The sequence below is a fragment of the Mesocricetus auratus genome, unplaced genomic scaffold, assembly GCF_017639785.1.
Source record: "Mesocricetus auratus isolate SY011 unplaced genomic scaffold, BCM_Maur_2.0 Super-Scaffold_100009, whole genome shotgun sequence".
Lineage (NCBI taxonomy): Eukaryota > Metazoa > Chordata > Mammalia > Rodentia > Cricetidae > Mesocricetus > Mesocricetus auratus.
The window spans coordinates 84,661,789-85,229,531 of NW_024429193.1; the positions used below are offsets into that span (position 1 = coordinate 84,661,789).

Below are 567,743 nucleotides of genomic sequence, written 5' to 3' on the forward strand. Positions count from 1 at the left end.
CAAAAACCTGTCTGTCTGGTTGCCTGCTCATTTGCCTTCATCCCTATGTCTAATCTAACCACAACCCTGATAGTTCTGCCTCCAAGACATTCTAAATCCATCCCTACTCCCGCTCAGCTTTACCCTATCCTAAACAATAACCTTTTGGCCTGGCCAGAATTCACTGGCCCCATAGTCAGCCTCCATTTCCGGTCTTATCTCCATTTCCGGTCTTATCTCTCTTCATGCTATTCCATGTCACATTCAACAAATGTGTCTTAAAATACAAACCCTATCTTTCAACTCTCCCTTTAAACCTTCAACAGATTCAGAAATCTTCCCTTCTGCCCTCAGCGCCTTCAGGGTCAGGTGACCACCCAATAGGACTCCTTCCCTATACGTGAGACCTGCCGTTGCCTTCCTGACCCACGACTTTGACAGCTACCCTGCTTGAAACAGTCTCCCCAAATCTTTTTGTTTGTTTGTTTGTTTCAAGACAGGGTTTCTCTGTATTGTTTTGTAGCCTGTCCTGGAACTCACTCGGTAGACCAGGCCTGGTCTCGAACTCCCAAGAGACCCACCTGCCTCTGCCTCCCGAGTGCTGGGATTAAAGGCGTGCGCCACCACCGCAGGGCTAGTCTCCCCAAATCTTAACGTAGTTGTTTCCTTTTCATAAACCCCCTTCCCTCCCAACTGGCCTTCTCTTCCTTATGTCACTTATCATCTCTATGATGAGATAGGTAGTCCATGCTTTTCTTTCTATTACCCAGGGCCGCCTCCACGTGTGGGCTTCGGTAAACTCCCTGAGAGCAGATGCTTGCATTTTCAGCACTCAGAACCACATCTGGCTCCCTCCCATGGGACCAGACGAAAGACAACCAGATGAACACATGAACACCTGAGAAGGAATGTTTTCTTCTAGTCTGTTTCTTCACGTGTGAAATGAAGCCATAGCATAAGCAATCTCTCGGGCTCCCTTTAGTCTGTAATTGAACAAGCCCCCTAATAGTTGGTTCAGTCATAGAATCATTTCTACACAGGTACCTAAGGGCTATTTGAGCCTTCTCCTGAAGTATCAATTAGTGTCTGCAAAGATGGGGTGAAACTTCATTAGTCATACAGTTGAACCTTGCTAATAACGTAAGACAGAACCCTGGCATGAGCCGCCTGTGTACAGGGTTTATTTATATCCAGCATTTCTTTTCTTTTATTTGTCTCTTCTGAGTTGGAGCCCCAAAAGTAAATGCAACAAAACACAGAATGAAGACTGCTAACTTCAAATGGTTTGCTGTGCTCCTACTTGAGGCAATATTCTTTATTGTCAGCAGTACATGTTTTCAATTTCCATTCGTTTCCCCCAGTTATTTATGGCCCCAGACTAAAAGGGCAGAAGACATACTTTGCTGACTTTGGCAGAGCTTGCAGCTACATGCATTCAGTTTACTGTGTCTCAGCAAATGGCTGTAGGATGCTGCCCGTGCAGCAAACCCCTCCTCCCCCAGCCGGGAGACCCCCTTTGAAAAATCTAGAAAATGAAGGGACTTGTAAGCTCTCTTTGAGGTCCAAAACAAACTTGTTCCAAACCAGGCCTGTGGTTCATTTTACTATATGTAAACTTATCAGAGCCTAAAAGCATGGAACAACAGCTTTAGAAAAATGTAGACCTGGGTAAGAAGATGCTTGCTAAAGTGAACCCCAAAGCATTTGTGGAAATTTCCCTGATTCTCCTCTGTACTTCCACAATCTAGCTACCCCAGCCACTTAAAAATTCCCTTCTAAATGCACTCATGTCCTTAGACTGTGCAGGTTGTTAAGGTATGCTTATCTCCCGAGCTAAACCACCTTCCCCACAACCCAAAACACAGGGGAAATGAGTCCTTCCTACTCATTAGAATACTCAGTAAAAGCTGGACAGTGATGGAGCAGACCTTTAATCCAGAGTTGACAGAGGCAGGCAGATCTCTGAATTCAAGTCAGTCTGGTCTACAGAGCGAGTTCCAGGGCGGCCTGGGCTACAAAGAGAAACCCTATCTGGAAAAACAAAAACAAACAAAAAGAACACTCAATAAAGCTTAAAATAACACTTTTTTAAAAGTCATTATGCTCCATGAAAACTGTTGCTAAATATAGATACTATGTTTTTGTTTTTGAGAAAGAATATCATTGGGCAGCCCATGCTAGCCCTAAACTTTTCACTCCTGCTGTTTTAGTCTCCCAAACTTCTAAATATTCTTAATGAACACTTTTAGCCCCCACAAAGATTTTTTAAACCTTTTTCATTTTGAAATAATTATAGATTCATAGGAAGTTGCAAAATATCCAAATTTATTGTACAAATCACACAGCACTGCCCCCATTGGTGATATCACAATACCAAAATAGGTAATAGGCATTGAGTAATGCCGTTACAGTGACCCTTGACCTTACTCACCTTTTCATAGGCACTAATTTCACGGGCACTGTGTATTTGAAGTTGTGTGTGGTTCTGTGTACAGTCTGCTCTCTGTCACCGTAACAAAGCAGCTGAAACAATCAGCTCTCACACTGAGGCTTATCTTGACTGAGGGGCTCAGTGCCCGCCTAGCTGGCCCTGCTGCTTTGGAGCCTGTAGGAAGAGCAAAGCTGCACACCCCACTGAGCAGGGCAGGAGTCGGGTCTCACAGTCCTCTTCAAGGGCATCCTCCTTATGGCTGGAAGACTTCTCTTGCGGTTTGTCTCTTCAAGTTTCTAATACCCATGTTAGGGACTAATCCCTTGAAATGGGGGCCTTTCATGATTCACACGGTAGCACTGTGTGTATTTATGTCCCTATCAGCAGTCATGTTGCTGTGCTACAATGGAAACTCCACATGCTCTCTTCTTGTAATCACTCTCCTGGTTTGCCTCTGCCTCTTTGGAACCACCCATCTTAATTTCAAGAATGCCACATAACTGAATTATACAACAAATCACCTTCTGAGATTTTTTTCCCCCTGCAGATCCATCCAGGCTGCATATGTCAACAACTCATTCCTTTTTACTGCTGAATACTAGTTCATAGTCTAGATATGCCAGAGTTTTGTTTTTTCTTGCTTGAGGTTGTAACAACAAAGCTGACTTCAATACTCATTTACACGTGTTTGTGAGAGCATGGGTTTTTATTTTTTCTGGAAGCAATGCTGAGGTGTAAAACTGTTGGCTCTCTCTGATAAGGACAAATTTAGTTACATAAGACATTTCCAAGCTGTGTCCCTGAAGTGGCTGTGTTCCTGCTCTCCCAGGAGTACCTGCGCAATCCAGTTCCTCTGCATTCTTCCCAGCATTTGGCACAGCCAACACTGTAGTTCATCTGACAGGCAAGTAGACTCGTACTTAGTGTGACTTTAATTAGCACTTTCTTAATGGCTGTTAATAAGCACCTTTTCATGTGGTTCTTTGCCATCTGTGGCTCCTCTCTGGTGACATAGTCTTCCATGCCTTTTGTCCTGGTTTAAATTCAGTGGTCTAGATTTTTTTAAATATATGTTTTATTTAAATTAGAAACAAGCTTGCTTCACATGTCAATCCCAGCTCCTTCTCCCTCCCCTCCTCCCTTGTCCCTTCACCAGCCCCTCCAGCCCCCCACCCAGTCCCCACATCACTCCCCAGGGAGGGTGAGGCCCTCCTTGGGGGAATCTCCAAAGTCTGTCATTTCATCCAGGGCAGGGCCTAGGTCCTTCCCTGTGTGTCCCGGCTGAGAGAGGTTCCCTCTATATGGAATGGGCCCCCAAAGGTCATTCATATGCCAGATATTGCCCAGGCCTCCTCACTGACACTACATTCAGGGGGTCTGGATCAGTCCCCTGTTGGCCTCTCAGCCATCAGTCTGGGATTCAAGAGCTCCCTCTTGTCCGGTCAGCTGTCTTTGTGGGTTTCACCAGCATGGTCTTGACCTCTTTGCTCATACTCCTCCAGGAGTTCAGTTCAGTGTTTAGCTGTGGGTGTCTGCCTTTGCTTCCATCAGTCACTGGATGAAGGTTCTAGGATGGCATATAGGATAGTCATCAGCCCTATCATCAAGGAGGAGCTATTAATGTAGTCTCTCCGCTATTGGTTAGTTTGCCAGTTGCTGTTACCCTTGTAGATCTCTGGAAATCTCACTAGTGTCAGCTCTCATCTCAAGCCTATAACGACTCCATCTATTAAGGTATCTCTCATCACGCTCTCCTCTATTCTTACCCCCAAATAAACCTTCCTGCTTCCCCATGCCTTCTTCTGCCCTCCTCTTTTCCCCCTCTTTTTCCCAGTTCCATCTCCCCTCCCCCATTCCTAATCTGCTCAGGAGATCTTGCCTCATTTCACTTCTCTGAGTTATCATGCATCTCTCTCTTTTTGTTGTCTTATTGCTCTAGCTAGAACATTGAGTACAATATTGAAGAGGTATGGGGAGAGGGGACAGCCTTGTCTTGTTCCTGATTTTAGAGGAATTGCCTTGAGTTTCTCTCCATTCAGTTTGATGTTGGCTGTTGGTTTTTCTGTATATAGTTTTTATAATGTTTAAGTATGTCCCTGTTATCCCAGATCTCTCCAAGACCTTTATCATGAATGGGTGTTGGATTTTGTCAAAGGATTTTTCAGCATCTAGTGAGATGATCATGTGATTTTTGTTTTTCAGCTTGTTTATATGGTGGATTACGTTGATGGATTTTTCGTATGTTGAACCATCCCTGCATCCCTGGGATGAAACCTACTTGGTTATTGTGGATGATTGTTTTGATGTGTTCTTGGATCCAATTTGCCAGTTATTTTATGTAGTATTGCATCAATGTTCATTAGGGATATTGGTCTGAAGTTCTCTTTCTTAGTTGTGTCTTTGTGTGGCTTGGGGATCAAGGTTATTGAAGCCTCGTAGAAAGAGTTTGGCAAAGACCCTTCTGCTTCTATTGCATGGAATACTTTAAAGAGAATTGGTATAAGCTGTTCTTTGAATTTCTGGTAGAATTCTGCACTGAGGCCATCTGGACCTGGGCTTTTTTTTTTGGTTAGGACACTTGATGACTGCTTCTATTTCCTTAGGTGTCATAAGTCTATTTAAATTGCTAATCTGTTCTTGATTTAATTTTGGTGATATCTATCCAGAAAATTGTCCATTTCCTTTAAATTTTCAAATTTTGTGGAATATAGTTTTTCAAAATATGACCTGATGATTCTCTGGATTTCCTCACTTTCCGTTGTTATGTCTCCCTTTTCATTTCTGATTTTGTTAATTTGCATGTTCATACTCTGCCGTTTGGTTAAGTTTGGATAAAAGTTTGTCTATCTTGTTGATTTTCTCAAAAAACCAACTCTTTGTTATATTGATTCTTTGTATTATTTTCCTAGTTTCTACTTTATTGATTTCAGACCTCAATTTAATTATGTCCTGGTGTCTGCTCCTCTGGAGTGAGTTTGCTTCCTTTTATTCTAGAGCTTTCGGTTGTGCTGTTAACTCTCTAGTGTGACTATTCTACAATTTCTTCATGTGGGCACTTAGTGCTATGAACTTTCCTCTTAGCACTGTTTTCAAAGTGTCCCATAAGTTTGGGTATGTTGTGTCTTCATTCTTACTAAATTCTAGGAAAACTTTAATTTTTTTTATTTCTTCTTTGACCCAGAAATATTGTCCATTATTCAATTTCCATGAGTTTGCATGGTTCCTGTGATTTGTTTTGTTGTTGAATTCTAACTTTAAAGCATGGTGGTCTGATAAGATACATGGAGTTATTCCAATTTTTTGTTGAGGTTTGCTATGTTGCCAAGTATGTGGTTGATTTTTGAGAAGGTTCCATATGGTGCTGAAAAGAAGTTATATTCTTTTGTGTTTGGATGGAATGTTCTATAGATGTCTGTTAAACCCAATTGGGTCATAACTTCTATTAGTTCCTTTGTTTCCTTGTTAGGTTTCTGTCTGGTAGTCCTGTCTAGTGGTGAGAGTGGGGTGTTGAAGTTTCCCACTCTAAGTGTGGGAGGTTGTATATGTGATTTGAGTTTTAGTAATGTTTCTTTTACGAACATGGATGCCTTGTATTTGGGGCATAGATGTACAAGAGTTGAGACTTCATCTTGGTGGATTTCTCCTGTGATGAGTATGAAGTGACCTCCTTCATCTCTTTTAATTGATTTTAGTTTAAAGTCTAATTTGTTAGATATTAGGATTCCTACCTCTGCTTGTTTCTTGGGCCCACTTGATTGAAAAATTTTTTCCCAATTCTTAACTCCGAAGTAATGTCTGTCTTTGAAGCTGAGGTGTGTTTCTTGAATGCAGCAGAAGGATGGATTCTGTCTTCAAATCCATTCTGTTAGCCTGTGTCTTTTTATGGGTGAGTTAAGACCATTAATATTGAGGGATATTAATGACCATTGACAGCTCACTCTTGTTTGTTGTAGAATGGTTGTTGTTGGTGGAATTGTATGTGGATTTCTCCACTTTTTCTTTTGGCTGTGTAAAGTGTGATTATCTGTTGGCTATGTTTTTCTGGTTGTAGTTAACTTCCTTGGGTTGGAGTTTTCCTTCCAGAACTTTCTATAGGGCTGGGTTAGTGGATATGTATTGTTTAAATCCGGTTTTGTCATGAAATATCTTGTTTTCTCTGTCTATAGTGATTGAGAGCTTTGCTGTGTATAGTAGTCTGGGCTGGCATCCATGGTCTCTTAGTGTTGGTAGAATATCTATCCAGGACCTTCTGGATTTCAGAGTTTCCATGGAGAAATCAGGTGTAATTCTGATAGGTTTGCCTTTATATGTTATTTGGCTTTTTTACCTAGCTGTTCTTAATATTCTTTCTTTATTCTGTATATTTGGGGTCTTGATTATTATGTGTTGAGGGGATTTTTTTGGTCCACTCTATTTGGTGTTGTGTAAGCTTCTTGTACCTTCATTGGCATGTCTTTCTTTAGGTTGGGAAAGTTTTCTTCTATGGTTTTGTTGAATATGTTTTCTGCACCTTCTTCTATACCTATTATTCTTAAGTTTGGTGTTTTCACGGTATCCCATATTTCCTAGATATTTTGTTTTAGGGATTTGTAGGACTTAAGATTTTCTCTGGTTGATGAATCTAGTTCTCCTAGTGTATCTTCAACACCTGAGATTCTCTCTTCCATCTCATGTATTCTGTTGGTTATGCTTGCATCTGTAGTACCTGACCATTTGCCCACCTTTTCTATTTCCAGTATTCCTTCAGACTGTTTTTTTTTATTGTTTGTATTTCAGATTTCAGCCCCTGCACTGTTTTTTGCAAGTTTTGATTTGTCTTTTCTTCCATTTCTTGCATTTTTGGATTGTTTTTTCTTCCATCTCTTTAAGGAATTTTCTCATATCCACTTTGATGGCCTCTATCATTTTCATGAAGTTGTTTTTAATGTCATTCTCTTCTGCTTCATTTGTGTTGGGATGTTCAGGTCTTGCTAGTGTGGGGGTCTCTGGACTCTGGCGGTGTCATACTAGTTTTTTTGTTGCTCGGTGTGCTTTTATATTGTCTCCTTCCCATCTGTTCTTCCAGTGGGTCCCAGAAGGTGCCTCTTCTTCTCCTGGTGGGTGCAGAACCAGGGTTCCCTTCCGGTTGGTGTAGGCAAGTCCAATGCTCTTGTAGTTCCCCTCTTCCTTGTCTCATAGGTGGAGAAGTGGACTAGGATGCTGGGATGCTTTGAATCCTAGTCCCGTGGGTGGAGCAGGAGACTAGTATAATGGGGTGTGCTGGCTCCCACCACCGGGATCAGTGGTCTAGAATTTTACTGTTGACTTTGAAAGGTCTTTGTCAATCATGTAGTTTACAAATGCTTGCTCTCAGTCCAAGGCTTGTCTTTCATGTTCTCTTTTGCTTTTATCCTCTTTTCCCCCTCCCTCCTTCCCTCCCATCCCCACCCCATCCCCCATCCACTCCTCCCATGGGGAGTCAACATTGCCTGGCACATTCATTTGAGACAGGACCAAGCCCCACCCCACCCTGCTTCAAGAGAGGGAGGAGGAATTATATGAACAAGTCAGGGGGATCTTTCATGTTCTTAAGGTCTTCAAAGCAGATTTTAAGTCAGATGCAGAACCACTTGTCATCTTTTTTATGAATGACATAATTGGAAACATCTCTAAGAACTCTTCACAGAGCCTTGAGTGCAAACAAATCTTCCCTCCATTTTCTTACGTTTGTGTGCGTGGAGGGTGTGGGGAAAGCAGAGGACAACTGGGAGAGTCTCGCCTTCTCCTATGTGGGTCCTAGGAATCAAACTCAGGTCTTCAGACTTGGTAGCAAGCGCCTTCACCCACTAAGCCATCTTGCCAGCCCTTACAAGTTTTTGGAGTTTTACCTGTAAATCTGTGATCCATGTTGATGAATTGAGATTTCAGGGGCAGACCATGAGAGGTGGGCTCGATCCCTTGCTTGGCAACGAGTGCCCCTCTGCTGCAAAGCATTTGTTGAAAACGATGCTTTCCCGCCACTGAACTGCTTTACCCATTTGTCTGGTGTCAGGTGGGCATTTATGCAGGCACAAGTTGAAGCAAATACTCCAACAGGCACCTGTGCACTTATGTTCACAGTAGCTAAAAGGTGGGAACAGCCAAAATGCCCATCAACAAATGAATGAATAAACAAACTATGTAGTATGCATGCAATGCAGTGCTTCATTTTGTCTATCGAGGTACTTTACTTATGTGTACACTTTATGGCCAGGAAAAGCAGGCCCAGGTTTCCCTTCTGGGTCTTTTTGTCTTTCTTCCTTGTCTCAGCTATGCCAGTAAAATGACTCTAAACTGATGGCTTGGCAACATAGCATTTTTCCCTTTTTCTAGGTCTTTGAGATACTTCTCTGATCTATGACTCATGACTCTGCGAGGTTACAACAGTTTCCCAGTTCAAACGCACCAACGGGGCCATGCTTCGTCACATTAGCGAGAAGCTGGACACTCACTTTGGAACAAGCCTCCTAAGGACCTGGCATGTGCCCGTCTTTTCAGTACTGATGCTCTTGACGGCATCAGCCCGAGTCCTCACGTGCACCCCTATGGAGGCGTGGAAAGGAAGAGATGAGATGATGCAACGCTGTACTGACCCATGCTGTAGGGTAGCTGACCCCAGAGATCTGTGCTGCATGCAAGGAAGCAGACAAAGGGTGACAGGCTGTACAGTTCCATTTCTACGGCATCCCTGAGAGAGGGCTCCATGGCGACAGAGCGGAGACGGTCAAGTCGGGTGGGAGACAGACTCCAGATTTCCTCCTGGATGATGAAAATCTGGAAGTAGAAAAGCTTGCTGCACTGCGGGTGCAGTGAGTGCCAGTGCATTGTTAAACTTGAGCGAATTTTATAGTAGTGAATTTTACTTCTGTTTTTAAAAAAATCATTTGAATAAATTTGCACGGAATGGCAGGGCCTTCAGGGTGGCAGGCACGTAGTTACCACTGTGCTGTTCACACTTAGGCCTACAAAGCACAGCTGAGTGTGAACTTACACTTCAGCCGTATACTTCCTATGTGGGCAAGTTTCCCTAAGACACAGATTCCCGACTCCAACACACATTCACAAGTCCGCTAACACTCTGGGGATCAGCTGGGCTGCTACAATTGGTATGCCATTGCCATCCCATTGACAGTAGGATAGCAGTAGGTCTCAAGAAAGTAGATTTTGCTAAAGTCGGTTCCTTTGATCACTTTTCGTTTTTCTGCTTACCCTCCTTACTGTTAAACATCTCCTCCATGGTCTGGCATGGCAGCACACGCCTTTAATCCCAGCACTCAAGAGACAGAGACAGGTGGATCTCTGTGAGTTCAAGGCTATCCTGGTCTACAGAGTGAGTTTCAGGACAGACAATGGGTATGTAGAACAGTGATTCTCAGGATGTGGGTCTGAACTCCTTTGGGGGTTGAATGCCTTTTAGCAGGGGCTGCCTAAGACCATTGGAAAGCACAGATATTTACATTATGGTTCATAACAGTAGCAAAATTACAGTGATAAGGTAACAATGAAAATTATTTTATGGTTGGGGTCATCAGAACACAAGGAACTATATTAAAGGGTCACAGCACTAGGAAGGTTGAGAACCACTGATGTAAAAGGACCCTGTTTAAAAAAAAACTCCTGTAAATATTAAAGATACTATTTGTATTATTTATAGGGGCTGGGTTTGTTGGCACATGCCTTTAATCCCAGCACTTGGGAGACAGAGACAGGCCGACCTGTGTGAGTTCCAGGCCGGCCAGGGGCCATATAGTGAGACCGTCTCAAAATGCTATCAAACTGCGTGCATGAAACCAGTGGGGAAAGGAGGGTTCATCTTCCCCTGGCTCTCTAGAGTTGTTCCCATTAGAGTTTCACAGCTTCCCTTCCTTCTGGTTTTGACAGAGAGGAGTAAACTTCCGGAAGGCATTACCAAGACCGGCATGAACTGCCACCAGGATGCCTCTGCAGACCCACGGGACACGTCTGCCTGCCATTCACAGAAGGCTGCGCCTGTGGTTTGCCTTGTTCACTAGACAGCCCCATCTTATGCCCATTATCTGACTCAGGAGCGGCAAGCATCAAACGACCAATTCGCTGACGTCAGGGATCTGGTGCGAGGACTGATTTCCGCTGACGTCGGGATCTGATGTGAGGACTGATTTCCGCTGACGTCAGGGATCTGATGCCAGGACTGACTTTTGCTACCCTGTCCTTCCGCTCAGGTCACATCCCTTCTAGAGCCCTCCAGTGGCCTCAGAAACAGCCCCACGGTGTCATGTGAGCCCCTTGGCTTGTAGCTTCCTCTGCTCCCTTCTCCAGGCCAGTGCCCCAGTCTCCCGCCATTGCAGCCTGCTTACCTTTCCAACACCAGGCCACCCAGCTCTGTGCCTGGAGAATCTCACATGTGCCGCTGACTCACCGTCCTCTCAGTGAGGCTAAAGACAAAGACTGTGTCAGGAATATAGCAGATGCTCCAATGTTTGTAAGTAACACAATTATTAATTCTTTATTTTCTAAGAGATTTGTTGAACTTTTATTTTATGACATCGACACTGCTCTCAGTGTGAAGGCCCAGTAATCACTCTATAAGGCAAAGTCTCTGCCCTCTTGGAGCTTATAATAGAACAAGGAAAGGGAAAGGCGATGATCCTGTGTGTGTGTGTGTGTACACATGGGTGTGTCTGTGTTTTTAAGTGGTACTAAAGGATGCAAAGAAAATAAAAGCAAATTGATGAATGAATGAATTAATTCAGAGCTCAAAATTAAGCAGCTCAGCCCACGCTGCAATGAGGTCCAGTGAACTACTAAAAATTCAAAACTTGAAAGTGTGTGAAAGCTGAGCCTGATCACAGGCATGGAATCCCAGGTATTCAAAGGGCTGAAGCAGGAAGATCATGATTTCAAGGCTTCCTTGGGCTACAAAGTAAATGCAAGTTCCTCCTAGGAAATTTAGTAACACCTGGTCTCCAAATTAAAAATGAACAAAGGGTCGTGGGCATAGTTCAGTGGTAGTGTTTGCTTAGCATCCACAAAGCCCTGGATTCAGTCCCCAGTAAACACACACACACACACACACTCACACACACACACACACTCACACACACACTCACACACACATACACACACACACACTCACACACACTCACACACTCACACACACATACACACTCACACACTCACACACACACTCACACACTCACACACACTCACACACACACTCACACACTCACACACACTCACACACTCACACACACTCACACACTCACACACACTCACACACACAGTCACACACACTCACACACACTCACACACTCACACACATACACACTCACACACACACACCACCAGTTTAACTGTAAAATACATAATCTATAAACAGTTATCAAGTGCTTCCAATGCCAGCTAGTGCTGTATGTCTAGGACACAGCAAGGTCAGAAAAGAAAGTCTGTCCTTGCAGAGTGTGCCTGTCTGCTGTGGGATGGTCTTTCTACACACTGTGAATTTGTGTTGCTCTCAATGGTTGATAAATGAAGCTGATAACCAGGCAGAATAAGGCTGAGCAGGCAATCGAGATGGAGATTGAGGGGTGGAGTCGAGAGATGTCAACAGCCATCCATGGAGTAAGATGCCAGGGTACCAGTTATGTGACAATACACAGATTAATAGAAATGCACTAATTAAATAAGCCTGAGCCATTGGCCAAGCATTTAGAGTAATATTAAGCCTCTGAGTGGTTATTCTGGAACTGGCGGAAACCTGTCATTGTTAGCAAGTAAATATATACTATGTCAGATGGACAATAAGCAATTTAAAGGAAAATAAAACACGTAAATGGGAGAGAGATTCTTGGATATGTGTGAAAAGCAGGACTTTTTGATATTTTAACTACTCAGTAAATAAATAACAAACAAAGGAACATTCTCCCACGCCCTGGCCATTCCTAGGAGATGCTGATTCCACCAGCAGCGTAAGATGAATCTCCCTGAGAAGGCTGTTCTAGAGACCACGTGGCCAGTCCTGTAAGATTTTGGGGTTGATTTCAACTCCATCTTTCAGCGGAGTGAACTGCTGCATTGTCCTGCTCAAGGGCTTGAAGTCAGCTCAGAAGGCTGAGCGGGAACAAGCATTTTACAAGTGGCCTCTCACATACACACCCTCACACTCCTCCCCAAAAGGTGTCTCTCTCTTTAGCCAGGATTGGCTTAGTCGATCAGTGGACAGGACTGGAAAGTAATAAAGGTGTGAATAGCCAGCAGGGAGGTAAAGCAAACACAGCAAACAGCGCTGAGGACACAGCAGGAAGACCCTGAGGCCGGCTGGACTTCTGATCAGAAACCCATTCCCAGGATGCAGCAGCCCACTGATCAAAGAGCCAGGCGAGACTCGGAGCCTTACTGTGTTTCTTCTCTCCTCCCCAGCACCAAAGGAAACCCTGACGGAAGGGCTGTGCTATGCTGTGGCTGAGAGAATAGAGATATAAGAATCCTTGTCCTGCCCCGTACGGCTGAACAGTAGCTTCCCCAGAACCAGGGCAGATAGCCTCTTAGTTCTAAACCACTAAGTTTCTTTTAAAGTGTATTTCTGGCTAGGTGTGGTGGCACATACTTTAATTCCAGTACTCAAGAGGCAGAGGCTGGCAGAACTTTGTGAGTTCCAGGCCAGCCTGGTGTTCACAATAAGTTCCAGGCCAGTCAGAATTACATGAGAGTCTGTAAAAAAATAGAGTATTTCTATTCATTCATTTCTCCCTATTTCTAGAAGATATGAGGAAGTTATCCCAAACTACAAAATCATATTAAAAAATGAAAGGAGAGATGCAAAGTGTATAAGGGCACTGGCTGCTCTTCCAGAAGACCTGGGTTCAATTCCCAGCACCCACACAGCAGCTCACAACTGTCCATAACTTCAGTTCCAGGGGATCTGACACCCTCTGTGGGCCTCTGAGGTGCAGACATAAAGCAGGCAAAATACACATACACATAAAATAACTTTTAAGAAAAGAAACAAGGGAGTCTTTAAATACCCAATGTCCAGAATACAAAATTCATTAGGCTGACATAAACCAGCTGCTGCAGACAAACCCAACTTGAGGATCAGCAGAGTGTTTTCTCCTAAAGGCGTGGGGGCGGCCTGAAGCAGGATGAGCAGCGCCAGCTACATCTTCTTCAGGGGAGATGGCAGCAGGCTCTGGAGCCAGACTCTCTCCACACCTTACGTAACCTGTCTGGCCTCATTTGCTTCTTCTGTGAGTGGGAAATGAGTACCCTGGAGGGTTTTATGGGAGAATGGAGGGCCTTTCTGTGTGTCTGGTAAGCAGGACACTGCTCACAGGTACTGAAGCTGCCATTGGCCTGCTTCTCACCACGCCAGGACCTCCTGCCTCGACCTCTGTATCCACCATCCCTCTCTCGGCCTGATATGCCTTCTCCACGATATGCTTGCCTGACTCTCCTGCCTCACAACATCATGCTTTTCCTACAGGACATTTAAAACCAAAACACTTTGGGGCTGGAGTGATGGGTAAGTACTAGAGTTCTTATCTAGCATATGTGAAGCTCTCGCTTCAATCCTTAGTACTGCCAAGAAGATAAAATACAGATGCTACTGCCTGTTCAAACTGGCAGTGACCTCCCCTGCCCTGACTCAGTTTTCTCTATAGTACTTCTTACACCCCAATAACACAATTCCTTTGTGTTATCTGTAACAAGGCCCCACCCCAGACCCAAGTAAGCCCCCAGAACTTAGCACAACTGACTCTATGACGGAAGTATCATTCAGGCCTTAAAACTCAGCATACAGACAGTACCACCTGCCAAAGTGCAAAGACAGTCGATCAAAGTCCATAGTTCTCTGTAGCTCTGCTACTGGCTAACTGTTGTTGTTAGCTGAAGTATGTCAACCCAGAACATGGTTTTTCACCCTGAGAACGGCTCAGAGCTACATGGCATCCTGAACACACAATGCAGTAGTCACCTGGCTAGTAAGACTGTCTATTGCTTAAACCCATGTCCGAGCAGCCTTCCCTGGTGAACGCCCCACATTATCTACCTTCCTCCACTAAATATGTCTGTCCTCTGCGCTACTCTATTCCTAGCAGCTAAGGCAGCAAGACAGAGTAGAAGCCTCATGACTGAGTGAATGAGTGAGGTCAATCTACAAACTTGCCACTTCACAGCTCATTACAGGGTCCCTCCACATACTTACAGGAATCAGCCACTCAAATGTGATCCAGCAAAGTTCTAGACCTTTCCATCCTGTAGTAACAAAAGACTTTCGAAGTCTCAGAGAATGTAGTGGTGACAAAAGTAATTACATTGAGACTTCTGGTGGCAGATTCCATTTTATAGTCACCCAGTGAGCTTAGAACTAGTGACTAATGGTCGCTTCCTGCAAGGGCAAGATTAGAATTACTCAGAATGCGAAGGAAACATTGTAAGAGTCAAACCACTGCTGTCACCTATGCCAATTAATGCTTTTAAATTGTCGTGTTTGTGCTCCTGCGTGTGTGTGTGCATGCGTGCATGTGTATGTGTGTGCGTGCGTGCGTGCGTGTAAAATACAGAAAAGCAGGGAAATTGTGCATATTCATGAAGAGCTGCCAGTTCTTCATGCAGCTGACCTGAGCAGATGACAGCTTTGGTTTGCAGCTGTCCTGATACCAGACAAAGGCAGGGCAGCGGGTCCAGTGGCCTTGGGGACCCTCCGAATCCCAGGCTCCCTAGTGTGAAATGCAGGAACTCAGAAAGGTGCACATTCTAGAGGCACCAGGAGAGGCAGGGCTCCTATTTATTAACAAGAGGGGCATGCCTGCGCAGGCCACTGGTGAGAGGTCATCTTTCCAGCCAGCGGGGAGCAACCTAGCAGAACAGAAAATGTGCTCCATCCCGGGAGGGCATCAAAGGCAGACAGGGTGAGTCAGACCACAGGTGGGCTGAGAAACTGGCCCAGTCAGTTCCCAGAGCAGCACATGTGATGAAACACAGACCTCTCAGATCCGGCAGTCAATAGTACCTACCCCTCCTTTGCCAAATAGCAGGGCATGAGAAGCCATGCACAAGCTTTTGAGCCTGGGATATTTCCCCAGTAAATACTATTTTTAAAACACTAAGGAGAAAATTGAATTAAGCATGAAGCTACATTCACCTGAACAGCCTAGCACTGTCACCTCTGTGCGAACTGTGGCCAGAACACGGGTCAGCGTGGTTTCTGTGTACCATGGGTTGCTGGCTGGGATTTCTGACTCTACCTGCTGCAGAGCCCCAAAGCCTTCACACCCTCTCCCACAGATGTCTCCATTCTAGTCTTCTAGTTCCTAACTAAATTGTAGTTCACCCTGCTGTGTTCTAAAATCTGTGACTCCCATCTCATAGCTGGGTTACAGGTTCTTACCAGGCAGAAATACATTTAAGAAGTTGGGGCTTTCCTTTTCGTTCAGGGAGGGTTAGTATGCACAGAAATAGACACCAAAGTATCTTTAATAAGCTGAGCAACTCACAGAGAGCTCTGAGATGGGCATGATGCCACAGGAGTCTGAGGCAGGAGGATCACCAGTTAAAGGCCAATGTGAGCTCCAGAGGAAGACCCTCCCTCAGCCTGGATCTCACTGGCCCTCGGGTGTGCCTGTCTCCCTTGCTCTCTCTCTCCTCCTCTCTCAGTCTATTTAAGCTTTAGCTCCATCCCTGTCTGAGCTTTGAAAACTGCCAATTTCCTATCCCACTGGATTAGAAATAAATAAACACAGCTTGAAAAAATGTGTATGATTCCCATTCACCCTTGGTCTATCTCCGCTGGGCACTTCGGGAGATCCATACTATGTCCCCAGTACCCAAGCAGTCCTTAGGTGACAAATAAGGCTACCAATGGGCTCATGACAGTTCCAAGCCTTCAAGGAGAGCTAGATGCACTAGTCATGTTGGGAGTGCCAGGAGTAGGCAACATTCTGCTCTCTGCGGGGGCTGCCATCAGCACCTGTCAGGAGAGCAAGGATGAAGGCTCTGGTTCAGCTCACTGTCACCTGAGGTGACATTTGTTTAATCAGGCAAAGTCTAAAGTGGAGTGGTCTGGAAACTCCCTGGAGGTGAGAAATATGTGTTTTATTCATACTTCATGCTTAGGACATACAAGTGTCTTGACAGGTAGCTCTTGAGATACTTGTTGAAATAATAAATTAGAAAGTAGCAGTCACTGGTCTTCATCTTGCTGACCTATGAGGGAAGTTAATGAGCTCATCGTTCTACTCACAATGGAAAGCTTGCAAACAGGGACAGGTCCATAGGGTACACTGGGGCTAAGGAGAGAGTTCAGTCCATAAAGAGCTTGCCACTCAAATACAAATACCTGGGTTCCATCCACAGAACCGAACACTTAAAAAAAGCCAGGCTTGGTGATGCTTGCTTGTAATCCTGGTGCTAGACAAAGACACAGGCAGACCTTGGGCTTCCTGGCTAGCCAGCCTAGCCTACTTGGCAGGCTAAAGGCAATGAGAGACCCTGTCTCAAAAAACAAGATGATGGTGCCTGCCAAAAGACACCAAAAGTTGACCTCTGTCCAACACACACACACACACACACACACACACACACACACACACACTCAACACCCAGAAGAGAAAAGCAACTTTTATTCTTGATAAGCTTATATAGCTCCTTTAAAGCATATAGGCAGACTCCTTTTAGATGCCATCGGGTTGTTTGATCAGCAATATATTTAAAATGCTATGACACACAGACAACAAAGAGTAATTTATTCTGAGAACCTATAGGAAAAAAAATGTGACAGTTGAGCTGGGACTTGAAGTAGGCAGTATTTCAAAACTGACCTCTTTACTACGACTGAGGGCCAGCCCTAGATCAGCAGGAGAGCCTAGTGCTGCTGAGATCCAATTGCTGACTACAGCCTTCTACCACAAAAGGCCCAAGATCCACCAGAGAAGCCCCAGCAGAAGTCAAGTGACAGTGATGGGGAGCAAGTAGCCTTATGGCCAGCTTTTCGCCAGCTCAGCTGAAATGTGCCCCCTTATCCTCAGGACTCTTCTAGGGACCTCCAAGCTGCTCTGAGCGAGCCGTGGGGACCTAGTCTGGCTGTGATTTAGAATCCTGAAGAGTCTGGAACCTAGAGTGACAACAGTCTCCTGCAGCATTTGCTGCAGTTCTGTAGGCAACCAGAGAACAAAGGTTCTATGAAGACCCAGGCTGGTGTGCATACGTGGGTGTTAGACATAAACCAGGAGATTCTCTGGCCTGCAGTCACTCAAGTAACCTACAGGCTAAGAAAGACACAAAGCCCATATGAGAAAAAGGTATCCGCGAGTGACCAGGAAGAAGCTATGCGGACATGAGAAAGCCAGAAGGAATCTACTTCCCTAAACAGTATGTCAGTATGCAAAGTTGAAGAGGAAGGAGCCAGTTCCAGGTCACCCCAGGAGAGGGGCGAGGGGCGAGGGGAGAGGCCCAGGGCGAGGGAGAGACAGAGAGGGCAAAAGGCCATGCTTGCTCAGTCCACAGCCATTCCAAGCACACAACTGCACCTCAAGGCAGGGCATGCACCACCCTCTCCCACCAGGTACTTCAGTCACAGCTCTGCCTTGTCCAAATCCCACCTAGACTATTCTTTAGTCTAGGTTCCCATGTTGGATGGGTAATAAATTTATACTCAGTCAAAAAGACAAATGAAAACCCAACAAATAGCTTAACAAAACTTGGCAGCGGGCATCAAATAAAAACACTCTATTATGAAATAAATTTAGCTAGGGAAAAATTCTCTAGACTTTTAAATATAGTAGTAGTTCCCACATTTACCAGAGCCAAAACATCCTTGCAGTAAGCTGCTTTTTAACACCTTAATTACTACCCTAAAATAAGATTCAAATAGACTCTACATCAGCAAAACTTCCAAAAGAGGCAACAACGGTTTAGTTAGATCATTTCATCTGTATCATCACCACAAAGCTGACAGGTACACATGTAAGCCACACAGCTATGCTCTATCAGTCATTCAAATGCCAGCAGTAGCACTGATGATGGTGGTGAGCAATTTTAGGTAAAGTTCCAAGCTAAGTCTTTACTTGAAATACACAGTCACTATGTTCTTAAGATACTCAGTCTCTATAAAATCTCAATTACTCCATATTTAAATGTAAACAGATGTAGGCAGCAGTCTTAATTATATACTGCCACAAGACTTGTCAAGATGAGCTAAAATCCAAGGGGGTGGGTGGTAGAGACTTTCATGAGCCTCTTATGGGGACTGTGGTTACCAGGCCAAACACTGTGACACCACCACCCATCAAACATTCCTCAGGGAATAGCGCCAGCCATTTGAGAAGCAAGCCTAGGGCTTCAGAGTGCGATAAGGTAAGCTAAACAGAGGGAAAGACAAAGCTATCTTTTTTAAACCCCAATTCCTATACTCCCCCAAAGTAGCTTCTTGGAGGACTATTGCTTTACTGGCCACACTTGGAAAGTGTGGATGTAACTGTTGGAAGTGTAGTCAACAATGAAATCAAGCAGAGTACCAACTGTAAGCCAGCAGCAACCAGAAGGCTGTGGAGATTATTTTCCAGGAGTAGAAACCATTAGTCACCTGTGCTACAGAGATTAGTAGGAGGGTGTGGGCGCTGACAAACACCCTTCTAAGGCAGTCACACAGACAGCCTGGCTCCCATTGGTGCCATGGACTCTCCATGGCTTTTTGACTTTTATGTGCAGTCCAGAAGGTTATGATCCCTGGACATACTAATAAATACATAAGGAACTTAGCTTTTCAAGAGCCCAGTCTTTATGGTCTTTTCTCATGATGAAAAAGGATTTATAGGTCAGTCTAGTAAATAAGGGAAGCAATATTGATTATCAACATATAAAATTAAGTGATACAATGTTCATTTCCAATTTTTCTGTGAACCTGTAGGATTTATATGCATTCAAACACAAATTTAAATAGGCTATACTTTAAATTTTTCTTCCATGCAGAGCTTTAAATCATAACCCAAAAGTCACTTGAAAAAAGAAAGAAAATCTAAACTGCCTCACTGTTCAAAGCCTAGCCTCCTGAAACTGAACGTGTCCTGACCATGCCCTACGTGGTAATTACTGAAGTCAGCGAGTGCTGTTACCACAGGAGCACACACAACCTGAGCCTCGCCTGGTGTTTCCTGAAGCCTGGTAGAGTGCCTTTCAGATCAGTCAAGCATTAGTGCCACCTGGTGGACATTGTAACTAACCCTAAAATTCCTGTCTCATCACTTAAAACTTCACAAAAGGTAGGAAAATATTTCTATTAGTTTCAGAAGACCAAAACCCACGTCAATCGCTTCCCCAAAGGCTAAATCTCATTTTAATCTAGACTGTGAATGGTTCAAATTCCATTACTTACAAAGCACTGGGCAGTGGTACTGAAAATGCATACAAAACAGGGCATGTACAGGGTGGTATGTCTGCACACGAAAATTCAAGTGACTACCCCTCAAGTCATTCAACAGTTTTCTTTTTTGTTTGTTATTCATATTTACATGATTAGCATTCTCTTTCCAACATGTGGGTCCCAGGGATTGAACTCAGGACATTAAGCTTGATGGCAGTACCCACTGTTTGTTTTAAGACAGGGTCTTACTATGTAGCCTAGCCCTAGCTGGCCTGACAAGCAATATAAACTATAGACTACCCTGGAACTCACAGAGACTTGCCTGCCTCTGCCTCCCCAGGGTGAAATTAAAGGCATGCACTACTGCACCTCAATTCTCAACAACTTTGTGTTTTCTTTAATGTGTATGGGTGTTTAACCTGCACAAACGTGCCTGGGGACCTCAGAAGCCAGAATATTTATCAGATTCCCTGGAATTGGAGTTACGATATTGTTACAGGGTTGTGAGCTGAGAATATAGCAATTCTCTTAACCACTGAACCATCTCTCCAGCCACATTCTCAACAATATTTAATACAAAGGCCATTGTATTATTTGAAAATCTGAATTTCAGTTGTCAGTTGTCTTGCCTAATGAGACATGAATCTTAAAACAAATGTATGACTGGAACTACATCAAAGTGAAACTTGCTTGACAAAAGACAGCTTTAACAGGCAAACATCTGGGCATTTTCCACACACACACACACAATGACTACAAAACAGCAGCTTTCAGGTGTGTGTTCTATTACATACAATGATATCCCAGAATTTACAAAGCTGATAAAAACTTCTTGTGCATTGGACTGAGATTAGCTCCCCAACCACTATCACCCCTGGAAGAGTAGTCACAGTATCATGGGACTCACTGAAATGGTAGACTTAGCAAGCTGCTTAACTCTGAAAGACCTTTACTCAAGAAAGACCAAGGCTAGAGGGAAACTAAGTCTTTAAGTGGGAAAGTCACTTCAATATTAAACTGACAACTCCACTTCAGAAAATTGCACGAGATGCTGCCTTAAAATCCTGATAAACCAACCTGTGGCAAAACAAGTGAGGACTTGATGAGGCCATGCTCATCTCTGAAGAACAGAAATCCTCGTCAGTCTATCACCAGAGCAGAATGCCTGTGAGGCGAACACACACACAGAAACTGAGGATTGCAGGACGTCTGTGCCTTTATTCCTAACTTCAAAAACCAGGGAGTTGAGTCTTAAGAGACCGTGTTGCACTGAGTACTTGGTTCCATGTGCACATTTAATGGTATATACAGACTAAGTAAAGAGCATTCAGTAAAGTGTGTTTAGCTTATAGGAACAAGGTAATAAAACTTCATTTTCGAAATGTTTAAACCCAAGCCAACACTCTTCTTTCAGAATATGGAAGGCATTATTCTTGGTTTTATAAAAGATTTTCCTATTCCATCATCTACAATCACATTCTTGCTGATGGTGGTGTGCTATGTTCAATGACAGAAACTTACAGAAAAAGTCTTCCTTTTCAACTTGAAACCCCAAATTTAAAAACCATATCCTTGATAAAATGGGCAGGTATTTTTATAATGTAAGCAAGCTATCACCCTAAAATGCTGTCCAAGGTAGAATCAATACAAAACAAACTGCTATTTAAGCTATAAAACTAGCCTATTTATTTATATTTAAAATACATTCTATTGAAATAAAAATTAAAATAACTGTCAGTTAAAAGTTTTTTTGTATAGCTAAAGTTGTAGCTCGATGATAGGACACCAACATTGCAAGCATAAGGCCTTGAGCTTACTCCCAGGAAGGGAGAAAAGGAGCAAGGACATTAATTCTATATAGAAATAAAATGATTACCTTCCCAACTGTCCAGTGATAAACAGAACTTTCATTTCCCTACCCAAAGAATATAAAAATGATTTAAAGTGGACCAAAGTGCTTGAGTTAATATCAAAAGTGATTCATATGTATTTTTATAGGTTCATAAAGCAATCAATATAAAACAAATGTAGGATGTTGGTTTATGTTCTAATATTTGGTTGATATCCACAGAATCCTAACTTTGTCATTTGAATCCAACACTAAAGTAGTAAAGCTACAATTCCTCTGATAAAACTGAATAAGATGGCCTAAATATCAGTAATAACTATATTCCATCATGTCTTATTTCTAACTATCAAATTATGAAACCTTTTCAATACTTTAAGTAAACAATCAAAATAGTCATTTATTCAAGTTTAAGGCCAAACTTCTCTCAAAATATAAGAAATGAATGTACTATAGGATAAGGTCATTTTGCTGACTTCCTGAGGTCACAGATATGCAAATAGCATATAACATGACTCATGACATCATTGATGCGCCCTCTTCGCCAGTGGCATCTTGAGAAATATGAAGGTCTTCAAGCATCTCAGCCAGACTAACTCGAGGGGCTCCTTCATCATCTGTGTCACTTTCCACAGGGATGGTGGGATCTAAGGAAGCCGAGAGGTATTTCACATATGAGAATACAGAAATGCACAAGCAATCACCCTTACCATCATCAGTACTAACTATGCTGTAGTACAAGCTCTCAGCCGTACGGCACGCTTTCAAATACTTACTGAGTAAAGGAGCAAACTAAAGAGCTAGCAACTTAAGGAACCAGGCTGGGATAGCAACCACATCTATGTATACAGCAAATAATATTCAGTAAATTTTACTGCTCCTTATTTATCTGTCACCAAAAGCCTGACTACAGTTGTTTGTAAGACAAGTAAAAGTTACTTATGAAAGTTTAAAATACCAAATATCCTCACAGATACTATCTACAACATGACTTCAATACACCTAAAACACCAACCTCTGTAAATGTTGACATTTTTTCTAATTGCCTCATCTTCTTCAAGATCTTCAAGGAAATCTTGATATTGCCTACAAGAAGAAGAAACTTTGAGCACATTCTCAAGTATTGTAATACAAAGGTCAATGGATGCTAATTAAGTAGGCAGGCTGGAAAACAAATTTCCTTGCAATATTACATAACTGACGAACATTAAGGTGATATTAAATGCAAGACCATGAAGATACCTCACCTTCATTCTACCCACACATGCCAATTCTCATGGACAAGCAAAATACATAACCTTTTAAGACTACCTGGGGTGCATTGTGTTTTAATGATTTACTCTTATTTGTTTGTGAGTGTGTATGTGTGTGTCTGTGTGAGCATATGCCAGAATGTGAGGGTACCTGCAGAGGCCACAAGGGGGAACTAGAGGCTCTGGAGCTAGAGGCACCATCACATGTGAGTGCTGGGAACTCAATTTGGGTGCTCTGAAAGAGCAGGAAGCATCTTTCCAGCCCAGAGGACAGGGCTGAGTCAGTTCTCTCCTTCACTTTGTATGTAAACTCTGCTCACAGAGATTGCACACAGGAGCCTGTAGCTGCTGAGCCACATCTCCAGGCTAAGATTACAGCTGAAATAGTCAAGTATGTACTTCTAAACAGTTTAACACGCTACATATATTTTTAAATTATATTATGAAATGTTATTGCTTCCCAATAATGTAAACTCTTCATTTTTTTTTCAATGTTTTACAATCAATAATTAAGATCACAGGCTCAGAAGAGATGGCTCAGAAGTTAAGGCCACTGGCTGTTCCTTCAGAGGACCCATGTTCACTATCCAGCACCAACATCATGGCTCACAACCATCTCTAGCTCTAGTCCTAGGGAATCTCACACCTTCTTCTGCCCTCCTTGGGGACTGTCTGTATGCACATAGTGCAGACATAAATTTAGGCAAACACTCATACACATAAAATAAAGAAATAAAAATACCAAAAAGAGAAAAAGAAAAGGAATCAAGGTCACGTCTTAAATTCATTCAATAAACACTTTTAGAAAACACTATTCTTCTGCTTAAGATATCTAAGTAATATCAATTGTCAATGAACTACTTTGCTAAGCTTAAGATATAAGCAACCATCTATTTGTAATATCCACATGGTAATATTCATTATACTTGAACTTTTAAACTAAATTACTTATATCAAACCTGTAAAAGACAATAACCCAGGAAATAATTACCGAGCTGTCATTACATTCTTTTATCTATTCTCTTACGTAGATTCCATTCTTAACTTTCTAATCCAAAGTTAATTTTGAGTGTAAAGATCTATTGGGTAATAGCAACTTCTCGACAGTGTAAGACTAATTTCTAAGGGTTTCCCTGGAAACAACTTTCAAGGTTAATTAAGGGAAGCAGGACCTTTCATCATCCGTGTCCATGTCTTCCCTGTCTCTTGCAAGCTCTTTCAGTTTCCAGTTTCTACGGCGCTGGCGTTTGGTTCGGTCATAGCTCTTCTTAATTAACACCTGTAAGAGAAATATCTGCAGCTACAGCACAGAGACACACAGTCGGGAAAAAATTTAAAACTTAGGCATGCCAGGGAGTCGAACTGATAGCAGCAGTTACACTTCAGAAGAAAGGTGTAGAGATCAAGAGGCAGTGTCAAGAGAACTTTTATTTTCAAACCTTTACCATGCAGTAATGAGGACACACTTCAGCATTGCTTACCCAACTGTGAAAGTTTCAAATGGCTAAATGTCAAATTTTTAATGACAAGAACTTGCCTTGTTGTTCCTAAACTTTAATTTTCAGTCGCCATTCATACAGCACTTTGAAACATTAGAGAGACACTCCATTTTTCACATAAGCTAAATTTACAAAATTTACCTGAATTTATAACATTTAATAATTATGTAGTGAAAATTTTAGAAAACAGGGAAGTTTTAAGATAACTAGTGGTTTCTTCGTGTGACCTTTTAATAAATATCTACCCTGCAGCTCAAGAGTTGGCTCAACAGTTGAGGAAGACCTGGGTTCAGTTCCCAGCACCCACATGGTGGCTCACAACACACGTAACTCCAGTTCCAGGGAATCTCACAACTTCTGACATCCACCAGCACTGTACACACTGGTGCACACTGATACATGTGACAGTCATACACATTAAACTAAACAAGTACATCTAAAAAGTAAATACCCATTTTGACCCATACCCCAATTTTTTTTTCTATTTTATCAACTGAAGAACAACTAATTGAAATATGAACCTCCTATTACCAGGACTTCATTTTGCTCACAGTTAAAGAAAACCATGTTTACTCTAAAAGGATTAAGCAAGTAGGAGTATCATCCTTCATCCACTGCTATTTATGAACATTATGACTCTATAGACTTCACAAGTAAAAGTCTTTCTTGAGTTGGTACTAAGAAGATGATTTTCAATTCTAATTTGTATCTGATACTGAATAATGGTCTTAATTCTAAATGTCCTGTGAAGTGGAGAAAATGCATAAAATAAGCTGAACCCAATAAGATTGAGTCTGGATATATTTTAATAGTCATCAATTCCAGGTAAAAATTCATTTGCATTCTATCTACAGTATTTGGTTCTGTTTGGCAGTACTGGGGGACTGAAGGAAGGCTTTATGCAAGCTAGGCAGTACTCTGTCCCCGAGTAATATCCCCAATCTTCTGTCTGTTTTTGCTTTATTGAGACAGGGTTGCATTAAGTTTCCCAATCCAATCCTAAATTCACTTAAACTCACTCTTTAACCCAGGTAGGTCTTGAACTTGTGATCCTCCCAACTCAGCCTCCTGCGAACCTGAAATTATAAGCCTGTGCCACCAGGTCAGGCAGTATGAAGTAGTGCTAAGAAAATGGAAGTTTTGATCATTGGAGGTGGGGGTGCCCAGAATATACAGAGTTACATCAACCCTCTATAACATTGGAAAAACTGTAACAAAAAAAAAACCCTAAAGCCTTACCACATCTGGAACTCTATCTGAGTTCATTTTGTTGACATGCTCATCATTTAAATTACAGTTGGCCAAATCAAATCTGAAATGTAAACAATGAAAAGTTTAATGAGTATCCTTTGTGTATAATCCTGCTTTACATATAGCATCTCTATATGTGTACACACACATACACATCTGTCTTTCTAAGTAAGATTTCGTATGCTCCCCAGTTTAAGTTTTGAAATTTCGGGCTGGAAAGACGGCTCAGTGGAAGAGCACTGGCTGCTCTTCTAGAAGCACTCATATGACAGCTCACAACCATTTTAACTTCCGTTCCACAGGATCCAACGTCCTCTCCCAGCCTCTGTGGGCACCAGGCACATACACTCATGCGAGCAAAAGATGAACATAAAACTTTAAATTTTTAAAAATTAAAATAAATAAGTTGTGAAATGTTATGCAAACAGGAACACAACTGCTCTGTAAGTTTCTCACTGTTTTCCATGGCCTCATTCCACACACCTGTTAAAGAAGCAGTGCAGGGTGCAACTAAATGAGTCTGCGCATTTATACAACAAGCAACAGCCTTGCATTCCCTTGTAAACGGAAGTAAAACTGGGACCAAAGCCATGTGTACAGCACCCTGATGAGCTCAGATGCGACTGGTATTTACTTTATGGGCACTGTCTGGCATATAGGGCTGTTGCTTTTTTAATTTATTAATTATGTGTATATGTATGTGCCTGCATACATTTATGTACACTATATGCACACAAGTGCCTAGAAGTCAGAAGTGTCAGGTCCCTTAAGGCTGGGGCTACTAATAGTTGTGACCTTCCTGATATGACTGGGAACTGAACTTGGGTCCTCTGCAAGAACAGTACACACAACCTCTAAGCCACCTCTTTGGCCCCAGCTATTTCCAAAACGTGAAGTATTTTCACAGCCATTAAGCAATCCACTACCACTAAAAAGCTATAAATATTCATCAAACTATATAAATTCAGTGTGTAATTACCAAAATCTTTGAATAAATGACTCAGATAATGGCCCAAATGGAAGTTATTGGCTTCTGTCCAATACATGGTTTTATAGTTATCAATAATAAAATAAGCTATTAGGCTCTTAAGAACTCTTAAATCTTTTTTGAAATTAACAAGTTTAGTATTTAAATATTTATTGGCTCCTGAAGAAAACTTGTAATGCTATCGGGCAAGTTAAAATAAAACAAACCCCAGCACAAGGTCTCCAGGATTTAAAAGATGTCCCAAGTGAGTTCGACAAAAATACTGTTTATCTGTATTCATTTCAGATGTCTTCTGGATCCAGACTTCTCCAAGAGTGTGCTTAACAGAACAGAAAACAGATTCAGTAACAAAACAATTCAAGAATCATTTCATAAAACAATTAAATATGATACTGACTTTTTTCTCATTTAATATACATTTAGAACTGCCTTCTACATTCCAGAATTCTAAAACAATCAAAACTAACAAATTACCAAGTCAGGAATACATAAAATGACTTCAAAGGAAACCATAAAAACAATCTAAAACTTGTATCAAACATTAATGTCACTCCCTGAAAACACACACATGCAGCCACATTCAAAGGGAATGAATGTCTTCACGGAGGCGTTAACCGAGAGTGCGCACAAAGTAACTGGAAGGGTAAAAGATCTTAAAGCAAGCAGACAGTCCAAGCAAATGCCTGAAGACCTCAGGCTTAAAGCAACCAAGAGCTCAGACAAACCTACAAATTACAACAGCACACTAACCCTGAAAACACCACACCACACCAGGCTGCAGAGACAGCTCAGTGGATAGAGATGATTGCCACCAAATCTAATGATCTGAGTTTCATTCTCAGATGCAACTCTACAAGTAAGCCTCTGACTTCTACATGTGCACATGCACAGCTTCCCCCCATATAATTTTAAAAAGATATCATCTCTTAAGTGTTTTCATAAGAATATTTGTTTGCCAAAATGTGGGTGTTCTTCTAATCTAAAGAAAAGACAATAAAATCAAGTTAAATGGCATGGTAAGCAGACAGTATAGAGATCCAGAAGGTCACATTCTCTAAGGTATGTTTAAGAAGCTGCTCTCATAACAAAACAAGAAGGCATTGTCACTGAGGAGGATTTAAGAATTACAGTATTCACATAACTTAGTGTGTGCTCCCCACCTAGACACCAGTCTGAGCATACCCCAGACACTTGTGAGACACAGGAAGGGGTCTGAATGCAGAGAAAATGTAGTTCTCATAGTCATGAGCTGATCTGACTCAAAGATCCCTATGCGGTAGAAAACTGTACGGATGACTTCATACAGCAATGATTTTGAAACTGAACTGTCCACTTGGTTCTCTTCCACCAGAATAAAGGGGAAAATGATTAAATATAATATTAATATATATTTTAAATATATATATATAGAGAGAGAAGGCGTGTGCGTGCGTACGATGGGGGTCCTGGCACACGCCACAGCGCGTCTGGAGGTCAGGGAAAACTTTGTAGTGTGGATGCCAGGGATCCAACTCAGGTCTTAAGACTTCACCTTTACTGTTGAGAGATGCCCTCGTGGCTAACCTCATGGTGTTTTCCTTTATCTGGACTCCACATTTTATTACTACCAACAACTGAAAACCAATGTTTTTCAACGAGGAAGAATGGACAGATACCGCTTACCTTTTTTGATATGACTCCAGCCCCCGCACTTCGTTTCAGATCTCTGACTATGCTGCATTCCATCACAATAAACTCTTCGAGCTGTTTAGGATGGCATAAACTATTGAAAGGATGACTCCAGAATGTGTTTCCATCAATATCTGCAACTAAGAAAAGGCATAAAAACAAGATAACCGACAAAGTGTTGAGTCATCAAAGGTGTCAACCGGAAAGATGTATGGAACAAGCAGGAAGTACCCGACCAACAGGAGCAGAAGTCAAGCCACTTTAAGTCATCACTTATTTCCACACATGAGCCCCAAACATCCTATGGCACAAGGGGAAATACTGGCCATCAAAAATATTTACATCTTACTTAGGTATTGTAAGCAGAATGCCACACAACAAATTCAATCAGTTTTATGGTGATTTCATGTGCTGACATTTTACTGCAGAAACCTACTGGTTATCATAGCTGCTTAAGTTAAAAGCCAAAAAGCCTACTTTTATCTGACAGGTAAGAATGCCCGCCTACCCTATTACTGCAAACAGACCTTAGTTGATAATAATATAATCAATGAGTTTATGAAAAGTATAAAAATAACAGGAAACTTAAAAGAAACTTTAAGATGGGAAACTGAGAAGACAAATAAAGACTTCTATCACTATGCAGTCTTCCCTCTTTAAAAAAATGATTTATAAAAAAAATGATTTGTATAAAAACACACTAAAAATGACCCATAGTAATGATGAAAAGTTAAAATTCTTAAACGAGGTGTTCTATTGGATCACAGCTCAAATATCCCAAAATTTAAAGTATTTGTTAAAAACAGGCTAGACATATAGTTTTGCAGCACACAGGGTTCTAGGTTCACTCTTCACACATGAGCACATTTGGCGAAAGACTTAGTCACCAAAACTATACAAAGCAGAAAGTTTTAAGAAAAATGAGTGGAATAAAACTGAAATACCTAAAAGTTCACAGAATTGTTTCTTTAAAAAAGAAAGAGTAACAAAAAGTTTTTAAATACTAAAGTATTAGTCTTCCAAAGTACTATTATCAAGAATGACATTAGTGACTGGGGCTGTAGCTCACTTGAAAAGTGCTTGCCTAGACTCCATCAGGCCTTGCGTTCAATCTCCTATGGCATATAACAGTGTCAAAGCACACTTCTGTGATCCCAGGACAGGGGAGCTCTGAAGAGGGAAGAGGGTCAGGGACTGAAAGTCACCCTTGACTACATGTAGAGTAGGAGACCCTGTCTCAAAAAAAAACAAAATGAGGGTGGGGAATAACCACTCTAACGACCATGAGAGATTACTGTTTACTAATAGAGAATAAAACTGCTAAATCTAGTTCCAAAGCTTACCTTGTAGGGTATTTGGGTCTATGAGATGGATGGCACTAGTTACTCGAATACAAATACATATCTGGTTCATATTTCCAAGACTCTGTGCCAATTTTGGTGACAGGCAGACAACATTATCCTAGGCAAAAAGAAGTGACAAGGCAAATTCTAGGTTAGCAGTCTTTAACACTCATTAATAATCCTGGCAAAATTGTCTGTCTGAATGTGTGTATGGGCTGGTCTAAATTATCAAGCCTCATGATTCAGCCTATAGGATGCTACCATGCCTGGCTCCACAACATTATGCTTCAGTCTTGGACCAACAAAGCACCTGCAGATAGCAGAGTCCCACCTTAGAAAAACTGAAACACTCTGCACATTCCTAAAATGGGCCCATCTGTCTTAACTGAAATGTCCTTTAAGAATCTTCTTTATATTCAGCCACTTTGGAAAGCAGTATGGAGATTCCTCAGAAAAATGGGAATAAACCTACCACAAGACCCAGCAACTCCACTCTTAGGCATATATCCAAAAGATACCCATTCATGCAACAAAGATGTCTGTTCCACTATGTTCATAGCAGCTTTATTTGTAATAGCCAGAACTTGGAAGCAGCCTAGATGTCCCTCACCCGAAGAGTGGATAGAGAAAATGTGGTACATCTACACAATGGAATACTATTCAGCAGAAAAAAATAATGGAATCATGAGATTCACAGGCAAATGGATGACACTAGAAGAAACCATCCTGAGTGAGGTAACCCAGTCACAAAAAGAGAAACATGGCATGTACTCTCTCATATATGGATTTTAGACATAGATCTGGGGAGTGCCAGCCTACAATCCTATGGCCAGAGAGTCTGGGAAACAGAAACTACATTTAGTGGCTGGTTAAGTACTGAGCTGAACTCAATCAAGAAAGCCAGTATCAGAGAGGGAGGACTGATGATCAAAGGGATTAAGACTGGGCTGGTTTAACCCCCAGAAACAGCTGACCAGACAAAGGTTAACTCTTGAATCCCAGGCATCGGCCTGGGAATCCAGCATGGGACTGATCAAGACCCCCTGAATCTGGGTGTCAGTGAGGAGGCCTAGGGAATCTATTGAGCCCTGGGCAGCAGATCAGTACCCATCCCAAGTATACACACGGACTTTGGACTCCCATAGAACAATGTGAGGTGCACTCTCACCCTGAACTCTTGGGGAAGGGTCTAGGCCCTGCCCTATATGAAATGACAGACTATGGACACCCCCATGGAGGGCCTCACCCTCCCTGGGGGAATGAGGGGATAACGGGGGGGGGGGGGATGGGGGGAGGACACGGGAGGAGGGGAGGGAAAGGGAGAGGGGCCTGGAACTGACTTGTGAAGCAACCTTGTTTCTTATCTAAATTTAAAAAAAAGAATAAAAAAAATGGCTATAGAAAAAAAAAAGAAATTGACCAATAAAAAAAAAAAAGAATCTTCTTTATAATCAGCCTTCCCATCCATGTCAAACTCATTTCAATTTGATTGTAACATGCTTGCTTGTCATTCTATATGTTAATTTATACATTAATAAAAGTATAACATCAAGACTAGAGTAACTTCCTAAATCTCCTTGTGACTGACTTCTTTTGATCTCCATTAAACCAAATTTCAATGGGAAAATACATTCTTCTTCTTTTTTTTTTTCCCGGTTTTTCAAGACAGGGTTTCTCTGTGGCTTTGGAGCCTGTTCTGGAACTAGCTCTGGTAGACCAGGCTGGTCTCGAACTCACAGAGATTGCCTGCCTCTGCCTCCCAAGTGCTGGGATTAAAGGTGTGCGCCACCAATTCCCGGCCGGGAAAATACATTTCTCTAAAATAGCTAAATCGTTGAGCATGCAATTAAAGACTGAATGACTGAAAAAGTCACATCTACATGTACAATGGAAGATACTATATTAACCAACAATGTTACTCATTCATTTCTTAACTTTATTAAAAGATAAAATGGCTGAGCATAGTGGTGTTCACCTCTAATCCCACACTTGGGAGCATAGGCAGAGACTCTCTGAGTTCCAGTCCATCCAGGATTTAAGATTAAGACCTTATCTCAAAAAATAAACAACCAAATAAAATAAAAAATAAAACTAAAATTAAAAAAAGAATGTGGGTCATACATAAAGTTGTAGCTGAGCACATTCACAGGCTTTCCCAGTGAGGTGGACACTATTCATTAACACCTATTCCAACTTTTGGTTTTGAACTCAGGAGCTCCCAAAGACATTAAACACATAATCAGCCCTCTATGCCCATGTGTTCCGTACCCTCTAGCTCATCCAACTGTGGATCAGAAATATTTTTTTAATCACTGTATTTATACTGGACAGGTAGAATCTTTTTGTTTTCATTCCCTAAAAATAAAGCTTAATTAATTAATAACCATTTACATAGCACACATACCATATTAGGTTTAAGTAATCTATAAATGAGTAACATATACTAGACAATTTTATGAGGGATTTGTACATCTCTGGAGCTTGGTATCTACAGCGAATCCTAATTACCTTTAGATGCCACAAGACAACTGCAGCCCTTTATTCTATTTAATACATCAGGCCTAATTATGCCATCATACCTAAATTTAAATTACTCACGGCTTTTGCTGTTTTTCATGAGGACTGGCAAAAAATGGTACTCAAGATAACTACTTTTAGCTAGAGCATAGCTATGGTCACTTGTCTTCATGTTAGCATCCATGGCTACCCTTGTCAAGAGTGGAGTTGAACAGTTCTACTAGAGAGACGGACTGAAAGCACAAAGCATCTACTAACAGAGCTATTGTTAGAGGAAGCCTGCCAACCATGTCTTAGGCTGTCATTTCAACCCTGGTACTATAGTGCTATGTAATTCAGTGTTAACAGCTTCAAAAGCTCTAGTCACAGACCTAGGTATAAAGGGTAGCTTCATCACTTTGTTGTTACATAAGTCATCCACCTAAACTTTCTAAGCTTCAATATCATCATCCTTAATATTGTACACCGTACTTCGATTAGTAAGACATAAATCTAAGTGAAAAATGACGAAGCATATAGATATCAGCTTAATGTAGACCAGCCACTATAAATTATAATAGTGATAATTTGTAGTGATTTAATATAAACACAAATTTCTACATGGTGAAGAGTTTCATTAGTAGAACCTTTCCTTTCTTGTTTGAGAGAGTATCATGTAGCCAGGCTTGCCTGAAACTTTATTTGTAGCTTTAACTTCTGATCCTCTTCCCTCTACCTACCCAGTGCTAGAACTGACCTTAAATGGTTATAAAGACTGAATTCATGGCTTCAACCACCTAGGCAAACACTCTATCAACTGAGCTACAGCCCCAGTACAACTATTTTTACTATTTGCTGAAATTTTTTGGATTATTTTGAGACTATGTAGCTCTGCCTGCCTTTGCCTCACAAATGCAAGGATTAAAGGCATGTGCCACAACATCCAGCTAGTTGCTGGAATTTACTCATTTGTTTTTCAAAACAGTTTTATCTTAGTACATTCAAATGAAATGATAATGTATGTTTTATTGAAATTATGTTACAAGCAAAGATGATTCTAGGATCTCATTTCCATTAATACTGTAGTCAAAATCCTGTTGGCCAGGCTAAAAGACAGCACAAGCTGAGTATAGATTCTCAGCACTCAGGTAAAAAAGCTTGCAAGTCTGAAGTAGGGAAGCAGAGACAGGCGAACTCCAGGGACTCATTAGCCAGCTAATCTAGCCTAATCAGTTGACTACAGGTACAGTGAGAAACTACCTCAAAAAATAAACGGACAGCCTTTGATGAAGACACCTAAAGCTGACTTCTGCCCTCCATATGTACACATCTATGTGAACATGCACTCACATGTGCATGTACAAAACTCTTACCCACACATATTCTAAAGCGGCTCACTGATCTTTTTAACTACCATTTCTTATACATGAAAGTTACATGAAATTTATTTTTAATTAAAGTGGATTACAACCTTTTGCAATCAATTTGTTATAATTTCATTATTTGTATGTGTGTATGTGTACACACATGTTCATGCAGGTGTACATGTTGGGATCAGAGGACAACTACATTGGACTGGGTCTCTCCTACCTTTACTTGAGTGCCAGAGACTCAACTCAAGTTATCAAGCCATGCATCACCCTAGCCAATCTTTTCCTCACAGTACTCCTAAATGAAGAACATTCTAACTCACAGTTATAAACACATATTTTAAACCTTTTTAACAAAGCTGAGCATGTCAGAAATCATTGAAGGAAGTCATTCTTAATTTTAGCCAATAGGAAACCAGGAGCAATAAATTATATAAAGCCAATTAATTACTATTCTCTTACAGACATGAATTATATGAACAGAGGTACCTTGCATATTGGAACAATTTCCACAGAAAAAGTGCTCTTGTAATTGTATGTGTTACTATGAATATCTTGGGAGATCAATCTTTGTGATGCTTTGCATCTGTTAAGAAAAAAATTAGTATTAATGAAAGGGACAGGTCCTTTCTTGTACAAAGCTGGGGACATCAACTTTCATCAAATCAAAGCCTGCTGTCTTCAAACAGCCTCCTGATGGTGTGGTTAGCTTTAATGCCACCCTAACATAACCCAGAACCACCTGAGAAGACTGTCTTAGTACTGAGAGGCCTGGGTTGGCTTATGAACATTTCTAGGGGACTGTCTTAATTACGTAAATTGGTGTGAAGAGCCAGCCACACCGTAGCACATTCCCTAATCCAGCAGTTCTCAGTCTATGGTCCTATATATCAGATATTTACATTACAATTCATAACAGCAAAACAGTTATGAAGTAGCAATGACATTTGGGGTCATCCCAACACGAGGAACTGTATTAAGGGGTCACAGCATAGGGAAGGTTGAGAACCACTGCCCTGGGCAGGGGGAATTGAATAGAGAAATCTAGCCAAGAACAAGCAAGCCAGTGGGCAGGCAGGGATGTCCACATCCGTTTCTCTCTGCTTTTGGATGTGGTGTGACTCACTGACTTGACTTATCCACCATGATAAACTGTAACAACTGTAAGTCTAATAAACCCTTTCTCCTAAGCTGCTTTCTGTCAGGGTGCTTTATCATAGCCACAGACTCAAAACTAGAACATAGGGCAAAGCCTAATTTTATCCACTTATATTTCAAACCTTCATCAGAATGACTATACTCTAAGTCCCACTAATGTGCCTCCCAGGTCTTTGTTCCTGCTAACCTCAGCTTTCAATACCAACTCCGCTTATACAAATCTCTCCCACCTGAAGTCCTAGTTCTTCTATCCATCGTCTATGGGTCAGCATTACAGTGTGTATTATTATGGGTTAGGTCCAGCTATGAAAAATTCTTCAGCACTCACTGGCTAACTCAATGTTTCATGGCTGTTTAAATAGCCATACTAAAATTTAATTTTAACAAATTATGTTATCTAAGCCTGAAGAACAGATGTGACACATGTATGTCCTATTCCCACGGACTTACACATCTAGGTTCACAACATACCTACAGGGAACCGTACCCTGAAGAAACTCCACCATCTTCTGAGCATGTTGTTTTGAAGAATAGTAGAAATCCAGACCATCTAAAAAAAATAATAAAAATGGTTCTACAAAACTAGGTTTTCCTCTAACATGATCACAAATTAAACCCATAGGCAAAATATATTATAGCCAGATTGGGGATATCAATTAAGACCTGTTTGGCAAAAAGGCAGACAAAAATCTGATAAAAGTTAACAAATGAAAACAAAATTCAAGGCCAAGAGAGAAAAGTAAAAGAATATTTTATGTAATAAATAGAAAAATCTACCAAGATGATGACAAGAGTGCACCTAGTTAACACACACGAAAAAAAGTATATACCAAGACTGAACGAAGCAGTCACTAGACAACATTATCTATGCCAGTGCAGTATCACTTAACACTATCAAAAAAGGAAAAGTCAAAAGCAAATCTACTGCTAAGAAATATTCGAGATACCTAAACAAGAATTAAATTTACCCATAACAGCCATGACAATATTGAGGGAAATGAGCAAGTTCACAAGACTTACCTGAAATTAAGAACAGTATGGGACTAAGCATAAAATTGTAAGTTCATGTAAATTTGAGACTGCAGAAATAGACTATTATATTTAATCAAAAGAACTTAACAGATAAAAGATAAACTTAGGCACTTCGTACCAATGAAAGAGTTATGACCTATGAATTAAAATTATAAAGTATATAAAAAATAGGGTATGCTTTCTGACCTTAATTAAACTAACAGTTCTCAAGCATATGAAATGTATAGCTGATAAATGAAAAAAAGAATTGATCAGATGGAACTATATACAGTTTCCTAGAAATTGAAACATTCCATCCTGCAAGGACACTTAGGCAGCAGAAGGTAAACTCAAAATAGCTTCACGAAGCCCCTAAACTACCCAGATTCACTAGAGCCCTGCTTGCCACAGTAAGCAGAGCTAAGCTGCAAACGAGACTCAGGTCAGACCAGCTGCCTGGAAGAGGTTTAGATCAAGTGAATCACTTTAGAAAGACACTCTTCAACCTGTTGAGGTGCCTGCAGGCGGTGTGGAGTATGTTCCTGGTTCCCAGCTTTGTGAGCTAACACCCATTCTGGCTGAGGTGGGCATTGGTGATACAGCTATCTTTGAGTCATTGCTGCTCCCGTAAGTAACCCCTCATACATATTCCTGAAAATAACCTCAATCAAGTACATGGTTCATCAAGTTGGACTTTAGCGGTGTCCAGACGTTTGGTCTGTAGTGGATCCCTATCTGGGCTAAGTAGACGTGTGTGTTGCAACCCTCCCAAGAAAACTTTTGTCACCCAACTGCTGGACGTCATCAAACTTTAAAAGGAGGCTGGAGAGATGTCTAAGCAGTTAAGAGGCTCTTTTAGAGGACCTGGGTTGGTTCTAGCACCAACATGCAGCTCACAACGCTCTGTAACTCCAATTCAGGGAGAGGGCTGTCTACTGGCTTCTTCTGGTCTCCATGGGCACTGCACATATATAGTGCACTTATATACATGCAGGCAGAACATTCATACATATAAATTTTTAAAGTCAAAAAAATGTTTGCAACTGAACTGAACTCCTGCAACCCAGTGACAGAGAGGGAGAACTGATGAGCATAGGGTTCAAGACTGTGCTGGTGAAACCCACAGAGACAGCTGACCTGACATGGGGAACTCTTGGACCCCAGACTGATGGCTGAGAGGCCAGCATGGGACTGATCCAGACCCCCTGAATGTTGTCAGTGAGGAGGCCTCAGCAATATCTGGGGGCTTGGGTAGTAGATCAGTGTTTACCATGGTGTACGAATGAACTTTGGGAGCCCATTCCACATGGAGGGATGCTCTCTCAGCCTGGACACATGGGGGAGGCCTAAGAACTGCCCCAGATGAAGTGACAGACTCTCGAGATCCCGCATGGAGGGCCTCACCCTCCCTGGGGAGTGATGTGGGGATTGGGTGGGGGCTAGAGAGGTTGGTGGAGGGACAAAGGAGGAGGGGTGGGAGAGGGAGCTGGGATTGACATGTGAAGCATTCATGTTTCTAATTTAAATAAAAAATATAATGGAGAAAAAAATTTAATGTTTGCAATAGAAAGGATAACATTAAGAAAAGGAAGAGACAGGCTATAGTCCTGAAGAAAACACACAAATCATACAGGCAGTAAGAAATTTCTATGTAGAACATGCTTCATATCACTAGTCCTTAGTGAAATGGGAATTGTAGCCATAATAAGAACCACTACAGACTTCCCTCTACCAAGATGGGCAGCAACTGAAAGGGAATCGGGAACCTTTCAACACTCCTGTCAGGAACGTAAAGACCACAGTCACATAGACTGTGGCCATTTTACAAACAGAAGCACCAACATAAATTTTCCATGTAACTCGGCACTTCTGTTTTTAAATACAGACTCAGAGACAGAACTCATGAGATGACTTAAAGATGATAGATGTCCTTAACTTCCACACATGGAATGGCATATGCCACAACAAACAAAATTAAATACATAAATAATGCAATGAAAATTATTCTCGAGGAGAACTAGCTGAAATAGATCAATGTCTTAAAGGGAAATGAAATTACTTATGCCCAGGAGATACCCCACTAAATGGTTTAATGGACAAGCTCTTCAAAAGCATAGAGGTAATGAACACTGAAGAAAATGAAGGCAAACTTTGTAACCTTCTTCAATACTAATGTAACTGATAGCAAAACTGGACAAAAAGTTCAGAAGCACATGTATGTATGTACGTATGTACGTACGTACGTACACACCAGCACATGTATCAATTAGAAACCTCAACAGCTGCTCACACACAGAATACCAGTACTAAGAATGAGGCAGAAACACTGAGAGTCCAGGAACAGCCTGGGTTACAGGGGTCCTATCACTCAACACAAACTACTCTGCTGTTTATGGTTTGGTGAGTTGTTGGATTTTTGTTTTTTGTTTTTGTTTTCTGAAAGAGAAAGAGCATGAAATTGGAAGGCAGTATCTGAGAGGAGTTGTAATATATGAACATTTTTGACAATTTAAAAAGCATGAGAAAAGGAAAAGAAGATGCAGCTTCAACAAATATTATTCTTAGCACTAGAAGGTACTAAACATCCTAAAAACACATACAAAACTAGACAACACAGATTCATGCGTGGAGGATAACTAACAACAGATGACTCACATCAGAAACAAATGGTTAACATGCATAAGAAAACCGTTATCCCTCATCATCACTCAAGAAGTACAGATAAAAATAATTGCCATTATCATGTCCAAAATTTAGAAAGGACAATATAGTTCTTAATCATTACCAGCAAGTGTCTGGAAAAAAATGAAAGCTTACTAATGCTGGGAAAGTATACTAGCACTACTGCGGGACATCAAAACTTATATTTTGTAGCACGAATAATATAAACCCAGAGATGGATACTGGGGTTCAAGTTGAAGATCAGAAAAGCAAAGCAACCAGAGAGCTCTTACCTCTATCAAGGCTGGGGAGGGATCCTGACCTCAATGTGGCTGGAGGGAGACTAATTTCCAGAAGACTGAACACTGAATGCCCTGCTCCTTTCTTATATACCTCTCTAGTGCTGGGATTAAAGGCATGTGCTCTGTTTATATAACTCTCATGTAGCCCTGGGTAACCTTCAACTCACAGAGATCCATCTGCCTCTGTCTCTCGAGTCCTGGGATTAAAGGTGTGTGCCACCACCTCCGGCTTCTATGGTTGACTAGTGTGGCTGGTTTGCATTCTGATCTTCAGTGGCTTCATTAGATCATAAACAATATGTCACCACATATTTGGGTTCTCTTGTCCAGTAATTTCAATTCTTTAAATCAATTCCCAAGAAAAAGCACTATATATGCACAAAGACGAACATAAGATTATTCAGTCTTGTTTTCAACAGCAAAAAATAACTGTAAGTCCACTAATCAATTTATATATCCACTAACTAAAGACTATCAGACAACAATGAAAATAATTCAATGGAGCTATATGCACTGTTGCTGAAAGTCTTCCAAATGTGCTGAAGGTGTATCAGTCATAGAGCAACTATTGACTTACAGAGTATATTTTGTTTTAAGGAAATACAAACTGTCTCTAGAGATGACAGACAGATGGATGGATAAGGTAAAGTGGGGGAGGAGTCCTTAATTCTTAAAATTGTTTTTAAATACACACTTTGTCTCGTGTGTGTGTGTGTGTGTGTGTGTGTGTGTGTGTGCGTATGCGTGTGTGCGCACACGAGGGCAAGGTGCCTGTAGGGCAAAGGCGGCATTAGACTTCCCGGGGCTGGCTTGCAGGTGGATTCTGAACCACTGAAAGTCTGTGCTTGGAACCAAGGTCCAGTCATCTAAAGAGCAACCAGCTCTCTTACCTGCTGAGTCGTCATCTATCTCTCCAGCTCCAATTACATTTAAGTCACTAATACACAAGCTAAGTAGAACAGTCATTTAAGTCAAAAATGAGTCCTGAGAAAAGACTAGCGAAAGAAAGGCTGTTAAACCTGCGGCATTGGGGGTTTGGCAGTAATTTTAAAAATGCATCCAGACTTTTGCCAAAAAATGTTCTGTGGGGATCATTTCTACCATAGTCCTTAGTTAGAATATGCATGTGTTCCTTGCCTCATAGAACTTAAAAACAAAACAAAACTAACAAAACAGACTCTCATGCTGCTCAGGCTCCTCCAGCTCCAACTCCCAAACACTGAGTAACGGGCATGCAACACCACACCCAGCTTTGAGTTTCTTTACCCGGCAGTACTCAGCACATGTCTACCTAGGGATTAGCCAATAAAGGAACCTTATGCACGCATGTGGTGGTGTGGATGAAAATGGCCCCCACAGGCTCACAGGGAGTGGCACTACTAGGAGGTGTGCCTTGTTCTAAGAAGTGTATCACTGGGAGAGGTCTTTGAGATTTCAGATGCTCAAGCCAGGCCAAGTGTCATTCTCTTCCTCAGGCCTGCCAATCCAGATACAGAAACCCCAGCTACCTCTCCAGCACCCTGTCTGCCTGCAAGCCATCATGCTTCCACCATAACAATGGATTAAACCTCTGAACTGTAAGCTAGCCCCAATTAAATGCTTTTTCTTTTTCTTTCTCTCTCTCTTTTCTTTCTTTCTTTCTTCCTTTCTTTCTTTTTTCTTTTTTTTAAGAGTTGCCGTGGTCATAGTGTCTCTTCACAACAATAGAAACCCTAACAAAGACAAGGTATCACTGTCTCAGGATCCTCTATGCCTACCAGTAATAAGCTCAACCTAGAGATACAGATTTAAGTTTTCACAAAACTGATACTGTTTTCTCATTTAAGGAATTAATGTCATTTCTTCAACAACAGTCACCACCAGTAAATCTGCATGTTACAAAGTGACTTAGGAAAACAACTCTTGTCTAACTTAATAACAAGCACCAACCAAAACCTATTACTAGCAGAAGTCTTGTGTTTGCTTTAAAATATTTATATTCTAAATTATTAGTTCCAGAACTATGGCATCTCCATCAAATATATACATGTATACTACATAGTGAATGCTATGGCCCTGCACTGTCACTCAGGGACAGTCACTTAAAACCCAGATGCCAATCCCTACCATCATCAAAGAAACCATGCCAAACAAAAACCAGTAAACTCCAAGGCAGAACTTACAAACTACTACAAAATCTTTTAAGTTTTGAAACTATTCAGACATTTCACTATTTATTCATCCCTTGTTATTTACTTCACTTATACGGAATTCTGTTCACTACAAATACTTCTCAGCACAAAATTGCAGAGAAAAACAAGTGCAAAAGACCAGAGCAATCTTTCCGATTGAAACAGGCTTCTGATGAGTTTCCTATTGCTGCACTTTACAGTGAGTGCGTTAATGCAGTCACTGACTCACTCTTTAAGATGAGCAGCATTAGAGGGCAATAGTTAATATTAATGTATCATTATATTCCAAGAACGAAGAATGACATCTATTGTAAACTGAAGGCTTAATAAATGAACGGGGGCAGAGGGACATCACTACTGAAAACAAGGTTCTAGATCTGTGCTATCCAGAGTAGTCACTAATAACATATGTTCTGTATCAGCCAACAGAACAAAATTCAATTCCTTAATTACAGTAGCCACATTTCAAATACTAGCCATATGTGGACAGTCATTACCATACTGGACAATGAAGACAGAAAATTAAGTTTGCTTTCTTTTTACACATGCACATATATGCACATGCATTATTTAAAGAATTTCTACAACTGTTTCAACTTTGAGAAAGATAAGATTATTTAGGACAACTGAAAGAAAATTCTGATATTGTTTCAAATCCTTTTAAATTTGAACTCACCATGAATCTCTTTGATACGCAGCGTATTCTGATGCATTCCATATTTCAGAATCAACTGTTCCAGATAGTAGAATGTTTTCTTGTGCAGAGTCTAAATATCCATGCATTATACAATCAATAAATCACATGCCAAAAGAACATTTATACAGAGTACACATATATCATCTATCTACAGATATAGCACATTTTTTCAAACAAAAACATCTTTAAAAATGAACATAAAATAGTGAAGTATTTCCAAAGCTGAATGTTCCAGGAGATTCTGGTCATGCACAAAGGACTTGGAAAGGGAACAGAGACGATTTGATCAGCTATTAATAATGGACAGTGAAAAGTTCAAGATGAAGATGCACTGTTCTCAGTACCTTCTGCCTGACTTGAATCACAGCCTTCCAGAAATCCTTAGCTTCCACTCTATGGCAATCTCCACACATCTGGGACTGAACAACATAGTCCACCACAAACACCTGCTGCAGGATAGCACCATTCATCACCTGGAGAGCAAAGCAATAGCACTCCTTCACGCACTGTTCTGTTCAACAGATAATGTTCATTAGCACAGTTGCTAAGTAACTTAAAACTTCTCTCTATAATGCATAAAGGACACCTGTTAAAGTTAAAATTCTAAAGCTAAGTTATGCTACCTGTTTGGAAGAAGGGAGGGCACAACCAAGGATTGAGTATGGGACCTCACTCATGCTCACCAAGTACTCTGTCCCTGAGCTACTTACCCCACTGGTAAATTATACTGTTTTAAGAATTCTAAAGATTACATTACCATTTTAAGTTTACCTCTAGCAAAAGTGGTGGTGAACATGATCTTTTATGGGGGTAGAGATGTGGCTTGATTGGGAGACTGCTTGTCTGTCCCACTTAAAGCCTTGCTTTGACTCCCACTGCCACATAAAGCCAGGCGTCCTGGCACACACCTATAATCCCAGGCTTGGGAAGTAGAAGCAGGATAGCAAAAGTTCAAGGTCATCCATGGCTATACTGAGTTTGAGAACTCAATCTAAAAAAAATGTAAAGTTATATACACTTGTGTATGCATGCATGTATACCTATGTGTGTGTGACACACAAAGAATTCACTTTTAGAAATTTAAAACGGGCATTCTCCAGGAACAATCAAACATCTCCTGGGAAGCTTTTTAAATACAGTCTAGGGGTACACATAAGCTTAATAATAGAGAGCTCACCTGCACACTTGAGAACTTAGGCTTGATCTCCAGTGCTTCAGGAAAATAATAAACAAATAAATAAATATATCCAGAGATTCTGATTCAGCTACTGAGCCAAGTTTGAGAATCACTGTCTTTGGTAATGTTTTAACTGTAATCTTTTTTTAAATTACTTTTGCTTTTGAAAAAGTTTTCTTAACTGTGTATGAATGTGCGTGAATGCAGGGGAGCCAGAAATGAGTGTTGGATCCCCTACTACTGGAATTACAAGTGGTTGAAAGTGCCCAATGTGGGTGCCAGGAACTGAACTCGGGTCTTCTGGAAGAGCAGAAGTGTTCTCGACACCTGAGCCATCTTTCCAGTTCTGCCGCTTGTTTTAGAGTGTCAAAGTGTAGAACTTCTTATATAAACCAAAAAAAGACCTTAGACCAACAGCCCTGGAATTCCAGGCACAAACCTGTGACTGGGGAGAAACTGAGAGCTGGGCGTGGTGGTGCACACACCTTTAATGCCAGGACCGGAGGCAAACTCGGGAGATCTCTGTGAGTTCCAGGCCAGCCTGTTACACTCAGTACTTTCTAGTGAGAGCCTATCTTAAAACAAAAAAACCTTTAAAGAGACTACTGAACCCACTAATTTTGAGTAATGGTAGCTACTAGTGACCACAGTCATGATCAAAGAGATCATATGTCAGATGATTAAAAAATAACAAAAGAATAAGATTTAAACTATACTCTACCTTTTAAGTCATTTAGTCTATAAAATAATTTAACACTAGTCTCTCATTCCCACTCCTAGTATTTTAACCATGTTTAGAAAAAAAAGACAGGCGTTGGTGCACGCCTTTAATCCCAGCACTCTGGAGGCAGGGGCAGGTGGATCTCTGTGAGTTCAAGGTCAGCCTGGTCTACGGAGTGAGTTCCAGGACAGTCTCCAAAACAACACAGAGAAACCCTGTCTTGAAAAACCAAAAAAGAACAAGAACACCTCACCTCTTTCTGAATTGTCAATTTAACTTTAAGCCTCTTGGAATGGGGCTCAGTCCAAACAAAGCCTGCGTCAACAAGTCGAACCTTCAATAAAACATCAAAAAAAGGAAACGTTAAATCCCCACCTGAGGGATGGAAAGATGAACATTTGACTAACACCATTACATATCATTTACTACAAAAACAGAAAAAAGGTTTATATCTAAAGCCATAGCAACAAAAGCAGCAAATGAAAGGGCAACCCAATGACTGCACTAGTGAATCAAGAAAGAATTTAAAGTATTTTCATAGGTAAAAAGTATTGGAAGGAAAAAAAGGTTACTGCTTTTCAAACAACACACACACACGAGAAAATGAACTGGTAACTTCATTACCCAAAACAAACAGAATAAAAGCTTCTACTCAAGTTATTATCATTTTATATATTGATCTGTAGCTTTTTTGGTTGTTGTTGTTTATTTATTTTCTCTTTTTAAGAGTGGTCATTTGGGGGCTGGAGAGATGGCCCAGTGGTTAGGAGCACTGGCTGTTCTTCCAGACGACCCGGGTTCAGTCCCCAGCACCCACATGGCAGCTCACACCTGTCTGTAACTCCAGTTCCAGGGCTTCTGACTCCCTCACACAGACATATAAATTAAAGAATAAACAGCTGAGAAATATTCATATATTCACTACATAACTGTAACACTCACTGATAGGAACTAAACAGTTTGTTCTTCTCAATGAACTAAATATAATGCAGTAAGATTAGAATAAGAGCTTTGGAACAGAAAGAATGAGAGAACGAGAATGGAGGCTTTGTAATAATGTGAGTAAAAACCTGAATGAACTAAGAGGGACCAGAAATAAAAGAAGCAATTCTACAGGATTTAGTATCTACATACTAGAAAGGGGAAGAACACATTCACTAGTACAAAGTACCCAGCTTAGGCACAAATAAGTAACAGATTTAATGGAAAAAGATCTCTTCGTGGCATCTATGACACACGTAAGCTGACAGGATGACACTGGCCTACAGGTGCATGGAGAAATCTAAGAGATGTTAAAGTAGGAGCAAGCAGACTATACTTGTGTCAAATATTGTCGTGTGAGAACAAGGCAGATGCAGTACTAAGGAGTAAAACCCACCTAATATGACTGAGTAATCTACAGCAGATCCCAGTAGTGAAGGAATCAAGTCAGATAGAATGATAAGCAGATTCCTAACCAACCCCACCCAGCTTCTATCTACAGGAGTTAGGAGGAAAGTACATGGCACTAAGTAAGTCTGCCTGGTCTTCCTAAAGCCTTCAACCTTCATCTGCAGGAAGGGCGAGACCCTGACACCCACTTCAGCATTCAGAAAGCTCACCACACTTCTCCTAAGAGAGGTACCTGCCAACTTTACTGAGTCCTTCCTTTATCCTTTACCGTGGTTCCAGACACCTCAGTCACCCTCTCATTTCCTACAATCAATCTTCATACGGTTCTCCAGTCTCTTCTGCCTCCATCTAACCGTGAAATCTTTTTCCTATGCTCTCTATTCACAACAAAACTTTAGAAAGAAAACCAATGGAGCATCCCTTCTAGTTACCCTGATTATATTGCTTCCTCCAGACAACTAAAAACCCAAGGACAGAACGGATCCAAACTTAAAATAGTACTGCTAGAGCTGGAGCGATGGCTCAGGCGTTAAGAGCACTTGCTGCTTGCTCTTACAGAGCCTGAGGTTCGATTCCCAGCACCGTAGATCATATCACAACCATCTGCAACCCCAGTTCCAGGATATCCAACAACCTCTTCTGGCTTCCAAAAGCACTGCACACACACAATGCACAGACATACATGTAGGCAAAGGACCCACACATATAATAAATAAAAGTATTACTACTGAACAAAAGTCAATATAAAAGTGTGTGTGTGTGTGTGTGTGTGTGTGTGTGTGTGTGTGTGTGTGTGTTAGCAAATGGCTCAGTGGTAGAGTACTTGGTTAAATGTCCAGCACAAAAAAAAAAAAAAAAAAAAAAAACAGAAGGAAAAGAAAATAGGAGAAAAACAAACAACAGTCACGAAAACAGAACAAACGCACCCAGAAGGGTTTCCTGAAAACAGTGTTTTATTCTGACTGCTCCACCTACCTTACTCAGAGGTGCTTTGATTTTTTTCAAGCACAAGGCAAGAAGCTCCCTGGATTCTAAAGCACACTGTACCCACGACGCAGGTGGCTGGAAATATCTGTAAGAAGACAACACGCTAAACCCACCACTTCTCAGAAAAAAAAATAGCAATTTCCATCGGATATGCTGAGATCATACTCATCATTAACCAGGAGCAATAACCAAAGCTACTCTGAAGCCTTAACCCAAAGGCTAAAAGCCCATGAGAGTCCATGTCTTTAGCTCAAAATTGAAATTCTGAGAAAGCTCATCTGAGTTTATCTATTACACATTTTATCATTTCAATTAGTAAAATTTCCAGAGAGTAAAGCATGCTGCCAGGCCTGATGATGTGAGTTCACACTTGGAAGGCGACAACCGACCCTAAGTCATCCTCTGACCTCCACACACATAGCATGGCAAGGAGCACATACACACAAAATAAATCCATAAATGTTAGAACAAATAAACAATTCCAGTGAGGAGGGCTGCAGAGGAGTCAGCAGTTAAGAGTACTCTCGCTATTGACAGCCCACAAATGTAACTCTAGCTCTAAGGATAGTCAATGCCCTGCAAGGCCTTCAGGGGTGCTGCGCTCATGTACACATACCAACACAGACAGTAAATAAAAGAAAAACAAAATTCTAAAACTTACAGTAAGGATGGCAATACCCCCAAAATTTCCTTGAAGCTATACTGACAAAAAGGTAAGAATCATCAAAAAATGACACTAAAATTGTTTATTTTATACTTCTAAAATGTTTGAGAAATATTTATTTCTCACACACATACAAAAAAAAAAAACCAAGAAACTTAGTACAACACAGCACCATGTATTAACAAGCTTGTCATCAAGTTGTTCCAATTTTAAGCTGAAAAGCACAATTTCCAAAATAAGCCTCATAAGTCAAGCATTGGTGATATACGCCTCTGATGTGCTCTACTCGGGAGTCAGAGACAGACAAACTGGTCTACAGAGCAAGTTCCACAAGAGTACACAGTAAGTATTTATCATATTTGCTAAATACTCTCAAATGAGCTATGTAAATGCTTTCTTGCCATGGTTGTTAAATGGTTAAACACTTTAATTTTCATACTTCAAGTTTCAAGAAAAACCATTTGTTGATAAGTACTTTGAAATGGTGTTTCAGATATTACCTATCATCTAATAAAATCCCTTCATTTTCATGAGAAAATTCATACTCAGAGAGACTATACCTGAGCATTACAGAAAACCAGTTGATATGAAACCCAAGATAAACTAGATTCATTGTTTAGCAAAACCCCACCATATGTTTAAAGATAAATAATTACAACAGATTAAAATCCTCATACTTACCAGGCTCACTCACTGTAAATCCCACCAATAGTACACTAAGTTCATGAACTTGTGTATGTGCACACAGACATGCTGAGGAGACAAACTTGAATTCTTGGGGAGGTCACACAACCTCCACATATACAAAGCCAAATGCTAAACCTATTTGGGAAATTACAGGAATATAATTTTTCTATTCACTGGCAAGTTTTATGTCTCTCAATGGACCACCAGATGTAAGTAGCTTGTGCCAACAACTAAAAGAATGAAACTAAAGAAGTAATGAAACATCCTCTCTCAAAAAGCATCTTCTACTGTCAAATTCAAAATACTATTTATAGTAGGACTTTTAGTATCTTTACCAAATTAGTAGGACAGTAGAAAGCACACTATAAAATTGCAAATTACGAAATCCTTGGTACCATCAACCTAAGTAACACTTAAATCTCAACTGCACACGCTTCCTTCTGGGTACTCTGGTGCAATCCCAGCACATCACAGCGGCTCTCCGGATGAGCACCAACTTACACAAGCTAAACAAGTGACATACTGTAACGTACCTTTGACACTGTTTGCAGAAAGAAATGGAGACCTGCTTTGGAACACCTTGGCTGATGTCAACTTTACTTCGCAAACAGGCTACACAAACATTGGCAGGATTTGGGCTAATTGGAACGCCACACTCACAGCACAAGCTTGAGAAAATAAGTAAAAGATTTTCCAATTAGAGTTTATAAATTCACTAGGCCACAAAAGTACACACACACATACATATATGCATACATACATATATGCATCCTACCAAATCAAAGACCCAGAATCAGTTTTTAGCACCCAAGTGGCAGCTTACAACCAACTATAACTCCAGCTCCAGGAGATTCAACCCTTACTCTTCTGATCTCTATGGGCTCCTGAATGCACATGGTACATACACAGACACTCACACACACACACACACACACACACACACACACACACACACACAAAACAACTAAAAAAAAAAAAGGACAAGTTGAACATGGTGGGACACCCCTTTAATCTTAATCAGGAAGCAGGAAACAAGGTTCTGTGAGTCCCAGGCCAACCAGGACTACACAATGAGACCCTGTGTCAAATGGGGACACCCTAAGGCAGAAAAAAAAATCTTAAAATCAAGAGTGAAGAAGAACCCTGGAACACCGACCCAAAAAACAAGGAGGCTACATTGAAAAAATGCTTAAAACATGACACTGCAATAGAACTTCATGCAATGACAGAAATATTCTAGTCACTCATCATCCCTTCTTTAAAATTGGAAAACTAAGGATAAAACAGATTAACAATGGAAATAGTGTAACATCAATGGTAAAACTGAAGTAGATCCCATGTAAACAAGACAGCCCCGTGGGGTGGAGCACACCCTTACACAGCCCCGTGGGGTGGAGACACCTTACACAGCCCTGTGGGGTGGAGACACCTTTGGGCCCAGCCCTTAGGAGGCAGAGGCAGGCAGATCTCTGAGGTCCAGAACAGCTGGGGCTTAATATGGTGAGACTGTTTCAAAAACAAAACTAAACAAATTAACAACCAAAACAAACATGTAAGAGCAGTTTCTCCTTAATCTTCTAAACATTTGCTGGTTTAGGACACATCCAACTAGATGTCTTTGATCTGAGCACGACCTCCACGACATTTGGGACAGTTCCGTTACCGGGGCCCACGGTAAAAGATAAGGTGTGTATAACATGAAAACAGAAAGGAGGTTATTGGGGGAGAAAGCGGATCAGTGGGAGGGGGAGACAGTGAAGCCTAGTGGTAGGGTAAATGTGAGCACTGTACAATGTTAAATATATGTATGCTCATACACTCATATATATACATATATGACATTAACTTTTATGTTAAAATTAAAGAGTCAAACACACTACAGGACAGGAAGAGCATCTATGTCTGCTGAAACTCTAGACAGAACTGGAAGCAGAAAGAGTTTGTGCACTGGGCCTGACGTGAGGGCAGCGCTGGGGAGGCTAAGGCTGGAGGAGCAGGCCCTCGATGCCAGTCTTGGCTACAGGGTGAATTTCATGCGAGTCGGGGCTACACAGCAGGGCTCTATTTGTAGCAGAATTAATTAAAATGCATTAAAGCTCCAGTGGCAGCCACTAGTTATATGCACGTACTGAGCTCCCCGTGTGCGGCTGGGGCGTCGGGGAGCTGCGCTATAACTAACTGGGACATGGTGTGCGCAGCGCGGCTCCGGCGGGGCGTCAGGAAAGAAGCAGGCATGTTCCAGATCGAACTTAGAAGAGAACTGAATACATCCAAATGGACTACACTCCCTAAGGGATGAAGACTTCGGTTTTTTTTTTCCCCCCAACCGAGAAAGGGGCTTCTGCCACCAACAGCTTTCCCTGGAAGTTTCCCCGCTCTCATTGTAGGATCTGTAAACCGCGGCAGGAGGGGGAGGCTCGCGGCGACTCACATGTGTCCGGGGCTGCGATCGACCGACTCTGCCATGTACTCCATCGCTCGCTCCGGACCTAGCGCGGGAAGGGGGCCGGTGAGCTCAGCATCCGTGGCGGCTCCCGCGCGGGCTAGGCCCCGGTGGGTGGCTCCGCGCCTTACTCGCGACCCCGGGTCCCGGGCCCCGAGGCACCCACGCCGGCCCCGCCCCACCCCGCGGCACCCACGCCGGCCCCGCCCCGCCCCACCCGCGACCCCAGGCCCCCGCCCCGACCCCAGGCCCTCGCCCCGCGGCACCCACGCGGGCCGCCCGCTCCCCGTCCCCCCTCCGCGGGCCAGCGCTGGCGCCAGGAGACGGCCTGCGCGCCCCCAGCCTACCAGCTCCTGCGTGACGAGCACAAGACTCTCAGCCCGCGGCCCGGACGCCTCCGCCGCCTCCCTCAGCGGCCCAACGCCACCGGCAAGCTCGCGCGACGACAGGACCGGAAGTTCCGGGTTCAGAGTGACCCCGGCGGAAGGGGCGGGTGGGCGGGTCAAAGAGTACACGTGGGGCAAAGGGCGGGGCCTAGGGAGGGAGCCCGGCGTGGGAGGCGGAGCCTACAGAGGGAGCCCGGCGTGGGAGGCGGAGCCTACAGAGGGAGCCCGGCGTGGGAGGCGGAGCCTACAGAGGGAGCCCGGCGTGGGAGGCGGGGTGAGCAGAGCAGGCCGGGAGCGCTGGTCGCCGCTGCTGCCTCTGGTCTTGTGCGGTCCTCCATGCGGTTTTCACCCTCCCCAGACTCTGAAGATGCTCGATACAGGACCAAAGCAATTGTTCTTACCTGGGTTCAATTTCCAGCGCCCACGGAAGGCAAAGTACTCACACTCATAAGATAGATAAGCATTCTAGAAACTGCCCGGCATACATATAACCATGCATGCCTAAGAACACCAAATCGCTGCTTACTAAACAACTGATATACAAAAATCTGACAGCTTTCTCCTATATTACAAACATTGTACTTTTTTCATGAAAAGCAGAAAAAAATGTTTTTCATCAAAGAAAATTATTCTTAAACATTCCGGACATGCTTTTCTGAGAAGTGAATTCACAAAATAGATAAAAATAGGTTTGTCAGCAACTGTTACAACGTGGTTTCAGAAACTGGTGTCAAAAGGAGATCCTAACGTTTCTAGGAAACTTTTAAACTTATTTTCTTTTGAGTGTTTCACCTGCCTGTGTGTCTGTACTAAATGTGTACCTGATGCCGGAGGAGACAAGAAGGATGGTTGTGAGCCACTTGTGGGCACAGGAAACTGAAAACATTCTTGACCACAGAGAATCTCTCAAGACCCAATAAAGACATTTTTATCTATGCAAAGTGTGCTGGATAGTTTTACGTCAATTTGACACAGGCTAAAGTCATCTAAGAGGAGGGGACCTCAATTAAAAAAAAATGCTTCCTTAGGACTGAACTGCAGACAAGCCTGTATGGCGTTTTCTTATTTAATGATTGATGGAGGAGGGCTCAGCCCATTGTGAGTGGTGCCCTCCCTGGGCTGGTGGTCTTGGGTTCTATAAGAAAGCAGGCTGAGCAAGTCAAGAAAAGCAAGCCAGTAAGCAGCACCCTCCATGGCCTCTGCATCAGCTCCTGCCTCCAGGTTCCTGCCCTGCTTGTCCTGACTTCCTTTGATGATGAACTGTGATGTAACAGTATAGGCAGAATAAACCCTTTCCTCCCCAACTTGCTTTGGTCACGGTGTTTCATCAAAGCAATAGTTACCCTAACAATGACACCAAGTTACAGCCTTCTGAAGATTTTATTAAAGGAAACAAACTATGAAAACAGAAACTGTTTCAAGGAATTATCAGTGGAGTTAAGCAAAAGTAGATCACCAGTCCATTGATAGCAATTTTGTGTGTTCAACCTGTTCTGCATCTGAATAGCGAATCCTCTGACTCTGGCCTTCTTCCTCCCAGGATCCTCTTACTCTGTTTTTCTGCCTAACCTCCTACTGCCCAGCTATAGGCCAGTAAGCCCTTTATTGACCAATGAGAGTACTACATATTCATAGTTTACAAAGAGATTGTACCACAGCAGTATGTTGCACACAGTTTTATCTTCCAAACTCCTCAAAATGAAACATATTCATTTGCCAAATTTCATTTACTTGAGTGCATTTGGCTTATTTCCTGCAAGTAATAGAATTTGGTTATACAAAGGACAAGTAGGACATTTCCTTGGCTTGCTACCAAGAGATAGAAAAATCTTTCTTCAAACCTTTGCTAATCTCTCCCAAAAAATTACTGCAAACTCTTTGCCAATGTTCCTTTTCTGGCCATAATGAGGCAATTTCAGCATTAGTAAAAGACCACAATTTCTGTTAGATCTATTCCTGTTAATTGACAAAGTCTCAATTTTCCTTTCAGAACCAAATCAAAAACATTTTCTACCCAGGTCTTTATGTTCTACTCTGTTTGTGTGGCAAAATGCCCATTCTAAAGTACCTCTCTTTTGCATAAGAATTCCTGTGGGAGAATGCATAGAAGGTAAAGTAACCTGAATACAATCAAACTCTGGATCCAAGCATTCCACATGCACAATCTGTAGTTTCTTTCTAACCAAAACCAATGTTTTTTCCATCTCAGCTGATAATTTTTTGGACTATTTAAGACCTTATCACCTTGTAAGGTTTGGAATAATTACTTAGCTCTTCAGTGATTAATCTAATTTTGTCCCTGTCCAGTTAATATCTTGCAGTAATTTTTGAAAATCATTAAGAATTCATAATTGTTTTCTTGATTTGTGCTTTCTGTGGTTGAATGTTTTGTAAACCTATCTTATATCGTAGGTTTGTATTTTTTTCAGGACCACCTTAGTGTGATTTTAACAATGCCAGTCTTGAACGCCAGATGCAGCATTTATATTTCAGCAATAAGACCTCTGGAGTCAAACACCGGGGCAGAAACCTCATAGATCCACAGATCCCCATTGGAGAAACCATCAGCTGACCCTGCCTCTCTACCTTCCCATATCTAAAGAACCTGTGAATCCTTCTAAGCCCCTCCCTACTCCCTCCTGTGTCTCTCTATCCTACTCTGGGTCCACCAAAAACTCTATGGTTTATCCCTGGCCAGCTGAACATGGACTCCATCCACTGATTCAAGATTTAACTTTACTGCCAGTCTCAGAGTGACAGTGTGAACAAATTTCCCACAACATCTATCTCCTCATATCAGCATTGGGTAGCATTTGGGCCTGGAAAGGGAATATATAGAAAAAGATTTTTAACAATGAAACTATGTTCTCTTTTATAAAAAAAAATCAGTCTCATAACATTATGGTTTGTGTTCATCTTTCTTATTTCTTTATGATTGGGAAAACTACTTGGAATCAATCTGAAGACTATGTATCTTGTTCCAATTGTTCTATATTCCTAATAATTTGAGTTACCAGAGCGTTTGTGTATTTTGAGCCCACATTAGAGTTTAGATGTCTGTACAGATGGGTTGATCCTGGGAAGAATCTCCTTGCACGTCTATGTTTTATCATATATCTGACCAAACGAAGAAAAGAACTGAAAGAATGGTTGAAGTAATTATTGCCAATGTGTTGGGAAATGCTGCCATTACTGCCACTGCTGGTGCTCCTGGAGTAGCCCTGTATCAAAGCATGTACATTACATTTAAACATGGAACTATGCTTCAGAAAAATTATGAAACACTCAAAGACATATAAATAGTAGGCTGCATGTTGAAACCATTGACTTAAAATCCACTGTGGTTATGTTATGTTATTATCTTAACAAAGACAATTACCATTAAGAGGCAATTGGAATGTGACTCAATTCATTGCACTGGAATCAGACCTTGTTCCCTTGGGATAAGGTTAGAAACTTTTTATTAAATCATGGTAATATTGAAATTACAGTCTGATATTAAATCACATGTTTGCAGAACAATTGCATGAACTGTCTGGTGACAGATTTTGGGGGGTATTGCTGATGGCTTGGGGAAGTTAAATTCATTTAATCAATTTGAGATTGCAAGCTCCTCCTATGCTACAATGTTTATATTGAAGGTTTGCTTATTTTTGTTATTTTTAATGGTCTGGGGAAAATAAAACTTCCCAACATCAAGAAATGACTCAACGCTGAGCAGCTGTATTCAACATTATGTTACAAAATGTGGCTAAAGGAAAAGAGGAAGATGAGGAGATCTGCTGAACTGATGCCAGGCCAGGATAATGCACATGCCAGACGTCCCTTGAAAGCGAGAGGATGTCTCAGAGTTCTGTCCGAATACTGCCTTCACATTCCAACAAGTATTTCCTTGGCAGGACATTATGTTCTTCACATTTATCTTCTGGAAAGAAGGCTCAGGTAGTAACATATAGAAAGCTGCTCTTTGTCCAGTAAGAAAAGAGCCGACGTTACAGATTGGTATCTTACACACTATGTATTTTGTAATCAAAGCTGCAACAGAATACTACTATTAAGAATAAAGGCTCTGCACTCTAAGTCCCAAATAAGTTGAGTCCCCTGCTGTTGCTCATTTCAGTGTCCATGATCTTGACTGATCTTTTGCAAGAAGATTCAGATTTAAGTCTACACAACTGCAGCCCAAATCTTTTTACAGAGATGTCCAAACAACCTCTTTGACAAGGGCACTGGAGAAATTGAATATCATGTGCAGACAAGTGACTATGGATTCCTATCTTGTATCCAGCGCAAAAATCAATTCCAAGAACTTCAAAGACCTTAATGTAAAACCTGAAACAATGAAGCAGAGAAAAACATAGTGAGTATACCAGGAGATACAGGCCTGGGTAAAGATTTTAGGAGTAAGAGTCCAGCTGCTCAGAATATAAGGTGAGCAGTCAATAAGTGAAATTTCATACAATTTACATTCCCATACTGCAAAGGAGACAGTTGATCATGTGAAGATGCAGCCTACAGAACAGGAGAAAGATTAATAGCTAGAACACACAAGAAATAAAAACAAGAAACAAAAACCTAATAAAGAGTTTTGCCCAGAATACTCCATGTCGTTCTGGCTCTTTTAAAGCCTGAAGTACAAGTGTAATAATCCTGAGGAGTAGCATCCACGAGACATCTACAAGTAAGGGTGAGCACCAGCATGCTAAGGCATACTGCCCAAGAACTAGCATCTTGGCAGTGTTATATTCCCACGCACCGATCCTGGGCTTCCCACATTATCTCTATGTTAGGGGATAAAAGACTTTATTTGTTTAAGCTACTGTGGCCAGACTTTTACCCACTCCCCCAGTGTATTCCTAGCAGACATTGACACGCAAGGCAGCTTCTCAGAAGAGCTACTATGCTTTGCCTGTATTACACCTGTCATAGGGGTGAATCACATTATACCTGCCCATTATTCTTTGTGTGTTTCAAAAACAAAATTTCAAATACTGCTTTTTCCTTTAGGTCCTCTCAAGTCAGTATTTTGTGTTTTCCTGCTGTTCCTTGTAAATGTATTTGTTTTTATTTCATGTGTGTAAGTGTTTTGTCTGTAAGTTATGTGTACCATGTATACACCTATGGCCTTCAGCAGTCAGAGGAAGACATCAGATCCCCCTGGAACTGGAGTTACAGGTAGTTGTAAGCCATCATGTGGGTGCTGGGAATCAGATCCACATCTTCTACAAAAATAGTAAGTGCTCTTAACCAGCGAATCATCTCCAGATCCTGCACTAAAATTTCAAAACACTCAAGGAGAATAAGAAACATAAATGCAGGCAAAACATCCTACTTCAACTTCTTTAATTGAAAACAAATGAATTTATTTTATAATCAGACTTGTGTCAGTCACTCTCTGTTGTTGACATAGACATAGGTCTATGTCAACTTGACTCAAGCTGGAGTTATCTGAAAGGAGGAAAACTTAATTAAGAAGATGCATCCATAAGATCATCGGTAAGGAATTTTCTTAGTGATCAATGAGGAAGAGCCCAGCCCATTGTGGGTGGTGCCACCCCTGGGTTGGCAGTCCTGGGTTCTATAAGAAAGCAGGATGAGTGTATCATGGGAGCAAGCCAGTCAGCAGCCCTCCTCCATGGCCTCTGCAGCAGCTCCTCCAGATTCCTGCCCTGCTTGAGTTCCTCCTCGAGCTGCTTTGACCATGGTGCTTTGCCACAGACCTAGAAACCCTGACTAAGACACGGCCCTAATTGAATCAGACTTTTGTTGTAGCTCATATAGCTCAGAGTTTTAAAAAATTATCTTCATTAGCAATTGCAACCCATGCCTCTTGAACCTCTGCAACACTTACTCTCTGTAGGTACCCACTGCCAATTCTGCATGTGCTGGCTGGTGACACTTCGCACATGGAATCGCCAGCATTCAGAGCTGAAATAACTCAGGCATCCTCTTCTCCAGTCACCTCAGTCATGTGAATTGTGGCTTGATTCTTGGATTTTTCTTTGCCTCTTTGTGGGTTTACATAACTGGGTCTTAAACTCCTAGTGGGAAAAAAAAAACGGTAATGACTATTGAGGTGCCAGGTGACATGTTAGACACCTTCCATACAGCATTTAATTTCATTTTATAACTGCCTTAGAAGAGGACATTAATCTCCATTTATCAAGTGACATCTGGTGCTTGAAGAAATTGTTACTTAGCTAAGGTAGGGTGCCTAGAGAGGGATTGGCTCCAGACTTGGATCTTAAGATATGTGCTTGTTTACTTTTGCTTTCTGTTTGGTTGTTTTTTTGTTTGTTTTGTTTGGTTTGGTTGGTTGGTTGTGTTTTTTGATTTTCCAAGACAGTGTTTCTCAGTGTAGCCCTGGCTATCCTGGAACTCACTCTCTCACTCTGTAGACTAGACCAGGCTGGCCTCAAACTCACAGAGATCCCCGTCCTCTGCTTGGGATGGGATTAAAAATGTTATGCCACCACCACCTGGCTACTTAAGCGATTTTAACTTTCCTCCAGATTGATTTTGTTTTGGGAGCTCATATATATGCACATATAATATATAGGCTATATTATGAACATGTATCTATGCATGTATGTATGTATATGTAAACACGTGTATATATTACATTGTTGGAGAACCTGCCTTCAGAGGCCAGAAGAGTGTGTCAAACGTCCTGGAACTGATGTTACAGGAAATTGTGAGCCCCCCCTCACCATGGGAGCCATTAATCAAACTTGCAACTTCTGAAAGACAGGCAAGTGCTCTTAATTACTGAGCATTTCTTCAGCCGAACATTCCAGATTATGATCTGAACCCAGCCCATTTTTAACCTGAAGCTTGATGGGTTCCAGCTGGGTTATATTTTGCAGCATGTCCTTGACAACAGGCGGAGAATTAAATTACAGGTATAGTGCTATCTCTGCTTTTGTCTAAGTAATGGGGAAAATGCAAAGATAATTAACTTTAGACTTCATATTTTCCCCTAAGTTATTTTTATTTTTAATATCAGGGGAGGGGTTTTATCTTCCATTCATTCTTTGATAATCCCATACATATGGACTTACTTTTTTAAGATTCATTTTTATTTTACATATATGAGCTTGTATGTATATCTGCATTATGTGCATGCATGATGCCCGTGGAAACCAGAAGAGGATATCACATCACCTGAGAATGTAGTTGCAGATAGTTGTGAGCTGCCATGTGGGTGCTGGGAACGGAATCCTGGTCCCTTGGAAGAACTCTTAACTACTAAGATCCCTCCCTAAATTTTTACTACAGTGCTCTCACATTCTTACATTTAATACAACCTGGATGACAATTCTTATTTTTTTAATTTCTAGGAGTCTTCTACTTCTCTATAAGCAGTAGAATCCTGGCAGTGGCCATTCAACTCAAATATACCATGTTTTACTTTTATTAGTGTATATTATTGCTACAGTCTCTTAGTTACTTTTCTATTGTTGATCAAATCAATTTAAAGGATAACGGGCTTACTTGGGACTTACAGTTTCAGAATGTGATTCCATGACCATCCTGGCAGACAGGCAGGCACTGGAACAGTAGCTGAGAGCTTATGTCTTAATACGTAAGCAGGAGGCAGAGAGAGAGCTAACAGCAAAAGTGGCATGGGCTTTTGAAACCTTAAAAGCCACCCCGAGTGACACATCCTCCACCAAGGCCACTCCCCCAATCCTTCCCAAGCAGCTCCACCAACTGGGGACCAAGCACTCAGTTATACGAGCCTATGGAGATCATTCTCATTCAAACCACCAAATAATGGGTTTTATCATAACATTTTAATTCACAGGTAAATCTGTTCCTATTACATACCCTTCCTCTCCCTACTGGTCCCTTGTTGTCCCTAATAATTCTCCACACGTGAGAAAACATTGCATCCTTGTCATTTTGGGTGCAGCTTATTTTACTTAACATGATAATACATAAATTTTCACCCATTTTCCTACAAGTAGCATTATTTTCTTCTAAATGGCTAAGAGATTGTCTGCTGTATATACATACATGTTCCCTATACATTAATCCATAGGTGAGCATCTAAATGTGCTACAATAAACGCAGGAATGCAAGTATCAAAAGGTATGCCAACTTTGATTCCTCCGGTAGACACTCTGGGTGATACAGCTTTGTGATGGATCTCTTTCCTTCTCTTTTCTTTGTAAAGGAACCTCCACATGACTTCCATAGCATCTGTACTAGTTTACATTCCCAGAAGCAGTGTTTTAGGCTCCTTGTTCTTCACATGCTTGTCAGCACTTTATACTGTTTTCTTGATGAAATCTGTCCTGATCAGGAGATTGTATTTTGTTTTTGAAGTATATAAATAATCTCTGCATTCTAAAGGCATGATTTAACAATTTTCACTTTACAAACAATCGGGTTATACTTTTAAGTGTGTTCTTCTAATTAGTGTACCTGCATCTGTCTCCCTGGGAAGAATATCTGTAAAGAGAAGCCTTTTCCTTGAAAGAAGCCTTCCTGCCAGCCTGGTTCTAGAGCTGCATCAGTCCCAAATAAACACACAGGAGGCTATATTAATTATGAAGTTGTTGGCCTTGCTTGTTTCGTACTGGCTAGCTTTGACTTAAGTAATTACCCCATAATTGTTAATCTAAATATGCCTCTTACCGGAGAAGTTTCCGGGCTTCCTACCCCATGGCGTTACATCTTGACTCTCTGTGCTTCTCCTTCCCAGAGTTCTCCTGGACTCCTAGTCCCACCTATCTAGATTCCTATTGGCCAACAGTGCTTTATTGACAAATGCACAGGACTTCCCCCCAACAAATATCTTTACCTAATCTATTTTTTTATAACATCCTGATCCTACACTACTTATTTCTCTAGACTCAATATAATAAAGTGAATTCCAATAAAATAACAACTCTAAGGGTGTGGAAAGTAGGAATAAGTAATGCATAACTAAATCCCTTGGGTGGCATGAAGGACTTTTGTCAGGTGAACTGTAAATGACTTTACCTATGGACTACAAGTTACAGGGGACAAGGGCTACAGTTTACACATCTTAAAATCTAAAAGTCCCCATGGAAAACTATTTGAATAATGAATGAAGTAGCAAATGAATGCATCTCTTTTAAGGGTAGTCATATGACCAATACTTCTTTGAGTGTCTCTAGGTTGCTATAAACATTCGTAAGCATTTGCTGATCTGTAAGAGTATTAAGGAAAAAAAAGGGAAATGACTCCCGTCTTAGGTGTTGGGCTTAAAAAGGCTCAGATGTGAAACCCAGTGTAACCTCCTGAGCCTGGCTAGAGTTTGGTGACCTGTCTCTGGCCTGTAACCTCCACATGGGGGTAACTCAGCAAGGCCTGATGTAGGACTGCCCCCTGCCTGGCTATCTGCCAGCTTGGTGGAATATTATTGGCCCTAACTCCTCACAGCACCTTACCCCATCCTAAGATTCCCATCCCCTACTTCAGCCATGTATAAGTTGGAATACACTGAGATCCTGCTCCACAAGTCTCCCCACTCAGTGTGTGTTTTCTCTCTGGTAACTAAGCGGGGAGGGTCTGAGTCATTGACACCGACCGTCCTGCTCAGCCCTGGGAAGAGACCTGGTTGGACTGTCCTCCCCTCCCCCACCTACCGCCCCCCCCCTCCCTGGTTTCTATTGCTGTGAAGAGATACCACAACCACAGCAACTCTTACAAAAGAAAACATTTAATTGCCCTGTCTTACAGTTGGGAGGTTCAGTCTATCATGGTGGGATATGACAGCGTGCAGACAGACATGGTGCTGGAGAAGGAGCTGAGAGTTCTACATCTTGATCCACAGGCAACAGGAAGTGAACCGTGACACTGCAAGCAGCTTGAGCATAGGAGATCTCAAAGCCCACCCCCACAGTGACACACTTCCTCCAACAAGGCCACACGGCCTGATAGTGCCACTCGCTTTGAGTTTGTGAAGGCCATTACATTCAAATTACCACAGTTCCTTTGCCTCCCTTCAAGCATATTTTTTTCTCCCTTATTATTCCCAGAAGTATGGAGTGCACTATACGCCTGTAGGAAAGGCACTTGAGCAGTTGAGGTAAGAGTATCAGAAAGTCAGGGCCATTCTGGCTACATAAAGAGATTGAGGCCAACCTGGTCTAAAACCGAAGTTGGGGGAAAAGACGCTGCATTAGAAACAAGTTGACAGAAAGTAATCGTAGAGTCTCAGAGGGCATCCCAGACAGACTAAGAGACGCAGGAAGTAGTAGGGTGGGGTTTGGAGTTGCGCAGCCTTTTCTGGTTTAGCCAAGCAGAAGCATGAGTCTTTCCTGGACGCCAGCAAGGAGAGAGTTAGCTAATTGCTACTCAGCCTCTAGCAAGCCTCTCTGAGCTTTCGGGTTTTCACCCCAGCTTTTGAATCTTGAGTCTTATTGTAAATAGAATGATAGAAATTTAGTTAAAGCTACCTTTAGTGGCAGCAACAGGGTGGGTACCTTCGGGAGCAGAATTCCCACCAGGTTGCATCCTGAGTAGACAGGCAGCTAGCTGTTAGAGAAGTAGGCTGGTATCTGTGGAGTTGCCATTGCTGGCTATTGTGCCAATGCTAAAACAACAAGGCTTCTTAAAGTTTCAATTAGTTATTCCATCATCCAGTGCTCTTATTTACAAGCAATAGAACAGGACCCTGCTTTATTTAGCAGGAAAAAAATTGTGAATATAATTTTAGTAGATCCCAGAACCCAAAGAAGGAATTGGGATAGTGGACCAGATTTAGGGTCTTGCAACCAAGAACACTAACCAAAATCGTGCAGTTGGCCAACTCACCACATCCGGCTCACACAGTTACTACGTGTGTTGGTTTGAATAGGAATGACCCCCATGGACTCATGTGCTTGAACGCTGGGCCTTCAGGGAGCATGGACTCATGTGCTTGAACGCTGGGCCTGCAGGGAGTGGCACTATTAGGAGGCGTGGCCTTGCTGGAGGAAGTGTGTCACTGTGGGGGTGGGCTTTGAGGTCTACATGTTCAGTCTATGCCTAGTGTGATGTCAAGAACTCTCAACTCCTTCTCCAGCGTCAATGTCTGCGTGCACGCTGCTGTGTCTCGCCATGCTGATAATGGACTAAACCTCGGGAATTGTAAGCCAGCCCCAATTAAATGTTTTCCTTATTAAGAGTTGCCATGGTCATGATGTGTCTTCACAGCAATAGCAATGCTAACTGAGACACTGTGTTTGTGTCATACATGGGTGAAGGGCTTACTATAGAAAACAGCCAGGGAGCAACCGCACTCATTGCCCATACCACTCAGCCATGGAACCACCCAAGGGTTCTTTGAAGTCCCTTCTTCTTTGCATCATTTCCCCCCCTGGTTCAGGGGAGATGAAACAAACCTGCAGGGGGGAGACTGTCTGAGCAGAGGAAAGAGGCTGACCAGAAGAGGCCACTGCCTCCTCCTGCCTGGTCTTTTCTTCCTGTCCTCTTATTGCTGTTGTTGATTTTTAAATAACTCCTGCTATGCTGGCACCTCTTCCCCTTTCAAGTTCAGAGTCCCTAAGCATGCATGGTAATTGGCACATCCACAGCCAACATTAACACAGTCTGAAACACTAAGTCAAGAAACCTAATCGCCGGCTCTTCTTGGCAAATATGTATTAGTCTGCTTCTTAGATCCTGGTAATGAGCCTAATAAATATTTATGAATGTAAAATAGAGAACACTAAATGGTTATGACTACACTCATCAAATATTTCTTTAAAATTCAAAATTGCCTCCTGAATAGAGTCTGCAAGTGCCTTGAGAAAGCCAATTAAAACGTGAATCCTCACGTGGAGTGATTTTCCTTTCCTGCTACACTAGGAGGCCTCCCTATTTGCCTGTCCATCTGCTGGGCTGCCAACTGCGACCCCTCTCCAGTAACCTCTAATCCACACAGCAGTGAGCAATCAAACAGCTCAGGGAAAACTGACTTTGCTCAACCAATTCTTGAGTAAATTCATTAATTTTCTCAGAAGGCTTCTAAGAAGATAAGTGGCAGCCTATAATTTGAGGTTTATTTGTCAGTGGCTTGGCATATAGTCCCAGCTTTGATTTCATATACAAGGAAATGCTTTTAGCTGCAAGAATTGTTTGCCCCTATTCATGGCATAACAGACTTATTCTGGAATCTTAACAATTTCATTTATTACAGAGATTCAGTTTTCTGCTTCTTTTAAAATAAGACCCATTCCTGAAAGGGAAGATTGCAGATCATAAATAAATTTTGCACATACTATATTCCAAAAGACTAAATCTACCTACTTTGTGCTCCATTGATGTTTATTGACCATTAACATGCTTTAGACACTGAGAACACAAATCTGTTCTCTTTGTGAAGTTCCGTCTACTCTGAGCTTTGGGAATAAACAGTGACAGCACAGATCATGTTTGTAACATTGGGAATGGCAGGTAAGAAAATATTTGTAGCCATAACTGCTAAGATAATGAATGTTAACTTGCTTGGAACAGTGCTTAAAACAGGCCACTGTTTATCAGCAACAACTCCGCTTAAATTTGGCAGATTTTATCTTTTGGACTATAGTATGGAGAGCAGTCTTCTTGTTACCATACAATTAGATAATCAATGACTATGGAAGATAATTTTCATTCTTTCTACATGCACTCCCTGCCAGCTTAAGTATACAGGGATTCAGTTAATGATTGTGCTGCCATCTTGAGTTACAACTGCCTCCTAAGACTGAGTAGCCTTTATCTGCTTCCCTCCACATAGCATCCCCATCACACTAGAAACAGGAAAACTTACAGTGGTACAGAGCTGCATGAATAGACTTTTACCATTGCCACTGGTAATTGTACCTTCATCCCTGATGCTAGCTTGAGATCAACCAAGTAAAGAGGCATGGATGAAATCAAACCATTATGTAATAGCTTTCTCCTTCTGACTCAAATTGTGGTAATCCAGCTGTGTCACAGCTGTCAAGACCCCAGCACCCATGTAAGAGCTGGATGCATGCATTCCCATTGTTCCTGTACTGAGGAGGCAGAGTCAGGAGGACTGTTGGAGTTTCCTAGCCAGTCTAGCCAAATTGGTGAGCTGTTTGAGTGAGTGACTCTGTCTCAAAAAAATGAAATGGAAAATAACTGACAAAGCACCTGACACTGATTTCTAGTCTCCAAACTCCTGTGTGCATACATGCATAGCCCCCCCACACACACACACCACAGGAGGTTGTGTACCAACCTCATGGGTAGCAGGAATCGAACTCAGTCTCTGGAAGAGTAATGCCATCTCTCAACCTCCGAGTCAACCCCTTCAGCCCCATTTTCACACATTCTTTAAGTTCTGTGAAGCAGCTCACATGAAGGGAAAGCCTAGGACAAAACAGACATTAGAATTTATGGAACGTAAAATGTGCTGGAAGAATAAAGCTTCTAGAGGACTCACGATGTAGCCATAGCGTCTAATGTCCCTTGGGTAAAATAGTTTAATATGCTGTATACGGAGGGAAGGATCCCTTTGAAACTAATATGCTAATTTGAAGGCTTGGGTATAGATGCATGAGAATTAATAATCCCTGGGAAACATTTTTATCTGCAGCATATAATGCTCAGTTAACTTTTACTCAGCAAAAGCTGCCCTTTCTGTCCAGTAAACATGTACACAGCTGATGAATCCTCCACTTTTTCAACCACCCACTCAACCATTTATCCAGGTCTTTCTCCTGGGGCTTTTCTTTTCTCTCTGTCTTATGAGCTTGCAACTGATTTCTCCTTTTTCTGGGGCTCCAGGTCAAAAGATTAAAATGGACGAGGTTGTTTTGTCTTTGAAAACTTTCAAAATTGTTTATCCTACTTCCATTTTCATATATGAGTCCATTACCTGTATGTAAGTGCACCACGTATGTGCTTCATAGCCCTGGTGGTTCCAGATACCATGAATTAGAGTCGCAGGTGATGGTAAGCCACCACATGTGTGCTGGGAACTAAACAGGCCTTCTGTAAGACAGCCGGTACTCTTAACCTCTGTCCCCATCCCTTCTCTCTATTCTCTGCCTCTCTAAAGTTTACAAAAGGACCACTTCTTCCTTCCTAAGTCTTTATGGGGACAACATAGAATTCTATTTGGATATAACACTATTGGAATAATTTAGTTTCATGAAACATTTAGCTTAAGACTGGTACACGTATTTAGCAAGGTTTTACTTTCAACTCTGTTGATTTATATAGCCCACCAGCAATTCTGTTTTGTAGTAGAAAGGGCTGACTCACAAAAGGAATAAAATTCTTTGTACAAGAGATAATAGACCTCTGTTACCCAATCAAATGGCTTACATGTCCCAGCCTCTTCAGAAACAATTAAAGAAACCAATGTGTTATTGTTTTAAAATCATCATTTGGGTCAATTTGCCTTTAAAATCTAAGGAATGAGTGTTGTAAGGTAAATTATTAAAATTCAACACCCAGGCCAGGTGGTGGTAGCGTACACCTTTAATTCCAATACTCAGGCAAATCTCTGTGAGTTCAAGGCCGCACTGGTCTACAGAGAGAGTTTCAGGACAGGCTTCAAAGCTACAGAGAAACCTGTCTTGAAAAACCAAACCAAAACAATAAAAATAAAGAACTAAAAATAAAATTCAACACCCACTAAAAGAGCACATAAATCTTGTGAACTCTGAACTTTGATGAACTTTCTCTAAATGGAACACCATAAGCTTCAATCAAGCAAGAAAAAACACATGGCCAAGATTCTAGATTCCCCCACTGTTGTGACTTTTACATTACAGATCATTTTTGCCTGTTTTGAATATTATGTAAATATAAAAAGCAGTTGTAAACTCAAGGATCTGGCTTCTTTCATCCAACATTTCATTTATGAGATTGATCTATGTGGGTAAGTGTAATGATAGTTTGATCATTCTTGTTGAATCTGTCATGCTTTGTTTTCTTTTATCATCGCTGACTCTCACATTTGGGTCCTGGAACCCTGGCGTGGGCATCAAGGTAGTGGAGAAAGGACAGGCACAAGAGATCAGGCCAGAGGAGTTTTCCAACCTACTGCATGTTTACTAGGCTCAGCACAGGAGGAGGGCTTTCAGCAGAAGGAGAAGTCTGCAAGCATGCCAGAAAAGGAAGCAGCAGTTGCTAGTCATTGCACACTATTCAGTCCTTCACAGATGCTCATACTCAGTCTTCTGAGGAGAGCTTTGCCGTGCCTCCTGAGCCTGACCCATAGGGGGAGCCAGCTTTGTCCGTGCCTTGCGGGTCAAAAGCCTTGGAATTCTCACACGGCTGCACCCATGTGACTAGTGTACATTCACATTCACAACTTTACTCACTCCTGGTTTCTTCCTCTCAGGCATGGAGGTGGGGTGCACAACACCACGGAGGGATAGGAGTGGGGGAGATCAGAGATCTTGGGAGTTGAGTTGAGGTTGTCAGGCTTGCCCATCTGAACATTAGAGAATCTCCTAATTTTTGCTTGTCCAGTATTTTCTGTTGTGCTCAGGGCTCTCTGTTTCCCACTTAAGAAACATTTGCTGACCTCTAGGTTTCTGTTTTCTTCTCAAAGCTTGCTGTTTTACATTTCTAAAAGTTTAAGTACTGCTTAGATCCACAAGATCAATAAATAGATGTGATATTAAACAGAGTTTTTCATTTATGGCTACAGAAACATCTGACCTCATCCTCAATGACAATGTCCAGGGTTTACTATGCGCATATTGCAATGTTCTTCTCAAAAATCAGTAGCCTATTGTTCAGATACCCTCTCCAAACCAAAGGTTGCTGTGACTTCTTTGATATCCTGGAAGGAAGAGGCAGGATAAAAACCAAGATTTATTGCGTATTTGTCTCTCTGGCTATTTAATTGACCCAGAGCCAGTTCTGAAGAAGAAACCCTTTCGCTCTTGCACTTAGTGCATTTTGTCACAACCCAAGGAGCATGGTGAGCCTCGCAGGACTACTTATAACCAATAGAGCATGGGACTTTAGCACTTGACAGACATTTGACACCCTAATTATCTCACTATTTCATCCGAAAGGGATTTTCTTTCCAACGGCTAGAGAATAACAAGTCTCATCCCATATTTTCAGTGCTCATTGATTCCCAGCATTTTCCGTTGTAAGCGAGCCCCTGGGTCTCTGAGAGTACGCGCCCCCATCAGCTGTAGACTGTCAGTCTTTCTTAAGCATGTTGACTCCAGAAGTCATAAAACAAACATTTCTGTCTTCCTTTAAAGACACACCATCAGATCTCCTGATGGCTTTGCAAAATGCAATTTCTTTCATAAAAGTAGACCTGGGCTGGTTATTGGGATCAGCAGTAAGAGCACTTGCTGTTCTTGCGAGGACTTTGGTGTGGTCCCCAGCACACATAAGGCAGCTCACAACAGTGTGTAACTCCAATCCAAGGGGATGTGATAACCTCTTCTGGCCTCCGTGCCCACCAAACATGCACATGGTATACGTGGTATACATATATGCATTCACATAAAGCACTCAGGCAGATAAAACAATAAGTAAATCTATAAATAGTTTTATTTATTTATTTTTATTTAAATTAGAAACATGCCTGCTTCACAAGTCAATCCCAGCTCGTGCTCCTCCCTTCCTGCCCTGTCTGCCACCAGCTCCTCCACTCCTCCACCCCACTCCCCCCTCCGCTCCCCAGGGAGGGTGAGGCCCTCCATGGGGGATCCCCAAAGACTGTCATATCATCTGGGGCAGGGTCTAGGCCCTCTCCCATGTGTCCAGGCTGACAGAACATCCCCCCACGTGTAATGGGCTCCCAATGACCATTCATACACCAGGGATAAATACTGGTCTACTACCCAAGGCTCCATAGATTGCCGAGGTCCCCTCACTGACACCCACATTCAGGGGGTCTGGATCAGTCCCATGCTGGCCTCTCAGCCATCAGTCTGAGGTCCATGAGCTCCCCCTTGTCTGGTCAGCTGTTTCTGTGGGTTCACACACTCTGTCTTGACCCCTTTGCTCATCACTCCTCCCTCTCTGCAACCGGGTTCCAGGAGTTAGCTGTGGGTGTCTGTCTCTGCTTCCATCAGTCACTGGATGAAGGCTCTAGGATGGCATATAAGGTAGTCATCAATCTCATTATCAGGGAAGGACATTTAAGGTAGCCTCTCCACTACTGCTTAGACTGCCAGTTGGTGCCATCCTTGTAGATCTCTGGAAATCTCACTAGTGCCAGATCTCTCCTCAAACCTATAATGGCTCCCTCTATTATGGTACCTCTCATCCTGCTCTCCTCTATTCTTCCCCCAACTCAACCTTCCTGCTCCCCCATGTCCTCCTGTCCCCTCCAGTCTACCACAAGACCCAGCAATTCCACTCTTAGGCATATACCCCAAAGATGCACATTCATACAACAAGGACATCAGTTCCACTATGTTCATAGCAGCATTATATGTAATAGCCAGAACCTGGAAGCAACCTAGATGCCCCACAACTGAAGAGTGGATAGAGAAAATGTGGTACATTTACACAATGGAATACTACTTCACGGCAAAAAAAAAACTGGAATCTTGAAATTCTCAGGCAAATGGATGTCACTAGAAGAAACCGTCCTGAGTGAGGTAACCCAGTCACAAAAAGACAAACATGGTATGTACTCAATTCATATATGAATTTTAGACATGGAGCAGGGGATTTCCAGCCTACAATCCCACTGTGAGAGAGTCTGGGAGACAGGGAGGGCCCTAAGAGAGATATGCGTGGTACCCTGGAGAAGGGGAAGGGGACAGGATCTCCTGAGTGGATTGGGAATATGGGAGAAAGACAGGGGGAGAAGAGGAAGGGGACATAGAGGAGCAGGAAGGTTGAGTTGGGGGAAGAAAAAAAATCTATAAATACTTTAAAGAAAATTTTAAAGTAGATTCTGAAAACACTAGATTCCAATTATCTATGGACCTCAATACTTACTGTGTAAGCTTACCAGGAAGAATAGATTGAGAGACAAATACTATTTTTAATTATACCATTTAAATAATTCAGTATTCTTTTCTTTTTAATTTTTAAATTAAATATATTTATTTTGGGGGGGGTGTAGCCAGACTCTCCTTTATTGAACTGCCAGCCCATAAATAATGACATAGAGACATTATTAATTATGAAAGCCTTTAGCTTAGGCTTGCCTCAACCACTCTAATAACTTAAATTCACACGTTTGTATCAATCTACACTCTGCCACGTGGCGTTACCTCTCATCCATCCTGGACCTCCTGTTTCCTCTCTGTGTGTCACGGGCAAATCTGCCTTTCTTCTTCCCAGATTCCTCTCTCTCCAGAAGTCCCACCTAACCCCCTCCTACCTAACTGTTGGCCACTCGGATCTTTGTTACACCAACACAGCAATGCATCTTCTCACAGTGCACAGATATCCCACAGGTCCCCCTGTCGTGTAAATAAAAAGGAAAGGCTTTAACTCTAACATAGTGAAACTGTATACAATAACGATTATCAGGTAAGAATTATACTCATTATGTCTAGTCCATTTGCATTTGGCATATTCAGAGAAAATACTGTATTATTTAGTCTGTCTTACTGAATCCAAAATTTTATGCCTAAACCACCTTCTATCATAACTTGTATTACCAGCCTAAAAATCTTTTTAGACCTAAAAACATTTTCTTAGATAAACAACTTAAGCTTTTATGTCTTTCAACATTATCCATTTTACATTTCTTAGTTAAGTTTCTTTTTTGAATTTGGTAACAAGGAAAACTATAACTATTTAGCCCTTAACCCCATTAATGATCTGATGGAAATGGAGGTTTCTCTCCTGGTCACCAGTTCCCAAATAACCACACTAAGGCTTAATGTTAATTATAATTGTTTGACCAATGGCTCAGGCATATTACTGACTATCTCTTACCATGAGATTAACTGATTTCTATTAGTTTATACTTTACCACTTAGGCTAGCAGCTTGTTACCTCACATTTTGCTTCTCAGGCAGCTACATGGTGTCTCTCTGACTCTATCTTCCTTTTCATTGTATCTGTTTGGATTTCCTGCCTGGCTCTATTCTGCCAGGCCATTGGCCAAATCAACCAATAAAAGCAACACATATTCACAGCATCAGAAGGATATCCCACATCATCTCCCCTTTTCTGTCTACTTAAAAAAGGTTTTAACTGAAGTTTTATATCTAATTTACCTTTCATCATAGCCAAGGAAAACTATAAGTATCTAGTCTGTAACTCCATCAAAGAACCCAGAAGAATGTAGTATTACCAAAGTAAACAGGAAATGCATTGCAAGCAACTCCCAAAACTCTAGAAATGACAGAGACATCTGATTGCATTCCCCAAAGTTCTTCTGTAATGTTGGGGCATCCATCTTCAGTCTGTAGACCTAGAGTGTCTGGCAGACTTCTCAGTGAAGCAGGAAATGTGAAACTGTCCTGCTTATATTGGCAATTTGTCAGTCATTTTTTTTCTCTATGTCCTGTAGAATGTCTGGCAGACTCCCATGAAGCAGGAATCCTGAAGGACTGTCGATCTTGTTTTGGCAAGTTCAGCAGTCACTTTCTGTGGGTCCTACAGTTTATACATCATACAGTTGAGCAGTTTAGGCAAGAGCAGTTTCTTTACCCACATGGCTAGCTTTTGCCATAAAGAAAATAAACTCCATATGGAGTTTCTTTGATGCCCACCATATTCACTGAGGTAGATTGGTGTTGCCAGAAACAGACATGTCTCATTGTGCAGAAAGTTCTTATAACCTTTCAAATGCTATATTCTGTAGGTCTTTGAAGTGTTTGAAGATTACCTATCCATCTGAAATATATCTGTGTATATCTAAAAGCCTAACTTGACTATAATTTTGACTATTTTACATGACTATTAATTTGTATTTCTTAACTATATATTACATTTTAAATGAGTTACATAAACATAATACATTAAACAAGAGTAGAAATATATATACATATATAGTATAATAAAATTGAACTTAAATTTATATCAATAAACCGAATTCCATACCAATATAAAGTACTCGTTTCTATATCTTATCCCCTTTATTCTTTTGAAAGAGATTGAGTGTGACTATGAACTATTGATAACTAACCCCCTCTAAATGAAAACAAACATTTATAAATAATGTTTAGGGAAGTTGGGCATAGTTTTCTATACTACTTCTTGCTGATTGATGGCTCTGGTAATCTTATGGGTATCCTGAGGAAATTTAGAATTATGGTTAAATCTTGGCTGCATTAATCTGTGAGGCTGTGTCACTTCATCCAGTTGACTTGAAGCTGTTTTTGATACTGTATCACCTGGGCCATGGCTCCCATCAGAGACCTTTCAGAAAGTCTTACTTGATCAAACCACATTAGCCTGGAAGGAATCCACAGCTTCTCATCTTATGTGGAAACAAAAGCAGAACCTCTTTTCCAAAGCAACATATCCTTACACCCAAATTTTGAAGTCAAGATACGTTTAAAATATATATGTTGGTTTAGTTTAGCAGCTCCCACAATTGAATGCTCCTCTGCAGTTGGCTCACTAATAATCAAAAATTTTAAAGAAAACACAGTAGTTACATAATTCAGACTCTGTGTGTTTTCCATCTTTACATGGCCCATCATAGTTTTTTAAATTCTGTTTCTCTTTTAAGGACTTCAGTTTATTATCTTTAAATTACTCTTTTTATCTATGACTCTGTCTATCTTATATACTCTCTCTCCCAAACCCAGGCACATTTATCAAACACACTCTGATCTGTTTAGCAGGTGTAATATAACCTGAGTAAACAGGAAGTACAGAGCTAACAACTTCTAAAACTATAGAAATGACAGTCAGCTGGCTGCCTGGGCAGTCACCCAAGGTTCCTCTGCAACGTTGGGTATGGTGACATATTATTTATGTCTTATTAAAGCTCGCCTAAGGGTACAGAAAGCAAAGCTAGCCACAAGCCACAGAGCCAGGCAGTGATGAAACACACCTTTAACCCCAGGACTTGGAGACAGAGGCATTTCAGGGTCCATGAAGATGGCTCTGCTTCATCTTGGCTCAACGCCAGAGAGTTCATTACCGTCCTTAGTAGTCATAAGACCTAAAGGTCCAAGGCGTGACTACAGTAGGATGTTTGATCTTGGCCTTGTGTGTCTTATCTAAATAACAACAGACTTGGTGAGAGATGTGGTTACTCTTGACCCTCACGGCCAGATAACGAGAAATTAAGTGTAAGGTGTGGTTACCAAATGCTTGGAGAATTAAGGAAGAAAGTCTGTTTCATACACATGATACCATGTTCCCCTTTTTGGTTAAGGATTTAACAATGGTGAAGAATAAACTTGGGGCATTCAGTATTCACTGGATTGCCCTTCTGACTCTATCCTGTCTCTGTCTTCCTCTTAGCATCTTTACCTGCCCTTTCGATCCACACTCCCCTCTCAGGTATGAACCCGGCAAGTGAGCTGGATCTAACTGAAGGCCCACAAAGCCGGGTTCCCTCAGAGGCAAATGGATTTCTGTTAATTCAAGGTCACACTGAGCTACACAAAATCGATCCAGTCTAAAGAGAAACAACTCACACAAGGGTGATCTCAGCATTTGGAATCATACCTTTAATCCAAGCACTAGGGAGGTGGAGATAGGAGTGATGTGGCTTGGCAGAGAGAGGAATATAAGGCGGGAGGAGACCAGAACTGGGAGCATTTTGCCTCTGAGGATTCACAAAAACAGGATCAGCCATTTTGGTCTGAGGTAGAGGTAAGAGCTAGTGGCTGGGTGCTTTGCTTCTCTGATCTTCAGCTTGAACCCCAATATCAGTCTCTGTGTTTTGGTTATTCGTGTTACAGCTGGGTCATCTGTCTTTAATGTGCAGGCCTAGAATGTCCGACAGACTTTCCTGTGAAGCAGGAACTTTGAGGGACTGTCCCACCTTGTCTTGTCAAAGTTGCATAGTTCCCTTCTTTTGTGTCCTACTTGTCCAGTTTGGACAACATACTGTCAGCAGTTGAGGCCAGGGCAGTTTCTTTCCCAGCGGCTAACTTTGCCACAGTGAAGCAAACTCCACATGGAGGTTCTTTGATGTCCATCATCCTTTTTTGAAGCATATTGATTGCTGCCAAGAACAGATGTGTCTCACTGTCATGAAAAATCTTATGTTATTGAAACATCTTAAATGCCATATTCTGTAGGTCTCTGAAGTGTTGAAGACCATGCATCTATCTAGAATATATTTCTGTTTGACCCTAAGGAGGCCATAATTTGATTGTTAGATGACTAACTACAAACCTGTATTTCTTATTTATAAATTACATTTTTAAATGAGCTGCATAGGTACAATACTTTAGACAACACACACACACACATAGGACATAATATATCTGTAATTCATATATTATATATAAAATAACAAAAATAACTTTAAATTTGTATCAATACACAAAAATAACATAAACAGGAGTAGAAACATATATACCTCATTTATTTTCTTCTGTGACTCTCTGTACCCATCTTATTTTCTTTCTTTAGCATCCAGGCACATTTTAAAGCATACTCTACCTGTTCAGAGGCCTGGGCCTGGACCTGATTTCACTAAGTGCCTGTATCTGTGCACCTGCAGTGTTCTCTAACCATGAGCCAAACTTCAGACTGCTAAGCAGCAGCTGGGCTACCTCCACGAGCTCCGGTGGCTGGGCTACCTCCACGAGCTCCGGTGGCTGGCTCCCCTGCTTTGGGTCAGGGGTAGCTGAGCCTTTGTCTCCCACCACTGAGTGGTGTGCCACCCAATGCTCATAAACTCCAGTCAAGCGCTCTGTAGCAGGACCTCTTAAAAGATCCTCTATGCCTCTGTAACCCGTGAGCACCGACTCTATTCAGAATTTTTTTACAGCTTTTTCAGGTCCTTATGTGGGTTTATATGCCCCACATTGGATGCCATAGGTAGTCAGGCTTTCCTTTATGGAACCGCCAGTCCACAAAAATGGCATAAAGATTTATCATTAATTATGAAGTCTTGGACTTTAGCTTAGCCTTGTCTCAAATAGCTCTTATAACTTAACTTATCCCATTTCTATTAATAAACATTCCGCCATGTGGCATCACCTCTCTTCCCTCTTACACCTCCTGTGTCCTCTCCACGTCTCACTGAAGAATAATTCTTCCCGACTCCTCTCTGTCCCCGAGGTCCCACCTAGCCTCTTCCTGTCTGCCTATCCACCTACAGCTCTTTATTAATCCAGTCACAGCAACTCATCTTCACACAGTGCACAAACACCTCACCTCAGGGGAGCACTGCGTGGCTCCTAGAAATGGAACTCAGGCCCTCGACCTTAGCATCAAGTGCCTTTCCCCACAAACACTTTTTGAATAGAGAAAAATGCAGATTTTGGTGACATGACAACTTATAAGATGTTCTTTATATAGGGTAATGCCGGGTTCTCCGGCAGGAAGAGCTGAGGGGGAACTGGTCCTGCAGGTCACTCCCTTGGGGCTGAGTGGAATGATGAGTGTTGACGACCCAGACCTCCCTTCTCCTAGTTACTGGAGAGAAACACACTGAGTCTGGAGACTTGTCGAAGCAGGATCTCACTTTATTCCAACAGGCCAGAACTTATATAGGGCTGAGGTAGGGGATGGGAATCTTAGGATAGGGTAAGGTGCTGTGAGGAGTTAAGGGCCAATAGTATTCCACCAAACTGACAGGTAGCCAGGCAGGGGGCAGTCTGACATCAGGTCTTGCTGAGTCACCCCCACGTGGAGGTTACAGGTCAGAGACAGGTCACCAAACTCTAGCCAGGCTCAGGAGGTAACACTGGGTCTCATGTCCAAGCCTTTTTAGGCCCAAAAGGGTAATGCATCTTAGCAATTAAAATCAATAAAGTCCTTTTAAGAAGAGATAATCTGGGGGCTTGGGGAGTTGGCTCAGCAGTTAAAATCCCTCGTTCCATTTGCAGAGAACTGAGGTTACCTAGAACCCATATGTTGCTCACAACCTCTCTAACTCCAGTACCAGGGGATTCTGACACTTGTTTTTTACCTCCTCAGAATCAGGCATACATGTGGAACATTTAACATACATGTAGTCTAAGCACTCATACACATAAAATAAAAACTATATCTAAAATGATGTTTTAAGAATAGTCTGTGAGGATTTAATTTCTAATTCTAGTGTTGGTTCTGTTGTTCACATAATAGGTAACAGCTTCGCATCACAATTGAGCATGCGTACACTTTATGAAACAAGGAACAGTAGATTCATTCTTTTAATTCAGTTATAAACAGAACCTGACCTTCCACAAGGGGGCATCTTCACACCGTTTGGTCGCTGGGAAAAAGTCTTTTTTTTCTCTCTCTCTTTAACTAGAGCTGGATGGAACTCAGGAACATAGGCAGTGACATAACCCAGAAAAACAGATATCACATATCTGTCATACATGTACATCCTGGTTTTTATGCGTGTGCGTGTTTATGTGGAAACGAATGAGGCCAAGGAAAAAGAAAGGAGCCCATGATAGGAAAGGGAAGACTTTTAAGGGGTAAAACTAGAGGGGAATAAAATGCGAATGGCATGAAAGAGGAAGGGGAGTACGGGAGGGAGAAGGTCTTAGCCGGGGTGAAGGGCAGGGAGATGGGGTGGGATCACACAGAACAAGTATATATGAAAATTCCACGGGGAAGCCTATGACTCCATATGCTGATTAGAACAAATAAACAATAACGAAACCCTAGCAACCACAGTGTGAACCATTCAGACAACACCTTGACCATGCAAACAAAATTAGAGTGACAAGTGAGAAACAGGTGGCACGTAGATTACACGCCTCTGGCTGTGATCCCCTGAGGCCAGAACATGCTCTAGGGACTGCTCAGGTCTGAAAGCAATCATGAGAAGATATCAGACAAATACAAAATCAGGACTGTTCTAATTCGGAGGGAAAAACGTTAATTTTTCCAAAATGTATGTTGTAAAAGTCGGTAAGAGCCCAGGAGAAGTTTCATATTCATACCAAGAATAACTAAAAATAACTATAACTAAAATAATATACCACTTGATCCTAGTGGGGATCCTGTGCCGGAAAGGGGAGGGGGCAAAACTACACAATACATCATTGGACCGATTGACAGAGTTGGAAAACGCATGGTAGAGTAGAAAAGGAAGAGGATCAGTAGGGAGTTTAGTAACGTTGAACTGTAGTGTTTGTGTAAAAGACTCAACCTGGTTCTTAATAAATACAAACTGAAATTATTAGGAATAAATAAATAGAGGGATAAAAAGACTTGTGTGTTCTCCGGACATGTGAAGAAAGAATCTAGATGTGCTTCCCAGACCATACCCTGTCTCCTCTGACCTTAGAAGCTAAGCAGTGTTGGGCCTGAATCGAAGCTGCACAGGAAAGAGAGAAGCAGCAGAAGAAACCAGCAGCTTCCAGGACGCAGAAGATGATGTCTGAGAGCACAGTGCTAGCCACGCCTCCCATCCTCACCACATTCCCGCCTCTCTCCTTTCCCCAGCACAAGAAGGCACTCTGTCTGGTGTCCCCCAAGCTAATTAAACGTTCCTATGAGACTGATTTACAAGGAATTGACAACACACCACCTAGGATCCAGGTGAACCTGTTCTAAGACCATTGCCTATTCTTCAGTTCCAGTTTCTGCCTTTAAAATCAGCCCTTCTCCCCAATTGCTGACAAAGCTCACCTCTCGGCTCCCTGGTATTTAAGCTTGGACCACCTGGGCCATCTTTGAGTTTCACACTGTACTATCATACATTTGCAGATGAGTAAATCTGCGTGCCTCGTCTCTCGGTAAGCTGTGTGTTGTACTTTTGTTTTATAGGCTCAAATCACTGGAGCCTCAGGGGCTGGATTACTTTAAACTAAACCTTTGAGTTACAAAGATGCAGAAGGAAATCAAATCTGATCTTCAGCTCATTGCAGCTAGCGATCTCACTAACGTCAAATGTCCCAGCTTCCTGATTTCTTCGGGGAAGTACAAATTCAGCTGCTGTAGACGTCTATGGGAGTTTCCAAACAGGACAGGAAACCACACATTCACATCTGTCTGCAAGAACCCATTAGAACTTGCCAGACTTGCCCATGAAGCCCTATAAGTGACAACGTTGCTCCCAACAGCCGGCTGCATATTTCCAGGCAAACACTTAAAGCCTTGTTTTTACTTCTGGTAATTACCTGTAGTTATACACTAGACCTAATCACTTGGGTCAGCCTGTGTGTATTGTAGGTGAGGAACTGACTACATTTCTCCTTGTCTTCTCTGGCCCCAAACACGTAATAAGTAGATTACTTCATCATCATGGTGAAAGTTGCAGGCTGTCCTTAACCAATTAGGAGGGCTACATTACTAGATGATTAAATATTATGGGGCCACAGTTAGATACACAGTCTATTGTGGACCGAAACATCATTATGGGGTGCACGGCTAGACTCACAGCACAAAATAGATGTTTGTGAAGGAAAGTTGATGGAGAAAACAATGGGTCTTACCTAGCCTCTGGTGAGATTCTCTTATATCCTAAGAAGTAGGAGCAAGGACTTGGCTCATGTCTATTTCCAAAGAGGCTCGAGGGACCTTTCAAAAGGAAAGGGACAAACATTTTGTAGCAACTGAGGGCTTCATCTTAGGTGTGACAACAGCCCTGTGCCCAACCCAAGTCTGTTAAGACAATACCAGGAATTGCAGAAATGCAAAAGACCTGGACGTTCTCTTACACCTTCGGAGCACACTAAGGTAAGAATAAACTGTGGCCTTTGCCTTTAAAAGTGGTCCTCCCTTTTTAGCTGGGCCTCGGTTACAAATTCACCCTGGGAACTGAGGACAGCAGCAGCTAAAAATAAAAATTGCAACTTGACAGAGTTCGGGTTGTCTCTTGCTGTTTTCTAACTCCGTAACAGTTTTCCTCTACTGGCAGCCTGTGCTCCAACTTTCCTGGCTTTGGGGTGATGTACATGAAGGGTGGGAGTATACAATAACATTACCTGGCGAGCAACCAAAGCTTGAGCTTTCAATAACTTGGTTGCTAAAGGCTTTCTGTGCCTCGTGGCATGGATTTCCCACAGGACACCACCCTGGATCAGGCTCTGGCTTCTGCTATGGTTTGTCACTCCAGACCCGCCACTTTTCCTCCCTCGCGTTACTTACTGTTCAGAGGAGTTTCAGTCCCCAGGCTCTGGCCAGCAGGCACAGTCCTGTCCCCCGGATTCTTCTCCTTTCGTGAAACTTTTTCTCAGATATTTACTTTTTGTTTATATCTCATCTAAACATTGAGATATGAGCAAGTGGTAAGAGGTTAACATGGGATTGCATGCTACGTAGCCAGGGGAATTAAAAATGCACGGTCTGTAGCTAGCTGCACTTTAACTGGGCATTGATAAGCACATTCGAGGCTGTTTGAACCTGAACTGGGATCCTAATTTTCTTGTTATCACCAAAAGTTATGTACCTAAGGAGTGCAGAGCTGCAGAAAGCCAAGGTGTACTTCATGAAGTAAATATTGGCCATGGCAAGCACACATATGTAACGCTGTCTTTCTCATGGTCAGTACAAAATGACTGCCTGTCACCTACCAGAAAATACTCCAAAACACTACAGAATTGTCAGGTTTGTTCCCTCTCTGTAAAAACAGATCACAGAATCTTCAAGGGCAGGAGAGGTTGGTTGTGACTCATTCGTGGCTCTTGGAAACTATCCCTGGATATTATCATGATTTTAGGAGAAGTGTCTTGTCTTCCTTCCAAGTGGAATTTAGTCCAGGAATGCAATAAATCCCACAGAATAAGAAAGAAGAAACAGAGTTATTTCCTTGCTAAGCTGTCTGCAACTGCCTACTGAAAGGCTGCTGTTATTGCTTCATGATGCTATAACAAATTATCTGAAGTTGGGTACTTCATACAGAAGTAAGGTTTATTTAGTTGATTTTTCTGAAGATCTAAGGAAATGACACCATTACACTGGTGACGGCCCCCTGGCTGCATCAGGGCACAGCAAAGTACAAAGGGCCTAGACTGCACGCACCTGGAGCCAAAGCCGGGGGTAGTCTCGCTTTGTTCCTGAGGAAACCAGCTCACTCGAGGCCTCATATCAAGGACTCAAGGGGACACAGGCAGATCACCTTTGGTGTAAGCAGTTTGTTAGAATTATTGACACCATAGTTAGGAGCATGGCAGAGTCTCTGAGACAGCTCAGGCCCATGAGGCAGAGTGAGGGTCCCTTTTCAGTTTCAGAGTTGGAGAGAGAGGTCCCACGCAAGGTGCTTCATGAGTAGCCATAGCTGTCATATTCCTAGGCTGCCGCAAGAGGACAACATTTCGGTCCCTTGGTTAGATGTATGTCCATCACTCTGGATGTGCCACCCGAACCCCTATTATTTAGGACATTAATGAACTTCCTTTGAGGAAGTGAGAATTACAGTGTCACAGGTAGACTCTGTCAAACGTGTCATTTCCCAGTGTCATAGTTAGGATTTCTGCTACTGTGAAGAGACACACAATGATCCCAGCAAGTCTTATAAAGGAAACCATTTCACTGTTAACCACTTACAGTTTCAGAGCTTTGGTCTGTTATCTTCCTGGTGGGAAGCATGGCAATTCACAGGAACACATAATGCTGGAGAAGGAGTTAAGAGTTCTACATCTGAATCGGTAGGGAAGAGAGGGAGAAAGTGAACCTGGCTTGAACATTTGGAACCTCAAACCCCACCTCCAGTGACACACTTCCTCCAACAGGCCACACCTACTCCAACAAGGCCTCACCTCCTAAGAGTGCCACTCCCTATGGCCAAACATTCAAACTCCCTGGTGACCAAAACTTTCAAACACATGCGTCTATGGGAGCCTTTCCTATTTAAACCACCACACCTGTAACAGTGGGAATTGCTGAGCTAGCTATAAAGGAACAAGTGAACACAGCCTGAGTAGCCCTCTGCCCAAACCTAACAACCTTTCATTATGTTCACCGTCTTAGAGGCTCTACTGTCAACACTGCCAGATGAGGGGCCCAGCTTCCAACCCATATCCAAACCACATCAGCTGCTAAAAAAGTCCCTGAGGAGAATACAATTTGTAACTCACCAAAGCATTCAGAACCAAAGGAAGCCTACTGCATTTCCTAAAATCAAAGGTATTTATGTCTGAAACCAAATTCTACTTGGGCAAAGATATGCTTATGTGTACAGGACAAAAAATAACACCATGGCTTTTGGTAACAAACTGGACAAACCAGAGAAACCTGGGGAAAGGCAATTTTAGGCCCACGAAAACAGTGGCATGGCTCATGCCAAATTCTAAAACAATCTCTTGCCAGCGCCACGGGACACAGAGTCTGTGATGCTGCACCTCTCAAGAGTTTAGACTAATGAAGAGTATGTAAACAAAAGTGGGATAGATGTGTGCTCTGGTGGAGGAAAAAAAAACATGAGGAATTTCAAGACTCAGACTTCAATAGCATTGATTAACAGAAAGGTGTTAGTTATGGGGTTCCACTGTATTAATTTCCTGGGGCAGCCATAGAAAAACACTACCAGCAAGGGAACTTAAGCAACGGAACTTGATTTCCTCACTGTTCTGAGGAATAGAAGTCCTAGGTCAAAGAAACACCAGGCTCATAGCCTTCTCCCCTTGGTTAGCAGATGACCACTTCCTCATCAAGTATTCACATGGTCTTGCTTGGAAAGTGTTCATGCATTTTCCCCTTCTCCTATATACCTTCCTTTTCCTTTTCTCTTTCTCAGTGCTCATGCACCTATTTCTAAAGATACTTGCCATACTGAATTATTAGCAACTCTAATGTTTCATCTCTTTAGGCATCCTCTAAACACAGCACCATTCTGAGGTACTAGAGGGCAGGTTTTTAACACACGAATTTTTTTGGGGGGAATTCAGTCTATAACATCCATGTATTGAAACGTAATATGCACTTGTTATGAACTATCTCTGTCACTCCAAAGACCTGTATTAAATTATGTAGACTCTGACAATTCATGGTAATGTAGAACCTAAGAAAAGCAGTTTCTATAAAACTGGAGGAAGAGGAACCAACATGTGAGTTCTCCAAATACTATCTGTACATAGGATAGTGTGTTGACTAATCTCTGTTCACCAGAGAAAGAGAACCAACAGGTAAAACTATCATTTATCTATCTATCTATCTATCTATCTACCTATCTATCTATCTATCTAATCTATCTACTTACATATCTATTTATCTATCTACCATCTAACCTATCCATCCATCTACCTATCAGTGATTGCTTTGAGTAACACCATCAAAACTGCTGTTGAAATTTAATCCCCATGGTGAGATCTTAAGAGTTGGGACCAGGTAGACTGTTAAGATGTGACTGAGTCATAAGGACTCTGCCTATGCAAGTAGATTAATATATTCATATAATAATGAGTTAATAGGTTACCAGGTCACTATGATATCAGGTGAGTCAGTTTGGTCCTGTCTTTCAGATGACTCCCTCTTGCTACATGGAGTCACACAGCACTTTGAGACTCTTTAAGAGTCTCTACTAGCCAAAAGTTCCGTGTGAAATACAGTGTCGACGTGGACTTCTCAAACTCCAGAGCCACGGATGGAATAAGCTCATGATCAGTCCCAGGAACTAGATGATAACACTACTGAGGCAAGTTTATTATAGAGGGTTAGTTCATGACATTATAGAAGCTAATACGCCATGCAATTTCTATAAACTAAAGACCAGGAGAGCTGGTGGGGTAACTCAGTCTGAGTCTAAAGGTCTGAGCACAGGAAGTATGGATGGTGTCCCAATCTGAAAGTTAGAGAGCTACTGAGTTTAACAAACCACCCCAATTATTTTCTTTGAAGAATTGCTAATCTAAAAGGCCTAAAAGGTGCCCTTTTGGCTCTCGCAGCAGCACCATGGCGGTCGGCAAGAATAAGCGCCTGACGAAAGGCGGCAAGAAGGGAGCCAAGAAGAAAGTGGTTGATCCATTTTTGAAGAAAGACTGGTATGATGTGAAGGCCCCTGCAATGTTCAATATTAGAAACATTGGGAAAACGCTGGTCACCAGGACCCAAGGAACCAAAATTGCATCTGATGGCCTCAAGGGTCGAGTGTTTGAAATGAGCCTTGCTGATCTACAGAATGACGAAGTTGCATTTAGAAAATTCAAGCTAATTACTGAGGATGTTCAGGGCAAAAACTGTCTGACTAACTTCCATGGCATGGATCTTACCCGGGACAAAATGTGTTCCATGGTCAAAAAGTGGCAGACCATGATTGAAGCGCATGTCGACGTCAAGACAACCGATGGTTATTTGCTACGTCTGTTCTGTGTTGGTTTCACTAAAAAACACAACAACCAGATCCGCAAGACCTCCCATGCACAGCATCAGCAGGTCCGCCAGATCCGCAAGAAGATGATGGAAATCATGACCCGAGAAGTGCAGACAAATGACTTGAAGGAAGTGGTTAATAAATTGATTCCAGACAGCATTGGGAAAGACATAGAAAAGGCTTGCCAGTCCATTTATCCTCTTCATGATGTCTTCGTTAGGAAAGTAAAAATGCTGAAGAAACCCAAGTTTGAATTGGGAAAACTCATGGAGCTCCATGGTGAAGGAGGTAGTTCTGGAAAAACTACTGGTGATGAGACAGGTGCTAAAGTTGAACGAGCTGATGGATATGAACCACCAGTCCAGGAATCTGTTTAAAATCCAGATTTTTAATAGTGACAAATAAAAAGTCTTATTCGTGAAAAAAAAGGCCTAAAAGGTATTCAATTTCAATAGGCTAATGAAAAATTTTCATGAACTTATAGCTAACACAAATAAAAATATCATTTTTTCTTATATCTAAGAATAGATTGACACTTGGAATCAGATCTATCCTGCCTGGACTAACAACCAATTTTGAGTCTTGTCCAACGTTTTGTTACCAATCATAATGTGAGGGAATACAACCACTGAGTTAGTCTCTGAAATAAAGGTAATTCAGTGAACAGAGCCTACAATCAATTGAATTAATTTCTTTGCTATTTTATTTGGGAAAGCATATATCCAGGTCAAAACTTAGAATACATTTTGTTCTTTCAGGCCCTAAGCAGTAGCAGTAAGAGCAATACATATGGTAGGGACAGCATCCTGGGTGAGGCTAAATGTGTCATTTTCTCACAGTCCCCACTAATATAAAAGAAGGTGCTTCTGCTATGCTAATTCTGCATTTACAACTCTCCTGAATTATGGTTTAAGAACAACAGGTTTAAATGTTTCACGAACAGCTGTAGTGAATAAAGCAACAAACATTGCCAAATTTTTTTAAAAGAAAGAAAAGGTTAAACACAGAGTACATTGCTTCTGGACCCTGCTGTTGCCACGTAGCTGAAGCAACAAGGTGATACTAAGAGATCCACAGCTGCCCTGCTGGCCCTTGTGATAAATGTGTCCTAGCCTACTGACAGACAACCCTTTCAACATGGGCTTCCATTCTTTGTTTGCTCAGCTGGTTAGGCACTGGTCACAAATTAAGCCACTATGTTTCCACAGAAAAGAGACCACACCCCCAGGAGGGTATTTTTCTTGTAGAAATTAAACTACAGCGACTGGAAATGTCTGTGGGTGGTTGAGTGAGGCCTTGAATGTGCACAACCTTGGTGTCAAACCCCACTCCTGTCCCACCCAAAACAAACAAAATATTTACATAGTGTTGTCTGTATGTATGAATGAAGCCAGCTCATAAAACCTGAAGTACGTTAAAGTACAAAATTATCTTGGTTTTCAGTTCTAGAATCTATAAGAAGTGTTCCAAAATACTACTACTAATAATAATAACAATAATAATGAATAAGAATAAGAAAGAGAGAGAGACAGAGAGATCGAAGGAAGGAAGGAAGGAAGGAAGGAAGGAAGGAAGGAAGGAAGGCAGGAAGGAAGGAAGGAAAGAAAGAAAGAAAGGTATTTCAAGCTAAGCAGAAGTTGGTTTCCTAAAAAAAGAAGAAAGAAAAAAAAAGCAGACAGGTCATTTCCTTGTAAGGCAGAACAAAGGTTTGGAACAATAGGAAAATAACTAATTGTTTGCCTCACATAGGAAAATAACCTATTGTTTACCTCACAATAGGAAAATGACTGATTGGTTACCTCACAATAGGTAAGTAACTGATAGGTTATCTCACAATACAAAAATGACTGACTGGTTACCTTTTCTGTGAAAGGATAAGACAGAGTACTTGGTTATCATGTCAGGAGAACATGTTCCATCATTGAAATCTGTTTTCCTAGAAATCTATTTTCTCAGACTTCCAAATAAACTATTAATTCAAGTTTGTGGTTTCCAACTTTTTCATGAACAACTCCACTTTGATATTTAGCCCCCTGGTCTACTGGAGCCTCAGGAAGGAACTTAAAATAAAACAATGTCCTCCTGTAATTTTTATTTCACAAATATGACGTTTGTTTTATGATGCATAAGCTCTGGACATGTGCAATAATGAGCTTCTGATATGTTCTTCTTGGAGAGTAAGCTTTCCCTGGAATGAGTCTTTCTCTGTCCCACGAGCCAGCTCCCAAATCATGACACAGACTTATTAGTTACGAAAGCTCAGCCACAGCCTAGGCTTGTTTCTAACCAGCTCTTAGAACTTAAATTAGCCCATCTCTATCAATCTACCTGCTGCCACGCACTTTGTGGTTTTTACCTCTCTGTGTCCTGCTTCCTGAGTCCATCTGGAGACTCCTCCTTTCTTCTCTCTGTCTAGGAGTTCCAGTTATACATCCTGTCTAGCTATCAGCCACTTAGCTTTTTATTAAATATATCTTTACACAATATAATCAAATATCTTGTAACATTTTCCCCTTTTTGTCTAAATAAAAAGGAGTTTTAACTTTAACATAGTAAAACTGTATCCAGTGAGAACAGTTATCAGATAAGATTTAAACTTACAATATCCAGTCTATTTGTATTTGGCAAATTTGGAGAAATTACTATATTATCTATTTTATCTTGATTTATACCTAAACCGTGTTTTATCATAACTTCCATTACCAACCCAAAACTTTCTTTTTAGACCTCAAACCTTTTCTTAAACAATTTAAGTGTTTATGTCTCCCAACCTTATACACCCTACATGTCTTTTGTTAGCTTCTTTTCTGAATTTGTTAGCAAAGAGAAATGTAACTATAGCTGTCTCATGTCCAACCTCTCAGAGATCCAAGAAAGATACAATACTACCTAGTCAACGGAAGTGCAGAGCACACAGCATCCAAAGCTAACCTAGTCAACGGAAGTGCAGAGCACACAGCATCCAAAGCTAACCTAGTCAACGGAAGTGCAGAGCAAACAGCATCCGAAGCTATGGAAATGACAGAAACAGCTGGCTGCCTAGATAGCCGCCCACGTTTCCTCTGTAATGTTGGTGCATACATCTTTGGCCTGCAGGCCTAGACTATCTGAAAGACTTTTCTGTGAAGCAGGAATTTTGAAGGACTGTCCTATCTCGTCTTAACAAAGTTTGGCAATCATCTTCTTTTGGGTCCTGCTCATTCAGTTTGAACAGCATACTGTCAGCAGTCAAGACAAGGGCAGTTTCTTGTCCAAATGGCTAATTTTGCCACATTGAAAGCAAACCCCATATCAAGGTTCTTTGAACAATGACACAGAGAGACTTATTAATCAAGAAAGCTTGGTCTTAGCTAGGTTTGTATCTAACTACCTCTTATATATAACTTAAATTAACCCATTTCTATTCATCTATGTGTTGCCATGTTTAAATTTATTATTAAACCAATGACAGTGACATATCTTTACACGGTGTAGTCAAATACCTCAACGTTATCCACAAAATAACACCTTCAGTTTGGACACAGTTTAGACTGTAATCCATAGTCATAGGGTGGTAGAGCGGTTGCCTGGTGCTCCTGAATCCCAGGGTTGGATCCGTAGTGCACACAAGCCAGGAGTGGTCAGCCTCACAGGCCTCTATCCCAATGTAGCTCTCAGGGAGACCAGAAGCTCAAGGTCAAGATCCGAGGTTGAGGCTAGCCCAGGATGCATGAGATCCTGTCTCCAGACAAATTACAGCATGAAAAGTTCACTCAGATTTCAAAACATGTAAACAAAAGTGCACATTTCTAGTCTTCTCTTTAAAAATTGAAGACTCTGTCAACACAGGGTTCAAATTCCTGCATGGGAATGATGGTTTGGGCTGAATGCATGGTTAAGGATCTGGCTCCTGCACAGCTGGGTCCATTCATCCCCCACCTGCCCTGCCAGAGTTGTTGGTTTGAGTCATAGGTGCTACTGGAGCTTTAGTCACCAAATTCGCTACAGGTGAACTTACTACAGAATGAAGAGATGAACATGAGACCAGCCTCACAAACGAGGGATTGTAGGAATAACAATTCTATAACCAAACCTTACAAAGAATGCATGCACTTCTGCTAAAGTAACTTTTCATTGTATCTACCACAAACTGTAGTGACCAGCCCCCCATTTTTAGCAGCCATTACAGGCTAACATGTGCTTGCATGACCTTGCTGCTCCTGTCCTGGTCACTAAAGTCAGATGCCCTCCTCGTGGCGAGGAACCAATCAGAAGTTAGTGGGCAGGGCTGTGATTTACGGCTCTGGGTGTGCTTTACGGACAGTGCACAACAGTGATGTGCAGAGAATAGGAGGTCCTATTGGCCATAACAACCAGTTGACCAATCAACACAGGGCGTGTCACCCAAACCTGGAAGCGCACCAATCCTGAGACTGTTTCATACCCCTAGACACTCCCCTTATGCTGCCCTTTAAGGTCCCTGCCTCAAGGTTGCTTAGGGTCTTTCTCCAGCCATTCACCATGGTGACGGGGTGAAGGGCCCGAGCTAATGGGGTTAGCTTGTTAAACCTCTACAATAGAAAATTCTTTGCTTTTGCATCGAAATGGGCCTCTTGGTAATTTTGGGGTTCAGAATTTGAGCACAACAAAACCATTATTACTCTGTATCCATCTTTTCTTCACAGTATGGTTTTATACCCTTAAAACATTTTTATAATACATTTTTACTATACTATCCAGGAATTTACTGTCTTTGTCAATCATGTTTCTGCCATGAATTGAAAGCTGCAATGTAATTCTGGACCTTTGGCTGGACCTACAGTCAAAGTTAGTAATATACCTTGAGGTCACTTAAGATTGCTGTCCTACTGTGTACTCTCAGACTGTTTGTTTAACCTGCCTTTAAGGGACCAAAGCAACAATCAACCTTACATGCATTGGATGTCAACATTTACATTCTAAGCTTAAGCATGGCCATAACCTTAATTATGTACTCTGATACACTGCTGACCCACAAAATACAGAGGTTAAAAGCAATCTTCCAAAATGATTATCCACTTACGGATTTTGGTTGACAAGAATGATGTTTGTAGTACTATTTGTTATCTAGTTTAGTTGGAGTCAATGACTTGTTGCAAAACTTTGTTAAAGAATTCTGTAAAGGAATGTCCCATTCTTTCCCTGTGCTTTTTCTATGCTATTCAATAAGGGCAGAAAGAAGCCTTTGTGAGGGACAGAGACACACAGTCACAACACAAAAAGACATACAAGGACAGGGACTGACACGGGGCAGTTTCTCAAGACATCCTTCAAGCAGGGACAGATTCAGCCTCACACAAACGACAGACAGAGAAGAGGACAGGACACAAGGAGAGCATGAAGTAGAGATTTCGAATCTGAACTCATACTTGGTAAGTGACTCCCAGGAGAAGTGTTTTCATTTCTTTCCTTCATGTGACACCAAAGCATTATTGGTAACTCAGAGTTAATCACTGACGTGTTTAATCAACGCAGACCGCAGACCATCTCTGTGATGACTGTCGGTGTTGAAGAAACACTCTACAAGCTGCAACCCAGGTAAACTCCAATCAGTTCTCTTATATTTTAGGGACCTACTCTCAGGCCAACTCAGAATTGTATTCAAATCTTCTGTAAAAACCATATGAATGTATGCCTTAAAAAGGTAAAATATATGGTATGAATAACATTATGCTAGAAAAAACTAATGTTTTCCTTGTGAGCTAACTCTCCCATGCATCACAACCTTTTCTTACAGTGGGTCTTGCTCTTTGGCAAGCTGAGCGCGGCATTGCTCAATTGCTTCCTCTTCTCTTTACTTCCAGTTTTTGTTTCCGTCATTCCCTCTTGGGGGGCTCATTTAAAAACAATACTTAAATTTTATGAGCTCAGTTGTGTTCTTCAGGGTGCCCTATATGAATTAGAAATTAAAATGCCTTCAATTTTTATGCTAACATTTTGGAGAAAATTAAGACCACAGTATAACAAAACATAAATTGCTATTATAGGCTCTTCCATATCACAAATTAAATAGTTGGCTGTAGTACACATAAAACATCTGCTAACCCAAATGAAAATGAATGAGAAACTGAAGTAGACTTGCCCTTTCCATTTAATCATACCAAAGACAAAACATATTATGAAGGGAGCATGAGTAGTGCTTTCAAGGTATTGCCTATTAGTGAGCTTGGTACAGCAAATTGAAACAATAACTAAATCAGTGTCCTGGGGATTTGAAGCAGTTGATGACTGTGGTTGCCTTGGTGCTTAATTAACAGCTGAATAAAGTCACCAGAAAACACTAATCCAACAAAACAACAAAAGGTACAAAGTAGTTCTTAACCTCTAGCCAGAACACCACCAAGAGTCCTTTTACTTGAGTAGAACCATTTTCTGTTTCCTTATCTTTTGAAACATTTGGTCATCAAAAAATTGAAAGCCAGAAAGGCAAAAGAGAACACTAGCTCTTGCTGCTTGTGAGGAGCATAGCCAACCACCACCCTTCCCCCTTCCTGTGGTTCGCTACACAGACTTTTGTAATTATCACCAAGGTGACAATTTTTGTCAAGTATTGGTGATGTGGTTTAGCTCATTTAAAATCATCCTCATACACTATAAAAGGAAACAAAAAAATACTTCCTGCCCCTTTCAAAAGCACACACACTGCTACAGCTTAGATATGAGATCGGCTCTCAAAACCCCTTGGTTTCCAAAGCAATGCTCAGAGATTAGGATTTGGGGAAGTGATCGGATTATGTGTTATCCAATCATACTTTAGTAAGGTTACTAGGACGTGATAAAAGCCAGGTGGTGGGGCCTAGTCAGAGGAATTAGATTCACTTGAAATCTTGTCCCCAGCCACCTCATTGCTCTAGGTGACTCTGAGCTGAGCTTTCTTCCTCCCTATTCCTTTACCCCAACGTACTTACTATCTCTCCACAGGCTCAGAGTGACTGTGAACTGTAACATTTGAGTCAAAATACTCTTTCAAGTTTCCATGTCATGTATTTTGTCACAGTAAGAAAAGATGACAGTAGAGTGAATCTCAAATACTGGATTATCATCATCCTAAACCCAAAATGATGCAAAAATCATCAGATTATCTTACATTTTTCATTATCAAAAGAAAAGAAATTATATACCCCAGTTGTATGCTTATCGATACAGTTGTCTACATTGTGTTGGTTAATTTCTGGATTCTGCAACAAAATACCTAGCAGGGAACAATTTAAGGAAGAAAGGATTTATCTGGTTCACAGTTCAAAAGCATTCATCCCATCTTGGTGAAGACTTGGTAGCAAGAGTGAGAGCCTGGCTGGGCACATTGCCTAGGATATCAGAAAGCGAAGGTTGAAGAGGAAACTGAGACACACAGACTCCTGTCCTGCCCCCAGTGACCCATGTCCTCCACCGAGGCTCTGCATCTCCTAAAGCCTTCCCAAACTGCATCACCAACAGGAGACCAAGTATTCCAATGCATGAGCCTAAGGGGAACATTCCACATTCAGGACTATCTCAGTTACTTAGTTACTCTTGCTGTGGAGACCAAGGCAACTCTTCTGTAAGAAAGCATTTAATTGGGGGCTTGCTTATAGTCTCAGAGGTGAGTCCATTATCATCGTTCAAGGGAATGTGATAGCAGGCATTGTTCTGGAGAAGTAGCTAAGAGCTCACATCTAATCCACAAGTTTTGGAACTCTCTAAGCCCATCTTCGGTGACACACCTCCCTCCAACAAGGCCATTCCTCCTCCAGCAAGATCACACATACTCCACAAGGCCACACCTAATTCTTCTCAAGTAGTTCCACTAACCTAACTAGGGACCAAGCGTTCAAGCATTTGAGCCTATGGGAGCCATTCTCATTCAAAACACCACAAGGACATTCCATATTCAAGCCACAGCTATGCTTTAAACAAACTAAAGTTCTGTCTCTTTTGATTCTTCAGTAAGTAATCAAAGATTAACTAGCTTCCTGCTCTAGCATTACTAAAGCATATTTTTCATCTTTTTAAAAACTTCAGGCTACCAAAATTGACACATGTCCCCCTACCTTGCTTCAGTATTCCAGGGAAGACTAACAATATGGAAAAGAGACAAGTGCACTAACTTGGGTGAGGTTTTTGGTTTGTTGTTGTTTTCTTGGGTGCTTTCTTAAACATCCCATATTTCATGTGTCACCCTCGAGCTTAGCCAAGTCAGGTTTATAAGTTATATTCATTGCCATCAAGTCCAAAATGGAATTCTATTAGGAAGAAAAGCAAAAGAAATTTATTTCAGGAAGATAACTACTACCATATCCTAGCTTGGAGAAGAGAAAGACTTGAGGATGTCATAATGAATGTAGAGAAAAAAGGCAGACAGATTCAAATCACTCCGAAGGACCTGATAGAATGAGTAACAGATGAAGATAAGCCAACATAAATGTGGTGGTTTAAAAGAAAATGCCCCCCCAAAGGGAGTGGCACTATTAGGAGGTGTGGTCTTGTCGGAGGAAGTGTGTCACTATGAGGGTAGACTTTGAGGTTTCCTATGCTTGGAATACCAACCAGTCAGTCACCTTAATGTTGTCTGAAAGATTTAGGACTCTCACCATGGTCATGGTGTCTTTCTATAGAAATCCAAACTATGACAATAAGCACAGCTGATATCCCAGAGAAAATTTCAAGGATCAAAACAGAAAATTCATTTTAAAAACCAAATGGAGGACTTGAGAGATGACTCAGTGATTGAAACACTTTCTGAACAAGTGGGAGGATGAGTCTCTATCACCAAAACCCATATGAACGCCGGTATGTAGCCCATGTCTGTAATCTCAGTGTTCTCGTGATGAGATGAGAGAAGGGGACAGAAGGTTCTTTAGAAGATAATGGGCCAGCAAACCTGGTGTCCATAGCAGCAAACAAAAAGAGAGCCTGCCTCAAACAAGATACAATTGGTCACTGCTTGGGGATGGGCCTCCACAGACTTAGAGGTTTTAAGTCTCCAGACTGCAGTAAGTTACCTGAGCTTCTTGAGTGCAATGGGCTTTCCTCCCCCTGTAGGAGGGAGCATTTTAATTCTAAGTCTGAGGAAATGACACATTTATAAGCTGTAAATTTGAACTGTCACTTTTAATAGCCTCCGATTAATAGTTGGTTTCATTTTCAAACTGAGTTAATTAAAATGTTATGTTTAACCCAAATTTTCTGAGTGCCAAAAATCTTCTCAAGTAATAAAGCCATTCTTTTTTTTTTTTTTTGGTTTTTCGAGACAGGGTTTCCCTGTATTGTTTTGGAGGCTATTGGTCTAGCCCAGCCTCGAACTCACAGAGATCCGCCTGCCTCTGCCTCCCGAGTGCTGGGATTAAAGGCATGCGCCACCACTGCCTGGCAATAAAGCCATTCTTAAGAACTAAATTAACCTAAAAAATATGAAATTTAGAGACTATTTAGGCATTTTAATACTTTATATAAACAGTAACATCGCTACTGAAATTTACAAGTACAAATCAATAACTCACTTTTACATTCTAAATTGGACTTAGTTCAGCAAACCAAACTCATATTCACACCAATATATGATACTAAATATTAGGTTTTTTATCAAGATAAAAATATGGATATGACAAGTTTTGTTCTCTTAAATACTAATTAGCAATATCAATTCTATGAATAAAATGATATCTAATTGAATTTCAGATACCTGTTTTTCTCTTACACTTTATTATAAATTTCCTTAAGATAAATTCAAATAAAGCACTTTTTACCGACTTTGATTTCTTTTGCTCTTCTCGTTAGAGTAGGTGTGTATGACAGGTGTGCATGCAGCCTTGCTTCATGTATTAGAGGGGGATGTCTGTTTAGTTTTGTCCACATATGTAGGGAGTGGCCACAGGAAAGAATGACTCTAAATATTCTCAAATGAACCAGGGGAATAATGCTCACCAATATTAATACCGATTATTTCAAGATACTAGGATTTAGACATTGACTGCTTTACTTGAAAATATTCCCTATTAATTTGATAAAGCACATTCATTCTTAAGAGAAAAATTATAAATATTACTTTTAATTGCATTTATTTAGTTATTTACTTATATATATGTATATATATGGTGTGTGTGTGAGAGAGAGAGAGAGAGAGAGAGAGAGAGAGGGAGAGAGAGAGAGAGAGAGATCATGTGTAGTGGTCAAAGGGTACTTGTGGGAGTCAAGTCACTTTTCTTCTTCCACCATTTAAGCTCTGAGAATTAAACTTGGGTCAGGGGGCTAGGCACCCAGTACCCTTACTCACTGAACCTCTTGTCAGCCATAAAATGTTTAGAAAAAAATGATGTGACATAAATACAGATGGGTCTCAAAAGATTCACACCAATGTTAAGAGTGTTGCACTGGAGAGTTAGCTCAACCGTTAAGAACACTTGATGCTCTTTCAGAGGACTGGGGTTCAGTTCCCAGCACCCACATGGTGGTTCAAAACCATCTGTAACTCCAGCTTCTGGGGATCCGACACCCTCTTCTGATCCCTAGTGACACATAGTGCACATCGATACATGCAGGCAAAACATTCAACACACGTAAGTACATCTGAAAAAGAATTTAGCTGGGCGTGATGATACTTCATCTTTAATCTCAGCACTGGGGGTGCGGACGCTGGAAGACCTCTATGAGTTCAAGGCCAGCCTGGTCATCATAGCAAGTTCAGGACATCTGTTGCCACACAGACAGATCCTTTCTCTAGAAACAAAAAGGACCGTTAACCTCTGGGTGGAGCTGGGCTGGGAGTTGGCACATCTAACTTATAAATATCTAGAAAAGAAACACTGAAGGAAAATGCTTTTGCTCATACGTCAAGTCCACAGGAAAGCTGTCTAGGTGGGGGACCGTGGGCTAGCTTTGTTCTCCTTATAGGAAGAAAGAAAGGAAGGACTACAGGGAGGGAAAAACATAAAACGAAAACAATGTGGATCTGATGTGTGTGTCTTTTCGTCAGGCAAGAAGCGGCTTCTCCAGGAGCCTCTCCCCGCGGACTTAAGTCTGTGCTGCATTGACCATGGCACGCAGACAGACGGATGTCCCAAATAAGCAGCACGACTTTATCTTGAAACGACATATTGTGTATATGCGTCTCTGTATTGTTTCCATTTTCTTAAGGATACACTTAGGTAACACGTACTGAAAAGGAATCTTGTGCAAGATAGATAAAGAACATTTCAGAGAGCAAACGGCTCGATTGATCTAAAACCTCTGAATACGTGAAAGTATTTAAAATATAACTGTCCATAATTGTGTATTTAGTTTAATTAAAAATAATTGCCAAAATGGTATGAACTGTTCCATTTCCTCTGTGACATGATTCTGTTTTCAATGTTCAAACAAGCTGCAGGCTAGATCTGGGGCAAATCTTCATGCAGGAAGCAGTGGGTTGCTTTCTGTAAAGGCACTCACTCACCTCCAGGTACATGGGGAACAAGTTATACAGGCTCCAATAGGAGTGCGTGGAAACAATACAGGCTTTGTCTTAGTTACTTTTCTGCTGGTGAGATAAAACACCATGGCCGAGGCAACTTAGAAAGAAAGGGTTTATTTGGCTGAAGGTTCCAGGGGGATAATGGTCCGTGATGGCAGAGCTCCGTTTCACTCTCCCGCCCCTGGTACTTCCTCCAGCAAGACCTCGGAAACCTACCAGCTGGGGACCACGTCATCAGAAGCCCGAGAATGTGGGAAATGTGTCTCATTCAAACCTCTGTGCCATTCCAACTAGTTACTGTTTGCAGGAGAAAGCTCCCTTCACTCTCTCCACAGCCATGTTTTGTTTGAAAGAATTCCTGTCACATGGTGTGTGCGTGCGTGTGTGTGTGTGTGTGTGTGTGTGTGTGTGTGTTGTCCCCCCCTTCCCCCGGCTTTCCACACAGGCTTTACTTTTACCTATGTGCAATCACAAACGACTTTGTACTTTGTGAACTGGAAACCAATAATTATCGAGGGAAATTAATGCAAACATTTTTCTTATTTGCATCATCAAATAAAAAGACAGCATCGAGGTCCAAGAGAATAAATAGGTAATGTGTTGTCTCAGAGTTTTGTATGAAATTCTGGATTTGAGAGTAACATATTTTCTAGTTTTGTTTTTAACTTTCTGTTAAAAAAAAGTTGTGTGCGTGCGTGCGTGCGTGCGTGCGTGTGTGTGTGTGTGTGTGTGTGTGTGTGTGTGTGTGTAGCCCAGTGCACCTGTTGAAGTCAGGGGACAAACTTTGGGAGTTGGTTCTCTCCTTCCTTCTGCCACATGTATTCAAGGCCAGCTTTGGTTGCACACTGAATACCATGTCAGCCTTGGCTGGCTGCAGAGTGACAGTATTAAAAACAAACAAACAAAAAAAATAACAAGAAAAAAGTCATCTGCTGCTTTCCAGGTCCAGCGAGGCCTGGCTATCTCCTGCCAAGTTCTGAGAGACCTCTGTGCATCACTGTCCTGCACGTCATAAATGGAGTTAGAATTGCCACCCCCTACCCCGGAGAGACCTCATATGAAAACACTTGGCATTGTGCCTTGCTCATTAAATGCTTATTAAATTGCCCGAATAGACAGTGTTATACTGAAGAGAATTTCCTTGAGCCAAGCTGGGACAGATATCAGTGTTCCCTGTTTGATGACTGCCAGGGTGTCCCCACTGAGCTCACTGTGTGTGTAAGGAGACAAAAGTTTCCTACTATCCTGAACTGTCTCATATATGTTCTATTAATGATCAAGAGTCATTCCTCAGAGCAAAATACACTTATTACCTTGACCATTAAAATGAACAATTCAATATTTTCTATATTTCCCAACTTTTCAGTAATCTTGGGGTCAAGTTGTTATTGACTGATGAAATGAGCACTATTGCTAGAAGGCTACGGAGAAAATATTTACCAGCAGAAACCTGTGGACTGAATTAGTCATGGGAGAATTGATTAAGATGTCAGAACTCTGTAAAGGTCTTACACAGGGCCAGCGTGGAGCTCCTGCTGCAACCAGACCTGCATACCAGATGAGAATCGACTCGGAGAAGTTGGCCTCCATGGAAACTGTGCATTTGGAAACCTTTTCTGGATTAGAATGCAGTAAAAACTCACTAGTACCGAAACAAGAAGAGTAAATATCCTTCAGGTATGAAATTGAGTTTTCATGCCCCACAGAGGCTGTAAGCAGAAACAAAACTTCAGAGCATGCTGTTCTTCAGGACTGTCACCTTCTGGGATATGAAGTTGGCTGTGCTTGCGCGCAGAAATGTAACGTAACTGTTGGGCAGCACCAGCGCCATTTGCCTCAGTGAGACAAGGTTAGAGGACATCTTTGCTGCTTCCTTGAAACATGAGATTCCTCTTCTTTCTGTTCTCCCTCTTTCAGCGTTAGTCTACTTTTAGTTTTTCTTTATTAATAGTGTGTGACGGACACATGGATGTCACCGTGTGCATGTGAAGCCAGAGGACCACTTTGTGGAGTCGTTCTCTCTCTTCCATCTTAAGAGGGTTTGATGGATGGAACCCGGGTCGTCAGGCTTGCACAATGAGCTCTTTCACTCCTCTGAGCCATCCCAGCAGCCCTCAGGATTATTTTCACATGGGCATGTGCTCGGTTTGTTGTGTACAGTGCATCGATAGAATCCAGGCCATTCAGGCCAAATAAATAGAGCATGTTAAGGGTGAGCAAGCTGTCTCACTTGCTGCCATCTGTGCTGACCTATGCCTGTGAGTTAAAGTGCTCCACAGCACATGTACACACACACACACACACACACGCACGCACGCGCATGCACGCACGCACGCACGCATTGCATTCTTATAAAAACAGTTCTCTATGCCATTCACCTCTGATGGGAAATGAGAAAGCTGAGCAATGACACCACCTTGCAGAAGGAGACCACACCCATGTGCACACACAGAGACATTGCTTACGAAGAGCAACAGGAGCAGGAGGTGGGGGCCTCAAAAGGAAAGGAAGAAAGAAAACAAAGCAGCAATGCCCTGGTCTTTTTTTGTCTTCCCCATCCGTTTATTTGTCTGAAAGGCTTTTGGGTAGTCTCAGCCAGGTCTGCAAATGAAGCAGAGCAGTCGGAGCTCACTGATTCCCCAAGTGTCAGTGGGATCACACAGGACAGGGAATCTGGGTCCAGACACTGCCTTCATCTGCCAGCCAACTCTCTCCTTACCCATGGACAAATTTGATCATGAAAATGTGTCATGAGTAACTGAAGTGTGTGACACCTCTCATTGAGAACACATGAGGCTTTGGGCCGATGCTTCAACTAGAGTCATTATAAATGCAATATCAGGAAAAAGATATCGATGGTTAAGAACTGATAAAATAAATTACATCTAAACTACGTTGTGTGACTGACTTTTCCTGGGGAGATAGCAATGAGCCATTTATTCATGATAGAAACAACTCTACCCAAGTCCAGCTTGGTGAGCCTATGGATTTACTGGGGTGACTTGTAGGGGTACAGCTTATGCAAAGGCAGACAGATCACTAACAGGTGCGTGCTAATAAGGATGACAGCTAAAAAGCCTGCATCCTGTCCATCCCTTCCCACTGACAGGCAGCTCCCCAGCCGCCTCCTCCTCTTAGTGTTCACTGCTTATGTAACGTTAGGAAGCAGCCTCTCCAGTATTGTGACCGTCTGAGATTCCTAGGCCTTACTTCCTTAGCTGCCTATCTTACAAGACTCCCTCCTACTTCCAACAGGGGTGTTTTAATTTGGAATAGCTACTTAACAGTGACTAGAAAACTAAAATTCTAATTTTTTCGATATATGTGTTTTCACTTCTTAGCACAGGGACCACAGGTACATGTGACCATTTTGTTCACAAAGGTACTAAGGATTTGAACCCATGCCCTCATGTTTGTGCAACAAGTGCTGTTAACCCAGTAAGCCACCTGTCCAATCCAGTTCTTACCTTCTTCAACTTCCATGGCTAATTTTGGTCTTATTGCAAGGCTGGCTGATTCACCAAATGGGAGATAGGGAGGCTTTTAATAACCAACCACATGTTCAAGAAACTGTTTCTGTGGAAGCCACTTATCCTTTTCCCTTTGCTGCTGTGTGGGTTTTTAGTTCTCTAACAAGTTCAACAGCTGCTTGCAGAGATGGTACACCTGTGATCTCCACCCGGGATTTTCTCTCACAAAGACCCACCCTACCACGATTGAGTGCCCAAACTTTCCGCAGGGGAGCAGACCTTTACACGGGGTGGCATCATGGTGGCATCATGGGTACAGGGTCCTAATAGGTAGCTATGTCACTAGACTTCTTTGGTTAGACACATTTCGTCATGCAAGAGACCATCAACAGGAATGAAAGCCTATTTCCACATGACGTGGGCTTCGCTTTTCCACCTCGCTCCCGCAGGCACCAACATCGAATCTACTGAACAGCCTGCATTTCGCTCTGCTCTTCTGAGCATTGTCTCCAAAGAGGAGTTTATTTAATTGCAATATATTTAATAGCAATCTAGCCATCAGCAGACAGACAAATAGGTAGGTAGATAAGAAAGGTAGGTAAAGGCTGGTTTAGGTATCGAGCTCCTGTTGGTCTCGCTGCATTTTCTACAGCACACTCTCTATCAGAATGTGATTGGCAGGTCCCGTCTCCCTTACAACTGTTTATGGAAGAGAGCCGAGTACACAGGAAGCAGAAGCGAAGGACTCAGCTTCTGGCTTGTGTCTTCCTCATTCTTTAAACTTCTGCCTGACCTCTAGCATGGTGCAACAAGACTCAACAGTTAACTACACTCACTACCTTTAAAAAAATTCACATAACTTGAACAAAAATATATGCTGTTAGCCTTCAAATTTCTTTGCCCATGCATCCCCAGAACAACTTTCAAAATATATTACACAATTTTAAGTTGACTACAATTTTCAGAACAATTTTGTGTGACTACAATTTGTGATATGCAATAACTGCTGAGAATTTATACTAAAATGTCCTTTTTTAGATGAATTAAACATAAACAATACAATAGCTCTTTGAAAGCTACCAGCATCCATGAGAAATACCAGCAGATGCTTAACATCTGAAAGTTTCGCGCAACTTCTTTCTCCTTGAACTTGTATGTGCATTCTACTTCCACTGCCAACCTTAATTCTAGGATGTTTCTTTTATGCGATTGAATGTCTGCTATTGATGAATCTCTCACATCTCTGTGCCACAAAATTCTGTAAATAGATTGGAAATTAACTTTTAAAACTCTGCATGTGTCAGACTAAGGTTGTACAATATCTTCTATGTTGATTATAACTAACACATAAATGCAAATGGCCAAATTAGCATTAAAATATTTTCATAAATTTAAGAAATAAACTTGAAATATTTACCGTAGAGTTATCTCTTACTAAACTACATGGGGCTTTTAAACCACGATATTTCAGGGCTGGTGGGATAACTTAGCAGGTAAAGGCATTTGTGAAGCCTGATGATGGTGGAGTCTAATCACCTGTCCTCACACAGGGGGAGGCAGGAAACCTTCCTTGAATCTTGTCCTATTCCCAAGGCATCATCTACAACAGTTAACCCAGAACAAATAAGCCATTGGCGTTATGTGCATGCCGAGCCGAGGACAATGCATGTCATGTGCGGAATACTTTTTACACTCTGGCAGGCATACAGATGTGTCCTTCCATCGTGTAAGAGTGACTTATCTGTCCTATCATTTCCCGCTGCACAGGATGGTGCTGATGTAGAGGCACAGCTCTGTCTTCAAAGAGTTTATTCTGGAGGCAAATATGAGTGATCCTGGCCTGGGAAACACAGGGTTACTTTGCCCCCAATACTATGTTCCAATATGGTAAAAGCATCATATGGTTTTTGTATTAATACAGCAAAGCCATAAATCAAGGCACATTTAAAACACTTTGATCGAATTGTTGGACCTTAAATGCTACAGCACTGACTGACAGACGTATTCACTGGTGCAATAGTGGCACTATTTATTTATTTGTTTGTTTGTTTATCTATTTGTTTATATATTTGGGTAACCACTTTCTAACTGAATCTGAGGCCCCCTCCACAGGAAAGAATTTGACCTGTAAACCAGGTCAAAAGCCCCTGGCTTGAGAAGGCATGGGCCCTAAGGACATGTATGCAGGGTGCATACTATATATATATTTTTTTGCTAAATAGAAATGTTGTCAAAATGTTTTTGAAATATTTATTGTTCATGACAATTTAAATTTTTTTTCAATTTTTTAAAAAAAATTTATCTTACAAGCATTCTTATTTGCCACGCCCACACAGCCTGGGACCGAGAATCTGCAGATGGTGTTGGGATTGGTGGCACAGGGACCAGTCGGTGGTAAAAGAAGGCATCTTTATTCTTCCAGTTTTCCTTCCAGTACTTTCCGTAGGGCTGAATTTATGGATATGTATTGTTTGAATCTTGTTTTGTCATGGAATATCTTGTTTTCTCCATGTATAGTGATTGAAAGCTTTTCTGAGTACAGTAGTTTGGGCTGACATCCATGTTCCCTTAGTGTTTGTAGAACATGTATCCAGGAACCTCTGGCTTTCATACTTTTCATTGAGAAGTCGGGTGTAATTCGGATGGGTCTGACTTTGCAAGTTACTTGGCCTTTTTCTTTTGCTGCTCTTAATATTTTTTCTCTATTCTGTAAGTTTATTGTTTTGATTATTATATAGTTAGGGGACTTCTTTTTGTGGTCCAGTCTATTTGGTGTTCTGAAAGCTTCTTGTGCTTTCATAGGCATATCCTTCTTTAGGTTAGGGAAGTTTTCTTCTATGATTTTGTTGAATATGTTTTCTGCACCTTTGAGCTATAGTTCTTCACTTCCTTCTATACCTATTATACTTAGGTTTGGCTTTTTCATGGTGTCCCATATTTCCTGCATATTTTGTGTTAGGGATTTGTTGAACTTGAGATTTTCTTTGGTCAATGACTGTATTTCCTCTAGTAAGTCATCAACACCTGAGATTCTCTCTTCGATCTTGTGCATTCTATTGGTTCTACTTTCATCTGTAGTTCCTGATGGTTTACCCAGCTTTTCTATTTCCAGCTCCCCTCATTCTTTGTTTTCTTTATTGTTTCTATTTTAGGTTTCAAGCCTTCAACTGTTTGAGCTGTTTCCTTCACTTGTTAGGTTGTTTTTTCTTGGCTCTCTTTAGGTTCTTTAAGAAATCTGTATATTTCTTGAATTCTTTGGTTTGTCTTTTCCTCCATTTCATGTATTTTTTTCTTCTATTTCTTTAAGGGATTTTCTTGTTTCCTCTTCAAGTTTCTCTAGGATCTTCATGAAATAATTTTTAAGGTCCATCTCTTCTGCTTCATCTGTGTTGGGCTTTTCAGGTCTTCCTGGTGTGGAGTCTTTAGATTCTGGTGGTGTCATATTGGTCTCTCTATTGCTGAGTGTGTTCTTATACTGTTATCTTCCCATCCCTTCTTCTAGTGTGTGTAGGTGGGGTCTCTTCATCTCCTCTGGTCTCTGGGTGGTGTATGTGGGTCAAGACTTCAGTGTCTGCAATTGTAGATGGTCTGGCCTCTCCTGGTGTTCTCCTTACTCAAGCAGAGGGTGGAGGGTGGAGGGGGAGCAAAGAGTGGGGTGTGGTCAGACTCTGGGTGGTCATTCCTGCTTGGGCAGGCCCAGAAAGATTTAAGGAGGAGTGGCTAGAGGGAGTTGGACGCAGAGAAGAGCCCACACTCACCTCAAGAAGAGGGCAGAGGTTGGAGGGGGGTCAACTTGTGACAATTTTATTTGTTCTGTTACTTTGGTATTCCATTAGATTTTAGTCTAGAAAAGTAAATGAGAATTTAAACTATAGAAGAAATCAGATAACAACAGAGCATCATTTAAAATTTCCTTCTAACAAAATGTCTTTTCAAATGTTATTACTGGAAAGGACAGAAACAAAGGTCAGACATGAGGAATCAGGTTCCATAGACTTTGTTGAGTGCAACCAAGCCTTACATACTTTTCCACAGTCAGAAAGAGAATCATGAGTCTCCTGGTAATATTGCCCACTTACTTTTTATCAGGAGATCTTTTAATGAGTTTGTTTTAGAGTCACAGCTTTCATGCAGCCCAGGTTGACTTCCAACTTCCTTTGTACTCAGAGTGGCCTTGAAATTCTCCTGTTTCCTCCTCCCAAGTCCTGGGATTATAGGCATGTGCCACCAAGATAGATTCATGTGTTTCTGTGGATTGAAACCATGGTTTTGTGGATGCTAAGTGAGGACTCTATCACCCAAGCTACAGTCATATACATATACATATACATATACATATACATATACATATACATTTGTGTATATACATATATATGTGGGTTTTACAGGCTAATCCACAATATCTGTCTACTAATGGAAGGTCCAAGAATCCAGGAGTTGTTCAGTCCACAAGGCTGGATGTCTCAGCTGGTCAGAACCCTGAAGATGTAGGCTTAATGCTGGTGAAAGAATGGACTTGGCCAGCGAGAGCAAAAACAAGCAGGTAAAAAGCTAGCTTCCGTCATCCCCCACTGTCTTTGTGGGGCTGCTGGCAGAAGGTGTGGCCCAGGTTAGAGGTGGGTTTCCCCTCCTCAAAAGATCTGGATTAAATGGAATCCCACTCTTGTCATGGAGGAGTCTCCATTAAGGGAATCAGTGCTAAACATCAAATCCAAGGTCACCTGCCAACGTACAGGTCTTCTGTGGAAACTGGCATGACTATGAGCTCGTACAGCTTCAGATTCCTCAAGTATCTATCTATATGTGGCAGTGACGCTAAAAGTGGCAGATCATATTAGCCAGGTAAACAGCAAGTCCATCGAAATGACAATTCCACAGTTTCAGAATTTCTACAGACAGTTCAAGGAAATTGCTGCTTTAATTGAAACTATGACTGAAACTGTAATTGAATCAGTGAGAACTGATTCATGATTCTGAGACAATAGACTCTACCTTCCAGAAAAGAACTGCATCTGGACCAGAGGATATTTATGCAATGAAAATTGCACTTCTGAGGCTGGAGAGATGGCTCAGATGTTAAGAGCACCGGTTGCGCTTTCGGAGGACCCAGGTTCAATTCCCAGCACACACACAGCAGCTCTTGACAGTCTGTAACTCCAGAACCAGAGAATCCTACACCCTCACACAGACATATATGCAGGCAAAATTCCAATTCACATAAAATAAAAAAATGATTAATTCAAAAAGTAAATATTTTCACTTCAAATGATTTAATTCAGAAAAAAGATTTAATTGAGAAAAAAATCCTTTACAGGTTATGATAGTTTGAATGTGATTGGCTGCCCCAAACCCAGAGGGAAGTAGCACTATTATGAGGTGTGGCCTTGTTGGAGGAAGTGTGTCACTGTGGGGGCGGGGTTTAAGGTCTCTTTTGCTTACGCTTTGCTCAGCATCGTAGCCCATTTCCTGTTTGCCTTCTGATCACAAAGTAGCCAGCACCGTGTCTGCCTGTCATGTTCCCCCACCACCACCGTGATGATAACTGAGCATCTCAGCTGTGAGCTGCCACTCCAATTAAATGTTTTCCTTATAAGGGTTGCAGTGGTCATGGTGTCTCTTCACAGCAATAGAAACCCTAACCAAGACACAGATATATCCAGCCATTTGTGTATCAGATAATTCCAGATGTAGTAGTCAAATTGACAACCAAGAGTAGCAATCAGAAGTCCCAGCCCTTGCTTATTATTTTTTTAATGTAAGCTAACTACTATAACATACTTTAAATACTCATTTAATCAATGATCATGAACTCATAAGGTAGAAAGCATCATGAATGTTGTCACTGGAGATTGGTTTTGTTGTTAGATTTAAAAGAGTCAATCCAAATCTACACATATTTCTAGTAAGAACCAATGGAGTTAAAGTCACTTTAAATTACTTAGAATTATGAGTATGTCATGGGCTCCCTGAGGCTTTCATTTGTTGCATATGGACATTTTAAATAGCAATAGTAAAATAGTAACACAGTCTATTGGACCAAACTATTATTTATTTCTCAGTAGGAAGTTTCTTTTTCTTTTTTTTTTTAAGCTCTAAGAGTTTGGGCTTAAATTAGATGTACCCAGAAATGAAGCTCCTACTGGAGTGTCTAACATAATCATTTGCCCATGTGAAAACTAGAATTTTGCAATACAAGTAATACTGAATAATGAAAAATTCTTTTAGGAAGGTGGTGGAAAGCTTGGATCTTTTTAAATATGAACACTTGACTCAGATCAAATAATGTTACAAAAGTTACTAGGGTCAAAGCATGGGCAGCCCTAACAACTTGGTAACAAATTTGGCAAGCCATAGCTAGTGTGAGAGGAAGCAGGAGAAATATATCTTTCAGGTTACTAGGTCTGTTTGTAATTAGGATGGTTAAGAATGCGTTCTTGTCTGTCCTGTGTTTGTTTGAACCATCTGCCCCGGATGTGCTTGATCACAGGTAGGCAGGAAGTAAGCGGGCAGGAAATCAATTGGGGTGCATGCTTCCACTAATTGGACCTGACAGGAAATATGGTGAATTGTGGTTTTGCCTTTTTAAGCCCCTGCAAAATGACTTGTGGCCATTTCCTGAGATCCCTGGAGTGGTCCTGACCCGAGCCCATTCTCCTGGCCAGTACTTAATTAAAGTTGGCTTCAAAATATGTCTTAAGATTGTGGTGGTAGTCTTATTCTCAACTGATGGGATTAACACTAAGAGAAAAGACACAATTTGAGTGTCAGCCACTTACAGCAAGTTGCTTCTGAGTAGAGAGGAAGAACCAACACAGCTACTGAAATCATTTATTCCAGGAACTTAAAAAAAAGATTTTTCAATTTTAGTTCATGAGTACTTGCTATGTATGTGTGAATGCCAGGGAATGCAGAAGACATTATTAGACTCCCTGACCTGGAGTTCCACGTGGTCCTGAGTCAAAGTTAACCCTGTGGAGAGCAGCTGATGCTCTTGAACCCTGAACCATCTCTCCAGCCCCAGGCAAGGAAAAGGCTTCAGGACAGAACAGGGTTTATGTTTCTTTGATTGTTTGTTTTTTCAGAAGAAGAATCTGAAAGGGGACTCTGATAAAAGAATCAGCTCTCTGTTTGCAGTCTGAGGTACTTGGAGCAGAACGTGGGTGGGTGGAAAGATACAACAGTTCCCATTTGGGGGACGTGGTTGATAGTTACTGTGCGTGCAAAAAGACCACAAGATAAACAATAAAACCCTTTTTAAAAGCTTTATTAGTAAAGAGTGGGGAAAGGGAAGAGGGGGTGTGCGCAGGACTGTCTGGAGGGAACTTGTGGAAAGAGAGGGAGTGGGGGCAGCATGTCTGCTTTTAAAGGTCGCTCAGCATGTGCAGATGGGGGCTTACATAGCAACACCATGCATGTGCACAGATTACATAGCCACGCCGTGCGTGCACATAGATTACATAAGGCCCTGGGATGACTGGGCATTTTGTCTGAATGCTGATGGTGCATGCCCAGCCGAACCCAGAAATGAAATGCTGATGGCCATGTGTGCTGCCGGAGGACCCCAGAAATGCTGAAGATGCTAACAATGGCTGTCATTGCTAGGGTGAGCTTCAGATCATTAGAAACTGAGTCAGGCTGTTTCAGCAATACCCCTAGCCATGAAGAATTGCTTGGCATCATCTGGACAGATCTGACCCATGTACAGAAGCAATATGTCTGGGTATCGGAGGTATCAAGAACAATCCACCCTGTTTCTAGTCAAACCACAAAAAAATAGCTCTAACTTCCTGGTAGCTCTGTATGTGTGTGTGTGTGTGTGTGTGTGTGTGTGTGTGTGTGTGTGTGTATACCTGTCCCCAGCCCCTTTATATGTGCCCAATCTTCATCCCATGGAAAGGTCCCTCACTGTTCCAACAAAGCAGTCTCAGTCTGTTGAAACCAAGTTTGTCCACCTCTGTGACTCATTTTTCTTCCAGGAAACCTCAGCAGTGGTGTGTTAAAGAATGGCAGGTGATGATAAACATCTACTGAGATCCCTTACTGGGAGTCAAAGGACAGGGAAGGCAGGAATGCAGAAAAACAAGTTGTTTTAGTTATGAAAATGCAAATTACCTATTTTTTTCTTCCAAGATAGGGTTTTTCTGTGTAACCCTGGCTATCCTAGACCCATGACCTTTAAGTTAGGGGTCAGAAAAGCACACTGGCCAACAGTGGAGGCCAGCAATCGGCCACATGGCTGATAGTGCTGGGGCTTCAGAGAACGAGTGAGCTCAATAGTTGAAATTAAAAGTGTGTAGAGACAGTTATCTAGTCTCGGTGGCAGTTTCCAGTGGAAGAGAGGGCACAGGAAGACTCAGGGTTGCCACTCTTGTTGACTCATGCATTGGATAGCAATCAAGGGGACCCGGTCACGTGGAATTAGATGGTCACAGGAACAGCTAGACAAAGATCAATGATGAGACGGTGAGGCTTGGAGTGGTCTTAGTCTGATTTTGTAGATCTTAGAGAGTACGTCTTCTGTTGGAACCTCCAGCTCTCTCCTGCATGGTGTGAGAAGCCCCATTTCTGTCTCTCTCCAGATCCCGTCCTCTCAGAGAGTCTCCAGCAAAGAAAAGGTACCCAGTTCCAAAATCTTGGCAGCTACGACAGCTCCTTCCCTGAAGTTGCCAGCAGCCCGAGTTCCCACCTAAAGCAGTCAGTTTTTGACCATACTTGGGCACAAACCCAGCCTGTGGGGGACACGTCATCACCTTCACGACAGGCTACATAGCCTCCCTGCTTTAATTCAGGTGTGTGCCTTCTCCTACCTCAGTCTCTGGGACTGGAGAATTCACCAGGAGTTGTTTTGATCAAATAAACCAGTTCTTTCACTTTTTCAACTCAGCTTGATCTGGCCTACCGTGCCAACAGAGAAACCTATTATCAAGGGTTACAGAAAACCTGTGTAGTGAGAGAGACATTAAAAGAATTATCAGGAATACACAAACGGTATTTTGCCTAGAGTTAGAAAAAGTATGAGAGTCCTTTAATCTGAGAGTGCAGCTGGAGAGATAGGATTCCTACACCTGGCATGCCAGCAGCCCATATTTAAGACTTAGGCTTGGAGGAGCCTCAGCTACAGATGTAGCATAGATGGATTATGTATAATATTATAATAATTGAAAGCAGAGTATGTTTTTAAAAAGCAAAGATAAATGGAGATAGGCACTCTAATTTAGAGTAGAAGAATTTAAATACAGGCACACACATCCCGAATAATTTTTTAAATAATTATAACCGGCTTTAGTGTCACCTTTCCTAAAATGAGGATCACCTGATTAAGGGGTGTCACCTGAAGAATTGTCCTGACTGCCTTCACTGAAGAGAGAAAGCCTACTGTGAATGTGGGCTGAGTCTTCTGGCAGCAACCAGGTAAAAAAAAGGCTGGGCAGAGGCTGGAGAGATGGCTCAGCGGTTGCTATTGCCGAGGGCACAGGTTTGGTTTCCAGGACCCATGTGAAGGTTCATGACTGTCCACAACTCCAGTTCCAGGGATCTGATTCCCTTTTAACCTCCAGGCATACTTGTGGTGCAATACATACTCGAGTGCAAAACACTCTCTCACATACTGCAAACCACAAACAGTTCTTCTTTAAAAGTGTTCTGGAAAGGAGCAGGGTAAAGGGACAATTGTTCACCTTCTGCTCCTTTCTTGCTTTTGCTCAGGAGGCCTCCCGCTAGCTGCTAAGTTGTTTTACCTAGAGTTCTGGCCCCTGCTTCCTTCATTGCTGGCCTAAGCAGTGTTTCCTGACTTGTCTGTAGACCAAGGGCCAGTGAGCGACTCTCCAGGAATCTCCCAGGGTTTCAGCACCAGATTGGGACTGACCACTACCACGCTGTCGGCCTCCTCAGTGAGAGACAGACACTGTGGAGCTATTCTAATTGCCGAGACTCCAGACTCAAACCCTGAGCAACCACCAAGTTCTTGGCCTCCCAGCTCTGAGACAACTGTTGTTAGTGTTTTAGTACAGCTGATGTAATATAGTCTCATATATTTACTCATCCTGATAGGTTCAATCCTCCGAGAGAACATTAACTAATACGGTAAGGTAGGGGTCTGAGGGCTTAGTACTGTTTTCACCTGTAGTCTCAACACAATCAGGATTAGCATCATTTTTATGATTGATGAAACACCCAGTAAAAATTAAATATAACAGGATTTGGAAGATAAGGAGGATATTAGTCATGAGGAAGAAATGGTAATTCATTGAATGAATATAAACTGGATGATCAAAACTTAAAATTGGTAAAAAAGATTTTCCCCCAAGTAGGCAAAATTGAATGCACCACCAGTAAGGATTCCCTCAGCATCCTTTAAATACATCCTCCATTGCCTGAAGATGGCCATTAACCATGAAGGTGAGGAATTGGGTAACCAGTTTATTCCGATGAGGACTTGGGAGAACCTATGAAAATGCTAACTTTACAACCTAGTCAAGCTAGGCCATGGCAGGGGAAAGGCATTTGTCTACTAATTTGTGGGAACCCATCCCGTGAATCTTCAGTTAGATCCAGCTCACTTGCCTGGTTCGTACCTGAGAGGGGAGTGTGGATCGAAAGGGCAGGTAAAGATGCTAAGAGGAAGACAGAGACAGGATAGAGTCAGAAGGGCAATCCAGTGAATACTGAATGCCCCAAGTTTATTCTTCACCATTGTTAAATCCTTAACCAAAAAGGGGAACATGGTATCATGTGTATGAAACAGACTTTCTTCCTTAATTCTCCAAGCATTTGGTAACCACACCTTACACTTAATTTCTCGTTATCTGGCCGTGAGGGTCAAGAGTAACCACATCTCTCACCAAGTCTGTTGTTATTTAGATAAGACACACAAGGCCAAGATCAAACATCCTACTGTAGTCACGCCTTGGACCTTTAGGTCTTATGACTACTAAGGACGGTAATGAACTCTCTGACGTTGAGCCAAGATGAAGCAGCGCCATCTTCATGGGCCCTGAAATGCCTCTGTCTCCAAGTCCTGGGGTTAAAGGTGCGTTTCATCACTGCCTGGCTCTGTGGCTTGTGGCTAGCTTTGCTTTCTGTACCCTTAGGCGAGCTTTAATAAGACATAAATAATATGTCACCATACCCAACGTTGCAGAGGAATCTTGGGTGACTGCCCAGGCAGCCAGCTGACTGTCATTCTATAGTTTTAGAAGTTGTTAGCTCTGTACTTCCTGTTTACTCAGGTTATATTACACCTGCTAAACAGATCAGAGTGTGTTTGATAAATGTGCCTGGGCTTGGGAGAGAGAGTATATAAGATAGACAGAGTCATAGATAAAAAGAGTAATTTAAAGATAATAAACTGAAGTCCTTAAAGGAGAAATAGAGTTTAAAAAACTCTAATGGGCCATGTAAAGATGGAAAACACACAGAGTCTGGATTATGTATACTATTGTGTTTTCTTTAAAATTTTTGATTGTTAATGAGCCAACTGCAGAGGGGCATTCAATTGTGGGAGCTGCTAAACTAAACCAACATATATATTTTAAAGGCATCTTGACTTCAAAATTCGGGTGTAAGGATATGTTGCTTTGGAAAAGAGGTTCTGCTTTTGTTTCCACAGAAGATGAGAAGCTGTGGATTCCTTCCAGGCTAATGTGGCTTGATCAAGTAAGACTTTCTGAAAGGTCTCTGATAGGAACCATGGCCCAGGTGATCCAACATCCAAAACAGCTTCAAGTCAACTGGATGAAGTGATACAGTCTCACAAAGGACAGGCAAAGAGGGTTAGGATTTGGACTGGTATCACAAAACTAAAGGCAGAACCGTAAAAAGTTAAGTTTTTAAGTTAGATCTCTGAGAAGAAAAAAGAAAAAAAAAGCAGGCTCCCTTACTAGGAAGATGTGGTGGCAGCTGTTAAGGAAAGGAGCTTTCTGAGGTGTGCGGGGACATAGCTCACTAAGCAGGTGATGATTCCTCCTAGCTTTTCATCTTTGGGCTTTGTTTGCTTGTTTGGGGACTTGGGTTTTTGAGCCAGGGTCTCAGTATGTAGACCTGGCTGGTCTGGAATTCTCCTTGTAGACCAGGAAGGCTTTGATTCAGAGAACTCCACCTGCCTCTCGCTGCCCTCCCGAGTGGGTGCTAGGATTAAAGGCATGTGCAACCACACCTAGCTTCCCTCCCAGCTTTTTAATTTGCCTTTAGGTATACTCTGCATGTTGAAGTCAGAGCTTTGCTGCGAGGCTTTTGCTTGTCTGGCTTATTGGCAGATCCATTTAGATTATTTTATAAGGGAAGGGTTTTGTTTTGTCTTGATAAAAATCAGATTTTAATCTAGATTGACATTTGATTTTTTATAAATTTTTATTTACAGTAGAAACTATCTTATTTTACATATCAATCCCAGTTCCTCTCATCCTCCCATGTTCCCCACCGACCCCCCCATTCTAACCCCCTTCTACTAGTCTGTGAGGGTGAGGCCTCCCATGGGGGATCATCAAAGTCTGTCACATCATTTTGGTCAGGGCCTAGGTCCATTCTGTGTATTTAGGGTGAGAGAGTATCCTACCATAGGGAATGAGCTCCCAAAGTCCATTCCTGCACTAGGGATAAATACTGGTTCCACTGTCAGAGGACATATAGATTACCCAAGCCTCCCAACTGACACCCACATTCAGGGGACCTGGTTTGGCCCTCTGCTGATTCCCCAGATGTCAGTCTGGGGTCCATGAGCTCCCACTTGCTCAGGTCAGTTGTTTCTGTGGGTTTTCCCAGCATGGTCTTGACCCCTTTGTTCATCACTCCTCCCTCTCTACAACTGGATTCCAGGAGTTCAACTCAGAGCTTAGCTATGGGCATCTGCTTCTGCTTCCATCAGCTACTGGATGAAGTCTCTCATCAATCTCATTATAGGGTAGTCTCTCTACTATTGCTTAGATTCTTAGTTGGAGACATCCTTGTGGATGTCTGGACATTGCCCTAGTGCTAGATTTCTCTTTAAATCTATAATGACTCCCTCTATTAAGGTATCTATTTTCTTGTCTCTTCTATTCTTACCCCCAATTCAATCTTCCTAATCTCTCATGTTCTCCTCCCCCTCCTCTTCTCCCCTCCTTTCTCCTACTCCCCACCCCGATCCCAGTTTTCTCAGGAGATCTTGTCCCTTTCCCTAGGAAGTGCAGTCTTATGTCTTTGTGATCTTATAATCATTTGGGCAGTTGAGAATGGGTTAGAGGTATGACTCAGGACCCATTCTACTGACAAAAAAAGAAAAATCAGGTAACAGAGAGTACATTAAAAGAATTAAAGATGAAAGAATCTATAAAATAGACATGCTTTATCAAAAGGTACTAACTTTCTCTTAATGCGCTTCAAGAAAATCCTGCCAATTATGCTTTACAGGAAGTCTTACATCTTAACATGGGGAAGCTGTGATACATAGTCCTTCCTTTCACATAGTGTTAGTGATGAAGGGACCGACACACACTTCCACACTAAGTCGTCTAAGGACTTCCTTTAGACTTCCAGGGCTAACCTGGATTCATGGCTTTGAAGCTAAAACAGAATGTCAGGACTAGCCAGTCGTGGTGGATGGAATAAAAATAGGCCCCCAAAGGTTCATAGAGAGTGGCAGTAGTAGTTTGACTTCCTGTCCTGACTCCCTTCGTAATGGAGCTCAATGTGGAAGTGTGAGCCTAATAATCCCCATCCTGCCCACTTTACTTTTGGTCATGCAGCAAGAGGAAGTGCTGTCTAAAGATGATAATGAAGGAGGGTCCATCCTCACTGACCTCCAAGTTTGCAAATGTCTGGTTACGATGTAGGTTCTCCTCAGGGTTGCAGACTAACCACTTCTGATCATGGTTGAAAGAAGACAAAATAGCTCTCTTGGTTCCTCTCGTAAGGACACTAATCCCATTTACCAAGACTCTACCTTCACAACTTCATTACTTTTTCAAAGGACTCATCTCCTAATACTACTACATTAGAAGTTAGGCTTCCAGCCAGGCAGTGGTGGTACATACCTTTAATCCCAGCATTCGGGAGGCAGAGGCAGGCGGATCTCTGTGAGTGCAAGGCCAGCCTGGTCTACGAGAGCGAGTTCCAGGACAGCCTCCAAAGCCACAGAGAAACCCAGTCTCGAAAACAAACAAACAAAAAATAAGTTAGGCTTTCAAAATAATAGTTTCAGTGGAAAAAGGAAGGGGGCCAGAGGGCTGGACCAGCAGTTAAGGGTGCTTACAACTGTCCTTCAAGTGCCCAAGTTTTGTTCCCAGCACTCAGGTTGAGCTGCTCACAACTGCCTATAACTCCAGTTCTAGAGTACCCATGCAATCCTCATTTCTAGAGTACCCATGCAATCCTCATTTCTAGGGTACCCATGCAATCTTCATTTCTAGAGTATCCATCCAATCCTCATTTCTAGAGTATCCATCCAATCCTCCTTTCTAGAGTATCTATCCAACCTTCATTTCTAGAGTACCCATCCAACCTTCATTTCTAGAGTACCCATCTAACCTTCATTTCTAGAGTACCTACCCACCTTCATTTCTAGAGTATCCATCCAACCCTCATTTCTAGAGTACCCATACAATCCTCCTTTCTAGAGTACCCATCCAATCCTCCTTTCTGGAGTACCCATGCAATCCTCATTTCTAGAGTATACATCCAATCCTCCTTTCTGGAGTACCCATGCAATCCTCATTTCTAGAGTATCCATCCAATCCTCCTTGTACCCATCCAACCCTCATTTCTAGAGTACCCATGCAATCCTCATTTCTAGGGTATCCATCCAACCCTCCTTTCTAGAGTACCCATCCAACCCTAATTTCTAGAGAGAGATATATGAGAAAATGAGAGAGTGTAAGAGGACAGGGGTCTGTCCTTTAAAGGGGTCCTTTGCACCTGTGTGTAGACCGGTTCTCATGGAACTCTGGGCTGGCCAGAGAACTGCCTGCGTGAATCCTGCCAGGTAGCAGGGCAGGCCAGAGTGATGCCTGAACCTTTCACCAGGCACCTGAACACAAAGGGCAACACACACACACACACACACACTAAATCTTTTTTAAAAAGAACTTCGGGGAAATGGCGCTCAGTTCCTTGCATTATGAAGGATAAGTGGGGTGAAAGGTCAGTTCCTAGAAAAGAGGAAAGCAAACAGATATGACACGTAGTATCTGCCTACAGTGTTGGGACGAAAAGTGGGTTCAAAGGACAGGGACTGGGCAAGGCCTAAATACCACCTAAGCCCAGCTGCTTCTTTAGTTCCAAAAATGAAGCTACGACCCAAAGACGCGAAGGCAGCCTGGTGGGGTGAGAGGCAGGGAATCCCAAAGCAAACAGCTCACACCTGGCTGTTGAGTTTCCAGAAGAAAGCGAGGAACCAGCCTGACTGCACTTTGTTCCTGGGAACAATTCTGAGTCTATAGCTAAGTTAAGTTTCTGTTTACTGTAAAACTTAATGTGTCTGTTTCTCAGAACTGGGCTTCCCCGCACCTGATAACCATGACATGCTTTGGGACAAATACTCCAGAGTTCCTTAACTGCCTTGTAAAGTCCTGCCTGGTTCCTTTTCTGTGACCACACTTGCTGGAAAAGACCCCCACCTTGGGGCTTTGTCCCATTAAAGGAGATTGGCTTGAGGCTGATCTCTTGAACAGTGCCTAGCAGGAGCCAACCTCTAACGGCTCCCGTGTACACTGATACAGTGTCTTTGATTTGGCCATAATTTGTATCAGTGATCTTTCTCCTAGTGTCTGTGGACTTAACAGAATGCTTGCTGAAAACTATTATGTTACTTTTTCAAAAAAAAAAAGAAAGAAACACTTCATAAAGTCAACATGTAATGTCCTTTATCAAGTGAGTTTTTGAAATATTTTGTTTAAATGAATGTAGGTTAGCTATTAAATTTCATACAAGAAAAACAGGACAGATAAAAGACACATTGGAGGCAAATATTTTACAAATGAAGCTACTGGTTCCTTTTGAGAAAGATGAACTATTAAAATAATTTGATCAGTGACAAGTTAACAAGTTGCAATAGTTTTACAGGAATGCAAAACTTAGATCCTACAATCAATTTACTGTCAGTTACAATGGGATTTTTTTCATTTATCATTTCACTCTATTTTAATCTTAACAAGGCTTTGAAAACTAAGTTATTTAAAAATTAAAATAAAACCTTAGCTCTACCATATTTTTAGTAAAATCTTTCTAGAGAATACCTATTTCTATCATACATAAAAACTATAATAAGTATGTAATTTAAAACAAGCAAGAATGTTTCGTGGTTTGAAAAGCACAACTGTACAGTTGTTTCTGCGGTGGCTTTTTCCTCCTAGGAGAATCCCTGTACAGGACAAATGGGGTTTTCTGTTTGGGGAATTTGCTTCACCATCTTCAGGGTCAATTAATCTTTCTGAAGTAGTACGTATTTAAAAAACACAGAAACAGGCTGGAGGGATGACTCGGTGGTTAGGAGTGTCTCCTAGCGGGGGATGTGAGCCTGGTTCCCAGAGCTGTCAGGTGTCTCACAACTGCCTGTAACTCCAGTTCCAGGGAAAGGACGCCTCTGGCCTCCAGGGATGCTTGTGCACACACACACACACACACACACACACACATACACACACACACACACACACACACACACACACACACACACAATGAGCTGGGGATCTTTTCAATAGCTCAGGGGTTAAGGGCACTGGCTGCTCTTCTAGATGACCTAGGTTCAGTTCCCGTAACATACAGGGCAGCTCACAACTGTCTGTAACTCCATTTCCAGGGGATCCATCGTCCTCTTCTGTCTCTGGCGGGCAATGGGCACCCACGTGGGGCACACCCATACATAGGGCAAAACACTTATACATATGAAATGAAAATGGTCTTTAAACACACATACACACACACCTATACATATGAAATGAAAATGGTCTTTAAACACACACATACACCTATACATATGAAATGAAAATGGTCTTTAAACACACACACACACACCTATACATATGAAATGAAAATGGTCTTTAAACACATACACACACACACACACCTATACACATAAAATGAAAATGGTCTTTAAACACATACACACACACCTATACATATAAAATGAAATGGTCTTTAAATACACACACACACACACACAAACACCTATACCTATAAAATGAAAATGGTCTTTAAACACACACACACACACACACACAAATAAGCCAAATACCTTGATTTTTCTCACATAGACATGGAATTTCCAACTCGCTTGCCCCTGATGTGTTTTTATCAAAGGAGACCAGGGTCTAGTACGTCCACCAGAAACAACAACTTAGTCTCTATCTCACTGGGGTAAAGTAACCAAGTACTAAGGAGAGGCCGGAAGAAACAAAGTACAGAATCTGTGATTGACGCTGGTGTCAAAAATGGCAAAATAAGACAGCCTCCAATGGTAGACACCACATAGTGCAGGCATGTGTTAATACTTGTATTAATAATGGCCTTTCCCGCGCATCTCAAAGTTGGCAAAGGAAATATTTAGGCAATGGGCTTTACTGTAGCTAAGTAGCTGCATCGTGTTTTTGAGATGAATTAAATAATAAGAGTCTATAAAAGTTTCAGGGGAGCTCAAGCACTTTTAGAGTAGGAAGTCCCTTGTTCTTTGGACTAAGGTAAATGAAGATCACTTGGAATCATTATTTTTGTGCAACCTCACTCTGATACCTTCCAGATACTTCTACTGAATGTGAATCAGAATTTGGCACTTCTTTGGCCTCGAGGCCAGAACAAATGGCCATGATCTTTGCATCTGTGACACTGTTAGTTTGCAGGCGGTGTGTTATACACAAGCTCACAACTTTCAGAACAAGTTAGGGCTGAAGGCTAGCCCAGGTGGTGCCCTGGTGTAGGGCTGCTCCCACCGGGGGAAGACTTTTCTCTCAGCTACACAACGTGACCATAGGACGCCTTTGGCTCGCCCTCACCTCATCTTGTAAATACAATTTCTGTGACATTTTAAAATGTTCTCAGGGCTCCTGCCTTATTTGCTTGTCACATAAGACGATAAGTGGTGGACCAAAAGGTTTCTCCTGACGGTGGCAGAATTTCGTGACACTCACAGGACTTTGGTCTCTTGGACTAGAACGTGACACTCTGTTCCACTGCTGAGTGTGGTTAGTCTCAAAAAGAACAACTTTCCTGAGCTGCTGATCCGGGCGCGGGTGCTTTGGGGACTTCTCCAACCACACGAAGAGCTTCTGGGTCTTCGTCTTCACGCCCAGGCTCCTGCCATGCTAACTCTGCTCCTTGTCCTAACTCCTGTGTGAAACAGAACCTCCGCCTCTGCCTTTAACTAGTGCAGGTGGCTGTGCTATTTCAGAAAGCAGGCTCTGTTTTCCCGGTAACACACACACTTCGTTTCTCACAGATTTTTTTTCTTGCTGCAGAAAGGAAGTGTGCTAAACAAAGCCGTGTAAAGATGATCTCAGAGGTTCAGACTGTTTTCTAAACAGGCAGTCCCAAGTCCTGTGCCGATTAGTCATCGTGGAGCTGAGCCACGGGCTGATCGTGAGCCTCTCGCTCTCTTTTTCAGTTTCTTGCATCCTTCTGCCCTAGGTCCCTTTTTGAGGGACACTAAGGGACCCAGGTGTGCATTCTCTTCAGTCCATCCTAGAACCATTCCTAGATCAGAACGGAAGGGCACATCTGCAAATCCTGTCTTTAGATTGTGATTTCTTTCCTCGTCAGTGGGCAGGAAAGCATGCTTCATCAGTTTTCCTAAACATTTTTTTTAAGTCAGGAGGGTATTGGGACAGTTGTTACAAATACAGATGGAAACCAAAATGGGAGACAGCGTTCTCGCTTGCTGATGCAGAAAGGGAATATCTAACCCGATTCTATTATCTTGTGGTTACCCTTTCTTTTATTCTGTTTTCTTTTCTTTGCTTTTTTTTTTTTGAGATTGGGTCCCTTTGTGTAGCCCTGGCTGTCCTAGAAATCACTTTGTAGACCAGGCTGGCCTTGAACTCACAGATCTGCCTGCCTCTGCTACCCAAGTGCTGGTATTAAAGGTGTATGCCACCACCTGGCTTTGTGGTCTTTAAAGCAGCCATGATTTTGTGAGATTGTGTGGGTAGCAGCAAGTTTTCCCTGTTCTGTACTGCTTTTTAAACATCGTTCTTGACTTTTCTAAAGTCACAAGAATGGGACCATTGTGTTGAGGTTTGTGGCACAGGACAAGCAAGTCCTCAAGGTGAAAGACACCACTTTTGTCCTCTGGTGACCATATAGCCATGGCTGGCTCAGCAATTTTCAGTGTATTGTGGAAACAGCTCATTTACTATAATGCTGTGTGCATTTATTTAAAGAAGAGAACACAAGACCAACTTTCATGCCTATCAAAACTGAGATGGCTAAATAGACCAGGGACGCAGAGATGCTATGTAGCAGTTATAAACAGTGCAGGCAATATGAATTTGATGGGAAAAACTCTTCCTGGAAAGATTGTGTTGGTCACCTGGCAATGCAGAACAAATTCCAGGAAGACCTAGCAGGTTAAGGCAGCAGGTGCTGTCTCCCAGCAGGAGCCCAGGAAGTACGTGTCTCTTTGAGTCTTTTAAGAAGCTTCTTCAAAGTGATTGCCACAGCCATCATCCTCTCAAGGCTCTAGTGGGTGCATCTGCTTCAAGCTCATCCCTGAGGCTGTTTGCAGGCCTGAGGTCCTGAGGTCAGCCAGAGATCCAGGTTCCTAACCCAACACTTGCATTTTCTGGGATAATGACTAAGAAGGAACAAAGGAGAGGGAGAGGGGAACTAGATAACTTTGTCTCTTAACCCTGGCTTCTCCATTTCATTATTAGAAATTCATTATTATTATTGTTGTTGTTGTTGTTGTTATCTGTATGGCTTAATTGTTTTAAAAATATAAACAAATATGCTTATATATTTATCTCTCAGCATTTCTCATACAAAAGACAGCATATCATAAATATGCTTTATTCACTCAACAATATAACCTACAATTGATCCATACCTGTATTTAAAGGCATCCTTCATTCTTTTTTATAGTTGCTATAATTTAGTCTTGTTTTTTCCATTGCTGTGACAAAATACCCAACAGAGCTCAATGGAAGAATTGTGTGTTTGTTGCGTAGTTTTTGAGATATCGGTGCATCCTGGAGGGGAGGCTCCGTCTATGGTCTTAGGAGCATGCCGTGTGGCTTATTCATCTTGGTGGCGACCAGGAAGCAGAGAGTTAGCACCAGAACCAGAAGTGGATCTAACCTAGAAGGACTAACCCCAAACAGCCCACTTCTGGTAGCTGGCCACCTGTGACCTCGCTTCTCTGACAGATACAAAAAATAAGGTTGGGCCAGGAGAGGTGGCCCAGCACTCAAGACCACTGACTGCTCTTTCAGAGGACCCAGGTTCAGTTCCCAGCATCCATATGGTGGCTCTCCTGTAACTCCAGATGCCCTCTTCTAACCTTCGTCAGCACCTGGTAGGCCAGTGGTACACAGGCATGCATGTGTACAAAACACCCCTGCCCCCCCCCACACACACACGCACTCAGAGCTTCCGGTCTCGCAAGGCCTTTGATCTATTTTGAATAGACTTTTTCACAGGGTGAGAGATAGGGATCTAGTCTCATTCGTGCCATCACAGGTATCCATTATTTTCAACACCATTTGTTGAAGAGGTTATATACTCACCAATGTGTAGGGCTTTTTTGTTTGTTTGTTTACATCTTTGTCAAAAAAAAAATAGGAGGCTGTAGCAGGCTATTTCTGAGCCCTCTGTTCTATTCCACTGATGTACATGTCTAATACCATATGTCAGTACCATATTATTTGTGTTTCCTTGGCTCTGTGGTATAAATTGAAACCAGACATGGTGATACTGCAAGACATTTTTTTGTTCAGAACTGCTTTGGATATCTAAGGTCTTTGTGACACCATGTGAATTTTAAGGTTATGCTTTCTATTTCTGTGGAGACTGTCACTGGAATTTTGATTCATTGAATATTTAAATGGCTTCTGAAAATATATAGAGCCATTTTCACAATATTAAGTATAGAGGGCAAAAAGTTCTTGTGCACACAGATAAGCATTTTGGAAGCCAGGAAAGTCAAACACACCGGCATCCTTCAGAGGAGGAGATGTGTAACCTGTCCTCCTGGAGTCTGGGAATGGGTGTATAACCTAGGGATCCTTTGCCACCTGTTGAGCCAGGTCCCGCCCATTAACGCCTGACACCATGTTTGTTTAACCCAGACTTTTCCTGATAAAACCCTGAGCATTACTTCTAGGCCATAAAAGTCATTCTTTTGAGAGATGTCATTTGTACCTTAGAGCACCCTAAGTGACTACTGTTATCTTAGAGCCAGGCCAAATACTGACTGCCACTGGGATTATGTTTGCCTCAGTCATTCCCCTAGACCTTATCTTGAGTACTGTTTCTAAGTCAACATGAGCCTGTTTTATGTAGGAAGCCATTTGAACTCTGGAAAGAGCTGCCTGTGTTCATAACCACCCAGCCATCTCTCCAGATACTGGTATTTCTTTTTCAAAAGCTGTTATAATTTCTTTCTTAGCAAGTTTATTACTGGTATTTAGGAAAGCTACTGATTTTAAGTGTTGATTTTGTGGCCTGCCATTTTTTTGGGTGTATATATAATTGTAAGAGTTTTTGCTGGAGTTTGTAAGGTTTGTAAGGACCAAATCAGCTATAAATTTGACTTTTTCTTTTCTTATTTTTGCCCTTTTGTTGTTTTTTTTTGTTGTTGTTGTTGGTTTTGTTGTTGTTGTTGTTGTTGTTTTGGCTTTTCGAGACAGGGTTTCTCTGTATTGTCTTGGAAGCTGTCCTGGAACTCGCTTTGTAGACCAGGCTGGCCTCGAACTCACAGAGATCCACCCATCTCTGCCTCCCAAGTGCTGGGATTAAAGGGGTGCGCCACCAACACCAGGCTGCCCTTTTGTTTTTTATTTCTTATTGTTCTAATAGCACTTGACACATTAAATGACATATGAGTGGAAATGAGACACTCTTATCTCATTCCTGATTTTAGCAGAACTGCTTTTGAGTTTTTCCACTTTTAGCATAATGGTTTAGCATGAATAAATGTTGAAATTTGTCAAAGGCTTTCATTAATAAAAATCATATAATTTCTATTCATGGTGTACTATATTTACTGATTTTTCTATTTCTGTAGCATTCTTGAACCCAAGGAATGATGACACCTTAGTCATGGTGAATGATCCTTTTATAAAAGATTTGTTGAAAATAGGTTTTTATCAGACAACACATTCTGATTGCAGTTCTCCCTTCCTCCCTTCCCATCTGGACCCACCTCCTTTTTGTCTCTTCTTAAAAAAATAAATAGGTGCCTAAGGGATAATAAGAAAATAAAATAACATAAAAGCAAACCAATCAGAATGGGACAACATAAACAAGAAAAGGAGCTAAAGAAAAAGCATAGAAAACAAATTTAGAAGCAGAGTCACAAATTCACACTCACAAGAATCTCATAAAATATAAAATCTTAAGCCATAATATATTTGCAAAGGAGTTACAATGAGAAAAAAAATGTCCTGACACTTTGTGAAACAAACAAACAAAAAACCACCAAAGATGTTGTTGAGTTGGTTTTCTGTTGGCCGTCTCCTGCTGTTCTACCCCTAAGAGTAGTTTGTGATCTCAACTTAAACCCAGCCACACTGAACCTCCTAGAAGAGAAAGTGGGAGCTACCCTTGAACGAATTGGTACAGGAGACAGCTTCCTGAACTTAACACCAGTAGCACAGACACTGAGATTGACAATTAATGAATGGGACCTCCTGAAACTAAGAAGCTTCTGTAAGGCAAAGAACACAGTCAACAAACCAAAACAACAGCCCACAGAATAGGGTAAGATCTTCACCAACCCCACATCTGACAGAGGGCTGATTTCCAAAATATACAAAGAACTCAAGAAGCTAGTCACCAAAACACCAAACAATCCAATTAAAAGTAGAGGCACAGAACTAAGTAGAGAATTCTCAATAGAGTAATCTAAAATGGTTGAAAGACTGCTTAAGAAAGTGCTCAACATCCTTAGTCATCACGGAAATGCAAACCAGAACAACTCTGTATTACCATCTTACACCTGTCAGAATGGCTAAAATCAAAAACACCAATGACAGTTTATGTTGGAGAGGTTGTGGAGAAAGGGGAACACTCCTCCACTGCTGGTGGGAGAGAAAACTTGTACAGCCACTTTGGAAATCAGTATGTTGGTTTCTCAGGAAAATTGGAATCAGTCTACCTCAAGATCCAGCAATCCCACTCTTAGGCATATACCCAAAGGAGGCACATTCATACCACAAGGACGTCTGTTCAAATATGTTTATAGCAGAATTATCTATAGCCAGAATCTGGAAGCAACCTAAATGCCCTCAACTGAAGAATGGATAAAGAAAATGTGGTACATTTACACCAGGGAAAAACAAACAAAAAAGCAATGAAATCTTGAAATTCACAGGCAAATGGGTGGGACTAGAAGAAACCATCCTGAGTGAGGTAACCCAGTCACAAAAAGACAAACATGGTATGTACTCACTCATATATGGATTTTAGACATAGAGTAAAGGATTACCAGCCTACAATCCACACCGACAGAGAAACTAGGAAACAAGGAGGACACTAAGAGAGACATACATTGTCCCCCAGAAAAGGGAAAAGTGAGATCTACTATCTCAGCCTAGATACACAGGTGAGAGTCTAGGTCCTGACCCAAATTATGTGAGAGACTTTGATGATCCCCCATGGAAGGCCTCACCCTCCCTGGGTTAGGGATCGGGCTATGTCCACTTCTCCTTACAGCTCTGGGATCCCATCTGGTATGGACCCATGCTGATCCTGTGCATGCTGCCATAGTCTCTGGGAGTTCATACATGTATCAATCCTGTTGATTTAGAGGGTTTTGTTTCTCTGATGTCCTCCATTTCATCTGGTTCTTATACTCCTTGTGCCTCCTCTTCTACAGAATTCCCTGGGCCCTGAGGGCAGGGATTTGATGAAGCCATCCTGCTTAGGGTTGAGTGTTCCAAGGTCTCTTACTCCCCACATATTGTCTGGTTGTGGTCTCTGTATTTATTCCCACCTGCTGCAGAAGGAAGTTTCTCTGATAATAATTGAGCAAGGCAATGATCTATGGTTACAGCAGAATGTCATAAGGAGTCATTTTATTAATACTTTTTTTAAAGAGCAGGAGTATATTTGGTCCTTGGGTTATCTGATCTTGAGTTCTTAGTCACCCAAGCACTGTTGCTTATGGGTTCCGTCTCTTGGAGTGGGCCTTACATCAGACATTGGTTGCTACCACAAGCTTTATGCCATCATTGAATCAGCATATCTTGCAGGCAGGAAACCATTGTAGTTAAGGGTCTCTAGCTGGTCGTCTTTATCTTTCTCCTTGAGTAGCATGCAGAGTACCATCTGATACCAAGAACACTAGGCTGTAGGAGTGAAGGCTTTAATAAGCACCAGATCAACTTCTCAATGTTCAATAAGTTGTGTAGGCTTTGTTTTCAGCAATGAGACCTTATCATCAGTTTGTGGAGAGCAACCTATAGTTTTAGCAACAACCTAGATTGTTTGGGGGTTCTCACAGAACCCCTTTAGCCAACAACTCAATTAGATGTAACTCATTCCCAGTACTGAAAGCTTTATTTGCTGATGAAAGGTGTCCAGTTGGGACTCTATCTCCCCCACTACTCGATGATTTCATTTAGATTTTCTTTCTATATGTATAAATATTAGGAAGTTTCTACTGTATTAGGTTTCCAAATAATCCCTCAAATGTTCCTTAATTTTAGTTGCCCCTCTTATACCCTCCTTCATCTCCCTCCTACCCCTTCATCCTCCGATTCCAGCCTAACTCCCTCGTCCATCCACAACTATCTATTCTATTTCCCCTTCTTAAGGAGAAGTTTCCCCTCCACCTAGACCTTTATTCTCTACTTAACCTCTGTGTTTTTATGGATTGTAGCTTGCTTAACAGTTAGCATGATATGTAAGTTACTACATATCACAATTGTCTTTTAGGATCTCGGTTACCTCACTTAGGGTAATTTTTCTGTAGGTCTGTCCATTTACCTGTGAATGTCATGATTTCATTATCTTAACAACTGAATAATACTCCATTGTGTAAATGTGCCACATTTCCTTTATCCATTCATCTGTTGAGGGCTATCAAGGTTGTTTCCGATTATTATCTATTATGAATAGAGCAGCAAAGGACATGGTTGAGCAAGGTCTCTGTAACAGGATGAAGCATCATGGGTAAATGCTCAAGAGTGGTTAGCTGGATGTTGGTGTAGATCAATTTCCATGTTCCTGAGGAACCACCACACTGATTTCCACAGTGGCTGTGTAATCTGCCTCCCACCAGCAATGGTGAGCATTCCTCTTACTAAATATCCCCACCAGCATGAGCTGGTGCTTGTTTTATTGATCTTAGTCATTCTGATGGATGTAAGATAACATCTTAAAGTAATTTTGATTTGCATTTCCCTGTTGAATAAGAATGTTGTATATTTCCTTAGGTGGTTTTCAGCCATTTGAGTTTCTTCTTTTGAGAATTTCTGTTTAGATCTGTACCCTATTTTAAATTGGGTTGTTTTCTTGATGTTCACTTTTTTGAGTTCTTTATATATTTAGATATTAGCCCTCTAACAGATATACAGTTGGTAAAAAATCTTTTCCCATTTTGTAGGTGGCTGCTTTGTCAGAATAATGGTGTGTTTTGCCATACAGAAGCTTTTCAGTTTCATGAGGTCACATTGGTTAATTGTTGATCTCAGTGTGTGTGCTAACAGTACACCGTTCAAAAAGTCATTTCTTGTTCCAGTGCATTCCAGGCTATTCTCCACTTCCTCTTCTGTCAGGTTCAGTGTGTCTGGGTTCTTTCCTTTTTTTAATAATAATTATTTTTATTTAGGTTAGAAACAATCTTGTTTCACATATCAATCCCAGCTCCTTGTCCCACCCCTCCTCCCCCGCCCTCCCCACCATGTCCCCCAGTCCCCCACCCAGTCTCCACTCGAATCCCCAGGGAAGGTGAGGCCCTCCACGGTGGATCTCCAGTGACTGTCATTTCATCCAGGGCAGGGCCTAGAACCTCCCCCAAGAGTCCCAGCTGAGAGAGCCTCCCATATTGTGGCATGAGCACTCAAAGTCTATTTGTACACCTGGGATAAGTATTACCCATGGTCCCACAGATTACCTAGGCCTCCTCACTGACATCCACGTTCAGGGGGTCTGGGTCAGTCCCATGCTTTCCACACAGCCATCAATCTGGGGTCTAAGAGCTCCCCCTTGTTCAGGTCAACTGTTTCTGTGGGTTAAACCAGCCTACTCTTAACTCCTTTGCCCATTAGTTCTCTCTTTCTGACACTGGATTCTAGGAGTTCAGTTCAGTGTTTGTTTGTGAGTAACTGCCTCTGCTTTCATCAGTTGCTGGATGAAGGTTCTGTTTCCTAGACTCTCTGGCAGTGGGACTGTATGCTGGCACTCCCCTGATTCATGTCTAAAATCCATAAATGAGTGAGTACATACTATGTTTCTCTTTTTGTGACTGTGTTACTTCACTCAGGATGGTCTCTTCTAGTGCCATCCATTTGCCTGCAAATTTCAAGATCCCATTTTTTTTCCACTGAGTAGTACTTCATTGTGTAAATGTACCACATTTTCTCTATCCACTCTTCAGTTGAGGGGCATCTAGGCTGCTTCCAGGTTCTGGCTATTACAAATAATGCTGCTATGAACACAGTGGAACAGACATCCTTGTTGCATGAATGTGTATCTTTTGGATATATGCCTAAGAGTGGAATTGCTGGGTCTTCTGGTAGACTGATTCCCATTTTCCTGAGGAACCTCCATACTGATTTCCAAAGTGGCTATACAAGTTGGCACTCCCACCAGCAGTGGAGGAGTGTTCCCCTTTCTCCACATCCTCTCCAGCATAAACTGTCATTGGTGTTTTTGATTTTAGCCATTCTGACAGGAGTAAGATGGTATCTCAGAGTTGTTTTGATTTGCATTTCCCGGAAGGCTAGGGATGTTGAGCACTTTCTCAAGTGTCTCTCAGCCATTTTAGACTCCTCTACTGAGAATTCTCTATTTAGTTCAGTCCTCCACTTTTTGATTGGATTCTTTAGTGTTTTGGAGACTTGCTTCTTGAGTTCTTTGTAAATTTTGGAGATCAGCCCTCTGTCAGATGTGGGGTTAGTGAATATCTTTTCCCAATCTGTGGGTTGCCTTTTCATCTTGTTGACTGTGTCCTTTGCCTTACAGAAGCTTCTCAGTTTCAAGAGGTCCTGTGGGAACACCAGACCTTGAGCAGAGACCCACTTCCCCTTCTGCCTGGGAGTAGGCAGCTGTAAGACAATGTTTAGTAAAAACATGTTTACTAAAAACGATACAATAAGTTCCTGGCCACTTCCCCTTCTGCCTGGGAGTAGGCAGCTGTAAGACAATGTTTAGTAAAAACATGTTTACTAAAAACGATACAATAAGTTCCTGGGAAAGGCCTTCCCACGGAAACCGCCCTGACCTCGACCTTGTCCAAAGACTAACCGCACCTTCAAAAACCCACACACATCCACCTCTGGGGTCAGAGCAGAACCAGCCAGGGTAGAGGAGAGAGCAGAAGCTTCTCTGGTGGGAGCTTTTCTTAGGAGGTTTTCTTGAACCTTTTTGGAGCCTGTTAAAAGTTCTCTTTATATCGTTGAACGAGTCTCTGTGTTGTCAATACCCGACACCCTCCGCACGTTCTCGGACACAGGCCATGCAGCAGACGCGACAATTGGAGGTCCCACTGAGATCGTGAAAGTGAGGTAAGTGGACGGGGTTAAGAAACTATGGGGAATAGTTCCGGGAAGCTAGAATCATTACAGTATCAACTAAAAAAGTTACTTAGAGAACATGGGACTGCAGTCAAGTCTAAAACCCTAGAAGGCTTTCTAAAATCGATCCAATGAGCCAGTCCATGGTTCATTACTGGAGGAAGCTTAAATATTCCAGATTGGGAGGAGGTTCGCCGTGATCTTCATAGACTTTTACGAAAAGAGGGATCTGAGTCCTTGCCCCCTACGACATTCTCCTTATGGAGATTAGTGAGGGGAGCACTTTTGACAGATAAGGTTCGTCACCGCCAGGTAGTTCAGGACACAAAAGAGGCTTTTTTAGAGTTACAAGAGACTGAGACTCAAGCCTCCTTGAGTTCAGGGGCAGAGAGTGATGATGAAGAGACCGTGACTGAAACTAGAGGCTCCATTGTTAGTGAGGATGAGGAGGAGTCTCTTAGTAACAACAAAAAAACGGGTAGACATCTCCGGGCGCGACCCAAAAAGAAGGACTCCGGTCAGAATCGGTTATATCCTTCTCTATCAGACCTAGAAAATGGAAGTAGCTCAGACTCAGACTCCTCACAGTCTGAAAAGGAACGGTTACTTGCTGAGATTGCGGCCCTTAAAAAAGAACTAAAAAAGATTCTAATTAAGGAAAGACAGGACAGGGAGAGAAACCCTTCCCCATACTCTGAAAAAGGGACTCCTCCTATGAGATAACCCAGTCCTTCTCAGACCTGGAGGGAAGACCCAGAGGAGGGGTCCAATGCTGCCCGGTGGTGGCCCCAGTAATGGAAGTTCCAGATCCGAACAATTCTGGACAGGTCATTCGGCATCATAACCCTTTAAATTTTAAGGATATAAAACAACTTAAAGAGGCAACTTTAAATTATGGAGCACAGGCTCCCTTTACACTTTCCTTAATGGAATCTTTTGCGTCTCTTAATTTGACACCTGGCGATTGGCAGCAGCTTTGCAGAGCAGCTCTGTCGGGGGGGGGGGATTATTTGATTTGGAGAGGTGAGTTTCAGGAAAGATGCAGCCAGACAGCCCAAAGGAATGCACAGGCTGGACAGCCCCAGAGAAATGTGGAGATGCTTACCGGAAGTGGTCAATATGCCACCATTCAGCAACAAATGCAATATGACATCGCAGTCTATGCCCAAGTGGCAGCAGCAGCCCAAGGGGCTTGGAAAGCATTGCCTTCCAAGGAAGGAGGGGATCATCTGTCCAAAATCCTTCAAGGACCTTCTGAACCTTTTCAAGACTTCGTAGACCGTCTCAGTCAAGTAGCAGAAAGAATATTTGGGGGCATTGGGCCTGCGATGCCAGTCATCAAGCAGATGGCATTTGAAAACGCAAATAAGTATTGTAAGGAAGCCCTTCGCCCCTATCGCAATAAAAGTCTAAATGACTATATCCGGATCTGTAGGGACATTGATGGGAACTTCATCCAGGGCCAAGTTTTAGCTGCTGCTATTCGGCCCCTAGTGGGGAAAGAAAGACCTACTCTGGGAGAAAAACATGTTTTAGCTGCGGTAGGGAGGGACACTTCCGTAGAGAGTGCCCTCAAAATAGTACTACGGGTCTCAAGAGACCTGGTTTATGCCCCCGTTGTCAAAGGGGATATCATTGGGCCAATAACTGCTACTCTAAAACTGACAGGGAGGGAAATTTCCTTTCTGCTAATAATAATCAGGGAAACGGGAGGAGGGCCCCGCCCCAGGGCCCCAAAACCAATGTGTACGGGGCAATGACCCCTGCTCTGGGCAGTGGCAGGACTCATTTTCTCCCCCAGAGCAACCCCTTCATATCTCAGACCTCCTTAGAGCCACCTCGGGGAGTGCAGGATTGGACCTCGCTCCCTCCGCCCGGGCAATCCTAACACCAGAAATGGGGATCCAGGCCCTCCCTACTGGGGTGCATGGGCCATTGCCTCCAGGCACGGTCGGACTACTCTTGGGACGGTCCAGTACTATTCTTCGAGGCCAGGCTGGACTGACAGCCTCAAACAATACAGAGAAACCCTGACTCAAAAATTTTTTTTTGGTAACAGTAAAGAGGTACTGGTATTAAGTAAAGAAAAAAAAAAGGACAAAGGTACATGGAATAAAAAATTTTGTTTACATTTAAATTCTACTTTGTGAGTCATCTCTAAAAACTTTTGGCCAAAAGCCTGGCCTCTCCACCTTGCATCTACAGAGTTACAAGGAGTAGGTACAGCTGTACCCCATGACTATAGCTCAAATGGAGGAATGATAAAGAACATACAGGACTTTAAACCCTTTTAGTTCAAGGATTGGCTGGAGTTGTTCTTTTACATAGATTTCAATTAAGGAAGCTTCATTGCAACAGACTAATCATGACCTAGGGAAAAAGGATGACTGAAAGATGCATGTATGTTCTGAATGTATGGTGTGGCCACACCCGTATGTATGAAATGTGATTGTGAATGCGTGAGTGTGAACTACTTATATGATTAAAAGGATACTTAAATCCCTTCAAAAATAGTTAAGAAGCTACCTGGATTGCTTTATATATAGCCAAAAGGAGCATCCAGCCAGTCTGTTAATGTTTTAACAAAAAAAATTTAAGATGCAAATGAGGCCTTGTCAGCTAGTGAGAGCTCTGCAGGTTAGATTGGAAAAGACTGCTCACAGACTTCAAATAATTTTCAAAAGTTATTTGGACACAGTATAGTTTACAATCTTTGAGTGATTTTCAGAAGTTTTTGGAAAATATTTAATGGATATGTCCTTTTTAATGGGCATCTACAAATAATCTAAGTAGTAATCCCAATTTACCTAGATAGTTAACCAAGGAGGGTAGACAAATCCTTCTACTGTTATGGTCCAGCTTCAACAGTTCCAAAAAATTTTTTTAGAAAAAAAAGGGGGAAATAATGCCCCCAGTCCCCACATGACTCATCAAATAATACACTCCTCATTTAAAAATTTTATAATGTGAATGCCAGTGAGCTTCAGACAGATTCTGGCATGATGGAACTTGAGCAACCATTGCTCAGGTCAAATGGAGACATCCATACACTAGACAGTGGAGAAGACCCTAATTTGGGGTCGAGGGCATGTTTGTGTTTTCTTGCGGGAAAAGAATAAAGCTTCGGCAACTGTCAGACCATTTAGTGAGATGCATGGAGCAGAGAAAAACTGGACCTGAGACCATGGAAGCCTACCTAAGCCAGTTTGAGTGAGATCTCCTAAATCAGTGTTCTTGACCCTTGATGTCATCGAATCTACAGCCCAAGAAAGAAAGAAAACAGTCGGTTCGAGATTTCCAGTTTCTCAACAGACCTGCTGCATCAACCTTCCGGACCCATGAGTTTTCATCGTGAAGCCAACAGAGAAAAAAGGACCCATTTAAAGCATTTGGACATTGGTATGGACTATGATGAGTGGCAAAAGCCTCTTTTCAGTATTTGAACAGGACATGGTCACTTGAAATATCAGACTTGATGGTTCCTGTTTCTGGAATCACGACTAGGCCAGTGTATTTTTCTGGAGAAATGCAACTTGTCCTAATGTGACAACTATTGTTCATATTTTTCATAATGCTACATGTGTAACATCAATGATTGTGCCCAATGTATCTGTGCAAGTGCACTTTCTAAATGCTTTCCTGAGCAGATCTTAAAACGATTGGAAACTTTATCAAATTGTAAATGTAAATCACATGCAGGTTACCCTTGTAACAGACGAAGGCTGGTAGAATGTTATGGCCCAGATCTGGTGATGGGTATGGTAATGGAGAGGCACTATGTCAATGGGGGTCCTGGAAATGGTGGCAGTGGCGGTAGGCATTCTGGCTTTATGCCGAGCTCAAACGTGCCTTGTTCCAGAGACAAGAGATCCGTAACCAAGTATTGCTTAGCTTAGCCCATGGCAATCCCGATAGCCATGAAGGTTGGTTACAGATGATTTAAGGTTGGGGTATCTCCGATGACGGGCAACCTGTGGGGAAGACCCCTCCCACCTAAAACAGGGGTTCAAGGTCCCCCAAAGACGGGAAAGGGAGGGTGACCCTACTTGACCTAAGCCAGGAGTGCCTCATTTGAAAATAAAAAGGGGTGAATTGTGGGAACACCAGACCTTGAGCAGAGACCCACTTCCCCTTCTGCCTGGGAGTAGGCAGCTGTAAGACAATGTTTAGTAAAAACATGTTTACTAAAAACGATACAATAAGTTCCTGGCCACTTCCCCTTCTGCCTGGGAGTAGGCAGCTGTAAGACAATGTTTAGTAAAAACATGTTTACTAAAAACGATACAATAAGTTCCTGGGAAAGGCCTTCCCACGGAAACCGCCCTGACCTCGACCTTGTCCAAAGACTAACCGCACCTTCAAAAACCCACACACATCCACCTCTGGGGTCAGAGCAGAACCAGCCAGGGTAGAGGAGAGAGCAGAAGCTTCTCTGGTGGGAGCTTTTCTTAGGAGGTTTTCTTGAACCTTTTTGGAGCCTGTTAAAAGTTCTCTTTATATCGTTGAACGAGTCTCTGTGTTGTCAATACCCGACACCCTCCGCACGTTCTCGGACACAGGCCACGCAGTAGACGTGACAAGGTCCTATTTATTAATTGTCAATATTAGTGTCTGTGCTACTGACTTATGTTCAGGAAGTAGTCTCCTGTACCAATTTGTTCAAGGGGGCCTCCCACTTTCTCTTCTAACACGTTCAGTGTGGCTGGATTTATGTTGAGGTTTTTTATCCATTTGGACTTAAGTTGTATGCATGGTGGTAAACATGGATCTATCTGCATTCTTCTACATGCCAGCATCCAGTTATGCCAGCACCATTTGTTGAAGATGCTTTCTTTATTCTGTTGTATATTTTTAGCTTCTATGTCAAAAATCATGTTCATACATGTATGGGTTAATATCAGGGAGTTCAACTTGATTCCATTGGTCTACCTGTCTATTTTTGTGCCAATACCAAGCTGTTTTCAGGACTATAACTCTATAATAGTGCTTGAAGTCAGGGACGGTGATACCTCCAGAGTTTGCTTTATTGAATAAGGTTGGCTTGGCTAACCTGAGTCTTTTTTCCATATAAAGTTGATTATTTTTCTTTCAACGTCTGTGAAGAATTGTGCTGGGATTTTAATGGGGATTGCATTAAATCTGTAGATTGCTTTCAGTAAGATTGCCCTTTTTACTATGTTGATCCTACCTATCCAAGAGCATGGGAGATCTTTCCATTTTCTGGTATCTTCTTTAATTTCTTTCTTTAAAGACTCAAAGTTCTTGCGATACAGGTCTTTCACTTGTTTGGTTAGCGTTACCCTAAGGTATTTTATGTTGTTTGTGGTTATTGTTAAGGGTGATGTTTCTCTGATTGCTTTCAGCCCTTTTATTGTCTGTATATAGTAGGGCTACTGATTTTCTTGAGTTGTATCCTGCCACTTTGCTGAAAGTATTTATCAGCTGTAGGAGTTACCTGGTAGAGTTTTTTGGGTCACTTACATAAACTCTCATATTACCTCCCTTTGTTGTCTTATGGCTCTGGTTAGAACTTCAAGTACAATATTGAAGAGTATGAACAGCCTTGTCTTGTTCCTGATTTTTGAGGAATTATATTGAGTTTCTGTCCATTTAGTTTGATGTTAGCTATTGGTTTGCTGTATAGCTTTTATAATGTTGAGGTAAGTTCCTGTTATCCCAGATCTCTCCAAGACCTTTTTCATAAAGGGGTGTTGGGTTTTGTTAACGGCCTTTTCAGCCATTCAGCAGTGAGATGATCATGTGATTTTTGTTTCTCAGCTTGTTTATATGGTGGATTACATTGATGGATTTTCTTATGTTGAACCATCCTTGCATCCCTGGGGTGAAACCTACTTGATCATGGTGAATGAGTGTTTTGATGTGTTCTTGGATCCGATTTGCCAGTATTTTATTGAGTATTTTTGCATCAATGTTCATGAAGTTCTCTTTCTTATTTGTGTCTTTATGTGGCTTGAGGATCAAGGTTATTGAAGCCTCGTAGAAAGAGTTTGGCAAAGACCCTTCTGCTTCTATTGTGTGGAATACTTTGAGAAGAATTGGTATAAACTGTTCTTTGAATTTCTGGTATAATTCTGTACTGAGGCCATCTGGACCTGGGCTTTTTTTAAATGGGAGATTTTTGATGACTGCTTATATTTCCTTAGAGGTTATAGATCTATTTAAATTGCTTATCTCTTCTTGATTTAATTTTGGCAAGTGGTATCTATCCCGAAAATTGTTCATTTCCTTTAGATTTTCAAATTGTGTGGAGTACATGTTTTCAGGGTGTGACCTGATGATTCTCTGGATTTCCTCAGTATCCATTGTTATGTCCCCCTTTTCATTTCTGATTTTGTTAATTTGCATGTTCACACTCTGTCATTTGGTAAGTTTGGACAAAGGTTTATTTATCTTCGTTACATTGATTTTTTTTGTATTGTTTTACTAGTCTTTGCTTTATTGATTTCAGCCCTCAATTTGATTATTTCCTGGCATCTACTCCTCTTTGGTGAATTTGCTTTTTTGTGTTCTAGAGCTTTCAGTTGTGCTGTTAATTCTCTAGTGTAACTATCCTCCAGTTTCTTCATGTGGGACTTAGTGCTATGAACTTCCCTCGTAGCACTGCTTTCAAAGTGTCCCATAGGTTTGGGTATGTTGTGTCTTCATTCTCATTGAATTCTAGGAAGTCTTTAATTTATTTTTTTATTTATTCATTGACCCAGGAATAGTGCAATGATGCAATGGTGCATTATCCAACTTCCATGATTTTGTAGGCTTTCTGCAACTTGTGTTGTTGTTGAATTCTAATTTTAATGTGTGGTGGTCTGATAAGGTGCATGGAGTTATTCCAATTTTTTTGTACCTGTTGAGATTTGATATGTTGCCAAGTATGTGGTTGATTTTTGGGAAGGTTCCATGTGGCGCTGAGAAGAAGGTATATTCTTGGGTGGAATGTTCTATAGATGTCTGTTAATCCCAATTGGGTCATAATTTCTATTACTTCCACTGTGTATTTATGGATTCCTTATCAAAAATCAGGTAAACATAGGTGTTTGGAATTATTTATTGGCCATCAATTCTATTGCATTGATGAATGCATCTGCTTTTGTGTCAATACCATGCTGTTTTTATTACTATAGCTCTGTAATACATTTGAAATCAAAGATGGTAATATCTCCAGCAGTTCTTTTATTATTCAGGTTTTTTTAGGTATCCTGGTTTTTTGTTTTGTGCGTATGTGTGTGTGTGTTTCCATGTGAAGCTGAAAATTGTCTTTTCAGCATCTGTGTAGAATTATGTTGAAATTTTGATGGAATTTTTTGGTATGTCATATATGTCCAGAAAACCACCCACTTTGTTTTCTTAAGTGGTCAGTGGAAGACAAAGGTCATGGTGCTGGTCAGAGCCTTTGAGCACAGTAAGTCAGATCTAACAGCAGACAGCAAACTACAGTGTGGCTATGTTCCTTCTTGAGCTTGAGGTGGGCCAAGCAGCACAGACTAGCCTCCCTATGACAATCCGGGATGGAGAAATTCGCAATGACTGCATAGTGGTGGCAACATCCCAAAATGAGGAGGCAAGAGGGCTCATGGAAAATTACAGGATTGCTGAGGATAAATGGAGCATTATCTCTCCTCCATACAGCTGTACCAACAGAGACTTTTGACAAACAATCGGTATAAGTGACAGGATCTTTTCATGCTGTATTGGAACTTGCTAATATTTCTTATATATTTCTTTTTTAATACTCCTTAGCTGCCCAGGACTTCTTTGATTGAATGGTAGTGGCCTTCGGGGCTCATCTACTGTTAAAAAAAAAAAGGCTTCATTATACAATGCTAATCTTGAGTGTTTTACATATTTTTTTAAATCTCTGTGAGGGAGAAAACAAACAGAGATTAAAGCCTTTCAATGAAGGCACCCTGCCTAGATGGACATGGCTTTCCTAGGAGCCATAAGGTTGTTGGATAAAAATCCTAGTGCCAGGGGTTGGACTATCCCCTATCAATTTTCTTCCTGGAAGGAACCCTAAGCCTCACAAACCCAAAGGCTATTGCCACTACTTTTGGCTGCATACCAAAACTAGATGGTTAGCGTCTGTTGCTGAGACAGTGAGAAATGCAGGACAGATAGAGATTAAGTTGGAAGTTCCCTCTGTGAAAACTGGCTTTTGTAATGCCCAAAGGTAACTTGAAGGTTGCAGGATGAGAATTGTCCCTGGCATTCCTGCTTGTTCATGGGCCCTATGGGCTGTGCTACCAAAATACTGGGAAAGATGTACCAAGTGGGATAATAATGGCATGACTGTTCCAAGTGCAACCAACTGCGTTCTGACTGGATTTAAGGCTGCCTCTAGGGGAGGAAACTCAAAGGCCCCAGAAGGCAGGCCACTCTCTGTTATTGTTTTGTTAAAATGGATGTCAAACTTCCTTCTAAACATTTGTATTCTCCATCCGTGGGTTACTGGGACTGTCAGATGAGGTTGTGGAGGGAAAATTCCTTTTTGAAGTGATCGGTGATTATTTCAGCACTTTATAGCGTGTCAACTTGCTAAGAATAAGTGGCTGTTGCTGTATCACAGCCCAGTTTTCAGCCATAAATGGAAGGAAATCATCAGACACTTTTATCATCCTCACCAAGGCCCAGGGAACGTTTCAGAAGAGGGGTGGAAAGACTCAGATATGTCCTCGAAATCGAAACATTTCCTACAAGGAGGCAGGAGGCTCACAGATTCAAGAAGCTGATTCAACTTCGAAGACTCGGAAACTAACATAACTTAGAAGACTAAAGAAGCTTTGAAGGTCACAGGATTCACATGGACCTTCCAAACGGTTAAAGTTCTGGAGTTTGAGATTTCCCAGAAAAGATTTCCAAACAAAACAAAACTTAAACGATAAAAAACAAGCTTATTTTACTGATAGCAACGTTGTGACAAACAGCCTCCTTTGCCCGTCTGAGAGCTGCTGCAAAAGGGGGAGACAGTGGCCGGCTTTTCAAAAAGGACAGGTCCCAGTTGTCTTAATTCAGGGGACTTTTGCCTCGTGAGGCACTATTGTGTTTTGTTTGGTGTTTCCTTTTCTTTTCTTTCTTTTTTGAGCAAGCAGCAGCTAAATGAGATTATGGAAGCATAATGAGCATCTGGCTAATAATTTAGACAGCAATTACACAATGAGGGGAAATGAGTAGGCAGGTGCCTCTGAGAGTCTCCTTTTCAGATTGCTCAGCTCCTGATGAGGCTGACCTCAGGTCTGGACATCCTGTGGTTAACAGTTCTTAGACTAAGAATAAGGTCCTGGCCACTGGCAGGTTTTCTTTTATTACACAGTAACTTAGCTTGAAAGTCAGTTTGAAACAGAGCTAGTTTCACTCATCATATTCCCCACTGGCTTTTGCCTCTCCAGATCAAATCATTGTTTCATACTGAGGTACAGACTGACTTTGAGCATGTAGGGCTAATAGTATGCCATTATATTCCCCTCTGGCTTTAGGAGAATGAGTTGAATCTGAGGAGTTTAATTTTAAGGTTCCTGTTATACATAGTGTTTGACATTGACCCCCTTGGATGGGCCTTAGGGTGCACAGGCAGTGATACAGCAAAAACAAAAATCTGCTTTACCTAGGTAAAAAGTCACTCAACCAGAACCCAGCCTCCCAAATTTGAGTAGCCCTTTCTGTAAGTTTTTTTAACTTTGATTTTTAATGGGTATTTGTGATACTGAAGGGGCCTGAAGGCCAGCATGGCTCTGTGCCAATAAGCACCAGAGGTAGTCATTTGTCCCTTTTGCCGGAGAAGGGAAACAATTATCTGTTGCAATTATCTGGACCTAACAGCCCAGCCCTTGCAGAGGACGAGGGATGACTTCTGTAACTTCTTTTCACCTGAAATGAGGATGTTGTTGTCTGGGCCCAGGAAGGCTGAAATGCCAGTCACAGACTGGAAGGGCCAGAGGACATCGGGTTCACTGTTCAGGTTCTACTGGACCATCTGGGGCTAGGGAAATGGGAGCACTTTGGGGAAGTCTGGAATACTAGTCCAAAGCAGGGGCCGCGGCCACCAGGGAAATCTGCAGAAGTATCTTGTTTGCTGACGGAGTCATAGCATCAGCGGGACAGGTTTGAATCAGCTTTCAGAAAGCTCAGGGCTTGCAACTGCTTTGCGGTAGATTGTAATCTGCAGTGGCCCAGGGGAAACCTGATGGGACAGATACAGGGAAACTTAAAGGGAAATCTTACAGGGGAAACGTTCCCCTCAGGGACAGGGAAACTTAAAGGGAAGTCTTACAGGGGAAACGTTCCCCTCAGGGACAGGGAAACTTAAAGGGAAGTCTTACAGGGGAAACATTTCTCTCAGGGACAGGCAGTGGGTGGGAAGCTTAGACTGTTGGCTGACTTGGTAGGATTACTTAACTGGAAACATTTGACCTGTGACAGGTGGGTCCAAGTCCAGACTCCCTGAAGCTTATACAATTTTTTTAAGTTACAAAAGTTATTACCATTGTTTATAATGTACTGAACTCTTCACTGTAGCAAAAGCAATTATCCCATATCTCTAGACAACTAGAGCAGACTCGGGCCATAGCAAAAGTCTGGGGATCCCCAAATGATCCTGGATTAAAATCATTGATACCCTTTCTTCTGTCCAGAGGTCTGGATTTACAGATTAGACAGAGATGTTTTTAGCACAATGAGACATTTTTTAATCATTATCTTAGACCATTTGTCCTAGTCAGGGTTACCATTGCTGTGATAAACACCATCACCAAAGCAACTTGGGGAGGACAGGGTTTACTTCAGCTTCCAGGTAACAGTCAGCCACGAGGGAGGAAAGGACAGGAGCTCAAGCAGGACGGGAGCCTGGAGGCGGGAGCTGATGCAGAGGCTGTGAAGGATGCTGCTGGCTGGCTTGCTTCTCATGGCTTGCTGAGTCAGCTTTCTTACAGAATCCAGGACCACCAGCCCAGAAATGGCACCATCTATAATGGGCTGGGCCTTCTCTCATCAATCATTAATTAAGAAAATGCGTTACAGCCAGAGCTTATGAATGCATCTTCTCAATTGAGGTTTTCTCCTTTTAAATAACTCTAGCTTGTATCATTATCTCAGGGTTTCTGTTGCTGTAAAGAGACACCATGATCATACAAGATCAACTCAAAAAAATCAGTAGCCCTACTATATATAGACAATAAAAGGGCTGAGAAAGCAATCAGAGAAACATCACCCCTTTACAATAGCCACAAACAACATAAAATACCTTGGGGTAACGCTAACTAAACAAGTGAAAGACCTGTATTGCAAGAACTTTGAGTCTTTAAGAAATAAATTAAAGAAGCCCTCAGAAAATGGAAAGATCTCCCATGCTCTTGGATACATAGGATCAACATAGTAAAAATGGCAATCTTGACAAAAGTAATCTACAGATTCAATGCAATCCCCATCAAATCCAAGCACAATTCTTCACAGACCTTGAAAGAACAATATTCAACTTTATATGGAAAAACAAAAGACCCAGGATAGCCAAAACAACCCTGTAGAATTAAAGAATGTCCAGGGGGCAGCACCACCCTTGACTTCAAGCTCCATTATACAGCTGTAGTCCTGAAAACAGCTTGGTATTGGCACAAAAAATAGACAGTTGACCAATGGAATTGAGTTGAACTCCCTGATTTTTGACAAAGAATCTAAAACTATACAATGGAAAAAAGAATGCATCTTCAACAAATGGTGCTGGCATAACTAGATGCTGGCATGTAGAAGATTGCAGACAGATCCATATATATCGCCATTCACAAAACTTAAATCCAAATGGATCAAAGACCTAAACATAAATCCAGACACACAGAACCTTTTAGAAGAGAAGGTAGGTGGTACTCTTGAACGAATTGGTACAGGAAACTGCTTCCTGAACATAACTCCAGTAGCATAGACACTAAGATCAACAATTAATAAATGGGACCTCCTGAAACTGAGAAGCTTCTGTAAGGCAAAGGAAACAGTCAACAAAACAAAACAACAGCCCACAGTATGGGAGAAGATATTCACTAACCCCATATCTGACAGAGGGCTGATTTCCAAAATATACAAAGAACTCATGAAGCTAGTCACCAAAACACCAACCAATCCAATTAAAAGTGGGGTACAGAACTAAATCTGGAATTCTCAATAGAGGAGTCTAAAATGTCTGAGAGACACATAAGAAAGTGCTAAACATCTTTAGCCATCGGGGAAATACAAATCAAAACAACTCTGAGATACCATCTTACTCCTGTCAGAATGGCTAAAATAAAAAAACACCAATGACAGTTAGAGAGGATGTGAAGAAAGGGGAAATATTCCTCTGTTGCTGGTGGGAGTGAAAACTTGTATGACCACTTTGGAAATCAGTATGGTGGTTTCTCAGGAAAATGGGAATCAGTCTACCACAAGATCCAGCAATTCCACTCTTAGGCATATACCCAAAAGATGCACATTCATACAACAAGGACATCTGTTCAACTATGTTGAGGGGGGAGGGAGTTGGAACAAAGGGAAGGGGAGAAGAGGGGGGAGAGGAGGAAGATGGAGTCAGGGGAAGAATATAGGGGAGTAAGAAAAGAGATAACATAATAGAAGGAGCCATTATAGGTATAAAGGGAAATCTGGCACTAGGGAAATGTCCAGAGATCTACAAGGTTGACCCCAACTAACAATCTAAGAAATAGTGGAGAGGCTACCTTAAATGCCCTTTCCTTATAATGAGATTGATGACTACCTTATATGCCATTCTAGAGCATTCGTCCAGTGACTGATGGAAGCAGAAGCAAACACCCACAGTTCAATGCTGAGCCAAACTCCTGGAATCCACTTGCAGAGAGGGAGGAGTGATGAGCAGAGGGATCAAGACCAGGCTGGAGAAATCCACAGAAGCAGCTGACCTGAACAAGGGGGAGCTCATGGACCCCAGACTGATAGCTGGGAAACCAGCATAGGACTGTTCCAGACCCCCTGAATGTGGGTGTCAGTTTGGAGATCTGGTTAATCTATGGGGCCTCTGGTAGTGGATTAGTATTTATCTCTAGTACAGGAATGGACTTTGGGATCCCACTCCACATAGAGGGATACTCTCTCACCCTAGACACATGGAGAAGGGCCTAAGTCCTGCTCCAAATGACATGACAGACTTTAAAGATTCCCCATGGAAGGCCTCACCCTCCCTGGAGAGCAGAAAGGGGATGCAATAAGGGGTTGATGGGGGGCAGGGGAGGAAGGGAGGAAGAGGGAACTGGGATTGACATGTAAAAGAAACTTGTTTCTAATTTAAATTTTAAAAAAAGGAAAAAAAGAAGAGAGACACCATGCCATTCCATTTAATTGGGGTGACTTACATTTTCAGAGGTTTAGTCCTTTATCATCATGGTGCAAGCAGGCAGAATGGAGTTGGAGAAGTAGTTGAGTGTCCTTCATCTTGACTTGCAGGCAGCATGAAGTGGTCTGGGACACTGGGCACGGCTTGAGCATATGAGACCTCAAAACCCGCCTCCACGGTGACACGCTTCCTCCAACAAGACCACACCTACTTCAACACGCCATGCCCTCTGGTCATGCCACTCCCATTGGAGTCCATTGTCTTTGAAACCACCACATTTTGCTCCCTGAACCCATAGACTTGTCTCCATATCATAACGTGAAAAAGCCACACCTCCTAACAGCGCCACTCCCTTTGGTGGCCATTTCTTTCAAATCACCACAGTCAAGTTGACATAAAACAAGCCAGCACATTTTTATCATTTGAATTCATTTATTTTAAACCTTTTTTCTAAAATTTAATCATTTACCTTGAGATGTAAGTTACTGAGATCAATAATTGAAGTATTTAAATAAAAAAGTTACACTGAAACCTATTCTTCTTTTATTATGCAACCTGATAACAAGGTAAACCCATCTGTGAGTTTGTACTTTTTTTTACCAGGAGACTCAGTAGTTCTATAAAAGTAAGCCAGATTTTTATACATGAAATGGAGTGGCAAGGAAGCTGCTTTTATTTTTATTTTTTTTTATTTTTTGTTTTTTCGAGACAGGGTTTCTCTGTATTGTTTTGGAGGCTATCGGTCCAGCGCAGCCTCGAACTCACAGAGATCTGCCTGCCTCTGCCTCCCGAGTGCTGGGATTAAAGGCGTGCGCCACCACCGCCCGGCTAGGAAGCTGCTTTTAAACCTTTGATAAAGCTACAGTTAGCCACCAACACCACCAGATATCTGAGAAGGATAAATTACAACAGAAAGTATAAACTAAATGGCCTTCGTATCATCTAAAATGACAGACTACTGCTATCTGGTTGTTTACCCTAGGTTTCTCCATGGAGATCCTGGTTTTGTTGGAGGCAAAGTGGCATCAGCCTTCTACTTCCATAGAGGATGGCATTAACTTTGTGACTGCCACACAGGGTAGCATCTGCCTTCCACTGACAGACCCAGGTGATCAGAGAAACTTTCCTGTGGGTGAGGAACTAGAGAGACTGGCCTACCTTGGAGGGGCAAAGGCGGGGGGGGCAGTCAATTTTTCAGTGCCTTGCTCATGTACAGTTTAGGCAGGGTCCTGGCAGTGGGCAAGGCTTGGGGCAGTTTTTTTCCAGTGGTTAGTGTTACTATAATCCAGGTGGAGTCGTCTTATTGGAGGAGCTGTCTACCACAGAAGCCTTTATTGCTAAACAATGTAAGATGTCGTATTCAGCAGATCTCTCTCTGGACAGTTTTGAGGGCCACTTATTAAGTACACCTGATCTCAAACAAACTTGTTTCAAGTTTAACCCTGAAAACACACAGAAAGATAAAGATTGTTCCTGCAAATGAATTACTTTATACTTAGCATTAAAGAAGTTGATGGGTGAATTTTGAGGACATTCAAGGACAAACATTTTGGTTAAATCCATGACATTATTTTGAGATAATTTGGACACCCAGAAGGCCTGCTATTTAGCACATCGTTACTGAACATAGTAAACAAAATATCATTTATGTTGCTTTGCTTTGAATAATAGGCTTTTATTTACATCTCTAATTATCCAGCCTCTTTAGTGTTATTTCCCAATTTTTTTCTGGTTGTTCAGGCATTATATGAAAGAACATTACAAAGGTAATTGACTATGTTCCCCATGTATAAAGATTTTTAATCTCTGCATATGTAGCCTTAATATATTATTTATCAAATGTATATTTTAGTACTATTTTTCATAAACCTTATTTTTATGATTTTGTCCTCATCTTTTATTTTTACTCTAGGGACAAGAATTATCATACAAAAATCCATCTTAATCCAAAATATCTTGCTGCCTCTTTAGTTGGCTAAAACTATGTGATCATCTTCACCAAGATCTATTTTTTTCATGCAATAGTCAACTTTATTCAGAGTTTCAGGCAATTTTACTCTTAGGGTCAAGAAGAATCATACGAGTAAAGTGCACATTGGCAATGACAAGCTTGGCAAATACATGCTTTTCCAAAGTGCAAACAAACAGTATCCAGTTGCAATCTGAAGTAAACTCACTCCTCTCTGTTGCACCTGGGAGGTGGGGGAAAACAATTGCATGTTTTGAAGAAACTGAGATCACAAAACTCTTGTCTTTTTTTCTTGAAGTTTTTTGTCTTTTTTATTTAAATTATAAACAAGCTTGTTTACATGTCAGTCCCAGTTCCCTCGCCCTCCCCTCTTCCCCTGCTCCTCACCAACCCCCTATCCCATCCCCTTTCTGCTCCCCAGGGAGGGTGAGGCCTTCCATGGGAGATCTTCAGAGTCTGCTATATCATTTGGAACAGGGCCTAGGCCCTCCCCCATGTGTCTAGGCTGAGAGAGCATCCCTCTATGTGGAATGGGCTACCAAAGTCCATTCATAAATTAGGGATAAATACTGATCCACTACCAGAGGCCCCATAGATTGCCTAGGCTTCCTAACTAACATGTACTTTCAGGGGGTCTGGAACTGTCCTATGCTGGTTTCCCAGCTATCAGTCTGGGGTCCATGAGCTCCCCCTTGTTCAGGTCAGCTGCTTCTGTGGATTTCTCCAGCCTGGTCTTGATCCCTCTGCTCATCACTCCTCCCTCTCTGCAACTGGTTTCCAGGAGTTCAGTTCAGTGCTTATCTGTGTCTGCTTCTGCTTCCATCAGTCACTGGACGAATGCTCTAGAATGGCATATAAGGTAGTCATCAATCTCATTATAAGGAAAGGGCATTTAAGGTAGCCTCTCCACTATTTCTTAGATTGTTAGTTGGGATCAACCTTGTAGATCTCTGGACATTTCCCTAGTGCCAGATTTCTCTCTAAACCTACAATGGCTTTCTTGAAGTTTTCTACAAGCGCCTGCCTTCTCACATTCTTCGACCACGTTCTGATATCTCCCTTTTTACTATAACTTTTTAATTTTATTGAACATAGATTCTTTTCTAATATACATATATATACATACACATAGATATCCTGATTACATTTTCCCTCCCTCTGCCCCTCTCAGTTCCTTCTCCCCTCCCCTCCCCTCTGGACCCACTCCCTTTCTGTAGCTCATTAGAGAAGACAGGCTTCTGAAAGATAAGGACCAAACATGAAAAAAGTAAAATACAATAAGATAAAACAAAAACCATCATATCGAAGTTACTCAAGGCAAACCGACAGGAAAAAGAGTCCTAAGAGCACGCAGAGATCCACTTGTTCTCATAAAAATGCTAAGCTAAAAGCTGTAATACCTGCGCAGAGGACCCGGTACAGGCCCGTGTTATTCCTGTGCTAGCTTCAGTCTCCCTGAGTTCTTAGTTCTTGCTTAGTGATGCAGAAGGCTTTGTTCTCCCGGTGGCCTCCATGCTTGGCTCTTGCATCGCCTCAGCCTGGCAGCACAAGGATGGCAGCAGCCAGAGTTGCAGAGAGAGCCCTGGCTAGAGAGTGACAGACAGACATGCATGCAGTGGCCACTTTCAGTCATATACCCAATAGTTCCTATCTGAGGGGGACAAGAGAATTATAAGGACTCAGGCACTACGCTGGCCTGCCCTTCTCCCTGGCAGATTGCACTCAGGCAGTACCCTGGTCAGCCCAGGTGCAAAGGGCCCCTTTGAAAGAAAGACCTCCGTCCACGCATGCTCTGTTTCGGCGCTCTTTTCTTTCCCTCTGTTTCCTTATCACTTTCCCGCTGTTCCCCAGAGGCAGACAGGATTTTTCCTGTCTCCCTCTTCTCTCCTCTCCTCTCTCTGTCACTGTCTCTGTCTCATCTCTTTTTTCTCATTCCTTCTAATAAAACTTCTCACTAAGCTCTGACTGCCTGGCATGTTTGTCTCACTAAGCTCAACCTCGCCTGCCATGGAATCTGCCAAGTTTCCCCACAAAGTTTATCATGACCAGAATATTTTTTCTGCCCAGAGGCTGGATTAATGATTTCATCACATCCATCCTAAGACCTGGATCATCCAGACTCCAAAACAGAACAAAACAACTCACCTGGAGTCAGTGACTAGCAATTGTTCAATTTTCAAATTCGTGGCAGTCACAGTCTGGGCTCCTGCCTAGGGTCTCTCAAGGTCACCTTGGACTTGTTCCCGTGGGGTCTATCACAGACTAGTGACTGTTAATTCGTGGCAGCCATGATCTCAGGTCCCTAGACTCCAAGTGCATTGGGTGGTCTCACAGTTGTGTGCTCTCTGAGACACTAAGTCTTGGGGCTTCTCCCAGACCCCTGGCCCCGAGCCTGGGGCCTCCCAGGGATCTCACTGGGGTCTCCAAAATATTACAGAGTTTGAAACCACCAGGGAAAGGCCCACGAACAAAACAAAACTTAATTTTAAAAGGTCGAAAATACATTTGTTTCACTTATAGCAATGTTGTGACAACCTCCTTTGTCAATCTGAGAGCTGCAAAAGAGGAAGGCAGCAGCTGGAGGTTTTAAATCCACAGCTGTCTCAACTCTGGAGATTTTTGCTGCAGACGCATTAGCACGCTTGTATGTTTTTGGTTTTGCTTTTGTTTTCCTGAGCAATCAGTCATAAACAGTGATGGTTAGCATTACATTTACGGTTTTACTACTGTGCTTAAGCAGCCTCTAGCTTGTAACCCCCAGCTTGTATGGGCTATACCCTGTCAGCTTGCTTCCCCTTTTGCCCAGACACGTGGCCTATTCTTACGTTGAGTTATCTTGTCAAATTTGCTATTCCTGAAAGATAGTAAGTCATAAGACTACTATTTCTGCTTTTGTAATCAAACTTATACTCTGCTCAAAAAGAGAGCTATGAGGCCCAAATTGTAAGTTGTGGTTGGTTTCTCCGTTATAAGCCAGGCTGATATGGCTGGATGACGCATCTTGGAGCACTCTCAGGTGCAGCCGGGCCTGGTGACAGCATTTAAACAAAAAGTCTCTTCTTACTAAAAGCTATGCATGGTCTTGGTGAGTCTCTGAGCAACCCCAGGCCCACAATAAAATGAGATTACAGAATGAGCATTGTGTTTCAGATAACAATTACACAGGAAGGGGGGAAGAACCAGGTGGCTCTGAAGTCAGTCTCCTCTTTAGATGGCTGTCAACAATCAACAGTCATGAGGCTGACCTTGGGGCCATGGTCTAGACATCCTGTGGTTAACAGTTCTTAGGCTAAGAGTAAGGTCCCTCTGATGCCTGGGTTTGTTTGCTACTTTATTTATCATTTAACACAGTAACTGAGTTTGAAACCCAGTTTGAAATGGTGGTGGTTTTTAACCATTACAGTAAAAGTAGTTATCAGTTGCTAAGGAGAGGAGACTCTCCTGTGGAAATGACAAGTTGGGTAGTGAACTCCAGGGACCCAGCTTTCATAAGCTCCCACTGATGACACGGTGAGCATTTCAGTGACACAGCTGCCTTTGAGTCACCCACACTCCTCTAACCCCTCAACCACGTCCCAGTGAGTAGCCCCAATAAACTCATTGGTTTGCCAAGTTAAACTTAAGAGCAATCATTCTGGGGAGGGAGTTTAGGAGTACCCTATCTGCGGTGCACAGACGTTTGTTTATATTTCCCTGGGAAACAGGTAAGATGTGGCTTTCTCGGAGGGTCATAGTGGAAAGGGTATATTTATTTATTTACATGAGGCAGGGCCTCAGAGTTCAGGCTGGTTTGGAACTTTCAGTATAGCCAAGGAGGAGCTTGCATTCCTGACCTTCCTGCCTCTACCTCCCGAGTGCTGGGATTGCAGGTGTGGGCCACCATACCTGGACATTTATGGTACCCGAGGTTTCATGCATTCGAGGCAAGCATTCTACCAACCATAGCTACAGCGCAAACTCTGAAAATCCCTGACCTGAAAGAATCAAGCAACACATTTGGATAACTGGTAAATGGTGCTACTTTAATCAAATGAGGATCCACAAAAAGCATCAAAGTTTATGGAAAACTCTGCGATTGGCCCTTGCTTGTAAATCTTCAGATGGCCTGGTAAATGTCTGTAAGGGAAAATGCCCGGTCAGCCTACTTGGCTCATTGCACTTCTAAATAAGAAGCACGGTACACTGTGCTCCAGAAGTCACAAATGTGAATTGGGAAATGGCGTGAGTAGCCAGTAGCTGGCCTGCAGACAACTCTGCACTATTCAGGTCTCTTTTAATGTTCTTTCCACACAGAGACAGTGGGGGTAAAAGCACTCACTATCCAATTGGAGGTAATGTGCCAGCCAATCACAGTGGGTAGGTTTCCACAGGTAACTGCTTGCTCATGTGCGATAAAGCAGATGCTGTTCTCCAGAGCAGGTCATCTCCAGGCCCTTTAATGACACACGGGCATTGTGGTCTTGCCAGGAGATGCCCCAATAATGGTGGCAAATGTCTTCATCTACCAAATGGCAAGGATAAGAACCATCAAATCAGGTTGATTCATTAACAATCAACTGATGCCAGAGATGTGAATACATTGTGTTGATAGATTAGTGTCAGACTCATGCCAGAATCACTCCTGCAGGTATTTTGTAACGTAGAAGGAGGCAGAGGAGAGACTGAAGACACTGCCTGCAATCGCAGGGAGCAGCAGCATCCATCACTTCAGCAAGACAGGAGGCACTGCAGGAAAACGCTCCAGAGAACGAAAGATGTAGATGTTCGAGGGAGGACTGAATGTAAGGCAGCAGATCATCAATCGGGAGTACTTCCCAGCTGCTTCTAAGAATAACAAGTTGTCAAAGTTTCCACCAAGTGAAGCAAGACGGGGGTACAATGAGATTTTGGAAAAACACGTGTTGAGTAATTCAACTGAGCAAGTAGCTGCAGCATTCACTGTAGATCAGAAACTTTCTTCAGTGTGGAACATGTACTGCATAGATTCTAACTTTCTGTAACATTCTGGTTTTCATCTCCAGACAAATCTACGATTAAAACATAATCTTTTCTAGTAAGGCAATTGCTAGTTCAGAATTACAAATAAGCACACAGTTTCTAAAGTCCTGACCGTGTGTTTGGAAAATGACGAGTGTGTTTAACCATCTGACTGATGCCGTGATATTTGGAAATCAAATGTGATGTCGTGATGCATGCTTTTCTTTCTGCAATCTGTAGGTGATGGTGGTGTGTTCATTTGCTTTGCCTCTGGGAACTAAGCAACTAACATGTCTTTAAACCCACTATGGCTTAGTGAGATCCATGCATATCAATGAAATATGTTCCAAGTTGTGGCCGAATGGAAGGGCCTGGTCTTTTCTGTGTAGCTCATAATGCCATAACTGACACCTGTAAGCAGGTACTCAGATAAGTGAATGGGTGCTCAGAACTATACCAGGCCAGGTCAGCGTGGGGAAAGGGCCTAAGAACAATAGGTAGCAGTGGAATTAAAATGTGGAGATTTATGTTCAAAGTCATTTAAATCTGGCAAATCTGGCACTAAAGTCACCATCACCTCTTAAAATGTCCCTTGGTGGAACATAAGGTGGAAATCTGCCCCTTGGCTGTCTTGTGGCCATAATATTATAACTCCCCCTACTGAGAGACAGGATCTGTCTGTCTCTGGAGGGCAGAGAGATCTCATAACTTGCTTTGGTACATAGAATGTATATGTGACCTGTGTGATTCCTGTGGCTATGGCTTAAGAAGTCTAAGTGCTTCTGCCCATGGTCCACAGCCAGGCACTGGAACACCACTGGAGGACGGGAGGCTCCACTCTGCTGTTAGATGTGTGAGTGGGGTTACCTGTGCCCCTCAGCACAGCTGATTCTCCAGCTGGGGGAACTACAACCCGCTACCCGACAAATCCCTGGGACAAGTCAGGGTTTAAAGATGAAGGCTCACTTTAGCTCACAGTTTGGGGAACTGCTCCCATTGCTTTGGTGTCCAAGGCAGTAGCACATCATCATTGCACTGGGGAAGAGAAAAACCGTTCAAACCACGACTTAGAAAAAAAACCACTATTGGTACAGGCTGGGGACCAAGCCTTTAACACACATTGCAGATCCAAACCACAGCAGAAACAAAGCCTACATTTACTATCTAGTCCTTAAGACAAAACTTTCCCAACCCTTAAACCCTTGAAGCAGAATGCAACTTTGTTGAATGAGCTTAGACAACTCTTAGAATTGAGAAGTATTACGATGGTGATGAAATGATAATTTTGCCATCCTGGGGACTGAACCTGGGTCCTTATGCATGTCTGTTGTATGATGAAACTTTTCCTGGGGACATGCATAAGATGTCTTCTCAGCCCAGCTAATGATGCCACTACAGACCAAAGCACCAATACCACCAACATCCAACCTGGGAGCTCAATGAGTTTTATTGGGATTACTTACAGAAGCAGAAATCATTTAAGCATAGCTGCACCACCAAGGTCCATCCCAGCATGGATGACAGTTCACTGAAGCCAGGAACCTAGAGCACAGGCTGCAGGCAGCTCAACAGGTTGGAGAGTGTCTTTACTGGGTGACTATGGTCTACACCTCTACAGGCAGCTTGGCTGGTTTCTGCTGCCTCTAGACAGCTGGTCTGCTCTCAAGAATCTTCTTTGCCCCCTTCTCCTATCAGAGGCTTCTTTGCTGCTGAGGTTGTCTGAGAGTTTCCTTAGCAGTTCAGCTTCCTTCCATCTGAGGAGTACTCTTGGCTGTTAATGATTACTCTGGTGGGGAAGGGTCTAGTCTTTCTGGTCAGATCCAGGGATTGCCTAAAGCTAATTTGAAGTGTTTACCTTCCTATTTAAGGAACTTCCTGCAGGATGGAATGTTTCAATCTAGAAGGAAACTGTTACACAACAATGCCAGGCAAATACTCAACCATGGCTGTGGGAGAATTGTTAGTACAGGTATTTCACTGCGCCAATAAAGCCTCCCTGAATCAAAGGACAGAGCCAGCCATCGGGACATTGGGATTAGCCACAGAGTTCTTGGAGGACTGGGGAAGCTTGCTAGTGAGGACAGGAAGAGAGAAGAGGGGCCTCCTGGGACTGGTGGTTTAGGAATAAGGGGAAGAGAGAGACAGGCAATTGACTCTCCCCTGTCCTTGGATTTATCAGGTCTTTATCTCAATCTCTGACTCCCAAGCTTTTTATTGTACTGGAACAATTTACATAACAATTACATCTGGCATCCAGCACACGGAATTATTAGACCACTCCAAGGCAGTGAACCCACCACGCTGTCGCGTCTGCCTCGACCAGCAAGGAAGACGCGACTCGGGAATTCTTCTCCAAGCAGTTTATTCAGGAACCTTGAAACAGTCTTCTTCTCCTCCCCCGGGGGAAAGCCAGTCCACAGCTTATATGGCCTAGGCATAGCCAACCCCAGCACACCACTTGGCGACAGCAGATAGGTCCACATACACGGGAGCAAGCCGGGACCGGAGCCTTGACCACATAAGGAGTTGTTTACTCCAAGAGCGCTCACCGTCAGGAGGGTGGTAGGCGAAAGCCCGCACCATCTTTAATGTGCGGCACATCACAGCTGTCCACACCACGCCACCACCCGCCCCTGGTGCTGCAATAGCTGCTTGTCACCCTCTCCACGGCCTCTGCACCTGTCTTTCCACGCCCATGGCGTCTTCATCAGTCTTTCTACAGCAGCCCCAAACACTGCTGGGGTCAGCCGCCCCACCACCAGCCCGCACCTTCTCCTACTGCCACACAGGCCTCTCCCAAACACCCTCTCGGGTTCACGTTGAGGCTCTGCGTGCTTGGCACAGGGTTGAAGAATCAGGAAAGAGGACTGAGTCATTTACTAAAATTATACATGGCTCAAAAGAAGCCTTCACTGACTTTTTTTAAAATAAAGATTGACTTCAACTGTAAATAGAATAATATCAGATCTAGAAGTTAGACAAATATTAATTAAATCTCTGGCTTTTGAGACTCTACTTTCAGAATGCAAAAGGGTGGATAGGCCTTTAAAGGTAAGATCAGCATTCATAGATGAATGAATCCAAAATACAGCTCATATTAGATCTTATGCTTATGATGCTGCTTTGACAGAAGTAATTTCCAGAAATTTTTAAGAAAAATAAAAATATCAGATGCTTTCATTGTGGTAAACAAAGTCATCTGAAAAGGGACTGTAGACAAAGCATTCCAGAAAAAAATAACTTTTGTAGAGATAATCTAAACAGAAAGCCCCAGAATCTATGGCAAAGGCTAGCAGTGGAATAATGGATACAGATCAACAAGGGACAGACAAGGTGACCCTCTGCCATCAGGAAATACCCTAAGGGGCCTCCTCCAGGTCCCAATATCAAATTTGACTCAATCATTCCTTGTCAGCACCAGAGAAACCCATCCACAGAGCAATTAGAAGACTTAAAACTGTTGTTAAAACCCACACTGCTCTGGACATGATCAAGGACAGTACAATGTCTATAGATACAACAAAGGGTTCAGGACAGACCAGAAAATAAGTATTTTAGCAAATGACTATACACAATCAGAGACCAAAGATAAAATACATGTAAATGGCATTGAATTCGCGGGTTTGGTAGACACAGGTACATATGTTACAATAATTTCACCAAAATCTTGGCATCCAGATTCTCCTCTTCAGCAAGTAAATGTTCAGCTTCTTGGGAATCAAACATTATCTCAGGTAAAATAAAGTTCAACATGGGCTGAATGCAAGGGATACCAACTTCTGGAGCCCCTACATTCTGTAGTGATGCTAACAAATCAGGAAAGGCGGGTTATAAGTCAAGAAAAATAAGTGAAGAGGCTCAAAGTCAGAATTATATGCTATTCTCATGATATTATTTGATTTTCCAGAACCTCCTGATATACTGACTCTCAATATGCAGAGATTTTTTTATGTATTGAAACTGCTGAACTTCTTCCAGATGATTCAGAATTAACTTTGCTATTTATTCAAGTACAATAAATAATGAGAAATAGAAATCATCCCTCTATATAACACAAAGTAAATCCCATATGGGTCTACTAGGCCCTCTAGCACGTGGTAATGATGAAATTGATCAACTATTGGCAGTAAATGTGATTGAATCTCAGAATTTCATAAAAATACCATATCAAAAATTTCAAGATTGATATATATGTTTAAACCTTCTGTCTTGATATTAATGGTCATATGGAGTGCACTAACTTATTCTAGAATTAGGTCTTATCTAGCTTCCTCTAGGTAATTTCAGGCTTGAGTCTAGAGCAGGTAACTAGGAACTTAGTTTGTGTACCCTGAATATATTTAATAGACTGTGCTGCATATTATTGAACCATGACCATTCCTAACAGTGACCTTTGAAGTCTCCAAAAAGGCATTGGGGCTCCACAATAATGAATCTTCATGGATTATGGTAATGACACTAAGCTGACAAACACCATCCAAAGATCAACTTCAGACTACAAACTGCTCAGGACAACTTCAAGCAGGTAGCTAAGATGGTTCCATCTCGTAGACTACTCCAGTCAGGGTTTCAGATAAGCCTTACACTCTCCCATCACAAAAAAACAGGTAGCTTGTTTAGAACTTGATCTTTTCTCAATCCTTTCAGGGCTCCGAATGATGCTGTCATCCCTAGAAAACAGAAAGTAATTTAAAGAACATGATATCCACATTCACAAGAAGTTGTGTAGGTGGTATTTTGTTGTTCAATGGATATTTGTCATTTAGGGAAGTTTGTCACAAGTTGTTGTTAGTCATGGTCAAGGAGGAAACTAAGCAAAGGAAATTAGATTTAGAGATCTCATCTTGAAAAGAAAAAGGGGGGATATAGAAATGACAGGATAAAAGGGTAGATTATTGTTTAAGACATTTTTGTATATTGATGCAAATTTAAGGATACGTTTGTTATACTGTATTATATGTTTTTATATTTTGTTTAGCATATTGTACCTATGCAACTCATTTTAAATGTAATATAAAATTCTCATTCTTGAAAGCTACTTAGAAAAATAAAGAAATACAGGTTAGTAGGTTGTCATCTACAATAATAAAACTTACAGTCATGTTGGGTATTGTACTCATGGTTAACTGGAGACATATTTTAACTAGATAGATGGTGTTCAAACACTTCAGAGACCTACAGCCTATGGCATTTTAATGATTTAATAACATAACATTTTTTCATGACTAGGAGACACATCTGCTTCTGAAAACACTAATACATTCCATAGAAGATGATGGACACTGAAGAACCTTCATGTGGAGTTTGCTTTCATTTGTAGCAAAGTTAGCTAGTGTGCTAGGAAACAGTCCTTGTCACAACTGCTGACAGAATGCTGTCTAAATTGGACAAGCAGGACACAAAAGAAGGTGACTGTTGAACTTTGCCAAGACAAGGTGGGATGGTACTTCAAAATTCCTGCTTCACAGGAAAGTCTGTCAGATATTTTAGGTCCATAGGCCAAAGATGGATGCCCCAACATTGCAGAAGGCCCCTGGGATGACTGTCCAGGAAGCCAGGATTGAAGATTAGATAGGTATAGTTCCAGCTTTCCTTAGTTATGATAGAAAGTTATTAGGTGCAAAACTTTGGACTCACCAAGATGAGATAGATAACATTTTCTCGAAATTTGACAAGTACTGATGGACTGAACATTGTGAATGTATTTCTTACTTGATAGTTGTTTTATTGCATATAATTTTACTATGTTAGAGTTAAAAACCTTTCCTTTTTATTTAGACAAAAGGGGGAAATGTTGCTGGAGAATTGTTCACACAGCCATTCCACTGTGCCAATAAAGCCACCTTGACTCATAGGACAGCGTTGGTGATTAGCTGACGGGATTATCCATAAAGTTCTTAGAGGATTGAAGAGGTCTACCAGAGAGGAGAGGAAGAGAAAAGAGTGGATTTGGGGGGCTGGTGGTTCATGAAAAACGTGGAGAGAGGGTCAGTCAATTGACTTTCCACTGTTCTTGAATTTATCAGGTCTCTGTCCCAATTTCTGACTCCTAATTTTTTATCATTCCAGAACAATGTAGATAACCGTTCTGTTGTAGGGTAAAAAGGGCATTGGAAGACCACCCTGGCCCTGAGACCAGAGTCAGTGGAGCACACCTGCTCCTAACCAACCCAGGAATTGTAATTCAACCAATACCTGAGCATGAAAACACTCCAGTCCTTGAGCAAGAAATCCAACCAATCTCTGAGTTTGTCCCAAGCCCAGGAATTGAGATCCTACCAATCCAGACCCTAAAAATCTCCACCTTAGAAAGCTTCACCCCTAAGGAACCCTCTATAAGCTCTGAACCTGTTCAGGTTGGGGCTGCTATTTTTCCACCCTGGCAGAAGTAGCCACTCTCCTGAATTTCTCCTTTCAGTAAGTCGCAGTGGTGGTGCACATCTTTAACCCCAGCACTCAGAAGGCAGAGTCAGGTGGATCTCTGTGAGTTCAAGGCCAGCTTAGTCTACAAAACAAGTTCCAGGACAGGCTCAAAGCTACACAGGAGAAACCCTGCTTGGAAAAGCAAAACAAAGCATTAAATCTCTTATGTGAGTTTTATTATAGACTTTTTTTGCCAGAGTAGAGCAGAAATGTAAGTTTTCACCAGAGCAGAGCAGGAGCTAAGTAGGAACAGAGCAGAACTGTAACACTTTTTCTGGGTAAACTTTCCCTTGCTGGAGAATTGTTACACTCAGCGGAAGCTAAACAGAACTGTAACATTTCTCCTGAGCAGAGCAGATCAGAAGTTTAACAACCTCACTGAGGAAACCCTTCCCTGCTAGAGAAAAGTTGTTACACTTGCATTAGGGAAACCATTCCCAGAGCAAGGACTTTGCTAGGAGAAACCTGTCCCTGCCCAGAACAGAGCTGTAACAATTTTGTTGGGATACCTTTCCCTTCAAAGCTATAGGTATTCCTTGGTTTCTGACTGCCAGTATACTTTTCCTTTTAGAGCTGTAACACTTTAACACTTACATACAAACAACTAAGCTATATCATCAGATTAAATTCATATTTGTATAGGCAGCTAAACTTTGAGATGGATTGTTCTGAATCATAGCTGAATCCCCAGCTGTTAGATGCTATAGGAATGAGAGAGAAAGAGAGAGAGAGAGATCACATCTTAGCTTGTGAATGTCTTCTCACATTTTATTTTGAGAACTCAAATCCCCTTACCTGAAGCCCCTGAGGCTTTGCAGTCCAGAGAGTTCTGGAATTGGACACATGTACATACTAGTTATTCATGGATCATTAAAAACATTTTAGAAATAGGTGTCATTTTAAGTTTCCTAAAAGAAAGAAGTAAAAATTTAACATTCATATCCTCAATTCAACCACTGAGGTCTATTCTTTTTTCAGTATATTAATCTATCTGCAATGGAACCTGCCTACTTTGTCATTAATAGACCACTTCTCTGTGAAGTGAACTGTCAACCCAGATGGGTGAGGGATGGCTGTGATAAATGTATAGCAAGGAAGCAGCCACCTTACCCTGGATTATAATACCAATGTTTAAACTTCGTTTTGTTGTATTCCCACCCAACCCCAATTCATCTCTGTTTTCAGAAAATATCCTAATTACCACAAGTTATTTTAGGTGTGTCTATTCTTCTTTCTTCTTTTCCAGTGAAGAAAGAGCTGGTAAGAAAGAAAACTGTTGAGCCATGCAATAAAGAAATGGACTGGGTCTTGATTTTGAACAAAAAAACAATACAATCAGTTCTACACATCTGGATTTGTGTTTGTCTATGACAGTATGGTATCTGCTTTCCAAATTGTAACCCGACCCCTAACCTCATCTGGTGATTATGTCCTTGCCTAATCCTTTCACTTTGGCTCTTGGACAGTCTTATGATTCTGATCAATAGAACATGCTAAAGATTTTGCTCCATGAGTCATGTGTGTGTATCTGTGCACTCACATGATATGTGTGTATATGGAAGCCAGAAGTAGTGTTCCTCAGGCACTGTCCCCCCTTAGGTTTTGTTGTTGTTGTTGCTTTTTGAAGCAAGGTCTCTTGCTGATCTGGAGCTCACTGATTAGGTCAAACTGACTATCCAGCAGTTTCAGTGTTCTGCCAGTCTCTGCTTCCCTTGTTATGGGATTTAAAGCACTTAAGAAAAAAAGTGTAATCTGGGGATCAAACTCGGGTCTCCTTGCTTGCATAGCGCTTTTTTCAACTGAGCCATCTTCCGGGAATCATGTGATACTTTCCTACCTGTTATCTTTTAGCTTGTCGTGAACTCTTAGATTATTGGTTCTGATGAAATTCAGATCAACCATCAAAGGCAAATGTAGAATATAATCTGCTTGCACAAGTGAAAACCGCCAATAATATCCACTGATCTGGGCTGAAAGACTGGCCTCTTTGGGGAAGAAGGTTCTCAACACTACCTCTGTCTGTGGAATAGGCAATGTCTTTTGAGTGTTCCCTTGAAGGAGGGAGATTGTCATTGCTTATTACAGGAAACTTGGCAGAGCTCTTGCACAGCAGAACTTGAGAGAGTTTAAATGGATGTTTAAATTTATGTCACACTCATAAGATTCTGACATAAATCAGAGACTAGATGCTTGAAGGTAAAGATTACATAGTCTTGATTTCTCTCCATTATTGAAAATGGATAAGGGAAAGCAGACTTTATATGCCCAAGTTAATACATAAAACGTTAATATAGGAAACACCTGAATTTTGGTTGTTGGTTTTTTTGTTGTTGTTGCTGTTTTTGTTTTGTTTTGTTTTTCTAGACAGGGTTTCTCTGTGTAACAGCCCTGGCTATTCTGGAACTCACTTCATAGATCATGCTGGCCTCGAATTCACAGTGATCTGTCTGCCTCTGCCTCCTCAGTGCCGGGGTTAAAGACATGTACCACCATACCGAGCTAAGATTTTGTCAAATCTTAAAACACATGTCCCAAGACCCTGTAGAACATCACTACTTTTAGTAGAAATATTCATAAATACTCTCAGGAAGCCCAAACTACACAAAACACAGAGCAGTGGGATTTTTAATTAAAGCTAGCATTCAGCTCAATTCTGATGTATCTACTGCTGGGGTACCTGACATCACAGGTGCCAGAAAAATCTAGAGGGTTATTATGCTACATTATCTAAGTACTTGGGCTTGTTTTCAAAGTCTCATGACTGATGTCATAATTTCTTGTACTGAAAAGTCACAATAGTGGGTAGAAAGGGACAACTGATCACAAATTAGGTTTTTCAAGTAGATTTTCAGTGATATGGACCCTGTTTTGCTTGTAGAGCCACTCCTACCATATCCCTCTACCCTGATACTTCTGCAGCACTTGTGGCCAAAAGAATTACACAGTGTGTGAGTCTTACACAGTGTGTGAGTCTTACACAGTGTGTGAGTCTTACACAGTACGTGAGTCTCAAGTCACTGATTCGGCTCCTGTTCCTTTGACATTGTCTTCTATGGTTAAACAAAGCAAAATGCACTCTCAACAGCTGCTTTTCATGCTGAAGGCTGGTCACAGCTCATCTGAAGGTCCCAGCTGACAATCTTGGGAGTGTTATTGCCTTAGCTGCACGTTAGTCTTAAGCACTCTCTTTTCCTGAAGCAATTTAAAACACTGTCTTCCGAAGAATTTTCAAGATCTTCATTTGACATATTACCTGTTAACCACTAAAGAGAAATACTCCCCACCCTTGTTTATAATGGAAAAAATTGGAGATCACCTCTCTTCTGTGCTATCAGTTCTGAGACAGCTGAGATTGTGCTCAAGATATCATATTCTCCCCCTGGGAAACAATGTGCAAAGAACCATCATGCAGGAATCCTACCATCAAGACCCTGGTTTAAGAACATTCTAGAACTAAAGGTAAGTTAAAATCATGCTGGAGGGCAAAAAGAGACACTGAGCGACTTCCAAAAGTACCGCGATGAAAGGGAAATGGGCTGTGCTGCGTCGATATTCCAGAGACATTCATAGAGGCAACACTCTAACCTTTATTAGATCACCTTTCTGGCAAATCAGTGTGACTGTTTGAAAACTAGGAAAACTTGAAATGGTGTCTGTATTAGGTGACGTTATAGAATTCTAGTTTCTCAAAGGTAGTGACGCTGATGTGGTTGTGTAGAAGTCATTAGTTTAGGAAATGCAGTCTGACATAGGAAAGAGTGGGGAAGCCACTCCTGTAGATTAAGTTGTTGAATTGCTTGCCTGTATGTAGGTGCACACTGAGGGATTCTTCCCTTTGCGGTGGAGTGAGGCCAAACTGTTTACTATCTTAAAGCCATGAGGCCCAGAATGAGACTTTGTTTTCGGATGGCACTATTGCAAAGGGCCTTTTGGGCAACAACCAGGAAATTTTATTTTGGAATGGAACCACCTCCACCCAAGGTCCAGATAGCAGGGCCAGAATAGCAACACCCAGCTCTCATGACCCCTCCCTGTCTCCTTTCCTTCCCTCCTGCAGGGAGGCACCATTTGGGTGGGGATGACTCAGAGTGGGGGATAACCAAGTGTCCACAGGAGTGGATTGTTTCTAGAAGCAGTTGGGGGCGCCAGGGGTGCGGGCTGGGTGCCAGAGGCCAACTCCCCGAGCCTCCAGCACACAGGGTCCTCACCTTTCATTGTCTGCACACCTGTAAGGAGACCCGCCTTCTGAGGATGCAAGGACTCCCTCCCTGCTCAGGCCTCCTTCTTTCCCAGTGAGCCCCGGGATGAAATCCTGCTCTTTGGCTAAAGCGGTCAGGCAGCCTGTGGAGGACCGCACGTGCCCAAGAGGAGGGAGTCTTACAGCACCCGAGCCCCGAGACTGCGTCGCAGGTGGCAGCCCCCGCGGGGCGGTGGCCAACAGCGGCGGCGAGGACAGCGCTGGGCTGCGGGCTCCGGGACCGCGCGCGCTCGCGCCTGGAAGAAGTGCGTGGCGGGCGGGCGTGCGTGCGTGCGGCTGCGGGGAGCCGGACTCTGCGAGCAGGAAACGAGCTCCGGCAGCATCGGCAGCATCGGCAGCATCGGCGGGTGCCAGCAGCGCTCCCGAGGTGAGTGCGGGCCGGGCGTGCGGGGCGGAGACTCGGTGGGGCGGCGGCCGAGCGGACCTCCCGGGACAGCCTTCTCGGGACGCGGGGCCGGGCTCCCAGGCCCGAGGATCGGCTCGCTCGTCGCTCCTCCTCCCGGCGCCTCTCGTGGGCGAGCTGCCACGCCCTGGGCTCCGGCCTCCCGGGTGCTCTCGAGGCTCGGGACCAGGGACCCGGGAATCCGGGACACTTGGAGGGGCTCCAGCGCGCGTGGTCAGCCAGGCCGCCGCCACAAGGATCCATTCTGCCCAATCCTGGGCGCTGGAAGCCCGGGGGTGGCCTGACTGTCACCGTGGCCGAGGAGAAGCTGGGAATGGTGTCAGCATACTGGTGGACCCGCGGCAGGCCCGGAGGATCGCACATTCCTGGCAGGAAAGGGCCAGTAGTCCCCTGGGTAGGAGACTGCTTCATGGGCAGGGATGGCGGGGAAGATGGACCCGAGGAAGGGAATGGGAGATTTGGAAAGAGGAAGGAGAAAATTCCCAAGGATTAAGGCTCCCTCCGTAACTAATAAGAGGCCTGAGTGAACATACAAAGCATTTTAAAGAAAATCTTAGATGGGGGGAGCCTCACCTTTTCAGGCTGGAAAGGATGGTGCCAGCAGCATGCACGGACAGCCGTATTCAGTGTGTGTGACTGCAGGACGGTAAGGCAGGGTTTGGCTTTTGAGCTGAGTAGATTATATTTTTCTCATTGCCAGCCTTTGGGAAAAGCGGCTTTGTTAGAAAACGCGACTGCCAAGGAACAAATTGCCCAACCGTTTGTTTTCAGAGGTAGGACGAATGCAGTCTTCTCCCAGAATACATTTGTGTTTTAGCTGTCGCTATTGGTGCTCTCTGAAGTGTCCACACCTCATAGGGAACTTCCATTACTCTAGAGAAGGGACCTACCTGGTACTGAGAGAAGAGTGTGGTGTTTTCTCTTTCACATCCAAAGGTTTGTTGAAAATGAATGGCCAACAGGGAACTAACTGCAGCACTGAAAACAGTCCATTATCAAAACTGTTGAAATGCAATACTCGATTAGCTCCTGGGACAAGTAGAGAACAGAGAAAGGAAGAAAGCGCCAAGACCTAACCAGAAACGATGCCGATGCATAGTAACTTATCCTAAAGCAGTTTGTCAGGAACAGAACATTGGTTTTAGCTGTCATAATGTTGCTATTTTGATTTGATGCTTGTTTTTTCTTTAGAAAGATTTACATAAATTTTATGTGTGTTCTGCCTCCATGCATGTGTGTGTACCAGAGGCATGCTGGCTGCGTCCTGAGGACGGAAGTGGTACATTTCATCCCCTAGAACTGGAGTTACAGATGGGGGCGGGTCCACCACGCGCAAGTACTGGGAACTGAACTCCAGTCTCTTGTATGAGCAATAAGTGCTTGCTCTTAACCACCTGTGTCTCTCCAGCCCCAAGATACAGTGTGTTCTTACATTCCGTTGTGTACAGCAGTTCTGTTTTAACTAAAGCACAGAATACCGAAATCCCCGCTCCCACACACACATACATTTATCTAGTGTTTCATCTAATCTCAAATTCTATAAGTGGGTTTAACACATTTTTAATTTGACTTTATCCAGATTAGTTGGACATGCCCATTACGGTACCCTGTCTGGCTTTTGGGTATCTTTGATATAAGCTGCAAACTTTTGTATATTCTGGTGTCTTTCTTTACCCAGAAGGTTTGAAGAGGTACAAGATTTAAGTCTTACTAAATCACTTTGGATACTAATATATTTTCTCCAAAAGTTGAATTTTTATTAAGTACTGTTGTACTTCTGAAAAACTTGATTACTTGGCGGATCACATTCAACCTCAAGTTTAGAGTGAATTCTTCATCCCTGAGCAAATCCTTCAGCAGATGCTTTACTTTCCCTCTGGTGGGTGGGTGATGTACTTCCCCAGCCTCCAGCTCTACTCCAGCATGGTGAACGCAGAATCTCACTTCAGAGCACGCCTTTATCCTGTTTATCCCTGTGTATCAAGCAAGGAAAGTGTACTCACCTGATGCAGCTTGCTGTGTGGTAGAAACTTCCGAATGGCAAAGAGCCACATGGTACCATCTCGTGGGGAAGGTCAACTGGAGGGTCTAACAAGATGCTCTTCAATGAGCTCACCCAACAGATGCTTTTAGAATTACAATTCAGCAAGCTGTTTGGCAGCATGTCCTTTGGGGATTGTGGAAAATGATTTTGGCTTAATAGAAGTTCTATAAGCATTGACTTCTTTTTATTAGCAGGGTTCTTGCCTTGTTGTGGGTTGGAGGAAAGTGGGGGTAAAGGCATGAAGTGTGACTGGGCCTGAGGGCTGTAAAGGGTCTATGCTTCTTGAACCTCTGTGATACCAAGGAGTAAACACCAGACAGCCATGTGTCTGACCCTGAATATAGCTAACCGGGAAGTGGCCCTTTGCCTTCCTGTTGTACACACAGCTGAGGTGACAGCTCCCAGCTCCAGCTCGTCTGCCCTCCCAGAGCTGTTCCGTGTAGGGAACATACTATTGGTTAGTCTAGGAACTCTTTTTCAGTTGCATGACTCCTTTCGTCATGATGGAAAAAAGGACAGGGTAAATCTCTGTAGATATTAATAGTGCTTCTGTTTGATAGATGTACTTAGTCCTTCTGGTGCCTAGGCTCTGTATTCATAGATTCTGCCAACCGTGGGATAGAAGTACTTAGAAAAAATTGTATGTTTTAAAAGTGGACATATTGTCAATGTTGCAGCTCTGAGGGGAGAGGACTCCCCAGTGTGTGTGTTGCAGCTCTGAGGGGGAAGGGTAACCTGGCAGTCAGGAACCAAGGAATACCACAAAGTCACACCACACAATAGCCCTCACACCAGAGACTTGCTGGGAAAGACACATGAGGGCAGCTGCCTGCTCAGAGAAAAGGAAGAAAGAATAAGCAGGAAGCGGGCTTTATGGAGGGCAGGGCTTCTTAACTTGTGGTTCGCTCCTTCGGGTTGGACAACTCTTTCACAGGAGACACCTAAGACCGTTGGGAACACAGACATCTACATTACAATTCGTACCAGTAGCAAAAATACGGTTCTGAAGTAGCAATGAAAATGGCTTTGTTTTTGATGGGGTCACCACAACACATTAAGGGGGAACTACACCGAAGGCTCACAACACCAGGAAGGTGGAGAACCACTGGTAGAAGGTTTTTTGGTAGTAGCGCTTTCCAGGGTGGGGGTTGGTGGGATTTCAGGTCCTAAGCTTGGGGTGAGCACAGGGGTTAGTGGGTTTTCAAGCTCAGGGATTGGTAGGATTTGAAGCCCCAGATTTGAGCTCAGGGTTTTACTCTGTAGGCCAGGGCTGGGTCACCTGAGTCTGGAGGGGCTGTGGGTCCAGTGTTTGCAGCCTTAGAGTGTTCTGTGGGTGGAACCTGACAGAGTCCTTCAAGGGCAGGGCCTGGACATGCAGCTGCTCATTTGAGGGGCTTACACAGACATTCTTTTCTTGTCATCATTTTCTAAACAATATGCAGAACAGCTATACACATCACATTTGCATTGCAGACTCAGTGGCTAAGTGCATTGGCTGCTCTTCCAGAAGACCTAGGTTCAATTCCCAGCACTCACACAGCAGGTCACAACTGTCATTAACTCTGGTCCCAGGGAGGCCGAATGCCTTCTTCTGACCTCCACAGGCCCTCCTCACATGTAGGCATTCACATACATGTAGGCAAGACATTCCCACACATAAAATAAAAATAAAATCTCAAAACATAGAGATTTGCATATGTTATGTGCAAACCTTGCACTGTGCTTTAGAAACTCGAGTATCCTTGAGTTTTGATGTCTGTGGGGGACCGTGCTGCACCCCTTTGCCTACAGTTGTCTGTGGTTCCGTTGTTTTAATCCAAAAAGAATCAAGTAGCCAAGATAGAGACATACGTCCTGCAAAGAAAATAGCTATTGCTTAGGTTTTGTGAAAACTAAATTTTTGTTCACTCTTTGGATAGAACACAGGACGCAGAGAAGTGCTCAGGCTGTGCACTTTGAACACACTCTTGTGAGTTACAATAGTCACACACCGTAGTCTTCAAAGCTCTTCGTCAGGAGCTTCAAGCCGTGGTCTTATATCTGGGACTGTATTTGGCTACTGGCTTAGTTGTAGACTTTTGGTTTTAATATGTGTGTATGTCTGAGTGAGTGCGTGTGTATGTGTGTGTGTGTGTGTGGGTGACTTTCTTGTTTGCTCTTCACTTTTTTTTAAAGTCAGGGTTTCTCTGTGTAGCCCTGGCTGTCCTGGAACTAGCTTGGTAGACCAGGCTAGCCTTGAACTCATAGAGAGCCACCTACTTTGTCTCTCAAGTGCTGGGATTAAAGGTGTACAACATCACCACCAGGCCTTTTTTTTTAAAAGTTAAGAGTCATAATTATTGTTTGTAATTGAAGCATTGACTGGCCATTTTTAAAACATTTTTATTAATTTAATTTTTACATTGCAATCCCAGTTCACCTTCCTTCCTCTCCTCCTGCTCCCCCCATCCCGCCCCCTCCTCCCGTCTGCTCCTCAGAGAGGGTAAGGCCTGCCCTAGGAAGTCTACCAAGTCTGTCCCATCATCTCGTTGAGGCAGGACCAAGGCACCTTTCCACTCCCACACCCCTGTGTCTAGGTTGAGCAAGGTATCTCTCCATATAGAATGGGTCCACTAAGTCAGTTTGTGCATTAGAGTTAGATCTTGGACCCACTGCCAGTGGCCTCATATATTGTCCCAGTCACACCATTGTCACCTATATTAAGGGAGTCTAGTTCAGTCTCATTCAGGTTCCCTAGTTGTCAGACCTGAGTCAGTGATCTCTCAGTAGCTCAGGTCAGCTGATTCTGCGGTTTCCCCACCATGGTCTTGACTCCTTTGTTCATATTATGGCTCCTCCCTCACTTTGATTGTACTCCAGGAGCTTGGCCCATTGGTTAGTTGTGGATTTCTGCATCTGCCTCCATCTGTTTCTGGAAGATGGTTCTAGCTTCTCTAGGGTTGTGGACTGTAGGTTGGGTATCTTTTGCTTTATGTCTGGTATTGACTTATGAGTGAATACATAATATATTTGTCTTTCTGAGTCCAGGTTACCTCACTCAGGATGGTTATTTTCTAGCTCTGTCCATTTGCCTGCAAATTTTAGGATGTCATTGTTTCTTACCACTGAGTAGTACTCCGTTGTTGAGAGCATCTAGGTTGTTTCCAAGATCTGGCTATTATGAATAATGTTGCTATGAACATAGTTGAACAAATGTCCTTGTGGTGAGAATGTATCTCCTTTGGGTATATGCCCAAAAGAGGTATTACAGGGTCTTGAAGTTGGTTGATCTGTAATTTTCTGAGAAACCTCCATACTGATTTCCACAGTGGCTGTACAAGTTTTCAATCCCACCAGCAAGAGAGGAGTATTCCCCTTTCTCCACATCTTCTCCAGTATAAGCTGTCATCGGTGTTTTTGTCTTAGCCATACTGATCTATGCAAGATGGCATCTCAGAGTTTTGATTTGCAGTTCCCTGATAACTATGGATGTTGAGCATTTCCTTAAGTGTCTGTCTGCCATTTAAGATTGTTCTGTTGAGAATTCTCTGTTTAGAGCTGTACCCCATTTTTAATTGGATTATTTGGTGTTTTGGTGACTAGCTTCTTGAGTTCTTTGTATCTGTTAGATGTGGGGTTGGTGAAGATCTTTCCCCATTATGCAGGGACAGGCCTTTTGTTTTAATTAAAAATTATTGTTGTGTGTGTGAGTGTGTGGGCATACACATGTCGTGGTGTATATATGGAAGTTAGCAGAAGACTGGCAGAAGTCTGTTCTCTCCCTGTACCATGTGGCTTTATAGTAGATTGAAATCAGGCCATTATGTCTGGTTTGGTGGCAAACACCTTTGCCCACTGATCTGTCTCACCAGCCCTCATCTTATTTATTTGAGACAGAGTCCCATATGGAATCTGGAGCACACTGGTTTGGTTAGACCGATTGACCAGAAGTCCCAGAGTTCCTCTTGTCTCTTCCTCTTCAGTGCTAGGATTACAGTGCTGTTGGACCTGTATTTTCACATGGGTGCTGAGACCAAAACCAAGGTTTCCATGCTTGCACAACAAGAACTGAGCCATCTTCCCAGCCCTGCTCCCCTGAGGAAAAAAGTATCATAGTATTAAATTGTTCCTTTGTCTTAGTGGAAGCTGTGTAATTTGCACCTTTATTGGGCATCAACACAATCTGAGAGCACAAATTTAGCTCCCTGCCCTGCACAGCTATTGCTAATTTAGAGACATTTGAACTAGAGGCCTTCCCAATTTTTTGTGGATGGGTTTCACTCATGAGGTTCAGGTTAAACACGGAGTCATGATTCTTCTGCCTTACTCTGTGTTGGGGAGCAGCAATTTCAGGGGTGATCTTGTCTTCTACACTGCTGTCCTAGCCTTTAACACGAGTTAGCTCATGAGATGCTTGGATGAATTAGCGGGTGACAGATTTACAGGTGACTAAGGGACAGACAATTGATGGTTTAGCCTGATGGAGAAGATGAATGACAGAGATCTATGCCAGTCCTGGTGTAGGGCAGAGATGGAATGCTCACTGAAGCAGCTCTCTTGCCCTCTTCTGGTAGGTAGAGTTTTACCTGGCTTTCAGATGTGTATTGTTGTAACCTGCTTGATTTGAGAGCTCTTTGTTCCCATTTCTAGTCTCCTTTCCTGGCATCCTGCTCCCTTTCCACTGGCTGCTGTCGCATGTCATTCTCTGCTACCCTGAATGCAGAGGTGTACCCTCTCCGGCTCCACTGGGCCCTTTCTACCCGGGAATCTTAAGACTCGGGGACCTGGGTGTGAGATCTGACTGCCAAGCAGTCACTTTGCTTTGGGAAAATGGGCGCAGCATTTGGAGTTGAAAAGCTCCAGGTTCTAGGTCCATCTGTTTGTGGCTGTTCAGGTCTTTGAAAACTTAGTGTTGCAAAATGTTACTTTATAAATTGCCATGGGAAATACAAGCAGGGCCAGATGGTTTCAGTGCAGAATTGTACCAGAAATTCAAATAAGAGCTAAGACCAATACTCCTCAAATTGTGCCACACAACAGAAGCAGAAGGTTCATTGCCAAGTTGTTTTTATGAGGCTACAATTACCTTGGTACCCAAGACACACAAAGTCACAACTAAGAAGGAGAACTACAGACCAATATCGCTCATGAACATTGATGCAAAAATAATCAAAAAGAAATACTGGCAAATTGAATCCAAGAACACATCAGAAAAATCATCCACCGTGATCAAGTAGGCTTCATTGCGGGGATGAAGGGATGATTCAACATATGAAAATCTGCTAATGTAATCCACCATATAAACAAACTGAAAAAGAAAAACCATATGATTATCTCACTAGATGCTGAAAAAGCCTTTGACAAAATCCAATACCCCTTGATGATAAAGGTCTTGGAGAGATCAGTGATAACAAGAACATACCTGAATATAATAAAAGCAATATACAGAAAGCCAACATCAAATTAAATGGAGAGAGACTCAATGTTATTCTTCTAAAATCAGGAACAAGACAAGGCTGTCCACTCTCTCCATATCTCTTCAGTATTGTACTTGAAATTCTAACTAGAGCAATAAGACAACAAAAGGAGATCAAGGGGATACAAATTGGAAAGGAAGAAGTCAAACTTTCACTATTGACTGATATGATAGTTTACATAAGTGACCCAAAAAATTCCATTAAGGAACTACTACAGCTGATAGACACCTTCAGCAAAGTGACTGGATACAAGATTAACTAAACAAATCAACAAAAATCAGTAGTCCTCCTATATATAGATAGTAAATGGACTGAGAAAGAAATCAGAGAGACATCACCCTTCACAATAGCCACAAACAACATAAAATATCCAACCAAACAAGTGAAAGACCTATATAACAAGAACTTTGAGTCTTTAAAGAAAGAAATTAAAGAAGATACTAGAAAATAGAAAGATCTCCCATGCTCTTGGATAGGTAGGATCAACATAGTAAAAATGGCAATCTTATCAACAGCAATCTACAGATTCAATGCAATCCCCATCAAAATTCCAGCACAATTCTTCACAGACCTTGAAAGAACAATAATCAACTTTATATGGAAAAACGAAAGACCTAGGACAGCTAAAACAACCTTATACAATAAAGGAACTTCAGGAGGCATCACCATCCCTGACTTCAAGTTCTACTACAGAGCTATAGTCCTGAAAACAGCTTGGTGTTGGCACAAAAACAGACAGGTAGGCCAATGGAATCTAATCAAAGACCCTGATATTAATTCACACACCTATGAACACCTGTTTTTTTGACAAAGAAGCTAAAATTATACAGTGGAGAAAAGAAAGGATCTTCAACAAATGGTGCTGGTGTAACTGGATACTGGCATGTAGAAGACTGTGGATAGATCCATATCTATCACCGTGCACAAAACTTAGGTTCAAATGAATCAAGGACTTCAACATCAATTCAGCTACACTGAACCTCTTAGAAGAGAAACTGAGAAGTGTCCTTGAACAAATTGGCACAGAAGACCACTTCCTGAACTTAACATCAGTATCACAGTCACTGAGATAGAAAATTAATAAATGGGACCTCCTGAAGCTTCTGTAAGGCAAAGGACACAGTCAACAAGACAAATGGTAGGCCACAGAATGGGAAAAGATCTTCACCAACCCCACATCTGACAGAGTACTAATGTCCAAAATACACAAAGAACTCAAGAAGGCAGTCACCAAAACACCAAATAATCTAATTTAAAAGTGGGGTACAGATCTAAATAGAGAATTCTCAATAGAGAAATCTCAAATGGCCAAAAGGCACTTAAGAAATTGTTCAGCATCCTTAGCCATTAGGGAAATGCAAATCATAACAACTCTAAGATACCATCTTATACCTGTCAGAATGGCTAAAATCAAAACCACAAAGACACAATAACAGTTTATGCTGGAGAGGATTTGGAGAAAGGGGAACACTCCTCCATTGCAGATGAGAGTGCAAACTTGTAAAGCCACTGTGGAGATCAATATGACAGTTTCTCTGGAAAACGGAAACCAGTCTACCTCAATATCCAGCAATTCCACTCTTAGCCACATACCCAAAGGATGCACATCCATACAACAAAGGCATCTTTTCAACTATGTTCATAACAGCATTATTTGTAATACTCACAACCTGGAAGCAACCTAGTTTCCCCTAAACTGAAGAATAGACATAAAAAATGTAGTACATTTACACAATGGAGTACTACTAAGCGGAAAAAAAAGCAATGGAATCTTGAAATTTGCAGTCAAATGGATGGAACTAGAAGAAATCATCCTGAGTGAGGCAACCCAGTCACAAAAAGACAAACATGGTATGTACTCACTCATATATGGATTCTATACCTAGAGCAAAGTACCACCAGAGAAGCTATGAAACAAGGAGGCCCCTAAGAGAGACAGACATGGACCCCCCCCCCCAGTCCCAAGAAGGGGAAAGGGACAAGATCTCCTTAGTAAACTGGGAGCGCAGAGAGGAGGATAAGGGAGGGAGGGAGGAGGAAGAGGAGGGAAGAAGGGAAGGGGGAAGGAGAACATGAGGGATCAGGAAGGTGGAGTTGGGGGAAGAATAGAGAATGAGAGCAAGGACAGAGATAGCGTAATAGATGGAGCCATTATGGGTGTAATGAGAAATCTGGCAACAGAGAAATCTGCAGGGATCTACAAGATGACCCCAACTAAGATTCTAAGTAATTCAGGAGAGGCTGCCTTAAATGCCTTCCTCTATAATGAGACTGATGACTACCTTATATGCCATCCTAGAGCCTTCATCCAGTAGCTGATGGAAGCAGAAGCAGAGATCCACAGCTAAGCACTGAGCCAAACTCCTGGAGTCCAGTTGCAGAGAGGGAGGAGTGATTAGCAAAGGGGTCAAGACCATGCTTGGGAAACCCACAGAAACAGTTGACCTGAGCAAATGGGAGCTCATAGACCTCAGTATGACAGCTGGGGAACCAGCATTGGACCGAACCAAGCCTCCTGAATGTGGGTGTCAGTTAAGAGGCTTGGGCAGTCTATGGGACCTCTGGCAGTGGAACCAGTATCTATCCCTAGCGCACAAATGGACTCTGGGCACTTATTTCCCAAGGAGGGATACTCTCTCTCAGCCTAGGTACACGGGAGAGGGTCTAGGTCCTGCCCCAAATGATGTGACAGACTTTGATGATCCCCCACGGAAGGCCTCACCCTCCCTGGGGAGTGGATGGGAGGGTCAGTGGGGGACATGGGTGGATGGGAGGGAGAGGGAACTGGGATTGGTATATATAATAAGATTGTTTTTAATTTAAATAAAAAATTTAAAAAATGCCCTAAGGCCTTCTATGGACTTTGACAGAGTACACTTTGCCTTAAAAGCAAGACAAACAAAAACAAGAACATCACTTCCCCCAATACAAAACCCTAACCTCTCTACACATGGTCAAGAGTGGGTGGAGTTTGTCACTGAGTGTGACTTAAGGTGGACAGAAGCATGTGCATGTTAGTTCCTGCTGCTTTTGGTTTTGTCCACTTCTTAGCCCAAGGACCCTGCATACCCCATCTCCCAAGTCTAGAATAAAGTGCTATCCTCGGGGTTGCTTTAGCTACATGGAAACGGTTTTGGCAAGCATTACATAATGCTTGTCTTTTCTTTAAAGCCCCACTCATCATCTCCGCACACAGAGGCGGCAGGGTTCCATCCCCATCAGGCTGGGATGAGAGCCTTTCTCCCTGATGTCTCAGAACGCACCCGGTTCTGAGTGCTGCAGTGGGGCTTCAGGCACAGAGCTGAGGAATGGCCGAGGAATGATGGCATCTAAATCCACCACCTATTGAAGATGTGTAACAGTATCAGGAGTGGGGCTCAGTGTGGGCATTTTCTTAAAGTCAATGGACATTGCAGATTTGTGATTGAAAAGTAAGCAGTATAGGGGCTGCAGGGATGACTCAGAGTGAGAACGAGGACAGTTCGTGTAGAGGACAATGTTTGGTGCCTAGCACCTGCATCGGTGGCTTACAACCACCTGCAACTACAGCTCAGGGAATCCGACGCCCTTGACCTCTGCAGGTGCCTGCACTCAAGTGCACATACACGCACACTTACACATAGTTAACAATAAGATCTATTAGTAATTGAGCAATCCAAACTGCTGAATAAGCTTGAAGCCTAGCTGTGATGGATTAGTCACGTTCTGAGCTATCTGGCTTCTGTCTTTGGATGTGCAATTTTCCGTTTTGTTCATAAGGACCTTTAAGCACCTAGCTCTCAGCATAGAATCTAATTTTTATATTCTCCTGGGTTTCTTTGGACCGTTTTTGGAGGGACCCTGAGAAAGTGGGATGAGGGTAGTCAGATGGGGATCCCTAGTGAGTGTCTAATGGTCATACCTTTTGTGTCTGTGTCTTTAATGCGAGTGTATGTAGTGCTCAGCAATGAATTCAGGGTCCTTGGGATATAGAGTCATTAACATTCTTCCTTAAGTACTTTCCCCTTGGCCGAAAAGTGTTATTGGATGGGAAGGCTTTTGAAGACTTGTCTGGGTAAGAATTTGGAAGGACTGAGTGTGATTTGCAGGTGTTCCTTTGGAGGTTCTGGTTCAACTCTGACCACTTTCCTTTGCCTGCGAAGAATAGAGGAGGAAACCATGGGCTACAAATTTGCCAGGGCTGTTACAGTGCAGTGGTCACAAAGTCCTCGTGGACAGGTCAAGGACTCCAAAGCCCAGACCTCCACTGCCAGCTCTGAGTCCCTGAGTTCCTGGCTACAAACCCAGTTTCCTTAGCTGGAAGTGAACTATTATAGTACTAGTGACTAATGCAAAAGGTCCTCTGAGTCATTACACCAGTCCAAATGCGAAGAAAGCTTGCCTGCCACAGTGCCAGGACCAAGCTGATGATAAGATGATAAAGAGGGGAGAGTGGAAAGACCTTAAATAGAAAAGAAAGGAAGTCTTTCAATGCTAAGCTTTTATTTGCTCTGACAGAGTAAAATGTATTTCACTTTTTAACTTTTGTTAAGTTTAGTAAATATACCAGTTGCTATCTTGAGTAAATAAAAGTCAATTTCCCATGGATGCCCAACTGTGCCTCCCCAAATGTAAACTTACCACATGTGTGCAGCAGGCTGGCGAGATGGTGCAGCGGCTTTGGCATCAGGACCCACGTGGTGGGATGAGAGAACTGACTCCCACAGGTTGTCCTCTGATGTCTGTATGCGTTCACTGGCACGCGCACACACGCACGCGCACACTGTAAAAATAATTAAAACTATGCGTATCCCTCAGATAAAGTGTCGCAGTGCTCACTACTGTCCTGGGCATCTGATGGAGGCTCTTGTATTTTGTGGGTTTTGCAAGTGCCTAAAGTAGGACTTGCAGCAGTACAAGTCATGCCTAGGAAAGAAGAAAGAAAATTCAGTGCAAAACGACTCTGGAGTAGGAGGAAGGATTGTAGAGAGCAGAGCCTGTGGGAAGAGGAACGAGAGTCCACCTGCAGCAGCTGGATCTCTTCCAGGAATGCCTGGGACCACAGAAGAATGAACAGCAGGCACTTGGCCCACAGAAACCAGAAACCTTGGCCTCTAGAAGGCAGGCTAATTGAAGGGTGAAGGTAGACCCCTTGGGCTTTACCTGCATGTGTAACCATATTGTAGAGCATGTGGAATCATGCCACATTTGGGAGTAGCTGCAGATTTTGTAAACAATAAATACAGGCAAATAAGAGCTAGAAGCGTTGAGTGTGCTCTCATGCACCAGGCTACCATAGATGCTGGCTGTGTTCTGTTCATGCAGTCTTCACAGAAGACCCCGTAGAAGGCGTTGTTGTTTCCACGTCAAAGAAAAAGTAGCCAGTCGTGCAAAGGTTAAAAGATTTGGTAGTCTTAAATGAGTTGGTAATCGAAGCTTCTCAAGTTCCATAAGTGTGAGCAGTCACCTGGGATGTTGTACACAAAGTTGAAAAGCAGTGTTCACTAATTATCTGTATAGTCCACACGCACACCAGCAGTGTTCACTAATTATCTGTATAGTCCACACGCACCAGCAGTGTTCACTAATTATCTGTATAGTCCACACGCACATCAGCAGTGTTCACTAATTATCTGTATAGTCCACACGCATCAGCAGTGTTCACTAATTATCTGTATAGTCCACACGCACACCCCTTTGGACGGGCCTGAATATAGCATGCTTAGGCTTAAGTTTTAATTAAGTTTAGATTTTTGTGTCCTGTTCCTTTCAAACTGCTCATGCTCACAATCAGGTAGTCTCTTGGGATAAGGTGGTTGTTAGGAGAGTAAGCGCACGTCAGCAAATCCCATCGACTTCTGGTTCAGTATGTTCTGGAAGTACGAGTCCATTCATAGTCAGATGGTCAACATTTACACAGTATGACCTTGCACTGAGCGCCTACTATGTGCTGGACTCCTCAGTCAGGTCTTTTCCTCACCAGACCTCACTTCCTCTTGAAGAGAACACAAAGAGGGGTTTTTTTTATTGTCATTGTTGTTTTACTTTATCTATTTGTGTGTGTGGACATGTGTAAGCTCACGTGCACGTGTGTGGAGGTCAGAAGTCGTCATCAGATATTTTCTTCAGTCAGTTGTAGTTGTTTTTATTTTAATTTCTGAGAATTTCATGCACATATGCAATGTATTTTGATGATATCTACCTCTGCTCCCCTACTGTATCCCTCTTCCGATTTTATAATCTTTAGTTCTGCCCATGTGCACACCACGTATGGGGCCACGTGATGGAAATGGGCACCTCTGCCAGAGGCACACCCCCAAAGGAAACGACTCTTTCTCTCCCAGCATCCATCAGTTGCCAGGCTTTGAGCCTGTTGCGGACGCCTGCTAGGATTAGATTACGGCCGGCTTGGTTCTGTACAGGTCCTGTGCGGATAATAATGCAGCTGCTAGGTGTCCATGAGTGCAGCGGCCACCCACGTCCAGAAGACAACATGTCACAGCACTTTCCCACCCGCCTTCTTATACACGCTTCCGTCTCCGTCTCCCTTGGTGTTTCCCGAACCTTGGCAGAGTCTGCCTTGGTTTTTGAGAGACCCTCTTGCTGAACATGGAGCACGCTGATTTGGTGGGTCTGACCCGTCAGTCAGTCAACACCCTCACCCCCATGAAGCGGTCACAGACAGGTGATGCTGCACTTGGCCGTGTACCGAGTGCTGGGGATTTGAACCGAGGGCTTCCTGTTTGTGCCAGAAGCATTCACCCACCGAGGGCTCTGCAGCCCTGCAAACAGGTGAAAACGGAATCCCCGTGGTTAAGTGCTGAGAGGAGGAGGAGGAGGCGGGCGATAGAGAACAGGGCTGGGGGCGGGGCACTGGGGTGGACAGGGTCACAAAGGGCTCAGAGGGCTCTGACTTCCAGCGTTGCTGAGTGCAGCACACTGCGCCCTTGGGCTGGCTCCACCCCGTCTCCTTGGTAGACCCCATAGCCCTGGCACCTCCATCATCCGGGGTCTCCATCCAGCTTCACGCGGGGCCCCCAGGGCCCGCCCCGTTAGAGACACCCATCTGATCTTAGTGGGCCTCCTTCACCTGAGAGGATTCTTTTCCTCCCGTATCCTGTATGACTCTCAAGCCAGAGCCCCGTGACTGATGCTGCCTGCTTGGGGTGGAGCCGGCCCTCTGGAAGTATGCTGCATAAACTTGGATTTGTTGTTGCTCTTGAAGAACAGAGCATTCTTCAGGCCTTGTCTTTTCCCACGCTGCTGGATTAACTGAGAGGGGTCTCACCCTGAGGGCACTGTTTACTCCACCCCCATGTCTTTCAGCACAAACCATGGCTGGGTTCCTAAATTTCCCAGCATTCTTTTTCTCCTCAAACTCTACTTTTAGCCCCCTTGCTGGTTTTCATTGTAGATCAGCATGAGTGATCGTTAATAACCACATGACAGAGTTAACAGTAGGCTGCCTTGAAATGTCCTTTACCAATGAAATTACTCAAAAACACTTGAGTTGAACCCCAGGCAGATTTTTAAGACAGGGGCAAAAAGCAGTCACATTCTTTGCCAAAGTATCACAATAATGGTCCCTAGCCCAGTTCTGAAACCTCTTGAGCTGGGCCTCCATAGTACATGTTGCTCTCAATGTTGCTGTCTTCCAGACTCCTAATAAGATGGCCTCTTAAAGCCCTTATCAAGGCATTCAACCACCTTTCTAGTCCAGGGTCCCCAAATCTTTCACATTCCTCCCCAAAAACATCATGGTCGGACTTGCCACAGCAATAGTCCACTCCCTGGAATGGACCTCAGTCTTACTGTCTGACTTCTGTGAAGATACACATGACCCAGATAAGCTATAGAAAGAATAGTTGAGATAACAGCCACAAGGGAGAGGAGAGGGGGGAGAGGGAGAGGGAGAGGGAGAGGGAGAGGGAGAGAGAGGGGGGGAGGGAGAGAGGGGGGGAGGGAGGGGGAGGGGGAGAGGGAGAGGGAGAGGGAGGGGGAGGGGGAGGGAGGAGAGAGAGAGAGAGAGAGAGAGAGAGAGAGAGAGAGAGAGAGAGAGAGAGAGAGAGAGAGAGAGAGAGCGCTAACTGATTCCTGGGCTTTTGAAAACTCAAAGCTCACCCACAGGGACAAAGCTCTTCTAACAAGGCCACACCTCTCAATCCTTTTCAGACAGCTCCACCAGCCGGGGACCGGGCATTCAACTATATGACCCTATGGGGATTTTCTCATCTAAATTACCACACAGACCAATAATGACCCCAGCGTGTAAGCATTCCGTGGGCTCTGTTTCTAATACCAGAGACCCAGAGTTTTCCTCTTGAATAAAGGCTTGAACTGTAGAGTTGTGCTTTCCTTCCTGTGCTTCTTGCTGATGTAATGGGGAGCCCAGAGCTCCCCTCTGCTCCTGTCTGCCTCTGTCCCCATTCCTGCACTACTCCGGCTTGAATCAGTGGCAGAGAGCGACTCCATTGCTTCAGTCACATCCGTTGCTGACTGATTCCCCACTGGATGGGTTTTCAGATTGTTTCCACTTTCTTCTGGAAGTTCTTCCTCCCAAACTCCTTCTATGGGTAGAGAGCTTTCCTTGGATAGTACTTAACTTCTTTGAGGAGACCAGTCCAGATGTCTGTGTTCCTCATAACGAGCCCCATAGACAGCCGCTGGATTGGGGGTACCTGTTTTGGCATGCTTTATATCTAGAAAAAAATCTCCATGAGCTAATAGTCTCAAACATACAAAGGCTCCACTGAGTTAAAATGTCTCATGCTGTACCAAACATGGTCTAGCCAAAGTACCTCCTCCAATACAGCTGTCATTGACCAGAGGGTGGCATGTTTTTCCTCTGGCACAAGGCAAAATGGTCTGAGGCTCCTGAGTTCAAGCATTTATCTGCCCCTCTCTCTGCTCCTGTTACTCCTGTACCTTCTCTGCAGTCTCAGTCATACACTGTGACTGGAAATCTCCAGAAGATCCTTTCTCCGACTGGCTGGAGAGCACCTCTTCCCAGCCAGTCCTGCTGACCGGCTCTGGCTCTCTAGGTGGCAGAACTGTTGTCGCAATGTTCTCTTTCCAGCCAGACCGAGCTCTGGTCAGAGGCTCACCTGACTGCCAGAGTGTGGATAAGGTGAAAACCATGGGTTATGCCCAGTAATAGTCTAGGTTGCAAAGCTGCTCCCTCCTTAGAGTCTACCTGATTCACCCCTTTAGTTACATTTTAAAGGCTAATCTGACAGATGTTATGTGTGATGGCCAGTTGTGGTTGTCAAAAAGACTAAACCTGGAATTTACTAAAACCCAATGAAACGATTACTTAAATTGTTCCAGTATAATAAAAACATGGGAGTCAGAAATTGCGAAAGGGACATAATAAATCCAACAGTGGAGAGTTGATTGGTTGATCCTCTCTCCACATTTTTCCCTATCCACCAGCCTAAAATTAAAAAACCCAGAAGCCTTTTTTTTCTCTTCCTGTCCTCTCTAGCCAACATCTAAGTCCTCCATGAACTCTCAAGTAAGAAATGCATTCACAATGTCCAGTCCATCAATATTTGGCAAATTCAGAGAAAATACTCTATTATCTTATCTTGTTAAGTCCACAGTTTGATACCTAATTACTGTCATAACTGTAACTGTAACTATAACTATCTAATCTTCAACCCTATCAGACACCCAAGAAGGATATATTACTTGAGTAAACAGGAAGTGCATAGCAAGCAACATCAAAAATCCAGGAATGACAGAAAGAGCTGACTACCTGGAGAGTCACCTGAAGATTCCCTGCAATCTTGGGAAACCCATCGTTGGCCAATGGGCCTAAAATACCTGACAGATGCTTCTGTGAAGCAGGAATTTTGGAGGAACACCCTCCTTTGTTTTGACAAAGTTTGACAGTCATTTTCTTTTCTGTCCTGCTTGTCCAATTTGGATAGCATACTGTCAGCAGTCCAGACAAAGGCAGTTTCTTTGTCCAGTGGTTAACTTTGCCACAGTGAAAGCAAACTCCATATGGAGGGGTTTTGATGCCCATCATCCTTTATTAGAGTAAATCAGTGCTGCCAGGAGCAGACTGTCAAGAAAAGCCTTATGTTATTGTGTCATATTCTGTAGGTTCCAGAAGTTTTTGAAGACCATCTGTCTATTTAAACTATGTGTCTGATTGATCTTGAAAACATGCCTAATGTGACTATAAGTTTGAGTTTATAGATGACTAACTACTAAAATGTATTTCTTTATTATCCTAAATCATTTAATAATAACTTTCAAGGACTAGAAACTTAACATTGTTAAGTAAGCAGCACAGGTACAATATCTTAGACAAGAAATAGAATATACAATACAGTATAACAAGTTAACCTTAAATTTATATCAATATACAAAAATATCTTAAACAAGAGAAGAAACATATATACAGTATAACAAGTTAACCTTAAATTTATATCAATATACAAAAATATCTTAAACAAGAGAAGAAACGTATATACAGTATAACAAGTTAACCTTAAATTTATATCAATATACAAAAATATCTTAAACAAGAGAAGAAACGTATATACAGTATAACAAAAAATCTTAAATTTGTATCAATATACAAAATATCTTAAATAGTAATCTACCCCTTCATTCTATCGTTTCTGTATCTCCCTTTTTCTTGTCAGAATGAGATCCCTGAATCTAATTTGCTTAGTTTTCTCCCTAACCATGACCAATAACAACTGCTACCAGCCTCGCTGAATGATGACAAGTATCTATTGAAAAAACATAAATCACCTATCTAACCTCTTATTGATGTCATGTTCTTAAAATTACTTCCTGTTGTCTGTAGGTGACAGCATCTTTAGGGGAACCACGAAAGCACTGGTAAAGATCAAGTTTGGTGAGGAGCTAGCTGTTGTATATTGCAAGGCTTATCTGAAGTCCCAACTGGAGTAGCCCATGAGGCCAGACCATCTTAGCTAACTGCTTTGAAGTTGTCCTGAGCCATTTGTAGTCCAAAGTTGATCTCTGGGTGGTGTTTGTCAGCTTAGTGATGTTTCTATATGGATTCATGCTGTTAGGAATGATCCTGGTTTACTGCAGGAAACTTAAACATTTTAAATATCATATGCAGCAGATCTTGGAGAGGTTGAAGGATCACAGTCTATTAAATACATTTAGGGCATACAAACATAGTTTCTAGTTACCTGCTACCTGCTTCACACTCAAACCTGAAAGGACATATAGGAAACTAGATGAAACCTATTTCTAGAACGAGTTAGTACCCTATATGATCATTAATATCATGACAGAAGGTATATATACATAAAGTTGGGGATAATATTTATACCTTAAGAAAAGTTTTAAAGTATCAAAACAAAACCAGAGGATTATAAGATTAGTGGCAATAGTCTCTAGTTCTTGTTTTTCTTCTGTCCCATAATAGGTGACTCTTCTGACATGAGACAGAAAATTTTGGATTTCCCTTAAACAAGCATGCTTGGGTAATTTGGAGAAGGAGAGAGCCATTCTCCAACTCCAAAGCCAAGCTTTAATTTTAATTGAATTGGGACTAAAAAAGACCATTTGTCTTATATGTATGTAGAAAACAGTAGAGGCAAAGATATGGGAGGATTTGTTATATATGGCTTTACTCTGTTAGAGTTGAAACCTTCCTTTTCATTTAGGCAAAAAGGGGAGTGCTGTGGAGTAATCTTTCCTTCTGGTTGGTTTAATAAAGAGCTGAATGGCCAAAAGCTAGGCAGGAAGAGATTAGGTGGGACTTCCAGGCAGGGAGAAAAGAAGAGGTGAGTCTAGGAGAGACGCCACAGAGGACACGGAGAGGACACAGGACCTGCAAGATGGAAGGAAGATAAAAACCATGAGGTGAAAAGTTGATTGGTATAGGAGCTAGTGGGACAAGCCCAACCCATAGCCGAACCTTCATAACTAATAATAAGTCTCCGTATTGTTTATTGTGAGCTGATGACCCAAAGAGAAGTTCATCTACACCCATGTTGCTGGGTGCACCTGTGATGGAATTGTCCTGACTAAATCGTGAGTCATGGGAATACCCACCTTTAATCTAGATCCTTTAAGGTGGGAAGACTACCTTAAATCTGGGCTGTACCTCTTGGCGGCAGCTTGCTTAGAAAACAAGGAAACCGGAAGTATTTACTCTTTGCTGCTTGCCCTCACTCTTGCTGGCAAGTTCATTCCTGCACCAGCATTAGAGCCTACTTTTCAGGATTCTAGTGTGTTGGAAGACAAGTCTATGGAGTGAACAACTGCTGTGTTTTGCAGCTTTCCATTGAAGACAGCCATTGTTGGGATAATCAGACCTAACCTATTAGCCATTCTAATAAATCCTGTATATGTTCATTCTGTCAGTGCTGTTTCTCTAGAGAACCCTAATACAATATGAATGCATTTTTGATAGCACTGCTCTTCCACAATGTATTTGGAATAATAACTGACTTCTGTGAGATAATAAAATTAAATATATAAGATTTATATATCTTTGGTTAAAAATTAATATGATTTCAGGTAAAATTTATATAAAATCTCTAAAGGATCCTTATTCTTACAAAAATTGACTTTAGGAAAAAACCGATGATTTTGTTTTATCCTTTTACTAAATGAGATATATAAAAGCTGTGATTAGATCTCTCCAAATGCTGTTCATATGTTTTCCTACTGGGTGAAGCCGTCACTTGCTGGATGGACACTATTGTGACACCAAAAAAAAAAAGGTACAAAAGTTATTTCTTCTTGGGACCTCCCTGCTAAATTACATAATAATTGTAAAAGTTATTTTACTGGCCAAAAATTTAAATCTGTTTATAAGTTTGGTCTGTTATACAAAATTAGGTTGTGTCTGTTGTGCTGGATGGTTCTGCGCCATCTTGACACAGGTTAGCATCAACAAAGGAGCCTCAACTGAGAAAATGCCTCTGTAGGGTCAGGCTGTAGGCAGTGTGGCGTTTTCTTAACTAATGATTGATAGGGGAGGACTCAGCCCACTGTGGGTGGGGCCGCTCCTGGGCTGATGGTCCTGGGTGAGCAAGTCCTGGGGAGCAAGTCGGTGAGCATTACCCTGCATGCCCTCTGCATTAGCACCTGCCTCCAAGTTTCTGCCCTGCTTGAGTTCCTGTCCTGACCTCCTTTGGTGACAGACAGTAGATGTGGAGCCAAATAAACCCTTTCCTCCCTACTTGTTTTTGGTCATGGTGTTTCATCACAGCAGTAGTAGCCCTAACTAGGACACCTGTCATCCTCAGCGCTCCAGACTGATAGGTGAGCATTATTATCATTAACAAATCTGTCTTCTATCGTTAATAAATAGACGTTTTTCACAGTAAGTCCCTGGGAAGTAAAGATAACCAAATGGTTTCATTACTTGTTTTTAGAGGACAGGACTGCACTTTATATGTCTCAAGTCCTACTGTTTTTGAGAGATGTTTAAAAAGTTGCTCAAAGATAAACGATGCTACTATTTGGTAGGACTGTAGGTAGAGACGGTATTAAGTTTCCAAGTCTACTCAGACCTGCCTTACTTGAACCATTTGGAGGTAGCTGTATTTAAACTTTTAGCCTCAGTGAGATTACCCGTGTCCTTCATCAGCTGTCACATGCTTCCTTCAGAGTATGTTTGTGGCTATTAAATCTGACACTGCTGTGTTGTGCCTGTGTTAGAACTAAAGTGAGTCTGTTGTTGTCAGAATTTCAGCGCTAAGTGTGGTGGCCTGAATAAGAATACCCCCCCATAGGCTCCAGTGTTTGAATGTGCAGTCTCCAGGGAGTGGCAGGGTTAGGAGGTGTGGCCTTGTTGGGAGAGGTGTGTCACCCGGGTAGACTTTGAGTTTTCAAAAGCCCAAGCCAGGCCCAGTGTCCATCTGTCTCTCTGTCTCTCTGCCTACAGATCAGGTTGTAGGTCTCAGCTGCTTCTCCAGCACCACACCTTCCTACTGCCGAGCTCTCTAGCATGATGCAATGGCCTGACCTTTGAAGCTGCCAACAAGTCCCTGGTTAAGTGCTTTCTCAGACAGTAGTGGCCTTGGTCATGGTGTCTCTTCACGGCAATAGAACAGTAACTAAGAGAGCCAGTATACTGAGGAAAACTCTTACAGGTCCAAAGCCAAATGATCTTGGGCTGTCTCAGTTTCCCTTATCTCTTACCTTCTTCCCATGTGTGACTTCACAATTTGGTGACCCAAACTCAAAACTACATAATGGGATTAACTTTAGGGATATCTACAACAACCCTGTTGAAACATGCTTTTGCTTTCTGATGCCTTCCCTATGTCGTCCTTAGAAGTGAAAAGTTGGGCCGGGCGTTGGTGGCGCACGCCTTTAATCCCAGCACTCGGGAGGCAGAGGCAGGCGGATCTCTGTGAGTTCGAGGCCGGGCTGGACCGATAGCCTCCAAAACAATACAGAGAAACCCTGTCTCGTAAAAACCAAAAAAAAAAAAAAAAAAAAGAAGAAGTGAAAAGTTGGAATCTTATAGGAACTCCTTGCTCTGGCGCCTATTCTGTCATTTACTGTCCTTCTTAGGATTTCTGTCTCTTCAGAGATGCTCAGGCCGTGGCCATTTGTGGCTGGGTATCCCCACCCTCATGTTCCCTGCATTCTGTTAGGTTCTTGGTGGCACTCAGACTTTGCCCTACTGTGGAGGCTCTGGAGGCCACTCTGGCCTTGGCTCTGCTTGTTAGACTTCCGGGGGCCACTCTTGGCATTGCCACGCTGTGGAGTCCTAATGGCCCTTCTTCCTCCCTGGGGTGCTCAATACGTTTGAAATAAACTATATCTATGCAAATGAATAGTTATAGTTAGTAACTCATTTCAGGTAGAGAGGAACCCCCAGTCTCCATGTGTAAAGGTGGTAAGGCTGCGTATTGTGTGCGCCATGGCTTACTTATTTTAAGAAGCATAAAGCCATGCCCACAGTTACTCTAGCCACAAGAGCCTCTGTAAGGTAGGAAACAGTGGTGAGGCACAGTCCTATTTGAGGTTTTATCTCTGCAACATATATGAGCTTGTGGCTCTCCTTAAGCCCCATTTCTGAAGGTGTGGATATTAGAATCCACCAGACCAGTATAATTGAAGTGGAGTTTACTAGTAAATAACTTACATAGAAAACAATAAATAACTGCCATGGCGTTCCTGCTCCAAGGAGACAGACCCTGCTCCCAGATGCTCTTCTCGACCCAAAGGGGCTTCTGACCCTGAACCTTTTCCTTTCAACCGGTCACATCTGAACCTGCCATGGTCAGTGCTATATAAGGTGTGGAGACAGATCTATCACTACAATTCCCCTTTTAGTCGAAAGAAGAAAGTTTAGGCTTGATACAAAATACAGTGATAGCAAATATCAGGTCTGCTCTAGGAGAGGAAAGGTAAAAACACACACACTTAAGACCTACTGCCAGGGATGCGACAGAGAGCAGCTGTCAGGAACTACATGTCCAGTCGCAGGGTGAAGGCACAGCAGAGATTGCTAGGAAGCTGTGACAGTCTAATCCTCAACCTCATCAGAGACCTGAGAAGGAGGATAGCAATACTAGGGTTGGCAGGAAAGTGCTGGCCAGCAACTTCTGACAGGTGCCAGCGAAGACAGAAACGGAGAAGACAGTCATCCAAAGTCTCACAGCAGCATAGGGGCAACCAGCTTCAGCTAGGGCCTGGAGTATCTGACTGACAGAAGCAGGGAGGTTGAAAGACTGTCTTACCCTGACTTGGCAGGGTTCATCAGTCTTCTGAGTTTATCTCCTGTAAGCACAGTAGGACGGCATGTCCAAAGTCAGCAGTCGGGGTGGGGGCAGTTCTTTGCCCAAGAGGCCATTAGCCGAGGAGAGAATGGACTCCAGAAGGAGTGACATGGGTGCCCAACATTTTCTCAGGAATAGCTCAGTGCCGTCAGGAGCAATTGTGTTCCATGCCAACGGAGTACTAATATTAAAAATTTAAATGCCATATTCTGTTGGTCTTTGAAAGGTTTGGAGAATGCCTATCCAATTGAAATATATCTCTATATATCTAGAAAACCTAACTAACCTAACTGTAAGTTTTGACTACCGTAAGTAACTATCTATAATCTATACTTAATTACATGTTTTTAAATGAGCTATACAAACACAATACCTAAACAAGAGGAGAAATATACATATAACAAAATTGACCTTAAATTTGTATCAATAAATGAAAGTCCATTCCAATACAAAGTACTCATTTCTATATCATATTGCCCTTTTTTTCCTTTAGAGATTGGTTGTGATCCTTAACAATTTATAGCCAACCACATTTAAATGAAAACAAACATTTATAAGCAATTTTTGGGATTTTGGGTGTTGTTCTTTCCAAACTTCTTCCTGCTGTTTCCCCAAACTCTGTCATGGGGGTCATGAGAAAACAGAAACCTAGCCAAATCTTTGCTGTAGTAGTCTGCAAGGCTGCATCATCCCAGATGATTTAGGTGCTGGATCACCTAGGACACTGCTTCAGGGGGTCAGATTAAGATTCTTGGCCAGAAAAAGATAAAGATACATAGTAAAGACAGATAGTTATGGTTTCATTGGTTATGATAAAAGATAAGTTACATATAAGGCTTTAGATTCACAAAGATAGAATAGATGATAGAATATTTTCTTTAAATTTGCCAAATGTTTATAGACTAAATATTGCAATTGTAGTTCTTGCTTAGTAACTGTTTTGTTATATATAATTTTACTATGTTAAAGTTAAACCCTTCTTTTTGTTTAGACAGAAAAGAGGAGATGATGGGGAATGTTCTTCTATGTAAAGGGAAACCTTTTCCTTGAGAGAAGCCTTCCCGCCAGCCTGGTTCTAGAGCCGCATCAGTCCCAAATAAACACACAGGAGGCTATATTAATTATGAAGCTGTTGGTCTTGCTTGTTTCTTACTGACTAGCTCTGACTTAAGTAATTACCCCATAATTGTTAATCTAAGTATGTCTCTTACCGGAGAAGTTTCCGGGCTTCCTACCCCATGGCGTTACATCTGGACTCTCTTGTGTTTCTCCTTCCCAGAGTCCTCCTGGACTCCTAGTCCCACCTATCTAGATTCCTATTGGCCAGCAGTGCTTTATTGACATATACATAGGACTTCCCCCCAACACTTCTACATATGTTTCTCTTATCGGTTGATGAATAAAACTCTGTGACCAATAGGGCAGCAAGATAGGTGGGTCTAGGAGATGAGGAGGATTCTGGGAGGTGTAGGCAGTTCACATGTAGGATGCCAGAGGAGTAACAGGTCCCTGGACCTTTCTCTGGAAGACAAGACCACGTGGGAATACTTAGATTAATAGAAATGGGTTATTATTAAGACAGAGCTAGTCAACAAGAAGCCCTAGCTTATGGCCAACAGCAGTGTAATTAATAATGTAAGTCTTGTATGCTTCTTTGGGACAAGGTGATTATGGAACTGGATGGGAGACACCACAACACATTTCCTCACTCTGGGGCTGGGAGCAGTGTGTCCGTTCATGAGGCTCTCATGACATGAGCTGCTGCCTTGGAACACGTTGGTGTTCTGTCACCACAGCTGGGCCCTGAGTTAGCTGCTCAGTGTAGACATCTGCCTACACTGTAACAGTGACGCCTAGGCAGATTGATCTGCTAGGTTCCCAATGGTGACTTACAAAAAAGGCCACAGTTCTAAGATGAAATAGCAGACCGGACACTCTTGTAGCTCCACGTAGATGAAAAATCGGAGCAAGACCAGGGTACCAGAGCGTCCCCTCTGCCCTGTCATGTATGTTTCTCCCCTGGGGACAGCAGTCTGCGCTCCAGCACTCCAGTTTGCCTGCTCTTCTGCCTTGTGTGGGTGGGAGCCACAGTGTCCACTCTTTTTGTTTGTGGGTCCGCACACTGGGTAGCAGTTGGTTCCTTGTGAGTAACAATGCTGTTGGTGTTTATCTCTTCAACTGCAAGAGGGTGTTTGCGTGGTTCCCTTGTTGGAGCTGGCCTAAAGAGACTGCTGTTGTGAGCCTTCTAGTTTGCTTTGGGAGAGGCTCCCTCAATCATGAGGATTTGGACCCCACTTGCACATTCCTTGGTGCTGTTTGACTTGCTGTGTCACACGGAAAATAAATGCTCAGCTTTATTGAATCACATCAAAGTAATTGAACTAATTTGCATTTACTTCAAACTATTACTTAAAATAATTAATAGAAACCATTTCAATGGGATGCCTATGAAGGTCTCCCAGGACCAGATTTCTCTAGTTTCCTCCCTGCTAGAGACACTGAAAACCAAAATAGATTCTTTGTTTAAATACTTTGATGAACACTGAATATTATATCCTTAGAGAATGTGTGCTGAAATCTCAGAGAAGCCCTCCACTGAACAAAAGCAGTTTCGGTTTGTTTGAATGGCTTCCAGATGTTTTTGTGCCGGGCGTTTCTAAGACTTCCACATCTGTGGACTAGAGAGAGGCAGCTGTAGCTGGGAGTGAGCAGACAGGAACTGGGCTCAGGAACTCAGATGCCGATTTCCTGGGTGAGGATGGTGATTGAGACACGGGCGTGCATCCTGGCAGAGGGCAGGAAGCTTGAAAGAGCTGCAGGCCAGGCATACGGGCACAGCGCCTGTAATCATGAACACGTGCTGTAGACGCCTGCACATCACACCCCTGAACACTCTTCCACCACGGATGGGGAGGGTCGGATGAAGCCCCACTCTTCCAGGAAGAGCTTTCGGCAGTCAGTATTACTGCAGGAAAGGAGGGAAGTTACAGGTATTCTTTTCTTCAGTGGGTTAGTTGCTGACTAAGATGTCCACACTCCAGTAAATAACACCCTACCCATAATCGTAAAGCAGCCCTAATTAAACAGTGGCCCTGTGGGGACATTTTCATTAAAACCACCACACACATATAAATGTATTTTAAATTTTCTCTTTATGTCTACTACAAAAGTTAGTATGACAGGGTCAGTGAGATGGTTCAGCAGATATGAGCCCTCACCACCAAGCCTGACAAACCAGTCCCACAAGGTAAAGGAGAGAGCAACCCCCACAGGTTCTCCTCTGAATTCCACGTATGTGTGAGTACACTCTGTTGGTGCACACAAACACACACATGCAGGAGAAATAAATGCAAAAATGTTAGCATTGCTTATTACACCCCTAACTCCTTTACTTCACATTGTCTAGAAGTGTTTTCATACCAGTATAGGGTATATTTGCTATTTTCCTTCCCTTTATAATAGCTGTGTAATATTCCACGTGTGGATTTATATGTCATGCACCCTCATTGGTGATAAGTTTGGCTTTATGGTTATTTTTTCTAGCAGTGTTGTAGTGGATTATGCTGTAAAAACACATCATTTCAGACACACACAAGTGTGTGTGAAATAAATTTGAAACCTTCGACAAAAAGATACATTCCATAGTGCTCCATAGAGGTCTTATCATTTTGTACTCAGAAAAGTATGCAGAAGAGAATGTAACTCTTTGTGTTGTTACTGAACTACTTAAAAATAAACACAGGTATCTTGGTACATCAATGTATGACTTTTAAAAACAGGAAACTTGAGATTTTAACAGCCTTATTGGTAATTTATACAGTCATAAGTTATTTTGAGTATACAATGCATGATATTGCTAAGTTTAACTGTGTGTAACCATCTCCACTACCAAATTCTGAAACACTATCATCATTTCTCCCTCCCATCAGGCCCCTTTCCTGTTAGTCCCTGACCTCTTACCCACTGCTACTGTGCTGGCTTGTCTGTGTCAACTTGACACAAGCTGGAGTCCTCTGAAAGGAGGGAATGAAATAGAGACAATTCCTCCATGAGATCAGGCTGTAGGGCATTTCCTTAATTAGTGATTGATAGGGGACAACCCAGCCCATTGTCAGTGTTTCCACCCCTGGGCTGGTGGTCTTGGGTTTTATAAGAAAACAAGCTGAGCAAGCCAGAGGCAGCAAGCTAGCTTGTTGCACCTCTCCATGGCCTCTGCATGAGCTCCTGCCTCCAGGATCCTGGTCTGTGCGGGCTCCTGTCCTGACTTCCTTCAGTGATGAACAGTGCTGTGGAAGTGTAACCTGAATAAGCCATTTCCTCTTCAACTTGCTTTTTGGTCATGGTGTTTTGTTGCAACAGTAGAAACCCAAAGTATACTAGTTACTTACCCTACTGCTATAGATTTTCCCCTTCCTGGATCGTTCATGCAAATGCAGTCATACAGTCTGTGGTCCTTACTTTCTTTTAGTTGACATTTTTGGATTTCATGCATGTCAAGATCTCTTACAGCTAATGTCTGTAGCAGTGCTCCACTTTACAGCTGGGTCATACCCCATCACATGGCTGCTACTGCATTGTCTGTCGAAGGACATTTCCGGGATAACCTCTTGGCTAGATTGTCTTCAGATTTCTCTAGGAACCACACACCTCCGAGTTCTGTGTCCTTATCTCTGACCACCTAGAGCCACCCGTTCTTTGGTGGCTGAGGAGACCACGCTGATTGTTTCATGGACTGACCATTGGTGTGATCATTTCCAGGCGGTACTCCTTAGCTTGTTCTATCTCCTGAGTCCTTGTAACGTTCGATTAGAGTACTGTAGTTAGGTAGTTTTGGCTAGGATGCATCAGGAATAACACTGAACATTCCTTGTCTCTAGGAGACAGGTGCTTTCCTGTCACTTACAAAGTTACCACAGATGGTCAAGTTAGGGTGGTGACATCTTCACCCTCATGGCCCAACCTAAGCATTATATTATTTCAGTACTCTCACAAAAAGAAGGTTTTGTGGTATTCTATATGTCCACTCCCTCAACCAGCCTCTCATTTGATGAGCAAATGCTGCTTAATAATAGCACATGAATCAATTTTGTGAGATGTTGCAAAATGATAGTTGTATAATTCTGCCATTTCAAATTCATTTCCAACTTTAGTTTTTCTGTAAATTAGACCATTTCTTTGTCAACTACAGTTATTTGTTTCTCTTAAATTATGCATCATTCTTTAAGGCAACAAAACAAAACTTGCTGTCCCCGCACCAGCAAATAATTTTCAAATTAAGAGTTGGTGGACCACTAAGTTGTTCAAAAGTATTACATTGTTGATGTTTAGTTATTGTTAAAAAACAGTTTACGGGAGCAGGGAGGGAGGTAGGAGAAAGAGAAGGGGAAAAGGGGAACGGGGAGGAGAGCATGAGGGATCAGGAAGATTGAGTTGTGAGAGGAAAAGAGGAGAGCAAGACACACATCAGTAGAGGGAGCCACTATAGGTTTAAAGAGAAATCTGACACTAGGGAATTGTACAGAGATCCAAAAGGATGATCCCAACTAGGAATCTAAGCAATAGTGGAGAGGCTACCTTAAATACCCTTCCCCTGTAATGCGCTTGATGACTACCTTAAATACCATCCTAGAGCCTTCATCCAGTGGCTGGTGGAAGCAGAAGCAGAGATCCACAGCTAAGCACTGAGTCAAACTCCTGGAATCCAGTTTCAGAGGGAGAAGTGATAAACAAAGGGGTCAAGACCATGCTGGGAAAACCCACAAAAACAGCTGACCTGAGCAAATGGGAACCCGTGGACCCCAACAGCTGGAAAACCAACATAGGACCAAGCCAGGCCCCCTGAATCTGGGTGTCAGCTAGGAGCACTGTGCAGTCTATGGGGCCTCTGGCAGTGGAACCAGGATGTATCCCTAGTGCAGGAATGGACTTTGGGAGCCCATTTCCCATGGAGGGATACTCTCTCAGACTAGGTACACAGGGGAGGACCTACACCCTGCCCCAAATGACTTGACAGATTTTGATGATCCCTCATGGAAGGCCTCACCCTCCCTGAGAGTGAATGGGGGATGGGATGGGGGTGTTGGTGGGGGGCATGGGAGGATGGGAAGGAGAAGGAACTGGGATTGACACATAAAATAAGATTGTTTCTAATTAAATAAAATTTACAAAATGTAATAATTTGCAATGTGATTGAGACTCTAAGTATACGGGTTATATTTGTAAGGATTTTGAGTTTCCAAGTGTGTGTGTGTGTGTGTGTGTGTGTGTGTGTGTGTGTGTGTGTGTTTTACTGGAAGTTGAGCCAGCAATTACACACACCAGGCAAGCTTTCTACCACTGAGGCATACCACCAGTCCTAAACAGACTTTTTAAATGTGTTTTTCAAGTTACACTTCTGGAGTTACTAACATAGGAATTAATGTTGTAGGTAAATAATGTAGCCTCTATTGGGTATTTTAGGATTGCCAATTGGCATGTGTATCTTAGTATCACTATGATGAAACACCATGACAAAAAAGTGACTTGGGGAGGAGACTTTTGCTTGTTACAGAAGCCATGGAGGAGTGCTGTGTAGTGGCTTGCTCTCCATGGCTTGCTCAGCCTGCTTTCTTGCAGCATCCTGGACCACCACGACAGGGGTGGTAACATCCACAGTGGCCTTGGTCCTCCAACATGAAAGAAAATGTCCTACAAGCCTGCCTACACTGGTCTTAGGCAGGCAGTTTGTCAATTGAGGGTATTTCCTCTCAGATGACTCCAGCTCAGGGTCAAGGTGACATGAAACTAGCCAGCCTGTTTGGATCCCCTCAGACGTAAGTTCCCTGATCTTTACATTATCCACTACACAGATGATATTCTTTTGGCCACAGCCAAAAAAAGACAATGCCTTTGCAGAACTACAGGAGCTCCTGGAGGCCTGCGGATTTATTTTGGCTCCAGAAAAGATCCAAAAGAGACCCCCTTATACTTATTTGGGTCATCAAATTCAACAAACTGGCCTCCGGCCCCAAAGACTCCAAATTGATTGTTCAAATTTAAAAACGTTTCATGATTGGCAGAGGTTTTTGGGAGAGGTGCAATGGTTTCGCCCTTCTCTTTCTATTGAAACAGGGGCTCTTAAAGCCCTTTATGATATTCTTCCTGGGGATCCTGCTCCAACTTCCCCTAGACAGATTACCCCAGAGGCCAGGGATGCCCTAAATTGTTAAAAAGTATAGAACAAGCCCACCTTTGGCCCATAGATTATGGGCAGCCCCTTATTCTGGTTGTACTTTCATCTAGCTTTTCACCCACTGCCGTGTTTTGGCAGACTGGTCCTATTTATTGGATACATTTTTCAGCCTCCCCTAAGAAGGTAGTGACCCCTTACTATGATCTCATTTTACAATTGTTGTGGAAGGCACACAAGTTTAGCATCTAAACCTTTGGAAAGAGTCCTGATAAAATTATCCTTCCTTATGGTAAGGAGGAGGTGGAACATCTACAGATCTTCTATGATGGGTGGACCCTGTTTATTACATCTGCAGGTGCCAAGTTTGATACCCATTATCCCAACAGCCCCTTGATGTCTTTTTTTAAACAACACCCTGTGATTTTTCCCAAGATTTTAAAAGAGAACCCTCTATTTGGAGTTCGCTCAGTCTTTACAGACGGCTCCTCCAAGGGTTTCACGGTGGTGGTTTCTTCTCAGGTGCAGAAGAGGATACCCATAAGGCAGATGTCAGCACAAGCCCCTGAGTTGTTTGCCTGCTTGATGCCTGTTTGAGGGGGAACTCTTTATATGCTGATAGTGTCTATGTTGCCAACATTGTCAGACCTTTAGAAACCTCTCCATATGTTCTTCCAACCTCTCAGGTTTGTTCCTTATTGGTTCAGCTCCGTCATCTTATTTGGCAATGCATCTACCCTGCTTATGTGGGATTTGTTCATGCACATACTAACCTTCCAGGACCCCTTGCCCAGGGCAATCATATTGCTGACTCCTTGACCCGCCCGAGGGTCTTATTTACACAGGAGCAGCTGGCCCACCAGCTCCATGAGCGGTATCATCTAAATGCCTGCTCCATTAAATTTTACACTGGGTGCCCCTTATCCATAGCTACACAGCTTACCTCTCAGTGCCCTGATTGTGCCCCTTATCATTATTCTCCCAATGAGGGGGTAAATCCTCGGGGCCCTAGGGCCAACCATCTCTGGCAAATGGATGTAACTCACCTGCCTCAGGCAGGGAAATTAAAATACATGCATGTCTCGATGGATATGTATTCTAAACTGATTTTTGCCTCTCTCCACTCAGGAGAGAATATTAAAGATGTTATTTCTCATTGCCTACATGGGTGTTCCTGATGCCCTAAAAAACAGACAATGGTCCTGCCTATGCCAGCAATCGCTTTGCTGCCTTTTGCAGGGAACATCACATTGTCCATTCTTTTTGGTATTCCTCACAACCCCACAGGACAGGCCATGTGGAGCACATCCATGCCACTCTCAAACAGTATTTTAAGAAAATAAAAAAGGGGGAGTATGTTACCTCCCCCAATATTCAGTTATCCACCATACTTTATATTTTAAATTTTTTGACCATAGACAGTAATAATTTGTCTGCTATGGAGAGACATTGGAACAAACCCTCCCAGTCTTTGGGATGGGTCCGATGGAAGGACTTGATTACAGGAAAATGGCAGCTACCTACTCCCCTACTAGCTAGGGTCCAAGGGGCTGTTTACGTTTTCCCTCCAGGAAGTGAGAAGCCCATTTGGGTCCCCAAACAGTGCATCAGGCATGTCGACCCCAATACTACTCCCGATACTAGGAATGCTCACCATGATAAAAATGGTCCAACCATTGCCAAACACTCAGGTAAGGGAAGTGTGCGCACCGGTGAGGACCCCCCCCCCCCGCCCATGTTTATGCCAGTTAGTCATTCCAGCTCCCTGTTCATTGATTTTTATAACACCAATAATACATTGGGAGCGGCTGCTGCCAATGAGAGATTAAAAAGTCAGAAACTAAACATTCTGAGTTTCCCCCTCCTAAAGGGGAATCTCTGTTTTATTAAAAATATTTAATTTCTCCTGGATTAAATCTCCAAGCTTGAGACAAAGGTCAGGAAAGAAAGGGGAACCTAAATGGTCGCCCTCTGTTGGAGGATGGATTGGATTAAATCTCCAGGCCTCCTCCTGACACCAAGGTCGGGAAAGAAAGGGGAACCTGAGAGATCGCCCTCAGTTGGAAGGTGGATTGAGTAAATCTTAAGGCTTTTGCCTGAGGGAACATCCTCAGTTGGAGGATGGACTGAAAATGGGTAAATCTCTGGGCCATGGTGGTGCACGCCTTTAATCCCAGCACACCTTTAACCCCAGCACTCGGGAGGCAGAAGCAGGTGGATCTCTTGAGTTCAAGGCCAGCCTGGTCTACAGAGCGAGTTCCAGGACAGCCTCCAAAACTATACAGAGAAACCCTATCTCGGAAAAAAAAATGGGTGAATCAAAAAAATTGGTAACAGTAAACAAGGTACTAGTGTTAAGTAAAAAAAAAAGGAAAAGACAAAGGTATATGGAATGGAAAAAGTTTGTTTGCATTTAAGGTCAATTTTGTGAGTCATCTCTAAAATCTTTTGGCCAAAAGCCTGGCCTTTCCACCTTGCATCTACAAAATTACAAGGAGTAGGTAAGGCTGTAGCCCCTGACTGTAGCTCAAATGGAGGAATGATGAGGGGCATACAGAACTTTTTAACCTTTTTAGTTCAAGGATTGGATGGAGTTGTTCTTTTACATAGATTTCAATTAAGGAAGTTTCATTTCAACAGACCAATCATGACCTAGGGAAAAAGGATGACCGAAAGATGTATGTATGTTCTGAATGTATGGTGTGGCCACACCGGTATATATGAAATGTATGAAATGTGATTGTGAATGTGTGAGTGTGAACTGCTTATATCATTAAAAGGACACTTGAATCCCTTCTAAAATAGTTTTTTAAAAAAAGCTACCTAAATTGCTTTAGATATAGCCAAAAGGAACATCCAGCCAGTTGGTTAATGTCTTAACAAAAAAGTTAAAAGATTTAAGTCTTCAGAGGCAGTTGATTTTTTCAGGCGACTGCCACTTGGTCAGGCCCCGCCCCCAAAGGTGTCTGTGTAGATGCCAATGAGTCCTTGTCAGCTAGTGAGAGCTCTACAGGTTAGATTGGGAAAGACTGCTCACAGACTTCAAATAATTTTCAAAAGTTGTTTGGGACACAGCATAGTTTACAATCTTTGAGTGATTTTCAGAAGTTTTTGGGAAATACTTAATGGATATGTCCTTTTTAAAGGGCATCTACTAATAATCTAGATAGTGATTCCAATTCACCTAGATAATTAACTAAGGAGGGTAGACAAATCCTTCTACTGTTATAGTCCAGCACCAACAGATGTTTGCAAACAGTTTAAACAAATGAACAAAAAAATAATTAAAAAGGGGGAGTAATGTCCCCAGTCCCCACATGACTCATCAAGTTTTTAAAATGTGAATGCCAGTGAGCAATCTGCTTCAGACAGATTCTGGCATGACGGAACTTGAGCAACTATTGCCCAGGTCAAATGGAGACATCCATGCACTAGACAGTGGAGAAGATCCTAATTTGGGGTCAAGGGCGTGTTTGTGTTTTTCTGCAGGAAAAGAATAAAGTTCAGTGCCATCAGAACATTTGGTGAGATGCATGGAGCAGAGAAAAACGGGACCTGAGACTGTGGGAGCCTACCTAAGCCAGTTTGAGTGAGATCTCCTAAATCAGTTTTCCTGACTCTTGATGTCATCAAATCTACAGCCCGAGAAAGAAAGAAAACAGTTGGTGATTTCGAGTTTCTCAACAGGCCTGCTGCATCAACCTCCCAGACCCGTGAGTTTTCATCCTGAAGCCAACAGAGAACTGCAAGATTAATAGTCTGCCCCTGACACACCTTGAAGCAACAGAATTCATTTTGCCAGTTTTTCCCTTTGGGGAAAAAAGGACCCATTTGAAACAATTGGACACTGGTATGGACTGTGATGAGTGGCAAAATTCCCTTTTCAGTATTTGAACAGGATTCAGCCACTTTAAAATATCAGCCCTTGGGGTATCCTGTTCTGGAATCGCACCTATGCCAGTGTATTTTTCTGGAGAAATGCAACTTGTCCTAATGCGACAAAAAGGAGACTTTGGCTCAAGTCACATATTCAGCTGGGGCTGCTGACATTAAATCAACAAACTGCATCACAGGAACAAATTGATGCTCTGTGGATAGTGCAACAAGCCTCTTGTTCATAGTTTTTATAATGCTACATGTGTAACATCAATGAGTGTACCTAATGTATCTGTGCAAGTGCACTTTCTAAATGCTTTTCTGAGCAGATCTTGGAATGATTGTAAACTTTATCACTGTTTTGACCATCAAATTGTAACTGTAAATCACATGCTGGGCTGTAACATTCTACCAGCCTTTCTGTCACAGCCCTTGTAACAGAAAGGCTGGTAGAATGTTACAGCCCAGATCTGGGCATGGGTACGGTGATGGAGAGGCGCTATGTCAATGGGGGTCCTGGGAATGGTGGCAGTGGCGGTAGGCATTCTGGCTTTATGCCGAGTTTAAACAGGCCTTGTTCCATAGGTAACAGATCCATCACTAAGTATTGCTCAGCTTAGCCCATGGCAAACCTGGTAGCCATGAAGTCTGGTTACAGATGATTTAAGGATGAGGCTCTCTGCTGACGGACAACCTGTGGGGAAGAGACCTCCCGCCTAAGACAGGGGATGCCAGGTCTCTCAAAGACGGGTAAGGGAGGGTGACCCTACTTGACCTAAGACAGGAGTGCCTCATTAGAAAATAAAAAAGGGGGAATTGTGGGAACAACAGACCTTGGCCAGAGGCCCACTTCCCCATCAGCCTGGGAGCAGGCAGATATAAGACAGTGTTTACGAAGCCCGGCGGTGGTGGCGCACGCCTTTAATCCCAGCACTTGGGAGGCAGAGACAGGCGGATCGCTGTGAGTTCGAGGCTGGGCTGGACCTACAGCCTCCAAAACAATACAGAGAAACCCTGTCTCGTAAAAACCAAAAAAAAAAAAAAAAAAAAGACAGTGTTTACGAAAAACATTACAGTGCCAGGGCAGTAATTTCCTGATAAGGGCTCGCCCACGGAAACGCCCTAATCTCGACCTTTTCCAAAGACTAACCGCCTCTTTCTGACCCACCCACCGCCACCTCTGGTGTCAGGGTATTTATAACCAGCCAGGATAGGAATAAAGGAGAGCCTTTTTGAGGAGCCTTCTGGAAGCCACCAACGGGTCTCTGTGTCATCAATCCCGACACCCTCCGCACATTCTCAGACACAGGCTGTGCAGCTGGTGCGGCAGTAGGTTTTTGTTTTGTTTGTTTTCAAGGTGTGGTGGTTTGAAAGAAAATGGCCTCCAAAAGGAGGAGCACTATTAGAGGTGTGGCTTTGTTGGAGAAAGTGTGACCTTGTTGGAGGAGTGTGTCACTGTAAAGCAAGCTCTGAGGTCTCATATATGCTCAAGATACTGCCCAGTGTCCCAGTTCACTTGCTGTTGCCTGCGTAAGATGTAGAGCTCTCAGCTACCTCTCTAGCCCCGTGTCTGCCTGCACGCCGCTGGTCCCGCCATGAGGATAATGGACTGAACCTCTGAACTGTAAGCCACCAGTTAAATGCTTTTCATTAGAAACCTTTCTGTGGTCATGGTGTCCCGTCACAGCAATAGAAACCCTGACTAAGACACAAGGGGAGAATGGTTTAGACTGGGTTTCACCCCATAGTCCAGGCTGGCCTGAAATTGACTGTGAAGCTGAGGATTGTTTTAAACCCACAATCCTCCTGTTGCTGCCTTGCAAATGCTCACTTTCAGGCCCTTGCTCCTACACTCAGCATTTTCTTTTCTTTATGTACTTGTTTGAATTTGTGGATGCAGAAGGATGACTGTACTCTCGTTTTTATTGGGGAAAGGGTGCTAATTTTTTAAAATCAGATCATAATTATTGATATATCTACAATGCAACCTTTATACCTAAGGATCAGATCATTGCAAAAGAAGAAGAGGAAAGATTGTAAGAGGCAGAGGACAGCAAGACAGTGTCTTCTATACATGACAGGGAATCTGTACCCATGAAATACCAGCAATCTCCTAAACATGACCTACCTAATGCCAACACCAGCTGACATGCCAACACAGATACGGGAAATCTCACAAGGCTCCACCCCATGTGAAGAGCTATAGGCAATTAACTTCTGCTAAGAGAATCAGAGTTCTCCAAGGACAAGCTACCTGATAGTCTACCTAAATACATGTACATAGAAGCAACACTAAAATGGACTTAGCAGGATAAATTCACACATACATGTACATGTGTGTGTGTGTATACACATAAATAATAAAAAGAGGCCAATTTGGGAGTGAATGAGGAGGACAAGGGAGGAGTGGAGGGAGAGGAAGGCTTGGAAATGATATACAGTACTTATGTATGAAATCATAAAAAAATTAAAAAAATAAAGATTACAGTGAGGTAGCTCTGTGGGTAACCATCTGTGGCTAACCCTGATGGCTTGAGCTCTATCACCAAGACCCACTTCTCCACCAAGTTTCCAACCATGTATGTACAAATAAAACAAGATTAATAAAGGCGGTCTGATCTGCAATACTCATCCTTACTTTCCGTTGTTGGATCTCTCAGTGTTGTTGGCTGTTGCCTGTGGCTAGGTTATGTTTGGGAAACAGATAGGTTTAGCTCATGGGTCTAGAAGCCAGAAAGCATTGTGCCGGTGTGAGTTGGCATCTCGAGAGGTCTGTATGCTGTTTCCCATAAAGTGGGAGGGAATGGGGTGTGAGGTCTGTATGCTGTTTCCCATAAAGTGGGGGGGGGATGGGTGTGTCTGGGGCACCAGGGGCTGAGGGGAGCTAAGAAACCCACCCTGTAACAGCTAACTTGGGATGACCAATTCATTTCATGAGCAACTACACTGATCCCTTTGTGGGGATCCAGCCCCCTCCTCTTATTACCTTTTAAGCTTCATTGAGCTAGGGACCAAGCTCCAACATGGGTTTTGGTGGGGACACACTTTCAGATCATAGCACTTAGAGAGATTCCGGAAAATTCTTGAAGCCTAGAGTGGCAACGCCCACTTGTCAGCCCAGCACCTGGGAGGGTGGACGGTGTGTGATTGGATTTATAAACAGATGTTTCAGACTTTGCTTCCTATACTGTAATGTCCCAGACCAGCAGGAGTAAGAACCCTGAACAGTGAGGTGTTGAGGGAGGAGCAGGGATGAGAGCTGGAGAAAGCTAGAGATAAAAACGACAGAGGCAATAGCTGGGACCAGGAGGTCTTGCAGAAGCTGATGACTTACACCAAACAAATGTTTGCTTTTTATTTTTTTGAGACAGGGTTTCTCTCTGTATCCCAGGCTGTCCTGGAACTTGCTCTGTAGACCAGGCTGGCCTCAAACTCAGAGATCCACCTGCCTCTGCTCCCGAGTGCTGGGATTAAAGGAGGTGGCCCAAGCGGGTTTATTAAGCACAGCTTTTTATATTATATATACTATCTGCAGGAGAAAAATGGCAAGGTCAGCAGAGAGTCAAATAGACAGTGTCAGCAGAGAGAACATGGAATACCTCAGACAGTTGCCCGAGGACTGATGACCACAGCCCAGGGGAGAGAGCTGGGTCTCTAGAAGCCACACCTGGCCTCCTTTGAGGCACAGCCTCCAGCCCGAGACCAGCTTTGCCAAGCCTGCTCCTGGGCAAAGACAAAACTGAAGTCCCCTTTGACCTTTCGTCAGGGCCTCTGAGGGAGTCTTGGGTCTGTCTGGCTCCCCACATTCACACCTTTTTCTTTTCTTTTCTTTTCTTTTCTTTTTTTTGCATGTGTTCGATGTAGCTTTATGTCTGTTAAATTAGGTTTTTAGGGTGCTTTTGTTGATCTCTGATCGTCACACACTTACATACCTGCAATCACATCACATATGCATGCACACACAACACAGTGGCTATAAATAGATATTTCAAATAGATACTTTGTTAACAACAAATTTTCCTTTGTTTCTTTTAAATGCTACTCATTTAGAATATGTGATGCAGATGGTTAGCTATGGACTATAGTCCTAGTTTGTTGATTGGCATACTTTCCGGTTTCTCAAATTTGAAACCCTTTATGTTTTGTTTTAGGTGTGAGCCTTGTAAGTAGCATTTGGCAGAACTTTAGGCCAAGCCGGGAAAGCCCTTGCGGTTAAGGTGAGCTATTGCTTCATACTGGTGTATGTTTGCATTTCCAGCAGCTGTCTTTTGGGTTTTCCATTTGCCATACGTTTTCTCTGGTTTCCCCCTGTGTTTTTCATCTTCCCCCTAGTAGGTGGCTTACTTTGCTTGTTTGGTTTTTCTGTCATTCAACTTAAAAGGTATACGTTCCTTATCTCTTCTTCTTGTTATGCTGAAGGTTTATATCTATTCTTTTTAAATTTCTTTAAAATCTTTTATTTATATTTTACATATTTTATTTAATATTTTTGTCTTATGTGCATAAGTTTTTGTTTGTAAGTATGAAAGAGTACCACATACATGCATTCCCCACAGAGCCCGGAAGAGGACATAAGATCCTCTGAAACTGGAGTTACAAAAGGTTGTGAGCCATGGGGTGGTGGTGGGAACTAAACCTGTGTCCTCTACAATAGCAGCAGTGCTGTAAATCATCGTGCCACCTTGTAAGAATGTTCATGTTCTTACAGACATTTCTAGCAAAATGCTATGCTTATCCTTATTCCTACTGAACAAGGTGTGTAGAGTTTTTAACTTGTGATGTATTTTACGGGAACTCAGGCTCTAGCACAGGTCAGCGCCACTTAGTGGAACTTGACGCCATGCAGACACAAAATCCAGCCTTTTGGCTTTGATTTTATTTACAGTAGCAACACAGGAAATCCAAAGCAATGCACGTGTAACCCAGTGACACAGAAAGGACGGGCGAAATCTCCCAGCAGCCCCAAAGACTAGACCCTTGACTGTGGGACACCTTCTTGCAGATGCTTTGTTCTGCATCTGTGCACGCAGAGTTCCGGATGTTTGTCATTCTGTCCTTCCAAATGCATCATGTATACTGCTCCATATCTCAGTCAGTGACGTGAAGGAGTTATGGGAAACAAAATTGCATGTAACGAGCGAAGATACCCTGTTGAATGGTGGAGCCGTCATTTCACTTCACAGTTTCCTAATGGTAGACTTTAAATTGTTTTCTTCTGTATTGTAAAGGACCCACACAGTTTTCTGACTTTTTTTTTGTAGGATAAACTGGTAGCAGTGGTGTTGCTCGAATTGGACACAGTCTAGAAGTCCTGCTTAGAATACATTCAAAAGTCAAGGGAGCCCTGCTTACTTACTGCTGCATAGTAGCCAAGGTATGGAATCGCTTGGTGAGTCCAGTTACGGACTAGGGGATCAAGACAGTGTGGGAATGTACAAGATAGAATTTTACTCAGCTATCAAATGCTAGAATCCTGGCATTTGAGGCAATGTACACAGAGTAAAATGATCCAAGAACAGAAAGATAAATATTTTGTAGTTCTTACTTGTTTGTGGAATGTTTTTAGCTGCCATCTTTCTTTTTACTTTTAATTCTAAGACCAGGTCTTTCCAAGTCACCTAGGCTGGCCTTGAACTTGTGATCTTCTTGCCTCATCCTTCTAGTAACTGGGGTTACAATTACCTGTGTTGAATGAGAGGTCTGTCTTAGCCTTGGTCTTGATGTGCGTCTCTGGGTGGTGGTTCATTGGTGTGTTGAATGCAGCCAGGCAGGCGTAGGTCGGGCTCTCTGTTTTTGAAGGGGAGCTTTCTTTCTCTGTCCTCTCTGCTTGGCTGGATGACATGACCTGCTGTGTGTTGGGGTGGTGGACACTCACCCAGCCTTTGCTTCGCCTTGTAGAACCTGTGCCTTGTGTGCTTCTCAGCTGCTGTGGATGGCCCCAGCTGTCTTGACTGCCCTTCTCAATAGGATGTCACTGAGATCCCTCAAGTGGAGCCTCCTGCTGCTGTCCCTGCTGAGTTTCCTGGTGATGTGGTACCTCAGCCTTCCCCACTACAATGTCATTGAGCGTGTGAACTGGATGTACTTCTATGAGTATGAACCAATCTACAGACAAGACTTTCGCTTCACGCTCCGGGAACATTCGAACTGCTCTCATCAGAACCCATTCCTGGTCATCTTGGTGACCTCGCGCCCCTCGGATGTCAAAGCCAGACAAGCAATTAGAGTTACCTGGGGTGAAAAAAAGTCCTGGTGGGGGTATGAGGTTCTCACCTTCTTCCTCTTAGGCCAGCAGGCTGAGAGGGAAGACAAGGTGCTTGCGCTGTCCTTAGAAGATGAGCACCTTCTCTATGGCGACATCATACGGCAAGACTTTTTGGACACGTATAATAACTTGACCTTAAAAACCATTATGGCTTTCAGGTGGGTCATTGAGTTTTGTCCCAATGCCAAGTATGTCATGAAAACAGACACTGACGTGTTCATCAACACGGGCAATTTGGTCAAATATCTTCTAAACTTAAACCACTCAGAGAAGTTATTCACGGGCTACCCTCTGATTGATAACTATTCCTATAGAGGGTTTTTCCACAAGAACCACATCTCATACCAGGAGTACCCTTTCAAGGTGTTCCCTCCCTACTGCAGTGGGCTGGGCTACATCATGTCCGGTGACCTAGTGCCGAGGATCTATGAGATGATGAGTCATGTGAAACCCATCAAGTTTGAAGACGTGTATGTCGGGATCTGCTTGCATTTGTTAAAAGTGGACATTCATATTCCAGAAGACACAAACCTGTTCTTTCTGTACAGGATCCACTTGGATGTATGTCAGCTCAGACGTGTGATTGCAGCCCATGGCTTTTCTTCCAAGGAGATCATCACGTTCTGGCAGGTTATGCTGAGGAACACCACATGCCACTACTAAGGCCGACTTCACACTAGGAAAGGGGGTGCTCTGTGGAAGGAAGGGGCCAGAGTTCAGTGTGCTGGCTTCCTAAACATAAACTCATGGAGCATGCCTAGACTGCAGCTCCAAGGCATTAACTTACTAGTGATTTGTTTTCACAAAATTAACTCAGATCCTTTAAAGCTGACAGAGGAGTTAAACATAAAGCAAACAAAGGGTTTTGCTAATAAAATCAAAGGAGCAAAGAGTCTGGATGACTCAGTCTGTAGGTCAGAATTTCTTAAGATTTCCCTGAAAGAAAAGCCAACTAGTCCTCAGCAACAAATCAGTGTAGAGTTGTATTTATTAGATAGTCTAGTCACATAATGGTTCAGTGTGTCTCTTAGGTGTTTATTATTAATATATATACATATTATATATTTCTTGTAAAAAGCTTTACTGAAGTTGTACTGAAGAAAATTTCATTTATATTGTTTTCATTGATACTGTGGTGTTTCAGATTTGTCAAATAGTATTTAATGTTATTTCAACTTTCTGAGTGTTTCAAGGTTATGGCGGTTTCAGTATTACACAGTTTGAGTATTTCACGTTTGAGTTTTGTTTTATTTACTCCACTGATCTGTTTAACTCTGAAAGTCCCATGAATGTGACATCATAGCTTATTGCTGATTGTCAGTAATCTTTTGGAATGTGTTGCATATTTTATTGTAGAAATATGGAGAATTAAAGTAAGAAACTTAGAGCGTTTGCTCTGTTTCATAAAAATGTAGTAAAACAGTGTAGTCGATGTTTCTAGATGTCACTCCGTTTGTCTCATTTTTTTTTCTCTACAGAACTTAGAGAATTCCAGGCAGTACATTTCCTAAAGGCACAAAAGGCTAAGACGGTATTAGAATATACTATTGCAACATCTAAGTTGGAGAGGGAAGGCGGAAGAGGCAAGTTGCATTGTTACCCACCCAGTGTGTGTTCTACTTAGTAGTCAGTTTGTGAATAAAGGGTTTTCAAAAACGAGACAAGCTGCTGCTGTTGTTATTAGCTCACCGTTGAGACGAAAGTCTGAAGTGAAGTCCGGCTTTCACAGTGCTGGCCTTTCCTTGCTGAACTGTTTCTAAGGGAGGAAAGAGGAGCCCTTGTCCTCAGGTTCCAGGGGCTACGCAGCTTTCTCTTCCTCTTAGAGTTGGTAAAGAACAGGTAACTCCTCTCTTAGTAATTATCTGGTATTAAGAGTTCAAACCGTCCTCAGAAACCATAACCTTAAAATCTGCAGTCAACTCCCGAGATGGCTGGTGTATAATTCTGTGTGGAAACTGCTATGCTCCGTGGTTCCCTATGATGAGCCTGTGACCATATCCCTGGAGTCAGTCGTCTATGCCCCGCAGCCACAGAGGAGTGACTGTCTTTAGGACCACTGGAGGAAATGAATTCTTATATGAATGTATCTGATCATTTTTGCAGATTATGTTAAGGTTTGTGATGTTCAGAGATCAAAGGAAATGTTTTAGAGAGAACTTTTAAAATAAACTAATGTATTCTTCAATCTGAATCTCAGAAAACCCAGACCCAGGGTTGAGGTGGTAGCTCCTTACAAAGTTTTTTTTTCACCCTCAAGACCTGAAAAATGCTTATGAAAATTGTCCAGCCTATTGAACATACTTTAACTGCGTGTTTCATAGCCTTAAGCTTTTGGGCTGGTAGCTGTTAGTCAGTTGTGTTACTGAATCCACCACCCCTAGTCTGGCGAGATGGTTCCCCAGGTGATAAAGACCCTCGGCACTGAGCCTGGGGACCTGACTTGACCCCGAGAACCCACGTGAGGCAGGAGAGAACTGACCCCAGCAAGTTGTCTGTTGACCTTAACATGTGCGCCGTGGTACACACATTCCCCCTCATCCTCTGAATACATGCTTTAAAAACTTTAAAAAGTTCCTGTTCCTCCATGACCAACTCTCTCTTCCTCTTCTCCCCCTCTCTTCTTCCCAGCTCCCACTCTCCCCCACCCCTCGCCGTGTTCCCCATCCATTCAGAAGATCTTGTCTCAATCCTCTTCTCTTGGGTACTATGCATATATGCATATCTTTTAGGTTCTTTCCTGTTTCCCAGACTCTCTGTCAGTGGAAGTGCAGACTGGCACTATCCTGATCCATGTCTAAAATCCATATATGAGTGAGTACATACCATGTTTGTCTTTTTGTGACTGGGTTACCTCACTCAGGATGGTTTCTTCCAGTGCTATCCATTTCCCTGCGAATTTCAAGATTCCATTGTTTTTTTCTGCTGAGTAATACTCCATTGTGCAAATGTACCACATTTTCTCTATCCACTCTTCAGTTGAGGGGCATCTAGGTTGCTTCCAGGTTCTGGCTATTACAAATAATGCTGCTATGAGCATAGTGGAGCAGATGCCCTTGTTGTATGAATTTGCCTCCTTTGGATATATGCCTAAGAGTGGAATTGCTGGGTCTTGTGGTAGACAACACGGCCTCTACTACGCACCTAAACCGACAGCTTTTAAACCCTTAGCCGCAGCACAGCTTAATACTGGAGCCTACCATTTCGCTGAGTCTGCCCAGTCTGTAGCAGCCCTATCGGTCACGCTGTTACGCATGCGTGCCTGTCTGTCCACTCCACTCTGCTGCCTGCGCTGAGTCTGCGATCCCTGATACCTGGTTAGTTTGTGTGGGATTATGCTGCCGAGAAGACTCCCGAGTGTATGTAGAGCACGGTGCGCTCTTTAAACTCGCATTGCATGCCAGTGGTTGGCTAGTAGCCTGCACCAAGTGTCTTTCATACCCGGGCACGGCTTCAAGGGCTGTGCCCACCTAGGACCACCATTCGCACAGAGAGAAGGAAAAAAAATAACTGCTGGAAATGGTAAGCGGGGGCTCAGCAAAGAGACCACCATCAACGCAGCTCCACGGTAGAGGGAAGGGTTTCATCACAGAGAAGAGAGAGGATAGCCAGAGCCATGTGGGGAGTCTGCCATGGCTACCTCTCAGGGACAGAGAGGAGCAGGAAGAAAAGGCAGGGAGAGGCGCAGACTGGCAATCGCCAGGGCTATGGGAGCAAAGAGAGCAAAAATGGCGGGAGAGTCCTGCCAGTTATGAGGGGTTGTGTTGCGGGGTGCGGGGACAGGTTGGTGAAACAGCCTGGGAATTAGCATGGGGCTCTGATCTGTTGGAGGTTTGATTGAGTTCACAGAGAACTAGGTGCCCTCTCTGGAGGCTGGAGGGCTGCTAAAGCCGATAAAAAAGTAATGGCTTTTTCTGGCAGACAGAAACCCACTTTACAAGGTTTCTGAGAAGAGCTGAGTGTTTATGGAGTCAGGGTCCAGCCGGAGCTGAGCCCAGACTGCCACCTTGGGGGTTTGGGACCTGACAGAGATGCAGTGGCCTACATACCCACTAGCCAGAACCGATCCCAAGCAAAACCCAGTGTTAGGAGGGCAGAGAAGTGTATTCCTGTCGCCAAATGAACTGTGAGCGTGTTGTAGCATGCAGAAATGTCCTGTTCTCCTGTATGGGAATGAGTGGCTAGACGCAGTCTTGTAATCTGCCATGCCTACTGTGTAAAATGCAGCGGGGCCTCGGGTTCCAGTCTGGGTGGGATTGTAAATGTCCCCAGAGGCTCAGACACTAACAGTCTTTCTCTGGCCTGTGATGCTGGGGGTCAGTGGAACATCTGGGTGGTAGGGCGGAATGGGAAGAAGTTAAACCATCGGAAGTTAGACCTCTGGAGGGCTTGCTGAGCCTGCAGCCCTCTCCCCCCCCACTTCCTGCCCTTCCCGAGGGAGGCGTTTTCTGCCATGTGTGGCTGCTGTGATGTGCACCCCTCAACTGTGAGCCCAAACCAACCTTCCTCACTTTGTTTGTTTGTTTATTCATTTGTTTACTTCTGCCTCCCGACTGAACTCTGACTCTCTTAGGCGGGAGACCGGACACAGGCTCCGAGGAGAGCTCAGGCAGGGCTGCTTTTCGGGCTCACTTTTGCTGGTGATCCAGGCTACTGGCCGTTCTCTGAGACATCCGCCATTTTCACATTCTTTAACCTACCCTTACCACCAGTGGCATTATGTGCTGTCACCAGCTTCCTAGATGCATAGTGACCAGGGGCCAGTCACTGTAACTGGGACATGCTGACAGCATGGGTGGATGGATAAAGCCCTTTTCTTTCTTTCTTTTTCATAAGTTTTTGTTACTTTTTTTTTTTAGAAATAAGCTTGCTTCACATGTCAATCCCAGCTCTCTCTCCCTCTCCTCCTCCTGCACCCTCCACCATTCTCCCCCGCCTCCCACCCTATCCCCACTCCCTTCCACATAGGGGATCTCCAGAGTCTGTCACTTCGTTCAGGGCAGGGTCCAGGCCCTCTCCTAAGAGTCCAGGCTGAGAGAGCATCCCTCTTTGTGGGATGGACACACAAAGTCCATCCGTACGCCGGGGATAAACACTGATCCACTGCCCAGGGCCCCACAGGTTGCCCAGGCTTCCTCACTGACTCTCACACTCACGGGGTCTGGATCAGTCCCATGCTGGCCTCCCAGCTGCTGGTCTGGGATCCAAGAGCTCTCCCCCTATTCAGATCAGCTGTCCCTGCTGGTTTCGCCAGCCCATTCCTTACTCCTTTGCCCATCGCTCCTCCCTCTCTGTCCCTGGGTTCCAGAAGTTCAGTTCAGTGTTTAGCTGTGGGTATCTGCCTCTGCTTCCGTCTGTCACTGGATGAAGGTTCTAGGATGCCATATAAGGCAGTCGTCAAACTCATTATAGGGGATGGGCATTTAAGGTAGTCTCTCCACTATTGCCTAGTTTGCCAGTTGGTGTCATCCTTGTACATCTCTGAAAATCTGATTAGTGCCAGATCTCTCCTCAAACCTATAATGATTCCCTCTATTATGGTATTTAGTAAGCCATTACTGCAGAGAGAGGAGCAGGCAGTGTTACAACCAGCCCATGCTAGTGCCTTAGAGTCTTACATCCTTTGGACCCTTGAATCCACCAGGACTTGTTTCTCTGCCGTTCTCCTGCCTCACCAGCCTCCCGAATGCTAGGACTGCAGGTTTGTGCCAGTGTATCTTGTAACTTCCTGTATGTTAATGTGAGTCCTTCAGATTTGGATTTGGGGGTCACCAAAGACCAGTCCTCATTACCACTCCTTCCTGCACCATCAGCTCCCTGGTTAGCCCACATGTGGTTAATGTGGGGCCAGATTTCCAAGGAATTCCTCAAAATGCTTGACACGTGCCAACATTTATAAAAAGCAATAGGGTTCTCTTATGGTCCTGAGAGTCAGAGCTATGTTGTCTACATAGCTCCAAATGCTTTATCATCTCTCCTAGGTATCTAATCTGAATAATGTGCGTGGTCTTACACTGCTCTAGAAGACGCCTCCCTGGCTGTGCTCAGAAATGCCAGGCTCCACCCTGCCTCTCCGCTGCTGTCTTTTCCCGATGTGGCCCTGTGACCTGTGGCAGGCCACTCCTTCTCACAGACGCTGCTATCAATGTGAAAACGCCTCTTCTTTAAAGTGCATAGGAAACCAGCTTCTCTCTCACATCCAAACACGAATGGCCATGGCCACGGATGTGGGCTCGGGGGACCGCAATTGATGTGCTTTGCCATGGAAGAAATTTTATATGAACTTTCATAGCCAGGGGACTAAGAAAATCGGGAAGCTTGAGGTGGAGGGAAGGCTAAGGAGGCAAATTTAGTCGGTGACAATGCGGACCCAGTAAATCAGCTTCAAACCACATGCTTGTAAACGTCACACATGCAGGGTCACTTCTCTGGGGGCCTCGTGGTCAAGCACAGGGGCGGGCACCCTTACTACAGGCCCGTGAGGGGTGCCTTCCTCTCCATGGGGCGCTGTGGCACGGGTAAGTTGGCAGATGTAAAGAGGTCAGTCAAAGCCTTCTCCACACGGCCTAGTGGAGGCAGCTGCTTTGTGGCCAGGGAGCCCGAGGGTTTGCAAAGGACGTTGGAGCCCATCCCGAGTGAACAGCACACAGAGCGCCTTGAGAACAAATTGAATGGAAGGAACAGAAATGTCTCCCGTGTCCCTTTCCCCCACCTAGACCAGGCTCTTTCTGCCAGTGAGCAGTACATGTGTCCATTTGATGAGTCCTTTCTGGCATACCCTGATCACCTGACTCTCCGAGAACTCTCAGTAGCACCGTCCCCAGAGCCTGTGTCTGCAAAGGCTACGCAGTCAGAAGGACTTTGTATCACTAGGGCTTTGTATCAACCACACTTTTTTTTCTGTATATGCCAGTTTTTGTTTTTGTTTGTTTGTTTGTTTTTTGTCAACTTTATACAAACTAGAGTCATCTGAGAGGAACAAGCCCCAATTAAGGAAATGCCTCCCTAAGAGTGGCCTGTGGCAAGCCTGTGGCCATTTTCTAGATTAATGGTTGGTGTGGGACGGCCCACCTCATTGTGGGCAGTGCTCCTCCTGGGTACATAGGAAAGCAGGTTAAGCAAGCATTTGTTCAAGGCTTCTGCTCAGTTCCTGCCTTGAGTTCCTGCCCTGACTTCCCTCAGTAACTGAGTATGATCCTCATCCCCTTTGGGGCCAAACAACCCTTTCACAGTTACAAAGTATCAACGAAATAATTTTATGGTTGGGAGTCACCAGAACACGAGGAACTGTGTTAAACGGCAGCAGTGTCAGGAAGGTTGGGAACCACCATCTTAGTAGTATGATGAAAAGTCCCCTTTCCTCCCCAAGTTCCTTTTGGTCATAGTGTTTTATCACTGTCAGGTCCCAAACCCCCAAGGTGGCAGTCTGGGCTCAGCTCCGGCTGGACCCTGACTCCATAAACACTCAGCTCTTCTCAGAAACCTTGTAAAGTGGGTTTCTGTCTGCCAGAAAAAGCCATTACTTTTTTATCGGCTTTAGCAGCCCTCCAGCCTCCAGAGAGGGCACCTAGTTCTCTGTGAACTCAATCAAACCTCCAACAGATCAGAGCCCCATGCTAATTCCCAGGCTGTTTCACCAACCTGTCCCCGCACCCCGCAACACAACCCCTCATAACTGGCAGGACTCTCCCGCCATTTTTGCTCTCTCTGCTCCCATAGCCCTGGCGATTGCCAGTCTGCGCCTCTTCCTGCCTTTTCTCCCTGCTCCTCTCTGTCCCTGAGAGGTAGCCATGGCAGACTCCCCACATGGCTCTGGCTATCCTCTCTTTTGCTTACCATGGAGCAGCTTGACGATGGTTTCTCTACTGTGTCTCTCGCTTAAACTCATGACTGCGACCTTGCTCATTTTTGATGTTATTTATTTCTATGATTATGTTTCATATTCCAATATTTCAATTTGGTTCGCTTGGGGTAGGGTCTCTCTATGTAACCCTGGCCAACCTGCTTGAGGTAGGGTTTCTCTACACAACCCTCCCTGGCCAACCTTGCTATGTAGACCAGGTTGGCCTTGAACTCTGCCTCTGCCTCTGCCTCCTGAGTGGTGGTATGTGCCCTCACAGGCGCTTACAATGTTTTAATATCTAATGCTCCATCTTTCTGCTGATATCCTTTCTGTTTTCTTTTAGCTCTCTGAACACATCTGTGGCCATTCAAGGTCTTCAGAGTGCACCTTGTGCTGGGAGGCATTGTTTGCTGCTGACTGCTGGTTTTTTTTTTTTTACTCTGCCCCATCTTCTTGCTTCTTCACACGTGCTAATTTGTTGATGGGAGATTGGCTGAACAGTGGGAGTGATGTTACAGACACGCACTCCCCTGGGCTGCTTTCTTTCTTGGAGTAGTTTTGCGTGTTTTAGTTCTAGGCTGTAGCCGAGTGCTTCACTGACTGTCTAGGACTTGCTGTAGGGAAAAGGGACCAGTCAAAGAAACACACCCTGAGCAGAGCCAAAGAAACACACTTCGGCCCCGCAACCACAACCAAAGAAGTGTACCCTGACCCTAAAGCCAGTGCCAAAGGAACACACTTTGTCCCTGGAATCAGAGTGAAAGAAATGTACCCTGGCCCTAAAATTGGAGCTAAAAGGCTAAAAAGGACCAGAGAAAGAAACACACTTTGGCCCTGAAACCAGAGCCAAATCTGACCCTAATCCTGTGTAAAAAAGTAACCAATCTCGGAGCAGAGCTCTAGCCAATCTGAGCTCAGCACTGAAATCGGACCAATCCCTACTCTGGAAAAACTTCCCCAACCCCAGGAATCCCTATATAAACCCTGTGTATGTTCAGCTTGGCTGGTCCAGCTGCCTTCCAATAAACCCCTTTGGATGAGCTTTGGGTGAAGATCTTCTTTTGTGGTGCGACAGAACAGAGGCGACCCTGGGCAGAGCAGAGCAGAGCAAGCAGAGGTGACCCTGGGCAGAGCAGAGCAAGCAGAGGTGACCCTGGGCAGAGCAGAGCAGAGCGAGCAGCGCTGTAACACTTGCCCGGGAAACCTTCCTTGGCAGAGCAGAGTTGTTACACTCTGCCCCCAGCTCCCTGCTCTCTGCCCTCCAGGAGCAGAGCTGAACTGTAGCAACTTCGCCCGAGAAACCTCCTGTGGAGCAAAACTGCTACACTAGGTGAACATCCCCAGCTGGAAGACCCTGTCCTGCCGGAGCTGAGCTGATACCTGCAGGAGTGGAGCTGATACACGGGAGAAGCCTTTCTCTGAGGCAAGGCTGTAAGCTGCCAAGCTTACTGCAACCTGTGGTGGTCCTTGGCTCCCGAGCTCCATGATACCTTCCCACCTCAGCTGTGTAACACTGAGTATTCTGTGACTCCCGAGTGCCAGAATACCTGACCCACTCCTGTTCCATCCTGTCCTGACCCATCCCGACAAAACGCTTACACTTGGGTTCTTTGTTTGCTTGCTTGTTTTGTCTTGAGTTTTTGGTTTTATGGGGTACTTAAGCCAGTCAGTGAGAGTCTATGAGATTTCCCATGATCCTCGGAATTGTCAGCTCGAATGTCCTCTTTCCTCTCCTGGTAGCTCTGATCAGCAGTTAGCTTTACGCTCATGTGATCTGAGTCTGCAGTAGGTCTTAGTGTGCCCTTTGCCTCCGGAGCATGGTCTCTAGCTGTTAGCAATGTTCTCCTCTTCATGTGATTGGAACCTGACATCCTCAGCAATGCTTAACCCAATATTTCTCTTCTGTTCTCACCTCTTAGAAGCCTTCTATGCCCTCCCAACCCCATGCGGTAAGGCCCTCAGCTGAAGACTCGCAAGAATTTGGGGACGCAGCTTCCATTGTGTAATATCTATTAGTAATATTGAGAAGACTTTGCTAGGTAGCTGATTTGCCTTGAATTTACTATTCTTCTGGCCCAATTTCTTGAGTGCTAGTATTACAAGTGTGAACTATGTGAACTATTGTCTGGCTCATGTTGTTTTTAATGAAAAAGAGGAAAACAACCAAAGGCTACATTTTTCTACTTTATACACTCAACTTGTTACACTCAAGTCTAAAGCCAGCAATCCGGCAGCTGAGATTTACTTAAATGCCAGGTTCTGTTCACATCTGAGCATCAAGTCTTCAGAATATGTCATCACATGCATATGTATACACAGTCTCTGTTTCATTGTCCCCAAACTCCAGTGTTCCTATGCCCACTGTGAAAAATCTCACAGATGTATATTCTGTTCTGAAGTTTTCTAGGTTATGTTATGCCATGTTGTCCAGACTGTATATATCTGCAATCCATCTAACCATTATCTAATACTGATTATTATTAAAGGAGGACACCCATGTTAAGAATAAGTACTTCTGGGCCGGGCGTTGGTGGCGCACACCTTTAATCCCAGCACTTGGGAGGCAGAGGCAGGTGGATCTCTGTGAGTTTGAGAGCAGCCTGGTCTACAAAGCGAGTTCCAGGACAGCCTCCAAAGCAATACAGAGAAACCCTGTCTCGAAAAACCAAAAAAAAAAAAAAAAAAAAAAAAAAGAATAAGTACTTCTGTTGACTACATCTGTATGCATTTAAACCTGGCTGTTTCTGGATCATTGCCAGGCCCATTTCTGATCCAAACTTCCAGCAGCTCCTTCCTCTTGTTCTGTTATGCTAAGGTGTGCTCCACCCACGGAGTGATTGTCTGCCACTTCAGTGGAATCCAGCAAGGAAAAAATATCATTTTCCAAACAGACATTGGAACAGAAAACGAGCTTAGTCCAAGGAAAAGAGCAGGAGGCATATACAGTTTAACAGCTTTAATGTGTTTGCTTTTTCTTTGAGCTGTTTATTTTGTATACAACAGAGTCGGTGATTGCATGAACACCGCAATCGCTACAATGCCAACTGTACCCAGCACATCAAAGGGACCAAGTGACAGGCCACGCATCTCGAGTGACTGCATCACCACCTGCTCTGAGCTCCTCCCAAACCTTGTTCCTCATGTCTCTTAGAGACAAGTATAAACAGTAGAAATGAAAAGCTCTACATAGCTCCAAGTGCACTAGGGTCTCAGCAAGGGTTTTATGTACAGATTGGTTTTGGGGACCAACTTCAGAAAGCTGGGTTGACGAAGCTGTCATGCCCACCTGTGTGTTCGTCATTAAACATAATGTCGAGTTTTCAACCACGGCAGATACATTATGGATCTTGGTACCTTCTGATAAACAATCCATTCTGATGTTTAAAGTAGCAAGGAAATGGTGCCAAAGGAAAGAATTTTGTGATGTCATAGAGACATAAGGAACAGCTCATACATAGCCAGAGTTTCCAAACCCGGACAGGATGTGCTCAGAAGTGTTGAGCTATGGTACCCTCACAGGAACTACTACCCCGGCGGTACAGGGCTTCCTTCCCTCTTTCCCTTCCCCATCCTACTTTCTTTATTAAAAGCTGGGCCCCACCTACGCTCTCAGCTTTATCGGAAACTGGTGAAGTTCCTTCTGCAAGTGCTCACGACTGAAAACAAAACCCCCAAAGCTGACTTCATGGTACAGTGAGGTGCTGTTTCCTATCAGCCTGGCCTGAGTGGGCAGGGCACCATGACTCAGCCCTTCCGACAGCTTAGGAAAGAGGATGGGCCTGCAAATGATGACAGTGATTACTTCTTTGATTAAAAAAAAAGTCTGATTTTTGCCCCCCCCTACAGATTTTGCTGTTCTTTTTCAAAGTGAAAAACTTAAAATCATATGCTTAGGACTTAGAATGTGTAGTGCTGAGAGGCCATTTATGTTGTTATTGTTTAAGAATCTGGCATTTAGTGTTTGTTTGCATTTGAAGTTAAGCAGTAATTGTAGTCCAATGATAAGTTTCCCATCTACATAGTCAGGAAGGCTGATGGGAAACACTCGGTCTTATGTTCTCGTTTGGGGCATGAGATCATTACAGTTTATAGTCTCTTGGGAACAGAAATTGCAAAAGCACACGGCACAGTGTTCTCATTCCTTCCTGTCCTGGCTGTTTGGAGGACAGGAAGCCTGGCTTCCAGCAGACCACTGCTAAGACTGTGCCTGCCACTGACCCTCTCAGGCCTGGGGACCTGTCAGCCATGTCCTCTCACATCTGTGATAAGGCAGTTCAGTGCTAAGTGTTGCACTGTCACAGAGTATTTCTGATTTTGACAACCCACAGTCCATAAGGTGTTCACGTATAAACAGAGGTAAGTCAACCATAGAGACAGAGGTAAGACAGCCAGTCCAGGAACCTAGGGAGGCACAAACCTCAACACAACCAGACAGTAAACACAGAAGAGTCAGCTTTAACCAACTGTAGGTTCTATCGCCCCTCCATGGGGCAGCCCTGCCCTCTCTTCCTGGTCCCTAACTGCTCCATTCTGACTTCCCACCCCTCCCTTAGGGAGGACATATGCAAGATAGTCCCGGTCTCTCTCATAAAGCCACGTTTTTAAAATAACACGGAAAGAGCTCAGAGTTTAGGAGTTCTGACATGGAATTGTGGCACTTTGCTTTCAATTTTCTGAATGTGTCTTAAGATAAAGGGATCCAGATGAAGAATACACAGAGACTGAGAGCCCATATGAGAGTACTATATTCTTTGTTTTGTTTTCTTTCTTCAATACAGGCTTTCTCTGTGTAGCCTCAGCTGTTCTGGAACTCACTCTGTTGACCAGAGTGGCCTGAAATTGATAGAAACCTACCTGCCTGTGCCTCCAGAGTCCAGGGTTAAAGGCTCACACACCATTGCCTCTGCCTCTGGAGTCCTGGGGTTAAAGGCTTACACACCACTGCCTGGGTATTATATTCTTGCCTCATGTCCCAGGGCTTAGGCTTTCCCACATAGCAGAATTCTTTGCAGTGTTCTAATCAGTCCCTATTTGTCCTTACATAGGTTGAGGCAAATTTAAAATTTACGTAGGATATCATTCTCCCAACCTAAAGATGTCTAATACACGATTTCTACTGGGCTAATTAAAAATTATGGGGATAGCATAACTTTGTATGACACCTGAAGACTGGTAAATCACCCCCACAGGTTATCTCTATGAAACTACCTGCTATCAACCAGGCACTCACTGTTTTCTCTGTTGACATCTGGAAAATCACCAGCATGTTCAAACTATTTCATCTCTGTTAGGACTTTTTAAAAAGTATAAAAGGGACATTACTTTGAAAATGGTAAGGTTCTAAGAAACACCACATCCAGGGTCTGGGCTGGATGAGATGACATCTACCAAATTCCACCCAGACAAAAGGAAGTTGGGACTCTGTTTACACCTTTCACTGTTGAAAACTCAGGCTTTGTTTGAAAGTATCAGTTAATGTCTTCAGGAACAGCACCCCCTGGGTCCATCCTGCTCCACGCAGGAGTCACAAGTCACTGTCTGAAGCCGCACATGCGCGGGCATCTGGAAGCCCACAGATAGGTCACTTTCAGTGTCCCTGAGTTTCCGCCCCGGCTCCACTCCGGGACTGTGGCTTTGTCCTTTGCTTCTCTATGGACACACTTTAAACTATGAATGAGCTGATTAAATTGCCTGAAGGGTGCATGCTCTCCCATTCAACGTCTGGATTGTCTGGAGTGTTGTGAGAATGTGTGGTTGATGTAGTTCCTGTGGGCTGAGATATGGAGAGGATTGGGTAGATTTTCCTGTCCCTCCTCAAAACCCGCTAGCCCCAAGCTGCCACCATTAAATAATCTGCTCAAGCTGGATGCTGGTCTTACAGGTTTCTAAAACTCATTTCAATGTGGCAAACATATAAGACTTTTATGGCTAAACGACACAAGACTTCTAGAATAAATGGAAACACACCCTTAAATATGTCTATTTCTTTGCTTCATGCTTGCTTCCTGGTATAATTCTGAACAGCAAAAATGCCTATGATGATTTTATCAAAACGAACAGCACGTAGTCTTCTCAGTGACCTGAACTAGGATTGCACATGTGATGTGTGGTTATTACTAGACGTATAAAATGATTATAGCAGTGTTGAGCCAAACGGACAATGGACAAAGCAGTAACATCACTAAGAGTCTGCAGAAGCTTGTGCAGTGGAGAACACTCAGGAACGTACCCACGGACCCCACCGTATCAACTGTGCCCTTGACAATCCGCAACCCAGTCCAAGGGATGCTGTTTTTAGCTTTAGTTTTAGTTTTTACTATTTCATATTATGCAGGTGGCATAGCCCTAAAAATGTTGGATGCAATTTTAAATTAGTAACTTCACCCCAGATTTACTGTTTCACCCATTATTTTGGGGTTACCTGTCACAGCTTCCCAAGCAAATTGACTGGACTGAGGATAATGGCTAGGGAAATATAACAAAACCTTATAAGTTGCCAGACTTAGCAAAGGTGTGTGTGTGCATAATGTTAAAATAGGATATGAATTTCATGATGTATGAGCTCTAAATTGCAAATGATTTCACAGAATCTGGAATGAACAGAGGTAAGATGTGTTAATATTAACAGTTGACATTTCTGTCATACATTTTAAAAATGGTTAAAAGTCAAAGTGAAATTAAAATCAAGTATGTACTTTTCCTGTTATATTATTTTCTTTTTTTTTCTGTCAATGATGAGACAAAAATATTTTGGTTTAATCTGGAAAGCAAAGACAACCACAGAGAAACACCTGAAGGCTGCGTTATCATAGCTGAGACCTGGCCAGCCTGGCAAAGCCCTTGCTTCCTGTTCACAGGAGGAGATGGTATCTACAGTTTCAAGTATGACTGCTGGGCTTCTGTTGCCAATGGGAGACTCTTGGTGGTCACATTAAACCACAGCATCCGGCCCTGCTTCCATCACTAAGCAGCTTGGCATGTGAAAGGCTCAGGGCTGCTGACTCCCAAACTGTACTGTCACTAATTCCAAAGTGGGAATTAGGAGTCCATTAAAATGTCATGAGGATTTTCTGTGATCAAGTTAATCTGGAAAACAAGACACTCACAGACACTGTATTAGGGATCTATATACATTTTCTCCTCTCCTGTATGACATTTAGCTTAGTCATGAGTTTATTTTGCACTTTGGAGTATGGTTCCCCAACTCCCGTGAGAGTGAACCACGTATTTGGAAAAACATCTTTAGAATGTGTGTTCTCTTGTGTCTAGGGCCATTAGATTCCTCTGTTCCTGCAAGGTGCAATCATGTAGCCCAAAGGCCTACATAAAAATGCTTCGGCCAGAGGCGGGCATCTGACTTGGGGCTTTTCCAGGCCTAAATTGGGAATGCTGCTGTGACAGTCCAAGGCAATTCTGGGTGGCTGCTCTAGGTCTGTTTAATGACAATCAGGAGAGGACTGCTGTTTCTGAAATCAAGAGGAGGAGGAGCAACAGACACACGTGGGGGGGGGACGACAACAAAGTGTACCTGCAAAGGAGAGAGACCCCTCCCTTGGTGAATCCTTCCTGCATTCCCAGACACCCCAGTCAGCAGTGGAGCCGGCTCCCCGGGCCACTTCAGGGAGGGTCCAAACAGCTAGGCCAGCACTCCCTGGTAGTCATCTGCATTTGTGCATGACCGCCCAGTCACTACACTTGCGTGACATGAAGCAAGCTTGAGTTGCCTAGCCTGGGGAAGCTCTACAGTTGCGTGACATGAAGCAAGCTTGAGTTGCCTAGCCTGGGGAAGCTCTACACTTGAGCCTTCTCTTGGTAATGTTCTTAACATACTCCAGATTCAAGAGGCCAGTCCCTACATTTCACAGCAAGGAACAGAAGGAACACTGGCCACCTGGAATGAGTGCATTCGGTCACGTGGGAGGTACAACAGTGATCCAGATTGGCTGGGGCAAGTTGGTAATATTAAAAAAAAATACAGGTCTTGGGAAGGAGCTTTGGATTGCTCTAGGTTAGTATAGTTTATTTTTATGATTAAGTAACTGCAAATGCAGGAAATTCTTTAAAAACCCTTTCCCTGCCCTCCCCTCCAACTCCACAAATTGCTGGGGAGCAGCAGCAGAGCACTGGCTGATGGGGCCTGGACTGGCATCAGCTGTGTCTCTAAAACACTGTAAAACCCTCCCAAAATTTGGCACTGTGGGGATGATTGGCAATTCGAACTCAGGCTAGGTAGGAGTCTGGGCAGCCTTGGGGACCATCCCAAAGCTCTGGCAGTGCTGTTTACGGAAGCTTCCCATGTACTCCCTCAGATCCATTGCTCCTGCAGCTACAGTCAACCATCCACAGCCGCAAGAGGAGGGGCGTGCCCAGTGTGCCCAGTCACATCCAACTGCAGACTCCCCACAGCTGAGCACAGGTCAGGAAGGACATGGAAAGGGGTGCTCTGGGTTTATATATCACTACTCATCAAACTGCTGCTACTTTACCTAGAATTTCTATCTACAAGCCATGGGGGCGGGGAAGAGGTGAGAAAGGAGTATGAGATTTATCTCTATATAATCTATTGGGTTGCAGTTCGAAATGAGCTACTTCTCCAAAGCAAAATTTACAAGATGCCCATAAACTTCAATTAGAAGGCTTTGTAACTAGTGTGGGCAGCGCCACCAGTTAAGAACCCCCAAGCGCTCAAGGAGTACCAGCCAAAACATTATTTCATTATTGTTCTTTACAATAAAAATGATTCTCCACTTATTTTTCCCTTGTTCATATACGTTCTGCATTAAGCAAATACAGAAAAAGAGGAGTTGACTATAGGGACCATCAAATCTACCTTTGGAAGAAGGGCTGTGGGGATCCAGAATGTCCCAAGGGAACAAGTGCCTGTCCATCACTGACGGGGCCACATCTGTCTCCTCTGCCCCTCCTACTCCACCCATACCACGCATCCACGTGTCCATGTCTCCACAAGCAAACGCTTCTGCCTGACACGACAGAATATACTTTATACTAAAACATTCTGAAAAGCAGTAACTAAGACCCCAATTCCAATGCTGAAAACACAGGATACAAAAGTAAGCAAATTTCCTGGGAAACCATGATTAATTCTCTCTGCAGTGAAAGAAAAGCATGTCCCTGGAGGAGTAAAGACAGTTTGCAGTCCTCGGAGTCCAAGATGATCTTTCGTCCTCCACACTGGGCTTCAGGCAAGCTCTGCAGCTGAAGGACAGAGGGCTGGCAGAGGGGCGGGATGGCTAACGTGGGCCCTGAGAGACCATGCTGACAGGCGCTCACTCTGAGGAAGAACCAAACAGGTGGGCTCTGTGTGGGTCTGCAATGAGAACCCTGGTTGTTTGGGGGCTGGTTCAGTCAGTCCAAAAGGACAGCCTAGAATGTTCTATAAATTAACTTCTAAAGTAGAGACTGGGACCCCACGGCTTTGGTGTTAGGAGAAGAAGCAGCAGTCCAGGCCCCAGATAACTCTGTGCTGCTTCTCTCTTAGGGCTCTTGCTTGAAACCCCAGCCAGCTCTGTTGCCAGTGCACACAGGTTCCCCGGGAGCCAGCCTCCTGCTTTCCTCTGGGCTACAGCAGGCAGTTCGTGTTTGCCTGGGGAACGCTACTGGGTATGGACAGAGATTTGCCACCAGAGATGAAAGAAAGGACTTTTTCTTTTCGGGAAGCATGTGTCAGTGGTTTACCACCAAATACCAACTTGTGGCTGGGAACAGCACTCGTGGGTGATCCTAGGCTGCTGCTTCTCCCAACATTGTTTGAAAGACGTGAAAGCTACTAAGCGGGGCTGGGGAAGGCTGTGTAGACAGCAGCTTCTGGAGAGTGAGGTGGTGACTCCCCGGGCTCCCGCTTGACTCTCCAATGCAGACAGCCAGTCTCCAAGAGACTCATCCGGGCCTCACTCCCCATGGAGACTGACAGTCACCCTGCACCTGGAAGTGCTTCCCGCCCACTTTATCCCCTTCCTGTGGGCTGTTGGTGAATCAGCGGCTGCCCTTGGTGCATCGTGAGGTGTGAGCACAGGGTATAGCTGTGCTCCATGGGAAGGCATAGGGCTGCTAACCGCATCCCGAGTCTGCTACACTAGTGGAGGAAGGAAGGGAGGGGAAGGGATGCTGGCTAGTGTGCAGGAAGCTGCCACCGACTCTCCATCCTCTAAGCATCCCTCAGTGTCGGAGGACAAAGCATGTCGGAGGAGGCTGGCAGGCAGAGGGTACCACACATCATCAGGTGATGCACTGCCTGCAGTTACAGGCCTGCCCTGCCCACAGGTGTGGAGAGAACACCAGGGAATCTGCCAGAAGGACCACAAAAGAGATCGTGAAAAGAACATTGAAGAGAATACACGGCCCACCTCCCTGTGTCTCACATGTGGGATTGACGGCTACCTATGGATGCATTTCAAACACTGATTGATAGAAGGGCTGGGGGACCACAGACTCTTTCCCACCCCCCCAACAGTGTCAGCAGGGGAACCCTCTGCTCGACACCTGGCAGAGAAAGGTCACCAGGGAGGGGGTTCTGTGTTGGGACACATGATCCTAATTATAATTCCCACACCTTTTACTACACTGAGAGAACGGTATGTCCAGAGTCCTCTGTCTGGGGCAGCTGAGACCCTGCAGGCACTCACTGCTCCTCCGTTTTGCTACTATTCCTAAACTTCACCACCATGACTGTAATGTTGTCGGGGCAGCCTCTGTAGAAGGACTGAAGGACGATGCTTTTGGCTCCAAAGTGAGGTTCATCCAAGCGCTCCTTGATGAATCGAACAGCTTCTTCATTGCTGAAAGCATCCCACAGACCATCCGATGCCAAGATCATGAACTCGGGCTGCAGCTTGTCCAGGTCAAAGGTCAGGATATCTGGGTCCGGGATGACCACATTAAGATTTTTCAGTGGATAATCTCCCAGGGATCGAGACATGGCCAGGATTCCCTGGACCCTCCAGGAGCCATTGAAACTGATGAATCCCCCTGGAGAGACAAAGAGAACGAGCCTGTTAGCTTGCCCAGCCGATACCTCTCACACTTGGTACAGTTCTGGTGTGTGTGCCACAGGCTGGCCTTCTGCATGTGAGTTGGGCCACAGGTGCCCTCCCCCCCCATCACCTTTGACACTACCAGGCCAACAGCATCGTGCTGCAGGGCCTGGGATGGAACTTCATGGGTGGAGAGAGCATCAGTTTTAACAACGCACTGTGGCAGCTCCGTGTTGATTGACAGGTCGCTGCAGCATGGGGATTTGAGGAGCAAGTGGGCAGGCAGGGAGACATCCCAGAAACAGGTCCTCAGGGAGGTCACCCTGGGATGTTCCGACTGGCGTGGATCCCAAGCTGAACCGGGATGAAGGCAAATCACATCTTAGGCATAGTTAGTGACCCTGGATGAGAATACTCTCCTCTGGGCGCTTTATCTTCCTAGCTGCCAAGTGAGTATAATGTCTGTGTGGTGAGACCATGAGAAGTTACTCCACAGAACCCACAGCACGGAGCCCGATAGCACATTTGCTCATCTGTTCTCCCTTCCCTTTCTTTTTTTTTTGAGAGGGCACTAAAGTCTCCTAGAGTCAAGGTAGTCCTGACCTCACTATATGGCTGAAGCTGGCCTGAGCTTCTGATCCCCTGGCTGTACTTCACCAGCTCTAGGATTCAAAACATACACCACCATCCCTTGCTTCGATTGTGATTTCTTTAAAGGAGCTAGAACTTTGTTCATCATGTATTTGTCAGATGGTGATCAGATATCTACACTGCAGAAGGGGATTTTTTTTCTGGATATGAAAATTATATAAGACCTAGACCTTTTGACTGACAGCCTGAGGAGAGAGAGGCCACGTTTGTTAAAAGTTGCCCGGATCAAGTAGTACTCCTCCGGCACAGGTTAGTGTCTGCTTCCCAGGTTAGGGAGGACGGAGGAAGGACGGGAGTGACGTCACAGGGGAGCTGTAAGGGAACAGCAGGCAAAACACTGGAGAGTTCCAGCAAGTGTGGAGTAGTCGCCAAGAGCAAGGCCTCACTAGTCGTCACAGTTTTAACTCTGGCCTCGTCACTGTCACTTACTAGTTGTGTGTCTGTGGACACAGTCTCTCTGAGGTCCCAGGTTACTGGCTACAAAGTGCTTATGACATTACTGTCCTCACAGAATTATAAGAATGCATGTAGTGTGTCAGGCTCGGCTCTTACACTCTGAACACAAGGAGTTGCAGCTGATACTGACTCTGTTTGTGACACAGCAGAGACAGAAAGGTCAGCATGTATGTATGTATGTATGTATGTATGTATGTATGTATGTATGTGTATATATATGATGTAGTCCAGACTGGCTGGAGCTTCTTGTCATGCTAAGCAGGAGGAAGAGAGATGCCCTAAGTCTAGGGTTATCATAAACACAAATAAAGATGAGAAAACTCATCACCACCTCCTAGGGCAACTGAAACAGATTCACAGCTGGTCCAGGCACACACAATATGAGACAGCAGAGTGTTCGGATCTAAATGGAACGTCTCTATCTTGTCCACTCTGCCCAGGGTTCAGAGTCATTGAGGCCGAGGGGGCAAAGGAATGTAGGAGCCAGAGATGGTGGATGACTACACTCAGGAACTGCTCTGTGTGTGTGTGTGTGTGTGTGCGTGTGCGTGTGCGTGTGTGTGTGTGTGTGTGTGTGTGTTCAGGACAGCTGAATATATGAACTCACAACAGTTGTGACAACATGTACAGTATCTAGGGCAAGCTCAAGTCAGACAGCAGTTAAGCCTGGAGGTGAGAAATGGACAGGAAGTCCCACCCCTACCTAAGAAGCTATTAATAATTGATAGCTGCAGGAAGGGAGCTGTTTCCTGCAAGGGTGTGGCACTTGGTAGTTAGACGATGATCCCAGTGGATGACCTGGGCAGCACAAATTGGACTGGATGGTGTGGTGGGGGGCACAAGGTTGGTAGGTAGGTTATGGTTGATCTTGGCTGTCAATCTGAGTATATCTGGGATATATACCCAAAACAGCTGAAAATGTTCGTGAGGGATTTTCTTGATTGGATTGTCTGGGGTGGGAAGACTTATTCTAAATTTAGGCTATACCTGGTGGCAGCCGACATGCATGAAAGGACATGGAAGAAGGAAGACTTTGTTTTTTGCCTACTTGTCCTCACTCTTGCTGGCCAGCTCACCTATCCTGCGGATGAGGCACTTCTTTGCTGGTATAAAACCTATTTCTTTGGGAGACAAGGTAGACTGAAGACTGCCTGAGACATCTAGCCTTGTGGACTATACAGCTGATGGATTCTTGGTCTTTGCATTGGGAGATAGCTGTTGTTGAACTAGCTGGACCACAGCTTTTAAGCCAGTCAAATAAATCATGTATGTATGTATGTATGTATGTATGTATGTATGTATGTATGCATGCATATTCCCAATCAGTTCTATTCCTCTAACAAATGCAAGTGGATCTGGAAGAGATTGGGGGAGGAGAGTGGGGAGGAATATGATCCAAATACATTGTATGACATTCTCAAGGAATAAAACTATTAAAAAAAAACCACACCCTTGCCTAATCTTGTAAAAGAAGAGAGTAAGTCAATTAATCTCAGAGACAGTGCAAATCTGCTCACATAAGGAAGTACGGCAGAGGCCAGAGGGTAACCGGGTAGTGAAATGTCAAGAACACAAGCTGGACAGTAAGGTGGGGTTTCTGGGTGTGTCCTGTCACATTTAGCCATCTGGATCTTGAGCATGGACTTAGAGTGGACTCTTAGGAGGAGATGGAGCCTAATAAATGAATGTCAGAGTGTTTTACTCATCTTGCCTGGAGCTCATCAAAGTTTGATGGATGATCCAAAAGCACTATTCCATTTCATCAGCAGAAAACCTAGGCAGATCTTTCATTCAAAATTGTTGCCTCCCAAGCAGGAACTGAAGGGGCTCCAGTAAAACCCAGCCCTGTTAGCCTGAGGCACACAGCTTCCTGCTGGGAGACACAATGGCTCACTAGGCTCTCTTCATTTCCTCCTTGGGTAGAAGCTAACTACAATGGCTTTTCTGCAGGTCACACCCACACAGGGGTCCAGGCTGCTCAGTTTAGAGAGAAGGGATTCTTGCCTTCCACAGGTAGGAAGCCTCAGATCTAATGATCTTCTGAGTTTTGGTCTCAGTATCTCTCTATGGAATTACACATGGGAATCCATGCCTGTAATTGAAGGACTTGGGAGGCAGGAGAATTGGGACAGCCTGGACTACCTGAAACCCCATCTCAAAAATGAATGAATGTCACCTTAGTGGTTTCGCATAAACCACCCCACTTAAAGCTATGGCTTTAGACACCTCCTCCATTTCCTCATCTGCTTAATGCATCTACACAGTAGTCACCATCTTAGGACATACTGCAGAACTCATTGATCTTTGATCCATATTTATTTACTCTATCTTCACCTCAACCAGTTTCAGAATGCAAATTGCATAAGGGCTTTGTGGGGTGGGGTGGGGGAAATGGGACTCTTCCATTTCCACTTAGGATGGTCACTGAGTTGGGTGCTCAGGTATGGACACAACCAAGATCAAGTTCTTGCCTCCAATGAGTCACAGTCAGGAAGCTGAAAGCCAATTACATGCATGCATTTTACAAGGACCCTAAAGAGACTTACTGAGAATGCTGGGGAAAGACGGGGAGGGCAGCCCCCGCAGACTGTGGAAGCCTTTGCCCCAGTGGGACATGGACCTCTTCCAACAGGACACTCCAAAGTGGAATTTTAGGGGATACATAGTAGTTTTCATCCACTCAGATGTGGGGACGACGCTTGCATGGCACAAACACACCACTGGAGTTCAGGCTGGAGTGTTAGGAGCCTGGAATGGCTGCAAGGGAGCAGAAGTCTAGTGATCACGTGGACTTTACACCCAAAAGGGCTGTCTTTGACCCTTTTCGAATCTTTGGCCATGGAGAAAGGCAAATTAAGTTATCATCAATTAATATGAAATGTACAGTATAGGGATACAGACTAGTAACAGTCATGTTATAATGAACCCGTGTGCTGCTGGATATGTGATTTTCTCCCTAAAACCTTCCCAAGCAAGCACCTAGATAACCAAACGAGATGGCAGACTTCCACCAAGGGGCTCACAAACTCACCAGCTCTCTTTATCCTCTTCCTCTCCTTGAGTTGGTAAGGCTTGTGATCATGAGACAAGGGAATGGCGTTCCCATCTTTGTCACACAAGACTCCTCGAGAATCACCAACATTGGCCACAGTGAGGTCTTTATCTGATAGTAGAGCAATCAAACATGTTGTGCCTGCAAGACAGAAGAGAGGCAGTGTAGATGGGACAGTGCACTGATGTTCCCTTGCTTCTCCTGGCCCCCAGACTGGTCCATCATTACTACTTCTCTTGCTAGGAGGGAGTTTTACTCTGGGAATGATCACAGTTCCCTTCAACATCATTGATCAGATCTGACAGTCCATTTTCTTAACCGTGTTACACTGTCACTAAAACAGGCTAGAAGAACAGTATCCTTTTCCTAAATCACTTTGTTTCTGCCACTCTTAATTTAAAGACACCACATCTAAAAGAATTACAGGAGAATCCAAATCAGTTTGAAGTCATAGGCAACTGGTACACGTCATCATCGTCTCATAGGTGCTCAGTCTCTGAGAAATCCCAGTGATAAGTGTGAAGACATTGGCGATGGGGGCTGGCTCCTGAGGGAGAGGCAGATGTCAACCACCATACCCTGTGGCACTATGACAGAGCTAGCAGTGTCTGAAAAGGTCCAGCCAGTATACAGAAAGTCTCAGAGCAGAGACTAGGGCAGGCTATGAAGGCAGAACAGGAAAACCTACAGGGAAGCTACAAGAGAGACCGAGGTGTCAAAGCACCAGCTTGCCCGAAGCTCGCTCAAGACGCACAAAGACAAGCTCTCCTCGGTTCTTTCTGAAACAAAAAAGAATACAGCAAAGAGAACAGGACAGTCTTTTGCCTCTTCTGCCCTGTCTGTCACTGTCAATGGTCAAGTGTCTGCTGAAAGGCACCATTCACACTCATTCCTCTGGGACTCAAACCGGTCACTCCTTTACTTGCTGAGAAGCACTCCCTGGTTGTCCTTAGCAGGTCCTTCTTGTTAAGAAAGTCATACTCCACAATAAAACTGTACAAACTGTACACTGAGTCTAAAGGACATTTTAGTTTTCATAGAGCTACAACACAAAGCGGAGGACTCCACTCATAAACAGAAAGAACAAATACAGATTGGTGAGAGCAGGAGGCTAGTTATGAAAGCTGGCATATTCTGTGACGGTTGTTTGACATTCTCTTCTTTTTAAATTAAACCACTGAGTGTGGTTGCAGGCAATGGGGAATGCAAGCGGATGCCGGTGTCCACCATGGCTCATGTGTGCAGGGCAGAAGGTAACTTTTGGAGTCCGTTCTCTCCATCCACCTTGCTGATTCAACAGTGTTCTGATGTAGAGCCCATGGAGAATGCTACTTACTGGCTTGCTCCCTATTGTTTACTTAACCTGCTTTCTTATAGAGCCAGGACCACTAGCCTGGGAGGGTGACCATAATGGGCTGGGCCCTCTCAATCATTAATTACAAAAATACACTACAGGGTTGCCTACAGTCCAGTCTTATGGAGGCATTTTCTCAACTGCGGTTCCCTCCTCTCAGAAGACTTTAGCTCATGTCAAATTGATATAAAACTATCTTAGCCACCAGGAAAATGCAAGTCAAAACTATTTTGTGATTTCATCTGACAACTGTCAGAATGGCCAAGATCAATAAAACAAATGACAGTTCATGCTGGCTAGGATTTTGAGTAAATGGAACACTCATCCATTGCTGGTGAGAGTGCAAACTTGTACAGCCACTGTGGAGAACAGAGTGGCAGTTCCTTGGGAAGATGAGAATTGATCTACTTCAAGATCCAGTTATACCACTCTTGGGCATATTCCCAAAGGATGCTTCATCCTACTATAGAGACACTTGCTTAGTCTTGTTCATTGATGCTCTATTCATAACAGCCAGAAAATGGAAACAACCTAGATGTCCCTCAACAGAAGAATGGATAAAGAAAATGTGGTACACTTACAGAATATTACTGTCATTAAAAAATAATGAAATTCACAGGTAAACGCATAGGACTAGAAAAAAATCCTGGATGAGATAATCCAAACCTAGAAAGACCAATATGGCATGTATTCACTCATATGTAGATATTAAGCTGTTAATGTTATGATGACCAAGCTACAGCCAATAAAACAACAGAGATTATGACAGAGAAAGGAAGTAGGAGGACAGATCTCCCTAGGGGAAAAGAATAGGTATTTATGGATGGATACAGGGGACTGGAATGGAAGGATCAAGTGTGGAGGGGAGGGAAGAGGGGAGTGACGGAAGGAATGTGGGGAGAGGCAGCTAAAATTAAGGACCATTTTAGAGGTAGTAGGGAAACTTAATACAATAGAAGCTTCCTAACATATGTACATATATGAAGATGATCTAAATGAAATCACTAAAAGAATTTTAAATCCTATAAATACAATCCAAATAATCAGAAACCATTCCTCTTGAGCTTTGATGTTGGTTGAATTTCATCTGCAACTACTTTTACTTTGTTCTAAGTATCTGCTTGGCTAAACTTGTCCAATACAATCAGAGCAGAGATGTCTTTATGTGACACATTAGAGTTTGGAAGGTAAGAGAAGCACCACTTTTCCGGGTGTCACATGGCAGTGGGGTGCATGTAATAGAACTTATTGACCTTTCTCCCTTTTGCCCTTCTGCATGCTTGGGGCAAGGATGTCCCACTAAAGGCTTCTACAACATTTAAACCTATGCCATTAGCCTAGTTGACACCGAGGTTCATACCAGCTTCTTAGTGATGGGACTCTCCAGCTTGGGCCCCATTCCAAACCCCAGCCTCAGAAAATCTGCCAAGCAGTGGCTCCTCCCCATGGCTGCTCAAGACTGTGCCTACAAGTACTTAGGCTCAGGTCACCCGGAAGGGCTTTGCTCATTAAACCTGGCCTTTTAATTCGGCCTGATCTGACTTGTTTGTTGCATTGGTGGAGAGATTCACTACCAGGGATTCCAAAAATACTTATCACTTAGTAGGCATTTCCTTCTGCCTGTTTTACAGGGATCCAGGGAAGGGTGCTCCACCGGGCTGTGGTCTGGGCCTTTTCCCAACTCCACTGCAGCCAGTACAGCTCTGCATCTATTAGACTAGTGAGCAGTGAGATAAGTAGGAGAAGAGTGAGCACTGCAGCTAGGACACAACCTGAGATGCTACCCTACTGACGATTAACAATCCCTGCAGGCTTTCAGTAGCACAGTATCATGCTGTGGAATATCTGTTTAACTAAGCAAAGATGTGCTACATTTGCTTATGTTGAGTGTTACTCTTCCTATGTCAAGATGTCTTCTGTTTCCCCTTGCCTGCCTAAGGCACTTGATTGGTCTAATAAAAAGAAGAACAGCCAGTAGCTAGGCAGAAGAGAGGTAGGTGGGGCTGGTGGGCAGAGAGAATAAATAGGAGAGAATGAGAAGAGAAGAGAGAAGAATGAGGGAGAAGGATAGGGACACACCCGGGGCCAGAAGCCATGTAGCCACCAGTCAGCCAGACATGAGAAGCAGGAAAGTAGGTCATAAGAAAGAAAGATAAAACGCCCTGAGGCAAAGCATAGATAAAGAGAAACTGATTAAAATTGGAGCAACTACTCACTGGTCCTTGATAAGGTAAAGGAATTCACAGAGGCTTTTCTACACATGGATAAATGTTTCAATTGGGTGATATTAGGTGCTTACTTTATCCAATGAATTGAGTGTCAAAATGTAATCTCAGTGATGTTTAAGCCCATGACTGCATATATATTTTAGTTAAAAATTTCTAAGTGAAGAAAATGTGGTACATTTACATAATGGAGTATTACTTAGCTGTAAAAAAAATAATGGCATCATGAAATTTGCAGGCACATGGATGGAACTAGAAAAACAATCATCCTGAGTGAGGTAACCCAGACTCAGAAAGACAAACACGGTATGTACTCAGTCATAAGTGGACATCAGATGTCAAGCAAAGGATAGCCAGGGATGATCCTCAGCTCCAGAGAAGCTGGGTAACAAGGAGGGCCCTAAGAGGGACACATGGATCGACCTGGGAAGGGGAATTAGGAGAGATCTCCTGGGTAAACTGGAGGAGGGAGGTAGAGGTGAGGGGACAGGGGATGAGAACATGAGAGGACAGGATGGCCAAGGTGGGGGGCAGAGTGGGAGAGCAATGATAAAGAGATCTTCATAGAGAGAGCCACTGTGGGGCTAGGGAGAAACCTGGTGCTAGGGGAACTCCCAGGAGCCCACAGGATGACCCCAGCTAAGACTCCTAGCAGCAGTGGAGAGGGGGCCTGAATGGGCCTTCCCTGTAATCAGATTGGTGACCACCCTCATTGTCATCATAGAACCTTCATCCAGTAACCGATGGAAGCACATGCAGAGATCCACAACCAAGCATCAGGCCAAGCTCTGGGAGTCCGGTCGAAGAGAGGGAAGAGGGATTGATTATATGAGCAAGGGGGAGGTCAGGATCATGATGGCGGAACCCACAGAGACAGTTGACCCAAGCTCGTGGGAACTCATGAACTCTAGACTGACAGCTGTGAACCAAGCTAGGCCCTCGGTATGTGGGACACAGTAGTGTAGCCTTGTCTATTTGTGGGACAAGGATCTATCCCGAGTGCAACGGGCCTTTGAGAGCCCATTCCTTGTAGTTGGACGTCACGCTCAGCTTTGATGTGGGGTTGAGGGGGAGGGGGTGGTCCTGCCTCAACTTGATGTGCCAGGCTTTGTTGACTCCCTATGAGAGGCCTTACCCTTTGAGGAGTGGATGGGGGATGGGGTGGGGGGTTATGGGGGCAGGAGGAGGGGAGGGAGAATTGTGGCTGGAATGTAAAATGAAATTTAAAAAAAAATAAGAAAGAGAGAAATCCCTAGCAGTCATTCCCTTACAGTGAAGGCTACGAGTGGCTCCCAATACACCACAGCTGGTTTCCTCGCAGGGCAGTGAACTGCTCCTCCCATCCTCTTCACGAAGTTTTGATCCCTTAGAGGCAAAGCTCCCTTTGAGGCAGGACGGTGCCTGTCACTCACTGACACATGCTCATGCTGTACTCTGTAAACTGAGTCACTCCAGGGGAGGGGCTGTGACTAGGGATGAGGGAAGAAAACAGGGTCACACCCTGGTACCGTCTACACACATATGTGTATGACATGCACATAACAGAGCGTGTTGCAAACATGAAGAGTTAACTAGGTGAGGAGATCTGACCCATTGTTGGCTTCTTTTAAACTTTTCTGAGTTAAGATAAATTTTATATGCTATATAGAACTATAATTTACTCATAACATTTCAGGAGGATACTTACCGAATAAACAACGTAGTCGGAACATAAAATGGGGGAGGAGGGGCGAGCCAGCAACCTGGGCTACAGAGAATGAGGGGGCACAGACAGAAAAAGGCCCAGGGCCACTGCAATGGCAGCGATGGTGGAAACACTTTCAATAGTTCAGGTTCAGATTCAGACGCAACCGTCAGTGCTGAGCCACAGAGATGGACGTGTGCTCTGCGGCTCATGAGTCACCTTGCATGGCTTTACACGTCTCTGGGCAGGACGCCAACCTCCAAGGGGAAACACGATGCTTTGTGTGCCAGCTAGGTCATTTCCCTCACTCCCTGGAAGTCCCTGTACTCTCTAAGGCACACATCCATAGCGTAAACACTGAGGTCATAAGATCCTTACTTTATAGAAGTTCATCTTTACTGTAACATTTTCTCCTAGGTGGATGATTCCAGAGTTTTGTTCAAGGACTGGAGTTCATCTCCCAGCAGACATCAGGGGGTTCACAACTGCCTGTAAACTCAGGCTCCAGGGTATCTGATACCCTCTTCTAGCCTGTGGGCATCTGCAAAAGTGTGACCATGTTAACAACCACCACCACCACAACACACACAAAGAAATACTTTTCCAAAAAGAAAGAAAGCTTAGTGGAAATGAACTCAGCTTACGGTCTTACTCATTACAGCCAGTAATACTCATACAACGCTAGACTGCTCATGCTAATAACGTTTCCATGGCATTAAGTATGGAGAATAAGGAAAAGTGGCATTTTGTTTTCTTTTGGAAAGAGAGTTAGAAACTGGGGAGTGTGGGAAAGGAGTGGCAAGGGATAGGAATCAGGTGTACAAGGAGAAAAAGGGAGAGACACAAATTCAGGGACACCACACTTCAAGGACTTCAGGACTGTTTATGATAGGCAAAGGACCATTCTTTATACCCAGTATAGGAGAACCCAGACACTTCTATGATCAAGATATATTACTCCCCTTTTTCCTCCTTGTTTTATGTATCAAATACCTTGCTTCATGTAGTAAATATTCTCCTGAAATGTTGTGAATAAATTGCAGATTTTATATAGCATATAAAATTTATCTTAATACAGAAAAGTATAAAAGAAGCAAACCAAATGGACCAACACATTTATGAGACATTAACTTTATCTGGTAGAGATCTGACAGTGAATGTTAGTTCAATAACACAATTTCAGGGAGGGCCTCAACCCACTGGGCCTAATGATAAACAGAGATTCCTTTTCTAATAGTTAATCAGTGGCACAGACAGACTGTCAGGACACTATCTGGTCTGGGAGATGCAGCCGCAGGCTCGGACTGTCTTCACTCTGTTCCCTCTTGTCTATTTCCAGAGGCCTTGCAACCCTGCTCCAGGTTTCCCTACAGGCAGGCCCTCTCTGCTACGCGGTGATGTCGGCTCTGCCAAGAAAGTAATGGGTGGTTCACTCCTCAGAGCCCCTGAAATGAGCCCGGTGGCTATCAGTTTGAAAGTCCTTGTATGTTAAGAGTGTTGGAAAGTGGCTGAAGACAGCTCTGCCTGTGTGGAAAGACACACGTGGGCACAGGAGTGGCCACAAGCTGAGCATTTACAGTGTCAGGCTGTATCTGCGTTCTTGGAATACACTGCCCGAGTAGCTTAGAGGGCACTACTGCTACCTTCATTTTATAGAGGATGACATTGAAATTGAACAACTGAGGAGTCTAGCCAGAGGCACAAAATACTATCGCTTTCATCCACATTTAAGACAATATGCTCACAGACCACCACCAACTGCAGAGACATCTCTCCCTTAAGAGACTTCCCTATGTTCTCTATAAGATGGAATACAGTCATAATCAAAGAGGCATCAACCATGTTAAGGTTTGTGCCTTCACGAGCCATGTACATGTACATGTACAACTGTGTGGGACATGTCTGCTTACAGGCTATCTGTATCCTGCTCCCATTAACCCCAGAAAGAAAAACATCACAGGACAAAAGAAGCTCAAAGGGAAATTCAGCAGAACAACATTGCTAGAGGACTCTATTTCACACAAAGCCTGGTCCTCCAAAAGGACGTCATTAAGAACACGTTGGAACTGCTGCCAAAAGACCCGAGGTGCCAAGATGACAGACTCTGTGACTTCCCCAGTGCAGAGAAAGGGCACACCTATATTTGTTGTGAGGTTTATAAGTTCCCTGAGCTGGGTGTGGACTGAAGTCCCCCAGGATGGCACCTCTTTGGGTCGGGTCTTCCTTCACAATGACAGTTGCCACAGCTTCCTCTCACCCAACGTTGAAAACAGTTTGCCTGGAATGAGGTTCTGTACTGAAATAAGTCAATTACAAATGAGAATTTTCATCTGTGAATTTTTATATAAGCTGTTTTAGCTGGCACTGGCCGGGTTTGAGGTAGTCAGTTTTGTGGGCAACTCTATTGTTTTAAATCCTAGTAGAATAGCATTTGGTTCTACGTTTGGGTGTATGTCAGTGCGAAAGGGCATTTCCACAAAGGAGGGAAGGTCCCATAGACAAATAAAATGAATAACCCTTTACTGGGCAGGAAAGTCACCACCCTGGAGTCTATCACAGGACTGAACCAGTTGTCTCCCGAACTAAAGGACAGCTACGTTATCTGGTATCTGCGTTCATCTCACGCACGCGGTTTTGCATCTGAAATGTTTTTCAGCTGCACATTTCAACTGCAGCAATTAACGCTCAGTTCACCACTGGATGTAGTGTGTGGGCTTCGGGACCTTCCTTCTTAGTTACGTATGAACTGGTCATCGGTGTAGTGTCTGAGAAAATTACATCACGCCCTCGTGCTCTGGGAGCCTTCACGTACACCCCCTTGGCCATAGCTCTTTAGAAGTAAAGCAGGCAGGTGTTAACGTTAATCATTAACAGTTATCACAACTATTGCTGGCACTTGCTTTGGATTCTAGCATGTAACTAAAATTAACTTTTAGCTACATAATCACAACCTGAATGCTTGGTCCAGTACTGTTTCATGGTTAAAAAGAATCATTTCATGGTTGCTCTGATTCCTCTCATAGAAGAAGCAGTTACTGTGTGTCTCACATCTCAATGTTATTTAATAATTCCTCATTGAAATGTCTAGATTCTTTGCAGAGGTAGCTACAAGTTCTGTCTCCACTGCCTGATGAATGCAACGGGAGTGGAGGTGTATCAATGACATCTAAGATTCAGCTCATTAAGAGAGTTAATCAGTTTTTATTAAAAAGGGAGGGAGGTGCGAGGACAGGGGTGGGGAAGAAAAGGGCCGGGGAGAAGAGGCTCAGCCTGAGTCCATCTGGTTCTCAACAGAAAATTATACCTTGATTTGTTTATGTGGAATCAACGCTTCTTAAAATGTCAGCTAAAGACAAGCCTGGCCTTTGGGTTATCAGTTCCCTCATTTAAGTTCACATACTATATCCCACTACACACAACCTGTTGGTAGGGTGTTATGTAGAGACGGTAATACAAGTTCCACTTTTTCATTTACATGACTCCTCCTTTCTCAATCTTAACCAGTCACTGTCCTGAGATTAGGGTTCCTATAGCTGAAACATCAAGGTCTCCTGCTCCCGTTAACCAATATGGCTGCCTGGCAGAATAGAGACTATGAGGGACGAGAAGAGTAGGGCACCAGAGAGGACAGGCAGGGGAACTTCCTGATCCCGGCATTCTGAAAACCTGTGGGGTGCAAGATGCAAACTCGAGCTTTGCATGGGACCACAGAAGAGCCCTGGCCCAGTCTTTGCATGGGACCACAGAAGAGCCCTGGCCCAGTCTTTGCATGGGACCACAGAAGAGCCCTGGCCCAGTCTTTGCATGGGACCACAGAAGAGCCCTGGCCCAGTCTTTGCATGGGACCACAGAAGAGCCCTGGCCCAGTCTTTGCATGGGACCACAGAAGAGCCCTGGCCCAGTCTTTGCATGGGACCACAGAAGAGCCCTGGCCCAGTCTAGATCTGCAGTGGCTGAGCTCCGGTTTAGAGTTCACCTTAACCCTGAGAACACTGCCCCCCCCCCCAGGAATGGCAACTTGAAACCTTCACAGCTCCATGGAGTTCCTTCAACCACAGATCATGGTGACCTTGGCTCTTCCTAGCACATTCCAGGTCAGTAACAATATAGTGGCACTGAGTACCCCTGGAAAAGGGGCAACAAATGTGAACTCAGTGTGGCATTTACATAAAAGGACCTGAAAAATACCAATATGGAAGTGAACTGAACAAAATTTTCATATCCAATATGGGGATGGAAAGCTAAGTCATGTTCCGGTCTAGAGAGAGAAATCAACTTAAATCCCTACACGTTTATTCTGTAACTCTGAAATATGCCCTAGCCTGGAACCTATTAAACTAATCCTTAAGATGCTATGGTAAGTACAGCTGGCGAGACAATTGCCGACTGTCCTGGCTACTGGGTTCACAGCTGGGAGGCAAAAGGGTCGCCAGAGCGGATTCTCTGAAACACGCCACTGACAGGTTCTGAAGTTACATCTTTACTCCATCCAAACCAAGTACACACACCCACGTCTCCATTTAAATGAACAAGATAAAGACTGCATAATTATGTGCACTCAAGATAAGTATCTATAATCAGACTCAGGAGCAGTTATAGGAAGTAATTATTAACCATCTGCTTGCTTTAGGGTCAGTGATTACAGCAGTGACTCTAAAGCTGTGTCTTGAGACACAGGAAGGCCACTGTCACAGTGACCTGCTCAAATTCCGAGTTTGAGTCCACCTGCCTATTTGGATACAACTTATACACATTTCTCATGGAGGGGGAAAAAGTAGCCCATTACTTGTCCTCTTTCTGACTCATACATGTATTTCCTGTATAAAGTGTGTACTGACATGTACTAACTACATATTTTTTATGATCCTTGTCCCTTCAGTGCCTACTCGGAACAAAGCAGCAGCCACGGTGCCAGAGCAATAAAAATGAATGAGATACAGACAGCCCTTAGCACCACGGCATGTGTGCCCATCATCAACGTGGAGCGCCATGGCATGCTGTGAGAGCCGGGTGTGTGGCTGGTGTTATGGTAGGGATGAGGACGTGGCTCATCTGAGGGGAGGTGATGGGCAGGAGGAGAATTACGGGAAGGCACCAGTGAGAAGTTAGACCTTACTTTCTATTGAAAATGCAACAGGGTAAAGAATTTATTCAGCGAATGTGGCTCTTGGCTCAATGAATGAGGAAGATGCCATCTGTTGAATATAAATGAAAGACAACAGCAGCTTTTAAGGGAGGATTTACTGATTTTCGCTTTCCAAATAAATAATAGAGCATATCCTGGTTTACACACTCTGCCCCGCTAATGCCAACTCTTGCATTCTGTGCTAAGAAAATAGGCATGGATGTGAGCAGTGCTTTCCAAACAAGGACTAAATTGTTTGTAACAGAAGAAAATACCTAACATGAGTACATGTCAGACGCATTATAGACACAGTGCATGCAGCATTATAGACACAGTGCATGCAGCATTATAGACACAGTGCATGCAGCATTATAGACACAGTGCATGCAGCATTATAGACACAGTGCATGTAGCATTATAGACACAGTGCATGCAGCATTATAGACACAGTGCATGCAGCATTATAGACACAGTGCATGCAGCATTATAGACACAGTGCATGCAGCATTATAGACACAGTGCATGCAGCATTATAGACACAGTGCATGTAGCATTATAGACACAGTGCATGCAGCATTATAGACACAGTGCATGCAGCATTTCTGGAGAATATGCATTGCTATTTTGTCCACAGTGCTCATGGACAAAAAGGAAAAACTAAAATGTGTAGTAAAATTCTAGAACATAACTCCAAATAAATTATCCTAACCAAATTTACTTATATAAGTGAGCATGCATATAGATACAGGTCAAAATAATAAAAGATAACATTGTTATTAAAGTTGATTTTAAACATATTAAAGATTTTTTTTCTGAAAATGTTCACAGTTTTGACATATAATGTAATGGCTTCCCCTCTACCAAACAGTGTCCTCAGGTCCGCGTGCCTGGTTTTACTATATTCCTATCCTACTCTGAGCTTTCTGCAATGGGTTACACTGTTTGGGTATTTGCTTCTCTGCACTGGGCTGACCTGCCATTTCAGTCATGGAAGACTGAAGCTAAGCAGATGAGCACTGATAACCTACCTGTCTCTTTGGCTCCATTCTGGTCTTTGTGGCTCTAGGGAAATACAATGCTGTATCAGGGAAGCAGGGGATGCCAGGATTATGACTCATGAGAGACCAAAAAAGCTGTCTCCTGACACCATGCTTCCAAAGTGCATCATACTACAAGATGTTACTGTCCACCAAGGGACCGGGATGATCATAGGAAGCAAGGCCAAGTGTTAGAGGGTGGCAGGAATACGTTAATTATGAAATACATAGCATGGGACACCATGACCAGGGAAAGGCAGCTCCTAATGGCAGTGGCTTGTGAGCATATTACTATATGACAGATGCTAAGTGGATGCCACTTACAGGGTGTCAGCTTAACAGGCAAGAGGTGGCTTGAGGAGGAATTCCAGAATGTCAGAGTCTCAAATCAGGTGCTAAGTCCCTCTCTCTGTCTCTGTCCCTGTCTCTCTGTCTCTGCTTCTCTCTCTCTCTTTCTGTGTGTGTGTGTGTGTGTCTGTCTGTCTGTCTGTCTGTCTTTCATGCATGCTTCCACCCAACAGAGCTTCTGTGGTTTGGAATATAAAATGACTCCAAGGCTTCCATGCTGAAGGCTTGGTCCTCAGCCCATGGTATTATTTAGAAGTCATTGAGGAGTTAGCAAGATGGCTCAAAGGTACTTGTTGCCAAGGCTGACAACCAGGGTTCAATTCCTGGGACGCACACAGTAGGACAGAGCTGATTCCCACAAGTTGTTCTCTGACCACTACGCATTTACTATGGCACGTACACACAGACACAGACAAACGTAACAACATTTTATGGGGTGTGGTAGCACATGCCTTCATTGCCAGCATTTGCAGGCCGAGGTGGATGGACCTCTGTGAGTTTAAGGCCAGCCTGTCTATATAGTGAGCTCCAGGCAGACAAAGCTACAGGAGACTTGCCTCAGGAAAAAAATATTCCTTTAAAAAAAATCATCGAAGAATGAGGGCTCTGATCTGATTGACCATTGATAGATTCAGAATTTGATGGCATCACTGGGAGGTGACAGAAACTAGAGGCAGTGCTAGCTGAGGGAAGTCCAGGGCAGGGATGGGGTGGGGCGGCTGCATTTAAAGAGTCTACCTTGTACTCAGTCACTTCCTTTCCCTGTTTCCTGGCCACAATCGGTGCACAGCTCTGAGTCTTTGTACCTCATCACAGGCTCAGAATCAATGCAGCCAGTGACGGAGGACTGACGAATTTTGTTTAAGATTCCATGGCGAAAATATGGCTCTCTCAGCTTTTTTTTTTTTTGGCTGTTGTTTTTGAGTTCTTGAATAAGCTAAAGGTCTTTGGGGGAGGTCTCTCACACTGAATTGGCCCAGGCTCACAGAGGACACAAAGGTGTTAAGCAGCAGGGAACTGGGGAGGGAGGGCTTTCCAGGATGCTGTTGCCAAGTTGCTCTGGTCTTGTGCGTCCTCTTAAGGAGTTACAAGCCCTAGGGCGGCATTGTTCCTGATTTTCAAGGTTTCTGTATTTCTAGCTGCAACAAGATTCTTGCTGAGCTCATGAATGGTGTTTATGCAGCCTCTGAACTAGTCCCCAGCTGAAGCTACTCATTCACTCACTTACTGGGCGGCTGGTCAACAAGCCATCTGTGCCAAGCATTCTAGTAGGTGCTGATGATGTCCAGTCGAGCGCTCTTAAAAAGGTGAGGCAATGTCTAACAATACTTGAGACAAAGAAATTAGACCACAATTTAGGCATAATTAGGAATAATTATAAAACAACGTGCTGAGCTTACAATTTTAAAAACAGATGTACTTATTTTGTGTGTATTTGTCTACATGCATGTCTGTGTACCACACACGTATGTGGTATAAATAGGGCCAGAGGAGGGTGTAGGGTCCCCTAGAACTGCATTTACAGAAGGTTGTGAGTCATCACATGGCTGCTAGGAACTGAACCGGGGTCCTCTGCAAGAGCAGCCAGTGCTTTTAACTGGTGAGTCATCTCTTTGGTTATGTAATTACATTTTTCTTAATTAAAAATGTTGGTGTGTCAGTTACTAGAAGATTTATTTAGAGAAGAAAGCAAACACTTTCTCAAAGTATTTCACTAAGTACTAGCAATTATTCGACTATAGTGCCTTTTAAACTATAGTGAAGTGTGTGAATTCTCATACCTTATAAAGGGTGCGAGAATGGAACAAACTCCTATCAGTTCCAAAGCTGTCAGAGTTCCTAATTTTGTTTTTGAAATTTACTTAAGTGTATGAGTCTTTTGACCACATGTATGTATGTGTACCATGTGCATGCCTGGTGCCTATGGAGGCAGCAGAGGGCATCAGACTCCATGAAATTGGGTTTAGAGATCATTGTGAGTCCCATGTGGGTGCTAGAAGTTGACCCTGAGTCCACTGGAAGAGCAGGAATTACATTATTGCGCTTACAGTGGACAAAAGCTTTCAGGAATTACATTATTCCGCTTACACTGACAAAAGCTTTCAGGAATTACATTGTTGCGCTTACAGTGGACAAAAGCTTTCAGGAATTACATTATTCCGCTTACACTGACAAAAGCTTTCAGGAATTACATTGTTGCACTTACACTGACAAAAGCTTTCAGGAATTACATTGTTGCGCTTACAGTGGACAAAAGCTTTCAGGAATTACATTGTTGCGCTTACACTGACAAAAGCTTTCAGGAATTACATTGTTGCGCTTACAGTGGACAAAAGCTTTCAGGAATTACATTGTTGCACTTACACTGACAAAAGCTTTCAGGAATTACATTGTTGCGCTTACAATAGAGAAATTTGTTTGACCCAGGTTCAAGTTATTTCAGCAGATGGCAAACAGGCTCCTCACTTTCTATCTGAAGTTGCTAAATGGCATAAGTTATTTATTATAATTTTAAAAATGGTGAAGTATGAGCTTCATAAAATTTCCAGAGAAACTGAACCTTGGAGGTGCTCTACAGGAAAAGCTCTGGACTGATAGGCATATACTAGGACTTACTGCTCCACACCAGCCACCCTTATGGGAACAGGGCCAAACAAGAACCTCAATCATTTTCCACAAGGAGACTCTTTAGTTTGTAATTTCTTGGACGCAGAATCACTGATGGTGAGTTTTCACACGACTTTCAGACTCACTGGAGAGGGAAGAGCAGCTTGCAGTCCACTCAAGCTACAGTAAAGCAAGAAGATCCAGGGGGAGTAACTTCTGCTCTTCCAATGGAGAGTGAGACACTTACTGCTATGTGCAGCCTGTCACCAGCCCTCCCATGTAGATCCCTCTGAAGCAATGAGACCGATTCATTCCTCAAAACTGCTCCCTGGAGTAGCAAGGGTTTCTGAGGGCCAAGCATCCTGGGCTTCTCAGGGTCTCTCATGAGGCTGCAGTTGAGTAGTCAGTCACCTCATAGATACTAAGGAAAAAAAATACACTTCCGGCTCATTCATATGGCTTCTGGAAGGCTCACTTCCTCACTGTGTGGGACACTCCACTAGCTGTCTTAAGTGTCCTTAAGAAATGGCAGCTAGCCGGGCGTTGGTGGCGCACGCCTTTAATCCCAGCACTTGGGAGGCAGAGGCAGGCGGATCTCTGTGAGTTCGAGGCCAGCCTGGTCTACAAAGTGAGTTCCAGGACAGCCTCCAAAGCCACAGAGAAACCCTGTCTCGAAAAACCAAAAAAAAAAAAAAAAAAAAAAAGAAAGAAAGAAATGGCAGCTTAGAGGCGTTGGTGGCACACACCTTTAGTCCCAGCACTCGGGAGGCAGAGGCAGGCAAATCTCTGTGAGTTTGAGGCCAGCCTGGTCTACAGAGTGAGTGCCAGGACAGGCTCCAAAACAGTACAGACAGACCCTGTCTCAAACAACAACAACAAAAGTTAGCTCAGAGCTCAGGGGCTAGAGAGATGGCTCAGAGGTTCAGAGCACTGGCTGCTTTTCCAAGGCCCTGGTTTCAACTCCCAGCACCCACATGACAGCTCACAAATGTCTACAACTCCAGTTCCAGCAGGTCTGGCACCCTCACACAGACATATATGTAGGCAAAACACCAGTGCACATAAAATAACAATAAATGTATTATTTTTTAATGGCAGCTCACACCCCAGAGGAAGTAGCTGTAGGGATAGACAAGAGCAAGAGTGCACATCTAAGTCAAAAGCTACAGCCATTTAAAAAAAACCCTGATATCAGACATATCACCACCACTTCATACTCATTTACTATTCGGGAGTGACTCAGCCCAGACCACACTCAAGTAGAGAACAGTTAAGTCCTACTTCTTGAGGGGAGACAAAGAATTTGTAGACATATCTAAAACCATGTTCATGTTTACCACAGAGCTGGAAAATAAAAATCTGAGTTAGGAAGGATTTAAGGAGATTTTTGCTTTGCATACTGACTTCTTCTAAGATCCCAAATGATGGGCTCCATAGAGAAATAATCCTCATCAGTTCAATAAACGGTCACAGGGAATTTCACGGAGGGTGCTTACAGGTTGGCAGGGAAAACCGTTTTTTGGCCTTAACGGCAATATCCTAAATCATACTAGCTGTATGACCTCAGCAAGTTTTACTCCCTATGACACTCGTCTAAATCAGGACACCAAATTCAGCTTTTCTGCATAACAACCTCAGTGGGTTCTGGAGAGGATAAACATACCAAATGAACGGAAACTTCTGTCACTCTGAACACTCAATAAATGCGTGTTAGCCGGGCATTGGTGGTGCATGCCTTTAATCCCAGCACTTAGGAGGCAGAGGCAGGTGGATCTCTGTGAGTTCGAGGCCAGGCTGGACCGATAGCCTCCAAAACAATACAGAGAAACCCTGTCTCGTAAAAACAAAAAAAAAAAAAAAATGCGTGTTAAACCTTATCTCTCCACCTAGTCATGTCATATATGAGCTGCCACCAGCCCACACACCCAGATGTTCTGATTTACACAGGGGCAGGCTCAGACTCCCACAGAACGGAGGTCAGAGAACAGTCATTATTATCACTGCTCTATTCGTGGGCACTGGTGGTGAAGGAGAAAACTACAGGTAAATAAGTAAGCCTTCTATTGGTGTAGATGACTTCATCAGGGTGATTGCTAGTATACCAAGTTGCATGCTAAGGAATTCAAGCTTGCTGATTAGAACTGCAAAGGGCATGCACACTGCAATTCTGTCAGCATCCTGATAAGCTTGGATGAGTGACTGCGTTAGGTCTAGGGGAACCTCTGCTGACATCCTGCCATCTGCATGGGTATTGCCCTTGGTATCACATACCCTTGCTTGTTCAGGAGGGAGGGGGTGATGAAACCCCACACCTTTGTGGTGCGGCACCGATTCTTGCCAATAGCCAAGTCCGGTCCAGCCTTTTTCAAAGTGATTCTCTTCTGAATTCCTGGGCTCCCTTTTCTCTTTTGCCTACCACTGCCCACCCGCTGTCCTCTTATGATCTAATGCTTAGAAGTGACGTCCTCCACTTGTTCCTCAGCTCCTGTTCTTGGACACTTTTGTCTGCTGCTATGTAATACTGTCTATACTCCGAGCCTTGGTGTCCTACCTGTCCTATGAAATCACACATCCTGCCTTACTGCTCTCAATTCAGAATCCTATAAAATCTACATTTTATAGGAACATCAAACATATGCCTTCTATGCCTGTCTGTCTCTTGTTTCTTTCTCCCTCCCTCTTCCTCTCTTACACACACACACACACACACACACACACACACACACACTGTTTTCTTTAAAGACACATCTTTGTGCAATATGTATCAGAGAATGGTACCAGTGATGGAAAAACCCAGAGACCTGAGAGTGTTGACTGGCAGCTTTCTCAAGGGTCACTGCTAATCAAGCAGTAAGTCATGCTAATTCTATCAATTTGTGCCTTCTGGGGACAAAAGTGACTAAAAGAAAGCCCTTAGTCACTTTGTAGTTATGAGGTGAGCATACTGGTTGACAACACAGGCTTCAGGTACCATTCTTAGTGTGACTACATCCCAGCTGAGTGACTGAGCAAGGACTGGAACTGAGAAAAACCTAATTGCTAAATCCTGACTAACTGCAGGTTAAAACGGAAGTTGGCCTGATCCTCAGGCGTGTGTGGTACTTACAGGAACTTTTGCTAACTTGTGTTGTTTGGCTTGTGAAACCACAAGGCTTTCTGCTCCCTGAGCAAACAGAAGAAACACCACGGTAACACAACTGTGCCCATTCTTAGTAACGGTTCACGTCCTGTCATACATGCTAACAGCACCATCACAGCTACATCAATGACATGTAGCAAACTTGTGGTTTTTACCTTTATAACCACCCCCCCCCCACTCGCTCAGCTTGGGGATGCCTCTGGACTTGTAGTCACAAAAATGTGTGCTCCTGGCTGGGTCTATAGTTCAATAAAAAACTTCAGATTCACGAAGAGCTCGGCCTGATCTCCTCCTCTTGGGTGAGAACAGCCCGATGACAACAGATTTGCCTCTTAATAACTACAATGGCAACATTGGGATTTGGGGGGAGGGGATACTGTAAACCATAGCACTATGACATAAGATGTCCAGAATGGCTGAGCAAGGACCTCCGAAGACACACTCTACTTTAAAGCAATTAGAATGCTCAAACATGGTCACAATCAGATTTTTCATAATTAGTGTTTAGAAATATTCAAGGCTTTCCGCTATTGAGGGGGTTTACTCAAGGAGAGAAGAAAGGCGAAATCTTGGTACAAGAGTGGAATTTGTGGTACTTTCGCTCCCCAGCATCTATTAATCTCCAGTCATCTGGCTACTCTGCAGCAGTCTTGAAGGCAAGCAGCCTTGTAATCCCAGTGATAACCAGGAGTTGCACCCGACCAGCCATCAGAAAGGCACAACATTTGGAATTCTTCCAAGAACTCCAACCCCCTGTAAAACTGTAGCTGTCTGATCTATTAGGAGCGCCTGGAAAAGCCTCATTTTATTCTAATGATATTTAACTCATCGCTGTCTCGGGAGGAAACTGCTATACCCCCAGGGCACTGGCTGCAAATAGCAGCAGAATTACTAACAGTGCAAAATGGACAGTAAAAGAGAAAACAGAACGAGGAGGAAGACCCGGAGAATAAGTTCTCCATGCTTGGCGCCTTAGTCTCTTTCCCGATGCCGTGATGCAAACACTCTGACAGGAGCAATTTAAGGGAGAAAGGGTCTACTCTGGCTCACACACAGTTCCAGGCAGTCTGTTATGGTGGGGAAGTCTGGTGCAGGAGTTTGAGGCAGCTGGTCACTGCATCCACAGTAGGGTCAGACAGCAGTGAGTGCCTACTTAGCTAGTGCTCAGCTCCTTTTCTCCACTTTGTACAGCAACAGTCCCTTGTCCAGAGAATAATCCCAACCACAATCAATATAGGTCTTCCCACATCAATTAATATACAGGCAGTCCCCAGAGGAGCACCCAGAGGTAAATCTCCCAGCTGTCAAAGTGAAAACACAATTATCACAATGGACCTTCAGAAGTGTGAACATTCCTGAAGGTTTAGAAAGGCAGATACACTGCAGCCTGTCTTCATGCCTAGGAAAGCCACGAAAAGGCTCTAGTTTATTACCTCTAGTTGACCTGGTGGTCCTGTACAAGCAATAAATGAGAAAAGTACTACAAAATGTTTAAAGCCCCAAAACCAAAACCAAACTGTCCTGGCTAGTTTTTTGTCAACTTGACAGAAGCTAGAGTTGTCTGAAAGGGAGGAACCTCAGCTGAGAAAATGCCTCCATAATAATCGGTTGTAGGATGTTTTCTTAATCAGTGATTGATAGAGAGGGTCCAGGCCAGGTGGGGTGCTTTCCCTGGGCTGGAGGTCCTCAGTTCTATAGGAAAGCAGGCTGTGCAAGCCATGGGGAGCAAGCCAGTCAGCAGCACCCCCCCGAGGCATCTGCATCAGCTCCTGTTGCCAAGTTCTCATCCTGTTTGAGTTCTTGTCCTGACTTCCTGTGTTGATGAACTGTGACGTGGAATTGTGAGCCAACTTTGTTTCTGGTCACAGTGTTTAATTGCAGCAATAGAAACCCTAGCTGAGACACAACCAAGAAAACAAAAATAGAAACCTCAAACCAATGTACCAACTGCGTGAACAAATAAGACACGGCAAAAAGATCCCCCCCCCCAGGAGGGAGAGCAGTAAACAGAAGCAAAGACTTGAAATACACTATCCTGTGTTTTAAAAACCTCTACCCAAAGAATTAAAGTATGAGTGTAATACTTCACCAAACAGAGACTCTCTTATATTTTTGGTTGTGAGCCTAGCCTTTAATGGCTGAGCCATCTCTGCAGCCCCAAACAGAGACTCTCAACAGAGGCAGAGAATTTTTTTTAATGATCATATGACCACATGTAAACTCTGGTTTCTATTTGCACAGTTAATGAAACCAAATTTTCCAAAGAAGGGGTCATTAGCATATTAGAGGAGGAGGAAAGAATGAGCAAATGTGAAGATGTATGTGTTGAGATTATTCTGAAAAGCAGAAAGGAAAAAGAATGAATCTATACCTCTTAGAAGCTTAGCAATCTCCAAGTAGGGTAAACTCGGAGAGCCACGCTAAGATAGATGCCTCATAATCAAATGTTAAAAACCAAAAGCTGAAGCTGGGCACGGTGGCGCACACCTTTAATCCCAGCACTCGGGAGGCAGAGGAAGGTGGATCTCTGTGAGTTCAAGACCAGCCTAGTCTACAGATCAAGTTCCAGGACAGCCAGGGCTACAAGGAGAAACCCTGTCTCAAAACAAAATAAAACAAAGACATCGAAAGTCAAAAGGAAAATGATTCATCATGTATAAGGAGTCCTCAGAAAAATTAATAGTTTATCACCAGAAGCCATGGATGTCAGAGGTGGTGAGACAACAGATACAACATGCTGAAGTTTTAACAAGAACCCTTGGCCAACGGCATCATTCTTACAATCACCTTGGAAAACAATCTGGCATTTCCTCAAGAGTTTAGTTAACATAAGACTGAACAACTATAATTGTAGATCTATAACCAAGAGTATATATACATACACATATGTATATAAAACCAAGAGAATAGAACAACAAAAAGATACGTCTATATACCATACATTCTGTAGTACTACATACGTATACATATATGAATATGTATATAATCTCACAAAGGTCCCAAATAGGAACAGTTCAAATGTCTACCAGCTGAAAAAGTAAATAAACAAAATGTGGTCTTTCCCATACAGTGGAACATATTTGGTTGTTCCAAGAAATGGAGTAGTTACACATGTCACAACATGGATAAACCTGGAAGACATTGTGTCAAATGAGAGGAAAGTGCTACAGTAGAGCACATACTTTTTCTTCACACTACATTAAAGCAGTGGCCACTACAGACAAGCAATACAGAAAAGGAACACAGTAGTGGCTGCCTGGAAATTGAAAAACTGCTAACGAGCACATACATGGTTTCTTTGAGGAGTGGTGAAGACGTTTTGTAAGTAAATAATGATAACAACTGCTCAACTTTAGGAATATACCACAAGTCACTGACTGTATAAGTTAAAGGCATAAATGCTATGGTCTGTGAACTATGTCTTTTAAAAACATGCACCTGTCCATCTAGCTACTAACCTATGAATCAACTCTTTATTATCTATCTATCTATCTACCCATCATCCATCATCCTATAGGTCTATCCGTCTGTCACTCTGCCTACCTATCCATCTATTTACTGATCCATCTCTTCACTATCTGTAATTTATTTGTAGTTTTCCCCATCTCTTCTCTGCAATGCTAAGCAGCATAAAGTATAATAAAATTCCCGGAGCTCTTGTGTTGTGCTCTGGGGAAGGCAGACTAGGTTGTATACCCTAGAATATGTTTCTGCTACTCTAGGTGGCGGCTGTTCAGAGTCCTCCGGGTGAAGCCAGCTTCACCAGGAGGCAGAACTTCCAATGAGGACTTGGGGGTCACAGAAGGAAGGAAGAATACGTTAAGTTCAAAGCAACTCCAAGAATTATACTCCTAAGGACAGCGATGCCAACGAACCCATTCTGTTCCTCTTTGAAGGTCAGAGAACTGCTGACAAACACTGTGCAGAAAAGCTGGGCGCAGACAGCTGTGCCTGCAGGGCATCTGGGACAAACCGGGGCCACTCCACAGTCACTTCAAGCAGTTCTTTTCTAATGTGAGCTTCACAATGAACTTGGATCCCAGAAGCCCATTTCTTTAAAACATCTGGTAATTTGAATTCTAGGGCCCAACACCCATAATCGTTTGTTTTTATTGTGTTTAGTTTTGGTAATTGGACTTCAGCTCCCTTCAGATTGCCCTCCCTTTTCAGGAGCTGATAACTTGTGAATGTCAGCTTTGTGGTGACAAGGGGCCCAAGTGCAGCTTGCATGCTTTTCCCCTTGCCGCCCGACCAGGCATGCGATGCGGCAGGGCTGCATTAAGCCTCCGGTGCCCTGATTACTTGCTATGATGGCCAATACCCTTGTACCGAGAGCTGAAATAAACCCTTCCTCCTTAAGGTGCTTTTGTCGGCATATTTTAGCATGGCAACAGGAAATAAACGAAGTCCCCATGATAACAGGCACATGAGAGTCTACTACTCTATTTTTATTTAAAAAAACAAAAACCCAAGCACCATAAACAATTTTTTTTTGATGACTGCAACTCATTGTCATCAAATTCATCTAATTTTATCCTTGGTAAATGGTCCAGGTATGCAAGAGATCACATGTGAGCCTAACTCCAAAGGTATTGTCTAAAGAGGAAGGACGTAAGGGTTGTTATAGTCAGTGTTCTATTGTCAAGAGACACCATGACCACGGCAACTTTCATTATAAATGAAAGCATTTAATTCAGGCTTGCTTGAGCTCTTTGTTGCTGTTCTGTTTTGTTTCTCCATGTAACAGAGCTCTGGCTGTCCTGGAACTCATTTTGTAGACCTGGTTGGCCTTGAACTCACAGAGATTTGCCAGTCTCTGCCTCCCAGTGCTAGGATTAAAGGTGTGTGCCACCATGCCCAGCTAGGAAAGTAACCCTTAAACACAACATCCTGGATGATTTTAGCCTTATGATTGCTTACTCCACAAGGTCATCAAACATTCATAACATTCATTTTCTAACACTGGTAAAGGGGCAGTGATAGATACTTGTCCTAAATTCAAAAGTCAACATGAAGTTTTCTTCCATAGCTTCCAAACACACAGATACACAGACAGATACACACACACACACACACACACACACACACACACACACACACACTTTGCGTTCCTTTCCAACTGAAGCTCTAAGTGAATAACTTGGAACATTTCTTCAGCTGTGACTGATGGATTTGGCTAGTACTCTATTTTTACTTGAAAAGTCTAACACCATAAACAAATTCTTTTCAATGACTACAATTCACTTTCATCAAATTAATCATCTAATTTTATCCTTGGTCGAAATGGCCCAGGTGTGTAAAAGCTCAATACCAAGGGGGGGCACTAGAGCTGTGGAGTGCAGTGCAGTTACACTTCAATACCAAGCAGGGGCACTAGAGCTGTGGAGTGCAGTGCAGTTACACTTCAATACCAAGGGGGGCACTAGAGCTGTGGAGTGCAGTGCAGTTACACTTCAATACCAAGGGGGGGCACTAGAGCTGTGGAGTGCAGTGCAGTTACACTTCAATACCAAGGGGGGCACTCGTATTTATACTGTCTACTGTTAAAATTTCAGTAACATATCCCTGCCCTATGACGAGGGCTTTTCTTGGGGAGTAGTGGGAGGAGACGTTTTGAGGTATAGATTTAAACTATCAGAAGCATCTTTCTTTTCATTATGAAAGGGTACCCATAGAGTCCAGGCCCAGAAAAGGAGAACGCCATGGAAATTCGAGGAAAGGGGTGGGAGGGTTGAGGAAAGCCAGGCTGGCAGCAGAGTTGTTTAGCAGTGACTTACAATAGGTGTAACCAATGCCATTGTTGTGTGACAACTTTCTGCAAAACCGGCAGCTTCAAACAACCCAAATTCATTAGTCCTTGAGTGCTGGCAGCCTGGACCCAGATGTGCGGGGCCTCTGCGCGGCCTTCCAAAGCTACAGTCAGAGCCAGCACAACCAAAGCTACAGTCAGAGCCAGCACAACCAAAGCTACAGTCAGAGACAGCATAGCCAAAGCTACAGTCAGAGCCAGCACAACCAAAGCTACAGTCAGAGCCAGCACAGCCAAAGCTACAGCCAGAGCCAGCAGCGCTGTGCGTCCTATCTGGAGAGTCTGTGGGCCCTGCCAAGTCCCCTCACGGTGCTGGTAGGATTGGGTTTCTTGGATTGAAGCGTCCTATTTACTTGATGGCTTTTGCCTGGGGATCTCTCCCAACCCTTAGCAGCTGCTGTCTTCCATTCCTACGCAAACAGCAGCTTCAAAGCCACCTCGTGTTGGAGTCTCACAAGATGAAACATCACCCTGGGATTCCTGCCCATCACTTTGCCCAGACCGCACGGTCTAGCTAAGGGAGTGGTCAACCCAGCACTTCTCCAGATCCCTCACCCTGCTACGTGGCCATGTACATGAAGGGGCTGTCATCTTTGGCTCCATTCTAGAATCCAGCTACTGTAGGTTTCAGGAAAGGTTAAAAGAAGGCTGCATCACTCACTACTTTAATGGAAAACATGTAGATGTTTCTCTTTTAGCTACTTCAGACTTACTATTCATTAAAAGTTTTTTTTTCTTTCTTTTTTTTTCCCCAGGGCCAGCAAAACAGCTCAGTGAATAATGGAGCCAAATGCACTTGCTCCTAAACCTGATGATCCTAAACCATGGTACAACGAGAGAATTAACTCCTACAACTTGTTTTCTGACCCCCAAACACGCACTATAATGCACACTAAATAAGCACATATAAAGGATATTTCTCTGTCAGGATACAGAAACTCATTTGTAGAACTCAAATGATCAGAGCGTGGAGGTGCATGCTTTTAATTCCAGCACTTGGGAATGAGACTGAGGCAGGTCTGTGAGTTCCAGGCCACCCTGATCTACACAGTGCCTTCCAGGACAGCCTGTCTCAAAGGAAAAGTAGATAAAACAAATAAGCCCTCAAGTGGGAATCTAGAACTGTGGAACTCTGGGTAGAGGTCTAGAGACTGAGGGTGTGAGATTCCTCCATAAATTTCCTTTGTATTTTCCTGTTAAGAATACTGAAATCTGACAAAAACCTCAGGTTTCAAAACAGAACAAAGCAACATCCATATCATATGAAGCCAGGGCAGTTCGCAATGACAGCTACACAGCGACAGAAATGCGTGACCATGGCGTGCTATCTCCTAGCTCTTCTTTATAGTTTAATCAATAGTCAGTTGGATTTCTCTGTGTTGATATGGAAACTGCAACTGATCCACTTTCAATTCTTTTCTGGCTGGCTAACACATTTCCCCCACCCCCACTAGGTTTTCAAACTAAAATAAGTGACCACAAACATTCTTATAGATGTTTGCTGATTCGAATATATGTTTCTCCAGGAAATATATATGGGGATTTAAATTAAGTCATGATGGACACCTAGGGTTCTAGTTGCATTTCTGCTACTGTGAAAAAATACTCTGATTAAAAAACAAAAATAAAGAGGGCTGGAGAGACGGCTCAGTCATTAAGAGCACTGGCTGTTCTTCTGGAGGTCATGAGTTCAAGTCCCAGCAACCACTTGGTAGCTTACAACCACCTATAGTGGGATGTCCTCTTCTGGCATAAAGCCAATAGAGCACTCATATGCATAAAACAAATAAGCAAATCTTTAAAAAACCAACAACCAAAGGAAAACCAACAACTTGCCGTCCATGGCTGGAGAGATGGCTCATCAGTAAGTGGGCTGCTCTTCCAGAGGCCCCAGGTTTGGTTCCCAGCACCAACATGGTGACCAACAACCTTTGTAATTTCAACTCCAGAGGATCTGACACCTTCTGCTCTCTGCCGGCAAATCCAGAAAATTCTCTTACAAAGGGCACCCTTCCTAGAGACCCTACACTGATATGGTAGACTCTAGAGAAACCACTCATCACAGAGTCGGGATGAAACTGACTGCCTTGGAGTCTGCTCGGTTCAATACCTACAGCTCAACTAAATGTCCAGCTGGACCCCAATTTGATTCTCTTAAAAACATTTAAATGTATTATTCAAAATAATCGTGCAAATAAATTTCACACACCAAAATTAACCAGACCCAAGTATATAGATTTCAGTGAACCTCAACACTGTTAAAACAGCCATTCTTTCACTATCAAATCTATTTTATGCACTTACTCATCATCCAAAATGAAAATTTCATAACAGAATGAGAACTAAAGAAGCAATTATCTCCATCCTCACTTTCATAATAATTTCTTCTTCTCACTATTATTGAAGATCCACTAGCTTGTTTTAATTCATTTTAAGCATAACGAATTAATAATAAGCGTAATGGTGGTATGGAAATTTTTCTAAGATTTCTTATGTAAATTCAGATATCAGGTTTTTTGGGAATACAACAGACCCTTCACTGCTATAGGTCATTTATGCTTTGTAAAGATTCTCCACTTCCTCCCCATTTGTATTCTATTTAACCTTGGCTTGCAGAATCAAAAGCATTTTTTCCTCTGTTTTTCATCAGCAGTGGAAACCTTAGCAGAAGACGGCAACTGCCCTGAGTCCGGTGAGAAGATAGAAGCCATGATGCCATTTGTGTTTACACAGGACAAAACAGGATTCGGAAGGGCCCCCTGCCTCTCAAGTTTTAGTGGCATATCACAGTCCAGGGTTAGCAGAGCTGTAATGTGATCCGCACAAGGGCACTTACTTCTGAGGGTAGGACATTGTGGATCTTCAGAAAAGCACCAGAATGTCAGTAGCTCTTTCAGCTAGGTACTGAAAACTTGGAGATCTTTGGAAAACAGGAAATTGGGTGAGGAATAAACATGGTACTAACTCAGCATGACCAGTTAAGTTGACAAACTCGAGTCTTACGTTCATTCTTAAGATGAATGAAAATGTACTCTCAACACTTCCTTTCCAAGAAGTGACATGCCAAAGCAAAGACTATGAATCACCTCTGCTTTGAAATGAGACATTTCCCAAGTTTGTTCCCAGCAAGTAGTACCAGAGAAGTGTTTCAGATAGGATCTTTAAGACAACTATCACCCAGAGAAAAACCAGAGTTCTAGCAGCATTCCAAATATCCTCTTCCCAGAGCAGAGAAGGCAGAGTTCTCCCCTCTGAGTGATGACTAGTCCACAGGCAAAGGGTCTTTTAATGGCTGTCTGGCTAATCTCTTCGAAAGTTTCCCAACCCTGGATGCAGTTAGTCAGAGCCATTCTAAAGAGGCATTCTCCGCAGACTGACTTGCCTAGATCTGTGACCTGCCACAGCCGTCTCTTCCTGGTGTTTACACACTTCCCCACAGCCTGCTGGCATTCTACTTCCCCCAGTTAGGACACTAAAAAACAATGTTCTGCCCGGCGGTGGTGTCTCACGCCTTTAATCCCAGCACTGGGGAGGCAGAGGCAGGCGGATCTCTGTGAGTTCCATCCAGCCTGGTCTACAGAGCGAGTTCCACAACAGCCTCCAAAGCAATACAGAGAAACCCTGTCTCAAAAAAACAAAAACAAAATAATAATAATAGTAATATTCTTCTGTCTTGTGGCCTTTTAGATACTGAGTTCTAGGTGACCCGAGAGCATTCCCACCTGTTCTGTCTTCAGCGTCCTGTATCTTAGGAGAACACCATGGTCCACCTACTGATCTAATTTAGAAATATGACAACAACTTATCACATTATACCACGATTATTTGTTTGAATATCTGCTTCATCAACAAAACCAAAAATTACTTGGGGGAAATATGATGGGCCTCTTCTACAATACAATACCATGCAATACCGCATAAAATATTTAAAACAGAGACCACAATCTAATGCAGTTACTAGCTGGGACAACACTATTCTTTTTTATCAGTCACCCAGAGCTCTCCAATCGAAGGAATGATAGCACCGGCAAAGCTTCCATAACTGCTTTCCACTTTGCACAAATCTCGACTAAGAAAAAAACAAAGAACAGGATAGTGACTTTGAATGTGTTTCGTGAGGCCAGATGTCATATTGATAGAACTGCTTTTCTTGGTGCCCTGCCACCAATGAAAGTGACAGTAGGGCTCTTTTCATAGACTTCCCCTAAACTGGGGATTGTGGGTATTCTATCTAAGGTAGGGTCTATTGTCACAAGACATACCATCAAAAGGCAAGGCATAGGCTGGTTGACTGTCACTCACAATGTTCATTAGTTCTAGTGAATAAAAATGTCTGTCTATCTACACAGGACCACGGTTGGCATGGAGGCCTCCTGAGCACAGACGGAGCTGATGTTAATTAGCAAGTCCAAACAACAGCTAGTATGCTAAACTGATGTGTGCTGAAAAGTTACAGGAAGACAGCAGGACAACCAGAGAATCCAGCTGTGCAAAAGCCTCAGCAGGAGCTAAGACAGCCACTCTGCAGTGACTGGGAGGGCTTGATCTGACTCAGCTGGGCTGGAAGACAGCCTTTGTGTGGAGATGGGTCCCAGGTAGCTGGTGTTTGAGCTAAGGCAGGGGATTTCATCAGTGAGCCAGCTGGGGCCGGCAAGCGATGACCAGCTTAGAGGAGCAGCGAGAACTTCTGACCAACCTGTCGGCACAGGAGTAAAGGGAAACCACCCGCTGGGAAATCCTCTTTAGGATTTCCAGTCACATCTGACAAATGGCTTTCATTCCAACTGGACTACGTGTAAGCCCCGGTCTGACGGAAGGCCTGGCACACTCCAGTGGCACACCCACCTGTCAGAATGCTGACCTCTGACCTCCCGGGGGTGCCTATAAATAGCTGCTTTCTAGTTGGGTTGGGAGCGTCCAGTGAAGGGTGATTGCCAGCGCTATCCTGCACAGAAGACAGGGTCTGCAAGAGCCAAAACCTGGGAAGCAGACCCTCGTATGACTCATAATGATTGGCTGACAGCGGACTCTGTGCAAGAAAAGCGTGTATTAAACCGCTTTTAATGTACGTCTACGGGAAGGCGGTCAAGAGTCCATTTAAGCATGTTCCCACTCTCTTTACGCCTCCTCCTGCTAATGCAGTCTGTACACACCTAGGCTACTTTACATCTGTGACCTTTCACGCGCAAGGCAGCCCTATATAGGGAAGTAAAGGTATCCGTGCACCAAAGGAAGCTGGGCAGACCGATTTCCTCCCTGAGTAATGGAGTCATTCAGGCAGCTTGGAAGGCACCACATACAAACATCGGCCGCAGACATCATGAGCAGAAGATGAAGGCACAGAGGGACGGGAAAGGCAGTGCTTACATTCCTTTATGCCATCATTAAAGTCTGACTTCACAGAGGAAAATGGCACCTGGCTTTGGGAGCTGACAGTATCGATTGGCTCCCTAAATTAGAGAATAGAGACATCTCAACAACGGGCGTGGTAATTTACTCCTGGAAAATGACACCCTGAACTTGAACATTTTCCATAACACACATTTAGGAAATACGACTTGCAGAGAGCATTCCTGCTTGTGCTTAACTATCAGGCCAGAGGGAGGAGAAATGTTTGGCTTTAGAGAGTAAAGGGTTTCAGTGTAGGGCATAAGTCTTGCAGCTGGTCCTAGGCTTTGTTTTTTATCACCTTCTAGTTAAAAACAAATCTAAGCTCTTTGGGAGGAAAAAAGGACAGTCTTATATACAGCCTTATTTTCTGGCTCAAGACTAATTTGTGGTGCGAGGCCCCAGGGCTGTGCGGTAGCAAGCGAATCAGTAGACTCACCTGCATCCAACAGGTTCATCTGCATTTCAGAGGCTGCGGAAAGGCTGTCATTCACTGCTGGGGGTGAGAGAAGCAGTCAGGTCATAAATCCCCTGAGACTGAAAGGCTAAACACCACTTTCCCCGGACCGGCGCGGAAAGCTGATTGACAGCCCGGTGAAAAACAAACATGACATCTCTAATCGGTGTGGGCTAGCATGTGGTCACGTATGTGGAGGTACATTTATCTGATTTTTAAACTTTGCATATGTAACCTTACACAGTAGCTGTCGAGCCATTCACAAAGGAGGAAGAATATTGAGAGCATCTGTGGACAAAACACTGTGGGGAAACTATCTAGCTCATTGGTCTTAGCACTCTCAAGTCCAAGATTATGAGCATGCACGTGACCAGGAGGGAAAGCACCCTAGCAGCTGATTAGGGACGATGGAAAAACTACTAACACTGACTAACCAAAGTGTCACTTGATAATCAGAGATTCAATTGCCAATGTGTTATTTTTATATTTACTGCATAAGTTTTACATTACTGTGTATTTGTGCATGTGTTATTTTTACATTTACTGCATAAGCTTTACATTATAGTGTATCTGTGCATGTGTTCTTCAGTATGTATGTGAGTCAGGACAATCTGTGACATCATTCTCTCCTACCATGTAGGCCCTAAGGATAAATTTGGCAAGCCTGGGTCATCAGGCTTAGCCGCAAGTGCCTTTTCCCGCTGGCCCAAAAGAATATTTTCTGACACCACAGTCTCCTGTATGATTGATACTGTCTTAACTATGCATTATCCCACCTTTGAGCGGTGGTTCAGTCCACAGAACCTTTGCCAATTACATTTACTACGGGGCTAGAGGTACCTATTCCACTGACTTTAAATATCATCTATATATAGGCAATTTCCAAACTTTCATTTCCAGTCTTGAATTTTCTGCAGAGCTTCAGACTCATATATCACACCACTGACTTACATCCATCCGTCCCAGATGTAACACACGGTTCTCTGTACGGCATTCCTGCTTTAGCAGCCCCACTCACAGCTGCTTTGGTGAGAAACTGCCGTCTACAGCCTCTTCAGTAAACAGTGTTCAGAAAAGTGAATATCTACATGTACAAGAACGAAGCTGTGTCCCTTCCCCACATCTTGCCCTGCATGAAAATTAATTAAAATGTACCACCTCTCACAGCATAGGGAAAGCACTTCAAGACACAGGCAGGCAGAGGCAAGGAGTTCTGAAAGGACTCTTCACAGTTAAGGAAGCAAAAGCAAGAATTGATATATATATATATATATATGTATATATATATATATTGTTTCATGAAATTAAAACCTCCTGCCAAACAAAGGAAAACAGTAAAGCAGCAGCCTATAGGATGGGAGAAAATCTTCGCCAAATATTGATCTGACAGGGGATTAATATCTAGAACACGTAAAGAACTAAAAAATTAAATATGCACAAATATTAATCATCCAAAAACACACAAAGTGTTCATCATCCACAGCAATGAAGAAAAGGCAAATTTAAAAGTACATCGAGATCCCCTTACCTAGTCAGAATGTGCTCACACAGTTCAGGGGAACATGTAAACTGTAAAATCACTAAGAGAAGTCAGTATGGAAGTTCTTTGAAAGTCCAGAGCACAGCTGCAATGTGACGCAGCTACACCATTGCTGGGCACACGCCGAGTCTAAGAGCACACAGGGAACCTGCACATTTGCTGACTACTCACAAGAGCCAAGGTACAGAACCAGCTAGATGCCCATCAACCAGTGAGTGGATGAGAAAATGTGGAGTTTTATTCCGTCACACAAAGAAGAAATTGTGTCATTTGCAGGATGGAACTGGGTATCAACATGCCCAGTGAGATGAGTTAGACTTAGAACAACAAATGTTGCATGCTTTCTCTCATGTGGGGAACATAAGTCATATGTATATGATATATACATATATATGCATATATATGCCATATATATCATATGCATATGACACCAAAATAGAAAGGGGTCTATTATAGGGGAGGAGAGGAACTATCAGAAGCAACGAACGGGAGAAAGTGGGGATGAGTGTAAGCAGCGTATAAGATATGAATGTATGAAGATGTCATAATTGAAAGGCTCAGGCATTACGCTGGCTTGCCCTGTTACCTGGCAGGATGCACTCAGGCAGCACTCTGGCCAGCCCAGAGTTCTGTGAGAACCACGCAGGTGCCAAGGACCCCTTTAAAGGACTGACCTCTGCCTGCTTATGCTCTCTTTTACGCTCATCTTCCTCCTCTCCATCTCCTCTCTCTCTCTGTCTCTCTCTCTCTCTGTCTCTCTCTCTCTCTGTCTCTCTCTCTCTCTCTCTCTCCCTCCCTCTCTCTCTCTCTCTGCTCTTCAGTTCTGCACGGGTTGGTTACCTCTCACCCCTCTTTCCCTCCCTGTCCACCAATAAACTCCAGCTAGAAGTTGCACAGCAGCAGCAAAAGGGAAGTGTGCTGGCAGAGAGCTAGATGTCATTTGATGTGCAGAAGCAATACCCGAGTGAAGGGTGAAGGAAGCATTCTGAGATGTCTTTTAAAACATCCTTGCCTCCACCACGCACCCACTGATAGCCTCATCAGGCTCCACTACACAGGTCCAAGTCAAGCGTCACACGCATGGTCCTGGGTAAGCTAAACGAGGCACAGAACAAACCCAGAGAGCAACCAGGGAAAGGGACTGGAGGGAGTGGAGAGGAGCTGGCAGAGATAGGAGGAAGTAATCAGGGTCTATCACATACACGTATGACACTGTCAACTAATAGAACTAGTCAAAAAAGCATATTATAAAAGTACACCCTTTTAGTCATTCTTAAGCACACAATTTTAAGAGTGCTCACTACATTCAGATTGTATAACTAATCTTTGGGACCTTTCCATCTTACAAAACTAGAATTCTATTCACAACAATTCCCTACCCTTACAGCCCCAACACACACACACACACACACACACACACACACACACACACACACACGCACGCACGCACGCACGCACGCACGCACACACACACACACAGCCATTGGGCTTTCTCTTTCCATAATTTTGACTTAGGTAAGCAAAACAATACACTATTTGTAACTGGTTTATTGCATTTGCAACATAATATCAGGTTCATCCACACTGAGCATGTGATGGGGGTTTCTTTCTTTCTAAAAGCCAATGTTATAGGTAGAGCAACATTTTCTTTTTTCTGCCATCTGTCGATGAAAATGAGCCATTTCCATTTCTTGGCTATTGTATATAATATTGCAATGAACAGAGCTGTGCAAATACCTCTTCAAGACTCACCCTTTGATTCCTTTGGTTATATGCTTGGAAGTAGGATTGTTAGATGATCAGGTGCTTCTATTATTTGAGGGGCTTCCGGAGTACTTTCTGTAACATTTGTACTATTTTGCTAATGGTATTATGTGGGTCTGGTTTCTCCACATCCTAGCTGATCCCACGTGGTGCGTTTGTGGACAGTGGGGATGCTAATGTATGAGGTGACTGTAGTTAGTTCGGTTTGCATTTCTCCGTACTGACTAGGGGTGCTGAGCACCCTGTCAAGATTCGTTGCACATAATAAAGTTGGATTATACGTTTGTTGTTTCGGTTCCTTCTCTGGAGGTGAGCCCTCAGCAGACGCCTGAGCGGCAGTGGCTTTGTCTCCTCTGTGAGTTGCGGGTACACTGAGTGCACTTAGCTTTGATGGGCAGAAGCTGGAGCTTGACAAGGTCCCATCTGCTCGTCTCGCAAAGCATTGCCAGCTCCAGTTCTTTTCTTCTAGTAGTTTTACAGTTCTAGGATCAAAGTTTTTGTTGCTTTGTTTGGATGGTGGGGTTGAATCCAGGCCACTGCACACACTAGACAAGCACTTCCAGCAATGAGCTACACCATGAGCTACATCCCCAGTCTTCAAAACACACTTACACAAAACAAACCAAAAACCCAGTCAAACAAACCGTTACGACTTAGGCTCATCTTTCCTGATCACGTTACAGGAATGGATTTGATACTAGTTATTTTTTTCTGTTGCTGTGATAAGAGAGCACGGAAGAAGCAATTTAAGGTAAAAACATCTACATGGTTTATGGTTTCAGGATGGAGTCCAACATGGCAGGGAAGGCGTGGCAACAGTCTGGAAAAGGAGATGGCGGGCAGGGTGCTGGAGGAACATGTTTCATGAACACACAGGAAGCAGAGAGGAAGAACAGGAAGTGGAATCAGGCTGGAGGACCTCAGCATCTGCCACACTTCTAGCAAGATGCCAACTCAAAGTTTCATTACCTTCGTGCCCAGCTGCACCCACTGGAGACTGTCCACATCCATAAGCCTATCTAAACATCACAGATGTCACAGATGTGGTCTTATTTGAAATAGTCAGGTTCAAAAGAAAAGTAGAATTTTGAAGCGCGTTCAAAGGACAGTTCAGAGGACACTTCAGAGCCTCAGGATGAAAACAACAGCATTGCCCATGAATTCAGCTCCCTAATTTAGAAAGTAGGAAATGCAAGACTGAAGTTTTGAACAGTTTGAGAAATAAAAAAGGACAAAAAAGGAAAGAAATAATGAATCGAGAGAGACATGTCCCCTAATTCTGTGAAAAGATTGGGGCTCACTTGTTAGTTTGCATCCAAGTGCCTACTGTGCTTTTAGTGTTAACTTATTACTGTTTGAGCAAAGAAGGATTGGTGAATCCCGCAGGACATGTGTGTGTCAATGTGCAGGGATGTGTGTGTGAATGCAGGTGCCCACAGAGGCCGCAGGAGGTACTGGATCTGCTGGGGCTGGGAACTACAGGCAGCTGTGAGCCGCACATGTGGGTGCTGTGAACCAACCTTGGTCTTCTGCAAGAGCAGTAAGTGCTCTTAGCTGCTAAGCCATCACTCTAGCCCCTGCCTCGGAGAAAGCAAAGTTAAGTTTTAAAGACTGAAGATTTCCCAAGGGTAGACTAATCTTTACAACGCTTAACTTTGTGACTAGACAAATGTGAAGTGCATGGGGAGACATAAAAGTCCTTGTGGTTCAAAATTCAGTGGTGCAGAAAACCTAAAGAATGATCCAGATAACTCTAATAAATAGAGAAATATCAATACAAATAAGTCATAAATGTAAAAAGAGTAATTACTCCACCAAAAACATAATTTTAGGAGCCCATACAGGGCAGGTGTGGTGGGGCAGGCCTTTAATCTCTGCAGTCGGGAGGCAGAGGCCGGTGCATCTCTTGAGTCCCCGGCTAGGATACATAGTGAGACCCTGTCTCCAAACAAAAGAAAGCCACACAGTAACAACCCTCCCCCAGATTCACTGGATCTCTTCCTTATTTTCTTCCGCCTCTCTCATACCTCACCCTGTTTACAGTCCTGTATTCTCGTTGTGATTTTAGCAGTAGTTTTCAGTAGCGTACTCCTCTTCTCTGCTTCCAATCCCCGGCTGAATTGCTTCTCAGAGCCCCGCTCTGCTCTCCCTGGCTGACACAGGCTCTCATGTGTGTCCTTCAAGGCTCATGCTTTTCTTCTGGCTTTCAATGGGGCTTCTCCTTAAGATCTATCTTGAATTATACTTTCAACTTTGAATTCTTCACTGGGGACAAGTAGCTGTGTATCTCCGAGCTCCAGTTTCTGGCTCTTGTCTTCTTGTTCCGCACTTAAAACACTCGTGTACCTGAATGTTTCTCCATCATTGTAAAATGGTGGAGTCCAAATAGAACTTGCAAAAAGCTATTCCTTTCTGCGACCTATTTATTCGGCCATCTGTTCAGATAGCAAGCATTTGCTGGATGTGTGGAATGTGCCAGAACCTTGGGTACAGAGGAGCGTGACGGTTCTTATTTTGGAATATTTTAGTCTTGGCAGGAAAAATACCTGTAAACCAGTCCATAAAGACACAGAAGCAAGACGTGGAAGCCATCGCACACTACACTATCACTGGCCTCAGGGGAGCGTACTTCTGGTGAGCCAAAGGCATGAACTTCTGCTTTGTGTTTGATGCTGAACACAGCAAAATGATTCAATTTACATCTCCTTGTGCCGGAGATGTGGGTATTGTTGTTGGGCCTGTGAAGGTCACTAAGTGATGTCACTGAACTCGGGGAATTGTTGGCAGATATCTTGGTCATAATCAGAGTTGGAACACTAGGTAGACCTAAGCCAAGGACTGGGCGGTCCGCAGCAGCAGTCTCCTGGGGGAGCAGTGCAGTGGGGGGGGCAGCAAAGCGAGGAGGCTGTAAGCGAACTTCCAACACGATGAAGCTGGGAGCAAGGGCTGCTTTTAGGGGTCCTCGTTTCCCTCACGGTTCAGTTAGTGGATTCAGGGGAGTAGGGACTGGGGCTAAGGGGTGCTTTTCCCCAGGCTGACTGTTGCAGAAACTGGTTTGGTCACTTTCACATAGCATGGCCTTAAGAGAGTCTAAAAACTTTCCAGGCCCCAGTCTCCCTAGCTACAAAAGTAGACTAGCCATTGCTTCTCCACAGGGTGGTGGTAAGGACTCAGTTACTATATGCAGAGCACATGAAAGAGACCAGGGACTTGACATGTGCTTAGAAACAAACCACCATTAGTGTTTCTACACTTCACTACACACTCAACCTAAATTGCATTTGTTTGCATTAGAGGACGTAGCAACTGCATCAAACTTGGTGTAGCCTTTCCTGAGAAAAACGGTTATGTTCACAAACAGCCTCTTCAACTTAGAGAAATGGAAGTTTGTGGGCTGACAAGGTGACTCAGTAGCAAAGGTACTCGGCAACAACTTGATGACCTGAGTTAAGTTCCCAGGACTCACACGGTGCAAGGAGAAAACCAACTCCCACAAGTTGTCCTATGGCCTCCACATGTGTGCTGTGTGGCACGTCCCCCATGTGCAGTTAGTCAAATGTGGGAAAAGTTTACAAGAACTGGAATCCATTAATGTGCTAGTTATTTATTTAGAAGCTGTTCATCTTCCTAGCTCATACAGTTGAACAATAACCTCCAGGTCTTTCCAGCAGTGGTAGCTTTGCTAGGATTGTGTTACTTTCATTCCTAGTATTTACAAACAGCACCTATGTTATAACGTGATCACTTAATGGCCAATACTTCACAAAACTGGCATTAAGGAAATGACTTCCTCATACTGTCAATGCATTTATTTATCTATGCTCAATTTCCTGAACTGTCATCCTGGGGCTCCAAGTCTCCCCAGACATCTCTTTAAAGAAGCCTGCCAAAAATCTCCCTCAAAAAAAGTTTCTTCTGAATTCAATGACCCTGATGAAGGTGATGATAAAGTCATCTTCATGATTTGCTACAGAAGGGAACAAGGAGCCAAGAGGGAGAGAGGCACAAGAAGGACAATGACAAGAGCCCCGTGAGAGTATGTCACTTCTACGCTTTTGTTCCTGTTCTGTTATCGTCAGTATACTTTTTGATATCCGGCCAATACGTACACACTCTAGTTGAGCGACATCAAGAACACTAGCAGCTAGCAAGGCACAGGTGCTGGACAATTGGAACAGATGCCGGCTGGAAACAGTCTCGGGTGACAATGGATCTGCTGTGCTCGCCCACCGCATCTGGCCACTTGAAGCACTTTTGCTTGTGCTGTTCTCAAGGTAGAAACTGTAATGTGGAAATGTTTTATGACAGAGACATTTTCCGAATAACTGCTACTTGTTTTGAATGCAAGACCAACAAAGGAATTTGTATAACAGGGCCTTTCAGCTACAAATTACTTTCCTTCTATTCTTCAAATGTGTTCTGTAAGACACTTTTAAAATTTGAATTCTGCTTGGCAAGGCTCTCAGCTGCCCTAAGAGTTGGTAGGTTCTTCACAGCACATGCAATTTTATTTTGAGAGTGACAACAACAGGCAATTCTTATTAGTCAGAAGAAAGCAAGTAATAGATAATACTAGAAAAAGAAAACTGTAACATATATCTTCCTGCTCAATCAACAGGCTTTTTCCCATTGAAAGAATTTGAGAGCCAGAATAAAGCCAGCTACCTACATCCAGAATTTTCTGTCTTGCTAAGGCCTGAGGTTACCCTTACAAAGATAGTTCTGAAGCTAGCCCACTTGGTATCTGACAACTAGATGCAGCAGCATTGCTTATGACGCTGATACAGCTGTATCCAGCATAGACCAAGAACCCAACACATGGTTTTCCAAGTTACAGTCCCATTCATTCTCAGCCGCATTGTCAGCACCCTGTCACTTAATGTAATAGACTCGAAAGTCATCTCCAGTGGCTGGATAACACACTGGGGACAATAGCCATCATTTATTAATTAGGGGGAAGTACAATATGCCTCCTAGGACAGACACTAAAAAGTCTATATCCTCACATTCCCAGCTTCCCTTGCCAGCTAGCATGTGGGATATGACACCACTAACGGTCACCTCGTCCTAAATCCAGAGAAAATGGCATTCAGTTCTAGGGACAATAAAGAATTCTTCGAAGGACTGGTCTTACGAGGCACTTTCCAGGAATGAACAGGGCCAGCAAGCCTCGCCCTCAGTGTCGTTGAAGAGGCAGAAAGAGTCTCATCACGTTAGGTGTGTGTGTGTGTGTGTGTGTGTGTGTGTGTGTGTGTGTGTGTGTGATGATTCAGATCTATGGTCTCTACTACTCCTGTACACCTTTTCAAATTTGCTCCTTCAGCCTCCACAGCTGATTGCTGAACTACCTAATTGCTTCTTAAATTTTTATTTTCTGCTTAAATTATCTAGAGGCTGTTTTTGTTGTTTAGAACAAAAACCACCCAAAAGAACCCATAATTCCAGACCACAGCATCGTGTTACTATCACAAACTCTAAGTACAGGAGTCCAGTACTTTGTGAATTCCCAGGTTTACAGTTTATGATTATTTTTTTGCTTACCCCATGCCTGTCAGGAATAGTACTGCTCTGTAGGAGCATTTTGCTTTGCCAGTGAACTTGTGGTGGTGGCCACACCTTTTGGGCGTGGTTTCAGGTGCAGATGTGACCCATTATAAGGTAGAGGAGGGATTTGCTTGCGCTCTCCCTGGTTGCAGAGAGCATCAGAAGGGCAGAGACTGCATCTTCTGGAGCAGGAAGACAGAGACGGTTATTTCCTCTCTCTGTGTAAGTGCTTCCCTAACAAATACCTACTTATCACCTATCTTGGGCCTGGTGAACTCATTTAAACCCCACCTTCAAATGGTACTCCATGTCTGCTCCAAGAGTGAACCTTCAACAGAAGCCCACCCTGAACTTCCTGAATCAGAAACTCCAATATGCAGGCCACCCCTCTAGGATATTCTGATGAATGATGGAATTCCAGAACCACAGATCACAGATTTCCAGTTTCAGATTCACCAAAACAGAGCAAAATCTCAACCGCCGTCTCAGTGTTGCTATTGCTATGATGAAACACCATGACCAGGAGCAGGCTGGGGAGGAAAGGGTTTGTTTCCCTCACACTTCCATATAATGGCTCATCATCAAAAACAGTGAGTAAGGTAAGGCACTCACGCAGGGCAGGAATCTGGAGGCAGGAGCTGACGCAGAGGCCACGGAGGGTTTCTCCTTACTGGCTTATTCCTCTTGGCTTACTCAGCCTGCTTTTTCATAGCCCCAGGACCACCAGCCCAGGGGTTGGTCCCACACACACTGGGCTGGGCCTTCCTCTGTCAATCACTAACTAAGAAAACGCCCTACAAGGTTGCCCACAGCCCCATCTTGCTGATGTGTTTTCTCAAGTGTAATTTCTTCCTCTCAGATGACTATCCTGTGTCAAGCTGACATAAAATTAGCTAGTACACCCACTTAATGACTAACACAGAATCAAGCTAGGAGCCTTCTGGACGTTAACATTTTTTCCTCATGCATTCATTAACTCTTAAGTCATGGTATCAGGCATTATTCTACAACAGTTAGTATACACCATTAAACAACGCTGGTGAAGACAACACTCCATGAACGCCATTATTCTGGAGCAGATATCTTCTGGAAGTTCTTCTTTCTGGACCACAACTTTCTGTTCAAAATTAAACGAGTGGCCCAACGTGGACAAACAAAATCTTCCCTTTGGATACACTGGCTGGCCCGGGACTCATAGATTACGTTGGCCTGGAACTGAGCAGCTCACCTGCCTCTGCTTCCTGTGTGCTGAGGGCATGAGCACCTTTAAAGATTAAGGAGCCACCACACCTGACTCTTGCTCCTGAACTCTGAAATCACAGCTGTGAACATCTGTGGCTTCAAGAAGGAAGTCCTTTGCAGGGGACAAGGATACGGTTAGCACATAAGAGAAACAGCTAAAGGAGAGAGGGAAAGGGATGCTTGCCATCATTTGACACGGAGAGCAAATGCCCCTTAGTTCAAGCACATCTACAGCCCCTGGACTTTCTACTTATGGCCCAATACGTTTCATTTTGTTTCAACCAATCTGAAGTGATTTTTATTTGTTATAATGGGAAGTCCAGAGATAAGGTTTTGATAGTCTGAGGAAAGGGTTGCATTTGTAAATGCAAAAATTCACTAAACTTTCTGTAAATGCAGAAAATGATATTCAACAAGAAGTAACCCTGGGAGTTCCTGTAAACTCACAGGAGCGAGGCTGTACCAGCGTGTCCAGTATTACCTCCGAAAGACTGGCTTAACCAGGCTGGGGATAGGACGGGATTTACTGCAGGACCTCGTCAGTATTTGCACACCCATGTTTATTGCTGCCCTATTCATAGCAGGAAACGGAACCAGCTTAGATGTCCATCAACAGACTAATAAGATCTAGGTACATACACACCAGTGAATCTAATCAACTAGAAAGAAAAGTGAAACCATGAAATTTATAGCAAAACAGATGTGCGGACACCCAAGTTAGACAAATACCATATATTCTCTGTTATATATAGATTGTGTGTGTGTATGTGTGTGTGGTGTGTGTGTGAGAGAGAGAGAGAGGGAGGGAGAGAGAGAGAGGGAGGGAGGGAGAGAGAGAGAGAGAGAGAGAGAGAGAGAGAGAGAGGGAGAGAGACAGAGAGAGAGAGAAGAGGAGGAGGAGCAAATTTTATAAAACTTGAAAGGAGGTCACGAGAGGGGAAGGGGAGCTTTGAAGAAGGGAGAGAGACAACAGAACACGTGTGCCCTAAAGCAGACGGGGCAGGAGAGTACAAGAGGGAAAGTAGGGGCAGAGGTGTGTGGTGAAGAGTGGAGCAGGGGGACCAACAAAAACAATGTACGCACACACACACTCACAAACACACACACATACACTCATACACTCACACACTCACACTCACTCACACACACATTCATACACTCATACTCTCACACACACTCACACACGCACACACACTCTCTCACACACACTCATACACTCACACTCACACACTCATACACACTCACACTCATACACTCACACACTCATACACTCACACACACTCACACTCACTCACACACACATTCATACACTCATACTCTCACACACTCACACACGCACACACACTCTCTCACACACTCTCACACACTCATACACTCACACTCACACACTCATACACTCACACATACTCACACTCTCACATACGCACTCACACTCAAACACACTCATACACACTCTCTCACACACACTCATACACTCTCACATACACACTCACACTTAAAAAACTGCATTGTCTTTAGAGACCGTGTTCTTTCTACACACTGCCGGTGACCCTGAACTTGGACTCTCCTGCCTCGGCCCTCCAAGAACTGTGATTAAAGGTGTGTACCCCCACACTCAGCTGTAGGTCTTACTGTGTGTCTTAAATATGGGTGGACTAGCGACTGAGAGCCTGGTTTCTTGAGGCACAGATTGGCTACATTCAAATGTGGGCCCTGCTGCTTATTAATTAGCAACGGTAGGAGGTTAGCTAACCTCTCACTGCTTCCTTCCATCAGGGTCGCTGAGAGAATAGCGAGTTAATACGCGGGAAAGCCTGAGCTGTAAGGCCACACTGTCACCATTAGTCACAATGTGAGAGTGGAGAAAGCCCGAGCGGCAGAGAAGCTTGCAAGCAGGAACAGGGTGCACTCGTCTCTCTGTTCTGCACTGAGGTAAGAAGTGATGAATGCCTGGGTCGCTGCCTTGACTTCTTCTAGGCCGTGGCCTGGAATTGCAAGCCAAAGAAAGCCTTTCTTCCCTAAGTGGCTTCTGTCCAGATACTTCACCACAGAAACGGAACTCAGCAACTCAGGAAGGCTGACATCACTCACTCACGTGGACTTAGCCCAAACCTGCGTTTCAGACTCTAGAGCTGTGCTTTTGAATGGGGCTGTTTAGAATATCTGGGGAGGGCATTACTGGCTGGCACTATTACAGTGCGTGTCCATGAGATTTGACTGGAATATCTGGGGAGGGCATTACTGGCTGGCACTATTACAGTGCGTGTCCATGAGATTTGACTGGAATATCTGGGGAGGGCATTACTGGCTGGCACTATTACAGTGCGTGTCCATGAGATTTGACTGGAATATCTGGGGAGGGCATTACTGGCTGGCACTATTACAGTGCGTGTCCATGAGATTTGACTGGAAGGGGCCATGGATGCTCAGGATTCTGCAATGTGATGGACAGTCCTACAAAATAGCAAATAGCAGAGTGAAAAACTGTTTATAACTGCCTATGCCTTTTGTTTTGCATGTTAGGAGAGTAGTTCTGGAGAAGCATTATTATACACTGTTTTTCAGCAATGTAACTGCTGTACAAATTAAGCTGCACTTTTGCCTTGGGACTTTGAAGAGTAAATCACTTGGCTGATGCCATCGCCACTCATTGTACCTGAGCTGTCAAAAGTCTGTCAGCTGTCAGTCTGTCACTTAGCTGTCACTCCTTGTGTCGCCACAGCCAGCCAAACCAGCATCTAAGTCCAAGAGTGTGACGAGTCCATTATGAGGCTGAAAGCACTGTGGTAGCTGAGTGTTTTCACATCAAAACACCTAGCGATTATAATACATTAACTTCCATTTATATTGTCAGGGCACTCTGCTGAATCTGAAAAACATGCATGAAGTTAGAGTATATACTCTATGAAGTTTATGTCAGGATATCAAGTTGAAAACAACATGTTGGTTATATAAAGGTCAGAATCATGAGTTTAGAGCAAAAAGAAGCACAAAGATAATTTTTCTGGGTGATCTCACAATGCAGAGGAAGTTAATATAAGGGCAAGTGCCCCATGTGTATTTATAGGACCCGGTATGGAAAAACGAAAGCCAGAAAGGAGAAACAGGCGGGTGCTAGAAGGGGGGCAGTCCTTATCCTCGGATTGCCAGACTCTCCCAGGATCCCCGGGTTTGTTTCACTGTTACTCCTATCCGGAGCAACAACATCCATTTCACCGATACATCGGGTTTATATCAGACGGCTGCCGTTCAGTCGTTTCCCACTCCTACAGCAGTCTTTCCTAGTTGTAAGTCCTGATTGCTGGAGTGTCACAGCTCTCAAACGCTGCTGCTCATGAGTGACACACGCAGACCCTGCTTACGAGGTCACAACCCCCCCTGGCCTCTTCTAAGGCATAAAGAACACGCAGCCACCTTAGGTTAACTTCGGTACTGAGCAGAGCAGGCAGGCTCCAGGAAAGTCACTTAACTTTGCAGTGAATTAGAGCCCCGAGCAGAAAGGAAGATTAGAAAACATTCTCTTGCTTGTCCTTGCTCTAGCAGCAATCCCGCCCAGCCACAACTGTTTTCCCTTGCTTACTGCCTCAGGGTGCTCAGCAAAGCTAAGCCGCTGGGGTAAGCAGCTGGAGATCTCAGAGGAAGAAGTTTCATTCAATGGGGCCATTTACTGACCCGGACTGACAGACTGGAGGCCAAGGACAGCTGACATTTAGCATCTAAACAGGTAGGGGCAAGTCTCTAGCAGCTGTGCAGCGGCTCCATCATGTTTTGATGTTGCTCAAGGTCAAATGGATTTCATTTTAAGAACAAGGCTTATTTTCTGATATCATTTGCCAGCTCCCTAACCTGGGCACCCCTGCACCTCTGTGGACGTCCTTGCTTCCTGTGGATGACACAGAAACACCAGTAAGACAAATGCCGGGCACTTGATGGCATCTGTGCTTGTGGAACAGCTCCCAAGTTTCTGTCTTTTCACTGGCACCTGGAAAGGGCCAGATATCATCACGTCGGGAAGAAGCTTGTGTTTTTACACAGAATGCAGAAATCCAGTGTGGATTCCAGACAGTCTTATCCGACCCTTCCACCAGAAAACCTCTACAGAATCCAGAAAAGAAGGAAACCAAAGAAGACAAGGGAAGTAATGCAGGGAATGAAGAAGCCTGGTCTCTCTCCCCCACAGGCCTCATCACCTCCCCTGTGCCGTCGTCCACCACAAGGACAGCCTTCAGATTTAAAAATGACTAAAACAGAATGATCTTATCAAGTCAGTTGTTCCGAATGTATTTCAACCAACTATGTTGAGCCTATGTCAATGAAAGATTTTTTAGTTATTTTGCTATTACAAAGACCTTCTTATGTTATGTGTCCTGTAGATTTAAAATGTGTTGCCTTTTTTTTTGACAATGTAGCCTTACAAATCATAAAAAAGTTGATGAATTAACTGGACCAAAGAGCTTCGTATCTGCTTTAGTTTTAGGCACAGGTGCTCTAACAGCCGTCCTTGCTTCACTTACAATCTCAACAGCTGCCCTAGACTCAGACATAAAATCTGCACATTTTGTTAATGACTTAAATAAAAACGTCCCTTTAATCCTTGCAAGGCTACTAATTATAGATTAAAATTAGAAGCAAAGCTTGATGCTTTAGAAGATATAGTTTTAGAAGATTAAAGCTCCACTTTTACCAAATGCCACACAGCTTTCAGTACACGTGTAATGCCATTACCTTATAATGAGGGTCATAATTGGAATTTAACTAAAAATCGTTTGTTGGAATTTGGAAAAACAATGAAATTGCTCATGATATGGCTCAATTACAAACCCAGATCTCAGCTATGAGTAAAGCACATGTTGAATCTATCAGTTTAGAAGATTTGGCTCAGTCTATGAGCTCTGGTTTATGGTCATTAAATCCTGTTAATTGGCTACATTGGATTATTATTGTCGCTATAGCTTCAGGAATAATTCTTCTTTTCCTTATTCTCCTAGTCATCTTCCGACTAGTCTTTTCCTCCATTTCTACAGCCAAAAGAGATATCTATGAGCTTCAATTAAAAGAGGGAGAGATGCTACAACAAATCCAGTACACTCTGTGCGACAAGTTCCACAGATGGAGACAGTAACTTCAAAAGAAGGAGGTCTCCTGGAAACAGCTGTGGAACTCTCAGCTGAAGAAAAAAATTGAGCTGAGGTTCTCATGGCAATCTCTGTTCTTCTATTCTTTTCTCATATTAACAAAATGTTCTGAAAGCCTATGCTGACATCTCAAGCAAAAGACATAAATGAGAAACTGTCCCCTGTGACGTGGTCACTGACCATGACCTCGTCTCCAGGTAAACCAGCGCTTTTCGAGTCATTCACATAAGTAAATAGTAATAGTATTGATAAAAACTTTCCCAACAGTAAAATTTCATATGGCTGTACATGTGTGATTCAGAGTGGTTTTAATGAAGGCTTTTTAATAAGAAAAAGTCAAAATAGCTCAATATTTCAAAGACTCACAAAAACTAGGTAACAGCTACCAAGCAATTGTGAACTAGGTAACAGAAGGCAAACAATAACTGACCATAAGAATTTATCAACCTGATCTTAGAAATAGGAGGTTAGCTACAATTAGCCCTGAATGATTTTCTGATATATTGTTGGATAAGTTGGTAACAATGATGTCATTTGGGTATTGCTTCACTGAACACAACCCCTGAGATTATACTTGTTCCCATTATAAAAAGCCTTGCTTGGCTTGAGAACTGCAAAACACACTCAGATTCAAACTGCCTCTGTGTCTGTTTCTGTTTGTCACCGATGAATCCTTACCCACCTAGTCTTCGAGAACCCTCATCCCAGGGACTCCCACACCCGGCTGGGGTGGTCCGTGGTGAGTTCCCTCTCCTTGAACTCGGGACAGAAGGCAGCCCAGTCCAGGCCTGAAAGCACCATGTGATTTTCCCCTGCTAGGAGTGATGTGCTCTGGTTATCACCTCTAAGGCCAGAGTTTCTCAACACATGGAAAACATGGCAAGGGTCTGTCATTTGGTTCCTATGCTGACAGGGCTATGTACAGGCAGCATTGGCTACGAGACACTCTGGAGTTCAAATCGCTTCACCATTCTAGTCCAGGTCTAGAAACAGCGGAAGCCTTCCCAGATGAGGCCTGGGGAAGATAAACAAAACTTTCCATTTGCCTTGACCCACAGAGTCCACATGCAGAAAAAAACAGCTACACCTGGAATCTGGAGTTGCTTAAGACATGGTAGTAACTGAAACCTCAAATCACATAAACAGCAGAGTGAAGCCCCCCACAGTTTTATGTTTCTAGAGATGACCTGATTATAACGTTTTCAAGCTCATTTCTTCCTTGAGTCCTAAATACTCTTCTACAGAACTCTAGAGATAGTTGGATAGGTTTCTTCCCTGTAACCAAGTACATTCTATGAGATCATGCATTATATGACTATACAACAACCCAACCTGCCAGTTCTTAAGTTGCCTATGGGATGCCAGGACAGTGGTATGAAATCCGTCCTTTCCCACACCTCAGTGCCTGGGTCCTAGAGCAGAAACAAGCACAGCAGAGCCTCACAAAGTCAGCTATGAGCAGAGGTAAGTTAGCTTCTTGAATCTCCTAACCAGACCTCCTTCCACTGGGGCTCAGATCCGTTCTAGGAATTATGTGGGGGAACAAATGATATAAAGCCGCTAGTATACAGAAGTGGCACCGAGGTTCCTGATGACTGTGGGGACAATGGGCTACTAGGAGTCTTCCAGGTGCAGAGCTTGGTCAGACAACAGTCTCTGAACTCTCCTCCTCAGAAGCTTCAACTTTCTAAGATCCAGGATCTTGAGAGGCCAGAGAACTGCCATTCACAGCTACTGACAGGCTGTTTGTGTGCTCCCGTCCTTACCTCTGCAGAGGAAAACGATGTGGGTGTTAGGAAGGTTTGCTTTCCAAGCAGAACAGAGACACCACGGTGTGCGTGCTGGAGTGTTCTGGCCACAGACGCGCCTCCCTGCAGGGTTCCAGAGTACGAGGAAGTAAGCCAGGCCTCGAGGAGACCCCTCCCCTAACAGAGCTGCACATTAGCACACAGTAAGGAGCGCCAGGTGAAAACTCGGTTGTCCAGGCTCAACTGCGCTCGCAGCTCTCAGTCCTTCAGCTCTCTGCCCAGCCCAGGCCACGAATCTATTCCTTCCCTTAGAGAAAAATAGTTGAGAGAGTCTCTTTAACACTGACCGGGACTTCCCATGAAACTGACCCCCAGATTTCATCCCCACATCTCCCCTTTGTGACTCGGGTATGCCTGAGTTGCTGCTTCTGCCAGGTTTTCTACTTTTGCTTTCATAACTGTCCTTTTACCCACATTTCAAAAGAATAATATCCCTCAGAGCTGTCAAGAACCTTGCTATGTAGCATTAGGCAGACTGCAAAGAGCTACGTGACGCCAAACCGACAATTTCAAAGGGTAGCCTTCCCTCTATCCACACACTTATGTTAAGGTTAGATCCTTAACCCCCTGCCTTTACCCACACTCCGATGCAGCTACTGGAAACAAAACTAGAATTCTGGTATAATTTTTACAGGGCTTTGGTTATAGGAAAGAAACCTGTCAATTTATTTTCTTTTTAAGACCTGAGTATCTTAGAATTTAGGGACAAGCTGAGCTTGAGAAGTTTGCACCTGGGCCATCTCTGGAACCCTATGGCTCCAAGCTTGTATTTCCTCTGTATGTCCTCTGTATGTCCTCTGTATGTTAACCCTTTCCTGTGTCAGACAGGCCCTCTGACTCTGTGACAGGGAAAAGGAGAGCAAAACAGACGAGGAAGTTATACATGCAAGGCAAACGTTTAAACTGAGAGGGTCATTCCTTAGAAACACTGGGAACTTCTCCCTGCCTCCCATCTTCATCTCTAAAAAAAAAAAACACCTATGAACTCAGCTTCCTTCAACTAAAAAGATGCTTGTGCTATGACTCTAATGTTTTCATTTTGACACACTGTGTACATGATATATAACATATAGTATATGTTTCATTTACATGACATACCAACAAAGAGAGCTAACACTTTGATACTGACACACACACAAAATAAATAAATAAATAAATAAATAAATAAATAAATAAATAAATATCATAGGATAATCACAGCTGCTGCCACTAAAGTTCTGTTAAGGTCTGCGCTGCTGGGTCTTAATGCCTAAAAAGATGATTTCTCCTACACAAAGCATAGTTTTCCTATTATACAATTGCTTTAAATAATTAGAACATGTATATGCCTTTAAACATGTTTTTATATATGAGTAAATGTACATATAAACACAATCATTTTAAAGGATTTTTTGTTTGTTTGTTTTGTTTTTTGAGGCAGGGTTTTACTGTGTGACTCTGACGGTCCTGGAACTAGCACTGTAGACCAAGCTGGCCTTGAATTCACAGAAATCTGCCTGTCTCTGTCTCCCAAGTGCTGTAACTAACGGTGTGTGCCACAACCTGACTCAAATGGATGTTTAAAGGTCCAATACAGCGCTTCTTCTGCCCTATGTTCTAAGTTAAACAACTGCCATCTTTTTACCTTTGTGCATATGTAACGATCACAACAAACCCTGCCAAATGTAATATTCCTTCACAATAAAGGAATCCCAACATCCCAATAGATGCCAACAAATCTTACTTAAAAAGGGGCAGGGATTCCATCTATATAACCATAAAAATATATAGAAAATAAAAATTGTTACAAGAAACAGATATGATATTAAAAGTAAAAATGTTATAAGGGTTAAATATATGGTATTAAAATATGTTTAAGGATAAAAGAAAATTAAAAATATAAAGATCTATATGCAGAAGTGTAAATTAGATAAACTATCTGAGGTATCCTGAGTGCTCTTTGGCTGATTTGGCTCTCCACTGACTGTGGCCATTTTCCTTCTGCTAATAGTACACACGATGCTGTACTTCTTAATAGACGCGCTTAGCGTAAATCATCTGCGTCTGCCAGAACTCCTGGTCCCAGCTATTGATCTTCTCTTCTGTATTTCTCATCCTGCTCCTCCCACTTGACACCTCGTTTTGAGGACCTTTAGTCCTGTGGGTTTGGGCCACGTTTTCAAAACTCTTTTAGGAGGTATGCAAACATTTCTGGCCAACATGGCTGAGCCCAGACGGTGCCCTGTCTACCAGGCCAATCCCCACTTACATTCCAGAACTATGGTTTGTACAGTTTCCCTACTCATCATCTGTAACGTGCATCTTTCCCGCCAGCCTGGTCCCAGAGCTGCGTCAGTCCCAAATGAACACACAGGACGCTATATTAATTATGAAGCTGTTGGTCATTTGCTATGGTTTCTTAATGGCTATCTCTGACTTAATTATTAACCCATAATTACTAATATATATTTTTATAAGGACTTATCTTACCAAGAAAACCAGACTTACACCCTCTCCTAACGGGATCACATGATGAATATCCTCTCTTGACTACATTTCCCAGAATCCTCCTCGACTCCTAGTCCTACCTATTTTGCTACGGAATTTCTGCTTTTCTTTCCACAGAAAATGAGGAGCTGTGAGTTCCTTCCAGACTAGTATGGTTTGATGAAGCAAGACTCCCTGAAGCAGTGTCCCAGGCAGTCTAGCATCTGAAACAGCTGGGATGATACAGCTGTACAGCCTACAAAAACAAGGACCTGGCCAGGTTTCTGTGTTTTGTCATGATTCCCATGGTATGGATAGCGCCCCCAACCAGCAGGAAGCAGTTTGGAATGAACAACACCCAAGTTCCCAAAAATTGTTTATAAATTTTTGTTTTCAATTAAATGGGGTTGCTTATAAATGGTTAATGATCACAACGAATCTCTTTTTAAAGGTAAAAAGGGATTATGGTATAGAAATAGATACTTTGTCTTGGAATGGATTTTCATTTATTGATACAAAGTTAAGATCAATTTTGTGATATATATATTTCTCCTCTTGCTTAGATATTGTGTTTATACAGCTCTTTTAAAATGAAATGTATAATTAAGTACAGCTTAGAAGGTTATCCATAATAGTCAAAACTTTAGAGTTAGGTTAGTTAGGTTTTCTAGATATCCAGAGATGTATTTGAGATGGAAAGATTTTCTTCAAACCTTTCTAAGATCTACAGAATATATGGCATTTAAATGGTTTAGGATTTTTCATGATAGTGAGACACAACTACTCCTGGCAAACCTATTACATCTGAGAGGAAGATAGTCATTGAAGAAACTCATTATTGAGTTTGCTTTCAACATGGCAAGATTTGGGCAAGAAACTGCTCTTTGACTGTTAATGTATAAACTGGACATGCAGGACCCACAGGAAAGTGACTGCTGAACTTACAAAACAAGATGGACAATCCTACAGTGTTTGTGCTTCATGGAAGAGTCTGCCAAACATTCTACAGAACACAGAAAAATGACTGACAGACTGCCAATGCAGATGGACAGTTTAAAATTTCCTGCTTTGCTGAGAAGTCTGCCAGACACACTGTGGCTATGGGTGAAGATGGATGCCCCAACGTTACAGAGGAACTGTGGGTGACTGTCCAGGTAGTGAGATGTCTCTGTCAATTCTAGTGTTTATCCTTCTGTGGTCTTTGATGAAGTTGAAGACAGATAGTTATAATTATAGTTTTCCTTAGTAATGATAAAAGATAAGCTACATATAAAACTTTAGACTCACACAGATAGGATAGATGATAAAATACTTTCTTTAAATCTTACTAAATGTTAATGGACTAAATATTGTAACTATAGTTCTTACTTGGTAACTGTTCTGTTATTTATAATTTGACTATGTTAAAGTTAAAACCTTTCTTTTTATTTAGACAGAAAAGAGGAGATGATGGGGGAAGTCCTTCTGTGTATATGTTTGTCTGATTGGTTGATAAGTAAAGCACTGTTGACCAATAGGGAAGCAAGATAGGTGGGACTAGGAGTCTAGGAGGATTCTGGGAAATATAGTCTGCAGGGAGCCATGAGTTGTGGCCGCCATTCCAAGATGGCACTGGGCCCCTGCAGGGCTGGAGTAAACAACTCCATATAGGGTCATAACCAGAATCACCAGCTCGAGCATGCTCAGTGTCTTCAGCTTGCTGGGCCAATCAGGGAGCCTGAGGTGGCTGCCAGGGGTGCTCGACCAATAGGACAGTTGCACGCTGCCTCAGCTCCTATATAAGCAGCTGCAGTCTTTGTTCGGGGTCCCTCGTTTCCTGCTCTCCCTTCAACCAAGAGGCTCCAATAAAGCGTGATTTGGGAAGAATCCTTGTCTAGTGGTAGTCTTTCCTGCTGGTCAGGGAGTGCTCCACAACTGGTGCTGAAACCCGGGACGCCGGGACTCCTTCTGGTACCGAGCAAGGGACCACAGAGGATTCAGAACCCAACACGTGGAGCGGCGACGTCGGTAAGCAAGTTTTCTCCAGGTATGCTGATTGGGGGGGATTGATCCTTTGGTGTTCTGTATGGTTTTTATGTTGATGGTAGTTGTTGTGCTCTTTTGTTGTTTTTGGTTGTGCTGTCATAGGCCTGAGCAAGAGGGCCTGTGCTGCTGCAGGCATTCTTAAACCCGAAAGTAAGCCTGTTGTAGATAAAACAGCCTTTTGGACGAACCAAATCTATCATAATTTACGCAGCCTTTCGAAAACGCCAGATAAGTCCGCTGTAGATAAGCGGCAACTTGACGTGCCATGGGTAACGTCCAGGGCGCTGGTCGAGAGATGGTGGACATGATTGGCCCCGTACAGGCCTTACTTAGACAACGTGATTTAAAGGTGTCAAGGCGGACAATCACCACCTTGCTGACAGATATAGATAAATCAGCTCCATGGTTCGCAGTCTCAGGGGATCTTACTTTGCCCTCCTGGGAAAAGCTAGGGCTCGATCTCGAAACAGCAGAGAGAGAAAGAAAACTAAAAAGGGGCACGATTCCTTTCTGAGGCCTTGTGCGTGACTGTCTCAGAGAGGGAACCAATACAGAAATCATAAGGGAAGGGCGAAAAGCATTGATAGCACACCAGGATAGTTTTTCAGAATCAGACATACAAGAGGGAAACTTGGATAGGCCTAAGAAAAAAATAGAAAAGAAGAAGGAAAAGCAAATAATAATCATATGCAAAGATGAGAAGGAGAAATTAGATCAAAAGAAAGAGGAACAGCCCCTCCCCAGGCCAGGGGAGGAGACAGGCTGACTTTACCCGGTCTTGAGAGAATTTTCTAATCTAGAGTTGTCAGATGATGAACTTAGTCATGATGAGGAGGAGGAATTGGAAGAGGAAGCGGCAAGGTATCAAGAGGAGGAATGGGAATGGCCAGGAGTACACCCTCCTGCCCACAACCCCTCATATGGCATAAAAAATCCGACACCTCGTCCACCTGACCCGCCACGGGTTGCGCCCTCCGCACTGCCGATAAAGGCTGCTCCTTTGCATTTTGGAGCACGGAGAGGCTGCCATTACATTAGCCAGGGCACCTGGGCCCGTTTAGCCTCAGCATTTCCGGTGCTGGAGGATCTAATGACTCAGGAGAGGACATATGAGCCCGTCCCCTATAAGCAATTGAAAGATTTAGTCGCGGCAGTGAAAGACTTTGGGGCTACAGCAGATTACTCGATCGCCCTTTTGTGCAGAATCTGCGTCTCACCGCTGACGCAGATTGGATTGAGTTGGGCAGAGCGTGCCTGACCAAGGGCCAATTCTTGGACTTTAAGTCCCTGGCCGCTGATAATGCCCAGACACAGGCTAGAATAAATATTCAAAATGGGCACCCAGAACGGACAGCAGACATGCTCCTGGGCCTTGGACGATATTTGGGCAATCAGGTTGGCCTCCCCATGGATGTTTATCAACAAATAAATGAAATTCATTATCGGGCCTGGAGAGTGCTCCCCAATAAAGGGGAAGTGGCTGGTAACTTGACAAAGATCATTCAGGGCCCCGCGGAACCTTTTGCAGATTTTGTAGCCAGGCTACTTGAGGTAGCAGATAAGACAATAGGTGGTGCTGAATACACCATGCCTTTTGTACAACAAATTATCTTTGAACAAAGTACAAAAGAGTGTCAAAGGGCCATAGCCCCAGTCAGACATAAAAATTTAGACGCTTGGATCAAAGCTTGCCGGGAGGTAGGGGGCCCCCTGACTAACGCTGGCCTTGCTGCGGCTGTGCTTTCCGTCACTAAAGCCGCTCGTGATTCCAAAGGAAAAGGACATTTAAAAAGAAATTGCCCTAATGGCACCGTCTCGCCTGGGCAACCTGCATTGACAGGTTCGTGCATGCCTGGGACTTGTCCACGCTGTAAGAAAGGCGAACATTGGGCAAATGAGTGTCACTCCACTAAGGACATAAATGGCCACCCCATTCTTCCGCCAGATACAGCCGGGTCAAAAAACGGGGTGAGGGGCCCCCGTCCCCAGGGCCCAAAAATATTTGGGGCATTTCAGACCCCTATGTCAGCACAGACTCCCCAATTGATGGGGCCAAGTCAGTCGCCCGGCAAGCAACTAGCAGCTCCGCAGGGCTGGACCTCTGTGCCACCTCCGGATTGGTATTAACGCCTGAGATGGGGGTTCAGATTTTGACGTTAGACATGTCGGGTCCATTGCCAGAGGGCCAAGTGGGGATAGTTTTGGGACATTCTTCGTCAACAATGAAAGGGCTTATGATTTTCCTGGGAGTAATCGACCTGGATTATACTGGGGAGATTAAGCTTCTTTGTCACTCCCTGTCAGGGGTTATTTCAATTGCTCCTGGAGATCGCATTGCTCAGCTCCTGCTCCTGCCCTCGTCCCATGGGATGTTTCCCTCAAGAAAAGGGGCCAGAGAAAAGGGAGGCCTGGGCTCTACAGGAGTTGATCTGGCTTGTTTGTCTATGGCTCTTGATGACAGACCTGTATTGCAATTAATCATTGAAGGGAGGGCCTTTTATGGCTTAGTGGACACTGGCGCTGACAGGAGTATTATTAGAATTAAAGAGTGGTCTAAACAATGGCCCCTCCAATGCTCGGCCCAATCCCTACAGGGCTTGGGCTATGCACACATGCCCTGTATAAGCTCGGAAGAGCTGGTCTGGAAGATGGAGGACCAACAGGGCAGAGTTCAACCTTTTGTAATTGACCTCCCCATTAATCTTTGGGGCAGAGATATCCAACAGCAGTTACAGCTGCGGTTGACAAATGAGTTCTCAGAGGAAAGTAAAAACATGATGTCAAAACAGGGGCTAGGAAAAAATCTTCAGGGTATATCTCAGCCCATCATCCCATCTGTGAAGACAGACCAGAAAGGGCTGGGTTTTTCTTAGGGGCCACTGACTCATCGGCTTCTGATATTCAGCCTCTCCCCATACCTTGGACAACTCAGAAGGCGGTGTGGGTACCCCAGTGGCCCCTTTCTCAAGAGAAATTAGAAGCCGTTAAACAGCTTGTCCAGGAACAGCTTCACTTGGACCATATTGAGCCCTCTGTTTCGCCATGGAATACACCAATTTTTGTCATTAAGAAACCATCTGGAAAATGGCGATTGCTCCATGACTTGAGAGCTGTTAATAATCAAATGCAGATCATGGGACCTACTCAAAGAGGTCTCCCATTACTTTCTGCTCTACCGAGAAATTGGCCTGTGATGATCTTGGACATTAAAGATTGTTTCTTCTCGATCCCCCTGTGTAAGCAAGACAGGGAGCGGTTTGCTTTTACCATACCCTCCATTAATCATGAACAACCCGATGCCCATTTTCAATGGCGGGTCCTCCCACAGGGGATGGCTAATAGTCCTACAATGTGCCAACTGTTTGTGGATGCTGCCTTGTTGGCTGTGCGGCAGCAATATCCTGATGTGCGTATTATTCATTATATGGATGACATCCTGTTGGTAGCCCGTTCCCTACAAAATCTTGAGGATGCCTTTCAAAGGACAGTTTCTACACTGGAGGCTCGGGGCCTGGTTATAGCTCCTGAAAAGGTACAGCGTTCGACCACAGCTAAGTTCCTGGGGATGATAATTCAGCCAGATACTGTTCGCCCCCAGAAGGTCTTATTCCGACTCAACATTTTGACGACACTCAACGACTTCCAGCAGTTGCTGGGGGATATCAATTGGGTTAGGGGCTATCTTCACCTCCCTAGATCTGAATTATTGCCCCTATTTTCCATATTAGAGGGCAATCCTGATGTGACCTCCCCGCGGGCCTCGACTCCTGCAGCAAAGCGTTCCTTACGCTTGGTGGAGGAGGCACTGTCCCGGGGACAGCTTAATAGGTATGATCCATCTCTTCCCATTTCTTTATGCATCCTAAAGACAAGACATTCTCCCACTGGTGTGTTATGGCAGGATGGGCCCCTCTGGTGGCTACATGGCAATTCGGTGGGAATGCGGACCCTTAATTATTATCCTGCCCTAGTAGCCCTTCAGGCCATGATTGGCATAAAATTTTGCTTAACATCTTTTGCAAAAACGCCGGATAAGCTAATCATTCCTTATACCAAAGATCAGGTAGAAGTTTTGGCCGCCACTGTGGATGATTGGGCAGTTTTACTCTGCTCCTTTTCTAATATTATAGATAATCACTTTCCAAAACATCCATTGTTAAGTTTTGTGGATGATAATCTGGTCTATTTTCCCAAGGTCACTTCACCCGTTCCCCTGGTCGGTGCCGTGACTATATTTACTGATGGGTCAAAAACAGGAAAAGGGGCGATGGTTGTGGGACACCAGCTGCCTCAGGTTTTTTCTTTTCAACCTGATACACCCCAAGCAACTGAATGCTTGGTGGTACTTGAAGTTTTCAAGAAATTTTCAGAACCCTTTAATTTGTTTTCAGATTCCCAGTACGTGGTTAATGCGGTTTCCTCCCTTGAGGTGGCTGCCTCAGTTCGTCAGGCAAGCCCCGTCTCAAATATCTTGTTACAGATTCAACACTGTATTTTACAAAGAAGCCATTCCTTTTTTGTTGGCCATGTTAGAGCACATACCTTGCTTCCTGGCTTTACTGCTAAAGGCAATGAGCAAGCTGATTTAGCCACCAGAGCATTGATGACTATGGTGGTTGCAGATCCCATCCAGCAAGCTCGGGATTTTCATAACCTATATCATGTCCCCGCCGATACCCTGCGGAGAAAGTTTGCTTTCACCAGACATGATGCTCGAAGCATTGTAAAAGCCTGTTCTTCTTGTATCACCTTCTTTCATCCCCCTCATGTAGGCGTTAACCCCCGAGGCCTACGACCAAATACCTTGTGGCAAATGGATGTCACTCATGTTCCAGAATTTGGCTGTGTCAAATATCTTCATGTCTCAGTGGATACCTATTCGGGTGTCATTTTTGCCACCCCTCTGGCGGGGGAAAAGTCCACTCATGTCAAAACCCACTGCCTGGAAGCTTGGGCGGCTTGGGGCAAGCCAGTCCGTCTGAAGACGGATAATGGCCCTGCCTACTCTTCCAAGCGTTTTCGCACCTTCTGCACACAACTTCAGGTTGCCCATACCTTTGGCTTGCCTTATAATCCTCAAGGCCAGGGGATAGTGGAGAGAGCTAATCGCAGCATCAAGGAACTCTTACAAAAACAAAAAGGGGGAGTGGCTGAGACTGCCTCCCCTAGGAACAGGATTGCCATGGCCCTTTTTACTCTCAATTTCTTGATAATGGATGACAAAGGCCGTACAGCGGCTGACCGACACACCTACCCCACCCCGGATAGGGTAGGGGATGTGATGTGGAAAAATGTGCTGGATAACAAATGGTATGGCCCGGACCCCGTCATTCGGAGGTCCAGAGGAACTGTTTGTGTTTTTCCACAGGGGCAAGAAGCACCTCATTGGGTTCCGAGTCACCTGACCAGAGTCGTCGAGACTCAGGAAAATGATTCCGCAATTCGTCAAGATATTGATGCTGTCGATCCTGTGGAAGATGATACAGAGTCGAGCGGAGCAGAGATGGGGGATTCTGTCAGCCTTCCCCAAGCCGATTCCTGTCAGGCATAATGCAGCTGTTTTCCCACGATTTTTTATCAGTCAGAAAATGTTGGGTCTTCCCATGTTACCCCTTGATATGCATGTGGCCCCCTAAGGGGAGAATAGAAGTTTTATGGAAGAGGGTTCCCTATGTTTTACTTTGGAAATAAACCCGGGATCATGCATTGCTCTAAGAAAGCAGGGTTTGGCATGGTTCCAGGAGGATCAAGACTTTACTTTGGTTTCCCAGGAGAGAAGGAATTGGCAATTTGGGCCAGGGAATCAGTCGGCCCCTTTTCAGTTTAGCAATTATTCTTATACCCAAAAGGTCCTTTGGTTCAATGGTACCTTTGTGTCCTTCCCCAATGTTTCAGAAAACGAGTCTCTGCCTGTCCAGCCACGACTTGCTCCACACTGCTGGGGCTCCCTTAAGGAAGGAGAACTTTGGCCTTAGACAGACTGTCAGTCTCACATGGTCGCCTGGGCGGATAGTGCACATAGATTCACCTTTTCGCCTGATATGCGGGGACCAGCCCCTCATAGGTTCTCGTTTACCATGGGTTTTTTTATGCAGGCGGATATTATGATTCCCTATGATAAATGGTTACTTTGTGGTGCATATGGTAGCTGTTCAGATATTTCCCCTTTTGTATTATTGGGAGGGGGGGAGGCAGGATATAGTAAGTTTAGTTGTGTGTATAATCTGACTGAAAGAGAGGTAGCAAGAAATAGAGGGGGAGGGATGGTGCTGGGGTTTATGCAAGTTAATGGTACTGGAGGATGCACCAAAAGGTTGGAAGATGTTGTAAGTGTTACCTCTTCCCCAGTATGCCTTTACCCTCCATTTCTGTTTATTTTAAGTAATTCTTCTTTTACCAATTGCTCTAATGAGACTTGCTCATTATCACAATGCTGGAACACGGCTAAATACACTCGAGCCTTGGTAGCACGGGTCCCTCGTTGGGTCTCTGTGCCGGTAGAAGCCCCTAGTATGATGACGTTATTTCGTCACAAGAGGGACTTCGGTGTCACGGCTTTGGTGGTGGTCGCAATGTCCGCCATAGCGGTCTCTGCCACTACGGCGGCTATTGCCATGACTACTGCTGTTCAAACAGGCGAGACGCTTAATCGGTTGTCCACCGCTGTGGCCTCAGCCCTAGAAAAACAAACCGCCATGGATGCTCATATTAAAGGTGGATTAATGGTGATCAACAAAAGAATAGATTTGGTACAAGAGCAGGTGGATATTCTTTGGCAGCTGGCCCAATTGGGCTGCGAATGGAAGTTGGACGCCCTGTGCATTACCAGTGTTCAATATGAAAATTTTACTAGGGCTGCCAATTTGTCTCGCTCTTTGTCCTTGTATCTTGCAGGAAATTGGTCTGAGGATTTTGATGCCACCCTGGAAGACCTCAGGCATGCTGTAGTCCTAATTAATTCAATGCGTGTGGATCTCAGCTTGGCGAAGGGACTACAGTCCTGGATCTCCTCTGCCTTCTCCCTGTTCAAGGAGTGGGTGGGGGTAGGGATGTTTTTTTGCATGCTGCATAGGAGGGTGCGTACTGTGCCTTTGGTTGACCTGCGGTGTCCCGTGATAAGGCAGTAGTGCTGCAGGCACTGGCTGCTCTTGAGAAAGGCAACTCCCCCCCAAGTATGGTTGTCCGCTCTCAGGAGCCACTAGCCAAGCACGGCCTTTGCACCCTCATGGGATATTTGCCCATTGCACTGAGGAAGGCGTGCTGGCCCCTTCGTAGCATTGCCTTTGCACCTCCAAGGGCTTGATCCCATTGCACTGGAGAAGGAATGCTATGAGGTGTTTTTGGCCTCCCTTGACCGATCCACACATCATGAGGTGAAGACCTGATCAGGAATAAGACCTGACTTGGCCCTGAAGGAAACAAGAAGGGGGAACTGCAGGGAGCCATAAGTTGTGGCCGCCATTCCAAGATGGCAGTGGGCCCCTGCAGGGCTGGAGTAAACAACTCCATATAGGGTCATAACCAGAATCACCAGCTCGAGCATGCTCAGTGTCTTCAGCTTGCTGGGCCAATCAGGGAGCCTGAGGTGGCTGCCAGGGGTGCTCGACCAATAGGACAGTTGCACGCTGCCTCAGCTCCTATATAAGCAGCTGCAGTCTTTGTTCGGGGTCCCTCGCTTCCTGCTCTCCCTTCAACCAAGAGGCTCCAATAAAGCGTGATTTGGGAAGAATCCTTGTCTGGTGGTAGTCTTTCCTGCTGGTCAGGGAGTGCTCCACAGTAGTCAAGAGTGGAGAGTCACCATGTAATCCTAAGAGGAGAGGGCACAAGTCTGGCATTCTTGGTAAGATAAGACCTTATAAAAATAAATGTTAGTAATTATGGGTTAATAATTAAGTCAGAGCTAGCCATTAAGAAACCATAGCAAACAGCCAACAGCTTCATAATTAATATAGTGTTCTGTGTGTTCATTTGGGATTGACGAGGCTCTAGGACCTGGCTGGCGGGAAGAATGCACATTATAACCATCCAGGGAAACTTGGTTCTATATATGAAGGATCCTCATCTCTCTGGAGTCTGTTCCACATTTCAGCGTCATTCCTTAGGTCTGCATCTGGCTTTGAAACGACCTTCTGTCTCACTCAGGTCCTCTCCCTCCTCAGCGTCACAACTCCTCCAGTACCCCCAGCTGGCTGGCTGGGCCCAGTAGATGCTCAAACAGCTTATACTGGAGTGGCTCAGGACCAAACACTGGAACCCAGATTCCAAGTGCCCGTCAGTTTCCTGTTTCTACTAACCTGCTTCTCCTACAAATCTCAAGACCAAACTGCTTCACTGTGACATACTTGTCACACTTTAGACTTCTCTCATGTTTTGTTTACCAGAGACACTCTTGGTTCTAGATTCTGGCCATCATACATTGTCTAGAATCATCATCTCACTCTTGGTCTCATCTTCAAATCCGACATTTATGTTTCTTTGCTTGGGTTTTATAACTTGGTGTAAAATGTAATTAATGTATATCCTTTAATATATATTTATTTTTAAAAAGTGCAGAAATTGCCTGTTGCACTAATATCCAACTGTTTGATTATAGAATTTTATAGGAAAGGAAGACTAAGCCTTAGCCAGAAGTGGAGTGACTGGAAGGGAATGAAACATGAACCTGTGGTCCCTTTCCAAGGCCAGGACTATGGAGAGTGTGAAGAGGACATCTGGAGAACGAGGGCACCATTAGGTGGGATCACCTTCTTCACCCCCCTTGACCATATTTCTCCTGTATACAGAGTGTTGCTAGACTGGCCTCCTGCTGGGATCCAGCTAAGAACTTGAGTCAAGGATATATTAAATTGGGGCATAGTGAAACATTTTTATGTGGCTTACCATTACTTTCACACATAATTAAGTTCTTGCTGACACAATTCCATAGGTCAAGGACTGAGGGGAGGGAAGAGAGGATTCAAATCAGAATTTGGCTGATTCTAGGGTCAATAATGTCACTACCACACTATGACTATGTTGCCTTCCATATGCTTGCCAGTCCAAAATGGTCTTGGGCTTCTTAAAGACACGCAGCTTAAAACAAAAGTAAACACAGAGCCTCTGGTGAGAGGGAGACATGGGCACTGGCAAACAGAAAATTAATCACCCACCCACAGCAGGCACCGAGCACCCCTAACCCTAAGAGACAAGTAAAAGTCCCAGGTTCAGCAGCTTCAAGGAATCCATTTAAAGATCAGCACTACCAAGCCAGTCCGACTTTTCCAGAGAGGAAGAGTATTTGACCACATCTGTCACATCTGACCTCATTTCATTTTATGTAACTTTCATATTCCCCCCAAATAATCTGTTAAAACCTTGTCAAAAAAGGCAAGTATTTTTAGCTAAAACCATCTTCTTTGGTGCAATACTGATTTCCCTCCAGCACAGGCTTATAAGAAAGTAGAGTCAGCCAGAGGCCTGAAGTTGTGAACATTCTAGAAAAAGGGGGAAACTAACACATCTAATTACATTCCAAGTATGACCTCAGAACTGTGTGCACCCCATCTGAAAATGCAATTACATCTGGCCCATTGCCTTTCAGATGTGACTTTTCAAATTTTATTTATTTATTTATTTATTTCTTCTTTCACAATTCCATGCATAAAGATTTGATCCTACTCACCCTCGTTGTTCGCAGTCCCCGTACTCCCCAAACTCCTGCCCACATCTCCTCCAGCGTTAACGTCTGTCTTCTATCTTTCCTTTACTTTGTGGGTGTGTATGTGTGTGTGCTTGTGTGAGCACATGTGTGTGCATGCAAGCTCCAGGGCATCTAATTAAGGTTGCCTGACATAAAGAAAGTAAGTGAAGCTGAGCTTGGAGCTTCTTCCCTCTTGGCTATCTTTCACAGTACTGAGGGAGCAGGGTCGACTGTCTTCTTACGCAGTTGTGAACCCACGATACCAGCCTAATAGCCAGGCTGTGCCCACTGATAGAAACGTAGGTGACCGTCATGGGATAACCAACCGCTTCTCAATTGGACTCAAAGCCTGTCCCGTTAGAGGAAAATCAGGCCTTGTACCATACACTTGGTCAAAAGACGGGCTCAGAGGTCTCAGGCCCTGGGATGCAGTGAGCAGACTACCTCTGATGTCCTGCTAAATGGACAAGCTGTCCAATTGTTTTCTAATACTTCCACTCATGTCTCTAAGGTTAGAGGTGTTCTCCGCTCTGATTAGAGAAGCTTCCTCTGGCAGTGCATGGTGGTCAACGCAGAGACTTACAATAGGTCAAGGAGATGAGCATAAACGATGGTTCAGTGCTTAGTCCCTCAGGGATGGGGAAGACCTAGCAAGGTCCCACCCTTCCCCGAGGAGGTACAGGCAGTTAAAGATTGCTGAGGGTTGGGGGTCAGTCACATTCCTCAATGATACAGCCACAAATAAATTGCCCTTGGCTCGAGACTGCCCCACCCCCACGCTCAAGTGTGATTTTAAGATACAACCTTGTCTGCAAAGGCACACAGATGAGTTTCTGTTTAATGTGGGTCAGTATTTTCATGAGTGAGCACTGGGAACAAACTGCAAGTCTCTAACTGTGTCAAGCCATTTTCATTCCATGTCTTGCTCCTCAGTGCTAAATCTCAGGGTGAATTTCTTCAGAAGGTTCAGAGAGCAAATTCTAAAAGTAAAACACATGTGCATTCTCTCAAGAAACGTCTTCCTCTACACAACTGTTTAAACCTTACCACAACCAAGTGGTTTCTAAAAGTCAGAGAGGTCTACGTGTCACTCCCACAGGGGGAATCTGTCTCCTCAAGGAACAAAGGTTTCCATCCAGAGGAAGGTAAACAAGGACAGGCCACTACACTGTAGTAAAAGGTGAAATCCAGTCAGTGACTTCATTTTTCAACCCCACCCCCTACAAAACAGCAAAAGGAGCCCAGAAATACAGAAAACTTTTCCTCTGAGGGTCACTGCTGGTCAAGTGCTGGAAGTCACACACAGAGTTCACTGAGTCACTCTCTGGGTCATCTTAAAAATCAAAGGAACAAATCCTCAGATTTAATAAAAACATAATAAATCTTAGAACATTAGTAAAGGGAAGACAAATGCAGGAGGGACTGAAGAAGAGAGAAAGAAGTTAGAGACTTGATCGCCAGAGGAAAAATGCCTTACTCTTGAAGCATTAAAGACAGTGCCCAGGAAACCTAACCTTCATGGGGCTGCAGGACTCAGTAGTTAAGAGCACTTCCTGCTCCTGCAGACCACACAGAGCAGCTCACAAACTGCCTGTAACTCCAGTTCCAGGGGATTTTACTCCCTTCTGACCTCCGCAAACACTAGGCACACACATGACGCAAATCTATCCATCCATGCAAAACACACATACCAAAATAAAGAAATCTTACAAACAAGCAAACCCACAAAGAACACATTTCAGCTCCAGTTAGATCTTCTGACACTGGCCTGGTTAACAGCTTGACTCTAGCCTCATGAGGGAACAAACCAAAACTTTGATTCAAAAGCTGTGAAGTATCAAGAGCTTACCACTTTAAGATACTGTGTTTTAGTGTAATTTGTTATGGAGCAAACAAATTGTTATCTAGTACTAGAAACTAGAAAAAAAAAAGAAAACAGAACAAATACAATTCAATTGACAGCTTTCCTACCTAGGAAAGAATAAGGAAGGACAATGAAATAGATAAGAACCAGTACTTGAACACAGTTGAACAAATGTCCTTGTGGTATGAGAGCACATCCTTTGGGTATATGCCCAAGAACGGTATTGCTGGGTAGATTGATTCTCAATTTTCTGAGAAATCACCACCCTGACTTACAAAGTGGCTGTACAAGCTTGCATGCCCACCACCAGTGGAGGTGTGTTCCCCTTACTCTACATCCTCCCCAGCATAAGCTGTCATCAGTATTTTTGATCTTAGCCATTCTCATTGGTGTAAGATGGTATCTCACAGTCATTTTGATTTGTATTTCCCTGACGGCTAAGAAGGCTGAGCAATTCCTTAAGTGTCTTTTGGCCATCTGAGATTCTTCTGTTGAGAATTCTCTGTTTAGATATGTATCACGTTTTTTGTTTGTTTGTTTTTAATTGGATTGGTATTTTGAAATCTAGTTTCTTAACTTCTTTGTATATTTTGAAAATCAGCCCTCTGTCAGATGTGGGATTGGTGAATATCTTTTCCCATTCTGCTGGCTGCTGTTTTGTCTTGTTGACTGTGTCCTTTGCCTTACAGAAGCTTCTCAGTTTCAGGAGGTCCCATTTATTAATTGTGGATCTCAGTGTCTGTGCTACTGGTGTTATGTTCAGGAAGCTATCTCCTGTACCAATTCATTCAAGGGTACTTCCCACTTTATCTTCTAAGAGATTCATTGTGGCCGGATTTATGTTAAGGTCTTTGATCCATCTGGACTTAAGCTTTGTGCATGGCAATAGACATGGATCTCTCTGCATTCTTCTACATGCCAGCATCCAGTAATGCCAGCACCATTTGTTGAAGACGCTTTCTTTTTTCCATTGTATACCTTTAGCTTCTTTGTCAAAAATCAGGAGTTCATAGGTGTGTGGATTAGTATCAGGGTCTTCAATTTTATCCCATTGGTCTACCTGTCCGTTTTTATGCCAACATCAAGCTGTTTTCATTACTATAGCTCTATAGTAGAGCTTGAAGTCATTACACAAGGGCATTAGCTCAACTGTGTTCTTAGCAGCATTATTCGTAATAGCCAGAATCTGGAAACAACCTAGAGGCCCCTCAACTGAAGAATGGATAAAGAAAATGCGTTATATTTACACAATGGAGTACAACTCAGCGATAAAAAAAAAAAAAAACAAAGACATCATGAAATTTGCAGGCAAATGTGTGGAACTAGAAGAAAACCATCCTGAGTGAGGTAACCCAGACCCAGAAAGACAAACACGGTATGTACTAATTCATAAGTGGATGTTAGACATAGAGCAAAGGATAAACAGCCTACAGTCCACAATCACAGAGAAACTAGGTAAAAAGGAGAACCGTAAGATGGACCCTCCTTGGGAAGGAGACATAGACAAGATTCCTGGGAACCTGGGAGGGGGGAAGAAAGGCAGAAGGAGAGGGGGAGGGTGGAGAACATGAGGAAACTAGATGGTTGAGATGGGGGAAGGACAGACAAGGAGAGCAAGGAAAGAGACATCTTGACTGAGGGAGCCCTTACGGGGCTAGTGAGAAACCTGGCCCTAAGGGCATTCCCAGGAATCCACAAGGATGACCCAGCTAAGACCCTAAGCATAGTATAGTAGAGAGGGTGCCTGACCTGGCCTTCCCTGTAATCAGATTGATGACTGCCTGAATTATCATCATAGAACCTTCATCCAGCAACTGATGGAAGCAGATGCAGAGATCCACCACCAAGCGCTGGGCAGAGTTCCCAAAGTCCAGTGGAAGAGAGGAAGGAGCGTTAATATGAGCAAAGATCAAGACCATTTTGGGGAAACCCACAGAAACAGCTGACCTAGGCTAGTGGGAGCTCACTGACTCTGGACTGACAGCAGGGGAACCTGCATAGGACTGAACTGGGCCCTCTGAATGTGGGTGACAGTTGGTAGTCTGTGGGGCCAACGGCAGGAGGACCAGGACTTACCCCTAGTGCTTAAATTGACCTTTTCAAGCCATTCTCTTGGGGGGAGGGGATAACTTGCTCAGCCTAGGTATAGGGAGAGGGCCTTGGTCCTGCCTCAAAGGGATGTGCCAGACTCCCCATGGGAAGCCTTACCCTCTCTGAGGAGTCAATGGGGGATGGGGTGGGAGAGCAGGAGAGCAGGAGGTGGGGAGGGAGTGGGAGTGGGATTGATATGTAAAATGAGGTAATATTGTTTTAAAATAAAAAAAGAACCAGTATCTGTAGGTCTCCGATGTGCCCTGGGCAGGAAGTTAATTTACTTCCAGCAAATTATAAGTAAGCTGATCTAATGTAATGAGAATGATAAAAGAAGTCTCTGTGTCCGTTACTTCAAACAGAGATAAGAGAAAAATGGCCAGCGTATGCAGTGCATAGCCACTATTTTCTAAACACTATCTCCTCATCAAGGCGTCATCACAAAGCCAGCGGAACTTCACATCTAAGGACTTACTTTTATTTCACTTTATTTACTTTCCTTCACTGCATGGCTTCACAATGAAAACAGTGTAGCTCAGGAGAGAGCTAGAGATGAACACGTCAGGGGATGACGACAGAACAGACACACAGACACAACAGTAGAGTGAAGCTGGGGTCTGGTGGGGTTCCCTAATCAATGCCACCATGTGTGGGGTGCAGCTTCAGTAGGAGGTCTCTGGGGGTGAGCAGTCTCAGTCTGTGAACATCCTGGAGGAGGAAGCCGCAGTTGCCAGTCTTGCTCACACCCACCCGTCACTCACAAGCAGTCATTCAGACTCCCAAGGAGAATGCTGCCATCCCATCCGGAGAATGTTGCCATTCCTCTTGAGCCTGGCACACATGGGTAATGGATTCGCTACTTTGCCATGGGCTAATTCATCTTGAAGTCCTCAAAAGGCTATGCTCATGTCAAAATACACATTCACTCAGAACTTAACTCACTCACAGCTTTCTCCACTCCCTACGCATTAGGAAGATTTTGTTAACTTTCATTTAAAACAAAACAAACAAAAAACAGAAAATACACATAGTGAAGGTAAAAATACAAGCAACATACTGGCATCAAAAAGAAAAGTTAATGGTTTCATAGTTTTTCCATCTAGAGTAACTGCTAAGAATTTCTTATCCCGGATAGGTGACTACTTTTTTGGACACATATGAAAACACATGCCTAAGTTGTAAGTAACGACTCACTGTGCCACTAAGCTCAAAGAGCCAGCTACCGGAATTTGCTTATCACAGAAACAATTAGCCACGTTTTTTGGTTGTTTGCTTGAGCTGCCCGCTAGCTGCCATGCTGAGCTGTGACATCACAGCTCACCTGTTCCTTCACATAATGCTGTATGTAAAGCTTCTATAGACGCCTCGGAGCACCCTTCAAAAAGAGGTTAGTACAGGTACACGTAATAAAGAGGTAGGACCTTAAGTTAAGGCTGGGGTAGGGAGGGGGAGGGCCAGGCACACCGTGTGATTGGAGGTCAGCAAGGCAGACAAGCAATTGTACAGCAAACACAGGCGTGAAGGACTTCACGGGGATTGCAAGAAGCCTGGAGTACGAGGAAAAGAATACTTAGGCTCCGGCTAGCACCTGAAATAGCCAGAAGACAAACAAGAGAAGAAGAGTCACACGTTCTGAGTCAAGAAGCAGAAAGGCAGACAGAGCCAAAAGAACTTCATGGAGGCTTGTAGCAGCTACACTAGGGCATGGGAATTCTGGGAAGGAAAAGGATGTTATCTCAATAAAGGACAATTATTCCTTCTCTTTAGCATGGCTTATGGTAAATCTGCTTTTCTAGGGATGGTCCAACTGGATGAACTCATATTTTGGATGGCTTGGAAAGCCACCCCTACCCACCAAGGCCAGAGAAATAACTTTCTCTAATGGAACTCCAAGAGCCTGGATCAAAGCTGCTATAACACCCCCACCAAAGACGGAACCCTAAAATCATTTAGGAACCTGACCAGGGATTACGGTGATTAACCAGTCTGCCTGCACTTTAGGCTCAAAAGCCATATTTTAGTAAGGACAAATTAGGCTCATTTCTGTTTATGATTAAACCTGTTTCTCAAGGGTCAGGCTATGCCCCACCTGTCACCTTAACTACAAAAGGTTCTGTACTGCCTATTCCAGAAAACAGCAATTATGTCTTCTTTCAAAAAGTTACTATAACCACTGTGCAACCCTACCTGTTGTTTCAAAAGGTTGCTATGACTACCTTGTTAATAACCACCTTGCAATCATGTCTTTGTTTCAGGAGGTCCTTATGACTAAAATGTTATGCTTATGTTCTACTCCTGAAACCCCAATTGTTCTGTCCTCCAAGTCCTCCATTGGGAAACTCCCTACCCCTGAACTGTATGTAAGAACCTTGTCTTCCTCACACCCCATGCTGACCTCTTAAATGTAGTGTTAGGGGGAGGCAGCCTGTGTACATGAATAAAAAAGCTTGCTTTAATTAATTTGGCAATGATGATTTGGGTTTGTGGTCTTTCTTCTTCAATCTTTGGGATTAACAATAGCTCCCAAACATTTCTGGTTACCAGCCAGGACAGGACTTGGGACATTTCTGATTTATGGCCAAGGACATAAACTGAAGCCACCATCTCCAAATCGCCTGCTGATTTCTACTCTTTCCTGCCTCTAGAGAGGTAGCCCTAGCCATCATTAGGAACTAGGTTCGACAATCCATCTGGCTTGTCTAGGCTGCGTTAGGCTGGCATGTGTGGCAGTTGGGATAATCCTTCATTGAGCACTGAATTGCACATTATCTGCATGCTGCACAGAAAATGCAAAAACCCAGCAACTTACATATGCTTTTATCGATGTCTAAAGTAGGAAATGACCACAAGATGAATCGCTTGCATTTGGTAAGTGATACTATAAGATTCCACCTTCTGCCTGGACACATGGGGGAGGGCCTAGGCATTGCCCCGATGAAATGACAGACTCTGGGGATTCCCCATGGAGGGCCTCACCCTCCCTGGGGAGCAGTGTGGGGGTTGGGTGGGGGTCGGAGATTGCACATTCTGTTCTGGTCCGGGACACTTGTCACTCTCTTGGTCTTTTAATTAACTGTTAGCAAGGGGACCCCTTGAGCCTGGAAACACCCTTGGTCTAGAATGCTCTATCGTTTGCTTTTTTTTTTTCTCAGCGATTAAACTGTCACCCAAGGAATGTGAGTGTGAGCCATAAGCTTCCTAAGAATGTGGCCTGCTTAAGAAGTAACTGTGAAGGGAACCCACTGCGAGAGTGTTCCCTGCTTCAGACCCAATGTCCCCAGTTCCAGCCCCCTAGGCTCACATTCCTAAATCAACTCGAGAGCCATTGTTTCAGGTTCCGTTTCTGGGGAACCCAGGGGAAATCCCAGCACTCAGGAGGCAGAGGCAGGGGGATCTCTGCGAGTTCAAGGTGAGCCTGGTCTACAGAGAGAGTTCCAGGACAGCCAGGGCTACATAGAGAAACTCTGTCTTGAAATTTAAAAGAAGGAAAAAAGAAGCAGCTTCATTCTGTTTATTAAACAGAATTTTGTAATCTGTCAGGCGCCTCCTTTTGCCCTAGCTGTCAAAGAGCTGAGGAGAAATTAGGTGACTCATTACAGCACAGTATGACACTTTTTTGTTGCATTGTATTTTGTGGTTAGCACATTTACTTTGATTTTCTGATTTACAATATTATTATTATTAACTATGGTAAATTATACTTTTAAGTAAACACATCAGTTATACATAATAAAAAGGTAATTTGTGCTATTTCTTTTTGTTTAATGAAACCAATTGAGCTCTGGAAAGGAAAAAGTGAAGTGTAAATGATTCATACTGATAGCAAAGATTAGCAATAAATTCAGAACAATTCTTCTAGCTTACCTGTCCTTCCCCACAGCTCAGATCCAGCACCTGACTGGAACCTGGTAGACATTAAATGTCTGTGTGAGCAGACAGTGGTTTCTGTCGATTCCTCTGCTGTTTGTCAGTTGCCCTTAGACTGACGATTACAGGGTTATAACAGCACAATCAGGAGCCTTTCAAGGGTACACATGACAAAAACTCCCCATCACACCAGCCTCGGCCTTAATGGCCTAAGCCACACAGTAGAGGCAAGGATATTAATTAATGAAATCAACATAATGAATTCCTCCAGCCACTAGGTGGTGGCTTGAAAACCATGTGTCTCACAGGGTAATTTACTGAATGAAACCAAGAGTGTCTAGCAGATGGAGAGACAGAACTCAACGTCTTACAAATGACTTCAATGGTAGTACAGTCCTGTGGTTACAGATCTTCAGAGTGTAAAGGTCAGCCTGAGGATGCTTTTGTCTGACTCCCACACAGTAAGAGGACAGTCCAGATACAAGAAATCCTATCATTCAAAAGACCATCTTATTTTTCTCTACAAAGTAAAGGGCTTGTTATTAACTTGGATCACCTTAAAATTTGTAGCAAGCATCACAGCAAGCCCACAGAATGTTGACTATGAACGCTCAGAGGCACAGAAGAGACAGGCCAGGGAAGCTCTGCAGCTGTGGGAGGCACCAGCTACTCTTTCGGAATCGCCTGGCCCAAGTACTTCCTTTGATGTGTATATGTTCTCCTTAGTCCTTGTTATGAAACCTACTTCAGACACAGGTAGCAGCTCTGCTTCTCTTGTGGCAAACAATGACAACTTGATTAGGAAGGTACAGCTCTTGCACAAAGTCTGAATCACTGGAGGTGACATTTGCTGATAGCCTAAATTTCAGTGTTAACTTGTAACAGTTTACTCAGCAGAATTCGCTGAAATTTTAAATGTTCATCTTGCCCTCCATAAAATCTGCACTAATATATCTTCAGAGTGGGTTTGAAGCTTTCTATTTTAAAGACCATGAAGCAAATGAAAAATGTGGATTGATTTTCTTCTTTCAATAACTCCCTAATCAGACTACTTTTGCAAGATCCAATTGGAATTATAATTTTTTCTATGTTGGGAATTTCATAAGCGAGCAGGCAGTGCTGATCACATATTAATGCAATCTAATCAAGCTCATTAGAATTACTTGGAGAGCAGTGCTCAGAATTCGGTAGGTAGTGGCATGGCAGAGGGCAGGAACAGATCTGTAAGGCAATGAATGGCTCATAGTCACAGGCACATAGAAGATAGCACCCCACAAAGCCTGCCTTTAAACCGTTTCAAACGCAGCCGGCCAAACAGTTCAAAAGACTCACGGGCACTCCTGTGACTTTCTGATGTAGTGAATCAAACCTTCCCAAGGCCAGCTCTTCCTCCTTTGCCCATTTACTGAAGCCATGGCTCTGAGGGTTCCTACCACCACGTGTTTGTAAAAGCATGTGCGCACACACACACACTCACACACACACACACACACACACACACGCATGCACGCACACACACACTCACACACACACTCACACACACACACACACACACACACACACATACTCAAAATAATCTTTATCCTGAGTGAAGGACCACGTGGCCATCTGGATGTTTCTAGTGGTCCATCGTGCCTGGCTCAGGTGCTCATGTGGTCAATGTCTACACAGGGAAGACAGAGTCACACACTGTTAAAGCTGGGAGAATCTTAGGAAACCAAGGCTGCTGTTTTACAGCGCAAGAGTCAAGCACAGAATCACATGCGGAGGCACTTTCAAGCTATGAGGCAGTTTCCTATTTCATAGGTAGGAAAGTTTAGTTATTCTTCTCCAACACACACACACACACACACACACACACACACACACACACACACAAGATTAGCTGTTTAAAATCCTGGATATAAAGGAAAAATAAAACAAATTAAATACAAACTGGCTTTGCTTAAACATTGGAATTAGGGCCCAATACACAGCTCAATTGTTAAAGTGCATGCCTGGCAAGCATGAGGCCCTGGGTTTGGTCTTCAGAACTCAAGCAGAGGGGAGTGGGCAGGGCTAGGAATTATCGACCAGAAAGCTCTTGGTTTATAAGTGAATTCTGGCTACCTATTTTCTCCATTCCTTTCCTATGGCTAATAATTGGTTACATTAAAAAGTCTCCATGTATCTGTCAATCATACTACTACTCAACAAAATTCAGGGATTCTATATGGGAATGAGAATTGAAATATGTATTATATTAAAAAAACATTAAAGGGACACAGGCATAGTGACTATGATATAGTTACCCAAACAAGTTATCAACCATCATAAGTAGTTTATGAGTTCATGAAGAAGTATGTTCAGTGTTAAATTTTGCAAAAAGATATAAAATTGGGCATAAGTAACAAACTCAGCAGAGAAAAATGACTAGAGGGAAATGCACTAAAGATACTAAATGGTAAGATTAAACATTGTCTTGTTCTCTCCCATTTTCCCTATTTTAAGAATGTCCCCCCAAAGTGTCTCCATTACCCTTATAACAGAACAGTAAGTCAGACTGCCAAGCTGTAACGCGCCGCACAGTCAGGACCAAGGGTCCCTTTGGAAGTCCCTTTTGGGCTCGTTTTTGTCTCCCTTTCAGTTCCTGCCAGCGAGTCCCTGAGAAGACAGCTTTTCACCCAGGGACAGACTGACAGGAGATAAAAGTAAGGGAGCCTCAGTGTCTCCTCCTCCCCGGGGGCCTGTTTGAGAAACCCTGAGAAAGTCAGCCTGTCAGCATGAGGAACTTCCTGCTGTAACCACACTTTCTACCGTGCTCTTAGACAACCTGGAAGGGCCCTAAATAATTCACTCTCTCTTCAGCATCTGGGTTGCTGGACTGCTGTGCGGTCTTTCCCTGTGACAGTAAATGGCTTTCCTTTCAGACCACTGATTACTCTGACACTAATGGCTCAATTAAAACACAGATGTAACTCTCAGGTATCATCCATTTCAAGGAGAACAAAGTAACCTCAGTAGGGGGGAGCCCTTCAGCTACTCCTAAATTGCTAACAGCACATTTCTCTTCCTGTTTTAAAAGCCACTTCTTTCTCCAGAAAGCACACCAGTGTCTGGGCGCCTTCTCCAGAGTCTCACTCAGGTGCTGCTGCTCCTGCATCCTCTTCTGGGGAGGCTGTGTGACCGCCTGGCACCTGTAAGGGGACCTGCAGGTGTCGGCTTTACCTGAGGGTTCAGGTTAACATAACACACAGCCCTTGGAACGGCTTTCCAAGTGTTGTCTGTGCGTGCACTCAACGGGGAGCTGAGTCTCTAGTGAACTATAAGAACAGAGCTAAACACCCTTGCCTGTCTGAGAAGGGAGCAAAGGGGAGAGCTAAGAAGCAGTCCAGGACACCGCTGTCTCAAGGCAACGAGGGCTAAGAGGCTGCCACCGGGCTGCTGAAGGCAAGCGAGGAGACAGGTATCTGTGCGCCTGTTTCCAGACTTCTGCTCCACAGCCTAGGGCTCTCGAGCCAGACACAGGCTCAGTCACTCAAATAAAAATGGGCCCGCTCTCCTCAAAATCCCTCCCACACAGAATGATAAACCACGCCACCATATCTTTAGCAAAGAAAGCCATAGGTTTTTTTCTTCATGCACAAGCACATGAGACAATTAAAAACAAGGTCCCTTGCAAAAGCACAAATAATAGGTGATGTACAGAAAGCTTCTCTCTCCTGCCTCTCCTGTGGGGCTTCTCAGACAGTGAAATGCTGTTTCAATTGTTTTCACAAATCGTGCCATTGCTTTCCTTCCTTGGAAATTTCTCTGTGCTAACTCCAATATGTTAAAATGTGTGAACATGTGCTTCAATTTAAACAAAACAAACCGAATCTCACCTCTTATTTTGTTTAGCATTGACAAATGCTAGTGAAAGAATCTAAACCACCTATGAGAACCCATGAATGACAAAACTCAGAACGTTTTCTTCCAAAATCCTAGGGGCTTTCCTGTGTTTGACTTGGTTTTCTGAGACACAGGCTCTAGTGGTCCAGGCAGGCCTTCTGATCCCCCTGCCTCATACCCTACTTGGTAGATTGTGGCCACGGGTCAACATGCACAGCAGCAAAATCTGCCTTTGTTGGACTCCCACAGTCATCTCACTCCCCATCCATCACTAACGATTTGCATATTCATGTGCAAACGTGGGGACAACTGGGACTGTCTCCTTCTAGTCAATTATTAGGTACAAAGGACACTGGCAGTGAGAGAAGGGCAACAGGGCAAACGGGAAGCTGGCATCCATATGCAGCCTTCAGAAACCACAGCTACCCTGACTTTCCAGCCTCAGGAGACCAGAAACATCACTCGGAACAAGAAGGCATCCATGAGATTGTATTCACGCTATCAGTTCATAGGAAATGGGCTGTGTGAATGTTTAGTTACTTGAAGCCACATATCTGTTCGGCAGTGGAGTTAGAAACAGAATCTGTATCTTTTGTTTCTGAACACAGTGTCACCTTTTTATCATAAAACTTCTCTATTTGTATAGTCATCAAACTGTAAACCACTCAAGTGACAATCCTAAGCTAGTGCTATGGTCTATGTTATTTTCTTTTCACCCCTATGTTGAATCCCATGATGACCTGGAGACAAGGCCCCCACCCCCCAAATCTTTGGTGCTGATGTCTGGTCCTCAGCTGAAGGCTCTGATGGCTGTAACCAGTCATGGTGACTCTGATTCAATCAGTGTGCTGATTGTCAATGGGTCCATGGCATTTTCAGAAGGCAAGGGAAGCGCGTCATCTCACCGGGACCCCCCTTGCTTCTCTCTGCTCCCAGGCACTATGAAGTGAGCAGCCTCACTCTGCCATACATTGCTGTCATGGCACTCTGCCCCATGGCTAAAGACTGCCCAGCAGAACCTCCGCAACGTGAGCCTAGAGCTCGCCTGTTTGGAAAGGGCTGCTCTCATGTGACAGCCACGGGAGTCTGAGTAGCTTAGTAAAACTTTGTCCCCACAGGAAAGGTGAGCAGGCCAGGAGGGTGGGGTCCTCGAGGAAGGCCAGTGTCATTATAACAGGGGCTTCAGCAAGATTTGTTCATACCTTCTGGCATGGAAAGGTACAGCTGTTTTACAATAACACAATTTCTGACCTTGAGTCTGCTGACCTTTGCCACAGACGTGTTCATTGTCCAATACAATAAGAAATGACTTCAGCGCTGCATCAAGTAACAGCATGAAGGCTCCAGGTGAGACTGGAAACCCCATTGTGTATGTCATGTCTCTAAGTTGTTTCTTTTTCCCCCTGTTTTTGAGATAAGGTCTTTTAGCTCAGGCTAGCCAAAGTTCACTGCACTGCAGAGGCTAACCGTGAGCTTCTCCCCTCCAGCCTCTACTTCCTGAGCACTGGGATTATAGGGACGTTCTATCAAGCCTTGCCTATTTCCCATTTCTTTGCTGAATGTCAAGTTGCTGGGCATTGGCTATTTGAATTGTGGGTAAACACGGTTAGTTGTATTTAAAGGAGAAGAGGGGAAAACAGTTTATTCAACAAGGCAGGGGCAGGGGAGGAGAAAAGGTTCTGAGGCAATGCTGTAGAGAAATGTTGAAGGATTCCCACTCCACCCCCCACTGATTCTATTTTAGACATTTGGAAGCCACCGATGGTGATAACTGCCATTAAGTCACTTAGGCTGACACTGCAGTGGATGAGCATTAGGGACAAATTAACCTCTCCAGAGACCAAGGTGTGGTGATATATTACTTATGATTTGTTAAAGCTTGCCTGAGGAGTCAGAAAAGCAAAGCAGCCAGCCATGGCTGGAGAATGAATGTCTGATCTGACTACTGAAGACCCTGCTCCTGTCTTTACAACCCTCTAGTGCTGGATTAAAGGGTGTGATCCAGGTGCGAGATCGTCTTTGTGTGAGCTGTTTCTCTTTAGGACTGGATCGAACTTGTGTAGATCTGGGTGACCTTGGACTCACAGAGATCTATCTGTCTACCTCTCAATCCTGAGTCCTAGGATTAAAGTGTGTAACCTCACCTCCTAGCTTCTGGCTGCTGGGATTAAAGCGTGCCTGGCTTCTATGGCTTGTGGCTGACTTTGTTTTCTGAATCGGCAGGCAAGCTTTAATAAACCATAAATAATCTACCACTATACCAAGGTGTTCCTAACTAACAGCCTGCCCCTTCCTAACACTGGGATGGTGGATTTAAAATGCAAGAAAGCAAAGGCCGAGACAGCATGGAAGAGGCCAGATGCTGCCGCCAATGAGGGTCTTAGTGAGGGGTGGTTACCTCACAGTACTAAATGCTGACACTTTCCATTCTGGATCCTTCTCTTGCGATGTAACAGCTTTCTTCTGAGTAGTAATATCTTCTCCTATTTTTTCTTGTCTTGATTTAGTTAAATCAGTCGAGCATGAGCGACAGAGGAGGAAGCAGTGGCCTCCTGGTTTACAGCATACCGTGCCTCTCTGTTTATCCACAAACACCCGGTCTCCAGCAGACCTGCCTCCCTGCTCGGACAGGCCAAGGCCAAGAAGAACTCATGCCGCGAGTTACACAGGCGTTGTTTAGCTTCTCAGAGCTTTCAAAGACATTCTGAAAAAGTTTTTCTCCCAAGAAAAAAGGCCTTAAGAACCCCTTAACAAGGTGCGAGAGACTGGTAAGATCCAAATTTGTCTATGCAGCATTAGAAGCATTAATCAGTCATAGGAATTCTAAGGACCTCATGATCAAATATCATATCCTTTATTATTAGAACAACCCAATGGAATATTAGCTCAATTTTATGAATTGCATACCGAGGTTCTAAGAGATTAATATTCTAACGATCACGTCAGCACTAAGCCTGGAAACTTGGACCCTTGAAGTCTCGCGCCTGTGTTTACTCCCTGCTCACTGGTTAGTTCAGCACTGAAGGATTTGTCTCCAAAGGCCAAGCACGTGCACATGTCTGAACATGCCACAGGCCTATCTGATACACAAGGCTCTGAGTTCATACTGTGCTGAGAAACCCAGAGTCTTGTGCATGACAGGCTTGCTGATTAGTTTGTCACCTGGAAAAAAGGAAACCTTAACTGAGGAACCACCTCCTCCATATTGGCCCGAGGAATGTTTGTGATACGATTTTTTTAGATTTATGGCTGCTGTAGGAGGTGTTACCACCCCCAACAAGATCCTGAGTTGTGTAAGGAAGCTGGGCGAGCAAGCCACGGGGATCAAGCCAGAAGCAGCATCCTTCCACGGTCTCTGCTTCAGTCCCTGCCCTGAGTTTCTGCCTAGGCACCCCTCAGTGATGGACTGCCACCCAGGAGTGTAAAATGAAACGCACCCTTTCCTTCCCTGGTTGTTTCTGGTCTGTATGCTATCACACTTTACTAACTGGACCACACCCCTGCCTTAAATTTCATTTTACTAACAGTTTCAGTGAGTCTAAATAATGTTTCACTCTTTCCATAAAATTGATTTTAGCTAACAGACTATACAACAGATGAAAACGTCATGATGAGGGAATCTGTCCATGGCTTCACTTTTAAGTTATACTTGAGGGGATGTAAGGTATGCTGTCAACCAAATGTCTGTTGTGGAATCAGAGAACAGATGTCATTTGAGTTGCTGAAGAAAAAAAGGACCAATCCAAGGGGTTAAACAAGTACCATTTGAGGGACTACAATTTCTGATATAAAAGAGAAATTTCCCAAATCAAATAGAGCTGTCCGATTACTGGTTTTCATCTGGCATTCGAAACCGAAGTGACGGCAGAAGATTAGAGCAATGGCAGCACAGAGGATAAAGAGCCAGAGACACTCCATTTGCAGCAGGCAACGCTTACAGGGACTTGATATGAAGAGAGCATCACCCGGAATAGTTCTGACACAAAAACTGGTATAACATCAAGTCCAATTTGCCCTTAATCACCCACTTCAGAAAAAGGGCCAGATTTAGCCAAGGTCCAGGAGTTACGTGGTGGGGGTGGTGGGGGTGGTGGTGGTGGTGGTGGTGGTGTGTGTGTGTGTGTATGTGTATGTGTGTGTGTGTGTGTGTGTGTGTGTGTTAATAACAAACATACCTGCTTCATCATAGGATACCGTCAACTTTTCCAGCATTTCTCTGTCAATGGACAAGATCTGCTGCTCAAGGATGGTCTGGTAAGACAGAACACTGTTTTCTTTGTCCTTCTCATAATCCTGGAGATGCTGTTTAAGGGCCTCCGGGAGTCGAGATTTTACATATTCCGCTGCAGTCTGTAGGTAAACAAAACTCCGTTAGCACTTCTTATCTTAGGCTTTTTATTTACCCTTAGGTGTTACAGAGAGAACTCAGAGCACTGCAGATCCAACCTCCAGACATACATGTGCTTGTCATGGCTCAAACATCACGACTGGTCTCCACCCACCAATGCTCAGAAGAACTCTTGTGGAGTAGAAAGGGACATCTTCTAGGACTGATGATGACGTATTGGGATATATAAAAAGAGGGATCTAGGCTGGCGACGTAACACAGTGGTGGAGTGCTTGCTCTCTAGGTTTTAGGACCAATCCCCACAATAAGTGACTAACCAAACAAAAACGTAAAAGCTTACTTAGAAAATAAAGAGATCAGAGAAATAAGACAACCCTTTGCTACTTAACTGCTGTAACCTTTTTTGTTGTTGCTTTGCTTTTTGAGACAAGATTTCTCTGTATAACAGCCCTAGCTGTCCTGGAACTCGCTCGGTAGACCAGGCTTGGCCTTGAACTCACAGAGATCCACCTGCCTCTGCCTCCGGAGTGCTGGGATTAAAGGTGAGTGCCACTACCATCTGGCATTGTTGCAACCTTTATATGCGCTATTATTATTGTCAATTTGTTTCTTTTGTCTGTTTGCTTCTGTATCTGCTGCCTAATGCATTCCCCACTATAACATCTTGAATTATATGCAGAGAGTCTCAACAAGCTAGGGACACCCCACCTGGGGACCGGAAGGAAGACATTCTTTGAAGAAGGTCTTCTGGAAGATTCTGATGGGTTCTCTTGGTAGAATGGGTGATTGAACACTCTTTCTCCCTCCCGGCTGAGAATCAGTATGGTGGTTAAACCTTACTTTATGGAGACATTAATGGCACAGTGATTTGTATGAATCAGAGGAAGTCTGTAATTGCTAATTGTCTCTCTGTAGAGTGTCAAGTCCAACATCTCCTTATATTTCACTCCTGTTTCGTGCACAGTGTCTCAAGCTAGTAATCCAATAAATGAAGGTCAAAATTAGGATGTGTTCGGTAGTTCACACCTAAAAATTCATTACAAGGTCATCCAGTCTATAGCAATGAGTTCAAGGTCAGTCCAGGGTATATGAAACTGACTCAAAGCCAAACATATATACCAAAAAAAAAAAAATATCTGTAGCCACTAAGGAATTTCAAGGATCCTGCTAGTGATGATCAATCTGGTTTGGGCCAAGAATAAAGCAGAGACCTGTCTACAGACTTTATGTCTAAGTCCTGTACAACTACTAATTGTGAAATATTTTAAGGTATGAGCTAAAAATAAATGAAAATTCTTCATGCTCATGGACCAAAAGAATATTATTATTAGCCAAACTGATCCACAGATTCAACACAATGCCTGCCCACAGTGATCTATTTATTCAGTGGAGCCCTTACCCCAAAGTACCAAAGACATTTCTCACAGCCATAAAAAAAATCCTGAATTTCATATGAAACACAATTTTAAATATATAACATTAAGAAGTTGATTTCTGCATTGTTGGAGCCTGAGGGGTCAAGAACACCACAAGAAAACTCACAGACTCAACTAACCTAGGCTCATAGGGGCTCCCAGGGACTGAACTGACAACCAGGGAGCCTACATGGGAGTGACCTAGGCCCCCTGCATATATATTACAGTTGTATAGCTTGGTCCTCTAATGGGATTCCTAACAGTGGGAACATGCGCTGTCTCTGACTCTTTTACCAGCTTTTGGGACCCTACTCCTCATTCTAGGTCTCCTTTCTCAGCCTTAATCCATGGGGAGGTGCTTAGTCTTACTGCAACTTGATATCCATGTTTTGTTGATACCATGGGAGACCTGCCCTTTCCTGAACAGAAACAGGAGTGGATTGGGGGTAGGAAAAAAAGGGGTATGAGGGAGAGGGACTGGGAGAGGAAACTGCAGTCAGGGTGAAAAATAAAATAAAGAAAAAAGGAAAAACAAGTTGGTTTTCTAGAGCTAGAGTGCAGGGTGGCTATCAGGGGCTGGGGAGTGGAGGCTGGAGTGGGAGATCCGGTTTTTAAAGAGTATCTTTTCATTAGACTGGAGGACTAAGTCTCAATAGTTTAATAAAAAGGGGTAACCATAACCAGTAGCGACACATTACACTCTGAAAAGTACAGAGCATGGCTACTGTGTGTGACATGACCATCTACAGAAAGATAACCATGTGAGGTCATTTGGTTCATCTGCTTTGTTTTGAGACAGGGTCTTCCTCTGTAGCTCTGGCTGGCCTGGAACTTGTGCAGACAAGGTCGGCCCTAAACTCATGGCGCTCTCCCTGCCTCTGCCTCCCAAGCCCTGGACCAAAGGTGTGTGCCGCCACTCCCAGTTGGTAATGCGATTTCGTTAGTTAGGCTGAAGCATTCCATAGTGAATATAATGTCTGTCAATTGAAAGGAAAAGCAAAGTATGTGTACTTTAAAATATAAGCACACACCTATATATGTCTCCTGTGAATCAACTGAAGGTCAGGGAGCTTCTTCATTTACAGAATACAATGGTTTACATTCTTTAGAAAATGCAAAACAGGTGCTATGTATTGGCCAGGAGGAAATCATGAAGAGCTGACGTGCTGAAAAGCAAAGCTGCTGAGCACCAGATAAGGCACGCCCCCTTCCGGGTAAGGCACGCCCCCTTCCGGGCAAGGCACGCCCCTTCCAGGTAAGGCACGCCCCCTCCCGGGTAAGGCACGCCCCTTCCAGGTAAGGCACGCCCCCTCCCGGGTAAGGCACGCCCCTTCCAGGTAAGGCACGCCCATGTACACGTAAGTGTGAGGAGGCACGGAGATGCTCTCCCACTGCAGAAGGCGCCATTACTGTGGATTTCAGGAATGTGCTCACGGTTTTACCGCTGTCGTTTAAAATGCATTTCCTTGTAACCTTCATAGCTTTCCTCTTAAATGTCACTGCAACTTACTGTGGAAGGAAACTCGCTGACAACGGAAAACTGGCTTCCCAGAAGGCACACAGCAAAGTGGTGGGCAAGCTATGTTTGGACGAGAATCACTAACGATAGCGTCCAACTCTTATTTCCAGTTGAATTCCCTAAACCTGATGCTGCTGCGGTTACAGCTTCAAAATATCACCAAACAGAGCTCACTTTCTCTGCCAGCCAGCAAGGGCAGAACAAATAAAATTATTCCATAAAATGTAAACGGACTCAGCAGTGCATTAGCATAACGCATTGAATTCTAGTTTAATAACAAGTTTCTCCTGACATTAGAAACAGCACCCTGACACTGCGGAATAACTATATTTAAACACACTACCCTGCTAGTCTGTGCAACGCCTGTCTCTAACAATTGTGTTTGTTGGAATATTTATGAGACACAGGCAAGGGCTCTATAATTTATCATATTTTAAAATATTGATCTATTCTTTATTACTGAAAGCACAGCACATTATTTCTTCCCAGTTGTGCCTCCTGATAGCGTTTAAAAGGAAATTTACTTTCCTAATTACAATCATTCTGCAGGTCTCAAACGAGTTTCTGCAGCTCGTGATATCAGGGTTACACTTTGGCATTTCAATTCTGTAACAACACACAAAGCTCTTTGCTAAAGATTTGTAAGAGGAACAGAAGGAGACAACTCTCGGCAAATATTAGATTCTGGTACGATATTTCAAGAGCCCGTTTTACACCGAGTGACACTTTAAATGAATTCAAATGGCAGCTAACCCTTATGTTCAAGCAGGAGCTTATGTTCAAGACGTATTTTTAAATGAGAGAGGAATGATCTCATAAATAAAAGAAAATTCAAAGAATAGTTCAAATTCAAAAATTTTACTGACATCCTAAAAATAAATGGGAAAATTAAAATTTGGAATTACTTATCTATTCTTTATTTCACTTTAGACTTCTTTATTTTATGTGGATGGGTGTTTGGCCTGCCTGTATGTGTGTGTGCTCGGAGCCTGAGGAGGCCAGAAGGAAGCTAGATGCCCTGGACCCGGAGCTACAAATGGTTGTGAGCCACCACGTGGGTGCTGAGAACAGAGCCTGGGTCCTCTACAAGAGCAGTCAGCACTTTTCACCCCTGAGCCATCTCTCTAGTGCCCACTTACGTATTCTTTAATCAATGACAGATGCTCTTAGAAGTCCAAGTCCTGGCCGGGCGGTGGTGGCGCACGCCTTTAATCCCAGCACTCGGGAGGCAGAGGCAGGCGGATCTCTGTGAGTTCGAGGCCGGGCTGGACCGATAGCCTCCAAAACAATACAGAGAAACCCTGTCTCGTAAAAACAAAAACAAAACAAAACAAAACAAAACAAAAAAAGAAGTCCAAGTCCTGACTTGCCTGTTAGGACTTTAACCACGTCAGAGACAATAAAATAATTAGTATCACCAGTTTCTCTCATTCATGCAGAACGTTCCCGAGCAACCCCTGCCTTCATCATTCTTTCTTCAAAAACACCGAGTGAAAGCAGACAGTCATTGGTTTGGTGAAGTCCTTCCCGCCCTTCCGTTTGGCGCAATGCTCCACATTGTTAATCCTGCCCAACCTAACTTCTGTGAGCTCTTCTCAAGGTACCCAGCAGCTTTCCAACTACTTGGACAGGTTAGGACACTCAGCCACTGAGGATGGTGGAAATCAGGTTGGGATCTTACGCATCACCATGTTCTAGCAACCTCAGGTTCAGAAGTTGTACACAAAAGCTTAATGCCTTGACCATGGGCACGTAATGGATACGTTGGGGAAAACTCTTTGCCAGCTCACACTCCATTGCCCACAGACTTTCTGCTCACAGTTTTACATACAGAATAAGAGTCCCATCTCTCACTGGGAACTAGAACTATAGTCGGTCTCCAATTATTGTTAATACCTTTGGTTTAGAAAAGTAACAGTTCAACGCAAAATCACACCCTGTCCAAGCTGCAGATTAAGTACTTCAAAGAAAGCTACTTATGATACTTTATTCCATGCCCTCCTCTCCATAACCATTTGGTCTCTATTTATTAATTTCCTTATTTGATCCCAAGCTTGGTTTTGCTAGGGAACCCTTCTGTAGAGTCAGAATGTGTCTCAGAACTGCACATCTCAGCCATGGCTGTCTTTGGAGTACCTCCTAGGAATTCAGGCTTCTGCTGATCTAACCTGCCGAGTATGTTGTCAGACTTATTCTGGGTGGTGGTGGTGAAGTCCCCATGCAGGAAGTGGAAAAACAGTCATAGATTCCTTCCAACAGGACCTGAGCAGGTGGTGGCTTCCAGAACTGGAGCAAAGGGACCTAAAACCTCAGGGCATCTCAGGAATGCCACACTTCCTCACAGAACCCACATGTGCTGTGCCACCCGGGCCACCTGGAGGCCGAGAGACAACAGAGGACTAGAGCAGAGCTTCTAAGAGGAACCCAGTGAATGGAAAAAATAACAGAAAGAAGGCAGAATGACTAAGGATCTAAATTCTGGGAACCCAGCAGGTAGAACACTGATACTATTCATTGGGCGAAAATCTATTCCATATTACAGTGGTGTGTTCTTTAAGAAGTAATTGATACAGATTAAAGATCTGTGGGTGTAAAGTGCATTTTCTGGTAGAAGGAATTCGTTCACCTTACAGAGGAAGGCACATTGCAATGGACACTACTGAAACAACAAACTCTTCCTGAGAGGAGACTGCAATTTTGATGTGTGTGCCAACTGCATATGAAATATTGGAAGAAAAAACAAACACTCATAAAGCAATATAAACATGCAGGGAAACCGAGATACATTAATAAACTGATTTAGTGCCCGAGTCATGTTCATTGTTGAGCAGCCTCTAGGGAGAGGTGCTGAGGTGGGAGAGGGAACGTGAAAAAAGTAGTCAGAAATTAGTCTGCTGGACTCTCAAGGTGCTTGAGGTAGGCGCACTTCACAGAGGGCAGAGAGGCAGTCGGGACGGTCGTGAGTGGGCAGTCAGAGAGGACGTGAAGGTCAGAGAGGACGTGTGGGGTAGGAGCACTTCACGGAGGGCAGAGAGGCAGTCGGGACGGTCGTGAGTGGGAGGTCAGAGAGGACGTGAAGGTCAGAGAGGACGTGTGGGGTAGGAGCACTTCACGGAGGGCAGAGAGGCAGTCGGGACGGTCGTGAGTGGGAGGTCAGAGAGGACGTGAAGGTCATGTACAGGGCACTATACACACCTCGGGGGACAGGAAGACCAGCCTTCCACACTGGCTGGAGCCTAACTCAACAGTGCTAACGGACAGACAATGAACAAATGGATACAAATCTGAAGATTCATCACACATTGTAACCAGCTGTCATTGTTTTCTAGGAATTTAAAGAAAATTAACACCCAGAGATGAGTGAAAAGACCTGAGTGTGAGCATGCTTACTGAAGTTCACGTGTTCATCACTGGTGAAAGCAGAACGAGGGCACTGGGGGAGGGGAGGAAAAAGCTGGAGGAAGGAGGACGGAGGAGGAGGACCAAAAGACATTTTTGTTTAGAAATGACATAGTGAGAACAATACTTTTTGCAGTAATTTTTTAAAAAATTAATCTTAAAATTACTTAAATAGGGGGTGGTGGGGGGTGTGGGAGGAGGGGAGGGAGAGGGAACTGGGATTGACATGGGAAGCAAGCTATTTAAAATTAAAGTAATAAAAAAAGTTTTAAAAATTACTTAAATATAAGTTTAATAAAATCATCAAAAATGTACTTTGAAAACTGTGTGTGTGTATGTGAGTGTGTGTGCATGCATGCATGTGTGTGCGTGGTGTGTGTGGTGTGTGTGTGAGAGAGAGACAGAGAGACAGACAGAGAGAGACAGAGAGAGACAGAGAGAGAGACAGAGAGAGACAGAGAGAGAGACAGAGAGAGAGACAGAGAGAGAGAGAGACAGAGAGAGAGACAGACAGAGACAGAGAGAGACAGAGAGAGAGACAGAGAGAGACAGAGACAGAGACAGAGACAGAGAGAGAAAGAGATCTAGCATGCCTTGGTCCTGAGCAGGAATGGCAAGGAGGCAGCAGGGAATGAAGAAAGGACAGACACACGTACACAGAAAAGCTGGCCATTCTGATGGAGCCGCACCTACTATACCATCAGGAACTCAGCTTGTTTATTAGTACAGTGTGTGTGTGGGGGGGTTGGCTCAGTAGGCGATCTCTCTGTGGGTGAGCAGGCTCAGGCTCAAATATCCAGGAGGAAGCAAGTTCATACGTACACTGGTCAATTATTCATGCTTGGACCAGAGGAAGGCTTTGCTTTTCCTAGGAGAGAAAGCCTTTGCCAATGTCCTGTGGGTTGGCAACGACTCAGAACTTCACTTGCTAGGGACGTCTCTCCCACCTTACACACGCCTGCTAGTCTGTGTGAGCAGAAGAGGGTCCCAGATCCCTGGCCACGAATTAGAGGTAGCTGTGATTCCCCATTCGCAAGACATTCTCCAGTGAGTGAGACCTGTGTTTAAACCACTAAGTATTCTTTTCCCTGGAATTTACAAAGATCAAGTAGCGTCTATTCTCATCCTTTGGACTTAAACAAAACTAAACAGGCTTCAGATATTTTTAACTGAAGTATGAAAATACATGCCATCTGTCGGGTCCAAAGGAAACTCCATTTCTCCAAATTCCAAAAGGCAGTCTAGATATCCAGAAATGGGCTCAACCCGGACGATAGGAGGGTTTCTGACAGCAAGATAAAAACCAGCATTCCGTAGGAACTTGTGAAGCTGCCAGTTCCCCTCTGCCACAAGGAGTCACCATGACCGGATGAAGGGACAGGGGCTGTCTGCGGTGCCTATTAGCACAGCAAGGCTCATGCTGGCCTGGAGGCTCCTTCAGAACCACAAGCACCTGTTACACACCTCTAGATCCACGCTGTCCTCCTAGACCTGTCACCTCCTCCCCCAACGCCCTCCAACACACTGGCTTCTCCCACAGCTACTCATTCTCCTTGAACCCCGCTGGTTTCTATATGGCGGCTCTCCCCTTGTCACCCTGCCCCCGTCTGTCTGTCTGTCTGTCTGTCTGTCTGTCCGTCCGTCCGTCTCTGTCCCCTTTCCCATCTCAATTTCTTTGTGCGCCCCCCAGCACTCTGCCCCTGCTTCTCTCGTGGCTAGGTCCAGTCTGCTAGCCATGTTCAGCGCACTTCTCTCTGCTAGGAACCCTTCTAAACGCATCTGTGTGTCCTCTCTGTAACATCTACAATAACAACTTCCTCTTAACCACGAGGACACTGTCTTGTCATCAGTGTAGACATCTACCACTAGAATTTTAAAGAAGAGGAAACCCTCAACAGAATGCGACAAATAGTCGATAGCAGTCTTTTCCGTTTACATTTAGGTTGCACAGACTCAAACACACAGCACCGCAGCTTCTGTTATGTGCTGTGAATAGACATAAAACTTAGCGCTGGCTCAAAAAGAGAATGTTGCAGTAAGCTTTAGCTGTTACCGTGACACAGCCTAGAGCCACCTGAGAGACTTGCCCCATGACACGGCGCTGTAGGAATACATGGGAGGGGTAGTCCGGATTGTGGGTGGCAGGACTCCCGGGCAGGTGGTTCTGCCTGCACAACAAAGCTATGGAGGGGCTGCAGAGACGGGACCAGGCTTCAATTCCAAGCACCTAAATGGCTGTTCGTACTGTTTCCAGTCCCAGGGGGTCCCATGACTTCTTCTGGCTTCTGCCAGCACTACACACACGGTACACAGACAAGCATGCACACAAAACACGATAAGAGAAAGGGAAATACAATGAATAAAAAGCTATGTAAGCCTAACCCTGAGTGAGCCAGGAAGCAGCTCTCTCCTATGGCTTCTGCTTCCAGTTCCTGCTTTAGCTGCTGCCTGGCTTCCCTTAGTGATGGCCACAGGCCCTAAGGGGAGTTAAGGCCCTCTGCTAAGGTGCTTCAGGTCAGAGTGCGCTTGTCACACTCACAGAAAGGGAGCCGGAACAGACTTAAGCACATTAAACACTGCTCTCACACACGTTAGATCTGGCCCTCAGGCCTCAGGTCAATGAGACTCAGGGACCGAGTTCCGCATAAGAAAAACTAGGAGAAATCGATCCTGAACATGTTGAACTGGAAAAGGGCTGGGCTTGGGGAAATGACAACTCGGAGATGGTAGCACAGGATAGAGCAGAGAGTGACACGGAAACCCTTTAAATTCTGTGCCAAAACAAGGTAGGAAACAGAAAGGGAGGCTGCATCTAACGCCATTCCAGCTACAGACCTGGCTGGGGGCTCTGAGGAAATACAAGACAGACAGACAGACAGACAGACAGAGAGAGAAAAGCAGAGGTTGGGTGGACTGGACTCCCTGAGAAAGCACAGCACCCCCAGAAGTTTGGCATATGATATGCAGTAGAACAGGGAGTCGTGTTGTTGCTTACAGTTGAACAAGGAGGCAGGGTTAGCACCCACGTACAGATAAACAAGGAGCCAGGGCTAGCTGACCTTGGCAGGAGTCGCTTCTGTCGGGGAGAAGTCTTCGGGCCCGACATAGGCGGAGGAGCTAGGCTGGGGAGTCAGCAATGGGAAACACCCACTGCACACCATCAACCTGTGCACTCAGTCCCCGGGAGGAGGCTTTACAAGCTCCCTCTGAGCCTCCTCCATTTCCCACGGATCTGATGCTTTGGGGCGTTCACGTGTCTGGTTCACATCATTAGCACACGTCCATGCGGGATTTCTTTCACTCCCTGCAGAGGAGCAAGGCAAGGTCTCCCTGCCCTTGAAGAGTGGGAAGTGTATGTGTGTGCCGATTTGGCTGCGGCTGGCACACAGCCCACACATTAATTCTCTGAGGTCCACACCGGAATCCATCTTTCTTATGGTAACATATCATTAACTTCTGACAGGTGTTCTTTGGCTCCAGGCACTTTAAACAAAGTCAGAGAGAATGCCCTTGCCCATCAGGACAAGGACAGAAAGCAAGAGTGAATTCTCTTTCCTCTCTGCCAAGACTGTCATTTTTGCCATTTTTCCTCTTTGCTACTTCTAACCTGGAGAGGTTATTTAAGGAAAGAATATTTGAAAGGCCATGTTGTCCTCCTATCCTCATAATTCTACCTCAAGAAAACTGGGTACCTTCAAGAGACGGTACCCGGGTGTTCAGAGGGCGGTTGTGGTGGAGGGATCCCAGCATGTGGAGGGCTGGAAATGACGTACCATACTTAATGTGGAGTTTGAATTTAAGCATTAAAGTGACGACCACCATGTTACACATCACTTGGGGTAATCCCCTCGAGAAGCAAACTTTTAAGAACTTTATCAGTCCGCTAACTCACATTTCCTATGAGGTCAGGTTCATGTGGTAGAGCATGGAGCATGCCAGGGCATGTGTATATATAGCTCTAATCCCACACACTAGCTTCCTAGCTCCAGATGGCAGTTCTTATCTGTAGAGATTACACCACCCCACCTTCCAGATTTCTGCTCTCTAATATTCTAGGATATCATCAGCCAACGAATCACACACACACTGGCCAGCCATGAGCTAGCTCCTCTTGTTATTTTGATCAAAGCCTACATTTAAATGCTCAGGCTTATTTGTAAAACCTGTTTACAGAAAGTTGAGGTCATTTCTCTGCTACCAAGGTTCTGAAGAAGGAGTTCTTGCTCCTCAGTTACCACACATACTCCAGGGAAAGGCCACAGGACTTTGATGACCCTTCCCTTAATTTTGCTTTGGGAGCATGCACTTTTAAACTGTAAGAGACACAGCAGAACAGCAACCCTACCAACCCAGCACTCAGCAACCTATTGAGCAACAGAGCAGCACTCCTCCAAACTTGTGGGGCTAAATTTTTTGTGACGAGCAAGGCCCTATCTTTTCAGCAGTCATATAGAAGTCATAAAGAAGAAATTGATTCACATTTTACACATTTGAGATCTATAGAAGAAAAATCCAAAGTAATATTATTTATAAGGAAAAAGGCTTCATATTTCAAAAATTATGTGGTTTATTTCTTATTAAATTCCCGTCCATTTCTGAATCTTGAGCTATAAAGCTTAGGAAAATGTTAACTTCCATAAGTGCTATTCAAATGTATTCTAGAAAGTTCCACTCATAATTCTTACTGAAAATGCCCTTGGGGATTGAGAACGCCAATGGGATTGTTACAAATGAATTACAAAATACTCATGAGTTATTAATCAAAGCAATAGCATTCCAAGGCTATGGCAGCAGTGCAGCCCCTGGAGGTCTTAGTCAGAACACACATAAAGTATTCTTGGCTTGCAACAGCTATTTATACAGGAACAATTCCAGGGACTCCTGCTGGGTCTCACTTGGCTGCTATCCATAGCTTCCTCCAGGAAGCAGGAGTGGACCGGGTGTCAGGGAAGCTCCAGATGGGCTGGGCTAATGTCCTCACACTGATGTGGCTGTAAGACGTGTTTTCAAGACCAGTATTAATTAGGTTTGGAGTTCTTGTATGTGGGATGGAGTAGGAAGGGCTGTCCGGGAAGCCGGTGACGATTTCATTTAGTGTCTCATAACTAATTCAAACAGAATCCCCACCCCCATTCATCTTCCTTTCTAGGTTTCTCTGATGCCTGGAATTCTGTCCTTACTGCTTCGGTTTTCTCTACTGCTAAACTCTCCTCTATCAACAATCAAATATTTTTCTAATTCTTCAGGGAGTTGTTCCAGGGGGTAAAGGCACTTGCTGCAAGTCTCATGACCCAAGTGATACCCATGGGACCGACAGCATCAGAGAACTGACTTCTGCAAACTGTCCACCATGAACGCTGCCCTCCCAAGAAGTCAATAAATGAAACAAAAACAACAGATTTGTTTTTCAAATCCAGTATTTTAGGGAGCAGCTGTGAGTTCGTTTTCAGCATGGGCGAGGGGGCGAGCATCTTTTTACCTACAGGAAGGTAGGCTGTGTAGCAGGACAATGCACTAGGAAAGTCCCAGGAACAGGATGTAAAGGGAGCTTGAAGATCAAGAAAGAAACGTTATAACATACGCTGAAGGTTGAGCGGCTCTGTCCCACCTCTCGTCCTGGCCCCCACCGGAGCCTCACGCCTGGGTGACGATGCACTCAGAGACCTCTGCAGTGAAACCTTCAAGCTTCTCCTGGACAGCAAGGAGCCACGTCTTGGGTTGCAAGAGCAGGGTCCTGACATTGGTCACTGTTCCCTCACCTCGATGATCACAGTGCCTTCCTCTGCCTGAACTTCTAGTGCAGCATCAGTGGCTTCGCGATGTCCGTGTCAGCCTCTCTCACCTGTCTGGGGTTCCCTGACCGCCCTGGTCAGCATGACAGAAGCATGTGGAAGGGTAATTCACAGCCAGACTGAATATACTGTGAGTGGTAATTCAAGGTGGCGCCTGGGAAGATCTGAAAAGAAGAGACCACAGTGTAGCTTCCCTTCCCAGATGCTATTTGATGGCCCTGAGCTCTGAGTTGGAAAGTACTGTAGGAACTGCTGGTTTGCACAGCCCATCGGAGCTCATATGGAGAATGTGTCCAAATAGCTTAAAATTAGTTTTATATAATGTTGAACCTTGTTTAGAAGCTTTGTGAACAGTACATTTCTTCCCAGAGCGTGCGCACTGTTTAGGGACCCAGGTAGCAAGGTCACCAAAGGGGTCACAGGAAAGTTTTAGCAGATGCACATACAGGCCTTGGTTTTCTTTACAGATTAGGTGGTTGGCCTTGGTCAGCCTCTTGGTGGGGTGGTGCTCCAACTGTCAGTCTACTGGGGCAGGGAGCGGTGGCTTCCTTAAAATCAGTCATGGGTTTTGCTCCATACTTGCTTCAAATTTGCCTTAACTTGGGCTACATTTTGAGAGGTTTATACAAAGGTGTAGCTCCTGACCCCACCTGCTGAGGTTGAAATTGATATCTAGAAGGGGTTTCTACTAAGCTTTGTTAGAAGTTGATGTGAACTAGAATGGGTATACCAAGCTTTGTAACAAGTTGATGAACTCCAGCATGGGTAATATAAGCTTTGTAACAAGTTGATGCACTCTACCACGGGTAATCCAAACTTTGTAAGAAGTTGATACAATTGATGCACTTTAGCATGAATCTCTACCAAGCTTTCTATCAAATTATGACAGACTCAGGGTTCTACCAGACCCTTCACAACAATATTTGTCTGCATCTCCCAGGATTCCGGCTGGTTTATTTTGTTAATCTATATTCATTAAATTATATGTATTCACTTATTTGTGTATGTGTGAGCAAGTGTGCGGCGTGCCCAGGGGACAACTTCCAAGCATTCTTTCTCTCCTTTCACCATGTGGGCTACAGAGCTCAAATGCAGGTCATCAGGCTTTGTCTGATTATGGCTTTGCCAAGGCTGCCTTAGCCCACTGGGCCATCCTACCAGCCCATGATATGTTTAATTCGTATAAAACCCCTGACTGTAAGCATTGTCATTGCTGCAGGGACTCACTGCCACAGGTTCCTTTGTTCTGTCATTTAAAATTGCCAGTCTGCTGATCCTCAGAAAGCCTGAGCCTTCCCCCTTGGAAGCAAACTAACCTAGAAGATTCCAGGCAGCCCAGAAATGCCTTCCCAGCAGCGCGAGGGCAGTCAAGCGATCCTCAGAAAGCTGTGTGATGTTAACAGGTTACAAAACGACCTCTAGCAAAGCACCTTGACTGCACCCTTGCATGAGGAAGCCCTCCTGACGTCCACCAGGGTCAGCCAGAGCATTACAGCAGGGTGCAGGGAAAGGGAACAGAAGCTGGGTTCACCAGCAGTGATGTGAAACCTTACACACGGGAAAAGGATACCTTATTTTAGCAAAATGAAAAGAAAAAGGATGCCTGATGGCACGGGGAAGCTGGGCTTCATCAGGGAACGCACCTGCTTATGGAAATGCAAATCAACACACCTTTAGCCCTGGGTAGGCAAATCGTCTGTAGACCTTAGAAAGAAAAGATGCCAGTGTCAACTCCAAGAGAAGACAGCCGGATGGGCCTGCGCACAGTCAAGAGCTAGGACAGCATCCTTGCAGTTCTGGTCTTACTGTGTGTGCCAGACAACATCGTGCTAGATGTTGGGGACAGAGGCGGGGGAGGGCACCACGCCTCCTCCCAGAGTGCCTGTGGGCTAGCGGGGAGACAAGGAACCACACGCTAACTCAAGTAAGGGCATTCTTTCCTTACAAACAACCAAGGAACCTAACAGCCTGGCTTCCTGAGACAGCAAGGATTTGCCAAGATCTAAATGTTGTTAGGTTCACAGGCAAAGGGGGTGTGAGCGGTAAGAGACAGCGAAGGCAGGGGCGACAGCCTACTACATCAACATGGAGAGCAGCCTTTGGGCCCATAGGAGGACAAGCAGGGGTAGGGTAGGGATGGCTGCAGTCAGTACGTGCTGCACTCCCCAAATAAAACCAGCAACTTTCCACTTGTTAGGAGAAAAAACAGTTCCTGACCTGTCACTAACACGGCTCTGTTGTAAGGAATCTGAATTTAAAACAAACGTAGACCCAGTAAGCCCCGCCTTCCCCTATTCCACAAGTGTCTTCATTGTGTCTTCATCTGCTCACTGCTACTCTTCTGCAGTCTTAGCCTCCTTTCGTGCTTCTCTGGCAAGCTGGAATTTACACCACTGACCATTTTGCCACAACACACAAAATCATGACACATTTGTTAAAGCAATTAAAAAAAAAGTCAGAAACATTGTTTTCTGGAAGAAACTGAGCTAAAAAAATTAACTGGTATGGGTCAACAAATTTGAAATACTCAGTTTTTAAATTTCTCATTTGAGGCCGGGTGGTGATAGCACACGCCTTTAATCCCAGCACTTGGGAGGCAGAGGCAGGTGGATCTCAGTGAGTTTGAGACCAGCCTGGTCTACAGAGTGAGTTCCAAGACAGCCTCCAAAGCCACAGAGAAACCTGTCTTGAAAAACCCAAAATAAATAAATAAATAAACTTCTCATTTGAAATGACAGTAGAATCGGGCTAAAATGAACTTTTCTCCATTAAGAAATGTGTGGGCACTACCCCAGTAGGGTAAGAAAGTGAGAGCCCAGAGGTCCCATGGGCTCCTCCCAAGCCCACACCTCATGCCCTTACTTCATCATCCTCTCATGCAGGTCCTACTTTGGCTTAGCATTTCCCAAGAGGCTAGCCACCTATCTGCCTGCCTGAGAGAACTGGAAGAACCAGAAGCAAATTCATTCACCTTTGCGGGCAGGCCAGCTGTGCTCTCAACAGCCAGTCCAGCCTACTGAGGGTAGGCGGTGTCAGAGACTGTGCTCCGTGCTGGCCATCAACTACCTCACTTAACCCTCGCCACACCCCTGCACGCCACGCTCAGCCACGCCCCACTGGTGCGTCCTCACACACTCTAGCAACCCTTTTCTCTTCAGCAAAACCTAATATCGAAGCTAGGGGTAAAGCGGACACGGAACACACATGTGTGTCAAGGTTCCTTCTATTTCTCAGAGATGAACCAGAAACAGACTCTGAGTTTCTTGGCATTCAATACAAAGAAATAAAAGCTGCCATCTGCATAAATCACAGTATCATTAAAATAAATTATAGGGAGGATGCAAACAATGCCCACAGCAGACATTATTTATCAACCAAAGAACATGACGTGTGAAACAATCAACAAACGACTTCGTTCCCAACAAATTGTACACCGGCATCGAAGAAGGCAGGGTACTGAACAGCTATCCATGGGCCAACCTGAGAACTCTGAAATTTTTCCTTCAAGTATAGGAAGCAAAATTTTATGCGTACACATAACATTTAAAAATACAGTATTTTAAGGTTTTCTTCTGTTAAAAAGAACATCAAGTTTGGACGTGTGTGGAAGTCCTATGACATTTTTCATATGATGTCTATAAATGGTAGCTCGCCAGCAAAATACCCATTGTACACAAGGCATCAGGCAAAGAAGACTTCTGGATTAGTAAATCACTTATGACGAAAATGAACTTTCACTGAAGGAAAACATATATGCCCTCAGTTTAAGAAACCGAGCCTCTCCTTGATACTGTAAGGCTGTCAGAGATACACTTAGGAAGGGCAGTGGCGTGCATAGCTCCTGGAGAAATTTGGTCTGCATATCATTCTGACCTCTCCATGAGAAGCTAGGCGCTCCATCTGTGGGAAATCTGGCTTTGAAAGGCTATTCTGTGCACATTATCTACCCTCAAGAGTTGGTGACAGTTTAACATTTTTTTTTAATTCAAGCATATAGACTGTGGTTGCTATTTTAAAAATTTACATCCTGTTTTTGTTTGTTTGTTTAGGCTTTTGTTGTTTATCGGATAAGGTTTCACTATATAGCCTTGGCTGGCCTGGTATTCGCTATGTAGACCAGGCTGGCCTCAAACTCATAGAGATTCTCCTAACTCTGCCTCTTAAATACTAGGATTAAAGATATTGCATCACCATGCCCAGCTCCTGGTTCATTTTTAAATGATCCAGATGTGTAAAAACTTACCTCTCAGATAAATGAAACATAAAATGTAAAGAAACACGAAATTTGAATGTAGGAACACATTTACCAAAACTAAGAATACCCCTTCAGTTTTACATACTTAAGAAAATCTACCCAAATGGCTTGAATAAAACTGTCACTCTGTTCTAATGGACATGAATGGGTTGTGAACATAAGGAATTTCTATAAAATCTAACTGGGATTTGTATGCTTTCTTTTCCAACCTAAATATTCATTACTTAGAACAAGACTACTACTGTGCCTTTCCTAGTCCTCTACAGTTTCCAAAAATGTCAGACATTCCGTAGATGATCAATAAATGTTTTCCGAATGAATGGATCAAAACTCAGTGTGACAGACGCATGAGAAAAAAATCAATATTCAGAATTTCAATCAGTTCACCTTAAATCACATAAACTAGTAAACAATGAGGAATATTTAGTAAGATATATATATTACTGGGCAGATTATTGCTTTTAAACATTGCCCATGATTGGCGAACTCCCTAATATATTAAGAAACCATGCACAAAAGTGAAATTATCCTAAAGTTTTGCCTTAGAAAGCTTCTGAAATATGCCAAGACACAGGAAAAACTTCCACATTGGTGAGCAGTAAAAACCTCCCACATGGTTTGAGTTCGGCATGTGTCCTGAGTTACCCTTTTATCCACCAGATGGCACTGGAGAATCAAGCAAAGGTCTAACCCTGACTCCCCTAGATGGCAACTGAAAGCCTGTGATGGTGACCCTTTGGTTGACAAAACTAACAACTGCCAGCATCTTCAACTATGACAAGCAGGGGATGGCTGCCCTGGTTATAAAGCAAGCCTTGTAATTTGTTCACATTTCCATTTAGTATGTACTGGATGTTTACCATGTTTGAAGGATTATACTAAACACAGGGAGCTAAAGAGCTCCTGCCTTCAAAGAACTTGCAATCTAAGGAAGCAGATGACCTGTAAACAGATGCATAATTAGTTATCTAACTGAGATGCTTGAGAAATGCTTGCCTAGTGTGATATGTGAGTCAAATCCTGAGGAATGAAAGGGGTTTGCTAAGCAGAACAAATGACTAGTGCTGTGGTCTAGGAATGAATGAGGTGTCCCCCAAATGGCTTGGCTCTCAGCTGACGGGTAATCACCGAGACGTGAGGGCCATGGGGCCCTGAGAGCTGCCGACAGTTGTGGCTGACAGAAGCTAAATGTCACAACTGGGTAGCACCCAAGGCAGAGTTCACACAGGCACAGGGCTACACTGAGGTTCTAGGAAGGGGTGACGGACCAAAGCGAGCTGGATGGAGAAGTGTTTGGAGGGAGAAAAGGTGAGGGAAACAACACGAGGAACTAACAGCAGGCTAGAACCAGGTTCTATGCAGAACACTGGGCTAACCACTTACATATCCTCCCTTCTCCCTTCCTTCTGTGAGTCCTAAAAACACATAGTATTTTCCATACCCGCTTCTCAGAGCCTGGCAGGCTGTGTCCTTTAGTTCCTATCATGCAAATGCTCAAACAACAAGTCTCTCCCAACCATCCAACCACTTTTAAAAATCTTACAGGGATTTGGCGTGCTGTCAATGGGCATCATTCTGTTCCAAAATAAGCCCTGGAGTCCTGAACGGGACTAGGGAGCATGGGTTCTAAGACGCATTGCAACTGTCCTGTTCTGTGGCTGGACACACTTGAGCGTAACACTCAGGCTGGAGGCCCTTGTTCCTTCCCATTCGACAGTGGATGCGCTGCTGCGAAGAGTGGGTTCAGACTTTCAAAATGCCCTCCTGACTAAGTCCTGTTGTGTGCAATTCCTTCTCCTCTATCTCCTCTACCATCTATTCAGGGTTGGAGGAGCTGGAAGTGATGTGGGGCAGGCTACAGTCTGTAAAACCTACACTACCTGGAGATTCAGTATCCAGCCGGGGGACTGACAAAGTGTATAAGAAGAATAATGTCTTTCAGGCCCTGGTGCGACTGCTTCGCTTGGGTCATGCTAAGTGATAATCTCTCAAAGTTCAAGTTACACGGTATGAGCCTGACAAACAGGAGGCACACTGATTACCCAAAGGCTAAAAATAGTTCTATGTATCTCTAAACAGCAGTTTCTCCAAAGCTTATACATTAACTGCAGTGAATTAGCAGACATCATTTGGCATTAGTGAATTAACAGAGCCAGTGAAAAAGTCACATGGCTTCAAATTCCTGCTGTCACATTAGTGACAATGAACTAACCCGCCGATTAAGTAACAGAGATGCTCTCTGAGCCTTAACCGGGCAGAAGAAATGACAGCCAGTATGACTGATTCGTAACATCACAGACTGTCGTGGCAAGAAGCAGTCATGGCAGAGAAGAGAGCCAGTGGCTTCGTTTATGGAAGACCTATCAAAATCTCCACACCCTTAATATTTTAGGGCAAGCACTTGAGGCCAGTCTTAAAAAAAAAAAGATTCAAAGAAACCATACATCTGAATTTTGTACAGTTATGGTCTAAACATTAAAATAGCCTTAGAAAGTGCTCGGAAGCTGGAGTATTATAGCTCCTACTGTGTGGAAACAATGCCCATTGGTGACACTTCGGCACAGCAAACACTTGGGAAGGAGAGTTTTTAAATGGTGGAAAGTGCAGAAAAGGTGTGACCAAGCTAGACACGGTGCTCCTGCTGCAGCAGAGAAGGCCCTTGGGGGGGGGGGGGGTGTCTGCATTCACTGTTTATCCAGACAGCACGTTGTCAGTGACAGCTACTTAATCGGAAAGAATTTTAAAGTGAGTTGACATTATTTACTAGCTCCCAAGAAACAGTTTATTGCAACTCATTGTGGTGATATATTATTTATGACTTATTAAATCTTGCCTAAGGACTCAGAAAGCAAAGTCAGCCTCAAGCTATAGAGATCCGGCAATGGTGACACACATCTTTAATGCCAGGATTCAGGATTAAGAGGCAGGCAGATCTCTGTGAGTTCAAGGCTACACAAGATCGATCCAGTCCTAAAGAGAAACAGCTCACACAAAGACGATCTCAGCACCTGGATCACACCCTTTAATCCAGCACTAGAGGGTTATAAAGACAGGAGCAGGGTCTTCAGTAGTCAGATGAGACGTTCATTCTCCAGCCACATTGAGGATAGGAAGACACTCAAGTCCCAGGATTCTCAGCCACGCTGAGGAGAGGTTACAGTCTGAGATTTAATGGAGGCAGGATCGCCTTCAGTCTGATTCAGTCTGAGGTAGAGTGAGAGTTAGTGCTCTGCTTTTCTGATCTTCAGCCTGAATCACTTATTATTGTGTTACAACTTATTTTAAAACTGTAGTTCTCTTTTAATTCCATGAGATTGTATAAATAACTTCTCAGAGACTTCATTAGTTTAAACAAAAACATGCTGGCTACTATTAGAGGTGAAAAAAATAGAAAATTTTAACAAAGATGATAAAAACATTCCTAAGTACTAACAATTCTGTACATTGACTCTAGGTCAAGCACTAAATCAAGACCCATGTGTGTGGGTCCTCTAAAATCTGGAGAGACTGTGTGTGTGTCTTCTAAAGTCTGGAGAGACTGTGTGTGCATGTCTTCTAAAAGCAGGAGAGACTGTGTGTGTGTGTCTTCTAAAGTCTGGAGAGACTGTGTGTGTGTCTTCTAAAAGCAGGAGAGACTGTGTGTGTGTGTCTTCTAAAGTCTGGAGAGACTGTGTGTGTGTCTTCTAAAAGCAGGAGAGACTGTGTGTGCATGTCTTCTAAAGTCTGGAGAGACTGTGTGTGCATGTCTTCTAAAGTCTGGAGAGACTGTGTGTGTGTGTCTTCTAAAGTCTGGAGAGACTGTGTGTGCATCTTCTAAAGTCTGGAGAGACTGTGTGTGCATCTTCTAAAGTCTGAAGAGACTGTGTGTGCATGTCTTCTAAAGTCTGGAGAGACTGTGTGTGTGTGTCTTCTAAAGTCTGGAGAGACTGTGTGTGCATGTCTTCTAAAGTCTGGAGAGACTGTGTGTGTACATGTCTTCTAAAGTCTGGAGAGACTGTGTGTGCATCTTCTAAAGTCTGGAGAGACTGTGTGTGTGTCTTCTAAAGTCTGGAGAGACTGTGTGTGTGTCTTCTAAAGTCTGGAGAGACTGTGTGTGCATGTCTTCTAAAGTCTGGAGAGACTGTGTGTGTGTGTCTTCTAAAGTCTGGAGAGACTGTGTGTGTGTCTTCTAAAATCTGGAGAGACTGTGTGTGCATGTCTTCTAAAGTCTGGAGAGACTGTGTGTGTGTGTCTTCTAAAAGCAGGAGAGACTGTGTGTGTGTGTCTTCTAAAGTCTGGAGAGACTGTGTGTGCATGTCTTCTAAAGTCTGGAGAGACTGTGTGTGCATGTCTTCTAAAGTCTGGAGAGACTGTGTGTGTGTGTCTTCTAAAATCTGGAGAGACTGTGTGTGTGTGTCTTCTAAAGTCTGGAGAGACTGTGTGTGCATGTCTTCTAAAGTCTGGAGAGACTGTGTGTGCATGTCTTCTAAAATCTGGAGAGACTGTGTGTGCATGTCTTCTAAAGTCTGGAGAGACTGTGTGTGCATGTCTTCTAAAGTCTGGAGAGACTGTGTGTGCATGTCTTCTAAAAGCAGGAGAGACTGTGTGTGCATGTCTTCTAAAGTCTGGAGAGACTGTGTGTGCATGTCTTCTAAAGTCTGGAGAGACTGTGTGTGTGTGTCTTCTAAAATCTGGAGAGACTGTGTGTGTGTGTCTTCTAAAGTCTGGAGAGACTGTGTGTGCATGTCTTCTAAAAGCAGGAGAGACTGTGTGTGCATGTCTTCTAAAGTCTGGAGAGACTGTGTGTGCATGTCTTCTAAAGTCTGGAGAGACTGTGTATGCATCTTCTAAAGTCTGGAGAGACTGTGTGTGTGTGTCTTCTAAAAGCAGGAGAGACTGTGTGTGCATGTCTTCTAAAAGCAGGAGAGACTGTGTGTGCATGTCTTCTAAAGTCTGGAGAGACTGTGTGTGTGTCTTCTAAAGTCTGGAGAGACTGTGTGTGTGCATGTCTTCTAAAGTCTGGAGAGACTGTGTGTGTGTGTCTTCTAAAGTCTGGAGAGACTGTGTGTGCATGTCTTCTAAAGTCTGGAGAGACTGTGTGTGCATGTCTTCTAAAATCTGGAGAGACTGTGTGTGTGTGTCTTCTAAAGTCTGGAGAGACTGTGTGTGCATGTCTTCTAAAATCTGGAGAGACTGTGTGTGCATGTCTTCTAAAGTCTGGAGAGACTGTGTGTGCATCTTCTAAAGTCTGGAGAGACTGTGTGTGCATGTCTTCTAAAATCTGGAGAGACTGTGTGTGCATGTCTTCTAAAATCTGGAGAGACTGTGTGTGCATGTCTTCTAAAGTCTGGAGAGACTGTGTGTGTGTGTCTTCTAAAATCTGGAGAGACTGTGTGTGCATGTCTTCTAAAGTCTGGAGAGACTGTGTGTGTGTCTTCTAAAGTCTGGAGAGACTGTGTGTGCATGTCTTCTAAAATCTGGAGAGACTGTGTGTGTGTGTCTTCTAAAATCTGGAGAGACTGTGTGTGTGTGTCTTCTAAAGTCTGGAGAGACTGTGTGTGCATGTCTTCTAAAAGCAGGAGAGACTGTGTGTGCATGTCTTCTAAAGTCTGGAGAGACTGTGTGTGCATCTTCTAAAAGCAGCAGAGGAAAGATAAAGGGTGCAGTTCAAGGGATAGAGTGCTTGCTTCGTGTACACAAGTCCCTAGAGCCAGAACCAAACACGTATGTACACACACACACACACACACATACATACACACACGCACACACACACACATACACACACACAGACACACACACATAGATACACACACACATACACACACACACGCACACACACACAGACACACACACACACGCACAGACACACACACACACACATACACACACACACAGACACACACACACACAGACACACACACACACACAGAGAGAGAGAGAGAGAGAGAGAGAGAGAGAGAGAGAGAGAGAGAGAGAGAGAGAGAGAGTGAGACAGACAGACAGACAGACAGACAGAGTTAAATTGGAAGGGAAAGCCCACTTGGCCAGCACAAAATATACTAGATTTATTCATTAAGCACAGTTCATTGTATCAAACATTGCACAGTTAGTAATACATACAGGGCAGGTGCCACCTATTTAAAATGATAAAAAATGTAAGAGGGAAATTAAAATAATAACATAAAAGTGACAAATGAATTGAATTCTCCCAAAAAGAGAAACATAATATCATCTATCTTGTTATTTATTAAGTCCATTTGGGAAATGTTAACCTAATTATTTCTAATGCTTCATATTTTGTGTTTTGTTATTATAACACCATTAACTAACTGGCACGGTTATTCAAGCCCACATCCATTATGTTAAATGATTTTGTGGATGCTGAAGCCATATTTTAGAACACACCCATGGGAATGCTGAACATCTGAAAAATTATATCCACTTAGCTATTTGGAGACACTGCCTAACTTTTTCACATGTCATTAGCTGATACCCAAGGTTTAATGAGATTTGAAACATTAAAATAATGCCAAAAGTTCGATTAGAAATTCTTCCCGATGACCTACACAAATGGTTAGCTGTAATATAGGCGGGGAAACTTTGTGTGGGGGGCAAACATGGAAAAACACTTAAATGACTCACTTCAAAGCCACAGATTTGACTCAGATGAGACTTCTCTTGGCCAAGTCTCTTACAAGTTTGTTCTGCAGGGCCTGCCAGTGTGGGACCCAGGCTGGAGAGCACCGGTGGTCAGGGACACAAGAGCTGGCTCTCCCAGCTTTGTCAGACTGTCAAACATTTCCCTGACTTTTTCACAGCACAAGGTGCAAGGCCCACGGGAAAGGGAAACTCAGTGTTTGGAGCAGACTCATCACGTGGCCCAGTGGTGTTGTTAGCAGTGGAGCAGTCAGCAGTTAGATACCAAGCAGTTAATGGCCTGGCTGACTCAAGCTGGGACTTGGCGCACTTCAGGCTCCATCCGGAGGCTCACTCTCTTCTCAGGCTTCTGAGGTTCTCAGCTTTGTGCCCCAAGACACATCAGCCGTCAAAACTAGGGAGCTGATGCATGCAACCTCTGCTTTCTCTGGGCTATCTCAGGGTTACCTACGCATGGGCTGCCTTCGCTTTTCTACCATCTCTGCAGCAAGGCAGCATTCCTGCCCCACCAACTGATGGATCCCTACTCTTTTTTTTCTTTTTGGTTTTTACAAGACAGGGTTTCTTTGTATTGTTTTTGAGGCTGTCGGTCCAGCCCAGCCTCGAACTTACAGAGATCCGCCTGCCTCTGCCTCCCGAGTGCTGGGATTAAAGGCGTGTGCCACCACCGCCTGGCGGATCCCTACTCTTAAACTACACTAAACCAAACAAGAGGAAGCAGGCAAGAACACCCTCACAGACAGACACACACACACACACACACTCACACCCCAGTCTCTCTCAGGTTCTACTCTCCTGAATACTCTTGCTGTTGCAGAAGATGAAAGTAGAGTGGAGAGTCTCCATCCTGCAGAAAGAGATGAGACAATTGCCAATATGAAGTTCACAGGGAACATCAAAAGGAATTGTACAGTCCCTGCAGACCTGCAGACTTTCTGTTCTTGTGGCTTTGATGGAAAAGGACTCTGTCAATTCTCTTACTCGCTTTGAGAAGTAAGAGCTGAGAGTGAGTGTCTCTTCGAGGCTTCCCCCAGTCACTTAGAGAGTGAGATCAACCTTGTAAAAAGGAGGCTCTACAAGCCTCGGTGTGCTCCTAGTGGCCTTGCCTTACTCTCATGGCTTGAGGGTGCGGAGATTTTTGAAACCAGATAACTCCATTAGGATTCTGTCCCTGTCTGCATGCATTCATACGGCATCTTCACCACTGAAAGGGAGAATGCAGGAGACATCTTAATGACATGGAACATTACAGTACACTGAAAGGGGGAGCACAGACCCTGCCATGCAGAACAACCTCAAATGGCGCTTTTCAGGGCAGAGGAATTACACCATGGTTTTGTTTTCTCCTCCAAGTTTTTGTGTTTTTAGGATTTCTCCAATGATTGTAAATTACTACTCTAATAACATAATGTTGACCGAAAGAAAGGAACAATCGGCCATATGAGCTTTTTCTCCCAGAGAAGAAGAAACGGGGAAAAGACTGAACATGGTATCTTCCCCTACGTTGGCCACTGAAGTGTTAACTGTCCATCTGCAATTTTTTTAAACTTTGCTCACAGTAGGAAACCTACTTTAAGAAGTCTCTGGCTCAGGGAAGAAGAGGACAGGCCCCCCCCCAAAAATCACACTGAAAATGGAAGTCTAAAAATGAATGAACAGTGCAGCAAGTTTTATGCCCAAATAGCAGGGTTGGGAGGCCTGGAATGAGGCTCAATGGTTTCCGCTTTAAGAAATGCTGGTGGGCTGGCCAACCGTGCTAGTACTCAGGCCCAGAACCAGGGCTACGATTTGGCTCACCCCAACATGCACCCCATCTGTGATCCGCTGGAGCACGTGAAGGGGCTGGTCCTGCAGACCCAAAGCTGCAGGGTCTCCATGACACAAGACAACAGCAGGATAGCCAAGAGGAGCCCCAGTGAGGGCCCAGCATCGATGCTGTATCAGAAGCCAGGAGCCTCGACCCAGACCAACAACTCTCTGCAGTGAACACTTAGAAGTAAAGATGTGGGATAAAGGACTGACACTTTTTTTCCTTTTCCTTTATTTGGGGGCGGGTTGCAAGGGCAGAGGGTGGATACCGAGGGACTGGAAAATGAATGTGATGGAGATGCATGATGTGGGAGACATAAAGAATAAATAAAAGGAAAGTTTAAAAAGCTAAAAAAGAAATGATCATCTAGATTCTCACATCCTTGCCAACCGGCATTTACAGTGAATAATGTGCTGAAGTAGAAAACACTTGCTCTCGTTACACTCTAGCTTTAACAGGAAAAAAGGATGGACTCTGTAGGAACAGGATTGATGGCATATGGTAATTACGCGATTAGGTTGAAGGATCCTTAATAGCATAAGCCTCCATTAAACACATTCCTCAAGAGGCACATTTACTAAGAGAAATTAGGTCATTTACAATTCATAAACAAAAAGTCATGCATCAAAATATTTTTATATGGATTGTCTGAGGTCATTTTTCTAACCATTCCTGGCTTGGGACCATTTCAGAAAAAGAAAGGAAGTTGGGTGACACCCCAGAAGTAGAGGGTCTGCAGCTCCGAGAACGGAGCTTCCCGAGCAGAAGCTGTCCAGGCAGCAGAGGGAATGTTCACTGCCTATCTGCACGCCGCAAAACTGGGTCAGCCGTGGCTCACTTCCAACCAACCACCCAAACCTGTCAGTGCTCCAAACACAGAGACGGTGGTGCCACAACAAAGGGGCAGTGGGGAGTGATGCTGAAGGCAAGGACTGCGGCAAAGGGGGCGCCCGGCTCTCCTCTCCCCTCTGTGGCCTTTGCCGTCTCCATTACTTATGGGTAGCCATCTGGAGACACACACCTGCTCATGGTCCCTTTTGCCTCAACTTCACCTTAATTGCCTTGATTTCTATTGGGCTTCATTTCTTTAACTATTTAAAAGCTTTTCTAGGATCAAGTAGGGTAAGTCTGATATAAATAAACATCAAGAATGGACTACTCAAGCCATAGCATTTCAAATAAAATAAATAAAAATGTGCTTCCTGAATTATTTCTATCACAAACCAGCTGTACTCAATTCTCTGGAAAGGCTGGCATTCAGTACAAACACTAAAACATTTTTAAACATGGCTTTATTATTAGTAAATACGTGCAGATGTGATATGCTTTCACCATTGCAGCAAAAGTTGAACAGAAACTACATTTTGGCCATAAAGAAAGCAATCTTTTAGCTGGGCAGTGGTGACTCGTGCCTTTAATCCCAGCACTCGGGAGGCAGAGGCAGGTGGATCTCTGTGAGTTGGAGACCAGCCTAGTCTACAAGAGCTAGTTCCAGGACAGCCTCCAAAGCCACAGAGAAAGCTTGTCTCGAAAAAACAAAACAACAACAACAACAAAAAGCAACAACAAAAATCTTTTAAAATAAATACTAGGCTCCATTATATCTGTTTCCAAAGTGAAGAGACCTAACACTTTAAGGCCCACTATAGCAGTCAGCAAACTTCTGCATTTTTTACTATTTTATCTTCACAGCTATTTCACAGACGAGGACACAGAAGAACAAAATTACTAAATTCCCCAAAGTTATTCAGTGGTGAATGGTGGAGCAGAAACTCAAATCCATGTCTGTCATGCTTCGAAAGATATGTTTTCCTAATATGTATATATATATATATGGCAGCCTGGAATGTCTATGTTAGTTTGAGTCCCATCATAACTCTTGTCTAACGTTGGGTTGGGAATGCATCTCGGGGGTCCAATGCCTGCCTAGAATGCTCAAGGCCCTGGGGTCAAACCCCCACCCCCACCACAAAGCAAGGAAACACACACACACACACACACACACATACACACACACACACACACACACACACACACACACACGCACACACACATCTACTTAACCTAGCCAGATACACTGGTAAGATGTGAGTCTGGTTCTAGACACAATGAAGTGAGGGAGGACAGTTTAACAGACTAAGATCACTTACAAATGTCACCACTCAAAATCAAATGACAAAAATAATCATTTTATCAAATATAAAGGTTTTATGCTTTATAAAAGTCTCAATTATATAAGAAAGTTTCATTAATTCTCTCTATAACTTTAAAAATCAGTGATGCAGCCGGGCGGTGGTGGCGCACGCCTTTAATCCCAGCACTCGGGAGGCAGAGGCAGGCGGATCTCTGTGAGTTCGAGGCCGGGCTGGACCGACAGCCTCCAAAACAATACAGAGAAACCCGGTCTCATAAAAAACAAAAACAAAAACAAATCAGTGAAGCAGGTATGCTCAACACCCTTACCATGTAGCTAAAGAAACTGAGCCGTAAAAACGGTGAGGCAAGAAGCCCAGCCTCCCTGTGTGAATAAGCACTACTTTTATATGTAGAATCCAGGAAATCATTTTTTGTCAGTTGTTCTTTATTTTCCATACATAGTTACCAATTAACCCTCCATCCACTCCTCCTAGCCTCCCCCAACTCCACTCTCCCTCAGATACACCACTCCCAATTTCCCTTCAGAAAAGAACAGGCCTCCATATGTATCAAGTGAACACACCATAACAAGATATAGTGAGGCTAAGCACAAACCCTCCTATGAAGGCTGGATGAGGCAGCCCAGTAGGAGGAAAAGGGTCCGAAGAGCAGGCAAAGAGTCAGAGACAGCCCCACTCCCACAGTTAGGAGTCCCATAAAGTCACCACGCTAAACAACCATGTCACATACACAGAGGACCTGGTGCAGATCCATACAGGCTCTGTGATGCTGCTTCAGTCTCTGAAGCCCTATGAGCCATACTTTCTTGACATCTGTGGGCTGTGTTCTTATGGTGTCCTTCACCCCTCCTCTCTGTCTTCCACAAGGTTCCCCAAGCTCCAAGGGGAGGAACCTAAAGATTGGCTGTGGGTCTCTGTATCTGTTCCCATAAGCTGCCAATACAAGCCTCTCTGATGACAATTGGGTAATTGGACAATTGACACCAATCTATGAGCATATAAGAATATCATTCAGAATCATTTTATTAATTTTTTTCCTATCATGAATTTCTGGTTATCCAGCCTCTGGTCAGAAACATTTTTTTAGCAAAATAAAATTGAAAATAATGATTCAACAGATACAAACATATCCTGTAGCACATACTTCAAAGAAATAATATAGTACAGTGGAAATATAGTTTTCCTCTACCCATCCCACTGCAGACAACCCATTATGTCATATTCACAACATGCTCTCAACTATATTCATTTTATTGTTTTCTGGAAAAAAACCTTGGGTGATTTGTTGGAGAAAACACTCTTAGCAAATTATCAGTATATTGTCTACTATCTTGGCAATTTTTTTTCAAAAGAGAATTGTTCAGTGTTCTAGTCATTGTTATACTGCTGTAAAGAGACACCATGACCAAGGCAACTCTAACAACAGAAGGCACCGAATCGCAGGGGCTTGCTTGCTGTTTCAGAGTTTAGTCCATTATTGTCATGGCGGGCAGGGAACATGGTGGCCTGCATGGTACTACAGCAATAGTTGAAAGCTACATCCTGATCTGCATCCAAAAGAAACACTGGCTTGGCATGGACTTTTGAAACCTCAACGCCCACCCCCAGTAACACACCATCTTCAAAAAGGCCACACCTCCTAATCCTTTTAATCCTTTCAAATGCTGCCATTCCCACCTTATTAAACATTCAAATAGGTAAGCCTATATTCAAACCACCACACTCATCCTGGTTCCTCTTACTCTGAAACAAAGCAAAGGAACTGAGCAGAGGATAAAAGAAACAAACAAACAAACAAAAAACAAAACAAACAAACAAACAAAACCAAAAGAATAACTCCCCTGCAAGAGCTCTTCAGATTTGAGAACAGAGAGTTCTGAGGGGGCAGAGATGATCATTGGGGAGCAGAAATCAGAGATTTATATTCCAACCAGCAGAATGTTTCCAACACAGTGCTTGTCAAGAAATCCTGAGCTCTGCTTGAGGAAAGGGTCAGCCACCACCTCAAGGAGGAAAGGTTTGGGAAGTATAGGCCTGTCTGGAAAATCCCATGTCTAAGATACTCATTTACATATCAACTATGTTATTTAGCTAGGAATATATGTGAACTGCAAACAAATGGTGGGACCAATACTTTATAGCCCCTCTACCATGATGCCTTTCCAAAACAAGGCTGGGAGACCACTGTCCTCCCCATCCTGTTCTTTTCCGTGTTACTCAGCACAACTTAGAACTGAACATGTGTCAGCTGTCTGTTTGCCCCATGAGACTGCAAGCTCTGTTTCTCTATAGGCATGTGTGTGTGTGTGTGTGTGTGTGTGTGTGTGTGAGGTGTGTGTGTGTGCGAGTGTGAGTGTGTGTGAGTGTGTGTGTGTGAGAGAGAGAGAGAGAGAGTGTGTGTGTTTCTCCGTAGGTTCATCCCTGTAGGCCTTGTGGCTGGAGGGCACTTATGAGAAGCAGGGGAGCAAGAGATAACGATTTATTGAACTCAGTGGATGCACAAGGACCTGTGGATTCTAGGTGACAGACGAATAAGGACCTGTGGATTCTAGGTGAAGATGTAGCTTCCCATTTACATCTCCCTGTTCTGTCAATTCCTCCAACTCCCGAGTGATGAAAACTGTCTTTGGGTGTAGTAACTCAGTCTGTGCATGTGGCTAAGGACCACAGCTGTAGAAACCTACTTTAAGAATGTGGGCACGGAGTGTCTCTGTACAGACTGCAGGCTGCCTCAACTAATAGTGAGAATTGCTGGCTGCAGGGCAACTCTTTCTCTTTTCTTTTCAATTCAAATGCATTTCCATGCTGTCTCAATTATTATCATTTACACATTCAGTTAGGAGAGCAGCGCAAATCAGAAGCTGTGTATCAACAATTCTACCTTAAGTAATAAAGAGTGCATTAACTAGACACAAAGCAAAGTCGTCTCGGTGAGCCTGCACCAAGCCCTTGCAGCCTCGGCTTCCTGAAGGACCTAGAAGGGAGCATAAAATGCAGCTGCAATTCATTTCAGGGTCCTTGTGCCTCTTCAGGACAGAGGGACCTAACGCCCCGCGTCTCTGGAGTGCTTCACATCCACACAGCATTTCTTCAACCGAGGTACCAACACAGAGCCACGAAGCACTAACCTGAACTGTCAGCCCATGTACAAATGAAAAATAGAACCTTTGGACATCTACTACGTGACTGTAAAAAGCTCTGGCCCACAGTCAAAAAGTCAAAAGTATGGAAATTAAGGGAGAGTGCAGGAGGAAGTCTTCATAGGGCACAGGGTGCCGTGGACCCCTTTGCCCATGTAACTGAGGGAGAAGAGAAAGAGGTACAGGCAGGTTAGGAGAGAGGACTTCAAGAGGACAGAAGCCACAGCCCTGCCTTAGGAGATCATGACGGGTATGTGTTCACTGTCCCAGAAAGGGCAGAAGGAGAGCTGGAAAGTGAGGTGACTGCTGGGCTGGCCTGCCCACCCCACACTTGTCTGGCCAATGACCACAGGACTTCCTGGGGGTAGAGGCAGGCCACCCGGGAAGGGAGCTGTTTGGATGCCTCACAGATGCTGCACAAGAGGACAGTCCAGAGGTGAAAGGACCCTGTCTCAGAGTCTGGAACTAACAGCTGACAATCCCGGAGATGAGGAAAGTGCATTGCTTACAAGTAAACGGAGAAGGCAAATAGCAGAGACGCTCTCAGGGATGCCCCACTTGGACCAAGAGGCACTCAGAGCTTGATGACACCATGGCAACATCAAAGAGGGCACTTTCCTGCACAGGCTCTAGGTGAGACTCTGGCTATCAGGTGTAAACTTAGAGTAGGCTTTTCTGCTGGCAAAGACCTTACTTACCTGGGGAGGGCAAGGCGGGAGATCTAACTTCATACCTCAAGTTTTGATTGCCTCACGAACCTTGATGCTCTGCTCCATTTGCAATTTCAACTGTATTACAGTGAAGAATATCACTTAAACTCTGAGAGTGCCTGAGTTCTAACCCTGTAATGGGAAATACTTGTTCTACTGAATACATTCTGACTAAATGTCAGGAAACAAAAATAAAGATCCTCTTGGATGAGAGCCCATGAAATCTATTTGTTCTAGATTAGCAGAAACTATTTTTAATAATTAATTCATTGAACCCTACAAACTGCCCTAGCCTACTTGCGATTAAAAGCAATGAAAAGCACAGTAAATAGGCCTGCCTCGGAATGGACTGAAATGGGAAACTTAGGCTCCATCTGCCTTTTATCTCTGCTTATAGCTGCCACTGTAGTTTATTCCTGCTGTTATGACAAAGTGCCTTAGACCATGTCTTAGTCAGGGTTACTCTTGCAGCGATGAAACGCCAGGACAAAAGCAAGCTGGGGAGGAAAGGGTTTACTCAGCTTACACTGCCACATCACAGTCCACCATCAAAGGAAGTCAGCACAGGAACCCAAGCAGGGCAGGAACCAGAGGCAGGAGCTGATGCAGAGACCATGGAGGAGCGCTGATGACCGGCATGCACCCCATAGCTTGCTCTGCCTGCTTTCTTATAGAACCCCGAACCACTGTCCCGGGGATGCCCCACCTACAATGGGCTAGGCCCTTCCCTATAGCCACTAATTAAGAAAATGCCTTCAGGGCTGGAGAGATAGCTCAGAGGCTAAGACCTCTGACTGCTCTTCCAAAGATCCTGAGTTCAATTCCCAGCAACCACATGGTGGCTCACAACCATCTATGATGAGATCTGGCGCCGTCTTCTGGCCTGCAGACATACATGCACGCTGAATACTGTATGCATAATAAATAAATACATCTTTTAAAAAAAAAAGAAAGAAAATGCCTTAAGCTGGATCTTATGGAAGTATTGTTTTCAACCAAGGTTCCCTCATGTCAGACAGCTCTACCTTGTATCAAGTTGACGTAAAACTAGCCAGGACAGACAGGGTAACTTATAAAGAGAATTTTACTTTCGTGTTGTTCCAGCAGAGGAAAGCTCTAAGGCCAAGGCTTGTCCCTTACAGATAGTGCTATGTAGGTGTCCTCACAGGCAGACATGACACAAGGACAGAAGAGACCTAGCTATTGGCCCCAGCTCTTCAAGGGTCACTAATCCCATTTGTGAGGGTCTCCCCTCATGACCTCATCACCTCCTAAAGACCCACTCCCTAGGACTATTCACTGGGGACATTTTGGAAAGGCCATAATCATCAAAAAACAGCTCCACTGCTCTTTCAACAACGGCAGAGCCAGATCCTTAACACTCGTCAGATATGGTTTGAAGAACACAGCACAGAAAGTTCCTAACTGGGCCTGCTTCCATTAAGTCCTACCTTCTGAACCAACTACTACTCAGATGAGCCCACCGCCACTGTGGTCAGCTTGGGTAAGCAATCTCTCATTTGAAGTGAAGAAGGACGCCAGGCAGAATAGTCGTGAGTCTCAAAATTCTACATCCGTGGTCCTATTGTAGAGGACAGAAACCTAGTGACACATCCAAAGTCACTCAAAAAGCAAGTGATTCGCTGAAAGTGGATTCCTGATCCTCTGAGATCTGTGCTATCTCTAGTGCACTAAATTTCTGTTTTACACTTATTATTAATGTATCGTGTGTGTGTGCGCGCGCGTGCATGCATGTGTGCGTGTGTGTGCATGTGCATGTCTGTGTGTGCGTGCGTGTGTGTGCGTGTGTGCGTGTGCCTGGGCACGTGCTGAGGCACGCATAGGGAGGTAAGGACAAGCTGGAGCCCTTCCTTCATGGGGCTCCAGGGTTGCGACTTGGGTTGTCAGATTTGGCAGACACCATCTTTACCAGTTCAACCATCTTACAGGCTCTGAACCTCTTTTAAAAGGTTTCCTAGATGAGAGATGTAACTCATTTCCTGCCTCACAACGAGAACACAGATTAGATGACCTCTCGAGTCATAAGACTGCACAGCATGTTGCTAGCTTGTTTCTCATGGGAGTCGTTCGTTCTCCTATTTAAGTCATTCCACACACATGTGTTCACTGAGTCCTACTATCTAGGATGTGCCTGGCACTCTTCTCTTACGGTACTGCTGCTCATCTATGAGCCCCAAACCAAACAAATCCCCTGAACCAAATGGTAACTGACTGACAAAAGGGAAATTAGCATAATCAATTCACATAATCCCCAATTAAAACTAACCATGAATGACTGGCTTCATTTGACTGGCTACAGGAGGAGACAAATAGCTTTTCTTACAGACATGCTGATCACTAACACATACATGGTAGAAATAACAGATGTCACAAACACAAGAAATTTTATGGCATAAAAAACATAAAGCTTCTAACAGTTTCACGGCCAAAAATTATGTCTCTAACTTACCACGCAAAGCCATCAGCAACCAAACAGACACAGCTATGAAGTAAGGGAGGGTGTCAGACGGTGAAGGAGAGTAGCTCCTGGCCAAGGAGGGTATCCGGCAGCAGCAGGAGGGTAACACACAAAAAGGAGGCTAACAAAAATTTTACAGACGCTAAATTTAAACATAGCTACACAAACAGTTGCTTTACATTATCACCCTTCTGCTCCCTGCTGTTAAACTCGCCACAGCACCCATTAACACCCATCAGAGCAGACCACACAACTTCAAAGGCACAACTAGAAATTCCTTTGCCTTTCCAAGCCTACTTCCTTGAGAGAGCTTCTGCTTAGAAGAGATGACACAGCCCAGCTTTGATTGTGGGCCTCCGCCAACATTTGGTGTATTGAAGTAATACAGGTAAGAGCTCTCAACTTTGCTGTCAGTCGAGGGATCTTCAGGCAAAAACAGACACAGCAGAAAGGTCCCCTGTCCCATCATCGGCTTTGAGAGCATCTACTTGCACACCACTGGCCTTAGGTGGAAAACATAATGGCTCTTGCTTTCTTGGTTCATTTGCAGTCAGAAGTATTATGTGCTGTGAGGCATTCTGGGAGGATCAGTGATTATTTATAGGGCTACACCAAGCTCCTTGAAATAAAACAAGAGTAAGTGTGTCGTCTCTTCGGGAACTCCCTCCAGCAGTCCAGGCTCTACATACCTAATAAGCTGAGAGCAAGCTCAGATCGCTCAAGAGACCGCCATCACAACGACCCTATTTCTGGGTCAGAGGGCCATCTGACGACAGTTGCTTGGCTGCATCTACCACTCACCCCTCCAGAAAGGGAGGGTCCACGGGAGTTATGTCTACAGAGAAGAGAGACAAGGAGGCAGGCAGGCGGGAACAGGACCAGCTTTTCCTGTCCTGAGAGGACAGCTGGGGAGACCATCAGTCAAGGCCCCGCCTCAGAGTTCCTTGATCCAGGACATATCCTTCTAACCCCACCCCCTCACCCGCCTCCACTCTTGGCATCAAAAACATTCCCTGGGGCAAGAGCTCTTCATCTGGAAGTTTGTGCCCGAGACCAGCTTTCTAACCAGCTGGAGCAGGCCCGGCCAGCGACCACCTAGGAGAGGACCATGGACGCTATACTAGTGCCTCCTGTCCTCTCCTCCCCAAAACAGCTCTCCAACCCAGGAGCAGACACGCACACGCCTCTGGACGGCACTTTCTCTTTTCCTCCTTCCAAGTGCTTGCTTCCCTTCCGGAGCTAACTACATCTGAGGCTACCACATGACTTAACAGGTGTTACAAAACCCGAGAGCGCTCTGAACACGGGGAGAGGCGTTCCTGTTGTTGTTGTTTTAATCTCATTACGGTACAGGTCTGAGGACTTACTGGATGATGGAATTAAGGACTTGGTACTCCACTTCCAGTCATGGCAGATTATTTTCCAGCAAGATGAGCACACAAAGAATCATTTACTAAATGCACTACAGCCAGTGTGGAAATAGAGACCACAACTGTTACTGTCAGGGACCAAATTAGAGCAATATGCCAAACTCAAATGAATTGTCTTGATCACTCAAATGGATCACATTTTATTTCAATCTCTTTGTTCAGTAATATACCAATGTTAAAAAAAAAAAAACACTCGCCGGGCGGTGGTGGTGCATGCCTTTAATCCCAGCACTCGGGAGGCAGGGGCAGGCGGATCTCTGTGAGTTCGAGGCCAGGCTGGACCGACAGCCTCCAAAACAATACAGAGAAACCCTGTCTCGTAAAATCAAAAAAAAAAAAAAAACACTCAAAAACTTCATGACCCCCATTTCCAAAACTCGCTGGCAGTGTGACTGTGAACTGGGATTCAGAAATTTGGAGTTCAATTTTATGTATGTAAATGTGACACTTTTAGGGAGAGGTTAAGTGACTGCTAAATGAGATTTGCAGAGCAGCCACTGCAAAAATGGTCAGGACTGCTTGTCGTTAGATAATAGCATGTGGTGTTCATGCTCAGAATTCTAAGAGCTGATTTCAGTGACCAGGGATGGCTTCTTGCTTTTCTCCGTCTTGCAACTTGAGCTTGTTTAGATAGATGCAGTTTTCTATGAAAGGGAAGATAACACAAGCAAGCACAAATGGTCACTTCACATGCTTTATTGCTCAGCTAGGTGAAATGAAGCTCCATCCCTTCCTCACAGAGGTTTTAAGCCAGGAAAGAGGTGACAGGACAACACACCCAAAAGGAAGTCTAAATGTGACGTATTTCCCATTATCAGTTATTAAGTCAGAATTTAGCTTATATCTTTGGGCTCACTTTGCAAAAATTTCACACCTGACCTGTTTGACCCCTATGGCAACAACACCCTATTCTAATGAATAGTCCACAAGTTGCTGTGTATTGCTTTTAACTTAGGGCAAACGCCAGCATCTCTATCAAACCTTGAAATAGCACATTTGCAAAGGTCAAGTAATGCTGCATTTTTGTAGCATGTAAGCTTTATATAAACTTTAATGTAGGTTTTCCTAGAAAAACATAGGCGGCAGCATAGAGTGACTTCTACATCTGGAAGTTGCTCCATCATTATTGGGATAGATTTGCCTGGCTCTGCTTCCTTCTCCCTCTCACAGAGCCTTCAAACATGTTGTAGGAGTGACCTCCTTTCTGACTAGAACCCTTTTCTATCCTGAGATTTTCACAACAGAAAGAGGCCAAGAATATCTCAAAGCTCTTAAGACCTTATCAACACTGCTCCTGAAACTTCCCAGAAAATTACATTACTAGATGACTACAAAATCTCCAGGCTTCAAACTGTTACGCCTTGGCTTTGCTCACAGCTTACAGCGGAGCTCTGCAGGAGCAATGTGCAGGTTCCACAGAGCACGAGTAACACTAGAGTAGACAACATCTTTCATCATTTGAGTGGGCAAAGCTTACTGCTTTCTAGAAGAATCAAACAAAATGCGGGCTCTAAGTGAAGACTTTCAATAGGACACCTGCAAACAACGGTATGCCTCTTCTGCTACAGTGACCGTCTTTGTGGACACACAGCCAATCACGGGGTACACTCTGCCTGCTTTCTCCAGGTGACAGGAAGGACCCAGAGGATCTCCTGTTCTCAATGTTACAATGCACTTCCATGGATTTTGATAGAAGAGATTCTTTGGCCACCAGAGAACTATCCGGGAGTCTTATCTGACGCCATCCTGGCCCACATGCCAAATCTGTAGCGCAGCCTCACACGCACTTGACAGTGAGGGGTGACTGAGGAGGAAGCCGCACTTCTCCCAGGTGATGGCTTTGCGTCTTAGCGCCATTTCCGTATTCTCTGATGTGAGGCAGTTTGGGAGCAGGGGTAAAGGAAGAGTCATTTCTAAAGCATTACTGGAAGTGAGCCCACTTACGAACCCAACCCCATATGCAGTAGTCCAGCAACTTGCTTTCAAAAGGCTATATTTTCTAAGTCATCTTGAGTGACTGGAACTTCTAAACCCCTTCATTAGAACAGTTTCCAAATCACCTGAGATCACCGAAATAAAATACCACTTAGGAAGCTCACTTAGAATAAAATATTCAGAAAATATCTTCAATGGAAATAAGGCAAGAAGGAGTCACCCCAATGGTTTCTGCACTATGTTAGTCTGTTTCCTGGCTGACTTTAAGGGAGTCCCTAAACTCTCATGATCAAGTGTTGGTTCACGTGTGTGAGTCTTGGAAGGCACAGTGCCTTCAATTAAAATAAACACCCAGGGACACAGAATGAATGTGTTGTTTTTAGGTGAGCTTTGTGAGTGTGTAAGACTTTTTTAATTACTTAATTCATTTTATTTTATGTGTGTGGGTGTTTTGATTGCATGTACATATGAGTGCCATGTACACCCATGCAGGCCAGAAGAGGGTGATGGATCTCCTGGGACTGGAGTTACTGAATAGTGGCGAGGTGCTGTGTGGGTGGTAGGAGCTGAACTAGGTCCTCTGCAAGAGCAGCAAGTGATCTTGAAAAAAAAGATCAATCATCATTCCAGACCCCAATAAACTGAATAGCAATAATCTCTAAGTTAAGTCTATAGCAACTCTTGAATGGCATTAATTCAGATCTAGAAAAGAAGAAAATGAGCACATTTGGTAGTTTACTCAAGAGAAATCAAGCCTAATATTTAGGTACCTGATTACATAACCCTGGGAAGTTTTGTTCAACCTCACTTTATCATATGCTTTATGAGGAGAGAATTCGTGTCTTTTAAAGCTAAAATTGAATTCCTTTTGTCTTGCATAGTGCCTGACATATGGATAGTTCTAAAAATACTATTACATGATTCTGCTTGCTATCAATGCCAAAGAATACATAAATCCTTTTTGTACTGCTGTAGGAACCATGAACATGACCAAGTTCAACCTGTATCATTTAAGTGTTGTGGTTGTGCAGGCCAAGGGGTCTGAAAGCCTGTAAGAGCTCATCTAGTTCAAAACTCTTTAGGCCTAGAGAAACCTCAGTGATATAAGTTAGGACCCAGAAGATAAGCTCGATGGACAGTGCTGATGTTTGTGATTAGCCAGATGTCCTGGCTGGGTTTATATCAACTTGACGCAAGCTAGCATTATATGAAAGGAGAGACTCTCAACTGAGAAAATGTCTCCCTAAGATCTGGCTGTAGAGCATCTTCTTAATTAGTGGTTTATGAGGGAGGATTCAGCCCACTGTGGGTGGTGCTATCCATGGGCTGTTGGTCCTGGGTTCTATAAGAATGTGGGCTGAGCAATCTATAGAGAGCAAGCCAGTGAGCACCCCCCCCATGGCCTCTGCATCAGCTCCTGCTTCCAGGTTCCAGCCCTGCTTGAGTTCCTGCCCTGACTTCTTTCAATGACGGATATAATGGGCAAGTGTAAGTCCAATAAACTCCTCCCCAATTTGCTTTTTGGCCATGGTGTTTTATCACAGCAACAGAAACTCTAACTAAGAACTTTATTATGTGGGAAATCTAAGTTCAGGGACTTAGGACAATACAAGGTTAGGTGTCTGTTTCAAAGTCCTTGAGAGAACGCTACAAAATGGGTCAAATGAGAACCATCCAGGTAGGTAAGAATCTGACATCAGATGGAAATCTCTGGTCATGAGTAACTTCTGTACACTAAGAAATAGCTCTTAACTATATGGTATTTGATAAATTCCTCTGAATGTGGTTTGCCATATTCTCGGTCTCTGCAATTCCAAGACGCTAACTGACTGAACTGCCTAGTCATAAGCACTCTTACTTAACAATTGCTTTCCTTAAATGGAATTGTGTTTTTATATCCTAGATGCCCAAAAAGTTTCACAATGTGACAAACTTTCTTTTAAATAATTTCCCATTCAGGAATCTATCCACTTTAGACACTTTGGTTATTTAAATCATAAGCTTAAAAATGAGGATCATTGTTATTTACGAGATTTGAATGTATTATTATTTACAAACCACTGGCTATTAAAACAATACAATTTAAATAAAAAGGGAAAGTAAATTTTTAGGGAGAGATTACTTAGATGCCTGTGCCGCTGACCACGCCCACTTTGGGCTGCATTCCCAAGCAACAGGACTCCAGGAAGACCCAGACCAGGTATGCTCCAGGGCTACCCTCCTCACAAGGTCCACAGGCACCTCTTAACGGTTTCACGTCCTCTTGAACTCTCAAAAGTTCTTTTCAACTTTCCCTTACGGTATGTGTTGACTATCGGTCTCATGCTGATATTTAGCCTTGGATGAGTTTACCACCCGCTTTGGGCTGCATTCCCAAGCAACCCGACTCCGGGAAGAAATGTTTTATTAGCTTTGTAAATGAGATCAAACAGAGACAGCTTGAAATTAGTATTGAATGTGGGGGCTGAGGGCTGGATGGCACAGTGGTTGAGAGCACTTGTTGCTCTTGGAGAGGACCTGATTTAATTCCCAGAGCTCACACAGTGCCTCACAGGCAGCTGTAACGCCAATCCCAGGGGATCTGAACTCTCCTCAGGCCTTGGTGGGTACTACACACATGGTGCCCTGACATACATGCAGGCAAGACACGTACATGTAAAATAAACTTTAATATTTTACCTAGTCATAAATAAGAGAGAAAAACCAGGCTCTCTCTCTCTCTCTCTCTCTCTCTCTCTCTCTCTCTCTCTCTCTCTCTCTCTCTCTCTCTCACACACACACACACACACACACACACGCACGCACACACACACACACGCTAGCACACATGCTCTCGAGGGCACACACAGACACACACCCCAAAACCTAAAGACCTTTGGGAAAAAATGGGGGCTGGAGAGATGGCTCAGAGGTTAAGAGCACTGACTGCTCATCCAGATGTCCTGAGTTCAATTCTCAGCAACCACATGGTGGCTCCCAGCCATCTGTCATGAGATCTGGTGCCCTCTTCTGACCTGCAGGCATACATGCAGACAGAACAGTGTATACATAATAAATAAATAAAATCTTAAAAAAAAAAAAGAAAACAAAAAAATGTCAAATTCTTCCTCATCCTCATGTTTAGCTGCTACTGCCCAGGCAGTGTGGCTGGAATCAATACAGAGGGTTCTCCAGCAATTTAACAGTGGAAGTGCAGGCTCTACCATAATTACTCAACCTAACAGCATAAGTGCAGGCTCTACCGTAATTACTCAGGAGGGAAGATTAAATGTTAATTGATTTTACTGCTTTTGTTTTTTGACACTCTTAGAAACATAATACAGTGAAGAACAAGGACTGTATAAATATCAGGAATTTCAATACATTTTGCTTAGTGAGATCTGATTCAGTTTTCTGTGTCTAGCAAAACTGGAAAAAGAAACTAGTGATTCATAAATTTTATATCTAGACTAAGCATGCCGAGGTTGGAAAGATGAATAAACATCCAATAAGATCACAGTTAGACTACAATAAGATCATAGTTAGACTACAATAAGATCACAGTTAGACTACAATAAGATCACAGTTAGACTACAATAAGATCACAGTTAGACTACAATAAGATCACAGTTAGACTACAATAAGATCACAGTTAGACTACAATAAGATCACAGTCAGACTACAATAAGATCACAGTCAGACTACAATAAGATCACAGTTAGACTACAATAAGATCACAGTTAGACTACAATAAGATCACAGTTAGACTACAATAAGATCACAGTCAGACTACAATAAGATCACAGTCAGACTACAATAAGATCACAGTCAGACTACAATAAGATCACAGTTAGACTACAATAAGATCACAGTTAGCCCCATGATGCTGCCTCACGGGTGTGGCCATCTATCAGGCCTACCTTTTGGGACTTGGTGTGTACATTTTCATCCAGTAACTGGAGTATGCTATAGTCAGTTTCTAACACATGACAAAAGTCTAGGCACAAGAACAATAATTTTAGACGTTAGCATTTATCATAGAGACTCGTCGAGTACATGATTCTACTGTTAAAAGGGTGACCCAAAACAAATATTCTCAGATCATCTCTGTGTGTGTGTGTGTGTGTGTGTGTGTGTGTGTGTCTGTGTGTGCGCACAGGGGGAGGGAGGGAGGGAGGGAGGGAGGGAGGGAGAGAGAGAGAGAGAGAGAGAGAGAGAGAGAGAGAGAGAGAGAGAGAGAGAGAGAGAGAGAGAGAGAACAGATTGGGCCAGGTACACAAAATCCTAAATGCTTAAGCTGTAAATCATGTCACGACAGCTTTTGAAAAACAATACAGGTGACCGAGAAGTTAATGTAGTTGGATGTGGACATCAAATGCATAACTGCATCTGGTAAGGTTCAGCTGTGGAGGAAGCATGCAGTCTGTCCTTGGGGGCTAGGGGATCTTACACTGTCTCCCTAAACCACGCCCTGCTAAGCAGGAAAAACACACAGGCTTTTGTGGTCAAGCTCTCCATTTAGTCCCCCTGTTAACCCCGCTGCAAATGGGCTGAGGGTAGAACCTCAGGTTTGGGGCCGTGGTCCTTATTTGCCACACAGTTTCAGAGGCTGTAGACTCCGAGAAGGCCAATCACAAATGGATGTGCTGACTGTTGGCTGGCGAGTCTGGTCCTGGGGACACACCTGCAGGGATAAGAACCGAGGGCGGGCACTCTGGGAAGCCACCCACATTCATGGAGCGCACTGTCATTTTGGCTTTGTCAAAGAGTTGGGAGTTATAGTAACTGACAGTGCCTTCTCCCCAAATTCCCACAACCCACTTAAACCCTGGCAGGTGTTATTAGTGGGAGGTTGGTGATGGAGACCCTGATAATGAATGACGTTACATTTTTATGAGCAGGAAAGGCTCAGAAATTGATTTAAACTGAGAAACAAAAATAAAGACAAGTGATAAGCACAGAGCAAATTAGAGCGGCTACTTGCTACGCTTCTGTGCAAAGTGGGGTGAGGCCGAGTGCACGAGCCACCCCCACCTTTTCTCGGATAGGCTCTCACGGTATTTCTCCCACCTCAGCCTCCCATGAGCTAGGGTTACAGATATAGGCTGCCTTGCCAGCTCCAGAGCTACATCAGTTTGATGCACTTACTTCTAGCAAGATATTTTCTCCAGTCTAAATGAAAAAATCATAAATTTGAAATTTGTTCATAAGTAATACAGTATGTGCAATAGTTTCCCTTTCCCTTCCAAGGGTCTTCCTCCAGTGGGGACAAGCAAGATCAGGACAAGCAGATCTATGATGCCCAGGGGTAGTTCAGGGAAGGGTATGTGTGTCTTTTTATCTTTAGAGCAATGGTTATCAACCTCCCTAACGCTGCAACCCTTTAACACGGTCCCTCATGTTGTGGTGACCTCCAACCATAAAATGTTGCTACTTCATAACTGTAATTTTGCTACTGTTATGAATCATAATGTAAATATCTAATCTGCCTATGGTCTTAGGCAACCCTTGTAAAGTTTCAATTGATCCCCCAAGGGGTCATGCCCCATAGATGGGGAACCACTTGTTAAAGGCAATGCTACTAAAATGGTCACAATCAAACAGCATATTCTGGTAGAAAAGACCAGCTCTTAAGTGACCCAATTATGTACTCAGATGAAGGAGCAGAAAAGTGCGGTGAACACACAATGAAATCAGATAGAGAAGGGACAAGTAAGTGCTTAGAAAAACTGCTGTGAAAACAGTTCACAGAAAACCCTAAAAGAAATTGACTCTATCAGACTCTTCATGGAGTTTTAGTGGGGTTTACCTAAATCTACGTAAGTATTAATGGCAAGATTCACAATCATGCAAATAAAGGAATTCAAAGTTGTCCTTGTCCTTGTCTGAGATCTTGTAAATTTTTTCACTAACCATCCAGTATTCAATAGCCCTTCCTTTAACCCGTTTTGCTTACTCTTCTAAACCCTGAACTCCCTTTCCTTGCATCTGTATGCACTTCCAAGTCTGATGACTTGAGCGTGGCCTTCTGACGTCCAATGCTATCCCTTCAGGCTGTTTCCCTCCATCCGAGGTTTTTATTGTTACCAAATATGTCAGCATGGAACTATTTCTCTTTTCTGGATTCAAAGTTTCCTGTGATGCACTGTTTTATTAGTTATTAGATTAGTTAAAAGCATACACTGTTAGAATCAAATTGGTAATGAATTACTAAAGGCCCCTAAAACATCATTTTCCAAGAGAAAGTCTCACGTAGCCCAGGCTGGATTCGAACTCACTATGTAGCTCATGTCAGCCTTGAACTCCCTCTGCATCTTGAATGCTGATATTATAAGCATGGTCTACCACATTGGATTTATGTGGTGTTAGGATTAAACTCAGAGCTTCATGCATGCTAGACAAGCCCTCTACCAACCAAGCTACATCCCCGGCCTCCAAAATAATTTCTTAGGTTATAAGAATATAGTCTACGTAATTCTACATTTGCTGTGAATATTTTTATATAAAACAAGAAAGGAAAGATACATTCAATCCATTATTTTTCTACTATATTAGAAAACATGTTTTTGAAACTTTTCAGTTTGTTCTGTTTTTCAAACCTTAAAGCTATCCCTGACCCTGCTCTGAACTCATATTGACCATGAAACCTTGTAATACAAATTCCCACACAGATCAGAACACAGCATTTTAAGGTTTTGGCAGGTTACACTTTCTAAAGTACTGAAACAGATATTGGCTTCCCACACGTTGCTCTGGGTTTGGCTTAAATCACCAAGATGATTGTGAGGGCCATGGTAACGCAAGCCTTTCCTAGTGAAAATGCCCCTCCCGGTGAAAAGGGGACAAACCAGGCACACGGCATTCAGGACGAACAGCAAAACTCTCCAGACCGTCCAGATACCCAACACATGGCAAACAGATTAGGTCTAATTGCTTTGGTTTGAAATGCACCTAGAAGTTTTCATAAACGAAGAACAGGAGGAGCCAAGACGAGGTGCTGTCCTCTTCGTATTCCAGACCCATCACGCAGCCCCAATGTGGGGCTCCAGGAGTGTCCGCAGCATCCACTGGGGCTCGCTACCCCTATGTGACATGGTCTTATAGTGGCCTCACGGAGAAATAACAGGCTTATTATGTGTATGAGGGTCCCTCTTGGTGTTTAATAACTATCGGCCCAGAAAAAAAGATCATGAAGGTTATGGGAATCATCTTTAGTATAAGAACACAGGAGCTCTAGATGAGTCTGGCAGGATCCTCCTGTGTCAAAGAAGATGAGGAAGGAAAAGCTGTTTGTTGTCTATTTTAGTCATCCAGGGAACCGCCACACCTCCTGTTCATTGATTTGTTATATTCAAAGTAATTAAGGCCAAAATGCAAAGTCGGGAAAGGCCAATAATTTCTAAAAGTAGAAACGACAGGCCACTCTATGGGTTACATAGTAACTTAATTCTAGGTCTATCCATTCAAACAACTGGACAGAACAGGCGATTGGGATTCCTTTAATATTTTTAATACCTTTAAGCTACAGTGGATGTGAAACCAAGTTTGCCTCACTGAGCCATTTGCCTGCGTATGTGTTTGACTCCACTGAACCAAACACTTACTGTCTTGAAAGCCTCTTGGTGACATATGTTGTCAAAGACCTGAGACAAGTGACATTGCAGGCATGCAACAATCCCAGCTCTTTGCCACCTTCAGCAGCTGCTCTCCAAGCTTCTGTGTTCTTCCCTAGGAACTTCTGCTTGCAACAAAGCACAAAGATGGCACGACCCTCTCTCTGTCCCCTACTCAATCCTACACCCTGGCCACAAAAAAAAAAAGCAAAGCCCCCAACTGAAGTGCAAGCCTCGCGTGTGGTTTTGCTTCCTACAACTCTTTCCATCGTTTGTTTATAGTGCTTAGGATCGAACTTAAGGGTCTGCTGCACACTGGGAAAGTGGGAAAGCACATCTACAGCCTGAAGAGCAAGCCGTGTACACCGCTTAAAAGTTAAAGCTGGGCTGGGGTGGTAGCTTAGAGGGTAAGGCACTTGAGGCTCAAGCATGGGTCCTGACATCAGATCCCTAACACACAGGTGAGACCAGGTACGACAGTGTGCATCTGCAATTCTTGCACTCCTAGAAGACGGGAGGCAGAAGGAAAATCTCTGCAAGCCTGCAGCAGTGCCAACAGGCTGTCCCAAGGTGAAAATGGGGGACAGACACCCAGGACTACCCTCTGAGCCACTCATGGCAAAGGACAGGTACACACCTGCATGGACACAAAGGATCCCCCATCTAATTTTTTTTTAATTAAAGTTGTTTTTAGAAAAGGACTTGGTACAATATATTTCAAAATGACTTTCAAACTGACGATGGTTTCTTCCTTGCCTATGTAGAGGAGAGAAGGCCTGACCCCCAAAAGCCTGACCCCCACTGTCTTAACTATGCACATATTCAACCCAAATATCTTCCTGATGCCCAGAAATGGAGCAAGAAGCATATGGAAGTAAAATCAGTAACTAAAGTTAGAAGCACGTATTTCTCAAGGGAGTTGCAGAGGGAAAATTTAGAATCTAAAACTGGTACCCAACTGGCAGACATCCAAAACAAACAAACAAACAAAATCCAAAGAATTTAAAGTAGGATGCAGAGTGAATTGAAGAGATAGGCTGACAGGCATCAAGACTAAAAATGGGAATGTGAAAGTTAAAGATGACAACTGGAATATTTTCATGTTTTTCTCTATTACATTTGTCAGTCGGCATTGACATCCCAACAGTAACTGCAGCAGTGCCCTGAACTTCATAATCTTGTAATAAATGTCTCAAGAAATTTGTACAGTGTACCAGTACACTGTAACTATCATTTCCTTGTCAGTTCTACGTGACACATGTCAATATTCGCAAGTGTCTCCCAGCATGGCTCTTCACATCCAAAGAGAAGGCCCAGGAGACTTAGGAGTGATGTCTTAGCATCTGTGGACTTCAGGGTTACCAGAAATCCATCGACAGTGTCCTCTTGTTTTTTTATTCTTACTTTTAAGGAGTTTGCTTTCTCTATACTGAATTCTTTTAGCGTAAGTCAGTCAAGTAGGTTCATAAAATTAGCACCAATCAAATCAGGCAAATCCATTCTGAAATCCTGGCACTGGAGAGGCTCAGGCAAGAGGAACGTGAGTTTAAGGCCAGCCTGAGCTACAGGGCAAGCCTCATTTCAGAGAGAGAGAGAGAGAGAGAGAGAGAGAGAGAGAGAGAGAGAGAGAGAGAGAGAGAGAGAGAGAGAGAGAGAGAGAGAGAGAGAGAGAGAGAGAGAGAGAGAGAGAGAGAGAGAGAGAGAGAGAGAGAGAGAGGAGGGTAAAGTGCTTGTTGTGCAAGCAAGAGATCCTGGGTCCTGGGTTTTGGGCCCCAGCACTTATCCAGAATTAAGCCAGCAGTAGAGACACATGCCAGCAGTCCCAGTGCTGGTAGACAGAGGCAGGAGGGTCCCGGAACACACTGGCCACCCAGTCTACCTAACAAGTGAGGTTCAGCACACCCACCCACCCACACCCACACCCACACGCACAGGCACGCACGCACACATGCACACACACAGAGACATTTATTCTGCTGAGATGGTGGGCAGGGTCAGACACAACAGTGGATGTACAGTGCTGCACACACACACTCACACGCGTGCACACATACACACGCACACACACACACACACAGAGTCATTTATTCTGCTGAGATGGTGGGCAGGGTCAGACACAACAGTGGCTGTACAGTGCTGCACACACACATACGCACACACTCACATGCACACACTCACACGCGCATGCGCACGCACACACACGCACGCACACACACTCACACACAGAGTCACTTATTCTGCTGAGATGGTGGGCAGGGTCAGACACAACAGTGGATGTACCGTGCTGGATAAATTCAGCACCTATGTGCCCAACAGATGACTTCCTGACTGTAAGTGGCAAGGAGCCCTGAAGTCATGGCTTTGCTCAGGGATGGCAGATGGAGATCAATCTGTGTAATAACTTGCCTGGATTACTACATTAAGAGGCACTGGGGTTTGGCCTGGGTCCTTGAAGGAAGGGGCTAGGTAGACCGAATACCCCAGATTACTTCTGAGCTTCAGTTCAACCTTTGTGAATTATTACTACCGCACATCTTACTTCTCTACCACTCCGTTAGCATAACTCAGGGTTTCCAATTCACTGCTGTTCCTTATTTAACACAGATTAATTTAATCAAGCAAAAAGCCTTCCCCACTAGCTTCTCTGCTCTCAGACATTCAAGGCTCACCCCCAACTCCCGACCTCAGCAGCAGAATTGGCTATGGAATAGGACCAATGACAATTATTCTCCATGTTAGGAAAAGAGTGGTTAGAGATCTTGGGTCCATACTACATACACCTTATGGATTCCTCTACTGGAATTGGTGCAGTTAACCTTTGGAATATTCCTCCAACATGTGACAAGTCTGCCTCTTGCTTACCCTGTGAGGGCTAGAAAGCTATGCTAAAGGTTTGGCAGGAGTTCAAGGATTAAAAACGGAGGGACGGAACAAAAGGGGCCCAAGGACACTTAAGTGTACCGCATCAATCAGAAGGATGACAATCGCACTTACAAGTAATTCAGGTCAGGTTAGGAGGACTAGATCTTCCACAGAAGGTTGTAGGGTTCATCCAATAACCACAAAAATGTGCATTCCATAAGGTCAGCCTACAGAACTCTCCGCAAAACCCTTGGCAGTGTTAGATGGTAATAGTTAAGCTTTGGGGTCCTGCCTGGTCATTTTTCATACTCTACATTAGACACATAACACATAACCTATCCCAGGTCTCATCACTCTGATGGCAGTACTTACTCTATGATCTTAATCGTCAGTATGATTTCTTACTTGTAGTCTTACAGATCCGGCATCAAGGATGAGGTCATTGGTATTAGAAGAGTATGGCTGTGCTAATGTTAATAAAATCCTAATTGCTCACTAATCAAGGTGAGGACCAAGTTTTTCCTAATCATGGGGGAGTGAACGCTAACTAGCTCTTTTAACAGGATATAAAAATCCACAGAGTAGAAGGAACTTATAGAGTAGGTGTATGTTGAATGTGAGATGTTACAGCGGTTTGTGGGTTTCAGTGTCTTGCCCTAGCTGGCTGTGCTGTTTGGAAAGAGATGGGCCTCTGGGGGTAGGCCTCTGCGGGTAAGAGTTCAGCCCTGCCTTCTGGCAGTGTCTGCTTCCTGAATTTTAGATTCCCAAGGGCCTGGGCCACGCCACTCCACCCACCATGCCTTGATGGGCAGCAGCCCTGACACAGAGCCCAAACGCCTCCCTCAAGCTGCACCTAGGTGTGCTGTCCCACCGACAAGTAACTCATACCAAAGAGTAGTTTCAAATCTCAGCTCTTGAATTCCTGAGTTCAAGAAAGGCCTTTTAGTTTCAAAAGAACCAGCTTGCCACACTATCAACTTAATGACCAGCTACAGCCCACAGACCGCCACATTTAAAAATACCTCTTTTTCAGATGAAGAGAGAACTCAGCAGTTAAAAGCACTTGCTATTCTTGCAGAGGACTGGGGTTCAATTCCCAGCACCCACATTAGGAGGCTCACAAGTGCCTATTAACTCTAGCTCTAGGTGATCCAATTCCCTCCTCTGGCCTCTAAAGGCATTTATATTCATGTGGTACACCTACAGATGGGAAGCACGCGCACGCACACACACACACACACAGAGTAAAAATTAACACCTCAACTTTTTCTGAAACTATAGGATCACAAAAATTACAACTTCAGAAAAACCCACTTAGCATAATATTTAGAAAATAACTGGCTTTAAGAAATAGCAAAAGCCATAAAAATAAAATAATTAATAGAATAGAAGTGGAAAATTAAGTCTCCGCTCTGAATGTATTTTAAATTGGGAAACCATCATGATACACATGGCTGTGGCTATGGTAAGAGGCTTTTTTCCTTGTTGTTTTGGAGGTGCTAGGTGAGTACCTGACCACTGAGCTATCCCCTGCCTGGCATGTTCAAAGTTTTGAAAGAATAGCCAGGCGCTTTGATCACTTTTGACTTGAAAAGACAAATGGTTACTATTCCTGACGAGATCTGACACACCATGATGACAAGGAACGGATCCTCCAGGGGCAGCATCATTGCTCTTCACAGGGCAGGACTGCGGAGCATTAACTGGCGGGCAGCATCGCCTCAGCAACATAAATTCACCTGCAGATTCTCCATATCTCCACAGGCCCAGAGTTACTCCTGTGAATGCTGTGGCCTCTCCAACCTACTCACAAGAAGAGAATTTAAAGTCCCTGCAGGAGGACTAATTTACAAGCTGCTATAAACACAGTTCTTAAGTTGCTTACACGAAGCTCTACTGTTGCCTTCTAAAAACTTCCCTCATTAGCTTCTATGACAACTGCACTCCTGACTCTCCTCTTAGCTCTTTGATCTCTATTTTCTTTACGGCCTTTTATGCAACTTCTCCTTACATGGCTCTCATGGTCCTCCTTTTCACTCTGAATTCCCTCCATGGAAAAGCGCCCATTTATCCTCATGGCTTTAAAGTTATCTTTGGCTCAGTGCACCACGGTGGCAAACAGCAGCTTCTCTGTAGTGAGTATGCAGCCTGTCCCGTGTGTGCATTTCCTGGGGGCTCTGGAGATGGTCCTTTCCAACAGATGTTCATGTCTGTAATCTCCCGCTGCTTACAAATTAGTCTCTAGATGGGTATGTGTGGGTAATGCCTTTGGGAAGCCCCTGTGCATTGTGGTTGGGGCTCATGTTGGTCAAGCCATTATGTCTAACCACACAAGCTGCAGAACAAAGATCATGTGATTGAAGCCCTACACAGACATGAGTTCAAGAGCTTGACTGACAAAAGATCCATATTTCAAAGTAGTGCTGTATCAAGTTTGCCACGGATGAACTTGAAGCCATGGTGGCTGGGGGCAGTCCACTGCAGAGGGCAGTGGAGTCAATACATCCCTAGCTGTGGTCCCCTGGACAAGTGATGAGCTCTGAGATCACGATAGCCTCTCCTGTGCTTTCCCTTCCTGGAGGCACATTCACCAGAAAACCCTACTTCCTGTTTTTAAAAAGTTGCTCTCTCAGTCTGGACACATAGGGAAGGACCTGCCACAGGAAGAAATGACAGACTTTGGAGATCCCACATGGAGGGCCTCACCCTCCCTGGAGATCGGAGTGAGAATTGGGTGTGGGGTTGGGAGGCGTTGGGGGGGCAGAGGAGGAGGGGAGAGTGAGGGAGCTGGGATTGACATGTGAAACAAGCCTGTTTCTAATTTAAATTTTAAAAAAAGTTGCCTTCAGGTTGATGTGTCTGGTTTAGATTCCTGTCCTTAGACAACACAACTTCTTGCTTCCCTAATTAAAATAATCACCTAAACTGGACAAATGTTCTAATAAGCTCAAATTTTATTAATTAAAAAATGAACTTTTAAACTTTCTTTTAAGTTAATGGTAGCACCTTCCAACATTACCACCCCCTCAAAAGAAATCTCATCTCCCCTACAATATTGCCAAAGCTCCTCCCCAACCATTCTCTTCATCCCCAGTTTATCCCTTACCTTATCAGAATCTTTCTGCCCTTCTCAAAAGAATATTCATAAGCTATGTAGGAAAACATAAAGTTCTTAGCGAAACACCCAGGAGCTTGGCTGACAGCTGAGCTCTGTTCTCAAAGCCAGTCTCCCGCCACACCCTTTCCGGCCATTGCACTACACCGGGTCACACATGCCAAGGTCCCTTTTCGCCCACTCTCTGCCCTATCTTTGTGTTTGTATTTTAACTCACTCGTGGTTTGGCTATAAACACTCCAAAAGCCTAAAGGATTTCTCCTCTCCTTATCAATAATGTGGTAGTCAACACTCAAAGTCACCTTGAACACCAGCATCTCTCGGATCACTTTCTGCATCCCTATACTATTGCCCAAACAACAGAGGATTACAAGATGCTGTCTACTGTTAAATGTTTATGCATCAACTGCCCTCAGCACATATGCCTATGATGTTCATCTCTGTGCAGTCATGTTAAGTAGACAAGCCTCCATAAATATTTGGGGAATCTGTAACAATCTTTCCTCTGTGCAGTGTTTCTAAATATAACATGTGTCTTAAAAAAAAATCGATGACGCAGATTAGTCTTCTCCCGTGCACTTTTTCCTTTGAGTTTATGGGTATTTATAAATAAGATTCAAGGAAATAGATAAATAATTATTCAACAAAATTGTTTATATGAGCAATATGAGCAGAACTGCCTCCATTTCTTACCACTGCAAATGTAACAAGGACCCACATTTCTCTATAGGTCAATTATTACCAAGCCCACACAGTAAAGGACTCTTAGCCTGCAACTCTCACCACCCAACAGGACCATGAGCTAGAGTCCAAGCCTGCAACACCAGAGTCTCTGGGCCACATTTATCAGAGGGGAAATCTCTAGCTTTGGTTTTTGGTTTTTTGTTTTTTTTAACTTTTTTGGGGCTATCCACCTAGCTCCCAAATAACTACATGGAGACTTACTCTTATTTATGAATGCCTGGCCTTAGTTTGGCTTATTTCTATCCAGCTTTCCTAATTTAAACTACCCCATTTCTCTTTAACTAAATTTTGCCTGTGGGCTTTTTACCTTTATTCTATATGTCTTTCTTTTCTTCTTGTTCTGCGGCTGGCTGGGTGGCTCGGTGGCTAGGTGACTGGCCCCTGGCGTCCTCCTCTTCTCCTTTTCTTGGTTCTCTTCTTCTTTAGCCTAGATTTCTCTTCCTATTTATCCTCTCTGCCTGCCAGCCCCACCTATCCTCTCTCCTGCCTTGCTATTGGATGTTCAGCTCTTTATTAGATCAATCAGGTGTTTTAGGCAGGCAAAGTAGCACAGCTCTACAGAGTTAAACAAATGTGACATAAAAGAATGCAACCCATCTTTGCATCACTAAACAAATATTCCATAGCACAAATGAATGTAACACATTTTTTTTTTTTGGTTTTACGAGACAGGGTTTCTCTGTATTGTTTTGGAGGCTGTCGGTCCAGCCCGGCCTCAAACTCACAGAGATCCGCCTGCCTCTGCCTCCCGAGTGCTGGGATTAAAGGCGTGCGCCACCACCGCCCGGCTGTAACACATTTTAAACTAATATTCCACAACAGGCATCATCCAGAAATGGATGGGAGCAGATACAGAGACCCACAGCCACAGAAAAGGGGAAGGAAGGATTGCAGGAGGCAGAGGGATCAAGGAAACCATGAGAACACAGTCCACAGAACTAAGCAGAGCTCAGAGGGGTTCACAGAGATCAAAGCAACAAACCTCTGAAGGTCTGAGATAGGTCCTCTGATTGCCTTATGGCTGTTAAAGTGATATTCTTGTGGGTCTCCTAAAAGTGGGATCCTTTTCTTCCTACAGGGTTACCATGTCCTGCTGTGATGTGAGGTTTGTGCCCTGGGGTCTTATTGCGTCTTGTTAAACCATACTTGATATTCCTGATCCGGGACGGGAAACAGAGAAGGACCTGGGGGAGGGGGGGGAGAGATGAGAAAGGACTGAGGGGAGTAGACGGAGGGGAAAATGTGGTCAGGATGTAATGTATGAGAGAAAAATAAAAAGTTAAAAAAACAGCAAAAATTTTAAAAAAGAAGAGAAAAAAAGATGCAAGTCATAGCCACAGTGGGTACACTTGCACAGATTCACACAGACAACACAAAGACTCCTTCCTTTATGAGTGCTCTTTTACACTCCTAAAATTACTCTCCCTCAAGTGCCCTGCCTTCTGGACAAAAGGCAAGAGAAGGGAGGAAGGCAAAGTCTGAAGTCTTTGTGTTGTCTGTGTGATGCCCTCTGATAAGTGTGCCCCAGACACTCTGTGAGAACCGGGTCAGCGCCACCTACATGGCGTGGGAGCAAGAACACCGACCCTTCTCTCTTTAAGGGTGTGAGCACAAGCTGCATACAGCAATTCCTCAGGACGTCTTAAGCTCTGTGTACAGCATTTCACATTCCATCACGCTAATTTGTTTCCCTGTTTGGGGGCGCCACAGTGAATCTCTTGGAGTATCACATGATGCTTAAAAGCCAGGACTCTCAAGCCTACCTAGAGCGGTCGGTTCCTAACAGTGACAACAAGTTACTCATGTCTCCCTGCTTCCCCTTCCCATCTGAAATGGTATCCTTGGTGCAGCAGTGTTGCCATGAAGACAGTCAGACAGACAGACAGACAGACAGACACTCTGCATACGTGTCTGTGCATTACATATACGTTTTGCTGCAAAGGCCAGAGGAAGGGGCTGCAACCCTGGGAACCAGAGTTACAGATGGTTGTTATGGGGGGGATCACGATGCTGGAACCTGGGTCCTCTGGAAGAGCAGCCAGTGCTCTTCACCACTGAGTCAATATTCCAGCCTTCAAGCTCTGAGTAAGTGATACTGATAAAGCTACTGGCACAAAATTTACTACACATCTGATTCGCACCAACTCACAGGCCTTACCTACGATAGAACGAAAGCACAGGAAGCAAATGGTTCCTAGGATACCAAGCTAACACACTGCTCAACATCGTGTGCCAATTCATGAAATTCTCTAGATGAGCGGTTCTCAATCCTCCTAATGCTGCAACTCTTTCATACAGTTCCTCATATCGTGGTGACCCCGGCCATAAAAGTATTTCACTGCTACTTCACAGCTGTGATTTTGCTACCAATTGTAATGTAAATATCTGATATGTGGCCCACAGGTTGAGAGCCACTGCTCCAAATGAATCCTGGTTAGCCGATCACGTGGTCGCTAGGCTTCATCGTCTAGAAGCGAATTCCAAAGAATGAACGGTGGACTAAACATATACAAAAACAGAAAGCCCATTTAGAACAGATCTTACTAATATGAAAAAAGGATTGCCTGGGGCTTTTCTGTTCTTGCTAAAACACCAGCTTGTAGCCATGGTGGCACACACCTGCATACCCAGGACTCAGAAGCTGAGGGAGCGAGGATGGTGAGGAATTGGAAAGCAGTCTGGGCTAGAATGTGTTCTACACCAGCCTGAGCTACACCATGAGACCCTGAATTAAAGAAAAGAAAAAGCTTTCCACATCCTATTTTAATGAAAATAAAGTTTTAAAGGTACACTTAAAGGTGAGGTAAGGGTTTAAAAAATAGGAAAAAAGTTTGATTTAAAATTCTTCTTGAAGAAAGTTAGGAATCTGAATTTACATGCCAACTGAGAGTTAGAGATATTACTGGAAAATGCATGACAATTAAAATAAAAACAGCACACTTCTTTTCACCAGTCTTTGCCCTTCCAAGAGTAACTCAGTTCTAAGCTGCAGAACCATTTCAAATCTAGAAAACATACCTTGGTGATGTCATAATTAGCTTTGTTTTGCTCTTGTTGGTAAGTCTGTTCTCCTGGGGTCAACTCCCCCAAAACAAGCTCATTTGTTTTGTTTTGAGACAGGGTTTCACGATGTGACCAGGCTGGCCTGGAACTCACTCTGTAGACCAGGCTGCCCTCAGATTCACAGAGATCCGCCTGCCTCTGCTTCTTGAGGGCTGGGATCAAAGGTGTGTACGAGAAAATGGATTTAGCTGATAAATGCCTTCAGCAGATGAGTTGTCTGTCATTTCAGTTTCTAGACCATCTTAGTTTGTTCTGTTCCAATCCAGCCGTGTGTTGTAACTATAAGTGTAAAGTAACTATAAGTTACTTTAGTATTTTCTTAATTCACTTAATACGCTGGCTCAATCTCAAATCATTTGTTTCCAAACATCATGTTTTGATTTTTTTGTTCACCATCATTCCACCCACAGATTCAATAAATAAACATAACTTTAAAAGAAATGAAAATAAAATCTTCAAATGCCTGAAAACAACTCTTAGACTTTCTGAATGTTAAAACAAGGTTTTCTTCAAAAATAGCTTCGAGATGGCAGTGGTTTCCTACACTCACTGGAAGAGCCCTGCGTTTTAAATTGTAGAGTACCAGAACCAGAAATGAAGAACTGCACCAAAATGTAAAATTAGAAACCACAAATTTAGAGTAGGGGCACTCGGTGCCAAGTCTGTCCCTGAGACCAACAAAGACAGAATCTTTGCACCCTCCCATCTGTCCTCCGACTGTCACCCATGGCCTGCAGCACATGTATACACACACGCTAAATAAATGCAGTAAACATTTGTTTACAGCTTGTGTAAATCAATGCATGGTGCCTAGCTGGCCTCTCCTAAATGTGGAAATGTTGATGGTGCAGGAATAAGATGTTGCATAAACACAGGCAGCGTTCGCGTCATTTTACAGAAACCTGTATTTTGTTAATGAGCATACGACATCTAAGAAATCGACTGCTCTGTACAATCACTTGTGTTTCTTTCCTGATACAAAAGTAATACATCCAGATTATTGCTTCACATTCATTTTCCCCTCACAAGTTGTAAGAATACCAAATATTCTTGTAAACTTACTTTGCAGCTTCTTAATATTTTGCTGTAAGGATGAGCTGCAGTTTAGTGCTACACATTACCCACAGTGACGTCACAAAACCTGTGTGGGGCAGAGCTTCGGCCTCAGTTCATTCAGGACATGCCTTCATTCATGCATTGACTCTGAAGGGAGTCTTAGCAACACCCTCCTAAAACAGAACAGCTGCCTGTCCCACAACAGTCCCAGGAGATGTTCACCTGCCCAGGGCTCACCTACACCAGGCCAATCTAGGTGACTATTGTATTCCCTTCCACCTGAGTCAAAGATACAAACAAGGCTCTACATATGGATAGATGGGTTGCTAGTTAGATAGGTTGACTGATAGAAAGGGAGAGAGAGAGGGAGAATTGAGATATGAATATATATCAGTACCATCCTCATATATTTAATAATATTATATACTTATAATTCATGGTATGTAATGATTTCTGTTGATGTGTTGTCTGTTTAATAATATTAAGTCCTTGCGGGGCTGAAGAGATAGCTTAGCAGTTAAGAACACTTTCTGCTCTTCCAGAGGATCTGGGTTCAATTCCCAGCAGCCACATGGTGGTTCACATTGTCTATAACTGCAGTTCCAGGAGATCTCATATTCTCTTTGGCCTCCTGTGGACACCAGGTACATAAATGGTATACAATCATACATTCAGGCAAACACTCATATTCAAAATTTTAAAAAATGAAAAAATATTAACTCCTTGGTCCTGGGCCTTAGAGGTGAACTGAACACTATCTAGACTATTTAGTTAAAGTGACATTGTAATAAATAGTCTTTGAAATCCTTACGTTTCTACTCATAGACAGTTGCTACCTGAGCTTTAATCAGAATAGCTTCTCTTACCAGGAATGTGATGAATACAGAAACGTGTGGCTGCATGAGGCATTGAGAATAAGTGACAGCCTAGTGTCATCACCAAGCAAGGTATTCATACCATCCCCTCTAAGGCTGAGGGAACAGTGCGGGAGACAGGGCGGAAAGACAAGGAGATAAGGCAAAGGGCTGTGAAATTCTATCCTCTAGACTAGACACAATCATGACAATCACAAGCTCACAGCAGCCACAGACGCCTCAACTGCATCTGAACAAGGATGAGCCAATCAACAGCTAGGCATGGATAAGGATGGGGCTCTGGGACCCCAACTCTCACCACTCAGCTGCTTGTTACTGTTAGATTCTGGGAGGAGAAAATCATTGTCTTCAGTCCAGTATCCATTGGTGACCCTACCAGGTTCCAATGGATACTTCCAACCCAATGGTCACAGAGATGGCCCTGGCTGAACTAAATGGGTCTCAAAACCCCAAAAGTCCTTAATCTGGGAAAGGATTGAGGAAGTACTGATGGGGACAGAAGGGAATTAAGAGAAGGTAGGAGGGAAGCATAATCGGGATAGACTACATACATGTACGAAACTGTCCAAGAGCAAACGTAATAGAGAACATTAACTCCTAAAAAGCAAATCTTGTATCTTATGCTATTCCATTTTCCCTTGTCCTTGCACAGTAACACACACCTAACAGAGTACCTAGAACATAATGCACCTTTAACAAGTGTTCACTAAACAGGAATTACAACCAATAGTAATAAAGAATAGCATTTAAAAGCAAATGATACCACTTAGAATACACCTACTATAATGGCTGCATTTCATTTGTCTCCTTGGTTAGATGTCATTGTCAGATCTTTGTCAAATCATAGTCTGTGTTAGAAACTTACATTTTTTGATGTGATTGACATCACAAGCAAGTGACTTGAAATAAATGCTATGTCTTTATTCTCTCAATGGCCTCACCAATCAGTTGAAGGTATAAAAGCAAAATGGAGTTTTCCCAAAGAAGAAAGAGTTCCTCCTCAACACTATACAAAAACTTCTATTTGAGTTTCTGGTCTCCGAATATTCCTACTGGTTTTGGGCTTTCAAACTCTCACAATTACAAATGCCAAGGTCCTAAATAAGTACACACACACACACCCACACACACACACACACACACACACACCTATGGGTGCCCTATCCCTATTTGCTCTATTCTCTGAAGAGTTTAACAGTTCTTTCATATCTTAGGAATTTCATCCCATTGTCTCTAACCTAAGATTCTAACAAGATAAGTATCACTGCTTTTACAGAAATGGGAGGGTCTGAGAGTTAACTAACTTGTCCAGTATCACTCAAGTATATTCACAGGTAGTAGGGATTGGTTCAGACTTGCTTGTCTGCCTCTAGAATCTGTGCCTTTCATCTCATATTTACTTCCAGAATACTGATATGTAAGCTGAGGCTTAATTTTGGAATTGCAGACTCTGGAATGCAGGCTAGCTACACAAACATCTAATGTGTAATTAGACATATGTATAGGGAGAGTGATACTGCAGCTCAAAGTTACCCACACAAAAACAGAGATCTTTGTGTCTGATAGTGCAATATACAAAAGTTGGAAGAAAAATAAAAATTTAATCATGGCTGTTTATGGCAAAAAAAACTGCACACTTCCAAAATCCACTTTCAAGATGAGAATTCCTCACTTAGAAAGCTTACAAGACAAATAATCCCAGCATTTGGGAGGCAGAGGCAGGCAACGGATCTCTGCGAGTTCAAGGCCAGCTTGGTCTACAGAATTCCAGCACAGGCTCCAAAGCTACAGAGAAACCCTGTCTCGAAAAAACAAAACAAAACAAAACACCTGTCTAGAAATCCAGTCAAAGGAAAACATTGGCCTTAATTTGGCAACACCAAGAGGAAAGTAACACAGATGACGAAGAAGCATAGCTCAGCTCTAGCTAGTCCAGTCTCTAGACTGCTCCTCTACAATCAGCAGGAAGGGAAGGATAACATGATCTTCATACAGCCTGGCAGAACGGATTCTCCTTCCTTCTCCTTCAGCCGTGTTTTTACCTAGACTTTTCTGCGACAGCATCACGTAGTCACTTTGCCAAACGTGAGTCAAGGACTGGCTTCCTGTAGATGGAGATGATCAGATCCTACCCTGCACAGACACAGAAATAACTGCTAACAATGACGCTTTTACAGCATGCTCGGAGCAAAGTCTCCCGACTCCAGGCTACGAAACCACTCCAAGAGTTCTAAAAGCCTCACGCAGCATCAGGCACTGACAACGGATTCAGTGTCACAAACAACATGCAGATAAATGGTTTATTTTCAAGTAGATAGATTGACTATGAAGGAGCAGATCCATACATTTGCGTATGGCTGTTCTACAGATTAAGAACTGAGCTAACATTTACTACATTGATCTTTTCAATGAGCCTACAGAAGTGATTAAAATAATCTAAAATCGAGAGCAGGGAATACAACATTGGAATAAACTGCAAATAATTCTCAAATTTTAAATTATTTGAACAGATGAGGTTAAAACAAGGCTGTCTACAACCAAAAGAAGCACAGAAGAGCATTATGTCACTGGACAAGCAAAAGGGATACGTTTCATCAAAAGATTCTTGATTCATCTGTTCAGTGCTTTCATAAAAAAACAGAGCAGGGTTAGAAATCAAACTATACCTAAACATTGAAAAAAGGGCATTTTCAGCTATGCACAGAAACCAATGATGTATATTATATATAATACAACGTGACACACACACACACATACACACACACATTACTTGGTGTGAAGTACACTCAGGCAACCTATGAACAGAGTCCTTGTATTCATGACTTTTCTATTGCTGAGATAAAATACCACAACCAAAGGTGACAACAAGGAGGAGAGTTAAGAGTTCCTCATGGTAGAGCAAAGGAATGGCAGACAGTGGCACGGAGGCTGAGAGACCACAGCATCTTTAACCACAGAGAGGAAGATGGGGGAGCACATTGGACTTGCAGTGAAGTGGAGGCGACTGGCTTCTCTACTGCCTGTAAAGGACCACAGGTGGATAAAACAGCAAGGAAGCTATGTAATGGCAAAGGTAGATGACAGTGTCAAAGTAGGGACAAAGTAGGGCAAGATGATAAAAAGTAGTCTGCTTCTAGAAATTCCTCTCAAAGGTAGAGCCTATGACACTTTCTAAAGAATTTAACAGCCCTAGGTTTAATTCATGACTGATGAGCACAGTGGCTGAAGACGTGGCTGGAGATACGTGAATGCTAGAGCCAGCACTCAGTGACAGAGTAACTTAGGAGAATTCAGGTTTGGTGACACACACCAGGACTTCAGGTTTGGCCATGTGAAATCTGATACATAACATAATTAACTATGACAGTGTAATTTACTTAAGCCAAATGGAACAAATATGGGTATTTTATGTACCTAATGAGCACAAATGCATGTATTCTAAAACACAGTCAACTGTATAAAATAAGAACTAAGGTCTGGGGATGTAGATTAGTAGTAGAATGTCTGCCCAACAGTACAGAACCTTAGTTTCACCCTAGTATCATTAAAGACAAAACATAAAGACCCAGCTAGCATAAAATACCAGTGTGATATTGGGAAATCCTTACCTGAGATTCTGTTAGCTCAGGCAAAGAGGGAAGACATAAATTTATGGCATTTTCAGGAAAATATAATTCAGGATTATCATGTTAAACAAAATAACACAACTAAAAAAGACAATTATCCTGTTTTCTCCAATATGCAGAATCTAGATTTTAAAGAAAATTTCGATGGGAAAGAGTTTAAAGTGGAAGGGAGACCATTTAAGAAGGGATGCATAAGAAGAAGAAACATAAGACAGGAAAAGGGGAATAAATTATGATCACAGCACATGGATGAGAAATACTGAAACACATTGTTTTATACAACTTAAAAATAAAATTTTCAAATGAGAAAAATAAGCTTTGAAACCTAAAGATGTGAAGATCAGAATAATTTCATTAGTAAGCAAGTCTATAGCTTTGAACTCTTTGAAAAATCATCTACATTTAAGTAGTCATTTCAAATGTCTATACATCATTTATAAAATTGTTCATCTAACAGACCACATAGCAAATCTTAATAAATTCATCAACTAAGAATGGTTCAGGTATTTTTTGTATCACAAGTTAGTAGAAATAAGTAGTAACTTACAAATAACAAATCTAATGAATTTGAAATTATGCTAAGACATGAACTGATAAGAAAATTAAAGCTAAAGTTACAAATTTTTAAAAAAGCACCAAAGCTCACACCTAAATATTGTGCTCAGAGCTGTAGGTGAGGGAAAAGCAGCCCTTCCCTCTGAAATGCTTTCTCCCATTCTGTGTATTTTGTGTGTTATTAATCAAATTGGCCGCATGTTGGCACAGCCATTCTATGCCTTCCACTTGGCATTCATCCTCTGTGTCAACTCCACCAGCACCTTCGTAAAAACACTTCACTCAGGGACCAGCAAGATGGTTCAGTGGTTAGAGACACTTGCCGCCAGGTCTGTTGACCTGATAGTAATCCCACAGGTGTAGCAGTGTGGGTCCTAGCTCTGCCGGATTCTAACTGGAACTGGGTTGTTTGTTGCTCTAACCCTCGTTTCCCACTTATAAATAGGTCTGGTGTCATTTATTAAATAGGTTTGCAAAATGAAACCCCAAGCACAGCATCAGGAGCGTGGTGCTGGATCAAGGGTGAGCACTGTAAACACTGCCAAGTCAGATGAGTTAAGAAACCAGCCTGAGATAGATAGAGTAGAAAATTGTGGACTCGGGCGCCTAACTAACTTACTGTATCCTGGTTCTGGCCCGTTATTTAATATAACCTTGAGCAAGCTGATTAAAGTCTCAGGTCTCCCTCTCCACACCTGTAATTCCATTACCTTGTTAAACTAGAAACCGAGAGCACCTCCTCCACAGAGCCGGCACACACTAAAGTACTCATCCACACCAGCTAACAGCACCTCTCCCACTCGGCTTCAAATGCAGCTTCATGAAGTCTGTTGAGGTGGGAGCCTGACATGGAGGTGCACACCTATAACCCTAGCACTGCAGAGACTAAGGCAGAAGGATCACAAGTTCAAAGCCATTCTGGCCTACACAGCAAACAAATCCACCTGGGGTTGCACTGACAGCAAGTTATCAACATGCTAGGGCGAGCTCTCAGACACCCAGATATGTGACTATAGTTTGGCAGGGAGCAGAGTAATCAAAGCCTCACGATTAATAAGCAGTGTCTCAATCAGGTTTTCTTTCTGGGTAACTCATTTAAAATCCTTTTCATGAAGTAAGAGCGTTAAAATCTGACACCAGAGTAATCGCTAAGAAAGCCCTAAGCAGGTCCCACTTCTCATTAATATAAATTAAATTCCTCATGAGATGCATGACTTTCCACAGGACACTCTTGCTATTTATTGTATTTCCCTCTGACCTCAGCTATGAATAAACTATTGTTTTGATCTTGACTTTGCAACTACCTTTGAGAATAGCCTGCCTTGCCTTCTTTATTTTTCAGAGGGGCCCTTGTTTAACATATCACTCTGCATTTCATGCTTGGGGTCATGTAAGACTCTGCATTGTAACAGAGGAGTAGGTGTGAACAGAATCACAGATCTGGAACATTAGTCTTCACTGAGGAGTTCTCTTCCTCCATTAAATGAAACAGGTGATTTGTTTTTCTTCCTTCAAAAATCAAGGTTAAAAGCTAAGATTCTTCGTGTGGGTGTCGAACACTCATAATCATATTTAAAGTATGCCCTGTGTATTAAAATGTCACTGCTAGTCTATCTTATGGGCACTGATGGGTCTCATTAAATTACACCCAAGGGGAAGAAACTTGAGTTTCTTAAAAGTGGGGCCATATATAAAATAAATAAGTAGTTACAAGATTAAAAAGAGTCCAAAACTGGTCTAAATTTAAGTTGTGAGTATAAAGCTGGAGAGTTCCAGAGTTCCAGTGTCATGTTCATAACGGTTGCAGAAGTATTTGTGTCAGGGCTGGTAAGATGGCTCAGTAGGTAAAGGCACCTGCTGCCAATCCTGATGATCTGAGTTCGAGCCCAGGGACCCACATGGTTGATGAGAACCAACTCTCACAAGTTGCCCCTCTGATCTCCACTATCACACTGTGACATGTGGACACACATGTCACACATATACAGAGTAAATGTCAAACAATACCTATTAATGACTAGCCTTAGCTCCTCAGGGTGATCTGAAAAAATAATTATAAAAGCAAATCACACAACTTACTTAAAACGGTCTTTATGTCTAGCAGATTTTTATTTGGTTTTGTTTAAGTAGAAATGAAGGCTGAGAATGATTTAGAAATTCACAAAGTCAGCTTTGTACTTATGGACCACAGACCAATCTAACTGGGCCATGGAGGAGGGGTAACCTTGGTGCTTTTGATTTAGGCACTCTGACAGAAAGTAGCATTGACTTTCATCTTCATGTTTTGTCATCAAGAGACTGGTTTGTGGAATCAGTAAAATGACAGATGAGACTAAACAGCAAGTTCTGTTTGTTCATGTCCCAGGGATATTACTGAATAAAAATGCTGGCTGAACAGTTGCAAATCCCAGCTGGAGGAAAGGCTCTCACAGTCCATGTTGAGGAATATCTCAGAGGTAGAAACTTAACAGCCGATTCACGTTCCTATAGGCATTGCCCTACACTGGCTGTCTTCTATAGAGAAAAACATTGGTCCACCAAAAAACAAGGAAGATGTTAGTTCCCATAAGAATTATAAGAATCTTGATGAGAGGAATACAAACTCAGAATCTTCTGAGAGTTACCACAGAAAGCCTTCTCTGTCTATAATACTATGATGCTACATTTGATGTGCAACGATTAGATAAAACCTATTTTCATGGCAATGGCATAAAGGCACACGTACAACAGAGATACATGAGCCACCACTCTATTACTCTTGTCTGAAAACTAGAAAAACAAAAACCAGACACAGTAATGCCTAAACCAGGTATGATGACACACACCTTTAATCCCAGCCCTTGGTACGCAGACACAGAAGGATCCCTGAATTCAAGGGCAGCTTGATCTAGAAAGTGAATTACAGGACAGCCAGGGCTATACAGCCAAACCCTGCCTCAAGAAAGAAAGGGAGGGAGGAATAGTTATATCTAAAACAATGATGATTTTCTACCCTTTCCAATGAACTGCAGGAATCCTATGACTAATTGCAATCTTCTTCCCCCCTAGAGAAGGCAATGTGTAAAAACGTGACTTTTATCTTGTCTCTCTCTGTTCTGAGAGTTTGAGTCTGAGAAACACACATACACACTGAAATATACTATCAGTCACACAGCAGATCCTTCCTGACACTAAGTCAGACTCTGAAACCCATAACCTATTTTCCCTTTGATGACATGATTGTATGTACATTTTTCTTCACAGCTTTTTATAAAATCTTTTCCTAACAAAAAATCAGCCATTGGGGAACAGGAGCGAGGACCTTAACAAGCTGTTCACACAAGAGATAAAAAAGCACGTCTAATACCTTGGGTCAGGCCCGTGAAGGAGTTGGAACAGGGAGGAGGAGGTTGGAGAAGGGCAGGGGAGGGGTCCTGGTAACCAGAACTGCCAGAGAACCTACGCTACCCTCCCCCAGCCCCCCCCCACCTACAGGGTGATGCAAAGGGAGATGGCATAGGTGAAGGGGAGGAATGGACCACCAGCACCTTGGTCACTGGAAGAGAGTGTCTTGGGGAGGTGTCAACATGAGCTCTGGACACTGAGGCCCAGAGATCTCAGGAATGTCACACACTGAATTGCCCTCTGTGAGACTTAATGCTATTCTTTAGCTGTGTAAACTTTCTCGGATGTTTTAAGTAAAGATGCCTGGTTTTTACTTGATTTAATGGCATTAGAAATCTTATCCATTAAGCTTTTCTTCAATAGTATTTCAGGAAACCCTACAATATTCATGAAAATGGCCCCATTCCTCTATATGAAGGCTCTGTGCCAGATTAAATCACTCAAACCTGCACCTTGATGTGGTTGGTAATTAGCTTTTAATGACCGTCCAGCTAAAGCTCAACTACTCAAGTTCATGGTTGTTTCCTGGGGAATGGCGTTACCATCATCAACTCCACAGGGTCCCTTACATTACAGGGACAGAGCTCAAACATCTGGTTAATCTCTACTGTCTATGCAGAGAAATGAGGCTACTTGTCATTTCTTAAATGTCTGCTTTCCAATCTCCACTTGTTTGTAGTGAGTTTCAGGCACGTCCATCATGCACCCCAGGTCCAAGGATAACTGAGTTCAGCCTACTACGTTTATAGATCTCAGTGTCGTGTTGCAATGTCAGCAGGTTTGGTATCTACTTGTTCTACCTGAAGTTGTGAACCACTGAGTCGATTTCAATTAAAAAGTCTCATTAATCACACAGACCTCCCCCACTACTGAACTGCCTGCTTTTCTACAAAGCCTTTTGATTGTCCACAACTGTCTGGCTTCTCCCCTCTTAAAATCCGCAGTCCTCTGTATGTCTCTTCTGACAGCTGGCACTCTTTTTCCTTCTCCATTGATTGTCCGTTTCCATCATTTGTTTGGATGACAAATTCTTGAGAGTCAGAATCATGCCATTGTTCTATTTAGATGAATAAATCAAGACGTTAGAAAGTGGATGAACTTGTCTAGGGTCCAATGATATAAGTGGCAATGTTGGGCCTCACCCCAGATTTGACTCAGGCTCTTTCCTTCCCTTAACTGCTTCATCTCTGACCCCTTCCTTAGGCAGGAAGCTCAAAGTTCCTAAGCAAAAAAGAAACACAGGCCATTGCCTGTTGAAGGTGGGAGACATAAACGTCTGTTATTCTACTCATAGGCCGTCATTCCTCAAACCTTACTCTGGGGGACAACAGCAACTGAGTTTAGAGGTTATTTCTTGCTTTTATATCTTTAAGATTTATTTGACTGGTGATGTAACTCAGTTGATAGACTGCTTACCTACCATGTACAAAGCCCTTGCTTCAATCCCAGCACTTTATAAGCCAGGCATGTATTCCCAACACTTAGGAGGTGGGAGCAAGAAGATTGAAACCCCTGGTCATCCTTGTCTACACAGTGCCTTCAAGTCCAGCTTGGGATACAGAAGACCTTGTCTCAAAAAAAAGTTTCTTTAAATGGGAAAGGAAAGAAAACTTGAAAAGTTAAATAAATACTGGCAGCTTATTCAGGATTGATGAGAGAATTTAACACAGCAATATATAGCAATACATACAGTTCTGTGTGGACATAGTTGATATTTTAAAAGACAGAGGGAATTAACACATCTTGTTTCATACCATGAAATACAATTATCCCTCATGGACTTGAGCTAATTCAGGAAAGGAGTATCTTGTAACAAGGAGCTTTAAGAGTAGCATTTCACAGTATAACACAGACAGTAACACACTCACTTCCAAGACATTAAGGAAAAAACAAACCATGCTTATCATTATCATTTCTTTCCCAGTCAACAACCCCATGCGTCATCCTGATACCTCACCTGTGGCAGTGACTAAATGCACCTACCAGAACTCATAGAACTTTGAAATGCTTGCCCTTTGCTGTATCTGCATTATAATTCAATAAAGTTGATCAAAATTCTAAAGCATGCACTTAAAAATGCTCTAAGATTTAATATTACTAGACTCAAAGCCAGCAACACCCTCTTCTGTGCCAGCATTGAGTGATCAAGTGCTGCAGCCCACACAGCGTCTGACATTTAATGAGGAAGCCACAGAAAAGTAGAACGTGTTTCACCCCATGATTAATATAGGATCACTATATTTAGTTTCTATTTGAACATTTCCCCTTCTTTTTCCCCGTCCCTGAACCCTGCCGAGGACAGGGTATAAATCTGAAAGCTGAAAAATCACATAGTTCTGATGAATGAAATAGACAGGAACAAGACAGACTCCTGTAGGACAAGAGGAGCTTCCCTCCCCCATTGTCATTTTTAAACCAGTTGTGGTTATTTAAAGTCCATCACTGAAGGAAGTCAGGTCAGGAACTCAAAAGGGCACGAACCTAGAAGCAGGAGCTGATGCAGAAGCCATGAAGGGCGCTGCTCACTGGTTTGCTTCTCATGGCTGGCTCAGCATGCATTTTTATAGAACCCAGGGCCACCTGCCCAGGGATGGCACCACCCATAGTGGGCTGGACCCTCCCACATCAACCACTAATCCAATCTTATAGAGACATTTTCTCAACTGAGGCTCCCTCCTCTCGTATGACTCTGGTTTGCTGACATAAAACTAGCCAGGACAGGGAGGAAGAGAGAGATCTAGGTAGTGAAGAGAGAGGGAGAATGAATTCAAAATGATAAAGAAAAAAAGAGTGAGTGCCATATCTTGGAGCCAGGACCTCTTATTAGACAACAAAGATAATAGATACCATTCAATGGGTATCTTCACATTAAAGATGAAACATTTGTTTTCTCATTCCTACAATTGGAAGCACAATAGCACAGTACTCTTCAATACCTGATTATGAATATGCATTAATATTTTAAGACAGAAAACATTACCTGACAGAGCCTATTTTTAAATGCTTCTGAAAAGTGGGAGAAATAATAAGTGGCTCCTTTATTAAGAATTAGATGCAATCAAGTGTTTCAAAAATTACCACAAAGTAAGACAAAGACTTACTGTCCTCCTATGAGATAACACTGCATTTTACTATACCCATAATCCTACTGTCAATGGGTTTGAGAGGGGGCTGCATATGAATAATTAAGAAAACAGAGAAAGGGATGACAGGACAAGATCTGAAGCAGGTGGAGCTGGAGAAAAGTAGGAACAGGCACAAGGGGTAGAAAATGTTTCTCCCTGCTCAAAATGCCTAAAGTCAATTTGACTGAGTCAACAGTTGATATTGGCACATTGGGAGTTGGTTTCAGCTAAAAACGGAGACACTCTAGGAGAAGTTTTTATACTGCTCAAAGGGGTATTTGACAGAAACTATAAATGAATCTAAGTACAGATTCTGCGTTTTGGAAAAAATAAACCCACAAGACACTATTTTCCCAGGAATATGAGGTAGTTGGAAGACATATTTGGGAGAAGAACACTTTAGACTATTGCTAATCTAATAGCAATGAGACTTCCCACTCTACTGCAGGAAAACTTTATGATAAGGCTCCATCCAGAGGACCAAAGAGTAGTGCTGTATTTACTTTCCAGAAACATGTATATTCAATCAGAACACGTTCTTCTCCAAAGCATAAAACAGCCCCTTTCCAAGAAGCTTGCTTGCCAAATCCTTCACCTCTAGTAATTTCCGAATCGCTCTCATTTCCATTTTTCTAGTTTCGATGTATTCAGCCATAAATCTGAAAATTCATATTTACTATTTGCTTCTGGATATAGGCCAAATAACTGATATACATTATGGAACATAGGCATAAATGGAGGTAAGAAGAATGGCAAAGAAAAGAATTACAATCAGAGCAAAACCAAGAACATTTCTCCTCTCCTACTGCTGCAAGATGGCACAAATCTCCTCTCCATACAGGGAATTGCCTAATTGTAGAAACAAGCGTGCCCCAGGCTTTTTCAGAACGGGGATACCTCGGGGGCTGCCACCCACTGTCCCTGAAACTGGAGGTTCACAGAGGAGGGAGGGTGCATGCTGGCAGAAGGCCCACCTCTGTGCACGGCATCCCTCTTCTCTGTGTGCTCGCTCCTCCTCTCATGCCCAGAGCTCTACTTCCCACACGGGGGTCACCAGAACGGTATCAGCAGCAGCATTCGAGAATGCATTAGAAATCCAAATAACGTTTGACCTTCAGAACGCAAATTTGTGGGGTGAAGAATTGGGAGCCTGAGTCGTCCCAGAAATATCATGGAGTTGAGCAGTGGTGGCACACGCCTTGAGACCCAGCACTCGGAAGGCAGAGACATGCAGATCTCTGTGAGTTTGAGGTCAGCCTGGCCTACAGAGCGAGTTCCAGGACAGGATCCAAAGCTACAGAAATGAAACTGTCTCAAAAAAAAAAAAAAAGGGAAGGAAAGGAAGGAGGGAGGTTTTATTAGAGTACCTACAGGCTGTTGTCCAGCTAGTCCAAAAAGCGCTGTCTATCAATGGAAGGTTCAAGAATCTAGAAATGAATTGTTCAGTCAACAAGGCTGGATGGATGTCTCACTTGGTCTTCAGCACATGCTGGAACCCCTGAAGGCAGGCTCTGTTGTCAGTGAAGGAATGGACTTGCCATTGACAGTGTGGGCAGGCAGACAAAGGGCAAAGACTTGCTTCTTCCATTGTCTTCATAGAGGCTGCCACCAGAAGGTGTGGCCCAGATTAAAGGTAGATCATCCCACATCAAAAGACCTGGATTAAAGGTGGGTCTTCCCATTTGAAATGCAACTCAGCTACCACCCAGGCACACATCCAGGGCGTTGAGTTGGCACTCCCCAACATCCACCCCATCTGTGACCTGCTGGAGTTCCTGAAGGTACCACAGCCACAGGATCTCCATGACTAGGGACAACAACAGGGTATCCCAGAGGAATTTCAGCGAGGGTCCAGTATTCACGGTGCACCAGAAGCCAGAGGCCTTCAACCTGACGGGAACACCTTACACAAAGAACTCTTGTAAGTACGGCTGTGTGGACAAAGGGTATACTGCATGACACGCTGCAGCTCCAATGCTGCAGATGAATGCGGAGACAATGGAGACACTGAGGTGGGGCGTATGCTTTTTTCTTGTTTGCTTTTGTTTGTTTTTTAAATTAATGCTCTTTTTATCTTTTATTATTTTTCATTTCTTATTTTAATTTTATTTTTATTATTTAAGTTTTCCTGGGAGGAGCAAAACAATGGTGAAGGACAGATACAGAGGGATTGGGAATGAGTGGGGTTGGGGTGCATGATGTGAAATTCTCAAAGAATCAATAAAGAATATGCTTTAAGAAAGAAAAATCCCTCACAGGGTTTTAGTTAACTTCAGATGTAGTCAAGCTGACAACCAAGAATAGCCATCATACTTTTCTGATGAATTTATAAGATCTGGGGACAAAAGCTTTCTCTTCCCTTAGGAAATATAATGACCATACACTCACAATAACAGGAACTGGAGAGAAGCCTTGGGCAGAGCTCTTAGTGTAAGCATGACACTCCCATCCACCCGAGACTTCCATTCTCCACAGTTACAATCTAGAGTCAGACGGGGGTCCCCTAATCTGCAATCTCTGGGGACCCCTCGAGAGGAGCTCCTCTCTCTAGAGATGGGACTGTTCGGCTTCGGAATGCAAGTAATCCAACAGAAAACAAAACCTGGAGCAATCACTTCCACCAAAGGCTTGGAGATCTTAAATGGAGAGGTGAGGAGGGGCAACACTTCCCTCTCAGAAGCAGACAATGGGAGTCACATGGGAGGCTTCCTTAGCCACCCCCTGGCTGTATATAATGTATATGTGTATATCATATATATGCATGACTTTGCTAATGCTTTTAATAAATAGGAAATGTTATTTTGTTTGTCTTCTGCTTACTCCATTCAAGGAGTAAAAGCAAATACTTCCCCTCACACAGGATGTCCTCACTGTCCTGAGCAAAGTGTAGCCAGTTCCTTGGCTAATGATTCCAGTTCTGAGCTTCCTATTTGAGACTGTGATGGTTCCTGGGGAGGCCTTAACCACAGGGGTGTTCTTCAGTGCAGCAAAAATAAACTAAATGTGTTCTGTTAGCATGGAGTAGAAATCCTATTAAACTAAATGTGTGAAGTTGTTCACCTTGTGACTCAAAGATCACCAGGGCCTCTGTCTCCTGAACCTAGAACCTAAAGAAAGAAGGAAGGAGGGAGGAAGGGGAGGAGGGAGGGGAGGAGGGAGGAGGGGGGAGGGGAGGGAGAAGGGTAGGGGAGAGGAAGGGAGGGGAGGAGGGAGGGGAAGGGGAGGGGAGGAGGGAGGAGGAAGTGAGACGGTATGAGAGGTCTTTGGGGACTAAGGCCTTCTATATAAGGTCTTAGGAGACTTAAGTAGGTCAGGAGGGTGGGGACCTGAAAGCTCTCTGTCTTTTTTTCTCTTCCTCTCTTCAACAGATGCCCAGACAGAAGATGGTCACTGGCCACCAAGAAGGATGACAATGACACTAGGATCAGTACTTTGATCCTATACTTCCTCGCTTCTACAAGTGGACGATAAAAAAGACTACCAGTGCATGGTACTTTGTTACAGCAGTCCAGGCAGACAAATACAGTTCTCAGCCCTGAACTTCTCAACAATGCTCTCACTCGGCCCAAGCACTTGCTAAAGATACGCCTTTGGTTTGCATGTGTCAAGGCATATGTGAACCGCATTACCTGTATGCAGTCTGCTGGGACCATAGTGGTAGCCTACAGAAGCAACTGGCGGCCAACATCCAAAAATCAAGGTCATTTTCATGAAGCAGACATAACTGGGTGAGATCGGGCATGTTCCGGAAGACATGGGCAGAGGCAGGAAGTTGCTAGAAGGGAGACACACACTGACACAAAAGGCTCCTGAGCTGAGCTGAACCTCATCCCCAGGTTGCTGGGAGCTCAGAAGTGGGGAAACTCTAAAGATGGCAAATGTTAAATTTCTTTGTGGGCTGCTGAGAGTGGAGAAGATTCTCTGCTGGAAACTAAGCTATCCAAACAACTTTTAATTGTAAATAGTTTTACAGAGCTGCATGAGGACATGTTTAGACCACTGACCCACAGGATAATGACAACTTTTGGGAGATTACCTAGATCTAACTCTCTGCAACGAAAAGCTTTCAGACTGACAAAAAAGAAGCAAGGCTTTGTCTCTGAGCAGGTTCCCGCAGAACCTTCCAGAATGAGGCAGTGGTGCCTTTCTCTGTGGCCAGCTAGCAAAACTATCCCTTCCTCTGAGGTTCTCAGGCTATGATTAGTTGCCTAAGTGCAGAAGTCATTCCTGAGCCACACAAAAATAGCAGGGGCTTTTGTCACAGCCAGGCTCAGGCTGCTGCACTCAAAACAGTATGAAGTCTTTTCTCATTCCCTTCTGTGTCATTAGGGAAAATGGACCGCACCCTCCCAATACAGGGCTCCAGCCACTATATTTGTGCCCACAGAGTGCCTCTGCATTAAGTAGACTTCTGGTAACTTGATGCAGGGCTGCCAAGTTTTCAGAGGCCCTGCTGTTCACTAAGAAATCAATTCATCTAAATAAAAGATTCAGTGGTACCCGCATGGAGGAATAATACAGCGTCTGCACTAATGTGCACAGCACTTTCAGAGAACAGCTTCGGGTTCTGCTGAGAGGCACAGAGAGATTGAATTCCCCTCACATTTTATTTGCCGGTGTTCAGCTGTAAATCATCTAAGCTCGTGGAACAAGGCATGGTGCACACACAGCCTGCTGAAGGAATCAGGGTCTGGCTAAGCACCAGCATAACCTACCTGTTCTCAGTCGACCTGGGCCAGCACGGTGTGCCCTCATCCCACGCTAGCGAGTGCGACAGGGAAAATGCACGCACCAACACACTCAAAACCAGAATGGCTCCACAGCCTTCTCTCAGAAGCCCACAAATGCTTGAGTTACTTTTACAAGTCATTTAAATGTGAAGCACTAAAAGCAAGAATGCTAACTTTAAACGCTCAACAGCAACCCATATTAAAATTACTTTGTGTCATTTGGGTACAACGGATATACTCCCAACAACTTCAAAGCCTGGGAGATGCCCAGCCAGTGTTGAGAAGCAGACTTCGGACCCCCAGAACCCAGGTAAAGTATTTGACAGGTTTAGCAGGCCTCCTGCAATCCCAGCACTTAGAAGTGTGAGACAGCATCAGGCCAGCCGAGAGCAGTATGCACAAATTTCTGATTCAAGGGAGAGACTGCCTCAATGAGGTGCAGGAATAAATAAAGATTCCTGTTACAAATCTCAACTCTACAAGCACATGAATACACCAACATACATGTGTACATACATATGTGCATACCATACATACATAATAAATACATACATACACACATATGTACATACATTTCAGTAAAGGTAAATATCACTAATCCAACACATCCCCATAAAACCTTTCACACTTTCCCTAACAAGGTAATATACCTTAACAATACTTCAGGGCTGGGTCTCACTATTCAAACTTCATTTCACTTACGAAAAAGGAATCTGTATGTAATGGAACACTCATAGAAATAATATACTTTATGAATGCTAAGAAATTTTATTGAAGAGTGGAGGTAAGGCAGAAGGAACACCCAAAAAAGGAAACTTGGTGTCATTTTTTTAGCATTAATAATGCTGAAATTAAATATATGTATCATATATATTATTCTCTATATATAATTATATATACATATATAATTCTCTCTATATAGATAAAATATAATCTATATATGTGTGTGTGAGAGAGAGAGGGAGAGAGGGAGAGAGAGAGAGATTCTTTGCTAGGGTCTCTATTGCTGTGATGAGGCAGGTTGGGGAGGAGAGGGTTTCTTTAGCTCACACTTCCTCCACATCGCTGTTCACCACTGAGGAAGATGCAGAGACATGGGAGGAGGCTGCTTCCCATGGCTTGCTCAGCCCAGCCACCCTGGGCTGGGTCCTCGCCCACTGATGACTGAATGAGAAAACACCTTACAGCTTGGTCTCAAGGACGCATTTCCTCAACTGAGGCTCTTTCTCTGATGACTCTAGCTTGTGTCAAGTTGACACCCAAAGCCAGCCAGTACACAGAGTGAGGAAGACTCTTTTTTCAACTTCATGAGATTCTCTTGGACACAAACGTGGAGGCTGGGCTGGTGCACATGTGCGTTAGGAATATGGACAAGGATGCCCAGAGAGAAGACAGCCTATGAACAAAAGCACTGCTGCATTAAAACAGGCAAACACTCTCTTCTGTGTGCATTTCTTATTATGGTTAAAGAATGTACTCTTCAGGTTGGATCTGAGCATCCACATGTATAAAAATGTATCCTTGAATGGAAATGAATAATTAAGTTTTAAGAACATTAAATATTACAGCATGACATCTAGAGTATAACAAGCATAGGCTGTTTATTCATTACAACTCATATAATTGTGGCTATCCAAATGTGTATTAATTATTCCAGAGTTTAACTTGCCCACAGTAATTTGTAAACAGTATTATGGCTTAATACCTGTGCATGAAAACAGAAAATGTTTTCATGTATTTATTTGCAATTCCACAGAGGTCAATATGCACAATTTTTAAACCTTTGCTGTTTAAAAAAATTAATGTTTAAACAGTTACCGCTATTTTGCAAGATTTATTAATAAAATTGTACATTGGCCAAAAAAATAAATAAGCTCAAAATGGCTTAAGATAATAACAGCATTTATTGTGTTTATGAATCTGTAGTCTGGTCAGGGACTCAAGATAGTTTATGTCTGTTCCATTCAACATCAGCTGTGCCTGCTCTTGAGCTGCAGCTGGGAAATCATGTGATAACTTTCTCATTCACAAGTCTGACCTGTCACCTAAGCAAGGAAAACAGCTGGGGGCTGGAACAGCTGGGGATCCTCTGGCATTCTCCTCTGTCATCTTTTCATATGATCTCTCTCTTCTACGTGTAGACTCAGAGTACCTGGACTCAGGATCTGCCACTAGATTTACATTGTTGTAAAAAGTACCTAAGACACATTAAAAATCATGGAGAGAGTCCAGTGAGATGGCTCAGTGAGTAAGGGGGCCTGCCAGTGTGTCTGAAGACCTGAGTTCAATCCCGGAGAGCTGCCTGGAAGAAGAGAACGAGCTCTGATGGGTTGTGTGTTCTGTGGTAAGAGTGCCCCTCCCACTATGAAATAAACAAATGGATTTTTTCCCAAAGGAGAGCTTCATTTCTGTTCCTGGAGCTTTCAGGCAGGCCACGGTCAGCTGAACTGATGCTCTGGACCCGTGCCCAAGCTTGTCAGGAAGGGGATGACGGAGGAAGCTACTTACTTCATAGACTCGGGAGTGGTCAATCAAGGACGAAGTTGGGGTCGCGATTTCCCCTTAGAAAGCACACTCCTAGTGGCATGGCTTCTTCCTGTCACCACCTGGTCACAGCCGAGCCACAGGCGGGCAGGAAAGTCTGGAAGGTAAAGGAAATGAGGCGCACTGCCTTTCACGGTGTAGCCTGAGAGCGCACATCATCTCCTCTACTGACGGGACACAAACTCCCTCTTCTCAATGGAGGCGCGCGGGGTCAGGCTGCCAGAACTTACGGGTAAACAGGGTGTGTATGGTGGACCACTGTTGGAAGATGTCATCTGCCACAGTCACCTTACTTTTCGCACAGTAAACAAACTGTTGGGGTTTTTTGATTGAATGCCTTAGAAACCAATCTTGGCAGGCTAACAGAGATTTTTTTTTAATGTATTAGGACTCTAAAACTTGAAAGAAAAGATGGGAAACTGACCTGGAAATGAACCAGGATCCTGAGAGGCTGGGAGAGAAGCTGGGGACAGAAGTCAGCCCACTTTGTCATCACTGCTGTGACTGAACAGTGACGTCCCTGTACTCTCGAGCCACTAAGAATAAAAGAACAAACTGTCACTCACTCTTTGAGCCATGTCCTCAAACTCTGAGGTCTTCGACCCCTTCAGAAAACGAGGCCTGACTTCCACAAAAGCTCACAGAGCACAGGTGTACTTCAATAAGAACGGAGATATGGGGTGGGGAGCGGGGGCAGCAGAGAAGCAAGTGTCTAATGCACACAAACACACACCGAGTCAACGATGTATCATTCTACGAACGCCACCACTTTCTAGCAACCCAGGACAATAGCAGAACCTGAGCAGCAAGCGGGCTTAAACCTAGAATGAAAGTCAAATCTTCAGTCTGTGATGCAAGCTCATGTCTTCTGAGTGACACCTGCTAAACTCACTGAGACCAGAATTCTACTGGAACGAGGTGTGCGGACACCCACAAACACGGTGTGTCTGCTGTCTTCACAAACAGCGGGGCTCATATAACGGGTGAAGCATAGGTGGCAGCCAGCATCTGCCTCCAGCTGTTTTGAATTAAGAAGAAAATCTCCGAAGCGGTGACTCAGTTGCCTGTTCAGCACACAGCATCGGTGTACCGAACATTCATGTGGCTGACTGTAGCAGTAAAACTGCTCACAGAACACAACTGGTGACCCTAACACGGGACAGACACCCCATCAGACCTTACACCACCCTCACCCTGGTGACCCTAACACGGGACAGACCCCCATCAGGCCTCACACCACCCTCACCCTGTGATCCTAACACGGGACAGACCCCCATCAGGCCTCACACCACCCTCACCCTGGTGACCCTAACACGGGAAAGACGCTCCATCAGACCTTACGCCACCCTACCCTGTGACCCTAACATGGGACAGACACCCCATCAGACCTCATGCCACCCTACCCTGTGACAGACTCTTGTCTTGCTTTATTCGGTAGCTGGAAGGGAAGCACTAATCATTGGTGGGAAGTAAAGACTCCCATAAAGGCAGCTGTGTAGAAGGAACGACACACTGGTTTTCTTTAAAGAAGAAAAAAATCACCTTAAGCCACATCAACACCATAGGAAAAAGAAACCGAGTAAATCCCTCATAAAATGTAATGCAGATAGACAGTCCCAAAGCACTGCAACTAAATGCCTTTGTACAGTTTTTAAATGTGTGAACTAGTAGTATATTCAGTGATTTTCTGATATTAAGAATAAATTAGAATGCAGTCAAATTTTTTTCCTGTTGTTACTTCTCGGCATTACTTCTGACTCTGTGCCTTGTCCTATGAGTGAACAGAAAAGGTCAGATAAACATAACAATCATGAGATAGGGAGCTCCCTGTTCCTGGTAGAAAGGATACGGCAGGAGCTCAATAATATTAATGATAGCAACTGGCAACTGTTTAAGATTTGTTTTATTTTCAGTCATGCACACACGAGTAAAGTACCAGGGAGGCCAGAGCTGTCAGATCCCTGGAGCTGCCCCATGTGTGCACTGGAAGCTGAACTCAGGTCCTCTGGAAGAGCATTACTTATTGCTAACCAGTGAGCCATCTCTCCAACCCATGCAGGAATAAAAGAAAAGAAAATACAGGCAGCTCATGCCAATAAATCCAGTACCTGGAAGGCTGAATCAAGAAAGGAGTTCAAGATCAGCTTCAGCTATTAGTCAAGTCGCAGGCTATCCTGGACTATATATATGAGACTCTGTTTCAAACCAAAACAAGAACAACAAAAACAAACAAAATTTAAAGTAAAATTTAAAAAACCTAATACAATTTCAGGAGAAAAAAAACAACAACACATGAATCAATAATACTTTGATTCTACTTTGTCTGGATGCTATCTACTCCCTAAATCCCTCTGTAAAATGTAGATGCTTTAATATTGGCTATGTAAGCCTGACAGCAAATGGCCAAGACACACGCTTCTTAAATCACTGAGTGCCTGCTGATCGTTGGGTCAGTGCACACTAAAAGCCCTCATCAACTTTCAATACTGAAGGAGTGTCTCGATTTGGGCAACGACTTATTCCTCTAGGAAGACTGAGTCTTCTGAGAAAAGACCTTGCACAGAACACAGCTTCAGTATTAAGGACCAGATGTAAACGACAAATAACGGACCTGCTTTAACCCAAACACAGAAGGAGATGTTTTCTCATCAGTAGCCATGTTCTGACTTTGCTGTTGAATCTGCCAGAATCACGGGAAAGGGGACATTTTAACAAAAATATTCTGAATGACAAGAAAATATAAAATACTCTGCAATATTATAAGGGGAAATGGGGGTTGGGAGGGAAGGACACAAGGAAAAAAACAGCTCAGGGCTACAGGGCCTGTCACTACATCTCAGACCAGAAGCAACCTTCAGGTGGAAGTAACCATTCACACCAACTCAACGGCTGTCCTGGGAGGACTGAAGACCCTGCACCCCATTTTGAAAAGTGTTATACAGACAAGCAGAAACGTAGGTAGGAAGGAAGGACAGGGCAGAGGTAGAGGGGGGATAATACCCCCACCAGCCAGTCCCCATCCGTACCAAGAAGAGGAGCAAACAACAGCGACTGTGGGGAGATAAAGGGCCGATTGTGCCCGACTTAGAGGGGACATCTGCAAGCCAACCTGGGAGGGTAGAATCAATTATTAGTATATTTAGTCTTTAGATGGCGAGTTCTTAGTTCTCGCATCAAGTATGTTTTAAAGATCCCTTCTCTACTTTTGACTTGGCCGTTGGGTCTCAGCTCTTCCGTCCTTCATCATTTATAGGGAAGCGCGGGCGGGCCCCAGCCTGGAATGGAACACTTTGTGTGCATGAAGACCTCAACCCGCCACCCCGTTCGTCCACAGCAGCTCAGCTGTGGCACACCAATCCCCATGTTTAGTTTTCAGGCTCTACTGGCACAGGAGTCTTGACTGTTCCACACTAGGTTCGCTTCCCAGTCACATTCAAATCCGGCCCAAAATAGATCCCGGCAGTGCCAAATACAAGAAAATTATCCGTGAAGGTATAACAGCAGACTCTAAAGGTGAATATATGTGTGTAATGAATAACAAATATATATACATACATACATATACATGTGCTGGACTGGAACGGAAATAAAATTTTCAAAGCATCCTAAAATGGATCTTGGGATTTCACGCCAACTACTTTGAAGTTGTGTATTTAAATTTTCGAATTTTGGATCCAATCAAAGGGTCATAGTATTTAATTACAGATCCATGCTCAATGGACTAGGAAGGTCCCACGTCTCTACCAAGATTTAAAAATAAATCTTTCCCACAGCCGCCCTCACTTTTAAAATCATTAATTCAGGATTTGCCAAAGGCTAAAATCATGCTTCCACGTTTAAGTGAGATGTTACTGAAGAAGAATTTAAATAATCCTCTATTAATTACTCTGTTGTCAAAAATACATGTAAAGACCTCTCTTATGTAGGAGGCCTTCAGTAAGTCTAATTATCTGCTTAGGAACAGCTTGTTGAAATTATAAGGCTTAGGACTCAGCGCTGTTAAAGCCATCTGAACCCACCAAAGCAATGACCATGAAGCGTTAAGTTCATTGTTGACCACAGAGGCACAGTAATGTCTCCACCACTCTATCTGGGTCTTAGCTTACTGTGACATCTTCAGTTCTTGATTTACTAGAGATCACTATGCTCTACAATTCCCAAAGTAGCTTTAATATAATGGCATTTATAAAATGTATAATAAAATAAAATCCATCTTTTATGTCCAGTGTCTCTCCTATGAACTAAACAGTCTTGTATGGTGTTTTTATATTCTTGCAGACTATTTAGGGGCCAATCATTCCCTTCATTCTTTTGGAAGGAAGGGGAAATAGATGAGTTTTCTAGGACAGAAGTGCTGTTGCTATTACTGCCCTCTAGTTTGTGGTCTGCTTAAAAGATTTGACATTATCCATGGTCTAGGAGAGGCAGGAGGCACTAGAAATATTAGTCCTGCCTCAAGGCAATGCTAAATTGTGCTGCCACAGAGATAGGTATCAAGAGGGACTACATTAACAGCAGATAATGGAGAGGTACTGTAGCCAGGACAGCATGTAATTCCAACAACAATGGACAAGCCAATCCCCCCACCCCTCCACCACCTCACCCTCCCCACCCCCTGCCCAGCAGTAACACTTGCAACACACATCAAGGCTTCTAATGTCAAAGAAGCTACATTATTGACCATTGTCCTAGAACAAAATAACATTTCCACAGCCAGATATGTTTATAATTATTTGAATTTCATTCATTTATTTTTTTTATTAACTTTTGACACAGGAGCTCATGTATCCCCAACTGGCCTCCAATTGGCTATGCAGCAGTATGGCCTTACTATCCTAAATGCACGGTTTATGGGTATGTGCCACCATGCCTAGTTTAAACATCCTTTTCTTTTGAGTGCAGAAAGTGAGCCCAGTTTATAAATATACACACAGAGACACACCAGGGTGGGGGAGCAGGACTATGTAAAAACTATGAGAACTATCAAAAAATTGAAATCTATTTTCATGGCCCTAATAATTTTTCTTCAAATGGTTTTTCACATTCTGATGTCTCTGAAATCAGAGACCATGTAACCACAAGAAAAACAGTAGATATGATGACTAGAAAATGAAATTTGAAACTTCAATATGACACAAAACACCATAGAAACTACTCAAAGACAAGGTTAAAAAATAAATGTTTAAAATGTGCCTGACATATAGTTTCTATCCTTAATAACAAATCCAGCCAAAGCTGAGCAGATGGGAACAATGAGTAAAATATGTGACCATGAAATTTACAAAAGGGAATGTCTGTTCATAGTTGCTATTATTACAATTGTGATTTTTACAGCCCCGCCTCTACCCTAATGGTCCTGGTTTAGGCTAAAGGAAAAGTTAAAAAGAACGCATCTTTGACCCACATACCATCCGTCTAAGGTACCGGCACGAGCTTGTTAAAGCCTCTAGCTCACTTTGTTCTCTGTGATGAGGAAAACAAGGGCACACACAGGGAGCCCAGAACAGCTGTGAAGGTGGCCCAAAGCAAAACCACGAAATCCCTTAAAACACACCTTCTGCCTCTGCCGCTGTCTGAAATGCGCTGGTGTTTGCAGACCCAGTCCTACCCGGGCCGGGTAAACAGCAACCAAGATGAAGCCCAGATTCCAAGAGCAAAGCTCTGGTATGGCCTCTGATCAAAGCACATTTCTAGAGGCAGTCGCATAAAAGACATATCACAGAACCGGGAGGGAGGCCACGGCATTCTAGCTCACAGCAGGCACCTTATTGGTGCGAATATGGGACCTCATTTCACTGAGGCACTGCTGTTTGTCTCCAGCTCTTCTGGAGATTTCTCAGGGTTGTGTGCAAGTTTCTCTTCTGGAAAAGCAAACGCCAATTGTCATTAAATATGTTTGTTTCAAAGTACAAAGACCATGGTGCTACTGGTGAAACATGACTGAAAAGTAAAAATCTGTATTCTAAAATACACTGCCAAGCTTTGTCCACTGTCCTAACACGGTATTGGCATCAAAAATAAATAAATCTCTGTTCTCCCAAATTCCAAGTGAGGGTCTGACATCTGATCCGAATCCTCAGGTCCCTAGGCACTGAAATCTTGGCAGGGTATCTTGAAGACAAGCCACAGTCCTAGAAGTTGGTGCCGGACACCTCCCTCACCACAGGGTCAACGCCAGGACCTTCCTTCTTCAACAAGAAGAATAGGCACTAACTAGGTATTGCCTGCATATCTGCATGAAGAGAACAGGTTTCTAGCCCAGTTTTAAAGTATCAGATATCAAGCATGCTCACTCAGCTGGGTAGTTGTGTGTCAACTTGACATAGCTGGGGTCATCTGAGAGGAAGGAACCTCAATTGAAAAAATGCCCCCATGGGATTGGGTTCTAGGCTAACAAGTGGGGCATTTTCTTAACTGGTGATTGATGGGGGAGGGCCCAGTCCATTATGGGTAGTGCCATCCCTAGGCTGGTGGTACTGGCTTCTATAAGAAAGTTGGCTGAGTAAGCCAGGGGAAGCAAGACAGTAAGCAGCACTCCTCCATGGCCTCTACATCAGCTCCTGCTTCTGGTTCCTGTCCTGCTCCCTTCAGTAATGGACAGTGTTGTGGAAGTGTGAGCTGAATGCACCTCTCTCCCCAAGTTTCTTTTTTGGTCATGGGTCTCATCATAGCAACAGAGACCCAACTAGGACACCCTGACGCTCACGGCTACGCTACAGAGGATGAGAACCAACTAGGACACCCTGACGCTCACGGCTACGCTACAGAGGATGAGAACCAACTAGGACACCCTGACGCTCACGGCTACGTTACAGAGGATGAGAACCAGCTCCTCAGTATTGGAAGCCGGTCTCCAGTCCACAGCTACATCACACTGCTCAGCTTCATCAAATGTGCATACTTCCTCATGGCCTTTGACAGACCAGCCCGCTCTGTTAAAATCACCTCTTTTCCCTCAGTGAGCAAAATGGGACCCAGTATGAAGTAGAATGGTTTGAGTTATTTAAGCTGAATTTTGGTTATTTTATAATATATAAACATACAATACATATTTACAATGTATGCATAAATTATATATAATATACAGTTACACACATGTATGTATGGGTTTTTTTCCTCTTTTTTTCAGGACAAAATTTTCACAACTCACAAGGAAGAAGGATGGAAGGGGAAAGCGAGAGTGTCAAGAAAAGCTATCTGCAGGGTGGTGTTTTAGTAGCATCTTAACAGTACAGGAGGAAGAGGAAAATCCAGATGAGTACTTATGGAAGTGCCCCTTAAATCTCAGATAAAGGGATAGAAATAAAAAGAGCTTAGTCTGCTTGCCCTGATGCAAACACAGAATATAGACCTGATTTTAGGCAAAGAATCAGATAAGAATCTGATTTTAAAATTCCTGCTATATCAATTATAAGATTATGGTACTTTTAAGTGTTCATTAAAAATTCAAAAACAGCCAAACAGTTTCCAGTAACTGCAAATTATTTGCTGATTGCCTTTCTTCTTAGTCCGTTAAGAAGTTGTCAATTGAGTCTAAAGAATATAAAAGGCACTAAAAGAGGCTTTTGTTTGAGTCTCAAAATGACTCTGACTATGAATTAGAAAAAGGGAGGTAATCAAATGTCATATTAATTGTTCAGAATATCTCCTGAATAAAGATACAGAGCCTAGAATATAAAGGGGGTGAGTTATTGGCTTGAGAAAGATGGGTTCCTATTGTCACAGCTTGTTAACACAGTATTATAAAAAACACATTCCATTTTGTAAGAAATCTTTAAAATTATTCTAGGCTATAAAACTCAAAATTCCAAGGCATCTGACGTCTCTGTTACATGATACATATCATCTGAAATAGTAAGACCTGAGTAGTAAGCACTCAGTAATTGTAAAGGGACTATTCAGATGCCATGAAGCATGGGTCTTCTGAAGAAGAGAGTAATCTTGTAAAGCTCTGTCCTAGTTTTCTGGGGCCAGGCTTCAGTATACCTACTGAACTATACCTAGTTAAGCAAATAGCCTCAGAGGCCTTTGAATTTATAACCCAACCCCCCAGTATTACAGGCCCAGGGTGTGTGTGCCTGGCCATTCTATGTACTATCGCAGACGGACAGGAGACTTCACAAGCAGGGGCTTGATGCTGAAATTCAGATGGGTTTGAGCATGGCGGGGTAGGTGATGGGGTGGGAGAGAATCTCTATTTCTTGAAGAAAGAAGAAAAAGCCACCAGTTGTTTCCACACGAGACAGGCTTACTGAGTCTGTAAGCCGACCTTACTGAGTAAGATCAAATGGCAAGGGGGCATTTTGTGTATAAGAAAACACCAAAATGCACTTTGAGGAAAAATGCAATTGTCCTCCACTAACTCCGGATACCAAGATATACATTTCATATTACCTATTTGCTCAATAATTCACTATGAATCCACCATCCACTGTTCAATAGGTATCTGTGACCAGTATTAGTAAGTCTGTATAACTCACTGAAATAAGGAAATAATTAAAGTGTATTAATGTGATAAGTCTGTATCACTCAAAGAACTGCCTAACCCTGGAAATCTGGTAGAGGGCACATTTGACATAACTAAATTCAAATGGGGCACCACAATTTTAGAACTAACTGAAAGGGTCTAATTACCATACCAGCCAAAGGCGTTAATTAAGCTTCAGACTAGGCAATCTCATAATGCTGTCCTTAGGGTCAACAATAAAGTTCCCCTCTGACTTTCCCTATAGCCCATCACTACTCAAAACTTCAAAGGCGCCCTCTAGGGTTGGGTGCACATGTTCAGGTGCTCCCTTCAAGATCTTATCAAGCGAGTCATACCTCTGTCTTTCTATAGAATGGTCTCCCTCGTCAATCTTTTTCAGAAACTCTTCCTTGATTGGACAGTTTTCAGTAGCATGTATAAACTTCATGAGTTTGTCCCCATCTGCAGAGACTACCTGATAGATTATAGTGTTGGCTTAGTTTGTTTTCTACATGAGACTGGGGACTAAAGCCAGAGAAAAGCGCTCTGCATTGGCGTACATTGGCAGCTGCTGCTACATTCAAGCTCAGTCAGTCATTCACATGGCTGTTTGCGTACGGAGGTACATGCAGAGGTGTGTAGACCCGCCAGCCTACCCAAGCCGCAGCTGCCCTGCCCAGGCCAACCTGCATAAGCATGAGCTCCAGACACTTCCTCCCGGAGTCAAGACTGCCTCTATGCACTTCCTCCCGGAGTCAACTGCCTCTATGCCCAGACTGCTGACGAACAGACACCTGACCAGAGACACCAGTGAGAAAAGGACACACAGCAGTCAGCTGCTGGAGCCTACAGGACCTTGGGAGGGGGTATAAAGACAGGCCTGACTTCCTTAATAAACGAGTCTGCAGCGAGCTCTGCTACTCGCTGACTCCCAGTGCCAGGGGACTTCTCACCCCCTCCCCAAGGGTGTCCAAGCAGGGTCACCAGCAACACTGCTGGCTTCTTCAGTCACTCTGTACTGAGGCAGGCTCTCGATGATTCAGAACCCTCCCAATCCACCTCATCTTGCTAGTCACTCAAATCACTGAAGTCACTGCCAGTTTTTCTACTTTCTCATAAAGTCTACATTCATATGGGACCTGCTGTGAAACAGTGATACAGTCCCAGCACTGAGGACTAACAACAGCAAGTCTGAGGTCAGCCTGGGCTAAACAAGAAAAAAGCTTAAAAAATCAATAATTTGATACCCTAAGGATTTCTACAACCTTCTATGCTTTATTGTCTATTGCAAATAATGCACTCTGTCTAATGCCCCATAAAAATCAAGCCTTAGCTCCTCTGGAGGCATGCAATTATCTATGGGACTATTCATTTTTTTATCTTACTTGTCCATATATGTCAAAAACACATCTGCCAAAAGAACCGATAGAGATCTGAAACTACCTATGCCTAAATGGCGATAAAGGAATTGCTGTGGAACCCTACCTTTGATTTAAATCTCCTTTCACAAAGGGGTCAGAAAGACAAATGGGAATGAGATTCCAAGCTCGCTTTGGGATGTGAATATTTAAAGAGAGTCTGTGGGACACTGGCAGTTCAAGGAGAATGGTAGCAAATCTAATAAAATGTTCTGAATTAGGGAAGAGACTCTGGTGTTCTTCAGGCGATCTTTGGCACTGCTGGAACCAGTTTCTCTATCTACCAAAGGGACCCTCATCTGCCTGAGTTCTCTCACTAATCTATCCATCTCAGCTAATCAGATAGCTTGCTCTTGAAGAGGTGTTCTTAGCCAGGGTCACAGATCCAAAGGGGCTTTGCAGAGGGACATGCTTTACCATCTGGAATAGAGGTATCCAAAATGGTGAGACATGAGGGTCTTAGGCAGTTAAAACCACTTGAGCTGGGGAGCTGATTCTGTGGGTAAAGGGTAAGCAAGAAGACCTGAGTTCGGATCCTCAACACCCGTGTAAAAGGTCATGGCCGGTGGCACTTGCCTGTAACTGTAGCACTAGGAAGTCAAGACAGAATAATTCTGGGAATTCACTGACTACTACGTCTATCAAATTGGTGAGCTAATAATAATAATGTTAAGAGTGATAGAAGACCCTCCAAAGTGATCTCTGTTCTCAGGCATGCAAACACTCACTAAGTGTACACACCAAGTGTATATACACAAACACACAGGCCCCATCCTCCTCTGGCCATGTGTGTAAATGGATGCAAACTTAACACACACACATACACACACAGAAATTTTACTTTCGTTTGTCATTTTTTTAAAACAAGACAATTCTAATTTATACTCATCATAAATTAACCAAACACTCAATATGTGAAAATATGACAGGGGAAAGTGGAAAAATAAAAGTCACTAAGGAATTTAGTGGAGGAGTGTGTCTAAGAAAAGCTAGCACATGGATATACCGAGTATCTGTCAAGATTAGCTGCATGTCCTCCTGCTGTGTAACAATCTGTCTGATCTGTGTTTCTAAGAAAGCAACAGCCTGTCCTCACTTTCCTGTTAGGCAGACCTGTAATCTGTAAAAAAAAACTGGAAGGAAAATTAAAACTTTTTTTCCAATAGTGTCTTAAAAAGCTGACTGTAGTTTTTATCTCTGATTTCACTTGTTTTGTCTTCATGACTACTTTCCTGAATATGACCATTTTGATTCCTAATTTTCCCCAAGAATGAAGACTTGCGGATTTGGCAGTATTAGGGTTTCAAAATTCTGTGTTATGCAAGTGTATGCACATGTATGCACACATGTGTGTACAAGTGTGTGGGTGGGTGCATGCACATGGGTGTGTGTATGTGCGTGTGTGTACGTAAGTACACGCGTACCCAGACGGATCTGGGGTGGACACAAAACGTCCTGTGAATCTTTTGGGTAACAATACCCACCAAACAGGATTCAAAGCAAGGAGGTGATTGGCTATCTCAAATACGAAAGCTGACCAAAACTCCCCTCTTACCACTAGATGAAAACCTAGCTGTCTCCACATGTCCTCAGCACCTTACATATATTACAACAGTCACTTGTGCAACACTGACACTGTCTCAGAGTGTGAGCATCACCCAAGCCAGGTTTAGCCAAGCTAACAGTAAAAGGCAAGAAAAGGAGACGTACTCAGCGCACCACAGGGAAGAGACCCAGTAAGCCCCAAGTTTGTCTTCACCTCTGGGCTCTGAGTTGAGGTTTACGTCGAGGGTCAGGAAGCAATCTGGTGTGGTCCCACCCGCCACTACTAACCCACCCCTCACTGTCAGGGTCTCATCCTGTGAGGGGGGCTGAGCTGTGGGAACTCTGTGAAGTCTCTTTCCTACACACAAGTCTCCTCTAAGCCATGCCTTTCCTTCCCAGAGCAGAATGTCTTGGGGAAACTCCCATCTGTTTGGGGCCCATCATTCCAATTGTCTCACAGCCCTTTTAGAATATCTTCATTTCTTCCAGGCCAGTTATAGTGACTGGTCACAGGCGTTTTGCTAGACTTTTAGTGCCTGAATCAAGAGGAGCTAGTGTAAACATTCCAGAAGGTTCCAGGCAGCAGCATGAGGAAGTCATTGTCAACTATGATCACGAAGTTTTCAGCAACTCAATTAGGCTTGCTGTTACATATTTTTTTTCATGCTTGGGGACAAAGATTTGGTTTTATCTATACGTTTAAAATAAAGTATTAAAAGCACTTGGGGAGCATGGAAATACCAATGGCCGCTCTTCCTCGCCATCTTCCTTTCTATGGTCATCCTCATCGGAGGAGAAGCAGGCAGAGTAACGCCCCGCAGATGCCGCATCTGCTCCCCATCCCCGCAGATGCCGTATCTGCTCCCCACTGCAAATGATTCCTGGAGTGGGACCAGGATCCAGACGTGATAAAATTCTAGATTCTCTTCCTGGGTCAACTCTAGGGCCTAAGGCACCCATGGGGGCACAGGTCCCTAATACCCCAAAGGCAATAATAATGGCGCGGGCACTGGTACAATCCTAAATCTGCATCCACACATCAATAGTGCTTGAGAAGCTAAAGCACGAGAACTGCAGGTTGCAGCCAGCCTGAACTACACAACAAGTTGCAGCCAGCCTAGACTACACAACAAGTTGCAGCCAGCCTGGACTACACAACAAGTTGCAGCCAGCCTGGACTACACAACAAGTTGCAGCCAGCCTAGACTACACAACAAGTTGCAGCCAGCCTAGACTACACAACAAGTTGCAGCCAGCCTAGACTACACAACAAGTTGCAGCCAGCCTGGACTACACAACAAGTTGCAGCCAGCCTGGACTACACAACAAGTTGCAGCCAGCCTGGACTACACAACAAGTTGCAGCCAGCCTGGACTACACAACAAGTTGCAGCCAGCCTGGACTACACAACAAGTTGCAGCCAGCCTGGACTACACAACAAGTTGCAGCCAGCCTGGACTACACAACAAGTTGCAGCCAACCTGGACTACACAACAAGTTGCAGCCAGCCTAGACTACACAACAAGTTGCAGCCAGCCTGGACTACACAACAAGTTGCAGCCAGCCTGGACTACACAACAAGTTGCAGCCAGCCTAGACTACACAACAAGTTGCAGCCAGCCTAGACTACACAAGTTGCAGCCAGCCTGGGCTACATAGTAAGTTGCAGGCTAGCCTGGCCTATAAAGCAAGACTCTGTCTCAACAACAACAGATTTAAAGAATGTCAACTTCAGAGGAATAGAAATGGAAACTGCAGCGATGCCACTGCTGGAAGGGGGCTATGAGCCAAGGAATGCAGGCAGCTTCCAGAAGCCGGAAAACGAGCGAGGCATAAACTCTCCTCCTCACAATTAGCCTTGTGAGGGCCATTTTCAGAAGCATCATCTTCAGAACTGTGACAAGAGGCTTGTGGCATTTTAAGCTACTAATTTTTGTAATTTGTTAAGTAACAGTAGGAAACATTAGAATCAATAAATTTCACTGGAGCAACTTTATCGGTGAGCATGGGGGATGGATGCCCTCATCCCAGAACAGAAACAGAGGTCATCAGTTCAAGGAAGAGAGGGAGGGAGGGAGGGAGGGAGATCGTGAACGATGATAGAAGGAGCTCGTTATATTTAAACTGCTTGGAATGTTTGTTGTCTGTCCTAAAGGAGAGGTAATCTTCAACTACATAACACAAAATAATTAGAAAGCAAAATGTGTATGTATGTGAAAGGGAGATTGGTAGACAAAAACTTCACAAAAGGAAATAATCAGGGGCTGGAAAGACGACTCAGTCGGTAAAGGGCTTGCTGCAAAAACATGAACACCTAAATTTGATCCCCAAGACCTATGCTAAAGAACAAAAAACAAAAACAACAAAGCAGGCAAGACTGTATCCGGTGCCCAGAAGAGCCCAGCCCGCCCAGCCTCCTTGGCAAGCTCTGGGTAATGATAGACCCCATCTCAACAGTGAGGATTCCTAAGGAAGGTCACCAAGGTTTCCTCTGCCCTCTCTGCCCCATCTATACATACACACACACAAACACACAGGAACACATACAGACCACACGCCCACATCCACCCATACACAAAACCTTCACATACCCACAGGAACACATACAGACCACACGCCCACACCCCCTACACACACACACACACACACACACACACACACACACAGAGTCAGTTGGAGAATGTAAGCTAGTTCAGACCATAGGACCACCTTTGTCTCATGATCCACATACCGGGGGCCAGGCCTTAAAGAAAACTGACTTTCCCTCCCCTGGAAGCAACCAACTTGCCACAGCTCGTCCGTCGGTGTGAGCTTCCTCTCCCCTCCACGTGAGAATGCTGGCTGCCTTGACCCGTGCAGGTCTTCTGCAGGGACCCACGGCTGCTGTTAGCTCATAACCACGTGGTCCTAATATGTCCAGGAGGCACTGTTTTGTGCGTTCCTCCCCAATCTCTGGCTGTTACCATCTTTCCTGCCCCTCTTCCCCGATGGTCCCTAGATGTCCTGTTTGTGGCTGAGCATGCCATGGACACAGTTTCTGAATCTGATGAGGACTGCAAGGCACACTAATCTGCAGACAGATGTGCCTACAGATTTTTAGCAGTGATGCTGTTCAGCTACAGATGTAACGTGTCAAATTTAAGGAAAGTGCCTTGAAGAGCGGGGTGGCTCAAGTTTGAGCCCACACTCCAAAGAACTCCCAAGAATGCAATTAGAAAAGAAAGCATGACCTTTCAAAAACATTTCCATAATTTTCCAGGAAACAAAAGTCACTTTCAGAAAGACGTGGGCAGGGGTACAACCTCTTTCTCTAAAGTGGTAGAGGCTGAAACACAAAACCTTGGTGTTTTTTCTTTGCTGCTTTGGGTGAAAGAAAGGTTAGAAAATATAAAATAAAATGTCAACTACAGTTTTTGAAATTTCACAAAATACTATTGGGCAGTCAAATACAAAACCATTCTGAGTAATTCTACTGTCATCTAAGGGGAGGGGGACAGGGAGAAAGAGACTGTATTAAAGAAGAAAACCAGTGTCCCTAGCTTCCAGTCCCACCAGGATGGGGTTCCAGGAATCATCCTTCCATTTCAGAGCAGAAGGCAAGGCCTCAGGAGCGCCCAAGTGGGCACATCCTAACGACACCTTGTCATAGACACGTTCCCACTTACCTCTCTCCAGGAGGGACAGACCGCTTTCCAATCAACCATCCCAGGAGAGGCAGCAGGAATGTGCCAACTGGCTCTGGACTCTTGAGCAGACCTTTTCTGACTCTCAAGAAAGCATGGGCAGCCCAGTCTCCAGGCTTCACTTAAACTATCTGAGCATCTAAGAGGGTCAAGACATCCACATGACTCACACATCTGCAAGCAAGAGCTCTCCTAGTAACCGAGGACCATCTGCCTGGCACACCAACACTACCCAGCAAACCCAGCGACCTCAGGACAGGGAGACTCCTGACCCTCTGCTGCCGGGGGCACATGGGATCCAAGCTGGGAGTCTTATCATTTGACAATGCATGCTCCCTTCTTCTCAACCCTAAGACAAGGGAAACACTGGGATGGCTCCATAAAAATGAAATTAGAAACAAATCTACTACAAACAATCCTTAGTTCCACATATACTTTATAAGCATGCTCATAATGCATGTGCCTTATAAATTACATCACAGACCATATTTCAATCTTGAATGAGTTACTTTCAATTATGTTAAGGATTTTCAGTTATTTCCAACATCTATTCAGCCTAACCCAAATGTATCTAATCACTCAGCAGTCTTTAGGTCTAAAAATGATGGTAGAATAATTTTTAATGTTTTATGGATTTTAATATCTTTGAACTTCAATGGCTGACTGTGGTCAACTCGAAATGACACTGGGATTAAGCTCTTTTTCAGGTTTTCTACTTTTTTACTTAATGGCATAATCACAGCATAAATAATCAAAATTGGGTTTGTTACTGACAAAGATGAAGGTTACGTTTTTATTTTCATCTTAATTTGAATTATGATTCAAGTTTTAGAATGGTCTTAGTAAATATAGACTATGTATGCTGAACATATAATAAAGCTTATGGACCAATGAAAATGAGTAGAATACCCATACTAAATTGAATGGCAGTCCTCAAGAAAGTCCACCCTATGCCCCAGAACCTACTACTAGTATCTTATCTAGGAAAACATGTGATGAAGTAAACCTCTAGGGAAAAGGTGTTCACTGGGTTATCCGGGTGGACCCCACGTACAACCAGAATGTTCAGGCAAAAGCGAAGGAGGCTAGAGTCAGGCAGCCACAGATACAGAATGCCAGGAGACACTAGAAGCTGAAACATACAGTCTCCTGGAGATTTCAAACGAGCCAACCCCCTATTTCAGCATCTGGCCTCCAAAGCTAGGAGAGAGAGTGTATACTGTTTTAAGCGTCCAAGTTTATGGTGATTTGTGACAGCAGCATCAAGAAACCAATACCATACCTGACGAATATCTGTTTCCAATTAACTGGAGAAATGATACTGCTTCTGGTGAACTCTAAAATATATAAAATCTGGATAATATTGTGTCATAAACAGAATTCTGCAGTAAATCACCTGAAGTACAGATGACTGACTTTGCATAGAAGCCCACTGGAAAAGCACAATATGAAATCATCGTTGCTGACTCTACAGTCACTGAGGGCTGGGCACTTGCAGTGGCTTTGGGAAGGGAATGAGCGAGGTAAGCACCTCCTTATTCAGCACAGGGCCTGTCTGAATTCAGCTAAATGCTTATCCAGATGAATGAGGTCAGGAAGAAATGAGCAACCCCCTCTGTCCTGAATCAACGGCTGAAATGCAGATTTTAGGGGTTGGGGGTAAGGCAAGGATGGAGAAACTCTTCAATAACCTCCCTCTGCCAGGAGTCAGCACATTTCATTAAGTGGCATGGTGCTTTCATGACTATCCTGGCTTTAGGGAAGGCGTATGCCCAAATAAAATGGTGGCTATTGCGTTCTTACAGGTCACAAGACAGCACCGGGAGAACTGTTGCTCCAGTTGACATGGGCGCTCAGCTGCCTGCAATGCTCCTGGTGTCACCATAAATCCCACTGCTCCAAATGGTTTCGTATCAGCCATTTACTTCTGAGGAGGGATAATGGCCATCATCCTCCTTTATGAAGCACTAGTCGTGAACATTAAATTCAGAGTTCAATACATTCTAATCTTCATGTTCCCTGGAAACTGGAGCTCAATCACACCCGTGGTTCATCCGGACAATGACTTTTACCTATAGAACAGATAGGACCTCTCCTTCATTGGAGAGCTCTAATCATCTATCTCTTAATGGGGGAAGGGACATGATGTCAAAAACAACAAAGCAAACCCAGGACTTTATTTGAAAGAGAATGGAGCCAGGTGGTGGTGGTGCACATTAACCCCAGCACTCGGGAGGCAGAGGCAGGTGAATCTCTATGAGTTCGAGGCCAGCCTGGTCCACAGAGCCAGTTCTAGAACAGCCTCCAAAGATACAGAGAAAAAACCCAAAGAGGAGAGAGCGACAGAGACAGAGACAGAGACAGAAACAGAGACAGAGACAGAGACAGAGAGAGACTTGGCTCAGATTCCAAGTTCTAGCAAGAACAGTCTTGGGTGTAAAAGTCTTGGAGTAACTAACTGCCCACCTGCCTCTTCCTTTCCTCGTCCTGGCTTGCACTCCCTGGTTTGTCAAGGATGGGACCCTTTCCCCGTTGCCAGCTGAGCTTTTTTACTATGCATGCACATGACCCAGTGCATCCCCTCTGCAAAAGTTCCCTTCTCTAAAGGGCATCTTCCCACCTGTTAAGACACTAAACAGAAGAAACACTTTCAATAGTTGACTAAGCTATTCTTTTCAAAGATGAAATGTTTACTTCATCCAGGAAGATCTAATTTCCCAATGAATGATTTACCTCAATTTGGAAACCATTGTACTGGTAAATTACCTCTGCCAAACAGCCTTTGAATCTATTGGCAAAGTTAACTTTTTTAAAGGACTCATTTAAAATACCTATTTTTACCATATTTTGTCTCATTTGGATGTAGCCCTTGAATTTCAAAGAAAAGAAGAGAATAGAGGCTTTGATGCCCCCTTTTTTAGCACTAGAAAGATGGATAATAAAAAATGCATCCAAATAAATAACTACAAATTAACCAGAATACACGTTGTCTTTAATTTTTAATCATCTCTCATGGAAGAAGCTCCCCTGTGTTTTTCAGAACAATAAGGTCTCATTGCTCTACCCTCCAGTCTGGAAACTAAATCCTGTCTACAAAATAAGAGAAACTGAATCTCCATCAGTGCTGACCATTACAGGTGCAGATCTATGTGCTGGAGGCATCTGCTGAAACCTCCAGCTTCTTAATCAGTTAAGGGCCAGCTCAGTGGGCCTGCTCCCTGTGGTGCCCAGGAAGGAACATAACCGCAGACGTACCATAGTAAGAACAATGGACTTGCTTGCTCTCTGCCCCAGCTGCCCAGCACAAAGCTGCTAACTCCTTTGGAATCCCCGGCAGTTAGGAGTTTCTTTTCTTATGCTAATGAGAAGACTGGTGGCTGAGGGTCCTGCACAGTTCCCTAAGGGGGCTGGTTGTCAGGGTAGCCAAAGCTGGAACTTTCCATCTTTGCTAGCTCCCAACTGTCAGGGGAGGTGGGGACAGAAGATTCCGGATGCTGACCAAACTGTTGTGTTTGTTTCTGTTGCTGCAACCAAAAGCCACTTAGGGGAGAAAGGTTCCATTTGGATTTCAGTTCCAGGTCACATCATTTCCGTGAACCCAGGTCACTAGTGACATGGCATTCACTACAGCCAAGAGCAGAGAGAAAAAAATGCATCACACTGCCTGCATGCCTTGGCTCTCATCTAGTTTTCTCCATGCTGGATGGCTGAGGGTCCACTGGGTCTTCCTACATCACTAATAATCAGGATGATTCCCCACAAACATGCCCACGGGGCAGCTTGATATGAATGATTCCTCAGACTTAGTTCTCTTGCCACGAGATTCTAGGTTGTGGCAAGCTGACACTTAAAATCAGCCAGTATAATCACCAATGGCTAATCTAATATACCATGCCTATACAATAAGACCCCTCCAAAAAATTCCAGAGGGAGAGGGTTTCGAGAGCATCCAAACTGAACACATGAGCTCCCTCCCCTGTCTGGAATCCTATCCTATAAGATCCTCCATTTCAGTGTTCTTAGATTGTATACGTTATAATAAATAAGTAAGCCTGTAAAAAATGATCCCAAGTTCTGTGACCCATCCCAGCAACTAGCCAAGCTGAAGAGGGGTCACATGGGCCTGTGATTTATCAGCCAGATAGAAGACAGTTGCCGGTCTAGACTCAGGACAAGTGTCCTAAGAGTAGTCAAGCATGAACCTTACTGTCTGGGATCTGATGCTATCGGTGGGGAGATAGTGTCTGAACTGATTAACACTTTCAGATACCTAACTGACATCAGAGAATCGGTTGCTGTGGAGAAAATACCACAAGGGACTTGTGGGAACACCAGACCTTGAGCAGAGACCCACTTCCCCTTCTGCCTGGGAGTAGGCAGCTGTAAGACAATGTTTACTAAAAACATGTTTACTAAAAACAATACAATGCCTGGGGGCATTAAGTTCCTGGAAAAGGCCTGCCCACAGAAACCACCCTGACCTCGACCTTGTCCAAAGACTAACCGCCTCTTCTGCCACGCCCAGATCAGTTTCTGGGGTCAGAGCAGAACCAGCCAGGGGTGAGGAGAGAGCAGAAGCTTCTCTGGTGGGAGCCTTTCTTAGGAAGTTTTCTTGAACCTTTTTGGGGCCTGCTTAAAGTTTTCTTTACATCATTGAACAAGTCTCTGTGTTGTCAATCCCCGACACCCTCTGCACGTGTTCTCGGACACAGGCCGCGCAATAGACGCGACAATTGGAGGTCCTACCGTGATCGTGAAAGCGAGGTAAGTGGACGGGGTCGTCCCTTTTGCCAGCTAGGGACAGATGGAGGAAAATAGGAAAAGAAACAATGGGAAATAGTCCCTGGAAGTTTAAATTACAGTATCACGTAAAAAAGTTGCTTGAAGAACAGGGGACTACAACCATGGCAGGCTTTTTAAAATGGATTGAACGAGGGAGCCCATGGTTCATTACTGGGGAAGTCTTAAATGTCCCAGATTGGGAGGATGTTTGCTATGATATTCAGAGAGCCGGGTGTTGGTGGCATACGCCTTTAATCCCAACACTCGGGAGGCAGAGATAGGAAGGAATGAGGCCCATCCTGGTCTATAGAGCAAGTTCCAGGACAGCCTCCAAAAGGATAGAGAGAAACCCAGTCTCAAAAAAAAAAAAAAAAAAAGAAATGAAAAAAAAAGGGTAAAATAAGAAATAAAATAAAAAATCTCCAGTCTTTCGCCTGATCCACTGAGGTCAGGAAAGTAAAGGGGAACTGAGAGATCTAAAAGGCTAGCCAGTAAGGCTATGTGGATGTGTTAAAAAGGGGTACCAAGCTAGGGGTACCGGATTAAATCTCCAGGCCTTCGCCTGACAAAGGTCAGGAAAGTAAGGGGACCCTGAGAGATTGCCCTCAATTGGAGGGTGGATTGTGTAAATTTTAAGGCTTTTTGCATGAGGGAACATCCTGGGTTGAAAGTTGGATTGAAAATGGGTGAATAGCCGGGCGTTGGCAGCACACGCCTTTAATCCCAGTACTCGGGAGACACAGGCAGGCAGATCTCTTGAGTTCAAGGCCAGCCTGGTTTACAGAGCAAGTTCCAAGACAACCTCCAAATAATACAGAAAAAAAAAAATTGGTAACAAGCTGGGCGGTGGTGGCACACGCCTTTAATCCCAGCACTTGGGGAGGCAGAGGCAGGCGTATCTCTGCGTGTTCGAGGCCAGGCTGGACTGACAGCCTCAAACAATACAGAGAAACCCTGACTTTAAAAAAAAAAAATGGGTGAAAAAAAATTTGTAACAGTAAAGAGGTACTGGTATTAAGTAAAGAAAAAGAAAAAGACAAAGGTATATAGAATGGAAATTTTTGTTTACATTTAAGTTCTATTTTGTGAGTCATCTCTAAAAACTTTGGCCAAAAGCTTGGCCTCTCCACCTTGCATCTACAGTTACAAGGAGTAGGTACGGCTGTACCCCATGACTGTAGCTCAAATGGAGGAATGATAAAGAACATACAGGACTTTTTAACCCTTTTAGTTCAAGGATTGGCTGGAGTTGTTCTTTTACATAGATTTCAATTAAGGAAGCTTCATTGCAACAGACTAATCATGACCTAGGGAAAAAGGATGACTGAAAGATGCATGTATGTTCTGAATGTATGGTGTGGCCACACTGGTATGTATGAAATGTGATTGTGAATGCGTGAGTGTGAACTGCTTATATGATTAAAAGGATACTTAAATCCCTTCAAAAATAGTTCAGAAGCTACCTAGATTGCTTTATATATAGCTAAAAGGAACATCCAGCCAGTCTGTTAATGTTTTAACAGAAAAATTTAAGATACAAATAAGGCCTTGTCAGCTAGTGAGAGCTCTACAGGTTAGATTGGGAAAGACTGCTCACAGACTTCAAATAATTTTCAAAAGTTATTTGGACACAGTATAGTTTACAATCTTTGAGTGATTTTCAGAAGTTTTTGGGAAATATTTAATGGATATGTCCTTTTTAATGGGCATCTACAAATAATCTAAGTAGTAATCCCAATTTACCTAGATAGTCAACCAAGGAGGGTAGACAAATCCTTCTACTATTATGGTCCAGCTTCAACAGCTCCAAAAAAAATTTTTTTTAGAAAATAAAAAAGGGGGAATAATGTCCCCAGTCCCCACATGACTCATCAAATAATACACTCCTCATTTAAAAATTTTATAATGTGAATGCCAGTGAGCTTCAGACAGATTCTGGCATGATGGAACTTGAGCAACTATTGCTCAGGTCAAATGGAGACATCCATGCACTAAACAGTGGAGAAGACCCTAATTTGGGGTCGAGGGCATGTTTGTGTTTTCTTGTAGGAAAAGAATAAAAGCTTCAGCATGGAGCAGAGAAAAACTGGACCTGAGACCATGGGAGCCTACCTAAGCCAGTTTGAGTGAGATCTCCTAAATCAGTGTTCCTGACCCTTGCTGTCATCGAATCTAGAGCCCAAGAAAGAAAGAAAAACAGTCGGTTCGAGATTTCCAGTTTCTCAACAGACCTGCTGCATCAACCTTCCAGACCCATGAGTTTTCATTGTGAAGCCAACAGAAAAAAAAGGACCCATTTAAAACACTTGGACATTGGTATGGACTGTGATGAGGGGCAAAAGCCTCTTTTAAGTAATTGAACAGGACATGGTCACTTGAAATATCAGACTTGATGGTTCCTGTTTCTGGAATCACGACTAGGCCAGTGTATTTTTCTAGAGAGATGCAACTTGTCCTAATGCGACAAAAAGGAGACTTTGACTCAAGTCGCATAATCAGCTGACGTTAAATCAACAAACTGCATCACCACAGGAACAAATTGGTGCTCTGTGGATAGTGCAACAAGCCTATTGTTCATATTTTTTATAATGCTACATGTGTAACATCAATGACTGTACCTAATGTATCTGTGCAAGTGCACTTTCTAAATGCTTTCCTGAGCAGATCTTGGAACAATTGTAACTTTATCAAATTGTAAATCTAAGTCACATGCGGGTTACCCTTGTAACAGAATGTAAATCACGTACATGTTACCCTTGTAACAGATGAAGGCTGGTAGAATGTTATGGCCCAGATCTGGTGATGGGTACGGTGATGGAGAGGCGCTATGTCAATGGGGGTCCTGGAAATGGTGGCAGTGGCGGTAGGCATTCTGGCTTTATGCCGGGCTCAAACGTGCCTTGTTCCAGAGGCAAGAGATCCGTAACCAAGTATTGCTTAGCCTAGCCCATGGCAATCCCGATAGCCATGAAGGTTGGTTACAGATGATTTAAAGTTGGGGTGCTCTGAAGACGGGCCACCTGTGGGGAAGACCCCTCCCGCCTAAGACAGGGGTTCAAGGTCCCCCAAGGACGGGAAAGGGAGGGTGACCCTACTTGACCTAAGCCAGGAGTGCCTCATTTAAAAATAAAAAGGGGTGAATTGTGGGAACACCAGACCTTGAGCAGAGACCCACTTCCCCTTCTGCCTGGGAGTAGGCAGCTGTAAGACAATGTTTACTAAAAACATGTTTACTAAAAACAATACAATGCCTGGGGGCATTAAGTTCCTGGAAAAGGCCTGCCCACAGAAACCACCCTGACCTCGACCTTGTCCAAAGACTAACCGCCTCTTCTGCCACGCCCAGATCAGTTTCTGGGGTCAGAGCAGAACCAGCCAGGGGTGAGGAGAGAGCAGAAGCTTCTCTGGTGGGAGCCTTTCTTAGGAAGTTTTCTTGAACCTTTTTGGGGCCTGCTTAAAGTTTTCTTTACATCATTGAACAAGTCTCTGTGTTGTCAATCCCCGACACCCTCTGCACGTGTTCTCGGACACAGGCCGCGCAGCAGACGCGACAGGGACTCAGTGGTCAAAACAGTGAGAATGGTGTACAAACAAACAAACAAACAAAAAAGTGTTCTTTGTCATCAGTCCCTGAGCCCAAGTTTACTTCTGGGACAAGACTGCGAATGTACATCTGCTACCCACATCATAGCCCTCTACCTGTTACACGAGATATCTTTAACATTAGAGAAGGGCCGAGAAGAGCCCAAATCCCTCTGGGTATAAGGCAATCCAAACAACTCAGGCCAGCAAGGACACTGTGAAGTGTTAGCACAACAGTCGTGTGGGGTTCAGACAAACAGTCATCCTGGAGAGGGCGGGACCAGAAAGAAAAACCAGAACTAAGCAGATCTAACTTTTGATAGGTACCAACTTAAATGTAAGTCCTGAATTAGGGGCCTGGGACTCCAAGTGAGTTGCCGAGGCTTGACAGAGTCATTTCTCCATTCCCAAGAAGCACTCTTTCCTGAAACAAACAGGACTAAAGAAAGAAGGTGGTGGCTCTGGAAGCGCAGAATACTTGAGGGAAAAGCCAAGATCTTCATGGTAAATTTGAAGGGGAAAGCAAGGAAGATCCCAGGGCAGATGTATAAATCTTCCAGTTAGGACCCCTTTCTTGTCTGGGAAATTTTTACACAACCCTGAATATATGTCTGTTAAATATGTAGGCAAATTAAATATTACTGATGATAAATCATAAAGAATTTAATTTTTAAACAATTATTTGATTACAAATTTGTTAAATATGAAATAAATTTATATACGAGGAGATGAATGTGTTTGTTTATCCTTATATAAAGAATTAACTCTTAGCTGGATATTGGATACTGTTCAATATATAGTATCTTTGAAGTTTTTCAGAGTAGATCAATATTTTAATTTCATAATAGTCAATCCTAAGAACAATAATTTGCATACATACATGGAACAAAATGGAAGTGGTAAGTTTAAGGTAATTTCAAAAACATTCTGTCCTAATCCCAAGGCAAAATTCATTTGATGATTTATTTTCTGAATGAAGATCAAGTCAACAACTCAAACAGCATTTTTTAAATCCAACGTTCTAATACAATACAATCCAAAGACACACTAGTTTGACATATCCTAGGAATAATATATGCAAATATTAAAATCTGTCTTCTCAACAAAGGATGCTGTCATTGCTCCTGGTTGCCCCCCATGACTAGGTAGTGAGACCCCACTGCTGAAGACGCCACGAACTCTGGTGGCAGGTCACAGAGAGGTCAAGATGAAACGGTCCAGAAACTGCCATGAAGGCCGATGGGGAAGAAGACAGCAGTGGTCTACCTAGCAGTGGGCCGTGCACGGTCCAGTGCTGACCTGCCAGGCAAGATGTGCCCATGGGTGCAATGCTGTGAGGACAACCGAGGCTTTAAAAACCCTGAGACCTGTTCCATAGCAGACACTGTATTCCTAGTCATGTAAATCTGGTCAAAAGCCATGGCTGGTGAGAAAATGAGATGGTGGCCATATCAGTGTTTTGCTAAATGGTCATGACGTCATCTGAGTATTTATGTTGATGCTCACAGACTGATGCTGCTCTCAATCTTGTCCAAAGCGCAGCGCTGCACACACACACACACACACACACTCTCTCACTCTCTCTCTCTCTCTCTCTCTCTCTCTCTCTCTCAAGGAACACTGCAGGTGAGACAGAAAAAAAATGTAGAGCTGGATAATGGGGGTGTGTGAAATGCTGTCCTTTGCATACAACATGACCACTGCACTCAAGAAGTCACATCGGCTATGATTACCTCACAGGCCCTGTGTAAGAGATTAAGCCGGTCATAAAGTGGGAGAGGGTCACAGGGTCTCATCTCTGACTGAGGAACCATTGGCAGTTAACCATTGCTGGGGAAGGAAAGTCAGTTTCCTTCAAGAGTCTGGCCCCTTGTAGGTTACCCATACTCAAACAGATGGCTCCACACCAGTGTCTACACAGGAAGCACTAATTGGATTCAGTGGTTTATTTCTTTAAAAGGGGGGGGATGAGGAGGAGATGAAGTTGGAAAGGGGATGCATTGGGGAAAAGGTCCAAAGGAAACTGGAGGTGTTAAATGGAGGTAGATATTAAAATATACTGTATAAATGTATGAAATATACTATATTCTCAAATCTGAGCCAAGGTGTCTGAAGCCATGCTTGTAGCTTCACCAAACATAGTACGAAGTGTGCATGTCCTGTGCTCAGACCCAAGACTACAGTAAAATTCCATGACACCACACAAATGATCGCTGCTTTGCTTAAAACACCCCGGACTCATTACTCACTCGAGGAAGTTTTGGTCATTGCCCATTCAGAAACCTTTTCCCATTGCCAATGCTTCTGCAACCTCTCCATTCACTTATATGACCTAATACGGGTTGTGAACCACAGTTTAAAAAGCTATGACCTGGAGAACTGGCTGCCGGATACATTTGTGGCTTCAGAAATTGATCTGGCAAGAGAATATTAAAATGACAGAATATTTTAAGACATACTTGCATAGGAGAGAAGAGGAAATTGCTATTTATGAAGTGGGTGAACAGGTCTATTCCGGTACAAGGTTAAGGGGCAGCTGCCGGGGTAAAAAGGATGAAGAGATATGAGGAGAGGGTCTAAGAGCCCTACAGCCGTGCTGTATAGAGAAAGGCAAGACCTGAGCAGGCTTGAAGACACTAACGCCAAGATGCACTCCAAGAGAAGTCTGTGATGTGCTGCCATAATATGGAGACAGGTTACCATTCCAAAACTGCAGACCAAAGTTTCTGTTCTACCTGGTCCCACCATCCTTCAGGTCCCAATAAATACACAGAGACTGCTATTAATTAAAAACTGTTTGGCCAATAGCTTAAGCTCTTAATAATTAACCCATAACTACTAGTCTATGTATTTCTAAATGGCCTTATCTTACCAGGGAAGGTTCCAGCATGTTATTCCTTTAGCGAATACATGCATCTCTCCCAGGCAGCTTCTCTCTCTCTCCTCTCCCCAGAATTGTCCTCATCTCCTAGCCCCGCCTATACTTCCTGCCTGGCTACTCGCCAATGAGTGTTTTATTCATCAACCAATAAGAGAAACATATATACAGAAGGACTTCCCCATCACAAAACTAGAAGGGTTACAATACTTTCAAATATAACAGAAAGTTCCAGAAAACAGCAATGGGTAAAAAATGATGCATGAATTTGGAAACTGGGTCATTGTTGGCCCAGCAGAGCAATTTCAGTATTATGATGGCTGCTAAAATCCCATCTTCCAAGTATTGAAAAGACACATGTACTGCAACAACAAACCCTCCATTTACACTGAAATAAGAAAAGAAAAAAAGAAAGGAAGAGAAATAGGGACAGAGAAAGGGGGTGGAGAAAATTCCCTAAGCTCAAATAAGTAGAATTATCTACTATCTACAACCACGACACTCCACAAACTGTCACTCAGAAAGGCATCCATGTAGTCAATAAAACATCTGCTAAGTCTCTAACGTGGTTCAGAAATAATACAAAGCACCAGGGGTACCAAGGTGAATAGGAGCTGGTCCTGAATCTGAGGGATTTACAGCTGTAGAGGAGTACATGCTACATCATTACAGCCACACAGCCAGGAGTCATAGCAGCAGATGACACCTGTACAGAAATGTTACATGAGCTCATACTTGAAGTAGGGGGGCTAGGAGGTTGGGATGGGGGTGGACAGCTCCAGAAAGTACTGCTAGGGAGCCCCCAACTGGCCGAGACTCATGAGAACTTTAGGGTATCACAAAGGGGTTTTATATGGACCTACAGATTTGGAAGTGGAGTTCGGGGCTTTGTTGGGTTATTTTGTTTGTGGATTCCATTACTTTGTCTTGTCTGTGATTGTGCTTTGGTTTCACAAGCCTGAACTTTGTGGCCATTTTAAAGGCAGAACCACTTACTGGAAACGAGAGTGAGCAGGGCTGGAGAGGCTGCTCAGGGGTTAAGAGCACAGCTCTTCTTCCAGAGGACCTGGGTTCTGTCCCAGCACCCTCATGGCAGCTCACAACAGTCTGCAAAACCCAGCTCCAGGGAGTCCTATGCCCTCTTCCGGCTCCTGCGGGCACCAGCTATGTAGTGCAAATAAACATCCCAAAGACAAGAAACACCCAGACACACAAAACAATTTAAGTGGCTGGGGAGGGGAGAGGCCAGGAGAGGCAGACAATTCACAAGATGACCTTCCTCACCACCTGAGACTAAGTAGCATTTATCTGAAGTTTTCTGTGATAGTTCGTGCAAATGCTGTATCCCAACCAATATGCTTTCATGTTAAGCAATGCTCTGCAATCAACATGTAAAGATGTTTCTCTGTAAGCTTAAGTAAAATTGATGTCATAGGAAGACGTTTACTCTTCATCATCCCTTCAGATACACAATCTGTGTGAGTCCCCTACTCTAAAGAGAAACCTGACTTCCAGCCACAGAGAAGCAAAGGAGCCTCAGGAGGGAAGTGAGTGACTTAACTTGCTATCAGGAAAAGAAGTCCTAGGGGGAGACGGGTTAAGTGGGTTAAGTGCCCGGATAAAGAGGAAGCACTCCCAGGCTCAGGACTTCAGGGTGGGGTGTTCCCCCTAATAACAAAATATGTTGGTTTCAGTCTGGGTGTACTACATACATGCTCATATGCGTGCATATGCATGTGCACGCGCGCACACACACACACACACACACACACACGCGCGCGCGCGCACTGTATTTTGACCTGGAACTTGCTGTGCAGACCAGGATGGCCTGAAACTTCTGAGCCTTCGCTTCCTAAGTGCAGGGTTCACTGGCATGCACACAACTGGCTCCTACTAGCATCTTTGATCTCTTCATCCTCCTGGCCCTAGCATAATTCCTGGTTACAATGCAAGCTACCTCATGTCTACTTTGAAGTATGCCATACACATACAACAGTGAACATAAGTCAAAAGTGATCATTAAGTTCTGGAACGAGCAGTGATGTCTGTAAGCTTTGTGAACACACTAAAACCCACTATATTACATACTCTAAAGGCTGAACTACATGCTACACTGTACTGTGCATGTAAATTATAAAGTTATAAACCAATTTTAGAAAAACAAAAAAGCACCGTAAATACTATGCATATTATCTAAGCATATAACCAACTAATTTTACTGGAGACTCGTGTACAATGTAAATAAGATTCTAAGTTGCTTAGCTACTCTTGAGAACAACAATTGCTGCGCTTTTCCTACTTTTTAATTGACATAATAAGCATATATTTGTGTAGTGTGTGTGTTTGTGCGTATGGACTCCTGTGTACATGTGACACAGCATACACATGTAGGTCAGAGAAGCACATGCAGGTTCTCTCTTTCCATCATGCGGGACCCAGGGACTGACTTCAGGTAAACACTTTATGGCTGAGTCATTCACCAGCCCCAACATAGCATTTTAGTGGATGTGTAACAATTGTTTTGAAAAAGTTATCTTCAAAATGAGCAACATAATGATACAAAGTGTGAAGGTAATGCAGGGAGAGATAGTGTGTCTGCAAGGGTTAGGACACAACGGCAACTTAAATCAAATCTGTAGTCCCCGTTTCCTAACCTGGTCTCCCCAACCCCCAAAAGCCCAATCTTATCAAGAAAGACTTTCTTAAAGGAGGAAACAAGTATGTGGAAAACTCACACTGTGTTAATGTTGAGCACAAGTCCAGCCAAGTGTTCAAAGTGACCTAATAAAAGTCATGAGCGCACATGGTTCCAAAAAAGACTTAAGTTATGAAAACCATAATTGTTTTCTGGTTCATTGCATTCACTCATAAATTTTGACCTTTTATAACAAAGAGTAGCCAGGCAGTGATGATGCACGCCTTTAATCCCAGCACTCTGTGATGACGCACACCTTTAATCCCAGCACACTGGAGCCGAGGCAGGAGGATCTCTAAGTTCAAGACCAGCCTGGTCTATAAAGGAAGTTTCAAGACAACCCAGGCTACACAGAGAAACCCTGTGTTGAAAAGAAAGGGGAGGAAGAGGAGGAGGAGGAGGAGGAAGAGGACGAGGAGGAGGGAAGAAGAAATGACAAACATGTTTTTATCATCAAGGAGAAACATTTTATGTATTGCAAGAATCCCATTAGATGCTATCCTATTCAAAACCTTCTAGAAGTACAGTGAGACACTTTATATCAACAATCATTTTGTTTCTTTTGTCTGTGGGTGCTGAGGATTGAGCCCAGGGTCTCACGCCTGCTAAATGTGTTCATCCGAGCTACACATACCACTTGGGGGAAAACAGTAATTTGGTTTTCAATGGTCATATTTTTATTTTGGCAAGAAGGGTTATCTGCTTTTTGTGGTTGGGAAAACGAAGGTGTTACACTGTCTTCCAAGCTCAGTCTCTCTCTTTTGTTTATTTTTCTTCTTTAAAAGCTAATAAAGTAGAAGATTGCTTCTCAAACATAACTCCTTCCCAGGAAGAAAACTAGCTCAAAGCCTACCTACTGCATCTATGGCACTTATATATTAACCTAAAAGTTCTTAGTAACCGTTGGATTCAAGTTCATCAAATTTTATTGCCACTTTTGGTACCTTTTACAGAAGCCACATGCTCTACCCTTGGGCTACACACTTATCCCATGAATCCTTAAACACTGAAATAAATTTGCAGCTGTAGGCTAGACAGTAATTCTTAGCTATACCATCAAATGCACATGAACCAAAAATAATTTAATCAGTAGACAACAAATTGGGTCTGCTGAAATTATAAGTATTACAAATGTCACTAACCAGAAAGCAGAAAACACCTCAAGGAAATGAGAGAAAATGTTGGCAAAAAAATTTATCCCTCTTACAACTAATAATAAAGAGATTAAAAGTCAATTTAGAGCCAGGGAGGTGGCTTAGTGGATAAAAGCATAAACCTGCCAATGTAACAATGTAAGTTCAACCAAAACACACACACACACGCACGCACACACGCACGCACACACGCGCACGCACACACACACACGCACACACACACACACACACACACACACACGCACGCACGCACACACACGAAAAGGGAGTGCACAGGACATGCAGTGGTGGGCACCTAAAATCCCTGTAATCCCACAGTGAGATGGGGGCGGAGATGGGAGAACCACCCAGGAGCCAGCCTGGCATCAGCCTGGATCAGAACCTGCCTCAGCAAGGTAAAAAAATCCAGAAGCATTTTCAGAAGTGGCACCCTACCTCCACGCATGCATCTCTCTCTCTCTCTCTCTCTCTCTCTCTCTCTCTCTCTCTCTCTCTCTCTCTCTCTCTCTCTCTCTCTCTCTCTCTCACACACACACACACACCACATAAGATTTCAGTTATTAAAATGGGCAAAGGAGGTAAATATTTCTTTGAAGACTATGTACTATATTATTTGTGCTCATTCAATACATAGAAGGCAAGCTTACATAAACCATGCACAAATACCCACAACGGCGTGATTAAATCAGATGGCTACCAACTAATAACAAAACAAATTGTGGTGTAGCCAGACCACGAAATATTACTCTGCACTGAAAAGGAAAACTACAACATGGGTGAACACTGAAAAGACTCACAAGTGAAAGATGCCAGTCACAAAGATCGAATATTGTTTGATACCATTACATAAAATTACAAAATCAACAAACCAATACGCACCATGGACTAGCAAGTTGCTTATGCAGGAAGAAATGGAGAATGAATGGCCAATTCTCCAGGGTTCTTAGACAGATAAAAATGTTCATGTTAATAAAAGTGATAGTTGTATAATTACAAGATGCACTGTGTTGTATATTGTACATGAGTTTTGTATCTGTATTCTATTTCAGCAAAGCTACTCCCAAAATTCACAGGGAAAAATCTTCATAATCTAGAAGGTTCTCAGAACTGATGCTGAAGACATGACTCACAGGGGGAAGGACTGAAACCAGACCTCAGAAAAATTAAAGCCTCTTTCTTTGGAAAAGACCATGTAAAGAGAATGTAAGGACCTGTAAACTAAGAGGAATGATTTGTAGTACCCAACAAAGGACAAGTATTTAAAATACTGTTCATAAGTTCTCAAGCACTACAGTGGCCTACAACATCCGTAACTCCATTTCCCAAGGATCTGACACCCTCTTCTGGCTCCCTTGGGCACTGCATGCATGCAGTGTACACAAATACATATGTGTAAGCAAAATATGCCACCATGTACTCATTAAACTAAACATAAGTAAATAAATCCTAAAATAAAAACCACATCAATTATGCATGCCAGGCATACATGTCTCATAAGCTCCTCTATGACACAGGACAGCATGCAGAGCCTGGTTGTCTGGTGGTGAATGATGAGCTCTTAAAAACTGCTTCTTAGGCCCAAATGCTTGCCACAAAGCAAGCTAGGGAAAGGAGGAGAGGGAAAGACAGACGGCAGAGTGGAAAGGAGGAGAGGGGGAGATACGGGAGAGAGGAAAGGAGGAGAGGGGAGCAGAGCAGAGGGTCTACACTGCCAAAACACTGATGGAACATTCTCGAAAGGCAAAGGTAGAGAGGCTAACACTTGCTACGGGTTAGGAAAAAGGTCATAAGCAGCTTTGGCTAAAAGGGGTCACACACAGGAGCCATCTGCAGATGGAACTATTCTAAATCTTCACTGTGGAAGTAGTCTACACGTGACTAAACTGTAACACTCGTGAGTCTACACACGACTAAATTACTAAAGAATGTGCGTGTGTGTGCGCACGCAAGCAAGCACACACACATGCATGCATGCGCAACTTTCCTGATCCTATGTTTATTCAAGATGCTACCATCGAAGAAAAATAGGAAGAGCACTTGAGATCTCTGTCTTATTCTTCACAAATACATGTGAAACTATAATTATATCAAAATGAATTTTCAAAAGTGTAATTCAGTTTAAGGACCAAAACAATTTCTTGCTTCAAACAGAGGGGGGCAGTAAGGTCTGTTCAACAGTGGGTTAGGATCACAAAGAGTATGTTCACATATGTGATCACTGTCATTGCATTTCTGCACTTCCTGTGACTGGAAGACAGATTTGACTGTAATCCTCAGAGTTCTAGAGCAGCAGCAGAAGCTGGCATGGGAGTAGATCTGCCAGCTTGACAGAACTGAGGGATGTCTGGCTGTAAGGTGTGTGCTCGGTGTGTTGTTATAATATCTCCATGGAGTACTAGTTAAGGAGTTGGCACCATCAGTGGACTAGGGGCCCCAGAGAAGGAAAGGAGGAAGAACCCAACAATGTAGGCTTTCTCCTCCCTCTGCTTCCAAGCAACTCTGCACCACTCCAGGGACAGCCAACCAGGGACTGAATCATCTGAGCTGTAAGCCAAAATAAACTCTGTCTTTATTCCACTTGGCTATGTCATATATTTTGCCACAACTATTAAAACACAACTATAGCCAGGCAGTGGAGGCACACACCTTTAATTCCAGCACTTGGGAAGCAGAAGCAGGTGGATCTCCATGAGTTAGAGGCCAGTCTGGTCAACACAGTGAGTCCCAGGACAGCCAAGGATACACAGAGAAACCTGGTCTCAAAAACAAACAAAACAAAAGTCAAACAAACAAAAAAATAAATATATTCACCAGGAAAAGGAATGATGGTAATACTAGACTGAATGATTACAAACTAAACTTTAATCTCTTTAACTGTAAAGCAAAAATGTTTTACAGTTTACTGAGGTAAAATATGAAACATGAAGAAAGTATGTAAGATTATCACATATCCTCAAGGAAAGGTATCATAACAGGTTGAGTTTCCACAGGGTCACCAGCCTACATCACAGAAGCCTATTAAATGGTTTTGCAGAGACTTCAGCTATTCATTAAAATCTGATTTCCTTCTCTTCCTAGGGGAGGCTACTATTTTCCACCCTCCATTGCAGTCATGTTACTGAGCTGTATCCAACTGGATGACAGAGCAAGTAACCAGATAGCAGTTTCTAGGGCCCTCATAAAACACTTACTTTAGGTATTTTGTTTTCTGTGTCCAAAGAATCCTGGGCTCAGTGGAAAGGAGTTCATGATATCCTACCAGCCCTGAGGAATTTTGGGCAATTAACTGTTGCTGGAGAAAGGACAGACATTTTCTTCATTGGAATAGCCACTGATGAGCTGCCCATGGCCCTGTAAATAATCCTTCATCCATGCTCACATAAGCAACCCTACTGTAGTCGCTTGCTGACAAAATCAATAACAATAGCTTAAAAATACATGAAAGGCAAGGGGGACTACTTAGGAAGAGCACAGGATGGGTGGAAGGTGACAAGACAGGGTAATATAATGTAAATATGACCAAATTGCACTATACATGGAAATGTCATAATGAAATCCAACACAATATATGCTAATGAAAACAATCTTCAAACTGCCTGGAAGAGCCTCCTGCTGTGCTAAGTTACCTGTTATGCATTCTTAACAATCCTGCATGTGAATGTAATTCTCTATATTAGAGGTGAAGAAGCCAGTGCTCAGACACTAGCAGAACCAAGGACCCGAGGTGCCATGGCTCTCAAGGCCTCTAACTTCTCCGTAACTCGATAGGTCTCAAAAGGTCTATTGACTAAAGGATGCCCTTGAAAGTCTATCTGTAATCTTCTACAATTTGTGTTATTTTAATTGTGTGTAAGTGACTCTATTGTGGGCTGCCCAATGTGGGTGATGGGGATCGAATGTGGAGTTTATATGCAAAGGTGACAGGCCCTCTTAAGTACCAAGCACCTCTGCAGTCCCATCTACCTATACAGTTGCCTGGACTCTACTGTCTCCAAGTTCACTGACATGAAGAAAACAAACCTACTACAGTTTCTACCCATGGGACTCAAAACACGTGTGAGTAGTCCACAATACATACATGTCACCCAAGAAGGAAGGGCACAGGGAGCTTTTAGGTTCTTCAGGCCTTAAAACTTGTACTCTGTATGTTCTGCTTTCCTATAGTCACAACAGCTAATGCAGACATTATTGCTTAGAACTTAGAGATTCTGAGGCTTGGAGAGATGGCTCAGCAGTTAAGACCACTTGTTGCTTTAAGAGGACCTGAATTCATTCAAAGAACCCATATAGGATAGTTCACAACCACCTGTAACTCCAGCCTGAGGGATCTAGTGCCCTCTTCTGGCCTCTAAGGGTAGCACCACACACATGGCATATACTCACACACATATATATATATAAAATAAAAATAAATCTTTTTTTAAAAGTCTGAGTCATATCAAGACCTTATTTTTTAATTAACACCATTTTGATCATTTGTAAGATAGGGGTAGGTTAGAAATTTAAAGCAGATTTAAAAAGTACAGTAGCAGGTATTTGGAGAAATTCCTTTGTAATCTGACTTTTTACAGCATGAGGCCAGCCAAAAACTACTCAGGAAAAACAGAAAGGAGAACAGAGGGATCCAGACATTGCTGATGCTGAGCTACATGCCTTTTGGATCTAAAAGAGCCAGCAGATACATATTTAAGCAAAAAGGGAAAACACATATAGCTAACTGGTGAGTTAGAACTAGGCCACATCTCACTTCTGTCCCAAAGTGCTTAATTTAGAACTCAACTTTAAAACAATCCTCCATAGGCCAAGTCTGGCCCTTCCGGTTGGCACCTGGACATCAAACTTGTGAGACAATCTGGAACAAAGAAAATAGCTTTGGGTATTCAAACTCTCGAACAGTAAGGAAGGTCATCTTGGAATTAGCGCATTTGGGGACTGAAGAAAACTCCAGTCTGAGGAGAGGAAAGGGAAGAATGAGGGCAGAGTGGAGGATAGCTTACATGAGTTTGTCTCCCAGTTACCATGCTTCCAAAGGCTCCTAGGTCCTGAGCTGTGGGCCACTTCAACTCTAACTAAACTGCAAAGCCATTAAATTGCCTACTTACCCTTGGTTCAAGAACCATCACTGCTAACCCACTGAAGACCAAAAAAAAAAAAAAAAAAAAAATCTGAAGAGCTTTGTTTAGTGTAATCTGACTGTCAACTTGGTGTGGTCTAGGATCCTTGGAGACAAAGCTCCTTCGTGTCTATGGGGGGCTACCTAGACGGGGGTGACTGGGGTGGAAGACTCACCCTAAGAGTGAACGATGCTACTCACTCGGCTGAGGCCCTGAACTGGATAAAAAGGACACCAGCATGCATCATCCTTTACTTCCAGGCTACAGGTGTCCTGTGACCAGCCGCCTGCTCCTCCTGACGCAAGCCCTGTCCACTTTGATGGGCTGTACTCTCCAACTGCAAACCAAAGTAAGCATTGCCTTCCTGCAGACAGTTTGGTCAGGTTTTCTGTGACAGCCACGAGAAGAGCAATGCGCTACCTCTGTGGCCTTATTTCCCGTTATTCTCCATCCTCCTTTGCAGTCTCCATGCACGTCAAAAGGAAAAGCACGTCTTGGTAAAGCCACCAATGCTAATGCCACCAGCATCCTCACCCCACCCCTCCATCTTCCCTAAGTCCTTCCCATCTCTAGGGACCAGCCAAAGTCTCCACTTCTGCATGAGTGATCTACAAGTATCTCAAGAAGCATGAAAAGCCCCCTCTCAGAAATCGAGTGCCAGTTACATGAGATCTTAAGGCACGATGCTAGCTATTTCTCTCACTACTGCCACAAAATACTCAATAAAAGTTCTTAAAGGAGAGAGACTTCAGTGTGGCTCCTAGTGACAGGACATACAGTCCATGTGGCTTCAAAGGCACATGGCTTGAGTGGGTCTGTACCACCACAGCCGGAAAACAGAGAGCTTGGCCAATCAGAGCTAGCCTATAACCTGTAAGCCCCATCCTGGGGCCCTACTCCAGCCAGCTAAGCCCCACACCCAGAAGGGCACCACCACCATCTGAAGATGAAGTGTTCCAAAACATTAGTCTGTGCTGGGTATTTTACATTGAAACGTGAACAACTTTCATCATGACTCTCAGAGTAAAACTCATTTCCATGTCCCTCCTGAAACAGATAACTTTTCTAAGGGCAAGTTATCCATGTGCATTACACACAGCTAACCAGGGACAAATTAATGTTACCTAAGCTTCAGCTAACGGGATTTTAAAGGTCTCCTATAAAGATACTGAATAAATGGCTTTGTATAAGACAAAGGGAGGGGAACACATCCACAGAGAATTTGAACATCTTATTAATATATAAGACAAGAGTCTCTTAAATCTCTTTAATGAAAATACAACAAGAGGCAGGTGGTTGTTAGCAGGCCAGGAAACTGTAACTACTGAAGACAGCACTATTTGCACCTGCTGAAATCAATGACAGTAAGTTGAATAGCAGCAAGATTTCCTTGCTTGATTCTACATAAAATGTGATGGTGATGTACCCTGAAGCCAATAGAAGAAAAGAATTCCCAGAAAGCCCATTCAACGACAAATCAATGTTTGGGCAGAAATTATTTTCCTGCTGTTTTTAAAAACACTAATCAATTTTCCTCTCAATGCTGTCACTATGCACTGGAAATAAAAGCTGAGCTTCGTAGGCAAACACCATTTCTTATTTGGAAACACGGCTCTACACGTATCCTCCTTGTTCTCAGTCCAAGTGTGAGTGTTTACAAAGTCCTATTTCTGTGATCTTCCGAAGAAAATCTGCAAAGATAGAGACTTAACCTAGTGTTCACTGTGTTCTATCTGTGAAAATAGGGAAGGGCTCTAGACTGGGTCCATCCATTCCCCAATTCAGCAGGCTGGATTTATGCCCAACATTCCCCTACTTCAGCATCTCAAATATTGGGATTTCAGGTGTGCACCTTCACACGCAGTTCCAAATCCCCTCTTAAGTGAGAAGTGAGTTATCGGAAGGAAAGAATGGGGAGATGAAAAAAAAGTTTTCAATTCTGGCAATTGCAGACTGACTCACAGTAAGTAAGCCAAATTAGCAAAATGAAATTCCTAAAGCTCCATCTCTGCCTGAGCAGACTTGGGCTCTCTGACGGTTAACCTCAGGCACCAGAGTGGCTGGAATGGTGTGCTCAGATTGCACATTAAAGCATGATCTCTCAGTATTCCTTTCATAGCGCTTTGGGGAAACATTCATATTGGAACCAATGGGCCAAGAAACGGAAGAGCTTCCCTCATCCTACGTGTGGAAGCCATGCAAACGACTACAGCCCCAGACAGAACAAAAGTGCAGAGGATGGTGGCAACCTGTCGTTCTTCTGAAGTTATGATTCTTGTCTTCTTTTCATAAAGGAGCCCAGTTCCCCTGCCCTTAGACTTCAGGATGAGCAAGAGAAGGCCCATCCCAGGCCCTCAGCCATCAGATACAGCCTGAGAGAACACCATTAGCTCCCCCGGTTCTGAGCCTTTGGACTTGGACTGAGTCACGATTATCTTGTTCTTGAACTTACAGATGATGCACTATGTAACTTCTCAGCCTCTGTAATTATGTAAGGCAGTTCCTTAATAAATCTAGCCAGTAATGGCAGTCTGTCTCTCTGGAGAAATCTACCCCACTTACTGTAGGACCTGGCTTTCTGTGGACTCAAGAACACTTAGTAAGTCTTATGAAACACAAGGCAAACTGGGATAGAGGGAAAATTTCCCCAGACTGACGAGGTGCACTCCTCTCCCCCAGGAGAATGGCACAAACACTTCAACTGCAGCCTTACCATGGACTGTGATTTGCAAATATGTCATAGCTGTACCCAAAGGCATTAAGAGGAGACAGTCACAGGGTGTCATCAGCCAATGAAGTGGAGAATCCTCCCTCCCATGTGTTCCTCCTAGATCCCTCACTCCAAAACTAAATATTCTGGGAAAGTTTTAAAAAGAATTAAGTTTAGCTGGGCAGTGGTGGCGCACGCCTTTAATCCCAGCACTTGGGAGTCAGAGGCAGGAGGATCTCTGTGAGTTTGAGACCAGCCTGGTCTTCAAGAGCTAGTTCCAGAACAGGCTCCAAAGCCATAGAGAAACCCTGTCTCGAAAAACCAAAAAAAAAAAAAAATTACCTTTGCTTTCACTTAAGCCAGCTTTTCCCAAACTTTCCCCAAATCCTATTTCCATGGGATGCCCCCCCCCAGGTATCTGTCTCAGTTCTTGGAGGTGGCTCGGCTACATGTACCTTTTAACATGGGTGATGGAGATCTGAACTCAGTCCTCACACCTATTCTGTAGAAAGCAGCTTACACACTGGGCCACCTCCCCAACCCGACTCTCTGCCATCTAAGCAAGTTCTCCTCTCATCTGTTACTTCTGCAAACTCCAAGGGCTCCACCCTTCCTTACAGGCGCAATCAAATCTGATCTCACTGCTCTGCCTCTGCTTTGACCTTCCCACAGCAAGGACAGGCAACCCTTCCCTGACACAAAGACGAGCCTTCCCGACACGATGTACGACAGAACATTTCCAGCCAGCCAGAGCTGTGACCCCGGGGCTAGTCAAAGAAGCAGGGGGCACAAGAAGATAGTGTCCAAAGTATTTAAACACCAGAAAGGAATATTGCTTGTTTGGATTTCCCTCCTTATGCAAGCAGCTTTGTTTTGACAGTAACAGGGGCTTAAGGCCAAGGAAACTCATTTATTTGTCTTGACAAACTCATGTTCCTATTCTCATTCATCACCTATCTAGTACATATGCCTGTAACAGTGTCCTTTATGTTGCTTGCCCTTTTTAATCCCGCTCTGCTGTAGACATTCACTCAATCGATCCAGGGGTCTCAAGGCTCCCAAGATGATGGCATGGGACAAGGCACAGATGGGACAGGCAGCTTTTTTCTATTTACAATTACTTTAAAATGAATAGGCAGCCATGTCGTAGATCAACTTAGCAGTTCAGGTACTAACTTATAAAGTGTGAAGTAAAATTAAGGAAACTGCAAGAAAATTTTAAAGAAAATATTATAGAGGAAAACTATGTCCAGAAAGAACTTCAATAATTTAATGCAGAAAACACTGCTTCTGACTTTGGTTTGTTTGTCTGTTTGTCTTTCGAGACAGGGTTTCTTTGTGTAACAGTCCTGGCTGTCCTGGAACTCACTATGCAGACCAGGCTAGACTCCAACTCACAGAGATCTGACTGTCTCTGCCTCCCAAGTGCTGGGATTAAAGGCGTGTGCCGCCGCCGCCGCCACCACCGCCGTCGCCACCACCACCGCCACCGCCGCCGCCGCCGCCGCCACCACCACCACCACCACATCTGGGCATTTCAGACTTTTAAGATGAAATAAATATTCATAACTTTTTCCTCCAAAAAAGTAAGGTTTCTTTAACAATCAAAATATCAACCTACACTGGGGTTTTACAGAACATTTTCTACAGCTTCCACAATTCTTATCACATGAAACTGTTTTTTTGTTGTTGTTGTTGTTGCTGTCGTTGCTTCTTTATAAAGCCATTAAAAGGTCAAAAGGCCTCCAAATGCTTAGCATACTGGTGGTGTTGTAAAAGCGCTTGCCAACTACAGCTAGATTAGGATTCTTTTCAGTAAACACAGACAGCATCCTGGGGACCCAGGTCAAGGAAGAGACCAGACACTCCGGATTCTGGAGCTGGTTCTGGAGTGCGACAATCATCTATATTGTCTACATCTGTGGACCAAACACCAGAATGTTCCAATGTGAAAACGTTGAGCGCAGGCCACGCACTTCACAGATGACAGTCAGGTAAAATTCCTCACAGGCATAGGCTTCTTAATGGAGATCTGCAGCCCGTTCTCAGTGCAGAGCTTGGCTGAGTCCCCTGCCCCGCACTCAGGCAGCTGAACTGTCTCTTCATTTCTTTCCGAAGACAAGCAATGCATTCCAGTGCAGCTTCCTACTTCCTAAGGGCACATCTGGAACCATTCAGGGCTTGGTTTCTTTGGGATGGCTGTCTGTGAGCAACAGACTTCCCACCTGTCAGAAGCAGAGCCAACTGGACATCTCTAAGTAGTCAGCTACCAGGAGAGAGATGGGAATCCTCAAGTAGTAGCTGCCCCAGAAAACACAGACACATTGATTTCTGGTCCAAACAGACAAGAATAAGAAGCCAAGGGATGTGCTTAGAAAAAGCCAATTTGAGTTCTTTTACTGGTCCTCCCAGGATAATATCACTGCAACTCAGAGTAATGCCAGCGATGCTCCAACACTGTGGATGTTTGAAAGTGCTTGCTCTGGAAAACGACATTGGCTTTTATTTTGTTGTTGTTTGTTTTGTTTTTCCTTGTCTTCCCTTTAAGACAAAGCCTCACTGTGTAATTTCAATTGGCCTAGAACTCACTATGTAAACCAACCTGACCTAGCTGGCCTTGAACTTGCTGTCATCCTCCTGCTGCTGCCTCTGACCCTCTGTCCGCCCTGCCCCCCTGTCCCCCCCATCCCTGCCCCTGGCCCTGACTCTGCCTCCCCAGTGCTGGGATTAGAGCTGTGCACCACTATGCCTGCCTTACGCAGTGCAGCAGATAGAAGCCAGGGTTTTATGTATGTTAAGAAAGCATCTGCCAAGTCAACTACATCCCTAGTCCCTAAACGATGACCTGGAAAGAAACTATAAAACTCCTAACCAAGCCAGATGCTTTGATCCACACCTTTAATACCAGTACTCTAGAAGCAGGGGTATTTAGATCTCTGTGAGTTCAAGGCCAGCCTGGTCCACACATACAGTTCCAGGCTAACCTGGGCATTGAAACCCTGTCTCAAAAAAACAAAAACAAGCAAACAAACTCTTAATCATAAAAATTTATTATAGTTTAAAATTTTTACTTTCTCTTTTCAGAAGTGAAATCCGTAGAACACACTAGAAATGTTAGTGTGATCTGCTGTTCGCTGTCTCACCAACTATGGCATCTCGTTACGAAACAGCTCTGAGGAAGTCCTTGACTGATGGAACAAGACAGCAGTGATTCCCGCCCCTGCTCTAACGCCTCCGTCCCTAAAGTCCCCAGAAAATACAGCTCACCACTGGACCCGAGCAATGGAAGGGAGGAAGGTCACCCCCCTCACAGAGCAGGTTTCACAGTCAAGCCACCTGGCTCTCTGGCCACACTGCTCAATGCTGTCTGCTAACCCAGCTGACAGAGGACAGCACAGGTGCCCACTCTAGCACCGTTCCTGGAATCTGAAGACAGGCATCTGTGATGGCAGAAACGTGCCATGACTATGCCAGGTGCTATGGGTTTCAACCCACACACCAATAAAGAGTGAACAGATTCATGTCACCAACGAGAAAACTAAATCTCATATTAACACGAGTGATGAAGAAGATGGAACTGAAATTCAAATCTCCATTTCTCATACCTTGGCTCGATGTCCTACAAAGGTCTGGAGTTCCACACAAATAACCAGAAGATGGCCTAACTCAGTGTAAAGGGGGGTGGGTTAAACACCTAGTAATTCACATTAAGTAGCAATGCACGGGGTCACACCAGCTGGGTTACATTAACTTGGAATACTGTTTATAAAAACATGAGCCATCTAAGCTTAATTCCATTCAAATTCAATCATGATACTGGGGACATGACAAAGGCTTACTAACAAAATGAAACTATAACAAATGTAGCCTCTACCTCTGTTAGTTCATATTTAAACACATAACATGTCAATTCATATAATAACACTCCCTTGTGCCCTCTCTGTCAATTACTTTAACTTTAAAAGTTAATTTGAATGGCATATAAACTACCCTCTTTTTATTGAAAACAGATTTTTGTTTTGCTCACATAATTATCCTAATTCTCATTCACCTCCCCTCCCACCCAGAGAACAACCTGTACTGTGGCAAAAACCAGCCTATAGTCTGGATTGTTTAGGGTTTCCCATGGGACCATTTTGGCCAAAAACTTAGTCAGATGTAGCTCAAACCTGAGACTGGAAGCTTCACCTGGTGACAAGAGATGACCAGCTTAAACTCTGCCTTCCCCACGTTTTATCAATTTCTCTTAAATCGCCTATATATGTGTACATGTTTTAGGTAGTTCCCATACTACCTTTCAAATGGCCCTTAGTTTTAGCAGGCTCTCCCCAGATTCTCTCCCTCATCCCCCTCTCCCATCCCCTTTCCCCCTGGTCATCCTTCCCAGTCCTTCTTCCCATCCATAACTATTGGTTCTAGTTCCCTTTCCTAGCAAGATCTATCCATACCTCCTAGTTTCTTACTATATGCCTAACCTCTGTGGTTCTATGCATTGGGGGAGGGGGTGTCTGAAGAACACCATTGTGTACAAGCACCACGCTTTCTTTATCCGTTCTTCTGTTAAGAGATATCTAGGTTGCTTCCAATTTCTGGCTATTATGAATAGAGCAGCAATGAACATGGTTTGAGCACGTGTCTTTGTAGTAGGATGAAGCATCCTTTAGGTTTATGCTGGATCTTGACACAGATGATTCCAACCTTCCTTAGGGCCCACCACACTGGTTTCCATATTGGCTGTACAAGTTTTCACTGGCACCAGAAATGGGTAAGTACTACTCCACATCTCACCAGAAAGAACTGTCAATTGTTTTCTTGATCTTAGCCATTCTAGTGGGAGTAAGATGAAATCTCAAAGTAGTTTTGATTTGCATTTCCCTGATAGCTAAGGATGTTGAACATTTCTGTTTTTCTTAGCCATTTGAATTTTCTTTTTCAAAAATTCTGTTTAGATCTGAATCCTATTTTTATATTGGATTATTTTTTCTTGATATATGGTTTCTTAAGAGTTTTTTTTTTACTATATAGTAGACATTAGCCATCTATCAAATGTGCAGTTGGTTAAAATCTCTTCCTATTCTATAGGCTGTTGCTTTGTCCCAATGATGGTGTCCTTTGCTTTACAGACGCTTCTCGGTTTCATGAGGTCTCATTTGTTAATTGTTGATCTCAGTGCCTACGCTAATAGTGTTCTGTTCAGAAAGTCTCTTCCTGTGCAGGCGAGGTCAAGGCTATTCCCTCACTTTCTCTGGTATCAAGTTCAGTGTGTCTGGTTTTATGTTGAGGTCTTTGACCATTAGGAGTTAAGTTTCTGCAGTTTGATAAATATGAATCTATTTGAATTTTTCTACATGCAGTCTTCCTGGCTTCTTTACAAAAAAAAAAAAAAAACAGGTGCCCATAGGCATGTGCATTTATATGTGTCTTCAATTTGATTTCATTGGTCAATGTGCCTGTTTTTGTTCCAATACCATACTGTTTTTTATTATTTCAGCTCTGTAATATGACTTGAAATCTGGGAGGGTGATACCTACCAGAGTTCTTTTATTATTCAAGATTGTTTTCAAGATCCTGAGTAAAAGTGTTTTCATATGAAGCTGAAAATTGTCCTTTCTAGATCTGTTAGGAACTGTTGGAATTTTGATAGGAATTGCATTGAATCTGTAGATTGGTATGTTCCCCTTTTCATTTCTAATTTTGTTAATTTGGATCTTCTCTACCCAGCTTTTAATTAATTTAGATAAGGGTTTGTCAATCCTATTGATTTTCTCAAAGAACCAACTGTTTTTTACATTGATTCTTTGTACTGTTTGTTTCTATTTTATTGATTTCAGCCCTGCATTTGATTATTTCTTGCTGTCCACTCCTTTTGGATGTGATTTCTTCTTTTGTTCTAGACCTTTCAGGTGTGCTGTTAAGTTAGTAGTATAAGATCACTCCAAATTTGTTATGTAGGCACTTAGTACTATGAACTTGTCTCTTAGAACTGCTTTAATTTTCTTATATCTGTTGAGACTTGGTTTGTGTTCTGAGTATATGGTCAATTTTAGAGAAAATTCTATGGGGAGCAGAGAAGAAAATATATCTTGTGTTCAGGTAAAAATTCTGTAAATATCTGTTAGGTCCCTTTGGCTTATAACACCTGCTAGCTCCAGTAGTTTTCTGTTTAGTTTTTGTCTCGATGACCTGTCTATTGGCTAGAGTAGGGTACTGACATCTCCCATTATCAGTATGTGAGGGTCAATATGTGATTTACGCTGTAGTAGTGTTTTTCCATGCGTTTGTATTTGGCCTATAGTTGTTAAGAATTGAAATGCCCTCTTGGTGTATTTTTCCTTTGATAAGTATGTAGTGTAGTAAACCTCTTTTGGTTGGAGTTTTCCTTCTAGCACCTTCTGTGTGGCTGGATTTATACCCAGATATTACTTAAATTTGGTTACATCATGGAATACCTTATTTTCTCCAACTATTATGACTGAAAGTTGTGCTACGTATAGTAGTATGGATGGGTATGTGTGGTCTCTTTGAGTTTGTAGAGCATCTGTCCAGGATGTTCTAGCTTTTTGTCTCCATTTAAAAGTCAGGTATAATTATAATAGTTCTCTTTTATATGTTACTTGGTCATTTTCCCTTGGAGCTTTTAATAACTCTTTCTTTCTTCTGTATGTATAGTGCTTTGATTGTTATGTGGAGAGGGGGCTTACTTTTCTGGTTTGGTGTATTTGATATTTTGTAAGCTTCTTGTACCTTGATAGGCTTTTCATTCCTTAGGTTAGGGAAGTTCTGCTCTATGATTTTGTTTAAAATGTTTTCTGTGCCTTTTTACCTGGGTTTCTTCTCCATCTAGTCTTACTATTTTTAGAGTTAGTTTTGTCATCGTGTCCCAGATTTCTTGGATGTTTTGAAGCAGGAGGTTTTTTTAGATTTAACTTTTTCTTTAACCGAGGTAACCCCTTCTTCCATCATGTCTTCAACGCCTGGGGTTCTCTCTCCCATCTCTTGTCCGCCTCTTGGCGAGGCTTGCCTCTGTGGTTCCTGTTCAAGTTCCCAAAATTTTCACTTCTGTATTTCCCTCAGCTTCTGTTTTCTTTATTGATTCTATTCCCACATTCAGGTCTTGAATTCTTTTATTCATTTCCTTTCATTAATATTTGTATTTCCTGAATTCCTTTAAGGGCTTTATCCATTTCCCCTTTAAGGAACTCTATCGTATTCATAAAGGCTATTTTAAGGTCTTTTTCTTGGGTTTCAGCTGTGCTGGAATACTCAGGACCTGCCGTGGCAGGGTTGCTGGGCTCCAGTGGAGACATGTTGTCCTGACTGCTATTGATTGTGTTCTTACACTACAGTCTAATCATCTGGGATGGGGAAGACTGTAATTCTAGGCACTGATATCTGGTCTGGTCTTTGTTGGGTGGGTGTTTTATTCCTTGGTTTCTGTTTCCTCCCTGGCTCTTAGGAAAGTGTGGTGGCTGTGTAGTGCCTGGTGGGAAATTCTTCTGGGGTCCTGACAGAACCACTGGAGGGTCCAGAGAAAATGTGTTTCTAGGTATTGGGAGCTGACATTTCAGAATGGGGATGTTGAGTGGCAGAGTGGTGATGAGGTGCTCCACAGGAGGGTTGGATTTGGAGGGGAGGAGGGAGGGGTGAAGACTTGCAGTTAGCATACCTACTTCCCTGGTCAGAATCATAAATTACTTTTTAATCATAGAGCTACTGATGAGAATTGCCATCGGTTCTCCAGGGCAACATACGGTGCTCATTTAAGGAAGAAAATCCAATGCATCCCACATTAAACCAAGGTAGGTGCAGGCTGCAGTAGGTATAGTGTAGCCGAGTCTAACTAACACCTAACACCACTCCTGGCATGGAACAGGAATTCAGAAAGTGTTGATTTATAATCTATGCTAAAGTGGGCAATTAGAAACGTGTTTCAAATGACTCTTAAATACTCAAGTCTACTGCTACTGCAGTCATATGCATGCTTACAAGTAGGAAGTTTAAAGGCTATTTTTAAACTATTTAAAATAGTCAAAATTTCATAAGGAAAAATAAAACATCTAGCTTCATCAAGGGGGAAAAAGGGAGGGAGGGGTGAGGGAGGGAGGGAGGGAGGGAGGAAGGAAGGAAGGAAGGAAGGAAGGAAGGAAGGAAGGAAGGAAGGAAGAGGGAAAAGGCTTATAACTCAATTTTAATGTCTTAATGTCCCCTACCACAGCATGTACATTATAAACTGGGCTGGAATCTGCCCTACCATGTTATATGGATGTCCATAACCTTCACCTGTTAGTGTGAATTCCTCAGAATCTAATTTTTAGAGCAATGGAGTACAATTGTGACTTACTTCTCTTCTGTGTGAATCCAAACCTCTCTAATCCACTTAGAAACCTACAACTTGGTCTGTGGATGTAACTCAGTTAATAGAGAGTACTTGTCCCTTACACCAAATAAGAAGGACATTGTGGCACACGCCTGCAATCCCAGCATTTAGGGGGTGAAGGAGAGAGCACTGGGAATTCAAGGTCATCTTCAACTGCACAGACCCTGTCTTAAGAAACTGTTCTAAAGCTATTTAGGATGGAATGGGAAGGACACAAAACATTGCCCTTTACAAATGGCGTCTCCTCACAGCACCCCACTACCTCAAAGTTTAGGCTTCCACAGGAAATGCATAATTTTTCTAAGTGAGGCCAGGCCATCTCTTTCCTAGTAATAACCCTGAGGGATTAAATGAGCCAACAAACATAAAGCATAAGAACATAGATCAAAGTGGCTTTCAGGAACAGCACACATAATGACTTCTAAGGCCACTAAGAACGCTGGTGGCAACGCCAGAAAACACTAGGTTTTGTTTGTTTGAATTTTTGTTTTTAAAACAGGATAAAATCCATTGCACAAAAATACGTACCTAACAGAGAATCAAATTAGCTCACAATGCCAAGATTTATTGTGCCGGGTGTTGGGGATTTCTTCTTGTTTTCTCAACTGCCCTGTTGATGTGACAGGCCAAGAGCGCTTGTGTTTTCTGGTTTGAGAAGGGGCTGCCAGGCTCTACCTTCGTAGGCTAAGTTGCAGTACGTGAAGGAAACTGACAGATTGGGAAAGGGTAGGAAGGGCAAGCTAATGGAACCAAAGCTCTCTAACGAACTGGAAAGTGTCTGTGTATCCATCCCCCACTTCCTACCCCACAACACCAAAGCGGCTTCTCCCTTAATAACCCTGCCTCCCAAACCCTTCCTAATGCTCAGGTTCTCTGCCAGGTGACAAGGCAAGCTGACAGGCTACAAACGAAACCCTCTTCCAGTCTGCTCACTTGCAGCATGAAAAGGGTGCAGGTGAGGCCAGGATGAAACAGAAAGCCCTGGAAGGGGACAGCAGCGGTCTACAAACAAACAAACAAACAAACAGTGGATGGGAGAAGGTGCGTCACTCAAACAAGAGGGGAAAGGCCCTATCTCCAGGTGAGGACCAGGCTGTTTTAATCAGAGGACTGTCAAAGGGGAGCACTTATGACACTGGCAGATGGGACAAAGCCAGTGCCAGACACAGAAATAAATGCGGGGACTCCAAGACTGGAGTGGAGTTTTTAGAAACAGAAACAAGAAAAGAAGACATTCCAAATTAAAGAAACCCAAATAATAGGTAGAAGAAACCACATGAGCGGGAACAGGCAGCAAGGACATCCAGGATCTAGAACAGAAGGCAGGGCCTTCCGCTGCTTCTCTCGAGTCAGTGAACGGCAAGCCCCACACCCTGTGTGCCTCCATGCTCTGGCGTCACTTCTAAGCATCCATATCCTTGCCTATGTTAAAAACAACAATCCTGTTAGTGGCACCAAGGGCCAGCATCAGTTGGAGATAGGCGCTTACTGCATTTTGTTTAATAGGCATCTTTCTCGTGGTCTCTGACAATCTGCTCTTTGGGTATGTCTGTTGATGTCTGCAAACCTACCACAAGAAAGGTATGGGGGGAGGGAGTTTGGGTGAGGCTTAGTTTTTAGTGATTGTATCCACCTGGATATGCTAAAAGTTTCCTTTTTTTCTTGAGGTCTGGGCAGGTTATGGAATTTAAGGACACAACGCAGAAGACTCAAGAACTGTTATCATAACTGTGTGTCTCCGGTATCAACATGGCTCATTCCTCACCAAAAACTATCCTCTCTACTCCGCAGAAATGCTTGCTAATCCCTCTCCATGCTTTGCTTTCTCCCCAGTACCCATAACCATCAACCCGACACCATCTGTCTATCCTCTACTGCCTGCCCCTATCTAGTAAGCAACATACTACTACCACTGCCTTGTTCCTATTTACAATGTCTGGCATACAGTAGAGTTCTATAAGGGCCATGAGGATACATGCTGATGTATGAATTATGAGAGACAGTCCCAACTCTAAATACCCCAGAACACTGTCCCCATAAGCATTCCCCTAATTAGATCCCATCTCATAGCCAGGAAAACAGTCAAGCAAGGCACAGAATGCATGCAGAGGTGGGCAAAACAGCTTACAGTATGGAGGCTTGAGAGATACGTGAGCGCCAGACTTATTTTGCGCCAAGAAGCATTAACACACTGATTAGGCGGTTTCTGTACACATCTTTCAGCTGGATGGCGTGTGCAGAGGTTTGTGTGAGAGCATGACCTACCATCCCTTTATCAGCACTGTGACTCAACACACACTTTTACATTTTCTAAGTTACCTTGGAAGAATGTCTCGCTGGATATGAAGGTACATATTTTCCCCGGGGCTTCAACACCTTTGTTTGGGATGTAAAAGACACAGAAGCCAGCTGGACTCAGAGGCTGAGACAGAAGGACTATAAGTCTGAGGCTAGCCTGGGCTATACTGGCATTTCCAGGCTAGCCTGCATGACATAGGGAGGTCCTGTGTCCAAACCAACCAACTGAACAAATGAAGCATACCCAAATTTAAACCTTTATCCTAAAATACTTTCTCAGTGCTCATTTTGTTCATCAAGACATTCATATTCATAAGAGAATTAAAAGAAATAAATACTAGTAAAATAATCCAGAAGGATTAATTTTTGAAATAATTTTGATTTTTTTTTCAAAACTAGCCCGTGACAAAGTACTTGAAAGGACAGCAGAAGAATTCTTCTGGAAGCCAGAGTGCAAAGGCGGAGTACATTTGCAGTTGCAGAATTAACTCCCCAACAACCTCAGCAAAAGTAGCAGTCTATGGGCAAGAGCCAGAAACCGGGAGAAGAGCTCAACAATGGAGCAGTGAGGCAGCCCAGCCAAGAACTCAGGAAGAACAATGGGCTCCTAGTGGACAGGACGCCTGGCTTTGGGGCTGGTCCCGCACAAGCCCTCCATTGTTCCTCTGCCGGCCCTTTCTTTCCCTCGCTCTTCTCGGACCTATTCACTACCACCGTCATCTCGTGAGGCTTTTAAACCGTGATGTATTTGTTCAATTATCTGTAGACCTACAGGCTCTTCATCAAATTAGCTGATCTCTACTTATAGCTGAGAATTCTGGACAGGAGATCTAATGAAAATTCCTGAGAGTGATAAAACTAAGTCAAATTAGCCAGTGCTGTTCCCTACCCAGTGATGCCGCCACTGCCGAATACATTTGTTTCAACGAATGTTATAAATACACATTCTTTTAAATTTAAAAAAAAAGAACCAACAGTCTGAGTAGTATCCAGAGATAAGGGTTCCACCATTTCTTTCACATCCTATTCCAAGATCTTATCTCAAAACAGGGAGAACTCTGAGTGGCAAAATAATAGAGTAAATCTAAATAATGATTCTATCAAAAGAGAATTCATCTGTATCTAATAAATGCAATCACATAAAATTTGCTTATCTATTTTTAGCAATTACTACACAAAATTAGCAAAGAAATTCAACCATAACTAAGACTCAAGCATAATTTTTGTTATTAATACATCTCCACAGTCATCAATTTCACATCTTATTTCATTTACTATATTCAATTTACTAATTGTTTTGATGACTTCTAAAGATTTCATATATATAATATATATACATATACATACATACATATAAAGTAAAAAAGGCAAAAAATAAAATTAAGCCAGGATTAACCACCCAAAGCATATTCTGAACTATGACCAAATTCCATATTAAGGCCCAAGATACAAATCATCACTCATTAAATGATTACAGTGCGAGCGTCCACTTCCCTGAAATGCCCGTTACAAGAGGCTTCCCATGTAACTGATCTCAAAGGGAAACCTTTACCTATGGAGCAGCTGTGCCTAAAAACAGCTAACGCCTGACGGTCATGCCAAAGTATGGATCGTCTGGTGACCCAAACAGAGCAGCCTGGCCGGTGTCACAAGTGTAGGAGGCAGAAAGAAAATGCATGAAAATGAGCAAGATAGTTCCAAGTACCTGTGAGTCAAAGGTCAAAGCAGAAAGGTATGCACTTTCCATAAATAAATAAATAAACTGACAGTTGCCAGCTGCAACTAAAATGAAAAGGGATAATAGTCTTTATTCGCACTGTAGGAACTGGCTACACCCTACATGTTCCTCCTCATCATCCTGTCATACTCTAGTGACTCTAGTGACTTGTCCAGCCAGGCCAACAAGAGGGTTACACAAGTGGACGTGCTGCTCAAAGTGACTGCAGACAAACTACGTTCTTCTCTAATGCCTTCCATTATCAAGACCGCAAAGAAGGCAACAGTGCCTGCCTTGTGAGGTTAGAGAATGCAATAACGCTTGCACTCACTCATCTGGCACACGGTAAACAATACAAGTGGGCTTCCAACAGCACAAGCATTCTAAGGTAAAACATAAGAAAATAGCATCTTATAAGTCATACTGATCTAATGTTGGCAATTCCATAAAGTTCAACCTAAGATCAGTACCTACCATCATGTCAATTTACTAACACTATTAGTAGCAATATTGTTATGTGCAGATTCATGATCTTTACACCATCGTTTTGGCTCCTAAATGCTTTGATTTCAACTTGAACATGCTGACAAGCACAAACTACTCCATTGTAAGCACCTACATATGTCTGCCTACTGTGTATCTTCCTATGAAGATGTGTTGAGGGGGCTAGGGAGATGACTCAGCTGTCTAAACCATGAAGACCTGAGTTTGGATTCCCAGCACCCACACAAAGCCTAGCAGAACAGCCCAGTTCTGTAAGCCCATTGCTGACAGGCCGGGCTGGCAACCCGCAGGCCCCTGGAGCTCACGGGCAAACCATTCTAGTCAAAGGGTAAGTTCCACATTCAGACAGACACCCCATCTCAAAAACTGAAGCTCACTGGCAAACCATTCTAGTCAAAGGGTAAGTTCCAGACTCTGACAGAGACCCCATCTCAAAAACTGAAGTGGAGACCAGCTGAAGAAGACAGCACATGCATGCATGCACACGTGCACACAAAAATTATACCACATATAGATAAGGGGATAAAGAAAGTCAGTCTACAACATCAGATCACAAGAATGTCATAAACACATGAGCTGACCACAAGGGGCCTGGTGGCGTGTGTGTGTGTGTGTGTGTGTGTGTGTGTGTGTTTGAGATTTGAGAGAGAGACAGAGAGAGACAGAGAGAGAGAGATATATGTATGCCACACAGATAACAAGCTGAGTCTTCACCATGTTTCAGATGATGTTTCTCTAGCCGTGGGACATAAAGTGGAATCCCAAATAAAGTAAAGTCAAATTAAAATATGGATGTTTACATATTCCATAAGCAAGGATTTCAAAAATAAAAAGCTATACTTGAAATAAAATGAGTCTCAGAATGGGTAATATGAGATCAACCTTACAAGCACAGGAAACCAAAGTAAAAACTGGCAAATGGAGACACATCAACCTAAAAAGCTTCTACATCACAAAGTCAACACTGAAAGGAAAGGGCAGGGACAATCCACAGAGTGAGAGAAAACAAGCCACTTCGTGGAGACTCTGGTAGCTACCCCAAATGTGCAAAGCACATCAAACTCTTAACAGGAAAAATTAAATAGCAAAATACCTAAAAAGACATATCTCAAAAGAAGACAGAAATACCAACAGGACTATGAAAAAACATTCACCACCACTAATCATCAGGGAAATGCACGTCAAAGCTACAGTGACACATGGCTAATGTTCAAGAGACTAAAGACAAACGCTGGTAGCTGGGCACGGCGGCACACGCCTCCAACTGCAGCACTCAGAAGGCAGAGGCAGACATGTCTCTGGGAGTCCAAGGCAGCCTGATCTACAGAGTGAGTTCCAGGAAAGCCAGAGCTGTCCCAAACAAAAAAGCAAGCAAGCAAATAAAAAGATAAATGCTGGTGAGGATGTGGAGAAAAGGTACCCTTTCCACGCTGCTAGTGGGAATATAAATCAATATAGCCCTTATGGAAAACAGTACGGAATCCCTCAAAAAAATTGAAAGATCTACCAGAAGATCCAACTATCCCAGCACTGGTTATATCCATAGGAAATGAAATCAATTTGTCAAAGAGTCAATTGTACTCCAAGTCCAACTCACAACAGGGCAGAAATGAACTCAACCAAGAGCCCATCAACTGACAAATACAAGACACATATCTAGAATTCTATTCAATCATCCACGTGGCCTCAGTCACGAGAAGCTATTTTTAAAAGCTGGTCTCATGGAAGCTGAGAATTGAGCAGCAGAGCAAAGGAGGGGTATGGAGAAAGGCTGGCCAGTGGGCACTAAAGACAAGAAGTTCCGGTGTGCCAGCTATCACACCACACAACGAGCAAGGGTAACAATAATGGTGTCCATTATGGAAGTTTGCACTATAAAAGCTTAGGAAAATACATTATACAGTGTGTACATATATTAGATGTTATGGTAACATTAACATGTACAACTTTCTTGTTTTATGTAATGGATATGAAGGAAAATATAAACATACAAGCTTAAACAGAAGAGTCCTGAAGCAGAGGCAGAGCTTGTGTCGCCACTAGAACAGAGTCGTCTGCTTCCCACCCTGGTTTTTCTCAGAGTGCCTGAGGGATCCAGGGCCCCAACACATTAGGCAAGAACTCTACCACAATGCTGTCCTCTCGACCCCTCAGTCCCCGCTGAAGGACGCACACGGCACGTACAGACACGGGACTTCTGCAATTCCTCAGGGAATTTCTGTGACACCTGATTTGTGACCATCACCTCAGTGGTGGAGTTACATTGGGCCATCCACACTGTCTCACCCAGAACTCCAAACATCAAAGGGTCACTTCTGACATGTGAGGAGCAGCGTTTAAAGCCTGCTATGGAAGACTCACTATAAAATGAACAAGCTGACATCTATAGTATTCCAAGCTACAAACTTTCCCTTATAAAAGAATTTCTTGGCTGGGGAGATGGATCAGTCAGTTAGTGTTTACCCTGCAAACATGGAGCCTGGAGCTCAATTTCCAGAAACCACACAAAAGAAACAGGCATTGTGGCATGAGCTTGGACTGGGAAGGCAAATGCAGATAGATCCCTGTGCCTCGGGTCTCAGGGATCTGGCCAGTCATCCTAGCCTAATCAGTGAGCCTCAGATCAAGGAGAGATGCTGCCTCAAAAAAACAAACTCAGGGCTGGAGAGATGGCTCAGCATCTAAGAGACTGCTCTTCCAAGATGACCTGTGTTCAGTTCCCAGCACCTACACGGAGGCTCGCAACCATCTGTAACTGACACCCTCTTCCGGCTTCCACAGGCTCCAGGCATGCATGTGGTACACACACACACACACACACACACACACACACACACACACACACAGAGAGGGGGGGGGGATTCCTGTCCTAACGCACTAATGGTGATAAAAAAAAAAGAATTAAAAATGCCATCAGTTGTATGACTGAGTACTTTTAAATATTCTCATAGTTTGTGGTTGCTGTATCAAATATTACAGACTGAATAGCTTTTAAAGCTAGAAATGTTTCTCATTATTCTAGAAGGTAAGAGACGGGTGGGCACTAGCCTGGTCAGGTTCCGCTTCTGCCAAGCTGCAGACTACCGATCTCTCGCATACTCTGCCATGCCAGAGGAAGCTAGCCAGCTCGGTTCTCTCCTCTGAGAGACTCTGCTTACCTGTGCATCACGTTCACAACCTGACACCCCATCTCTGAAGACCACGGCAGGCAAAGCACAACGGCTGGTGGTCTGCACAGCCATCTAAGAGCTGAACTTCACTTTTACTAAGGTCACCCAGACTACTGACTTGGAGAATTTTCTCATTGCTCCAGCCACCTGTAATCGAGAACGATGTTAAGAAAAACCGAAGGAAGTAAACAGGGGAAGAGAAACAACATTCACTGGTGTCTTGTGAATAAGAACCCTGTGAATTTCATCTTACCAAAAGCTATTCTGGCAACCTTCCAGGAGTCCACTGCCTGCACAAATTATGCATGCTAATTTATGCAAAGCAGGCTCTCCTTTTCTCTGGAGATAACAGAAGATGGCTCCATCTTACTTTATGTGAGTGACTTTTTACTTTGTCTTCTCGTTTTTTCGTGTTCGTTTCCTATCTCATTTTTTCCTATAGCTTTCCTTTTATTTTCTTTAAATATAATACTTTTTAAAACCCTTCCTTTCTAATAGTCTCCTTCAGCTTTTCTTAGCTTTGCATTAATTTCATGTACCAGGACCTAGGACAGTGCCTTGAAAACAACAGACTCTCAGTTGTTGTTTAATTGCAGCAAAGCCCGAGTGGTCAGCTCAGTCATCTGGATTCTACTCGGATATGAGCTTTCTTCATAACTAGTAATATGCTCTCATCACCATCGGATTTTATTTATTATCACTATAATGCAGCAATTTGTATCTCACAACTCTTCAAAATTGAAATACACTTTCTAATCTATACTGTTCAAAGGTAATTAGTATCAATATGCCCAATAAAGTTAAAAAGTTTACTTATAAATAGGTATATTTTAAAGACACAGGCTTTGAGAGAAACTACAGACAAGGTATACTATTAAATACCAAATGCACAAATCCAAATGTGAAGACGCAGAAACATTCTTATCATATATCTATAGTTTTTAGTTTGATTACATAAAATATCCATGAAGGTTTGTCCTTGAGGACAAATCGTGGTGCTTGCTTTGTGGGGAACAACAGCAGCAAAGGGGCAAGGAAGAAGAAAAGAAAAACTTTGGTTTATTCGAATGACAGGTCTTGAGTCTTTATCAGCAAAATTCTGGAGTCTGATATTTTCATCTAAAGAACACTTCTTTAGAAGCTTGAAAAATGGCTCAGCAGTTAAAGCCAATGGCTGCTCTTCCAATGGACCTAGGTTTGATCTCCAGCACCCATATGGTGGCTCACACACCTCTGTAACTCCAGTTCCAGAGCATCTGATGCCCTCTTCTGGCCTCCGAGAGCACGAGGCACACACAGGGTAGACAGGCATACATTCAGGCAAAACACCAACACACATAAAATAAAAGAAATACGTTTTTAAAGAATAATACATTTCTTCATTCAAGCTACATCTTATTTGATTATTTGCATTTAGAAAGAGAATTCAAAAGGAATGGACTTCAAACAATGACAACTGTGTTGGATGGCTTATCTTTAATCATAATTACCTTATAAATGAATAAACAGAGAAATAAAATACTCAACAGTAGAGTAAGTCTCTCTCGTTTTTCGTCTTGTTTTCTCTCTTTCCTTTGTCTGTCAGGGTGCCTTGGTCTTAGACCAGTGATCCTCTGCTTCTGCCTCCTGAGCCTGGAACTATAGATGCCCATTATAGGGCTACTGTACCGTGTGGGAGAAACAGGATTTACAGCCCCGAAGACATCAATGCCGACCCTGCCCTTGTCTCTGACTCCTAAGTCTCTGATAAAAGAATCAAATGAAACATGGTAGGTAATATATTAGCGCAGTAATTCATTAATAAGATCTCAATAAAGATCAGATTGCTCTGGACAGCGGAATATTAAGTACACATTTATCTTTGTCACCTCCAAAAAGTCTAGTGGAATGCAGTGAGATTCCAGACAGAGAAACCCATAAACGAAAAGTGAGCTCAGGGACAACATTTTGAAAAGCAGAAACACACGGAAGAGTCATAAGTGACCTGACCCAGCTGAGGAAGTGGAACCCCATCATCAGAATAGAAGTCCTAGCTGCCCTGTGGCAAACTAAACTCTCCCAGAGGAACCTACTTATTTTTTGCAGCTTTACTGCCAAGCGCCCCTACCTTTAAAATGACATAGAGCAATTTTTAATTACATATGAAATTGTAATTCACCACTTCTGACAATATGACAATGACACCGTGAACAAGGATTTCAGTTTGTTGGGCTTTTTTTCCTTTTATATTTTTATTTATTCATTCATTTATTTTTAGTTGTAGCTATAAAGAAAAAAATTATTCAGACTTGGTAAATAAGCAACAACAACAAAATCAAGGGAGGGCTGCAAGGGTTTCGGGAACAGCAACATGCCATTAGCCATGGAAGTGGTGGTTCTCAGAGAACAAGCCAGGCTCACCAGCCAAGACTTGCTGTAATTAAAGTCCCCAGTTCCCAGTACTAAGGGCACTTACATACCAAGGGATGGACACTTAGTGAGGAACGGGGCAATGGAATGGTCAGTACTTGGTCTCCTCTCACACAATACCTCAGCCCGAGAAGCACTCGCCAGTGACCTCTGGAATGTGTGGCACAATGCAGTGGGGTAATAATTAGTGCAATCAATTAGGAGAACAATTTAGTGATATCTAGTTAAGATGAAAGTGTGCATATCCTACTGCCTGGCACCTTCATTCATATAAATATGTCCTTTAAAACACTCTTGCATTTATAGACAGGGAGCCAATACCAAAAAGTACTCACAGCAGCATCAGTTACAGCAGCAAATGTGAAAGACTAACACATTTATTATCAGAAAACATATAAATCCATTATCCCAAGTCTAAAATAAAGACTTGAGATTTGTAATTCTCTGGCTATAAGTCATTTAATGTTAAAAAAGATTATCTTGTGAACATGTCCTTTATCTAAATACATGTGACGTGACGGTGAATAACACTCTGCCCAACGATGGTGCAGAACAGTGAACCCCTATCCAAGTGCCTGCAACCGGGTACAATAACACACCCTGTGTAAACTGGGTATTGTTCCCAATACACAAATGCATGAGAAGGTTCAATTTATAAATCAGGTAAAGATTGACAATAACAAATAAGAATGTATAAAGTAATAAAAAAGAATTATTAAAATGCCACAAAATTATTTTAAAATTTCTGGAATGTTCCACTTAATATTTTTCAAACCACAGCTGAAAACAGTTAATAAAAATCCCAAATAAGAAGATACTATTTTTAACATATTTTTCCTTAAATCCAATGACAAAGCAAATATGGTTGCTCGAACAGGTAAGCTCCTGCTGGAGAGGCTGAGGCAGGAAGAAAATCACGAGTAAAGGCAAGCTCGGGCTGCTATCAACTTCCAGGGCAAACTAGGGATGAGTGAGACCTTGCCTTCGAAAGAAACATGAATGATCTGGCAGAAAGAGGAGCATAGCATGTTCCCACCCCTTTGTAGACAGTGATGCCGATCTTATAAATGTATAGAGTGGAACACAGCAGCCGCTGGAAGAGGCAACAAGGAAACACCGCAAAGTTTGGTGATGGGCACCAAAACGGAGGGCAGTCACATGAGCACAGGAAACTACAGGTTAAAATGACCTGTGACAAGTATGAGACTCCCTACATACAAAAATGATTGAAGATTGAGAAATACTTATTACCCTGATTTTATTATTACATTACATAAAATGTATATTACTAAAATACCATAATGTACCTCTACAGATGCATAAATATATTTCAAAACATTTTTAAAGATGTAGAATAACTAGATTCAGAATACTAACTTAAGTTCAACACTTGCCACCTACAGCAATTAGGACAATTAATTTATACTATTTCATTTCTTTTCATCTACTATTCAGCTTCAGCACAAAGCTACCTAAACAGGAACTGAATTTTCACTTTTGATGAGGCTCTAAGTGTTAAGGTAAGAATTACGGCAACACAAAAAAAAAAAAACGGCAGCAGTCAGAACCGTGCACAAGCAAAACAAAGGCTGCTTTGGCTTGTCCCAAAATATATCAGCAGTTCGCACAGAACAATGGAGAAAAATACCCTGACGAGGCCAATAGAAGCAGGACAAAGGAAAGTAAAAATTAAATCAGATTATAACACATAACTATATTGTTCTGTAGTGTATCCTGCTTTTTAGGTTTTAAACTATAGATCAGTTATTTCAGCCAATGTTTTGACTGAAAGACTGAAAGAAAGGATAGATAGCAATGAATTCGGTACATCAGTGAACCCAGACCCAAAGCGCTCCATTTTGTGAGGACCTCCCAACCCTACACCAAGGCTTCTAAACAAAGTCACTGCCCCAGCTGATGTCTCACAGAACATGCCTGGGACTGCTCTTCATAGCTTTATATGGGTTTCAGAGTCAATGCTAACCCTTCTTAAAACAAGCGCTGTCTCTGCTCTAATCCTTCACCTGTGCTCTGTGCCTGATGCTGCTCTTGAAGTGCCCAAACTTCTTGCCAAACTCAGTGTCTCCACGGCACTGTTACCTTCCTAGCATCTGGACTATTAAACTAACCCTTCGCTCTTTGAGCATCCCTGGTGTCTACATGTCTGATTTTCTCATATTCTGATCCCGTCCCTCTCTAAATCTCTTTCTTTGGAGCTAAGAGTTGGCTTTGCAGTCAAGAGCGTGTACTGATCTTGCAGAAAACCCGTGGGAGTTTGAATGCAGCTGACTCCCATAAACTCGTAGGGAATGGCACTATTAGAAAGGGTGGCTTTGTTGGAGTAGCCATGGCCTTGCTGGAGGAAGTGAGTCACTATGGGGACAAGCTTTGAGGTTTCCTATGCTCAAGATACTGCCCAGTATCACAATCCACTTCCTGTTGCCTTTTGATTAAGATGTAGCCAACAGCATGACCGCCACGCTTACTGCCATGATGATAATGGATTGAACCTCTGAACTGTAAGCCACCACCTCAATGAAATATTTTCCTTTATAAGAGTTGCCAATGGTTACGGTGTCTCTTCACAGCAATAGAAACCCTAACTAAGACAGAACCCAAGTTCGGCTCCCAGCACCCATGTCTGGTGGCTCACAGTCATCTCTAACTATAATTCTAGAAGATCTGGCACCCTCTTCTGGCCTCTGTGGCCACCTGCAGTCATGTGCACATACCCACACACATAGACATAATTAAAAATTAATATATATGTATATATCTTTAAGTCCCTTTCTTTCCATCTGCTAACTGCAGTCATCCTAAACAATACGGCGATGGATAAACTACATTCACTGGTATTAACTACGCCCCATGGCTCATTCTTGATTCTCCACTTCAGTCTCTGCTTCTACTATCTACTCCAGGCTTCAATCAAGAAGAGATACTGGTTACTATCTCTTCCATCAAAATATATCCACAGCCGAATTCCCATACACCATCCTGTCACAAGCACATCAAACTCCCTTTCTTAGTTTCTGTCTCCCATCAATGATACATCAGCTCTCTTAGTTAAAGTACTCAAATAATCAAGAGATAAAAAGCCAGATCTTATATATGTATACATATGTGTGTATATTCTGTTTTTATTCTTTCTTATAATAATCCTTTCACACTTTTTTTTTACCAGATTATGGTTTTCTACATTTTTCTTTATGCCAATGCCACCAACATGAATTTAGAATCACTAGTAACTCTAATGATTTTATTGATAAAATATTCTAGTCTAAAAATGCCAATAAAAAAACTCTGACATAACAGAATGGGGCACACAAGGAAGAAAAATTTAGCTGTGGAACGGCTGTGTAGTCAAGGTTTTCGTGACTAAAATAAGGTCAATGAGAAGCCACGCTAATGCTAAGATCGGGTGCCAGGACACGGGAGGACAAAGCTGACCGCTGCCCACTGACACGGACGATGTCACCTGAGCACCCCTCCAACCCCACCTCCGTCGTCCCATCGAAAGCTAGATTTTCCTCCAGACAGAAAGGAACTCTGTTCTCGACATAAAATTAAAGAATTTGGGGACATTTTTAACGCAAACCAAAAATATCCCATCATTACAGAGCCTGTATTTAGTAGGTCTAAAAAAAAATTACATTCTGTGACTTCCTTAAGTCTCACATTTTAACTATATTTTCTTAGGCTACATTTATGTCTTCAAAAGAAAATGAATTTTCTTTCACATTTCACTACATGGTTCTGATGTTTCAAAGGGGACAAAAGGTAGCAGATAATTCTCAGCAACCTCACAAAGACCTCAGTTGAACACCCACCACCAAAGTCGTGGATACACACAGCCCGTCCTGCCATCCCCCAAGTCTCCTTAGTCTTAAAAGGAAGGAAAGAGCCCAGAACTCACAGAGAGGCAGGCGAAGCTTAAGGCACAGGCCAGCCCGAGCTCCCTAGCAAAAAAGCGCAGTCACTTTTATGGAAATCTAGATGTTTCAAAATAACTCCGCCTCTTTCTTGACTGAAGCAAATACTGGGAGTTGTATGCAAATCGGGGGCTCTGTGGACTCTGAGCGCGTCTTTCTGTGAGACGACCAAACCAAAAGCGAAGGAAGGAGGGATGTGAGAAAAATGGAAATGTGTACCGTACCGTGCAGTAGCCACGATCACTTTTCTCACATTCCCACTGTTGCTTTTTTCCGTGTGGGACATCTGACTGAAACACATGATCCTTCCCGGGGGAAAAACAAGTCAGCGTGTTTTGTTTTCACGGCCTCGGTCTCTGGCCAATGCAGAGCAAATAACACTTTCTCTTTATTTCTTCTTCCCACTTCCCCTTCTCTTCAACTATATCCCAGGAATCTGACACTCAGCTTCGGAGAAGAATTTCGCCCTGCGAAATGTCGGATAGTTTGAGCCAATAAGAACAGTGATGCCCTGCAAGAGTATTCACTGGGCAAAACTGTGTTCATGCTGGATGATGCAGGTTTCCCACAGTTCTTCCGGTGCCAGAGAGGGCCGGGGCTCTAACCCTAGCCCAGTCTGATTTGACCCCGAGAAAATGTAGGCGCCACAAAAAAAAAAGTTATGCTCGGAGAACACTCCGCTGGAATGGGAGAATGAGACAGGGCCCCACGGAAGAGCATCTGAGTGAGATCTCTACGGCTCAGTAAAATGTGACTGTGGAGAAAGACACGGGGGCTGCTGCCTGCTGGGCCCGACCGAGACAGGGCTTCCGTCTCTGCACGCCACCCTCCTGGTTCGCAGCCAGAGCTGGTCCACCCGGTGTGCGCAGACTGCTGTTCGGGCCCAGCGGGACCCAGCTGCCCACCTAGACACGAAGACACAGTCCTGCGGAGGGAACCAGGGAATGGGGTCTAACCGAGACAAGAGGCGGCTCCTCGGAGAGAGAAGGCTGAGCCCACCGCCACCTGCTTGGGGCTACTGTTTTGCTTTGCTGGTTTTCTTGTTTTGCTCTGCTTTTGTGTGCATGTGCATGTGCATGTGCGTGCGTGCATGCATTCGGTGCTGGGAATCCAATTCCAGCTGCTCCTCTTCCAGCTACAGCAGCAGCCCTGTGCCCTCCTTCGAATGGTGCCTTTACTTCTGTGACCTCAGCAAGCTAAGACATATTCCCTCCCAGTCGCTGTGTAGGGAAGAAAAAAAATACCCTTGAAAATCAAAAAGCTCGCCTTTCCCATTTATCTGTACGTTCCTCGAGCATTTGACGACTGCTGGCCCAGGTCACATGTTTGAGGTGCATGCAGGCAAGCTGCGAAGGGACTGCTTCCAGAAGGCAGGCAGACACAGTGTGTGCTGACTGACTGCTTCGCTTCTCCCTCGCTGCAGCAAAGGTATTAGGACATAATATTTGGGGACTTGAAATTTAAATCTGCCTTAAATACCCATATGAAGCTAAATAAGCTTGGTTTATTCTAGATGTATGGGAGGATGCCGGGTATTATTTGTAAGTTTGTAGAACGATGCAAAAATGTTAGTTTATAAGCAGAGTGACCCAAGACAAAACTGTACTTATTTTCGTTTATAAGCAGAGTGACCTAAGACAGCTGCTGTTGGATAACTCCTTTAAAGCTGGAAGTCTGTCACTGCTCCATGACTGGGAGAACGTTAAAAATAGAGTATTTGGGGGCCATAGATGGCTCAGTGGGGAAAGGTGCTTGCCACTAAGGCACTACACTCACCCATCCCCACACACATACAATATATATATATATATATATATATATATATGCATCAATAACAGGCATCTCATATATAGAAAACCAGTTTATTAAAACAATTTAGAAAAAAATACCACTTTGCCCTTGAACAACAAAATCATTGTTAACAGTATGTAAACTGTTTATTAAAAGTAGCTAAGGGGCACACACCAAACAGGTAAATAACATATAAATAGAAGCAAACTATCCTGGGAAAGGTTCTCCAGAAATAAACACGATCTGCATTGCCACTGCAACCTCCTCTGCTAACGCTGCTCTAACGGAACAACCGAACCAGACTTGTCCTTGAGAAGCCAGGCAGAGCAGAGCTACCCAGAGAGAGAACTTCCCAGGCACGGATTTCTGAGCAGCAAGCGGAAGGGCTTTTCCTGAAATCACACCCACAGCCTCAGCCTCTACTCAACAGAGCCCGGATGTTCTCATCCCCGATGCCAGGCTTTTGAGACACCGGAAGTGCTGCCAGTTTCACACCATCCATCCCTTACCTGAAGTTCCCTGAAAATGGCAGTGGCAACCTAGGGGGCGGCCGTTAAAGAAGGGAGAAGGCCAGCAGAGCAGAGGCTCACACGAGGAGACTAAGCAGGAGGACTGCTGAGTCCAATCAAAGACAGGGAGAGCCTACCCTGAAAATAAGGGCCAAGCTGCTTTCCAACGAATTAATTATACACATTGTCTCTTAAAAAGCAAAGGGGGAAGGCACGCAGAGCTATCAGTGTTGACTGCGGATCTCCATCAAAGGCCCAAATGCCTTCATAGGTAAGTGCAAGTATCCCGTGTGAAAGACCAAAGACATAAGCAGCTCAGACGGCTGAGGGGAACAGACGGCATCGGGACAGCGTCAGGGTCTGAAGGGAGCACCCGCTTTGGGGGAGGGCCAGCAACACCATTCGCTGAAGCACGTTTGGAGACTGAGGCATTAGGGCCGTGGTCACTTAGTACCACACCAAGTGTAGTGGTGGGTAACAAAATGCCCCCAAAGTGAGTGGCCTTGTGGGAGGAAGGGTGTCACTGTGGAGGTGGGCTCTGAGGTCGCGTACAAATAAGCTCAAGCCACGCCCAGTATCTCAGACCACTTCCTGTTGCCTGCTGATCAAGCTCCATCACTGTCTGTCTGCACGCCACCATGTCCCACCATGATGATAATGGACTAAACCTCTGAAACTGTGAGTCACTCTATGTAATGCTTTCCTTGTAAGAGCTGCTGTGGTCAGTGTGTCTTCACAGCAACAGAAACCCTAAGATATAGGGCACCCACAAAGGTCCGTGCCCAGATAAATCAGCATACTACATATATACATATATACATACATATATATATATATGTATATATATATATAGAGAGAGAGAGAGAGAGATTGAGGATGATCTTGAATTCTGATCCTCTTGTTTTTACCTCCTAAATGCTGGGATTAATTTTTATAAGGTTTTATGTGATTCTGGGAGCAAAACCCAGTGCTTTTGTTGAGGCTAGGTGAGCACGCTACTGACTTAACATATGTATCTCCAGCCCGGGCTTACTAATTTTTGACTGGAAAATTATCATCTGCACAAGTAACTGGGTCACACAACCCCAAAGAAGCTGGCATTTGGATGATGTAAGTTAATCCCTGGGCTCGGAGAGAAGTCAGGGAGGTCAGATGCAGAAGCTGGGCTGCCCAGCTCTGAAACCCACAGCTGTTCTACTCCTCCTTTGTGATGACCTTAGTAGACAGAATTTAAAGTGGCCAGACTAAGCTCACAGAGGGAAATAGCTCATGCACAATATACTAACACACCTTTGTTTACCTGTTAAAAATAAAACAAATAGTAAATGTCTGAGGCTTCTTTAAGTGACATGGGCTTATTTTGTTGAATGTCCAGTATTTGTGTTTTAAAAACATAAAAACCACTTTTGGCTCCCAAGGCTGCACAAAATCTGGCTGCAAGCCACAGCTCCCTGACCTTTGTGTTGGAAACATGGCCCAAGCAAGGCTCAGTGGCCCTGATGTGATGAGAACCATAGCACTGATTCAGTGTTGTAATTTATTACTGCTTTGCCTTTAGGGATGGGGGACAGACGCTCAGCATCTCACCAGTATGGGTCTGGGGAGAGCAACCTTCCACTGAAGACGTTCAGTGTGCTCCATTATTAAGTATGGTGTGAAGAATGGAGGCCAATCACTCGGATGCCTTCATTAGAATAGTTCCTGGAATAGGAACTAAATAGTTCCTTTATTTCCATCCTTTGCATATTCCAACTTGGAATGCTAGCATTGATGTGTCAATGGAAGTCACTGCTTCCCTAATCTAATTAAGACTATTTCTGAGGGCTGTGCCACAATGAACAGAAACGTGGGGCGGTTTAAGCTGGCCACAGGCTCCTTCAATACCATCAAAAGCATCCACGGAGTTAAAGAGTTTCCATTCACTTTATGACATCTGTAAAACTGTCTTTGAACTCTCCTTGACAACTCTAAGAACCATCAAGTCCACCAGCAGATGTGGCAAATTGACACCAAAGATCATGTAAGATTCATTTTCAATGGCACTCACATAGGGCTCTGCAGGGCAAAATCATCCACAATGTATGGTCTCCTTAATCTTCTCTTTGGGTACTGAACTTGCACCCAGAATTTGCATGTGGACCATCCATAAGCAAATACTTGTCATGTGACCTGTCAGTTGGCTTGGTCTGGGTTAAGCGACTTTGGTGCCAGGCCTAAGGGTTTCTGGTTAAAAACATGGTCAGCTCTGCTGATTTATGCCTAGCTGCTTCATAGCCGCATAGTGGAAAAAGAAGACAGCCTCCAGGGACCAATTTAATAGCAACAAATGTTATTTTCATTGCTGAGCTAAACAAATTGAAAACAGAAGACGAGATTCCAAAGGCCACTAACTTATTTCACAAGGCTACACATGAAACCATATGGCCCATAGGCCAATAAATATGGGCTGGTTTTATTCACAAGAGCAGCTAGAAAATTGGGGCAGAGGAACAATAGCAGCTACTATTGGATCCTGACCCTTTTGTTCAATGTTACAGTTCCCTCGTGAAGAAACTTTGGACAGTTAAGAAGGCCTAGTCCAAGACCACTAACATACTGCAGAAAATGAGCAAATGCAAAAGTCAATTAGAAATGTATGGTTGAGCAAGGCAAGGTTTTTTTGGTTTTTTTTTTTTTTAACCTGTGCATAAAGGACATGGTGAGCTCAGTCACAGTGTAAGAGACCAAGCAAAGAAAGGAAAGAATGTGGCTTTGGACTTGAAAATATGCTAGAGATTTAACATTCAGTGGATCATATACTCATTACAAGCTTATAAAACCAGAAGTAGCACCCCTACCTTACAGTTGAAGAACCAAGACTCGGGGATAAAACCACTTCCAAAATCACATGTAAGAAGTACCAGATCTAGCACTTGATCATGAGCCATTTTAGATCAAGCCTGCCCTCTTCACTCCATCAGGTTGCATCCTTCAAAGAAAGGGTACCAAAATGCAGCATGGAACCATCAACATTAGGGAGTCAAACAGGCAGGTGGTGCTTGTAAGCAAAAGGACTCTAGGCTCAGACCTGGACTCTATTATCTCGTGGAAGAGTGACCAGACACAGATGCCAGCAACTGCCTTCACAAAGTCAGTCCTCAAGGTCTTCTACTGTCAATATAATGCCAGACATCTGAGCACACAGTAGGGCCTCCGGAGAGTTGGGACTCAGGGGTCTAGGAGGTCAACTGTCTGGAAAAGAGCCCAGATACCACCGGTGGGAGGGCTGACGCTGTCCAAATACTAAATGTTTGGGCTCCAGATGGACCTGAAAACTCAAGGTGGCCCGGCTTCAAGTGAGAGACTCAGTGTGGGAAAGAAGAGGGACTCAGAGGTCAGGGCTATGAGATTGGAGTTAGATTATTTTTATAGCTCAGGGATATGACAAAAGGCCAACATTTACTTCCAAGTCTTCATCTACCAAACTGCATCGTTAATGACCTCCACAGAAGGTCAAATCTCTACAATCAGAACAGATGGAGTCAGAATAGCATTCCAAATAATTCAAGAAAGGAAAGAAAGGAGCGTGCCATAATTAGATCAGAACTTTATATTTCCAAACAGCAGCCTCAAGCTAGCAGAGATGAGAGCCACGGGAGCAGATTGAGGGAGGCGTACAAGTGCCAGGCACACTGACACTGGCAGCTGGTACCCTCCCTCCCTCCCTGCCAGCACTCTCCCGCTTCTGTAGGCGACTGCCACTTCTTTGCCTAGGTCATCTGATCAGATGCCAATTTCCTGATCATTTGAGGGTAAAGGGAAGGAAGCTGGCAGCAGATGCAGTAAGCAAGAAAACAGGTGTCCCGAAGGATAGCATGGCCCCCTGGCACCCTTCCTCTCCAATCCAGAAAGGGCTGCTGTACAGCTATGAGAGAGGACCAGACATTCAGAACCAAACCCCGACTCAGTCAGCTGTGAAGGGCTATCCAGCTGAGTGCACCAGACTGCCTGATTAATCAAGTCTTTTCTCCACCATCCCAAAAGCCACATAACTGCACCCTGGGTGTCTGCAGGTGACTGAAGGTGACAGCCAGGCCTGGCAGAGATTCAAATCTGGTTCTTTTGGGCTGACTGCCCAAAGGAGAACTTCCTGGTCACATGATATCACCCGAGTCCAGCCTGGGAATAAGGCAGACAGGGTCAGGGGCCACGACAAGGACTGAGCCATAACGGCTGAACTGAATTTGTGAACCCTCTTCTTCCCAAAGGAGAATTCTGCTTGGAGAAGATGCAGTCAGTGGATGCCTCACTCCTGGCCTCAGTTAGCACAGAGAGGGAAAGGGCGCTGAGACAAACCCTTAGAAGATCTAAATTACATTAGGCAACCGCTGCTGGATTTGATGTAGATGAAGCAGGTCTATTGGTGAGACAAACAGGCACTGTGGAAAGATCCTTTGCTTCAGGTACAAAGATTAATTGGATGAGACTTTTCCCATCATGGAGATAAAGGAAAGCTCAAGGCATTTTTCAGTCACCAGTCTTCAATGCTCTTCATAAGGCTCTCAAGGAGAAATCACAGTTAATACCACTACACAACAGTCTTTGTGAATAAGAAATTATTTTCTTCGGTTCTAAGTCTCCAAAACTCTTAATTCTAAACCAAATGCTTACTACAGAAACTCGGTGGAAGCAAATTAAGTTACCACCTAGAATGGGGCAGGGAAAGAGGCTGAAGTTGGTAGAATGCTTGCCTAGCATTGGAGAAGCCACCTTGATAGCCATCACCTGAAAGGAAGTTCAAGGTCATCCTAGGCTACATTAACAAAATGGAAGTTAGCCTGGCAGCAGAAGCCCTGCATCAAGGATGGACAGACGGATGGACAGACGGACAGAGACAAAAATAACAAAGATCAGATGATCTAGCTCTGTAGGTGAAGAAGCTTGTCATGCAAGTCTGACTACCTAAGTTTGGTCCCCAGAACCCATATAAAGGTGAAAGGAAAGAATCAACCCCAGACAGGTGTCCTCTGACCTCCATGTACACACCATAGCTCATACAGAATCTTTTTCACCTCAGTATACTTCAAAATAAAGGCAGCCCAGTTCATAAATGTATTTTCAACTCTCCCCTCCTGAACCTTCTCCAATCAAATCATGAGGTTAGGACTGATCATTTAATTATGAGACAATGAAGCTGGCAATAGCTTTCACCAAGTTAAAATGACTTTAGCCCCAGCGTGCTCCACACCACACACAGCTAATGTTTATTTTTACTCATCTTCATTCTAACTAGCAGTCCCAATATAAAACAAAGAAGGATGTGCACATACAAAAAAGTAATTAGCGTTGGAAAGTCAGTAAGTGCCTTAGCTAATTTGTAGAGTGCCTGGAAAATAATTCACTTGAAATTTAAATCAAAATGCAGAACAGCAGAAAATGGCACACGGCTACACTTCATAAACTACCAACATTATAAAAACCTGCGGGCATGCAGCACAGATCACTGCTGAAGAGCTCTCTGTGACCAATAGCGCGTGCAGAACCACTGGGCTGTTGTGCAAGAAACTGATCTCTTTAAGATATGCGTCTACTTGTTTAAATGCCAATGTGCTGCCAGGGTTAGTAAAATGTTCGTCCAAGGTACTTTTCCCTAAAATAACAACCTAATGTTTTGATCCTTTTCTTTGCTTCTCTGCTATTGTGATAAAACTGCAAAGCAACTCTGGAAGAAGGCATGCATCTGGCTGACAGCTCATAGTCCACCCTGGAGAGAAAGCAGTGCATCAACTCAAGCTATGAACCTGCAGGAGGACTGAAGCAGAGACTACGAAACAACCCTGCCTCCGGCTTGCTGAGCTTCATTCTACAACCTTCCTCATACAAGCCAGGCCCCTGCCGAAGTGACACTGCCTGTGGTGGCCTTAGCCTGCCCACATCAGTCAGCAATCACATCCCTACAGGCTAATCTGATGGAGGCCCCACCCACGTGTGTCCCGTTCACAACCAAGGCTAACTATGGCAGATCCTAAATGAAAGTCAGGGTCATTAATTCAGGTGTGGTAGCAAAGGAGGCTGAAGGAGGATAAACAGTTCAAAGTCATCCTCCACTACCTAGGTTGAGACTAGCCTGGGCTACATACATAAGATCCTGTCTCAATAAGATGAAGCAAACAAAATAAATCCCAGACAGCTGCCTTTCTTTCCATTACTCGAAGTCAGCAGAATCCCTAGGGTTTTTGAAACCCCCAATTTTTAAGCCCTACCAAGCAAGTGCCCAGGTGATTCTCACTGTAGCTAAAGCAGAAAATTACTGCCTTTGGCAAATATGGTGATTAAAATAATGCACTCCAATCCTATTATGCAGCAAGAATTATGGGAACTTGCATAAATCAAAGTGTAGGAAGGCAGGCTGGCCTTGTCTTCAAAGGTCCCTGATCCAAGGGGGAAAGAAAGGACATGTAACTCAACATGAGTGTGCAGCGTGCTAAGCGGACCAAAGCAGTGTGGGGCACTTTGCAGAGGGCCATCTAACCGAGAAAGGGGCAGATGTGCCTGGGGTGGCGCCCCAGATACAGGGATGGATGGGTCTCACAGGCCACATAGGAGCTGGCCAGGAGGGACACGTAGGGAACGGATGTGAAAAGGATTGTAATGGAGCCAGGTCCAGAGCTCAGCACGCTGTTCCCTGAAGGTGACCAGAGGGTGAGCAGGGTGGGGCAGGGGCTGTGGGTGTGATCCAGGTGTCACCAGTGCTGAGGCTGCTGATGCAGATTGGCCAAGCTGCTAACTATGGCAGATCCTAAATGAAAGTCAGGGTCATTACCCTGAGCTGAGGCGGTTAGTGAGGAGGGCAGCCCAAACTGAGACAGCCGGGGCGGGGGGGGGGCGGAGTTCTTTCTCAGCTCCAGCCAACGGAAAGCTCAATATTGACACAATCCCCACAGTTCCATGGGATTCTCCAGTCCTTGTATGAAACTGCAGGTTTTAAAATCTGACCAGGGCTAATAAATGACTCTGCAGATTCTGCCTGTGAACGGCAGGCACAGGCTGCACCTTTCCTAGAAAATTGGACTTTAAAGACAAGGGAGGTGGTGTCTGATGTATACATTTCTAGATTTTCAAGTGTATTTCCCCACAGTGCTGCACAGCAATTGGACAGGCCCAACGGTGCAAAGCTTTTCCACCCAGCAACGTTAGTGAGGGAAACCACAGTTCTGAACCCAATCCTCTGCTCTGTGACTTGCTAAACTTAATACGGGGCCTTCTCACTTAAACTACAGGAAGAAAGAATTTTAAAAATCACAAATGTCCAGATGCAGGTAACGATCACACTTATTAGACTCCAAGCTGATGTAAATTACAGTGGGCTCTGAATTACACGTGCTGGTGGGACACAGAGGTGGTAATCAGAATCCCAGATGGTCTGCCAGGCAGGCCAAGAGCAGCAGTCCCGTGGGAACACAGACATGGGTCCCACAGGACAGTCTGATAGTAAAGGGGCGGAGGGGGGACCCAGGTGCCACAAGAGAGTCACCCTGTGTTCGGAGGACTTTGCTTCCGGAGCTGATGCTCAGTCTCCTTCCCACAGTCAGTTTGTCAAATGGGAGGGAGGAGGCAGGTTCCTTTCAAGTGATGGCCTACTGCCAAGTACTGCTGGGCCAACTGTAGATGTGAATTCTTTCACCTTGCAAGTGAGTGTGTTTTTAAAGACACAAGGGAAATGGAGCTGGAGAAGTAAACAGAGCACTTGTAAAAGACACTCCAAATATATATATATATACATATATATGTACACACATATATATATATCTTTAAAAATATACTTGTCTTAAACTTGACAATGGTCAATTTTACAAACACAGCTACCTACATTTAAAAAAATGGGAGTTGAGAATATGTAAGTTCATAGATTTGATTAAGGGAAAACTAAAAATCAAAGTGAAAAAATAAATCCCATCTATTTATTATCAAAATGGGCAGTCGTAGGGAATCCATCAGGGATATCTGGCTACAACTGACTCTGAAGTCAAATAAGTAGATTGAAGTACTGTCCTAAAAAAGGACAGTCAGTTTATTTAATAAAGAAGTAACGGCTTGATTTTTTTTAATTCAAGTTTTCTCAAAAAGATAAAACATGTAATTACCATGTCTGGTAAAATGCCTTCAGTCTGTGTGTGTCATACCTAATTTTAGGAATGGAAGTGGGATTTTCCCTTGGGCATTCTTACTTTCAAAGCTAGACTGTTGAACTCTGGGGTGTCGGAATGTCCAGAAGCTTGAAATTATACAATAACATTCATAGTCTAACAGTTGTGATGCTCCTTTAACAAAGGAGAGACTTCCTGAAAACTGCTTTCTAGTAGGTTTTTTTAAGATTAAAGACAACCTAGAAATGATTTTAGGGCCACCAAAGATGAAGGAGAGGAAGTTCATTTGAAAAAGAAAGCTGAAGTTGAACATGGAAAAGCGTTAGTTCTCCATCCATCAGTTGTTATTCACAATCAGTTAGCTAAATAAAAAATATCAGTGGTGAGATCACTTAGAAAGACTGTTCTCCAGCCAGAATACAGTCGCCAGAGAGCACGTGCACATCTAAACGTAAACACTTCGGTTTTCATTAGCTCTTACCTAAACCTGCCTCACAGATAACTGTAATTTTGTTTGTAGGGCTGACAAGGTCTCTCGTACGTCCCGCGTGTCCTCAAACTCATGTTCACCCCATCTCAACTGTAGAACCATGTGATTGATTACACACCTATGCTAACTTAGAATGTTTCCTGATACAGACATTAACATTTTTTAACAGTGTACCAGTGGAACACGGAACAAGTTCTGAGTCTGCATTTCTTACTCAGGACAGACAATTCTGGTTAAACAGATGGTCAGAAGTTAGAATGGGGTGATCCTGCCAACCGGGAGCTGGAGTGATGACAACACACCAGGAAGAACTATCTGTGAAAGGTTCAGGCTTTACGCGGGCCTGCCCAGTCACCTGGGAGAATGCACTCAGGCGGCACTCTGGTCAGCCCAGGGTTCCATGAGTACAGCCTGCGCGCAGGTGCAAAGACCCCTCTAAGAGTCAGCCCCGCCCATTTACGCTCTTAGCCCTCTCTCTCTTCTTACCTCTTATCTCTCTCTCCACTTTCTCCTCTCTCTCCTCGTCCTTCTCTCCTCTTCCCGCCCTCCCTCGCCGCTATAATAAACTATGATCAATGTGCTATCTATGGTTCCTGCTCTCCATGGCTTGTGCTGTATAGCACCGAACCCGGTTCCCTGCTCGGCCTCGTGTTCCACCTTTCTCCCCTTCTAATTTCTAGTTTCTAATCTTAAACGGAATAACAACAATCTGTACTTCCGACCACCTAGAGGAGAGAACTCCCTTGACCTACTGGAGTCACACCCCAGTTCTCCGCATAGTCCACGCTCCAGGGTTAGGTGTCTTCAGGGTTCTGCAGCCAGCGAAAGCATCTGGCCCGCCCTCTCGCCTCACCTCTCAGCTTCTGGGGAACTCAGGAGCCTCACAGCAAATCCACAGGGAATTTTCCCAGTTTCCATCTGAGGCTGTGTTTGTCTTGTCCTCCCAATGAGTTTGGATTACTTACACCAATAGTGTGAGTAGCTAGGTTTTCAACTTCTTTTTTTTTTAAGTCAAGCATGGTGGTACATGCTATAATCCTAGACAGGAAATTAAGGCAGGAAGACCATGAATCTGAGGACAGGCTGGTTGACACAGTGACACTGTTTTGTCTAATTTCTATTCCTTACTGCATTTTATTCCTTCTTTTTAAAAAATACTACACTTCCTGGGGCTGCAGAAATGGCTCAGCAGTTAAAAGCATACACTGCTCTTCCAGAGGACCTGGGCTCCATTCCCAGCACCCACATCAGACGGCTCACCTGTATATTCTACACCACCTGTAACCCAGCTCCCAAGGGATCCAACACAGCTGGTCTCTGTGGCCATGTGAACTCACATGAAAATACTTACACACAGGCAAACACATAATTAAAGATAATAAAAAATAGAATAAAACCTTGGAAGTAAAATACACTGCCTCAAGAGAACTGCTGCTTTTGCCATGGCAAAGATACTGGAACTCAGGTCTTTGTGACTTTCCAGTGTCTACACATCATAACCACATGTCTTCTAAGGTGACATTATTGAAGGTACCTATAATTTATACTGTATTTGTGCCCATGTGCATGTTTTTCTAAACATACCTGCTTGCTCCACCACAGGAAAGCTCTGAGAGCTTTTAATAAGGACGCGAGACTAGCTAGTCATCATAGCACATGCCTTTAATGCCAGCATTCAGTTGGCAGAGACAGATCTCTGTTGGGTTCAAGGCCAACGTGGTCTGCATAGCACATGTGAGTGGAGCCAGTGCTACGTAATGAGAGTCTGTTGGAGTAAGTAGGGGGTGGGATAATATGTGAGAACCAGAGAAGAGTAAACGCAAAGTAAGCGCCTAACGTGGGGCTCACTGACAAATGCTATGATCTTCCTAATGACCATATGGAAACTTCCTCCTTATTAAGAAATAAATAAAACTAATGAAATCCTAATATCCATGCAGGGTCACGCCAACATCCTGAAATCTCAGTTCGGAACAATAGCCTATAGGTTTCTACCACTAGCTCAGCCACATAATGACTAGGCCCCTCCCTCCTATCAGACCGGGTACCAGCACAGACCACCCCACACACACACCTGGTGCTGGCGGTGCTGCTGGCAAGGGGAGAGAGGGAAAGGAAAAACCAGGGGGTGTGGCGAGGAGGACACTCTAGCTTTCTAGAACTCTGTGGAACACGTTAGAGTAAGGTTGGGGAGACTTTCCTTGCAAAAGCAGTTCGGGGGTTCCACGGCATTAATTCCTAGGACGGACAAACAAGGTGCCTAAGGAAGGGCTGCGGGCACGTGGGGAGCGAAGGATGGGAAAGCCTTGGCTGGGACAACTGATAGAAATGTCTGTACAAAGTCAGGAGGGCCGGCAGCAAGCTGGAAACCACTCCATAAGCTAAAGCTAGGTGTGAGACCAAGCCAGAGTAACATCGAGAGAGCAGTGCTTACTGGGCACACAGCAGCCTCTGCAGGTCAGAGCTACACCAAGTTTCATCAGACAACCCCGAACTCCTCACACGGGGGAAGAGACATCGAGTGAATCATCTGCTGAGGAGAGGCAACAGAGAGGTCACATGACCGGACACAGGCCGGTGAACCGGACAGTCTCTACTCCAGATTGCCGGAAGTGAAGTATCACTATCTCTTCGACCCTGCAATTTATAAAATCCACGTACCCAAAAAGGTTTTCTTTGCACCAAGTGCAGTATGTCCTTGAAAGCAAAGGTTTAATGATCATCTTCATTAAAGGTTGAGTTTAGCCCTGAAATTTTATGTTCTATCTTTTAAAGGGCTATTAACAAATACATGCAAATTTAGCAGCCTACTTTTTTGTTTTATATCCACTGTACGAAGCGATGGGTCTCAGGAAATCCTTTTCATTCAAGTATATCATATATTCACCTCTATTTCCTCCCTGTCCTCAGAGTCCCCTTTATTCCCCTGGACAGTCCATGTCTGCTTTGACGAATATGTAGAGATAATTTCATGAATCTGTAGACAATCCAGGATCCACAAATGAGAAAAAAATACAATATTTGACTTCATGTGTCTGACTTACTTCAGTTACCATGATGATCTCTAGTTGGGGCCATTTTCCCTCGAAGGACATAATGTCACCCTTCTGTATGGCTGAATAAAAGCATCACACTTTCTCAACCCCATGTCAACAGCTACCTAGGCTGGTTTCATATGTGAATGTTGCTCCAGTGATCATAAGATGTTCAAGTACCTCTCTAACAGCCTTTCTAAACAACCAATGAACAAGGAAGAAATGTTTAAGTAAACCCTTAAGTTCTTAAAACAAGTTGAGACAGGACAAACGAAAACCTACAGGAATCAGCAAGGCCAGCAGGTGCCACAGCAGGCATCAAAGCCCAGGGACAGGACCACAGCCCATGCACACATCAAAGAAGCAGGAATCGCTCGGATAGCAACCCAACGGCTGCGTCTCAAGGGCCTAGGAAACTAAAAGGGAAAAAGTAACAAAATCAGAACAGAAATAAGCGAAACAGAGACTTCAAAAAACAAAAGATGATGAAACAATGAGCTACTTTCTTACAGAGATACAACACACAAACCTGATTAGACAGAAAGGGAGGAAAGACTCAGGTAAGTAAAAATCAGAAATGGAAAGAGAGAGGTTACGACCTGAACCTTGAAGAACAAAAGACCGTAGAGATTATTATGAACTACCACACGCCAACAAACTGGAAGACATGACATGGCCTCACAGACCTAACCACATCACCAAGCTCCAATAGTGAAGAAACAAACTCGAGAAGACCAGGGATGTGGAAGCTTTTCCCCTCTGCTCTGCACAAAACAGCATCACTACTGAGCTCTACCAAAAACATAAGGAACACACGCATCGCCAGAGCAAGAACAAAAGCCAAAAGCAGCCAGGTGTGGCGCACACTCGCTAACCCTGTGCTCAGGAGGCTGAGGCAGGAGAAGGGAGAGTTTGGGCTACACAGTGAGAGCCCATCTCAAAGGAGGAGGAAGAAAATAAGTAATATCAATTCTCCTTAAAGCATTCCAAATACAGACGGGAAAAGAACGCTAAATGCATGGGTGGGACTAGAATTATTTGAACACCAAAACCACAGAAGGACAGAACAAAAACAGAAACCCACAGGTCAGTATTACTGATGAACATAGGCAAAAATCCTCAACAAAATAATACAAAAGTGCATTAAAGACATGATTCAGTACGGTGAATATTGACAGTTCAATGCATACAAATCAGTCAGTTTAACAAATCAAGTGAATTAAGGTCAAATCATATGATCGTCTAAGTGGATATAGAAAGGGTATTTATAAAATTCAGCATCCTTTTTTGACTTGAAAACAAGATTGAACAAATTAATCTAATATATATTATATATATTGCAAATATATAATATATATAAAAATGGAAGTTGGAGAGGGAGTATATATGAGCCAGCAGCGAACAAAATCCTGAATGGAAGGAAGTTGCCAACAGTTTTTCTTTCTAGATTTAGAATAAGATAAAGGTGCTAACTTCTAATTTTATTCAGTTTTGCCCTGGACCTCCTAGCAAAAGCAAGCAGGCAAGAGAAGAAATGAAATGTCTGGGAAAGAGGAAGACAGAGTGCTGTCATCAAATGCCATGGACAACCCCAGCGTACACCAACAAACTATTTGAACTGATAAAGTTAGCAAAGTGGTAGGACACAAAAGCAACATACGAAGAGCAAGAACTTTAAAAGAAGACAGCATGCTAAGTGTGAGCTGCCTGAACTACAAATCAACAGCACAGTTTACACGAACTACAAAACACATAAATAGAATACACAGGAGTAAAATGGAAAAAAGCAAAAGGACCCTACAATGAAATTTTAAAATTCCTATAAAAAAGACATCCATGTTCACAACTGAATCAATATAATTAATGAAAGTGTCTGTTACCCAAAGTAATTAATAATTTTAATACAGTCCTATGAAACACCAATGCCATTCTCCACAGGACTAGAAAGAGGCATTCCTAGACTTATCCACCCCAGTAGGAACGGCTGACATCAGAAAGGGAGCAGAAAACAAAAGGAACACAGATGTGAAGAGAGTGGACCCTTGCACCCCGTGGAGGTAGGAATTAGGGCAGCCTATACAAACAGTACGGTGATTTATTGAAAAATTAAAAGCAGGCCTCCTTGTGGTCCAGCTATCCCATCGCCGGGTACATTCCGAAGGATGAAATCATACGTCACAGACCCCTGCACCCCCGTGTTCACTGAAGCACTGCTCACAGTAGCCCTGAAAGCAGCTTAAATATTTGTTCAGTTGCTAAGTATTTAAAGCAAATGTGATGTACACATGCAAATAATGCACAATCATTAGAATAGTAAAATGTGTCATCCAGTGAACAGCAGCTCACTGAAAATGACGTGAGCCACACAGAGAAAGACGGGTAACATCCGACTTTCCTCACACAAGGGTGCAAAGTCTGTTGATGTCGAAGACGTTGAAAGGCTGGAGAAGGGAGAAAGGTTACATTTAGACAGAAACAAGACATTCTAGTACGCAATCAGTAATGGAAACCATAACAGACATATACTATACATCCTAGAAAGCCAGAAATATTTTGAATATTTTCACCCTAAAGAAATGATAAATGTTTGAACGAATATATATGTATAACCTGATTTAATATATACATATCAGAGTATTTGTTTCTATGTATCAGTTAAAATGAATTTAAGGAGAAATGTTAAATTACACAGATAATAAAGAAAAACGATAAACACAGAACTAAGTCGTAAAAAAGAAGACCAGGGAGTGTGGCAGTAGAGATGGCTCAGAGTATCTGCTGGTCTTGCAGAGGACTCCAGTTCGGGCCCCAGGGCCCACACAGCAACTTAAACCATTTGTAACTGCAGTTTCAGGGGCTCAAACGCCCTCTTATGGCCTCTATGGGCTCCTGCATTCACAAAAGTAAAATATTTTTTAAAGTACCAAGAAGAAACAGGAAATACTGGGAAAATATTTTAGCTTTTTCTCTCATTATCACGATAAGGACCAAAAGATGGCAGGGAACATCTGAGCATCATCCCTGCACTGAAAACTAGACCTATCTGTAAGTCTTCTACATTCTCTTAAATAAAGCTAGACCTATCTGTAAGTCTACATTTTCTTAAATAAAGCTAGACCTATCTGTAAGTCTACATTTTCTTAAATAAAACTAGACCTATCTGTAAGTCTACATTTTCTTAAATAAAACTAGACCTACCTGTAAGTCTACATTTTCTTAAATAAAACTAGACCTATCTGTAAGTCTACATTTTCTTAAATAAAGCCTACCCACAGCAAAGCACCGCAAGCTGGAGCGGGCTTTATACAGGAGAGTAAAAATAAAAATAAAAATAAAAATAAAAGCACTGTTCAGCGTCATAGGGAAAAAGTGGGAGTTCAAGGCTAGCCTGGTCTACAGAGTGAGTTCCAGGACAGCCAGGGCTACACAGAGAAACCCTGTCTTGAAATAAAATAAAAAGTACCATATGTGAACTGGCTTCTGTGTTTCTTTAAAAATCTATCCTATCAAAGTTTTTTTTAAATCGTTAATCATTGCTCACATGGAAAAAATAAAGAAAATTGTGTAAGATATAAAATCAAAGGATTCCAGACCTTCTGGTTTTGGTACTGGTACTTGTAAATGTGTGTGTGTGTGTGTGTGTGTGTGTGTGTGTGTGCATGTATATGCATGTTTGTGTGTATGTGTGTTTGTATGTGTGTGATTGTGCACGTGTATATGCATGTGTGTATGTCTGTGTGTGCATAAGCCAGAGAAACTTCATGTGTTGTTACTCAGGAGCCATTCTTTTTGGATTTTGTTTTGATTTGATTTTGAAATTTTGAAATTATTTCAGATTTGTTTACGTGTGTTTACCTACATGTATGTCTACATCACATGCATGCCTGCTGTCCACAGAGGTCAGAAAAGGGCATCAGGTCCCCTGGAACAGGAGTTACGGGTGGTTGTGAACTACCATGTGGGTGCTGGGGAATTAACCCAGGTCCTTTGCAAGAGTTACAAGCACTCTTAACTGCTGAGCCTTCTCTCCAGCACCCTTCTGCTTTTAAGACAGGGTCTCTCACTGGCCTGGAGTTCTCCTAGTAAGCCAGGCTGGTTGACCAGTGGGCCCCAAGAATCCCCGTCTCCATCTCCCCAGGGATAGGATTACAAGCACACTCTACCACACATCGCTTTTCGTGTATGAGTTCTGGAGATGTAGCTCAGCCGTCCGGCTCACAAAGCTTTGAAAGAGCTACTTCCCTAGCCCCAAGTTCTTGATACTTCTTCAGCACTCTAGTAAGCCACTGTATAATCAGGCAGAACATACTAGGAAGGACAGACAGCACCCTAGCTGAGCACTTTAAAGATGCACAACTCACCTGGCCAGCCAAGTGTAACTATCATCACAACTGCTAAGACAAAAAAGACCAGGAGCCCCAAGATGGATCAGCCAAGGCCGAAAGTCTGAGTTCCATCCTCAAAACCTCAAAGCCACCACTGCCTCCTGACCTCCACACACCTGGATGGCACGCACACACCCACACACACACCAGAGTAAACAGACGTCATTTATTTTCTAATGACCACAACTCCAGATGTTTAGATGCTACATGCTATCCCTCTTAAACAAAAATTATTTTTCACTAAAAATGAAGAACAGACACTTGGGATGAGTTTTTCTATACTGTCTCTGCCTTCCTTCACAGCTGTGAAATATATACTGATAGTATATTAGCTTATTAAGTGACTCTACCTAATGGATAAATAAACAAGCCACTGTGCATTTTCAATTCTCCACTCTGAAGGGTACTGAGGACTCTGACAGCCAGCGGAAGGTCACAGAGAACTGATGTACACAGAGCACAGGTCTCCTCCCAATCCACCATACAACAGTGACCTACAGGCAGGAATGTTAACGATGCAATTAGAAGTTCCCTAAAATTAAAATCACATAAAAGGATAAAACTCAGAAGAAACTATTTTTATATAAAACACTGAAGACCAAAGTGGTCACCTAGAAACCAGTATCATCTGAGACTATTTTAAGAACGATCATCAAAATCCACACATGCGCCTTTTTCTTGAAAACCTCAGAAGAAAATGTGCTGTGACTAGCAAATACTATTCATTCACTCCCGTCTCCCGTGGCTGAGCAGTGTTTACTAAGTACCATGTGCAGGCCAGGAGCTTAGAGACACTGAAGATGCAGTAACTAACCGTGTCCCTGCCCGCCAGGCTCACATGCTGGTGAACAGAGAGAAACAACATGCACATAAATAATGGGCCAGCAAGCTACAGGACATGAGATAAGCAATGTCATCGAGGCAGGAGGATGAGAAATACCAGCAAATAAAGGGCAAGCCTACCATATATCAGTGGCCAGACCGCCTATCTTAAGAGAGACGCACAAGTGATACCTAAGGGAACAAGCCATGTGGACAGCTGCCTGAACCAGCAAACAGATCAGCACAGGCAAAGGCCCCAGGGCATGAGCATGCTAAGGCCTTACAAAAGGCAGGGGGAGCCCATGAAAGGGGAGAGCACCTCCGGTGTTAATCCTGGACTGGAGTTTGTAAGTGGCTGGCTTTAGTGGGTGAATGGTAAGAGAAGCAGAGAGTGAATGCCTGGAAACTACCTTACACTGGGCTCCTATTATGCACCCAAGTAGCCAGTAGAGGACATTACCTAACTTAATCCCACCCCACCCTAAAAATGGGGGAGGCATCATATGCACTACATCTTTTACAGAGGAGGCACCTAGCCAGCAAAAGGGCAGCACCAAATTTAAATGCAGATCCTTCCAACTCTAAAGTTCAAGGCTGCTTCTCCAAAAATGTCAGCTACAAAAGAAAGAATATTCCCACACAGGGACTCGAGAGAAGGCAGCAGAGGTGAGAGATATCTGCAGGCCCCTTTAGCCTCACGTCCTTTTCATACAAAGGCAGAGATACCGCACGCCTTTGCCTGCAACTCACAGAAAATGTTCAAGGAAAGGACGCATACAGTCACACATTTCGGTGTGCCCAAACCAGGGTTCTCCTACGCTCCCAGCTTGGAGTCCAGGGTGGAGGTTAAGAGCAGCAGTCCATGGAGCTGGCTGGTTCCCTGCTTGGAAAGAAAGTTACTTCCTTTCTCCAAGAAGAGTTCAGGATTAGGGACTCAGATCTTTCTCTGGGGTAACAACTCAAACCTGTAGTACCCCTGAGCAAAACTTTGCTGAGGTCCAAGACTGCAGATGAAAACTCCCACTAGGGGAGTCCTGTGATGCTCTGTGCAGAGATAAGCAAGCAATGTTTGCAATTCCCTGAAACTAACTAGATCGATCAGCAAGAATAAAATTAGGCAGTGCTGAGCTATTTAGCTGCAGCTTAACCTGTAAATTGTATAATGCTGCACCAAGATACATTTGCTACATAGCCATTCATTAATGTATTATTCTAAACTAGATCTAGAAATACGATAAAGGGGCATAAATAATTACCCTGTATTACAGCCAGAAAAAAAAATGACAATGGTGGCAACATAAGCCAATGGCAAGTTCAGTCAAAGCGGGTGCTCCAGGCTATGCCAACCCAAGAAAAACCAGTAGTTCTGCCTGCCATGCAATAAACTGGCCATGTCTGGGAAAATCCTGCTTGCTGCAACCCAGAGCAGGTGAAGGCCACTACTAAAATCTAGTAGTTGAGGCCAGGGTTGTGCCAAAGCCCTGCGATACACAGGGCAGCTCCACAATCAAGAACTGGAGACACCTCCCTCACCTAGCACACACAGGCCCTGGTTCTGTCCCCACACCACAGAAGATAGGGAAGAAAGGAGGGAGGCAGGGGGAGGGAGGGGGAGGGAGGGAGGGAAGACTCCAGCCCCAAATGTCAATAGTATTAAGGCTGGGAAACCCTAATCTAGAAAAGAGATAATATCTTTGAAATAAACTGGGAGAGTCACTAGGAAAAATAAATACTGACAGATGAGAATTTAAAAAAAAAGAAAATGCATTGTACAAACTGCCCTGTAGGTGGTACTTTGCATTTTTGTCTGATTTTTCAAGTCCACAAGTAATATTTCCGCCTCCATAGAAGTCTGTGAAACTTGCAAGCCGGTGAATTCACCTGTCAGGGCTGAACAATCAAGCTTCCATTTCCTTCAGACAAATGCACACAGCAGAGCCAACCTGGGCAAATTCCTCACTGCCTTAATCGGATTGTTTCACTCCAGGTTTCCACGGTGAGGAGATCCCTGCTGCCAGGGGATGCTGCTTGGATTAACCAGCCCACCAAGAACTTCTGGCTTCATAATGAGAACAAGGGGAATAGTTTTAGATGTTACAAATTACCCCACCCCTGCCTGGAGCGCTGGATGAATTTAAGCTACCTTTCCCCTTACACCAGCTGCTGTCAAGTGAATTTTCAAACCAAACGTTTCAAAAAGTTTGCGTATGGCTATCTTGAGAAGGGCAACTGGAGATGGGACAGCTGTCACAGCAGGGTGACACTAATTCAGAAAGCACTATCCCCAGCCTGCCTCTAATGCAATGGCAAAATGCTCCCCAAGGCACAGGGCCCTACATCAATCCCCGGTACCCCCCCTTACCAACTCTAAGACCTAATACAGTGATTATATTTTCTCAAAGTAATTCCATAAGTAATTTGATAACCCAGACCATACATAAAATCTGAACATACATATACATATACATACATACATACATGCATCAAAAGCTGAATATTCTTTGGGTAAAAGCCAAAACAAAAAATTTCTAAAGTTCATGTTTTAAACATCAATCCACAGAATTATATTTCACATAAATGTGCATACATAGAATTTTTCTGAGCTGAATAACATTTGCTTTCCTAAAACACGTTGAGGAAGAGGCCTCTGCTTGTAGCTCAACAGGATCACTATAAGCCCTCACCTTCCACGCTGCAGATCATGACAACCTGAAAGACCAAGGCACAGACACAGCACTTCGCCAAAGCCCTTCCCTCCAGTGGGAAGCTCTACCGGCCTCCCGGTGCGCGGCCCCTCTGAGTCCGCTCATCTGAAGACTGTCTGACCTCTGTGATTCCAGTCTTCCAATACTCGATGTTTTCTAGCAGTTGGTTTTATTTTTCTAATGGATTCTGTTAGTCTGTATCACAAATGCCTCTGCCCAGCCCAGGGATGCAGGGGAGCCTGGAGAGCAGCGTGCCCTGAATCAACCATCCGCGCTCCAAAAGCAGCGCAGAAGGAAAGAGAAGGAAGGCTTTGTTACCGCAGCCTCCAGGAGACAGACGGTTCTCCTGCTCATAGTGACTTCTATAAACAGCGCAGTATGCGACCACGGAGATAGGTCAGCAGGTGAAGGCCCCCAAGTCTCAGGATCTGAGTTTGATTCCCCAGGCCAACACAGGCGGAAAGAGAAAACCAACTACCAAAAGTTGTCCTGTGACCTCCACAGGCAGGCCATGTCCCCCTTTGCTCACTCACACGCACACACATAAATAAGTAAAACAAGCAGATAAATGTGAGTTAAAAATACTAATCCGGAGGCAACTTCACAGTGGAAAAGCCGCCGCCGAGGACCAGCTCATCCAGGAGGTGCCCGTGGTAACCAGCAGCCGTTCTGAGTCACCTTGGCTAAGTACCCTGGACACACTCTTGAAAAGAAAGCATGGAACAACCCCAAACTGAGGTGCCTTCTGCGATGACACTCCCAGTGGCAGACCTGGAGGCATGAGTGTGCTGCGAGGTTGGTGCAGCCGTGGACAGAGGCTGCCCCTCTGAGATCAATCTGCGCACTCCTGCTTGGCTGGTCCGTTTACACACAGTCTAAGTGTGATGCTCCCCCACTTGCTGTGAGTTACTCAAGCGAGTAGCTGAACCATGCGGTTCGTAGAAACCCCTATCACAAACAGGAGTGGCCTAGGAGCCCCGAGAATTTGCAGCTGGTATCTGAGTTGAGAAGAGACTTTTGGAAAACTGTGCCATCAACCTATGAAATCTGTATTAACATCTGCGTTAGCATCAAAATTGCATTGCAAGTAAGGACTTCTGTTTTTAAAAATACTGTGTATAGAGGTTCATTAGTTTTGACAAATGTATCATACAAATGCATAAAATATTCATAGAAAAAGTTCAGGATACATTACTATCAGAACTCCACCAGGTTTCTAATGTCTCTTCAAATCCAAAACTATTTTAAAATTAGAAGTGAGGGCTGGAAACAGAGCTCAAAGATTAAGAGAACTGGCTGTTTTTCCAAGGGGCCAGGGTTTGATTCCCACAACCAACAAGGTAGCTCACATCTATCTGTAACTCCAATCCCAGGGGTTCAATACCGTCTTCTGGTCTCTGAAGGCATCAGGCACACATGTGCACAGACATACATGCACATAAAACATTCATACACATAAAATAAATAAATGAAATCTAAAACTTATTGTTTTCAAAATACACTTTCCATCCTAAGCTGCGCCAAGTGAAGGATGTGTAGTAAAAACCGGTTAGTCTTTGCTTCTCCTGCTACACTACAATTCTTGAAGAACTTTCATAAACTATGTGGCACTAAGAAAATAATTAAAAGTCAATTATATAAGCATATTACTTTAATCACCTCTCATTAGCTAACACAAAAATCAGTTATGTGTAGTCTGCCACCGACACCTCGGTTTTTAAGCCATTCCCCTCACTATATTAAGAGAAGAGAGCGCTTTTCCTTTCATTCTCTCCAAAGGGTAGCGTGATGAATGTCGTCCAGTGCATGCTGACACTCGACCATTAGCCAGTGGCTCGCGGTAACAGCCGTGGAGTAACACGTACCCACACGTCTCAGCGGAAGTTCCAGGCACAGTACCAAACTCCAGAAGCTGACCCGTGAAGTCCCTCAAGCTCAGGCCCTTGTTGACAACGCCATTCTTCTCAGCACTAGCTGCCCCTATGCCAGGAACATTCTTCCTCCAGATCTTAATATATATACTTAAGCCCTTGTAATTCCAGTCTCAGTAAAATTATCCCAGCAGCCATTCCTGTCTATCCAACCTAGAAGCATACTTAACTCCCGCACCTCCTATGTATACCTTTAGTCACACTGCTACTCACCCCTTGATACTTTCCTATTTTTTTAAATAGCTGTCTTCCCATGGTCTAGACATGAAGTGTGAACACCTATCAATCCCAGCACTCAGCAGACTGAGGCGGGGGGTAGTTAGTTTCAGACTAGCCTGATTTACATGATGAGACTGTGTTTCAAGAGAAAATAAGCAAACAAGCAAAAACCAAAAGCAGGCCATGCCTACCCTGGGGGCTATTCTAATCCCAGCCCGTAGAATGGTGTTTGACATGAAACAGTGCTTAATGAAGGAGTCTTCAATGAATGACTGAGAGGATGGAGGATGGATGGATGGATGGATGGATGGATGGATGGATGGATGGATGGATGGATGGACAAAACTTATAATTGTAAAACACTAAAATGAAAGCTATTAAGGAAAATTTAAGAAAAGAAACTGGCATGCTGGGGATTGAAGCATCACTTAGAAATCCAGTAAACCCTAATTATGTTCCAGGTTCTTTGAATACATAATCTCACTTAAACCTTCATAAAACTCTACAAGGTTCCTATTATGTCTATTTATTATTTACAGATGGGATTAGAAGAGCTCTTACAAGTAGATCAATGACAAAAACTACATGACTTTGCATCCCACTGATGCGAAAACTATCCTTTTTCCACACCTTGATATATGAATTCAAACTTCACACACACACACACACACACACACACACACACTCGGACGGTGGGTGTGCTTTATTCTGCTGCTGTCTCTGCTGTTGGGTGGTACTGTGGGTTGACCCAGAGCCTTCTTTATGCACACTAGGGAAGTACACTACCACTGATCTACATCCTCAGCTATCACATGCTCACTGACTCTTTAGGTTTTTCTTTGGGTTGTGTAATCGGGGTTGTTCTGGTTTGGGGTTTTCGGTGCTGGGATCAAACAGAGAAAGCACACATATAGGCAAGCACTCGGGCACTGAGCCTCACCTGCAGCTCCCATTGTCTTCAGTGAGGTCTTTACGTGACCTCAGGACAACTGGAGGTGTAGTACAAGGCCCAGGCTGTGACTGTAGTCGGACTCGGAACAGAAGGAGGTCCAGGAGACAGACAGGTGTGCTGGGCACAGAGGACAGAGGCTGCGACTGTAGTCGGACTCGGAACAGAAGGAGGTCCAGGAGACAGACAGGTGTGCTGGGCACAAAGGACAGAGGCCGCTGGTGCGGGATGTCAGGAAACACGGAACACACAAGCGGGGCAGCCAAACCTCAGTCTTCTTGGGGTCACCACCTTTCAGAGGCTGGTGTTCAAGAATTTACACATAACACTCAAGGTCACCTACAGAACTCCCACTTCCAAGAAGCCTCACAAATGAGATTATAAAACTCACTGTGAACTATCCTACACTTAGGTAAGGACCTCTTGTCAGGGTTTTTATCTCTTCCAGCACTCCCATCTCTATCTGCACAATGTGCCTAAAAGGGGTTCTCGTTAAAGAAACGTTCTTTGAAAAGGAAAAATAAGTACAGCATCCCATACCTTCCCTAATATTTAGGCATTGTCACAGACTAATTCGCTTCTGAGCCAGCAAACGGTCACGCAGCTAAGCTCTTAACCCTGCACTGGTCTCTTCAGATGTCCTGTCCTGCTGTTCAATCAGCTCACTAACCCTGCTTCCCTCTGAGCTGGGGGACTCCTTTCTGTGGCCTCTGAGGCTCTGTGGGGACACCTCAGGCTGCTGGGCTGGCACTTTCTACTGCCAGTGACACTGTGGAATGTTTACAAGTTCAAGGTCTTTAAGCCTTTGTACTGGCCGAAGCATTTAGTTCTAATGAAAACGAAACAGGACTTCAAAGAATCCACCTAGAACCCTCCCTGAACATTCTACAAAGACTGCCTAAAAATAACTCTACGGAGAGGCTTCAACCTGAGGAACATCGTGCTGCACGATTTCCTCTCCAACACAGACGAGAAAATATGCAAGGTTATATATAGAAATCCAAATGCTGGCCCTCGAGGGAGCCAGACACAGCTGGCCTCCTGAGAATAGCACCCGCCATTCCAGAGCCCTCTCTGCGTCTTGATGCTGCCATTCTCAAACGCGGGGCCAACTGCACAAGAGCATTAATAGAAACAAAACCCTCAGAAAGTTTTCTGGGCAGTGGCACCTCTTCCCCTCAGATGACATCCACGACATCACAGGCACCCCTCATCTCCACGATTTCCGAAGTCTGTGCTCCCAGATGTGACCCTCTAGCCCAGTGTTTCTCAACCTGTGTGTCACAATCCCTTATTTGCATTACAATTCATAACAGTAGCAAAATTACAGTCATAAAGTAGCCACAGAATAATTTTATGGTTGGGGTCACCACATCATGAGGAACCGTATTAAACAGCAGAAGCACTGGGAAGGTTGAGAAACAGTGGTCTAAGTGAGACCCCCCAAAGTGCTCAGACCCCCACACTCACTGTTTCTTCACCAGCCCAGTCTCCCTTCCCAACTTACTTCTTCTTGTTACATACTTGCATAGGACATATTTGAAAAGAACTCTGGTACATTTTTACCCAGCTAAAATGTTTACAGGTCACATAGTTAAAGAAGCATGTTTAATTTCTATAGTGCTGAATGGGATTAGTAAAACTTAGAATGCTAAAACTGATCATCTAAATTCATACAAGCAAAAGTAATGTCAAACATATAAACAGCCCATCACTCATGAGTGTAACTGTCATCAGAATACAGCAATGACAGCTGCCGTAATTAAACAGGCACCAGAGCCCTGCCTCGTGAGGTGCATGAAGCTGCAGGTGGACACCCCTCCGATGTGTAAATGCCTGGGAGTGTGCGGACTTAAAACAAGATGGCTTCCGCAGGATGCGTGAGATGCAGTGACCGGGAAAGCACCCGAGCAGGGACCTGTGTGTCACACTTCAGAGGTGGGAAACGGAGCTACTCTGACACACTAGGAAATAAGCCTAGACTATTTAACAGATCAAAGGTAAAAATAATGAGTACATTAAAACACTGGGAAAGTAATAGGCCATTATTATCTCTAAATATGAAACTGCTTTCTAAATCAGATATAACATCTCAAAACAATAAATTGCTCAATTTGATGACCTGAGCTTTGTTAGCTACAACAATGTTGAAGCCAAAATATGAATAGCAAACAGAAAAATATACTAACACATGCAACAAAGAGTACATTTTCTTTACATGGAAAGAATTCGTACAAACTTGATCACAAAAAAAGAAACAACTATGCTATAGAAACAAGGGTCCAACAGGCTGCTCGTGAGAGAAATGCCAGCAAGTGAGAAGACTCTCATAAGCAGACACTCGGGTTCACTCACAGCTTAAAACAACAAACAAAAAATTAAAGTAGGACCATTTTCACTTATGCAACCAGCAAAGAACAAAAGTTAAAAGTGCAGTGCCCTGCCCAAGTATGATAGACATCTACTTAGTTCTAGTACACAGGAGGTAGAAACAGAAGGGTGGGCTATGTGGGAAGCTTTGAGACCAGCCTAGACTATGTTAAGACCTGTCCCAGAAGCCACAAATAACAAAACAAAACTACATTGCTCTAGCAAGAAAGTAAGAAGGAAGCATTTGGGAACTTTCTCTTTGAGTGAGCATGCTAGACAAGCTCTCTACCAAGCAGCTTACTCAGCCACGCCCCCAGACATTGTTTTTTGTTTGTCTGTCTGTTTTTTGAGATGGGGTCGCATACACCTCAGGCTGGTCTTAAACTAGATGTATAACCCAGACTGTCCTCAAACTCCTGATGCTAAAAAGACTGAATTATGATTTACTATCATTGTTCTTGTTTTGTGGTACAAAGGTTCAAACCCAGGGTCTTGTACATCTGAGGCAAGCACTGTATCACAGAGCTACATGCCCAGATCTTTTTAGACAAGCACTAATACAAGGATAATTTGGTTACCCTCTATGGAACTCCATTTGGCAAAAAAGCATCAAAATTAGAGCTATGCACACTCTTTGACACAGTAATTAAACTTCTGGGAATTTATACTAACAAGATCCATTTGGAAAAGATACATATAAACAGTATTTTATATATATTATATATATTATGATATATATTACAGTATTTGCATCTGTAAAACCAAATGGCCTGGGAAAATGTCAATGTCTATTCACAATAAGTAGTTAAATAATAGTTTATCTATGTAATGAAATACTGGGGTGGTTTGAAAAAATGCCCCCAAAAGGAGTGGCACTGTTAGGAGGTGTGGCCTTGTTGGAGGAAGTGTGTCACTGTGGAGACGGACTTTGAGGTCTCATATGCCCACGCCATGCCCAGTGTTTCAAACCACTTCCTCTTGACCGCAGGTCAAGATGTAGGACTCTCAGCTACTTCTCCAGCACATGTCTGCCGGCACAACACCATGTCACACCTTGATGATAATGGACTAAACCTCTGAACTGTATGCAACCCCAACTAAATGTTTTCTTTATAAGAGTTGCCGTGGTCCTGGTAACTTCACAGCAGTAGATATCCTAAGACAAATATTGAAAGCCAGTAAAAAGAAGTTAGCAGATTCCCCAGAACATACTGAGTGAGAAACTCGAGGCACAGAAGCTTCCATGGCTGCTGTTTATTTAAAAGGAGAATTAGAATTAAACAGACATGTTTGCACACACTTAAAATGTCACCCAAGAAATGAAATGAAATTGATAATGATGGTCCCCTTAAGGCGTTTGGAAATCTGAAGTAAAAGAGAGTTTAATTTTTAAAATATTTTTATTTTATGTTTATAGGTGTTTTGCCTGCATGTATACCTATGCCCCACTTTAGGGAGGCAGAAGAGGGCATTGGATCCCCTGGAACTAGAGTTACAGACAACTGTGAGGTGCCTCACGGATGCTGGGAGTTGAACATAGGTCCTCGGGAACAGCTGCCAGTGCTCTTTCTCAACCATCGATCTAGTCCCAAGAACTTAATTAATTATCTTATTTATTTGGTTGGTTGCTTGTTTGTTTGTTTATTGGTCTGGTTTTTCAAGACAGACTTTCTCTGTATAACAGTCCCAGCTGTCCTGGAACTAACTTTGTAGACCAGGCTGGTCTCAGAACTCACAGAGATCCGCCTGCCTCTGTCTCCCAAGTGCTGGGATTAAAGGTATGCGCCACCACCACCACCCTGCCAAGAATTTAAGTTTTTTATTGAGCATATTTTCACATTGTCTAAATGTTTTAGCCTGAATGTTTTATGTTATATAAAGTGATAAACCTTTCGGGTTACTCTCAGACTTACAAGGATAGGAAATCGCAAACTTCCTTTTAAAAATGATTGCTTTCTTAGGATAGGAAGGTGCTTCCCTATGTCAAGGACTAAGCCCACACACAACAGGGTGAGACAGCGCAGGGCTGGAATCCCAGTGCTCCTGAGTCAGGGCCTCACAGGGGACTAAACTGGGGTGCACAGCAGTGAACAAGAAAGCCTGTCTCCAACAAGGTGGGAGCCAAGAGCCCACATCCAAGGCTGTCCTCCAGCCTCCACACACGACATGGCACGTGCACACCCTACACACGTGCACACGCTCACTTCCACACACTAATGCATGTGCTTGTATACATAAAAGATTGATTTACAAATATATAAATACTTCTTATACAAATCTTAAAATTTTACAGAACCTTCAAGGTGTCCTCACAAGCAAACTATCTAAATTTTTTTCCTCTAAAAACTGTGGATAATAAGACCATTAAGCACAATAGTTTAGCCACAGGCTTTAAATACTCAGTCTGCTAAAACAAACGCACACTTTATAAACCCCTGTTGGATGAAATAAAGAATAAATGAGCTGGGTTAAAAAAGACTGCAAGCCCCAGAACTAAGTCTTCAGATATGAGAAACAACTTAGCAGTTTGCCAAAGGCTCAGGAGGTTTCCAGTGACCATGAGAACAATTGCAGAGCCAGACAGGCTGGTCACGGGGTAACCCTGATGGCCACTTTCGGGAACAATCAGCACTCTGTCTGTGCACTCCCAGCAAGGTGAGGAGCACACCTTTCCTTCACCCTCCTCATTCAGTCTCGAGATAAGGCTCCTCAGAGGCAAACACACGTTACTACTCTAAACTAACCAACTGACTCCAAATCTACACAAGTTGGTGTTTACCACAGACAAGGTCCTGCTAAGCTAACCCAGTCAAGTGGTTCTATAAGGAAATGAGTTTGCCCTCTGGAAAGCATATGAGGAGGAGGAAATACAAATTTTTAAGAAACTCAATAATTATTAGGTCCAATTTTTTGTGGATTTTTGAAAGGTAAACTTCAGATTATTCTTATACTTTAGACTATACTATAGATATGCTGGGCTGGGAAACAGCATATTCAACCTGACCTCAATCTATATTGTGTGACATTCTCACTGCTGCTGTTTTCTTTCCACATGCTGTCTCATACCCATGCAAGCCACAGACATGAATTTAAAAGTCTTATAAACTGTGCAAGTTAGGGAGACATGTCAGTGGTAGGACTGCTTACTATGCAAGAATGAGGGCCTGTGGATCCTCAGAATCCACATAAGAAGCCAGGCATGGCCAGCTATAGCAACACAGACAGGTCCTGCTGGCAGCAGCCCAGCTAGAGGTTCAGTGAGAGACCCTGACGGAAGGAAAGAGGCAAGGAGTGACAGAGCAGAGTGCTCAAAGTTTTCCTCTGACCTCGGCTCATCCACACATGTGCACACAGACCACATGTTACCCCCACCAGATCACACCTGAGTGCACACATACGCACACTCACACACACTCATACACTCACACACACACTTACACACACTCTCACACATATACATACACTCACACACTTTCACACACACATACACACACGCACTCACACACATACACACATGCACACTAATACACTCTCACACAGACTCACACACATATACACACTTACACTCTCACACAGACTCACACACATATACACACTTACACACTTACACACTCACACTCAAACACTGCCCTGACAGAAGAGCCCCCTTGATTCATGTGGCCTTCACTGATTTGAAGAGACCTTGAAGAATACACATTGCTCAGAAGTTCCACTGATCCTTACAGAGGCCCCAGTGAGTTTTCAGGAAAGGTACTATTTATTCTCAACACTCACTGTTTTGAAAAGCAAACTATTTTAAACTTTCCATCAGTTGTAAGCAAGTTCTGTCACAGAGTAGCACAGTCCAGTGCCCAAGCATCTCTGAAGTGCACTTAAGAATCAGGTACACGCTCGGCCGGTCATTAGGATGAGGTATGTACACATGGGAACCGTGAGTTAGAAGAGCAGGTTAGGATGAGGTATGTACACATGGGAACCGTGAGTTAGAAGAGCAGGACATTAGGATGAGGCATGTAGACATGGGAGCCGTGAGTTAGAAGAGCAGGACATTAGGATGAGGCATGTACACATGGGAGCCGTGAGTTAGAAGAGCAGGACATTAGGATGAGGCATGTACACATGGGAGCCGTGAGTTAGAAGAGCAGGACATTAGGATGAGGCATGTAGACATGTGGACACGGGAACCGTGAGTTAGAAGAGCAGGACATTAGGATGAGGCATGTGGACACGGGAGCCGTGAGTTAGAAGAGCAGGACAGATGACAAAGAACGCTGACCCAACAAGTCCTCTGAAATCTACGGGTTTGAGACTTTCTTCAAATAACATGCTACTTTCAAATAATAAAAATACAGATTCAAAAGCCTTTTCAAGTCTAACTATGGTTTGTTAAAAGCCAACTGTTTCAGTTTAGAAAGCTCTCCAGTGCTTTAGAGATCAACTGAATAGAAGCATGATTTATCCATGCTTTTCAGCAGATAGTTGACCAGAGAGATGAGTACAGGCCTCTCCACACAGACCACAGGGACCAGACCTCTCCAGCCGAGGATCGTTACTCACAAACCACCTCGGACACATGGTCAGAGCTGTGCAAGCCACACTGGCACCTTGCGTAAGGGAATGACTTATGATGAGTATGCCATCTTTACATGTCTAGAATGCAGGTCTGTGGCGGTGCTAAAAACACACACCCCAGTTAATTCTCAACACACACGGGCTGAGACAGACACCTCTGCAGGCCAGAACAACAGCTGCGACACTGAAACAAGCAGAGTGAGGAAAGTGACCACCCATGGGTGTCACTGCTCTTCTTGCCCTAAAAGATGCTCTGAGTGAGGCCGTCATTACAGTGGTGCAGCCTCGAACACATTAAGCACTGGAGTGTGTGCCTTAAAGGATGGTTTATACTGCGTGGATTGGACCTTTAATAGTCAATACTATTCTCTCTCTCTCTCTCTCTCTCTCTCTCTCTCTCTCTCTCTCTCTCTCTCTCTCTCTCTCTCTTCAAGACAGGGTTTTTCTGGGCAATGGCTCTGGCTGTCCTGGAACTCACTATGAAGACCCAGCTGGTTTTGAACTCACAGAGATCCGCCTGCCTCTGTCTCCCAAGTGCTGGGATTAAAGACGTGTACCACCACCTCTGGGCCCTCAAACTAACTCTTAAAATCATTTTATTTCATTTGTGTGCGTGATGTATACATTTCGTTTGGGCATGTAACATGTGTGCTGGCATGCGTGCATATGAGTGTGGAGGTCTGAAGTAGACATCAGGTGTCTCCCTCAATCACTCTCCATCTTACTTTCTGAGAGAGTCCCTAACCCATTGATCCTGCTAGGCTGCTTAGCCAATGTGCTGCGGGGATCTGCCAGTCCCTGCCTTCCAGCGCCCAACACCAGGTTATAGACACATGCCCCACGCCCAGCTTTTGTGTGGGCGCTGGTCATGTGAACTTGGGTTCTCATGTGTACACAACAAGCACGTCACCGTCTCAGTCATCTCCCCAGCTGCCAGACTTTTCAATTATTGGAAAAGCTAACTAAGCCGCAGCAGAATGCTCACACCTGCAATCCTGGTGCTCGGGAGGCTGTGGTGGGAGAATTGAGTCTGGGGCAGCTCACACGACATAATGAGTTTCAGACCGTCCTGGCCTACACAGTGAGACCCTGTCTTGGGAGGGGCAGGATAAGCTCCTAGACAAATAAAATAATACTCATAAGTAAAATAGCCAAAAAAAATTAACAATAGGATTCTGAGAGACGCGTGGATATTTAGTACAGAAAGCTCAAAGAGACACACACAAGGTGGGCAGGTTTCCAGGGTTTTCAGAATCTGTTCTCTGCTTTGGTTCTGAAAGGAAAATACACGAGGGGCTTTAAACCCAACTCCCAATCTTTATTCTCCCCCTGAGAAGCTGCCTTTTGAAAACCTTCCTCCTGTGTTCTGAACATGTCCAGACAGAAGCTGGGTAAACGCATGGCTGCCGTGGCTTCTAGAAGGTGCCTTGCTTCGGGCCTAATGACCTCCTTGTACCCGGGAGATGAGTCACCCAGCTCCGTAGCCCCCTCCACCACAGGATTTCTCCTTGTGCCTTGGGCTCCTTTGAATGGTAAACGCTTTTTAGAGAGGACAGCTAAGAGGCCTGTGCAGCTGGTCATTTACTTCCCTTTTCTTTCGGAACAATAGCCAACACTGTGTTCAGCGGGCCTCTGTAGTTTGGATAAATAAAAGCAGAGAACACATTACCTATTTGTAGAAGAATTGCAGGATCACTCGGCCTCTCCGTGTCCAATCCAACAGCCCCAGGAAATTCCTTTCCAAGAGACATGTTTTTGAAAGCAAAAGGGGAAAAAGGCATCTAATAAGGCCATCCAAAATGCTCGGCCAGTATACCATAGCTGTTAAGAGTTTTCACAAAGCATGGCACATTCCACATGACATTAAAGGAAAATATCCCTGCCCCCCTACCCCCACAAAAAAAAAAACACACAACACAGTTTGCAAAGAGAACAAGATTAGAAGTTGGGCAAAGTGGTCATCTTTTATTTCTTGAGTTCAACGCTGAATGAGTTCACTGTGTACATTCATCTAGCTATAGAATTCTGATGATTAAATTTTAATGTGTGTATTTCTATAAAATGTAAAGAGCTGAGCATGATGGACACACCTCCTCAGAGCTGAAGAGGCAGAGGCAGGCAGAGCTCTGTGAGTCTGGGGCCAGCCTGGTCTACAGAGTGAGTTCTGGATTAGTCAGGGCTATACAATGGGACTCTGAAAAGAGAGAGAGAGAGAGAGAGAGAGATAAGGGAGGGAGGGAGGGAGGGAGGGAGGGAGGGAGGGAGGGAGGGAGGGAGGGAGAGATTAGGGAGGGAGGGAGGGAAGGAAGGAAGGAAGGAAGGAAGGAAGGAAGGAAGGAAGGAAGGAAGGAAGGAAGGAAGAATGCTGGGGGAAACCAGATCGATGACTCAGTGGTCAGAGCACTGGTGCCCTGTCAGGGGGCCCAGGCTCAGCTCCCAGCTCCCCAAGGCACACAACCCTGGTGCTTTCTTCTGACTTCTGTGGGTACCAGGCATGCAGGAAGGACTCATACACATAAAATAAAAATAAATAGAGCCTTTTTAAACAGTAAATAAATTAATGTATTCAAAAATGAAACTAATTTCATTAGTCTCTTCACTAAACTAAAAGAAAGCAAGTTTAAGAATGACGATGAGAGCACGGAAGGAAGACTCCGTGGTTAAGAACACTTGCTATTCCTTCGGAGGACCTGGGTTCATTTCCCAGCATGCACATGGTGGCTCACAGTTGTATGTAACCCCAGTTCCAGGGAGATCTGACCCCTCTTCTGGACCTAGAGGGCAGTTAGCTCAAAGACAGCACATATAAGCCCATGTAGGCAAACACACATATACATTTGTAAAACAAAAGTAAAGAAATCTGGGCTATTTGTACTTATTCTTTAAACTGTATGTTTGCACACATATGTGGGTACATATGTATGCCCATGGAAGCCAAGTGTCATTCCTCAGATGCCACCCACCGAGTCTAAGACGGTCTCTCACTAGCCCAGAGCTCTCACAGTAGAGTCAGCTGTGAGTTCTGGGTAGGATGTGCGTCCTCACGCATGCAGAGCAAACGTTTTATCACTGAGCCATCGCCCCAGCCACCCCTTTAAGTACTTTAGTGGGTCTGAAGAACTTCTGGTCCCAAGGTCTTAAGGTGCTCAAGACATGCCTCTTGCAACATCTAGCTCTTAGACAGGACGAGATTTCTCAGACTCCACACTACTGAAATGTAGAAATTGTAGAAACTTTCTGGCCAGGAAGAACGCTTGAGCAGCATAGCTGGCTCTTCCCGCTAGAAAACAGTAAGACAGCACTGCCCTGCACTTCCCCACAGTATCCACCATTCTGACCATCAGTGCCTTCCCAGGCGCTGCCAAGAGAGTCCTGGGCCTGCACTGCCTGTCAGCATCCAGCACACTCTGGCCCCACCCCTAGGGAACCTGGCACCCCTCTGCTTATGGCAAGCGGTACCCTGGCTCCATGCAGGAGGAGGAGGTCCCTTTAAGAGAAGGGCGCTATTTCCTCCATTTCTCTGAGGCAGACAGATCTCTGTCGGTCTGTCTGTCTGTCTGTATGTCTCTCCCTCCCTCTTCTCCTACCCCCTCTCTTCCCTTCCCCCACCCCTTCCTTTCCCCCAGTAAAGGCCCCTTCCCATGTAAGCTCTGTCTGATGGCATGTTTCTCCCCCGCCAAGGTCAGAACCACTGCAACAAGTCTCCAGTTCTAAAACCTCCAGTCTGCTCCTACCTGTGCCGCCCTCGTCTGTCTGGATAAGCAGTGCTTGCTTTACATACACAAACAGGTGCCGTTTTCTCATTTTTATCTTTCCCCAAACCTCAACTAATTCACCATCTTCGGATGGGCTCAACACAAGGCGGAGTAACTCAAATGCCCCCTAAAAGAACAGGGATGGCTCTGAGAGGCGCACATGGGAGTCTGTCATCCTGGCTGCATATCCCTTACAATCTGAAGGTCCACAGTCCTATAAGCAGAAGCCCAATGCCCAGAAGTTTAGAGTTGACACCGGGTTAGAGAGGCTTACCTGGTAGAGCCTGTATAAGAATCTCAAAATCTAAAACTCCGAAATACTTCTGTCTGAAGTAGTCTGGATGAGGGACTTTGTTCCTACCTATTCATATACCTTCTCTGTAAATTTGTAATTATAATTTCAGTTTTTAATGTTCTAAAACATGTATTAGAAACACGGGAACATTTGCATATTACTATTATCTATGTGGCTAAAATCTAAACCCTTAAAACTCAACTATAGAAGCAAATACCCCAATTTAAAACTGAGCAAGGAATGCTAACTGATGAGCCTTTAATCCTATCACTGGAGAGGTAAGAGGCAGGAGAGTCAGGGGCTCAAAATAAGACTGCTCTACATGAGAGCCTGCCTCCAAAAAAGCCAAAACCAAAGGTAAGGCTGAGGATATGGTTCAATTGGGTAGCGTGGTTGCTGAGCATGCCCGGCCATGGGTGTGCGCACCAGCACTGAGAGCAGCCCGCACACGGTGCAGCCCCAGGCACACCGGACCGCAGGGAAGACCTCAGCTGTGGTGTCCATGTCAGGAAGAGCTACTCTGTTTTCAAGGTGATTCACAAGTGGGACATGACCTGTAAACTACACAAATTACTTGTTTTGAATTTTTTCTAAGTGTTATCCCTTTAATTCCAAAGCTTACATGGTAAGAGAAGAAAAAGAGAGAGTAAAGGAAAGTTTTAGTCTCTATAAGATGACTACCACACTACCAGTAAGCTGTTGTCTGTCCTACCATGTAACTTTTGAATATAATCCAAAAATGTTAAAGCTGGAAACCAGTGTCTCGGCGGCACTCAGGGGGACTGAACAGGAGGATTGTAACCCAAGTCTGAAGTCAGCCTGGGCAACACAATGAGATCTGTCAAAAAATAAAAGTTCCAAATCTCAAGTGTATTAGCTAAAAATTAAAAAGTCAGGTCTTTCAGAAAAGTCACAGAAGATAACACGGGGGGTGAGGGGCCGGCAAAAAGAGCTTCTCAAACCGCAGGTTGAAAACCTGTCACACGAGGAGGTATTTGTTAGGCAGGAAGACGGCAGGCAGCACAGGGCACCAGTGTGTGGCCCGGCCATGCCCAAGGGCAGACCCACTTGGATTTTAACCTGGAATGCATAAAGAGAAGCCGGGCCTCCGATGGTTGTGGGCCTTTATCTTTTCCTCTGCCCACCCTGTTCATTGGACTTCTCAGTTCCTGCACACACTCCTCCGGGCTTCCTCCTAGGGTGGATCTCTGGGTCTCTGCCTTTCAACAGGACAGAGAAAGGCTGCCTTTAGCGCAAATCCTAACAGATCCAGCAGTGGGACCCGTTTGCTATACAGGTTGCAGTGATGGTTCCAGAACCCTGTACAAGCCAATCAAACTGCATACATTAAATAAGGGGCCTACTGTACGTCTCCCATGCCTCGGTGACGCCCAATACACTGGAGTGTGCACTATAACTAAATAAGATCAACATCGGTGGCTTTTTTAATTAAGAAAACTTATCCCTAGCTGTTCTGGGGGTGAGGACTTCTCTCCGGCAAAGCAGGAATACTACTCTTATCCTATTTTGTTTTTCAGACAGGGTTTCTCTATACAGAGGAACTCTTTTTCAGAGGGGATTAAAAAAAACTATTTGTCTCTTCAAAGAATTTCCTCTTAAGCAATATTCCAAAATACATGTCTGCCTGCGATTTTTCATGTCCAAATCTGTTTGCATTACAAGAGCCTTGGGGTAAACACTTTCTGTCTCTATGGAGCCTTGCAGAGCACAGGAGAACCTGTGACTCCAACTGGGGTAGAGAGCTTCTATGGCGCTGTCAGCTCTTGGGTCTTTGCCCTTAGGGGTCCCTTCTGATCCCTCCGCTAAAAACAGTAGCTTCCACTCCCAGGACTGTTAGCTGACTTTTGAGTCTCGTGCTTAGACAAACCCAGAGCAAGAGTTTTACCATAACAGGTTAGGCTTGAACATACCATACCAACGCTCAGCAGAGTAGCCAAGGAAGGCAGGCCAAAGGACAGAATGCCCCCTGCTCTCCCTTCTCAAAACACTGGAGAATAAAATCCCCCCGGGGCCTCAAACCACAGGAGGAAAGACAGGCAAACATAAACTTCTGTGTACTGTGGGTATAAATTACCAAGCTGCTGCTGTCTCTATATTCCCCTCTGGCGTCAAAGCAATGCCTGGCAAAGATAACGCTTCTAATACGGCACCACCATTATCTTCCTAAAACTGACTTTTAAAACCATTAGACAGATCCATCTTACTTCTAACTCCAAAAGATCATATTTATTCTGCTTTGTGTCTTTGAAACTTACAGAATAAATTTTCTCAAAGCGAACATACACAGAAAGACATAAGACATTCTTCTTTTTAAGAAATGCCTATTGGTGCCTGAAACCCTCAGACTATTCCTCATCAACTCAATAATTATACTGAAGTTACAGAGAAGTGGTACTATTTGCCAAACTACAGAAGTTCAAGATACTCTTTTATATCGTTTAAAACCATGTAAAGTTATGTTTTATATACATACAATTTATTCCTTACTAGACATTATCATGATTACTATACATGTATAATTATATATTATATAAGCTATATATTATATAAATTGTGTATGCTGCTCTTTATGGGCAATCTGACAAATCTTTCAAGAAAACTTAATTGATTTTTTTAGATAAGGTCTCACTATGCAGTCTTCAAACTCAGAGATATCACCTCAAACTCAGAGATCTGCCTGCCTCTGCCTGCCTAATGCTAAGATTAAAGGTATGTGCTACCACATCCAATAACTAAGGGAACAATTTTTTAAATAGCAGATTAACACCTTTACTGTCTAAATGTTATATTAAACATGTCTCCCCTATTATTAAAAGTAAAGTGAACTACTAAGGCTTATTGCTACAGGGCATTAAATGCACACTGACCTTTATAATGACCAAAATCTATAACATTAACATTGAAAAGTTCATGCACAAGTGTTGGTTTCCTCCAGGAAAGTCTCAGCTTTTCTGACTGGAGTGTGACGCACACCTGTCCCTGGCCCAGCAGTGGGGACATACAGATCATACAAAGCACAGCTGTCCCTGGCCCAGCAGTGGGGACATACAGATCATACAAAGCACAGCTGTCCCTGGCCCAGCAGTGGGGACATACAGATCATACAAAGCACAGCTGTCCCTGAATGGAGACACAGATCATACAAAGCACAGCTGTCCCTGGCCCAGCAGTGGGGACATACAGATCATACCAAGCAGGATGGGAAGGGCACAAAAGTGAACAAGGCAGTCTAAGAAAGACTGAGTCTCTGAGCAAGCTCAGCTGGCAATGCTTCTAAATTCTTATGCACTTGCAGATGCTTAGCTGGGGGTTTCCATGCCATTAGAAAATGGGTCTCTAGCTGGTGCTGCTGTGTAGTGCAGGCACCAATTCCTTCAGGAGCCATGTGCCCAGTAACGCCCTTGTTCTCCGGGAACGGAGAAAATAAGTCTCATTCTTAACATGCTCAACTGCAAAAGTCCTCTCTCATCATAGAAACGGTAGAAGCAGCTAAGAGTTCATTCGATCGGCTTCTATGTCCAAGATAGAGGAAAAAAATATTCTTCTAGTTAGGTTTCTATCGCTGTGGTAACACACCATGACCAAAAGCAACTCGGGGAAGAGTTTGTTCACCTTACAGTTTATAATCAATCATGGGTTTATTTCAGCTTACAGTTTAGAGTCAACCATGGAGGGAAGTCAGAGCAGGAAGTCGAGAACCTGGAGGCAGAAACCAAAGCAGAGGCCATGGAGGGGTGCTGCTTACTGGCTTCCTTCTCCTGGCTGGTCCAGTTTGCGCTCTTATGGACACTAAGATCACCTGCCCAGAGGTGACTCCACCCACAGTGAGCTAGGCCCTCCCACACTAACAGTTTAGCAAGAAAAAACGGCCCACAGACTATGGGGAAGGAAAGCATCTTCTCAATGGAAGCTTCCTCTTCCCAGATGACCCTAGCTTGTATCAAGTTGACAAAAACAACTAACCAGCACAAATGTAAATTATTTTCAGAAAAAGTCTTCAAGATGCATTTGCTTTAAGTAAAATAGTATCTCTTCATATCCCAAGCCCAACTTTGTCATAGCACAGACTTCTACTTCCTAGAAAACATCAGCTTGTCAAAATGTATAAATTTTACCTTCCGTGAATATGTAAAAATGGAGAAATGCTATACAACGCGCTGCGGCTATAGTTAGTATCCTTTGTGTGTGAGACGGGGAGTGTTCACACAGAGGTCAGAACACAACTTCGTGGTGACAGTTTTCTCTCCACATTCCATGGGTCTCAGACACTGAGACTGATTGTGAAGGTTTACAATAAACAAGCATACTAAATAAGATTCGTCTACCGAGGCTCACAAGAACACACATCACATGGAAGAAACCTGAGTCCTACTGAGCAAAGTAAGAAGACCCAGGCAATAATGTCACCATATCAACAACTGCCCGTGTTTTACTGCCTTATAGAGCTTCAACCAGAAACTAATAGCACGGGCTTTGGGGGCACATATATATCTCAGCAGCAAGTCCCCTATCCACTGAGCCATCTCTCCAGTCCAAATTCTAGCTTCACCACTTAAAGTCTGTGAGGACATACAAGTAAATTACTTACTCTATTGATTTCTTAATGTCTACCTCTATAAACTGGGAGTAATTTAGTAAGTATCTGACACATTATGGAAATTAAAATTAGGTGCATGTTAAAGTGTCCTAAACACCACTGTCCTACTTTGCTTCCTGTCAAAGGCAGGAACTCCAGGCAGGAGGAATGTGGCGCAGAAACCACGGGGTAGTGCTGCTTACTGACTTGTTTCCCGGGCTCACTTAGCTGTGTTCCTCCTCGACAAACGGTACTGTGGAAACTGGATATCCACACGCAGAATGACACTAGACCCTCTGCTCCCTCTGCACAAAACTCAACTGAAATCGATAAAAGACCTTAATGTGCGTCCCGAAGCACCAAAAGTTCTACAAGATATGAGCAGAGGCTCTCTGCAAAGGACTTCAGTAGTTCTGGAAATTAGACCAATGCTGGGAGAGGTCTCACGGATCTGCAGCAATGACCACGCCCACTTGGGCGTGGTCAAAGGTACATGGGAGAAACCAGGGATAAAAGAGGGGACCTGAGGGGACCAGCTCTCTTGGATTCCGGTCAAGGTTCGGGGACCATAGAGCTCTGACCCCGGTTCTCCGCTTCTCCTGTAAGTGACTTCTCCCTCTCAAATAAAGATAGTACGACCCCACCCCCACGCCCATCCAGTACCCTTGGAGTGTTTCACATCTTCAGACAAGAACTGCGAAACGGGATCACATGAAGATAAAAGCGCCAGCGCACCAAACTGGGTAAAGAAACTGTTTACTAACAGGGAGAAAGACCTTGGCTAGATACACACCTGATGGTCACTTACCACACAGAACATACGAAGAACTCCAAAAAAATCAATACCAAAAATTCAACTATTCAATCAACAAATGGACTAGTGAAATGGCAGGCAGTTTTCAAAAAGTACAATGTCTAGTGAAGACATAAAAAATGAACAGCAATAAAAATCAGGGCAATAAAAATTAAAACTATATTTAAAGTCTATTTAATGGGATGGCTACCATGAAAAGTAAAGAAAATTTAAAACATCAGACAAAACTTGGCAATAATGCAAGGTGAGGGCCCCCTTAGATACTGCTGGTAGGAACATAAGCTATGGAGGCTTCTCAAGAAACCAAAAACAGAACTACCAAGTTATAGTAAAGGTTTATACTTCTGGGTGTATAGCTGAAGGGCTCTCAACGTCACAATCACGCTTGCACATCCGTGTTTACTGCAGCACAATTTTTAACAGTGACGCTATGTAATCAGCTTATATGTATGTCCACCAGGAGATAAATGGATAAAGAAAATATAACATATATGCATAATAGAATTTATTATGTCATTGTCTAGAAAATAGATGCAACTACATGAAATAAACTAAACTCACAAAGACAAATATTGCATGTTATCACTCGTCTGTGCCCTAAATTTATATGAGTACCTAAAACTATATATGTGTGTATACATACATACATATATATATATATATATATATATATATGAAGGTCAATGGGAGGCTACATTAAGAAAAAAGATTCATGGATAATGGGATGGAGTACGGGGAAAGGAATGTATCAGGATAATAGAGTCAAAGTACAAGATACACTTGAAAGAAATGATCTCTTTCTTTTCTACTTAGTTTTATGCATATGTATGTATACCACATGCATGCAGGAGCTGTCAGAGACCAAACAAACAATAACAACAAAAAAGGAGTCAGGTCCCCTGGAAGTGCAGTTACAGAGGACCATGAGCTGTCATATGGTTGCTTGGAACTGGGTCTGGGACCTCTGCAAGAGCAGTAAGGACTTTCAACCCCTGAGCCATCACTTCAGTCCCAAAATACACACCAATAAAGATAACTGAAAATGAAAATACTTCTTAAAAAACCAAATTCCAAATTAGAGTGGAAGCACTAAAACATTTATTACATTAATTACAACGGCAAAAAACTTAGAAGAAACTAAATGTTTTAGGAAGTAGCTGTGCAATTTACCTGATACCAATTAAGTAAAATATTACTCTATGACTAAAAGCTGTTAAAAATAAAAATATAGGGGCAGGCAAAATAGCTCGGTGGGTAATGATGCCTGCTGCAAGCCTAATGACCTGAGTTCAACCCCCGGGACAAGGAGAGAATCACCTACTGCAAGTTATCTTCCGACTCCCATGCGGGTGACCTCATCACATGCAATATATTACAACAAATAAATAAGAAATAAAAATATGAAGAGTTATAGAGTACCAGCATGTTTAGTGTACTTATGAGATGGCATAAAGTTAAGAAGATGGAAAACTGTATGCACACTGTCACGATTATGCAAAACCATATTTGAAATGCCCACAAAAAGACTGACGAGGAACATGCCAACATTACAGCCACAGCGAGGCTGACATCATTTCCCTCTCTGTACCACCATGCAGTTATTATACTTTAGTAATCCCAAAACTAATTTACCCTGCTTCATGTGCAGCTTCACTGTCTCACGTTACTTAGTGTTTATATTCAAATTTAATACTAGAATGAATGCACTATTGTAAGTAAGGCATACTAAAGCCCTGGCTCCCCCACCTCGCCCCTCCATCACTGCTCAAATCCAGTCTACACAGAGGAGGAGCAGGGCTGCTAACGCAAGGGCTTCCCACGGCTCCTCTGCTCCACAGCGCCCAGCACTCTCAGTAACCACAGGAGACCGCCAGGGTCCAGCCAGCTTTCAGCATAACGCCAGCAACACTTCAGCCAGGGTCCAGCCAGCTTTCAGCATAACGCCAGCAACACTTCAGCAGTGTCTCCCTTCTCCTTGTTTGCTACACTCATGGAGCTGGGGTCCCAACACACTGGGTGTTTGTCACTGTATGTCACAAGCAACGGTGACCAATATTAGTTTAAATATCAAGATGTGCTATTTACTTTTAAAAACTCAACTAGCAGGGCTGGACAAACAGCTCAGTAGCTAGGAGCACGTGCTGCCTTGTAGAGGGTTTGAGTTCAATAACTAGCACCCACACAGTAGCTCACAGCACACTAAGCCCAAATCCACGGGATCTAGTGCCCTCTTCTGACCTCTATGGGTACCAGGCACGTACAAAGTGCACATACACACATGTAGTCAAAACATGCATGCACATAAAAATAAATCTTAAAAAGGAAAGAAAAACTAAAGTAGCTAGGTCTAGCCATGCACAGTGATTTGTGCCTATAACCTCTAATACTGGAGAGGCTAAGACCAGAGGATCATTTGAGTTCCCAAGGTCAAGGTCATTGTCAAAATAAATATATAAGTAGCCAAAGACCACCGTCAAAGAACTAAACAAACATGCAATAATAATAAAAATAACAACAACAAAATCTAAAAAGGACTTCTGATAATGTCCACATACTTGCATTAGAAATTGGTTAGGGGGAGCCTGGCATGGTAGCTCACGCCTTTAATCCCAGCACTCAGGAGACAGTGGCAGGTGGATCTCTGTAAGTCGATGGCCTGCCTGGTCTAAGTGAGTTCCAGGACAGCCAGGGCTACACAGTGAGACCCTGTCTGGAAAAAAAAAAAAAAAGGAGGAGGAAGAGGAGGAGGAGAAGGAGGAGGAGAGAAATTGGGCAGAGAGTTAAAGGCAGAGCTTAGTAGTAAAGTGCATTCTTTTTTTTTTTTTTTTTTTTTTTTTTTTTGGTTTTTACGAGACAGGGTTTCTCTGTATTGTTTTGGAGGCTATCGGTCCAGCCTGGCCTCGAACGCACAGAGATCCGCCTGCCTCTGCCTCCCGAGTGCTGGGATTAAAGGCGTGCGCCACCACCGCCCGGCAGTAAAGTGCATTCTTACTTAGCATGTTCAAAAAAGTCTGGGTTCAAGCCCTAACACACCAAGACTGTGTGTGTGTGTGTGTGTGTGTGTGTGTGTGTGTGTGCGCGTGCGTGTGTGTGCGCGTGTGTGTGTGTGCGTGCGTGTGTGTGTTGTCAATATGAAATGTCCCCTGAATGCTCACGAAGGCCCATGTGTTGATGGCTTAGCCCCCACTTTGTGTGGAGATGAGTGATTGAACCATGAAGGTGCTAATTAACCGACCAGCGAGTTCCCAGCTAACTGGCTATTCTGAAGTAGCGTCCCGGGGAGGAAGTAGGTGAACAACGGTGTGCCTTTGGAGGGTGCATCTGTCTCAGCATCCTCCTCTCGTGCATTTCACTTACGGCTGCCATGAGGAACTCGGGTGTGGTCTGCCTGGTCCTTTCGACATGGCAGTCCTTGCACCTCGACATTTCTACTTTGCCACAGACTTAAAGCAATGAAGGCAGGCTGAGATGTACCTGAGACCTGGGAAACATGAACCAAAATAGATCTTTCTTCCTTTAAGGTGGCTCTGGGTTGTTTTTTTTTTTTCCAGAGATTTCTGTCCCGGTGCCAGGAAAGTGAGTAACATTCCCATCCAGGTTCTTTTGAAAGCAGCATTACCACAGTGCCCTCCCCCTGCAAAGCAGCTTGCCTTGTTTCAGATTATGCATGGCAATTAAATTTTCTAAGCTACTTTTCTGATCTGAAAAAGCAAAAGAGGCTGAAACAGGAGGATCTTGACTGGGAGCCAGCCTGGCCCATATAGCAAGTCTCTGTCATAAAAAAATAAACACACAAACAAATAAATAAATAAAGTATAACAAGAGGGGAGAGGGAGGACAAAGAGACTCCAGAAGAATCAGAAACTAAGGGGCCTTCATAGAAGCATTCCACTCCATCATAGAAAGCTGAAGGCCAAGAATTGTATTTGATGAATCATCTGTTCCCAGTGCTGAGAAGTTCACTTCCCAAATAAATGCACTTAACGTACAATAGGTAACCTAAAACCATTGTGCATATCAAAATGGACAGTATTCAAATATGAAAACAGTGAACGGGTTTCCAGGATAACGCTGTTGACAAAAGTCCAATCTCAGGAATGAGGCCCCCTACGTGTCTTTCATCTAAGAGTACACTCTGTTCCCTCTGAACCAATTATAAACTTTCTCTTCTGCCTAAAATGTTTTCTCCCCTCTTCATCTGCCCAGTCTACACTATAATGTGAGGATACCATGGAACGTCAGTTTCCCACAAGTATCCCAGATTGCATAAGCTCTCTCAGACACGCCATCACATGCTTAGGCTGATGGGTACCCGTAGATTTGGATTCTAAAATATTTCACCTCCCCAGAGTCAGACAGAGCTTCCTGAAGAGCTAGGGAGATAGCTCCGTGGACAAAGCTCTTGCCACAAAGGCCTGTTGACCAGAATTTGGATCCCCGGCACCCATAAGAAAACCAAGTAGGTGTGGTGGTCCATCTATGAACGTCCTCAGCAGGCCAAGACAGGCAGTCCTGGGGGCAAGCTGCCTACCTAGATAGCCAGGTTAGCAAGGTTCAGGATCAGTGGGAGAGTGTGCCTCGGTAATTAAAGTGAAGAATGGTCCATCTGACATCAACTTCTAGCCTCTAGATACACACACACACACACACACACACACACACACACACACACACACACACACGGCAGAGAATGCACTGACTCATCTTTGGACATCACACAGCTTAACCCTGTTTTCCACATGTGGCTGACCAAGGTAATGGCTGTTGGTGCTTTGAACTGGTTTCCTTATCAATTTGTTTAGAAGATACATAAAGTCATAGCCAGTCTCCTACATTCACTTGCCAAGATGTTCCCAAGAACAGGAGAAAGGAGGGGGGGGAAGAGGAGGAGGAGGAGGAAGAAGCAGAAGAAGAAGAAGAAGAAGAAGAAGAAGAAGAAGAAGAAGAAGAAGAAGAAGGATGCTTCTTTGTTTTGAGAAATGTTACTCTATTTTAAAATAAAATAATCTTTATTTTCTCTTAAGTCTTAAAGCATTTCTCCTCAGTAAACCCCTAGATCTCTTACACACTATAATGTGAGAGATAAACATTTGCTAACCTCAGCTGTAATGTCTGAAAAGCAGATCATTGACTGTACCATTTGTAATTTATTAGTTAAAACTATATGTTATTTCATCAGGAGCCAATGAAACTTATATAAGCACATATAACACCACAAGACAAATGATGTATATAAAGGGAGAAAGGGAAATTGAATGTAGAAAAGATAAGCTATCCTTGGAGTAAGGTTAGCATGCCAAATGAATGTATTCTAGAAAGGTCTACACAATTTCCTAGAGGTCAGAGGCTTGGCTCTCATCACTTCTAGCAGCAAAAGATACAGGATGACTCAATTATATGGCTCAATATTCTTAATATGTAAACAAGAAGGTTTTAGGGTATGATCTCTCCCTTGGTCTTTATAGAAAGGATGCTATGTAATGCTCAAGATCCTCAATAACATCCTTGCAGCTGATTTGTCAGGGCTTTGGAAGACCATTCCTCATAACCACCCTCACAGGCAAAATGACAACACAAGAGGTTAAGTGCACCTGCTGGGGGAGAAGCACACCTGCTGGGGGAGAAGCACACCTGCTGGAGGAGGAGAAGACGCACACCTGCTGGAGGAGAAGCACACCTGCTGGGGGAGAAGCACACCTGCTGGAGGAGGAGGAGCACACCTGCTGGAGGAGGAGGAGAAGCACACCTGCTGGAGGAGGAGGAGAAGCACACCTGCTGGAGGAGGAGGAGAAGCACACCTGCTGGAGGAGGAGGAGAAGCACACCTGCTGGGGGAGAAGCACACCTGCTGGGGGAGAAGCACACCTGCTAGAGGAGAAGCACACCTGCTGGGGGAGAAGCACACCTGCTGGGGGAGAAGCACACCTGCTAGAGGAGAAGCACACCTGCTGGGGGAGAAGCACACCTGCTGGAGGAGGAGCACACCTGCTGGGGGAGAAGCACACCTGCTGGAGGAGGAGCACACCTGCTGGAGGAGGAGAAGCACACCTGCTGGAGGAGGAGCACACCTGCTGGAGGAGGAGGAGTACACCTGCTGGAGGAGAAGCACACCTGCTGGAGGAGAAGCACACCTGCTGGAGGAGAAGCACACCTGCTGGAGGAGAAGCACACCTGCTGGAGGAGGAGGAGCACACCTGCTGGAGGAGAAGCACACCTGCTGGAGGAGGAGGAGAAGCACACCTGCTGGAGGAGAAGCACACCTGCTGGGGAGAAGCACACCTGCTGGAGGAGGAGGAGCACACCTGCTGGAGGAGAAGCACACCTGCTGGAGGAGAAGCACACCTGCTTGGGGAGGAGGAGCACACCTGCTGGAGGAGAAGCACACCTGGGGTAGGAGGAGTACACCTGCTGGGGGAGAAGCCCACCTGCTGGGGGAGAAGCATACCTGCAGGAGGAGAAGCCCACCTGCTGGAGGAGAAGCACACCTGCTAGAGGAGAAGCACACCTGCTGGAGGAGAAGCACACCTGCTGGGGGAGGAGCACACCTGCTGGAGGAGGAGGAGAAGCACACCTGCTAGAGGAGAAGCACACCTGCTGGAGGAGAAGCACACCTGCTGGGGGAGAAGCACACCTGCTGGAGGAGAAGCACACCTGCTGGAGGAGGAGCACACCTGCTGGAGGAGGAGAAGCACACCTGCTGGAGGAAAAGCACACCTGCTGGAGGAGAAGCACACCTGCTGGGGGAGAAGCACACCAGCTGGGGGAGAAGCACACCTGCTGGCAGGCGTTCCATGAAGAGAACCAGGTAGGAAGCTCCTTGTAGGTCTAGATTCCACTCTGACTAAGCTAACCTGAAATACAGAGGCTTCATACACCACTTGCCTTTGAATATAAATGAAGTTTGATATTCATGTCTGTGAAAAGTCTGTGGCTTTGAGACATTCTCGGAGAAAAGCCTGGCTCAATACAAGTATTACTGTTGAGAATTAAGACTGCATCCTTCGCCCGGCGGTGGTGGCACATGCCTTTAATCCCAGCACTCGGGAGGCAGAGGCAGGCGGATCTCTGTGAGTTCGAGGCCAGGCTGGACCGACAGCCTCCAAAAAAATAAAAGAAAAAGAAAAAGAAAAAGAAAAAGAAAAAGAAAGACTGCATCCTTTAGGCAAGCCTTCATTGTTTCTCATCTGTACCCCAAGACTGCTCTGAGGAGCACTCGAGGTTCACTCTTCTCTGATATGAAATTCCAACTTTTCCAAGCTATGCATCAAGATGTATATGTCCTTTAATCCAGGAGTGTATAATAGCATGTGAACATAAAACAGTTCAATCACACAGCTAGATTTCAGCTAAACCTGTATCAAAGGGCTGCTGTATTTCTTCTATATAGTATTTTTTAAAAAGAAGACAAAATGCCTTTTGCCTGTGGAAAAAAATTATAGGTTAGTGCACTATCTATCATTTTCCTAGATGATAATTTTCAGGTTTTTGTTTGGTTGGTTGGTTTGGTTATGTTTTGTTATTGTTGTTTGAGACAGAATCTCACTACATAGCTCTGACTGTCCTGCAAATCACTGTGTAGACAAGACTGGCACTGAACTCACAGAAATCAACCTGCTCTGCCTCCCATGTGCTTAGAACTAAAGGCTTGGGCCACCACACCCAGCCCCTAGCTGATATTTTTGAAGTTTAAAACTAACAACCTTTCTATCAATACTGACACAATCTGAGCTTCACTTATAAACTTTGGTTGTTTCAATCTTATGTTACACAAGAAAATCATTGCCATAGCTTCAGATACGTACACAAGCAGTCAACCATCAGTCCATAGTGGAGGTCATAGGATGTGTCAAGGGTCCAAAAGAATAAAACTAAGACCCTGGCCCATTGGATCACAGAGATGAAGCTCTTTTAGACCTTACGAAGTCATAGACATCCAGTCTAGTCTTCAGCACAAATCCAGAGATGGGTTTGTGCAAAGAAAAAACATTGTTGAATATGATAACTCAACTCATAGGAGGCTGAAATACAAATCAGACTACTAATTTATTAATTAATCATAGGGAATATTCCTTGTCAGTAATTAGAAAACATGTACCTGATACCAGAGTGCTACTTTCTCAACATTCATAGAATCCTTAATCAATAACCAGAAGTTCACCAATATTAGAAAGAAAACACAGAAAATTTGCAGAATGCCTAATAAACTAACTATGGGTGCCCAACAAGCATCTTTCTAGTGACAAAGTTGTGACTCCCACAGGTAGACCATCACTGCGTCAACATGGCAGCCTTCCAGCTGCTTCTCCCCATTGAGTACTCCCAACTAAGACACAGTACAACCAAAGGGAATTCACCTTACATTCATTACTATCCCCCATTTTTTAATAAAATATTCTTAGATAAGCTGCTTAAGCAACTGGCCCGAGCTCTCAGCTGATATTAAGTCACAGAGATTCCGATCTCAAGCCAAGGTACCAGGCATAGTGGCACAATTCACTGAGTCCTGGGGAGGTTCCAGCAGGAGAGCTGGTTTAAATGACTGTTCTTGTGTTCCCAGAACACCATAAGCACAGCACACCATCACTTATGGTCTCAGAGTCTGTCTCTCTGATTAGGCTGAAACTTTTGGAGAACAGAAGTGATGTTCAGTCCCTTTGCATCCCTAGAGTGCTTATGTCTAGATAAACATGCAAGCTTACTGTCCTGCAAAAAGACCAACCAACCAAAAGCCTCAAACTAGCCATATAGCCTTAGGGAAGTCACAGTGTCCCCAGCCATCAGAACATCATCTAAAAAGCAGGATAAAGTCAATACATAAGGGTGACACATACAAGGACATGTACGTTCCCTTCAGAATCCCAACAGCACTCTTACAAGTGTGAATTATCACAAATAAAATTCAACTCATTTACCGTCTGTGCTGTGTATGTTTATGTGTGTGCATGTGTACACACCAAAACCAATACTTCAAGAAAGGCATCTTTTCTGCAAGGATGTAACTGTCATCCAAAAAGTCAAACAGTGGCACCCTCCTCTGGTGAATGTTAAAGGAGCCAAGTATACAAACGACAATAACTAGATGGTGAGATTTCCTTCAAATGATATAACAAGAGAATAAAAAGGCAAGAGAGAAGTCGCCCACCTGGTAGTGGTATCATAATCCAATAGCAACCTAATAACTCATTTATAGCACTTCCTATTTTACTTTTTTAAGGTAAAACAAAGCCAAAGAGAATTAGCTGAATGCATGTGATAGGAGGGGACAAAACAAATGCTCTATTTTTGTGGGAACTGATAATGTTTACTATTTCACACACACAAGCATTTTACATAAGGTACAGCAAAAAGCATTTCTGCATTTGGCTAATAGTGGTCATCTTTTCACTTAATACTTTTTTTAAATGCAATGAAAACTGAATACATGCAAAACTCTGAGATAGGGAAAGCCTCCATCATGCCTTTCTGGGTGGTGCATCTACTCCAGCCACTGCTAGAAACTTCTCAACTGAAACTTCCGGCTTTGCAACTCCCATGGCTTGAAACACTCCAGTGAAAAGATTTTAATCATCCAATCACAAGTCCGAGCCCAAATCGTGCCAATATGTCCCATCTAGACAACCACAGGCCAGTGTTCTACAGCACTGATATTCCATCAGAATTTCTAGGTATGTTTTCCAAATCCAGAATCAGATTAACAGCAGCTGTCTGACTCTAGAGATACAATAAATATATTTATTAAGTTATTGACAGTTTCCTTCATCCCCACTGAGTCCAGGCACATAAAATGGCATTATGACTCAGTCATTACACTGTCACCTTTGTCATTCAGGTATCTTTTTGCTCAGTATACAGTGTCTCCCATCTCAATTAACATCCTGTCTGTCCTTCAACTACTCTGTGGTCAAGGGGAGAACTCCAAAAACACCCCAGGGCCACAAAAGTACAAAAAATAAGAAACTTTCATTCTGAAAGACACTTTATAAACAGGCAGAGGGAGTAGGAAAAAAATGTTTAAGGACTAATTCCAGTCTTATCTTCTAAGCTTTCCAATTGTTTGGCATTCTCTGCAAAGTTGGCAGGCACTCACCTGGGCAAGATTTGCAAATAGTGAGTGGAGAATGCATATTACACAGCCAATCAAAAGCTTCCTCGGTGTTTACCAAAACAAACAAAAACAAAAAGCCACTGGACCAAAGAACAAGCAAACAGCGGCTGAGGAGGAGGAGGAGGGGAGGAGGAGGAGGAGGGGGAGGGGGAGGGGAGGGGGAGGAGGACGAGGGGAGCAGTCCTGCAGTCCCCTGGAGGAAGCTGGGTAAGAGAGCAGTGGAACGAAGAAGAGAAGGGGTAGGTGATGTGGAATGCTGCCAAGAAGGAGGTGGGGGGGGGAGCATGATGCGATGAAACCATTACAAGTGCCCAACTGAGACAGATGTCATCGAGGGCTTAGCTCTTGGCCACAGTTTAACACTCACTTCATCTGGGCACAGGCCCAAGGGCCGGACCTCCAGGAAACCTGAGACTCCACACTCTGGAGGGTCAAATGTCCCAGAAATTTAGAGAAAGACCTAAAGCGCACTTGAGCCCGTGTCCTGCTCGCAGATAAACCCCTAACAAAGGCTTATAGAAGGAAAGCGACATCGGTATCCCCAAGCTGGCCGCCGCCTGCCCTGCCCACAGCCCCCTCTGCAAAGGCAAGGCAGCCAAGCCCACCACCAGTGAGGCATGCCTGTCCAATCCCATTGCACTAGCAAAGTTGACAGCCTGGGGAAGAGGCGCAGCCTTGCCTCTGGGGGTCCTTCCCTGGAGAAGCAGGGACTGGAAGAAGTCAAAGGCTTCTTCCCTTTCGGGGTGCACTGAAGACACTAAGGCCCGAGGGCAAAGTTCACTGGATACACCACTAAATCTCCCCGGAAAAGCAGCAGTCTTTTACTTGCTTCTGACCTTGGGAACTTTGTAGCAAACCCGCACGGAATATCCAGCGCACACCTCTCGGTGTGCTCCGACCCAAGATCTCCTTGGCTTGGCAGGGTCTTGGCCACCTGAGGCACATCTGTCACCACCAGGGTCGCCACCACGCCCCTCTTGCCCGAATCCGACCCCGCCACGCACACAGACGCGGAGAACTCCTACCTCGCCGCCGTGCCCATCGAAGATCCCGAAGATGGACGGGTGCGTCTTGTTGGCCAGGTCGGTGAGAACTTCGAAGCGGTCTTCCATGTGGTCTCTCCGGCCCTGGATGGAGTACACCGCCACGTTATGGCTCTTGAACTCCCAGGTCTTGGAAAACTCGGCCTCCAGCACGTCGAGCCCTCCAAGGCGGTCGTTCTGCATGATCTCGGCCACCTTGCCCTTCACCATCTTCACGGCGTCGCGGCTGGACTTAACGATGGTCTTCACTTCGTCCGTGTGGAAGAAGTAGCTCCACAGAGCCAAGCTGATGCACAGCAGAAAGAGCGTCTCGGGTCTCAGCAAGAAGTAGCGCATGATGCGACCCAGCAGAGACAGCAAAGTCATCGTATCCTCTATCATTTATTATCTGTCCCTGGGGCCCCGGCCGGCAGCGGCGACGCGCGCCCCGCAGCCCCGGGGTCCGAGCACGGCGGGCACAGCCCGCGGGCACCGAGGCGAGGAAGAGGCCGCCCGGGCCGGCTGGGTGAGCCCACGCGGGTCGGCACGGGCGCCCGGAGCGACAGCAGCTTCCCTTTTGTCTAGGCGGCAGCCCCGAGGCCCGCGCCCGCCGCCCGCCCGCCCGCCTGCCCTCCCCGCGCGCGCTCTTTGTGAGACCGCAGCGACGGCGGTGGCGGCGGCGGCCCCGGGTGGGCGGCAGGAAGCGAGCTAAAGTTGTGCCGAGCCGGTCCGCAGCGGTGAAGAGGCTCTCGGGGTGCCAGCGCCCGCGCTGTCCCTCCGGGGGCCCCCCGCTGGCGACTCCCGGGAGCGGGCGGCAGGTGAGGCGGCGCAGGAGCCCGGCGGCGGGCGGCGGGCGGGCGGGCGAGGGCTGCGCGTCCCCTCGGTCTCCGCTGCAGGGAGCGCGGCGATCCCGTCACACACACACACACACACACACACATATACACACACGCACACACGCACGCACACACCCCGGGGCGGGGAGGGGGAGGCCAGACGATAAAAGTTTGGCGGGCGCCGGGGCAAAGGAGGGAGACGCCGAGCCGGGAAACGCAGCGCGGTGGGTGCGGAGCCGCCGGCGGGCTCTGCCTGCCTCTCTCCCCGGCACCTCACGGCTCGGCTCCGCTCGGCTCCGCTCGGCAGCTCCCGGCCCGGCTCGCGCTCGGCGCGCCCCGCCCCGCGCGCGCTCGCCCCGCCCCCGCCCCGCCCCGGAGGGCCGCTTCGGCACCGCGTCGCCTCTCGCCCGGCTGGGCCCGAAGCAGCGCGCGCCGCGGAGGACGCGCGTGGGCGGCGGGCGGGTCGAGGCGAACCGCAGGGGACGGGGGGGAGACGCGGCCGCCCGGCCGCCCAGATCGAGCGGATTGCCGATTCTGCCTCGGGTGCCGGCTCCCGGGGACAATGGGACAGTGAGGCGGCTGCACTGCACCGCGGCTTCGCGGGCCACGCGGCGGCCGGCTGCGGAGCCGGGAGCGGCGCACGAGCGCTCCCCCCTCCGGCTCGCTGCACGATGGCGCCGTCCGCGCCCACCCCTTCCTAAGGCTAGCAAGATGGGACACGTTTCTCCCGCTCGAGAACCGAACCCGAGGGACGAGTTGGACCACGCGAGGCGGTCCCGGGCCCCAGAAGCTTTGTCCCTCGGAAAGCCGGCCTGGCAGACGGAGATGAGGCTCGCGAGGCCTCTGAGCACCGGGACTGTCCGGGCGCCACGCTTCCCCGGGAGGCACGGAGCGTCCTCCTCCGCGAGCCGCTCTGCCCGCGGGTCAGGTCTGAAGTGACAGCTGTCTCCTCCGTCCTGCAGAAGACTCGGTGTGAGCGAAGGTGCACCTCCGCGGGGAAACGGGAACGCGGGCAGCGAGCGGGCCACCCTGGCAGGGAGCCGATCCGCGCTCTCCCTCTGTCCACCGAGACCGGTGCTGATCCCCGGGCCCTCCCAGCCGGTGTGGCCCCCAAACTCCGCTCCCTTCTTTCGCTCCCAGTTACGTTTTGAGGTGTAAAATATAAGCCTGGTAGTGGTGGCGGCGCGCGCCTTGAATCCCTTCACGTGGGAGGCATCGTGAGTTCAGAGCCAGCCTGGTCTACAAAGCGAGTTCCAGGACAGTGTGTGTGTGTGTGTGTGTGTGTGTGTGTGTGTGTGTGTGTGTGTGTGTGTGTGTGTGTGTGTTGGGAAGAAATACAACAAAATGTTCACAGTAGTAACTAGAGCAGTTCCTATTTTCTCCTTCAGATTTTTCAAAACTGCCAAAGTTTCTAAAAAAAAAAAAAAAACACTAGACTTCCCTCACAACCATAAAAAAAGAATACTTAGAATTTAAGTGGCTCATATAATAAGACCCCGACAGCGTACACATGAATAGGAGTGACAGGAAACAAATATGAGGAACTGCTAAGAGCATGTTTTGAAAACTAGAATATGGTTTTCAATATATGATTATGAGCTATGGCTTTCAATATTGTCCACCGAGCAAGAAAATGTAAGTTTAACAAATTGGGTGGTTTTATTCAATATTCAAGCAGCTCCAAAATCAGATAATAAATTTAAAACCCTTTAAGAACTGTAAGTAAAGGGGATGCCCTAGGTATTGTTAGGAAAACAAATTATTTCTTACTGTAAACTAGCAGATCAGAGGTACTTTAGTCTTTTTGTCCATAAACTGTGTCTCTTAGAGCAAACACAGTTTGTAGGTAAACATAATGATTCCAGAACTACCTGCCAGGCCTTCCTTGAATTAGCCGGCTGTAGAATCCCAAGCCCAAAGGCCTGCTGAGGCCTCTGCCTGGACCAAGCATTCCAAGTGCAAGAACTAGAGGACACACCCCTAGACACGCGGCTTACACCCCTAGACTGGCGGCTTACACCCCCACCCCAAGCTAGCAAGCAAGACTACCCTACTGCCTTAATGTAGTTAAGTAATAAACTTAAAGGTCTTTAAAGTTTGTGATGCTGTGCTATGACATTTACATCCAAGTGGTTTATCTGTGTAAAAACCAAAACCATTTTCAAGAAGACCTTCTAGGCATTTTTCTATTTCTGTTGAGAAATTTCACATAACCTTAATTTTTAAATACCTGAATAAGCATTTTGTTATACTTTACTGTAAATTAAGTATGCTAGAAAAACAACAAAATACTTTCCATTAATGCCAAATTGACTTTTGTTTTTTTGTTTGTTGGTTGGTTTGTTTTTTTGAGACAACATCTCTCCTTAGCCTTGGCTAGCCTGGAAGTCACTATGTGGAGTAGGCTGTCTTTAAACTCATAGATCCTTCTGCCTTTGCCTGCCTAGTGCTGGGACAAAAGGTGTGTGCCACCACACCTGGCTGTAAGGGTTTTTAGATGTATTTGAATTTGTTTCCATCCATACAGCAGACAGAGAGCTGTTATCTGTGTTTATGATATAAGGAAATTAAGGCCCAAAGAATTAAATAGCACAATACAGCAAATAAAAATTGAGCCCAATTCTGATCATACAGTACCCTAACATCCATTGATTGCCAGTGATACCAAGATTAGTATAATTTTTATACTTATCTAATGGCATTTCAGTTCATCTTCATTATAGAAATCTCACCAACAGCCAGGTGTTGGTGGCACACCCCTTTAATCCCAGCACTCGGGAGGCAGAGGCAGGCGGATCTCTGTGAGTTCAAGGCCACCCTGGTCTACAGAGTGAGTTTCAGGGCAACCTCCAAAGCTACACAGAAAAACCCTGTCTCAAAAAAACAAAAACAAAAGAAAAGAAAGAAAAAGAAATCTCACTAACAACAAAATCTACATGGATTCTTATGACACACATTTGGGGCACACAATGAACTGTTAGTATCTTATGCAAGTACAAATAAATTGTCCTTCACCTGTTGGCAAACACCCAAAAACCCTGTTGCTTAAGTGAATTTTTTCTTAGTTTCAGTTCACAGGAAAAGGATAGTATAACATCCTTGTGTATACTACACAAGAACTTTATCTGTACAAGAAATTTGGTAACGAACACTGAGCTAATGGCAGCCCTAGGTTTTCATGAGATAGAAGAACAGTGGCAATTACTAGGTAAGGACTGGAAAGGTGGCTCTGTTGGTGACATACCTGCTCCTCAAGCCCACTCAAGCATGAGAATGTGAGTTCAGGTCCTGTCTTAGCTGGGGTTTCTATTGCTCTGAAGAGACAACCATGACCACAGCAACCCTTATAAAGGAAAAGACTTAGTTGGGACTAGCCTACGGTTCAGAGTTTAGTCCACGGTTATTATGGAAGGAAGCACAGCAGCATGAAGGCGGCATGGTACTAGAGAGGCCGCTGAGAGTCTACATTGGGGTCAACAGGCAGTAGAAATGACAGTGATACTGGGCATGGCTTGGGCTTCTGAAACCCCAAACCCACCCCAGTGACACGCTTCCTCCAACAAGGCCACACCTCCCAATAGTGCCACTCCCTGTGAGCCTACGAGGGTCATTGTCATTCAAATCTTCACAGATCCCAAGCTCCTGCGTGAAAAATTGGGTATGCACCTATGGTCCCATTGTCGGAGAAGTGGAGCCCCGGCGACTTGTTGGCCAGCCAGATGGGAAGCTCCACACTTTGTGAGCTTTGTCTCACAAAATAAACAGGAAACATATTCCCTCGTCTGATGTTTCATTGTGTCCTCATCTATTTTTGTTTTTGCCACCCTGTAGAAGTTATAAACATCTAATGTGGTCTATCCTTTCAGCCTCAGGATGATGAATGTAGAGGTTGAAGAGATGACTTGGTGATTAAGAACACTTGCTCTCTTGCAAAGGACAAGGTTCAGTCTCCAGTACCCACATAGGGGCTCAAACCATTCATAACTCCATTCCAGGGATTATGTTTTGGTTTTTTGGGTTTTGTTTTGTTTTTCAAGACAGGGTTTCTCTGTAGCTTTGAGGCCGTCCTGGAACACACTCTGTATGTACACCAGCCCAGCCTCAAACTCACAGAGATCTGCCTGCCTCTGCCTCTGCCTCCCAAGGCCTGGGATTAAAAGCTTGAATCTGATGCCCTCTTCTGGTGCCCATACTTACATGCCACTGAAATACTCAGACAAATAAAAATAAAGAAATTTAAAAACAATTTTTAAAAAGAAAACCTGTGAAGGAAACTTCAAATCATGTAGAAATTCTCTGCACATTTTGAACTTGCCAATTATCACTGAGTCGTGCTCTTAATTTTGTCATTTCTACAAAAATACTGCTTTGTGTTGAACAGGAGGGTACTGAATAATTTTTCTGAAATTCTACAGTATATGCTGCTCTATGTATGACCTTTTCAACAATATGTAGGAAAAGGTACCTTACAGTGTTGTGTTGAAGCACAACCCCCATAAACACTACAGGCATGAAACAATGGCCTGGTTGAAAAGAAGACTACCAACCATAAAGACTTCTCCTTATCTCCCTTCCCCATCTGTCCCCCATTGCTATTATGCTCGAGTTTTTGCCTGGGTTAGTTTTCAAGGTTTTGTTTTGCTTTTCTTAAATAAAAATCATTGGGTTGCAATGAACTTACAAATAAAAACATCATGTAGCTAGATTGATGTAGCCATGCAAACGCACCCTTGCCCAGTGCCGAACTCTATCCGGGAACTGCTGTACAGTTAGACTGGCCACCCTGAAACCCTGGAGCGTCACTCCGCTCTGTACACTCCCACCATCAATTCTTGTTTCACGCAGTTATCTACCACGCCAAGGAAGAAGGAGAGAGCGGCGTGACAGACAGCGACAGCCACCTCGCTTTGTCCTCTTCCACGGAGCTGGACGCGACGCGACGCTGCGTGGCTGTGTGCACCCCTCTCGCTTGCCTCCCACCGCAGCTGCCCCACACCCTCGCGTGCTGTGGACCGCTGACACCCATCACCTTCCTGATGTACCGCATTCCACAACTAATACGCCCATCCTCCTCCCAGAAGCATCGCTTGCTGAGTTTTTGTCTTTTTGTTCTTTGTTTTGTTTTGATGAATGATCTCATGAATTTAGATGTGCATTACTTCATGGTGTGCATGCATAGAAGTCTATCCAGGTATAGACATGGGAGTGAAATAGCTAAGAAGTATGAAATGAAAATGTCCAATGCTACAATTTATAATTCAAAACATTTTTGAAAATGGTATTCCTACTTAACAGCCCTAGCATGACCAAAGCTCCTTAATGCAAGGGACCATGTACATTCTGTCATAAAAGTTGTTTTCAGTATTGGTTCTTTCAGGAAATGGTTGGCATGCCTATAATAGTTAATCCACATAAATCTTCAGTGTGTCTTCTAAAACATTTCCAGATGCAAAATTTGATAATAAATCTTAGTTTTGAATGGTGTTGAGGGGGAAAATGATTGTTTTACCACTAGGTAAAGAAATTTAGTTATACCACTAGGAAAAGAAATTCATCATTTTAAGTAAATGTAATAGTATATCAATTTGGACTGATTTCAAAATCCCAGGTATTCTGTCAAAAATGAAGAATTAATGTGAAAATACTAACGTTCAGGTACAACATTATATTTTATTTTACTGTCCTCAAGAATCTAAGATTATTTTCTATAGCCCAAGTCTATATCAACTATGGAAATAGGTCATGGGTACCTGTTTTTTTAATAAAACTTAACCACTGCACCAAATCTGTTTATGTAAAACACTTTTCCTAAGAAACATTCATTCATATTTTTTAATGTTCCCCCTAGTAATCTTCTAAAATTTTGCTAAATACTGATGTTAATTTGAGGCATTTCTTAATTTTGTATCCTAGTTAGCAAATACCAATGTTCTACCCAATTTAGCACGTGAAGAATTGTGAATAATTAATTGTTTGGCAATGCATCCCCTGGAAACAAGAATAGCATGGGTGGGGAGACAAAATGTCTCCTTCCCTATATGCCGTAGGTGGGTATTTCTTTTTCTTTGGGGAAATACAAAATGAAAACTTTCAAGAACAAAACTAACTGTTGGGTAGTCTAACAGAAAGAGAAGAAACTAGCTCATGGGAATTGCTGGTACTGGGACTGGAGAAATGTCTCACTGTTAACAAGCAGCACTGCTTCTCCATAGGACTCCAGTTTCGTTCCCCGCACCCACATTAGGAAGCTTGCAACTTCCTGAAACGAGCTCCAGAGTATCCTACACCTAGTATCCCACACATGCAGGCACGCGTATATGTGCAAACAGGAATGCACACCATGGAAAATAAAATAATCTGTTTAAGCAACTGTTGCTATTTGGCTGGGCATGTGGATCAGAAGTAGAGCACTTGCTTAGCACGCATGAAGCCTCAACCACAAAAGCATTATGATATTATGATGTACCCTGTGAGACGACTCGGTGGGGAAAGACCTCCACCCAGCCTGAGTTCCATCCCCGGGATCCACATGGTGGAATGAGAGAACTAACTTCTGAAACTGTCCTCTGTCTGTCTGTCTGTCTGTCTGTCTGTCTGTCTGCTCTCTCTCTCTCTCTCTCTGTCTCTCTGTCTCTCTAATGTTTTTAAAAAACAAAGAATGACAACTGGAAATATTGCAAGTTAAATGTATTAACTTGCTTAGGACAAACGAAAGTTAAATTAAGGAATGGAACACATAGGTAACCACAAATAGAAATTGTCAGAACTTACTTCAAGATGGATATCAGCTTGTATCATAACAAATAGACTATTATCAATAATCCCCTTTGGGGAGAGGCGCCAGGCCTCACTGATGTTAGCCAAGTACTTTACCCAGCGTTACTCCATTCTTATGCCTAATTCTTCTGAGGCCTCTGCGCACTCTGAGAGTAACTGGATAGCCTCCACGTTCCCTGCGTTCCACAGTTTCTATTGAAGATGTCTGTTTTATGTTGGGGCACTGGTAGATGAAATTGGAGCATCTGATTAGTTTCAATACAAGATTTTTTTTTCTTGTGTGTATGTGTGTGAAGGACCAAGGTTGATGTTGGGAGTCTTCAACGACTCTCCGCATTATTTATTCACTGAGATCAGGTTTCTAGACTGAATCCAAAGCTCCCTAATACTGTTGTCCTGGGCACCCAATTTGATCCAGAGATTCTCTGTCTCTACCTTCTGAGCACCGGAGTTAGAGCCAAGCCACCACACCCACTTGGATTTTTGTGGGATCCGAACTCTAGTCCTCAAGACTTGCTGCTTGCATAGTAAGTGTTTTAACCACTGAGCCATCTCTCCAGTACCTAAGCAGACTATTTGATGCACAGATGTTATCTCATGGGCTTTTCCTTCAATGAGTATGTAATGTCCGTCCCTATCTCTTCTGATTGTTTTGGTTTATCTGTTTTGTCCAATATTAAAATGACTATACCAGCTTGCTTCTTAGTTCGGTTTGCTTGGAATATCGTTTCCCACCCTTTATCCTGAGATGATTTCTATCCTTGTTGCTAAGGTGTATTTCTTGGATGTTTGTTGTCTGCTTGCTTGCTCCTTTTGTTTTGTTTTGATGGTGTCTAGCCATATGGGTTTAGGGAGATTGTAATTCTAGGTGCTGATATCTGGTCTGGTCTTGTCTTTAGTGGGTGGATATTTTGTGCTTTGGTTTCTGTTTCCTCTCTGGTTCTTAGGAGTGTGGTGACTGTGTGGTGCCTGGTAGAAATTCTTCTGAGGTCCTGATAGGTGTGGCCACTGGGGATTCCAGGTAAAATGTGTTTCTAGGCACTGGGAGCTGGCACCTAGGAATGGCGATTGTCTAGGAGGGATCTGAGGGGGTCCACGGGAGGGAAGAAAGCAGGGTTTTCCTCCAGGATCTGCTTAGTCCCCGGGAATGGGGCTGAGAGGAAAAGAGGCTGCAGCCGGGGGTCTGCTACAGAGCTGGGGTTGGGACTGGGGGCTAGACTTGGAGGAATGGAGGGAGAGGTGAAGACCTGCTGTTAGCCTGCCTGCTTCCCTTGTCTGGGTGGCCTGTGGCTCCCAGGGGGTGCCTGTTAGATTTGGGGCTGGGATACAGCAATGAGTGGGGGAAAGAGTCCTGGAGGGATAGATCTGTGTGATCTACTGGAGGTGGGGGCAGGGCAGGGAGGGGGAGGCTGCTGCTGTAGAGCTAGGCTGAGACTGGGGGATTCATAGGAATGGAGGGAGAGGTGAGGATCTGCTATTAACCTACCTGCTATACTGGCCCGAGTGAACACTATAATTTCTAAGGTTCCAGATGACAGGCATTAATCAAAGTTAGATTAAGGAATATTTGGAATTGTGAGCCATCATTACTAATGTCAATCACCTACTTCTAGCTGCCTGAAAAATCTATCTTATTTTTCTCTTTGTTACATGGCTCTTGTAGTATATTTAACCAGTGATGCATAGTAAATGTTTAACTCTGTGGTCGCCGAGGAGTATCAGTAATGACTCAGGACTTGCATGTGCTCACTCATTTCAATGGTGTGCATACTCCCATTATAGTTCATCTGAAGCTTACCTCTGCATCAAACACACATAAATATCTTCAAGAAAATGCACACTGCTAAATATAGTCAATTTAGGAAACAGTGTTTTGAGCATTTTGTCTTTTAATGCAGTCTACTTAATTGTAAGTTTCTATAATTTAGCTTGCCTGCATGGTGTGTATGTATGCACAAGTCTGTGTGAGTGTGCATGTACACATGTGTTGGTGTGCTGGCTAGTTTTATGTCAAGCTGACAGAGGCTGGGATCATCAGAAAGGTGGGATCCTTAATTGAGAAAATGCCTCCATAAGATCGGCTATACACAAGCCTGCAGGCATTGTCTTAACTCGTGGTTGATGTGCAAGGTCCCACTGCTCTGTGAGTAGGGATGCTGGTCCTGGGTTCTCTAAGAAGGCAGACTGAGTAACCCACCAGAAGCAAGTCAGTCAGCAGCATCCTCCACGACCTCTGCATCAGCTCCTGCCCTGGCTTCCTGCCCTGCTTGGCTTCCTGCCTGCACTGCTTTTGATGATGAGCTGCTTTATGAAACCGTGAGTGAAATAAACCCTCTCCTCCCCAAGTTGCTTTTGGTCATGGTGAGTCACCACAGCAAAAGCAATCCTAAGACAGTTAGGTACCTTCTACTATGACTCTTCTCTTCAGTTTTTGAGACAGGGTCTCTCCCTGAACCCGGAGCCAGTGAGCTCCAGGGAGCCCCCTGTCTGCATGAAGGCTATGGATACAGTCATGGGCCTCCATCTTTTTATGTGAGCGCTTCAGATCTGAACTCAGGTCACCAGGCTTTCAGGGCAAGCACTGGACCAACCTCCCTGGACCGCATTTAAACTTAATAGAGCCTGTCATAGTTGCTGTTCTGTTCCGGTGAAGGCTGCCTAATGCTTCAGAGGCCTCTCACACCTCAACCTCAGAAGAAAACAAAGTAGCCACCTGGTCTGTCACCTGGAGATGAGTCTGGTTAAAGTTCCTTCCGTTTAGAACACACAGGAGAGCTGATGAAGTGTCTGAGTTCCATCTGAGATGTCATAGGACTCCGCTGGTCTTTGCTGGTGTGTGTGTGGTGACCAACCCCCCCCGTGTGTGTGTGTGTGTGTGTGTGTGTGTGTGTGTGTGTGTGTGTGGTGACCAACCCCCCCCCGTGTGTGTGTGTGTGTGTGTGTGTGTGTGTGTGTGTGTGGCCTTCTATGTGTTTCTGTTAGTTCTGCTGATTGCAGAACTGTCTACAGTAGAAGGAGGAATTGTCGCAGGACTGGGACCCTGCCTGCAGCTGTCCCTGGTAGAGTGCATGACTGCCTGCAGCTGTGCTCGTGGGCTGGGCTGTACCTACACTGCAATCCCCCTTCTGCACCAACTGTGGCTGCATCGGAGTTGGTGGCTGCTGCTGTTGCCATGGCAGTGCTGGTGGCAATGGTGAGGAAGATCCCCCATGGCCCAAAGGAGAGTTTCATGGGGAAGGCTATCTGAAACGGCTATCTGAAACATGGAACCTGATTCACCTCAACCAGTTTCCCTGAGTCAACCAGTGGCTTTCTGCATAGGAGGGACGCCCCCACCCCGGCTTAAGACCTGAACCTTTTCTCGATGGATGGAGCAGTCCCCATCCATCCTGAAACTGCTCAAACAATAGCTAAACAGCTCCTCCCCAAACTGGACCCTCGAGCACAGGGGCCTGACAATGGCCCAGCTTTCTTTCTTTCTTTTTTTTTTTTTTTTTTTTTTTTTTGGTTTTTCGAGACAGGGTTTCTCTGTATTGTTTTGGAGGCTGTCGGTCCAGCCTGGCCTCGAACTCACAGAGATCCGCCTGCCTCTGCCTCCCGAGTGCTGGGATTAAAGGCGTGCGCCACCACCGCCCGGCTAATGGCCCAGCTCTCAAAGTCAAACCTCTCTCAACTGATAGTTAAGCTCCAGCCATAGACTAAAAATTTCACTGAGCATACAGCCCACAAAATTCTGATCAGGTAAAAAAGACAAAAACAAAACTAACAAAGCCCTGATTAGAATCCAGTGAAGGCTGGACAGACCTTCTTGTGATTTACTCCAGGCCCACTGCGCCCCACATAGGGAGGGATTTACCTCAACGAGACTATGTGTAGAAGGCCTCCCCATAGCTTCCCCAGCTCAGAGCCAGCAGTAGAAGCATTCCATCCTCAGGTCCTCACAGGCCCTGCAGTAAACCCAGAGGACTGTCCCTCAGATGGTTCAGTTCACGCAGATGCACCCTGGCTTACGTCTGCACCTGCCCACAAGTTCCAGCCTGGAACCCTTACACGCATGACTAGAATCCTACAAAAAACAACAACGAAGTTTACTAATACCTCTAGTGTATTCTGTGGTCCTTCCACACCCAGCCAAAACCAGAACCAGGGAGTTCATAGCCAATCTGTCCACTGAGACCCAACCCACCTTCCAGCCAGATTCCTGTAAACTGCTACATCCAGAGACTGGGAGAGGATGGTTGGCTCGCCCCTGAGGAGGAGCATGCCCCCAGGACTGTGGGTAACAGGTGAAGAGAAGGGACTCTGATCTATCCAAAACTACGCTTGCCCAGCTGACAGCCCTCCAAGCTGTCAGAAGCAGGCAAATACCATTGTGCTTTTGGGGTTACTAAACTGAGTCCTCCTGGGGACACACTGATCACCTCATAGTATTGCCTACGGCCATAGGCAATGCAATCCCATATACATGTATGCTAGAGCCTGGTAGGAAACCAAAAATCATTACTGGAAAACTTGTAGAACCCGGGGAGTAAGGTTATGCCTAAATAGCCCAGACCCAGGCAGCAAATTCACTATCCCAAAGAAACCTGCACCTAGACTCATCCAGCCCAGCAGTCCAAACCAATCAATCTTGGGACATCTGGAATATAAGCTCCCTAAGATAGCAAATGCAAAAACTTCAATTTCCCCAGGAATTCCTTTAGTAATCTCAAGGATAAAGGTCCAGAAGGCCGTGGAAGCCAGCCCCTCAGTGTTTGGGATGCCAAAATAGTATGTCATAGGTGAGAGCTACTGGCTTGAACCCTAAGCCTTCATGAGCTCCAATTCCAACCCTAATAGCTGTAACTGGAACCAACCTAAACTCACTCAGGAGGACCTCCAGTGTGACAGTCAATACTAGGCTCTCTTGAAATCTCTGCTAATGCACTAATCCAAAACTCCAGTTTAGCCTCAGGCAGATTTCCAGGACAAGTGCAAAAAGCAGCCACATTCATTCAGGGTGCAGCTCTTTACCCCTTCTCTGGCACCGTGCCTGCCGCCGTACTTCTGCCGTGGTGACAATAGACCATGTTTCGAAACTGTAGGCAAGTCCCCAGGTAAATGCTCCTTTTGTAAGAGTTGCTTTAAACCATGAAAACAAAACAAAAAAAAAAAACACCAGGTGGTAGTGGTGAGTCCTTTAATCCAGCACTTGGGAGGCAGAGGCAGCTGCATGTCTGTGAGTTCGAGGCCAGCCTGGTCTACAGAGTGAGGACAGGCTCCAAAGCTACACAGAGAAACCCTGTCTTGAAAAACAACAACAACAAAAGTTTCTTTGGTCGTGGTTTCTCTCCACAGCAATAGAAACCCTAACTAAGACAAGCAGGTTTTTTCTCCTGAAGGAATTTGTCTGTTTCAAAAGCAGTCATTATCTTGTGGTAAATCTTTGTTTTTATTCCTGAAGCTTCCCATGCTACTTTCTTCAGTCCTCTGTATCTGATGACCCATTTGTTCCCAGCAAGTTACTGCCATCTGCGTCTTCCAATGACTGACCCTGTGGAGACTCGGCATGTTCTGCTGTCTCTCACAATGTCTACTTAGCGAGCAGTGAAATCTCTGAAGCCATGGCTTGCAGAAAGAAGCCCGCCTATGGGTGAGCAATCACAGCTTCCTCTCTCTCCTGCAAGTTGATGTGCTGGTTTGTTTTATTTCAACCAGTGGAATCAAAGTGAAAGCCAATGATAATTTATTTAACTCTCTTATTCAAAAAAGTGAAAGGCCTAGTTTTTAGGTATAATTCACCTCAGAGATGAAAATACCTCTCTCCTTGGAGGTGGTGCAAAATGCAATCTTATAGAAGTAAGAGAGAACTGGGGAAAAATAGAGAATTAATTGAAGTGTGAATTTTCTAAAGATTTTTTTCTTTGTTTTGAAATAAGTCTCATGGTGTAGTCCTGGCTAGCCTGGGCTCACTATATAGACCAAGCTGGCTTAGAACATGAGGTGCTGCTGTCTACACCTCTGTTTCCCAGGTGCTGGCATTACAGACATGAGCCACCAGCCCTGGCTCAGAGCTCTGTTCTTACATGTCAACGTCCAACTACGTAACCAAGCTGTCTACTAACGTCGTCTCCCTCCAACCCAGCATACTCGGTGCAGGTCTATGTTCCTGCTGCTCCGCTCTTTCTCACCCCCATCCAACACACATGCCCAAGGCCTGTTGGTCTCACACCCCCACACCCCCCACCCCCACCCCGCCCCAGCACAAACACGGGATTGCTTCACATTCTTCCACAGTGACTCTTCTGGTCAGCCATACTGCTCCCAAACCGTTGCTGTGACCTTCCTCCTGTCCACTGTCACTCTCTCCCTTGTCCAATCCACTCTGTTTTTAGCAGCCAGAGAAGATAACTGACGGAGGGAAAACATGGGTGTGAGATTGTAAAATTAAGAGAAAACAGGAAATGTCTGGATGCTTTTAAGATCATAAATGCATTCTGCAACTGTCTTGCTTAAAGCTGTTTTAAATAACCTCTGAGACACTTGCACCTCAGAGTGCTCATCAGAGAGGAGGAAAGCCCACTATATATGGTATATATGGCATTTATACCGTTGAGTCTTGTTCATTTTATTTTACTTGACACAAGGCCTGACTCTGTGGCCCGGGCTTACAATTGATGATTGCCAGCCCCCGCCACTAGTGCTAGGGTTACAGGTGTGGACCACCACGCCCAGTTCCGACTTTAAAATGAGCATCTGCTTTCCCCGCTCTCCCTATCTATTTGCCATGAAGTCGGGAACTATGTTTGTCCTGTTCTCCGGTGTAAGTCAACACAGGCAGAACCCTGGCATACCCTGGGCCTGCTCTAAACATACATTCCAGAGTGACTGGAGGTGGCTACTCTGAAATCAGTCCTCTTCAGTCCACTCAAAGTCTACAGATGTTAGTAGGAGGAAAGAGTAATGAATGCATTGTTGGTTTGTGGAGAGCAGTGAAAAGAGAAAGAAGAAGGTGCAGAGGGTGGTTAACAATCCAGACATGGTGGCATAAAGCTGTAATCACAGAACTCAGAGGCAAAGGCAGGCAGATCTCTGACAGTTGAAAGCTAGCGGGATCTATATAGCTAGTTCTAGAACAGCAGGCCTCCGTAGTGGGACTCTGTCTGCAAAGCTCAGCTTAGCTTAAAACATCACTTCAGACTTAGGCAAGTGCTTTGCAAGGACAAAGGACTTTACCAAATGGGCGTCCATCATCCGTGTTCCTAGTTGGACCAGGGTGAGGATGCAGAGTGGGAGACAAGGTTCTGCAACCAAACACTGGGAAAATGCAATGTTTATTGGGGCCATGTTCACCTTACTCATTTTACCCCTTTTTATTTTTCTTGTATTAAGAATATCACTCAGGTACTAAATGTTTTTTCTGCCTTATCGCCTACCTTTGTATTGTGTATGATGCTCTGAAATATAACAGATTCCATTTGATTTTATTTTTAGCAGGGCACATTACTCCAACTACCTTTTGCTGCCATTCTCAAGACACTGCAGGATATGAGTTGTTCATTTGTTGATTCACCCGTCTACAAATTTACTAGTCACTCTGCACTCACGGCCAGGTACTGTGCCAGGAACCAAACAGAACGAACACAGTGCCTCATCTCCACCAAGTTCACTGTCGGAAGGGCAGCCCTTTGTGTATGATCGCAACCGCACGCTGACCAGCGTTGTTAATATGCCCGCGTGCGGTCTCCAGTGGAAACACCGTGTTCCAAACCGTGACACCTGCTGGGGGCCAGCAGCCCTTGGGTGGCAGAAGCTGCCCCTCTTGTGTTGGCTCTTTCCGAGCACATCACCGCCTCCATCCTGTTCTCTCATGCTTCCATCACAGAATCACAGCTTGCATCCATCTCCCCACCCAAAGCATACTGCATGCACATCAGAATGCCCAGGACACAAAGGAGATCAAACGCAGGAGGGCTGGCAGGAGAGCTCATTCTGGCGGGAAGGTGGGAATGCGTAAAGCCCAGCAGTCTGGAAGAGTTCAACAGGTTCCTATAAAACCAAGCGTCCTCTTGGCATACCGTCAGCAATGGTACACATTGGGGTTTACCAAATTACCATAATCCTAAACAGGAGCATTGCAGGGTTGAGGGCACACTGGGCACAAGCAATAGCCTGTCTGAAACAAATAAACACAGCCCCCCAAATGTTTCTAGATACGAATATGTCCTTTAGTGGTTGAATAAACTGGTATCTCCAGAAAATGGAGTACTTCTCAGCGCTAAAAAGGTATGAGCTATGAAACCATGAAAAGACATGGAGGACACTAAATTACATATTATTAATTGAAAGACGCTAGCCTGAGCACATGAAAATGGGTGTCATCCCATGTATAACCCTGGAAAAGGCAGAAACAGAAAGGATCCACAACCAGCAGGAATTTGTAATGAAAATACTGTACAATACAATAATGGTGGATACACGTCATTGTGACTGTCTGTGTCTGTGTGGAAACTGCAGAATATAGATACCTAAAGTGGGCCCTAATGTAAGCCATCTTTGTGAATGACAACAAATGTCAGTGTGGGTTCATTGTGAATGATAACAAAGTATCAATGTGAGTTCATTGTGAATGATAACAAATGTCAGTGTGAGTTCATTGTGAATGACAGCAAATGTCAGTGTGAGTTCATTGTGAGTTCATTGTGAATGATAACAAATGTCAGTGTGAGTTCATTGTGAATGACAGCAAATGTCAGTGTGAGTTCATTGTGAGTTCATTGTGAATGATAACAAATGTCAGTGTGAGTTCATTGTGAATGACAGCAAATGTCAGTGTGAGTTCCTTGTGAGTTCATTGTGAATGATAACAAATGTCAGTGTGAGTTCATTGTGAATGACAGCAAATGTCAGTGTGAGTTCATTGTGAGTTCATTGTGAATGATAACAAATGTCAGTGTGAGTTCATTGTGAATGACAGCAAATGTCAGTGTGAGTTCATTGTGAGTTCATTGTGAATGATAACAAATGTCAGTGTGAGTTCATTGTGAATGATAACAAAGTATCAGTGTGAGTCCATTGTGAATGACAGCAAATGTCAGTGTGAGTTCATCGTGAATAATAACAAAGAATCTGTGTGAGTTCAATGATTACAACAGAAGAGGAGGCTGTGTGTGTGTGTGTGTGTGTGTGTGTGTGTGTGTGTGTGTAGGCTGGAGGGCATACATAAGAAAATTCTCTACTTTCTGTTCTATTAACCTGTGAACATAAAACTGATCTAAAAATACTTGTGCAAAGGTACACACACACACACACACACACGCATGCACACACACACAGTGTTACTAGACAAGTTATCTGATCACAGTGTCTCAATTCCCTTACCTGTTAAATGGAGGTAAATATTGTAACTATTTCACCTGTTATTTTAAGAGACAATATGTATGAAGTGTTCATAACAGGGCCTGGTGTATAGTGGTCCACCCATAGAAGTGGGCTGCTCTTACTTGGAGGGGATATTATACTATGAGCACTCTTTCCCACCAGCCTGATCCCACAGCCGCTTCAGTCCCAAAAGAACACACAGACGCTGTATTAATTATGAACTGTTGGCCGATGACTAGGGATTCTTATTGGCTAGCTCTGTCTTAATTATGAACCCATTTCTTTTTTTGTTTTGTTTTGTTTTGTTTTACGAGACAGGACTTCTCTGTATTGTTTTGGAGGCTATCAGTCCAGCCCGGCCTCGAACTCACAGAGATCCGCCTGCCTCTGCCTCCTGAGTGCTGGGATTAAAGGCATGCGCCACCACCGCCAGGCCAAGAACCCATTTCTATCAGTCTGTGTATTGCCACAAGGCTGAGACTTACCCGGCAATGTCCAGCACAGTGTTATTCCTCCTGCAGCATCACAACTCTGTCCTGCGGGCTCACTGTGTCTACCTTTCCCAGAATCCTTCTCCTCTCCTAGCCCCGCCTATCTTCCTGCCTGGCCAATCAGTGTTTTATTCATCAACCAATAAGAGAAGCATATACAGAATAACATCTCCCATCAGTATTAGACACAATACATTTACGGACCTCTCTAAAACTGACTAGATAGTGTTGGTACTACAGAGCACAAAGTGCTACGGAGATTTTTAAAAAAGAAATCATGTGGTTGAAAGGGTCAGAAAATCTTTATGCAAGGCTTGGGACATGGGAAGATTTTGAAGTACAGATAAAAGGTTTCGGGGTCAAACGGATAGATTTGTGGTCCAGTGACGTGGCTCAGGTAAGGGTGCTTGTCTCCAAGCCGGATGACCCGAGTTCCATCTCCAGAACCCATATGGTAGAAGGAGAGATCAGATTCCTACAGATTGTCCGCTGACTTCCACATGTGTCCATGGCACAAACGCACAACCAGGCAAAGTCATAGTAAAAGCAATGAATTAAATCACGGGGCTGTCAGGGGCTCCAGTATACTTCACACTGATAAACTTAGCTGTGTCGGCCTTATCAATGCCCATTCCCATGCTGACGGGGGCACATCCGCCTTTCACAGCCTTATCAATGCCCATTCCCGTGCTGACGGTGTCACATCCACCTTTCATGCAGCCTTTCCTTGAAGTTGGCTGATCCCATCTGTAATTTCTGCGGCAGAGTTACAATTCTATAAAATTAAGGCTCAAATCAATGCAAGCTTAGCCTCAGAGCATCTATAAAAGCAGGAAATAGTGAGTCTCAGAGGGGGTGGCGTCCAATGCAGCATAACTGTATCTGAGACAGATGTGGAAGTCGTGGTATCTGCTCTTGGGAAGGAGAGAGTTGTAAGTGATGTGGAAGAAGCATCACTCTGTTGTAATTGCAAATGCTCACTACTCTATCACAGTGTCTTTGGATAGCAGCCCGGGGCTGCTGCATAGGACCCAGCCAGAAGTTGAAGTGAATGCCTAATTTCTGTGCTATGTGTTCCTCGTTTCTAAAATCTGCACCTTCACAACAGAATTCTATCGTGTGGCTTGGGAGTTTAGGAGAGAAGCATGTTTTATTTGGCATTCATCCCAAAGATTAACAGAACAGTTAGTGAATAAAACTTCATCACTGACTTAGACAATTCTCCAGAGAGAAAAGAGCAGCACATGCCTGAAAATTGGATCAGAAGTGTGACTTAATAAAGCATGTTTCTAAGTCGTTTTTTTCTTCTTAAAAATGTAATAGGTTGCATAAAAGAGAAATTAATCCATTTGGTTTTGTTTTTATTTTAATGTTGAGTCTTCTAATCATATAGCTTTGATGCACACCATGCACAAAAGAAAACACAATCTTGCTTCCCTCTGGGTAAGATCCCCTCCAAGTTGGGCCCTGGATAGCAGGTGTACCCTTTCCCAGAGGGCCCTGACAAGTTGCTCAGTGGTATTGAGGTGCCCCAAAGCTCACCCTCCTTTGATGTGGAAGGGCTGTGCTTGGGGGAAGAGGGGTTTCCAGAGAAGAGAGACCATGGGGCGATGAAGTGCACAGCTAAGGTGAGGAGGAGCACAGCTAAGGGGAGGAGGGGAGGAGCACAGCTAAGGGGAGGAGCACAGCTAAGGTGAGGAGGAGGGGAGCACAGCTAAGGTGAGGAGGAGGGGAGCACAGCTAAGGTGAGGGAGGAGGAGGGAGCACAGCTAAGGTGAGGAGGAGGAGGGAGCACAGCTAAGGTGAGGAGGAGGGGAGCACAGCTAAGGTGAGGAGGAGGGGAGCACAGCTAAGGTGAGGAGGAGAGGAGCACAGCTAAGGTGAGGAGGAAGAGGAGGGAGCACAGCTAAGGTGAGGAGGAGGGGAGCACAGCTAAGGTGAGGAGGAGAGGAGCACAGCTAAGGTGAGGAGGAGGGGAGCACAGCTAAGGGGAGGAGGAAGAGGAGGGAGCACAGCTAAGGTGAGGAGGAGGGGAGCACAGCTAAGGTGAGGAGGAGCACAGCTAAGGTGAGGAGGAGGGGAGCACAGCTAAGGTGAGGAGGAGAGGAGCACAGCTAAGGTGAGGAGGAGGGGAGCACAGCTAAGGGGAGGAGGGGAGCACAGCTAAGGTGAGGAGGGGAGCATAGCTAAGGTGGGGGAACTTTGGATGACAGTCCATGTGATCTTCGTTGAGGTACCTTTTACCAGTGGGGCTTTTTTAAAAAAAATTAAAACAATTGTAGTTTACACACCAATCCCAGTTCCCTCTCTCTCCCATCCTCCCATCTCCCCTACTCCTCCCCAAGCCACCCCATCCACTCCTCGGAGAGGGTGAGGCCTCCCATGGGGGACCATCAACGTCTGTCACATCATTTGGGGCAGGGCCAAGCCCCCCACCCCCTTGTATCTAGGCTGAGAGCAAATCCCTCCATAGGAAATGGGCTCCAAAAAGCCAGTTCATACACTAGGGATAAATACTGGTTCCACTGCCAGAGGCCACATAGACTGCCCAAGTCCCTCAGCTGACACCCACATTCAAGGGGCCTAATTTGGTTTTATGTGGGTTCCCCAGGTGTCAGTCTGGAGTCAGTGAGCTCCCACTAACTCAGGTCAGCTGTTCCTGTGTGTTTCCCCATCATGGTCTCGACCCCTTTGCTCATATTATCCCTCCTCCCTCTCTACAACTGGACTCCAGGAACTCAGCCCAGTGTTTAGCTGTGGGTGTCTGCTTCTGCTTCCATCAGCTGCTGGATGAAGGCTCTAGGATGGCATTTAAGGTAGTCATCAATCTCATTATAGGAGAAGGGCATTTAATGCAGCCTCTCCACTATTGCTTAGATTCTTAGTTGGGGTCATCCTTGTGGATTTCTGGGAATTTCCCTGTTGCTAGGCTTCTCGTTATCCACATAATGGCTCCCTCTATCATGCTATCTCTTTCCTTGCTGTCCCTCTCTGTCGTCCTCTCTGTCGTTCCCAAACTCACCCATCCAGATCTCTCATGTTCTCCCCCCTCCCCTCCCCATTCTCTTACTACCCCTCACCAGTGGGTCTTTTTAACCCGACTTTAACCTGGAATCAGGGAGCTCTTTACTGAACAACTTTATCCCCTTTATTTTTAGAACAAATCAAAAATGCAGACAAGATTGCTGAGTAAGCCGTTTATGAAATTCATTCATAAAGAAAATATCAAAACAGAGATCTTTCTCTTTCCTCCGGTCTGAAGCTCTTTTACCATTGTTAACACATTAGAGACATGACACATCCCTGCCAGGCTCTGGCTGCCTGGCCAAGCTTCTCGAGGCAGCGGGCTGTTGAGGACATCTGCAGGCATCGGCATCAGGGAGCAGGAGCCGGCTCTGGGAGATGTGGAGACAGCCTTCAGTTCTTCTAACACTATTTGATGGCGCAGTTGGCCGAGGGCCCGCACTGCAATGCATCTCCAGTTTGTGCTGAGGTCAGACTGCGGTGGGCTACTCATAGCCATTAGTCAGATTCTGCAGGGACACCAAGTGACAAGGCAAGCCCAGTCCTAGAGACACGGGTCCTTAGACGTGGGTGCCCCACCTCCCTTCGCCATCGTCCATGGTCCGCATTAGGCTGGGGTGGCCGTTTGACAGTTCTGCAAGTCTGTCTGCCTGCTTTGCAGTTTCTCTCATGCAGGTGTTCCCTACTGAACCCCTTCCATGTTGAGCCGCTGACCTTCTGAGACCCAGAGTAAGACACTAAGTTAGGAACCACTGCCGCTCGGGTGCTTGGCATGGCCTCAGAAATAGAGAGCCTGTAAGAGTTGTGTGTGCTCTTCGGAGGCGTCCCCCAGGCAGGCGGCTGCTTTTAAATGACGGACCAGCTGTTCTTCACAGTCGGCTTCCGGTAAGCTCTACCACTTAGCGCCTCAGCCTCGATCCTGCACTGCTCACCCAGCTTTTCTTTAAATAAACCAATTGATTTCGTCTGTACTTCCCCCTGTCCAGTGAAGAGCAGAAAACACTGTGGGATGTGTGTGTGTGTGTGCCTGTGGGGTGAGTGTGTATACCTGTGGGGTGTGTGTGTGTGTGTGTGTGTGTACCTGTGGGGTGTGTGTGTGTGAGTGTGTGTACCTGTGGGGTGAGTGTGTGTACCTGTGGGTGTGTGTGTATGTACCTGTGGGGTGTGTGTGTGTGTGTACCTGTGGGGTGAGTGAGTGTACCTGTGGGGTGTGTGTGTGTGTGTGAGTGTGTGTACCTGTGGGGTGTGTGTGTGTGTGAGTGTGTGTACCTGTGGGGTAAGTGTGTGTACCTGGGGTGTGTGTGTGTGTGTGTGTGTACCTGTGGGGTGAGTGAGTGTACCTGTGGGGTGTGTGTGTGTGAGTGTGTGTACCTGTGGGGTAAGTGTGTGTACCTGTGGGGTGAGTGAGTGTACCTATGGGGTGTGTGTGTGTACCTGTGGGGTGTGTGTGTGTGTGAGTGTGTGTACCTGTGGGGGGTGTGTGTGTGTGTGTACCTGTGGGGTGAGTGAGTGTACCTATGGGGTGTGTGTGTGTACCTGTGGGGTGTGTGTGTGTGTGTGTGAGTGTGTGTACCTGTGGGATGTGTGTGTGTGAGTGTACCTGTGGGGCGTGTGTGTGTGTGTGTGTGTGTGTCTGTGTGTGTACCTGTGGGGGGGTATGTGTTGCATTTTTGCCCAGTTGAGGTTTTGCTTGCTTTTAAACAAAGCTAAAAATATTCCTAGATTTTAAAGTCGTGTCCACTGACACAGCAGGATCAAGTAGCCACCAACCAGAAAAGGACAATGGCATGCAAAACTCTTACTCATAATTTTATATAAAAATCTTAAGCTTATGACCTTTCTTTTAAAAAAAAAGATTTGTATGTGAGCCTGAGATTTTGTGTTCCGTGCACATGCAGGTGAGCTGGGGGTTAGACAAGAGCATCGGATTCCCTGGAACCACAGCAACAGGCAGCTGTGAGCTGTCAGGTGGGTGCTGGGAACTGAACCTGGGTCCTCTGGAAGAGCAGCTGGTGTCCTTAACTGCTGGCCTGTCTACCCAGCTCCTAACGGTCTCTCTCGCATGTTCCTTAACTGCTGGCCTGTCTACCCAGCTCCTAACGGTCTCTCTCGCATGTTCCTTAACTGCTGGCCTGTCTACCCAGCTCCTAACGGTCTCTCTCGCATGTTTCTTAACTGCTGGCCTGTCTACCCAGCTCCTAACGGTCTCTCTCCCATGTTTCTTAACTGCTGGCCTGTCTACCCAGCTCCTAACGGTCTCTCTCGCATGTTCCTTAACTGCTGACCTGTCTACCCAGCTCCTAACGGTCTCTCTCGCACATCCCAGGGGGCCTAATTGCAGCTCTTCATCTGCTATATTTTGCTTTCTACTCCTAGCTGCTTTTAAAAAAAGAAAGTCAAATTTGTTGTCCACAGATTCTTTGGAATCCATATGTAAGTCAACATAACACAGAGCCTGCGTAATTTATATTTAACTGCCATGATAATGTTTTCATATAATTTTCCTATCTGAAGCAGAGTTTATGCAGGAATGTGCAGATGGCGGTATGTGGAGAGGAATACAAGCTCTGAAGACACTGCCATTCCTTAAACATTACCACATCTTGGAGCATAAGGACTTATGTTCCCTTTCCTGTATCCAACCCCTCCAAGTCCATCTGGCTTCTTGTTTAGGTCATTCTCAAGCATGACCTTGTCAGAGGCCTTCACCATGGGTGTCTACTTCCTGTCTCCACCCAACTCTGCACTGTATTTCTTCATAAAATGTGTCATCATCTGATATGCCATTCATTATTTGATTTAGTTTCCGTATCCTCCTAAAAGAACATAAGCTCCATGTACACACACACACACACACACACACACACACACACACACACACGCTGAGTCCATGCTACAACAGTGCCCTGTACAGGTTAAGTATTCAATAACTATTTGCTAAATAACTTGTAGGACCTTCAAGCAACATACGTTTTGGAATGATTGTACAGAATTAAACTACATCCTATATGACATCCTGAATGACATACTTATCCCTCTTTTAATACCAAGTTACATTATGTAGGCCAGTGTGGTGGTTTGAGTAAGAATGGCCCCCTTAGGCTTATACATTTTAATGCTTGGTCACCAAGGAGTGGAACTGTTTGACCGGATTAGAAGGATTAGGAGGTGTGGCCTTACTGGAGGAAGTGTGTCACTGAGGGTGGGCTTTGAGGCTCAGTCTTTCTTCCTGCTGCCTGTAGACCAGAGTGTAGAACTCTCAGCTACTTCTCCAGCACCATAATCTGCCTGTGTGATGCCGTGCCCCCTGCCATTACGATAATGGACTAACCTCTGAAACTGTAAGCCAGCCCCAACTAAATGCTTTCCTTGGTAAATGTTGCCTTGGTCATGGTGTCCTTCACAGCAACGAGACAGTGACTAATCAGTGTGGCCTCAAACTCCTTCTCTTGCCTCAGCCTCTCCTAAGTGCTGAGGTTAAACAAGTGTAATGCTATGCCCAGAGTGAAGTCTTTTTCTTCCTTTTCCTTTGCTTGCACTTACTTATTTTATTTTGTAGGTGTAGAGGGACTATAACTTCACATCAGCATGTATGTGAAGTTCAGAGAAACGCCTCAAGGGACTTAGCTGTCTCCTTCACCATATGCTTTCTGGGGGTTGAACTCAGGTCATCAGGCTCAGCCACAAAGTACTTTTGTCCTTGAGCCATCTTGCCAGCACCTACAGTAATTCTCAACAGAATTTTCAATAGTTTTGTCTACAGAAATACAGTTTGGAAGTGCATATTGATTTCATTATCTTTGTATTCTAATAAAATTTCCTTCAGTAAATGTATCTGAAATGGCATAAATAATTACACCAGTGCCCATTTCTGCTTACTGCTCTAAGTGCCTCACTTTATGTTAGTTCATTCCAGCTTCTAATAGCCCAACAGCTTAGCAGTTACCCCGTCTTCCAGAGAAAGAAACCAAAGCAGAGGAAGTTTGTCATCTGCCCAAGGTTACCCAGCTAACAAACAGCAGAGCCAGTACTCAGCCCCAGGTATCCCCTGGCCTGTACCCAAACCCTTAACTGCCTTCTACAGACCTTTAGTCCGCAGAAGAGGAAAACTGTCATTTATAGTCAGGAAAATATCAATGGTTTCCATTTCTTGTACATTCTACTTAGAGCAAGAACATTGCACTGCTGTGGCTATTTAAAGTGTCCAAATTGTCCTTTCTAAAGTTTCTAGAAAAGAGTAATTATTTAAAACATAGACCTGAGGTTCTCAAACCATGGGTCACAATACCTTTGGGGGTGAAATAACATTTTCACAAGGGTCACATCAGATTTCCTGCATGTCAGATATTTACAACATGATTTATAACAGTCGCAAAATTACAGTTACGAAGTAGCAACAAAAATAATTTTATGGTTGGGGTCACGACGACGTGAAGAACTGTATTGCAGGATCCCAGAATTAAGAAGGTTGAGAACCACCGCTGTAGACAATCTTAAGGCATCAGCAAGGAGTTACCATGGTTGCTGCTTTTCTCTCCCTACTAGGTAGCTTTCTATATACAAGTTGCCCCATACTGAATTTGCAGAATTACCCTAGCCGTTCCGGTAAGGGATGCATTTCCATAATAACTTGTAAACGATCCTGGGAGAAGGCAGCAATGTCTCTGTAGCTTAGGCGTGGGCCTCACCTGCCTGGGAATGTTCCTGAGGGAGAGCCCAGAGCAATCACACCCTGGCACACATAGTTTTCATTCTGTTTTATTTGTTGTTTGGCTGTTGTTTGATTTTCATTGTTCGAGACAGGGTTTCTCTATGTAGCCCTGGCTGTCCTGGAACTTACTCTGTAGACCAGACTGGCCTCAAACTCACAAAGATCTACCTGCCTCTGCCTCCCAAGTTCTGGGATTAAAGGTGTGCGCCACCACCGCCCGGCTTCACTCGTAGGTTGTGCTGGTCTAGTCAAAATGATGATGACCTCTGTGGACACCAGATGCTCTTCTGAAGTAGATCTCACTCTACTTTTTTTCTGATTCCAGATATCTGATGAATCTGAGAAATGAATTTTGTCTGATTACAATGTGCAGCACACTGGAATTTCTGCCAAGTCCATCTGGGAAAACAGCTTGGCAGGATTTCCAAGTCTCAAAAGCAGGTGTGAAATCAACTTCAGATTTCTGGGGTGATAAGTGCAGAGGCCAGGCTTGGACGGCCATTGTTTGCCACCAAGTGCTGTGCACTAGGAATCTGTGCACACCCCAGCTGTGGACTTCCAGTTGCCGTGGCAAACAGCTAGCTGTGTTCCCTGCCAATTCTGCCTCATTTTCTGATGCAAATGGCAGATGTGCCGGTAAGCGTCTACGAATTTGACTGGATTGCATTGCATTCTTTTTTTATCCTAGTAATTTTGGATTTCAGAAAAGTGAAGGTGTTGAAAAAGAGTTCACAGATTTCAAAATTTCCCATTAGCATTTTTTAAAGAGCAAAGAGTTTGACATTTCTCCTGAAGCAGCTGCTCTAAATCACTATTGATTGCCTTGAGGTGTAGTTCTAGAAATAAACAGACGTCTTGTCTCACAAGCGTTCATGCTGTGATTAGCGAAGGTTCTCTGTCTTCACTTCCCAAACAGTAAATGAAATCCTGAACTCTAATGGCAACCTATGGACCTAATACCATTGAGTATGCCACTTTACATTCTGCTTAAGGTAGAAAAATAAAGCCAAACGCATCTTTAAAAGTCTCTTTCCAATGGGACTGAAGAGATGGCTCAACATTTAAGAGCCCTGGCTGCTCTCCCACGGCCCCACAGTTCCATTCCCAGCGCTACACAGCAGCCAGCAGCAACCACAGTCCCCAGGATACAGCACCACAGTCCCCAGGATACATGCACACACACACTCGCAGTGCCCACATGCACAAGGAAAAAATAAATGAAGTGCCCTTCAGACCTGGGATGGTGGTGCACGCCTTAATCCCATAGGAGACAGAGGCAGGTGGAGCTCTGTGAGCTTGAGACCAGCCTGGTCTACACAGCAAGCTGTAGGCCAGCCAGGACTACATAGTGAGACCCTGCCTTAAAAAAAAAAAGTCAAGTTTCATAATAATCACCAGCTCACGGAGTAAGCACTGTACAGTCACTTTCTAGAGTTTGTGTCTCTCCTTTCCACTTAGGGACCCCTGAGCTTCCAGGAAATTTGACCCTATCATGCTCCTGGGTTACACATGTGATTCAGGCTAAGCCAATGAGAACATTTCAACTCCCTGGCACAATTGAAGGGACAAAATGTGAGACTCTGTAAATGAGTTTGTTACCATGAGGAAAACTGACATGAAGAAGCTAACATGGAGGAGACGGGCGGGTAAAGCACAGGGGAATGCAATTGTTACAGCAAAATCTTCTACACAGGGGTCACAGTGTGGTTCAGGAAGGAAGGCACTTGTGGCAAAAGCCTGAAGGCCTGAGTTCAATCCCCAAACCCCAAGCAAAGCTGGAAGAAGAAGAGAAAGGACCCAATGTTGTTCTCTGACCGTTACCCATCCACAGTGACAAATCCCACAGACACGATATACCAATAAATTAATTATTAGGAAGCCTGTAGATGAAAACACCTGAAGACTGCCCTTCTCATTTACAAGAGCCAGGGTTTTCCTTCTAATTTGGGTCTGGACTGTGATCTCTACAACTTTTAGTGTCTACCTTTCCAGTGACAGTTGTCCAGAGTGATGCAGTCCTGAGTGAATATGTATTGTTGCCATGGACACAGCCATGTCAAAGACCCTAGTGTCTCACATGGGATTTGACAAAGCCTTCCCCAGGTCAGGCTCGGAATTGTCAAAACCTTCATCTGATGCTGACAACGTGTGCAAAAGCTGACAACGTGTGTGCCTTCTTCCTCTGCAATGACCAGAGGCTGCTCTGCTACACACACCTCCCAGGGAGGCTAGCCAGACCCGCCTCCTGGTTCAGTTGTACCCAGCAAACCCTGCCTCCTCAGTTCATGGAGTTCTTGAGTTGCTGCTATTGTAGGGATCCTCTATCAGAGAGAGCAGAGCCCATCCAATCCTAACTTTGCTGTATGTGTGTCTATTTCTTCTGTCCCATCTCACCTTAGTCAGAGGACCAAGCCATACAGGGTGTGGCAGATAGTCACCTAAGACATAAAGAGTTCTCCTAATATTGGACTCTTGGGTGCCCCATCTTACAACTAAAACATATGAATGTAGACTGTATAATAGCTAACTAGGCAAGGTATGATGGTGCATACCTGTGACCCCAGAGCTTGGGAATCTGAGGCAGTAGGATCATGAGTCAGCCTGGGCTACTTAGCTGTCCTAAATGACACAGTGAGATCCTGTTGTTGTTGTTTTTGTTTTTGCTCTTTTGTTTTGTGTTAAGAAAGGCAAGAAAAAAGCATGGAAGGAAGGCAGTCAGGCAGGCAGGGAAGGAGGGAGGGAGGGAAGGAGAGAGGGAGAAAAGGAGGAAGGGAGGGGAGGGAAGAGGGAAGGAAGAAGGGTATCTTTCCTTTCTTTCTAAGCTAGCTTTAACAATGAGATCCGAGAACACTGTGATGCACTATTTATTATGTTTTGCTCTTTTGTCTTTTTGTTCTTTTTGAGGGGCCTGCAAGCCAGCTCTCATGTAAATCACACACAAAGGCTTATTCTTAGTTATGAATGCTCGGTCTTAGCTTGGCTCGTTTCTTGCCAACTTCTCTTAAATTATCCCAACTACCCTCTGCCTTTGGGCTTTTATCTTTCTCTATTTCTGCATTCCTCACTTTCACTCTTTCTCTGTGACCAGGTGTCCAGGCGGCTGACTCCTGATGTCCACCTCTCCCTGTTCTCCTGCTGCTCCTCTCCCTCCACGCTCCTTCTGTTTGTCCTCTCTGCCTGCCCCTGCCTCGCTATTGGCTGTTCAGCTCTTTATTACATCATCAGGTGTTTTAGACAGGCACAGTAAGACAGCTTCACAGAGTTAAACAGAGGCAGCATAAACAAAAGACACACCTTAAAATAGTGTTCTACTATGATGTACAGTATAGATCCGCCCAGAGGCTTTGATCAGACTTTTAGAATATCATGTAACAGGAAGTTCAAAGACAACCCTGACTTGGCATTGGTTAATTATCGAGCTCGATGAGGTCACTGAAGATCTGCATTCTTTCATCTTGTCACTCTGTGTCCTCAGCCCTGTTCCAGGTGGCTAGCAGAGGAGAAAGATTTTTGTTTTGTTTTGTTTTTTCCCTCAGAAATAGCCTCCAGACTTTGCCTAATGTTTTGCTGGTTGTCACTAGGTCACCAACCAACACAAGTACAAAAATGACTGGAAACAAGTAAATCAAGTTGTGTATTTGGGGACTCAGGAGAGATCCCACCTTTTCTGTGTAGACTGCTAACGGATCATCTGACCAAGACTGAGGTTCTTAACAAGATCATCTTAACAACTAAGCATTTGCCATGACCACAAAGGTTAATTAAAACACCTATGCAAACCCGTTTATAGTCTACCTGGAAAGTTTTTCTATTGAATGTGTCATCTTATAAGGAAAATAAAGATGTGAGGTTAAAATTCAAGTTTTTACATTCAAGTTGCTAAATGTCAAATTCACCTTCATATTGATGTTAAGCTATTTGGATTATTTTAAGATCTCAGCCAAACATTTAATAAGTATGATAATAAGTATATATTATATGAATAACCCCCAGATAATCGCATTAACCTTTGAAGCTTTTTGAATGTGTGTTTTCTCTTCTCTCCTCCTCTCTTCAAAATTAGTATATATTCATTATATAATGTGTTTCACTATGGTATTTTCATGAACGTATATAATTTATTTTAATCATATCCACCCATTACTCTCTTGTACCCCTCCTAGTTTCACTGATCACCTTTCTCCCCCAACTGTCATGTGAGTGTGCGTGTGTGTGTGGGTGTGCACACACGTGTTTCAATTACTGTTGCCTTCATAAGCATGGGTGAAGGGTTAGTCACAGAAATAACCATACCTTACCAGTAGTTACACCACTGAAGAAATGTTTCCCCTTTTCATGCCTTTACCTGTGTTTGGGATGGCGTAGAACCTTGTGAGTCCTATTACAATCTATTCATTATTTCTGAGGACATCATGACTGCCATGTCTGACCAATGTCTCAATATTTGTTTTAGTTAAAGTGGCATTGCTGTGAAGAGACCATGGCATCTCTTAGAAAGGAAAAGGTTTAATTGGAGCTGCGTGCAGACTCAAAGGTTTAGTGCATCACCAGCATGGTGGGAAACTGGCAGCATCTGAACACAGGCAGACAGAGCTGGAACCGAGCTCTGCATCTGAACACAGGCAGACAGAGCTGGAACCGAGCTCTGCATCTGAACACAGGCAGACAGTGCTGGAACCGAGCTCTGCATCTGCACACAGGCAGACAGAGCTGGAACCAAGCTCTGCATCTGAACACAGGCAGACAGAGCTGGAACCAAGCTCTGCATCTGAACACAGGCAGACAGAGCTGGAACCAAGCTCTGCATCTGAACACAGGCAGACAGAGCTGGAACCAAGCTCTGCATCTGAACTTGGCAGCAGCAGGAAGAGAGACACCACACTTGGCCTGAGCATTTGAAAGCTCAAAGCCCATCTCCAGTGACACACTTCCTCCAACAAGGCCACACTTCCTAATAGTGCCACTTTCTGGTGATCAAGCATTCAAATCTTTGAGTCTATGGCGAGAATTCCTATTCAAACTACTACAACATTAAAACACAAACTTTTGAATCCAGGTGGATTCAACACCAAAGATATTAACAAGAAGAACACAATTCAGTTAAAGCAAGATACATCACATGTATCAGGATTTTCTCAATGCTTTCTTTTAGAAAAACCTGAGATACAGATAGTGCCATTCTTCTCAGAAACAAGAAAAAAAGACTTAAAATTTATAAAGAATCACAAAAGACCCTAATTATTTTGTCTAGTCAAAGTAACACTGAGCAAAAGAATGCTGCTGGGCTTCATACATGATTCCAAGTTCCACTACAAGAGCCATTGTAATAAAAGCAGCACAGTTACGGCACAGAAACAGGCCCATGGATCAAAGAAACAGAAGGGAGGACACAGATAAAAGACCAAGCAACTACAGCCACCTGATTTTTAAATAGGATGCCAAAGCACACACTGGAGAAAAGACAGCACGTTCATCAAATTATGCTGGGAAAACTGGATGTCTACATGAGAAGTTTAAACTAGATTCTTATCTCTCGACATGCTGAAAAATCAACTCAAATGCATCAAAGATCTCAACACAAAACTTTAAACTCTAAAATTACTGGAGGTAAGAATATGGAGTATACTTCAAGATATAGGCATATTTAATTCCAATACTTGGGAATCAGAGGTAGGCAGTTCTCTGCGAGTTCAAGGCCAGCCTGATCTATGTAGTGAGTTCTAGGACAGGGCTAGGTAGACTAATCCTGCCTTGACCCTCCTTTCCCCAGAAAGATAAAGGCCTAAGCACTGGGAAGAATGACTCAAGAGCTAAGAGCACTCATTGCTCTTGCAGAGGACCTGTGTTTAATTCCTAATACCTACCTAGTGGCTCACAACCCTTTGTATGTAATTCCAGTTATAAGGGATCTAATGTCTCTTTTCTTGTCTGTGTAGGTACAACATATATATGGTGCACTTACATACATTCAGGCAAAACAATCACATATAAAATAAAAATAAACAAACCTTAAAAAACATGCAGGCATAATTAAGGATCTTCTGAATAGGACTCTAATACCTATTAGAAATAAGACCAATAAATAACAATTGCATGGGGTCTTGAGCAACTTAAAAGCTCTGTATAACAAAAGAAACTGTCAGCCAAGTAAAGAAGCAGCCTACAGAATCAGAGAAATCTTTATCAGCTACACTTCTATCAGATGATTCGTATCTAGAATACGAAGAACTTGAGAAACTAAACCTCAGTATGGGTATAGTGGTAAGTCATCAGGAATCGGCTTCAAACTATGCCCATTTAGCAGAATAACAGCAATAGGTTCTCCCCTAGTGCCTATGACTTACCTAGTCAAAGTTCTTGGCACTGATTTCAGTGCAAGGTATGGGTTTCAATGTGTGGAGTAAGCCTTAAATCCGATCATGGAGTGTTTAGTTACTCCCATGACACTGACACTATTACACCAATGGTCATGTTTCTCCAGGTCAGCTGTTAGTGTAGCTCCCAGGGTTCACAGCTAGGTAAGATGGGTGTACATTTATATTCTGACAGGAATGTGTTACCTCCTTGGAATTATTGGTCAGTGAGGTCCCATGGACCCCCAAACATTACAGGCTCTCGGTCAATGCTCCACAACTTGATGGTAAGACCCTATGGCTGATGACACCACATACTTGAGTCATAGAACAGAGAAGTCAAGCTTGTACTCACCAGGAAGCTTCATCCCTACTGAATAGCTTTCATAATGTTGGAAGGTGCTATGCCCACTACCAGGGGAGAAAATTATCATTGCTGCTACTATGTGTGCATGATAACTATGGGAGACACACAGAGGCATATGTACATAAATGATAATGATGATGATAAATAAAAATTTAAAGTAAAAGATGGCTACACCATCTACTGCAATAATTATAGGAGGAACTTCTTAATATTAGACCTATTTTCCTCACACAGATTTTGTAATTTTTAAATTGATATTATAAAGAATAAAACAATAGGGAGGCAGAAAATGTACCTTAAAATAAGTGGAAACTAAGAGCATGTTATTAGAAAAGTCAAAGTAGTAAATATTAAACCAGAACCAAATTCTTCCTTACTGGAATCCATTCTGGAGTCACAGGAAAACTCCCATACCAAACAAAAAAATAGAACTGGAAAAAAAAAAGTACACATCACAGTCTTCATAGACAAGCAGGGCAATAATTTCAAACTGCTTTGATATCCATTCTGTGGTACTAACTCAGCAGTTTGTTAGAGAGACAGGAAGAAGGAAGTGTCCAGAGGACAGTGCCAGGTGAGACAGCCCAGCATGCCTCTGTGCTCTGAGAGGCTCAGCTTGGGCCCCAAATTTACATCTCCAAGCCCACACTCAAGAAAACAAAGTCCCCACTCGGAAAACAGATAACATGGGGCTGCGTATCTTAGAGCAATTCTTAGTGACAGTCCTCTGGAGGCCTCCTATCCGAGCACACTTTATGCAAGCGTCCTGAGCTCACTCCTTCCCTGTCTTCCTCCCCGCTGCTAACCCAGTGTCTCCCTGTTCTTCAGGGTCAATGTGCTCCTGCTTCTTCTTCTCTGGTGTATTCTGGTCCCGCCCCCACCCCACCGCTGCACCCGCTTTAGATCTCTGCTCAAAGTCAGGTTGACAGACATGCTCTGATCTCCAACCTCACCGCATTAGCGTGCTTCATAGTGCCAGTCACGGCTGTTTTACTATTTATTGCTGTATCCCGGTGGGGATATTCTCCATGAGAGCAGGGCTTTGACTTTCCAGCACCCAGAATGATGTCGAGCATACAAAGGCTCTCAGTAAATATTTAATGAATAAGTGAATGGATGTTTTCCAGCTACCTAGCCTTCTCCCTAGGAGAGGTTTACATAATAGGATTTCCCCTGGCTTTTACATTTGTCGTCGTGGTGAGCGTATAATCCAGGGCTGTGTGGGAACCTCTGGCACCTGGAAGTGTCATTTGCTAAAGAGAACAATGTCTGTTCCATTCACCTATCACTTAACATCTTCTAACTCTAAACTAGTTCTCTTATGAGCAGCAGATCTTGGAACCATTGATTTCAAACTTATTTTAGCTCCAATCCCTATTTTGTTCAAAGGATGAGCAAAAGTACAGCATGTAAAACTGAAACGAGCGGCTAGGCTCCATTTCTCTCCAGCCCCCTGATAAGTTTCCCCGGGAGCTTTGGAGGCTTCTGAAGCCTGAGACCACACACTTGGGATATCTGTCTCCCCATATGTATGGTTCCAATTGGTCCCTCAACTCAAGCAGAGCCCCCTGAACACTGTGTACCCCAAGAGGTAATTAACAGCTCGCTGGTACTTAAGGCAGGAGGCTATGTCTGCCTCTGCTTCCTGGTGCTGCTGTGTAAGACAAGTGTCACCACATCTGACTGTCCTTGTGTTTTGACAGATGTGCCCTGGCCCTACACAATCCAGAACCTGCTAACCCTTGCTCAGTTTGCACATTTACCAAATGGCTGAAAAAGTTTGAATCTAGGTGACCTTCATGTAACACTACCTTTAATGAAACGGAAGGGAGCTCCTATGAACTCTTCTATTTCTGTCATAAAGGCTATACATAATCACTGTAAAAGGCAAGAGGGTGGAAGGGGACGGGGAGATGACTCACTGCGTAAAGGTGCTGGCATACGAACATCGGGACCTGGGTCCGAATCTCCACCACCGTTTAAAAGGAAGGCATGGCCACACGCTCACCTGTAACCCCAGCACTGTGGGGACAGAAGCAGGAAGCTCACTGGGACTTACTGCCCGTCTCCAGGTTCACCGAGAGACCCCGCCTCAAAGGAATAATGCGGAGAATGACACAAGACACCTGATGTCCTCCTTTGACTTAGGTGTGCTCACAGGTACATACACTCTCACGAATGTATTATGCTACACACACACACACACACACACACACACACACACACACACGCACGCACGCACGCACGCACTCACTCACGCACGAGAGAGGAGGATTAAGTAATCAGAAATGAAAAGACCAGTCTCAACAGGCTGAGGCAACATCACAGAAATACTCTTTTGCTGTCCTTTAATCGCATGCCCCAGCAGAAGCACAGGTCCCTTCCCTAAGTGGCTGCTTCTTTATCCTCTCACGTGACCAAAGATCCCTAGGCTTACTTTATACTGGGCCACCAAGGCTTCTGTTTCCAAACGCCAAGGCTGGTGTCACCACTGAGTAGCTGACTCTTCTCTTGATGCTACCATCTGGGATGAAGGCAGATCAGGCAGTCTGCTGTCCTGGTTTTCATGCTGTAAGCAAAGGTTCCGGCGTCCTTGAAACTTTCCACACAACGTGAGTACAAGGCCCAGTGTGGCCACTCAAAGGACAGACACTCACCCAGACAGTTCTCCCCACGGCAGCTCCGGATCTGTGAGGCACACAGAATGCTGGCATGAAGTACACCTGTTTGCCTCTTTCTCCCTTTCCCCTTTCAGAGTCATTTTTTCATTATTCTACTGGTTACCATTTCGGTGAAATGGAGCTCTAAGAATAGGCAATAATCTTCTCTAGTGCCAGTCGGCTACCCTTCAGCCAAAGACAAAGCTGTAGTTCTCATGCCTACCCTCATCGCACTAAACTCAAGTGTTAATTAATTAATTAATTAATTAGGTTTTACACCTTTCCTCCTAGAGGAAGAAACTGTAGACAGTGTCCATCGGTTCCCTCTCCCCTACTCTTCTACTCTATCATTTCCTAGGTTCCCCTTTTACAAATCTGAATCCAGCTGGGCATAGTGCTGGCACATTCCCACAATCCCAGCACTTGGGACACTGGGACAGGATGACATTCAAGGCCATCCTTCGTTATACAAGACTCTTCCCCATCCCCCCCATGAAAAATATGAAACTAAACTTATAGATTGCTATTTTTAAATGTTTACCTTGCCCACACATATTTTATTTATGAATACTTCTATTACTTATTATTAGTTTAATTTTGCTTGGTTTTTGTAGTGAGTTAGTTTGAACTCAGAGCCAAATACAAGGCAGACAAGCACTGTTTCAACGAGCTACACACCTATCCCTGTCCCATTTTTATAATCCTATTGAATGTTCACACTCAACTTCATAACCACACTTTAACTACATAGATTTAAGTATAATCCTCACTGGGTCTGTCTTTGGCTGCTATTTCTTGTAAATCATGGATTTGTTTTTTTTAATTTCCTTAAAGATTTGATTGAAATAACTGGTCCAAACACATTTTCTGAAAGACGGCATGTTTTTACATGTGCAAAGGTTAAGCTGGGTAGCTTGTTCCAAGTCCACAGACAGTCCATTCACAACCTTATACAGATACCCATCCACTGTTTTCTGGTTACTGGATGAGACTTTCATGATCATGGGAGATTAGACTACCCACTGCTCTCACTGACCTCATCTGCTTAAGATTGTAAAACGATAGCCTCCTTCCTGCATAACTCGTGTGTGTGTGTGTGTGTGTGTGTGTGTGTGTGTGTGTGTGTGTGTGCAACATAGGTCCTGGAGACTGAACTCAGGCCAGCTATCTTAGTGGCAAGTATCTTTACTCCCTGAGCCATCTCCCCAGCCTCCTTTGACTTAACACTCATTTCTAGAATTTTCAATTACTTAAAAGTAAAAGCAGGGTGACTGGAGAGATGGTTCAGAGGTTAAGAACTCTGGCTGTTCTTCCAGAGGTCCAGAGTTCAATTCCCAGCAACCACATGGTGGCTCACAAACATCTGTAATGAGATCTGGTGCCCTCTTCTGGTGTGCAAGCATACATGCAGGAAGAACACTGTATACATAATCAATCAATCAATCAGTCTTAAAAAAAAAAAGTCAGGCAGTGGTGGCTCATGCCTTTAATCCCAGCACTTGGGAGGCAGAGGCAGACGGATCCCTGTGAGTTCAAGGACAGTCTGGTCTACAAAGCTACACAGAGAAACCCTGTCTCGAAAAAAATTTTTTTGAAAAAGTAAAAGTAAAAGCAGTTCTAAAGAACAAATCTAAATGGATTAGAATATTCATTATCTCACTGCCCAGAAAATTACTGCAGACCTAACACTGAAGATAACTGACCTATTGTTTCCATTCCTATGGTTCAGGGTTAGCTGTGTCTAGCCAGCTGTGTTACTTGCGGATCTCACACGGCTGTAATCACAGCGCTGATTGGGCTGCATTCCCATTTATGCATCTGAATGGTAATTGGCAGAATTCCACCCCAGACAGCGGTGGGGCTGTGGGCATGACCGAGAGCTGACAATCCACCAGCAATGGCACTTCACAGCTCTTTGAGACCGTGATCATCTCTTACAGGCCATAGACAGCTCTCTGTCATGTTAAGTTTCCTAAACACACCTATAACCTCATCACATGTGCAGGGAGTGGTGTTGTGAGTCACTGTCCTCCTGGCCAAGAAACCACCATCTTAGGGAGTCCAGTTGCATCCTCTTGGGAAAGGATCACCTCAGCTGGGCTTGCTGACTGTTTACACGCCTCAGGGAGAGGCAGGGGATCAGAAGACAGACCCTTTCCTGAGTGCCCAGCTTCTCCCTCTAACCTGTTGTACACAACTCTGCCTTAATTGCATGTGTCCTTGGGGGGGCATAGAGTATTCAGGCCAGGGACGACTAGGGGAGGGGGCTTCGTGTATGAAGTTCTGGGGAGAGGGCTTCATGTATGCAGTTCTGGGGAGAAGGCTTCATGTATGAGGTTCTGGGGAAGCCCTCATTGCTGCCTGGTAAGTCTTTGTGACTGTTGTGAGGGGAGTGTCTGCACCCCTGTGAGTAGCCTCTCACACATGCTCTGTAAGGAGGCCCAAAAACCCATCAGTTTCCCAGTCTCAGTGCCTGTTTGGTGTTGACCTCAGGAAGTGAGGTAGACGGTGCTCATGTCTCCCCCAGGGAAGACGTTTTAGTCACTAGAAGACAGAGTCTTCCAAGCATACGTCAATCATAGGATCACTCCCCACCACCTTCTCTTGGTTAGAACAAAACAGAAAGTGTACACGTCACTTCATGAGTCTGTAACAAAAAATCTCTGGGGAGATCAACTTAAAAGGAGCAAAGGTTGGGTCAGTCATGGTGGTGCACAGCTTTGATCCCAGCACACAGGAGGCAGAGGCAGGAGGATCTCTGTAAGTTCAAGGCAAGTCTGGTCTACATAACAGGACAGTCACCCATACATAGAGAGACCTGTCTCAACCCTCTCTCCGCACAAAAACAAAGGAGCAAGGGATTCTTAATCTCATGGCTTCAGTCCCTGTGGCTTCAGTTTCTTCCAAGACTGTCAGCAAAGAAGATCATGGCAGAGGAGGCCTGTTAATTTCAAGGCAGGAAGGAGATTGGGGGGGGGAGGAAGGAGGAAGGAGGAAGGAGGAGAGGGCCTAGAGGCCAAATATCTGGCCATGTGACCAGCTTCCTTCTGCTAAGCCCCGCCTCTTGTATGTATGTCTGTGTACTGTGTGCCTGGTAACCACAGAAGCCAGAAGAGGGAGTTACACCCCCTGGAACTGGAGTCACAGACATTGTGAGCTGCCTTGTGGGTGCTGGGGTTCAAACCTGGGTCTTCTGAAAAGGCAATCAATACTCTTAAAGGACATCCATCTCTTCAGACCCTGATTTTTAAGACAGGTTGGGAGGCTGGTAAGATGACTCACCTGCCTGATGACCTCAGCTAAATGTTGGGACACAGTGGCAGGAGATAACCGGCTCCCATTGGTGCTTGTCTGAGTTTCACACGCGCACCATGTATGTACACACACGCACACACAGACACAGTAAATCTACAAATGTAATTTTAAAACTTTTTAAAGTCAGGGTTCCATTATGTAGGCTAGCCCAGAACTTGGTATGTAGGCCAGACTGGCCTCAATCTCATAGAGATCTTCCTGATTACTGGACTCAGAGCTATGCACCACTACACCCATCTTTTAAAAAAAAAGTTTAAGACAGAGTTTTGTTATGCAGTCCAAGATGCCCTCACACTTAAGATCTTCCTGTCTCTATCTACAAAGTGCTGGGATAATATGCATATGACTATGTATTATTTTACACACACACACCCCACACACACTGGCATGCATATGCACACATATACACAGACATTTTAAAAAGCAGATACAATAGCAATAATTGTTTCTTAGGATATAACTCAGAAGGAGCTGCTGACTCCCACCTAGTTTTTCCGCCTGTTACATTGCAGCACTTTTATATGTAAAAATGCACAAGACTAAAAGAATAATCACAATGTTGCTTGCGTCCATAAATAATAGTTATTCGTAGATCCATGCACTAGATGTAGGGCAGTTGTCGAATTAGGAATGGGAGTTCCAACAAAAGTTTACATTTTATATCTTACTAATGACAAAGCATGTATCATATTTGACTTTTTTAGATCGTGTATGCCGTTTTTATTTATTTTCCAATTTAACTTTGTAAATTGATTCTTTGTGGATTTCACATCATACATCTTGATCCCACTCATCTCCCCATCTCTTCCCATCTGCAACCTCCACCCCACCCCCAGGATAAAACAAAACTAAATTTGAAAGAGAAGAAGAAAAATCTCATTGTGGGAGCTGTAGTGTGACAGTGGGTCACATCAGTATACCCTTTAGTCTACACATCTGACTTCCAAGCGTTCATTGCAATGAGTCATTGACCTGGCTCCAGGCCTCTGGTTTTCACTGGTCATAGATACTGGACTCTCACTGGGCCACTTCTTGACTATCCTGTTGTTGCCCTGAGTCTTGGAGATCCTAAAACTTTGGATTTGCAAGACCAGCCCCTTCACGTGGTCCAACAGACCATAGATGGAGTGGATGATGGGGTGAGCCAACGCATATCCCTGGTTCTGGGTCTGTTGCTTGGCTGGTCAGTTAAGAACACAGACTGCTCTTACAGAGAGCCCAGACTCAGTCGCTAGTGTCACTCTGACAGCTTACAAACACCTGTGGCTCTAACCACTTGGGAATCTAACATCTTCTGTCCTCCAAGGCATCTGTGCTCCTGTAAAGTAAAGCAAAATGTTTGAAGTTAAATCTGCGTATGCATTGTGTAATGTTCAAATCTCAGTGTGCATATTTAGTGCTCCACACCCTATCATTTCTTTAGGGCAAACATTGAGTTTTGTGGGAGTCCACTTTCATTGTGTACAGGTTCCACCTTCTCACTCTCCTCTAACAAAAGCTTTGTGCCTGGCGATCCTCTTTCCCGATCCCGCCTTCCCAGAAGCTATTCCCAGCAGCTGATGATCACTGCTAGACTCTCAGTTTCCACGTAAAACACTTTTTAGGGTCCACATGTGTTTGTCATTTGTCTTTCTGTGTCTGGCTTATTTCACTTCCCAGTTTGTCACAATGACAGCACTTTATTCCTTTTTATTCAGTGTGTGTGTGTGTGTGTGTGTGTGTGTGTGTGTGTGTGTGTGTGTGATGTAGTTATGTGCACAAGCATATGCAAGTGTTGTCTCTCAGGTGCTGTTCACATTTCTTTTGGAAACAGAGTCTCTTACCCCAGGGATCCTTCTGTCTCTGTCTCCCCAAGACTAAGATTACACGCACACACCATTGGACCTGTATCTTTTCATGCAGCTTCTAGAAATCAAACCCTTCATGCTTATACAGCAAGCTTTTGGCTGACACTATTGCCCCAGCCCCCACTTCATGCTTTTCATGGACGGAATATCAACTATGTGCATACCCTATTTTCTTTATCCACTCATGTAGTGCTGTCCATTCAGATTGGTTCCATTAATTTATCATTATGAATTAGCGTAAGAATGCAGCCATTTTCTCCTCTGACATGGTGCCTTCATTTTCTTTGAATAGGTAGCCACAGTGGGATTTCTGGGTTGTGTGGGAGCCCTATTTTTAATTTTTTTGAGGAAATTATGTGCCATTTTCCATAATGACAGTTCTAATTCACCCACAAATAGGGTGTAAGTGTCTCTTTTCTATCCATTCTTGCCAGAACGTGTTTTCCTTAGTCTTTTTGATGCTAATCACTCCAGCTGAGATGAGGTGATGTCTCACTGTGGTTCTGATTGCATTTCACTGGTGACTCAAGGTGTTCAGATGTTTTTTTTTCTCATGCACTCGTTGGCCATGTGTATGTACCTTTTTGAGAGATGTCTACTCAAACTTACTTTATATTATTAAAATTGAATTAGAGAGTGTAGTTTGTTTTTATTTAAGTTGTTTGTTTTGCTATAGAGTTGTTTGAATTTTTATTTTCCTGTGTGTGTGTGTGTGTTTGTGCATGTGTGTGTGTGTGCCAATGAAGATCACAGAAGAGGATGTCTGGTGTCTTCCTCTACAACTCTCCACCTTGTTCCTTCATTCTTTCTTGTTGTGTTTTGAGAAATCGTTTCACTATGCAGTCCTGACTGTCCTGAAACTTGAAACGTAAATCAGACTGGCCTAAACTCACAAAATCCACCTACCTCTGCCTCCCAAGTGCTTGGATTAAAGGTATGATACAAGACCATTTCATTTGTCTACTTTTGCTCTTATGATCTATGCTTTTGAGGTTTAATTTTAAAAATTGCCCCAGTGCAAAACAAAACAACTCTGAAATATTATCTTATACCTGTCAGAATGACTAAGATAAAAAAAAAAAAAAACACGGATGACAGTTTATGCTGGAGAGGACATGGAGTAAGGGGAACACCTCTCTTCTGCTGGATGGAGTACAAACATGTACTGCCATTTTGGTAATCGGTTTCTCAGAAAACTGGGAATCAATCTACCTAAAGACCCAGCAATTCCACTCTAGCATATACCCAAAGGATGCACATTCATACCACAAGGACATTTGTTCAGCTGTGTTCATAGCAGCATTATTTGTAATAGTCAGAACCTGTAAACAAAGATGCCCATCAATTGGAGAATGGATAAAGAAAATGTGGTACATTTATACAATGGAGTATTACTCAGCAGAAAAAAAAACAATGACATCTTAAATTTGCAGGCAAATGGATAGAACTAGAAAAAACCATCCTAAGTGAGGTAACCCAGACACAGAAAGACAAACACGGTATGTACTCACTCATAAGTGGATGTTAGACATAAAGCAAAGGACAACCAGCCTACAGTCCACAACCCCAGAGAAGCTAGGTAACAAGGAAGACCCTAAGAGAGACATACATGGATCCCCATGGGAAAGGGAAAAAGACAAGATCCTCTGAGTAAATCTGGGGGGTGAAGGGGAGGGAAGGAAGGAAAACATAAGGGGATGGCATGTTTGAGTTGGGGGAAGGACAGAGAGGGAGAGCAAGGAAAGAGCTATCTTGATAGAGGGAGTCACTATGGGGTAATGGAGAAACCTGGCACTGGCGAAATTGCCAGGAATCCACAAGTATGACCCTAGCTAAGACCCTAAGCAATAGTGGAGAGGGTACCTGAACTGGCCTTCCCTGTAATCAGATTGGTGACTACCTAAATTATCATCTTAGAACCTTCATCCAGCAACTGATGAAGCAGATGCAGAGATCCACAACTAAGCACTGGGCCAAGCTCCCGGAGTCCAGTTGCAGAGAGGCAGGAGCGTTAATATGAGCAAAGGGGTCAAGGCCATGATGGGGAAACCCTCAGAAACAGCTGATTCGAGCTAGTGGGCGCTCACTGACTCCAGACTGACAGCAGGGGAGCCTGAATAGGACGAACTAGGTCCTCTGGATGTGGTGACAGTTGGTGCCTTTGGCAGATTATGGGACCACTGGCAGTGGGACCAGGATTTATCCTTAGTGCATGAACTGGCTTTTTGGAGCCCATTCCCTATGAAGGGATGCCTTTCTCAGCATAGATACAAGGGGTAGGATCTTGATTCTGCCTCAATGGGATGTGACAGACTTTGATGATTCCCCATGGGAGGCCTCGATTTCTCTAATGAGTAGGTGGGTGTGGGGAAGGTGGGGGAGAGGAAGGAGGGGACAAAGGAGGAACTGGGATTGGTCTGTAAAATAAAAAAGAGTGTTTTAAAACCATTCCCCAAGACTAGTGTCGTAAAGTGTCTCTGCTATGTTTTCTTCTAGGTTTCACAGGTTCAGTGCTACGCTTCAGTCCTCACCTATTTTCACTTGATTTTGATATATAGTGAGAAATGGGCATCTAATTTCATTCATGTGTATATAGACATCCAATTTCCTGTCATCTGTTTATTTAAAAGACTGTCCTTTTTTCCAAAGTTTGTTCTTAGTACCCTGGTCAAAGACTGATAACTGTAAAAAAAAGTGAGTTAACTTCTGTCTTAGGGTTTTTATTGCTGTGAAGAGACACCATGGCCATGGCAACTCTTATAGCGAAAACATTTAATTGGAGTGTCTCACTTACAGCTTCAGAGGTTGGATCCATTAGCATCATGATGAGCACAGGAGTTGTGGTGCCAGGGCTAACAAAGCTACGTCTTGCAGGCAACAGGAAGTCAACTGAAACACTAGGTGGTACCCTGAGCATAGGAAACCTCAAAGCCCACTCCCACAGACACACTTCCTCCAAAAGGCCATATCCACTCCAACAAAGCCACACCTCCTAATAGTGCCTTTCCCTATGAGATTTTGGGAACCAATTACATTCAAACTACCACAACATCTAAGCTTTTATTCTGTTCCGTTATGCTATGTGCTTATTTTAATGTCAATGCCACGATTACTATTGCTGTGTAGTGTACTTTGAAGCTAGGAAATATAATGCATCCAGCTTTGTTATTTTTGCTTAAAATTGGCTTTCTCTGTCTGTGTGTAGTTCCACACAAATTTTAAGACTATTTTTCTAGTTCTGCATAGAATTCTATTGGTATTTGATAGGTTACCCTGAATGTATAGATTTATTTGTGGAATGTGGACATTTTAACAACATGGGGTGTCTTTGTGTGTATGAGTCTATGTGTTCTCTTCAGCTTATTTCATCGATGAGTTTTAGTTTTGTTGTAGAGAGCTTTCACCTCTGTTGGGGGGGTAAACGTGTATAAATGAATGTGTATGTGTTGGTGTATGTATGCACATGAGAACAAAGTTCAGAAGACAACTTTGATTTCTTACTCTCTGCTTCTTGACTATGACAATGTGATCAGTTGCTTCATCTTTAGATACTGTAAATTCCATGCCATGACGGTCTGTAAACTTCAGCTGTGATTAAAAAAAAGACAGCCTTGCTTTGGGTGTCAGTCCTCAACTTCTACCCTGTTTAAGGCAAGCTTTGTCTGTTGCTCAATGCTGTATCACCAGACTAGCAGGCCCATTAGTTTCTAGGATTCATTTTGTCATAAGTTTCCTGGGATTACAGATGAGCATGACCACACCTGAATTTATATAGGTTCTGGGGATTTGAACTCAGATCCTCATGTTTATATGACAAATGCTTTACCTACTGAACCATCTCCCCAACCTTTGACTTATAATGGTTTTTGTTTTTATTTTAGAAAAGCATTCACTTTTGTGTCTACATGCCTGTGTGTGTCTATACGTGTGTGTGTGTGTGTGTGTGTGCATGCACATGTGTATAAGTATCCACAAAAGACACTGGATTCCCTAGAGCTAGAGTTACAGGTGGTTGTGAGCTGCCTGATATAAGTGCTAGAAACTGAACTCTAATCCTCTGAAAGAGAATCAAGCATTCTTAATCAATGGGCCATCTCTGTAGCATCTTCATAGCTCTTACAAATGAAATTGCTTTCCTGATTTCTTTTATAGGTAGTTTACTTTTGGCTACAGAAATGTTTTGGAATATATATATATATATATAGACATACTGCAATTTCTGTCTATGTGGCCCAAGTACCTGGCTCTCACTATGCAATTCAGTTGGCTTTAAACTCTACATCTCCCAGCCTTGACCTCCAAAAGGATGCCATTACAGGCATGCACAGCTATACTTAGCTTTGTTTTACATCCCACAACGTTGTGAAACTTATTAGTTCTACTATTCTTCCATGGATTGTTTGGGGCTTTCTAGGTAAGAGATCACGTCATGTGCAAACAGCAATAATTTGACTTTACATTTTGGAGAACCCTTATTGCCTTCTCTTGCCTAGCTGCAAGAAATAGTGAATAAAAGTGATAGAAATCGACATCCTGTCTTATAGAGAAAGCTCTCCCCCTTTCTTCACTCAATATGATGTTAGTATGGTTTTATCACATTCTGACACATTTATATTATATCTAATTTATTCCATTTTAAATGTAGGTTGTTGAATTTTGCCATGTGTGTCTGTATCTATCCAGTATGATCCTGTGGTTTCTGTCCTTCCTCGTGCTGACATGGCTCACTACATTATTGACCTGCATTGCTGAGCGCCTCTGCATCAGTGACTTGAAGCTTGTCAAGAATAGTGATATTTTTTATACTGTTGGAATCTGAGGAGATTTGCATGTGTGTTCATCAGAAATATTGGGCAAATCTGTCTCTTTTTGCTGTATTGGCTGGTTTGTATATCAGCATAATCTTAGTCTCATAGATTTGAATTTAGAAGAATTCCTTCCTTTTCAATTTTTATGAAAATTTAGAAGAAAGTATTCTCTAAATGTTTGGTAGAATTTAGCATCGAAGCCATCCGGCCTACACTTTTCCGTGCAAGGAGACTCTACTATTGGTTTAGTTTTGTTGATAATTGTTGGCTTGTTTGGATTTCCTTTTTCTATGATCCATCCCTGTATATGTTCTAGAATTTGTCCATTTTTTTTACATGATCAAGGCTGTTGACACAAACCTGTTTGTGAGTCTCCAGTGATCATTGATTTTTTGTGGAATCAGTTGTAATGTCTCCTTTTTCATCTGTGTTTTTATGTTCATCTAAAGGAACATTTTCGGTGAGGGAGATGGCTCAGTCAGTAAAGGGTTTGCTGTGTAAGCTTAAGGACCTGTGTTCAGTTCTCAATCACTCACCATGGTGTGTACCCATAGCACAGCTCTGAGAAACTGGAGCTAGGGCAATCCAGTCAATGACTTCCAGGTCCAATGAGAGACATTGTCTCAAAAATAAGTGGGCAGACTCGCTGGGGGAAGGTGATTGCCTGCAAACTCCATGATCCCACGGGGTGGAAGGAGAGTACCAGGTCCTGCAACTTGTCTTCTGAGCTCTACTCATGCATACACCCCACAGGTACACACACACACACACACACACACACAGGTACACACACACTCACACACAAATACACACACACTCCACAAGTACACATACTCACACACACAAGTACACACACACACACTCCACAAGTACACATACTCACACACACAAGTACACACACACACACCACAAGTACACATACACACACACTCACACACACACTCCACAGATACACACACAATAAATAAATAAATTTAAGTTAAAATAAATAAATTTAAGCTAAAAAACCCTTGAAAAAGATATCCAGTATCATCCTTTGCCCCTCTATGTATGTATGCACATATGTGTACAATGTGAGCACATGCTCAAAACACACACAAAACAGTTTATTAGCAGTCAGTACCTTAGCATACTGTCAAGAGGCAATTTTAAATTTTGATGCTCTATTTTTGTTTTTTTCAGAGGACAGAATAAACAGCAAAAATGTATTATAATTCAATTACATGGAAGAATTATAAGGAAACATGAGCTTGTGGATGAAAACAGTTATTTGCAAAGACTCCAGTATATGAGAAGGGATCAGTGGATATTTAACCACCATACTTATGGTCCCTGGGTCTTTTCATAGAACGATAAAAAATACTTTTTTAAAGCACTAATAGTGTTGTAAAATATAAGAAAACAGTATATTTTACCCTTATCTAAACTTACAGTGAGAAACTCCAAGTTTTTAAATGTGATGGTGGATCCGTCACGACCTTCAGAGAGAGGTGCATTTGGAAAGCCACACTCAGGGAGCTGTTGGTGACCACTGATCAAACACTCTTTATGATATCACACTCACATTCTTTAATGTCTCTTCAGGAATATTTATTTGTTCATAGAGAAAATTTAAAAACGGATTTGTTTTCAACCATCGGCAGTGTTAGATTACATGGATGGGTTTTTTTAAAGTTAGTATCTTGAAGGCAGGCTTTCTCCACCACCAGCCAAATAGAGCTGCCCACCCACCCACCCCCAGCCTCTCTCACACGCTAATGGGCTGTGCAGCTCACTGACACTGACCAGTATTAGGAATTCATTTGCCATAGCTCATAAATGCCAAGCCAACCACAAAAACAAACAAACAAAAGAAAAAAGAAAAAATGATGACCCTGGACCAGTTTTTTTCACTTCCCATAAGACTACGGGGTCTTTTTCCTCATCTTCTCTCGTAACTCACTGTGATGGCTATTCTTGAGTGTCAACTTGACCATATCTGGGATTAACTAAAACCCAAAAATGGAGAGCACACCTGTGAGGGATTTTGCTTAGGTTTCAGTGGGAAGATCTACTTCTAATCTGGATCTTTGAGGTGGGAAGACATACCTTTAATCCAGATCTTTCGATCTGGAAAAACTCACCTCTAATCTGGAGCACACCTTCTGCTGGAAGCCTATATAATGAAGGAAGTTTTTTTCTCTTTGCCTGCTCGCTGTCTCATTGACAGCGAGTCCGTCCCTTGACTGGCGTTAAAGATGCTTCTTTTGGAATTCTGTCATATACAGAACACCAGCTGAAGCATCCACTCCCGTGGACTGAACAACTGCTACATTCTTGAGCCTTCTGTGCATAGGCAGCCATGCTTGGGTTGGCTGAACCACAGCCTGTGTGCCCTCCCTCCCTTCCTATACATAGAGAGATTCATTCTGTAAGTTCTGTTACTCTAGAGAACCCTGACTAACACACCCACACTGCTCACCTGGCACTGGTGACTCTTGGGTGCCCTGGCAAAAGCAGAGCCTGGCCTGGATCCCAGAAAACTGGTCTCCTGGGAAGGTATCAAAGCCTTAGATGTGGCTGGAAGAGTTAAGGTTCTGTTTACTTACACAGCCAGAGAACTTGAAAAGGATTTATTATTGGAAACAAAGATATGAGAAGAAAACCAGGCAAAATAGCCATGCTGAGCTCCTGAAGTTTGCTTTGCCAAGGAGAGATTTCCCTGCCCCTGTGGTGCAGAAGCAGGTAGACAGGACTGGGAGGGCTGGAACATGGAGCCTAGCATGCAGCGAGCTCTCTAATGAGCGTCCAATCCACACAAATGCAGAAACCGATTGCTTAACCAAGTATGATGCTGTGAGCCTGTGTGCCTAGCCCTCAGGAGACTGAGGGAGGACTGGATTTGAAATTAGCTTAAGCTATGAAGCATGACTCTGTGTTAGGAGAGAGAGAGAGAGAGAGAGAGAGAGAGAGAGAGAGAGAGAGAGAGAGAGAGAGAGAGAGAGAGAGAGAGAGAAATCCATAAATGTAAAACTAAAAGCAAAAAAAAAAAAAACCCTTAAGGCTCCAAAGCATTCAAGGCCAAAGGCTGAATACCATATTCCGTAAAGGTATTCCCTCATCTAAGCCCCACTACTGTGAATGTGACCTTATTTGGAAATAAGGTTTTGTATCCTTAAGATGTCATCCCATAACTAATGGAAGCAGATGCAGTTACCCACAGCCACGCACTGGGCTGAGCTCCTGGAGTTCAGTCACAGAGGTGGAGGAGGATCACATGAACAAGGGGAGTCAAGAGCGTGATGGAGGAAACCACAGAGACAGCTGGCCTGAGCTAGTGGAAGCTAATGGACTGTGGATTGACAGCTGGGGACCCTGCATGGGACTGAACTAGTCCCTCTGAATGTGGGTGACGGTTGTGTGACTTGACCTGCTGGGGGACAGTGGCACCAGGACCTATCCTAGGGGGATGAACTGGTATTTTGGAACCCTTGTTCAGCCTTGATACAGGGGGGGAAGAGTTTGGTTCTGCCTCAACATGGTATGCCAGACTTTGTTGACTCCCCAAGGAAGAAGGCCTTACCCCCTATGCGGAGTGGATGGGGTGGGAAGGGAAGAGGTGGGGGGGCGGGAGAAGGGGAGGGGGAACTGGGGTTGTATGTAAAATGAAAAGTAATTTTTAATTAACAAAGATATAATTTAAAACAAGGTGGGGCATCTAAGCACTGGAATCTTCCAAAGGAGACAGACAGACAGACAGACAGATGGACAGATGGACGGACAGACAGATGGACAGACATGGAGGGAAGATGTCTGTCGGGATAGAGAGAGGGTGATGGGACAGCCAGGTAAGGAAGGGAAACTCCCAATCTACCAGAAGCTTCTGAACAGCATGTACCACCAACACCTTGATGTCATGTCTCCAGGCTAAATAACTACTCAAAAATGAACTTCTGTTAAGACATTTAGCTTGTAATAATGTATTGCATCATTTCAAGGAAACAATACAGCTCCACATGGAGTGTGAGAGATGCAGGAACTGCCGCTTACCTTGAGGGATGTCATGCCGCCACCACCATTTATAAAAGCTTAGCTCAGCTGAACCAGCTTTGCCTCAGTGCGCTGAGTGCTGGTCACCACATGGTGTATATTCTGTGTTCGTCATGATGACCAAAATGACACACATAGCCAGCCGCTGGCCCCAGTGGTCTCGGTGACTACAGAGAAGGGGGTGGGAAGTTGAACAAAAATCATAAGAAATAGAGAGGACCGAGTCACGTCCTATGTCTTTCCAGGGTCATACTGGGCCATTACTTAATGGATCTGAGGGTTATTCGATTCCCTAAAAGCAAGTACCTGTGTTTGACTCTGCTTTTTTTTTTTGCGGGAGGTCTCACTATTTAGCTCTGGCTGGTGTTGAATTCACAGAGATCCAGCTACCTCTGCCTCACAAGTGCTGGGATAAAGATGTACCCCCATGGTGCCTGGCCTTAACTCTGCTTTTTGATATTAGATCAGGGCCCCATTTTTAAATTTTTTTATTTAAATTAGAAACAAGCTTGCTTCACATGTTGTCAATTCCAGCTCCTTTTCCTTCCTTTCCTCCTCTGCCCCCCCGGCCCCCCCACCCAATCCCCACTCCATTCTCCAGGGAGGGAGAGGTTCTCCATGGGGATCTCCAGAGTCTGTCATTTCGTTCAGGGCAGGACCTAGGCCCTCCCGCAAGTGTCCAGACTGAGAGAGCATCTCTCATTGTGGGATGGGCATGCAAAGTCCGTTTGTGTGCCAGGTATAAAGACTTGTCTACTGCCCAACGCCCCTAGGTTGCCCAGGCCTCCTCATTGACACCCACTTTCAGGGGGTCTAGATCAGTCCCGTGCTGGCCTCCCAGCCATCAGCCTGGGGTCCAGGATCTCCCTCTTGTTCAGGTCAGCTGTTTCTGTGGGTTTCACCCGCCCAGTCTTGACCCCTTTGCTCATCACCCCTCCCTCTCTGCCACTGGCTTCCAGGAGTTCATTTCAGTGCTTAGCTGTGGGTATCTGCCTCTGCTTCCATCAGCTACTGGATGAAGGCTCTAGGATGGCATATAAGGTAGTCATCAATCTCATTATTGTGGAAGGGCATTTAAGGTGGCCTCCACACTAATGCTTAGATTGCCAGGTGGTGTCATCTTGTAGATCTCCGGAAATCTCACTAGTGCCAGATCTCTCCTCAAACCTACCATGACTCCCTCTATTAAGGTATCACTGTGGGAATGACGCCCCCCCAACTCTGGTGTCAGGGGCATATAACCAGCTCCCAGCCTGGGTAAAAAATAAAGCGGAGCCTTTCTTGGGAGGCTTCTTGAGCCTTCTTGGGGTCTGCTTGAAGCTTTCTTTGCACCACTGACTGGTCTCTGTCATCAATCCCGACACCCTCCTCACATTCTCAGACACAGGTGGTGCAAGCAGGGCGCAGCATATCTCTCTTCCTGCTGGCCTCTATTCTTCCCCTGACTCAACCTTCCTGATCCCCCATGTCCTCCTCTCCCCTCCTCTTCTTCCCTTCTCTTTTTTCTGGCTCCCTCTCCCCTCCCCCCATGTTCCCAATCTGCTCTGGAGATCTTGCCTCATTTCACCTTCTTACCATGCATATCTCTCTTAGAGTCTTTCCCAGACTCTCTGGCAGTGGAAGTGCAGACTGGCACTCTCTGATCCATGTCTAAAATCCATATATGAGTGAGTACATACCATGTTTCTCTTTTTGTGACTGGGTTACCTCACTCAGGATGGTTTCTTCTAATGACATCTATTTTTTTCCACTGAATAGTACTCCATTGTGTAAATGTAACACATTTTCTCCATCCACTCTTCAGTTGAGGGGCATCTAGGTTGCTTCCAGGTTCTGACTATTACAAATGATGCTGCTATGAACATAGTGGAACAGACATCCTTGTTGTATGAATGTGTGTCTTTTGGATATATGCAGAGCCCCATTTTGAAGTTACATTTAGTTTGTAGACCTCTGACCAGGAGATGAAAGACAAGTTATACTTGCATTATCTGAAGGACTCTTTGAGAATTTCTTTCCTGGGAGGTTACATAAGCCCTGTCAACTGTTCCTGGGTGCTGACTTGCAGTCTTGCTACTGCCTTCATTCACTAAGTCCAGGATGTTTTTGACATTGTTGGTTCTATTTTTGTAGATGAGTCACTTCTTTGACCTTTTGAGTTTTATACTTTGACACCAACTGTTGTAAAGCTCAAGTGATATGAACACTTTTAACACGGTCCCTGGAATATGGTAGGAGCTGCATGAATTCAAGTTCCCTTTTAGCAGCTCACAAGTGCCTGGAAGATTCTAAGCAGGCAACCACTTAGAGGTGGCCCAACTGCCAGTAAGTCAGTGTGCACCAAAGCAATGCCATGCCTCTTCCTGCTTCTGTCCTTTTTCCTCATCCTTTTCATGTCATTCATGTCTAAGGGACACTCAAGGAGTAGGAGGTTTTCAAGTCAGGGTCTAACCTGGGCTATAACGAGTGCCCATCTCAGTCTCTCGGTTCTCCAGCATTCTTTCCCCTGATCTTTTCAATGTACATTTGCTTGAAATCACAGGGCAAAAGTATGCTAAGTCCAGAGTCACTGGTCACTTCGAGGATGCTTCTCACTCTTTGCTGTGGTACAAACGTGGTCAAAATCCAAGCAAGGCCCGTGTGGAGGCGCCTTTAATCCCAGCACTCGGGAGGAAGGCCAGGTAGACCCATGTGAGTTTGAGGCCAGCCTCGTCTACATAGTGAGTTCCGGGACAGCCAGGACCACACAGTGAGATCCCATATACTGGCTAGTTTTATGCCAACTTGACACAAGCTGGAGTCATCAGAGAGGAGGGAGCCTCGATTGAGAAAATGCCTCAGTAAGACTTGGCTGTAGGCAAGCCTATAGGGCATTTCTTAATTAGTGGTTGATGCGGGAGAATTCAGGCCACTGTTGGTGGGGACACCCTTGGACTGGTGGCTCTGGGTTCAGGCTGAGCAGCACCCTCTATGGGTTGAGCCTCAGCCCCCACCTCCTCCATAAGGTTCCTGTCCTGCTTGAGTTCCTGCCCTGACTTTTTTCAGTGATCAACTACAGTGTGGAAGTCGTTTCCTCCCTAAGATGCTTTTCGTTAAGATGTCTCATCGAAGCAATAGTAACCCTAACTAAGACAAGCCCCCCCGTGTGTGTGTGTGTGTGTGTGTGTGTGTGTGTGTGCGTGTGTTTGTGAATGTAATGTGATACACGCATGCGCGCGCGTACACACACACTTCCTCCATGCTGTAATATATTTCCTGGCAAGCTGAGGCAAGAAGCATCATGAGTTCCAAACTTGCCTATGCATAGCTGGACCCTGTCTCATAAAGGAGAAAAAAGAGACAGAAAGAAGGAAGAAGTTGGAGGATGGAGGGAGGAACTGGCCAGAAGCCAGGTGTGGCAATAGTTACCGCACTCAGGAGGTAGAGGCAGGAGGATCAGAGAGTCCAGAGCCATGTTGACTGCATAACGAGTTCGATTCCAAGCAGGGGTGCGTGAGTGACGAGAGAGAGGTAGGGGTAGGGGCACATGAAGAACTCAACAGACTGGTTTGGGGTAAGCCCGTAAGAGCATTTACACAGAAGGCCCATCTTGTTCCTTTCATGAATTTAGTAACATGTTTTCTAAAGTATCTACTGTGCCTATGTATTACATATTATATATATATATGTAATAGTAAGTTCCAGTTTATTTTCTCTTCATCTGCATCAATGCATTATTCTGCTTTTGTTAAGGACTTTTAAAACTAGAACATACTCAGTTCATGAGACCTTTAATGCCGCTTTAATGAGGCAATGGTAATTGCTGCCACCTTGTGGAACCCTGGGAGAAGTTTAAAATCCTCTTAGCACAGCATCTGACTGAGTCATCCACTGACTCCATTGTCAGTAGAACACGATATAAACAGATACATTGTGTGTTCTCAAGTACGTAGTGCAGTCCTTTGGACTAATGTGTTGTTAGACAGTTGTCACAGATGACAACACCCTTCTTGGGCAGGTTAGTAGAGGAGCTTGGGAGACCTTCACAAATGATTTATGGGGGGAGGGGGACTGTCATACCTTTGCCCAGACTTCCTCCACCTGGGCCAACAGGAACATAATGTTTCTGGCAGTGCAGGCCCCAATTTATCCTTCCTGCGCTGAGACAGGCTGAGGGTACTACTGCCCTAATCCTTGTGTTTTTCCTACACTGGACTCACACTTCCAAATTATTCTCTTCAAAACAGATGTTTTAAATTATTTTTAATTATGTGTGTATGTTGGGTAGGCACGTGTATGTGAGTACAGGTGCCCACAGAGGCCGGAAGAGGGTATCAAACCCCTGGAGCTGGAGCTACAGTTGTGAGCCAGCCAGTGTTGGTGCTGGGAACTAACCTTTATAAGAACAGAACACACTCTTAACCGCGGAGTCATCTCTCCAGCCTCTGAGGCATCTCATATTTAAAAATAGCTTTATTTGTATGTATGTGTGGTGTGTGTACATGTTCATGTGTGTGCACATGTGTGTGTGGTTGTGCTGTGAAGGCCAGAGGTTCATGTCAGGTGTCTTAATTAACTAATTAATGGCTCTTCAGACAGGGCCTACCACTGAATCTGGAACTGTCAAGTCAGCTAGGCTCTTTGGCCAGTGTGCTCCAGGAGTCCGCTTATCTCTGCCCTGCTGTGCTTGGGACCCACACGGGTGCATGAGCGCCGGGATCTGAACCCGGATCCTGGGCTTGCACAGCAAGCACTTTCCCCGCTGAATCGTCTCCTAAGCCCCCTCCAAAGCATCGTCATTTGACTGTGAGGTCAGTTTCTTTCTTTCTGGGTGATGATATGAGCGCACCTACTCCTCAACTACTGAATCCCACACAGTGAATGACTGAATTCAACGATTCAGTGAATGAGTGAGTGGATGGATGGGCATTGAATACACAAGAAGCAGATGAGGCACGTAGAGTGCATTAATAATTCATGCAGGAATGATAACTAAGGAAATGAGTAACAACCATGTGAAAATATGAACGGAAGCATGAACGAAGGATGGATTCATTAAAACTAGGTTAATCTTAACTGATATCTAACGTAAGATTGTACATATTTCAGGGTGCTATGTGATATTTCAATGTATCTGTGTATTAGATTTCTAAAATCAATTTAAACATATCTATCACCTCACACATTTATTGCTTCTTTCTGTTAAAAACAACCAACGGGAAATCTTTCTTCCAGCCGTTTGAAACAAAAATGCCTTTTTATCAACCCAGATGCTTAGTTTTACTGCCATGAGGTCCCTGTCTGCTAAAGCACATGTAGAGGGAAGGGTGAAAGTGTGGATCTGTGAAACTGGCTGCCGTGTGACAATGACATGTAGACAGGGACATTCTTGAATTAGACCAGGAAAAATATCTCAAGGAAAAGGTAAGTTAGATTGCAAGAGACAGATAGTCAAGGTAGAGATGTCCTTACGGGACAGAAAACAAAGGTGAGCTATGGCTCTGTTTCTCTGAATAAAAACCAAAGACGATTCTCAGACTCGGAGAAAAGCAGCTGTGAAGTCAGACAGCTGTTAAGGTTGGTAGAGCCACCTGAGTAGGGACAGTCAGTGGGAGAACTGTCCTCTGAACAATGTAGAAAGACCCACCCAATTCGGGCGGCACCTCCGGTCTGCAGTCAGATAAGAAGGATATGGAAGAAGAAAGGTCGTCTTTTGCTCTTTTGGCCTTCAGCTGGCCCTGTTGCTGCTTGTCACGACCACCTCGACCAGCAAGGAAGACGCGACTCAGGAATCCTTCTCACAAGCAGTTTTATTCAGGACCTTGATGAACAATGTGGAGGCAGCCACGGGAGAAATCCCGAGGCCAGTCAACCCTGAGCAGCCATGTGTGCACAAGCCATAGGCTCACCAGCATGCGTAAAGCAATCTGATGACGATGGTGTGACCCCAGCAGGATAGGAACACACCAAATAAGGAGTTGTTTGTTACCGAGAGCACTCACCGTTGGGATGGTGGAAGGTAGAAACCGGCGCCATCTTTAAGGCGTGGCATGGTCAGCTCTCCACAGCTGCTGCTGCCTATTCCTTCCCTGACACCAGAATACCAGCAGCTCTCCAGGAACCTTCCAGCAACCTCCTGGCCTCAGCAATTACTGGTTGCCAGATCACCCTTCCACCAGTGGGAGACAGCCACTGTGGGATTACTGATGTGCTGCTGTTGTTATTTTAATGCTGACTCAATAAACATGTGATACACATATACTATAGCTATTAATGGATGTTATCCCACTGTTTTGTTCCTCTAAAGAACCACGACAATCACAGCAACTTTATGGAGCCCTGTTCCTTGCTTCTAGGGACCCAGCCGGGGTCTCTGGGCTTGTGTGGCAGGCACCTTCACCTGCTGAGCCATCTCTCTGTCTATCGGGTTTTAGATTTTAGATATAAGTAAGCACATATCTTGACGATGGAATCAGAGATGAGCTAAGAAATGCATTTGCATTTCGACATAGTCTGAAGATGGTTCTATGCAATATCCTTAGTGCACCAGTGTTTACCGTGACTGATGGGGGTCACATGTGGGATTCTCTCCTTGTGGTATCATATCAACGCTCAAAAATGTTTCAGATTTTGGAGCATTTCAGATTTCAGATTTTTGAAGTCAGGATCCTCAACCTGTCCAAGTTAGAAAAGAAAAACAATATAAATATCCATTTTTAAGAGACTGCCAAATGCTGGGCGGTGGTGGCGCACGCCTTTAATCCCAGCACTTGGGAGGCAGAGGCAGGCGGATCTCTGTGAGGTCGAGGCCAGGCTGGACCGACAGCCTCCAAAACCATACAGAGAAACCCTGTCTCGTAAAACCAAGAAAAAAAAAAAAAAAGAGAGAGAGACTGCCAAACAATCACTAAAAATAGGGATGTCAGACATTGAACCATGGGCTAACACTTTTAATCTTCATAGCATGGGTTAATGCTTTTAATCTTCATAGCAATCCTTTTTCAAAACTTTTCAGTGCTTACTCTTTAACTCATTTGAACAATGTGATCTTAAAAGCCACAGATTTTTTAAAAAGATGTTATGTATATGCTTGTGTCTGTATGTGAGCATATGCAATGAGGGTTGGGGCCTGTGGAGGCCAGAGGCATCAGATCCCCCTGGAACTGGAGCTATAAGCAGTTGTGAGCCTCCTGACATGGGTGCTAGAGATCAACTCAGGTCTTGTACAAGAGCAACATACATTGTCTACCGCTGAGCAGTCTCCAGCTCACCGTCACAGTGACCTTAACTAAGGTTACTATACCCACTTTAGATGTAAGGAGAAGCCCAAGGAGTTCAGGATACTTTCACAAACCAGACGGTGGTGGGCAGCCTAGTCCAGAGTATAAGCTGCCATTCTGCCCATACATCAGCACAAGGAAAGACGCCTACAAGCGTGGGTCTAGGAAAGCAGGTACTGCACACAGAGCCGGATCTCACCCATGTAAACTGAGAAGCACACACACAGACACAGATGGGCTAATGGTCACACACACAGACACAGATGGGCTAATGTCACCAAACGGTAAAGCAGTATTCTCTGACGAGGACATTTGTCTTCTGAGGAATTTTGTGGACACATTAAATATTTTCACAATGGGTGCATGGTAGGGGCTGGAGCAGTGACTCAGTCATTAAGAACAATTACTGCTTTTGCACTGGACCTGGGTTCAAGTCCCAGAACCCACATGGTGGCCCACAACTGTCTATCACTCTAGGTCCAAAGGAGCCAGTGTTCTCTTTTGGCCTTTGTAGGCAATAGGCATGTATATCATGCAGGGAAAAATACACAACCAGGCAAAATACTCACATATAAAATAAAAATAAATCTTTTAAAGTTTGATAGTGTCGGTTTAAAGATTTATTTTAATTATTATTTTTAATTATGTGTGTGTGGGAGGGGAGGAATTGCACATCGGTACCGATGTGTGAGGGGGCAGAGACCTTGGACTCCCTCAGTGGGAATTACAGGAAGCTGTGAGGCACTGCCCTACACGGGTGCTGGGAGCCAAACCTGGGTCCTCTGTGAGAACCGTACATGCTGTCGTCCTCTGAGCAACGTTCCAGCTCCGTGTGAGTCATTTCATCAAAAATGATAAAGATCAAGCAAAGCTTTGGGCAGCTGCCCATGCACCACATGCCTCGACACGCCCGTGGGTACAGCAGGTACTATAGTAGAAGTCCCTTACTTACCAACCTGGGAAATGACACTAGTTTGCTTTCAATGCTTGACTCCACCCCCTAGCAACTCTAGTTGACTTCACAGATCCCTGTTTTATGACAGGGTGTCTCACCATCTTCTGGGAGCTGGGAAAACTCTGTCAGAGAACAGTAGTCATCAAACTTTTCAAATAAATGCCACTGGCCTCTTACCAGAGTACTCTTTGTGACCTTAGTGCTGAGTATCTGGCCCTCTTGGGAACCAAGACTATACGTTCCTAGGCCTTGCATAATAAATTCATTCTAATACTTCCTATGCCGAGAACCAACTCGATATCATGCCAAGGAAGTTATGGAAATTTCATTTTATTTGATATTGGCTTTTATCGTGTCAATGAATCATCAAAGAGAGCTCTCAGAACCAATATCCTGGTGTCCCTGCCAGACGTAGGTGCTGAATCATGAGTTCCAGTCACAGATCAGTGAATCCTCCAGCCTATTGCAGTCTTCTACTGGAACAACACAGAGACCCACTCACACAAAAAGCATTTCCCTGCCTTGTTCCCCTGTGTATATTAATAAGGTCCCACAATTTCATCAACGTCTAAGCTGTTTTTCTATGAGTAATGCTTATATTTCATTTTAAAGACATAGTTCACTTTAAAGAGCTGACCCTGGTTACAAACCCAGAGGCAACAGAGTGTGAGAAGGTCGGTCGGTCTCGAGGGGAACCAGCATCATCCTTCGAGAAAGCGCTTCGTGTCAGCTCATTGGGCATTCTCCAGGCACAGAGGCTTCCCGTCAAGAGAAAGTGCTTTTCCCTTTTCTCTGGCAGGGAGTAAGACCCAGGAACATCGACCAGATCCTCAGATTCATCCACCGAAACATGTCTATCCCGGGCCTCGGGGCACCTGTTTTCCCGTTAACCTTTGATGTGAGAGCTTCTTTGAAGCCAAAACTCCAGTCCTGGGCAGCCCTGCTACCCTTGTAATTAGATCTGAGCCTCACTGTCTGCAAATAGGGCGGGAGGCACACCGGACGCCTCTCTCTCTGTCCGCAGTCTGCAGACGAGGCAGGGGGCACACCGGACGCCTCTCTCTCTGTCCGCAGTCTGCAGACGAGGCAGGGGGCACACCGGACACCTCTCTCTCTGTCCGCAGTCTGCAGACGAGGCAGGGGGCACAGTTGTCAGGATTTCCAGGCTTTGGCAGTTAGGAAGGCGGCACAAGGGCTGGAGAGCGGTCCCGAGGAGCACAGCAACTGTGAAGCTGATGGAAGGAGCTCCACAGCTGCAGACAGGTCACAAATGCGTTCTCACCGGACCCCTGCTCACCGTGACACGTGCTCTCCACACTGGAACTTGGAATCTTTGCGTGGTGCTTGACGTCAGTGCCCAGGGACTTGTTTTGGAAAGCTTTTGATGCGGCAGCTGGAAGAGCTGGGATGTGGAAAGTGTTAGAGGAAGTGTTGCTACTCAGCTTTGCAGGCTAATCACCTGTGCGTATGTGCGTGCGTGCATGCGTGTGTGTGTGTGTGTGTGTGTGTGTGTGTGTGTGTTTTCAAGATGGGGCTTCTTGTACCTCAAGCTGGCCTTGAACTCACGATCCTCTCCCTACTTCCTAAGTGATGGGGTGAAAGTGTGGCAGCGGGGTTTGAACAAAGAGCCTGTGCCAGACCAACCCAGCTGTCTCCTCAGCTCCCAGCTCTTCACTTTGGGAGATCAAGCCCCAAATCATACACCATGCTAATCGCTAGTGTGCTTTTCCTGAAATACTCCTCAGATTATTTCTCTACGTAGTATGAGGCACCAAGTGTTTCTGAAAACGAAGTATATGCGGCAGGAGTGGTGTAATGGCATGGGGGCGGGGGAGGGGCGGGAGAGGGGAGGCTGACGTCCCTCCGTCCTCAAGGAGGCTCTCATACACGCTAAGAACTGCTTAACAGGAAAGCTACCATCCGGTCCACTGAAGTCTTGCTCGTTGCTCTCCAGGGATTTGACTTTGGGGCTAGAGTCAATCATCGTCATCATTTCACTTTCCTAAATAATCACTACCGTTTTCTTTCTCTTGGTTTCCCAATCGTTTCTTCTAGTTACTTAGTTGTTTTCCTAAGATGGGAAATATCTAAAAGTTCATCTTGTAGGTCATCACAATTTATGTCTCCTTAGCAACACACACACACACAGAGAGAGAGAGAGAGAGACAGACAGACAGACAGATAGAGACAGAGACAGACAGACGGGGGGAGAGAGAGAGAGAGAGAGAGAGAGAGAGAGAGAGAGAGAGAGAGAGAGAGAGAGAGAGAGAGAGAGAGAGAAATGCCTTCAGCTGAAACTGAAAGGAGAAAAGAAAAACTTCCCAAGGTGAATATAACATGACCAACTGATCCAATATTAGCAAACTGATTACTGACAGCCCTTTAAAAATGTATAAAAATGAGCTGCTAAAACCACATTTTTCTGGGGCTCCGCAGATGGCTGGAAGGTTGGGAGTCCTCGCTCCTCATGTAGACGACCCAGGCTTTGTTCCCAGCACCCGCTCACAGTGGTCTGTAACTGCCCCCTCTTCTCTCCTCTGCAAGCACCCATGTGGTATACACGCATAATACAGGCAAAGCACTCATACACATAAAATAGAAGAATAAGTAACTGTTTAAAAAACTATCAAAGGGGCTTGAGAGATGGCTCAGCAGCTAAGAACACTTGCTGCTCTTCCAAAGGAGCCAAGTTCAGTCCCCAGCACCCATGTCAGGCAGCTCACATAACTCCAGTTCCAGGGGATCTGTCACCCTCTCTCACCTCCAAGAGCATCTGCACAAACAGTATGCATGCAAACACATGCAAAATTTTTCAGTAAAACTTTAAAATTAAAAATAAAAGAATATGCATTATAAGGCCAGTGTGATGTCTCAAGTTGGTAAATGTGCTTGCTGCTAAGTCTGACCACCTGAGTTCAATCCCCAGGATCCACATGGTGGGAAGAGAGAACTGACTCCTTCAAGTAAGTTGTCCTCTGACCTCTGGAAGTCAGAGGTGCACACACACACACACACACACACACACACAATTAACAGGTAAAGAAACAATCAAATATCTTATCTGGAGGTACAATCATGATTCACATATAAATGTAAAATGAGCATATGTCAGAAAGTGTGCCAAAGGTTTTCTTATTGCATCAGTGATGAAGAGAAGCCTCAGAAATAACTGGTTCAAAGGACAATTGAAACTGATAATACATATGTCCAGATAGATGTGTAGATAGATAGATGCAGATACTAGATAGATGGTAGGTAGGTAATCATAGGTGTATATATATATATATAAACATATATATATAGAGAGAGATGACATGTCAATGATAGGATCGAGGATGGTTGGATAGACAGACAGACAGACAGACTAATGCTAGAATGCTTTTACAAATAGATGCAAAACTGGCTTTCCCCCAAAAGGCAAGACAATGAATCAATTGTCCCTTTACTAGACAGAACTCATTTGTGAATTTATAAATTAGAGTTGTTTACATTGCTTTATGATGTATTTCACTTACAAAGCTCTGTCTTAAAATCAAAGGAGGAGGACTGGGGGGATGGTCAGTGTAGAGCACCTGGATTTTGTCTTCAATAGTGAAAGAAAAAGGGAGAGATACCCAGAAGAATTCACAAGACATAATATTCCCTAATCTTTACTTATTTGTGAGGCTGGAGAGACAGTTTCAAACTTAGGAGCACTGGATGCTCTTCCAGAGGACATGGGTTCAATTTCCAACATCCACATCATGGTTCACAACCATCTGTAACTCCAGTCCCGGAGAATCCAGTGACTTCTTTTAGGCACCAGGCACATGTGTGGGCACACAGACATACATGCAGACAAAACACCCACACACATTAAATAAATAAAACTTTTTTTAATCACATTTTTGTCATTTCAAACTCATGTACAAATTTTCCTGTCTATTAAGTTAGGACACTTAATTTTTTTTATAGTACCCAGACACACTTCAGGAAATTATCTGATGTTGCCAGTATGCCTTATTGTTGGTACAAACTTACAGGAGACAAGTCCTAGGGTTTTATTGTTGTTGTTGTTTTGTATTGATGGAAGCAGTTCATTACTTATAAAATTCCAATTTGACAAAGAAAGAAATCACTGAATAAATACCTTTTAGCTAATCTGAATACATTTAACCATATGCTTCTATCAGTGTAATCATTAGATAAGTCAATCTAAGAATTGCTGGAAAACACAGTTAAATTTGAATTTCAATTAAATAACAATTTCTGGACTCACTATAAAGTAGCCCAGGCTGGCCTGGAACTTCCTATACAGCCCATGCTGGCTTCAAACTCATGATTTTCCTGCCTTAACCTCCCAGTGCTGGGATGATAAGGTGCCCCACTGTAGCTAACTAACATTTCTTCCTGGGTAAGCATGCACCAATATTATAAGAAGAGAAACAACAGAACATCTTTCCTTTAAAGTGTCGTTTGCTTGTTCTTCACTGGATTCTCTCTGTGTGACCTGTGTGTACAAATGTGTGTATCACGGAGTCTTGAAGAGAGCACTGGGGTCCCCTCTATCACTCTCACCCTATTCCTTTAAGGCGGGGTCTCTTCCTGATCCTGGAGTTCTCGTTTTCTCAGCTAAGCTGGAAGTCAGCAAGCTGCGGTGATCCTCCTGTCTCTGTTCCCCTTGGAGCTGGGTGAGGCACGCACATGCCTGCCTTATTGCAGGGGTGCTGGGATTGAGATTGTAACCCTCATGATTGGGCAGCAGGTCTTCTTAACCGCTTAGCCATCTCTATAGTTCCTTACATGCTTTTCCTAATTGCAAAAAGATGATAATTGCAGAACATAGAACAGGCTCAAAATTGTGTGTGTCTGTGTGTGTGTGTGTGTGTGTGTGTGTGTTTGTTGTGTATGACTGCCACAATTTGCATATGAAGATAAGAGGAAAATGTTGTGGAAGGAGCAAGACACCCCTGTCAAAGACATGCCCCTGCTGGCCTTCCTCCAAGTAGACCACACCTTCAAATAGGCCACGCTTCACAGAGCCTTGAAGTCATGGATGAAGCACCCTCACGACTTAATTACCTCTCAGTACTGTCACCAGGAAGGACCAAGCCCTTAGCATGTGAGCCTTTGGAGAGGAAACTCCATACTCAAACCAGAATGGAGATGTCCGATGGGGGAAAAAGTAGCAAAATTCATATCCCACCCCCATACAGTTTGTTTTCTATGAGGCCAAGACGGTTTCCACAGTCAATGGCCCACAACTCACTTGGTTGCAAACTCCAGAAGCAAGGGCATTGTTCTCCACTCCTACTTCCATTTATTTCTCCTATCAAATCACAAATCAAACTACTGATTCTACCTCTACCAACCTCTTAACGATCTTTATTCATACTATTATGACCTTCTTAGTGTCAAGAAGATGCCCACCCTTCACCATGTAATGTGTGACTTCCTGCCTTTGTCTTGTAGAGAAGATGGAATTAAAGTGATGAGCAAGCCAAGGTCTGCATGACTACCCTGTCTCAAAACAGAACTCAAGCATGTTGCACAAGAAAGAAAACATGTCATCCTTGTCAAATTCCTGCGCCGTGTCCTCTAATGTCCAGAACTTAAGCTCACAAGTGACTTAGTTCATAGAAGCAAAAAGGGCAGAAATGAGTCCTTCGGTGTTCTAAGTGAGTAGAAAGTTGTGACTGGGTACTGTGATTGAATCCGCCTCAGTTAATGCACCCAGGGGATGAGGAAGGTCCCCAGAGGCTCACCATTTCTGCCTGAAGAGAAGATGTAACTGTGGGCAAATCACTCCCATCTTGGGCAATTAGTCTAGTTATGTACATAGAGAAATTAGGGTATAATTATTGCTTACCATGACCCTGTATTAACAGTAAAAGTTAAGACACAACAACGGGGCCAGTGAGATGGATTGGTGACAAAAGTGCTTAACACAACTCTGCCTCCCTGAGTTTGGTCTCTCAAGCCCACAGAAAAGTAGGAGCGAACTGACTCCCACAGTGTCCTCTGATCTCCACACATGTGCTGCGACAAGGCACCCTCCCACACACATATACACTCATTCACATGTAAGACAAATAAATATAGCAATAATGAATTAAAATTAGTAACTATACTATATCATGAAATCTTCTGATCAGCCTGGGGTTATCAGCATTTCCTTAATGAGTTTCTATAAATGCCAACTCAAAGTAAATACGCATGAAATTTTAATTATTACTTTCAGTCTATTGAGAGAAATGGACAATTGGCTAGCAACTTCCTCTTAGGTAAAGCATTCCATCTTGTAGGAAAGCTTCTTAGGATACAGAATAGTCTAAATGGAAGTGAAGTAGTCCATCCTTCCTGGAAGCTCTTTACGCTTGTGAAATATACAATTAAAGAGTTTCAGGAAGTCACTGAAACAGAGCAGATGCAACAATCTACTCTATCCCCAAGCCTGTATGAACTGTAAGGACTGCTGAGACTCTCAGGCCTGCCAAGCTTCCTGGAAGAGGCAGACACCAGCTGAGCTATCTGGACAAGACGCTCTCCAACCTGCTGAGCAGCCTGCAGGATGGTTTCCAGCTTTTGTGAGCCATCACCGTGAGACTTGTGTGGACTTTTGGTGACGAAACTGTCTGAGTTATTTCCGCTCCTGTAAGTAATCCCTCACCCATATTCCTTTAAATTTCTTGAAAACTCGTTGGCTCACCAGTTGAACTTGGGTGGTCTTACTTTGGTGTGTTGTCAGTTCCTATCTGGGATGAACAAACACGTGCTTACATCTCCCTGGGAATGGTGTCATAGAACAACCATTTCCTGCTTTATCTTTTGACATACTGAACACAGCCTAGAGGTCCCCTCTCCACGTGCCTCGCTCATGGTTGGTTCTATGAATTATTGCTAGAAAGTTAAACAGTACTTTTAACACCTACTGTGTAATTGCATGATCTACAGAGGTTCCATTGTTCACAACCACCTCTCAGTGCCTGGTGCTGACTGCTTGTAAGAATGTGAGTTGTTGGTTTTCTTGCTTTTTTCCATTTTCATTCATTATTTGTGGTGATATTTTATGATCTGACAAATCTTGTCTGGATATCAAAGTGCAAAGTTTGCCATACTTTTAGCCATAGAGGCCTGGCAGTGGTGGCACACACCTTCAATCCCAGCACTGGGGAGCCAGAGACACATGGGTCTTTGTTAATTCAAGGCCACCCTGGGCTGCGTGAAATTGAATCTGTCTAAAAGAGAAACAGAGCTCACACAATGGTGATCCCATGCTTTGAATCCCAGCACGAGGGAGGCGGAGACAGGAGTAACAAGGCTGGGGGAGAGAGGAATAAAAGGCGGGAGAGACAGGAGCTCAGGGCAGTCTGAGGAGCAGTGCAGCCTGAGGAGCAGTGCAGTCTGAGGACCAGTGCAGTCTGAGGAGCAGTGCAGTCTCAGGACCAGTGCAGTCTGAGGACCAGTGCAGTCTGAGGAGCAGTGCAGTCTGAGGACCAGTGCAGTCTGAGGAGCAGTGCAGTCTGAGGACCAGTGCAGTCTGAGGAGCAGTGCAGTCTGAGGACCAGTGCAGTCTGAGGAGCAGTGCAGTCTGAGGACCAGTGCAGTCTGAGGAGCAGTGCAGTCTGAGGACCAGTGCAGTCTGAGGAGCAGTGCAGTCTCAGGACCAGTGCAGTCTGAGGACCAGTGCAGTCTGAGGACCAGTGCAGTCTGAGGAGCAGTGCAGTCTGAGGAGCAGTGCAGCCTGAGCAGCAGTGCAGTCTGAGGAGCAGTGCAGTCTGAGAAGCAGTGCAGTCTGAGGACCAGTGCAGTCTGAGGACCAGTGCAGTCTGAGGACCAGTGCAGTCTGAGGATGCTGAGGAGCAGTGCAGTCTGAGGAACAGTGCAGTCTGAGGCGCACTCAGTCTGAGCAGCAGTCAGTCTGAGGACCAGTGCAGTCTGAGGAGCAGTGCAGTCTGAGGAACAGTGCAGTCTGAGGCACACTCAGTCTGAGGAGCACTGAAGTCTGAGGATGCTGAGGAGCAGTGCAGTCTGAGGACCAGTGCAGTCTGAGGAGCAGTGCAGTCTGAGGAGCAGTGCAGTCTGAGGCGCACTGCAGTCTGAGGCGCACTCAGTCTGAGGCATCACTGCAGTCTGAGGAGCACTGAAGTCTGAGGCGCACTCAGTCTGAGGATGCAGTCTGAGGACAGGGTCGCCCCTTTGCTCTGAGCATTGGTAGAGGTGAGAACTCTCTAGAGACTGGCCACTTTGCTTCTCTGATCTTCAGCTTTAACCCTGATATCTGACTCTGAGTTTTTATTATTAAGAACAATTAGAATTTGTGCTACAATTATTAGCTAATTTTGGACAATTAGTTCCAATCTTATCCATGACAACACTGCCTTAAAACACAGGACCATAAAACTCAGTTTGGTAATTAAATTACTGTCAGCTACCCAGGTGGAAGAAGATCAAATTCCTCCACTCTCTGGCCCTCGGTGATTTGTCTGCTTCCACCCTGCCAGCCCATCCCAGTGACAGTTGTCCCCAGAACATGACCTAAATTTGCAGCCAGTGTCTCCTTTCACCTACCTTTACTTCCTTCTTCTTTGGAAGACTGAACCCAGACGTCTGATGGGGATGTCCTTCTGTATATATGTTTCACTTATTGGTTGTGAATAAAACATTGTGGCCAATGAGGCAGGAAGATAGGCAGGACTAAGACCAGGAGAATTCTGGGAAAAGTTGGCAGAGAGGGCTCATCAGAAGCGTCGCCATGTGAGCCACCAAAGGAGTTAGAGGTCTGGACTCTTCTCCAGTAAGGTAAGACCAGGTGGAAGTATTTAGATTAATAGAAATTGGTTAATAATTAAGACAGAGCTAGCCAATAAGAAACCCTAGTCATTGGCCAAAACTTTCATAACTAATATAGCTATAAAATATGTGTTCATTTGGAGCTGAAGCAATTGTGGAACCAGGCAGTCAGGAGAGAAAGCTCAAGCAACAGACATCACCCCTGCCAGCTCCTGCTGAGAACCTTCAGCTTTTAAAATCAAAGCCTTCCCAGAGCGAGGCGCGTGTCTGCTGAATAAGGGACTTTCAAGTGTCATCCTTAGAAACTCAAGACTGAATTGACACCCAAAAACTTATTCTAGTTTTGCTCTATCCAAATAAAAACAAAAACTTTCTAGCAATCTTTGAAAAGAAAATCTCTGCTAGTAGCCTTTGAAAATCAAGTTTACATTACATTTTTTCTTTATTCTTAAATACTTCTCACATGGAGCTGGGTTGTAACTCATTGGTAAGGTGTTTGCCTTCCTTATGCAAGGTTCTGTGTTCAATCTGCAACATCACAAGGGGGAAAAAAAGTTTTCACATAGCCAAATGTGGTCTATGAACTCACCTCATGAAGCAGTTACTTTTAATATTTAGACCTGACTGGTCATTTAACTAAAGCTCCAAATAAGATATGAATAACATGCTGAACTTGTTAAATATTCTGTCGGCTAAAAAACACAGTTGTAAGTAGCATAGATCAGGGCCTTTCTCCCTGAGTTCATGTAACTTTACTTGGAGGTGAAGAGATGGACAATAAATACGTTTTGTATCAAAGTGATTATAGCCAAGGAGAACTTTACAATTTTGTTTCTTTTCCGTTTTAATTGTGTGTATAGGGTGGGGTATATGCTCTATACACACATGTGAATTTAGATTTCTGAAGAGCCCAGAAGATGGAGTCAGATCACCCCAGCTGGAGTTAAAGACATTTGTGAGCTGGGAATTAAGATCCCGTCCTGTGGAAGAGCAGTAAGCTCTCCTAGCTAATGAGCCAACTCTTTAACCCTAGGTTGAGTTGTGTCTTGCTAGCTGAAGAAGGGTAGCAAACAATTTTAAGTCCAAAGACTATAACTCCCTCCAAGAAGGACATGTCTAGTCAAATGACATGACAAAGCAAGCGAAACAAATAATTGACCACTTTATAGCAATGCACACAAACGCAGGATACACAAGCATAAGCAAGGGCATGTGTACTCACATAGGCAAAATTAGAAAAATAAATCAGGACTGCACAGGGTACTACCAAAGAAACTCTCACTGTCCACGTGCCTAGAAGACCAGTCCTTTCAAGATGACAAACTCCTTTGGAATGTCAGGCAGGCAGGCAGGAAGGAAGGGACTGCTCAGTCACACACTCAGGTGTCCTTGGTTTCAGAGCTAATGTGTGAAGTGGGTGGACCCAGAGAGAGATGTTTCAGTCAGAAGCATTGGTATTTGAGTTCCAGAAGATGTATTATCTCAGCTCCCCATGTAAAGTCCTGGGTGCCACCTACCTACTCACACAGCGGCATAGAGGTGTCAGGGTGTCTGTCAACCAGCTACTGCCTTCAATAACAGCTTTTGTTCCAGGAGAATATTTAAAATGTTATGTTGTTAAGACATAGTCACAACAGTGATAATAAAAACACCAGTTTACCCACTTTTGCGAGGATCACCACAGCAAAACACATCTCACAAAATGGCCAGGTTTTGGAAAGGTAATAGTGTCCCCTGATGACAGAGAACAAATGAATAAGATGTCACAGTGAAGAACTCAGGAGCACTCCGGGACCTCCCCACTGGTACACAGTGGGGAAGGCAGGAAAACGAGGCGTAGGTGAGTCCCCAAACAAAACACTGGAAAAGTTAAAGAACAAGATCTAATCTGTTTGTGTTCTTTTCTTTATGTTTTGTTAAGCCTATGTGTGTGGGGGGGTGGGGGGGCGTGCAGCATGCTTCTGGAGGTCAAAGAACAACCCACGGTGGGGTCCATTCTGCTCTTCCTCCGTGTGGGGCCCAGGGACCTAACTCAAGCTGTCAGGCTGGCAAGTGCATTTACCTGCAGCCCCGTCTCATGAGCACCTTACCTTTATTTATTTATTTTTTTTAAGATGACTCTGGACACTGCCTAGGATGGGCTGAGAGCCAGAGGAGGCCAGTGAGGCTGGGAAGCAGAGGTGTCACCCACAGGTGATTTCATGATCACACCAAGGTGGGGTATTAGTGAGACTGGAGGTTAGGCCAATCCGGCTTGAAGCTGAGTCCAAAGAGCTTGTCGATCCCCGAGTGCCAGTTCTCGTCCTAATACTTCTGGGGATTTATGCGGGCATGTATACACATTTCTAAGTAGGAAGATTCTTCAGAGTCAGCAGGACCCCTTAGCTAAGGCCGGTGACAGGTGGGTGACTCTTGTGTGCAGTAGACGTGATCAAAGGCACTCAGCACCTCTAACGAAGCAGCTTCCAGGACCTTGCAGCAGGAGGTGGGAACGCCCACCGGCCAACGCTAGCACACAGCAAAGGCCCGATGGGCGTGACCTGGGCAGCTGTGGGTGAATGTGGGCACCGGGTGATCTCCACTAGTGCCTGCTGTGCGCGCGCCCACACACGTACTTTTTTCTATAACAGGAACGTAATCGTCTCACTCATGCGGTAATTTGAAAAGTTAGTCAAGTAATGTACGTGAACATCTGCACATCCCTAACTTTTCTCTGTCTCCGGCAGAACTGCAGAGCAGGGACGGAATCTGGTTTCTAGCTGGCACTCCGGAGACAGTATACCGAGCCCAAGTCTGCAGCCCAGACAGTAGCTCTTACCACGCAAAGTGCGAGAGCAGCTGAGCACGGTGGTTCATGCCCGGAGTCTCAGCGCTCAGGAGGCTGTGGCTGCAGGATCAGGGGTTCAAGATCATCCTCGAGGCTGGGTTTTTTGTTTGTTTGTTGTTTTGTTTTTGTAATCAGAATCTCCCTTTTAACTCATGCAGACTTGAAGACTGGAATCCAGCTGCTCATCCACACCTTCGCATCTAAAGTCAGCCTTATGTTCCTGGCCTGGCATCTGGTCTCCTAATCCAGCATCATCAAGTGACCTGTTTCTCCTTAAAATTTATTCAGGGGTTAATAAACATCCGTGAGCACTCCCAAGTCATGTAGCTAACAAAGCATTTCCAGTTTTACCCCTTTCGGTATGTGGTGGAAATACACTGGCTGGCAGCAGCTGAGGAGTGCCTGGGTGTGGCCCACTCCGCCAGCTGTCACCTCAAACAGTATTTAGCTGTCACTTTGGGGACTGAGTCCCTCTCCCACCCAGCAAAGGTGACTTCTGAAATGGTGGCAGTGTAAGCCATCAGGGTCCGTTGGTCTTTTGCTTCAAATGCTAGGATAAAGCTGGAGGGGGCCCCTGCCTGGGGGACCATGGCGGATTCCATAGCCGGGGAGGGTGACCGAGGCGGGGAACAAACACACCAGGCAGACAGAGCTTGAGTGAGAGGTTTTATTAGAAAGGGGAGGGAAAGAAAAAAGAGGCAAAGAGACACAGAGGGGAGACAGGAGCAGAAAGAGAGAAGAGCAGAGAGAGAGAGAAGAGCTGGAAAGAGAGGAAAGGAGAGAGAGAGAGAGAGAGAGAGAGAGAGAGAGAGAGAGAGAGAGAGAGAGAGAGAGAGAGAGAGAGAGAGAGAGGGAGGGAGGGCGGGGTCTGTCTCTTAAAGGGTCCTTTGCACCTGTGTGAGACTAGCACTCAGGGAACCCTGGGCTGACCTTACAGGGTCACCGAATAATTAGAGAGGAGCCACCGTGTACTAGGAGGGTCGTGTGCTTCCGGAAGACCTACACTTTGTTGTGCGCACACAGGGACTGTTGTGTACATACACAACTAGTGCTATCACAGAACACTATAGTCTCTTCTGACACCTACAAAGAAGGCATCAGGATGAGCCAAAGCTGCTGGACTTACAGGCAGGCTGTTGTGAGCCACTCAGCAGTAAGTTCTGGGAACCAAACTCGGGTCCTCTGGGAAAGCAGCAAGTGCTCTTAACCACTGAGCCATCTCTTTAACCCCAATATTTGGACTCTGAAGTTCTAGCTTAGGTCATTTACCTTATTGCTAAGGCCTACATTTCAGGATTGGCCCTCCTCTTTCTGTTCCAGCCAAGAACCCCTATTGCTATTTACTGTATGTGCTGGCTAGGTTTCTTCTCCTTCTCCTTCTCCTTCTCCTTCTCCTTCTCCTTCTCCTTCTCCTTCTCCTTCTCCTTCTCCTTCTCCTTCTCCTTCTCCTTCTCCTTCTCCTCCTTCTCCTTCTCCTTCTCCTTCTCCTCCTTCTCCTTCTCCTTCTCCTTCTCCTTCTCCTTCTCCTCCTCCTCCTCCTCCTCCTCCTCCTCCTCCTCCTCCTCCTCCTTCTCCTTCTCCTTCTTCTTCTTCTTCTTCTTCTTCTTCTTCTTCTTCTTCTTCTTCTCCTTCTCCTTCTGACTAGTTTTCATGCCAACTTGATGTTAGAGTCATTTTTGAAGCAGGGCATCATTTGAGAAAACGCTCCCACAACATCGGCCTGTGAGCAAGCCTGTGGAGCATTTTCTTGATGGGTGATTAATGTGGAAGGGCCCTGTTCAGCATGGGAGGTGCACCCCTGGGCAGCTCGTCCTCCCGTTCAGCAGCAGAGGTGCACCCCTGGGCAGCTCGTCCTGGGTGCTATAAGAAAGCAGGCTGAGCAAGCCAGTAAGCAATGTCCTTCTGTGGCCTCTGCATGAGTTTCTGCCTCCAGGTTCCAACCCTGTTTGACTTCCTCCCATGCCTTCCTTCTTTAATGAACTGTCCCCAGAAGTACAAGGGAAAACAAATGTTTCCTCCCCAGGTTGTTTTCAGTTGTGGTGTTTTAGCTCAGCAATAGAAACTCTAGGAGAGACAGGTGGAAATAATGCACTTTCAAGTCCTTTCCAAACTCTTCTGATGCTGCAACGATAAACGGCACACTTACTGAGAGTATAAGTAAGTATTTATTGTAGAAATTACTCACAAGAGACAAACAAGCAACCCAGATGAGCCGAGTAGTTTTCTGCCGCTGAACTGGAAGCCAGAAAAAGAGAGTGAGACTTCTGCTGCTCAGTCTTTTATACCTTCCTCCGTACAGGCCCCTAGCCATGCCCAAAAGTGGGCCTGTCTAGTGACATAGTTCACCGCCAACTTCCGTAGTCATGCCTAAAGAGGTGCAGTAAACCGCCCTTTTATTACCTCATCTGTATGCGCCTCTAATAAGTCACATGGCTGATGGCAGAGTGCTGTTTCCTCCTACACTCCTCCCTTTCCACACATCTAACCTGGGATGCCTTCTGCACACCCCTTACATCCTTGTGCTTGTCAAACACCTCTCATGCCACCTGCTACTAACGCATCGAGCTTACAAAATCTTAATTACATGGTCCAGGTACAGTCTTACTCCTGGGTTTATGTGAGGACTTCATCATCCAATGAGTGCTAGCTTGTCAGACTTAATTAGTGAAAGTGCAATTTCTACATAACTACATAACTATTACAGAGTTAATGGATTCAACCAGCTCACAAGTAGTGTCTTGCCTGGTGGTGGTGGCGCACACCTTTAATCCCAGCACTCGGGAGGCAGAGACAGGTGGATCTCTATGAGTTTGAGGCCAGCCTGGTCTGCAGAGTGAGTTCCAGGACAGGCAGGACTACCCAGAAAAATTCTGTCTCAAAAGACCAAAAAAAAAAAAAAAAAAAAAAAAAGCAAAAACCAAACACCGGGAAGTATCTTGCAGTATAGGTGTTTGCAGAGTAGCATTCATTCATGGAGGTCCTAAATGAGAGGTCTGCTCTACTCCATTTGGCTAGCTACTGGAAGCTACTTAAATTTCACTTTCCAAGTTGGCACATTGCGTCTCACTGAGTGTTGTTTAATGGTTAGATCCCCTTCTGACTCATAACTCAAGAAATATGCATGTGCATGGGAGGGGTGCACCTGTCACCCATTTGGGGGTCAGAGGACAACATTCTGGAATCAGTTCTCTCCCAAGACCTTCACAAAGGTTCTGGGAATGGAATACCGGCTGCCAGTCCTGGGCAGCAAGTGTCCGTACCTACATAGCTGTCCCACTAGTCCCGATTATATAATTTTAAAGATCTGTGTAAACAGATGGGTCACCTGAAACAGACACTTCAACCCCTCCATTAGCATTCAGAATTCAGTCAGTATTTCCATTCTCTCTATAAAGTAACGTTCATAATTCTAGGGGCTGCAGCGTGGGCATGGTTAGGGGCAGGCACTGTTTTGCCTACCACATTCCACAGTCTTACTCCCTTATCTTGTTAACCCCCCAACACTGGCCAAATGAAGAGTTCCCTAAAAAGCATTGTAAAACAGAGACACTTAAGAGCGAAAGGGAACATGCTGCCAAGACATCAGGAGGTCACTGGAGAAAGGGCCCCAAGGAAATAGGTGCAGCCTGCAGAGGCTGACATCTTAAAGGTCACCAAAGCAAAGTCTTTCTTGAATCTCCAGTCCTGCCTCCCGCTCCACTCCCTCTGCCTAAGGCTAGCCACAGAACTGGAATTTCTCCTTCTCGAGATGAGTCACAGGAAGCAGAGCCTCTTTCCCACGGTCAATGATAAAACCAGACCTCTCAGCTTTCCCCACGTTCTGTCTTAGAGCTAGCTATAAAGTAACTCCCCACCTACTGCATCTGATGGAAGGCCACTAGCTATAAAGTAACTCTCCAGCCTACCGCATCTGATGGAAGGCCACCAGACACCTGGTACAGGGGGGACCTTGCTCCATTCTCAGAGAAGGAGTGTTGCACAAAGGCCAAGAGGACTTGCAAGAGGACTTGCCAAAGGGACTTGCTGGGTTTCCGGTTCAGTCTGGTAGCACTGAGCCAGACCCTTTTTAGCCAGAGTTCTATAAGGCTGTCCTTGCTTCTTATTTAAAATGGACAGTTCTGCCCGAGTCTTCAGGTCCTCAGCCTGAAGACACCTCCATCATATAAAACTGTGACCAAATAAATGGGCTATGCTCTTCCCTGCTTAACCTGTCCTTTGGCATGAGGGTATCAGCCTAACCTTTTATGGTGACAGGAAGGGCTCGCCCCTTTCCTGCCTCTGTAAAGCTCTATCTAGTGTTGGGCCAAAGTTGTTCTGGACTTTGGTCTTCTGATCTGTCTCTTCAAGATCAAAGAGGCTTGGCTTTCCTCAGGCAACCGGGGCTTTGATGGCAGTCAGAAAATCATATCTACTGGCACAGGCTAGCCAGGGTCTTTCCCCCATTTCCAGTATCTGACCACAGCATTTATATTAGGAATGTCAACCTTCTTCTGTAATATATGTTGTAATGTTAAGTCACAGGTTGACATTTGATTCTTTCTCTTGAGGCTTCTTTTAGTGAGTAGTGTGTCTGTAGCCACACAACCAATCATGGGAAAAGTTAGTTCCTAGTGGAACCGTATCTGACTCACACTGGATGTGCAAGTGGCGAATTTTAGCTTTGGGAAAAAAGGAAAAGCACACCAGTGTCAGGATTCCATAGCGTTTTGCTTCAGAGTCAGTCTCTGGTCCTGGGTAGAGCTGTGAGGTATTTCGGGGACTTGCTCCACATATTGTCCTACTGAGTTAAATGTACATAGAGTCGATTTGTGATTGCCAGAGAGTGCCTTTCAATTCCATCATCATCTCCACATTTTACAGTTAAAAAAAAAGAGCATTTCTTCTTCCCATCCTAAATGTTTTCTTTCTTTTGCTTCTTCTCACATTTCTAATGAATATCACCATGGGCTTAGTGGATTTTTTTGCTTTGTTTTTATTAATTCGATATGTTATAATCCATCACAATGTGTATTTATTTATCTTTATTTTTGGAGGCTCAACACTGTGTGAGACTTTGGTAGTGGAGGGAAGGCTCTTTTGCTGTCCCTGAAATCTTTTGGCCTCCCAGCCTGGCTTCTGCTCTGTGTAACAGACTTCAGGCTCAGCTTATTCTACCCCACCCGGATCTGAAGCTCCACTTCTTCACAGGGCTCTGGCGCTCCTCCATGGAGAGTTAGTCTGAGAAACCAGGCTTCACACTTGAGGCTTGCTTGATATCACCAGGTGCCCCTGCCTCCTGCCCCCTTTTGTTTCTGTTTGACATGTCCCAAAGTCTGGCTAGATGGTCTTTCACTCTGGAAATGTACCTTAAAAAGTCCCTAAGTGAGACACATTTGGGTTACTCCGGGAGTTTTCTATTCCCGATAATGAGGAACTGTGCACATCTGTTGCCTCAGGTCGGTGGTCATGAATCTTGAAGGAAGATTCTTACAGGGAGGGTGTTAGATTAAAGGAAAACCAAATGTATTTCTGCTCCATTTTGTCAAATTCCCCTCCATAAGGAAGATGAAAAAAAATGTGTGCGATGTCTACTATACAACAAAGTGACTACTTTATAAAAGGCCTTATGCACTTGAAGATCATTGGGTAGAATTTAAATGCTCTTATTATGAAAAGTTTATGAGTAATGAATGTATCAGTTGGTTCAATTAGTCATTTCACAATATATGCCTGTTTCAAGGCACTATGTTTATCATAAATATGTAAGATTTTTATTTACCAATTACAAAACAACTTTTATGGTTTTTTACATTTGTTTTAAGAATGTATGTGTGTGCATGTGTGCACATGTATGTGTGTAAATGTATGTGTACATGGATACAGGTAGCCTCAGAGGTCAGAAGAGGACGTATGATCCTGAGGAGCTGAAGTTACATGAAGTTGAGCCACCTGATGTGGGACCTGGTCCCCAGGAAGAGCAACAAGAGCTCTTAACTTCTGAGCCATCTCTCCAGCCCCTCCAAATACGTTCCTACGTGATTTATTGACTAAATGTAGATATGCAGAAAATAATGATGGCAAGAAAATGCATCAGATGTTAATAGTATATTTTCCTACTTTCCAGGTATTCTATTATTTTAGGATACATTCTCGATGAAAAACTCAATTTTGTTAACCAACTCATTCTGCTTCTTCTTCTTCTTCTTCTTCTTTTTTTTCTCTGTATTGTTTTGGAGGCTGTCGGTCCAGCCCGGCCTTGAACTCACAGAGATCCGCCTGCCTCTGCCTCCCGAGTGCTGGGATTAAAGGTGCGCACCACCACCACCCGGGTCATTCTGCTTCTTAGTCAAGCTAAGACTCTCAAATACAGTAGTAGAACATTTGAAAGCAAGAATTATGCCATGGCTTAAGAGAGAATTAAAACATTGCAGAAATGCAATATAAAATTCTCTTTTGGGATAGGATCTCAATTATACTCTAAAGGCCGAAGTTAGTGCTTTTCACAATTAAGGTAGCTGAGGATGGAGAAATAATGTGGTGGTTTGAATGTAATTGGCCCCTATAATCTCATAGGGAGTGCCACTATTAGGAAGTGTGGCTTTGTTGAAGTGGGTATGGCCTTATTGGAGGAAGTGTGGCACTGTGGAGGCGGGCTTGAGGTTTCCTATCCTCAGGATATGGCTCCGTGTCTCAGCCAACTTTCTGCTGCCTGCAAGATGTAGAACTCTCAGGTACCTCTCCAGTACCATGGCTGCCTACATGCCACCATGCTCCCCATCGTGAAGACAGTGGACTGAATCTCTGAAACTGTAAGCAAGCCACTCCGGTGAAATGATTTCCTTATAAGAGTTGTTGTGGTCATAGTGTCTTTTCACAGCAATAGAAACTCCAAGACAGATGGCTCAGTGGCTAGGGGTGCATATTACTCCTGAAGATGACCTGAAAGCAGTTGCCCACACCTTCCTCAGGCAGCTCACAACTGCCTGTAACTCCTGCTCCAGGGAGATTTCGGGTCTCCAAGAACACGTATACATGCAAGCATATACCCATACAGACTGGTACATACAATTTAGGAGGCAGAGAAATGCATTACTCTGTAAGTTTGAGGTCAGCCTGGACCACATAATAAGCTCCAGGCCAGCCAGGCTATAGAGACTCTGTTTCAGAAAGAAAAGACAAGAAAACATGAGAAAAACAAAGTCTTTATGTAAAGAACAGTTGCAGTGGTGCATGGCTTTGAGCTTCGGATGTCTTCCCTGTAACTGGGTCATCACCCTATGGAGTTGTGTGAGGACACAAATGAGGAGATACATATAAATGTCTAGGACAGAGGTTCTAAAGTTTGAAAGCTTTAATTCACATTCGCTCTTTTCATTCTGTAGTTCTTAGTACTAAACCTTGGTCACAGTGCCCCCGTGTGCCCGTGCATTGTATTATTTCTGACCTTCAAAGGATTTCTCACATTAGCGTCCTTGAAATGAAAATTTTAGGACTATTTATTTTACACTTACATTTTATATAGACTATGAGGAATAAACAGCTTTAAACACTCAGAACACAGAAATAGAGGTTAAGGCCAAGAACCCAGAGTTCAAGGTCATCCTAGTTCACAAAACAAGACCTGGTTGCAAGACAGGAAAGGAAGAGGAAGTAAAAGGGATGGGGAGAAGGTTCAGTCGGTAAAGCCCTTGCTAAGAACCTGGGTTAGATCCCAGAACCCAAGTAAGAAAGCAAAGCAAAGCGGCACACCACTCCTGTAGTCTGAAATAAGAGGCTCACTGGCCAGGTAGTCTAGCTGAACTGGGAAGCTCTCTTCATTCGGTTAGAGACGCTCTCAAAAACAGGAAGTGGGGATGGAGAGACGGCTCCGAGTGCTTGCTGCACAACTGTGATTTCAAACCAGCGCCTACGCAATAAGCTAAGCACCCTGCAAAATGTCTACAGCTCCAGCTCTGAGAGATTCGATGCCCTCTTCTGATAAAATGTCCACCCCACTCCACACACACAAATAAATAAAACAGGAGCAGTGGGTGGTTTAGCTGCTTGCTTTCAAGCCTGAAGATTGGGGTTCAATCTCGAGGGATACATGTAGTGAAAGAAGAGAAATATCAGTTTCAGTTTGCTCTTTGACTCCCCACAAACAAGTCATAGGTGTGTACTCAGCCCACCAACCCCAACACTAAATAAATTGACATAATTTCAAAACAAATAAATAGAATATGTATTTAAAAATACACAAGGTGGAGGGCAATTGAGACATGCACTAGTCTCCACAGGCAGGTGCACACAGGTGTGTGTGCACGTGTGCACATCCATAACAATAGTGCTGTTAGGACACAGTGACAGAGGAGGCTAGAGGCGAGGTCAGCCTAGGGGAGACGGGAGGAGGGACAAGAGGGAGAAGGGGCACTGGCTCTCACTTTCTGTGCTTACTCTACAAAGTCCAGAAGATTCTAGTTCTCCATAGTGTGACTGCCCAACCATTTTCCACATAATGTGTACATGCATATATAGATAGGTAAATACGCAGATAGATAGATGGATAGATAGATAGATGGTTTTAATTTTACAAATTGGAATCTGTGTCTGCACAGATTAAATTTTAGAATGAATGTAAACTGTATCTTTTGCTTTTAAAAGACCAGAAATAAAATGACACGAGTTGGAGGTGGTTTCCTGTGGTAAAAAGCAGATGGTATCTTGTCACCACAATCTCTCATGTTCTTTATTAATAGATGAACACTAGCCAGGAAATGCCTCAAAGTGAAAGAAACCCAGCCTGGTTTAGAAACACCATGCCATTTTGTATAAATTAAAGGATGTCTATGAGGATAAGTGTGCTGTATTAGAACAACTAACGTTTTCTCTGATGCAAGTAAATACTCATTTTAAAGTTATTTCTTCTGTGTGTATGAATGTCACTTTTGGGGGTAAGAAAGTATGGCATACACAAGCCCACAATTAAATGTACTCAGTCACATTTAAGCATGTATTGTTTTATGTGCATGCATGTGTGTGAGGGTACGTAAGTAGAGCATATGCATGCGTGAACCTGTAGAAGTTAGAAGGAGTCAGATGCCCTGGAACTGGAGTTGCAGACAGTTGAGAGAAGCCATTGTGGGTGCTGGGAATGGGTCCTGATCCTCTGTGAAAGCAGCCAGTGCTCTTAACCTCAGAGCAATTTCTCAAGCCCAGTATTTATTCAAAAAAAAGTTAAGCAAAAAGGGAAGGGGTTTGCTTACAGCCAGGAGGGGTCACCAGGCTTTTCTGAAGTTTCCTTTCCAGAGTTTGGAGGCTTCTGTTGTGGGTTTGTTGCTTGTTTGCTTCTTTGGTTGGTTGGTTTTGAGACAGGGTCTCCCTAGCACTGAATGGCCCAGACTTGCTCTATAGACCAGGCTGGCCTGGAGCTCACAGAGATCCACCTGTCTCTGTTTTCTAAGGGTGGAGATTAAAGGTATACACCATCACACCCAGCCTACCTTCATTTGGACTTTGGAGGTATATAAATACTCTACATACTCAAAAATTGTAAATAACACTAATGCAAAAAGGTACAATTAAACCTTAAAATTGAATAAACAGCCTAAAAGCAGCATGTCTATAGACCCAATCCCACACAAAAATCATTGCACATGACTTTTAAACAGGCATTGTGAATAAGAATAGAAGGAACTACAAATAAACGTTGACTCTTCCTGAGTGGATTGCCAGAGGTGCGGTGTTAGCACGATGGCTCTGTACACATTTTGCTGTGTTGTAGGACAGTATGGAGAAAGTGTGTTGATGCTTTAGGGAATCAGGGTGGGAGAGGAGGGAAGCAATTAAGAAATGGATAAAATAACGGAAAACTTGATGGTGTGGATTCAGTTCAGAGATATCAGTACGTGCATGCATGCATGCATACATATATACATACATACATGCATGCATATGTACATGCATACATACATGCATACATACTTCCCTGGACTGAAGCATAACAGAGAGGAAGTGAGAGGTATTGTTCTAGGCAGAGGGCCTTGCAGACCTTTGCTGCCAACTGGAGCAATAAAAGTCCAGTCTTTTCCTCCTTCATGAACTTGGAAGGGCACTTCTGAGCAAAGGCTTTACATGGTTCAAAGACAATGGCTTTATACTCATGTGTTCATAAAGAATGGGTTTTAATTTTACAAAGTGGAATCTGCATCTGCAGTAATGAAAATTTGGAATGACTGTAAACCGTATCTTTTGCTTTTAAATGACCAGAAATGAAACATGTGTAGGAGGGGTTTCCCATGGTAAGAAGATGGTACCCTGTCACTATAATCTCTCTCTCTCTCTCTCTCTCTCTCTCTCTCTCTCTCTCTCTCTCTCTCTCTCTCTCTCTCTCTCTCTCTCATGTTCATTATTAATAGACAACTAAAGTACATGGGACTCTAGTGGGAAAACACCTCAAAGTGAAAGGAGCCCAACCTGGTTTAGAAACACCGTACCATTTTGTGTATATTAAGAGGTGTGTATGAGAATAAGTTTGCTCTACCCGGACAATTAACACTTTCTCTAGTGCAAATAAATACTTACTCTAAAAGTATCTATCTCTTCTGTGTATGTAGTATGTGCCCTTTGGTTCAAGCCAAGCTGCTTAAGTCAGATCTGCTTGAACTATTACTTGAGTCACAAAACCTAAGTGTCCATTCTCTGAGTGTGGTATAGGAACCCTGCAGGAGACAAAGTGCATGCTCAAGGTCACATCAAAGCTGTCAGCTGGAACGCCGCCCCCACCAAAGCAGTCAGCTCGAACGCCGCCCCCACGCTCCACTCTGTTTACGTAGAATCTCATGACTACTGTCCTGTGTCATGGAAGCAAATTCCAGCTCCAGTCAACTGAGGGATCAGCCAGGAAGCAAAGGAAAGGATGGACAGTTGTTTACATGACAAGAAGGTCAGAGCTGGGAGACTTGCAATTCTAGGTGGCCTTCAGTTTATATTATGCCTGTGTGGTGGGAAGAATGGCAGAAAACACATGACTAGCCCCAGTGAACTGGAAAAATGTCAATATTAGGTTTTTTCTTTCATAGTTTTCTGGGTTCCTAGATGTTCTGTGCTGGATCTGTTTCTCATTTTCTTAAAGTTCTTATTACTGTGAAGAGGCATCATGACCAAGGCAACACCTCCAAAGGAAGACATTTCTTTGGGGTTAGCTTACAGTTGCAAAGGCTCAGTCCATTGTCGTCTTGACAGGGAACATGGCGCCTGCAAGCAGACATGGTGCTGGAGGAGGAGCTGAGAGCTCTGCATCTGGATCTGGAAGCAGCAGAGGTCACCACGAGCCACACTGAGTGCAGCTTGTGCATAGGAGACCTCAAAGCCTGCGCCCACAGTGACATACTTCTAACAAAGTCACACCTACTCCAGCGAAGCTACGTCTCTAATAATGTCACTGTCTATGGTGGTCTTTTTCTTTCAAACCACATTCCATCCCTTAGCACACATACTTATAGCCACATTATAATGCAAAAATGCATTCAGTCCAACTTCAAAAGTCCCCATAGTCTGTAACAGTCTCAAACTTGCAAACTCCAAACCTGCATCTTTATGTCTGATGTCAAAGCTCTCTTCAGATCTCCAACTCCTTTCAGCTTTGTTGACTGCAACACACTTCTCTTCCTTGGGCTGGTCCCACTCCCTGTTAGCAGCTCTCCCCAGGAGGTATCCCTCAGCTCTGGCATCTCCAACATCTTGGGGTCTCCAAGGCAATCCAGGCATTGCATTAGCAGCTTCACACAATAACCTCTCCAGGCCTCCATGCAGGAACACCCCTGACACATTCCTGACCTTGATGGCTTTCCATAATCACGGAGGAGGATTTTATAACCCCTTTCTTCTATCCTTGACTCTAAAGCCAGAACCACATGGCCAAAGCTGCCAAGTTTTGCTGCTTGCTGGTGCTGGAAGATGACCCCTCATTCAATTACATTTTCACTAGCTTTCTGTTTCCAGTGATTTCCTTCACTGCCTAAGGTTGGCTGTCCTGAAACTAGATCTGTAAACCACGCTAGCCTCAAACTCAGAGATCTGCCCACTTCTGCCTCTGGAGTGCTGGGATTAAAGGCATGCCCCACCACACCCAGCTCTAAATTGTTCTTTAATTCCTTTTCACAAGTTGGAAACTTAGCTGGGTGGGATATTGCTCTGAGGTCACCACTCTCTTTATTCCATTTCTTAATCTGTTTATATCCTTGAACACAGGATTTAGCTCCAATCTACTTCCTGGTTCTCCTTTTTTCCTTAAATTGTACATTTTGTATTTTTACTTGCTCAACTTTTTTTTCCTTGCTTCATTATAAATATCCATTAGAGTTAACACTATTAACCATATGAAAGTCTATACTAGGCTATTTTGAGATTTCCTCTGCCTAAAAATTAATCCAAATCCTTCACTTTAGCCTCAGGCAGACTCTTCTGACAAGGCCAAAAAGAAGCCACATTCTTCACCAAAGTATTACAAGAATGATCTCTAGGCAACACACTAAAACTCTTCTCCTCTGAAACCTCTTGGGCTAGGCTCCCATAGTTCAAGTCATTTTCAGCACAATTGTCTTCCATGTTCCTACTAGTATGACCCATTAAGCAGTATTTAATGCATTCCACTTTTTTCCTAATCCAAAGTACCAAAGTCTAAATTCCTCCAAACAAAAACATGGCCAGGCCTATCACAGCAGTACCCCAGTCCCTGGTACCAACTTCTATCTTAGGGTTGCTATTGCTATAAAAAGACATCATGACCAACTCTTATAAAGAAAATCATTTAATTGGGGCTGGATTATAGTTTCAGAGGTTTAGTCCATTATCATCTCAGCAGGAAACGGCAGCATGCAGACAGACATGATTCTGGAGAAGGAGCTGAGAGTTCTGCATCTTGATACACAGTCAGTAGAAACAACTATGTGCCATACTGAGCACGGCTTGAGACCTCAAAGCTCACATACGTCCTTCAACAAGGCCACATCTACTCCAACAAAGCCACGCCTCCTACTAGTGCTACTCCCTGTGGTGGCCATTCTCTTTCAACCACCACACTTATGTAATAGATAAATGTACTTACAGCTCCCCCAAAGAATCATGTTGGCTGGAACTGTTGACACAGAGTATAATCTCAGCTACTTGGGAGGCTAAGGCAAGGAAATTATAAGTTTAAAGTCAGCTAGAGCTCCAGAGTAAAATCAAAGCCAGCTTAGTCAAGTTAGTGAGACCCTGTCTCAGAGTAATAACAAGTCTTGGGGGATATAACTTAAATGTAAATGCTTGCCTAGCTAGTAGACATGAGGTCCTGGGCTTCCTGCCCAGTACTGTGGTTACCCTAGAGCAGTGGTTCTCAACCTTCCTAATGCTATGATCCTTTAATACAGTTCCTCATATTGTGCTGACCCCAACCATAAAATTATTTTCATTGTCACTTCATAACTGTAAATTTGGTAGTTATGAATCATAATGTAAATGTAAATGTTTTCCTATGATCTTAGCCAACCCCTATGAAATGGTTATTCAACCCCTAAAAGGGTCGTGACTTACAGGTTGAGAGCCATTATCCTAGAAAGGAAAACAGGAATGATGAGGAGAAGGGGAGCGGGGAGTGAAGAGAAGCAGAGGGAAAGTGAGGGGAGATAGAGGAGAGAGGAAAGTAAGAGACCCAGAGACTGATATTGGGGTTCAAGCTTCAAGCTGAAGATGAGGAAAGCAAAGCAGCTGGCCACTAGCTCTTACCTCTGCCACAGTTCAGACAAAAGGGTGATCATCAGACTGCCCCCCACTTCACTGCTCCTCAGATTCACTCACACTGCTTTGCTCTCCTCAATGTGACTAAAGACTAACTCTCAGACTGAATGTCTCTACTTTTTATATCTCTCAAATCCTGGGTTAAAGGCCTAAGCTCTGATTCACTCGCTGGTAGCCCTGGGTGGTCTTGGACTCAGAGACCCATCTGCCTTTCTCCTGAGTCCTGGGATTAAATGTGTGTGCCACCACTGTCTGATCTCTATAGCTTGAGGCTGGTTTGAATCCTCAGGAAAACTTTAATAAATCATAAATAATATATCACCACAATTCTCCTTTTTTTGCCTAATACAAAAAGAAGAAGGATGCAACTAACATAAGAAAAACTACATACAATAAGTAAAATAAATATACAATATATACAGGCAACAAATTCATCAACAATGTCTAGTCCATTTGCATTTGACAAATTCAGAGAGAATACTCCATCATTTATTCTATCTTGGTGAGTTCAAAGTCTTGTACCTAATTTATTTTCTATTCTAATTTACATTGTCAAATTATTCTATATTTCTCTCAACCTTATATATTTTACATTTCTTGAGTGAACTTCCTTTCTGAGTCTGGTAAACAATGGAAACTATAACTATGCTATCTGGTCTTCAACTTCCTCAGAGACCTGAGAAGGAAATAATAATAACTGAATAAACAGGAAGTACAAGCAAGCTACTTCCAAAAAAATGTGAGAAATGACAAAAACAGCTAGCTGCCTGGACAGTCATCCAAGATTCCTCTGCACCCATCCTCGGCCTCCCAACCTAGCATATCTGAAAGACTTTTCTGTGAAACAGAATATTCTGAAGAACTGGGACACTTTGTCTTGGCAAGGTTTACAGTCACTCTTTTTTTTTTTTGGTGTTCTGTTTGTCCAATTTGGACAGCATATTGTCAGCAGTCAACGCAAGGGCACTTTCTTGCCCAGTGGCTACTTTTACCACAAAGAAAATAAATTCCATGCAGAGTTTCTTTGATGCCCATTATCCTCTCTGATGTAGATTGGTGCTGCCAGGAGCAGACATGTCTCATTGTCATAAAAAAAATACCTATGCTATTAAAACATTTTAAATGCCATACTCTGTAGATCTCTGAAGTATTTGAAGATGACCTGTCTTTCTAAAATATCTCTGTTTGACCTTGAAGGCATTACCTAATATGACTACAAATTCTATTGTAATAGGTGACTAATTACTAACCTATGTTTCCTTATTATCTTATGTAGTTGGTAATAATAACTTTCAAAGACTAGAAATTTGCATTTCATTGGTAAATGAGCTGAACATTTACCATTTCATTGGTAAATGAGCTAATCTTGAACAAGATTAGAAATATACGTACAGTATGTTTTAACAATTTCAAATTTGTAACAATATACAGTATTTGTATACAATATACAAAAATTCAATCCAATGTAAAACTATTAAAAACAAGTAGTTGCTTTGTAAAAGTAGATTTAATAGTCTACCTTTTCATCTTATATCTATATCCTCCCTTTTTCTTTTTAGAGTAGATTCAATAATCTTCCCTTTTATCCTATCATATCTGTATCCCTTTTTTGTTGTTTGTTTGTTTGTTTTGGTAGAGCACAAGACTCTTAACCTCAGTGTTGTGGGTTTGAGTCCCATGTTGGATGCCATTTGTGAACATAAGTTTCAATCCCGCCCAGTCCTATAGCCATTTAGTCCCAAATAAACACACAGAGCCTTATTTTAATCATAAGCTGTTTGGCCTATTGCTCTGGCTTATTCTTGTCTGTGTTTAGCTACATGGCTTGGTGCCTTTTCTCAGTAAGGCATTCTCATCTTGCTTCCTCTGTGTCTGGCCGGTGACTGCATCTCCGTCTTCCTTTTCCCAGAGTTCTCCTAGTCTGGTAGCTCCGCACATAATTCCTGCCTGGCTACTGGCCAATCAGCATTTTATTAAAGCAATTCGAGTGACAAATCTTTACAGTGTACAAGAACATGATCCAATATCATTGGAAGGGGAAAAACAACAAAAATGAATGTCAGGAATGGGTAGCAGTGTTAGTTGCAGTGTGAGTTCCTGGATCCCACCTGTCTTAGAGACTAAGATTCTGTATATTGGGTGGCCTCTGACAATTTAGCTTTTCTACACAGCTGTCAGGCAGTGCCACAGGTGTTGACCCAAGTCCTGAGTCTGAAGAACACGGATTGCAGACCACCGAGCCTTTAAAGGATGTCTGACAACAACGCATGCTCAAGTGTGCCTATGAATACATGGCGATGAGAAAGAGATTATGGAAGGAGTGTAAAAGAGAAAGCCTATCCTCGTGGAAGACAAGCGTATCTAGCACATGCACAAGGAACAACGGATTTGCGGTGGAGAGCCACGCTTCTTCAGAGTCCAGTGCAATAACTGACTCAGGTCAAGGATCGTTTAGTGAAAGGTTTCTGGGGGAACAAAATACTCACAAAGTCTCAAAATATTTATCCTATCAAGTGAATTTCCAATAACTTATTAAGAACTGTTTGCAGTATGGAGAAAGTCAGAGGACACTGATATAAAATAAGGGATCAAATGTAAGTGACTCCCTTATAGGTGCAGTGGGAGGCATGATTTCATTTGTGCAATACTCTTGTTTTTACAAAGCACTTGTTCAGAACCCAGTAATGGAGCAGTAGATGAATCCAAACTGTGGGGCATCCTATAAACTACTGGAAGGCAGCGCTGCGGTTACCTGTAGTCACAGCACATTAGGAGGTGGAGGCAGAAGGATGGCGTCTGTCTTCGAAACACGGCAAGACTTGCCAGAAAAAGAAACTGGGGCTCGAACTTATCAAAAATTTCCAGGTAGTAAACAAAATCAAGAGAACATTCCAAAGTAAAAACCAATTACAGTAGATTCTGGGTCAAAATTGATGACCGCCGGGCGTTGGTGGCGCACGCCTTTATTCCCAGCACTCGGGAGGCAGAGGCAGGCGGATCACTGTGAGTTCGAGACCAGCCTGGTCTACCGAGCGAGTTCCAGGACAGCCTCCAAAGCCACAGGGAAACCCTGTCTTGAAAAACCAAAAAAAAATTTTTTTGATGACCTAGAGAAAATTTGATTATGTGCTGTTAAATAATATTTAACCATGCTTAAAATTGTAGACATCATAGCAGCACTGCAGGTACATAGAGGCTAAATATGTGTGTGTGAGTGTGTATCTGTGTATGTGTGTGTCTCTGTGTGTGAGTGTGTGTGTGTGTAAGAGAAGGGGAGGGAGGCAGGAGTATAGAGGGACAAGCAGACAGAGGGCAAAATATGACAAAACTGTAATGTTGGGAAATACAGATAGAAAATAAATGTTTCTTTTACTTTTTTGTCGGCTTCTCTAAAGAGTTAGAATTTTTTAAGCTAAAGGAGGACTAAATCCTCTCCTTCCTACCTGTTCTAGGGTGTTG

The 567,743-nt window shown here is 43.8% G+C and overlaps 6 protein-coding genes and 1 long non-coding RNA gene across 10 annotated transcripts; 4 read left to right on the forward strand and 3 right to left on the reverse strand.

Annotated features, from left to right (window-relative positions):
• Positions 1–20,964: 20,964 nt before the first annotated feature.
• Nmd3 (NMD3 ribosome export adaptor) lies at positions 20,965–50,027 on the reverse strand. Its single transcript, XM_005085688.4, has 16 exons — positions 49,899–50,027; positions 49,540–49,597; positions 47,642–47,776; positions 45,746–45,842; positions 43,632–43,712; positions 41,825–41,953; positions 41,460–41,550; positions 35,110–35,188; positions 33,970–34,066; positions 29,615–29,732; positions 28,266–28,411; positions 26,810–26,922; positions 25,604–25,676; positions 24,038–24,144; positions 22,628–22,698; positions 20,965–22,259 (listed from the first exon to the last, which is right to left on the reverse strand). Exons 2-16 carry the CDS (start codon positions 49,581–49,583, stop codon positions 22,129–22,131), a joined length of 1,512 nt encoding a protein of 503 aa, XP_005085745.1. The 5' UTR covers positions 49,584–49,597; positions 49,899–50,027; the 3' UTR covers positions 20,965–22,128.
• Positions 50,028–80,754: 30,727 nt separating this feature from the next.
• LOC101822898 (40S ribosomal protein S3a) lies at positions 80,755–81,623 on the forward strand. The gene has a single exon (XM_021222756.2). It carries the CDS (start codon positions 80,778–80,780, stop codon positions 81,570–81,572), a length of 795 nt encoding a protein of 264 aa, XP_021078415.2. The 5' UTR covers positions 80,755–80,777; the 3' UTR covers positions 81,573–81,623.
• A 19,156-nt stretch (positions 81,624–100,779) lies between these two features.
• Positions 100,780–104,801, forward strand: LOC110339224 (COMM domain-containing protein 6-like). The gene is given in 2 exon segments (XM_040751485.1): positions 100,780–101,064; positions 104,691–104,801. Coding segments are annotated over 2 exon segments (396 nt in total).
• A 38,482-nt stretch (positions 104,802–143,283) lies between these two features.
• Positions 143,284–157,397, reverse strand: LOC110339225 (MICAL-like protein 2). Its single transcript, XM_021222758.2, has 5 exons — positions 157,347–157,397; positions 154,891–155,627; positions 145,723–148,929; positions 145,226–145,294; positions 143,284–144,309 (listed from the first exon to the last, which is right to left on the reverse strand). The coding sequence occupies exons 1-3, from the start codon at positions 157,395–157,397 to the stop codon at positions 148,821–148,823; spliced, it is 897 nt and encodes a 298-aa protein (XP_021078417.1). The 3' UTR covers positions 143,284–144,309; positions 145,226–145,294; positions 145,723–148,820.
• B3galnt1 (beta-1,3-N-acetylgalactosaminyltransferase 1 (globoside blood group)) lies at positions 155,176–197,536 on the forward strand. 3 transcript variants are annotated; one of them, XM_013124972.3, is made up of 4 exons: positions 155,176–155,307; positions 193,764–193,829; positions 194,874–194,986; positions 195,511–197,536. In XM_013124972.3, the coding sequence occupies exon 4, from the start codon at positions 195,545–195,547 to the stop codon at positions 196,538–196,540; it is 996 nt and encodes a 331-aa protein (XP_012980426.1). In that variant the 5' UTR covers positions 155,176–155,307; positions 193,764–193,829; positions 194,874–194,986; positions 195,511–195,544; the 3' UTR covers positions 196,541–197,536. The 3 variants fall into 3 exon arrangements, with proteins under 3 accessions (XP_012980426.1, XP_040608584.1, XP_012980427.1); XM_040752650.1 differs by having other exon boundaries at positions 195,536–197,536; XM_013124973.3 differs by lacking the exon at positions 155,176–155,307 and adding an exon at positions 155,536–155,737.
• A 9,122-nt stretch (positions 197,537–206,658) lies between these two features.
• On the reverse strand, positions 206,659–483,292 carry Ppm1l (protein phosphatase, Mg2+/Mn2+ dependent 1L). The gene is made up of 4 exons (XM_005085690.4): positions 482,163–483,292; positions 295,111–295,285; positions 218,847–219,008; positions 206,659–214,703 (listed from the first exon to the last, which is right to left on the reverse strand). Exons 1-4 carry the CDS (start codon positions 482,559–482,561, stop codon positions 214,357–214,359), a joined length of 1,083 nt encoding a protein of 360 aa, XP_005085747.1. The 5' UTR covers positions 482,562–483,292; the 3' UTR covers positions 206,659–214,356.
• Positions 483,293–549,495: 66,203 nt separating this feature from the next.
• LOC121142240 lies at positions 549,496–550,868 on the forward strand. 2 transcript variants are annotated; one of them, XR_005879223.1, is made up of 3 exons: positions 549,526–549,563; positions 549,838–549,916; positions 550,709–550,868. It is a non-coding gene; the product is annotated as an uncharacterized LOC121142240 (long non-coding RNA). The 2 variants fall into 2 exon arrangements; XR_005879224.1 differs by lacking the exon at positions 549,838–549,916 and having other exon boundaries at positions 549,496–549,563.
• Positions 550,869–567,743: the final 16,875 nt, after the last annotated feature.

Coding starts and splice junctions, on each gene's coding strand:
- LOC101822898 (XM_021222756.2), top strand. CDS start 80,778: ATGGCGGTCGGCAAGAATAAGCGCCTGACGAAAGGCGGCAAGAAGGGA.
- Nmd3 (XM_005085688.4), bottom strand. CDS start 49,583: ATGGAGTACATGGCAGAGTCGGTCGATCGCAGCCCCGGACACAT. Junction 26,923..28,265: donor CTGGAGTCATATCAAAAAAG/GTAAGCGGTATC, acceptor TGTTCTGTTAAG/CACACTCTTGGAGAAGTCTG. Junction 22,260..22,627: donor AAATGTCAACATTTACAGAG/GTTGGTGTTTTA, acceptor CGGCTTCCTTAG/ATCCCACCATCCCTGTGGAA.
- B3galnt1 (XM_013124972.3), top strand. CDS start 195,545: ATGGCCCCAGCTGTCTTGACTGCCCTTCTCAATAGGATGTCACTGAGA.
- Ppm1l (XM_005085690.4), bottom strand. CDS start 482,561: ATGATAGAGGATACGATGACTTTGCTGTCTCTGCTGGGTCGCATCATG. Junction 295,286..482,162: donor TCGATGGGCACGGCGGCGAG/GTAGGAGTTCTC, acceptor GTTTACCTACAG/ACTGCAGCGGAATATGTAAA. Junction 214,704..218,846: donor GAAGAGGATAAAGAGAGCTG/GTGAGTTTGTGA, acceptor TTGTCTCTCCAG/GGGGATTCATCAGTTTCAAT.
- LOC110339225 (XM_021222758.2), bottom strand. CDS start 157,397: ATGTGGCTCTTTGCCATTCGGAAGTTTCTACCACACAGCAAGCTGCAT. Junction 155,628..157,346: donor CACACAGCAAGCTGCATCAG/GTGAGTACACTT, acceptor CCACGGTGACAG/TCAGGCCACCCCCGGGCTTC. Junction 148,930..154,890: donor AGGTGTGCAGACAATGAAAG/GTGAGGACCCTG, acceptor TCTGTTTTCTAG/GGATGACAGCATCATTCGGA.